At 41.1% G+C, this 453,399-nt stretch overlaps 22 protein-coding genes, 3 long non-coding RNA genes, 3 other non-coding genes and 1 pseudogene across 34 annotated transcripts; 14 read left to right on the forward strand and 15 right to left on the reverse strand.

Annotated features, from left to right (window-relative positions):
* Positions 1-15,304: 15,304 nt before the first annotated feature.
* Positions 15,305-19,448, forward strand: LOC146547871 (uncharacterized). The gene is made up of 3 exons (XM_085265008.1): positions 15,305-16,379; positions 16,836-17,021; positions 19,375-19,448. The coding sequence occupies exons 1-3, from the start codon at positions 15,389-15,391 to the stop codon at positions 19,446-19,448; spliced, it is 1,251 nt and encodes a 416-aa protein (XP_085121134.1). The 5' UTR covers positions 15,305-15,388.
* Positions 19,449-20,557: 1,109 nt separating this feature from the next.
* Positions 20,558-23,919, reverse strand: LOC146547872 (uncharacterized). The gene is made up of 3 exons (XR_014890790.1): positions 23,848-23,919; positions 23,414-23,544; positions 20,558-22,099 (listed from the first exon to the last, which is right to left on the reverse strand). It is a non-coding gene; the product is annotated as an uncharacterized LOC146547872 (long non-coding RNA).
* A 5,934-nt stretch (positions 23,920-29,853) lies between these two features.
* On the reverse strand, positions 29,854-33,404 carry LOC146547873 (nucleoside hydrolase-like). Its single transcript, XM_085264444.1, has 8 exons — positions 33,355-33,404; positions 32,509-32,686; positions 32,241-32,420; positions 31,331-31,442; positions 31,078-31,214; positions 30,850-30,927; positions 30,540-30,632; positions 29,854-30,448 (listed from the first exon to the last, which is right to left on the reverse strand). Exons 2-8 carry the CDS (start codon positions 32,683-32,685, stop codon positions 30,269-30,271), a joined length of 957 nt encoding a protein of 318 aa, XP_085120570.1. The 5' UTR covers position 32,686; positions 33,355-33,404; the 3' UTR covers positions 29,854-30,268.
* Positions 33,405-54,025: 20,621 nt separating this feature from the next.
* Positions 54,026-64,330, forward strand: LOC146547874 (inosine-uridine preferring nucleoside hydrolase-like). 2 transcript variants are annotated; one of them, XM_085265540.1, is made up of 6 exons: positions 54,026-54,080; positions 62,698-62,875; positions 62,960-63,139; positions 63,798-63,909; positions 64,026-64,162; positions 64,313-64,330. In XM_085265540.1, exons 2-6 carry the CDS (start codon positions 62,699-62,701, stop codon positions 64,328-64,330), a joined length of 624 nt encoding a protein of 207 aa, XP_085121666.1. In that variant the 5' UTR covers positions 54,026-54,080; position 62,698. The 2 variants fall into 2 exon arrangements, with proteins under 2 accessions (XP_085121666.1, XP_085121665.1); XM_085265539.1 differs by lacking the exon at positions 64,313-64,330 and having other exon boundaries at positions 64,026-64,183.
* Positions 64,331-123,412: 59,082 nt separating this feature from the next.
* LOC146547875 (nesprin-1-like) lies at positions 123,413-125,646 on the reverse strand. The gene is made up of 5 exons (XM_085265106.1): positions 125,578-125,646; positions 124,786-124,904; positions 124,515-124,663; positions 123,658-123,822; positions 123,413-123,580 (listed from the first exon to the last, which is right to left on the reverse strand). Exons 3-5 carry the CDS (start codon positions 124,569-124,571, stop codon positions 123,413-123,415), a joined length of 390 nt encoding a protein of 129 aa, XP_085121232.1. The 5' UTR covers positions 124,572-124,663; positions 124,786-124,904; positions 125,578-125,646.
* A 15,195-nt stretch (positions 125,647-140,841) lies between these two features.
* On the forward strand, positions 140,842-140,960 carry LOC146547876 (5S ribosomal RNA). The gene has a single exon (XR_014890975.1). It is a non-coding gene; the product is annotated as a 5S ribosomal RNA (ribosomal RNA).
* A 310-nt stretch (positions 140,961-141,270) lies between these two features.
* Positions 141,271-149,855, reverse strand: LOC146547877 (ETS translocation variant 5-like). Its single transcript, XM_085265354.1, has 13 exons — positions 149,725-149,855; positions 147,672-147,737; positions 147,496-147,580; positions 147,144-147,191; positions 147,011-147,061; positions 145,134-145,242; positions 144,767-145,027; positions 144,365-144,642; positions 144,133-144,195; positions 143,989-144,057; positions 143,467-143,618; positions 143,250-143,351; positions 141,271-142,771 (listed from the first exon to the last, which is right to left on the reverse strand). Exons 2-13 carry the CDS (start codon positions 147,717-147,719, stop codon positions 142,538-142,540), a joined length of 1,500 nt encoding a protein of 499 aa, XP_085121480.1. The 5' UTR covers positions 147,720-147,737; positions 149,725-149,855; the 3' UTR covers positions 141,271-142,537.
* An 8,304-nt stretch (positions 149,856-158,159) lies between these two features.
* LOC146547878 (gamma-crystallin M2-like) lies at positions 158,160-159,328 on the reverse strand. The gene is made up of 3 exons (XM_085266367.1): positions 159,311-159,328; positions 158,624-158,866; positions 158,160-158,432 (listed from the first exon to the last, which is right to left on the reverse strand). Exons 1-3 carry the CDS (start codon positions 159,326-159,328, stop codon positions 158,160-158,162), a joined length of 534 nt encoding a protein of 177 aa, XP_085122493.1.
* Positions 159,329-160,672: 1,344 nt separating this feature from the next.
* LOC146547879 (gamma-crystallin S-1-like) lies at positions 160,673-161,492 on the reverse strand. The gene is made up of 3 exons (XM_085266362.1): positions 161,448-161,492; positions 161,048-161,290; positions 160,673-160,945 (listed from the first exon to the last, which is right to left on the reverse strand). The coding sequence occupies exons 1-3, from the start codon at positions 161,490-161,492 to the stop codon at positions 160,673-160,675; spliced, it is 561 nt and encodes a 186-aa protein (XP_085122488.1).
* A 1,406-nt stretch (positions 161,493-162,898) lies between these two features.
* Positions 162,899-164,066, reverse strand: LOC146547880 (gamma-crystallin M2-like). Its single transcript, XM_085266363.1, has 3 exons — positions 164,058-164,066; positions 163,732-163,974; positions 162,899-163,174 (listed from the first exon to the last, which is right to left on the reverse strand). The coding sequence occupies exons 1-3, from the start codon at positions 164,064-164,066 to the stop codon at positions 162,899-162,901; spliced, it is 528 nt and encodes a 175-aa protein (XP_085122489.1).
* A 1,610-nt stretch (positions 164,067-165,676) lies between these two features.
* Positions 165,677-166,952, reverse strand: LOC146547881 (gamma-crystallin M3-like). Its single transcript, XM_085266364.1, has 3 exons — positions 166,938-166,952; positions 166,556-166,804; positions 165,677-165,952 (listed from the first exon to the last, which is right to left on the reverse strand). Exons 1-3 carry the CDS (start codon positions 166,950-166,952, stop codon positions 165,677-165,679), a joined length of 540 nt encoding a protein of 179 aa, XP_085122490.1.
* A 456-nt stretch (positions 166,953-167,408) lies between these two features.
* Positions 167,409-168,273, forward strand: LOC146547882 (gamma-crystallin M3-like). The gene is made up of 3 exons (XM_085266365.1): positions 167,409-167,417; positions 167,594-167,842; positions 167,995-168,273. The coding sequence occupies exons 1-3, from the start codon at positions 167,409-167,411 to the stop codon at positions 168,271-168,273; spliced, it is 537 nt and encodes a 178-aa protein (XP_085122491.1).
* Positions 168,274-170,936: 2,663 nt separating this feature from the next.
* On the forward strand, positions 170,937-172,554 carry LOC146547883 (gamma-crystallin M2-like). Its single transcript, XM_085266361.1, has 3 exons — positions 170,937-170,956; positions 171,163-171,405; positions 172,083-172,554. Exons 1-3 carry the CDS (start codon positions 170,945-170,947, stop codon positions 172,353-172,355), a joined length of 528 nt encoding a protein of 175 aa, XP_085122487.1. The 5' UTR covers positions 170,937-170,944; the 3' UTR covers positions 172,356-172,554.
* Positions 172,555-174,108: 1,554 nt separating this feature from the next.
* LOC146547884 (gamma-crystallin M2-like) lies at positions 174,109-174,997 on the forward strand. The gene is made up of 3 exons (XM_085266359.1): positions 174,109-174,159; positions 174,344-174,586; positions 174,663-174,997. Exons 1-3 carry the CDS (start codon positions 174,151-174,153, stop codon positions 174,930-174,932), a joined length of 522 nt encoding a protein of 173 aa, XP_085122485.1. The 5' UTR covers positions 174,109-174,150; the 3' UTR covers positions 174,933-174,997.
* A 251-nt stretch (positions 174,998-175,248) lies between these two features.
* On the reverse strand, positions 175,249-176,478 carry LOC146547885 (gamma-crystallin M2-like). The gene is made up of 3 exons (XM_085266360.1): positions 176,449-176,478; positions 176,084-176,326; positions 175,249-175,578 (listed from the first exon to the last, which is right to left on the reverse strand). Exons 1-3 carry the CDS (start codon positions 176,455-176,457, stop codon positions 175,303-175,305), a joined length of 528 nt encoding a protein of 175 aa, XP_085122486.1. The 5' UTR covers positions 176,458-176,478; the 3' UTR covers positions 175,249-175,302.
* Positions 176,479-178,539: 2,061 nt separating this feature from the next.
* Positions 178,540-185,383, reverse strand: LOC146547886 (protein boule-like). Of its 2 annotated transcripts, XM_085266356.1 has the most exons (11): positions 185,173-185,382; positions 183,185-183,313; positions 183,002-183,093; positions 182,792-182,846; positions 182,613-182,688; positions 182,265-182,425; positions 181,811-181,882; positions 181,668-181,703; positions 181,469-181,585; positions 181,131-181,223; positions 178,543-179,830 (listed from the first exon to the last, which is right to left on the reverse strand). In XM_085266356.1, the coding sequence occupies exons 1-11, from the start codon at positions 185,197-185,199 to the stop codon at positions 179,684-179,686; spliced, it is 1,005 nt and encodes a 334-aa protein (XP_085122482.1). In that variant the 5' UTR covers positions 185,200-185,382; the 3' UTR covers positions 178,543-179,683. The 2 variants fall into 2 exon arrangements, with proteins under 2 accessions (XP_085122483.1, XP_085122482.1); XM_085266357.1 differs by lacking the exon at positions 181,469-181,585 and having other exon boundaries at positions 178,540-179,830; positions 185,173-185,383.
* Positions 185,384-207,522: 22,139 nt separating this feature from the next.
* On the reverse strand, positions 207,523-233,782 carry LOC146547887 (DNA-binding protein SATB2-like). Of its 3 annotated transcripts, XM_085265391.1 has the most exons (13): positions 233,631-233,782; positions 232,164-232,223; positions 225,573-225,818; positions 223,120-223,305; positions 218,757-218,883; positions 217,783-217,906; positions 216,724-216,826; positions 214,083-214,133; positions 213,323-213,843; positions 213,017-213,229; positions 212,693-212,845; positions 210,795-210,986; positions 207,523-209,342 (listed from the first exon to the last, which is right to left on the reverse strand). In XM_085265391.1, the coding sequence occupies exons 3-13, from the start codon at positions 225,805-225,807 to the stop codon at positions 208,704-208,706; spliced, it is 2,544 nt and encodes an 847-aa protein (XP_085121517.1). In that variant the 5' UTR covers positions 225,808-225,818; positions 232,164-232,223; positions 233,631-233,782; the 3' UTR covers positions 207,523-208,703. The 3 variants fall into 3 exon arrangements, with proteins under 3 accessions (XP_085121517.1, XP_085121518.1, XP_085121519.1); XM_085265392.1 differs by lacking the exon at positions 232,164-232,223; XM_085265393.1 differs by lacking the exon at positions 233,631-233,782 and having other exon boundaries at positions 232,164-232,375.
* Positions 233,783-238,007: 4,225 nt separating this feature from the next.
* LOC146547888 (gamma-crystallin S-like) lies at positions 238,008-238,900 on the forward strand. Its single transcript, XM_085266368.1, has 3 exons — positions 238,008-238,016; positions 238,091-238,333; positions 238,628-238,900. Exons 1-3 carry the CDS (start codon positions 238,008-238,010, stop codon positions 238,898-238,900), a joined length of 525 nt encoding a protein of 174 aa, XP_085122494.1.
* A 655-nt stretch (positions 238,901-239,555) lies between these two features.
* LOC146547889 (voltage-gated delayed rectifier potassium channel KCNH8-like) lies at positions 239,556-300,606 on the reverse strand. Its single transcript, XM_085264263.1, has 15 exons — positions 300,197-300,606; positions 278,610-278,843; positions 278,369-278,500; positions 276,821-276,966; positions 275,873-276,131; positions 273,931-274,088; positions 271,453-271,660; positions 269,579-269,956; positions 265,694-265,893; positions 264,658-264,907; positions 254,315-254,529; positions 249,661-249,935; positions 242,521-242,630; positions 242,214-242,260; positions 239,556-240,449 (listed from the first exon to the last, which is right to left on the reverse strand). The coding sequence occupies exons 1-15, from the start codon at positions 300,270-300,272 to the stop codon at positions 239,700-239,702; spliced, it is 3,438 nt and encodes a 1,145-aa protein (XP_085120389.1). The 5' UTR covers positions 300,273-300,606; the 3' UTR covers positions 239,556-239,699.
* On the reverse strand, positions 259,050-262,847 carry LOC146547890 (uncharacterized). The gene is made up of 7 exons (XR_014890665.1): positions 262,757-262,847; positions 261,133-261,264; positions 260,916-261,015; positions 260,738-260,797; positions 260,557-260,647; positions 260,233-260,390; positions 259,050-259,571 (listed from the first exon to the last, which is right to left on the reverse strand). It is a non-coding gene; the product is annotated as an uncharacterized LOC146547890 (long non-coding RNA).
* Positions 300,607-307,097: 6,491 nt separating the features above from the next.
* Positions 307,098-387,388, forward strand: LOC146547891 (protein FAM184A-like). 2 transcript variants are annotated; one of them, XM_085263722.1, is made up of 24 exons: positions 307,098-307,442; positions 321,863-321,940; positions 323,375-323,509; positions 323,784-323,882; positions 327,284-327,490; positions 327,897-328,070; positions 330,159-330,320; positions 330,785-330,920; positions 332,403-332,584; positions 332,659-332,844; positions 346,635-346,757; positions 346,861-347,022; positions 351,923-352,044; positions 352,341-352,491; positions 363,590-363,704; positions 364,765-364,862; positions 367,634-367,787; positions 368,349-368,476; positions 368,602-368,786; positions 370,728-370,874; positions 371,038-371,155; positions 371,917-372,021; positions 377,015-377,382; positions 379,932-387,388. In XM_085263722.1, the coding sequence occupies exons 1-24, from the start codon at positions 307,278-307,280 to the stop codon at positions 380,044-380,046; spliced, it is 3,615 nt and encodes a 1,204-aa protein (XP_085119848.1). In that variant the 5' UTR covers positions 307,098-307,277; the 3' UTR covers positions 380,047-387,388. The 2 variants fall into 2 exon arrangements, with proteins under 2 accessions (XP_085119848.1, XP_085119849.1); XM_085263723.1 differs by lacking the exon at positions 377,015-377,382 and having other exon boundaries at positions 330,159-330,329.
* A 1,075-nt stretch (positions 387,389-388,463) lies between these two features.
* pln2 (phospholamban 2) lies at positions 388,464-395,440 on the reverse strand. The gene is made up of 2 exons (XM_085263724.1): positions 394,959-395,440; positions 388,464-390,396 (listed from the first exon to the last, which is right to left on the reverse strand). Exon 2 carries the CDS (start codon positions 390,248-390,250, stop codon positions 390,089-390,091), a length of 162 nt encoding a protein of 53 aa, XP_085119850.1. The 5' UTR covers positions 390,251-390,396; positions 394,959-395,440; the 3' UTR covers positions 388,464-390,088.
* An 844-nt stretch (positions 395,441-396,284) lies between these two features.
* Positions 396,285-416,841, forward strand: LOC146547893 (uncharacterized). The gene is made up of 6 exons (XR_014890834.1): positions 396,285-396,311; positions 413,604-413,775; positions 414,877-415,051; positions 415,191-415,242; positions 415,395-415,469; positions 416,352-416,841. It is a non-coding gene; the product is annotated as an uncharacterized LOC146547893 (long non-coding RNA).
* Positions 416,842-417,158: 317 nt separating this feature from the next.
* LOC146547894 (5S ribosomal RNA) lies at positions 417,159-417,277 on the forward strand (annotated as a pseudogene).
* A 707-nt stretch (positions 417,278-417,984) lies between these two features.
* Positions 417,985-424,190, forward strand: LOC146547895 (T-cell surface antigen CD2-like). Its single transcript, XM_085265731.1, has 7 exons — positions 417,985-418,128; positions 420,228-420,512; positions 420,739-420,818; positions 421,397-421,562; positions 421,677-421,733; positions 421,886-421,963; positions 422,607-424,190. The coding sequence occupies exons 1-7, from the start codon at positions 418,047-418,049 to the stop codon at positions 422,792-422,794; spliced, it is 936 nt and encodes a 311-aa protein (XP_085121857.1). The 5' UTR covers positions 417,985-418,046; the 3' UTR covers positions 422,795-424,190.
* A 579-nt stretch (positions 424,191-424,769) lies between these two features.
* Positions 424,770-424,888, reverse strand: LOC146547896 (5S ribosomal RNA). Its single transcript, XR_014890976.1, has one exon. It is a non-coding gene; the product is annotated as a 5S ribosomal RNA (ribosomal RNA).
* Positions 424,889-425,319: 431 nt separating this feature from the next.
* Positions 425,320-425,438, forward strand: LOC146547897 (5S ribosomal RNA). Its single transcript, XR_014890961.1, has one exon. It is a non-coding gene; the product is annotated as a 5S ribosomal RNA (ribosomal RNA).
* Positions 425,439-429,506: 4,068 nt separating this feature from the next.
* On the forward strand, positions 429,507-436,817 carry LOC146547898 (T-cell surface antigen CD2-like). Its single transcript, XM_085265735.1, has 8 exons — positions 429,507-429,914; positions 430,471-430,614; positions 433,434-433,724; positions 433,947-434,026; positions 434,319-434,499; positions 434,607-434,636; positions 434,753-434,836; positions 435,710-436,817. Exons 2-8 carry the CDS (start codon positions 430,533-430,535, stop codon positions 435,769-435,771), a joined length of 810 nt encoding a protein of 269 aa, XP_085121861.1. The 5' UTR covers positions 429,507-429,914; positions 430,471-430,532; the 3' UTR covers positions 435,772-436,817.
* A 2,091-nt stretch (positions 436,818-438,908) lies between these two features.
* Positions 438,909-448,121, forward strand: LOC146547899 (T-cell surface antigen CD2-like). 2 transcript variants are annotated; one of them, XM_085265733.1, is made up of 8 exons: positions 438,916-438,987; positions 441,934-442,224; positions 442,448-442,527; positions 442,871-443,036; positions 444,320-444,373; positions 444,477-444,545; positions 447,362-447,456; positions 447,637-448,121. In XM_085265733.1, exons 1-8 carry the CDS (start codon positions 438,927-438,929, stop codon positions 447,694-447,696), a joined length of 876 nt encoding a protein of 291 aa, XP_085121859.1. In that variant the 5' UTR covers positions 438,916-438,926; the 3' UTR covers positions 447,697-448,121. The 2 variants fall into 2 exon arrangements, with proteins under 2 accessions (XP_085121860.1, XP_085121859.1); XM_085265734.1 differs by having other exon boundaries at positions 438,909-438,987; positions 447,362-448,121.
* Positions 448,122-453,399: the final 5,278 nt, after the last annotated feature.

Genomic DNA, 453,399 nt, shown 5'->3' on the forward strand with positions numbered 1-453,399 from the left:
ATTTTCCAGCACATTACCATAAAAAGGATGCATATTTCACTTCGCATCACCTGAGTAAGACCACGTGAAAGGCCAAATGAATAAGTCTTCTCATCAGATATTGATGCTTCTTTCTTATGTGACACAAAAAACAGGAGGAGACAGATCTTTGCTTGTGTTGTTTTTTAAGTTCATTCATTCAAAACTAACTGTAAGACGCTTAACTACATTGCAGTCTGTGTTATTGTTGTAGACCTAATTATCACCTTTAAAGTGTTTGTGCTAATAACATCATGTAGAGTAAGACAGGCATAGAGAACAGCACTGACTGGGAGAGGCTTTGAACACATGACATACTCAGATCAATTCAACACTTTAGACTTTAAAAATGCACAAGCGTCTTTCAAAAACCCATTTATTTAATCTATCATCATTGATATTATTATGTACAGTTAGAATGTACTGTTCATCTCCCTTAAATAAACAGGCAGCCTTAAAGTGTGAAATAGTCACTTGTCTACTGTCTCAGTGGCTGATAGTGCCCCACAGGCCTCAATGTCAGCTCGAAGCCATTATGTTTCAATTGTTTAATGATAAACAGATTTTGAATGAAAGCGAGGAAACTTCGCTAGCACAAAAAAGTGCCTATTCTTTCTTCCCATATGGTTCAGTCATATTACCGTCATTTCCCCCTAAGCTGTTCCCAAAGACACCAGGTTAATACTTGAAAAGGCTGCAGCGATACACAAAAATATCATCAATATTCTGTTTACTTGGTGACAACGTCGCTTTTAGCCTTCAATCAGAAAGCCTGACGTTGGCTAGTTAAGCATCGGGCTAACGTTTAACGCTTTCACTTGAGGGAAGTAACTCGTATTACTGCTACTGCTGTGTAATCTTGGTTCAATTCACAGCATATTCTACAAGTTACCCTGCAATAACTAACTGTTAGAATAGCGCCACCGTATTGTATCGCACTGAGTGCACTTCAATCCTTTATCCCGCGAGTTTGCTAGCTAGCAAAATAATAATACCAATTTTAAACAAATAACATGTGTAACGTACACACTCGAGAAAATTATTTACTAGTACTTACGCAAACTCCCCCGTTGTGAAAACGTACAAATCCTTCTTGTATTTTTCGTTTTCCAGCAAACACTCATTAAAACGGCCTCCAGGCACATTAGCGCACTCACCCCCGACTGATCAGGGAGGGGGTGGGGGGTCACACACTGAAACAGACTAACGTGCAGAGGTACAGCCCAGGCAGACAAATGTTGCTTTTAGACTTTGCGACTCGTTTTATTTCTCTATCTGATAAGAAAACTATTCAATCAGATAGTTCTTTGTGGTGAATGAAATACGGTTACAGTTTCAAGAAGTTTTAAGCACCAAATCCGAAATCCAAGCACTGCAATATTAAAATCCAATTCAATTTCTTGTTTGCTCCGAAATCTACGACATGACTATATACAGAAAAGCTTGACATGGTATGCAAAAAAAACCCCGAAGACAATACAAATACAAATACATGAACAAAAAATGTTTTAACTGTCAGTTATGTCATTTTAAAATTTTCCAAAACTAACATTTTCTTTGATTGACTGATATTAAATTGATTAGGGTCAAGTTTACTGTGAACAATATTACACAAGCAAGCACGTGTGCGCATGCGCACATATTAGAATCCCTTCGATCGCTTCTCATATGTGCGCATGCACACATATTAGAATCGCTTCGATCGCTTCTCATATGTGCGCATGCGCACATATTAGAATCGCTTCGATCGCTTGTGACGTGATAACTTTGCTTTGATCCTTTCTGACGTCATAACTTTGCTTTGATCCAAAACCTATAAATAGAAGCGCTCACCTGTTACTTTATGCTTAACGGACGTTGACCTGCAGCAACTAAAACCCTTTTGAGAAGCTTTGAGAGCAATTTACGAGAGAAACCAAAACAAGTTCAGTTTTGTTTCTCACCAATTCACAGCGCAAACAGACACATTACACCATGTCAGCCAACCCAGCCTTCGGCTCAGATGAGCTTGGAATATCTAAAGGGACCATTTTGGGAGATCACCACATGGTGGAGGCTTTCCTTGGAGAAGGAAGCTTTGGTGTTGTAACCAGATGTCGCGATACAAAAAACAACAAAACTGTTGCTGTTAAAGTCAACAAGAGCGACCCTGAAATTCTGCTCCAGGCAAAACTGGAAATTTTCATCCTGGAGCAGCTACGACGCTTGGATCCAGACAGGTGCAACATCGTCGAATGGAACGGCTATTTCCTCGATGGAGAGCGCATTTGCCTGAATTTTGAACTCCTCGACCAAAGCCTGTCAGACTACATAGGGGACCGGAATAACCGAGGTCTCCCAATGAGAGAAATCAGGCCAATTTTGAATCAGCTCGCAAATGCTCTATTCCACCTGGGTTCTGTGGGAATAGTGCATGCTGACCTCAAACCTGTCAACATCATGGTTGTGAACCGCAGTGAATCTCAAGTCAGAGTCAAACTTATAGACTTTGGCATCGCATGTAACACCTCTGCAGTGATTCCTGGTGACTGTGTGGGGACAATTGGTTATTGTGCACCTGAGATTATGCTTGGCACTCCATATGATGAAGCAATTGACATGTGGTCTCTAGGGCTGGTAGCTGTGGAGCTTGCTACAGGGGTGCCTCTCTATCCTGGGGAAGACGATTATGACGTTTTGAAATTCATAATTGAAACCCAGGGTCAGCTACCAGATCATCTCCTAGAGTCTGGCTTGTACACTGACAGCTATTTCATCGAGGATAACCACAAGGAACAGCGCTGGACATTTAAGACCCCAGAACAATTTCAATACGAGACAGATTATCGATCCAAGGAAACTCGATCGATAAAACTTAAGTGTCTCGATGACCTCGAACAACTGCTGAAAGTTAGGCGAGGACCGGAAAATGGCCAAACATTATTTGTAAGGCTAATCAAAGAAATGTTGGCCTTGGATGCAAATCAGCGCATAACACCCTCGGAGGTTCTGAAGCATCCCTTTTTCAACCCTGGCCTCTCAAGGAGAACCCCCTGCACTGACATGAATAGTACAGGGGGAGAACTCCTTGTGCTCTCTCAGCAGCCTTCAAGCTGGAAAAGTCATGGATTGCAAAAATTCAGCTGCAGTTTCCAAAACTCAGTTGAATTTCCTCAAAAAGGAGACATCAACACCTCAGCCAACCCATCTGCCTCTGAAGATGATCTTCAAATAACGGAAGGGACCATTTTAGGAGATCACCACGTGGTAGAGGCTTTCCTTGGAGAAGGAGGCTTTGGTTTGGTAACCAGATGTCGCGATACAAAAAACAACAAAACCGTTGCTATTAAAGTCAACAAGAGCGACCCTGAAATTCTGCTCCAGGCAAAACTGGAAATTTTCATCCTGGAGCAGCTACGACGCTTGGATCCAGACAGGTGCAACATTGTGGAATGGAACGACTATTTCCTCGATGGACAGCGCATTTGCTTGAATTTCGAATTGCTTGACCAAAGCCTGTGGGACTACATTGGGGACCGGAATAACCGAGGTCTCCCAATGAGAGAACTCAGGCCAATTTTGCATCAGCTTGCAAATGCTCTGTTCCACCTGGGTTCTGTGGGAATAGTGCATGCTGACCTCAAACCTGGAAACATCATGGTGCTGAACCACAGTGAGTCTCCCGTCAAAGTCAAACTCATAGACTTTGGCCTCGCATGTCCTGCTTCTGCAGTGATTCCTGGTGACCGTGTGGGGACAATTGGTTATTGTGCACCTGAGCTTATGCTTGGCATTCCATACCACGAAGCAATCGACATGTGGTCTCTGGGGCTGGTAGCTGTGGAGCTTGCTACAGGGGTGCCTCTCTATCCTGGGGAAGACGATTATGATGTTTTAAAATTCATAATTGAAACCCAGGGTCAGCTACCAGATCATCTCCTAGAGTCTGGCTTGTACACTGACTGCTACTTCATCGAGGATAACTACAACAAACAGCGCTGGACATTTAAGACCCAAGAACAATTTCAATACGAGACACATTATCGATCAAAGGAAACTCGATATATAAAACTTAAGTGTCTCGATGACCTCGAAAAACTGCTGAAAGTTAGGCGAGGACCGGAAAATGGCCAAACATTATTTGTAAGGCTAATCAAAGAAATGTTGGCCTTGGATGCAAATCTGCGCATAACACCCTCGGAGGTTCTGAAGCATCCCTTTTTCCACCCTGGCCTCTCAAGGAGAACCCCCTGCACTGACATGAATAGTACAGGGGGACAAAACCTTGTGTTCTCTCAGCAGCAATCATCGTTTGGGTGGCCAGAATTCTAGGGGAGCTAGAAATTCTTGTGGAAAAAAAGCCCAAAACAATAACATCAACAAAAACAACCAATGAATGTGGTCTTAAACTTGGGCACAATTTGGCTTGAAATCCATCAACTAATCTCTCAATATTCAAAGCGGAGCAGCAGACAACTTACCATCACATCAGTCCTTCAATCAGACCTACAACAAACGTCTTCAGTCTTTCACCCCAACCGGTCGCAGCAGATGGCCGCCCCGACCTGAGCCTGGTTCTGCCGGAGGTTTCTTCCTGTAAAAAGGGAGTTTTTCCTTCCCACTGTCGCCAAAGTGCTTGCTCATAGGGGGTCATATGATTGTTGGGTTCTCTGTATGTATTATTGTAGGGTCTACCTTACAATAATACATACAGCCTTGAAGTGACTGGTGATGTGATTTGCTGCTGAATGAATTCGGAACTAATTGGAAATCTGGATATTAATTAAATAAACCTGCTTTGAGCATCAATTAATTGTTGTTTGAAATTCTTTATAAATATATAAATATAGTGCCACTCTTCTACTGTTTAAATTGCAACTGTTTAAAACTGACTAATTTATTCATACACTTGAGCATAAACACATGCACAGTAAATGGCCTGTACTTGTACAGCGCTTTACTTAGTCCCCAAGGACCCCAAAGAGCTTTACACTACATTCAGTCATTCACACATTCACACACTGGTGATGGCAGCTACATTGTAGCCACAGCTGCCCTGGGGCGCACTGACAGAGGCGAGGCTGCCGGACACTGGCGCCACCGGGCCCTCTGACCACCACCAGTAGGCAACGGGTGAAGTGTCTTGCCCCGGGACACAACGACCGAGACTGTCGGAGGCGGGGCTCAATCTGGCAACCTTCCAATTACAGGATGAACTGCGAACTCTTGAGCCACGATTGACCTATATACACATATACTTTACAGTACTAGTCAGTGCTTACATACTAGTTCTTTTCCCTACTTTTTCATGCTTACTGGTACAAATGCCTGTTACTAGAGTTAAATGCTATCAATGTATTCTCACAGTTATGGAACTGTACAAATGCATACAAAATAACGCTCACGTAAACATAACTGTGCACTAGTTTGCCCTTATTGCTGCAGTTTGTTTCAAGTTGTTCTCTCTCTCTCTCTCTCTCTCTCACTCACACACACACACACACACACACACACACACACACACACACACACACACACACACTCACTATGTAACGTTTCAGCAAGAAAATACCGCCCCTCCCCCCCACAGTGACACCACCACCACTAGTCTGCACAGCTGACATAAGGCAGCATGGATCCATCCTTTCATGCTATTTATGCCAAATTCTGACCCGACCATCTGCATGTCAGAGCAGAAATCAAGACTCATCAGACCAGGCAACATTTATCCAATCTTCTCATGTCAAATTTTGAGAACTGTAGCTTCAATTTCCTGTTCTTAGCTGACCAAAACGCTCTTCTGCATTCTTTGGTTGCAACAAATGGTTGTATGAGCTACGGTTGCCTTCCTATCAGACATTTTTCTCTGACCGTTGACATCAATAAGGCAGTTTTTCCAAGAGAACTGCCTTTCACTGGATATTTTCTCTTTTTTGTCACCGAAAAGGGTGTCTGTGTTACTTCTTGTCTTATATATATTGTCTCTGTTTTCCTCTGTCCTTTGTCAGAGTGCCTGTTCACCTACCCCCTGTGTCTCCATATTCCCAGTGTTCAAGGTTTCCAAGTGTTTTCCCAGTTTAGGTTGTCATGGTTGGTTCTGTTTGCTACTCAGCCAGAATAAACAGCTCGCTCTTTTTAAAAGTAGGCTCCAGAATGGATGATGGCATGTTCGCATGTCTTTATGCAACACTGAGTGTGCTGAACTAAAGGTAGGCCTAGTTTCATTTTCATGGTCATTATTATCAAGACAATGATTACGCCTTATTCTGATTATTTCTCCCTTTTGGAGGTGTAACGTTTACATGAGGGGTGTAGGAACATTTCCCCCTAAATATTTTTAGATAAACTTTTGCTAAAGTCACAGTTTTTGTCGTATTGATGATGCAGCTAGAATAAGTGCTTTTAAATAAAAGAATAACCATTCAAAGTGCTCAGTGGTGAAACTGTAACTCTTTCAGAGTTTGACAGCTGGACAAGTGATGCCGTATTTAAAGAAACATGAGATGAGTGCAGCATATTATCTGAACAGAGATCATTCAATGAGCAAGAATAAACACTGAAAGAGAAACACTTCACTGTTGATTATCATATGAAGTCTAATGAAAGCTGTTAATCTGTTAATATCCTGTTAATCTGCAAATACAGAACATGCGACTTTAAAGCATCCAGCAAAGTGATAACTGTCCTCTGCCCACTAAGTAGTGACTCTACAAAAGATTATTTTCAATATCATCTTTATATTATATTTAGTTATTCTCCAGCGCAACAATGTAAGGAGCTCTGTGATTGGTTAGGAAAGGACAGACTGGCCACCTGGATTTTTCTTCACTGCACATTGATCCATAGCTTTGCTCTGTAAAGGCTAACAAAGTGCTTTTGCTTTACAAAGACATTCAGCGTCGGTATTCACTCTTTTAAAATGCCACTGAACACTGGAGTGAAATGGAGCCCTGATCCTCAGAGTTTTATTGTTGCTAACATTTCTTATAGATAGCACAGATAGTGCCCCACTGCAGTAATCACTCATGTCTAGATATTCCTGTTAAAACGGAGTTTTTCCTCCCCACTGTTGCATAGCAAACCTAGCAAACACAAACTATTGTATAAAACGATCTAATTTAAACGAACAATCATATTGAAGCTTCAGACAGCCGTCATATGACAGTGAAACACTGCCATCTGCTGGACTCGAATAACAAAGACGCTGCTTTGACGGGTGAGGGAGTTTCAACAAGTCTGCAACGACTCAAGCATCAAACTACAGAACTATTATAGCGGACATGGTGCTCTAATGACTGCTTCATTAACGCAGGTCAGAAAGGATCAAACATATCAATAAATTGTGAAATACAAAAAATTACTGTTTCACTGCACACACAAACCTTCTCTTATTAGCACAACACTGCCCAGGCCTCAGAGTGTATTCCATATAGACTATTAAACCTTAGCATGTTATTTTAATGTCTTACAGGTAAAACAGCCAAAAAGTAAAGTTAACTGTAATTTAAAATATTCAGCTGCAAAAATGCTTTTAGCAAATAATTTTTTATGACTGCTGCTAAAATTCAATACTAGATTTTTGCTGGTCTGATTAAAAGGTTAAATGTAGAAGTTTTGGGATAATATATTAATACTTCCAAAACAATAAAGTTGTTGTAGAGAATCTATGTTCATTATTGTTGCTCATCATGGAAAGACAAAGACATTACACCCTCCTACTCTCTGCACACAGTGGTCTGAGGGATCTTCCAGGATCGGGGATTTTATTTATTTTGTTCTTTTTCGGTCTTACTGGTTAGTAGGTGGTGATTTTCTACCTGTTGATCTCACATTTGGAACATGATTTGCTCTGGAGCAGATTAGGTTCAAAGCATGAGTTGACCTGGCATTATGTCTTGGATTACAAAAAAATCCCACATTAAATCTTGAAGTTAACCGGATAAGACAGCGTTGTGTTTCACAGTAAAGGCCTCAGAGAGTTGTTGCTAACCAAATTCCATCTTGTATGGCCACTCAGCATCTTATGATGTTTTGTAACCTGCCACTACAAAGAAGCAGTGAAACAGTTTCTGTTTTAGCGCACATACACTGTGTGCTGAACAGTATAAGGGCAATAAAGTGATGGTACAGAAATCTGCATCTGGTCAGAAGGAAAAGCACGCACACTTGGAAGACTTGGCCAGATTTTTATAAAATTATTGGCTGACAGTGGACAGATCAAAGGATGTGGATGGTCACACCCTCGTGCAGTAAAGACGGCGTTCGGTTCATTGAATACACAAAACCAAACACACAAAAGACACAATAAGACAGCTGATCAGTTTGCTTCACTGACTCATCTTTTTTTTTTTTTTTTTGCCTGTCCCGTTTGGATCTTTAGCCATCAGAATTGTTGTCTGAAGGCCAAGAAAGATGCCAAGCGGCTTTACTTTACCAATTGGATCATCACGGTCTTGCGTTTGGGCCATTTGATTGACCTTTATTATAATTATATATTTATTTGATTTGATTTTTGGTTGTTACAGATGGGACAGACATGACTGGGGGATAGGACAGGGAGAAAGAATGAAAGAAAGAGAGGGGGAGAAAAAAAATAGAGGGGAGAAGAGACGGTGAGAAAGGGGGGAAGAAAAAAAGAAAAACAAACAAAACACCTGGATCACCTGTATGGAGATAAGAAAAAACAGAAGAGAAAACAAACAAGAAAGAGCAACATAATAAATATAGCACCATCACAATAAAACAGCTAACAGTAGATAACAGTAGATACCAAATATTAGATGTTATGTTACAGCACGCAAGATCGACAGCGCACAATGTGCTTTCAGGCAGCAGCCAAGAAAGGTGTAGTTTGTGTCTGTGAACACCTATGTGCACACCTGTGTACACACCTGTGTGGATCAGCACGCTTGTATTCAAAAGGTTTCTCCATGTAACGATCTGCTAGGGAGTGTGGGGAGCCATAGCCCCGTCCCCCAGGGCATGAAGCAGGTATGGAGGAGATCCAGGCCCCAGACATCCAGAGGCCCCAGAGTACGAGGACCCGAGGAGGACCACCAGGGGGCCAACGTGCCACCCTCCTGGGAAGAGCTGAGGAGAGCCCCAAACGAGAGGTCACCCAGCAGCCACGGAGCAGAGGCCAGAGGGGGTTGCAGTGATGTGCCCGCGGGCTCTGCCAGCAGCCAGCTGTGCCAGAGAAGACCGGGTATCAGGCCGAGAGGCCTGAGGGCACCCGACCCCCCGTAAGGGGCCTAGCTGGGCCACAGGTGCCAGGCCCCGCCAATCGGCCACCAGGAGTGAGTCGGTACATACATGAGCGCCCCGCCCCAGACACCAAAACGAATAACAATAATGGATTGCATTTATATAGAGTTTTTCTAGGCACCCAAAGCGCTTTACAATTCCACTATTCATTCACTCTCACATTCATAAGACTGGTGGAGGCAAGCTACAGTTGTAGCCACAGCTGCCCTGGGGCAGACTGACAGAAGCGAGGCTTCCCAAATCCCTGAGCCACAGTCGCCCCCAGAACCACCAACACACCAACACCAGCCACCGGCAGGGAGCGTGCCGAGGGGGGAGAGGTCTCCACACCTCGGAGAGCCCGAGATGTCCCCAGAGAGGTGGAGTCTTACACCCAAGCTCCCCCGCTGACCCCAGTAGGCACCCCCACACTCTGGAACCCACCGGGGCAAGAGGGCCCAGGCCCATCCGGACCGGGACCCACAGCAGCAGCACCACCCGGCCCCACAGAGTCCGGGACAGCCCACCCGACCCCACTGCAGAGAAAAATGCACCCACCCCGTCATCCAATCTTCTCCCAGACTACACAAGACAATAGACACCCAGGTTGAGTCATTCTCCACCTCTCCAATATCTTTCCCCCACCTGCAGAGTCTGCTCCTGTAGAGAGGAGACCTCCTGCAAAGATGTAACAGCCTCCCCACCAGTTAGAGAGCCCTCCATTCAGGCCGATGCACCAGAGGTCCCCCGCTCCGGGGCTGAGCCCCCATGCACCACCCCGGCGACACAACAACCAGGACCCAAGGCCCCAAGGCCCAGCCAGAGCCCCAGCCTGGGGGCGGAGCACCCCCAGACCCCCAAGCCTCCACGCCCATCCCGGACCCACCCAGGGGCAGCCAGGCTACCAGGCCAGTAACCAACGTCCACCAGCACAGACCCTCCCCCATCTCCGCTGTAAGCAGCCACAAGGAAAACACCATCTAAGAGCCACCAGAGCCCCTTACCAGGTCATGGCCACAGGGAAAACGTCCCTAGGGAATCCCTAGATGCCCTAAGGCCGTCCCGACCCCCATATCAACCACAATAGCGAAGGCAGAACTAAACCATGACCCCCCACCCCCACTAGGTGATGAAGCCAATCAAAGTAGTCCAGAGGGATTGATCAAATGTGATGGCAGAGGCTGTATCAAGACTAATGTGATCTATTAGATGGTTTTTATATTGGTTAGAATTAAGATTATTTTTATTTTTCCAGTTAATGAGGACCATTTTCTTGGCAATGCATAGGGCCGTAAAAACAACGTGGGCTGTGTTTATTTCTGTAGTGACCTCATCCAAGTTGCCCAGCAAGCATACTAAAGGGGAGGCTGGAATGTTACATTTCAGACACTTTGATAAGTCGTCACATATCTTGCGCCAAAACTTCTGAACTGGTGGACAGAACCAAAGAGCGTGGATATAATTGTCCGGTGTATTTGCTGTGCAGTGTGAGCAGTTGTTGGAAGACGTATAGCCGATCTTGAACATCCTATGACCAGTATAGTGCACTCTGTGTAATATTTTGTATTGTATTAATGGCAAACTGGGATTTCTGATCCATTGAAAGGTTTTTAAGCATATCTGAGACCAAAGGATTTGGTCTAAGCTGATTGATAAATCTGCTTCCCATTTTGCAATCGGAAGGGATATTGATTCATCTACTTTAGAAAGTGTGCTGTATATTTTAGACAATAATTTTGGGGGGGGGGGGTTAGATTAAAAAATTGTACCACACTTGGTGGTGTTTGTAATTCAGCTTCACTGGAATTAAATTTCTTTTTTTTACTATGGATTTAATTTGTTGATATTCCAAAAGTATTTTCTTGTTGATCCCATATTGTGTAACTAGTCTGTCAAATAAAATAAAGTCTGTTCCTTCCAATATATGTTCCAAGTTTTTAATTCCTTTATAACTCCAAACTGGAAAGTTTATCATGTTATTGTTTTGTAATATGTCCGGATAGTTCCAGATAGGTGTACGTTTGCATGGGATTAATGAAGACGCCGTCAATTTTAGAAACTCCCACCATGCTGTCAGAGAAGAGCTGATATTGATGCTTTTAAAGCATTCATGTCGTTTGATGTTTGAGCTGATAAATGGTAGGTCTGAAATCTCTAGGTTATTACATAGTGCCTGTTCTACATCTATCCAGGTTTCATCTAAGAAGATGTGTTTAAACCATCTAGAGATGAACTGAAGCCTGTTGGCTAAAAAGTAGTGATTAAAGTTAGGCAGATCTAATCCTCCTTTATCCTTGGTCCTTTGTAGTGTTTTTAAGCTGATACGTGGGGATTTATCTTTCCAAAGGAATTTAGAAATATACGAGTCTAGAGATCTGAACCAATCTTGTGATGGCTTATTTAGGATCATTGAAAATAAATAGTTTATTTTTGGCAAGACCATCATTTTTATAGCGGCGACCCTTCCCATGAGTGATATGGGTAGAGAAATCCATCTAGCCAGGTCGCCTTCTACTGTCTTTAAAAGTGGGATGTGGTTTAATTTAGTTAATTCTGCAAGCTCGGGAGAGATATTACTAACTCATCTACACAAGTCGTGTTGTAGAAGGTACAGTATTTATTGTTGTATTTATTATGTACCAGCTCAGGTAGTATAAAGAAAAATGACGTGTAACCAGATGGTTTTTTTAGTAACTTTTTTTATTGCTCAAACACAAGAAACATGCTTTGAAAAACAAAATTGCTGGGCAGCACACAGCCCTGGAATGCTGCTAAAAACAAAGAAAGAAATTAAAAAGTGGCTAACGCGTGTTCAGGTTGTTTACTAAGCTCCAAAAGAAATGACAGAGTCAAAGGTAAAAAGACAAAAAAGTGACAGTCTTCCTCCTGCTGTGACTGACAGAGAAACTGTCACGGTCCTGGGTCTCCTGACCCAGCGTTTTTAGTTCTTTGTGATTTTTGTATTATTGTACTTGTGTGTGATTTATTCTATGGCTTCTAGTTTTGATCCCTTGCCCTTCATGTCTCTCTGTGTCCCCTCTGTTCTGTGTAATTGTGTGTCTTTGCATGTTTGAGTTTCTTGTTTTCTGTCACTCTGCATTGTGCATTATGTTCTCATGGTTGGTTTTTTGTTACTCTCTCTAGTCTAGTCTCTTGTGTTCCCAGCTGAGTATTTCCCTGTGTATTTTGGTTCTTAGACCTCTGCCTTATGGTTTATGTCTCTGTATTTCTTAGTTGCTGTCTCCACTGTGTCAAGTTCGCGTCTCTGTGTGATACTTCCTGTTTTACTTTGATGGTCCGTGTCTCATGTGAATGCGTCCTGCTTTGCTTGTCTCGTCAGTCCTGATTTCTCCCAGCTGTGCCCTCCTTCTGTGTCTCATTCCCCTCGTTACTTCTGTTATGGTTCAAAAATATTGGAGATGGACACCAGAGGAAAAACCCACAATAACAACACTGGTCCGGTCGGGTTGAGTCAAACGATGATTTAATGATCACACACGTGGGAGATGGACACTGTATGCAGACAGTCTCAGATCTCATCTCAAAAAACACATCACCATAGTTTTATGAAATCAGGGTATTAGAACGCCCCCTCATGCGTAGTGACAGGTGTAATACAATCAATGTTGACAATTTTATTTAACACAAAGAATAACATTGTCTCCTTCCCGAGGGCAGACGCTAACTGCCCCCCTTCTCCTGGAGCCGTCTGTACCCTGCTGAGACACAACATGGCAACTACAAGGACTCTTTCATTTATTAAGACCATCAGTGTGTATTGCTCTAAATCAAGTATATAATATTAAATGAATATTGCTGAATCAGCTACTTCTACTTAAAACATATTAAAACATGACTAAGCACAAAATCACCAAGAATGACATCTTATAAGTGCTGTGTAAGCGCGTGCGGCCTTCCAAGCTCAAAGCCTTTGCCCTCCATAGATCAGCCAGACTCGCGCTGGCTGTAGCTTTTAACCTTTAATTACCTTGAGCACAACTCTAGAATGAGCAACAAACTGCAATGTGTATGGAATGATCATGATTACATCTGCAATGGAAAATCATGTTATTATTCTGGTACCTGTAAGAAAAGATCAAATTAAAGTTATCACCATCACTGTAATGCAAAGCATAATATAAGATCAAAAACTTCAATTTATGCTTAATGCAAAGCTGGTTATATACTTCTAATGAACTAATAATGGCATATTAAAATATTAAATGATAATGAGAAAAACATCCCCTCCTTATTCTACAATTCCCTCTGTTGACCTCTGGAGAATCCAGAGGTCACAAACAGTTGTGTCCCTCCTTGGACTACACATTCAGCTCCACATGCATCATTGGCATCATGGACATTGGAGTAATGACTCCAGGGTCCACTGCCCTCACAGACATACTTTTGAACATTCGTCTGGCACAAGGGATGAGACAACAACAAATAACCATAATACCCACCACAATAGACAAAGAAAACATGACCGAAGCGATGACCCCCTTCCACCGTCCGAACACTGAGGTCAGCCAGCCTTCTAACGGATTACCAACACCGGAGTGATCATGCATAGTTTCAGAAAGGCTCTTTAGGCCCTCCAGAGCCTTGGTTACCGACCCATCTGGAGCAGTATTGTTTGGAATAAAGGTGCAACACTGGTCAGCAAACATAGCACACACATGATCTAGGTCCAATGGTCAGGCGAGCACTGGACGACACAGGGTGGCAAAGAACCCAAATTCCTAACTTATCTTATGCTCCAAATTGTAAAACCTATCGCATAACTTGTGCCTGTGAGGATACAGTGATCTTGGAACATAAAGAAATTTCAAAAACACATGGTGAGGAGTGTGTAGATCATCCTCACGCAGTTGCTGGACTGTCGAATCTGCCTGACAGTCTATGGTCAAAAGGGCCCACGGATGTTGGCCTAGCTAAGTGTCCTCCTGTCTTGTTCCAGCTCAAGTCACACACACCAATCAATAGACCACAGTATAAACATAAACCTGAAGCAGAGGCAGGAATTACAGAAACAATAGAAGGCCTGCTAAGGGCCGGGGTGTTAGAGCCCTCTCACTCACTGTGGAACACACCAATTCTACCAGTGGAGAAACATGGAACAGGAAAATACCGTATGGCACATGATTTGAGAGCCATTAATGAAATATTACTCTCTACTACTGCACCGGTACCAAATCCGTACACAGCTTTATCAGCTATCACATGTGACCAAAAGTGGTTCACGTGCATTGACCTGGCAAATGCATTCTTTTGTCTTCCTCTGCATGAGTCACTCAGAGACATTTTTTCATTCACATACAGAGGCCAACAACTCAGATACACACGTTTGCCGCAAGGCTTTGCACTTTCTCCAGGCATTTTCAATCAGGTGCTTAAAGAAGCCCTGTCGTCATGTAATTTGCCTAATGATTGTACATTAATACAATATGTTGATGATCTTCTCATTGCAGCCCCGTCAGCAGCGGATTGTACAGCGGCATCGTTCGTTGTGTTGAATAGGTTGGCGGAATGTGGCTTTAAAGTAAGTAAAGACAAGCTGCAGTTAGTTCGCCCTGAAGTGACCTTTTTGGGCCGGGTAATCGCACACAAATCAGTGGGTTTGATGAACACACACAGAGACCAAATTTTGATACACCCAAAACCGCGAACTGTGAGAGAAATGCTTTCTTTTCTTGGTTTAACAGGTTACAGCAGGCAGTTCATTCCGGATTATGCAGGAAAAACTGCCCCTTTAAGGGGCCTAATGAAGCAAGTTGGTGTTCGAAACTTTAAGGCTGAGTTGCCTTGGACGCCTGAAGCTGAAGCCGCATTTATTAGGGTAAAACAGGATTTGTCAAGGGCCTCAGATTTAGCCACACCCAATTATGACGAGCCATTCTATTTGGATGTTTCTGAAACAAACTCAATTGTAAATGGAGTGTTGTTTCAGAAAAAAGGGGGGGGTAGAGAAGTGCTCATGTATGTTAGTGTAAAACTACATCCAACAGAAGCAAAGCATCCTACATGTACACAACATGCAGCAGGGGTTGCTAGAATTATCCAAAAAACAGCACATGTAGTGAGAGAACACCCACTAAAAATACTCACTACACATAGCATAGTGGCATACGTAAATTCACAAGCATTTTGTATGTCACCACGGGCACAACAGAGACTGAGCAAAGTCTTAGAGGCCCCAAATTTGACATTCACACATGAAGGAATTAACATGGCAGATTTAATGGGTGTAGGGGAACCACATGACTGCGCCAAAAGAGCACAGATCGAGGAAAAGATTAGAGAGGACCTGAAGGCCGAACCCATACCGGGAGCTGAGGACTGGTTCACCGATGGATGTTGCCACCGAGACGAAGGAGGACTGAAAGCAGGGTATGCGGTGGTCTGCAGAGTAGAAGGAGATTATCAGGTCAGAGAGTCAGGAAGGATTGAGGGAAAGCAGTCGGCCCAGAGAGCTGAAGTGATAGCCTTAGCTCGAGCTTTGAGACTAGCCAAGAACAGGAGAGTGAACATCTACACCGATTCGGCATATGCGTTTGGAGCAGCGCATGTGGAGCTGCCTCAGTGGAAAAGAGCAGGATTCAGAACAGCAACCAATGCACCTATCTCCCACATACATGAAATGGAGGAACTGGAAAAGGCCTTGGCTGACCCAGAGGAGGTGAGCATTATAAAATGCAAAGCTCACTCCCAAGGAACCAGTATGGTGGAAAAAGGAAACCAGAGAGCAGACGAAGCCGCAAAGGAGGCCGCAGGCTACAAAGGACAGAGACAAATGATACAGGTAACATCAGAAGAAGAGATACCTGTTGACCTGATTGAGGAAGTTAAACGGGCCCAGGAGGAGGCATCCCCAGAGGAAAAGGGGGTGTGGAAAAACAAAGGAGCCTGGCAGGATGGACATTTGTGGAGGGGGCCAGACGGGCGCCCCGTGCTGACAGCCAAAATGGCAGAACAGAAGGTGGATGAAGCCCACGGACTTGCCCACGTGGGGAGAGCCCAGATGGAAAGAAATTTGTGTCATTGGTGGCATCCTGAGCTGCGAGGAATGATAAGGGAGAAGGCCAGGATGTGCTTAATCTGTGGGGCACACAATCCTAAGCCAGCAGTAAAACCGGAAGTGGGTAAGTTTCGGCCCCCTGAGAGGCCGGGAGAGGAGATTGTTATTGATTTCACTGATATGATTGATTCCGGGCCGGGCGGTGTAAGATATTTGTTAGTGTGTGTTGACGCTTTGACCGGCTGGCCAGAGGCCTGGGCTACAAAAAAGGAGGATGCTAAGACTGTCATTAAGTGTTTAATCAATCATTACATTCCCCGTCATGGGTTCCCGAAAAGAATTAGATCAGATAATGGAACCCATTTTAAAAATCAAGATTTGGAAAAAGTAGAAAAAATGTTGGGCGTCCAGCATAAATTTGGAACGGTCTATCATCCTCAGTCTCAGGGGAAAGTAGAAAGAATGAATCTAAATTTGAAAAACAAATTGGCAAAAATCTGCGCGCAAACAGGGCTAAATTGGGTCGCAGCCCTGCCGGTTGCGTTGATGACCATAAGATGTTCTGTTAATCAATCCACAGGTTTTACACCATACGAGCTGCAAACCGGGAGACAGTTTCCGGCACCTTGGACGGTGGGCTCGGGTGAACGGGACAAAAAGGGGAACCGGTCCCACGCAGACTACTGGAACGAGCTAAAGGCGCTAGTGTCCAGTTTCACGAAACAGGCGGCTTGTAAGGGGCCCACAGGAGAAGGAGAGGTCCCGGGTTCAAATCCCGGACGAGCCCCCAAAATGTTATGGTTCAAAAATATTGGAGATGGACACCAGAGGAAAAACCCACAATAACAACACTGGTCCGGTCGGGTTGAGTCAAACGATGATTTAATGATCACACACGTGGGAGATGGACACTGTATGCAGACAGTCTCAGATCTCATCTCAAAAAACACATCACCATAGTTTTATGAAATCAGGGTATTAGAACGCCCCCTCATGCGTAGTGACAGGTGTAATACAATCAATGTTGACAATTTTATTTAACACAAAGAATAACATTGTCTCCTTCCCGAGGGCAGACGCTAACTGCCCCCCTTCTCCTGGAGCCGTCTGTACCCTGCTGAGACACAACATGGCAACTACAAGGACTCTTTCATTTATTAAGACCATCAGTGTGTATTGCTCTAAATCAAGTATATAATATTAAATGAATATTGCTGAATCAGCTACTTCTACTTAAAACATATTAAAACATGACTAAGCACAAAATCACCAAGAATGACATCTTATAAGTGCTGTGTAAGCGCGTGCGGCCTTCCAAGCTCAAAGCCTTTGCCCTCCATAGATCAGCCAGACTCGCGCTGGCTGTAGCTTTTAACCTTTAATTACCTTGAGCACAACTCTAGAATGAGCAACAAACTGCAATGTGTATGGAATGATCATGATTACATCTGCAATGGAAAATCATGTTATTATTCTGGTACCTGTAAGAAAAGATCAAATTAAAGTTATCACCATCACTGTAATGCAAAGCATAATATAAGATCAAAAACTTCAATTTATGCTTAATGCAAAGCTGGTTATATACTTCTAATGAACTAATAATGGCATATTAAAATATTAAATGATAATGAGAAAAACATCCCCTCCTTATTCTACACTTCCCAGTGTATTTAAACCCTGTGTTTCTCTGAGTCAGTGTCGCGTCGTCCCTCATGCTGTGTGGATCTCCCTGTGTGTCTCTCTGTGAGTTTTCCAAGTTCCCAGTTTAGATTAGTTTGTATGTTTTTTCCCTGCCAGCAAATAAAGCTGAGTTTTGAGTTCACTTCCCTGAGTCTGTGAGTCCTGCACTTTGGGTCCAACTCCTGCCTGCCGCACAGCGATTCATGACAGAACGACGCGACCACAAAAAGGATCCAGCGGACTCAATGAGGAGGCGCCGCTTGGCTTTTGATGGGACCCGGTTGGTTCTTGGGGGTCCTCCGTGTAGCCGGTCGTCTTCGTTTGCCACTAACCCGTCTACTCACTTTTCTGTTTCCTCTCCACTGTTGACGCCTGCGACCCGGACCCGAGGAAAGCACCCGAGGCGGCACCGCGAGGAATACTATGAGCCTGCGAGCAACCAGCTCACGCCAGCACAGGCATTTTATAAAATGCTGGGGATTATCATTGTTCCCCCCAGTGCACCCAACATTTCCACACCGCAGCAGGAGCAACTGCAGCCGAGTTTTCCCACATCACCTTCAGCCAGCCCTTCTCCCTCTTCAACAGGGAAGCGGCAGACACCCCGCCAGCATTCACAGCCCCAGCGAGGGCCTGGATTTCTTCCTGTACAGTCGGCTAGGGTGAGTGGTGGAGCTACTCTTTTGGCTCCTGCAGAAATAAAAACTGTTAATTCCGGGCCGGCTTGTTGTGTAAGCGGCACCGGAAATGAAAGAACTGCTTATTTTAAGGACAATTATTCTGGCCCATTGAGCCATTCAAACTGTGTCACTCCTGTTCCTTTCGAGCCTATCCATGAAACTAGGAAGATTGGTGTCTCTGTGCTCAATAACTCCAAGGATCCAAAGACTGTTTTAGACTCAGATGGTTGTGAGCTACAAACTGAAATGAAGGGTCCTGAGGGTTCGGTTAAAAATGAACTGTGTGTTCCCCAGCCCTCAGCTCAGTTAGCCGCCCGGCCTAAAGCCCAGTCGCCGCCTCCACCACCACCATCACTACACCCAGCCATTCAGGCTGCTACTCAGTCAGACATTCAACCCATAGCCCTGCCGTTAATACACTCTGTAGCTGAGCCACTAGCTGCCCGACCCGCAGCCACTTCAGCCACTCCTCCACCCGTTACACCTCCACTACAACCGTCACTGCAGTCTCTAGTGCAGTCTCCAGTGTCCCCAGTGCAGCATCCCTTAGCACAGTCATCCACTCAATCACCAGCTCCACTTTCCCCTCAACTATCACTACCACCTCTAGCTCAGTCTCCTGTGCACTCACCTCTGGTTCATTCTCCTGTGAAGTCATCAACTCCACTGCCTACTCCACTCTCACCACCTCCGTTACAACAGACATCAGTTCAGTCCCCTGTGCCAGTGCAGACGCCCTCAGTTCAGTCTCCCGTGCAGTTATCTACTTCACCACCATCAGTAGCTCAGCTCCCACTCTCATCCGCATCTCCAGTAGCTCAGCTCGCACCTGAACCATTGGCCCAGTCCCCGATAGCAATACGGTCTTCTGTTCGGCTTAACATTCAGCCAGGGGTCCCAAACCTCTCTGGCTCTACATCAGCTCCTGCTGGAAGCTCGGATGAGCTCATCCAGGACTCCGCGGCTCCCACGCCGCCATCTACCTCGTCCGCTGGGGGTTCCAGTGAGCCCGGCCAGCACCTCCTCGTCTCCGCTGGAGGGTCCGAGGGGCCCGTTCAGCCTCCTGTCTCCGCTGGAGGGTCCGAGGGGCCCGTTCAGCCTCCTGTCTCCGCTGGAGGGTCCGAGGGGCCCGTTCAGCCTCACGCCGCATCAGCTGGAGGGCCCGAGGAGCCTGTCCAGCCGCCACCTGCGACCGCCTCGTCGTCGCCTGGTCCGGCTGCATCTGCCTGTGCTTCTGCTACGCCTGGGCCAGCCTCTGCCTCTGCTTCTGCTACGCCTGGTCCGGTCTCAGCCTCTGCTTCTGGTCCAGCTTCGGCTTCAGCCTGTGCTCCGCCTGGTCCAGCCTCAGCCTCTGCAGCTCCGCCTGGTCCAGCCTCAGCCTCTGCAGCTCCGCCTGGTCCAGCCTCAGCCTCTGCAGCTCCGCCTGGTCCGGCCTCCGAGTCTTCGTCCTCGTCTGGTCCGGCCTCCGAGTCTTCGTCCTCGTCTGGTCCGGCCTCCGAGTCTTCGTCCTCGTCTGGTCCGGCCTCCGAGTCTTCGTCCTCGTCTGGTCCGGCCTCAGCCTGTGCTTCGCCTGGTCCTGCCTCGTCTGGTCCTGCCTCGTCTGGTCCTGTGCCCACCAGGCCATGGCCAGCACGCCTGAGACTGGAGGGCCGCCGCTGCCTTCCGCGCGGTCGGCCCCCTGAACTGCTCCGTTGTCTCCTTCGCCGCCGCCGTTGCCTTGCGCGCGGCCGGCCTCCTGAACTGTTTCCACGTCGCCGCCGTTGCCTTGCGCACGGCCGGCCTCCTGCACTGTTTCCGCGTCGCCGCCGTTGCCTTGCGCATGGTCGGCCCCCTGAACTGCTCTGTGTTTGGGTTGTTTTCTTGGGCTTGCTGTGCTCTTCTTTTGTTTTCTGTTCCGAGCCCTCCGTCCTGGGCCCCCGCCGCCCGCCCTGGGTTGTTTTCTGTTTGGTTTTGTTTTTCTGTGTTTGGGCTGTCTGGAGCCAGCCCTTGAGAGGGGGGGTGGTACTGTCACGGTCCTGGGTCTCCTGACCCAGCGTTTTTAGTTCTTTGTGATTTTTGTATTATTGTACTTGTGTGTGATTTATTCTATGGCTTCTAGTTTTGATCCCTTGCCCTTCATGTCTCTCTGTGTCCCCTCTGTTCTGTGTAATTGTGTGTCTTTGCATGTTTGAGTTTCTTGTTTTCTGTCACTCTGCATTGTGCATTATGTTCTCATGGTTGGTTTTTTGTTACTCTCTCTAGTCTAGTCTCTTGTGTTCCCAGCTGAGTATTTCCCTGTGTATTTTGGTTCTTAGACCTCTGCCTTATGGTTTATGTCTCTGTATTTCTTAGTTGCTGTCTCCACTGTGTCAAGTTCGCGTCTCTGTGTGATACTTCCTGTTTTACTTTGATGGTCCGTGTCTCATGTGAATGCGTCCTGCTTTGCTTGTCCCCTCGTTACTTCCCAGTGTATTTAAACCCTGTGTTTCTCTGAGTCAGTGTCGCGTCGTCCCTCATGCTGTGTGGATCTCCCTGTGTGTCTCTCTGTGAGTTTTCCAAGTTCCCAGTTTAGATTAGTTTGTATGTTTTTTCCCTGCCAGCAAATAAAGCTGAGTTTTGAGTTCACCTCCCTGAGTCTGAGTCCTGCACTTTGGGTCCAACTCCTGCCTGCCGCACAGCGATTCATGACAGAAACAGCTCATGTGTGTTTAGTGAAATGTGTGTGATCATGAGACTAGTCATTGACATCGTCCAGACTGTAAAAGTATCACAGAAACACAGTCACCTTTGGCACTGCGTCACAAGCCAGCCATGGCTGATGACAGAATCACTGAACAAGTGGCAGCATGTTACTGTTACGACATGTTAATGCTTTGGACCACAAACTCAAAGCAACACGAGCTTCAGGAATCGTTCGATGTTCTGTGATTACTTTGCAGTTTTAGAGAGATTCAAATTCATTGTGTGTTTAGCTACAGGTTAACAGTCTTCACAGCTAAGTTTTGCTTCCACCAAAGAGAAAAGAAAAAATAATATTAGGGGCTTTCCTGAACATACTTAACACTAGTTGTTAGCCGTCTAAGACCAGAATGTCTCTTGCAAAGTGTACAGGTAAATTATTTTCACAAGCAACTGCAACATATCTGTTAGTGAGGAGATTACCAGTATACTGGCATCTGGGTTTTCTGGCTCCCACATTCCTTAGTTCACACTTAACAACTTTGAACTTCTTGTGACTTTTTGTCATTTGAAGTGTTTCATCAAATATTCCCTCAACACAAATGTTTTTGATCTCACTTGGATTATCAAGGATGAACGTGTCGGTATCTTTACAGCTGTTGTCAACATTGTAGATCTGTTTCCTTCTTATAACCGTATCACAATCCATTGCAGTCATCTTGGCATTTATGTGCTGTCTTCTAAACTGGCCATAGCGGGTTTCTTCAAGCGTTGAACTCTCAGTGGCAATGAGCAGCAAACAGATAAACAGGATCCTCATTATTACCTGGTGAAGAAAAAACAGAAACAATATTCTGATTGAGAATTTTATCCAGAAAAAGCACAAATTATTGCAACAAATATGTAATAAATTTGAGTCTACATGCTAACTTGTGGTTCCTAAAGTAGAATGGGAAGTGATAGGTTTGTAGCATAAACCACAGTTTACTACACAGCAAAAATCAAGACACAAATAGGCAAAGTTCTTTGTGTTACTCATGCATGAGAGAGACCTGCCTGGAGCCAAGTGTCTCTCTGAAGAGGAGTGAACGCACCCCCCTCTTCATGCTACACAGAGTTGTTACAGACCTCCTAGGATGAGACATTCTTTCAATCTACAAATGAATATATACTTCTAAGCATATATAAATATATATTTCTAAGCATAAATGACAATCCAACAATACAAATCTAACAGGAAGCAGAGGCTTCAACTATCACCCAGCCCTCTCCTGTTGAGCCTGCTCCTATTCTGGCTTCAAGCCCAGCAAGAAGCGTCGGATCAGCTGCTGAATGATTGCTTAGTTACTTTGCTTTTGTCTTTGGGTGCTCAGGGACTTCTCATACACTCCTTCCCCTTCATTCATATTCTACTGTTACATACACTATGTTGCCAAAAGATTCTGTTCCTCTGCTTTCACACACACATATAAACTTGAATTACATCCTATTTTTAATCCATATGATGTCGACCTCCCTGTAAATGCTTTCCACAGCGTTTAGGAGTGTATGGGGAATTTATGAGGTCAGCCACTGATCTCACACATTAACTTGCAGTCTCTGCTCTATTTATGAGCAGTTCTTTCAGGTTGAGATCAGGACTCTGTGCAGGCCAAACTCGCTCATCCATGTCTTTATGGATCTTGTTTTGTGCACTGGTGTGCAGTGACGTTGGAACAGGAAGGGGCCATCCCCAAACTGTTCCCACAGACTATGGAGCATGAACGTATCATAAGTGTTTTGGTGTGTAGAAGCATTAAGAGTATCTTTTACTGGAACTAAGGGGCCGAGTCTTAAATTGCTGTTGAATCTAAATGTCTTATAGTGAGACACATTAGAATTTTGATTTTGTCTTTTCACAAACTGATCGCCAGCCAGAAATCTTTACATCACACAATGAAACAATTTGCAAGAACTTAAACGTCGACTCGGACATGAAATTATCATAAATGTAAACGCTGGAAGCTTTCCTCACATCTCCTCGTGTATTGTGGCTTGGTCTGTAATAACAAATCTGCACTGCACATCTGAAAACGAATAAAACTCAACTCAAGAACCTCACGACCTTTGCTGCACTAAAAGGCATCCAGCATGAGATTACCTTATTTTTGCTTCACTGATGAGTGAATGAGTGGTTGTTGGTTGGTTGGTTGGTTGGTTGGTTGGTTGGTTAACCTGCAGCGGTTCAGGCACAAGTGGGTCGTGTGGAGCAGCAGGTGAAAGGCTCTGAAGCTGGCGAAAGATTACAATAAATCAAATACATGACTGAATAGGCAACATCTGATAGTCAGTGTGAATGAAAATGAAAGATTATCTAACATAAAGACTGGTCTCAAACTGTACATGCATGTAGCTTATGCAGGATTTGTGTGCTCACAGAACCCAGATAATGTCAGCATGTTTTTAAGCCCGTGTCTGGATTGTAAAAGTAGGTAAAGTGTGGCAGGAGCGAGGGTTGTTATACTTCCTTGGAGGTGTAGAACATGAGCCTGTTGAGAATTAAATATTTTTATTGCACAAACAAAACATTCTTACCAAATGAGGAGCGAAGACTCGAGATGAGCAGAGTGTAGCTGAGACACGCTGTTACGTTCAAGTCAGTCAAACTGGAACAAAGAACACTTGGTTCTTGTCACTTTCATTTTTATACATTTCAGCAGCACCGCCTTATGTAATCATTTAAATTATCACCTACATCACCAGTGCACCAGTTCTAAGAAAATGTACCACTTCTCTGTTTGTGTTTCAGAAACTTAATGCAACATGACCACAGCATCACGCAAATGTAGTTTGTCACTCATAGCTGGCTTTTCTACTGTTTTATGAAAAAAAAAGTTTTCTTGCATATTTGCAGGCCAAACAATCAGGTTGAACGATCAGGCTTGACGCCTCCATTTCTACCTGTTCGTGTTTCCAAAGTAGAATCACTGTGGCGATCGCTTTAAAGGCTGCATGGCTTTCATTGTTACATTGTGTTCATACCTAAATACTAAGAGAAAGTTCATATGTGTGTCCTCATTAGGACCGGGATTTGTGTTGGTGTGTGGGACTGTTTCCTAAGGTTTATACTGTTACTGGTTATAATGTGACAATGTGTTTCAGCTATTTTACAGAGTAACACAAAAGTAGAATAAAATAGAATAATCCTTTAATTGTCCCACAAGGGGAAATTTGGTTGTAACAGCAGCCAAAAAGACAAATATACAAACAAACAGTACACAGGACACAGAACAGAAACATACACAATTTTTCTTACATATTTACATTAAGGACAATGGTTACTATAAACAGAGAGTACTGTACAGTTATTAAATTAAATAAAAATAATTACAGGTAAGAGGCAAACCAGGTTGTAGTGCGAATTGGTTAATTAACTAACTTATTGCAGTTACAGCATTGATGTAAACATCTATGTTTGTTGGGAGCAGTTCTGATTGTACAGTCTGACAGCTGCAGGGAGGAAGGACCTGCGGAAACGCTCCTTCATGCATCTAGGATGCAGCAGTCTCTCACTGAAGGAGCTCTGCAGTTCAGCAACATCTACATGCATGGGGTGGGAGACTCTGTCCATCAGAGATGTTATTTTGGCCAGAGTCCTTCTGTCTCCCACCACCTGCACTGGGTCCAGGGTGCATCCCAGAACAGAGCTGGCCTTCCTGATGAGTTTATCCAACCTCTTCCTCTCAGCTGCCGATAAACTGCTGCTCCAACATACCACACTGTAAAAAATGACAGATGTAATGAGTAAATAATGCATTGCAATACTTTTAAGAACACTGTTCTGTGTAATGCATTACTTTTTTGACTAGGTTCATGTTTCCCCAGTATTGAACTCTATAAGAACGGGCGATGCCTCCAACATGCACAAACATTTGACCCACAGCATGCAATTCATCTGCATGAATGTAATGCCTTTAATATGCTGCTTAGAGATGGTTGTAGATCTCAACGTGGAGCCAATTACAACCCAATAAGAATCAATAAGAGAATCATATTGATAAGTGATATTGAGAATGCCATCCCTACCTGCTTGTGTGTCACCCTACTTGCTCATAGGGGTTCATATAATTGTTGGGTCTTCTGTTGTCCTTGTATTACTGTAGGGTTTTATCGTACAATATAAAGCACATTTGTGATTTGGTTCTATAAAAATAAAGTTTAATTAAAAATAATATTTTTTCCGCTGTGCCTTGGCTCAGCCGGTTTCTCTTTTTGGTAATAACCTCTCCATCTCTGGAGAAAAACCCTTTCACGTGGTACTAAGTAGGCAGGGGTTTAAGGGTATCCCACAGAAAGCCTGTAAAGATTTGGATAGATGCACCTCTGCTTAGATTATATAGATTAGGTGTTGTTGTACCCCAGTTGCTTGGCACACACACAAAAAGAGGTGAAAAAGGTGAATCTCCAACATGAGCAGAAGAATTTTGCAGGGATCCAATAGCACATACAGTGGTCCCTCACTGTTTCGCTGATTTTTTCTTTTTTGTTGCATTTTTTATTTATTTTTTTAAGTGCATTGTATTCTGCGTCCTGACTGGCTGTAGACAATTAGACCATTGTCAATCAATCTCGTGTTGTGTCTCCTGTACAGTACAGAATGCGTTCAGCTGGTCAAATTTACATAAAGCTTCGATCGCTAGCAGTGTGACTCTGACGTGCTGTACTGTATGTTTGTAAGTTTTCTCCCCAACAAACACAACAATGTCGACAAAACATCGTCACCGGCGGGTGCCTTTGGTTTCCTTCTATAACACTGGACTTATTTTTCTACAAGACTTTGAGAGTGTTCAAACAAGAGAGAAAAGTGTGAAAATGTTCATGCCTGCCTGGGAAAAGTGTATAAAGTGTGTAGTGAGGGGTTTTACAGCCTTAAAACATCTATAATAATTGTAAAAAATAAAGTTGGCTACTTCATGGATTTCATCTATCAGTGACTCCTGCGATAAACGAGGGACCACTGTATATGGTCATTAATCACACCAGCACTCAAACCACTTTCTGAAACAGCAAGACTCTAATAATTTTCTTATCAGAGACATTACTCACTCTTAAATAAGCAAGCCTGGACTGTGGCACTTTGGTACTTGAAAAACAACTACACTTCATTTAGATAGAAAAAAACTGGGTTATATTATAAAGATAAGAACACAAAACATGGGGTGCAGACTGCATTACATATATCATTGTTTCATTCAACTTTTAAGTTCATTTTTGAAGAACGTATATAAATATATTAGGGCATCTTTCATTAGCATGATACGCCACTCTATCGAGAGTATTCTGTCTGCCTGTCTGGTAACCCTGTATGGCAATTGTAATGCTCTGGTCTGCAAAGCTTTAAGGAGGGGGGTCAGAGAAGCACAACAATCACCATGTCTGAACTGCCAGCAATCCAAGACGTCTACAGACAGCGCTTTAGAAGGAAGGCCCAGAGGATCCTCTCTGATCCTGGCCAGACATCCTTCACGCTCCAGCTGTCACACAGAAGGTACAGGAGCATTCGGACCTGCACCGGCAGATTCTGGGAAAGTTTCACAAGCCATCAGGCTGCTGAACTGCTGAAATATTGGACACTGAACTCATTCCTACGTAAAGACAGACTTCATTTGATCACCACAGAATTTGTTTGTGTTCACCTCATTTGCCAAAACCTTAATGTAACTTTTTCACCTCTGCAGTGGAGTTTAGTCTGAGGACACTCAACAAAAAGCTACTGCTATTGCTACAATATGCTATTGTAATAGGGTTCTATTTCTTACTCTTATGAGAAGCAAGAGTGAACTTGAGGATCAGGCTGTACGTGTCTGTCAATGGTTGGCATCTCAACGACAGTTCCTACAAACTGTTGTTCAACACAAACCGCTGCAGGGCTGAAGCATGTTTGTGAAAATGTTAACTCATTATTATTACAGGCTGTTCCAAACTGCATTCTTGACACTTGATTCAGCAGGTGTGAAAGGTAATCCTGCAGTATATTTTGCCACTCACAGTTGACAATACACCTGTGTTTGCTAACATCTTGCTTGACATGTTTGCATGAGGAGATTTTGGTGGAAAGTAACCAAACATAAAGACTAGTTCATACGATTTTGAGGAAGACTTAAGAAAAGCTTTCTTTTTGCTTACACGTATATGATTTAATTCAAAAATGAAATAACTCTGTGTTATTGTAAAGTGTGGGACCACATTTAGTAATTTAAAAGGTGGCTGAGTGCTGTTTAAGTGAACTGTCTGATCACTGGAGTTCAATCATTAAACCTTTTAATAACTAAAAACAGAAAGATTTATGTAGCTTTAACTCACACATTTCATGCCACAGAGTAAAATCCATGCATAAAAATGAACTATTCTTTTTTTTTTTTTTGCCTGTCCCATTTGGTTCTTTAGCCGTCAGAATTGTTGCCTGAAGACCAACAAGGATACCAATGGATTTACTTTGCCAAATGGATCATCACGGCCTTGCTGTATTGGTCCCTTTGATCGACTTTGTTGTTATTATTTATTTTATTTTATTTTCAGTTGTTACAGACGGGACAGACATGACTGAGGGATAGGAAAGGGAGAAATAAAGATGAAGCAAAAGAAAAACAGAAGGGAAGAGGGGCAGTGAGAAGAGGAAAAAAAATCTCCTGGATCACCTGTTGAGAGAGAAAGAAGAGAAAACAAGCAAAAAAAACAGAGCAACATACTAAACACAACACCATCACGTTAATCTAGCTAAGTGTAAACAGCAGTAAATACTAAATATTGAATGTTGTTGTGTAGCAAGCAGGACCGACAGCGCACAATGTGCTTGGAAGTAGCAGCCAATAGAGGTGTAGTTTATGTCTATGAACAGTGAACACCCGTGTGCACACCTGTGTGGATCAGCCTTTTGTATTCAAAAGGTTTCCCCATATAATGGTCTGCAAGCGGATGTAGAGAGCCATAGCCCTGTCCCCCAGGGCATGAAGCAGGCATGGAGGAGATCCAGGCTCCAGACATCCAGAGTGCGAGAGCCCAAGGAGGACCACCGGAGGGGCATCCGTGCCACCCTCCTGGGAAGAGCTGAGGAGAGCCCCAGATGAGGGCTCACCCAATAGCCACGGAGCAGAAGCCAGAGGGGGCTGCACTGGCGTGCCCGCCAGCTCTGCCGGCAGCCAGCTGTGCCAGAGTGAACCGAGCTGCAGGCCCAGAGGCCGGAGGCCCGAGGGCCCCCTTTGTCCCGGAAGAGGCCTGTCCGAGCAACAGGGGCCAGGCCCCGCCAAGTAGTTACCGGGAGTGAGCTGGTACATACCTGAGCGCCCAGCCCCGGACACCAAGAACCACCAACGCACCGACCCCTGAGGGCATCAGTCACCGGCAGGGAGTGTGGTGAGGGGAGATAGGCCTCCACACTTTGGAGGGCCTGGGAGTTCCCAGAGAGGTGGAGTGTAAGACCCGACCTGACATATAGACACAGACAAACAGGCACACAGACACAAACATGCATTCCCACTCTCATGCACACATATACAAATACTCAGCACTCACCCAACGTAGGGATAGACATACATGGACACTGTACACACAATCACATTCCCCAAACAAACTCTATACCCCGGGTCCAGGTACCCTCGCCCCTAGAGGGGGAAATGGTACCTAGGTCCAGGAGATGTTACCCTTTCCCCCGGGGTGGAGGCAAGCAGACCTCCACAGGTTCCGCAGCAGCAGAGAGGCCCCGCATCCCAGATCCCAATCGAATGGCCAACACCTCCTCCCAGTCCCCCCGCCCCGATGGCCAGCAGAGAACAGGGGTGTGTGAATGAACTTCTCAAATAATTATAGCTTTGAGCAAGTGAGATCTGGTTCCTTGATAGTCACTCACTCAAATAGATAAGAAGATCATCTGATAAGAAAATAAGTGACAGAAATCCAGTCCGTTGTGTACTTATATGAGTGCTTCAAAGTTAGGTTCAGGGTCTGAAGTGGAAATGTGGAGGCCAGCAGACAGGTGATCATCATATCTGGATTTGTTAAACTTCAACAATTACAATGTTTGTTCCAATTCTGTGATTGAATTCTGTACATGGAGTTGGCTCTGATTCTGCAGTCATACTCCGATGATGTTAACCATTTTAGTTACAACATCAAAAACACGGGTAATTTTTAACGCTGACTCACATAGTACCTCCTGATGTATAAGACAATGCAAAAGTACCAATTTCATTTCCTGGTTCATTTCAGTCACTTTATCTTGCATTTGCTTCAAAAGTCTGACATTTTGTCCTGTCAGATTTGCACAGACATCAAGCTGATAGGCTGTGGCCTGTTAACGTGTTAAGTTTAATGGGCTAGGGGTTAGGGTTCATTGATGAGGAGTTAAGGTTGGTGGGTTATGATCTTGGGCAATTTGGCCTTGCAAAACCCCTTACGTCACATGAGCTCCTAGTCCTTTTTTCATTTACTGTAAATTTATTTTGCTGTGTTTATTTGTATGTATGCAGACAAATAAAATCTGTACTTATTGCAGTTTTGTCTCTTATTATATTTTGTGTTTACATTGTAAATGTACATAAAGATATAAGTAATGTGGTGGTAGTACCATCTCATATGGAGAGCAATATGTCTCAAAAACGTGACAAATGTGTACAATATAATCCACAAGTATAAACTAAGGTTTACAAATGTGTGTGCAGTCATTTGTGTGTAACTTTTGAGGACTCACTAGCATGCGCTTCAGTCCACACACAAATACAAAGTAATTTGACCACACATAAAACTATTTTGCAAATGCATATACCTAAACCTGAATAAATACTGATCATTTATGCAGATACATTTGGGTCACAGCATTAACTTTATTTACTACTACACAGTTGAGAACTGGTCAACTTCTTCAACACCAATCTGGACAAACTGTTTCTTAATGAATGTTGTACATGGTTTGTGAGACTGCAACACAAAAGTTTTTATTTGTTGTTATGAATCATAACACTCAGGTCTCAGAGTGTACAGCATCACTCTTTTTGACTGCATTAATCAACATTTCCTTGAACTTCTCCAAGTCGACGTTCTTCATGATGAAGACTTTGTGTTCTTTTTTCAGCTTCTCGTCGCGGTCCAGCACCATCATGCCTCGAGTGTAGATCCCCTGCAACTCCACCGTCACTGCAACCTGAAAGAGTAACAAAATAATTCATTAAACAATGATTTCAGCGAAGATGTTTTACATTGTAACCTGACAAAAAAAAGTTGCAGTCACTCGCCTCTTCACTCTTAGGTATGACTGCATCATTGATGGCTGCAGCCATGGCGTAGGCGTCACAGGGATTAAATTCTTGATGTTTCTGTTCACACTTCTGTTCACACAGTATGTCAGAGGTAATTAGACATCTTATAATATTCTGTAAGTTGTCACCAGTGGGGCACCAAGATTTAAGCAAAAGGGCTGCGAGCATATTTACACAATACTGAAGATGGATTAAATTCATTGCTAACTGGAGCTTATTTTCTTGTACAAAGTGAGGACTTAAGACTTAAATGCTTGATGCTTTGTGTCAATTAATACACTCTTACCTGTCTTGAGATGCGTAAAATCTTTTCCACAAAGTCTGATTTTTCAGTATGTACAGATAACCAGGTGTCACAGAAAGACTAAGGGAAAAAAAGACTGTAAGATATTTTCAAATACCACTTTATACACAAACTCAGTGTTAGCAGAGATCCTTTCAAACTTTAAAACTGTTCAGACATTATTCATTGGAACAGAACTGAAGCCCTCGTTCAGCTTGTTTCCCTCCTCACCCATGGCAGGCAGTTCCAGCAGGTGAACTCCCAGGTAGCGATGTAGGTTGGGCATGTGTAGCGGTCCAACACGATGTAAGCAGCCTCTGGGTCACACACAAAGTTAAACTCTCCACATATTGTGATGTTACCCCTGGCTGCACACAGAAACAAGCACAGTCACACACTCATTCTCATATATATCAGATATTTATAAGACTAAAATCACGAATGGATAATGAGAGACAGAGGAAATACTCTGTGAGGAGACCACCTTCAATGGTTCCCCCCATGATGTAGAGCGCCTTAAGCTTTTTAGGCAAGGAAGGGTCCAACTGCACTGCTGCAGCCAGGTTCATGAGGGGGGCAGTGGATATGAGGATCACCTGGAGGCAGGAGACAGAGTTGAATTGATGATTTTATTGCCTCCTAACCAACCTTTGAGCTGAAAACAAACCCTCAGTTGTAAAATAATAATTTTCCTTGAAAAATTCTTAATATATATGCATCAAGTTTTTAAAAGAATTATTATTGATAAATGTGTTTAGAATGAATTGAGAATTAAACTGGTTTGGTTGGCCCAGTGGTGCAGTTTGTCTATTAAGCACTTGAAACTTCATGACAACTGACAGATAATTTTTATGACTTCCCAATTTAAACTGCATTGAAGCTTCAAGTTATGCTTTTTTATGTGTGTTTGGCAACTTTGTGATACTTCGCAACGAGTTGGCTTCTTTCACATCAAGTGCATTGTACCCTTTGCAATCCATAACCAACAGATGATATCATTGTGTCTACATCCATTTTTACTGGTCACCATGAAAAAGCAATTAAATCATTAGCTCTGGGTAAAACAAGTTTTTATTAGTCAAGTGATGCAATTTCATCTGTGGGAGTTCAACAATTTTCAGCTAAATGTCAACATATTTTTTAGGAAGACTTCAAGGCATGTCTGCTGAAATAATCTGTGACTGGGCCTTTAAATAAAACGTTTGATCAGAACCACAAACCATTTATAAAAAGTGGGTAAATGTATTCATGTATTTTGAGATCACCTACTTCTCCACACAGCATTTTTACCCAACCCCTGTGTAAGCTACAACGTTCTTAGTGTACACATATCACAGGAAAATGAGGCTCTCAATTTTCATTCATGTAAGAAGCTTAATGGTGCAGACACTCACCTCTTTATCATTTGCGTTCACAAGGTCAACAATGGCCTGTTTGGCTTTTTTCTGCTGCACCAGATCCAGGCTTGGTGCGTGTGGATCTGGAACGTCCCCAAACCCGTCTGATCCAAAGAAATTATCTGCATGGTTTTCATGGTCCACCAAAGGCTTTGAGCAGCCACGGTACACTGGAATCTGTATGAGTATTATATGCTGGATGTAAGAACATATCTACGAACATATTCGTGTAGAAGGGCTCTCTTACAGCGTGACACAAACTTACGTCCAGCCTGTCGCAGACTTTCAGGACACGAAGGACATTTCTGAGGACATTCTCCACAGACGTGTTGCCATAGCAGCAGGTGATCCCCAAAACTTCCACATCAGGTGTGGAGAGGGCCATCATGATGGCAATAGCATCATCCACCCCAGCATCCACATCAATGATGAGCTTCTTCATCCTGTGTTTAACCACAGGATTCAAACCTGAAGAGTGATTATTTCTAATAATAATCCATTTTTGACCACATGTCTAACTGTAGCCTATCTCAGCTGTCAGATGGAGGGAAAGAGGCAAAAACACAGATAACTACAAATATTTTAAATAAACACAATACAGTGTTTTTCTCTTCACACTCTCAAAACCTTTCTCTCATAGCATAACTACATGTTTTGTAGCTTTCCTAAATATGAAGGTTAGATTGAAAGACTGCTTCAACTGTTTTATGGTAGAGGCAGGAGAATGTTTTAGATACAGCATTAAAATGTGTAGTGTTCAGTACAAATATCATAATTAGATCAGCTTTTAAAATATCTGGGATCTTCATTTTACAATATATATGAAAATAGTCGCTTGCACAAAGATTTTGAAAAATGTTCATGAACAGGTAATTGACCTGCATCTGATTGTGGCAAGGTTAAAGAATTTTAAACAACAGTTTCCATTGTCAAAAAACAAAAAACAAATCAAAACACCACAAAATTATGCTTTTAGGTGCAATAAAAAGAAAGAAAGAAAAAAATAAGTGATTTCTGGGGGTTTTAAGAATTACATTTTAAAGATATGTTAACCTTCACAAATACTGTGAGATTCTGAAATTATTACTGAAATAAAATGTAAAATACTCACCTGGTAAATGGATTCTGGCAGATGTTTAGAGCTTGGTGATTGGAGCTGTGATAGCTGAATGCTATCAACTGAAGAGCAGCCAGCTTTATATAAGGAAGTGTTACATAAGTACATGGCTAACTCCACCTTCAGATATGCTGTAGGTGTTACAAATTTAGCTTGAGATTTAGATTGTCCAAATTTCCACTTGCTTGAATAAAGTGAAAAAAATATTTTTGTCATGTAAATGAACAGCATTTAAAAAAAATCACGCACAGAGAGGTGGGTTGGGAAAGTAGATTCTTAAGGTGTAACACTTGTATCCTTTGGTATCGACTAATGGGTGTTATCTTTGTATTAATGTTTAAGAAGACGGTTACAAAAGTGCTACCTGCTAAATTATGTAAAAAGTGGCACACTAAGATAGACATTTTCACTTTTTATTGTCATGCAGCAACAATTTAGATAATTAGAATTAGAATCAAATATTTAGAACATATACTAGAAGGAACAGAATTTATTTCATTTGACGGACTAGTTACACAATATGGGATCAACAAGAAAAGATTTTTAGAATATCAACAAATTAAATCCATAGTAAAAAAGAAATTTAAACCGGGTCAAGTTGAACTACAAACACCACCAAGTGTGGTTCAATTTCTTACTCTTAAAACCCCCAAATTACTTTCCAAAATATACAGAATGCTTTCTAAAACAGATGAATCAATATCACTTCCTATTGCAAAATGGGAAGCGGATTTATCAGTTAACTTAGACCTAAACTTCTGGTCTCAGACTTGCTTAAAAACCTTTCATCTAATCAGAAATCCCAGTCTTCAATTAATTCAATACAAAATATTACATAGAGTGCACTATACAGGTCATCGGATGTTCAAGATGGGCTTTACGTCTACCAACAACTGCTCACACTGCCAAACCAATTCACCGGCAATTATATCCACGCTCTTTGGTTCTGTCCACCAGTTCAGAAGTTTTGGCGCGAGATATGTGACGACTTATCAAAGTGTCTGAAATGTAACATTCCAACTTCCCCCTTAGTGTGTTTGTTGGGCAGCTTAGATAATGTCACTTCAGAAAAGAATATAGCCCATATGGTTTTCACTGCCCTATGCATAGCCAAGAAAACAGTCCTCATGAACTGGAAAAATAAAAATAATCTTAATTCTAACCAATATAGAAATTATCTATTAGATTAGATTAGATTAGATTAGATTAGATTAGATTAGATTAGATTAGATTAGATCTGCCTCAATTTTATCCTAACCACATCAGATCAATTGCTCTGGGCTCCTTTGATCAGCTCCATCACCTAGTGGCGGTGGGGGGGGGGGGGGGGGGGGGGGGGGGGGTCATAGTTCACTGTTGTGATTGGTGTGGGGGTAGGGACAGGCTTAGGGCGTCGGGGGGTTCCCCGGAGGCATCTTCCTTGGGGGGCTCAACCCGGGGTAGCGGTCATGTCCGGTTGGGGGCTCTTTTGGCTCTCGGGTGACTGTTTCCTCGTGGCTGCGTGCAGCGGGGCTAGGGGAGGGTCTGTGCTGACGGACGTGGGTTACTGACCTGGTAGCCTGGCTGCCCCTGGGTGGGTCCGGGATGGGCGTGAGGTTCTGGGGGCGCTCTGTCTCTGGGCTGGGGCCCGGGCCGGGCCTCGGGGGCTTGGGTCCTGGTTGGTGTGTTGCCGGGGTTGTGGGCGGGTGGGTGCATGGGGGCCCAGCCCTGGCACAGGGTGCCGCCGGTGCGTCGAGCCACCTGGGGGGGCTCTTCAACTGGTGGGGGAGATGGTCACATCTTGCAGGAGCTTTCCACTCCTCAGGAACTCTCTGCAGGAGGGGGAGATACAGGAGAGGTGGAGGAAGATCTCAGCCTGGGCGTCTATTGTCTTATGTAGTCTGGAAGATGAGTGGATGATGGGGTGGGTGCAGTTTTCTCTGTGGTGGGGTTGGGTGGACTGTCCCGGGCTCTGTGGGGCCGGGCGGCGCTGCTGCACTGGGCCCCTGTCTGGATGGGCCTGGGCCCCCTTTCCCTGGCGGGTCGCGGAGTATGGGGGTGCCTACTGGGGTCAGCGGGGGAGCTGGCCCCAAGGAGGGGTCACTTGCCCCTCCCTTCCTTCCCTCCCCATCTCCAGCTGCCTCCCTCTTCCCGCTCCACCACAACCACCCACACATGCAGGACCTTGGAGTAGGGGTATGTCACCAGGGTGCAGAGGAGGCTACCCCCCCCCCCCCCCTGTCCCCTTCTGGCTGCCTCTGCCTCAATTTTATCCCACAACCTAGACATTCATATTACTCACACTCTCATTACACATACATATAGGATCTTGGGGGTGGGCACGCTACACGGATTCCAAAAGACCATCAGGGTGTACACCCCACCCCTGGCGTCGTTGCCCACCTCTCAATTTTAAATACACGTAGACATTGAGGGCTAGCAGGAGGGACCATGCGCTTACCTGCTGCTCTCTGGCAGGTAGCTCCATGCCCTCCTGGGTTTTAAATGCACCTTAGAACACAAATGCATCAACACTACAATGAGCGGGTGGAGGGAGGTTTGGAGTCTTCTCTCACCCCCCGTTCTCTGCGGCCTGCTGGAGCGGGGGGGCTAGGAGGAGGAGTTGGCCGTCCGACTGCGGTCTGGAGTGTGGGGCCTCCCTGCTGCTGCGGAGTCGGGGCGGTCTGCTTCTCCCCACCGCAGGGAAAAGGGTAACACCACCTGGGTCTGGGTGCAGTCCCCCCCTCCAGGGGCAAGGGTACCTAGACCCGGTTCGTAGAGTACGCTTGGGGAGTGTGATCGTGTGTACAGCGTCTCTTTATGTTTGTCTCCACGTTGGTTGAGTGTGGAGTAAGTGCATATGAGAGCATGAGGGTGGGAATGGATGTTTGTGTCTATATGTCAGGTTTGGTATCAGACGCCACCTCTCTGGGGAAATCTCAGGCCCTCCAAGGTTTGGAGGCCTCTCTCCACCCACCACCACTTCCCCTGCCAGTGGCGGACTCCCTCAGGTGTCGGTGCGTTGGTGGTTCTTTGTGTCTGGGGATGGGCGTCCAGTTCACTCCTTGGCGGCCGCTTATCGGGCTCGCTCGGGCCACTTCGGAGGTGGGGTGCCCCCGGCCTCTCGGCCTGGGGCTCGGTCACTCAGGCACAGCTGGCTGACGGCGGAGCTCACGGGCGCGTCACTGCAACTCCCCCTGGCTTCTGCTCCGCGGCTGCTGAGTGAGCCCTCATCTGGGACTCTCCTCAGCTCTTTCTGGGACAGTGGCGCGGCTGCCCCTCTGTTGGTCTTCCTTGGTCTCTTGTATTCTGGGGGCCTCTGGATGTAGGAGTTTTGATCTCCTCCATACCTGCTTCATGCCCTGGAGGACGGGGCTGTGGCCCCCCCACACCCTCTAGCAGATCATTACATGAAGGAACCTTTTAAAAAAACAAGCGCGTCCATGCTCACAGGTGTACACACGGGTGATCACACCCACAAACTACACCCTTTTTGGCTCCTACCTCAAAGCACACTGTGTTCTGTTGATCTTATGTGCTGCACAATAATGTTTAATATTTAGTATTTACTGTCATATTCCCTCATATCATTGTGACGTTGTTTATTCTATTACTCTTGTTCTCTTCTGCTTGTTTTCTTTTTTCTTTCTCAACAGGTGATCCAGGTGATTGATAGATGCATTTTTTCTTCTTCTTTTTTTCCCCCTGCCCATTCTGTTGGTTTTTGTTTTTTGCCCTTCTCCCCCGTCCCTCTTCTCAGCTGTTTCTCTTTCCCTCTTTCTTTCTCCCCTTCTTTCCCCCAGTCAAGTCTGTCCCGTATTCAGCAAGTGAAAATAAAATAAACAATAAAAGGTGAATCAAATGGATCATTACGGCAAGGCTGGGATGGTCAATTTGGTAAAGTAAATCCGTTGGGCATCTTTCTTTGCCTTTAGACAACAATTATGATGGCAAAAGAGCCAAACGGGACAGGCAAAAAAAAAAAAAAAAGACATTTTCACTTTTTATTGTCATACAGCAACAATTTAGATAATTTCGTCCACTCTCGTAGGTAAAATATGATGCTCTTTTATCTCTGCAGTTATTAAGCATGGGGGGTCTTGGTCTTTTTCTACTTACAGTCTGTGCTAAACTGCATTCTTGACACTTTATTTCAGCAGGTATGAAAAGTAATCCTGCAGCATTTATTGCCACCCACACTTTTTAGTATAGCCATGTTTACTAAATATCTAAATATCTTCAGTGGAATTCAATCATGCAGCCTTTTTAATATCTAAAAAGAGCTTTACACACACATGATGGCACCGAGTTACATAATTCCCTTAGGGATTAATAAAGTATCCTGATTCTCAAATATATGCATACTAATGAATTTCTTCATAATATTTTTTTTATTCTTACCTTGGTAGAATCTAAGTTTTGAGCAAGCAAGGTCTGGGTTCCTTTACAGCCACTTGCTTACACAGATGAAAAGATGATCTGAAGAGACACTAAAAGAAACCGAAACTTCAATGTACCAACTGATGAGTTCTTCTTTCCAATGTTTATACTTATCCATTGTCCTTAGAAGCTGCATCACATTCTTGTTGGTTTGCATACATTGGTACACTCGATCCTTTTCAGTTGACCAAATAGATCCAGACATATTGCCATAGCACTGGCTCTGCATACTGCCCTCTTCCACCTGGACAAGTACGTAAATAAGTAAGTAAAATTTATTTATATAGCACATTTCACAGATAAAAATCACAAAGTGCTTTACAATAGATCAGACATACAAGTTAAAATTAATTAAAAGCCCGTTTGTATAAAAATGTCTTCAGCTGCTTTTCAAAGGAGTCAGTAGAGTCTAGATAGCGTAAAGACAACGGCAGAGAGTTCCACAGCCTAGGTGCCAGTGTCTGAAAAGCCAGATCCCCACGTGTTTTAAACCTAGTACGTGGGACCATTAGTAGCCTCTGACTTGAAGACCTAAGTGCTCGGGATGAAGCATGAGGTTTCAACAGGTCAGAGATATACTGGGGAGCTTCACCGTGCAGAGCTCTAAAAGTCACAACTAAAATTTTAAAATGAACCCTAAAATTTACAGGCAACCAATGAAGAGAAGCCAAAACTGGAGTAATGTGTGACCTCTTGTTTGTACCAGTTAAAAGTCTTGCCGCTGCATTCTGTACAGACTGAAGGCGATCCAGAGCTGATTTGTTGAGACACGTAAAAAGACCTTTACAATAATCCAAACAAGAAGAGATAAAAGCATGAATAATTATCTCAAGTTCTGCCTTTGACACCAGTAGTCTGAGTTTAGAAATGTTTCTTAGATGATGTTTAGAGTGTTTCTCAAGAGACATTTAACTGTCAAATATAACACCTAAGTTTCTGAGACTCGACTGAAATGAACAGTCTAAAAAATTGATATGCTGCCTAATTTCTGAGAGCATGTGATCAGGTGCAATAATCACCTTTTCAGTTGGCCAAATAGACCCAGAGATATTGCCATAACACTGGCTCTGCATACTGCCCTTTGTTATTGTGGTGGACAATAACACCACATGTGTGCGGATGCTGTTGATTGTTTATTGATTACAGGTCCACTTTCAACATTATAATTCCATCCAAGCTCATCATGAAGTTTTGGCATCTGCACAACATCATCTCCTTTTGAAGCTGGATCTTGACTTCCTCACAGACAGACCACAGTGGTACAGATCGGCAATGACATGTCATCTACACTGATGATGGATGTGTACTCAGCCCCATGCTGTACACCTTGTTCACCCATGACTCTGAGGCCACACACAGCACCAACACTATAGTTAAATTTGCAGATGATACCACCGTCAAGTCTGCTTCCAAAGCAGAGGTGAGAGCCCTGATATCATGGTGTTGAGACAAAAACCTACTGTTCAGTGTCAGCAAGACCAAGAAGCTGTCACGGCTGCCGGGGCGAGCCGTGTGGTGTAGGAGGAAAAGGACCCAAAATGCAGGCAGTTGACTGGTGATGATAGTGACATTTATTTACAGAAGTGGCAGTGACAAAAACAGGCAAAGAAGGGTGGGGAGCTAACCGAGACCTAAACTGGAGGAAACTAAAGAACAGACCTGAACATGGGACCGAGAACAGAGGATGCAGAGGGATGGAGAACACACTAATTTACGCGGAGTTACACAGAGAAACGCAGGCGATCCGACGATGAGCAGAGGCAAACACACACTATAAATACATACAAATAAATGAGGAGATGACATGCAGGGGTGGACACAGCTGAAACTAATGGACATAACGAGAAGCAGACCTAGAAAGTAAAACAGGAAACACACAGACTGTTTACAACACAAACTCAGGGACACAAACAAAACACAGAGGGAAGACACAGGTAGGGATGATAAACATGACAACCAAACCCAAAGAACTAATACAAAATCAGAATAAACACCAAACCCAAGATGAAGCCAAAAGGAAACACAAAAAGCTGGGTCAACAACCCAGGACCATGACAGAAGCTCATTGTGGACTACAGGAAACTGCAGGGCGGAGGGCACACCCTGATTTACATCAAGGAGACAGAGGAGAAGGGAGTCAGATACTTCAGGTTCCTGGGGATTAACATCAGTAATGATTCGAGTTGGTCACATCGAGTGGATATGATCACAAAAGCAGTGAAACAGTGGCTCTTTCAGCGGCGGTTTAGGGCGTTTGACGTAGACTCCAGAATACTTACCAATATCTATCAATGCACCATCGAGACTATTCTGTCTGGCTGTGTCTGGTATGGAGGTTGTAATGTTCTGGTCCCCAAAGCTTTAAGGAGGGGGGTCAGAGAAGCACAACAATCACCAGGTCTGAACTGCCAGCCTTCCAAGACGTCTACAGACAGCACTGTAGGAGGAAGGCCCAGAGGATCCTCTCTGATCCTGGCCAGACATCCTTCATGCTCCAGCTGTCACACAGAAGGTACAGGAGCATCTGGACCTGCACCAGCAGATTCTGGGAAAGTCTTACAAGCCATCAGGCTGCTGAACTGCTAAAATGTTGGACATTGGACAACACTGAGGGGGCTAACGTCACTAACTTTCACATTGGTACTTCTTAAAAGTACCACCACAACACATTACATTACAAATTACTTTTTTTGTTCTCGTTTGGTTCTTGCCGAAGGCGGTCCACGTTTCTTCTCTCCTCCTCTCCCTTATCTTCCCTGCTTAGCCTCTTATGTCCTTGTCTAGTCTCGTGTTTTTTGTATTACTTTTCCCTGGAACACTCTCTCACAGTGTGTTCTCTAAAACCTAAAAGAGAATTATGGGTTTGATCAACTGGTCCCTGAATGCAATTGACACCCTTTTCTCAACGAGAAGTCTGGGCTCGGGTGAGCCTGAGTGTCCTGGAGGTACTTTCCCTGCCGGCTACACGATGGACGGGTGGCAGAAATGGAGAATCGTGTGCCTGGCGGGACTGTCGATCGAAGACACTGAAGATATCTACCTATTCGGAACCATGATAACAGGGTTCTTGCTGATCAGGGCTGGGTTGGCCCTGGCTTATCGATGAATTAAGAAAGCGGAACCGGCTGTTCAAACCCCCACAAGGCTGCCTGCTGGGATTGAAACGATGGGACGAGGCATGACTTCTCAGAATGGGCTCACTGAGTGCAGCATGGATAAGATCTTGGAGAAGCTTACGGCTGCCGTGAACACTCAGAATAAGACCTCTGAGCGCAAACTGGATCACATCCTGGAGCGACTCACTGCGGTCATGAGTTCTCAGAATCTGCTCTTTGAGCACAAGAATGACAACATCACGGAGCGCAAGTTTGATAACATCATGGAGAAGCTCGCGGCTCTTCAACGGGAGACGGAGAGACCAGTGTCGGAGTGTTAAGAACAGCTTTGAAATTCTCATGAGTTGTTCACACTAAAGAAAACCACCATCATAATGCTATCCCTTCGGCGCCAGCTGTGGGCTCAAGGCTGGAGCCGAACAAAAACTCCCTGATAACGACTGTGTTTAGACTGTTCTTCCCACTCCATGCAGGCTACCTGGGTTGGCTGGAAGACTGTTTACTTAGCCTGGGCGAAGGACACTATCTCAGCTGAACTCTGGAAACGCACACACATACACTGATAAGCACTCACTGTGTTGTGTGTGTAAGGTTGGGGGGGCGGGTCCATTCCACTGCAGGGCAACCTGCATGTGGCGAATAAAGCTGTTGACTGTTAAAAAATATTGTGGTTTCATTCAATTTTTAGGTTCATTCACAGACATAATGACATCTTTCATTAGCATGATATACCACCTTCCCCCAGGAACAGAGTTATGCTAAAACAGGTCTACATGTCTTAATCAAAAGGACTCATTCCTACTTAAAGTCAGACTTTATGTTCATTTGATCACCACAGAAGTTGTGTGGTTACATCATTAGCAAAAGCCTCAATTTAATTCTTTCACCTCTGCAGTGGAGTTTAGTCTGAGGACACTCAACAAAAAGGTGCTATTGTAATAGGGGCCATTTCTTACTCCTCAAGTTCTTGATCCTCAAGTTCACTCAAGAGTGAACTTGAGGATCAAGTTGGACATGTCTGTCAATGGTTGGCATCTCAACGACAGTTCCTACAAACTGTTGTTCAACACAAACCGCTGCAGGGCTGATGTGTGATTGTGAAAATGTGTGTTAACTCATTATTATTACAGGCTGTGCCAAACTGCATTCTTGACACTTGATTCAGCAGGTGTGACAAAACCATTGTTTTGTCACACCTGCTGAATCAAGTGTCAGGAATGCAGTTTGGTTGATTCAGCAGGTGTGAAAGGTAATCCTGCAGTATCCTTATCCATCATTAACGCCCACTCACATCCTGGGCCATGATAAGGTGGGGCCAGGTTTCACAATGAGCTCACCTGAAACTCTGGCTGATTGGGACCCACACCCAGTTTCACACCTTGGCTCAGGCGATTAGAGGATCATCAGGGGGTCCTTCTGTCCCTCTGTGGGAGGACACTCCCACTAGGTTTAAATCTGGGACTCCCCACCATTTGACCTTAGAACTGAAGAAGCTTCTCGGATGAGAGGTGAAACGTCTTCAAGTAACTTAAAGAAATCCAGATGCTTTTCTTTGCAAAATTGGTAACATTACAGAAAACCACTGAAATGTACACTACAATGGGAAAGTACAAGAGGGAAAAAAGACACCTCTACTCATGCTGGGCTCCTATGGTATGAGAACAGGAAACAAAAAAACTCCTCTGCACAGAAAGCACATAAATGTCCACAGCACAACATTATGGAGCACGTGACAACCAACAGGGTTGGGTAGGGGATGAGGAGTAATCCTAAGCAAACATAGCAGCCATCCTGCCACTGCGCCGTCTCTCCAGCGCAGGCCCAGACCCGCCGTGTTCTCCAGGAGGGAACAAGCATCGAAGGCGTTTGGAAAGGGGGGGTGGGGGACGAGTGAGTGCTTATCAGTGTAAGTGTGTGCGTTTCCAGAGTTCAGCTGAGACAGTGTCCTTCGCCCTGCCAGGCTAAGTAAACAGTCTTTCAGCCAACCCAGGTAGCCTGCATGGAGTGGGAAGAACAGTCTAAACACAGTCGTTATCAGGGAGTTTTTGTTCGGCTCCAGCCTTGAGCCCGCAGCTGGCGCCGAAGGGATAGCTGATAAGGTTTCCGAAAGAGACTCAGGCGCAGGCCAGGGTTTTCCTTTAAGCGAAGGACAGTGCGTTTATTTACAGTGAACACATACACCAAGTGGCTATATACAACGTGCAGGGGAAACGGGTCCAGGTCGCCAGGGTCCGTGGGAAACAGGGTTGGGAGAAGGGTGTTCCACACTTTCTGTACAAAAACGTTCCCCCTCAATCACTCCTCTCCGCATCGGGTTCCAAAAACGATCTACACACAAAACGTCGGGTTAGCAGGATAATTATAAGAAATTCTCAAGGTACAGGTTAGCAGAAACACAAGTCTAACTGACACTGATAGCTCAACGATCCAGCGAAGACTAGTGCAGACTCGCCATCTAAGTAGTGCAGTAATCAGCTGGGATCAGCGGCCGGTGTGGTGATGAGCAGGTGTGTGGGCCAGCAGCGGGAGCCCGCAGTGAGCATCGCCGTGGTGAGAGAGAGAGAGAGAGAGTGAGAGAGAGAGGGCGAGAGAGCAAACAAACCACAAACATATTGCCCCATAGAGGATTGACCAGCGGGGCACAGGGACCATGACAGTACCCCCCCCTCAACGGGAGCCCCCCGGCGACCCACCAGGCTTACCAGGATGAGACAGATGGAAGGCCCGCAGCATACGCTTGTCCAGGACAGCGGCCCGCGGAACCCAGGACCGCTCCTCAATGCCATAGCCCTCCCAGTCCACAAGGTACTGGAAGCCACGCCCGCGGCGGTGAGAGTCCATAATCCGCGTGATGGAATAGGCGGGCAAGCCGTCCACAAGCCGGGCGGGTGGAGGGGGCCTGGAAGGAGGGCACAGAGGGCTATTCCGGACAGGTTTGATTTGGGAGACGTGGAACACATTGTGAATCCTCATGTTGCGCGGCAGCCGGAGTTTCACAGAGACGGGGTTGATCAGCGCCGAAACCTCAAACGGACCAATGAAGTTTGGGTTGTGCTTCTTGGACTCAGTCCTGAGAGGAACAAAGCGTGTGGACAGCCATACCTTTTGTCCCACGCTGTATGCTGGAGCTGGTGTGCGGCGGCGATCTGCGGTCTGTTTGGTTCGGTCCTTTGTGCACAGCAACGCCGTCCGTGCGGCCCGCCAAGCTCGTCGGCACCTACGTAGATGGGCCTGGACAGATGGTACAGAATGCTCACCCTCGACAGAGGGGAAGAGAGGTGGCTGGAAACCCAGTGAGACCTCGAAGGGAGACAGACCAGTGGCGGAGGAAGTCAGACTGTTATGGGCGTACTCAATCCAGGGTAGTTCGTCACTCCAGATGGACTGGTTGGAGGACGCTATGCACCGCAACATTGCCTCGAGCTCTTGGTTAGCTCGCTCACACTGACCGTTGCTTTGGGGATGGTAACCGGAGGTCAGACTGACCTTTGCTCCTAATGAGGAGCAGAATTCCTTCCAGACGCCAGACGTGAACTGGGGGCCTCTGTCAGACACAATGTCTTCCGGGATCCCATGCAAACGAAACACATGACGGGTAAGCAGTCGTGCGGTCTCCATGGCCGTGGGAAGCTTGGGTAGAGCTATGAAGTGGGCAGCTTTAGAAAAACGGTCTACGATGGTAAGTATGACAGTGTTGCCTGCTGATGGCGGCAGTCCGGTCACAAAGTCCAAAGCTATATGGGACCACGGCCTGGACGGAGTCGGCAGGGGATTGAGCTGTCCAGCGGGCGGCTGATGAGACGGTTTATTCCGGGCACAGGTCGCGCAGGCGGAGACGTACTCCCGAGCGTCCTAAGCAGAGAGGGCCACCAGAAGTAGCGCTGGAGGAAGTTGATAGTGCGGTGGACCCCTGGGTGGCACGTAAAGCGGGCAGTGTGGGCCCATTGAAGTACTTGAGAACGTACTGATTGAGGGACGTAGAGCCGTTGGGCTGGCCCACCTCCCGGATCCGGTTCCGACACCTGAGCCTCCCGAATGGCTGCTTCGATCCCCCAGGAGATGGCGCCCACGACACAGGTGGCGGGGAGAACGGGAGCGGGCTCAGTGGGGTCCTCCGAGACTGAGAACTGACGGGACAGGGCGTCGGGTTTGACATTCCGGGAACCGGGTCTGTAAGAGATGGAGAAGTGGAAACAGGTGAAAAACAGGGCCCACCTGGCCTGTCGGGCGTTGAGCCTCTTAGCTGATTGCAGGTATGCCAGGTTCTTGTGGTCTGTCCAGACGAGGAAAGGCTGAGCCGTGCCCTCCAACCAGTGCCGCCACTCCTCCAGGGCTAGTTTTATCGCCAGCAGTTCCCGATCCCCGACATCATAGTTTCTCTCTGCAGGGGACAGACGGCGGGAGAAGAAGGCACAAGGGTGGAGCTTACCGTCCTTCCGTTGCGACAGAACCGCTCCAACCCCTGAGTCGGACGCGTCGACCTCGACCACAAATGGCTGCGTGAGGTCGGGTTGGATCAGGATGGGGGCTGAGGCGAATCGTTTCTTCAGTTCTTGGAAAGCTACCTGAGCTTCTTTGTTCAACTGAAAAGGAAGCTTGGGAGAGGTTAGCTGGGTCAGCGGCAAGGCAACTCGGCTGAAGTCCCGAATGAACCGCTGGTAAAAGTTGGCAAACCCAAGGAAACGTTGCAGTTGGTGCCTATTAGGAGGTTCCGGCCACTCAACAACGGCTTTTACCTTCACAGGGTCCGGCGGAGGTTTCCTTGGTCGATTATGTACCCCAGGAATGCGACGGTGGAGACGTGGAACTCACACTTTTCTCCTTTGACGAACAATCGGTTTTCGAGGAGTCGTTGCAGGACCTGTCTGACATGGGTCTCGTGCTCGGATTGGTTTCTGGAAAAGATCAGGATGTCATCTAGATAGACAAAAACAAAACGGTTAATGAAGTCTCTGAGCACGTCATTCACCAGGGCTTGGAACACCGCAGGGGCGTTAGTGAGACCAAAGGGCATGACAAGGTACTCGAAGTGGCCGAGGTGGGTGTTGAAGGCGGTCTTCCACTCATCGCCCTCACGGATGCGAACCAGATGGTATGTGTTTCGCAAATCCAGTTTGGTAAAAACAGTAGCCCCCTGGAGGAGCTCGAAGGCCGAACTGAGGAGCGGCAGAGGGTATTTATTTTTTACTGTGATGTTGTTTAATCCGCGATAGTCAATGCATGGCTGGAGGGTTTTATCCTTCTTTTCGACAAAGAAGAAGCCTGCCGCGACTGGAGAGGTGGAGGCCCGAATGAGGCCGGCAGCCAGGGATTCCGTGATGTACTTGTCCATAGCGTCTCGTTCTGGAAGTGAGATGCTATATAGCCGACTGGTGGGTAAAGGAGCTCCCGGGAGCAGTTCGATAGCACAGTCATAGCGCCTATGCGGAGGAAGTGACTGGGCGCGGGCCTTTTGAAACACCTCAGCTAGGTCGTGATAAACAGAGGGCACATTAGTTAAATCAGCTGATTTCAATTTCCCAGGAGAGGGCGTTTCAGTGCTTGGAGGCGAGGCAGCTTTAAGGCAGGTCATGTGGCAGTCCTCCCCCCACCCAGTGACACGCCCCTTTAGCCAATCTATGTGAGGGTTGTGCTGTTGTAGCCAAGGATGGCCGAGAACTAGTGGAGTGCGAGTTGCTTTAAACACCAAAAAACAGATTTCTTCAGAATGATTGCCAGAGAGGGTGAGCTCGACAGGCTCTGTCACCAGAGTGATGTCTGGAAGGCGTTGACCTGACAACGCCGTAACACGTAATGCATGAGGCAGGGGCTCCAATAGTAACCCAAGTTGCCGGGCTAACTGACAGTCAATAAAGTTTTGTTCCGCCCCAGAGTCGATTAACACCGATAGGGAGCGGCTCTTAGAGTGAATGGAAAGCGTGGCCGGTAGTGTTAAACGGGGAGGAGCTTCTTCCTGGCTCAGCTCGCCCACCAGTACTCCTACCATCACTGGCGGGCGCGCCCTTTTGCCCGCGAAGGGCAGGTAGCTACAACATGTCCCCTGTGACCACAATAGAGGCACTCACCGGCCGTAATCCTGCGCTGACGCTCCGCCGCGGTGAGATGGGAGCCGCCCAGCTGCATGGGTTCCTCTCCGTCCCCACTCTCGTGAGTCCGGGAGGGGCCGGCATCCGCTATGGCGCCGGTGCCAGAGACTCCCGCAGCCTCATGGAAGTTGTAGTTCCGCTGCGACCGGCGAGCCCGTAGCCGCTCATCCACCTTAATGCACAGGGACATTAGCTCATTAAAGGAGGCAGGGAGATCACGCATGATTAGCTCGTCCCTTAATTCTTCTCTGATATTGTTCAGCAACGTGCTCCGTAGCGCCTCCTGATTCCACCCTGCCTCTTCTGCCAGAATCCAGAAGTCGATAGCGTATTCAGACATGCTTCTCCTACCTTGTTTGAAGTTGAGGAGACGGAGAGCAGCGGCCTCTGCCCCGGTGCCTGGGTTAAACACACTCTTAAATTTGGAGAGAAAGTCAGCGTAGGTGATGACAGGATCAGAGTTTAACACAACCTGGGCCCACTTTAGTGCACGGCCCCTCAGAAGTTGAACTAAATAAGTGATCTTCGCCCCATCGTTGCTATGAAAACGCTGCAGCTCGCGAAACGTCAGAGACACCTGAGCCAAAAATCCGGCACATTTGTCAGACTCACCCGAGAATGGTTCCGGTGTGGGTAAAGGTCCGTCAGTCAGCGTACCGACCCGCGGTGAGCTACCTGACGCTACGGCGGGCGGTGCCGCCTGGGGAGCCGGGCTGGGTGGCTGGGGATTCCCTGGTTGCGCATTTCCCTCCAGTGGTATTAACTGCGCCACCGCCAGGGTCAATGCGGCGACATCCTGCCGTAGCTGCCCGAGCATTTGTTCATGGCGGGCCAGCGCGGCTTCCTGGGCGGCCAGAGCCCGGCCCACGGGGTCCTGTCCTGCTGAGTCCATAATGGCTGGATCGTTCTGATAAGGTTTCCGAAAGAGACTCAGGCGCAGGCCAGGGTTTTCCTTTAAGCGAAGGACAGTGCGTTTATTTACAGTGAACACATACACCAAGTGGCTATATACAACGTGCAGGGGAAATGGGTCCGGGTCGCCAGGGTCCGTGGGAAACAGGGTTGGGAGAAGGGTGTTCCACACTTTCTGTACAAAAACGTTCCCCCTCAATCACTCCTCTCCGCATCGGGTTCCAAAAACGATCTACACACAAAACGTCGGGTTAGCAGGATAATTATAAGAAATTCTCAAGGTACAGGTTAGCAGAAACACAAGTCTAACTGACACTGATAGCTCAACGATCCAGCGAAGACTAGTGCAGACTCGCCATCTAAGTAGTGCAGTAATCAGCTGGGATCAGCGGCCGGTGTGGTGATGAGCAGGTGTGTGGGCCAGCAGCGGGAGCCCGCAGTGAGCATCGCCGTGGCGAGAGAGAGAGAGAGTGAGAGAGAGAGGGCGAGAGAGCAAACAAACCACAAACATATTGCCCCATAGAGGATTGACCAGCGGGGCACAGGGACCATGACAATAGCATTATGATGGTGGTTTTCTTTAGTGCGAACAACTCATGAGAATTTCAAAGCTGTTCTAACAGTCCGACACTGGTCTCTCAATCTCCCATATAAGAGCCGCGAGCTTCTCCATGATGTTATCAAACTTGCGCTCCGTGATGTTGTCATTCTTGTGCTCAAAGAGCAGATTCTGAGAACTCATGACCGCAGTGAGTTGCTCCAGGATGTGATCCAGTTTGCGCTCAGAGGTCTTATTCTGAGTGTTCACGGCAGCCGTAAGCTTCTCCAAGATCTTATCCATGCTGCACTCAGTGAGCCCATTCTGAGAAGTCACGCCTCGTCCCATCGTTTCAATCCCAGCAGGCAGCCTTGTGGGGGTTTGAACAGCCAGTCCCGCTTTCTTAATTCTTCGATAAGCCAGGGCCAAGCCAGCTCCGATCAGCAAGAACCCTGTTATCATGGTTCCGAATAGGTAGATATCTTCAGTGTCTTCGATCGACAGTCCCGCCAGGCACACGATTCTCCATTTCTGCCACCCGTCCATCGTGTAGCCGGCAGGGAAAGTACCTCCAGGACACTCAGGCTCACCCGAGCCCAGACTTCTCGTTGAGAAAAGGGTGTCAATTGCATTCAGGGACCAGTTGATCAAATCCATAATTCTCTTTTAGGTTTTAGAGAACACACTGTGAGAGAGTGTTCCAGGGAAAAGTAATACAAAAAACATGAGACTAGACAAGGACATAAGAGGCTAAGCAGGGAAGATAAGGGAGAGGAGGAGAGGAGAAATGTGCGACCGCCTTCGGCAAGAGCTAAACGAGAAAAAAAAAAGTAATTTGTAATGTAATGTGTTGTGGTGGTACTTTTAAGAAGTACCAATGTGAAAGTTAGTGACGTTAGCCCCCTCAGTGTTGTCCAATGTCCAACATTTTAGCAGTTCAGCAGCCTGATGGCTTGTAAAAGTTTCCCTGAATCTGCTGGTGCAGGTCCAGATGCTCCTGTACCTTCTGTGTGACAGCTGGAGCATGAAGGATGTCTGGCCAGGATCAGAGAGGATCCTCTGGGCCTTCCTCCTACAGTGCTGTCTGTAGACGTCTTGGAAGGCTGGCAGTTCAGACCTGGTGATTGTTGTGCTTCTCTGACCCCCCTCCTTGGAGCTTTGGGGACCAGAACATTACAACCTCCATACCAGACACAGCCAGACAGAATAGTCTTGATGGTGCATCGATAGATATTGGTAAGTATTCTGGAGTCTACGTCAAACACCCTGAACCGCCGCTGAAAGAGCCACTGTTTCACTGCTTTTGTGATCATATCCACTCGATGTGACCAACTCGAATCATTACTGATGTTAATCCCCAGGAACCTGAAGTATCTGACTCCCTTCTCCTCTGTCTCCTTGATGTAAATCAGGGTGTGCCCTCCGCCCTGCAGTTTCCTGTAGTCCACAATGAGCTTCTGTCATGGTCCTGGGTTGTTGACCCAGCTTTTTGTGTTTCCTTTTGGCTTCATCTTGGGTTTGGTGTTTATTCTGTGCTCTGTTTGTGTCCCCGAGTTTGTCTTGTAAAACAGTCTGTGTGTTTCCTGTTTTACTTTCTAGGTCTGCTTCTCGTTATGTCCATTAGTTTCAGCTGTGTCCACCCCTGCATGTCATCTCCTTATTACCTGGTGTGTATTTATAGTGTGTTTGCCTCTGGTCGTCGTCGGCTCGCCTGCGTTTCTCTGTGTAACGCCGTGTAAATCATTGTGTTCTACGGCGCTCGCTGCATCCTCTGTTCTCGGTCCCATGTTCAGGTCTGTTCTTTAGTTTCCTCCAGTTTAGGTCTCGGTTAGCTCCCCACCCTTCTTTGCCTGTTTTTGTCACTGCCACTTCTGTAAATAAATGTCACTATCATCACCAGTCAACTGCCTGCATTTTGGGTCCTTTTCCTTAGTGATGGGCAGATGAAGCTTCATGAAGCACTGAAGCTTTTCATCCAAATGGTTCACTCCAGTGCAAAGCATCTTGAAGCTTCATTTGCTCTAGTAGGACATCTACTGGATGTAAAAATATTAGTTGGCATGAATTGGAAGAGCGTGACCTTTTGCACACAGCCTGTAAATGTCAACAACAAAAGGAGTGTGTAAAACATGTATATTGTAGTGATGGCAGTATACTGTGTATATTTACACTGGCAGTATGGAAAATGATTATTTGGAAATGTTTAAAATGGAAATGATCATTTACTGTGTGGTGGGGTTAGGGTGTGGACAGTAGTTGTGCTTTTGTAACGTTGAGGTTACTCTCATAAACCTCCAAACTGTCTCCAAACTCTCACTAACCGCAACTCTCCATCAAACACCTACATTTTGAATGAAGTCTGAGGGGTTTATATCTCTGTCATAGCTCGCGGCAAAGTTCGAACCACTTCATGAACCAGTGACGTGGTACAGCCGGGCAGCGAGGCTTCAGACGTCATCATTTTCAGCTCCTCCCATAAATGAAGCAAGCCTCGATACGCGCATCGCGGAAACGCCCCCTCAATTACTCGACACAAGCTTCGAAGCCTCGATACAGAACGTCACATCACTACTTTTCCTCCTACACCACACGGCTCGCCCCGGCAGCCGTGACAGCTTCTTGGTCTTGCTGACACTGAACAGTAGGTTTTTGTCTCAACACCATCATATCAGGGCTCTCACCTCTGCTTTGGAAGCAGACTTGACGGTGGTATCATCTGCAAATTTAACTATAGTGTTGGAGCTTTGTGTGGCCTCAGAGTCATGGGTGAACAAGGTGTACAGCATGGGGCTGAATACACATCCTTCGTCAGTGTAGATGACATGGCACTGCCGATCTGTACCACTGTGGTCTGTCTGTGAGGAAGTCAAGATCAAGCTGCATAAGGAGATGATGCTGTGCAGATGCCAAAACTTTATGATGAGCTTGGATGGAATTATAATGTTGAAAGTGGACCTGTAATCAATAAACAGCATCCGCACACATGTGGTGTTATTGTCCAGGTGGAAGAGGGCAGTATGCAGAGCCAGTGCTATGGCAATATCTCTGGATCTATTTGGCCAACTGAAAAGGATCGAGTGTACCAATGTATGCAAACAAACAAGAATGTGATGCAGCTTCTAAGGACAATGGATAAGTATAAACATTGGAAAGAAGAACTCATCAGTTGGTACGTTGAAGTTTCGGTTTCTTTTAGTGTCTCTTCAGATCATCTTTTCATCTGTGTAAGCAAGTGGCTGTACAGGCAGTGCAGAATTATTAGGCAAGTTGTATTTTTGAGGAATAATTTTATTATTGAACAACAACCATGTTCTCAATGAACCCAAAAAACTCATTAATATCAAAGCTGAATGTTTTTGGAAGTAGTTTTTAGTTTGCTTTTAGTTTGAGCTATTTTAGGGGGATATCTGTGTGTGCAGGTGACTATTACTGTGCATAATTATTAGGCAACTTAACAAAAAACAAATATATACCCATTTCAATTATTTATTTTTACCAGTGAAACAATATAACATCTCCACATTCACAAATATACATTTCTGACATTCAAAAACAAAACAAAAACAAATCAGCGACCAATATAGCCACCTTTCTTTGCAAGGACACTCAAAAGCCTGCCATCCATGGATTCTGTCAGTGTTTTGATCTGTTCACCATCAACATTGCGTGCAGCAGCAATCACAGCCTCCCAGACACTGTTCAGAGAGGTGTACTGTTTTGCCTCCTTGTAAATCTCACATTTGATGATGGACCACAGGTTCTCAATGGGGTTCAGATTAGGTGAACAAGGTGGCCATGTCATTAGTTTTTCTTCTTTTATACCCTTTCTTGCCAGCCACGCTGTGGAGTACTTGGACGCGTGTGATGGAGCATTGTCCTGCATGAAAATCATGTTTTTCTTAAAGGATGCAGACTTCTTCCTGTACCACTGTTTGAAGAAGGTGTCTTCCAGAAACTGGCAGTAGGACTGGGAGTTGAGCTTGACTCCATCCTCAACCCGAAAAGGCCCCACAAGCTCATCTTTGATGATACCAGCCCAAACCAGTACTCCACCTCCACCTTGCTGGCGTCTGAGTCGGACTGGAGCTCTCTGCCCTTTACCAATCCAGCCACGGGCCCATCCATCTGGCCCATCAAGACTCACTCTCATTTCATCAGTCCATAAAACCTTAGAAAAACCAGTCTTGAGATATTTCTTGGCCCAGTCTTGACGTTTCAGCTTGTGTGTCTTGTTCAGTGGTGGTCGTCTTTCAGCCTTTCTTACCTTGGCCATGTCTCTGAGTATTGCACACCTTGTGCTTTTGGGCACTCCAGTGATCTTGCAGCTCTGAAATATGGCCAAACTGGTGGCAAGTGGCATCTTGGCAGCTGCACGCTTGACTTTTCTCAGTTCATGGGCAGTTATTTTGCGCCTTGGTTTTTCCACACGCTTCTTGCGACCCTGTTGACTATTTTGAATGAAACGCTTGATTGTTCGATGATCACGCTTCAGAAGCTTTGCAATTTTGAGACTGCTGCATCCCTCTGCAAGATATCTCACTATTTTTGACTTTTCTGAGCCTGTCAAGTCCTTCTTTTGACCCATTTTGCCAAAGGAAAGGACGTTGCCTCATAATTATGCACACCTGATATAGGGTGTTGATGTCATTAGACCACACCCCTTCTCATTACAGAGATGCACATCACCTAATATGCTTAATTGGTAGTAGGCTTTCGAGCCTATACAGCTTGGAGTAAGACAACATGCATGAAGAGGATGATGTGGACAAAATACTCATTTGCCTAATAATTCTGCACTCCCTGTAAAGGAACCCAGACCTTGCTTGCTCAAAACTCAGATTCTACCAAGGTAAGAATAAAAAAAAAATATTATGAAGAAATTCATTTGTATGCATATATTTGAGAATCAGGATACTTTATTAATCCCTAAGGGAATTATGTAACTCGGTGCCATCATGTGTGTGTAAAGCTCTTTTTAGATATTAAAAAGGCTGCATGATTGAATTCCACTGAAGATATTTAGATTTTTAGTAAACATGGCTATACTAAAAAGTGTGGGTGGCAATATATGCTGCAGGATTACTTTTCATACCTGCTGAAATAAAGTGTCAAGAATGCAGTTTAGCAAAAAGACCAAGACCCCCAATGCTTAATAACTGCAGAGATAAAAGAGCATCATATTTTACCTACGAGAGTGGACGAAATTATCTAAATTGTTGCTGTATGACAATAAAAAGTGAAAATGTCTATCTTAGTGTGCCACTTTTTATATAATTTAGCAGGTAGCACTTTTGTAACCATCTTCTTAAACATTAATACAAAGATAACACCCATTAGTCGATACCAAAGGATACAAGTGTTACACCTTAAGAATCTACTTACCAAACCCACCTCTCTGTGCGTGATTTTTTTAAATGCTGTTCATTTACATGACAAAAATATTTTTTCACTTTATTCAAGCAAGCGGAAATTTGGACAATCTCGATTAAAGCTAAATTTGTAACACCTAAAGAATATCTGAAGGTGGAGTTAGCCATGTACTTATGTAACACTTCCCTATATAAAGCTGGCTGCTCTTCAGTTGATAGCATTCAGCTATCACAGCTCCAATCACTAAGCTCTAAACATCTGCCAGAATCCATTTACCAGGTGAGTATTTTACATTTTATTTCAGTAATAATTTCAGAATCTCACAGTATTTGTGAAGGTTAACATATCTTTAAAATGTAATGATGTTGTAGGTGACGTCAGACGCCGGAGATTTTGGCGGAGAAAAAGCAAATGGTAGCATAGAGTTTAACAAAGGTTTTCCAAGCTTCAGTATTACCAAATATACTAATCAATTGTCATATAACTAACAACATCTGTTTTATCATCTCTAACACCCTGGAGGACAACGGGGAGAGTTTAGACGCTCTCCAAGATTACATCGACCGCTGTTTTCAAGATTTAGTAATGCATAAGGCCCAGAGTGCATCTTCCCCGGCCAAAATCGAGACGCCGTCATCGAAGAGAAGTCGCCAGGCAGACTCCCCCGGTACAACATCGCCTGCCGGCAAAGACATTGCAGAAATCCTGGAGTCAATCGACAAGCGATTGTCCAGTTTCGATGCGAGGCTGTCCCTGGTGGAGATTTTACACCGGGAATTTAAATCTCTGAGAGAATCCCTGGAATTCAGCCAGCGGCAGGTGGAAACGCTTGCCGCTGAAAATGCCACGCTACGGGAGTCGGTTAAATCTCTCACCGATAACGTGACCCAGCTAAACATTGAAAATAAAAAAATAAAAGAGTCCGTTATCGATCTACAAGCCCGTAGCATGAGAGATAATCTTGTGTTTTCTGGTATTCCAGAAACTGCCGGAGAGGACGCAGAGGCAACGGTGAAAAACTTCATTAAAATCCACCTGAAGCTGCCGGAGGACACCGTAAAGAACATCGACTTCGATAGAGTACATCGCTTGGGGAGCGCGCGGTCGCGGACCGGGAGACCACGGCCTATTGTGGCCAAATTCAGTCAATTCAAACAGAAGGAACAGGTGAAGAGTCGCGGCAGAGAGCTGAAAGGAACGGACTTCAGCGTGAACGACCAGTTCCCCAAAGAGATCCTGGAACGACGCAAGGTCCTGTTCCCAGTTCGACGTAGCTTTATCCAGAAAGGCTCCCGTGCTGTCATCGCTGTGGACCGGCTCTACGTGGACGGACAGCTGTACCGCGACCCCGGCACCACACCGTGGTTATACTGACTGCACTCCAGATAAGAACCCGCTACACTCTTTTCTTATTCATTCACACTTTCTCCTTTAAAATGTGTTTAACCTAGTAATATCAGTAGGATGTCATAGCAGATATAACACCGTCACCCTCCGTCATTGCTTTAATTGGAATGTTTCCGTTTCGTCTCTTTTTTTTTTGTTGTCGCTCACAGTTCATGTGGTTTCTTTCTTTCTCTTGTCTTTCACTGCTGTGGTCACCTACTTCCCCACTCACCTACAAACAACACCCTCTATTTCTCCATATTTTCACAAGACGATCACGCAAACACATCAGCTCAACGGCAGCACATTCACAACAGCCTCACAGCACGCACAGACTTGCAGGACACATAAGCAAGCCACGCTTGTTCATATTAGTGAATATTCACACACATAGTCAGACTTATGGAGTCTCTCACCACACTTCTTTTTCTCTTTCTATTTACAAACAAGGGATGTTTCCATATTCTCTCCACCTGTCTAAACGAAACACCCAGCATACATCATTAAACATACACGCATAATTAAGGGCATGCTGAGGTTTGTCACATGGAATGTAAATGGAGCTGGCACCAGAGGAAAGAGGTTAAAAATATTTAACCAGCTTAAAAAACTACAGGCAGATGTTGTTTTATTACAAGAAACTCACAAACCTGTCACAGGTTTAAATGAACTTAAAACACCTGAGTTTCCTAACGTGTTTGCAGCCTGTTATAATTCTAGACAACGGGGAGTAGCAATCTTAATACATAAAAATGTTAATTTTACAGTACTCGATACAGTTATAGATCCAGAGGGTAGATTTCTAATTATTAAACTATCAATATTGAACAAAAAACTATGTATTGTTAGTATATATGGTCCAAATGTTGATGAACCCTCATTCTTCCACGGTTTTTTTAGTGCACTCTCTGAACACCTTGATTGTACACTCATTCTTGGCGGTGACCTCAACCTTGGACTAAATGAAGAAATGGATAGGCTCAACACAACAGGAACTCAGCGTAATTGGCAGTCCACAAATATAATCAAACAGTATATGAACGACTTTGGTCTTTGCGATGCATGGCGCTCTCTTCACCCCACCAGTAAGGAATATACTTTTTTCTCGCATGTTCATCACTCTTACTCTCGTCTGGATTATTTTTTGGTCAGCAGCTCACTGCTGTGTGACATTTCAGACACTGAGATTCATCCTATAGCTGTCAGCGATCATGCTCCTGTATCTTTAACACTAATGCACAAGAATAATACTACGCCAAGTAAAAACTGGAGATTTAATATATCACTACTTAAAGATGAAGACTTTATTAAATACTTTAAAAAGGAATGGACTTCATATTTAGACTTTAATGACACTCCCGGAATATCTGCTTCTGTTCTATGGGAAGCAGGAAAAGCTGTGATGAGAGGTAAAATAATTTCTTTCTCATCACACAAAAAGAAAGAAGAAAACAAAAATATTCAGGAATTAGAAAAAAACATCAAATCACTAGAAGAAGCCTACGCGTGCGACCAAGATCAGGAAACATTGAACAAAATACGCAAAACAAAACTAGAATTAAATGAAATTATTAATAAAAAAACACAATTCCTTATACAAAGACTTCGCTTGCAGAATTTTGAACACAGTAACAAATCAGGTCGATTTCTAGCTAACCAGCTAAAAATAAATAAAGAAAAAACAACTATATGTGCTGCTAAAGATTTATCGGGGAACACAATATATGATCCTGGAAGAATAAACAACATTTTTAGGGATTTCTATGAAACTTTATACTCACCACAAATAAACCCATCTAAAAATGAAATTGATCTGTTTCTTGACAACGTAACTCTTCCAAAATTACTAGACAGTCAAGCAATGGAACTGGATTCGCCACTGACGCCAAGTGAACTCCAGGAAGCCCTGATAAGTATGCCCAATAATAAGGCTCCAGGTCCAGACGGCTTCCCTGCAGAATTCTACAAAGAATTCTGGACAATTTTGGCACCAGTATTCCACAGCATGTTGCAGGAAATCGAGGAAAAGGGCAGACTACCACCAAATATGAATTCTGCCAACATTAGTCTCCTGCTAAAACCAGGCAAAGACCCTTTATTTCCCTCAAGCTATCGTCCAATTTCTCTTTTAAATGTAGACCTTAAAATAATCTGCAAAGCTCTCTCAAAGAGATTAGAGAAAATGACCCCCCTCTTAATTCATCCTGACCAAACTGGTTTCATAAAAGGTCGGCACTCCTCAACAAACACTCGTAGATTACTTAATTTAATAGACTACTCATACGATAAAAACATCGAAGCCATAATATTATCTCTAGATGCAGAAAAAGCATTTGACAGAGTTAATTGGAAATTTTTATTCGCAACTTTACACAAATTTGGTTTTGGAAACTCTTTCATAAACTGGATAAGAATATTATACAATTCCCCAACGGCTCGTATCAGAACAAATGACCAGACATCCTCCAGCTTCTGTCTCCTGAGGGGCACCAGACAGGGATGCCCACTCTCCCCCTCACTTTTTGCAATTTTTATCGAACCTCTAGCAGCAGCATTTAGACAGGCTACAACAATTAAGGGCATAAAATGTAAGAACATAGAACATAAAATCAGTCTCTATGCGGATGATGTGTTGCTTTTTCTGCAAAACACACAAACCAACCTCTCTGAGGTAATTACTTTAATAAACTGGTTTTCAAGAGTTTCAGATTATTCAATTAACTGGCCAAAATCTACAGTTCTCCCCATTAACTGCTCCTTCCATAATTCTTCCTCTGCCCCACTGCAATCCGGAAATATTAAATATTTAGGTATTAATGTCTCTCCTAAGCTTTCAGACTTAACTAAACTAAACCACATCCCACTTCTAAAGAAAGTAGAAGGCGATCTGACTAGATGGAAATCTTTACCCATATCACTCATGGGAAGGGTCGCCACTATAAAAATGATGATCTTGCCAAAAATAAATTACTTATTTTTGATGATCCCTAACAAACCATCACAAGATTGGTTCAGATCTCTGGATTCATATATTTCCAAATTCCTTTGGAAAGATAAACCCCCGCGTATTAGCTTAAAAACGCTACAAAGAACCAAGGATAGAGGAGGATTAGATCTGCCTAATTTTCACCAATACTTCTTAGCCAACAGGCTTCAGTTCATCTCAGAATGGTTAAAACATACCTTCTTAGTTGAGCCCTGGCTAGATGTTGAACAGGCACTATGCAAGGATCTAGAGATTTCAGACCTACCATTTATTAGCTCAAACATCAAAAGACATGAATGCTTTAAAAGTATCAACATCAGCTTTTCTCTAACAGCATGGTGGGAGTTTCTAAAAATAACGGAGTCTTCATTAATCCCATGCAAACGTACACCTATCTGGAATAACCCTGACATATTACAAAACAATAATATGATTAATTTCCCAGAATGGAGTTGTAAAGGAATTAAATACTTAGAACATATATTAGAGGGAACAGAATTTATTCCATTTGACAGACTAGTTGAACAATATGGGATCAACAAGACAAGGTTTTTAGAATATCAACAAATTAAATCCATAGTAAAAAAGAAATTTAACCTCAGTCAAGTTGAATTACAAACACCACTAAGTGCGGCACATTTTCTTACTCTTAAATCCCCCAAATTATTATCTAAAATATACAGAACACTTTCTAAATTAGATGAATCAATATCCCTTCCTACTGCAAAGTGGGAAGCAGATTTATCAGTCAACCTAGACCAAAACTTCTGGTCTCAGATTTGCTTAAAAACTTTTAAATTAATTAAAAATCCCAGTCTGCAATTAATACAATACAAAATACTTCATAGAGTGCACTATACAGGTCATCGGATGTTCAAGATGGGCTTTACATCTTCCAACAACTGCTCACACTGTCAAGGCAATACACCAGACAATTACATCCACGCTCTTTGGTTCTGTCCACCAGTGCAAAAGTTTTGGCGCGAGATATGTGAAGACTTATCAAAGTGTCTGAAATGTAACATTCCAACCTCCCCCTTAGTGTGTTTGTTGGGCAGCTTAGATAATATCACTTCAGAAAAGAATATAGCCCATATGATCTTCACCGCCCTATGCATAGCCAAGAAAACAGTCCTCATGAACTGGAAAAATAAAAATAATCTTAATTCTAACCAATATAGAAATTATCTATTAGATTACATTAGTCTTGACACAGCCTCTGCCACCACATTAGATCAATTGCTCTGGGCCCCTTTTATCAGCCCCATCACCTAGTGGGGGTGGGGGGTCATAGTTTGGTCCCGCCTTCACTGTTGTGATTGGTGAGGGGGCAGGGACAGGCTTAGGGCGTCGGGGGGTTCCCCGGAGGCATCTTCCTTGGGGGGCTCAACCCGGGGTAGCGGTCACGTCCGGTTGAGGGCTCTGTTGGCTCTCAGGTGACTGTTTCCTCGCGGCTGCGTGCAGCGGGGCTAGGGGAGGGTCTGTGCTGACGGACGTGGGTTACTGACCTGGCAACCTGGCTGCCCCTGGGTGGGTCCGGGATGGGCGTGAGGTTCTGGGGGCGCTCCGTCTCTGGGCTGGGGCCCGGGCCGGGCCTCGGGGGCTTGGGTCCTGGTTGGTGTGTTGCCGGGGTTGTGGGCGGGTGGGTGCATGGGGGCCCGGCCCTGGAGCAGGGTGCCGCCGGTGCGTCGAGCCGCCTGGGGGGCTCTTCAACTGGTGGGGGGGATGGTCACATCTTGCAGGAGCTTTCTTCTCTTCAGGAACTCTCTGCAGGAGGGGGAGATACAGGAGAGGTGGAGGAAGATCTCAGCCTGGGCGTTTACCGTCTTATGTAGTCTGGAAGATGTGTGGTTGGTGGGGTGGGTGCAGTTTTCTCTGTGGTGGGGTTGGGTGGACTGTCCAGGGCTCTGTGGAGCCGGGGGGCGCTACTGCACTGGGCCCCGGTCTGATGGGCCTGGGCCCCCCTTCCCTGGCGGGTCGCGGAGGGTGGGAGTGCCTACTGGGGTCAGCGGGGGAGCTGGCCCCAGGGAGGGGTTACCTGCCCCTCCCTTCCTTCCCTCCCCATCTCCAGCTGCCTCCCTCTTCCCGCTCCTCCACAACCACCCACACATGCAGGGCCTTGGAGTAGGGGTATGTCACCAGGGTGCAGAGGAGGCTACCCCCCCCCCCCCCCCCCTGTCCCCTTCTGGCTGCCTCTGCCTCAATTTTATCCCACAACTTAGACATTCACATTATTCACACTCTCATTACACATACATATAGGATCTTGGGGGTGGGCACAATCACGGAGTCCAAATCACCATCAGGGTGTATACCTCACCCCTGACGTCGTTGCCCACCTCTCAATTTTAAATACACTTAGTCATTGAGGGTTAGCAGGAGGGACTATGCGCTTACCTGCTGCTCCTTGGCAGGTAGCTCCATGCCCTCCTGGGTTTTAATTGCACCTTAGAACACATATGCATCAACACTACAATGAGCGGGTGGAGGGAGGTTTGGAGTCTTCTCCCACCCCCATTCTCTGCGGCCTGCTGGAGCGGGAGGGCTAGTAGGAGGAGTTGGCCGTCCGACTGCGGTCTGGGGTGTGGGGCCTCCCTGCTGCTGCGGAGTCGGGGTGGTCTGCCTCTCCCCACCGCAGGGAAAAGGGTAACACCACCTGGGTCTGGGTGCAATTCCCCCCTCCAGGGGCAAGGGTACCTAGACCCGGTTTGTAGAGTACGCTTGGGGAGTGTGATTGTGTGTACAGCGTCTCTTTATGTCTGTCTCCACGTTGGGTGAGTGTGGAGTGAGTGCATATGAGAGCATGAGGGTGGGAATGGATGTTTGTATCTGTGTGTGCCTGTATGTCTGTGTCTATATGTCAGGTTGGGTATCAGACGCCACCTCTCTGGGGACACCTCAGGCCCTCCAAGGTTTGGAGGCCTATCTCCACCCACCACCACTTCCCCTGCCGGTGGCGGACTGCCTCAGGTGTCGGTGTGTTGGTGGTTCTTTGTGTCTGGGGGTGGGCGTCCGGGTACACACCGGCTCACTCCTTGGCGGCCGCTTGTCGGGGCCTGGGGCCTGGGGCTCGCTCGGGCCCCTTTGGAGGTGGGGTGCCCCCGGCCTCTCGGCCTAGGGCTCGGTCACTCAGGCGCAGCTGGGGGCCGGCGGAGCTCACGGGCGCGTCACTGCAACTCCCCCTGACTTCTGCTCCGCGGCTGCTGGGCGAGCCCTCATCTGGGACTCTCCTCAGCTCTTACTGGGACAGTGGCGCGGCTGCCCCTCTGTTGGTCTTCCATGGTCTCTTGTGTTCTGGGGGCCTCTGGATGTCTGGAGTTTTGATCTCCTCCATACCCGCTTCACACCCTGGAGGACGGGGCTGTGGCCCCCCCACACTCCCTAGCAGATCATTACATGGAGAAACCTTTGGAATGCAAGCATGCTGATCCACACAGGTATGCACACATGGGTATTCACAGACACGGACTAAAGCTTTCTTGGCTGCTGCCTCAAAGCACACTGTGCGCTGTCTATCTTGCGTGCTGCACAATATCGTTTATTATTTAGTAAATATTGATATCTATGACTAGCTAGTTTATTGTGATGGTGCTTTGTTTTCTCTATTATTATGTTGCTCTTTGTTGTTTGCTGTCTCCTCTGTTTGTTTTTTTTGTTTGTTTGTTTGTTTGTTTTTTTCTCCATACAGGTGACCCAGGAGTTCTTTTTTTTTTTTTTCTCTCTCTTCCCCCCCCCTTCTCACAGTCTCTTCTCCTCTTTGGTTTTCTTTCTTTCTCTCCCCCTCTCTCTCTCATTCATTCCCCCTGTCCTATTTATTTAAAAAAAAAAAAAAAAAAAATGACAAAGGATGAACTGAAGCTCTGCCATCACGTAATGTCGCATACTGCTGTTTCTGATGTCATTTAAGAAAAAATAAAAATAAAAAAAAATAAAATAAAATGTAATTCTTAAAACCCCCAGAAATCACTTATTTTTTTCTTTCTTTCTTTTTATTGCACCTAAAAGCATAATTTTGTGGTGTTTTGATTTGTTTTTTGACAATGGAAACTGTTGTTTAAAATTCTTTAACCTTGCCACAATCAGATGCAGGTCAATTGCCTGTTCATGAACATTTTTCTAAATCTTTGTGCAAGCGACTATTTTCATATATATTGTAAAATGAAGATCCCAGATATTTTAAAAGCTGATCTAATTATGATATTTGTACTGAACACTACACATTTTAATGCTGTATCTAAAACATTCTCCTGCCTCTACCATAAAACAGTTGAAGCAGTCTTTCAATCTAACCTTCATATTTAGGAAAGCTACAAAACATGTAGTTATGCTATGAGAGAAAGGTTTTGAGAGTGTGAAGAGAAAAACACTGTATTGTGTTTATTTAAAATATTTGTAGTTATCTGTGTTTTTGCCTCTTTCCCTCCATCTGACAGCTGAGATAGGCTACAGTTAGATATGTGGTCAAAAATGGATTATTATTAGAAATAATCACTCTTCAGGTTTGAATCCTGTGGTTAAACACAGGATGAAGAAGCTCATCATTGATGTGGATGCTGGGGTGGATGATGCTATTGCCATCATGATGGCCCTCTCCACACCTGATGTGGAAGTTTTGGGGATCACCTGCTGCTATGGCAACACGTCTGTGGAGAATGTCCTCAGAAATGTCCTTCGTGTCCTGAAAGTCTGCGACAGGCTGGACGTAAGTTTGTGTCACGCTGTAAGAGAGCCCTTCTACACGAATTCGTAGATATGTTCTTACATCCAGCATATAATACTCATACAGATTCCAGTGTACCGTGGCTGCTCAAAGCCTTTGGTGGACCATGAAAACCATGCAGATAATTTCTTTGGATCAGACGGGTTTGGGGACGTTCCAGATCCACACGCACCAAGCCTGGATCTGGTGCAGCAGAAAAAAGCCAAACAGGCCATTATTGACCTTGTGAACGCAAATGATAAAGAGGTGAGTGTCTGCACCATTAAGCTTCTTACATGAATGAAAATTACTTTTTGTAAATGGTTTGTGGTTCTGATCAAATGTTTTATTTAAAGGCCCAGTCACCGATTATTTCAGCAGACATGCCTTGAAGTCTTCCTAAAAAATATGTTGACATTTAGCTGAAAATTGTTGAACTCCCACAGATGAAATTGCATCACTTGACTAATAAAAACTTGTTTTACCCAGAGCTAATGATTTAATTGCTTTTTCATGGTGACCAGTAAAAATGGATGTAGACACAATGATATCATCTGTTGGTTATGGATTGCAAAGGGTACAATGCACTTGATGTGAAAGAAGCCAACTCGTTGCGAAGTATCACAAAGTTGCCAAACACACATAAAAAAGCATAACTTGAAGCTTTAATGCAGTTTAAATTGGGAAGTCGTAAAAATTATCTGTCAATTTTCATCAAGTTTCAAGTGCTTAATAGACAAACTGCACCACTGGGCCAACCAAACCAGTTTAATTCTCAATTCATTCTAAACACATTTATAAATGATAATTCTTTAAAAAACTTTTCAAGGAAAATTATTATTTTACAACTGAGGGTTTGTTTTCAGCTCAAAGGTTGGTTAGGAGGCAATAAAATCATCAATTCAACTCTGTCTCCTGCCTCCAGGTGATCCTCATATCCACTGCCCCCCTCATGAACCTGGCTGCAGCAGTGCAGTTGGACCCTTCCTTGCCTAAAAAGCTTAAGGCGCTCTACATCATGGGGGGAACCATTGAAGGTGGTCTCCTCACAGAGTATTTCCTCTGTCTCTCATTATCCATTCGTGATTTTAGTCTTATAAATATCTGATATATATGAGAATGAGTGTGTGACTGTGCTTGTTTCTGTGTGCAGCCAGGGGTAACATCACAATATGTGGAGAGTTTAACTTTGTGTGTGACCCAGAGGCTGCTTACATCGTGTTGGACCGCTACACATGCCCAACCTACATCGCTACCTGGGAGTTCACCTGCTGGAACTGCCTGCCATGGGTGAGGAGGGAAACAAGCTGAACGAGGGCTTCAGTTCTGTTCCAATGAATAATGTCTGAACAGTTTTAAAGTTTGAAAGGATCTCTGCTAACACTGAGTTTGTGTATAAAGTGGTATTTGAAAATATCTTACAGTCTTTTTTTCCCTTAGTCTTTCTGTGACACCTAGTTATCTGTACATACTGAAAAATCAGACGGTTGGCGAATTCAGCTTATTTAGCAGAGGCAACGGCCCATTTGTCTCATCTTTTTCCTTCACAGTCCGAAGATGTACTTGGGCTACTCCACTCTTACCCTTCTCTCTTTGGGGATGTGCCCTCGCGTACTAATGTCTGTGAACATGATATCAATGTTGGTGATGCAACCCCAATCAAACAGCATGCGTACCGCTGTCCCATGGGAAAGTGCGAGGTGATGAAGAAGGAAGTCAGTTATTTAGTGGAGAACGGTTTGGCACAACCAAGCCACAGCCCTTGGAGCTCCCCGTGTTTACGTGTCTGATGGCACCCCACGTTTCTGCACCGACTACCGGAAGGTAAATGCAGTGACTGTCTCTGATTCTTTTCCACTTCCTCGTAATGAGGATTGCATTGACAATATAGGTCCTGCCAAATACATTTCCAAACTGGACCTTCTTAATGGGTATTGGCAGGTGCCTCTGACCTCCAGAGCCTCCGACATTTCTGCATTTGTCACACCCGACCATTTCATGCAGTACACCGTGATGGCGTTTGGCATGAAAAATGCTCCAGCCACATTTCAGCGTTTAATGCAGCTGGTGTTGGGGGATGTGCCTCAGTGTAATGTGTGCTTGGATGATGTAGTGATATACACGGACACGTGGGAAGAGCATGTGGCCATCCTACAATCAATGTTTCAGCGATTGGCCGAAGCCTCGTTAACTCTAAATCTCGCTAAGTGTGAGTTTGCCAAAGCGACAGTCACGTACCTGGGAAAGCAGGTGGGTTTTGGGCAGGTTCGCCCGGTGGAGGTAAAAGTCGAGGCTGTCCTCAGCTACCCGGCCCCAACCACTAGGCGGGAGCTAAAGCGGTTCTTGGGCATGACTGGATACAATCGCTGTTTTTGCAAGAACTTTGCAGTAGTTGTGGCCCCTTTGATGAAGCTATGTAGCCCCCAAATCCCTTTTGAGTGGTCAGGGGAATGCCAGCATGCATTTGAGTCTGCAAAATCTCTCCTTTGCAGCACCCCGGTTGAATGTTACATCTGTGAGGCTGTGGGAGTGTGTGGGCGTGGTGTTGTCCTCTCTCTCTCCTCCTCCTTCTTTATTGCCCCTCCCCTGTTTCTCTCTGCCCCTGCCTTCTCCTTTAGGACACACCTGCTGCTCATCTGCCCTCGCTTACCACCAATTACCCTCCAGAGGTGATATAAGCTGGAGGAGAGCAGTGTGGGTGTGGGAGAGGCTTTTGCTGGATTTCCTTTGTGTCGGTCGGTCGAGCAGCGTTGCTGTCTTTTTCTGTTGAATCCTTGTTGTTATCTTAGTTGAAGCAGCCACCATCTCTTTCTGTTGTTACTGCTTTTATGATTATTAGGTTAATTAATTATAATAAAGATTTATTTTGTGTTAAACCCCTCTGCCTGGCGTCCTTTTCATTTCAACCCGGATCCAACTGTTACTGTCCCCCACCCTCTTCGCCTAGCCTTCATGTGGGGGCGTAACGCAGTAATATCCAGAGAAGTAGAATTAAACAAATGAGATAATTTTATTTACCTGCAAATAGTGCGGTTGTTTTAAACCTCTACAGCAGAGGTTCGAGTAGTGTTTTAGAAGACAAGCCAGGTGTGCAGCAAACGCAGTTGTCTGCTGGAGGACAGGCTGCACATGTGAATTTGTCACAGTTTTTTCCTCCTCCTTTTCGTTGCGTTTTTCTCCCAAGTTGGTTTTAGAGTAGGGTCAACTTTTAAAACTGTGTTGTTGTTTTTTAATGCGGGGTTTGTTTTTATTTCTACTGGGCTGGTGCAATATTAGTCCTGCAGGTTTTAGATCTCACCTTGGGTCAACACACCTGAATCACATGATTAGTTCGTTACCAGGCCTCTGGAGAACTGCAGGAGCTAATTTAGCCATTTAAAACAGCTGTGTTGGTTCAAGGACACATCTAAAACCTGCAGGGACACCGGCCCTCGAGGCCTGGAGTTGCCCACCCCTGCCTTAGGGGAATTAGGTCTTTTAGAGGTGCACCGTGTGGATTTGCAGTGAATAAGTTTTATTAAGAGTGATTTTAGTGCCATCAATTATTTCCTGAACTAAAACAATTAGTGCATGCGATAAGTGTTCTGTTGGGCTCGAATTTATTTGGAGTGGATTTGTTTTGTTTTTTTAAAGTAACGAGCATCTGGGACCACTGGGGCAGAGCAAGCTCTCAGGTGATAGTTGCATTGCTGGCAGGTTGCACCAATAAAACTATATTGTGGTCGTTAGTGACCTTTTCTAGTTTGGTGTTTTAGGTAGTGATGGCCAAATGAAGCTTTCTGAAGCACTGAAGCTTGTATTGAAAAACGGTTCATTACTCGAAGCTTTTCAACACAATCCTCTCTGGTGACATCTGGTGGCCAAAAATATGAAGAGCAGCTTGAATCCACAAAATAAAACCAACTGCTTCATTATGATTGCCCACTCGACAGAGTGGAGTTCTGTCTGATATTGGGCCACCGCTGTGTTGCTTTAAATATGTATTTTTGGGGGTGAAAAAAATGTTGTTTATTTCTTTAATACATAATTTTGACCAGTAAACTTTCCTTATTTAAACATGCACCATGGCGTGGTCTTTCTTTGCTTGTGACTTCTTGATGTTGGTAAATACAATGATTGAAAAATACCACGCTACATATAATATACATAAAATAATGTACAACACATTATGGAGTATGTTTCTGCTCTGAGGTCCCGCCTCCTTGTACTTATGCAATTAATCGCCGGACGGGTGTATTTATAAATAATATTATATTAGGGACATTTTCCTATACATATTTTTGACCTGGGGGTAGAATTGATTGTGAACTGGAAAAGGAAAATGCTTATGAACTTGTAAATTAAAAACGTGATGCATTTAAGGTAACCCTTTTTCATTTTTATTTAAGAAGAGAATTTGTTTCACTGTGCGGTGACCAAACCTGTTCCTTTCGTGGAGATAATTTCTCCTGCCTTAAGGAAAATCCCTTCACATGGCACAGAGGACGCTGGAGTGCAGAGACACTGGTAGAGATGCAGTTATACAGTCTACCTGGGCCCCACCAACTACCAGCTAAAGAGAATAAATAAATTAAATTGCTGCACATTTTGCAGACTAACATTTTAAGATTAATTAAAAAAATAAGATATATTTTTATAACATTAAATGTAAAGAGTCAAAGTTTTTCTAAAGTTATTTAATGATATTTATATTATGAAAAGCAGATTTATGACATTTTAAGTTTTTCCCGTTTTCAGATAAAATAAACATGCACAAAACAAAAGCAAACAGCCAGAACACAAAGCAGTGGCGTGTCCAGCGGGGTGGCCTGGGGGGCACAGGCCACCCCAGGTGCCACCCTGAAGCTAAAACAATAAAATTTAATGAAATATCAAATGTACGATTATGGTTTCACAGTGAAGCTCAGATGTCCGAGGGTAAGTGAATGCAGCAGCGACTTCTGCACTATGAGCATCATGTTAGCAAAGGTAGGAGAGCCAAGTACGAAAGACGGCACCACAGAAAACATTTTTTCAGCGAAAGATTAACAAGTTAACATAGCTGGACTAGCCATCGGACATTTGCACAGTGGGCTGATGACTTATTTATTTATTTTTTGTAACGGCATGAACAATGAGAGGTGGTGGATTGGCCAGATGCTGGCCGATGTGTAAAAATAACTCAGTTGTTTGGTGGTGGCTATGGCGGGGCTTCCACAGAGGCAACAGGTGGATGAGGGAAGGGGAGGCAGGAGGAGCAGAGACCCGAGGCGGCCGCCGGTTCGAGTATCAGGTGAACTGAACTTGAGGTAAGAAGTTATGACCTGCAGTCTATCTGGGTCAGATATAAACCAAGTTTAGGTGGAGTTTATTTTCGTTGTGCTGACTTTTTACAGTCAGTTACAATAACTCGTACTGTGTACTAGCTAGCATGACGGAGTTTCTATACAGCTGTTCGGTTGCTATGATGTTACTGATAGTGAACTTTATTTTATTCATAAGGTTAGTTAGTAGAGTTGCCAACGGCTCCTTAAAAAGTGGAATGGTCCCTTATTCAGAGAAAATATTACGGGTTTCGTATTGAGCTGAGAAGAGACACAGTTTGTCCCGTACTTTAGCTAGAATGGGAAAAGACAAAAAGCTGGAGTTATTCTGTCTTTACGCTGCACAGCTGCCTCTTCTCTTATCTCCCCCCCCCCCCCTCTTCTGTTGCTACTGTTTATTTATTGCCCACTTTGCGCCAGAAAGAGGAAACCAGCGGATGTCGCACTAAACAACAGCAGCACGTTTAAGCTTGATCAGCTGTTGTTAGAATTTATTTAATATTAATTTCTAGTATCACCTGATGTTTGCTGGAGCCACAGCTGTAAAAGCTGCTGGTCATGATATCGGTTTGGATATGTGGTGAGAGGGAAACATGAAGATGAAACCAGCAGATGTCCTTACTGAATCATCAGAGCTGAACAGTGATGGAGAAACAGGTTTACCTTTTAGGTGACATGAATGAGTTGAAGGGAAGTTATGAACTGTTTCTGAGAGACAAATAACACCAGCATCCTTTTTCTAAGTAGCTGACAGCTGGTAACTGTGCAGGGGCGGATCTAGCAAAGTGTTGCCAGGGGGCCAGGTAGGGCATTAACAGGGAGAGGGGGGCACAAAGAAATACTTTTCTTTTTTATTCTCATTTCAAATATTTAGCTTTTATTAAATAATTATCTGAATCTTGCGAACAAAGTTTTTATCTGACGTAAAATGTATAGAAATCATACATATACCAAAAAGACAGTGTACATCACTGTCACAACAGCGTTTGTTTTCATTCAAAGGCTTTATGGCTTTAATACCTGGTGGGCTGGTCTGTAGTGAAAATGCCCAATTTTTTGTCCCAGTCCAGTAGTGATGGGATTTCCGGCTCTTTTTAGAGATCCGGCTCTTTCGGTTCGGCTCACTAAAAAGAGCCGGCTCTTTCGGCTCCGAACCGGCTCTTCAGGTTGTTTTGTTGCTTTAATTAATTTATTATTAACAATAATATAAAATTATGCACAAAAGGAATTACTAACGTAAAAACAAGTGGTTTTATTTATATATGTTTATATATAAATATATGCGGTGGCCCCTAGAGACAAAACACGTACAAACTCCAAAACACATTTCTAGCATGAACTGAACTTCCAAAGCAGAGCTACTAGATCACTTAAATTACACAATTGAAAGCATGTGTGTATTGTTTGTGTATTTATACACAGGCACTCATATATATATTCAAATAATTTAAAAAAAAGTTCATTTACCTGTTACTACCACACACCAAATCCGGTCGTTGGTACTTGCTGGCTTGTGTAGCCACAAGATAACAAAGGCTCAACACTGCGCCCAGCATCCTGGAGCACTTCTGTTGTCTTTTGTACGTGTTTTGAGTTTTTATGTGCTTCTGAGTTTTTACGTGCTTCGGAGTTTGTACGTGTTTTTACGTGTTTTGGAGTTTTTACGTGTTTTGGAGTTTGTACGTGTTTTTACGTGTTTTGGAGTTTGTACATGCTTCAGAGTTCGTACGTGATTTGAAGTTTGTATGTGCTTTGTCTCTAGGGGCCACCGTAAATATACTTTTATTTATTCACTCCACATAAAATGTAATAAATAAATCATATAATACAAAAATCAACTATTCACATTTCAAGTTTTAACTATTTAAATTTTCAGCTTTTTCCTTTCACAAATTTAAAGTGAAAAGAACACAAAACACTGCAAACCACAACACAATTAAATATAAATTATAATATGAAAACAAAAAGAACATGCATATTCTCTGTCATATGGACCTGCATGAATAAACTTTCTCAATCCTTTATCATCTGCAACCGAAAATAGTTGTGGATGATTACTATACCTTTCTAATGTTGTTGTCCCTGCCTCTCTTTCTCTCTCTCTGGCTCTGTTCCTGTGCTACTGAGTGTAACTACCGCCCCTCCCCCCTCTGCCCAGCGTAAAGCACAAGGCTCGCGTGCAGAGTGAAGCGGGAAAAAAGTGCGAGAGAGAGGCTGAGAGAAAGAAAGAAAAAAAAAAAAAACCCCACGTGACGGCTCGCGATAAGGAGCCGGCTCGCGTCGTTCACGTCAAAGAGCCGGCTCTAAGAGCCATTTCGTTCGCGAACGACCCATCACTAGTTTATAAGACTGTGGCAGCTCAGAGAGTTAAGATGCAGCTAGGTCATGGAGAGCTTTAAAGGCAAATAAAAGAATTTTAAAATGAATGCCAAAAGAAATGGGCAGCCAGTGAAGTGAAGCTAAAATAGGGGAGATGTGCTCAAACCTTCGAGTGCCAGTTAAAACACAAGCTGCCGCATTTTGCACCCTCCGTAAACGAGCAGTGGCGTGTCTAGAAATCTTTTGTTGGGGGGGCCAGGTAGGGGCACAGATTTGGAGAAGGGTGGCAGATGTAATTGTCAGATAATGTTAAAAACAATTCTACCAACCGTTAACCATAATTCAATAACCCTGTAAACCTAATAAGCGAATGCGCTTTTAACTCTTATTAGAATGAGATTTTAACCACTACGGTGCAAAGTTTTTAGATACTTCGTTGATAAAGTACAAGAGATACAATCAGTCAGTGTTTATTCAGCAGTCAAGGACATCAATATTTGCATAGTATTTTTACTGACATGTAGTGCACATATGTTTTGGGCAAAAACATTTTTTAATATTAAAATACGAACATTTTAACATACAATTGGTAAATTAGCCAATGCCAATGCAAAACCAATGCCTATTAAAAAAAGAAGATAATCTTCTCACAAACTGGTGTTTGATTTTGAAACAGGAAAAAAGTGGGGAAACAACTGAAAAGACTAACATTTGAATAACACCTGAAAGCAAGTAAATACTTTATATGCTGCCTTATGGTAAACTTTGGTAATATTGATAAAGAACAACACTGGCTGATGATGAAATACAGTCAGCTGGCATGGTGACACTGCCAGTATTAACCTGCAGGGCTGGACTGTAGTGATGGGTCGTTCGCGAACGAAATGGCTCTTAGAGCCGGCTCTTTGACGTGAACGACGCGAGCCGGCTCCTTATCGCGAGCCGTCACGTGGGGTTTTTTTTTTTTTTTCTTTCTTTCTCTCAGCCTCTCTCTCGCACTTTTTTCCCGCTTCACTCTGCACGCGAGCCTTGTGCTTTACGCTGGGCAGAGGGGGGAGGGGCGGTAGTTACACTCAGTAGCACAGGAACAGAGCCAGAGAGAGAGAGAAAGAGAGGCAGGGACAACAACATTAGAAAGGTATAGTAATCATCCACAACTATTTTCGGTTGCAGATGATAAAGGATTGAGAAAGTTTATTCATGCAGGTCCATATGACAGAGAATATGCATGTTCTTTTTGTTTTCATATTATAATTTATATTTAATTGTGTTGTGGTTTGCAGTGTTTTGTGTTCTTTTCACTTTAAATTTGTGAAAGGAAAAAGCTGAAAATTTAAATAGTTAAAACTTGAAATGTGAATAGTTGATTTTTGTATTATATGATTTATTTATTACATTTTATGTGGAGTGAATAAATAAAAGTATATTTACGGTGGCCCCTAGAGACAAAGCACATACAAACTTCAAATCACGTACGAACTCTGAAGCATGTACAAACTCCAAAACACGTAAAAACACGTACAAACTCCAAAACACGTAAAAACTCCAAAACACGTAAAAACACGTACAAACTCCGAAGCACGTAAAAACTCAGAAGCACATAAAAACTCAAAACACGTACAAAAGACAACAGAAGTGCTCCAGGATGCTGGGCGCAGTGTTGAGCCTTTGTTATCTTGTGGCTACACAAGCCAGCAAGTACCAACGACCGGATTTGGTGTGTGGTAGTAACAGGTAAATGAACTTTTTTTTAAATTATTTGAATATATATATGAGTGCCTGTGTATAAATACACAAACAATACACACATGCTTTCAATTGTGTAATTTAAGTGATCTAGTAGCTCTGCTTTGGAAGTTCAGTTCATGCTAGAAATGTGTTTTGGAGTTTGTACGTGTTTTGTCTCTAGGGGCCACCGCATATATTTATATATAAACATATATAAATAAAACCACTTGTTTTTACGTTAGTAATTCCTTTTGTGCATAATTTTATATTATTGTTAATAATAAATTAATTAAAGCAACAAAACAACCTGAAGAGCCGGTTCGGAGCCGAAAGAGCCGGATCTTTTTAGTGAGCCAAACCGAAAGAGCCGGATCTCTAAAAAGAGCCGGAAATCCCATCACTATTATAAACCCACCCGCTGTCTCAGGTCAGCTGATCAGCTGTTCCTGAATGTTCCCAGGACTGAGCGCAAACTTAGAGGACATCGTGCTTTTGCTGTAGCATCTCTGAAACTGTGACACGATCTGCCTTTAGAGATTAGACAGGCTTCTTCTCTGCCTGTTCTTAAATCACTCCTGAAAACTCATCTCTTCACCCTGACCTTTGACACCTTGTAAGATGTTGGTTTTTAGTTTGAGTTTTTTAGTTTATTTTTGCTGTTTTATCTTGTTTTTAAATATAGGGCTGTTTAAATTTTTTATGTATTATGTGTTTTATTTTTTTACTGTTATGTTTTATTCTATTGTTCTTAACTCATTTACTGTACAGCACTTTGGTTTTGTCCTGGGTATTTTAAAGTGCTTTCTCAATAAAGATGGATTGGATTGGACTGGAAGATAAACACTTTAGTTTGCAGTACTGTGGTGAGTTCACAGTAAAGCACTGTGTTGGACTGGCGCACAGTGATTGTGGCGTTCATGGTCAGTGTTAGGTTACCTTAGAGCTGGGCGATATAACATTTTTTCATATCACGATATGTTTTTTTCATTTCAGGCGATAACGATATCTATCACGATATAAGATTTAAATGTGACGTTGCTCACAAGTAAAATGTGAAATAATCAGCAGCTTGTTTTTATTTAAATATTTATTTCCCATAATAAGTTCAACAGGGTAGATGTACTCAAGGAACATGAGACTTTTTCAGATAAATAAAGGCAAATATTGCAAACTACACAAAAGGCAGCCGTTAAAGCGTTTAAGTTTCAAAATAGAACAAACGAAACAGACGACTAAATTGTCAATTCCACTTAGAAACAAAATATTAATTCTAAAAATAAATCTTAGTTTGTTTTACAGAAGAACAGACAAAACTCACTAACTTTTGTCAATATCAAATAAACTGAGAACTAAAAGGAAATTCTCAATCTGTCCTTGTTGTATAGCTTAGCTTTTCAAACAGTTTTAACAGTTACTTTAGTCTGACAAAAGCCGAATGACGAATTAGCGCTTCCAGTCAGAGACTGAGGCTACGTCCACACGTACACGGGTATTTTTGAAAACGGAGATTTTCCGTTTTCGTTTTAAAAAATAATCCCGTCCACACATAAAGGAAGAAATGAAGGAAAACGCTGCTATGAACATGCCAAAGCAGCAGGTGGCGCTAGATTCCTAACCGTGCAGAAATGTTGGCCAATCAGAAGTCTAGAAGCCTCGGTGGGAAAAAGTAAACAAAGCTGGGGCATAGAAGCAGAACCGAGTCGTATGCGTGGAGGGACAGTAACTGTGTGTATATGTAAGCATTTAAACACTGCAGAGAGTAGAATTAACAGTAACAGTATTGTAGAAATTCATTTCACTGAAACAATAACGTGGCGCACAGTGTGACGTCAAAAAATGCGCACACCTTTGACGCTGCATTTTCTCCGTTTTTCTAGTCCACACGTAAATGCAAAAACGGAGTTTTCAAAAATCTTCGTTTTCAGTGACCAAAAACGCCGTTTACGTGTGGACGAAAGGTGCAAACGCATAGAAAAATCTGCGTTTTCAAAAATACCCGGGTACGTGTGAACGTAGCGCATGCACCAGTTTATTGTATTTCCAGACTTGCTTTCGGCACAATTTACAGTGCACGCTACTCTGTTTTTTGTCAGACTTGAAATAGCCGAAATACCTTCACACTACGGAACTTCTATGGCTCTTCTGTTCGACAATCTCTCCGGCATTGGAACCATCATCTGTTTTTTCTTCGGTCACGCTCGGTTGATTTTTCTAGTCGGCACACTCATTTCCTCCATTACCCGGGGGGTACGGTGGCTGGCTGCTTCCTAAACAAATACACATGTGCGGCTTGGCACTTGTGCTGTACGTAACAAGTCACGTGACGTGACGCTGCGGCTGTGATTGGTTCGGCTCTGCACTACTTAATTTGGATTGGCTGTTCTCTTTTTTTTTTAAGAGGACAAGAGCGGCGAGGTCTATCGCGATAGTTTAATTTTTCTATCGAGAAAAAGTTATATCGCGATACATATCGTTATCGTTCTATCGCCCAGCTCTAGGTTACCTCAAGTACAGTGGATTCATTTGCATTTAAGTTGATGATGCTTAGATTAAGTCATCAAATTTCACCTTTATATCAGCTTTATAAGACAATTCTCAGGATACTGTTAGTGTAGGAAATGGAAAGACAACCAAGATATCTGTGAAACGTCTGCTTACATCTTGAACTCAGCTCCGGCGTATGTGGTAAGTTGTTAATGAGTGACTTTAATTTATTCTTTCTTCAGATGTGGCTATACACTCTACTGAGAATAAGCATACTGTCACGATATGAGTGGATCTTCAAAATAGACATCAAAATAGTTCATGGAGAAAATAAGTAGAAAAAGTAAAGATCTTATTAGGAATAATACTGTTTGGATAATTATAACCATCATAAGCAACCGAATCATCTCAACATGTATATGCTCAAAAATTAATTTATTACTACAAACACGTATTTAATTATCAACACAAGGAAAGTCAACAGTTTCTAGAACTTCAACAGGGGCAGGACTTGGAGGTACTGGGATTTCAGGAGGCAGCAGAATGGTACACTGGTCAGTGTCATTATTATTGACCGGTGATGGTGGATGGCCTTGGGGGGAGCTGAGAGGTACCTCAGACCTCTTATCTTCAGGACACGGAAAGCAAACATACTTCTTTTCAGCAGCTGGAGACTTAGAGACATCCCAAGTCATCAGCCTCATGCGTTTAGGCTGAGGCAAAGGTTCCTCTTCATCCTCCATAGAAAAAACGCTTGAATATCTGCGCTTTCTGCCCAGACCTAACTCTGCAATGGGTGGAGGTGTCAGAGGCAGAGGAGACATTAAAAAGGCCAAATCATCATCCAGGGATGAACAATCATATTTAAAATCTGGATGCATGATCTTGTCTGTGTCCTTTGACTGAAAGCTGGCATCAGCAGGTGGAGGAACTGAAGAAACTGGAACATCAGAACTCATCAGCCTCATGCGTTTAGGCATCAAATGTTCCTCTTCATCCTCCACAGAAAAAACAGCAGAATATCTTCGCTTTCTGCAGAGACGTAACTCTGCAGTGGGTGGAGGTCTCGGAGGCAGAGGAACATCAGTAGGACACATGAAAAACGTCACTTCATCATCCAGGGATGAACGATCATTTTTCAAATCTGGATGAATGATCTTGTTTGTGTCCTTTGAATGAAAGCTGTCATCAGCAGGTGGAGGAACTGAAGAAACTGGAACATCAGAACTCATCAGCCTCATGCGTTTAGACATCAAATGTTCCTCTTCATCATTAACAGAAAAAACAGCAGAATATCTTCGCTTTCTGCAGAGACGTAACTCTGCAGTGGGTGGAGGTCTCGGAGGCAGAGGAACATCAGTAGGACACATGAAAAACGTCACTTCATCATCCAGGGATGAACGATCATTTTTCAAATCTGGATGAATGATCTTGTTTGTGTCCTTTGAATGAAAGCTGTCATCAGCAGGTGGAGGAACTGAAGAAACTGGAACATCAGAACTCATCAGCCTCATGCGTTTAGGCATCAAATGTTCCTCTTCATCCTCCACAGAAAAAACAGTAGAATATCTGCGCTTTCTGCAGAGACGTAACTCTGCAGTGGGTGGAGGTCTCGGAGGCAGAGGAACATCAGTAGGACACATGAAAAACGTCACTTCATCATCCAGGGATGAACGATCATTTTTCAAATCTGGGTGAATGATCTTGTTTGTGTCCTTCGACTGAAAGCTGGCATCAGCAGGTGGTGGACTTGGGAGCTCACATGCAGGTGCGCTGATAGGTCTGAACATGAAAGCGGGAACTTCATTGTCCAGAGCACAACGGTCTGCATCGGATGAGTGTGGGAGCTTCTCCTTTGCCTGTGGAGGAAGCAGACTTTGAGCCAAAGGGATCTTGTGTTGCAGAGGAACATTCAAGTCATCTGACGTTTTGCTCTGTTACATATTATTATTGTTGTTGTTGGATTTTTCTTTAAAAATTCACGCGATTGAATGTTTAGAAACAGACACAGTGAAGGGTAACTTACCACAGCTCGAGCCATTTTAGGCGTCTGTCAAGGCAAAGACGCAGGATTTGGTTTCTCTGTGTAAGATTACAGGACAGTTGTCAGTTTCATTTTCAAGTCAGTTGGATAAATTCATATCAAACTTCTCAAACTGTATCATTAAAGCATTGTTTAGGTGGACAAATATGAAAGATATGAAGATAAAAACAGTAACAGCTGGCAATCAAGGGAAAACAACCTTACGAAAAAGGTCTTAATCATTATTGTTTAAAAGTAAATCTTTCAGTCCTTACTTCAGTGATTGTTTGAAGTCTCTGTGCTTGTTGTCAGTCGCAGATTTGTGTAAAATAGTTGCAGTTTGTGAATAAAGTTTGCAGGAGCTCCAAAGTTTGTCTGTTCAGTACCAAAGTAATGAGGAGACTGAGTGCAGGTTTGGAATCCTCAGTGACAGAAGAATGCAGCAATGTTTGAATTTGAATTTGTTATTGTTTTATTAACAACAACTACCAGGATCATACCATAGCAACACAGTGATGCCCAGTCAAATGTCAGGTACAAGGGATAGTCCACATACACATCCAACAGCACAGTAAAGCAATGGGCACCAATGCCACCAGTCAGGCCTTAAAAATACCTGAGTTATTTAACAGCACACTGACAGTGTCTCATCCAAAAAAAGAAAATGTATAAATACAGTTAATATCATTTTCATTTAAATTTTATTTAATTCTCTTCATATAGTGCCAAACAGATGTCTCAAGTCGTCACTGTTACAACATAGATAAACATGAACATGAAATCCATTATTTAATTCTCTTCCATTCACTCCAGTTCAATTCAATAGCTATATAGATGGATAGACAGATACTGTATTATATACTATATTGATTCCAAATGGAGAATTAATGTGTTATATCACCAGGATAATGAATTCAAGTAGTACAATCTCCAATAAACAGACAACACACTTCAAGTTCAAAGTGCAATATGTGCAGGATCCAGGCTTTATATTGTAAGATGCAAAATGTTTATATATACATAATATTGTTGAAAAAATAAAGAAAGTTAAAAATCAAAATAAGTTTATTGTCACGGTGGCTGATGTGATTGCAATATGAACCCGAAAGCAGACAAGGGAGAGATGGAACTGAATCTTAACAAAAAGCAAATCATTTATTAGGTTGAAAAAACATGAACACAAAACAAGGCCCAGCAAACAGGGGCGACAACTAAAACTAAAACCTACACTGGGAATAACTCAGTATGACTATGACAACTATGACAGGAAAAACATGAACATGAATCCGAGGAGGTGCATGCGAGAAACTCTGATGAAAAAACATGAACATGAACATGAACATGGACCTAAACAGAATCAGGAGATAACCTGAAACCCGGAATAACGTGAATGGAGGAAAACAGACGCACCAGCACTGACCAGAGGAAGACAGCGGACTTAAATACACAGAAAATAAAACACAAGTGGAAACACAGCTGACACAAATGAACCTGACACCACAGGGGAAGCAAAATGAAACACACTGAGCATGGAAACACAACCCTTTCATAATAAAAGACGAAACAAGGAGAGACGTGGACGTGTGATGGGCTGAGTTGAAAAAGCAGGAGGAGTCACAGGAATTATTACAAAAACATGGTTTTCATTTATTTAACCCAAAAAAGCTGTGATGGATGGCCTTCGCCTCACGGTAATGCACCAAAGCTTTTCATCCGCGACCCTCCAGCCCAGAGGACATAGTTGGACTGGCCATCGGGCATACCGGGCATTTGCCTGGTGGGCCGATGGTGATTTTTCGTTTTTATGGGCCGATGTTTTGTTTTGTTTTTCATTTTTTCCCCGTAACAGTATAAACACTGAAAGGTGGTGGATTGGCCAGATGCTGGGAGATGCAGCAGAGAGCTTTCTCCCAGCTCTCTGCTGACGAGACTAGCGCCACATATGGAGTTGTTTATTTTATCTGTTTATTATTTTCTTATCCTGTTCTCACTGTCTTTCCTATAAAAAGTGCCAAGCCTCTGTTCACGATGTGAGTTGTTCTCAGCAGCTCACCCGTGTTCACGTTAAAGCATAAAAAGAAACCTTGTCTCATTGTGTCTTTATTTCTCCTGGGTTTTTTACAGAGTTTTCCCCCAACATTTCTTGGTCCTTCGGAGCCGGAGCGCCTCCATCGTGTCCCATCTCCGTGACCAGTCCACGTTGTTCGCCTGTCGACAGCCCACACACCAGGTGTGTGGAAAAAGACCAAGAGCGTTAAATTCGAGTCTTGGCCAACGTCTTAGCAAGCGACCCACGGTGGTGGGGCCCGATCGAGGTGGACCAGACCCGGCGACACTGACCAGGTAGATACAGACACACTGACACAATCTTGCGTAAAAACGTATTTTAAATTCAGGGAATTTAAAATAGCGGAAGTAGCTCGTCGACTGGTAGCTTGGAGCTCGTCGACTGGAAGCTCCCCACTTCTGTGGGTTAGGTTTGGAGCTCTGGGTAGCTCCCCCAGCTGGGTCTAGACAGGGTCTAGGGAATAAGTAGCTCGTCTACAGAAAGACTGGCAGCTCCCCTTATGATAAGGGTTCCGATCGCGCGAATAGGTGTGAATGTGAATGTGTGTGTGTATTGTTTTAATTAACGGAGCAAGCTGACTTTCCACGGTCCAATAAGAGACTGAGCTGCTCCTACTGTGTTTTCTTTCACTGCTGTTCTCTGAAGTGCTGGTGGTTTGGGAGAACGGTCGAGTTTCGTCTTGTAAAGTTCACACCGCTTTTGGAAATAGTCTGAAAGTCGAAGGGCGTGTGAGCAACCACTCTCATTCCTCATACCAGCGAAGGTGGATAGCAGCTGTATTGCCAGTGTACTATAAATAATATAAATACATGCATGACTAAATAAATAAATAAATAAATAAATACATAAGTAGGATACGCTAAATAATAAATAATAGAAAAATGGGAAATGAAACCTCAAAACCTGTTGCCAACAGTGGACAGTATACACAAAAACTCATTAATGATGAACAGTGGATAGAAAATAAATATCCAGATGCAGGAAAAATCAGTGCAAGGAGATGGCGTAATCCTAAAAAGACGTCATGTCCTGGGTGGGAGGGTACGTGCAGCCCCGCAGCTTTAACGCAGCTCAAAGACAGCCTATTAAAAGAAATAAGTGCAACCACAAATCTTAGAAAGAAAGGAAAACGCACAAATGAATTAACTTTCCTAGATGCATGGAAAAAAGAGCAACAGAGACGTGCTGAGAATAAAGAAAAGAGACAGAATAAAAAACAAAAACAAAAGCAAAGCTGTGAGGTGCCTGAAGCAGCGACTGCAGGCCCTCCCCCCTATGTTACTGCCTCTGCATCTACTCCCAAGCACACAGAGAAAGATAAAGCTGTGAATAACCCGTATGGTTCAGTACAGGCAGATTTAGCAAAAATGTCATTAACACATGCACTCAAAGCAGATATAGGGGAAGATCATGTAGACAGGGACATATGGCCTGACCCCCCAAGCCCCCCAGGAGTATTTCCATTAATAAGTTCACCTAACCCCAGATATGGTCAGCCCACTGGACCTATGGGGCATAGAGACGCCCAGCCCACAATTCTTGTGTTTAGACCATGGTCACATGAGGATCGAAAAAATGTTCTTAAGGATGTCCCGCCCCTGTCTGATGGTTTTGACACATGGAAGAGAGCAGTTGAAGCAATTAGGACTCAGTGGTATTTAAACGGTCATGAAATGTACCAGGTACTTCAGGATCTTTTAGGTTTAAAGTTTGGCTCAGTGAAAGGCTCTTTCACTGGGGGGGGCAATTAATAACCCCTTAGACTCTTTAGTAATCGGTAACGGGCCACAACCCCTGCGTGCAGGCGACCCTGATTTAGAAGGCCAACTACATAACTTCTATGAACGTGTGAAGCTACAGCTGGCCCCCAAGCCAAACTACAATAAAATAGGAGAGGTGAAACAGAAAGAAAATGAAACCGCATCAGACTTTCTAGACCTCCTGCGCCCAGTTTTTAGGCAGCATTCAGGTTTAGACTATGCCGATGGCGATGCAACGCCATTCCAGCAACAGTTAAAAAATGCGTTTCTAAACGGCCTACTCCCACCAATCAGAGCACATGTAGAGAAACATTGGGTCACAATGAACACTGGCAGCCTGCCAGACGCTCTGTTGCACGCTGAACATGCCACAAAAGTGCACAAGCAGAAAAATAAGGCTGACGTGTTCACCATAGATTCAGAGACAGGTTTCCTTGCATTTGCAGGAGGCTATCGGAGGCAGAAAGGGAAGCAAGGTAATCGACAGCAAGGCCGCAGACACCCAAACAGAGACAGCAGATATGACAGAGACAATGCCTGTTATAACTGTGGAAGACAAGGTCACTTTGCACAAGATTGCAGGAGTAAGCCACAGACACAAAATAGTAGGAGAAATAATGACAGGCAAAACAGTGGCGAATCTATGGAGAACAGCGACATGTGACTAGAAAACACACAAGACATGAACATTGATGAGGGAGGAGAAGTTTTTAACATAGAACAATTGCTATTAGGGTCAGAATACAAACCAACGCTGCTAATCCATGTGAACGGGCAACCAATCCAAATGTTATGCGACACAGTAGCATGTAAAACGGTTTTGAGGCAGGCACCTAAGAACTTACAGTACTCAAAAGACACATTAGTTGTGAAGTCAGCCACAGGCCACACCACTGTACAACAACTAACTGCCCCTTTAGAACTAATGCATACAGAAAGTGGCCGCAGATGCTTCATTAAATGCATATACGACCCGTCATGCCCAGTAAACCTACTAGGAAGAGACGCTCTGACAAAACTCAAGATAGGCGTGATACCGGAAGAGAATGGCATGATTGCTGAATGCATGTTAAATGACAACACACCAGAGCCAGATAGCATTAACACGGCACACAGCAGCAACGTGTGTCTCTCTCAAGGCCACGGTGTCCCACATTATTACTGGACTCTCGACTTGCCAGAGCTCACAAAACTATACAATGTGGCCCGCAAATATACACCCGCCACATCCTCTTTTCAGAAACCCACCGAGTATCACAACACGTTGAGATTTAAACAAACTCCAGGCCCAGACCCACTTTACGATCAGCAAGTGTGGAAGCTAGGACAACAGAGTTTGACCTTACAACACCTGTATGTCACAAAGTCGGGAAATGCAGTGTGCTCCGTAATCCAATCAGCAGCCGTGAAGGCTTTGAACCGCATGCCTAAGCCGCACGTGTCTGTAGCGCATGACATTCACTCAGACTGGAAGGATTTAGGAAAAGTGTTAGCCAGGGTTGAAGCAGACACTTATGAAAAAACGGAAGACACTCATGAAGGCTGGCTTCAAGGCCGCCGGACGGGTTGTTTCCGATACACACTGGGTTGGTTGGTCGCAGTCAGGCCCGCTGTACACCTAGCCGATGTCGCTGAAACACACGCACAACTAACTGAATGACACCAGGCAGCACTAGCTCAGCTGCCTAAAACTCTCTGGTCTACAGGCCCTGCTGATGTAGGACTTATAAAAAATGCAGATGAAGTAAGAGTAAAACCTCTCTCAAAACACAGACCACTGATATCTCAATACCCACTCACTACTGAGGCTAGACATGGCATCCGCCCAGTGATAGCAGACATGGAGAAGGCAGGAATTCTAATAAAAACAAAGACAGCGACCTGCAACACTCCTATCTTTCCTGTTAAAAAAGCTACCGCGGGTACATACCGTCTAGTACATGACCTGAGAGCTATAAACGAAGTGACTGAACAGATCCCGTCTGTGGTTGCAAATCCACACACTATTTTAAATCAGGTCACACCTAAAGAACAGTGGTTCTCAGTAATTGACCTTTCAAACGCTTTCTTCTCAGTTCCACTACATTCAGACTCACAGCCATTGTTTGGCTTCACCTTTGAGGGTCAGAGGTACACATACACTCGTTTACCCCAAGGTTTTCAGAATAGCCCAACTCTCTATGCAGAAGCGCTGAAGAAGTCAATGTCTAACTGTAAACTCCCACAGTTAGGTCAATATTTGCTGTATGTAGATGACATTTTAATAACCGGTCACACACAGCAGGCGTGTAAAGATGACACACTTGCTGTGTTACAGCACTTGGCTGAACAGGGCCACAAAGTCTCACAACACAAGCTGCAGCTGTGGAGTGATAACGTTACCTATCTCGGACACACACTCACAGGCCAGGGCAAAACACTGCTGGGAACCAGAAAACTGACAGTGCAAAACACACCCAAACCTACAACAAAACAGCAGATGATGAGCTTTTTAGGCTTGTGTAATTTCTGTAGAACTTGGATCCCAGAGTATGCACTGACAGTTCAGCCACTGCAAGACATGATTTATGGCAAAAATCTCGCCTTGCGGGACAAAATAACGTGGACGGTAGAGGCAGACACAGCATTCACTAACTTAAAGGTGGCTTTACAAACAAACGTAGTCCTGGCCCTGCCTGATTATGACAAGCCTTTCACGCTGCATGTTGATGGGGGGGCCGGCTACATGAAGGCAGTTCTGACACAGGCTTTTGGTGACGAACAGCGCCCTCTAGCATTTTACTCATGTAAGTTAGACGCTGTAGTTTCGGGCCTGCCGACTTGCGTGCAAAGCTGTGCGGCAGCCACAGAAGCAGTAAAGAAGTCAGCAGACATTGTTTTAGGGCACAAACTAGTTGTCAAGGTCCCACATGCTGTCACATCTATACTGCTGCAGGCCAATCTCTCCTACCTCACTCACGCCAGACAGCTTTCATATGTAGGCATTTTACTATCACAGTCTCACATCACATTGGAAAAATGTGGCACACTGAATCCAGGGACACTAGTGAGCGCACCAGGTGATGGAGATCTGCACAACTGCCACGCAGAATTAGACAAAAACACAAAGCCCCGCCCAGATATTTATACTGAACCACAAGCTGGCTTTGCTGATGTCTTTGTGGATGGATCAGCCTCTAAAGACAACACAGGCCGCAATTGTGTAGGTTACGCAGTGACCACAGACAATAGGATACTAGAAGCGAAACCACTTTCTTCTTCATATTCTGCACAGAGCGCTGAGCTGATAGCTGTGATTCGCGCATGTGAAATACACAAAGATAAACAAATTAACATTTATACAGACAGCCAGTATGTTTTCTCTGCTGTGCATCATTTCGCAAAACTATGGCAAAACAGGGGAATGATTACATCAACCGGAAAGCCGGTTCAGCATGCCAGCCTGCTACAACGCCTACTGACTGTATTAAATTTACCACAACAACTCGCATTGTGTAAATGTGTAGCTCACAAAACTGATGGCTCTTTCATTACTACAGGCAACAATTTTGCTGACCGAGCAGCAAAACAGGCGGCACAAAAGACAGACTTCACATTGATGGCAGTAGACACACATCAGATTCCGCTGGATGTGTTGCAAACTGAACAAAAAGCGGCAAGCACAGCAGAGCAGGCAAACTGGCTAAAACACGGTGCAGTTCTGACAAACGATTTAATGATGTGTTATGGCAAACCAGTGTTGCCAAAATCTCTCCACAAGATGGCGGCATTAGTGACTCATGGCTGTACGCATTTGTCATCGGGGGGAATGACCTGTATTGTCAACTCTCATTTCTACACTGTAAATTTTGAAACTTCAGCAAAACAATTTGTCAGAACGTGCATGACGTGTCAAAAATATAATGCTCAGGGAAATCTGCGACCAAAAAGAGGCCGTTTTCCCACTCCGCCTCACCCTTTTCACACAATTCATATGGATTTTATTGAGCTAAGCGAATGTCAAGGGTCGAAATATGCCCTAGTGGTTATAGACGTGTTCTCAAAGTGGCCAGAAATTTACCCAGTGAAAAAGGCAGATGCAATTTCAGTAGCAAAGTGCCTGTGCAATCACTTCATACCCACATATGGCATCCCAGCTTTGATACGATCAGACAACGGCACTCATTTTGTAAATGGTGTCATCACTAAGGTCTCTGAAGCACTCGGTTTCAGCATAAAACACCATTGTGCGTATCACCCTCAGAGCGCAGGCCTTGTAGAGAGAACTAACGGCACTATAAAACAAAGGCTCAGGAACTGCATGGCAGAAACAGGAAGGCCTGAATGTTTGGGTTTAGTGAAAATGTGGATGCGCTTAACACAAGGCTCCCATAAACTCCATTTGAAATCATTCATGGTAGGCCGTTCCCACTGCCCATCACCAGTCAACCAATAGACAAATCAATCAGAGAAAACACATTAGCAGAATGGATGTCTAAGCTGTTAGAAAACAAAGAGATCATTGTACATAATCGACAACCTGATGATGTTTCTCCAGTGTCTTGCAGATTACAGCCCGGTGACTGGGTTCTGATCTATGGAACGCCAGGACTGCCATAATGAATTAATTAAATACACCATTAACACTAGCATCCCCAGGCTTCTACCTTTCTACCTATAAAACCCGAGAGCAGTCAAATGGTGGAAGTGGAAGCTAAATTGGCTAGTCATTCATATGTATATTAGGTCGTTACCTAGGAATTCTGGAGGGAGGGGAGTGGGGGTGAGTGATTGAGGGGGTGGGGGAGTGGAGTGTTTCAGTTTGCCATCTTAGGGAGAAATCAACACATGTCCTTTGTATGTCCTTTGTTGCTGACATTTATTGATGAAAACAGTACAAAAAACCAACCATTTGTACACATATTTACAAATAATGATAAAAAGTGAGTGAGTACATTTCAACATTTTCAGCAATCACTCACAATCCTGGCACTGCCACGGTATCTGTCGTCTGCATTTACCACATGTGTACCTGTAGCAGTGAACACATTGCACAGTGGCCTGATTTTTTTTGCATCTGTGTACTTGGATTTTAGGTCGCAAGCCACCCAAAACTTGCTCCATGCACCACTCAGCAGGCCATTTGTAAATATGTGTACAAATGGTTGGTTTTTTGTACTGTTTTTATCAATAAATGTCAGCAACAAAGGACATACACCCATGTGTGTTGATTTCTCCCTAAGATGGCAAACTGAAACACTCCAAGTTGGTGACTTTTGGAGATTTGTTTCCCTGGATGATTGAGAATGCATCAAGATGAAACACAAAAGGAAGCTCACCGCTTTTAGCAGCTCCCCCACCCCCTCAATCACTCAGTGAGTGATTGAGGGGGTGGGGGAGTGGAGTGTTTCAGTGTTTCAGTTTGCCATCTTAGGGAGAAATCAACACATGTCCTTTGTATGTCCTTTGTTGCTGTCAGCCTCACCCATCAAACTCAGGGGGCGGGGTTAACGCTGATCGAGTCAAAACCATTGCTTTGGCCTGGTGGCCATTGTTTCTAGCACACAACAACCGGCATGTGGAAGCTAACAGAACTGAGCTTTGAAAAACCCTGTTTGTGTGTTACCAAATACCGTTTTAATATTTTTTTAGCCGAGAATGTAGTGGTTTAATCTTCATGTGTCTGGTCGGTTTGTCAAGATACAGCCTCTTTGCAAAAGTGTTTCGATGATTTCGGAGATGTCTGCCCAGTCTCACGGCAAAGCGTGGGATAGACCCGCTCGCCTCGCAAGCAATCCCACCGACAAAGCGCAGGCCCCGGTACACAGCTGTAGTAACCCCCGCTGACTTCTTTTACTGAGGTTATATTTATCGATGTTTTATTTCCTGATGTTCTTATGTGTCCTACGTGTTTCAGTCGCCAATTCTGAATTATAACTAACATTTAAAACATGTTTAAGGAGGAGAGAGAGCAAATAAATCTGTTTAACATCTGATCTTTGGGTTTTTGTTCAGTAATCAGCGTGACCTGTGTATAAACACATAAAAGAGATAACGTTGGTGTTTCCGTCATGTAGTAACTGCTGGCTTTAACTGTACAAAGGTTGTTCGACACTATGAAACACATACAGACTTCATGATGTTCGGCTAATATTTTTATTGTGAATATTAATCATGCTGACCTCGCTCTGTACACCACGCAGCGAGGTCAGCACATCCACGATATCCTCAGCTCCATGAGTTAACACAAAGTTTCCCAGCTGACTATCTAACTGCCAACTATTCCAGAGACGTGAAAATATACAGCATAAAGAAAAGTGTAAGAGACTCAGCAGCAGATTAGAATAACAGTTATACATTTAATAAATCACCAAATGAATCCAAGAAACGAGCAAACCTGTTCCGACAATTTGAGTTTGTATTCCCTCAGCTGCAGACTCGCTGCTGTTTAAATGTTTGAAAAGGAAGATTAGATATAAAAAACGTCAAACATAGACTCAGTCTGCCTTCACATTTGATATGAGGCCAGCACGTATAGTGGCCTCAGCAGGCTATTACTGAAATACACGTGCTATATCATAAACTATGATATAAACAGGGAGGTCCTATTAACATGTTTAGTTTTAAAGGACACCTTCCTGCCTTTAGTCTAATTCATGAGCAGTATTAGTTTTCTTCTAACATCTAGAAGTCTGCACGATGTGTTTCATAGTTTGTAACAAGCCTTTGACAGGTAAACATAACATGACCGAAAAAGCAAAAAAAAAGCAAAAAAAAAAAAGAGAGTGTTGACATAAGAAGAGAAAATTCTCTCAATTATGGAGACAGGCAAATGGTTCATTTATGTTTGATGTGTGTTTATTCCTCCCTAAATATCGTCGGTGAAGTTTGCCATGCACGTCAGATTTTCCTGCGCATTTTTATACCTCTGCCAACAGAGAGAGAGAAAAAATCACATTCTAACAGACAGCTGGTGCTTAGAATACAGTTGAATAACTATTAAAAAACAGATGATATTTAGATGATAGTTCAGTCTAACACATGTGCCAGTGAACCATTAAACGTCTGTGAAACTATGCAGTTATGAAACGTAACTTTAACCTCAGCCAAACCGATTTGCTCAGTTGTAAATAAAACAGCGAAGTAAACGTGACCCGACAGACAGAACCTGAGTAAATGAAGTCCAGCGTTTAACCACTGAGAGCTAAAACTCAGCTGAGGTTTGAAAGCTGTGTGCCGGTGATTGGACATCAGCCGCTGATAAAGCTGGCTCGCCTATAAAGTGCTCTGTAAGGAAACAAGCTCCAGCAGCTCTGCGCTCGGGGAAAATACTATATTTACTTATCTTGTGCAGAAAAATGCGCTGACATTGCGTTATATCGAGCACCGGCTGCCCAGTTAAACTGTGACTATCACCAGGTAACTAGGCGTGTTTCTTGAATTAGCAGCAGGTGTTAAACAGCTGACAGATGAGGAGGAGGATGCATGCAGGTAAACTGAGGGTCTGTTGAGCTGATCGCTGGTTTCGTGAGAAAAATGTCAGCTCGTTCTTTATGTTACAGAAGCACAGAGACACAAGACCAGGCGGAAAGAGACGATCGTTCGGTGAAAATGAGAATCTGCGAATGCAACATGTGGAACACGGAGAGTGGAATATGTAAACAAACCGGTTAACGTAACCCCCTCGGTGCACTCTGCATGCTAACTGTTAGCAGAGCTAGTGAAATCTCTGAAAACATCTGAGCACTTTTGCAAACATGTTCTATGTTGACAACCTGACCAGACATACGTCGCGACATTCGCGGCTAAAACACTGTTAAAAGTGTAGCTGGTGACAGAAAAACGGGGTATTTTAAAACTACACCACCACCATTGCTGCTTGTGATTTGATCTGCATTCTGGGATAACTGGCTGCCCCAAGTCTACACAAGCAATCGATTTTCTAGGATCGACCTGTTTTGACTTACTTTGCACGGCAACCAATCAAATGTTAGAGAAGCTGCATGGGCAGCGTTAACCCCGCCCCCTGAGTTTGATGGGTGAGGCTGACAGATAAAATTATTTCATGACGAGAGCCAGGCGTCAGGACTGCCAAAATGAAATAAATAAATATATCATTAAATAATTAATTAAATGTGTCAATAATTAATTAAAATGTGAAATACATAAATAATTAATTAAATGTGTCAATAATTAATTAATTACATGTGTCATAACTATTTATTTAATTAATTAATTCCAATTTTAATTAATTATTGCCACATTTAATTAATTATTTAATGGTGTATTTAATTAATTCATTATGGCAGTCCTGGCGTTCCATACTGATCAAGGTGCTCCAAAGGAAAAACTGGAGCGCACCTAGGTGGGAGGGACCACATCAGGTTCTCCTCACCACGCCCACCGCTTGCAAAATTGCGGAACGACCATCCTGGATCCATCAGAGTCACTGCAGGTTAGTAAGTGAAGCCATCTAAACTCAGCCGACACAGGCTCGCCCAATTGTTGTGATCTCGCCCGGTGGAGGGAACAGCCTTTCTGGCCGGGGGGTCTACTCACGACAGGAGGGTGTGTCCTGTTGTCATGAGGTGGTGGCTCCTAATAACTGCAGCGGCCCTGACCCTGGCCGGGCTCCTCATCTTTGCTTCCGTGAGGGACAACAAGTCACGCTATATGAAGAAAAGGCAGACACTGTATGACAAAGGAAAGTACACCAAGTTTCCCCATGGCTACGCTACTAACTTCTGGTGGCAGTTTATGAACACTACAGCTCACTTGAATAATAAAACTGACTGCTATGCATGTACCCATATGCCCCTATCCTCACAGACGTCTGGCCTGTGGCCGTACAGCATACCTGAAGATCGCAGTTGGTGCCTGTTGGGCCTGGCAACACATCCAGGCTACGGTACTCTTTGGTCCAAGGCCAACTACAGCATCCCAGCAAAAGCAACCTGGAGGTCATCATCACCCACAAATGTGAACTGTTCCGGACAGACCTACCTACTGACCTGGCCCCAAGTCTCAGACCCACTGCCTGATGTAATTCTACTGAACAAACTGAACGCATCACAACTGCCAGTATGTGTGATGAACAATGGATCGCGGGCAGTGGGGGAGCTGCCTACTCACCTATGTAAATACATATACACTTTCTGCCCACCGAGGAATGAGAGGAAGTGTATGGCCTGTTCAACCAACACAACCTGTGACAGTAACGCGACGCTGATGAGCCTCAACTGTCGCTCCGACTACAGCTACCGAATGCCACTACAAACAAAGACTCAGTACCAGACAGGATGTGCACGGACGGCACCCAGCAGCAGAGGAACCAGAGTTTTGGCTGACTGGTACTTCCTATGTGGCAATAAGGCTTATCTGTCACTCCCTGGAGGTTGGGGGGGTCTGTGCGCCCTGGTGCAATTATCAGATCACGTCTTCTTCATGCAAAGTGTTGCACATCACCCAAGCAGCCGACAGAGACGTGAAGTGGACATCGCCTCACCCAATTCTTTCGGCATTACAGTGGACACTGGAGTGCCGGGAGAGTTTCGCATCTGGGGAGGAGGAGTGAAATTCTTACAGAGCTTGATCCCCGGCATTGGAGTTGCCGAGGTGCGGGATCACGTGGAAATCAACCGATATGATCTGCTACGACACATCAACTTAACTAAGACCCTGGGAACGGCCTTAGCAGGAGAACAGAAGGCCATGAGAACGATGGTGGTGCAGAACAGACTGACACTAGACCTGCTAACAGCATCACAAGGAGGAGTTTGCAAGCTGATCGGGGAGACATGTTGCACTTTTATCCCTGATGGATACGAAGCTGGAGGTGACATTTATGAAGCTTTGCAGAATTTGACCGTTCTGCAACAATATCTCACTGACCACACACCTGGAGCAGCTACAGCACAAGGCTGGCTGGACTGGCTGTTCGGCGGTTCATGGCTGGCTGCTGTAGCAAGACCGTTTGTCCTTCTAGGTCTCATCATGATAGCACTGCTAATATTAGTGTTGTGTGTGTTGCCATGTCTCAGAGTAATGATTTCAAAGATGATAACAACTACAATGACTGCTTATGTTGCCGTGCCTGAAGAAGAACAGCATCCCGTTGAAATTCTGTTAGAGGAACTTGTAATAGCTGCTAATAAATGACGTGGTGATTAAAAATGACTTGTCAAGTGGTCATGCACTGATTAACACATTAGTAGTTTATACAGGTACAACATAAGGTTTTCTTATTCTTTTATTTTTTTTATTTTTTGTAGTTTTAGTTTTATTATTTTCCTTCATTATCACTTTTGTATTTTCTTTTACTGTGTCTTCCTTAGTTCTTTTTTTCTTTTATTGTTTTATTCTTTAGGCCACATGATTTAAATTTCTGCTTTGTTGACATTTTGACCATTAAAAAATTGCTAAAGATACTTAATAAATAACCTTGACAGACAATTGTTGTATACATTTAAAATAAGTTAAAACAGGGGGGAATGTTAGTGGAAAATGATTCTATGTTTCTTTACCTTCTTTTAAATGTACAAAGATGCCTTTTATCTGCCCTTTGTCTATGGTTAGATTAGTTTAGAATTATCCTCTTAGACTTTCCCAGCGAAGACATATTGTTTTGGGACATATTGTTTTAGATTGTTTTATCTCTCACAGCTTTCTCCCAGCTCTCTGCTGACGAGACTAGCGCCACATATGGAGTTGTTTATTTTATCTGTTTATTATTTTCTTATCCTGTTCTCACTGTCTTTCCTATAAAAAGTGCCAAGCCTCTGTTCACGATGTGAGTTGTTCTCAGCAGCTCACCCGTGTTCACGTTAAAGCATAAAAAGAAACCTTGTCTCATTGTGTCTTTATTTCTCCTGGGTTTTTTACAGAGTTTTCCCCCAACACTACTTCAATCATTAAACTGATCCATGATCAGCTGATCGGCTTTTCTCTCTTGTTTGTTTATTGCCCACTTTGTGCCAGAAAGAGGAAACCGCCAGATGTCACGCTAAACAACAGCAGCACGTTTAAGCTTGATCAGCTGTTGTTAGAATTTAGGGAGAGGGGGGCACAAGGAAATACTTTTCTTTCTTATTCTCATTTAAAATGTCTCGCTTTTAATAAATAATTATCTGAATCTTACAACAAACATTTTCATCTGATGTCAAATGTATAGAAATCCATTATTGTACATAGTAATTTTTTTAGGGTCCCATCATAATTTCTTCAGAAGTAAGTACCGTATATGATGCCAGTATTTTCCCACATTTTCTAGATTCTGTACCAGTACTGTGTGTAAAATGCCATCAAAAAGTCAATTAAGTTTTATTCTTTCTCACCTGTCTTCCTGTCTCCTTTCACTTTTTAAAGGTTGCCATGTTGGAAAAAATATTTTGCCCTGCCATGCTGTTTATTGATGTGGTAAATGAATGGTTTATGAAAATATATCTAAATCTGTCATCAGTAATCAGTAATGATCATGTCTCACCTCTAGTCTTCTCTGTCTTAATTTCAGGTTTTCACCATGTGTTGTAGATAGTTCAGGAGGTTAACTCGACCAAGCAGTCTACTTTCGGGTACTGTTTAGAATACCAGAATAGGGAGGATGGTGTAGGTTTAAGTTTATTAGACTGACGCATATATACCAACAAGACAGTGTACATCACTGTGACAACAGCGTTTGTTTTCTTTCAAAGGCTTTATGGTTTTTCCTATAATACCTGGTGGGCTGGTCTCTAGTCAAAATGCCCGGGCCGATTTTTTTGTCCCAGTCCAGCCCTGCCAGAGGAACGAGACGCTCTTTTAAAATTGACATTCTCCTCCCTGGCAGCGTCCCCAGCAAACCATGTGGAAGTCAACCTGGTTCCCCTCTCTTCCTAATCTGTCTTGGGCGTGTGAGGGCTCAGAGAAGCACTTCCAGTTCATTAAATGCCTCTCACTTCATACCCATCATTCAAAGTTGTTAAGAATACATCACACTAAGTGTGCATTTATGTCTCATAGTGATGCATTGTACATACTAGGAGTACACTGCTGCTGCTTAGTGTAGCCTATGTCTCCTGTTCACCGGACAGTTATGTCGCGCATTATAAATTCCTCCACAGCGCAGAAGTTCTCAGATGCTTTTAATTTAACACTATCCCCACAAAACGGTGTTGATTTCTCAACGGATCTATTTAATCATCATTGTCTTTCGATCTTAGATGAAATCTGTCCGGTTAAAATGAGACCTGTGCCTGTTTCCAAGTCCCTACCTTGGCTAAATGACAACATCCGCTCTATAAAACGTAATTGTCGTAAAGCTGAGCGGTTATGGAGGAAAACTCATTTAAATGTTCATCTCCTTTATTTAAAGGATCTTTTAGCCTCTTTTAACAATGCTATTAGAGATGCAAGGGCTGCTTACTTTTCTCAGTTGGTTGCAAAGAGCAGAGGTAATCCTAAGGTCTTATTTGATACTGATATCATTACTCCTGCTCCACCTGCTGCCATTATTTCTTCTGCTGAAGACTGTGAAAAATTTCTTGCTTTCTTTTTAGAAAAAATTAGCAATATAAGGAAAAAATTGTCCCCATCAGCATCTGCACTGTCAGTTCCCACGCCAGTTCGGCCTGTTGTTTTAGAAAGATTTTTACCTGTTTCACTATCCGAGCTGGGAAAAATAGTTAGTGCAACAAAAGTATCCTCTTGTTCACTCGACATTTTACCCGCATCGTTATTCAAAAATGTCTTTTACTCTATTGGTCCCTGTATGCTCACTATAATTAACACCTCTTTGGGATCTGGCAAAGTCCCTGCTTATTTTAAAACTGCTGTTATATACCCCCTGTTAAAAAAGCCTATGCTGGACCCATCTCTCACTAGCAACTACAGACCGATCTCAAAAATACCGTTAATTGCTAAGATTTTAGAGAAGATTGTGGCTAAGCAGCTTACAGCAGTTTTAGACAAATATAATATCTTTGACAAATTTCAGTCTGGCTTTCGTAAAGCTCATTCTACTGAAACAGCCCTTCTTAGAGTTTCCAATGACATTCTGATGCAAAACGATGCAGGTAAGTGTTCTGTTCTCTTAATGTTGGATCTCACGTCGGCCTTTGACACCGTTGACCATTATATTTTGCTTGATAGGCTGAAATACTGGGCCGGTGTATCTGGGTCTGCCTTAGAGTGGTTCTCCTCGTATCTTTGTGAACGATACTCTTCTGTGGCAGTTTCTAAGTACAGGTCATCTTCTATGTCCCTGTCCTTTGGTGTGCCACAAGGCTCTGTGCTGGGGCCATTATTGTTTTTAATTTATTTACTTCCTCTCCAGCATATTTTGAGCCCTTTTGAGGATATTTGTTACCACTGCTACGCAGACGACATCCAACTATATATATCTTTTAAACCTGAAGATGCTTCTAAGCTGCGGATTTTAAATGTGTGTTTGGAAACCATCAAAGGTTGGATGGCCGACAATTTCCTCCAACTAAATGAAAATAAAACTGAAGTCCTTTTATGTGCTCCAGACAGACATGTACCCAGCATAATGAATGCTCTTGGTCCCCTTTCAACATTTGTGAAACCATCTATCAGGAACCTAGGGATAACCTTCGATCCTGCTCTTACATTGGATATTCACGTCAAATCTCTGGTTCGGTCTTGCTTCTATCATTTAAGAAATATTTCTAAATTGAGCCCCATAATATCTCATACTGAACTGGAGATTGTTATTCATGCTTTTATTTCATCACAACTGGACTATTGCAATTCACTGTTCACATGTCTAAACAAAAGTTCCCTGGAGCGTCTGCAGACTGTCCAAAATGCTGCAGCAAGGCTTCTGACGAAAACATCGAAATACTCACATATAACACCGTTGCTTATACAGTTACACTGGCTCCCTGTCGAATTCAGAGTCCACTTTAAGATTCTAGTTCTGACATTTAAGGCTCTTCAAGAACAAGCACCATCATACATCATTGAACTTTTACAGCCCTATGCCCCTAGTAGGTCTCTGAGGTCTTGTGGTCAGGGATTACTTGTTATTCAGTATACGAGACTAGGGGTGATCGAGCTTTTGCTACTGTGGCCGCCAGACTGTGGAATTCTCTTCCTCAGAACTTAAGATCTGCTGATTCACTGATTACTTTTAAAAAACAGCTAAAAACACATCTTTTTAAAATTGCATTTTGTTAACTTTTGACTGTACTTTGTCTTTTTAATCTGTTCCTATACCTTGTAAAGCACTTTGTGATCTTTTATCTATAAATGTGCTATATAAATAAAATTTTACTTACTTACTTACTTACACTCGGCTGGATTACTGTAATGCACTTTATATCGCGATCAGTGCTTCATACGTGACTCGTTTACAGTGGCGTGTCCAGCGGGGTGGCCTGTGCCCCCCCAGGCCTAATTTGCCAATTGTATGTTAAAATGTTCGTATTTTAATATTAAAAAATGTTTTTGCCCAAAACATATGTGCACTACATGTCAGTAAAAATACTATGCAAATATTGATGTCCTTGACTGCTGAATAAACACTGACTGATTGTATCTCTTGTACTTTATCAACGCAGTATCTAAAAACTTTGCACCGTAGTGGTTAAAATCTCATTCTAATAAGAGTTAAAAGCGCATTCGCTTATTAGGTTTACAGGGTTATTGAATTATGGTTAACGGTTGGTAGAATTGTTTTTAACATTATCTGACAATTACATCTGCCACCCTTCTCCAAATCTGTGCCCCTACCTGGCCCCCCCAACAAAAGATTTCTAGACACGCCACTGCTCGTTTACGGAGGGTGCAAAATGCGGCAGCTTGTGTTTTAACTGGCACTCGAAGGTTTGAGCACATCTCCCATAATTTAGCTTCACTTCACTGGCTGCCCATTTCTTTTGGCATTCATTTAAAAATTCTTTTATTTGCCTTTAAAGCTCTCCATGACCTAGCTGCATCTTAACTCTCTGAGCTGCCACAGTCTTATAAACCCACCCGCTGTCGCTGATCAGCTGTTCCTGAATGTTCCCAGGACTGAGCGTAAACTTAGAGGACATCGTACTTTTGCTGTAGCATCTCTGAAACTGTGACACGATCTGCCTTTAGAGATTAGACAGGCTTCTTCTCTGCCTGTTCTTAAATCACTCCTGAAAACTCATCTCTTCACCCTGACCTTTGACACCTTGTAAGATGTTGGTTTTTAGTTTGAGTTTTTTAGTTTATTTTTGCTGTTTTATCTTGTTTTTAAATATAGGGCTGTTTAAAATTTTTTATGTATTATGTGTTTTATTTTTTTAGTGTTATGTTTTATTCTATTGTTCTTAACTCATTTACTGTACAGCACTTTGGTTTTGTCCTGGGTTTTTTAAAGTGCTTTCTCAATAAAGATGGATTGGATTGGAGTGGAAGATAAACACTTTAGTTTGCAGTACTGTGGTGAGTTCACAGTAAAGCACTGTGTTGGACTGGCGCACAGTGATTGTGGCGTTCATGGTCAGTGTTAGGTTACCTCAAGTACAGTGGATTCATTTGCATTTAAGCTGATGATGCTTCGATTAAGTCATCAAATTTCACCTTTATATCAGCTGTATAAGACAATTCTCAGGATACTGTTAGTGTAGGAAATGGAAAGACAACCAAGATATCTGTGAAACGTCTGCTTACATCTTGAATTCAGCTCCGGCGTATGTGGTAAGTTGTTAATGAGTGACTTTAATTTATTCTTTCTTCAGATGTGGCTATACACTCTACTGAGAATAAGCATACTGTCACGATATGAGTGGATCTTCAAAATAGACATCAAAATAGTTCATGGAGAAAATAAGTAGAAAAAGTAAAGATCTTCTTAGGAACAATACTGTTTGGATAATTATAACCATCATAAGCAACTGAATCATTTCAACATGTATTTGCTCAAAAATTTATTACAAAGACGTATTTAATTATCAACACAAGGAAAGTCAACAGTTTCTAGAACTCCAACAGGGGCAGGACTTGGAGGTACTGGGATTTCAGGAGGCAGCAGAATGGTACACTGGTCAGTGTCATTATTATTGACCGGTGATGGTGGATGGCCTTGGGGGGAGCTGAGAGGTAACTCAGACCTCTTATCTTCAGGACACGGAAAGCAAACATACTTCTTTTCAGCAGCTGGAGACTTAGAGACATCCCAAGTCATCAGCCTCATGCGTTTAGGCTGAGGCAAAGGTTCCTCTTCATCCTCCACAGAAAAAACAGCAGAATATCTACGCTTTCTGCCCAGACCTAACTCTGCAATGGGTGGAGGTGTCAGAGGCAGAGGAGACATTAAAAAGGCCAAATCATCATCCAGGGATGAACAATCATATTTAAAATCTGGATGCATGATCTTGTCTGTGTCCTTTGACTGAAAGCTGGCATCAGCAGGTGGAGGAACTGAAGAAACTGGAACATCAGAACTCATCAGCCTCATGCGTTTAGGCATCAAATGTTCCTCTTCATCCTCCACAGAAAAAACAGCAGAATATCTGCGCTTTCTGCAGAGACGTAACTCTGCAGTGGGTGGAGGTCTCGGAGGCAGAGGAACATCAGTAGGACACATGAAAAACGCCACTTCATCATCCAGGGATGAACGATCATTTTTCAAATCTGGGTGAATGATCTTGCTTGTGTCCTTTGAATGAAAGCTGGCATCAGCAGGTGGTGGACTTGGGAGCTCACATGCAGGTGCACTGATAGGTCTGAACATGAAAGCGGGAACTTCATTGTCCAGAGCACAACGGTCTGCATCGGATGAGTGTGGGAGCTTCTCCTTTGCCTGTGGAGGAGGCAGACTTTGAGCCAAAGGGATCTTGTGTTGCAGAGGAACATTCAAGTCATCTGACGTTTTGCTCTGTTACATATTATTGTTGTTGTTGTTGGATTTTTCTTTAAAAATTCACACGATTTAATGTTTAGAAACAGACACAGTGAAGGGTAACTTACCACAGCTCGAGCCATTTTAGGCGTCTGTCAAGGCAAAGACGCAGGATTTGGTTTCTCTGTGTAAGATTACAGGACAGTTGTCAGTTTCATTTTCAAGTCAGTTGGATAAATTCATATCAAACTTCTCAAACTGTATCATTAAAGCATTGTTTAGGTGGACAAATATGAAAGATATGAAGATAAAAACAGTAACAGCTGGCAATCAAGGGAAAACAACCTTACGAAAAAGGTCTTAATCATTATTGTTTAAAAGTAAATCTTTCAGTCCTTACTTCAGTGATTGTTTGAAGTCTCTGTGCTTGTTGTCAGTCGCAGATTTGTGTAAAATAGTTGCAGTTTGTGAATAAAGTTTGCAGGAGCTCCAAGGTTTGTCTGTTCAGTACAGTACAGTGGATTCATTTGCATTTAAGCTGATGATGCTTCGATTAAGTCATCAAATTTCACCTTTATATCAGCTGTATAAGACAATTCTCAGGATACTGTTAGTGTAGGAAATGGAAAGACAACCAAGATATCTGTGAAACGTCTGCTTACATCTTGAACTCAGCTCCGGCGTATGTGGTAAGTTGTTAATGAGTGACTTTAATTTATTCTTTCTTCAGATGTGGCTATACACTCTACTGAGAATAAGCATACTGTCACGATATGAGTGGATCTTCAAAATAGACATCAAAATAGTTCATGGAGAAAATAAGTAGAAAAAGTAAAGATCTTCTTAGGAACAATACTGTTTGGATAATTATAACCATCATAAGCAACCGAATCATTTCAACATGTATTTGCTCAAAAATTTATTACAAACACGTATTTAATTATCAACACAAGGAAAGTCAACAGTTTCTAGAACTCCAACAGGGGCAGGACTTGGAGGTACTGGGATTTCAGGAGGCAGCAGAATGGTACACTGGTCAGTGTCATTATTATTGACCGGTGATGGTGGATGGCCTTGGGGGGAGCTGAGAGGTAACTCAGACCTCTTATCTTCAGGACACGGAAAGCAAACATACTTCTTTTCAGCAGCTGGAGACTTAGAGACATCCCAAGTCATCAGCCTCATGCGTTTAGGCTGAGGCAAAGGTTCCTCTTCATCCTCCACAGAAATAACAGCAGAATATCTACGCTTTCTGCCCAGACCTAACTCTGCAATGGGTGGAGGTGTCAGAGGCAGAGGAGACATTAAAAAGGCCAAATCATCATCCAGGGATGAACAATCATATTTAAAATCTGGATGCATGATCTTGTCTGTGTCCTTTGACTGAAAGCTGGCATCAGCAGGTGGAGGAACTGAAGAAACTGGAACATCAGAACTCATCAGCCTCATGCGTTTAGGCATCAAATGTTCCTCTTCATCCTCCACAGAAAAAACAGTAGAATATCTGCGCTTTCTGCAGAGACGTAACTCTGCAGTGGGTGGAGGTCTCGGAGGCAGAGGAACATCAGTAGGACACATGAAAAACGTCACTTCATCATCCAGGGATGAACGATCATTTTTCAAATCTGGGTGAATGATCTTGTTTGTGTCCTTTGAATGAAAGCTGTCATCAGCAGGTGGTGGACTTGAAGAAACTGGAACATCAGAACTCATCAGCCTCATGCGTTTAGGCATCAAATGTTCCTCTTCATCCTCCACAGAAAAAACAGCAGAATATCTTCGCTTTCTGCAGAGACGTAACTCTGCAGTGGGTGGAGGTCTCGGAGGCAGAGGAACATCAGCAGGACACATGAAAAACGTCACTTCATCATCCAGGGATGAACGATCACTTTTCAAATCTGGGTGAATGATCTTGTTTGTGTCCTTCGACTGAAAGCTGGCATCAGCAGGTGGTGGACTTGGGAGCTCACATGCAGGTGCACTGATAGGTCTGAACATGAAAGCGGGAACTTCATTGTCCAGAGCACAACGGTCTGCATCGGATGAGTGTGGGAGCTTCTCCTTTGCCTGTGGAGGAAGCAGACTTTGAGCCAAAGGGATCTTGTGTTGCAGAGGAACATTCAAGTCATCTGACGTTTTGCTCTGTTACATATTATTATTGTTGTTGTTGGATTTTTCTTTAAAAATTCACGCGATTTAATGTTTAGAAACAGACACAGTGAAGGGTAACTTACCACAGCTCGAGCCATTTTAGGCGTCTCTCAAGGCAAAGACGCAGGATTTGGTTTCTCTGTGTAAGATTACAGGACAGTTGTCAGTTTCATTTTCAAGTCAGTTGGATAAATTCATATCAAACTTCTCAAACTGTATCATTAAAGCATTGTTTAGGTGGACAAATATGAAAGATATGAAGATAAAAACAGTAACAGCTGGCAATCAAGGGAAAACAACCTTACGAAAAAGGTCTTAATCATTATTGCTTAAAAGTAAATCTTTCAGTCCTTACTTCAGTGATTGTTTGAAGTCTCTGTGCTTGTTGTCAGTCGCAGATTTGTGTAAAATAGTTGCAGTTTGTGAATAAAGTTTGCAGGAGCTCCAAAGTTTGTCTGTTCAGTACCAAAGTAATGAGGAGACTGAGTGCAGGTTTGGAATCCTCAGTGACAGAAGAATGCAGCAATGTTTGAATTTGAATTTGTTATTGTTTTATTAACAACAACTACCAGGATCATACCATAGCAACACAGTGATGCCCAGTCAAATGTCAGGTACAAGGGATAGCCCACATACACATCCAACAGCACAGTAAAGCAATGGGCACCAATGCCACCAGTCAGGCCTTAAAAATATCTGAGTTATATAACAGCACACTGACAGTGTCTCATACAAAAATATAAAATGTATAAATACAGTTAATATCATTTTCATTTAAATTTTATTTAATTCTCTTCATATAGTGCCAAACAGATGTCTCAAGTCGTCACTGTTACAACATAGATAAACATAAACATGAAATCCATTATTTAATTCTCTTCCATTCACTCCAGTTCAATTCAATAGCTATATAGATGGATAGACAGATACTGTATTATATACTATATTGATTCCAAATGGAGAATTAATGTGTTATATCACCAGGATAATGAATTCAAGTAGTACAATCTCCAATAAACAGACAACACACTTCAAGTTCAAAGTGCAATATGTGCAGGATCCAGGCTTTATATTGTAAGATGCAAAATGTTTATATATACATAATATTGTTGAAAAAATAAAGAAAGTTAAAAATCAAAATAAGTTTATTGTCACGGTGGCTGATGTGATTGCAATATGAACCCGAAAGCAGACAAGGGAGAGATGGAACTGAATCTTAACAAAAAGCAAATCATTTATTAGGTTGAAAAAACATGAACACAAAACAAGGCCCAGCAAACAGGGGCGACAACTAAAACTAAAACCTACACTGGGAATAACTCGGTATGACTATGACAACTATGACAGGAAAAACATGAACATGAATCCGAGGAGGTGCATGCGAGAAACTCTGATGAAAAAACATGAACATGAACATGAACATGGACCTAAACAGAATCAGGAGATAACCTGAAACCCGGAATAACGTGAATGGAGGAAAACAGACGCACCAGCACTGACCAGAGGAAGACAGCGGACTTAAATACACAGAAAATAAAAGGGCAAGTGGAAACACAGCTGACACAAATGAACCTGACACCACAGGGGAAGCAAAATGAAACACACTGAGCATGGAAACACAACCCTTTCATAATAAAAGATGAAACAAGGAGAGACATAGACGTGTGATGGGCTGAGTTGAAAAAGCAGGAGGAGTCACAGGAATTATTACAAAAACATGGTTTTCATTTATTTAACCCAAAAAAGCTGTGATGGATGGCCTTCGCCTCACGGTAATGCACCAAAGCTTTTCATCCGCGACCATCCAGCCCAGAGGACATAGTTGGACTGGCCATCGGGCATACCGGGCATTTGCCTGGTGGGCCGATGGTGATTTTTCGTTTTTATGGGCCGATGTTTTTTTTTTTTTTTCATTTTTTCCCCGTAACAGTATAAACACTGAAAGGTGGTGGATTGGCCAGATGCTGGGAGATGTGTAAAAATAACTCAATTGTTTGGTGGTGGCTATTGCGGAGCTTCCACAGATTCAGTAACATTAGCAAGTGGTGGAGGCCAGCAGATGCAACACGCTGGCAGGTGGATGACGGAAAGGCAGGAGGAGCAGAGGCCGGAGGCGGTGAACTGAACTTCAGGTAAGAAGTTATGACCTGCAGTCTATCTGGGTCAGATATAAACCAAGTTTAGGTGGAGTTTATTTTCGTTGTGCTGACTTTTTACAGTCAGTTACAATAACTCGTACTGCGTGAGCTAGCATGAAGGAGTTTCTATACAGCTGTTCGGTTGCTATGATGTTACTGATAGTGAACTTTATTTTATTCATAAGGTTAGTTAGTAGAGTTGCCAACGGCTCCTTAAAAAATGGAATGGTCCCTCATTCAGAGAAAATATTATGTGTTTCGTATTGAGCTGAGAAGAGATGCAGTTTGTCCCGTACTTTAGCTAGAATGGGAAAAGACACAAAGCTGGAGTTATTCTGTCTTTACGCTGCACAGCTGCCTCTTCTCTTATCCCCCCCCCCCCCCCCCCCCTCCCTCCCTCTTCTGTTGCTACTTTGATCATGAAACTGATCAATGATCAGCTGATCGGCTTTTCTCTCTTGTTTATTTATCTCCCACTTTGCGCCAGAAACAGGAATCAGAATACTTTATTGATTCTGATTCCTGTTTCTGGCGCAAAGTGGGAGATAAATAAACAAGAGAGAAAAGCCGATCAGCTGATCATTGGAAACCAGTGGATGTCGCGCTAAACAACAGCAGCACGTTTAAGCTTGATCAGCTGTTGTTAGAATTTATTTAATATTAATTTCTAGTATCAGCTGATGTTTGCTGGAGCCACAGCTGTAAAGCTGCTGGTCATGATATCGGTTTGTATATGTGGTGAGAGGGAAACATGAAGATGAAACCAGGAGATGTCCTTACTGAATCATCAGAGCTGAACAGTGATGGAGAAACAGGTTTACCTTTTAGGTGACATGAATGAGTTGAAGGGAAGTTATGAACTGTTTCTGAGAGACAAATAACACCAGGATCCTTTTTTAGGTAGCTGACAGCTGGTAACTGTGCAGGGGCGGGTCTAGCAAAGTGTTGCCAGGGGCCAGGTAGGGCATTAACAGGGAGAGGGGGTCACAAAGAAATACTTTTCTTTCTTATTCTCATTTCAAATATTTAGCTTTTATTAAATAATTATCTGAATCTTGCGAACAAAGTTTTTATCTGACGTAAAATGTATAGAGATCATACATATACCAAAAAGACAGTGTACATCGCTGTCACAACAGCGTTTGTTTTCATTCAAAGGCTTTATGGCTTTAATACCTGGTGGGTCGGTCTGTAGTGAAAATGCCCAATTTTTTGTCCCAGTCCAGCCCTGCAGGTTAATACTGGCAGTGTCACCATGCCAGCTGACTGTATTTCATCATCAGCCAGTGTTGTTCTTTATACATCAATATTACCAAAGTTTACCATAAGGCAGCATAGAAAGTATTTACTTGCTTTCAGGTGTTATTCAAATGTTAGTCTTTTCATTTGTTTCCCCACTTTTTTCCTGTTTCAAAATCAAACACCAGTTTGTGAGAAGATTATCTTCTTTTTTTAATAGGCATTGGTTTTGCATTGGCATTGGCTAATTTGCCAATTGTATGTTAAAATGTTCGTATTTTAATATTAAAAAATGTTTTTGCCCAAAACATATGTGCACTACATGTCAGTAAAAATACTATGCAAATATTGATGTCCTTGACTGCTGAATAAACACTGACTGATTGTATCTCTTGTACTTTATCAACGCAGTATCTAAAAACTTTGCACCGTAGTGGTTAAAATCTCATTCTAATAAGAGTTAAAAGCGCATTTGGTTATTAGGTTTACAGGGTTATTGAATTATGGTTAACGGTTGGTAGAATTGTTTTTAACATTATCTGACAATTACATCTGCCACCCTTCTCCAAATCTGTGCCCCTACCTGGCCCCCCCAACAAAAGATTTCTAGACACGCCACTGCTCGTTTACGGAGGGTGCAAAATGCGGCAGCTTGTGTTTTAACTGGCACTCGAAGGTTTGAGCACATCTCCCCTATTTTAGCTTCACTTCACTGGCTGCCCATTTCTTTTGGCATTCATTTAAAAATTCTTTTATTTGCCTTTAAAGCTCTCCATGACCTAGCTGCATCTTAACTCTCTGAGCTGCCACAGTCTTATAAATCCACCCGCTGTCTCAGGTCAGCTGATCAGCTGTTCCTGAATGTTCCCAGGACTGAGCGCAAACTTAGAGGACATCGTGCTTTTGCTGTAGCATCTCTGAAACTGTGACACGATCTGCCTTTAGAGATTAGACAGGCTTCTTCTCTGCCTGTTCTTAAATCACTCCTGAAAACTCATCTCTTCACCCTGACCTTTGACACCTTGTAAGATGTTGGTTTTTAGTTTGAGTTTTTTAGTTTATTTTTGCTGTTTTATCTTGTTTTTAAATATAGGGCTGTTTAAATTTTTTATGTATTATGTGTTTTATTTTCTTACTGTTAAGTTTTATTCTATTGTTGGGTATTTTAAAGTGCTTTCTCAATAAAGATGGATTGGATTGGACTGGAAGATAAACACTTTAGTTTGCAGTACTGTGGTGAGTTCACAGTAAAGCACTGTGTTGGACTGGCGCACAGTGATTGTGGCGTTCATGGTCAGTGTTAGGTTACCTCAAGTACAGTGGATTCATTTGCATTTAAGCTGATGATGCTTCGATTAAGTCATCAAATTTCACCTTTATATCAGCTGTATAAGACAATTCTCAGGATACTGTTAGTGTAGGAAATGGAAAGACAACCAAGATATCTGTGAAACGTCTGCTTACATCTTGAATTCAGCTCCGGCGTATGTGGTAAGTTGTTAATGAGTGACTTTAATTTATTCTTTCTTCAGATGTGGCTATACACTCTACTGAGAATAAGCATACTGTCATGATATGAGTGGATCTTCAAAATAGACATCAAAATAGTTCATGGAGAAAATAAGTAGAAAAAGTAAAGATCTTCTTAGGAACAATACTGTTTGGATAATTATAACCATCATAAGCAACTGAATCATTTCAACATGTATTTGCTCAAAAATTTATTACAAACACGTATTTAATTATCAACACAAGGAAAGTCAACAGTTTCTAGAACTCCAACAGGGGCAGGACTTGGAGGTACTGGGATTTCAGGAGGCAGCAGAATGGTACACTGGTCAGTGTCATTATTATTGACCGGTGATGGTGGATGGCCTTGGGGGGAGCTGAGAGGTAACTCAGACCTCTTATCTTCAGGACACGGAAAGCAAACATACTTCTTTTCAGCAGCTGGAGACTTAGAGACATCCCAAGTCATCAGCCTCATGCGTTTAGGCTGAGGCAAAGGTTCCTCTTCATCCTCCACAGAAATAACAGCAGAATATCTACGCTTTCTGCCCAGACCTAACTCTGCAATGGGTGGAGGTGTCAGAGGCAGAGGAGACATTAAAAAGGCCAAATCATCATCCAGGGATGAACAATCATATTTAAAATCTGGATGCATGATCTTGTCTGTGTCCTTTGACTGAAAGCTGTCATCAGCAGGTGGAGGAACTGAAGAAACTGGAACATCAGAACTCATCAGCCTCATGCGTTTAGGCATCAAATGTTCCTCTTCATCCTCCACAGAAAAAACAGCAGAATATCTGCGCTTTCTGCAGAGACGTAACTCTGCAGTGGGTGGAGGTCTCGGAGGCAGAGGAACATCAGTAGGACACATGAAAAACGCCACTTCATCATCCAGGGATGAACGATCATTTTTCAAATCTGGGTGAATGATCTTGTTTGTGTCCTTTGAATGAAAGCTGTCATCAGCAGGTGGAGGACTTGAAGAAACTGGAACATCAGAACTCATCAGCCTCATGCGTTTAGGCATCAAATGTTCCTCTTCATCCTCCACAGAAAAAACAGCAGAATATCTTCGCTTTCTGCAGAGACGTAACTCTGCAGTGGGTGGAGGTCTCGGAGGCAGAGGAACATCAGTAGGACACATGAAAAACGTCACTTCATCATCCAGGGATGAACGATCATTTTTCAAATCTGGGTGAATGATCTTGTTTGTGTCCTTCGACTGAAAGCTGGCATCAGCAGGTGGTGGACTTGGGAGCTCACATGCAGGTGCACTGATAGGTCTGAACATGAAAGCGGGAACTTCATTGTCCAGAGCACAACGGTCTGCATCGGATGAGTGTGGGAGCTTCTCCTTTGCCTGTGGAGGAAGCAGACTTTGAGCCAAAGGGATCTTGTGTTGCAGAGGAACATTCAAGTCTTCTGATGTTTTGCTCTGTTACATATTATTATTGTTGTTGTTGGATTTTTCTTTAAAAATTCACGCGATTTAATGTTTAGAAACAGACACAGTGAAGGGTAACTTACCACAGCTCGAGCCATTTTAGGCGTCTCTCAAGGCAAAGACGCAGGATTTGGTTTCTCTGTGTAAGATTACAGGACAGTTGTCAGTTTCATTTTCAAGTCAGTTGGATAAATTCATATCAAACTTCTCAAACTGTATCATTAAAGCATTGTTTAGGTGGACAAATATGAAAGATATGAAGATAAAAACAGTAACAGCTGGCAATCAAGGGAAAACAACCTTACGAAAAAGGTCTTAATCATTATTGCTTAAAAGTAAATCTTTCAGTCCTTACTTCAGTGATTGTTTGAAGTCTCTGTGCTTGTTGTCAGTCGCAGATTTGTGTAAAATAGTTGCAGTTTGTGAATAAAGTTTGCAGGAGCTCCAAAGTTTGTCTGTTCAGTACCAAAGTAATGAGGAGACTGAGTGCAGGTTTGGAATCCTCAGTGACAGAAGAATGCAGCAATGTTTGAATTTGAATTTGTTATTGTTTTATTAACAACAACTACCAGGATCATACCATAGCAACACAGTGATGCCCAGTCAAATGTCAGGTACAAGGGATAGCCCACATACACATCCAACAGCACAGTAAAGCAATGGGCACCAATGCCACCAGTCAGGCCTTAAAAATATCTGAGTTATATAACAGCACACTGACAGTGTCTCATACAAAAATATAAAATGTATAAATACAGTTAATATCATTTTCATTTAAATTTTATTTAATTCTCTTCATATAGTGCCAAACATGTCTCAAGTCGTCACTGTTACAACATAGATAAACATAAACATGAAATCCATTATTTAATTCTCTTCCATTCACTCCAGTTCAATTCAATAGCTATATAGATGGATAGACAGATACTGTATTATATACTATATTGATTCCAAATGGAGAATTAATGTGTTATATCACCAGGATAATGAATTCAAGTAGTACAATCTCCAATAAACAGACAACACACTTCAAGTTCAAAGTGCAATATGTGCAGGATCCAGGCTTTATATTGTAAGATGCAAAATGTTTATATATACATAATATTGTTGAAAAAATAAAGAAAGTTAAAAATCAAAATAAGTTTATTGTCACGGTGGCTGATGTGATTGCAATATGAACCCGAAAGCAGACAAGGGAGAGATGGAACTGAATCTTAACAAAAAGCAAATCATTTATTAGGTTGAAAAAACATGAACACAAAACAAGGCCCAGCAAACAGGGGCGACAACTAAAACTAAAACCTACACTGGGAATAACTCAGTATGACTATGACAACTATGACAGGAAAAACATGAACATGAATCCGAGGAGGTGCATGCGAGAAACTCTGATGAAAAAACATGAACATGAACATGAACATGGACCTAAACAGAATCAGGAGATAACCTGAAACCCGGAATAACGTGAATGGAGGAAAACAGACGCACCAGCACTGACCAGAGGAAGACAGCGGACTTAAATACACAGAAAATAAAAGGGGAAGTGGAAACACAGCTGACACAAATGAACCTGACACCACAGGGGAAGCAAAATGAAACACACTGAGCATGGAAACACAACCCTTTCATAATAAAAGATGAAACAAGGAGAGACATAGACGTGTGATGGGCTGAGTTGAAAAAGCAGGAGGAGTCACAGGAATTATTACAAAAACATGGTTTTCATTTATTTAACCCAAAAAAGCTGTGATGGATGGCCTTCGCCTCACGGTAATGCACCAAAGCTTTTCATCCGCGACCATCCAGCCCAGAGGACATAGTTGGACTGGCCATCGGGCATACCGGGCATTTGCCTGGTGGGCCGATGGTGATTTTTCGTTTTTATGGGCCGATGTTTTTTTTTTTTTTTCATTTTTTCCCCGTAACAGTATAAACACTGAAAGGTGGTGGATTGGCCAGATGCTGGGAGATGTGTAAAAATAACTCAATTGTTTGGTGGTGGCTATTGCGGAGCTTCCACAGATTCAGTAACATTAGCAAGTGGTGGAGGCCAGCAGATGCAACACGCTGGCAGGTGGATGACGGAAAGGCACGAGGAGCAGAGGCCGGAGGCGGTGAACTGAACTTCAGGTAAGAAGTTATGACCTGCAGTCTATCTGGGTCAGATATAAACCAAGTTTAGGTGGAGTTTATTTTCGTTGTGCTGACTTTTTACAGTCAGTTACAATAACTCGTACTGCGTGAGCTAGCATGAAGGAGTTTCTATACAGCTGTTCGGTTGCTATGATGTTACTGATAGTGAACTTTATTTTATTCATAAGGTTAGTTAGTAGAGTTGCCAACGGCTCCTTAAAAAATGGAATGGTCCCTCATTCAGAGAAAATATTACGTGTTTCGTATTGAGCTGAGAAGAGACGCAGTTTGTCCCGTACTTTAGCTAGAATGGGAAAAGACACAAAGCTGGAGTTATTCTGTCTTTACGCTGCACAGCTGCCTCTTCTCTTATCCCCCCCCCCCCTCCCTCCCTCTTCTGTTGCTACTTTGATCATGAAACTGATCAATGATCAGCTGATCGGCTTTTCTCTCTTGTTTATTTATCTCCCACTTTGCGCCAGAAACAGGAATCAGAATACTTTATTGATTCTGATTCCTGTTTCTGGCGCAAAGTGGGAGATAAATAAACAAGAGAGAAAAGCCGATCAGCTGATCATTGGAAACCAGCGGATGTCGCGCTAAACAACAGCAGCACGTTTAAGCTTGATCAGCTGTTGTTAGAATTTATTTAATATTAATTTCTAGTATCAGCTGATGTTTGCTGGAGCCACAGCTGTAAAGCTGCTGGTCATGATATCGGTTTGTATATGTGGTGAGAGGGAAACATGAAGATGAAACCAGGAGATGTCCTTACTGAATCATCAGAGCTGAACAGTGATGGAGAAACAGGTTTACCTTTTAGGTGACATGAATGAGTTGAAGGGAAGTTATGAACTGTTTCTGAGAGACAAATAACACCAGGATCCTTTTTTAGGTAGCTGACAGCTGGTAACTGTGCAGGGGCGGATCTAGCAAAGTGTTGCCAGGGGCCAGGTAGGGCATTAACAGGGAGAGGGGGTCACAAAGAAATACTTTTCTTTCTTATTCTCATTTCAAATATTTAGCTTTTATTAAATAATTATCTGAATCTTGCGAACAAAGTTTTTATCTGACGTAAAATGTATAGAGATCATACATATACCAAAAAGACAGTGTACATCGCTGTCACAACAGCGTTTGTTTTCATTCAAAGGCTTTATGGCTTTAATACCTGGTGGGCTGGTCTGTAGTGAAAATGCCCAATTTTTTGTCCCAGTCCAGCCCTGCAGGTTAATACTGGCAGTGTCACCATGCCAGCTGACTGTATTTCATCATCAGCCAGTGTTGTTCTTTATACATCAATATTACCAAAGTTTACCATAAGGCAGCATAGAAAGTATTTACTTGCTTTCAGGTGTTATTCAAATGTTAGTCTTTTCATTTGTTTCCCCACTTTTTTCCTGTTTCAAAATCAAACACCAGTTTGTGAGAAGATTATCTTCTTTTTTTAATAGGCATTGGTTTTGCATTGGCATTGGCTAATTTGCCAATTGTATGTTAAAATGTTCGTATTTTAATATTAAAAAATGTTTTTGCCCAAAACATATGTGCACTACATGTCAGTAAAAATACTATGCAAATATTGATGTCCTTGACTGCTGAATAAACACTGACTGATTGTATCTCTTGTACTTTATCAACGCAGTATCTAAAAACTTTGCACCGTAGTGGTTAAAATCTCATTCTAATAAGAGTTAAAAGCGCATTTGGTTATTAGGTTTACAGGGTTATTGAATTATGGTTAACGGTTGGTAGAATTGTTTTTAACATTATCTGACAATTACATCTGCCACCCTTCTCCAAATCTGTGCCCCTACCTGGCCCCCCCAACAAAAGATTTCTAGACACGCCACTGCTCGTTTACGGAGGGTGCAAAATGCGGCAGCTTGTGTTTTAACTGGCACTCGAAGGTTTGAGCACATCTCCCCTATTTTAGCTTCACTTCACTGGCTGCCCATTTCTTTTGGCATTCATTTAAAAATTCTTTTATTTGCCTTTAAAGCTCTCCATGACCTAGCTGCATCTTAACTCTCTGAGCTGCCACAGTCTTATAAACCCACCCGCTGTCTCAGGTCAGCTGATCAGCTGTTCCTGAATGTTCCCAGGACTGAGCGCAAACTTAGAGGACATCGTGCTTTTGCTGTAGCATCTCTGAAACTGTGACACGATCTGCCTTTAGAGATTAGACAGGCTTCTTCTCTGCCTGTTCTTAAATCACTCCTGAAAACTCATCTCTTCACCCTGACCTTTGACACCTTGTAAGATGTTGGTTTTTAGTTTGAGTTTTTTAGTTTATTTTTGCTGTTTTATCTTGTTTTTAAATATAGGGCTGTTTAAATTTTTTATGTATTATGTGTTTTATTTTCTTACTGTTAAGTTTTATTCTATTGTTGGGTATTTTAAAGTGCTTTCTCAATAAAGATGGATTGGATTGGACTGGAAGATAAACACTTTAGTTTGCAGTACTGTGGTGAGTTCACAGTAAAGCACTGTGTTGGACTGGCGCACAGTGATTGTGGCGTTCATGGTCAGTGTTAGGTTACCTCAAGTACAGTGGATTCATTTGCATTTAAGCTGATGATGCTTCGATTAAGTCATCAAATTTCACCTTTATATCAGCTGTATAAGACAATTCTCAGGATACTGTTAGTGTAGGAAATGGAAAGACAACCAAGATATCTGTGAAACGTCTGCTTACATCTTGAATTCAGCTCCGGCGTATGTGGTAAGTTGTTAATGAGTGACTTTAATTTATTCTTTCTTCAGATGTGGCTATACACTCTACTGAGAATAAGCATACTGTCATGATATGAGTGGATCTTCAAAATAGACATCAAAATAGTTCATGGAGAAAATAAGTAGAAAAAGTAAAGATCTTCTTAGGAACAATACTGTTTGGATAATTATAACCATCATAAGCAACCGAATCATCTCAACATGTATTTGCTCAAAAATTTATTACAAACACGTATTTAATTATCAACACAAGGAAAGTCAACAGTTTCTAGAACTCCAACAGGGGCAGGACTTGGAGGTACTGGGATTTCAGGAGGCAGCAGAATGGTACACTGGTCAGTGTCATTATTATTGACCGGTGATGGTGGATGGCCTTGGGGGGAGCTGAGAGGTAACTCAGACCTCTTATCTTCAGGACACGGAAAGCAAACATACTTCTTTTCAGCAGCTGGAGACTTAGAGACATCCCAAGTCATCAGCCTCATGCGTTTAGGCTGAGGCAAAGGTTCCTCTTCATCCTCCACAGAAATAACAGCAGAATATCTACGCTTTCTGCCCAGACCTAACTCTGCAATGGGTGGAGGTGTCAGAGGCAGAGGAGACATTAAAAAGGCCAAATCATCATCCAGGGATGAACAATCATATTTAAAATCTGGATGCATGATCTTGTCTGTGTCCTTTGACTGAAAGCTGTCATCAGCAGGTGGAGGAACTGAAGAAACTGGAACATCAGAACTCATCAGCCTCATGCGTTTAGGCATCAAATGTTCCTCTTCATCCTCCACAGAAAAAACAGCAGAATATCTGCGCTTTCTGCAGAGACGTAACTCTGCAGTGGGTGGAGGTCTCGGAGGCAGAGGAACATCAGTAGGACACATGAAAAACGCCACTTCATCATCCAGGGATGAACGATCATTTTTCAAATCTGGGTGAATGATCTTGTTTGTGTCCTTTGAATGAAAGCTGTCATCAGCAGGTGGAGGACTTGAAGAAACTGGAACATCAGAACTCATCAGCCTCATGCGTTTAGGCATCAAATGTTCCTCTTCATCCTCCACAGAAAAAACAGCAGAATATCTTCGCTTTCTGCAGAGACGTAACTCTGCAGTGGGTGGAGGTCTCGGAGGCAGAGGAACATCAGTAGGACACATGAAAAACGTCACTTCATCATCCAGGGATGAACGATCATTTTTCAAATCTGGGTGAATGATCTTGTTTGTGTCCTTCGACTGAAAGCTGGCATCAGCAGGTGGTGGACTTGGGAGCTCACATGCAGGTGCACTGATAGGTCTGAACATGAAAGCGGGAACTTCATTGTCCAGAGCACAACGGTCTGCATCGGATGAGTGTGGGAGCTTCTCCTTTGCCTGTGGAGGAAGCAGACTTTGAGCCAAAGGGATCTTGTGTTGCAGAGGAACATTCAAGTCATCTGACGTTTTGCTCTGTTACATATTATTATTGTTGTTGTTGGATTTTTCTTTAAAAATTCACGCGATTTAATGTTTAGAAACAGACACAGTGAAGGGTAACTTACCACAGCTCGAGCCATTTTAGGCGTCTGTCAAGGCAAAGACGCAGGATTTGGTTTCTCTGTGTAAGATTACAGGACAGTTGTCAGTTTCATTTTCAAGTCAGTTGGATAAATTCATATCAAACTTCTCAAACTGTATCATTAAAGCATTGTTTAGGTGGACAAATATGAAAGATATGAAGATAAAAACAGTAACAGCTGGCAATCAAGGGAAAACAACCTTACGAAAAAGGTCTTAATCATTATTGTTTAAAAGTAAATCTTTCAGTCCTTACTTCAGTGATTGTTTGAAGTCTCTGTGCTTGTTGTCAGTCGCAGATTTGTGTAAAATAGTTGCAGTTTGTGAATAAAGTTTGCAGGAGCTCCAAAGTTTGTCTGTTCAGTACCAAAGTAATGAGGAGACTGAGTGCAGGTTTGGAATCCTCAGTGACAGAAGAATGCAGCAATGTTTGAATTTGAATTTGTTATTGTTTTATTAACAACAACTACCAGGATCATGCCATAGCAACACAGTGATGCCCAGTCAAATGTCAGGTACAAGGGATAGCCCACATACACATCCAACAGCACAGTAAAGCAATGGGCACCAATGCCACCAGTCAGGCCTTAACAGTGGCGTGTCTAGAAAATTTTTGTTAGGGGGCCAGGTAGGGGCACAGATTTGGAGAAGGGTGGCAGATGTAATTGGCAGATAATGTTTAAAAAAGATTCTACCAACCGTTAACCATAATTCAATAACCCTATAAACCTAATAAGCGAATGCGCTCTTATTAGAATGAGATTTTAACCACTACGGTGCAAAGTTTTTAGATACTGCGTTGATAAAGTACAAGAGATACAATCAGTCAGTGTTTATTCAGCAGTCAAGGACATCAATATTTGCATAGTATTTTTACTGACATGTAGTGCACATATGTTTTGGGCAAAAACATTTTTGAATATTAAAATACGAACATTTGTAACAAACAATTGACAAATTAGCCAATGCCAATGCAAAACCAATGCCTATTAAAAAAAGAAGATAATCTTCTCACAAACTGAAGTTTGATTTTGAAACAGGAAAAAGTGGGGAAACAACTGAAAAGACTAACATTTGAATAACACCTGAAAGCAAGTAAATACTTTCTATGCTGCCTTATGGTAAACTTTGGTAATATTGATGTATAAAGAACAACACTGGCTGATGATGAAATACAGTCAGCTGGCATGGTGACACTGCCAGTATTAACCTGCAGGGCTGGACTGGGACAGAAAATTGGGCATTTTGACTACAGACCAGCCCACCAGGTATTAAAGCCATAAAGCCTTTGAATGAAAACAAATGCTGTTGTGACAGTCCCATATGGAAAAGAAATAGTAAAAACGTATATGATTTACTCATGAAAGTGGCCACTTTCTCATTACTTTCATATATTGTTTTAGTAAGTATCCAAAACATACAAGATTCATTATATAATCTTTCAAGGGATCTTATATCTGTTTTTACTCTTGTATGCTTTTCATACAAGTTTCACACAAGACATTTACAAACTTTATAAAATTTATATATATCTTTTCCATATGTACACTGTCTTGTTGGTATATGTATGGTTTCTATACATTTATGTCAGATAAAAACTTTGGTTGTAAGATTTAGATAATTATTTAATAAAAGCTAAATATTTGAAATGAGAATAAGAAAGAAAAGTATTTCTTTGTGCCCCCCTCTCCCTGTTAATGCCCTACCTGCCCCCCTGGCAAAACTTTCCTAGACCCGTCCCTGCACAGTTACCAGCTGTCAGCTACATAAAAAAAGGATGCTGGTGTTATTTGTCTCTCAGAAACAGTTCATAACTTCCCTTCAACTCATTCCTGTCACCTAAAAGGTAAACCTGTTTCTCCATCACAGCTCTGATGATTCAGTAAGGACATCTCCTGGTTTCATCTTCATGTTTCCCTCTCACCACATAACCAAACCGACATCATGACCAGCAGCTTTACAGCTGTGGCTCCAGCAAACATCAGCTGATACTAGAAATTAATATTCAATAAATTCTAACAACAGCTGATCAAGCTTAAACGTGCTGCTGTTGTTTAGCGCGACATCCGCTGGTTTCCTGTTTCTGGCGCAAAGTGGGCAATAAATAAACAAGAGAGACGATCAGCTGATCATTGATCAGTTTCATGATTAAAGTAGCAACAGAAGAGGGAGGGTGGGGGGGATAAGAGAAGAGGCAGCTGTGCAGCGTAAAGACAGAATAACTCCAGCTTTGTGTCTTTTCCCATTCTAGCTAAAGTTCGGGACAAACTGCGTCTCTTCTCAGCTCAATACAAAACACGTAATATTTTCTCTGAATGAGGGACCATTCCATTTTTTAAGGAGCCGTTGGCAACTCTACTAACTAACCTTATGAATAAAATAAAGTTCACTATCAGTAACATCATAGCAACCGAACAGCTGTATAGAAACTCCGTCAAGCTGGCTAGAACGCAGTACGAGTTATTGCAACTGACAGTAAAAAGTCAGCATAACGAAAATAAACTCCACCTAAACTTGGTTTATATCTGACCCAGATAGACTGCAGGTCATAACTTCTTACCTGAAGTTCAGTTCACCTGACACTTGGACTGGCGGCTGCCTCGGGGCTCTCCTCCTGCCTCCCCTTCCCTCATCCACCTGCTGGCCTCTGTGGAAGCTCCGCAATAGCCACCACCAAACAATTGAGTTATTTTTACACATCTCCCAGCATCTGGCCAATCCACCACCTTTCAGTGTTTATACTGTTACGGGGAAAAAATGAAAAAAAAACCATTGGCCCATAAAAACGAAAAATCACCATCGGCCCACCGGGCAAATGCCCAGTATGCCCGATGGCCAGTCCAACTATGTCCTCTGGGCTGGAGGGTGGCGGATTAAAAGCTTTGGTGCATTACCGTGAGGCGAAAGCCATCCATCACAGCTTTTTTGGGTTAGATAAATGAAAACTATATTTTTGTAATAATTCCTGTGACTCCTCCTGCTTTTTCAACTCAGCCCATCACACGTCTATGTCTCTCCTTGTTTCATCTTTTATTATGAAAGGGTTGTGTTTCCATGTTCAGTGTGTTTCATTTTGCTTCCCCTGTGGTGTCAGGTTCATTTGTGTCAGCTGTGTTTCCACTTGCCCTTTTATTTTCTGTGTATTTAAGTCCGCTGTCTTCCTCTGGTCAGTGCTGGTGTGTCTGTTTTCCTCCGTTCACGTTATTCCGGGTTTCAGGTTATCTCCTGATTCTGTTTAGGTCCATGTTCATGTTCATGTTCATGTTTTTTCATCAGAGTTTCTTGCATGCACCTCCTCGGATTCATGTTCATGTTTTTCCTGTCATAGTTGTCATAGTCATACCGAGTTATTCCCAGTGTAGGTTTTAGTTTTAGTTGTCGCCCCTGTTTGCTGGGCCTTGTTTTGTGTTCAGTTCACCTGACACTCGGACTGGCGGCTGCCTCGGGTCTCTTCTCCTGCCTCCCCTTCCCTCATCCACCTGCTGGCCTCTGTGGAAGCCCCGCCATAGCCACCACCAAACAACTGAGTTATTTTTACACATCGACCTGCATCTGGCCAATCCACCACCTCTCATTGTTCATGCCCTTACAAAAAAAAATAAGTCACCAGGCATATGCCCAGTATGCCCGATGGCCAGTCCAGGTATGTTAACCTGCAACCAAATCTGCAGCTCCATACAGCAATGTTACGACTTAGATTATATCTTATAACTCATAACTCTTATGTTAGCTCCCCTCAGTAGCATACTGCCTGAAATATTCGACGGCTGCAATAATAAGTGTTATTTTTTCCTTGGTATTCTAATTTCACCGAAGTTTACTAAACTCAACAAACTTAATATTACTTACCGAGACATTTATTCTGTCCTCATTTTCTTTCACCGAAAAATTGTTTCCTGCGGTGCCGTCTTTCGTGCTTGGCTCTCCTACCTTTGCTAACGTGATGCACATAGCGCAGAAGCCGATGCTGCATTCACTTACACTCGGATATCTGAACTTCACCGTGAAAACATAATCGGACATTTGATATTTGATTGAATTTTATTGTTTTGCCTTTGGGGTGGCACCTGGGGTGGCCAGTCTGGTTGGGGGGGTGGCCTGGGGGGGCACAGGCCACCCCGCTGGACACGCCACTGGGCCTTAAAAATACCTGACTTATATAACAGCACACTGACAGTGTCTCATCCAAAAATAGAAAATGTATAAATACAGTTAATATCATTTTTATTTAAATTTTATTTAATTCTCTTCATATAGTGCCAAACAGATGTCTCAAGTCGTCACTGTTACAACATAGATAAACATGAACATGAAATCCATTATTTAATTCTCTTCCATTCACTCCAGTTCAATTCAATAGCTATATAGATGGATAGACAGATACTGTATTATATACTATATTGATTCCAAATGGAGAATTAATGTGTTATATCACCAGGATAATGAATTCAAGTAGTACAATCTCCAATAAACAGACAACACAGTTCAAGTTCAAAGTGCAATATGTGCAGGATCCAGGCTTTATATTGTAAGATGCAAAACGTTTATATATACATAATATTGTTGAAAAAATAAAGAAAGTTAAAAATCAAAATAAGTTTATTGTCACGGTGGCTGATGTGATTGCAATATGAACCCGAAAGCAGACAAGGGAGAGATGGAACTGAATCTTAACAAAAAGCAAACCATTTATTAGGTTGAAAAAACATGAACACAAAACAAGGCCCAGCAAACAGGGGCGACAACTAAAACTAAAACCTACACTGGGAATAACTCGGTATGACTATGACAACTATGACAGGAAAAACATGAACATGAATCCGAGGAGGTGCATGCGAGAAACTCTGATGAAAAAACATGAACATGAACATGAACATGGACCTAAACAGAATCAGGAGATAACCTGAAACCCGGAATAACGTGAACGGAGGAAAACAGACACACCAGCACTGACCAGAGGAAGACAGCGGACTTAAATACACAGAAAATAAAAGGGCAAGTGGAAACACAGCTGACACAAATGAACCTGACACCACAGGGGAAGCAAAATGAAACACACTGAACATGGAAACACAACCCTTTCATAATAAAAGACGAAACAAGGAGAGACATAGACGTGTGATGGGCTGAGTTGAAAAAGCAGGAGGAGTCACAGGAATTATTACAAAAACATAGTTTTCATTTATCTAACCCAAAAAAGCTGTGATGGATGGCCTTCGCCTCACGGTAATGCACCAAAGCTTTTAATCCGCCACCCTCCAGCCCAGAGGACATAGTTGGACTGGCCATCGGGCATACTGGGCATTTGCCCGGTGGGCCGATGGTGATTTTTCGTTTTTATGGGCCAATGGTTTTTTTTTTCATTTTTTCCCCGTAACAGTATAAACACTGAAAGGTGGTGGATTGGCCAGATGCTGGGAGATGTGTAAAAATAACTCAATTGTTTGGTGGTGGCTATTGCGGAGCTTCCACAGATTCAGTAACATTAGCAAGTGGTGGAGGCCAGCAGATGCAACACGCTGGCAGGTGGATGACGGAAAGGCACGAGGAGCAGAGGCCGGAGGCGGTGAACTGAACTTCAGGTAAGAAGTTATGACCTGGGCCCTGTTTCAGGAAGCCGGTTTGGAAAACTCAGAGTGAAAAACGACACTCACGGTTGAGTAACCCCGAACTGTCCAACTCGGAATATTCCGTTTCAGAAAGGCTGATAACAATTAGTTCAGTCAACGCGGAGTTGCTTTAACCCCAAGTGAAGCGCGCGGACGAGGATACATAAAGCCCTGATAAGCGGAGCACAGATTAAGCGAGTCACCATGGAGACGGAGGGAAAGAAGGCGCGGTCAATGTATTTCACAGCGCTTGAGGCCGAAATTCTGATGGCAGCATATGCCGATAACATGCAAATTCCGCGGAAAAAAGTAACACAGCCACAGCTGCAAAAGCATGCATGGCAAAACATAGCCGACAGAGTCAATGCGTGAGTGTTAATTTAAACATTGATCGAGGGATTTCCACCCATTTAACACGTTATTTTATCATATGTTATTTTATTTGTTATTTTATACATTTTATTTTGTGATGTGATGTGAGCGCAGGTGCAACCCAACAGGCCCCAAACGTGCCTGGCAGCAAGTAAAAATGAAATATAAAAATATAGTCCAAACAGGTAAGGTGTAATTGTATTATGAGCCATAGTGCTTGGTCTGTTTGTCCGATGTAAATCAATTGCAGTTAGAGGCTACATTAATTTTCTTTCTGTAAGCACTTATTGAAATTATCTGAGCACATTACAAGTACATATTTGCTTACTCTGTATGCTCAAATGTGACCCGTTATAGCCAACAGAAAAAAAGCGGAGGCCCGAAAAACAGGTGGGGGTCCTCCACCACCACCACTCACAGAGGCTGAGCAGTTGGCGCTCAGCCACAACACAGGGAGCGCCCTGTGGCCGAAGGCATCTCTGCGGGGACATCCTCTGAGGCAATAACCCCGCAAGACACAAGTGCCTACATAGGGGGTAAATTCAAAATAATACATGATGTGCATACATCCTTTCTTCACAGTCACCTTTGCAGTGCGACACATTCATTTGATAAACTCTTTACCATAATGAATTATTTTGTAGTGAAGTTATTTTCCGACTGATTTTGCCTTCCCTCAGCCTTGGTTGTCTTTGAGAGCATAATGACAATGAAGTGTAAGGTGATTGGTATGTTTGTTAATTGCCATTTGGTCCCTTGTAAGTTATAAGTGACCTGTATAAACCTCATATTCTATCAGTTGATGGTGATGGTGTACTGCATCTGGTGCAGCCTCCTGTTGAGCCAGACCAACATGCAGTTGTGAGTAATACTCCACAGATTATATGAGTTTACAGTAGAACAGCAATGTTGTCTATTTCTTTACTACAGGAAAATAATGAAGAAACATTGACAGCTGTTACAGAGGAGGAAGCAACAGAGACACTTTATGAGGTTTACATCTTTTAATACTTTGTGTACAGGAAATACAGGCGACCAATAAAGCCAGTTGAACAAAAAATCTGTTTATTCTTCTTTCAACATGTTGAGGTGATGGGTCAAAAGAAATGATTGTGACATATGGTGTCTCTGACTGCGCTTCCATCTTGTATGTCCGTGGGAGGGTCAGGATGTTCATGGTTTGGATCACTGCTGATGTTTGGTTCAGAAGGACAGTGTTCTCCTCTAATTGTGGCAATGTTGTGAAGAATCACACATGCCACAATAATGTCACATGCCCTTTCTGGGGTGACCCTGAGTCTTTGCAGGCACTGGAACCGGGCCTTAAGCATCCCGATAGTCATTTCAACTCTGGCTCTTGTCCTGCAATTAGCCAGATTATATCGCTGCTGTGGGCCCGGTTCAGGGTCAGGGTAAGGGGTAAGCAAATAGGGTAAACATGGATACCCCCTATCACCAAGCAAGTAGCCAGTGAACTCTCCTAAGACAGAAGGGTACACTTCAGTTCAAATGTCCCTGAAGCAATTGGTCTTTATATATTTTAAAGTATTCTCAACTCACCATGTCCAAATTTTGTGCTCAGTGTACATTCACGGAATATTTGTGAGTCATGGACAGAGCCTGGCCACTTGGCTTCCACATTTGTGATAATGTTGGCAGCATCACATATGATCTTCACAGTGCAGAGAACACAAATTAGCATCCATTACTATAATGAAATAATTTGTTAGTTTGACATGCTACAGGGAACTATGTACCTGTACATTAATGCTGTGGAAAGACTTCCTGTTCACATAGTCTCCTTCATTTACTGAAGGAGCAATGATTGGAATGTGAGTGCCATCTGTACAGCCAATCACGCCTGGGAACCCTGAAAATAAATGTGCAATTTAAGTAGTAGTCCAAGTATCACCACATCATACATTAAGTTTTGTTCATCCTGATACCTGCAATTTTGTGGCATCCCTCTTTGATAAATCTTGTGGGTCTGTGACCGGGGAACACCACAGACGAGTACAGGAGACGTTTCAGTGCAACTGTAACATTCCTGACTGCCCGACAGACGGTAGCCTTGGAAACGTGCTCAGCGTCACCAATATTATACAGAAAGCTCCCGTTTGCAAGAAACCGAAGTGCAATACAAATAATATGCAATGAACTGAGAGCATGTCCGCGATGTGTCACATGCGTAATATATGGCCTGAGGATGTTATCCAAATAAATTATAGATTGTGCTGAGAAACGGTAATGTTCGCACAGAAAATCATCAGGAAATGATAAAATGTCCAAACGCGCTCTGATCACTCTCTCCCGGCGGAGAGCTCTGCGGAGAATTTGGGCTTCACGATCTACTGGCTCTTCAAGGAAGGGGCACGCCATGTCCGACACTTCCTACTGTCAGGTTTCCGACAAAGGGGCGGAGACAGTCAGGGTTAGTTGTAGTAAACCTGCTAGGGGGCAGGTTAGCTTCACGGAGTGTGTCGTCATAGTGACTCACTCAGGCTGCAGCTGAACTCGCTTTGTGAAACCGAAAACCCAGAGTTTTCGTTAACTCAGGGTATACTTACTCAGTTTTTCCACTAAACCGGCTTCCTGAAACAGGGCCCTGCAGTCTATCTGGGTCAGATATAAACCAAGTTTAGGTGGAGTTTATTTTCGTTGTGCTGACTTTTTACAGTCAGTTACAATAACTCGTACTGCGTGAGCTAGCATGAAGGAGTTTCTATACAGCTGTTCGGTTGCTATGATGTTACTGATAGTGAACTTTATTTTATTCATAAGGTTAGTTAGTAGAGTTGCCAATGGCTCCTTAAAAAATGGAATGGTCCCTCATTCAGAGAAAATATTATGCGTTTTGTATTGAGCTGAGAAGAGACACAGTTTGTCCCGTACTTTAGCTAGAATGGGAAAAGACAAAAAGCTGGAGTTATTCTGTCATTACGCTGCACAGCTGCCTCTTCTCTTATCCCCCCCCCTCCCTCCCTCTTCTGTTGCTACTTTGATCATGAAACTGATCAATGATCAGCTGATCGGCTTTTCTCTCTTGTTTATTTATCTCCCACTTTGCGCCAGAAACAGGAATCAGAATACTTTATTGATTCTGATTCCTGTTTCTGGCGCAAAGTGGGAGATAAATAAACAAGAGAGAAAAGCCGATCAGCTGATCATTGGAAACCAGCGGATGTCACGCTAAACAACAGCAGCACGTTTAAGCTTGATCAGCTGTTGTTAGAATTTATTTAATATTAATTTCTAGTATCAGCTGATGTTTGCTGGAGCCACAGCTGTAAAGCTGCTGGTCATGATATCGGTTTGTATATGTGGTGAGAGGGAAACATGAAGATGAAACCAGGAGATGTCCTTACTGAATCATCAGAGCTGAACAGTGATGGAGAAACAGGTTTACCTTTTAGGTGACATGAATGAGTTGAAGGGAAGTTATGAACTGTTTCTGAGAGACAAATAACACCAGCATACTTTTTCTAAGTAGCTGACAGCTGGTAACTGTGCAGGGGCGGGTCTAGCAAAGTGTTGCCAGGGGGCCAGGTAGGGCATTAAGAGGGAGAGGGGGTCACAAAGAAATACTTTTCTTTCTTATTCTCATTTCAAATATTTAGCTTTTATTAAATAATTATCTGAATCTTGCGAACAAAGTTTTTATCTGACGTAAAATGTATAGAGATCATACATATACCAAAAAGACAGTGTACATCGCTGTCACAACAGCGTTTGTTTTCATTCAAAGGCTTTATGGCTTTAATACCTGGTGGGCTGGTCTGTAGTGAAAATGCCCAATTTTTTGTCCCAGTCCAGCCCTGCAGGTTAATACTGGCAATGTCACCATGCCAGCTGACTGTATTTCATCATCAGCCAGTGTTGTTCTTTATACATCAATATTACCAAAGTTTACCATAAGGCAGCATAGAAAGTATTTACTTGCTTTCAGGTATTATTCAAATGTTAGTCTTTTCATTTGTTTCCACACTTTTTTCCTGTTTCAAAATCAAACACCAGTTTGTGAGAAGATTATCTTCTTTTTTTAATAGGCATTGGTTTTGCATTGGCATTGGCCAATTTGCCAATTGTATGTTAAAATGTTCGTATTTTAATATTAAAAAATGTTTTTGCCCAAAACATATGTGCACTACATGTCAGTAAAAATACTATGCAAATATTGATGTCCTTGACTGCTGAATAAACACTGACTGATTGTATCTCTTGTACTTTATCAACGCAGTATCTAAAAACTTTGCACCGTAGTGGTTAAAATCTCATTCTAATAAGAGTTAAAAGCGCATTCGCTTATTAGGTTTATAGGGTTATTGAATTATGGTTAACGGTTGGTACACTCAGAAAAATAAAGGTGCCAACTGGAACCAAAAGTGGTTCTTTAGACTGATGCCATAGAAGAACCTTTTTTGGTGCCACAAAGAACCTTTCAAACAATGGTTCTTTGAAGAACCATTTCTTTCAGTGGTTCATTGAAGAACCTTTAAAGGTGCCCCAAAGAACCATCAAGAAATGGTTCTTTGGGGCACCTTTAATGGTTTTTCAAAGAACCTTTTTAAAAATGGTTCTTTAAAGAACCATTTTTAAAAAGGTCCTTCAAATGGTTCAAAGAACCATTTTAAAGAACCTTTTTTGAGTGGTTCTTTAAAAAACCATTTTAAATCTTTCAAAATAAAATGCATCATAAATTGAATTTGAGTAGGGTAAAATAAATACGAGCACAGCATAGACATATATTAATGGTTTATTGTCATTTTGTAGTATACCAAAAGACAAAAAGGCATTTTAGCCCTCAGCACAACATCAATACTAATACATGTCACATATTAGTGTTTTAAACAGTAATAATTAAATATATTTGCTATACTATAAATAAATATATATAAATACTATAGCTACAGATAACACAACAAATAATACATGTATTGTTTAATTAATAAAACATCAGAAAGTGATAAAACACATTAGAAATAGCAATAGCTTCATAACAGACCAATAAATCAACACATTTTCATCAGCAGATGTTTGCATGTTCAGTAAAAATATTTCAACAAGTTTATGATTAAAATGATCAATGAACTTTAGCATTACACCATGTAATGTACGTTTCATGTTGTACTCATGGTCCTTTGTTAGTCCAGTTTAGGACAATGTCTCTGACGTATGGTTCATATCAAACATATGTCATATCAAAACAAGCCCACACCTGCAGTTGTTTCAGTTTTTCACTGGCGTTTCCTGTCAGCTGGTCAACCTCACTCAGGCAGACATCCATATCAGCCAACCAAACGACAAGCTCCTCCCTTTGTGCTTCAAATCCCTCCCACTCTGAGACAAGGAGCTGAAAGAGAGAGAAAAGAGTCAATTATAAAGAAGAGAGAAAAGTGAAACCCTCCTCAGAAGGTCTGACTCGCATACCTGCAGTTGACCTGTGATGGACTCCAGTTTGGCGTTCACGTCATCCCTCGCCGATGCCAGCAGCCAAGTCTGCAGGGTGCCCTGGAAGAGCTGAGTTAATGTTCGACTCCTCCTGGTCAGGCTCTCCAGCTGGATGAGCCGAGGTCTCCCCTCTCGCCGCTGCCTCTGAACACAGAAACACAAATTGCATCTGAAGCAGGAGGTGCAGATTTTTTGCTATTCTTTTCTAAATCCAGGCTAGATCACGTGGAGGTATTTGGAAAACTTTTTTGGCCAGTGGACGACTGTTGTCTTGCAGAAAGTCAAATCAAACATATGCGATACACAATCAATTCACAAGAACACATTATAAAAAATAAGTCCAGTTCTTTCAAATGAATTCTGCATCAAAACAGGGTGACAGAAGTAAAACGAGTGCACAAAGCCTCACTTTGTACAAGCCTGCTATTACAGTTCTCCTCTATGCAGACGACTTTCCTGTTTTCAAGGCACAACTTGGATCTGCTGTACGAATCTTATGGATACACACTAAATGAAACAATAGTGTGCATGACTCCAGATTCTGATCCCTCATCCTAATATGGTCCCAACATAGCAACAGCAATAAAGCAGATGCTGAGGCTAAAAAAATACAAAGTCCATAAACCAATGGCTGACATGGGTTTTATCATAAGGGTGATAAATATACAGATTTCAGTCTGTCTTAGAGATTTGATGTTCATTTACCTGCAGATGCACTATACGTGCCTGCTCTATGGTTTTTCACAACATTTTGCACATCACTATTTAATACAGGAAGTACGTGAACTAAAACAAGTCATCTTTCTTTGTGAGAGGACCATATTAATGAAACAAACCTCAATGACATGATAGGGAGCCCTAAAGATGCTCCTGCTGCTTCTCTTCCTCCTCATCCTAAGCTTCCTTCTCCTTGTCCTCGCCTTCCATCCAATTGTAATTCAACCTAATTGTGTTTCTCCCCCTCCTCTTCCTCATTTTGTTGGAGCTGTGAACACAATTAATGTGAATCTGGATTAATTTGTGCAAACAAGAAAAATCTACAGCTTTTTGGTCAGAGGTGCTCTTGTGATTTAAGCCGGGTAGAGTAGATTTATGTGTTGATGCTACCTGCTTCAGCTCTGGCTGCTGAGTGATATTTACACCCTGGCTGGATTACAAACTTTAACCATGTGCTGAACTTTGGCCCGGCGTTGATACCTCTTGTTAGTATAACGACCTCTTCTTAGCTTGTATGTATGATGGTGGATAAATGAAATATACAAAAAAATTAACTATATTACAAAAGAACATCTATCTTGGAAACATCAAATGACCGGAGCATAACTTGTCAACTAGTCCGAAACTAAGTTATGCAGGAACAGTCAAAGACACACCTTCTCATGTCACATTTCTATTCATTTCTATATAATTCGATTAGACAATAAAGAGTTATCTAATCTAATTATTCATTCAAAACACTTATGCATAGCTGCATTTTATACAGCTCATACAGAATTCAAAGTACAGGTTCATGTGAGTATTTAATGTACGGCTCAGATCTACAGAATTTCAGAGTTTCTAGAGCAGACACAGAGCTCACGTCACAACAGGCTTCAGGCGCCATTTTAGTGACTTTAACAATATATTAAATTTTAATTTCGGTCTAGCTGACATTAGGTTATGTACGCAGCACGCAATTGAACCACATATTTTAGACGCCAAAGGTTCAAATTAGCTGGGAGCAGCTTCACTTAATTATAACAGTGGTTTTGTTAGGAAAACAGTTGGATACTAAATTGCGCTGACCTCAATGGCTAACGTATCTAGCTAATCGCTACTGTTAGCACAACATTAACAGCAAGCTACAATGACGAGTAACAAAAACAAAACAGTAATAAGGTTTTAATGGAAATGTTTTACCTTTTCTAACAGTCCCAGAATCCACAGCTTCAAAGTCCAGCAGGTACTGAAGACTGTTATCCGTTTCGCTGTCACTGTCCGTGAGTTTTTTTTCCCGAAGGTCAAGGCCCGCCGCTCGCACACTCTGTCTGCGCATGCGCATCCCAACGACTGACCCCCTCCGTCCGCTCCCGGGAGGTTACAGTATGACCTGTTCTGACGTCACTCTCTCTCTCCCTGTCATTTATTTGGCTCGAAACACATATCAACAAATTGCTCAGTGATGAACAACTACTCAGATCATTTACCTAAGCAGTGCGCTTTGTCAAAACGAAGTGTGTGTTCATTACACTGACATTCTGTTCTGCAATTGTTATTTACTTGTATTTTATAATTTGACTTTACATACTGCTGGGTGGTTTGTAAAGTTTACAATAACTAGTATTATCATTATGCTGTATTTTCAAAAATATATAATAATCTCAAAAGTAATGCCTTGGAGTAGAAAATAGTAATGCTTTATTAAAATTTAAAACTAAAGTACAGTACTTGAATGTGTGTATTGTGTCTACTGTTTGCAAATATTTCTAACTTTTATTTGAATATTCAGTTTCCTACCATCTTCTCTTAAAGGGTAATTGCCAGGTATCCCGCCCTCCCCCTTTGCACAAACATGCACACAAAGAAAACACACAGTATAATTCACAGCCTCATTATAGTGAATAAATATTTATGCTATTTACACCATCAAACTTAGATTGCTAAGGATGAAGAACCTTTTGTTCTTTAAAGAACCATTTGTAATAGCTGAAGAACCATCCACAAAATAAAAAGGTTCTTTGACGTATGATGATTCTTTAAAGAACCATGAAGACATCTGAAGAACCATTTAAGAACCATAATTTTTCTGAGTGTAGAATTGTTTTTAACATTATCTGACAATTACATCTGCCACCCTTCTCCAAATCTGTGCCCCTACCTGGCCCCCCCAACAAAAGATTTCTAGACACGCCACTGCTCGTTTACGGAGGGTGCAAAATGCGGCAGCTTGTGTTTTAACTGGCACTCGAAGGTTTGAGCACATCTCCCCTATTTTAGCTTCACTTCACTGGCTGCCCATTTCTTTTGGCATTCATTTAAAAATTCTTTTATTTGCCTTTAAAGCTCTCCATGACCTAGCTGCATCTTAACTCTCTGAGCTGCCACAGTCTTATAAACCCACCCGCTGTCTCAGGTCAGCTGATCAGCTGTTCCTGAATGTTCCCAGGACTGAGCGCAAACTTAGAGGACATCGTGCTTTTGCTGTAGCATCTCTGAAACTGTGACACGATCTGCCTTTAGAGATTAGACAGGCTTCTTCTCTGCCTGTTCTTAAATCACTCCTGAAAACTCATCTCTTCACCCTGACCTTTGATACCTTGTAAGATGTTGGTTTTTAGTTTGAGTTTTTTAGTTTATTTTTGCTGTTTTATCTTGTTTTTAAATATAGGGCTGTTTACATTTTTTATGTATTATGTGTTTTATTTTCTTACTGTTAAGTTTTATTCTATTGTTGGGTATTTTAAAGTGCTTTCTCAATAAAGATGGATTGGATTGGACTGGAAGATAAACACTTTAGTTTGCAGTACTGTGGTGAGTTCACAGTAAAGCACTGTGTTGGACTGGCGCACAGTGATTGTGGCGTTCATGGTCAGTGTTAGGTTACCTCAAGTACAGTGGATTCATTTGCATTTAAGCTGATGATGCTTCGATTAAGTCATCAAATTTCACCTTTATATCAGCTCTATAAGCCAATTCTCAGGATACTGTTAGTGTAGGAAATGGAAAGACAACCAAGATATCTGTGAAACGTCTGCTTACATCTTGAATTCAGCTCCGGCGTATGTGGTAAGTTGTTAATGAGTGACTTTAATTTATTCTTTCTTCAGATGTGGCTATACACTCTACTGAGAATAAGCATACTGTCACGATATGAGTGGATCTTCAAAATAGACATCAAAATAGTTCATGGAGAAAATAAGTAGAAAAAGTAAAGATCTTCTTAGGAACAATACTGTTTGGATAATTATAACCATCATAAGCAACTGAATCATTTCAACATGTATTTGCTCAAAAATTTATTACAAACACGTATTTAATTATCAACACAAGGAAAGTCAACAGTTTCTAGAACTCCAACAGGGGCAGGACTTGGAGGTACTGGGATTTCAGGAGGCAGCAGAATGGTACACTGGTCAGTGTCATTATTATTGACCGGTGATGGTGGATGGCCTTGGGGGGAGCTGAGAGGTAACTCAGACCTCTTATCTTCAGGACGCGGAAAGCAAACATACTTCTTTTCAGCAGCTGGAGACTTAGAGACATCCCAAGTCATCAGCCTCATGCGTTTAGGCTGAGGCAAAGGTTCCTCTTCATCCTCCACAGAAAAAACAGCAGAATATCTACGCTTTCTGCCCAGACCTAACTCTGCAATGGGTGGAGGTGTCAGAGGCAGAGGAGACATTAAAAAGGCCAAATCATCATCCAGGGATGAACAATCATATTTAAAATCTGGATGCATGATCTTGTTTGTGTCCTTTGACTGAAAGCTGGCATCAGCAGGTGGAGGAACTGAAGAAACTGGAACATCAGAACTCATCAGCCTCATGCGTTTAGGCATCAAATGTTCCTCTTCATCCTCCACAGAAAAAAACAGCAGAATATCTGCGCTTTCTGCAGAGACGTAACTCTGCAGTGGGTGGAGGTCTCGGAGGAAGAGGAACATCAGTAGGACACATGAAAAACGCCACTTCATCATCCAGGGATGAACGATCATTTTTCAAATCTGGGTGAATGATCTTGTTTGTGTCCTTTGAATGAAAGCTGGCATCAGCAGGTGGTGGACTTGGGAGCTCACATGCAGGTGCACTGATAGGTCTGAACATGAAAGCGGGAACTTCATTGTCCAGACCACAACGGTCTCCACTGGATGAGTGTGGGAGCTTCTCCTTTGCCTGTGGAGGAGGCAGACTTTGAGCCAAAGGGATCTTGTGTTGCAGAGGAACATTCAAGTCATCTGACGTTTTGCTCTGTTACATATTATTGTTGTTGTTGTTGGATTTTTCTTTAAAAATTCACACGATTTAATGTTTAGAAACAGACACAGTGAAGGGTAACTTACCACAGCTCGAGCCATTTTAGGCGTCTGTCAAGGCAAAGACGCAGGATTTGGTTTCTCTGTGTAAGATTACAGGACAGTTGTCAGTTTCATTTTCAAGTCAGTTGGATAAATTCATATCAAACTTCTCAAACTGTATCATTAAAGCATTGTTTAGGTGGACAAATATGAAAGATATGAAGATAAAAACAGTAACAGCTGGCAATCAAGGGAAAACAACCTTACGAAAAAGGTCTTAATCATTATTGTTTAAAAGTAAATCTTTCAGTCCTTACTTCAGTGATTGTTTGAAGTCTCTGTGCTTGTTGTCAGTCGCAGATTTGTGTAAAATAGTTGCAGTTTGTGAATAAAGTTTGCAGGAGCTCCAAGGTTTGTCTGTTCAGTACAGTACAGTGGATTCATTTGCAATTAAGCTGATGATGCTTCGATTAAGTCATCAAATTTCACCTTTATATCAGCTGTATAAGACAATTCTCAGGATACTGTTAGTGTAGGAAATGGAAAGACAACCAAGATATCTGTGAAACGTCTGCTTACATCTTGAATTCAGCTCCGGCGTATGTGGTAAGTTGTTAATGAGTGACTTTAATTTATTCTTTCTTCAGATGTGGCTATACACTCTACTGAGAATAAGCATACTGTCACGATATGAGTGGATCTTCAAAATAGACATCAAAATAGTTCATGGAGAAAATAAGTAGAAAAAGTAAAGATCTTCTTAGGAACAATACTGTTTGGATAATTATAACCATCATAAGCAACTGAATCATTTCAACATGTATTTGCTCAAAAATTTATTACAAACACGTATTTAATTATCAACACAAGGAAAGTCAACAGTTTCTAGAACTCCAACAGGGGCAGGACTTGGAGGTACTGGGATTTCAGGAGGCAGCAGAATGGTACACTGGTCAGTGTCATTATTATTGACCGGTGATGGTGGATGGCCTTGGGGGGAGCTGAGAGGTAACTCAGACCTCTTATCTTCAGGACACGGAAAGCAAACATACTTCTTTTCAGCAGCTGGAGACTTAGAGACATCCCAAGTCATCAGCCTCATGCGTTTAGGCTGAGGCAAAGGTTCCTCTTCATCCTCCACAGAAAAAACAGCAGAATATCTGCGCTTTCTGCCCAGACCTAACTCTGCAATGGGTGGAGGTGTCAGAGGCAGAGGAGACATTAAAAAGGCCAAATCATCATCCAGGGATGAACAATCATATTTAAAATCTGGATGCATGATCTTGTCTGTGTCCTTTGACTGAAAGCTGGCATCAGCAGGTGGAGGAACTGAAGAAACTGGAACATCAGAACTCATCAGCCTCATGCGTTTAGGCATCAAATGTTCCTCTTCATCCTCCACAGAAAAAACAGCAGAATATCTGCGCTTTCTGCAGAGACGTAACTCTGCAGTGGGTGGAGGTCTCGGAGGCAGAGGAACATCAGTAGGACACATGAAAAACGCCACTTCATCATCCAGGGATGAACGATCATTTTTCAAATCTGGATGAATGATCTTGTTTGTGTCCTTTGAATGAAAGCTGTCATCAGCAGGTGGAGGAACTGAAGAAACTGGAACATCAGAACTCATCAGCCTCATGCGTTTAGGCATCAAATGTTCCTCTTCATCCTCCACAGAAAAAACAGCAGAATATCTGCGCTTTCTGCAGAGACGTAACTCTGCAGTGGGTGGAGGTCTCGGAGGCAGAGGAACATCAGTAGGACACATGAAAAACGCCACTTCATCATCCAGGGATGAACGATCATTTTTCAAATCTGGGTGAATGATCTTGTTTGTGTCCTTTGAATGAAAGCTGGCATCAGCAGGTGGTGGACTTGGGAGCTCACATGCAGGTGCACTGATAGGTCTGAACATGAAAGCGGGAACTTCATTGTCCAGAGCACAACGGTCTGCATCGGATGAGTGTGGGAGCTTCTCCTTTGCCTGTGGAGGAGGCAGACTTTGAGCCAAAGGGATCTTGTGTTGCAGAGGAACATTCAAGTCATCTGACGTTTTGCTCTGTTACATATTATTGTTGTTGTTGTTGGATTTTTCTTTAAAAATTCACACGATTTAATGTTTAGAAACAGACACAGTGAAGGGTAACTTACCACAGCTCGAGCCATTTTAGGCGTCTGTCAAGGCAAAGACGCAGGATTTGGTTTCTCTGTGTAAGATTACAGGACAGTTGTCAGTTTCATTTTCAAGTCAGTTGGATAAATTCATATCAAACTTCTCAAACTGTATCATTAAAGCATTGTTTAGGTGGACAAATATGAAAGATATGAAGATAAAAACAGTAACAGCTGGCAATCAAGGGAAAACAACCTTACGAAAAAGGTCTTAATCATTATTGTTTAAAAGTAAATCTTTCAGTCCTTACTTCAGTGATTGTTTGAAGTCTCTGTGCTTGTTGTCAGTCGCAGATTTGTGTAAAATAGTTGCAGTTTGTGAATAAAGTTTGCAGGAGCTCCAAGGTTTGTCTGTTCAGTACCAAAGTAATGAGGAGACTGAGTGCAGGTTTGGAATCCTCAGTGACAGAAGAATGCAGCAATGTTTGAATTTGAATTTGTTATTGTTTATACCATAGCAACACAGTGATGCCCAGTCAAATGTCAGGTACAAGGGATAGCCCACATACACATCCAACAGCACAGTAAAGCAATGGGCACCAATGCCACCAGTCAGGCCTTAACAGTGGCGTGTCTAGAAAATTTTTGTTAGGGGGCCAGGTAGGGGCACAGATTTGGAGAAGGGTGGCAGATGTAATTGGCAGATAATGTTTAAAAAAAATTTCTACCAACCGTTAACCATAATTCAATAACCCTATAAACCTAATAAGCGAATGCGCTTTTAACTCTTATTAGAATGAGATTTTAACCACTACGGTGCAAAGTTTTTAGATACTGCGTTGATAAAGTACAAGAGATACAATCAGTCAGTGTTTATTCAGCAGTCAAGGACATCAATATTTGCATAGTATTTTTACTGACATGTAGTGCACATATGTTTTGGGCAAAAACATTTTTGAATATTAAAATACGAACATTTGTAACAAACAATTGACAAATTAGCTAATGCCAATGCAAAACCAATGCCTATTAAAAAAAGAAGATAATCTTCTCACAAACTGAAGTTTGATTTTGAAACAGGAAAAAGTGGGGAAACAACTGAAAAGACTAACATTTGAATAACACCTGAAAGCAAGTAAATACTTTCTATGCTGCCTTATGGTAAACTTTGGTAATATTGATGTATAAAGAACAACACTGGCTGATGATGAAATACAGTCAGCTGGCATGGTGACACTGCCAGTATTAACCTGCAGGGCTGGACTGGGACAGAAAATTGGGCATTTTGACTACAGACCAGCCCACCAGGTATTAAAGCCATAAAGCCTTTGAATGAAAACAAATGCTGTTGTGACAGTCCCATATGGAAAAGAAATAGTAAAAACGTATATGATTTACTCATGAAAGTGGCCACTTTCTCATTACTTTCATATATTGTTTTAGTAAGTATCCAAAACATACAAGATTCATTATATAATCTTTCAAGGGATCTTATATCTGTTTTTACTCTTGTATGCTTTTCATACAAGTTTCACACAAGACATTTACAAACTTTATAAAATTTATATATATCTTTTCCATATGTACACTGTCTTGTTGGTATATGTATGGTTTCTATACATTTATGTCAGATAAAAACTTTGGTTGTAAGATTCAGATAATTATTTAATAAAAGCTAAATATTTGAAATGAGAATAAGAAAGAAAAGTATTTCTTTGTGCCCCCCTCTCCCTGTTAATACCCTACCTGCCCCCCTGGCAAAACTTTCCTAGACCCGTCCCTGCACAGTTACCAGCTGTCAGCTACATAAAAAAGGATGCTGGTGTTATTTGTCTCTCAGAAACAGTTCTTAACTTCCCTTCAACTCATTCCTGTCACCTAAAAGGTAAACCTGTTTCTCCATCACTGTTCAGCTCTGATGATTCAGTAAGGACATCTCCTGGTTTCATCTTCATGTTTCCCTCTCACCACATAACCAAACCGACATCATGACCAGCAGCTTTACAGCTGTGGCTCCAGCAAACATCAGCTGATACTAGAAATTAATATTCAATAAATTCTAACAACAGCTGATCAAGCTTAAACGTGCTGCTGTTGTTTAGCGCGACATCCGCTGGTTTCCTGTTTCTGGCGCAAAGTGGGCAATAAATAAACAAGAGAGACGATCAGCTGATCATTGATCAGTTTCATGATTAAAGTAGCAACAGAAGAGGGAGGGAGGGGGGGATAAGAGAAGAGGCAGCTGTGCAGCGTAAAGACAGAATAACTCCAGCTTTGTGTCTTTTCCCATTCTAGCTAAAGTACGGGACAAACTGCGTCTCTTCTCAGCTCAATACGAAACACGTAATATTTTCTCGGAATGAGGGACCATTCCATTTTTTAAGGAGCCGTTGGCAACTCTACTAACTAACCTTATGAATAAAATAAAGTTCACTATCAGTAACATCATAGCAACCGAACAGCTGTATAGAAACTCCGTCAAGCTGGCTAGAACGCAGTACGAGTTATTGCAACTGACGGTAAAAAGTCAGCATAACGAAAATAAACTCCACCTAAACTTGGTTTATATCTGACCCAGATAGACTGCAGGTCATAACTTCTTACCTGAAGTTCAGTTCACCTGACACTCGGACTGGTGGCTGCCTCGGGTCTCTTCTCCTGCCTCCCCTTCCCTCATCCACCTGCTGGCCTCTGTGGAAGCCCCGCCATAGCCACCACCAAACAACTGAGTTATTTTTACACATCGACCTGCATCTGGCCAATCCACCACCTCTCATTGTTCATGCCCTTACAAAAAAAAATAAGTCACCAGGCATATGCCCGGTATGCCCGATGGCCAGTCCAGGTAAGATAAGATAAGATAAGATAAGATAGAACTTTATTAATCCCTCGGGTGGGTTCCTCTGGGAAATTCGATATGGGTATGTTAACCTGCAACCAAATCTGCAGCTCCATACAGCAATGTTACGACTTAGATTATATCTTATAACTCATAACTCTTATGTTAGCTCCCCTCAGTAGCATACTGCCTGAAATATTCGACGGCTGCAATAATAAGTGTTATTTTTTCCTTGGTATTCTAATTTCACCGAAGTTTACTAAACTCAACAAACTTAATATTACTTACCGAGACATTTATTCTGTCCTCATTTTCTTTCACCGAAAAATTGTTTCCTGCGGTGCCGTCTTTCGTGCTTGGCTCTCCTACCTTTGCTAACGTGATGCACATAGCGCAGAAGCCGATGCTGCATTCACTTACACTCGGATATCTGAACTTCACCGTGAAAACATAATCGGACATTTGATATTTGATTGAATTTTATTGTTTTGCCTTTGGGGTGGCCAGTCTGGTTGGGGGGGTGGCCTGTGCCCCCCCAGGCCACCCCGCTGGACACGCCACTGGGCCTTAAAAATACCTGAGTTATATAACAGCACACTGACAGTGTCTCATCCAAAAAAAGAAAATGTATAAATACAGTTAATATCATTTTCATTTAAATTTTATTTAATTCTCTTCATATAGTGCCAAACAGATGTCTCAAGTCGTCACTGTTACAACATAGATAAACATGAACATGAAATCCATTATTTAATTCTCTTCCATTCACTCCAGTTCAATTCAATAGCTATATAGATGGATAGACAGATACTGTATTATATACTATATTGATTCCAAATGGAGAATTAATGTGTTATATCACCAGGATAATGAATTCAAGTAGTACAATCTCCAATAAACAGACAACACAGTTAAAGTTCAAAGTGCAATATGTGCAGGATCCAGGCTTTATATTGTAAGATGCAAAACGTTTATATATACATAATATTGTTGAAAAAATAAAGAAAGTTAAAAATCAAAATAAGTTTATTGTCACGGTGGCTGATGTGATTGCAATATGAACCCGGAAGCAGACAAGGGAGAGATGGAACTGAATCTTAACAAAAAGCAAATCATTTATTAGGTTGAAAAAACATGAACACAATACAAGGCCCAGCAAACAGGGCATTTGCCCGGTGGGCCGTGCTATGATGTTAATGATGTTGAACTTGTTTTATCTTATTTTATTTATAAGGTTAGTTATTAGAGTTTCCAACCATCCCGTAAAAAACGGAATGGTCTCGTATTCAGAGAAAATATTGTGCGTTTCGTGTTGAGGTGAAAAGGAACAGTTTGTCCCGGACTTCAGCTACAATGAAAAAGACACAAAGCTGGAGTTATTCTGTGTCTTTGCTGCACTGCTGCCTCTTCTTCTCTCATTCTCTCCCTCCCCTGTTTCTACTTCAATCATTAAACTGATCCATGATCAGCTGATCGGCTTTTCTCTCTGGTTTGTTTATCTCCCACTTTGTGCCAGAAACAGGAAACCAGCAGATGTCGCGCTAAACAACAGCAGCACGTTTAAGCTTGATCAGCTGTTGTTAGAATTTATTGAATATTAATTTCTAGTATCAGCTGATGTTTGCTGGAGCCACAGCTGTAAAGCTGCTGGTCATGATATCGGTTTGGTTATGTGGTGAGAGGGAAACATGAAGATGAAACCAGGAGATGTCCTTACTGAATCATCAGAGCTGAACAGGTGATGGAGAAACAGGTTTACCTTTTAGGTGACATGAATGAGTTGAAGGGAAGTTATGAACTGTTTCACTTTTTAAAGGTTGCCCTGTTGGAAAAAATATTTTGCCCTGCCATGCTGTTTATTGATGTGGTAAATGAATGGTTTATGAAAATATATGTAAATCTGTCATCAGTAATCAGTAATGATCATGTCTCACCTCTAGTCTTCTCTGTCTTAATTTCAGGTTTTCACCATGTGTTGTAGATAGTTCAGGAGGTTAACTCGACCAAGCAGTCTACTTTCGGGTACTGTTTAGAATACCAGAATAGGGAGGATGGTGTAGGTTTAAGTTTGTTAGACTGACGCATATATACCAACAAGACAGTGTACATCACTGTGACAACAGCGTTTGTTTTCTTTCAAAGGCTTTATGGTTTTTCCTATAATACCTGGTGGGCTGGTCTCTAGTCAAAATGCCCGGGCCGATTTTTTGTCCCAGTCCAGCCCTGCCAGAGGAACGAGACGCTCTTTTAAAATTGACATTCTCCTCCCTGGCAGCGTCCCCAGCAAACCATGTGGAAGTCAACCTGACCGCGTAGCTACTCATGCAGCAAGGTGGTTCCCCTCTCTTCCTAATCTGTCTTGGGTGTGTGAGGGCTCAGAGAAGCACTTCCAGTTCATTAAATGCCTCTCACTTCATACCCCATCATTCAAAGTTGTTAATATGTCTCATAGTGATGCATTGTACATACTAGGAGTACACTGCTGCTGCTTAGTGTAGTCTAGACCGCGGTCAGCTCCTCGACTAGATGGACGAGGTCCCGATGATACTGAGATTTTTAATTTTGATCATTTAGAGACAAAAAACCTCCACGAGGCTTGCATATTTCTGGTTCATGCTCCAAGTCACGCACATATAAAATTAAAATAAATAAGATGTAATGTTAATGGAACACCTTGAAAACCCATCAAATGTCAATGAGAAAGAAATCATGCTGGAACAAGAAGACGTCACAGCGTTAGACAGAAATGAAAATGATCATCCTACATCCCAAAAATCAAAGTAAAAAAATTACTATTAAATTTTACTTGATAACTAAATCAAAACTAATGCACGAGGACAAAAACGATGGTTGACTGCACTGACACTTTGATTAGCAAATAAAAAAACAAAAACAATCATTTTCACTTAGTTATTGGATGTGTATATGATCTGTTTTAATAAGTTATTTATTTTCATATTGTGAAATAGCCTAAAAAACAGACTAAGCATTCTAACTTTGTGCTATTCAGTCAGTCCCATACATGAACATGGACACACACTTGATCTTGTTTTATCTCATGGTTCTTCTGTTTGTTTCTGTTTTTAATGTAGAGATTTGTGATGCTGTGTTTTCTGACCACAGTCCTGTGATGCTTCAAGTTCCTCTTGCCCGTACCTCAGTTAAACCGCGCTGCTGCTCGCCGCTGTCGTATTTTTGACCCACTGCTGAGCAGTTTTTAACAGTTTTTAAGCAGAACTGTAAAATCCCGGAGCTTTTGTGCAGCCAGACTGAGGAAGTGAGCTCATGGTTTTATTCCACCTACCGGATTGCTTTGTACACTGTGGCTCCGTTAAGAACCAGGCAGCCTAAAACTAAATCTGACCCCTGGCTGAAGGCTGTCAGACGCGAGTGCTGTCGAGCTGAGCGTGAATGGAAACAAGCTACAAGTGTCATTCCAGATGCTAAAGGACTGTTGGCATCAATATCAAAAACCTGTAAAAGATGCCAAAAGACAACACTTATCTGACATTGTTTCGTCAAACTGTCGCAACCTGCATGTTTTATTTAAAACCATTAACTCTGTTCTTAGTGCACCACATACTGACTGCAGCCTGTAAACATTTTTTTAAACACTTTTTTATTGAGAAGGTCTCCTCCACCAGGGTTCAAATCTCTTGGCAGCCCTACTGAGACCCCCAATGTGTATTTAGATACCTTGACACAGTACGTTAAACCAGCTGTGACAAACCTGGAGGTCAAAGTGAACTCTGACCTGAAGCTTGTCAGCCAGATTAAGGCAGTGGTAAAATCAAGCTTCTTTCAGCTCAGGCAGCTGATAAAATAAAGACATTTATTTCACAGCAGCACTTTGAGACAGTTATCCACGCCTTTGTTAGCACTCGGCTGGATTACTGTAATCAGTGTTGGGGAGTAACGGAATACATGTACCGCCGTTACGTATTTAAAATACAAAATATGAGTAACTGTATTCCGTTACAGTTACCGTTTAAAAAGGTGGTATTCAGAATACAGTTACTTTGTTGAAATAAATGGATTACACTGCGGTATTTTCCTGTTTCATATTGTCGCGGGTCAGGACTGTTTGGGTTTTGTTTGACAGCTACGTTCTGTTGTTCCAGGCGGCAGCGTTATGGTTGCCATGGTTACAGGGTGACGCTCTCTCTCTGTGTGTTTCCTGGGTGAGAGAGGCCTTTTTGTTGTTGTTGTTGTGCTAAGCTAACAGGCAGAATGCTACAAGCATAGCTCTAAAGAATGTAGCATCATGGGCAGTGTAGTCCGTGCTGCAGGGAGAATGGACTGCCATACACGTTATGTGTCTGTGAGCGAGGGAGGGAGAAAAAGGAAAAGTACGAGCTGTCATCGAGCAGAAACGGGAGCTGGAAGCATGTAAATATAATAATAACCACTGCAGCCAAAAAGAGTGCCTGACGAGCCCAGCTGTAAGTAAGCTATTTAGACTCGACTGTACACTGTGTTTGTGTTTTCCTCCGAAACAATAAGTTCAGTTGGAGCAGTCTTTCAACGCCTCTCTCTGTCTCTGCTAGCAAAGTTGACCCAGACAACAAAGTAAAGCTATTTTTCGGCTACGAGCCCGACACGATCCCGACGTATTAGTCAGAGGTCCCTTTACTACGGTTCGGAGCCGCGGACCTTCAGTAATAGTAATAAATCACACAGCAATAGTACATTCACGTTGTTGTAAAAATGCATGATAATATATTAAGTAATCCAAAGTATTCAGAATACGTTACTGTCATTGAGTAACGTAACGGAATACGTTACAGAATACATTTTGGGGCATGTATTCTGTATTCTGTAATGGAATACATTTTAAAAGTAACCTCCCCAACACTGACTGTAATGCACTTTATATAGGGATCAGTGCTTCATACGTTACTCGTTTACAGTGGCGTGTCCAGCGGGGTGGCCTGTGCCCCCCCAGGCCTAATTTGCCAATTGTATGTTAAAATGTTCGTATTTTAATATTAAAAGATGTTTTTGCCCAAAACATATGTGCACTACATGTCAGTAAAAATACTATGCAAATATTGATGTCCTTGAATGCTGAATAAACACTGACTGATTGTATCTCTTGTACTTTATCAACACAGTATCTAAAAACTTTGCACCGTAGTGGTTAAAATCTCATTCTAATAAGAGTTAAAAGCGCATTCGGTTATTAGGTTTATAGGGTTATTGAATTATGGTTAACGGTTGGTAGAACTGTTTTTAACATTATCTGACAATTACATCTGCCACCCTTCTCCAAATCTTTGCCCCTACCTGGCCCCCCCAACAAAAATTTTCTAGACACGCCACTGACACAAAGAAGGAAAACCCACCCGATTGACCAAAATCAACTCAAAATACTCCCACACAACAGAACCTCCTCTATTCCTCACTGGCTCCAAATCTTTCAGTAGAAATATCAGTGGTTCACTATTTGTCACCATCAAAATACTCCACAAATCTCGCGAATGATTCACTTCCTTATAAACCAGGGAATCAGACACCGAAGCAGTTAGGTTCTAAATGAAGCTTCGGACGTCACTGATCCGAATTTGACGTATTTGACTGATATTGACCCTCATGTCCCGTTTATTCTGGGCTTGTACCTGTAAGAGCTTTGGGCCTGAAAGTTTGCACGAGTAGTATAGAGGCCCTTAGCGGTTACTCGGTGGCTTTTACTCGCTACATAAAAACTATTTCACCTTCCAGATACTGCATTATATGACATCGTCAGTTGGTGAACTTTCCTCTCATGGATATTTTGTATAATTAATTTGCATATCTCATATAGAGATGACTTGCACTGATTTCATTTCAGATAAATATTCCAATTTAAAACTGATCAGATGTGCAGGTTCTGACATAAACGGTAGTAACCAGACCGAAAGCAGCGCACATTTCGGTGCTTTATTTCGGTGCTTTTTTTTCCTAAGCTGTGATACACTTTTGATTCTAGCCAATCATTTTACGTTTCCGAGGATAGTAGGCGGGCCCAGGTACGTACGTTCTTTTAGAGCAGAGCTACAGATTAAAAATGTCCAAGGTGAAGCGGTCAAAAGTCTGGCTGTACTTCACAGCAAAATATGCAAACTCAGCAGCCTGCAACAAGTGCTTTAAGCTGATACTGTGATACTGTCAAAGGAGGTAACACCTCAAATCCGATGAAACACCTGGCGACGCATTAAAAGCCGAGAAATGCGCCGTATTTGATAGCTTGCTGCGAGACCTCACACAGAGCACATCTACTGCGGGTGGGTTGCCTGTTATGCGACATCCCCCAAAAACACAAAGAGGAGAGTCCTGGCCCCTAGCCCTGCCAGTGTAGCAGAAATGATGACGGATGATGGTGGCAGCAGCAGCCGTTCTTCTCTGCGTGAGTAGCTTAATGTTGTTCGTGTGTAATTTACGTTGAGTAGGCTAACCAGGCTAACCACGTTATTACATTAATGCATGTAAGGTGAACTAGCAAACATCATCATAGCTACATGCGGCTGTCTTCTTGTTTGATGGCAGATACTAACTTCACCCTGGCCAAAAAGGCTAAAATGACCAAAGAAAAAGCGGAAAACAGTTAAACATGAGAGGTTTAGGACAAAGTTTGTGTTTTTTTCATTGTTTAAGCACTTCTTCCAGCCAAGAGTGATACCATATATGCCCCATAGCTGCAGAAAAGGCTAACATTGTTATCTTTTTACAAAAAACCAGCTGAACATGAGAGGTTTTTGGACCAATTTTGTGTTCTCCATTCTTTAAGCACCGGTTTGAGCACCGTTTGAGCACCGGCACCGTCTCAAAAGTACCGATTTGGCACCGGTATCGGATAAAACCTAAACGATACCCATCCCTAGTTATTAGTTTTACACAAAATATAAAAGCAGCACTTACAGAAGTTTTGTAAATTACTAAAGTATTTACTAAAGCTGTCTCCCCTGAGTGAGCATCAGGGCCCTCTGCAGTTTTTTTGTAGAAATGCAATCTTAGAATTAAACTGATTTATCTGGAACACAAGATGGAAAACTGATATTCTCATTAAAGACAGAAAATAGATGCAAATGCGCAGAAATGTAACTGTTCATGCCTGTAAGAACAAAGATGAACAGCAGCTCTTGTCGTTTGGAGACTTTAACTTATATATAGAAGATCAAAATGTAAGGGTATGTGTGTCGTCACCGCATGTATAAAAAGGCTTTTTCCGAATCGCTTTCTCGCTTACGGCCATACCACCCTGAACACGCCCGATCTCGTCTGATCTCGGAAGCTAAGCAGGGTCGGGCCTGGTCAGTACTTGGATGGGAGACCGCCTGGGAATACCAGGTGCTGTAAGCTTTTGCACTCCCACACACAAACTGCAGAGGGCGCCGCTGCTCACTCAGTGGAGATAGCATCAAGGAATACTATGATAACAAGGACATCACTTAATATTTCGGTATTTTGTTTTGAAATAATACAAATGACAGTTTAAATATAGAAACTAATCTGAGGCCCTCTTTTAGCTCATTTTCTAATAGGATGGTTAGTGTGTCTTGCAAAGCTTTTGCACTTCTAAACAAACTGCAGAGGGCGCTGCTGCTTTCTCAGGGGAGACTTTCTCTTTTCTTCACGTGGTAGTAGTTTTGAAATAATGAACTGAGGCGAGAGAAAAGAGTAAAATAGTTTATTTTATCAGTAAAGATCAACAGAAGGCACGAATAACAGAATCCAAGGGCAGAAGAGAGACCAGTGTCAGTATGTTATACAACCATGTGATCAGATAGCAAAATATACCTTTACATCCACCATCTAGCTCCAGGAGTTCATGGGTAAATCCTTGGAAGGCTGAAGAAATACTTCAACAGGACAAATCGCAGCCTTTTGCAAAAATATATCCATATATAATTATACACTTTTTTTCTACATGTCGAAGCAAATAAACTCTACAAAATGCAGAAAACTATCCGAGGACATGAACTGCTGATGCATTCATAAGAAAGTCCATGCTTATTATTCGCATCAGAGTATCACTGAATCAAAAATAGAAGCAGTACCTTTGTCAAAAACAGCAATAGGAAAAACTTACGAGTCCATAGAAAGCTAAAAAATATCAGCTTTGAAAACAAGAAGAGGAACACAAAACATTTCAAACAGATGTTTATAGGATAATTCATAGGTCTGAAAATACAAGTCAGTCCCTTTCAAGCAGTTTAAAACAGAAACAGTAAAGGACTGCCATGGCTTTGAGATACTTTGGTTGTAATACAAATCCCAGAGTTCACAAGCAAGAGGACTACAGAGATGGCCATGCTACAAAAAAATACAACTGGCATCAAGAGCACTGTCACTAACAAAAAGAATTTTAAAGATAAAAATGGAGCATTTTGAAGGGGAAAAAAAAAAAAAAAAAAAGCTTGGGAAAAAAATATTGAGCATCACAATTTTACAAGAAGCTGGAATATTTCAGGACCGATGCAGTTTTTACAAAAAATAAAACTGTCATTGTAATTTAACCAGCCTCATTTTGCTACAACTGCCTATCCCACCCAACAAACCTGACTCAATACCATTTTACCCATCACAAGTCTCCCAAGTAAAGTAAAGCCTTCTCCTTCTAGATACATGTTGTAATCTTATTGACTGCTCAAATGTAAACTAATCTTAAAATTCCAGGTATTTTTAGAATATTATAATACGTGAAACCAAATCAGAACTACGATGAGTTTTTTTCCCCATTTTCTGAGTTTAACCATCAGTTATTTTTTTTGTTAGCTTTCTGGCTTAATAATAATTTGTTTTTTGTGAAATTAACTTCTTCAAATGCTGCGTCTTTGTGACAGATAACGTAGGTACATACTAAAAATTCTCAAACACTGCTCCGTAAATATAGGTTACATCGTGTTAAAAATAATTCAGCTGCCAGGCTGTGGAGTCTAGTACGGGTAGCCGTCAGGGAGGCCCAGTCTTTGGATGCACTGCTCCACTCCTTCAGCCAGATAAGGCCCGTCATCTTCATAGCTGGGGAGGTGGGAGCCTTCGTCCTCGCTGGGAGGTAGGACAGCATCCGGGTCAGGCTTGAGACTTGGCCTCTGATTGTCTGGGAAAGCCATGGAGAAAAGTGCCTCGGGGTTGCACACGAACTTGTAGACGTACCGCTCACCAGCCACCTGCAAAGAGTTTGAGTTGAGAAATTTAAAATAAATAAATAAATAAATAATAATAATCAAACAAAAGTAATCTCTCAAAAATTTGGAAATTGATGACAAAATGTTGAGGACAGAAAACTGCAGTTTCTCTAACGGCCACTTGAGGCTGGTTTAAACAGCGAGTCAGTCTCCATGGACTTCAGTGTTTAAATGACCAAAACAGCAGAAAAAAACCAACACTGATGATGTTTAATAGCCTGGTACAACAACACACACAAAAAAATAATAAATAAATGCCTTTAATAAAAATTTTATATATATATATATATATATATATATATATATATATATATATATATATATATATATATATATATATATATATATATATATATATATATATAGCCCAATAGCTAGTTGTTTTTTTTTTTTTAATAGTTTGTGATTACAACAACATAGGAGTAAAGGAAGACTCAAGTGGAACATGACCTGCCTTTACCTTCTGCATAATGCCCTTTTCATAATAGTACCGCAGCGAGCGACTCAGCTTATCGTAGTTCATGGCAGGTCGATTCTTCTGGATCCCCCAGAGCCGAGCCACCTAAAAACATGATGGGGGAGGGAAAAATTAATATATGGCTTTAAAATGTTGTTTTTCCCCAGTCTTAAGAATATTAAGCTTCTCAAAGTTCCACATTAGGTATGCAGTAGCTGACCTCTTCGGGGTCAATCAGCTTGAACTCCATGTTTCGCCCCGTCCAGATGATCAGGTGTGCATTGGCTGGGTTGTCCAGGAGTGTGAGCAGGAACTGCCACAGCTGCAGGGAGCCACGGCGCTGGTACGGCAGACCCTCCTGTTTCACTTTACCTGGTGAAGACACGCAGAAGTCACCTTTCCTGCTTTTGTGCTGTTTTGTTGGTTGGTTGTTTTGTTTTTTTTGTTTGTTTTTTTTGTTTTGTTTTTAAAACCAATTTCTTGATCGTTTGCTCATTTAAAAAAATAAATAAAAATAAATTATGCTTTTTTTTTTTTTTCTTTTTTTTTTTAAAATCACATCTCATTGGACAGAACATAGTTACAACATTAGAAACAGAATACTCAACCTGGTGTATGCAAATGCCAATAACGAACACAATACCGCCAACTCACAGCACACTGCCTTAAATGATATTGTCCTTCCCTCCTTTGTCTTATACACTAAGTGTTAACAAGGATGTTTTGGAAGTCCGTGTCTTACCTTCCAGCCTTTCCGGCACAACACAGGTGTCATCATAGTACAGACACTGCTCTCTGTCTGGACCAAATCCTGTGGAGCAAAGAATAGAGTAAAAAGGCTGTGGCAGCATGAAAAGGCATTTTTAAACCCAGGACACAAACTCACCTGCACTGTTATTTTGGTACAAAGCAGACTTCTCAAAGGATGACGGCTGGCATGTTTGAACCTCTGAAAGGCACAAAAGTCACAATTCTTCATAAACTGCAAGCAAATGTAAAGTGTCTGAGCCTAGGCCTGTAGTTATTTGAATGTTTCACCTATGGCAAGACTGCCTGTTACCCTAACAGACGTGAATACATTTTATTCAGATGCCGTCGCCACACTAAGGGTAACATACCCGAGTCATAGCCAAAGTCCCTTGGCTCTTGTTTAATTGTGACATGGTTGAAGGCAGTCTGAGGACGTGCCAGACCTGACGTAGGAGGCCCTGGCTCTGGATATCTCGGGTCCACCAGTTCTTGTTTAAAACCCCGGGGAGCGTGGGGAACCAGAGGCTCTGAAAGGTGGCGCTGATACATTGGCCTCCCGTCACGGATGGCGGGGTGGTATGGCGTGTTTGCGGTCTTCTTTGGAGGAAGGAAAGACAGGCAGGGATCCGACAACTGCCGCTGGAACCTGAAGTGTGGAAAGAAGTGGATGTTTAAAGGTTTGAAGCTCATTCGCTTCCAGCTTAAACCGCGCGCGCGTGCGTGCGTGCGTGCGTGTGTATATATATATATAGATTTATTTTAAAGCTTACCTTTGTTCTGCATTGAACGACACACTGGAAGAGCCGATGGGAGGATGTGGCATAGCAAACTGCTGGCTTTGATTGGCCTGTGGAAGGTTGCGGAGGTGGGAGGGGCTAAGGGCAGGAGTGTGGTTTGGGGAGCAGTTGTTGGTCAGCTGAGGGGTAGATGGCTGTAACTGCCTCTGTAAAGGTGGAGGTCCAGTAGGGTGGATGGAGCCACGTTGTTGTACTGCAGGTGTGGAGGATGGAGTCGGAGCGGGCTCACAGGCACTAAGGAGACCAGATAAAAACACATCATCCAAAAGTTCTGTCTGCCAGGTGTGTGGTGGTGGTATTGCAGTATATCACACACAGGTTTAAAAACATGAATGGTTACCTGTAGCTGTAAAGGCACATGTCAGCCTGAGGCGTTCTGCAGGGAGAGAAGTCTTTGGACGGACTGGGTTCACGCTTCACTTTGCTGGCGGCCAGTCCATGAAACATCACTGCAAAAAACACACAGGTAAATAATACATACATGTTTGCAGAGCATGGAATGAACACCCTTACATTAGATGGCCAAGTGGACTGCTTCAAAGATTAGTCTTTTAAAAAAAAAAAAAACAACTTTCCTTTCTGATAAAGCTCATAGTTCAGGCAGAATCAGGTGATAAGCTTAGGCTACGCAGGGCTTCCCATGATGCAGTGTTCTACTCAACACAGTGTCTCTGTACAACACTTTGCATTTCCACAGTGTCTCGTCTGTCCTGTTGCCCTCCCCTCAACCCCAATGCCTCAGTGCAGATGGCCACCCCTCCCCAAGTTTGATTCTGCTGGAGGTTTCTTCCTGTTAAAAGAGAGTTTCTACTTCCCACTGTCACCAAGTGCTTGCTCACAGGGGTCATCTAATTGTTGATTTTCCCCCACCTGTGTTACTTCAGTTCTTTAACTTCCAATATCCTAAAATTTATTTATTCCCCCCCCGGTATTACAAGTATATGAACATCAGTCAGTCTTTATCTCAAAACTGTGTTTTTTGCTGTCTCAAATGAGTAAAATTGAATGTTCTGTCCCTATTCAATGCCAAGGCATTTTAATTGACTTCATCATCATCAGTTCATCTTTTGCACAGTTACACAAGTCTCACACTCCTAATTTGCCTCCAACTGCCTAGTGTTGGATCCCTGGTGAGCGTAATGGTTAGACAGTTAGGATTACGCAACATTACCTCTGGGAACACTGGTTGGGAAAATAATGTGTTTGTTGAAGCAGCACTTCCATAACCAAAACACACTCGAGACCTATTAAATGGCAGCTTTGGTGGAAACATTTGCCTGCTGGTGTGGCAGAACGGCTTCAGATCCAAATTAGAGTTTACCGCCAGCGCTTCAGACCCTGAATATTTCCCTCCTAACTCTTATCTGCTCATGTTGATAATTTAGTAGCAATGACACCTCACATTAAATAGACAAGCTCTGCACATCTTTAAGTTGCACTCTTCCAGTTTGCAATGCAGGCTTTAGCATAAAGTTTTTCCTTTATCGTCCCTTTCAGCGTTTGCTCCCCACTCCTGCGTCTGTGAAAGAAAGGAAACCTACCCCTATCTGATCTGAGCTTTCCAGGAATCTGTAGAGATTCTCATCAGTATGCTGCGCCGATGACGCCAGGCCGCTAATGTTTCCATCCACGACACGGTCTCCGTCAGCTTTATTGTCCGCACGGGGAGTCGATGTGTTGAAGCAGCTATGATTACGGCAACAATAAGTATATGCAATACGTGTTTGGCAGGAGCACTAAACGCACCATTTCCTCATCGCCCGCGTTATCTGTAACACTTTTAAGTACAGTACTTTTTTTTTTTATTTATTTTTTTTTATCTCGCCTCATTTCCTCTGGTACATGACGACTATCATTTAACTGGCAAAGCTCCAAGGTGAATGGAAACACCAACGAATGAGAGCACTGTAAACAACTGGTTTTACACCAATGACCTTTGAGATCACGAGTCACAATCTGGTAAGTTCAGTGGAGTTTATCCATTTGAGCAGGAAGCTGCACAGATCCTAAATGAGAGCCAACAGCTGACAGTGCAATGTGATCACACGTGCCAACCCTCTTATGTCCAACTCCACGTTAAAGACCAACTTCCAACGCTCAGTTCCAGACCCATCATAAAGCTCTCACAAAAATACTCTCGTGCATAAATAGTGCGCACCACTGCTAAAACCTGAAATCGTGATCTCTCCAAACATCCAAGAAGAAGCAGGTACTCACAGTTATTGGACTGGAAATCCGGGACAAACTGCTCGTCATCGGTAGCTTGAGCTGAGAGGGAGGAAAAGACATGCCGTTTAAGGACCCCTCTCATCAACTATCACACATCATTTGTATAATGTGGGATGCTCACCTTCAGCGATCCATATTTCTTGGAGCCGACTCAGGTCTTGGAATAGATCTGGAAGATGGTTTCACATTCATTTGTTAGAATGTGTGTGGGCGCAATTATTTGACATTTCACATGTAATTAATGACAACAAATGGCCTATATAAAACTGTCAGAGAAGCATGACCTATTAAAGAAATACCAAAGACCACGAGGGGCACTTGAAAGAACAGGGGAGGGGAAAAAAAATAATCCTATTAGCAAATTTATGAATATAATTTCTCCCCACATTGTTTGTATCCAGCAGACAGATGTTATCCTGGCACTCACAAGAAGTTAGACTGACTATGAAACTGCAGTTGAGTTTTATATGTACCTTCTGTGTCCTGAGCCAGCTCGGTGTCCATGAACTTCCTCTTCCTATCGCTGAGACACTTTGCTGCTTCCTGTGTGTGACATTTCTGCAGAAATGGGCAAAGGAATGAAACTCAGCACACATGCAGCAAGACAATAAAAAGATAAGAATATAAAACCATAACGTTTCAAACTCACACTCTCAGGGACCACAAAGGGAACCTGCTGATCATAAAAGGCCTCCATGTTGCAGGAGTCTTCACCCTGGGATGAGCAGTGAGGAAGTGATATACTTTGAACATACTGGAGTCATTAAGCAGAAATCCAAGTCTATCGTAGTCTATTTTTCCCCCTACAGGACTAGCCCCTCCATCCATACTACCATCATCCCTTTCACATGACTTGGCATGTTTGTTTACAGTGGCTATAAAAGCCCCGTTGTCACAGAAAGAATTATGCAATCTGCAGTACGCAAATCTGACATGAATAAACTGACGTGAAGCTGCGGGAGGAATCGCTCTTCAAAGGCTGATTTGAGGCAATGAAAAGAAAGCAGCTGAATAGTCAAATAAAACATGACGTCTTTTCCTTTGGCTGTGCTGTGCCAACTTTAATGACGTACAGAGAAGCATATGTACAAAGAATGACAATGCTATGTTTGAAAAGACAGGAATTAAAATGGTTTGATGCTTTGCTTGCCAAGAGATAGGATTAAAGAAGAAACATTTAAAAAACAAACAAACAAACTACTTGTTCAGCTAATAATGCCAATACCTAATCACATTGCTTCAACTGAGTGCATTTAGGCACAGTCAAGGTGACCAGCTGAAGTTCAAAGTGAGCATTAGAATGGGGAAGAAATGGAAGTTAGGTGGCTTTGAATGTGGCATGGTTGTTGGTGCGAGTATATCAGAAACTGCTGAACTGTTGGGTTTCCCCGCACAATCGCCTCTAGAGTTTACTAAGGCTGTTTATGCTAGAGATCAGAGGTGAATGACCAGACTGCTTCAATCTAATAAGGCGGAAACAAATAAATCAAATAACCACTTGGTACAACCAGAAGAGCATCTCTGAATGCACAACACCTCAAACCGTGAAGCAGACAGGCAACAGCAGCAGAAGACCACACCGAGTGACACTCCTGTCACCAGGAAACAGGCTAAAATTTGCACAGGCTAACCAATAATTAGACAAGGGGGGGAGAAAGCTGCCTGATTTCTTCTGTGACATTCAGATGACCAGATAACTGGTTGTAGTGCTGCAGTTTGTGCCAGCTGGGCATTGTTAAATGCCACACTTTACCTGAGCTTTATTGCTGGCCATACCCATCCCATTATGACCGTAGTGTACCCATCCAGCAGAACAACACAACGTCATAAAGCTCAGATCACCTCAAACTGGTTTCTTGGTGTACCTAAAGTAGCCGATAAACGTATATATGCGATAAAGATATGGGACATTATTTTAAACAATGTTTTGCACCTCTTAACTACACCAGATTTCAAAGCTTTGTAAATTTCTACATTTTTAATGTTTCTTCAAACAAAAAAAGGGGGTTATTGACCTGGCTCAAACTGCTCAAGAGTCCAACTAAAGCTCGTGAAATATGGGACAAAAGTAAACAGTGAAAAACTATTTCAAGAGATGAAAAGGTCAGCCCCCGACGTTGCGTAACGTTTTGTCTAGTCTTCGGTTAAAGTAACCTCCACAAACGATTTAGTGTGTGAGTGTGTCACTCGGCTTTGCTTCAGTGACTACAAACACCACCGAGGAGAAATCACGCCAACTAACTCCGCTAACGTTAGCAACAAATCCTCGCTTAAAGTGAAAGATTTGTGAATGGAGTTTCGCGTGACGCTCGTTGAGTCCTTGTTTTTCTCAATGAAGTGAAACACGATACTGGCTGAGGCTGAGGAGGAGGAGGAGGGGGGGAGACACCCGCTCACCATTGAGAAATTTCGCCACAGACAAACAGTGAAGGATTCCCGGCGCCAACAAGCTGAAAAAAAGGCTGCTGCAGACGGAAATGCCGCACTGCAGGCAGGCAGACGGTCGCGGGGAATAAACGCAGCGCTGAGTTAGATTTTTAAGAAAATGGCGTTAGCCTCTGAACGCCTATGTGCTCCCCTCGGAGCCTGTAGCAAAGAAAAAAAAACCCGCGACCATGCATCTGGTGTTTATGTAATTAAAGGCAAGCAGGCGCCAGCTTTTACTAAAGCGGTAAGATAAAAACAAAAAGAAGAAGACTCACTCGGTAAGTGAAGTTTCTTGGCAGTGTGAAAACAGAACTCGTCGCAGATTTCCTCCCCTACATCCCATGCAGCACCTCGATTAATCACTCGGCTGTGGATTTTTCTCAATGAAGGACTCTGATAGCTGCGGCTAAAACGAACGATCTCCTGCCCTGCCATTGGCTGGAACTCAGAGTCAGTCAGAAGGCGAGCCAATCGTCATCGAGGCTGCTCTGTGGCCCGGCCCCCGCTGTTTTTTATGAATGGCTGCGTTTCATTCATGAAACCAGGACTGTCTTAAAGTGCCAGCGCTGCAATTAAGGTCTTATAAAGTAAACAGGTAAATAAATAACCAAATTCAAGGTCATCTGTAACTTCTACACGGCAACAATAATGATGAAAATAGCACTAAAAGCATGCCTTTGCTGGTTTATTATATAGCCTACTGATTTCAACTAAATCAGGGGTGTTAAACATAATGCCTGGCAGCTTTAGAAAATTTGAAGCAGGGCATATATGCACACGTATACACACACACACACACACACACACACACACACACACACACACACACACACACACACACACATATATCCCTCGGGTGGGTTCCTCTGGGAAATTCGATTTCCAAAAAAGCACAGCACCGACAGAAGTTACAGAGTTACAGAATATATATATATATATATATATATATATATATATATATATATATATATATATATATATATACACACACACACATATAAATACAGAGACAAATATAAATAAAATATACAAAGGGGATAAATTGAATAAATAGGAATAAAAAATAAAAATACAAGTGAATTGCACATTTCAAGTATTGAGTCTATTGCACTGTTGACTATTTACAAAAAGTATTGCACAAGGTATTGTACAGTGAGGTGAAGAGGCACTACAGCTTAGTTGTTCCCCCCTCCTTTGTCCTCCTGTCTCCCCTCCCTCTCCCCTCCAGAGTGGAGTTAAACAGTCTGATGGCGTGTGGGACAAAGGAGTTTTTAAGTCTGTTAGTTCTTGTCTTGGGGAGAAGCAACCTGTCACTGAACAGACTCTTCTGGTGGTTAATGGCCGTGTGCAGAGGATGCCTGGCATTGTCCATAATGTCCATCAGTTTCTTTAATGTCCTTTTCTCTGCCACTGTCACCAGAGTGTCCAGCTTCATGCCAACCACAGAGCTAGCCCTCCTGATCAGTTTCTCCAGCCTGGATGAGTCCTTCTTTGCTGTGCTGCTCCCCCAGCACACCACAGCATAGAAAAGTACTCCAGCAACCACTGACTGGTAAAACATCCTCAGGAGCTTCCTGCAGATGTTAAAAGACCTCAGCCTCCTGAGGAAGTACAGTCGGCTTTGGGCTTTTTTATACAGGTGCTCTGTGTTGCATGACCAGTCCAGTTTATTGTCCACCCACAGCCTGGGGTACTTGTACTTGTTGACCACCTCCTCCCCCTCTATCTGAACCGGCAGTGGACCTTCTCTAGACCTCCCGAAGTCCACAACCAGTTCCTTAGTCTTTGAGGTGTTGAGTTGCAGGTGGTTTGTGTGACTCCATGCGACAAAGTTCCTCACCAGACTTCTGTACTCCTCTTCCTGATCATCCCAGATACACCCCATGATGGCTGTGTCATCTGCAAACTTCTGAATATGGCATAATTCAGAGATAAAGAGATCTTTATCTTTAGACCATGCATGCTGCACCAAAGTAATAATGTAATACACAATCTACTATATTTAATTCTACACTATTTTTTCACAATTTAAGCCCAAAGAGTTACGCTGACAAATTTTCTTTCACTGACTACAACGTCATTTCATTATCAAGTAGAAAAACTGCTGAAATTGCATTTAAAATGAGTCTGACACCCGAACTAGGTTATATTCATGAGATCATCTTTCCTGCCACAGATCATAATAAACACTATAGCAAGAAGAGAGAGAAATACTTGCCATGTAATAATAATTGATTTCCTTAATTTTATTGTTCTCTTATGATGTTACAATTGGAACTACAACGACAACCACCACTGAGTAGATCATATATTTAGTGTTACTGTTATTAAACCTTACAGTCAATTACAAGGGTTTTTTGGGGGGGAAGTTGCATATGTAATAATTTAACAAAAAAAGTCAAAGAAATAATAAAAAATGTGTCTCTTAGCTTCAGCCTGGAATAAGATGAACCAATGTTATACTCACTATAAAGGTGAGCACAGGCACAGGGGAGCATCATCAGGTTATCAGACTAACAGTCGTTTTACAATAAGACCCTAAAAGGCTTTATAGCTTTGTTGGTTCACAGCAAGTACAGTAGGTCCTATCTCCCAGCCTCATTATCATCCCATTCTGTGTGGAGACGGCACAAACTCCATGTGGTTATGTGGGTTTCCTCCCAGTACTCCGGATTCTCCCAAAAATCCGCATTTTAGGTTAACTAGTGATTGTAAATCGTCCATAGGTGTGAATGCAAGATAGATAAAGCACTTGAACATGTATGAAAAGGTTAAATCTGGCTTTGAGGGCCATTAACCCTAGAAAAGCTTCAAATCTTTGTTACTTAGAGCATTTCTTACTCAGGACTGTGGAATACCGAAAACTGTACCCAACCCTAATGCAGTTCTTTCACATGTTCCTCCTCAGCTACCTGTATTGCCCCAGTTACAGTTTATTTCTTTTTTGAAGGCACATCCATCAGTTTTTGGAAGCTACCGCAGAATATGTGTTTTTGTGGGGATAAGACTTCAAAAAGACTCCCGTGACCTGGACTGCATGTAACACTGAGGATATTTAAGTAGTCCTGTAAAAACTGGGAAACTGTCAAATGTTCGACGGGTTTAATCCAGCATCGCACATGACTGTTTGAAGAGTATTCATCTCAGTGGGTGGCAGAGCCCTTGCTGCACTTTTAATTCTACTCTGATCTCATTCCACTTCATTACCTGCTGCTGCAGAGTGATCACCCAAAGAAATTCCACATGATTACAGGGTAAATCCCCTCATACAGTACCTCCACAATAACAGGTGGCTCTTTACAATGCTTGGAAAGCTACAACATTGCAAACCCTGCAGTTATCAACATGTTGCTCTAAACAAATACAGTGTTCCTGTCTACCTAGGAGAAAAATCAGTGCATATTACTAAGGTGTTTGTGCATTTTTCTGCTTAAAGTTCTGCAGACTGCATCACCCACTGAATATAGATTTAGTAATTCTTTTATTCCCCTGTGCTCTTTTTGTCCCAAATCTATTATGTATTTATTAAAAAGGAACTTGACAGAGCTGATGACATAAAACCGACTTTACAATTAATGGATCCAAACAACAGGAAGGAAAGAGCAGCTGTTCAGCATTAAAGGGTTAATGTTGATCTGCTAGCAGTGAAAATGCGTGTAAATGTTTATTTTATGGCTTCGTACTGACTGACCTCTTCAGGTGGATTTTTTTTTTTTTTTTTTTTTGCAGGGCTGCGCCGACTGTTTGCATTCGACTTAGAAAGTGCTCGATCAGCGTGGGGAGATGCCAGAACGGATCTGTGCGTGTGATAAAAGTTCCAGTTCAAACATCAGCTGAGCTCAGCAGCTCTGTTACTGATTTGCAGTGTCTCCTGTTTGCTCGGCCACCGCACGTCTACGACTGTGCACAATATCACATCACAGATTTTTTTTAAAATTTATTCTTCCGTTCTGGCAGATCAACAAGCGTGATATAGTTGAACATATCCTGGAACAGGAAATTACACACTGCAGTCTTAAAGCTTCTTATCAAATGTTCCAGTTGTGTGTTGATGTCTTTTTTCCCTTTTTATCTGTATATTTATTAGGGAAACAGAAGTTGTCACATATGATAAATTATCACCCCATTTTGACCTACAGCAACGGGTAAGTACTGTAAGTAAAATTACACCCGTATAATAATTATTGTTTTGACTAGCTCTAAATATGGGATCAGTTACTTCTCAGGGATTATGCTGATTTACAATATTTAGTCAATTTTACATAAACAGATCACAAGGCAAAATATCAGGATTAAAAAAGACAGAGATGTATGGATATTCTTTTTTTTTTTTTTTTTTTTTTTTTTTACTAAATCGCACAGTTTTAAAGCTTTTTTACTACACTTATTTCCTGTCATGTGAAATGCAGTTGTTAAACCACTGGGTGGCTCTCATGCCTACATCCTTTAGTCCTCATAGAGTGATAAATTACCTCAGCTCTCATAGAACCAGAGATCTTAGATCACATTGTTTTTCCCTGCATAGTTTTGTGCTCCTCCTAAACTTTCTAACGTTTGCACACAAACCCCTAAAAGCCAGCTGCTCTGCACTGACCACTTATTAGCAGCTCTCAGCTCAGATTCACCTTTGACACCATTGACTTTGCACTTTAATAATAAATTAATTCACAGATTACAAATTCAAAGACAAACCCGCTTCTCAAAAGGTCAGAACACTGTAAAGTGTAAATAAAATAAAAATGTAATGATAAGTCACGTAACCCCATCTTTTAATTACAGTTGAAAAGAAAATAACACACTGAAATTGAGACATTGTATAATTTTAAGAGCAATATTAGCTCGTTTTGAGTTTGATGTGATCTGAATGGAGCAAATGTTGATCTAAAATCTGTACATGCTGGTTAAGGTGTCTTTCCAGATGTGCAAGCTGCCAGTTCCACAGGCACTCATGTACCTCCATACCACCAGAGACACAAACTTCTGACCTGAGCACTGATAACAAGGCAAATGGTTCCTTTAGTCTTTAGTCCAGAGTACACAGATTTCATTTTTTCCAAAAAGAATTTCAAGTGCTGATTCATCTGACCACAGAACAGTTTTCCACTTTCTTTTAGTCAATTTTAAACAAGCTTTGGTTCAGAGAAGACGGCAGTGTTTCTGGATCATGTTTGTGGCTTCTTTTTTGCATGATACAACCTCAACCTGCGTTTGTGGATGCCACAGTGAACTGTGTTCAAAGACAGTGATAAGGAAGTGTTCCTGAGGCCATACCCAATCATGTTCCTGAGCTGTTGTCAATTAGCCTAATTAGTTGGTATTATAATTAGTTGTTAATTATAATACAATTACAAAACACAAGAAACAATTTAGCTTTGTTTCTTGTGTTTGTTTATTTTTTTATTTAAAAAAATGTTTTAATCGTCATCATGTACATATGCTGATGTTAATGAATGGATTTAGACACAAGCTCATTTCTCCAGAAAGTCAAAGGTCAGAAAGTCCATAAAAGGCTGAAAACACATTGTGAAAAAGAATGAAAAATACAGATTGGAGAGGGACAAACTGTCCAAACCCTAAACCTACCTGGCAACCCTAAAGGTATCGTTTAATTATTATTAAAAGATAATAATTAAACTATAAAGGATAAGTAAATCATTCACTATTATTAGTAGGGGTGGGTTTTTATAATCGATTCATTGATTAAAATCGATTATGGCTTGGATAACGTAAAATCGATTAATTAAAATCCTGAATCGATTTTTTTAATATAAATTTATTTTGCCCGAAATGCCAGAATCTCTGGTGACATCTCACAAAATTTCAAGAACCACCAAACAGCTAAGACAGTAAATGAGAGCAGGAACACGGATTCTGCACAAAGACTTAAACACACAGCACGACCCGCGGATCAGAATCATTTAGATGTCGCCTTTCTCACCCGACGGCACGGACATGGTCGGGGCTGAAAGCCGACAGCTCACTGATTCTGATCTGTCGGCGGGTCCGCGCTTTGTGTTCACGCCCTTTATGCGCTGATTCTAAAGCTGTTAGTTTGATCTCTTTCCAAACAATATTGACCGAACCAGCAGCAAAAGAAGATTCACATAAACATTGTCATGAATTCACTCTGACTTTAGGTATTTTAGTACCATGGGAGCATTTACTGGATATTGTTTTATAGTGACATTATACAGGAAAACTCTGTCATTCAACAAGGTTGAAATACCACAGAGATCACTCCCTCAGCTACATTAGTTTCTTAATCTTTTAGACGCCTGTTGAAGGCCAAATGGTTTGTTTCAGATTTCACTAATGAAAGAACTCTTCGTTTTGTGCCTTGAAAATATGTCGCTGAGATAATCACAATTGTAGCTGAACTGATAAACTACACAAAGGATGCTTCTTCACCCAAGGGCAGGAAGACGCTGCCTTATCTTGGTCTGTACTGGTTTAAACTGATAAATCTGCTGTCTCATGAATTTTACCCTCTATATAAACTGTTGTACTTGTGAATAAAGTTGAGTCACTTTGGGAAGACAATCTAAAGCAGTCTCTGTTTTCTTGTTCTCCCAAGCTGCTCCCGAGCTCGTACTAACACGCTGAATGGCATGCTTGAATATTGCTTGAGAATATATTTGACTGTGTTACAGACTAAGGGACATTCTCTGCTGATCGGTGAAGGTACATTCTCTGCTGATAGACGTCCACGCCTCGGAGGAAGCCGATCCACGGAGTAGGCCTAGGAAACCGTTTCCTTCACACACCGTTACTGTTTTGCTTCCACCCATGCACAGCTCTCTCTCTGTCTCTCTGTCTCTCTCTCTCGCCCTCTCTCTCTCTCTGTCTCTCTCTCTCTCTCGCCCTCTCTCTCTCTCTGTCTCTCTCTCTCTCGCCCTCTCTCTCTCTCTGTCTCTCTCTCTCTCTGTCTCTCTCTCGCCCTCTCTCTCTCTCTGTCTCTCTCTCTCTCTGTCTCTCTCTCGCCCTCTCTCTCTCTCTGTGTACTTCAAGAACAGTTTCCCTTTCTTCATTATTCACTTGCTTGTTACGCACAAGTCTACCGTTGTTTACAGCGCTGTCGGCCCCTGTTTTTTTCCCTTTTACATTCTTCCGAAAAGAAAACCTCATTTCTGCTGTTCAATACTGAACAAATTTAAACTTTTTAAAATTATTCAAAATGCAAAACGCTTAACCGTGTCTCTAATAAAACCGCTGTAACTTCAGAGGTAATGTTCATATGTTGATTAATGGTTTTCTTTCGTTTTTGATGTACTGCAGAATATTTTTATAAAATCCCAGGCCAGGAAAATCACCTTCATGTTTTTCTGTGTTTTATCTTCAGCTACTTTGACACAAAGGCATCTGCTGTGATGCTTACACCTTTGATAAAGTCTTGCGTGTGTCAGCTTCCTTTTTATTGATACAAAAATATGTAAATGTACTGATCTGAATTATAATATTTCTGACTGTCAAAATTTCCCAGATTTAAATCGAATCGAATCGAATTAAATCGAATCGTGGATCGAATCGATTCGGGACCTTGTGAATCGGAATTGAATCGATTCTAGAAATCAGTGACGATACCCAGCCCTAATTATTAGTGTCTTGGTGGCTGTTTCTTGTCCTGTCTGTGTCTTTAAGTCTCTGCAGGTCCCTGATTGGATAAGCTGACGGCTGCCGATTGGTCCCCTGATCATGTGGTTGCTTTCAAAATCCCTCACCAGCAGTTGTCCCGGGGCAGCCACTGACAGCAGCAGCAGACCTGACCCTGGCTTCCAAAACCTGTGACATTTGTTTGAGATTCTCGTGACTTACCGAGCTTTGTATATAGTGTGTACATTAGTTTTCACTTGTAAATAGCACATTGTAAATAGCACTGAAACAGAAGGGGTGAGCTGCCTTATTATTTTTCCTTGTACTGTTTTTTGATAGCACCTCCTCACCTGACTTAGCTTGTTTTGTTTGTTATTTTGGCCTTTGTTCACCCCGGAGCTTCATTTTCAGTGTAGACAAATAAACCACCGTTCACTAAGAAATTGGTTTTTCTGTGTATGGTTTTGGGGCCCGGGGCGGGGTCACTTCCTTTTTTAACTCTTATGTTACGTTCCTGTACCCCTAGACGGGCGTAACAGAGCCATTAATGCAAACCATTACCAGTGTTGGATTAAAGCACTGTATCAAATGTAAAGGCACTACTTTGAGCCCAGGTCAGGCAGATGTTGATGAAGTTAAATAAATCGTAAAATCAGCATCCTGGATCATATCCGCAGTACTGTGTATCAGCGAACCATAGCTGTCTGACATGGTGACAGTTTTTTGCTGTTGTTGTCTGGGCACCTGCTGGGCAGTGGATATTGTTGCTCTGCTGTATTATTTCTGCCACTTCTGGCACAAATAAACAATAGCTGGCTGCTGGCATACCACTAGCCCCTGTTGGTGAACCCTCCTGAATTACCAGCAGGCTTTTTTCAGCAGTTTTATTTCTAGGCTTTACCACGAGCCGCCAGCTGTTGGCACGCTAATTAAAAAAACTCCCGCCGGGCACCGCAAAGTGGAACTTATCCTGTTTTATTTTGTTTTGTTTTTTTGGGTTGGTTTAAAACAACAAGAAATAAAATCACAGCAGTTCATTGTTTGTCTATGCCTGTGGGTTTATTTGCTCATTTGAATAAGCGACGGGAGGAAAGCAAGAAAAGGCAAGTGAGCTTTTGATCTAGAAGTCCACGACGCGTCTAATGGAGCCTACAGATGGATTAAGAGCTCCCCACTCCGAGTGTCGTCTGTATTCGCCCTTTTCCAGCAGGTACTGGCGCCCCCTGTAGCTCGGATGCTCATAGAAGACCCAGGTGCCGTCCTGGATGTGGGCCGAGTGGATGTCGCGGTAGCGCCAGCGGTCCTGCAGGTTGGGCATGTCTTCGCTAAACTCTATCATCTGGCCACTGAAGTCTGGACGTTCGTAAATGCGGATCCTGTGCCTGGTGGATGGCTTAAAGATTTAAAAATAAGAACATGTTAATAATTGATAGGAATTCCTTTAACTTTAAGCAGCTAAGACCACATTTGTTCATCCTGTAAGGAGGAGAACATTTCTCACAGCGTTGCATTGCTCTCAAAAAAAATTACAGTGAAGAAAGTATACATAGTATTCTAGTTCTGTGGTTGCTTCCTGAGACTTACATATCTAATGAAGCGACAGGAGCGAATGGTGTCATTGAAGCCATTCCAGCTCTGATAGTTGGGGTACTCCCCTTTAGAGAGGACGTACTGGTAGCCCATATACTGGGGTCTCTCATAGATGACCCAGGCTCCACTCTCCACCCGAACAGAGTTACAGCGGCTGAAGTGGGAACTCAGCTCGGGACAGTCACTGCTGCATTCGAAGTAACGACCCTGGAAGTTCTTGTCCTCGTAAAAAAAGATCTGCAAGCAAGAGTGTGAATTAAAAGCTGTGCAAGTAAAGCAAACCCTAAAACTCTCCATATCTCTATGGACAACACCGCTGATATAACTCTTTTGACAGAGAATTTGAATTATACGTTAGAGATAGTTATAGATAAGTTTGTTGTACTAAGGCAGGGCAAATGTTGGACTTTCACTTTTTTGTGCTGCTCCCTAGTGGCTAAAAATGAAATAATTCAGCTTTAAGGTTTTTGTCAGGGTTACCATCTATTTATTTGTGCAGGAACATTCATGCACTTCAGGTTATATCAGGTTATATCTGACAAAAGCCCCGCCCGCTCGTCACACTAACAAACTAACATTTGACAGGACATCAGCTCAACGCCATTTAGCAAGAAGCAATTCACCCACAGCTTAGCGTGAGGTCATTACGGCATTATCATGTCGCACAGTTGTGGCGCTTACCTTCCCTGTGCGCTCCATAATCGCCTCGTGTTCCTCCTCACCCAATCAGATTAAAGCCACTCATACACACTGCATTGCCGGCAGTCCACTTTTAAATAAAGGCTGATGAACTGCATTGCCAGGGGAATCATTGTCATTCAAATGAGCTCTCCATTAACATCGGCACATTAGCTGATTCTGCAATTGTTTTAGCACATGGCCTTTATATGTGTTGATGCTGAATGCTGTTTAACTCTAGAAAAATAGAAATATTGTTGCTGAAAAATCACTTCTTCATTCATGTCACCTCCCATATCCTCCAAAGAACCAGCCTAATCATTTATGTCCTCTGTAATGGACATTGATTTTTGGTACTAAATACAGGACATCCTGGGCTTTCCATTGATATTCATGTGTTTGGGTGGTTTCTTTTAGCTCCAAAGTTCAGTGGGAAGATTCTTTTTTCCTCGGTTCTCAGGAGGATATAAGATAAGATAAGAAGATAAGAAGAACTTTATTTATCCCGAGGGAAATTCTTTTGTCATACATATGCTCAATGCAGCCAGAGAGACAGAGGAGCAGAGGAATAAGATATACAATATGTACAATAGAATACAAGTATACAGTAATATACAGTAGGATATAGCTGCTATTATCTTAATATTTATGGAAACATTGTTTCAGCATGTATTATTGTGTTTTGTATTTCATGTTACATTACATTACATCACATATACTCTTTTTCTATTTTTCTGTTTTTGTTTTGTTTGCCCAGTCAACTGTAACTTATCCTCTTGTTTATTATTATAGCTGTTCTTATTGTCACATGCACAGCCTTCCCACCTGAACACTATTCACTACTAGAGTTAGATATAAAATATTTATAAATATAAACCATTGACCATTACATCATCTTATAAATATTAAATAATACAATTTTGTGTGTATTCTCCTGTTTTTCTTAATAAATATACTCATTTATATAATTAATAAAAAGCTTAGATATAAAAAAAAAACCTAATATATTTCTTTTGTGTAATGCAAGTGCATGCATAACGTGCACGTGAGTTTATATACTGGTGCAAATTTTAACCTAAAGTTCTTGTAGTTATTTTACTATGATTTAAAATGACTTTCACTATTTCACTATTTGTCCAGTTTAAATCAATATTTATTATTTATATATTAAGTTTTAAAGTCTAAAAAAAGCTTTAATTTGATTTTTTTTAAATGTTGTGATTAAATGTAACACAATATGGATAATGAGTGAAAAGGATCATGGGTAATAAATGACAACCAATGTTTAATTTTCTATCATGACTTTATTTTAAGCATGTTTAGTTATTTTCCTTGTTTTTATTTTTTTCAAAGATTTGTCAGTGGCTACTGCTCTTTAACCCGGCGGATGGATCCAACGCTGGGCTGCATGCCCCCCCACTCAGCGTACCTCCTGTATTTGCCCCTCTCAAGCAGGTACTGGCACCCCCTGTAGTTTGGGTGCTCAAAGAAGATCCAGGCTCCTTCGAACACCTTGCAAGAGTGGACATTGTTGCTTTTCCAGTTCTCGGGGAAGGCAGGCAAGTTGTCTGCCATCTCCATCGACTGACCTTCAAAGTTTGGCTTTTCCCAAACTTTCAGCTTCCATGAATTCCCCACCTGGAAGGAACAAATGAAAGAATGGGAATGTCTGCATTGTTGGTTTCTGTATTATATTGTGAATTGATTATACACCATTCACACACATATATAGTCACCTACATTTCGAATAATTCGACAGGACCTGATGGAATCGTTGATACCTAGCCAATACTGGTAGTCTGGATACTCTCCTGGGCTTAGCACGTACTGGTAGCCCATGTAGTTTGGTCTTTCATAGACTACCCAGAATCCTCCCTCCACTCTGATGGAGTTGCAGCGGGGGAAGTAGGTGTGCAGGTCACTGCAATCATTGTCACACTCGTGGGACTGACCCTGGAAGTTTTTGTCCTCGTAAAAGATGATCTGAGAAAACAAGTTTTGATGAAACGTTGCACTCACTGAACTCTAGGAAGTGGCTATTATGGTAAAACAAACACATTTTGTACTCATTCATCTCAAAATACGGTATAAGCATGAATCATATTGCCACAAACATGTGCCTGTCTTAAACATACAGTACCTTCTCCATTGTCGATATCAACAGGTTTGGTGTGATATAAAACATTAAAGCAGCCACCTCCTATATTCACTTTATACAGAACAAGGACAATAAAACTAAGCACATGGCTTGCTTTCTGTGAACTGGATTATTCAATCACTGATTCAAATATTTATCCAGGCTTATCACATTGTTCTGAAGCAGTGAATCCTGTTTCCCTAAACAATGCAAATGCACAGTGCAAAGCATCCCAAAGCCACTGGATGCAGCAGAGCGTGCTGACAAAAACAAGGGCACTGCAGGACAGTTGGTTTGATATGAAACGTTTTGAGCTGAGTCAGTGACACAGCAGGAAGGCACCAGAGACTCTGCTGGAGATATTTATACACATTTTATAACTAATCCATATTATAACAAGTAAGCAGTAATTTGATCGATCATTTACCCCTAGCGTTCCTTTCCATGGTAAATAAGCTGATTCCATGCACTGTTCATGATGCAGGGAAAAACTCCCATTTGAAACAATGCATGAGGACACAAGTGATGGTCTTCAGCACGACACTGTGGTGAAGGTTAGGTAATGTTTAGGAAACAAGCAGGATTGCATTTAAAAGGAACCAACACAAACAAAAGGTGATCTCCTGTTCCCACCCTGTTATTAATCAGAACCTTAACTCCACACTTAGTCATTTCCACACAAACAAATGTCATTTTGATAAACTTCCTTTCCTTTATTGAATCATCAAGGCAGATTTTTCTTTTAAATGTAACAAGCAGATTGCCACAGCTTATATGAACATTCATGCTCCCCAGAGGGTGAACTCCCACACGATGATCTTCACCTTTAAATCTGCCACCACAAGATCGCTGTTGTTACTGAAGAACGATCCAGATTCTTAAAATAACAATAACAATGTTTTAAGTATTGCCCTTCTAGTAATGATACAATTCATCATTTAAAGGTATCCAACATTAAATCATCAGTACTGAATTACCTTCAGCAGTGAAACTACTGGTTTCTTTGTACTTTGTCATAGTTGCTCGGTTCTCCTGCTTCTTTCCCACCTGAGAGAGATATGATTTCCTGCTTAAACTAAGATCAGGATGCTCAGCCCGTTAATACAAGTGCAGAGTTTTCTTTTATAATATATGTATTTATATACATACACGTACATGACATATATATATGGCATGGCATGGAGTTGTAGTGTTGTATTTACACCAGAGGTCTAACAAAGGAGGAGTCTATTGCAGATTCCTGAACTTTGTGAAACTGCCACACAAAAAGTCTTCACATCTTTAAAATAACGTGATTTAATAGTTCTACTTGGTTTTTATTAATGTATTCATTCTTCCAAATCGAGCTTGAGGCACATTTGATGAAATCCACAAGGACAAAGTCAGTTTGCTTGAGTCATTTATAAGTCATTTATTGATTGTCATGTGCATCACTTTTTCATTATGACTGTTAATCAAAACTCTGTGATCCTGCGGAAAGAGCCGACGCCAGGTGAAGATGCCCCCCAGTCGCCGTGCTGCCGGTACTCGCCCCGCTCCAGGAGGTACTGGTGCCCACGGTAGTTGGGGAGGTCGTAGAATACCCAGGCACCATCTGTCACCACACAGGAGTAGGCCTCGCGCATCTTGTAGGTATCATAAACCGATGGGCAGTCATCAGAGCACTCCACCATCTGCCCACCAAAGTCCGGCCTCTCGTACAGCCTCAGCTTCCACGCACTACCGTAGACCTGCAAACACAAGCAAAGCACAGTGTACTCGGTGCAGATTTACACTGCCAACTTTGGAGCAGTGTTTTCATTTTATGGCTAGTGTTATGAAAAATCCTGGAAATTCCTCCCAAAGATAAAAAATACATGTGCAGGGTTTCACTCTAGGCTATCAGCTCACATGGGCTTACATTTTTATTATGTAATCTCTTCAAAAGCTGGTCTTTGGCTGCTATTGCACTGTCAATTAGACTGGTTTAAAGCACAGACTGATTAAATCAAAACAATGAGCTTAAAGAGGCTAAAATGTTCCATCAAACAGAAAGAAATTACATTTCTTACATACATTAATCTTTTTTTTTTCTTTAAGAAAAAGCTAAAAGTTGCTGCCAGTTGTGCTTCCTATTGTCTACTTGTTTAGTCTGCTGGCTTAACAGTGAGCACCCAGCCTGGACTGGTGCCCTTGTACAATGCTGTCCTGCAGGGACTGCACAAACACATTTCCAGAAGCAGTCTATGTGAAACCTCTGTTGGATTTTGTGGTTGAAGGAACTTGGGAAAAAAAGGGGGGAACTTACATTTTTGACAGTACGGCAGGATTTGACATTGTCGTTGAAGGCCATCCACTGCTGGTTGTCGGCGTACTCCCCTGGGCTGAGGACGTACTGGAAACCCTTGTAGTTGGGTTTCTCATAGATGACCCACACGCCGCTCTCCACTCGGATGGAGCTGCAGCGGTTGAAGTATGTGTGCAGGTCAGCGCAGTCGCTGCTGCAGTTGTAGCAGCGACCCTGGAATTTCTTCTCCTCAAAAAATGTGATCTGTGGAAAACGTACACTTTTAATAAACCCAAGAGGAGGAAGAGTCTTTAAACGCACACTGATCGCAACAGGTCTTAGCTTACCTTCCCCATTTGGATGCACTGTAGACCTCATTCTTTGCTGCAGCCCCATCAAAGTATTTAACGATAAACAAAATGTGCAGAGTGTGGCAAGTCTTTGATACCCAAATGAGGTAGATTTACATATCAGCAAAATAGCTTGGAGCTGTTTGATTTGCCTTTGTTCTGGCCTGATGATGGCTCTGTATCAAACACATGCTGGAACAGTGAAGGCAGAGGATCAGTGTTAGACTGTGAGGGACAGAAATCATTTAACACTGTTTAATAGTAACTCCCTTTAAAACAAAAAACAAAAAAGTGAAGGTATTATTGAAAATTGAGGTATTACTGCAAAAAACCTATGTGAACATGTAACTAAAATGGCATTTTTAGGCTTTTATTTTCTATTTCTGATCCTACATGAAACAAAAACCCCGCCTCATGTAGTATTTACTGGTTTAAATATATGCAGATAGACTCAAAATGTCTTTTGGACTACTGTTGCAAATATAAAATGCATACATTAAGACCTGTTCTGTGCAATTTAGAGTGTTTACATTATGTGAAACTGTAGAATATTACATCTTTCTGTCTAGTTTCATTAAACAGGATAGACCTTTTATTTAGTGATGATTTGGTTAAGTCCATTAGGAACCTTCAGACTATATATGTAACAGCTTTAAAGTAATTAAACATCAATACGTGCAAGAAATTGATCAACTATACTATACTATAATGCACAATCTACTCAATAAATATTTAAGATGGACACAGGGGGGGACTCTGCACTCCACAAGTGGCCTTAGCCAATTTGGCCATGTCACCTCCAAAATACACAATATGAGCACTTGTGCCTCATATTGTTTCTACTTTCTATTTACTCCAAGTGCTTCAGTTTTAAGGCACACACTTAATGGATCACACGGGCATAAAAGAGGGTGACAACCTTTTCAAACAACTGATGTCCTTCATCTTTCTTTTCCTAAACCGTCTAAAAATAAAGAGGTGAATCCTTAAAAGTCCACCGAATGAGTCCTTTTGATTTTATCTCCTTGGATTGTTTTTTATTTTTCTTCTTCTTGGGTTCTCAGTCTTGGTATAAGCTTGGGGGGAAGTTTTGTTCGTTCTTGTTTGGCATTCAGCATGGTTTGCTCATTACAAACCCACTACACTTTCACATCTTTTGATTGTTTCAACACGGTTCTCTGTTCATATCGTCTTTTAATTTATACACAGCACTTTGTGACTTTAATGTCTGTGAATAGTGCTATATAAATAAACTTCACTTACTTATGCTTTACAGTTTCCCTTCTTCCTAAAGTCTTTGAGTTTTAGATACAAATAGAAGTCTTATGAGCTTCTAGTTCTGAAATTTACTGATAAAATAAAACCGAACTCTCTCAGTATTCAGAATTCCTTATTATTTCTGTTTGGGATGTATTTCCTAATAGTAAATCCTCTCTCAAATACAGAACTTTGAAGCATCTGTAAATGCAGTTAATCTTCGAAACTTTCTAACATATTACTTACAACTGAATTTTGACTTATCAGTATTTACATTAGAAAAACCAGGGGTGTGTCTGGATGGGATTTCAGCTTGCTTTATTATTATTCACAGTACATTTGGAGTGTGTCATTTTGAGTTAACAGGAGTCCATAATGCGCCTGATGGAGCTGAACTTTGTGATGTTGCTCCCCATCTCTCTGAGGTTCCTGTACTCTCCTGGCCTGAGGTACAGCATCCTGCCTCTGAAGCCGGGCTGCTCGAACATCAGCCAGTGACCGTCCATCACGTTGCAGGACTGACAGTCAGACATGTGAAAACGATCCATTATGTTGTCGCAGTCGTCGCTCAGCTCGTACATCTGGCCTCCGAAGTTCTCCCTCTCGTAGATCCTCATTCGGAAGGGGCCTCGGTGCTGTGGATGAAGAAGCAGAATGACTGTGGCCTGTAAGTCTATAAAACTTATCTTTAGCTGAGAATGTAAATCTAAAACTACATCTTGGACAACATAAAGTAGCAATATTATCAAAAAAATTAAATATAAAATTAGCATAAATAGAATTTTTAAAACTATATTTTAATGTTTCCCTCCATTCATCTTCTTCCACGTTTATGAAAACTTTTGCTGCTTCATTTTATATCGCCATATCCATGGGATCTGGAGGTTTTGTTCTCTTTCATTTAGGACAGGTGATTACACCAGAGGATGGTTAAAGAAGGCTGGGAGATATGGATGACTTCTAGTGAGCGAATCCTAAATTTAAAATATTATACATGCAGAAAGATAGGACTGAACAGCTAGGCTCAATTTTTATTTCAATATATTTCACAATTAATTACAATTTTTCTCCTGCATGCAGGAGGGCAGCCTTTGTGCTCAGACAAATGTTGACCAGATGGCTGTTTCTTTTTAGCTTTTATTGTCACTGGCCTTCTACATCTACATATTTAAAAGGTCTCTGTCTTGTCCATTCTGTTGTGGCTGGGCCCCGAATGCAGCTCAATGTCATCCACCTACCGTGGGGATTATGCGACTGGATCTTATGCAGTCGCTCATGCTCATTCCCATCAGGCGCTGGTTGTCTGGGTATTCTCCTCTCCTCACCAGCATCTGATGGCCCATGAAGTTGGACTTCTCATAGACCATGAAGAGGCCACTCTCCACCCTGCAGGAGTTACACCTGCTAAGGTAGGACGTCAGCTCTGAGCAGTCACTGCTGGTTTCATAGGAGCGACCCTGGAAGTTCCGGTCTTCATAGAAAATGATCTGCAAAAGAGAAAAACAAGTGAAGTATATATAAATAAGCAACCTGTAAACAGCTATTTTGCATATTTGTTATTATGAACTTGTGAAGTTTAACTTTAAAACTTCCTACTGTTATTGGCTAAGTTTCACTTACCCTCCCCATGGTCATGGTTATCTCAGATACATCTCATCAACATCGACCCTTTTCCCTTTTTATACATTGCACAGCTTGTGCTGAAACCTTTGAGTCATCACTCTATATTGTGGCACAGCAGCACTATAGCGTGGCAGACTGCATGTCCGATTCTGCAAATAGGTATTGTGATAGAAATTTGGGATTTATGCTCCCTTCCAGCAACTTCTACTATTGCATTCATCTCTCTTCTGTAAAAATCTATGTAGTATGAACATCAGATCTGTAGATGAGACTGAATGTTGTGGTAACAATAACAGTATTAAACAAACTCTATTGAGGTATACTGTGAAATGTGAATGCTGTGCCACGTGAACCTCATGATGAGTCAGGATTGTTTCACACAAAGGTGAGGAAGGTGGTCTCGGGCTCATACTGTATATAAAAGTGGCACGGGTTGGCATCAGTTGGAAAAAAAACCAAACCGTCACCATGGGCAGGGTAATACTTCTCATTTGCTTGTATAGTGCTAAAGAAAAATCTGACAATACTGAACAATTAAGACTTGTGGAAACATCGCAAGAGGGTTAGAAATGCAAAGCAAGTCCATCCAAATATTAAATCACTACTCTGTGGCGCTGTCAGCTTACCACCTCTTTCCTGTTTATTTTTTGCAGATCATTTTTTATGAGGAGAGGAACTTCCAGGGTCGCTCCTATGAGTGCAGCAGTGACTGCTCCGACATCCACATGCACCTGAACCGCTGCAACTCCTGCAGAGTGGACAGTGGGTGCTTTGTGGTGTACGACCACCCCAACTTCATGGGTAATCAGGTCTTCTTGAGGAGAGGAGAGTACTCTGATTTCCAGCGCATGGGAGGCATGACGATGATGGATACCATTCGCTCCTGTCGCATGATCCCCATGGTAAGACATTTTGGTGGTTGTAGATGGTCTGTACCATTTCATGTGGGGATTGCACAGACACTCCAAAGTCCAAAGAGGTAGCTGCTAGGTCAGCTGGACCTGGGACAGACTGCATTTCTCATGATTCGTGTCTTTTTCCCCCGCTCCATTAGCACAGGGGACAGTTCAGGATGAGGATCTATGAAAGAGAGAACTTTGGAGGCCAGATGCACGAGCTGATGGATGACTGCGAGTCCCTCCAGGAACAATTTTATATGTCTGACTGCCAGTCCTGCAACGTGCTGGACGGCCACTGGCTGATGTTCGAACAGCCCAATTTCAGAGGGCGCATGATATACGTGAGGCCAGGAGAGTACAGGAACCTCAGAGACATGGGAGTGAGCAACATAATGAAAATCAGCTCCATCAGACGCATCATGGAAATGTGCTGATTGTCTGTCCGTTCACAAGAAACTCTGGGAGAAAAATAAAAAAAATGAAATATTTTTGAAGTATCTCTTTCGCTTCATGTGTGGAGTCAAAGATGCAAACGTCATGCTTTATATCCTTTAAGATAAACTTCTAAGTTTATCATAACCTTACAGCCTTAATCAGGAATATTTCCCATGGCATTTGTGCACATTCAACAAAATACTAAATGCCATCACAACTTTCACACCAGCTGTGTTAGAGCAGGGGTGTCGAACTCCAGGCCTCGAGGGCCGGTGTCCTGCAGGTTTTAGATCTCACCCTGGGTCAACACACCTAAATCAAATGATTAGTTCATTACCAGGTCTCTGGAGAACTTCAGGACATGTTGAGGAGGTAATTTAGTCATTTAAATCAGCTGTGATGGATCACATCTAAAACCTGCAGGACACCGGCCCTCGAGACCTGGAGTTCAACACCCCTGAGTTAGAGGTTGGATCCCTCGATTCAGCATCATCACTTAAACAGTTTCTACTTAAATACTTATGTAGCAAAGCGCCGCTGTTGCTCTGTTGTTATCTCAGTTATAGATAATTGACATGGACACAAAGATAACATACAAAAATGACCATGATGGTCTAATGTAAACGCCATTTGTAATACAGCACATCACAGCATCACCGAGCTACTTTAATGCTCCGTATTGGCTATAATCAACATATCAATCAAAATATTATTACAGCTATGAGAAAAATAAACATTCCACAGGACTCTATACAATCATTTTAAAAATGAAGTACACCCCATGATTCAGCGGCAATAACTTGAAGTAATTAATGTATGACTTTATCAGTCTCTGGCATCATTGTGGAGGAATTGTGGCCCACTCTTCTTTTTAGTGTTGCTTTAGTTCCTTTGTTTATGCATTTGGTTACGCATCGTTCTCTCAGTGTCACACCACAACATTTTCATCAGGTTAAGGTCTGAACTTTGGGTCTTGCAACACCTGCATTCTTTTCTTTTTCAGTCATTCCTTTGTACATTTAGGGGTGTGCTTCAGATCGCTGGTCCTCGTGTACTAATATGTTAAATCCTGTGCAAAAAAGAGTTTCCATGTAAAATTACTGTCAGATTTAGGACACATATGCACTGGTGACTATGAGTTTACCTGGAGATGAAGTGAAGAGAGTGGTGACTATGATGTAGGAGGGAAGGGAGAGAAACCTAAAATATTAGTGTCCAATGGTCCAATGGTTCAGAGGTCCAATGAGTAATACAGAAATGGGAAATCTTTCCAAAGTGTTTCCATAGGAGTGATGATCATTTATGAATAAATAGAAAACATTGGGTTTGGGTTGAAATAGCAGGGATGGTGATGATTGTTTCCCTGAGACAGTCAACGTGGCTCAAGTGAAAACATACAACAATGAAAAAATGAAAAACCTTTGGATTCAAAGTTAACATGAATAAAGACAAAATAATTTACAAGAAAACTAAGAAGAAAGGAGGAGGAGGGAGAGCACGTGAGCATGTGAGCTGTCAGTTGCAGAGACAAAAAAAAAAAAATCAGATTTGCCAACATCAGTCAGATAAAGCTAAGAAATACAAGGGTAAGAGATGCATCCAGTAATGATAGACGCTATTTTTAATAAAGATAAAATTAGATAAAGAATACCAGATATTTAAATTAAAAAGGTTCAGTCCTGATAAATCACTGATGATTTACACTCACACCTGTGCATATGCACTGTTAATACATGAAGGCTAATGAACTTTGACAGTTTTAGCTGTCAGACACATGAGCTCACCTTTGACTGAAATGCTTTCAATTCAGTGACTGCAAGTTGGCCAGTTCCTGTAGCTGCAAAACACCCAAATCTTGACTGTTGGTTTGAGATGTTTGTGCTGATATACTATGTTTGGTTTTTGTCACATGTGTGCATTATGGCTTAAACATTTCCACTTTGGGAGATGCTTAAGCCATACTTGTTCAGCGTTTGTCTAATTGAACTTTACATTTGACATGCTAACCGAAGCCTGTAGAGTCTGAGATGTAGCTGCTTGGCTTTTTGCAGTTTCTCTGAGCATTGCACGGTCTGACCTGGGGGTGAATTTGGGTCCACTCCTGGGAAACGGTGGCATTGTGTTAACACACACCTGAATGCTCCAGACCAGCGACCTATCAAAATCTCTGCTTTTGCATAAGTGCTCACACTTTCAGTGAACAGTCACCCTGGATTGAATAGGCAGTTAAAAGAGTGGATGGATTCTATTGTTTCAGTCTTGCCATAAAACTAAATGCAAAGTCTGTCCTGTTTATGGTGTGGAAAAAAAAGAAATTAAAAAATGCAGCGTCAAGTGAGTTGAGAACTGCACCATTTCGTCTTTCAAATATTATATATTTATCCGAAAATCAAAGCTTTTTTTCATCTTTAAACACTATTATTCAATGCTCTACAAATATAAATGTGTCCTATAATGAAAAAGATGTTTGCTTTGCCGCCATTAAATCTGCACAAGTTAAATCTCAGTAATTGCAGTGTTCACAGTTTGATGTGTAGTACAGTAGAGACTTCCATACTGATGAGCTGACTCAGTCATTCCGTACAATTGAGGCAGATTCTTTGGATGTCACATGATGCATAAAAGGCAGCGCGCCAGTGAGAAAAACAACAGAAATCAAATCGTGCGACCATGAGTGGAAAGGTAATGCAGGGTACAGATCCCTGCAGCAGCTGGTGTAGGACATTGAACTCTATATATACTGTGTCAAACTCAATAGTATTTTTATTCTGTAACTTCTGCCGTGCAGCACTGTCTGATATGACTTACTCTTACGATAATCTCAGACACTCTGAACACTTTCTCTGGAAATAGTCTCACACAAACACAATTTGTGTCTTTTTCTCTAGATCATCTTCTTCGAGGAGAGTAACTTCCAAGGCCGCTCTTTTGAGTGCGTCAGCGACTGCTCTGAGATTGCCTCTCACTTGAGCCAATGCAACTCCTGCAGGGTGGAGAGCGGGACATTCATAGTCTATAACCAGCCCGACTTCATGGGCCAGCAGTACCTCCTGACCAGGGGAGAATATCCCGAATGCACGAATACCTTTGGCTTCAACGACTGCATTCAGTCCTGCCGCATTGTCCCTGCGGTAAATATAATATAATCATTTGTAAAGACGAGGACAGTCAGCAATGTAAAGGATCAGTTTGTTGAATTCATGTGTAACCCATTAGATGAGAAGCTCAACTTCGTTGTCTGAAGCAGAGGATATGTGTTCTATATATGTCCAGCATATAGCTTCTATCACGCATTTTTATCTCTTTTTTTATCTCTCTTTCCAGAAACATAATTTATGTTTCTATAAAGCAATTTGCCACAAATGTGAATGTAGCCTACCACAGTCCTTAAAACCATAGAAAAAGTGCATAAAGTAACCAAACAGTCTAAACTTGAGCTAAAAAACTGATCGTTTTTGTTACACTTATTAGTCATGAATGAACATTTTGTATCAAAGCTGTTTTATGTATAGATCTTATATATCTAGCCTATAAGATCTGCTACCTGTTAGCATGCTACCTAGCAAGAGCTTAAGGACTTACATTTTTCAAAAGACAACTTTCCAGAACTACTATTAAGATTCCCACGTGACACAGCAGCACACACATTCTTCAACAAAAGTTATCATATAGCTTATTCCCATTTCCTTTCCAGGCCTAAAGCAATTTTTCGGTACCTCTGCATTAGCATTAGCTGGGTACATTTGTTTTCAACTGCAAAACTATGATTTCATTCCTTTAAAATATATACTTTTTATAACTTTTACAGCACAAGGGACTTTTTAATATGAGGATCTATGAAAGACCAAACTTTGAAGGCCAGATGCACGAACTGACAGATGACTGCAACTCCATCCAGGATAACTATCACATGTCGAGCATGCAGTCCTGCAAGGTGATGGAGGGCTACTGGTTGATGTTTGAACAACCAAATTATGAGGGCCGGATGTTTTTTCTGAAGCCAGGAGAGTACAGGGACTTCAAAGGAGTCGGCAGTAATGACATGAAATTCAATTCCCTCAGACGCATCACAGAATCTTAACTGTCCCATGACTTTTATTTGGCTAAAAGGTTTTGCAGATGGTTTGTTGTATTAATATTAACAAATTGTCAAAGGCAAAAAGAGAAAGCTTTGTTTTATCCTGAAACTGTGATTTGTGCATTGTTTGAATGTAGTTTCAGCTGTAATGTATAATTTACTTTTATTGTGTGGTGCACATAATAAATAGACTGGACACAGATCTGGGTAAGTTGTTTTTCAACTCAGTCCTCAATCAAAATAAATAGCTGATTTACCCAATCATATATGTATATTCACAGTTCACATATTGATGGTTCTAAATCTTTAAACCCACTTAAATAAATACATTATAATTTTCTATATTTTTTTTATTTAACACAACTTTGCTAAAAACAAGGGCAAACCAGTTTTATATTTTGAATAATCAGTAACTAACACATTTTGGCAATCTTTTTTGATATTTCCGGTAGAACAATTGCTCTCATTTGCATAATATACAACTTTACATACAATACTTACATTCCCTACTTTATTAACCATCTATCATCTATTTTTCAGTTTTCACTATACTGGATAACTGTATTAGGATTACATGAATGGTTCTTCTTAATGTCCTTAAGTTTTTGTTTGATAGAAGGGAAAGTATTTTATAAGGGTTGAATTCTGATAGACCCATTGTTCACTGACTAAGTTACACCAGTAATATTAGTATAGTAAAACAAACTGCCTGAACAAGCTAACCCCTGTATGAAAAAGATCAAGTGTTGCACTTCTGGCAAATGTGGGTTTTTACTGCAATAAAACTTTACAGAAATATGTTTTATAGACTTTACAACTTTGCAAGGTTCTGAGATATGAATAATTACAATGTCACAATAAGCCTCTTGCAGTTAAAATGCATGCTGTACACCATATATATATTTATAGATGACTATAATCATGATTAAGACTATAATCATGCTTTAAATTAGGCAATACTACTTTGACACGATGCTCCTAATCCACAGTATCGACACTGATTCATATGTAAATAAATTAGTAATGATTTAATTGTCATATGACAAGCAAAGAAATCAAATAATCCTAACAATACAGATTGAAATGTATTGATGCATTAATAATAGCACGTTATACTTGCTGTATCTCCATTGAATTAAATAATCACAGAGTGTATTAAACATCGTATCAGAAAAAGCTGATAAGAACCAAACTAAAGCACAACAGACAAGAGGTTATTTAAAACAACTTGTTTGCTGACATAAAAAAAGCGGTTGAATTGTTGGACCTATAAAAGGCTGCTGCCACTTTGCACAAGGGTGCAGCAGTGGCAGCTGAAAGCAGTACCATGTGAAAGATGTTCACTGCAGCTTTTATCACTTTTACAAATGCATCATCTTTGCTATTAGCAGTAACATTAATACATTTAATTATACGCAATGTGTAAAATGTGTACCCTAACACACGTGAATGTAATTTGGTGATATGTCTATATACCATCTTTCACCATTCCAGTGTAAATACTGTATATGTTTAGGGATTTGTTGACAATAGTTGTTGGTATTTTTAGTTTAGTTGTGGATTTTATGTGTAGGCCATTAAACAAATGCAAGGGGCAGCTTCGGCTCAGAAAAAAAAACAGCTGATTTGCACTGCAGACCTCACCAAACAAAGCACAAGAAAAAAATATGTTCTGTGTGAAAAAGCTGACCAGCCCAGTCATTGTTCTCAATCACAATGACACAGGTCATCCATGGGTTATAAAGGCAGCCTGGAGCCCACGGCTGCTGCTACAGTGTGACAAAAGTTAGCCGACACAATGGGTAAGGTAAGGATACCTTTTTAAAAAAAAAAAATCCTGTTCCTTTTGTGCTTCTGCATACCTGCATGGACTATTCATCGAAAACCAGTGATGCAGAACCACTTCACGTGTGGTATTTTTAGCAAAATGTCTTTAATTTAATCAAGCATGCATCCAATTTACCGAAAATCCCTGAATAAACTTCTTTCAGATCATTTTCTACGAGGACAGGAACTTCGATGGTCGCTCTTATGAGTGCAGCAGCGAGTGCGCTGACCTACATTCCCACTTTAGTCGCTGCAACTCCATCAGAGTGGACAGTGGTAACTGGATGGTCTATGAGAGACCCAACTACATGGGCTACCAGTACTTCCTGAGGAAGGGCGAATATCCAGACTACCAGCGCTGGATGGGATTCAACGACTGCGTGAGATCCTGCCGTATGATCCCTATGGTAAGTCTCAGTTGGGCATTTTTGTATTAAAGGTTTCACTGATCTACACTGATGATTGTAATCATCATTTCTGCAGCACCAAGGCACTCACAGACTGATGATCTACGAGCGCCCAGAACTTGGAGGACAGATGATGGAGCTGACAGATGACTGCCCCTCCCTGTATGAACGCTTCCATTTCAATGACATCTACTCCTGCAACGTAATGGATGGCTACTGGATCTTCTACGAGCATCCTCACTACAGGGGACGGCAGTACCTGATACATCCTGGTGAATACAGGAGGTTTCATGAGTGGGGAGGCATGAGTCCCAGGGTTGGATCCATCAGACGCATCATTATGTGAGAATGCCGATGTGAGATATTTCATGTGAAATATTTTAAAAAGTACTACCAATAAACCAAACAAAAGACCAGAGTGGTGTCAGCTGCTTTTTGTTTGTTTTTTTCCTGGTTGCTTAAACTTTTTAGAGTCGTCTGGAATATTTAAGGACTGATTGCTTCTCGTTACCTCTGAAGAAAGCGGCATGAAATGGTCTAAGTCAACACAAACATTTCTTGTCTAACAAACTATTGTTTTACAAGAAGTTTAAATGTTACAGCAAAAAAATGTTTAAACATCAAGGCTGTCTTCTTTTGGATAAAGACATAAACACAAGCAGTTTAAGCCCAGCATATTTATTGAGAAGAGACAAAGGAACAAGGTTCAGAAGGTTTTAATTAAAGTCGGTGATTCGCCTGAGCGAGCCGATCCTTGGACTCGCACCGCCCCAGTCACTGTATCTGCGGTATTCGCCAGGTCTCAGGTAGTAGGTCCTCCCCCTGTAGTTGGGCTGGTCGTACAGCAGCCAGTGGCCGTCTACCACATTGCACGAGTTAATGTCAGACATACGGAAGCGGTCCTGGACGTTGGGGCAATCGTCGCTCACCTCCTGCATTTGGCCGGCCATATCTGGACGCTCATACAACTTGATTTTGTAGGAGCCCCGGTGCTGCAGAACAATGTTTATTAGTCAGACACTATGGAAGAGTAAAACAGTCCATCTAAGACAATCTAATGGAAAAACATCCTTAACCAAAAAGTTCTTCTTCAGTTTATGTTTCTTTTGTGGAGCAGGGACGACCAGATGGTCCCAGCATCTGAGCCAACTGGATGTGGGGAACCAAATATGATGAAGGTTTTGGTCAAACATTAGCTGTCAAGGATTTATATTCTGAAATGTTCCCCAAAACTAAATTTATATCAATTTTATTCCAAGTTGTCTAATAATAATGACAGTTCCTTTACAAAGTTTGTGTTAGAGTTTCTACCTGTTGATCCAAGTCAGCCTTTATTTTACTTTAGCTTCTTCATTTTGTTACTTTGAGTTTTATTAATAATTTATTGAGCACATACATGTCTTCTTTCTTTGACCTTGCTTTGTACTCCAATAATTCAACATGCCCACTTCTAAATAATATTAACTCATTGCATCTTTAATACAATCTTATGCTTACCATGGGAATCATGCGACAGGAGCGAATGCAGTCATTGATTCCGATCATGCGCTGGTTGTCGGAGTACTCCCCCCTGCGCAGGAAGTACTGGTGGCCAAGATAGTGAGGTCTGTCATAAACCATGAAACAGCCGCTCTCCACCCGGATGGAGTTGCAGCGGTTGAAATAGGGGTGCAGGTCAGCACAGTCGCTCATGCACTCATGGTGCCGACCCTGGAAATTTCTGTCCTCGTAGAATATGATCTGCAAATGTATTTCACAGCATTCGCAAATTTTTAGCTCCTTTTTCATTCAAGCTCCTAGCTCAAGGTTAATGTTTTGCTTTGGTTTTTAATTCTGTATTTTCAGTAACATAATAAACTTACCTTTCCCATTGTTATTTTAGTGGGGGCCCGACTGATGCTCAATAGATGCCCTCTGTGCTGCTGTCCTTTTATATAAAGTAGCTGTGTGATGGCACAGCATAAAGTATTGTCATCCAAATAGGTTTTATAAAACAAATCTGGTTATGTATAGCGACGCACAGTGTGATGATGAGTTATTGTTGTCCACTTTTCACACGTTCATCACTATTGATCAAAACACCATAGTTTGCTAGTGCCCCACGGGTCAGTGATCACATTATGTGCAAAACAACTGCGTCCTTCTCATTCAAATAGATTCCTAACTGTACAAATGCCAGGGTCGGAGCAAGTATTTTTCCTGAATTTTGTCATTCAGGGATCCTGGACGGCTTTGAGGGGCTGAAGGCTACAGTTTTTTGTTTGTACCTCAGGCTGTTTTGGATAATCAATAATTTCTACAACGAAAAATGATTAAATCTTGTCATAAACTTGTTTAAGGGATAATTAAATCTACCTTTACCGTTTTTTTAATTGATTTTTTTTTTTATCTAGCCATAATCACAGAACTGCTGTGGCCCTGAGTGTAATGTAACAAATGTTAGAGCTAAATAGCAAATATAGATACACTAAAGCCTATACTGAAATTGTGAACATCAGTATTTGTGTTTGTATTGACATCAGCATTGCTACAGTGCCCAAGTATAGTGTTTAGCTTGGACATTATGTCATCTTTGCATATATTTCAATCATTTATGGAAACAGGCTACACTGTTGTTGAATTAATTATTCAATTTTTAGGTTTGCTGATGTTTACTGTGGGTTTTTGAATGGAGGCTTCGCAAAGTAAGCGCTGCCGTGTACACCCCCATTTAGGGCCTATGATAACGCATGCCTGTACGTGATGATAACAGAAACACTAAATCCAAATCCTAGCATTTTTATGGTATGGGTCCCACTCTGTTTCCATGAAATAGTTCGTGTTGGGGCAGCTTTAGAAAGAAAACTTCAGTAAAGCAGAAATTTACATTACTGCCTGTATTTTCTATTGACATTTGACATTTTTTTCATGTAAACCTGTTATTCATCCAGTATTATTTGTCAGTTGATATTATTAATAAAGATTACAGCATTGTATATACACATGATACACAGTATTGACAACAGTTTGTTTACATTGTTTATTTATCTATATAATGGAGGGAAATCCAAGCCAAAGCTTCAGTATGCCAATTTCACTATTGTCCATGTAAGGCCTAAAAGTGACATTATAAAGTATGAAGCAGTTAAAAAAATAATAATTATTGATTAAGAGCCTGGGAGACTGTGTAGTGTAGTTTGCTCCCTTACACTAAGCTTGAACAGGAGACCTTAAATATGATGCTGTTTGCCACTTCTGGGTCACAGAATCTATTTTAATGTGTTGTAATATGTGTATTACACATATGTGAAAGCTTACTTTCAGTTTTACAGCAGGTAAAGCAGATCTTGAAAACTGGAAAAACTCTGAAAATGACATAAAAACAGTATAATGCTACTTATGCATAGACACACAACTTTTTTTTTTTTTTTTTAAAACTTCAACCTAAGGTCACGAGACTCCATCTCTTGTTATTCTAATAAGCTGGCATTTTGTTGGCTTTGCCACTCTGCCAAGGCCTTTATCCCATTCATACACATAAAATCCCTGATTCATCAGTGCCAGACTTATTCAGCTGCAATTATCCCATACGGTGGCCACACATATAATGTCTAGAGTTTACAAATCCTTCCGAGCATTTAAAAAACTATATTCATCCCATCTGTGCTAAACTGATGTATGCAGATTTCATATTCATAATGCAAATCCTGTGTTACACACTCAATTTGAAAGATTTGCTCTAAAAGGCACAAATCCTTTGCACTGTGATCATTGCTTTAGAAATGGAAAATTAATATTAAGTCATCTACAACTTCAAAACATTTTAATTTGATATTGTACATTTCAAATCACAGACCCAATAAAGGATTTTTAAGACCAGATAATCTGAAACTTTGTCTGATATTTTTTCTTCTTGCTTCTTAAAATATAAAAAACATGTCCCACATTTGTTATGTGTAGTTGTTTATTTACACTTTAAGTACACTTTGCCTGACTGCTTGGAGCAACTGGTTGTTTTGTTTGTGGCAAACAGGGAAGTTACAGAGTGCCCTCTTGTGGACAAACTGTGCAATGTCAGCAATGATAACACAGTTGAAGGGTGTTTCCCCCCCCAACTCTTCTTTACTTTTATCATTTTCACTTATTGGCTGTTCTAAATCCTGACACAGATACATATATGCAAATAGCGATTACAAGCCAATAACATTAATCTACCGATAAATCAGTCTGGCTTTACTTGATTTTTTGACCCATTTACTTTAAATCTGCACATTTAAAACATGCTGTTATTTTAAACTGTTAAATATTCCCATTTTCCATCCTTTCAGGCACCACTTCAGAATCGCTGCCTACAAATGGAAACAACATGGCGACTACACCACAGGAAACATTTATTACCACTGAAGAACTTAAAATTATGTGAGAACAAAACAAGCTTTGGTGGTCATGTGACATTACAGAGCTATTTTTTTTTTTATTATTTCTCAGTTTTACAGTTTGCTTTAAGCTTGAAAACCTCAAGCAAAATACAGAACAAAAGCAAAGAAAATGAACAAAGACGATCAGCAACGTCATAAAACCACACAGACAATTTTAAATGTATAAAAACTAATTTGTCTATTTTAAATGACTAAGCACAAATAGCTGGAATTGAACAAATTACTATAAAATTGACTGTTAGATTTGATATAATTCATATTTAAGTTGAAGTCCAAATTTCAGTCCATGAAGGTCATGACTGGACTGTAATGACTGTAATCTTGAGGGTACAACTTATTACTGCACATGAACATCTTCAGCTTTTATTTTGATCAAGTCAAGATATGCTATGAATACTTATGTGTTTTCACACTAAAGTAAATACTTGTTACTGGGATACTTCACCACTGCTACTATTTGTGCCTAAATGTAAAAAAACAAAAAAACAACAACAAACAATACAGCGTAAGAAAAGAACCCCACTGTAACAGTAAATCTCAGTCATCTGACTGCACAACTAGATGAAAGCTTACCTTTATTGTGTTGTAAGGCTGAGGTTTATCAGCTACCCATAGGGCAAAAAGGAAGTGACTAAAATTAGATGTGTAACTCGTTTCTCTTGTAAAGCCCTCGGTGGATTTAGCCTACATTTGACATTTGGGGAGTGTGAAACATGGAGGCGTCTGGAGGCTCTATTGATTCTGGCAGATGGTGGTATTCCTTGTGGTGGATGTGGCGGCGGTGTCTTGGCTTGTGATGGACCCACGAGGGTGAAAACTTTAGATTCTGCAGAGGGAGGAAAAAAAATAAAAATAACACACTATGACTCAGTGAACACTATTACACTAACCATGACAGAGTCAGAGGAGAAGCAGTGGTACAGTCTGACACTGGGTGTGCAAGAAAATAATTTCCTCATTTAGACTCCATCTATCTAACTTGTACTCTTACTTAAGATAAGATAAGATAAGATAAGATAGAACTTTATTAATCCCTCGGGTGGGTTCCTCTGGGAAATTCGATTTCCAAAAAAGCACAGCAGCGACAGAAGTTACAGAGTTATACACACACACATATATATAAATACAGAGACAATATAAATAAAATATACGAAGGGGATAAATAGAATAAATAGGAATAAAAATAAAAATACAAGTGAATTGCACATTTCAAGTATTGAGTCTATTGCACTGTTGACTATTTACAAAAGTATTGCACAAAAGGTATTGCACAGTGAGGTGAAGAGGCACTACAGCTTAGTTGTTCCCTCCTTTGTCCTCCTGTTTCCCCTCCCTCTCCCCTCCAGAGAGGAGTTAAACAGTTTGATGGCGTGTGGGACAAAGGAGTTTTTAAGTCTGTTAGTTCTTGTCTTTGGGAGAAGCAACCTGTCACTGAACAGACTCTTCTGGTTGTTAATGGCCGTGTGCAGAGGATGCCTGGCATTGTCCATAATGTCCATCAGTTTCTTTAATGTCCTTTTCTCTGCCACTGTCACCAGAGTGTCCAGCTTCATGCCGACCACAGAGCTAGCCCCCCTGATCAGTTTCTCCAGCCTGGATGAGTCCTTCTTTGCTGTGCTGCTCCCCCAGCACACCACAGCATAGAAAAGTACTCCAGCAACCACCGACTGGTAAAACATCCTCAGGAGCTTCCTGCAGATGTTAACTTTGGCATCTTTATAACTTGGGACCATCCAAGAAACACCATACAGAGAAAGCAATCTGGTGATATATAAGAGTGCTAGCTATAAAGACACTCTTACTTATCACCTGCACCTGAGCCCTCCCCTACTCAGACACAGAGACCTATTATTATTTTCTTTACTTACTGTCATATATAATTTGCTGTAATGATGGATGTTCACATTAAACATGGCCAAAGTTTAAAATAATCATGTTAGTATACAAGTTAAACCCTCTGAACCAGATGCTAAGGCTTCAGACTGGTCTAAATACTGGTTGTGCAGGGGTTTTTTTTTTGCCTCTTGGCTCTTTATGATGTCAACGAGAGCACAGACGCTCTACCCACCTGCTGCGAGGACCTTTTATTTATGAGCTGGCTTACAGGAGGGATATCCATTTCTTACCTTTCCAAGGTCATGCTGCAGAACAGCAGGTGCCATTTCTTCTGCTCTCTGAGGATACACTGGGTAAACATGCTGCACTGTTGGCTCAAGAAACTGCAAGCGTAGAAGAAAAGGACAGAGTAAGTGCCTCCTGAACAGCATGTTTCCTCAATAGTCATGACAGAATTATAATATGGTACGTTACTTCATTTTGCACACAAGCTACAAATATAGCAGAAAGATCGAAGGCATTTTACAGTCATGTATCATGTCTTATCTAACAAAATAAAACATACTCAAGGGAATAGATACAGTTAAATAAATGTGCAACATTTTGGTCTTCCTTGATGAATCTGCACCTCCACTGTGGAGTCCTCCATGAACAACACAGGTGGCTGAACAGAAACTCCATCAGCAGGCAGGTAAACATATTGTGACTGCTGGGGGTACAAGACTGCATAGGATGGCATCTGCCACTGGAGAACAGACATCAAGAACAGGTCAAAACTGGCCAAACGCTCCTGAACTGAAGCTAAAGTCAAGCTGCATTTTGCCTACCTGGGGTGTATTCCACTGATACTGGTTTGGCATGCACTGCAGTGAGAGTAGGCAGAAAGAAAGTTTGCTGTTAAATAACTTGCTGTGCTTGTTAAATGGCACCAATGGGAGAAATGATTGGATCCCTGAAAGGCTGAGCTGACCTGGTAGTGGTGACTGGATAGTTGCTCATACACAGGCTGATAAGGATGGGGGCCCATTGGCGAAGATGGCGGCTGGAAGAAAGTCATCAATCATGCAAATATTTAAAGTTAGAAAAGAGCTTCTGATTCATCTGCGTTACTGCAACTATAACTGGAGATGCAAGTTTGGTCTTTGTGGGTATAAATTTGTCTCTTTTAGAAAAGACACCACAAACGCATGAGCTCTTATTAGACCAGCTCCCTTGGATAAACTGGTTAAAACCAAATTGGCATTTATAACAGCTGATTAGGGTGGTGGTGGTGTATGTTATTATGTTGTTAGTTTTGCATTGCTTAGTTTGTCCACTAGAGGGAGCTACACCACAAACTACTACCAGCTGAGGCAAACTGAGCATAAAATCAAGCCTTCTGCATAGTACTGAAAGTGTTAAATGGGTGTTATATGAGCACTTACAAGCCACTGGTAGGAAGGAGTATTTATGTTGGAGCAGTGGAAGTAGGCAACTCCATTATGGTAAGTGTAGGGAGAGCCTGTGGATGTGGTCAGGTAGAAGGTCCCATAGGATGTTTGCTGAGACATGGCAGGTTCAAGGCTGGCTGTAGAGGTGCTCTTTGCTGAGAAAAGAATGAAACCACAGAACCATGATCTGGTGTCTTTAGCCATCACAAGAAATGTGCCTGTAAAAGCTGGACCGACCGTAAGCCTGAAATTTAGTACTCCAGTTATCACAATTATTTTAGAACTGCTGATAACAATTAATCTACATGTTCAAACACCTGCACTACTGGACCGTCAACCTACTTTGACTTGAAGGTTGATGCTTTCGAAAAGCCGGACCAACACTGAGTTTCTTGTCTTTGAAAGTGACTCCATTAGTCTGTAACAGCACATAAACAAACGTACAGACAACAAATTCTAGTCAGATTACTTGCATGATTATATGCATGAAATATTCCAAAGCAAGACACTAAACTACTTACATTGTTGATGATTTTCAGAGCATCTTCTTGGGTTTCAAATGTAACAAACCCATATCTGTTAAAAAACAAAAGGCAGAGCGTGTTTTACTGTGACAGTAAATGTGTAAATAACGCTTAGAACTCTTAAAGTCAAAGCTGAGAAAATCAGCTGTGCATACTTTATCATTCAGTCGCACTCTGTGTATGAGAGGAAAAAGACAATGAACTCACCCCCTCGACACTCCTGAATGATCTAAGACAATCTTCACCTCTTTCACTGTGCCGTGTTGAGAAAAAATGTGCCGCAGGTCACGCTCATTGACCTTGAAACACATTAGTTTGGTTCATCATTGCAAAAGAGCTTTTAAATCATGGTCTGAATCATTTGCTCTACATTATTTCAGCAGCCCTCACCCTGTAGTCAAGTCCCCCAACAAAAATCCTGTTAGGGATCACGTTGCCAAAGGTGGTGCTGTGGTCTGTCAGGCTGTCAGCATAATCATCTGGAAGTAGCACATCACTTAGGGAGGAACTGCCCCCGCTCTGGGAAAAAAACAAACACCAAATATAATTTTGTGTGAAAAGTTTCATGTCCAGCTTTCAAGCCAAGAGCAATTATTTTATTTCTCCTACCAAAATTTCTGTATTTATGTGTACATTATTGTGCAAATGTAAAGTGGAAAATACATATCTCTGTTCACTCAGGCCCAAAGACAGCGTGTACTGGTCTTACTCTGGGCCAGTAAGAAGCTTTACACGTAATGAGTTTGGCCTGATTTTTTAATTTCTTTCCCAGAAAGTAGTCAAGATTATGAGTATTAAAACTTAAGTGCTACACTTACTGGACAGTTTATTAGGTACACCTTGCCAGTACTGGGTTGGGCCCCTTTTTGCATTCATGGCACAGATTCGACAAAGTGCTGGAAACACTCCTCAGAGGTTATGGTCCATATTGACATGACAGCATCACACACATCCATGATGTGATTCTCTCATTCCACAACATCCCAAAGATGCTCTTTTAGATTGAGATATGGTGAGTGTGGAGATCATTATAGTATTGAGTCAGGCAGGCTGTGGTGTTTAAACAATGGTCACCTGGTACTAAGGGACCTGAAGTGTCAAGAGAAAGGCATTGGGACAGTCCTCAGCCCAGGCAAAGGTTTTCCAGTTTTCTTGAGCCCCTGCACACTGCAACCTCAGCTTCCTGTTCTCAGCAGACAAGAGTGTCACCGTGTGTGGTCTTCTGCTTCTGAACCTCATCTGCTTTAAGGCTCAAAGTGGTGCTCCTTCAGAGCTGATCTTCTGTATACTTTGCTTATAACGAGTGTTTATTTGAGTTACTGTTGCCTTCTCTCGGCTCAAAGCAGTCTGCTCATTCTCCTATGTCCCCTCACCTCAAAAAGGCATTTTCACTCAGAGATTCCCCCTCACAGAATATTTTATCTTTTCCAGACCATTTTCTCTAAATCCTAAACATGGTTTTGTGGGAAAATCCCAGAAGATTAGCAGTTTCTGACACACTGAGACCAAGAGGTACAGCAACAGGATTACTTGTTCAGTGACTTTGAGTCACTTACTTGCTCTGTGATTGGCTGATTACATATGTGTCTTAAGGAATAGGTAACTAGCTTTACTTAAAGTGGCCAGAGATTATGAATCCCACTTCTATTTACACAACCTGACTCGTAAAATGAATGTAGCCATGTTCACAAGGAAATTCTGCTCTAAAACTTAACACTTAATCAAAACTAACAAAATAAATAATTAAACAGCAGGTTCTTAAACCAAAGTAGATGTACCTTCAACCTTTATACACAAGAAACAGCCTCTGGGCTGGGTAACAATTCAATTCCTTTAAAGATTCACTTCAAATGTCCAAAGAATATGGAGAAAAATTGTCAGGAAGCTACAACACAGTGAAAAATGATTAGCAATTAACTTAATCAGTATATTTCCCTATAGTTTAAAGGATTGTGTGCAAATTGAGAAAAAAAAGTTACTCAAACAACACGAACTTTTTAAAATTATCTTCAACGAGCATTAATATTTCTCAGGTAAAAATGGTTTAAATCGTGTAAACAGCATGCCCCATTAAAGTGTAGTTAACGTCTTAGCTACTTTGAACTAACCTATTTAGCTAGCATGTTGCCAAGTTATATATATTGCACAAGTTAATTCCAAGTTAATTAGCATTTTTCTTAATGTATTTTTCACGTAAACTAAGATTATAACCAACAATTTATTGGAAATAAAGTAGCTCAAAAGTATCGAAAACTAACTGTGATAAAGTTTATATCACATAACATAACCCAGCATTACTTACTTACCTTAGCTCCGTTAGCTGTTAGCTAAAATAATTGCTCGCAAAGCGGCAAGGGCAAACTTGGCAGTGCACTCACCTTTTGGCTCTCCGCTTCCATAGCCATATTATTCTGAAGCTAAAAGATAAATGCACGTTACTGCTCTGATTAACGGTGGCCTATTCACGATTTGGCTAATGGTTGTTACACAGCTTCATTGCTCCCCTCCGACCGTTAGGTTAGGTTAGCCTTCACCACTCACACGAACTATGACCTCATCAGTTGGTTTGTGTATCTCGGAAAGCAACGGGTGAATACGTAACATTTTTATTACTTACTCTAAAAGTTTTTTTTTTATTGTCTCCCATTAAACTATGTATGAAGGCGTGTTTTCACCACAGATTATTATTTTTTATTTAATTATTTATTTATTTTTATCTTAAGTCAACATTGTGGGATATTATCTAAAAAAAAAAAACCACTTAATAACTCAAAATTTCAAGGTATCAAATTTTCATGTATTTTGAAACAGTCAACACAAAAAGGTTAAGAAAAAAAAAAAAGCATTAACAGAATTCAGTGGGCTACATACTGAACTTAGAAACCCACATCCTGTTGTGCTACTATCAGTCAAATCTAGTACCAATATCGACACTGGTATCGATATTTAATGATAATGATACGCCCACCTCTAATGTACGCTCTTATTTTAACTACAATAATAAGTCATATAATTTAATTTAAAAAAAGAGACGTTAAAACAAGTTTTAATTTTTCTTTTATGTCTTAATAATTCCAGACAATATAATTTTCATAATAATAAAAGAAATCCTTTCCCGGCTTCTTTCTCACCTTTTATAGAGAAAGAATAGCCACAATGTCCTGTTTGGTTTTAGGTGGGGAAATGTGCTCATTTTAAACCTAAAATGTGCTTAACTGCTGAATCCTTTCCTGATTAAAAAATAAATAAAATAAAATAATGGGCATGGAACAATTTTGCTGTCCTACTTCAGTCCACGTTTGTTGTATTAAAAAGTACAGTACTAAAACGTGGCCACATAGAGGCGCCATTTCTCTGTTGCTAAAAAAGGCATAGGTAGTCACAGAGACCCAGGGCACATCGGAATCAAGCATGTTCTTCTCTTTTCTTTCTATTTGAACTATGAAAGTGAAAATTTTGTTAAATGTGAAATATTGCCAAAGAAATCTGTCTACAAAGTTCACAAATATCTCATCACTGACTGAATCCCTTTGTGCTGATTAAACACACACAGCTTATATTTCCACTTAAAAATCTTTTTTTGTTTTTGTTTTAATGTGTTTTAATATTATGTTCCTCGCCATTAAGAGCTGCAGGAAAAACTAGAATAGAGTGACTTTTCCACATTTCCACATTTCTTTCCTCTCTTGATGCTTCAGGAGCCACTTCAGATGTTGAGCAAAATCCTCACGGAGCCATAATTTGTCTATGATTGGCTGCAAAGTGTTCTGAAACGCCATCATTTGCATCCCGTGCCCCCCCCCCCCCCCCCCCACCACCACCACCACCTTTTTATGCTCCTCCCTGGGACCACAACAAAGTGACACTGACTGCACAAAGTCTTCAAGAGCTGGAGGGTGGTGGTGGTGGTGGTGGTGTGGGGGAGGGGGGGGGGGGGCAACCAATTCACACCTAGTAATACTAATAGTGAATGAAAAACACACAAGCAGGAACAGGATTTGCCTTGAACACATCCATATTATTATGAATAAATGTGCAAACACAGTTTATAATCCACTCAGTGTGCAATTCTTCTCAGTCTGTGTTGCACATTTCCCACCATTACACCCTTCTGTCTCTGGATTGCTTGCCCTCATCTGAGTAATGTGGGCCACACCATTACTTGTCATTCATTTCCAGCTTTCCTTAATTGCTGGGGTGAATTTGCCAACGAAGTCTGACTGTGCAAAATGAGAAGGGCATGTTTGATAATTACAGCAATTTACGAGCTAAAAGTCCTTTTATACTCCACAAAGATCATTTAAGACACAAGTGCTGTCAGGGCAACTCGCCTGGCTGTTTGAGTTTTCTCTGGAAACAAAGGAGAGTGAAGGTTTTATTCTTTGACTGTTTTAGTTTGTCGCTTTGTATTGACTACCTTCATTTCCTCTTAATATAAATTTTCCATGTTATACATTATTTTCCCCCCACCCTGTCATTGCTAGGGAATGTTGTGCGTCAGAAGCCTTTCTATCACTGCGTTTCAAGATTCAAGACTTTTTATTGTCATCAGACCGACAAATTAGGACAATTCTCCAACACAGGGTTCCAAAAAAGGACTTGAATAACATAAATAAATATATATACATATATACACATACATACCCACATATATATCTGCTCATACATACACCCATATCTATCTATCTATCTATCTATCTATCTATCTATCTATCTATCTATCTATCTATCTATCTATCTATCTATCTATCTATCTATCTATCTATCTATCTATATCTATTTATCTATATATATATAGATATATAGATATATATATACATACTCAGTTAGATTGGGACGTTATATTGCACTGCTGGACTGAACATGAGTTATTTGCATGCCATGTGTATGTTTATGTAATGTATATACGTTTTGCGATCATTTCAACCTTTAATTGACTTAAATCAAACAAAAATGACCTCAGATGAGTCTGAATCAGACACAAACTGCTGACTTGACGTTCAAATGCAATATTCGTTGTGTCATCTGTCTTACATTGGAGTGAGTAATTTGGCCCAAAATGAGCCTCGCGCTGGAGGGGTGCAGGCTTTGCCAAATGCAGAGGAAGAGGGCTGGTTTTAATCTGGAATATAAGGTTTGGAGGTAGCTTATTTGTCATCAAACATATTGATATGAAAATGACAAAAAGCAGCATTTTCTGTTTGTTTATTTCAGACTAAAAATACTGAGGTAAGTGTTCCAAAATAAAATCAGTTGTGCCTCACAGAGATTCAAATCTATCCACTCTTGGTTTTGTGACAAACAAGAGGTAGAGAGTAAATAACAGGCATGGAAGAAATAAAAATGGAGGTCAAATATCAGGTCAGACTTGCATTCCCATTGAAAAAAGGGCCCGTTTTTACCTCAGTCGGTCACTCAGTCAGACAGTCGTGGAGACAGAGGTTGATGAAAAATGAGCCGTAACAGAAGGGTTCAACTCTGACTCTGTAATTACTCTACAAATCTCTGATTTCCCCTCCTTCATCTCCAGACTATTTATAGCTGCTGCATTCCTCTCAGAGAATAAAATGATCTCTTTGAGACAGTACAATGCCAGAAATAACAGGTTTGGACAAACATTTGCTGAGGCGTGGTGGGCCTGGCTGACCATCGCTGAGTTCCACTGTGGTTTTAGTCTACTGTTTTTTTCCCCCCTCGTCCATTTATTCATCTGTTCTTCTAAATGTGCTCGGGGTGGGGAGGTGGTGAGTAAGATGCGATGGCTCGACAAAAGCAGCTTGTACGGAGCGGGATGAAATCACTTTCTGACACACGAGGGGATTGGGCGAAAGAAAACACACAAACGCGCACCTTCATGTCTGCAAACACTCAGGTGCCTACAAGGCCCAGACCTCCCTCTTTGTGCATCACTGTGTTTATGTTACAATCATATGGATTTGCTGGCAAATATGATCCACTGAGACATGTGCGAATATGTGTGTGTGTGTCCTTGCGTGCCAGTGTGTTTAGGTTATCGGAGGAGCTTTGCTATCGACTGTGTTTTTTGTCAAATTTCGTTTGCCAGAACGAAACAAAGATCATATGATGCCTGCTTAGCATCCAGGCTTCATATCCAATTTATTTAGACCAGTGTTTAGAAAAGGCTGTGTGGGTAAATGAATGGGTAACGCTCCTTTTAACTTTGGACCACTGGCCCAGATGACCCCCTAATTTGGGGTAAGTTTATACCACTGAGTAGAAGAGATCTTTTTTTGGGGGGGTGGGGGTGGGGGGGTTCATTGTTTATAGTATATTGTGTGGAGTTTTGGTCTTTAGTATGTCTAAATTCCCCAAATGGATCCGATGAGAAAAGATAAGTTAAACTAATGTCACAGCTAATATCTACTTTTGTGGACCCAGTTCTATTTGATTCAAACCCTTGATCTAACGCTTGTTTAAGGTTATCCTACTCTTTTTCAAGTTTCAAAATTCCTGCCAATAAAACCTCAGACTATGCAAAGGACCCTAAACATAGGCTATAGTGGAGGAAATATGAAGCTACTTTTAAAGCCATCCAACTACACATGGCATCTATAGCCTGTTGTTTCATTTGAGTGCACTGAACCTATTTGAACCTCATGGCAGGTTCTTTCTCTCAGCAAATTGTTTCCTAGCTATGGCTTTGTGTTTAACTTGCACACGGCAACATCTGTATGTAGTAAAAAAACAAACAAACAAACAAAGTTTTCACAGGACTGGTGTAAAAAACTAAATATGTTTCTGTTTCATTTAAGGGGGTAAGTAATACCCAGCTGCTGCTAATCAAATATACTTAATTAAGTAATCATCAAAGCTGTGACCACGTCTGAAAAAGCAAACATTTTGGGACTATTCAGGTGTGTGTTAACACAATGTCATAACTGTCATAGTCTTCTCAGGAGTGGGCTACCACCAAATTCACCCTAAGGTCAGAGTGTGCCATGCTGAAAAAGAAATGCATGAGTTACATCTCAGATGCTACAGGCCTCAGTTAGCATGTTAAATGTTAAAGTTTATGACAGCACAATTGGATACACTTCAAGGAGAAAGCCTCTTCTCTTCAAAAAGTTCATAGCAGCTTGGATTAGGTTTGCAAAGTTGCATCTGAAGTCAACCACAATATTTCTGGAATAATGTCCTCTGGAGAGATGGGATCAAAGTGAAGATGTCTGGTCACAATAGTGCACAAACACCTCATAGAAAATGTCAAGCACAGGGATGGAGGGGTGATGATTTGGGCTTGTTTTACAGCTATAGGACCCGGGCCACTCCGCAGTCATTGAGCTGTCCATGAACGCCTCTGTATACCAAAGTCTTCAAGAGCTAAATGTGAGGCCAGCTCTCCACAGCTAAAGGTTAACCAAAATGGGAAAAAAATGCCTGCAAACTTCAGTAAGCTGAAGCAATTTTGTAAGGAAGAGTGGGCCATTACATGTACTTCAACTTATTGCTGCTAAAGATGGTTCTGCAGTCTGCTGAATTTTGGGGCATGGCAAGTGAAACCACTTTCTTTTGCATGATTGTAAATAGACTTTAAATGAAATCCAAAACTTCCATGTAACAGTAAAATGCCTTTATTCTCATGGCGTGGTCACATGGTTACTGAAGCCAGAAGTTTGCCATTAGTTGAGCATCACTGGATAAGAGTCATTGTTTCTATGGAACCCATTTAACTCCCTGACATATACTGAAATATGACAATGCCGTCTATATAGCTGTGCCCCAATTCCTAGGCCGCATCCTTCGGAGGACCCAGTCTTCACAGTCTACGTGGGGTCGGTCCTTCGAAGACCGAGAAGACCGAGAAGCCCGGAAGCGCGAGGCTGTGAAATGGGACGGGCTAGCCTTCAAATTTGCATCCCCAGCTGTCTCGGTGGAGTTTAATAAACTCAACCGTCTGCTCCTTTCTCCCCTAAAATATAACACGACATTGGAGTAAATTCTCGACCATCAGTTTTCTGTTTGATGTTTATTCAGCTGTGTGAAAACTTTAACTTAAATCTCAGTCAAACTGATATACTCAGAAACAAAAAAAAACACTGAAAAAAGCCAAATAACAACATTTTTAAGTTATCCAAGTAATTATATATCATGTTTAACCTGGGTAGTGAAGGACTGTGGGGGGTCTGAAAACAATGTGCTAGAGGTTCGGTGTTCTCGCCGGCTCTAGTGAGCCTTGACCTCCCGTTTAGCTGTTGAGCTGGTGGGTAACAGACGTCTCCAAAAACGTCGGAGCACTTTTGCAATTATGTGATGTCTTGATAAACCAAGCAGATGAAAATAACTTAATAGTTTATTTTGTGACCCAGAAAGAGTAATATTAAAACTAAGTAGCTGCCGCCATTGTTGGAAACTGAAATTGGCTGGGCTGCGCTATGAATTCTGGGATAGTTACACCCCATGCTTGAAATCCAGAGAAACAAAGGACACATTTGTCAGCCGCATTTGTAGCAGGCTTCGAATTGGGACAGCCTTTGTCGCCTGGCTGTGACGTAATTGGCCTTCAAATGCGGCCTCCGAAGGATGCGGCCTAGGAATTGGGACACAGCTTTTGTTAATCTTTTTACCAGTACATTAAAAAACAGCTTTTCTTCTGAATGCCAGCTTTATGTCACTCTATCTCACGCAAAGTTTCCTTACACATTGGTTAATGTCTCTAATAGAACTTCAGGTAAAAATCCAGGACTGTGGGCCAGATTTGTATGTGAGTACAGAGAACGGGGATGTTATAATAAACCCTTTTAACTGCTGATATTTTGACTTGTCACAGCAGTATAAGCAGAGGTGTTTCTAATAACCTCAACAATAAGTACAGTGGGACCCCGACTTAAGTAATTAATGCGTTCCCGAGGGTCTTTTGTAAGTCGAAAATTTTCGTAAGTCGAAGCACCCATCGCCCTTTTGAGTGAGGCGATGCTGGCTGGAGACGAAGTTCTTGGTGGAGGAGGAGGTGGTGGAGGCTGAAGAAAGCATACGCATGCATGCATACAGCGAAGCGCAAGTACGAAAGCCAAGGGTTTGTCACATGATTCGGAAGGCATTTTTGGGCATTCTGGGCTTTTTCGTTAAATGGGGTATTTGTAAGTTCCACTGTAATGGTAATAACTACAAAAGCACTTTTCATTCTGCTATATTAATTAATTAAAAGGGCCTGATGCAATGCAAGAAAAGCAAGAAGATGGAATTAATCATTTCACTGATTCTATTTTACCATTTCTTAACAAGAAAAAAACAACAACAAAAAATAATTGCACAAAAACATCTTTGCCCACAGTGGATGTTGAAGTATTTGCTGCATGATAACCATTATAGGTGATCCATATATAATACGGCCACAAAAAAATACACGTGTCAATCACATTGTATCATAACACAAAGTCGTTGTCCCTTTTCTGGCTTTCTCCAGTGGTTGTTTGCTCTTTTGTGAAAATGTTTTACCACAATGGTGTTGCATTCCACAGCGACACCCGATGATTTCTCTAAATGTAGACATATTATTTAGGGTTTTATATGCTGAGGCCCTGGCTATAGTTAGTGGGTGTGCACACACTGACCTATAATAAAGTAAACACAGTCAACTGGGCTCCGGCCAGTGCACTAAAAGTGAAGCCAAGTCTTCTCGCTATTTCCCTCTGGAAGTATCAGGTAAAAGGAAAATAATGGTACGATTCAGTTGATGTTTCACGACATAAAGTCAATGGAGCTGGAGGACATTTCATAGTATCTGTCAGCTGCCTCTACTCCAGCGCTCATCAAATTAATTGATGACTGGTAATGTTTTTTATGGTTGTGCTTCCTGAGCGTTCCTTCCTGAGGGAACAAGATATTCTGCCACAGTAATGCTACCTTTTTTTATTTAAAAGGCGACTTTGTCATCACCCACACACACAGTCATTGCCACTCTTGGTGGAGGAGAAAAGATCCACTATAACTTAATACTAAATCACTGTTTTGTTGACCTCTTTTGATTGAAAGCTGTTGTGGGTGCAGAGAAAAGCCACATCCCAAACAACATCAGTAATGTGCTTGCCGCTGCTTTTACGGTTTGCTAGCTACCTTGTTGGCCAAACAAATGGGAGCAAAATTGCAGTTATTAGATCACAATTTCTATAAAAAGGCATATATTAGACTTGATATGGTTCATATTTAATCTTCCTCTTCTTGTTCCAAGCCACATAGGCCCTGAATTACAGCCCTTGTGCTTTTTAAAGCAGACCTATTATGATTTTGACCACTTTTCTGTTCAAATTGTGGATGCTTGTATCAAGTAATGAGGCATACTGTATGTACTGTAGCCCTATAAGCTAAAAGCTCAGGCTTCAGTCTGCTCTAAGCACTCAGTTTCTTTCTACAAATGGTTCTCAGTCATCTCAGTGAGAGCTGTTATCTCTAATGTGGTCATCTTAGAAACACAGCTAGAAGCTCAGAAGCCCCACCCACCTGCAGCCTTTCGTTAAGACTATTGACAGCCAAATCGTTACAGAAGACACCCTTTGTTTGAATAGTGTTTTAAACTCAAACTGCAGTAAAAATAAATATGCAGTCATGGCAAAAACAAAGTACACCCTCTGTCAACTCTAAGATTTAAAAAATCAGGAGATAAAAACTATGTAGACCTTACCGGGGCTTTAAATTAGGCAAATACAACCTCAGATGAGCAACGACACATGGTATATTGCACTGTGCCATTTATTCATTTGACAAAAACTAAGTCAAAATGAAGAAGAAAGTTCTCACAGGACTACATATAGGTTTGTAAAAAGTACACCTCAAGATGCAGTAGCTTGTAGAAACACCTTTAGCAGCAATAAGTTGAAATAATTGTTTCCAGTATGACTTTATCAGTCTCTCAGATCATTTTTGGCCCACTCTTCTTTACAGCACTGTTCAGTTCATTGAGGGTTTCCAGGATTTGCTCATGGATAGCTCTCTTAAGGTTCTAACACAGCCCTTCAGTCAGGGTAAGGTCTGGACTTTAATTGGTCCACTACAACCTTGATTTTTTTCCCTTTTTTTCAGCCATTCTGTCGAGTTGCTGCTGTGTTTGGGATCATTGTCCTGTTGCACGATCCAGTTTAGCTTTTACAGTCAGACAGATGACCTCATATTAGACTCTTGAACAGTTAGGTTTACAAAGAAGTTCTCCACTTTGGTGTGGTCTGTCCACAGGACATTGTTCCAGAGTTTTTGCAGTCTTTGCCATGTTCTTTTTGGAGAGATGAGGCTTTCTCCTGGAAACCCCTCCAAACAAGCTATTTTTGTTCAATCATTTTCTAATTGTACTTTCATTAACTTTGATATTTAACATGCTAACTGATGCCTGTAAAGTCTGAACTGTAGCTGTTGGGCAAATTTGTACTTGGGGGCAATTGCTGGGATATTCACTCTTGGAAAGATTGGAAGCTGTCTTGAATGTTTTCCCACAGTGAATAACTTTTTCTCACTGTAGGATGATTGTGTGGAAACAGCCTTATAACCCTTCCCTTGATGGGCAGCAACAATTACTGATGTCTTTTCTGCTTGGATCCCTCTCAAATCAAGCACGTTTGGATAGCAGAGCGGCGTTGCTTCCTCTCAATTCCTATAAAGGTGTACTTAGATTTCCCCACTGTGTTTCTGCATTTTGTCAAATTTTATGGTTAGTGTGAATTTGTATTTGCCTAATTCCAAGATCCACCCAGGTTTAGATGACTTTTTAATTACGTCCTAGTACATAAAGCCTTAAACTGAAAGATAGTGTACCTTCTTTTTACAATGACTGTAAATCAAGATGCTGCTTCTTCCTTTCCTATGCCCTCCATGACTCGAATCATGCCTAACGGTCATTTGGGATCAAACCAGAGAATTGTCAGTTGTAGCTGTTCTTAATTACTACTTTCTGCTCCATGTGACATCTTAAATAAATCATCGTTCATGGGGGAGGAGTGACAAAGACAGAGGGGACGACAAGCCGAGTCATTCTGCGATCATTTCAGATGCGGGCTCATAAAATATTTGGTAGGAAGATAACACTAATTTTGCATTAGATTTATGGCCCAGTGCACCTGCAGAGTTTCACCCCCCCCCCCCCCCCCCCAACAAACACGCTTACACACAAACACACGTGCATATTTGCTGCCCTGCCCCTCCTGACACCCTGTTGTTTGTGTGTGTAGTAAATGTAGGTCATAAATGTGTGTGCGTTTGTGTTTACTGTACTGTATGTGGTCATGATGGACACACAGTGTGCTATGGGGGTCTCTCGACAAAACTACAAATATAAATACACACATACACATGCACTCAATCCAGCGGTAGGTCACTTTAATATTTCATTTGGCTGATGGACGGCGTCTGCTACTCGGTGAGCCAAACATCATTACAACTCACTAAGTGACTTAACTCTAATTAGAGCTGAAAATCACATTAAAGCTGCCCTGTGATACAGGAAGTAGTTCACCTTTTCCCATTGCTTGTTTGGAACTGGAATGCATGAGTACCTTAAATCCATATCGTTAAACACATCTTAAAGTCAGAATTTTTAAAGCACAGAGAACAAAAGTCAAACGACATGTTCAAATTTCAGCATATTTTAATCCCCATTGTTTGCATTCAAACCTCACACTTGCTGCTTAATGCTAATTTACAGAAACAGTGATGCTTAGCACCTTTTTGTCCTGATATTTGTAGCCAATGCAACGATAAAATAAAAAACTGCATCGCTTTTTTGTCCGGCCGTTTTGTGATGTGCCAGAATGTCTGTGTTTACGTATATAATTTATGAATGACGAGGGAGTAAACAGCCCTGACTTTGGTAACATGCTTTTGCACTTTGAATGCTTGTGCGTAAGGCTGTGCAGCTCATGTGTGAATGAATTAACAGCCTGTTTATGATTATTCTTTCATTCCACTTTTCTTTAAAGTTTGCTTCGCTTTTATTTTTCATTTGTTGGTGAGCTGGTGGTGTCAAGTTTAAACATAATGTGTTTCAGTGTGTTGTAGAATGTTTAGTATTGTATATGTGATAATGGCTTATTGGATGACTGGAGGAAAGGGTGTCTTTGTAGCCTCTGAGTTGGTTGAATTCCCACCTGAGGCCAGGCCATGAATCCCACTAAATCAGGAGAAGATCCAGGAGGAATATTCTGGAACTTCTGGCTGTGGTAGAGAAAAGGGATTGGTTATAGAGTTACACCTGGTAACGGGAAGTGACAAACAGAAACCCTTTATCACTCTTTTTTTGGAAAACTTGATAAGAGTATAAAAAGAAACAAAACAAAGAACTGTGTATTTTCTTCTTTAAAAAAATTGGAACCAAAGTCACAGAAAATCTTGATCTGAGGTTTTTAGTTTCTATAGAAATCTGTCCTTTTTACTTCAAGCTTGTAAGTTTTCCTTTTCCATGACTCTGTACATGAAACTGTTTTGGATTCCTACTTTGAGTCCATGTCAACTTACTTTTAAAACCTCAACAACCACCTCCTTCCCTCTCCATCCACTTCCCTGCACAGTTCTATGCTTCACCTAGGGTGGGAGTCGGAGATGCCCTTGTTTTCTCCTCCCTCCATTCCTCCATCCCTCACTGTGTTTGTGCTGAACAGATGCCAGTGCTGGGTAAAGTCCTTTCCAGAGGGACTGCGAGCAGCATATTGGTTTATAATTAATGAAATTAGGGCTGCTGTCTGCTGAGGAGGCTACGGTCCCAGTGTAGGATAGACTGCTGCCTGCCAGGAAGACAGATGACTGGAGAGATCCAGGAGGACAGACAGAAAGAGACGGATATCGCTTGATCACTGTCAGTACACTGGACGACCCTGGCAGTTTCCTGAACTAATATTTTAAAAATTGATCCATTTGTGACAAAGGTGCTAGCCTAATGCTAGCTACTTCACTGCTACAGTACACAGGCCTCCTTAACACTTACCAGCCACATGTGAGCACTAAGCCTCATATACACTGTCTTTTTACCACAGATGTAAATATGTGCATGAAAACAAATTACATATGCAAAAAAGTCCAACTGTAATTGTAATGCCAACTCTCAGAGTTTAGGGTACGCCTACACTTACCCTAAACCTACACATGCCTACACATAGGCCCTTTGTGCTGAAAGCCAAAGCTGCATGGACCCTCACAACCAAGTATGACATTGTAAAATCACAAATTAGTAACATGTTGACATTCTGGGGAGTCAAATACTGCTGTTCACAGAGATTTGTGCACAGTGTCTCATGGCACCAGTCTTTGACGCAACTTTGGAACACCAGGAGATCACAGTCCCCGACGACAGGTGGTGGTTTGTGGGTTGTTTTCTTTTGGCAGGATTTGGGAGAGCACTTTGTTCCACTTAGTTTTTGCTTTCATATTTGTGTGGCTCTACCAACTGGTTGGGTTAATGCTCCAAAACTTGCTTGTTAAGGTTTATATGGTTAAAACTAATGAATAATGTAGGCAAATATTGCAGTTTGGGTTAAAATACGCACCTTTACAACATTAAAACGGCATGTTAAAAAATGTTTAAGCAATATGTTTGAATTTCAAGCCAAGGTCAAGTTTGATGAGTTTGGTGTAGTATTGCCTACATCAAAGCAAAAAAATTGTGTATTGTGCAAGGAATGAAAACAGGCTGGAAATTTCCATGGCTTTCCATGAAACTAGAGTGATTCATTCTGTAATCTAACTGTGGACAGTTTCCTTGGCTGAAAAAATTCAGTTAATTGATGAAAAAAGTTTCCCCAAATCCAGTCGTGTACTTCTTTGTTACCTGTAAAGCCACATTCCCTTTTTTTGGCTTTTAATACTAAAGAAGCAAGAACAAACTAGTACCAAAAGCAACCCGGGGGTGCCCCAAGGTCTGCCAAATGAAATTATAATGCTATACAAACACAGATGCCTATAAAATATTAATCCTTGAATTAATAATTTGTTGTTTCATGTTAAATATTTAACATTGTTTTGAGCAGATTACATGACCTTCATCAGATGAAGTCCTAGACTAGAATTTGCTATAAAAAATAATAGTTTGAAAATAAAAGATGTGAAAAAAGACTCATAAAAGTGTGGATAGTGGAATTTTCTCACCAGACATTTTGACTAGTCACAGTAGGAAAATCACAGGTGTTCATAAGATATTAACAATAGTTTTGTTCTATTCAAGTGCCCCAGTGAGTCGATGCAATGACAGTCAGAGAGCATGGTTTCAAGAGCCTAAATGTAACTATGAGATCACTCATTTTAACATTTACTTTGGCAAAATGTCCACTATGAAAAGGGGACTGACATTGACATTCATTTTCTGGAGACTTGCCTTAACCTTAAAGCTCAAGTTTAACTTTCAATATTCACCCTAAAATATATTAACTCACAGTATGCAGACTTTCTGCCTTTTGTCCCCAAAACGGAGCCACAATGTGACTGTATGGACTCACTAATGTCCCCAAGACCTCACACACACACACACACACACACACACACACACACACACACACACACACACACACACGTGCGCGCGCACTTGTAGTCCTATTCATGCCCACTAATCTTATTTTAGTCACTTTCAAGCTCTCCTCCTCCAGTTAATTCACTTAGAGCTGCTCAATCTAGCAGCAGCCATTAAAGCTCTCCCGCTGTGTCCCGATGCAGCCAAACCTTCAGTCCACACGAACACAAAACGATATTGCGGCCACATCAAATGCACCGAGCTGACCTCCAGCATGTTTTTTGTTTCTGCGGGGTCACGTTTTCCATGAAACAAGTCATGGATATTCTTGGTGAATGAATCTTAACCTTTTAACAGACCGTCTGAAACATAATAAGGGCTGCTGTGTGATACTGCAAATTTTGGTATTGACCTGATAGCAAGTAAACATCAGGACTGTATTTATTTGCATTGTTGTATTTTGTCATGTTTCTCAGGTCTTTGTCTGAATTTCTACGAACATTATTGCTAAGGATTGTCTTATTGCATTGGAGTCACACTGGGTTAAATATGTACACTTGGGTTTTAAGGGGTATTTATTATTTTCTTCTTTTTTTGGGGTTGTATGGAAGCCCCAAACGCAATTTCATTGTTCTTGACAATGACAATAAATAAATAAATACTAAATACTAATACTAATACTATACCGATACCAGTACCGATACCTTTAACATATAAAGATCAAGATGAAAGATCATCACCACGAGTTTGCAAATTCTGAGCATGTTTTTATGAACACTAAAACGCTTTGTCACTAACTGAGAAAAAAAATAACCATGGCTTTTTTTTGACGTTCGGAAGATTAAGACTTCCTCAGTTTCTCGGCTTGATAACACAAGTGCTTGCAGTTTACTGCAGGCATCATGTTGATAATGCATCTTGTTTGTCTCAAAGCTTCATTGTTATGACATTTGTGCTCCATCACATTATAAACAGGCAGCGTGGCTGGCTGGCTGGCTAAGTACAACCACTAATTGTTGTAATTGTTAGCAGTTGCTTGAGCCGCCTGGTCTGTGTGTATTTCTGTATATGAATACAGTATATCTGTGTGTTTACAGTGCGCATTATTGGTTTCTTTGAGTGCAACATACACCTACGCACGTGTGTGTCCGTGTGTTTATGTATTGATCTGTGTGGATGCATTACTCTAAACACTTCCTTTCTCTTTCACTTTAGGCTTTAAACACTCATGATTAGTTGGGAAGATTAGAAGAAATACCAGAGAGGAAGGAAGGGAGAAATAATGAGGGAAAGCTGAGGAGAGATAAGAGCAAGTAAAATGAACAAAACAAAATCTCACTTTGGTTATTGTGTTCTGTTTGACAATAGCAGAAATGTAACTGTTTCAAAATCTTACCTTTTTTAAGGTAAGTTCATACATATTTCAAAAGGACAGGACAAGTATGGATTGCTTGGAAGGGTTGGAGGAGAAAGCCTCTCGTATCCAATAAAAACATGGCAACATGGATTAGTTTTGCAAAGTCTGAACAGACTGCAAGAGCTCTGAAACAATGCCCTTTGGACAGATGATACCAAAGTTGAGATGTTGCAGTTGACTGTGAACTCCTCTGTATACCAGTGGCTAAGTCAAAGTTCAGAGCTGAGCTGTGCTGTGTATAAATGAATGCCCACAAACCTCAAAATGAACTGAATCAATGTTGTAAAGAAGAGGACCAAAATTCCTTCACACTGATACAAGAGACTGATAAAGTCATACAGAAGACCAGGACTTCAAGTTATAACTACCAAACATGATTCCAAAAGCGACTGAATGGTGCGGTGTAGTTTGTTTTTCATGAGACTGCATAGAGTCACTTCACTGTATGTTAATATATATGCTAGCTAACTTGCGTGGCTAGCAACTGCACTGTGGTATAACATAGGATGCTAATTTTGGTTAGCGAAAAACAGACTTAACATTCATCTCTGATAACTGCGCCACTGCCTTGATAGAATGGAGTCAGTGGAATATCGTCAAATCAGTAAATCCGACTAGAGCTAGCTTTTGGAAAATATATACTATTGATTATCTTATATGTGCTAAACACAGCTAGAACTGAGTTAGCTAAATTTTGCAGCAAGACTGGAAATAGGAGGACACTTTTGTAACATGGCTGGTTTCACCTGTGTGTTATAGTAACAGTCATATAGTTAAACTTGCACTGCACTGAAAGTAATATATAAATGTTACTAGCTAGGAAAAGAGGCTGCCATTACAACTTTTGTGGAAAAGTGACCAGTGTAGTCATTTGTACTTGAAGCAGTCATATCCCGTCAGAGTAACGGGAAAGCATGCACATCTGAAATTCCTTCATTCATTCACACAGTTTGTCATTGGAAGTGTCAGAACTTAACTGAGCCTTTGGACTGTCCGGGGTTTTGGGGACCATGTTCTGGGAATAGAAAATTTCAGCGGTAGACCAACGCCACCAAAACCAAAAACTATTTGTATGAACAATTTGTGTTTTTGTAATTTTGGTTAAGTGACCTTTCTTAATTAAACATTTCTTGTCTTGACAACAGTGAAAACAAATATGCTCACCCTGTCAACAAACAGATCTCAACCATCACTAAACACAGACTACCAAAACACGGCTTCGGCAGCAAACTTGAAAATAAGTCCAAAGAACATTTTCCTCCATCCTGTGTGAGGGAGATGGGCAGTAAAGCGTGGTGAGCTTTGGGCCCGTAGCGGCACTGTGGAGGAACAGCCGGTGCTAATCCAACCCAGTAACGGTTCAGCAGGCGGCAGTAGGAATCGTTGGAAAGAGGGAAGGAGCGTGAAATCCCAGACACCTGGTGGCTCTTTCTGCACAAGAGTCTGCAGCTGGTGTCGAGAGCCCACAGCCACCCGGCCAGCTGTGCTTCCTCGACGGCTCCTCTGGCTCGCACTGAGGTTAGACCAACACATTATCTATCTGCTGAAAGGGTTAATAACTTCAGCTGTGCTCCAGTCACTGCCACATTCCTTTTTTAATGCAAAAAAGTCGAAAGTGTATGTTTCAGGATCAGTTATTAAATATTCTTTTGGCAAACTGATGTCCTTTAGTCACTGAGAAATAACAGAAATCTGTTGTTCAGGGGGTTTTTTGGGTGACATCACCTAAGCTGGAAGTTGTGGATGTGATGTAAAATCCAGTGTGATGAAGCGAGATCACTGCGCAATGACATAATTATTTACAGAGCATAAATTAAGCCAATGTTGCCTTACATAACTTCAGAATGCCTTAATAGATGATTGAGTCTCACTTTCACCGTGTGCTCAAAGCTCAGAGAGGCATTAATGATGGTGTATACGCCGATCACGAGCCACGGCACTTGTTTCATATAGTCTAGGTCCCTTTGACCTCTGTTGCTGTCCCATGGTGTCTTTCACCAGGATGTTGGCAGTGGATCATTCGGGTCCTGTGGGTTGTGAGGATTAGGTCATTTCTGGCACATTACATGTTTGCTTGGGAGGAGATTTAGGAAGTTTGGGGGCAGAGTCAACACTTTGGGTTCTTTGTCATGTTGCTTGAGACATTCCTGAATAGGTTTAGTGGCGTGGCTGGGTAGGAGGGGGTGAGTGTGCTTGGTCTGCAACAGTATTTAGGTGCTCTGTATAAATCACAGTCACATCTACAGCAGAGTTTCCCAGTTGGCTGGTACAGTAGCCTAAAGACCTCTTCAGTTACTGGGTGAATAATAAGCACCAAATGAAAAATAAGAACAAGCAAATAAATTGTGCCACAAATTAGAGCCTGTAAATTCTGTTATTTTTTTTTAATGATATTAATTGGTCTGTTTCCTAATTAGAGTACATAAGTGAATGTTCTGTTTACCGTGCCTACAGAAGCATTAGTAATCTATCAATGGAGTAAATTAAAAAGGTAAATAACTTTATTGTGCTCGCTCAGTTTGTACTGCACGTTGTATAGATGTATTTAATTTTAGATGTGTCTTTCCCCCATTAAAACACTGGGCTAAAAGTACTGTAACGTTCCCAAGAACCAGACGTTTTGATCTCATTTTGTCCGTTTATTCGGTAACACAGGCAAACGGGCTGTTAACTCTGGGGAGAGTGCTCTCGTACAACACCTCACTTCAGCCCCGTACAGTCACACACAACAACCAAGACCCGCCTCCCATTCCTGCACACATAACTCCCTTTTTCCTGCAGCACAACCAAACATGTATCTTAAAGAAATAACAACAGTGTGCAGAGATAGCCAACCTGTCACTGTAAAATAACCTTTAACTATCGTTACTGTACATTATTTTAAAGGGAGAATTAGGGGTGCCTTTAATTAGGTTAATAGGCCCACCGTGCATCTCTTTTTATCTGTCACATTTCAAACCACATCACACAAGTTAATATGTCAGATGGAACAATGCCAAAAAACCTCTTCACCTAAATTAATGTGCATGGAGCGAAATCTAAGTGGCTAAATGAATCATCAACATTTAAAGATGGGATTTTTCACGGTAATCATGACACACTGTATTCCCCTACAAGCAGCAGGGGGCCCAGGACACTCCCCTGTGGGACTCCGTGTGCTAAAAGGTAGATATAGTTTGAACCCTAACTCATTGGGTTAAATACAGAGTAAAACATTATAGTGTTTATGATCGCAAACCATCACTGAAAGCTTTTGAAGTAGCATATTTTGTTGAATTAGTCATTCATCACTGAAAACACCTGACTACAGACAGTAAAGATGAGCTGGAAGGTTTTATTGGAGCTCAACAAAATCTTGATCAGGAGTAGGTTAACGTTAATGGTAATCCACATCCACTAATGAATTATCCAAATATAAGATGTCCATTCCTAAAGTTCTCCCAAAAGTAGAGAGAAAACTTCCTAATTTAGCTTTAAATATATTTCCTTTAAAAAAAAATAAAAAATACATGTATTAACAAACAAAAGAGCTTTTATTACTTGAAATGGCACGTTAAATGATCAGATTCCAGACATTTAGAAGTTAAAACCCTATTAGTCTTAAATTGTCTTTCATTTTCCTCTTGAAGTGATTTGCTTTGAATGTCTTTTGTGGGCGTTAAAAATGTTACTGGCTCAATGTAACGCTATTTAGAGGCGCACATCAAAACCCGCCGGTCGGCCACTAATGCAGCAGAGCTGCCATAATTAAATGTTTGTTTTTGAAGGAGATGTGATGTGGTTGTTTTCTGACTCGTTTCATCTCTGCGTGTTTTGAGGGGTGTTTTCACCATCTGTGTGTGTGTGTGTGTGTGTGTGTGTGTGTGTGTGTGTGTGTGTGTGTGTGTGTGTGTGTGACGGGCCAAAAGTTGTGATGTTTAGTTACCACGAGTAGCTGATGACAATGTGCAATAACTTGGATGCGTCTTAGCATATATAATACCCTACAGACATATTGTGTTAATGACACATTTCTGAGGAGGAATTTTCTACGATTTGAATAAGAGCAAAATTCTGTTTTGACAAATGGAAAAGTTACGTAACCGTGTGTGTGTGTGAACTGGTGAGGATTTAGATGTCATCATACCTGCTTAAAGCTTTGTTTCAAGACTTGGACTTGGTTTTAAACTTCATCTTAGAACCAGTTTTAGGTTCAGGTAAAGGTTAAATAGTTGTAATTGGTGCGAGCATTAGTGCTATTGAGGAGGTGTCATAGGAGCATGGTAATTACAATTTACACAGTTTCTGTTCAGGTGCTTGTGGGCGCGTAAATTGTATAATTGTCCATAAATGTCACCTAATGAGACAGACAGGATGTACTTCGATCACAAGTATGATACATTAGTAATATTGTGTTTAAAAAAACTCAATCAATAATTCCTAATCTGACTGAAAGTGCTTTCAGTGACATTATTTCAAGTTCCGGTTTTATTCACAGCAAATAAACCCCACATCTGTTGTCTGGATGTTCAAGCTGCTCATACTTGTAGTAAAGAAATTTCCTCCTATTGTAGGAGGTAGTAGGATATTAGGATATGGATCTCAGCATTATTGAAGCATAGTGGGATCATGTTGACAGACAACAGAACAAAAGGCAGAAACATCCACAGAAGAGCTTTGAATGTCCTTCAAGAAACCTGGAGAACTATTCCTGAAGACTGCTTAGCAATATTTTGCTAAGCAAAATATAAAGAAATGAGGGCTGGCTCAAGACTAACGTATCGTACTTTTTCATGGGTTATGTGCAAATTAGTGCTACCATAACCCATACCATAAGTGCTATGGGTTATGTGCAAATAAGTATTGGTTGTGCTAAACAACCAATACTTATTGCAAGCTACAAATCACATGAGCGTTTTAGTTGACTAAATGTGTCATGGTTCTCAAGATCTGGAGAGGTCGTGGTGTGTGTGTTTTTTGTCTTCGCCTCTCCCACCAGGGCGGAACTGGACCTTGATTCCCCGCCTCTGAACCCTCCCTGAACACACACCTGCGGCTCATTCACACTGATCCTGGCAGACTACTTAAGATGGCAAGAGAGGCTGCTTCCTCGCTGGATCGTCACATTATTTAGTGTCAGTGTAGCCTAGCCTTTGGAAGTATTCCTTGTGATCACCTAGAGTTTCCTCCTAATGTTGTTTTTCTGTGTACAGGCCTTCTAGATTCCCTTAAGACTAAAATTGATTCATCCATGTGTCTAGATAAATAAGCTGCCTAACCACAGTTATATCCCTTAAGCCTTGATTAAAGCTACAGTACATTGCCGTCCCTGCCGTCTGGATTTCTGTGGATGTGTGTGAGTGAGCGTGAGCATTTTGGAGTGGACATTCAGAGTGAGCTGTGGATTAAGTTCAAGAGGAGCGTATGTACCCCGCCTTGGACCTTCCCCTCGGACCCCCCTCCACCCCCTGGAGCCCCGTGTTATCTGTCTCACTGTATATATGTAGATATTCTCACTTGGTGCCACACTGTAAATAAACCCTCACCTTCTCTCTAAACTTCAGAGTCCTGCGAGTGAGTCCTCTGCCTAATAATCTGTGACCAAATGAAGCCATCAGGGTGCCCAAAGGAGCAGGGCACAGTAGATGAAAAAATAAAAGCCCTCAGTATGCAACTAGTGTGCTGCAATGTGGACTCTAAATTAAAAATGTGAAAATTTGCACGTATAACTTTCTCGAATGTTTCACTACAGGCTGTTTGTTGCTTACATGCAAGGCAGTGCGCACAAAGGCCACAGAAGCCTCCAAAACATCACACACAGACACACACAGCGCCACGTGTTGGCTTCACTGATTACCGTGTGTTGCGTTCAGTGGTGTGTAAAGTGCTGCCGCTGCGAGTATTAGCCTGTTTATCAGAGTGTGTATTAACGTGCTCCAGCGCAGGGGCTGAGGGGACAGAGTGTGTGTGTTTGAGTGCGTGAGCGTGCTAGCAGGGGATCACAGGTGTGTTTGCGAGCTCCGCAGAGAGCCTCCTTCCCCCTATAACCCCCACGCCCCCACCTCGAGCATCCTGGGTAATATCAGCCCACGGAGCACCTGCGTCCCTGTCCCAGAGCGCACGCACGCACACACACACGCACACACCTCTAATGGCCCCGTATCAGCCTGCCATACGGCTCTAATAGCCAGCTGTGTGAGCAGAAAACCGTTGGACCGTGCTGACACTCACTGATGCAGTTGTAATATTAGATCTGAGTTAACTGTGATCTCCAATTAGTTTTCATCACACTTGAAACAACCAATGAACACAGAAAACTACATGAAACACACAAAGGATATTTCACGCTTTAGCTTTGAATCCATTTAAAAAACAAAAACACTTTAGTAGCACACAGGGCTCACGGCTTTACTTTTCCAATAACTTTTTCTTGACTTTCCACCACTAGGTTGGCTGTTTTCTGAGGGATTTCCTCTCCAGTTTGAGTGAAAACATTTTCAGTGGGAAAGAAACAAGTAGGTTAGAGTCGTGGTCGAGTGTGTAGGTCAGGGTTTTCACATGCAACTTAATATAAATGTCTTCCCGACAACAGCCTGCTACCACAGCCATTTCACACAAACACGTTTGACCTTAGAGGGGCAGACAGAGATATGAGTTTGCTCAGATGATTCAAATTGTTATCAGGTGCTCTGGCATGTAAGGAAAACACGGAGCTGCACAGAGTTAGCAAAACTCTTAATGACTCCCAGAACAAAACAACTCTGAACCCTCACAGCAGATATCACAGTGTCTCTGACAGATACAGTTCTTTGATAACATTTTTAAATGGATTATATTCATTGGAAAGACTCAAGGACATCATTACACTCAGATTCACTTATGTTATCAGATCAGTACATTTTTCCATTAGTATACTGCAGAATGCTATAACACCAGTATTTAAAAAAGGAAAACAGCTCCGGGAAATATTAAAAACTATAGGATGAGGCTTTCACTCGCACATACATTTTAAGTTAACAAGAACTTTATTTCTGCAAACAATAACTACATTGACTTCTCTGGTCAGTAAACCCAAGCAGCTAAACTGCAGGACGGTTCACCTGCATGGTGTCATTTAACACGTGCTTGTGTCAGCTAATGTTTCTCCCTTTAATATTTGTTTCTGCAGTCCTCGAGTTAAATCTGCACGACCTAAATTTAAAAAAAAAGAAAAAAAGAAGCCCCCCCCTCAATCCCTTTAATTGCTTTTGTACAATTTATATTTTGCAGTTTACAGCTGCTGTTTTTTACAGTCACGTCTGTGGTCAGCGAGGCCTTTGCATTCGACAGCTGCTCTTTTTATAATGTCGGAGGTTGGAGTTGCAATTGACTACTTAGAATCAGAGATGGAATGACAGCTATTTTGATACGAGCTTTTACATGACTTTACATGCACCCTTCAGTCATTATCGAGATCAACTGATGGATTTCTCTGGAGAGCAGACATGACGACAACAAACAGGAAGACTCTTGGAAACAGCCGCCTTCGTAAGTTGATGGGTGTGTTTGATAAACACAGACACACACACACACACACACACACACACACACACACACACACACACACACACACACACACACACACACACACACACACACACACCATGGTTTGTGCAGGCTGCTACTGTAAATGTCATCGCAGTGCTACTGAATTTTTACAATTCAAAAGATGCAAGATTTCCCACACAGAAAATGCATTAAACTTATCAGATTTTCCTGCCATGCCTACAACAGAATCAGCAGTTCAAGATCACAACTGAAACTAACAGGAACTCTGTCCTGCAGATAAACTATAAAACGATTCATTTGTTTTCACAAAATCTCAACCTTTGTTGCACAAAATGACACAAAACAGTGTAAAGTGACAGTGGTTGCATCCCAGTTTAATGGCAGATTCACTTTTGCAGGTGGATCACCAACATTTACATCATAACGTACATAAATGTCCCAAAAAAAAAAAAAAGAAAGAAAAAAAGAAAAACAGTTATTTTCCTTTTCAGCCAAAGAAAAAGTTGAATGTTGAGTGTGTAACAGTCCAAAGGTCCTCTTGGCATGTTTTAGTCCCATTTACAAAGACATCTGTAGTCATTGCAAAGAAAAGAAAATGTAATTACAACAATAATACTTAGATTTAAGTAAATACAAAGCTGGTAATAAATAGTAAAAGGAGCAAAGTGTGAACTGGCTTTTTTTGAGTTTCACATACAGACAAGTCAATGCAGGGATCTCCAAAATAATTTTAAGGACAACACAAAAAAATTATATCTAGAAGGAAAAAAAAAAAAAAAAAATCAGAAAATAAGAGGTTATAGTATTTTTTCCCTGCATGCTTGTATTTCTAAAAGGCGAATGCAGTTCAGTGCCGTTTATCCTTGGTCCCAATGTAAGTGCATGAAACCTGAACCTGAAGGCATGTAAGAGTTTGCTCCTCTGACCTGCTGTAAGCCTCTATCCCTGCAGTTATGTATTTATGGGGTTGGATTTAAGAGGGGCAACATGCACTCAATCACTTTATACAAACCATATATGCACCTTTTATCAAAACAGTACAGCAAATACAAAATTTATTGCATTTTATCGACAGCAGACAAAGAAGATGCACATTCTTTGCTAAAACTGTTGGAAATGTACTTGGAGAGCTAGTAAGAGGGCTGTGTTTTAAATGCAGTCTAAGATGTAGAAGGCTTGAGCGTTTTTCTTTTTTATCCTGTCAAAAAGTGGAAAACGACTCAAAGAATTAAATAAATCTGATTTTCAAAGACGTGTTGTCCTATGGAGCCTTTTCCCCAACATCAAAACAAAAACCATGGCATAACTGAAATGCATTTTCTCTCAGTGGCACTGAGCGTTGTCCCAAACACTGTTTTATAAACCAAAAACACTGGCTCTGAAGGTAGGTGGACTCACTTTTCAGTCAAACCATCCATAAATACTTTTCCCAAGTTTTTCAGATATTAGAGAGCTCTGATCATCAGCTCTATTAAAGGTGATGACAAAATTGTGTTTATTCACAGGCTGTCTGTGTGTGGTCGCTGCTGTTATCTCTGTTGCTCTCCAGACTGGGGGCTGTCCGCGCTGCTGTAAGGGGACAGAGAGGAAGCTACTGGCCCTGAAGCTTTTGCATCATCCCCTTCCTCCTTCTCAACCTCCATTTCCACCTCACCTTCTCCTCCCACATCTCCTCCTTCTGTTCTGAACACCTCCACTGATCCTCTCCCGTCCTCGCTTGACTCCTCAGACGGGGAGAGAGCCTCTTCCCCTCCTCTGCCCTCGATTGTGCAGACGCCTCCCTCACTGGGACTGGAGCTCTCCCTGTCATCCTCCCCAGCGGTAGGCTCTCTGGCCTGGCTGTGGTGCTTAACGTTGTAGCGCTGGTTCTGGAAGAACTTGATGATTGTGTGTTTGGGCAGGTCTAGCTGGGCTGACAGGGTGTGGATCGCTTCCTGGTCCGGGTAAAGTCCCACATCGCCAATGAAGCTCTGAAGGATTCCCAGGGCCTCCAGAGAAATCCTTGTCCGTGACCGGGCCTTCTTTGTTCCTCCACCTCCGAGGCCAGGGCTCACCCCGCGCTGAGGCCCATCATCTGAGCTTTGCAGCGCTGGCGGGGGGATGGGCTGGGGTTCATCATGAATTGGGGATGGAGCCATTAGCGGTGGCAGGGGCTGCCTGTGGAGGGTCTGTTTAGAAAATAAAAAAGGTTGAGTCACAGCATTAAGAAGATTTGTGTCGCCTAATCTGCAATAGGCGAGAATAAAATAGAAAAAAAAAAAAAACAAGACAATGGATCCGTCTCACCTTATTTAACAGAAATGTTTGCCTTTTCTTGATTTTCCATATCAGTTCATTTAAAACTATGCCAAAAATATACATTTAAAAAGCCGATTCAAGGGCAGCTCACCTCGGTCTGAGGCAGCTTAACACAAAGTTGACACTGTATGAAGTTAATAAGTGGCCCTTGAGTCATGATTTCTTTAATTTACTGTTAAATGTTATCACTTAAACTTTTTAAAACTTCCTCGGTGTCCTGATTTTTGTTGTTTTTTGTTTTGCTTTGTGTCACTGAAGATGTTAGATGTGAAAGACAGGAGAAACATATTTCAGCACTTAAAACACTTTCATCATTCCCTTTAGACATGTTTCTTATATGTAAAGCTACAAATATACTGCCTTTTGATGATTTGTGTAGGGGGCATATTTGCTTTGCCATCCATGCTGAAAAAGGTTGCACATATTTGTCCATAAATAACTAAATCTCTTAAACTCTCAAGCTTTGAAACATCAAAATCTATTACACACTACGGTTTGCTCTGTCGCAGTCTATTTGAAGATTACTCATTCTGTGTTCTCACACTCCTCATCGCCACGGGAGTAAGCGAACTGTTCGGCTCATATTTCAGCTCGTGCCCCTCTGCAGACTCAAAGAAAATGTACTACAAGCGGAAGTGCGATCAACCGGCTTCCATCACCCGCCAACATGCACGCTAAACTCCCAAATTCATCACACAAACAAGCACGCTACTAGAGCTTATTAACAGGGTGGGGAGGCCTGCACACCCAAACACAGGAATCCAACACCATAAATCTGTGGTCCATCAAAATTAAAGGACCTAAATAAAGATAATGGCAATTCCTTTTTCTCTGCTTCAATAATTACAGGCTATGTTCTGAATAATATTGAGGTTAGGGCTAGACTGGAGAGCATTTTGGTTTTTGGGAGAGGGTGGGATGGAGGAGTGTTTAGCAGGAAATGTGTGGGCTGGTCATTTACCACTTCTATTTTCAATGACTTATGGGACACAAACATGACAAAGAGGAGGGCTGCTAAGAGGAGCAGGTGGTGGGATCAGACAGACGGAGGAGACAGAGGAAACTTTTTGACACAGCACAGCAAACGCTCATGCTGCTTTTCCCATTTTCTCACTCGTAAAAACACTTTGATTTGTGTCTTTTCTTACACATGGCTGCGCTGTGGTTGCGAGTGGCTGACTATTTTTAAATATCAGATTTTCACGCGTTTCTTTTGCTCCTCGGATTTTTAACCACATTTACCACTTCAGTGAAACACAAAACAAACTTTCCGATTCATCCTAGCGGTGCCAAACTCCGACCACTGACTGCATGTTTGTTACCTGCGGCTCTGAGATGTGCAGGACGGTGTGCAGCCTGTCGCTGTGCTGCTGTCTCGACTCTTCTTCATACACCTGATCTCGGTCGACTTGTGACAACGCCAGGAACCTCCTGATGGTACACAGGTTCTCCCACAATGTGCGGTTCTCAGGGCTTGGGCTCTCTTTCCATCTTAGCAGCTCACATAGCCAACCCTGAAGGAAGAAGAGAGGTTAGCTGTGTCTTTACTATCAAACAAATTAATGCAGCGCCCACTTGTTTGCAGGTGTAACTCAAAAGGAAAGCATTAAAACTACTCTAGCCTCGTGTACTGAGCATTTTCCAGACTGAGATCTGGAGGGTTTACCAAGGAATACTGGTGGTGGTGGACACCTGATTAAAGGGTGTTTACAGCAATTACAATGAAAGAAAAATAATTACTAACATGCTTCAGCAATTTGCAAAATCAATGGTGAAATAAATAAAGAATCTTTTAAATGTAACCACCTACACAAAAATGCTAAAAAGTAAGTGAACTACTTGAATTACAATGCAAATAAAACCCCAAACAAACTTTATATAGAGGAGCTTAGTTAAAGCTAGTTTACAACTTTCCAAAACTGAAGGCAGGTAGGTTTAATGATTTCCCTGTGAAGAAAATGCTCTGTTATGGCATGTAGGTGACTAATATGACATTTTAGGGCTACACACCAGGTGACTGTAACATTCGTTCTCATTTAGGAAGCAAAATGATTTCAGTCGCAAAGTGTCTGTACTTATATCCACCATACCTGAACCAAAGCTTAACGTATACATATCTATAAACCACTGTAGACACATATACACTGAATATATACTGCCAAGTCCTTATGTATATACAGTAAGCATCTATCCATCCCTTCTTTATCCCATAATTTATCGCAGCATGTTTGCGCTTTTTCATCATTGTACATATAAATATAAACGTACTATACAAGCTGCTTTTTCCCTATTGTTTGTTCTGTCACATACACTGAGACCCTGCATGTGCACATACTTGGTGAATAAAGCCGAGTCACTTTTTCTTCAATTTTACACATTTATTTATATTAATTTATACATGTGCGAACACGAGTGAATCAAAGTTTGTCCCAAAGAGTCGAAGGAAAAACCAGAAGGAAAGTCTGATATGAGTGGGGCCTGCAAATGAGTGCGCGCATGTGTGTGTGTGAAGATTGCATTATCTCTGCTAGGCTGACCCAGGATCTGCCACCAGCTGTTGTTTATACACAGCCTTCAGCCTGGAAATTAATGGTAATAATGTGATCATCCCTCCATCATCTTGTCTGTCTTCTCCTCCATCTTGCATCCTTCTGTTCGTCCTGTGTTCTCATCCTTTAGCATTTCAGATTTAGTTTTTAAGCATCTCTCAGCGAGTCTCACACACCCAAACACACCAACTCGGTATTCATAATAAATGTAGTCTGTTGTCAGAAGATATTTAAACTGGTTTTAAAACCATAGCGTCCTCCCTCTCCCTCCCTCCTTCCCCGTCTCCCCCTTCAGAAGCAGACTATGCTTTGATCTCGCCCTCGATCGCCCGCATTGTTTATCTGAGGATGGAGTCATGATGGTATGCCACAAGTGGGTAATCAGATACCGCACACGCCCTCGCACAAACACACAGTCACACACGTCTACACTACACCCTCATCAGCTCCTTCAAACATTATCAACTCAGAAATTTTTACTCATGTTGAGACATTTTTATCTCAGGTTTGCACGTGTAACCCTCTATGTACATGCAAGTTTAGGCAGCCCACGTACAGCCCACACCCGTTCAGGCTAAGTTCACAGCAGCGGGCTGTGATTACAGGTTCAGATTTGAGTATAATTCGGTTGTGAAAATCAAAGACTCAAAACAACAAAAACAAGGACTGACCTGACTTTTATTAGCAGCCACCTTAGCGAACAGAGCCTGGGAGACCTTCGCCCTCTTCATCTCCTGCTGGATCTCCTCATAGATCCCTGATGTGATGTTTACCAGCGAGTCCAGCTTTATCTGCAGCTCCGGGCCGGGCATGCTGCATTTTGTCTACACAAGACCAAGAAACACAATCTGATGTCAATGAAAAATAAAGATATGTTGTAGTGAGTGACATAAGCTAGACTATAAGAGTGTAAGATTTTTCAAGTTTTAGTTGAAAAGAAATCTGCTAGCGCTTTATTTCATGTGCAGAGCTCGTATTTAAATGTGTGCATGTACCTGTGCGTGTCTGTGTGTGTTGGCACTGGAGATGTGGTTGGTGGAGTGGTTGTGGTTAGTGTTGGTACTCCTCTCCCTCTCCTCCAGGTAGATCCGGTCTCGCTCGCTCTCAGGCAGGTTAAGGAAGTTTTGCATGGCTTTCAGGTTGACCAGCAGAGACTGAGAGGCAGAGCGAGGATCCTCCTCCTTACGGAGGATTTCTGACAGCAAGCCCTGCAGACGCACACATTTAAATAGTCATTCTTAGATTCTATGGAATGAAGTCTTTTATTATCGTCTCCACATTTGCCTTAATTCCACGTTTACCTGTGTGCGGTTAAAGGCCACACGGGCAAACACGGCCTGGGAAACGCTGGCCCTCTTCAGCTCATTCCTGACCTGCTGGTAAATGTCGGAGGAGACTTCGGCCCCGGAGTTGAGGCTGGGCTCAGAAACAGCCCCGGAGATCTTGCAGCTCCGTGAGATAGGAGGATGGTTGAGGAACTGCTGGTTGACTCCCTGTGGGTGCTGGTGGGCAAGCAGGCGGCTAACAGCCAGCTGCTGGTTGATGAGGTGGGCCATCGCGAGCTGTTGACGTACAAGTTGAGGGGGGAGTTGGGGAGGCAGGAGCCCGCTGTGGCCCAGGAGAGGTGGAGCCTGTGGACGAAGTGGAGGACTGGGGAGATTCTGTCCACTAGGGTGAGGCAGGCCGTGAGGCTGGGTTGAGGTCTGAGTGTCCCCGAGGCCACTCTTAAGGGAATGAACTCCGGACCCACCCAAATGGGTGGGAGAGGGCAAGAGAGAGGGAGGACGATGGCTGAGGATGCTCAGGTCCAAATCCCGCTCCACTACGTCAACACACATATACAATATTGTGTTAATATATCTGGATTGAACATCCTGGTGTGGGGTTAAAGGTTAATATTTCTTAGACTGCTGGTATTCAGTTTGAAGTTTCAGACAAATCTCACACAGAAAACATGCAAAAACTCTGAGACGCTTCTTATTAGCGAGCATCATATGCAAAGTAAGTGTCAGAAGTATTTAATTTTCATTCCACTAAAAACACATTAGACGATGGGCGTACCTTTTATATCCGACTTCTCCTGTGACGACCACATCTTTTCAATGTATTCACCTACAAAGAAAATGAAAGCGAGAGGACCAAGACTGTTAGCAGTTTCTTCTGCATACATGATTACCCACGTAGTTCAATGATGCTTTACTTATAAAAATGATCTACACTGCATCCAGTCCATTAACGGTTACTTCATGTTTCTCATCCCACTCTGACATCAGACAGTGTGAGCAAAAGTTAAATGGCTCAGGTTTTATCCAAGCCTCAGTAGTGACAGTAGAGGAGCTTGTGAGAGATCCTACAGGGATCCTTCCAGGAGTTCTTACAGCAGCGGTTCTCAAATTAGGTCATGGCACCCCCAGAGGTCCAGGACCCGGAGTCAAGAATACCACAAAACTTTGCTCCAAGTCACAAAACTGCACTGTATCATTTCAAAGTATGAAAATCTCAACTATAATTCTAGTCTTCGGGGGACGATCTGATCACAACCTCGGCTGAAGTATGGTCTTATTTTCACTTACTGTCTCCATATTCACCAGATAAGATTATCAAATAAGTGAAGAATGTTTCCTCTGAACTCTTTTCTTTCTCTTCCCCTGGATTTTAACAGCCTCTCCACGTAAGTCTGCTTCTTGTTAGGCTTCCACTCCGGTTTGGCTGTGTGTCGCATTTTTGGTTATTAAGGGAATAAAAAGTTGCAGCAAGGTTTGGCAGGCCATCAGATTTTTACCTTGTGTGTGTGTGTAATAAGTATTATTCCTGTGTTTTGTTGGTGTGTGTTGGTGTGTGTGTGAGTTGGGGGGGGGGGGGGGGGGGGGGGGCGGGGGAGGGGAGGTTACTGCTGTTTTCCATTAGGAGTTAAGAGCATTTAGTTTTGTCATGTGTATTAAGGGTGACATTAATGTGAACCATGTGTGACAGTTCCTTCCTACTGAGAGCTGTCACTGACAGACGTCTCATGCAGCAGATTAGACACACAGAGGCTGGCACACGTGCTCAGACACATACAGGGGGTGGACAGAAGAATGGAAAAGCTTCATTAGAAAGGATCACAAAACGAAGGCATTAAGGCAGGTGAGTCATATTAACTTGAGATGTAACTAGCAATAAGTGTCAGTTCCTTCTTTTTTTAAAAAAGTGTCTGACAGTTTTTACCTTTATGAGTTTTCAAAGCAGCAGAAAGCAAATAAAGTATAAACAGCCGAACAGCTGGTGGCTGAGGTTCAGGAGAGTTGTTCAAAAAACTGTAAAAGTTTTTAACAAGGCAGGAGGGGGACACTTAACCGGGAGGTTACCAAAAGCCACACACCTAGACTCAAAATATAATCACTACATTGCAGCAACACCTGGCAGTGAGGACCAGAACTGTACATACACACAAGGATCCGGCACTCAAAAAACCCATGTGTGGCCACATTTCTGCTCACTGCTGCGTAAAAAATATCATTTTAGTCACCAGCTTTCCTTTAAAAAAAAACCAAACAAAAAGATTGCAAGATGACCTCATTATCGTGTTCGTCATTTTTACTTGTTGTGGCAGGAAAAGCATGTGTGGAATCAACCCGGGAAAACAAACATCAGCTATTCTGATTTAACCTCTGGGGGAAACACCTTCATACTCACACCTAAAACCTGCTCTAATGTTAATGGTCAACAAAACTCTCCTGTTATTTGGGTTTCTATTAAATTCTATCGTATTTTATTAAATATATAGACTGTTACAATAACCAAAGCTCATATTAAAGATGGCTACATTTTCAAATAACGCAACCAATAAATGCAGAGATAGTTCCTATAAGGTACAGGTGTAGTTTCCACTTTTGAAACTATCCTTATTTATATTTTTATTAAAGATAATTAAGGATACTTTCAACTCTGAGAGTCGAGGAACGAAAACAGAATTAACCGTTAAAGTTTAAATGACATGAAACTATGTCTGTTTCAGTCCGTTAACAACATCATTAGTTACATTTCTTTGAGACAAAAGTGTTCACTGTGGAAAATTACCACCCAGAGATTTTCACATCGTACAAAGTGGTTCCCTGACAAACTGTTATAATATTGATCCTATAGCCAAAGACACACGTAATGAGCTTCTTTACCACGGAGCAGGAAAAACACTAAGGTGACCTTTTTAAAAATCACACCAGCCTTTATCTTGTCTTAAACGTTGCTCCACTTTAAAACAACAGCGTTAGTAAAACCAGGGGAATCATTTGGTAAATCATAAAGCCAATTTACAACCGTAATGTCATTATTCATTTTTAAAAAGAATAATTAGGGACAAATTCATTCCTGCTTCAAACTGTAGCATTTCAGCCAGGGCCTTAGAAAGCATTCAGTTGTCATAATCTAAGTGAGGGCACACAAGCTGCAGCTAATTAACTACATTGTGGTCCCATTAGACTTTGCATGCTGTTGTCTCTGACAGCCAACAAATATATGCAACACTGTTCCATAATCAGAAAAATACTGACGAGTCTCCCACTGAGCACCTTCACTTTAGCACTTTAGGGCAGGAATATCTGTGCCCAGCTTGAGGCTAGTTTGCAGATATAGCTTGCTTAACAATGAAAGAAAGAAAAAAAGGAAACTGACTGCCTTAATTACACTCAGTTACCTGATAATGTGAGTAAGGCTTCAGAGTTACCTTTGATGCGTTTGTATCTCTTGTACCAGCGCCCAAACTCCTGGCACTTGGAGGTGGAGACGTTGGCATAGTAGGAACTGTTGACGATTGCTGAGATCATACTCTGACACAGAGACAATTTGACAAAATACATTAGTCATTCATGGGGTTAGCCAAAATTTTTGAACCATTAAGCAACAGCTTTGTCTTTCAGACTGATTAAAAATCTCAAGTCTCCGCAAATGACCAACAACTGGCCACTTATACCGAGCAAGAGATGCAAAAACGCCAGCAAAAGCTCAACATGGGAAACGCTGAGGATTAAAAGTCACATGAGTCAAGCTGCAAATGCACACCACCCACACACTTCCCCTAATCACTAATTACATCATGACTAAGTCTTATGTATAAATCACAAGTCGAAATGACACACTCTCGACTCTAATGACTGCAGGGTGTGTGTGAGCAGGATAATTGAGGTGTGCGTGTTTGCATCCTTTCCCATGGGATGGTACCAATATTTGTGTGTGTGTGTGTGTGTGTGTGTGTGCGCGTGTGTGTGTGTGTGTGTGTGTGTCTCAGATTACACATTGCACTAAGCGTGTGGTGAACTGATGATGAAACCATGTGCTTAGAGACAAATACATCTTGGCTATCAATAAGCGTGTGACAAAAAGGGCAAAAAAAAAAAAAAAAAGGCAAAAGGAGGAATTTAAACTTTGTTCTTGTGTTCAGTTCATCACAACACATCATAAAGAAAATCTGAATATCAAGCAACCTGCAGGAACATCTAAATATGTCCTGCATGTGCTGATTATAGCTCACATTTGTGGCTTATGGGTGCTAAAACCTGAAGTATAAAGCATTTATTATCTGGGACTTAGCAAACTAATTCTTTTGAATGTTCTGTTTACACCATCTAATGTGAGTAATATGCAGTGACTGAATGGATTACCTAAAAATCATAAAAACATTCAGCTTATTCAGAGAAAGAGCGACTCGAGTCTGATTTGGACCCATGACGCAGTGAAACTGCTGCTGAGCTTGAACTCTGCCTGGACAGAGTTATGAAGCAGTTACCTGGGAGAGAGGACACTCCTTTGCCAGAGCGCTCTGGTTGGTCTCTCTAAGCAGCTCTTTGAGGGCGTTTCTCACGGTGGCGTGGGTCCACTGGTCTGATGGCAGCTCCTCCAGCCGGGCAAAGCTACATGGAAATGACAAAACTTTTCTGTTCACTCTTTCAAGAGCAGTGCTGATTACAGAAAGAAACAAACAGGAATCTGATGTAATCCAAGCATTTAGAAGACAAGACTAGTTTTGACCCTTGTTTTCTGCAGTCACTGGTTGTAAGAGGCTTTCCTCTTGTATTTTGCCCATTCCAAAGTAATCTCTTGTATAAATTATACCTGCTGCACATATATGATGAATAACGTAATGCATTAAAATGTATATAGTGCATTCTAATGCTTAGAATATGATTCTATTCAAGTGTATTTATTCTGTAACTCTTAAAAGTCGCCACTATAATGAGTGGATAAGTAAAACTGTACTTTTGGGCTCCCAGTGAAACCGGAGCTGCTGGCCTGTGTGCACAGTGTATACATATGGTCATCTCCATATGTCCACCAAGCACACGCAGCAGATACACACACTGCAGTTCTGTTACTGCAAAGTGCCCCAAAACTCTGCAAAATGAAATTAGATGAACAAAATCAAGTCAGCTGGTGTGCCTGGTACTTATTTTGGATAGCTCAGTAGGTAGAGTGGTGGCCCCATGATCGGAAGGTCGGGGGTTCGATTCCCCTGAACAGCTACCCTGAGGTACCCCTGAGCAAGGTACCGTCCCTACACACTGCTCCCCGGGCGCCCAATCGCTGCCCACTGCTTCACTGAGTGAATGGGTTAAATGCAGAGAGCGATTTTCCCCACGGGGACCAATAAAGTACACTTTCTTCTTCTTTCTTCTTTTGAGGGGATGCTTCACCATGGATGCAAAAAAAAAAAAAAAAAAAAAGCTGGATTCCTATTTACAATCTGCAATACACAATGCTGACCTGTGCAGTAGGATCCGCAGTGTGACCATGTGGTAAACATCCAGCAGCATGTCCGCTACCGTGGCCTCCGGAGCATCTGTTAGGTAGTGGATGGGCATCGGCTTCCACCGGCCCACTTTAATGATCCCTGATGACACACACACAGACCAATCACTGTTTAAAAGTTACCATGTTAAACTGTTTTGTTCCCGTCAATATATTAAAAACAGCTCAATCTGTTTGTGCTTTTTGACCTGTTGGTTAAACTCGTGGTGAATCTTTGAGCATCATGATGATTTGAACATTCCCCTGGCCTTCATACGGCCGTGACTGGAAGTGCAAATCTAAACAGACCTAATCACATTAGGATCTTCTAAATCAAACACAGACCCTGTCTAGTCTTAGCCTGCCAGCCTCAGTTGTGTGTGTGTGTGTGTGTGTGTTGCATGAGGATGCTGGTGATAGGGGCAAAGAACAAAGTGTGTTCTCTTTGGCCTCCACAGTTGATTAATGAGAGGAGAAATGTAAAATCAGCTCAACATTAGGTCTGGAGCTGAGAATGGGCGCGCTGTTTTGATGTTCATGCTCCAAATAAACACTGTGAGGTCATTGCTCTCTTGTCTAACAGAATATCTTCTGATAACTGGCAGTTTTTACGTTTCCTAGATCTGCCACGTCTTTAAAACTATTGATACCTTCACATGTGGTCAACTACTCACTGAGATGCTACTTTAACCTTTTAAAACTCTCACTTGAAGTGAATAAAGCTTAAATTACTGCTGACAGGCAGATGTTTGGGCTTTATCCTTGTACCAATCTGCAGTCTTCCCTAGTTCCCAAACAATACCTCATATCAGTGTATCTGTCTACATGTCAGGCGCAGAGTAAGATTTTGCACTACATATTTTGGAAGAGGGCTCGACTTCCTCCACACAGACCCAAAAACAAATCTTTTTTTTGTTGTTAGAGCAAAAGGATGTTTATCAGAGATTTAGCTTAAATATTAAACACAATTTCCTGTCATCTTTTCATATGACTCTGCAAGCTCTAAAAGATGAGTACTGGATTCTTGATGGACGTCACGTCATACACTATTGAACATACCTGCATGCACACCAGTGCATTTCTCCCTGCATTTTTTCCGCACAGACACACATCACAGTACTGTATCCAACAAAATCACAACTTTATAGGTGGGATAAGATTACGAATACAGACATTTTTTGACAATGCAACAACAAGATAACACAAAAATGGTAACTAACTGAAGATGACTAACAGACTGATGACCAAAAAGCAGCACACATGTAATACAACAAAAGGCCGTTTTAGTCATTTTCATCTAATTATCAAGCAAGGAAAAGTTTTATGGAGAAAAAAAATAGACACCTAAAGGAGCTACGTGTTCCACAAGGAGCAATTTGGGAGATTCAGAGGTACCGTAAAATTTTATTTTAAGCATTTTAAAAATAAGTGGGTACCGACATAATCTATGTTAAGTAAATAAAGTTTGGGTTGTTTAAAGGGATCCACTAGTGGTTTAAACACCTTAAAAATAGTCATTTTTCAGTTTGTAATATCAGTGAATGTTTCCAAAAACTTGACCTTAAGTTAAATTTAGTTGGACTATTTCTCAGCAGTGCACCTAAGCCCACGTTACAACCCGAGCCTTAACCATATATTCCAAATAAGAAATAGCTGCTTTTTAATTAGCCATAATGTGCAAGTTAATTAAAGAAAAAAAAAGCCCTGTGCCATTCAGTGAAGAGTTTAAAAATACTCATCCAGTCAAAGTTATGCAAGATGCAATTCAATCGCAGAAGAGACTCTGTATAATTTTGGTCGTGACCACACTCGGGGGAAAAATGCATGACTCCAGCCAAAAATTATTTATTTGAAAAGAAAAGGCTTATTTCTCAGAACAAAACCTAGCTATTTGGGACAGGCGAGGGGGGTCGTAGGGCGTCGGCCACATGGTTAGAGTACCCTGTGTTTATGGGACACACCAGGAATTTCAAACTGCCCAGCTCTGTGAGAGTGAGTGCGTCTCTCTCTGTGTGTGAATGCAGTTGAACTGGATGCTGCTTGCTCTCCTGTTTTGATCTCTGAATTCTGGTGCTCGTCTGGGGTTTTCAGACATAGATTTATTGTTCAGTTTAACCGCCACGCAGCCAGGTGGGTGTAGTGAATCACTGAAAATACTTTCTTGGTAAATACCGCTCCTGTGACTGTCCCTGAGTTTTGCGACATCAGTACTCACTGTACCGATGTGGAAAACCCCCACTCAGTAATATTTCATTCAGCTGCTGCTGGATTAATTACTCAAATAACTAACAGGGCGGTAATAATGAGTAAGGCATGAGCCTTCCCATCAGCGTGTAATAACAGAGAAGTTTACAAACGCATGTTTCTCACATCTGAAGAGGCTTCAAGTTATTCAACATCCGATCATGTTTTTTTAATTTGTATTTAAAAGATCTGGCATGACTACAGTTTGGCTTTGTTTTCACTGCTCTGCTGTCCGGGTGGCATTTAAGGGGAAGTTAAAGCCCTGAAGATGCTCACAGTAGATCCCCTCGTGTCTTGGATGTTCTTAGAGGAGCAGTAAGTCTTTCAGATTTAGAGGCGTCAGTTTTATGTGGATAAACTTTACTGATTTTAAATTGTAAGTCAGGGCTGCAGTTTGCCTGCTATTCGTTGTCATGTCATCTGTGAGATTTCTTAAATATATATAGTGGCAAATTGCAAAAAACTGTCACCTAAAGGTGTTTTATATCGTAAGGTAATGACCCTACAATAATAGAAAACAATAATAGCAAACCCCAACAACCTATGAGCAAGTACTTGGAGACAGTGAGAAGGAAGAAGCCTCCAGCAGAACCAGGCTGAGGGAGCAGCAGCCATGTGCAGTGATTGGTTGTGGGTGAGAGGAGACAGACAGAACAAAATAACTATGGATTAAATTTAGCTCCCTAAACTGACAGGTTTAGGGAAAGCAGGTTAAAGCAAGTTTAGGGAGAAATGTCTAAAGACATTTAGAAAGGCATTTTATAAACCCAGGTATGACCTTAACCCTCTCAGGCTCAAATTAAACTTTTTGTTGCTAATGCACAACCAAGTCCTGCAGTGGTACTTCTGAGTAAAAAAAACTCATAAAGTATGTATGTGGGGTAATCAGGTTGTTAGTTTTTAACTGTTGCAAATCTGCAACGCCTGCCTTGAGAGGGTTAAATTTGAACACCTGTCTGCACCTCTGGATCACTTCTAGTGCAACTGCAACTTTTAGATTATTCCCGGGAAATGTCCCAGTCAGCTTGACTTTGAGGCTACGTCCACACGTACACGGGTATTTTTGAAAACGGAGATTTTCCGTTTTCGTTTTAAAAAATAATCCCGTCCACACGTAAACGCAGAAATGAAGGAAAACGCTGCTAGGAACATGCCAAAGCAACAGGTGGCGATATATTCCTGACCGTGTAGAAATGTTGGCCAATCAGAAGTCTAGAAGCCTCGGTGGGAAATCGTAAACAAAGATGGGGCATAGAAGTAGAACCGAGTCGTATGTGTGGAGGGACAGTAACTGTGTGTATATGTAAGCATTTAAACACTGCAGAGAGTAAAATTAACAGTAACAGTATTGTAGAAATTCATTTCACCGAAACAATAACGTGGCGCACAGTGTGACGTCAAAAAAGGCGCACACCTTTGATGCTGCATTTTCTCCGTTTTTCTCGTCCACACGTAAATGCAAAAACTGAGTTTTCGAAAATATCCACCTTTTGCAGGCGTTTTTAGAAATCTCCGTTTTCAGTGACCGTAAACGCCGTTTACGTGTGGACAAAAGGTGCAAACGTATAGAAAAATCTGCGTTTTCAAAAATACCTGGGTACGTGTGGACGTTGCCTGAGATTGTGAATCAAGTTTTCTACTCCAACATCTTGAGGGATCCGAGGGTGAACATTTGGTACAAACCACCTGAACTGTGACACACGAGACTGTTTGCAGTACCCACCATATAATTTTTGGCTACACCAACATTATCTGTGCACACCACCTGTCCTGCTTTACAGATTTGGCTCTCAGTGACTTCATCCTTAATCCAACAAATGAAAATCTAGTTGACGACTCACTGTTTCGAGGAGCCCCCGTACTCCTTGCAGACCAAGAAGCGGTCAGTATGGGACTTCCAGAGAAGACTAAAAATACTAGCAGTGTCAGGAGATGTGCCCAAATAGACAGGGCAATGAGCCAAATTTAAAAATCAGTTATGTTTCATTTTCAAGGACAGAGTTAAGTTTAAATGTCCTTCATAGTGAGTAACATCTGAATCATCTGAAAACCACATGAATTTACCTTTTCAGACCTACCCACACTCACTGCTTACCTCGTGCCTGCACAGCTGAGTTATGCGAGTATCCAAGAGCAACCAGTGCCGTCTCTACCAGCTGTGTGAACAGGACATCTTTACGAACCAACACAAACTCGGCGTGGCGGTCACTACGCCCCTCACAGTTGCCTGCCATTCCCATGTCTGCATGCTCCACCACACAGTAGACCGGGATCATCAAACCTGGCGCAACAAGACAGAGAGGGAGAAAGTTATAGCGCTAATGTGTAGCTCACCCACTTCCCAGGTCCTCGCATTTAACGGGAAATCGCAGGTCAGGCCTCACTAGCGTTTCACAGTGTTTCCCTCTACCCCACCTGTTAATGTGTTTTTATCTGAGGAGGGGAGAAGATTTCCATGATATGCATGACAAACAGAATATTACAAGATTCAGCACTTTACAGGTGAAAGGTAGAAAATAAATCTTTTCAGGATTTCCCATCCCGGGCCTTTCTGTTGCTGTGGGTCTAGCAGTTAAGGTGTGGGAGAGTTTACCCTTTCAGCAATTGCTCAAATGCTTGAGCACTCCCCTCTCCCACCCTCCCTCTTATCAATTAGGAGATATTCTTACTTTGTTAAATGGTGACAGAGAAAATGTCTTTTTTGCTGTAACACGATGTATCATTATAGTCAAGAAAACAACCGTTACTCGTCTTATAAAAGGTCTACAATTATTTGTATAATACGTAGATAACAAAAATAATACATTTTCAAACATGTTAAGTCCTCCCTGTTGGGCTAAGGATATGTGGACATATTTAAGATTTAATGCTACATTACTGACTGGAAATTCATCCCAGGGAGTAAAACAAACTTAATGTTATAAATTACTTTCTCCAGGGATTCCTCCAGAAGTTGAAGCTCACAGCCACAGTTCAACAAATTTGTCTGCTCAGTATTTAGTGCGTCAGCGCTGCTGCACTATAGCAGCTCGGTGGTCTCATTGTGTTACACTGGGCAGCTGCCAGTGTCAGTATAAGTCAGTGCAAGATTGTACAACTGTATTTGTGTTTGAACCACATATTAAAAGCCACAAGGGTTAAGACTTGTTTCCAGAACCGCTATTAAACTGCTGCATGTAGCGCTCAGGAGCGATGCCACGACTCTAGCGGTGAAAACGATTCCTATGCATCAGTCTGAACTTGTTATCGGATAAGTGCTTAGAGATCCTCAAAGCACAGAACCACTCACACCCATCCAGTCCACTCGTCTGTCCCACAGGAGCTGCTAATTAACAAGTCATCAATCCTTCTCCCCCAGTGTGCGGAGCAGTGACAGATCAGCCGGAGCCAAACCGCAGCAGCATCAGGCACGCTATCAGCCAATAACCAGACCGCTGAGTGGAAGGGTGGAGGGAGGTAACACAGCAGTGTGTGTGTGTTTGGGTGTGCGTGTATGTTCCGCTACAGTGTTTGTGTGATGATGCATGATGATGTTTTCAACTGCATGAGAGAATAATGGGCATCTATGACTGAGTGTTTTCTGTACCTTCTGCTCTGTAACACTATCCATGAGCCGACGTTGCACAAACTCTATAAAGCTCTTTACAATGTGTTTCTTTTCCTGCCAGCGGGAGAAACTTGGGTTCAGTCTCTTTCTCAAAGCCATGCCCGCGATTGTGATGTGATTAGCAGACAACCTGCTTTGCCACCAGAGCCATGGCTGTGTCTTTTAGCCATTATACCCAATCATTACAGCATACGAATGAACTAGAAAGTAGTATGCAGTGATAATTTTACTACATATATCCTCTTTGAGTAAGGCTGGGACAGCCTCAGAACAAAGCAGTTTTTACACAGTATCAAGCCTGCTGGATGTTCATATGCTCAGTACACTGATGTGGAGCGGAAAACACGCCGTAGACAAGATATCGTAAAGATTTAGACTGACATACATTTTTAAACAACCTCCTGTCAAAGGCTTTCATGCCGAGCTCACCTTCAAAAATGGACTCATTCATTTGTCACCTGTCCAGTTGCATGAAGTAAAAAATAAATAAAAATAATTAAACATGTATGATCACTAACCAAGCAGCAATACCAAATATTCTGATTTGAGGTTAATAAAATTGATGTAAATACATTTATAATAATGAAATGAATAAAACTGGAAGTGAGCACTTAAGAGATTCTTTATCTTCCCTTTACACTGCTGAATTTAATTTAAGGATAAAAGTCATTTTAAATGAGGCAGTTGTGGCAGGACTGCTGGGTGTCTTTGTCTGACCGTTTAGACCAAGTTGGCTCAAGTGTAGCATTTTACTGTGTGTTTATGGCATAGAGAGAATTTGGGGAGACTGATAGAACTTCCTTAGAGAATGCAATACAGAGTTGGAGCCACTAAATGTTTATTAACTCCTTTCACTGTCTGTTGACAGCTTTAAACACTAAAATGACTTTTATTATAACAAACATGTACACCTTTATCGAGCCATCCTGTTAACAACGCACCTCCAAGTGGTCTCAGCGGTGTGCAGTTCTGTCGGGTTCGTGGGTTTGTTGGGCTGCCATTGACCTCCATACGGCTCAGCTTGCACTGAAGACCACCGCTGGAAGTGGGACTTTCCCCTTTCTCCCCCATCTCCTCTGGGCTGGCGCTGTCCTGACGGCTGGGGCTCTCCGCTTCCCCCCCTGCGTTTCCACGCTGCTCCATCCTCTTGCAAACTCCAGGAGGAACACACAGCATAGCCTGTGAAGCTGGAAACACACAAGAGCTTTGCTTTAGCACAATTGAATCTACAGCGATTAATAACTACAACATGAATTAGTCAGTAACAGCTCTACAGCAGTGAGGCCGAAATTAACAACCTAGAGATAAGAGACACATGGGTGGATTATGAAATACAACAAGTCTTTGTATGAACTCACCAGTCTGGAGTTAGGTTAAAAAAAAAAAATACAACAGAAGCTACTTTTGGCTGAACCCTTATTCACCAGCAGTCCCCACAGCAGGTAGTGCCACATGTTTGACTTTACTACACATCCTTCCTGACACAATCCCACAGGTATTTGTGCATCCTCCCAGGATCTAACCAGGGAGCTTTCATTTAGTAGGTGAATGCATAAACTACACCATGAGGAGGAAGAACCTCATCAAAAAACTGCAAATCACAGATCCTTGAAACAACGAGTCAGTAACAGTGATGTTACAGTAATTGTCCTCGACAGCTTCTCCTGAGAATTAGCCAAACTTTGCAGCCTTCAAAGAAAGTGGGCCAGCTTTCATTTTATTACACATTCAGGTGGTCCAGAGATCTACCATATGCAGAAATAGCTTGCACTGTCATCTTTTCCAGTGTTTTCTTCACGATGGAAAGAAAAACCCACAGCACTAAAATAAAAGAATCGTAAAAAACAAAAATAACACACGATATAGTTGATCTACAGCGTGCAGATCAACTATATCATCTTTCTTATTTTACCATTGTTGACAGTGTAGAGCCATTACAGACCGTTTCATCAACCACTCTGGCTTTGTTCCTTCCCTGCCCAGTCAATCCAGCTAACACATTTTTTTCTCTTATTTACACAGAAGTGAGGCAGGGACGACCACAACAGACTAAACACAGACCCGTTTATTATCCGCTGTTTAGGCTCACAGGAGTACACAACAGGTTATAATGAAAGACGTGAAGGTGCTTAAAGCACATATGAATACAGTGATAGTGCACACTGTATACTGTGGATGCAAATAAGCAGAACTGTACTTTATAAAAATAGTATGCTACGCAGTAGTAATTTTCAAATGCCTACATTTACTCTCTTAACTTCAAATCGCTCGAGCCTCTTCTAAGCAACAACAAGAGCTTAAACTGCACACTGCTGCAGAACACATCACTATATGCTAATGAGGTCATCTTTTGCAATACTATGCGAATGTGCTTGACTTTTATTCCCGTCTTTTCAGTCTGCGTCTAAAAAACATCAAAATATTAAATAAATATTAAAATAAAAAAGTCTGTTTTGCTTTCATTAATATGCTAAAATATGCAGCCGCTTTCTCCAATATACAGTCCGATTAGCTTATTTACCTGGAGTTCCTGTGGTGCGACTATGACGTTCCTGTCACTCTGCTACCGGAGAGGATAAAATTATAGCAAATAATATTCAAGATGAGATGCCCACTTTTGCTTCGAGCTAGACCCAGTATCAAATGTTATGCGCACGATTAAATAACACGGACAGCATGTGAGACAACATGACAGGGAAGGACACGATAGAGGAAACCAGGAGAGGACGGAGTACATCACAGCACACAGCATGAAATCACAAGACGTGACACTGTGCGACCTAAGGGGAGGTTACAATACTATATAGTGTTTTATAACTCTGAGTGACAAGATGAGGTGAAGTTAACACAACAAAGGAAGTAACTGCTGTCGCACTTTACACATTTTTGTACAGATTTAAAAGAATTTGCATGTTTACCTTTGAGGGTGAACTGTTACGTTTGAACCAGGTGACCCGTTTCTACTACTTTTGATAAGCAAGTTAGATGAGTTTAACAACCGCAAGACATCAATGGGCTATCAATATACTCATGTACAACTTAGACTAAACGACAATTAACACACTTCCTGGCAATCACTTCAATAGACGGCACTGCAACTGGTCACATGAGATCATATCATAAGAAAGAAAGAAAGCGAAGAAGGCCCAAAGCAACACGATGATGTGACTGAAAGCACTTAAACTGCAAATCCGTCCTCATGGGTTCCTAATCTTGCACAAAGCATTCAAACAATTATTGCTGAGGCTCATTAAAAAAAAAAAAAAGTGTGTACACTCTAGATTTATGGCACATGGTAACAAACAACTGATTGTTAACAAAGAAGAATGAGAAACATCCTGTTTACACATATTTCTGTATACTATAAAAAGGTTTATCTGCACTGTTGTGCTGTCAGAAACAACAGTCCTCTTATATTTACATTTGCTGAAGCTTCATGAGTAATAAGCTGAGAACCTGAATCCAACTTACGCCGTTAAATAGACTCGGCGCTGCTCAATTGTGCTCACAGCTTTGTATTTTTCCTCACGCTGTGTGGTTTTCAGTGGTATGGCCGTAAAGTCGGCAGTGACACGCGAGTCTGCGCCAAATGTGACACATTATTATAATAAAACTCACATGCAAAATTAATAGCTGCCATTAAAAGAGTTTGGCCAACACAAACGAGGAAAAAATAAATAAAAGAATCACAACGTATGGAGCACAATGAGGCCCCTCCACACTGGACCAGGAAACAGAAGAGAAAGTCCTGAATGTTTCAACGGTCCTGTAAACGGATTCCTCGTCTTTGCATTTGCTGAACTTCACTTGGGCAGGCGTCCTAGATCTATTAACATCAGCATCTCATTTCTATTGTCTGATGCCTTCTAAGGCTTCAAGTAGTACAACTATGTCTCTCTGTTCACATCATGTGAAATGACACATGCAAGTGTTCCTCGAGTGTTTCGACATCAAAAACGGCCAAACTTTCAGCTCTCACACGGGACAGTTTAAGCTTGGTTTTCTCCTGCCTTTTGATTTGATTCGATGTAAATAAAAAAGAAATACTCTGATTTTGTTTAATATACATCCTCTCACAGCATGTTAACACTCAGCTGTCTGGTTCAGCTCCATCAAAAGTTTATACGTGCTCGCATGTCTGCAAGCAGAAGCTGCAAACACTGAGCGCAATCAGTTATTCTGGTTCATGCTTGGAGTCTGCCTGTGTAGCTGGTATATTGTAATGTAGTTATTGTAGCGTAGTATCTGCACATTTGAGCTGAAGGTCACGCTGTCACACACACTCACAGACAGTATAACACTGCCGTCAATGTGACAACACTGGAATACATTTTACATACAGTTATTCACACACTCACTAAAACACACAACACTACAGGATCTAGTAGGAGCTTGCACAAATGACCCCAGTGCAAGACCAAGCAGAAGCACCCTCCTCACACCTGGTCCTGGAAAGGCTCAGCTATGCTTGAGACACTCAGTGTTGAACTCAGGTTCTCATCGTGAACCCTGTGGAGAAAACCCAGACCGTGCTCTTTGCACCCGTGCTCTTTAGTGAGAATAGTCAAATGTCAGTCTAATAAACACAAAATAAAACCCTCACGCCTTAACTTCTCCGAACCAATTCTTCACAATCTTTATTTTTCCAGTACATCCAGTGTTACTCTACATTAGACCTTTTTTTAATGAATTCTGATTGTATTCCATGTAAACTTAAAACAACAAAGTGCTCTCTCTCCCTCTCAATTTGAGTTTGGTCTGCTAATAAGCACATTTTTTTAATATTTGGGGTAATGGATTATAATCAGCCCCTTTCCCTCGTTCACATTTTCTCCACTAACCAGAGCAGCATTTAAGTCATTAATGAGGAGACATAAAATGTGGGAAGAAAAAAGTAAATGGCTTTGAGGTTTGAAAAAAAATGTAATGTGGACATGGAGGCATCACGGCGAAGCACACAGGATGTGAAAGGAATCAGTTTAGATTTAAACACAATTTTTAAGACTTTTTTGAATAATGTTTTGGTTTGCTATGCTTTTAAAACACTGCTATCTGATCAGCGCTGGCAGGAAGTAAAGAAATATTCTTTATATGCTGAAAACTATGCTCTCACTGTTTATTAACTTACCAAAAAAAGCATTTTTCAAACTAGTAACTTGATACGACGCCACCATTTGACCCTACGTCATCCTGCTCTGCTACATGTGCTGCCACACAGCGCTCACAGTACTGTGAATTGTGTGAACACATTCTGCTGTATATGAGAAACCAGAAGCTCATAGTGATAAACATCGGCCATTCTAGTCATCAAACACAGTTACTGCAATGAATTCAATTATAAAGTGTCAGAAAATAGAATAAAAAGATACCTAACATTTATTTTCCCTGCAGATTTATTTTCTCTTGATGAACCCTTTACTTCAGCTCGCATTGTGACCCATAGACCATAGTTTATGCATTCGGGTTATGACTGGACTAATTTTTTCCTTCTATATTTTACACGTGTCAGAGTGTAAAATCGAGCAGTTCATCCAAAGAAAGCAAACCCCTTAACCTACCATGTATCCATATTGGATATAAGACCCTTGGAAAAATTGGCTCCATTGAACGTGAGGCAAAAAAGGAGGGGGACAGTTCCTAAATTCTTCATCGAATGCATATGTAAAAACAACTCTGGCCTCATGCTGTAATACCTGTTTGATTTTAAATGCAATGTGCCGGGATACAGATGTGTGTGGGTGCACGCCATGTGGCGAGGCCCAGCAATTTATTCAGTAAAGAATTGCTGTCAGTTGTTTAAAGATTCCTGGCGCAGGCCCAAAAAGACTCTTATTTTGAAGGTAAACTTTGATTATGGCCTATAAGTTTATAAGAAAAGCTCCATTTTAAATTTTACACCACATCAGTGTGGCTGAGAGGCCTTTATTGACTTAATCGATCACTTCTCTACATAAAGAATACGGCATATTCCAGCCCCACTGTGACTACACATTCTTGAGCTCGCTGTATGATTATGCTGAACCACGTGAATATATTTTAAAGACAGGCACCAACTAGAGTCTCACATATTTCAGAGCTGTAACTGAAACAGCATTTTACTACTCTGATGTTTTAAATTCATATCAAAAACAGAGGGGGTAAGATGTAGTTAGCTTTTGTACACTGCTTTTTGGAGTAAAGTGTCTTTTACTCACTCATACACACATTAAAACTACTTCAAGCAACACAGTCGGTGGGAGTACAGCTCAGAGACCACACACTCTCAGCACGCACTCTTTACTAGCGCACATGGAGGCCAAATGTACAGTCACACTCAGTAGCCTTCGACCGACAAATCATGTAGAAACACACGGAAAACCTCCAGCAGACTCTAATTTAGGGAGTGTGCGTAAAAGCAGAGCTTAAAGGGCCTTTAACTGCTTTTTAATGAATTAAACTGTGAATTCTAAGAGTAGGGGTACTGGATTGAAACCTGATGGCCCAGGAGATTAAAACCAAGCTGAGTTGTATTTAGCTGAAATGATTGGGGTCTGGTGACACCTAAATGTTTGTGGCGAGGGTCTTAACGACCTCAAGATGCTTTCGGGATCTATATTCTAAATATGTAGACAGACAAGAGTTAAAATCTGCATTTCCAATAATCTCATCATGTAAACACACCGCTTCAATCAGAAGATGAACTCTTGACCAGAGTAGTGTAATAATGCTATAGATTCAACGTAATTCATTGCAAGCACATTTAATACCTATAGCATGTGAGCCGTACAGGACGACAACTTGTGATTGTCCCACCAAGATAAACTAAACTATGAGGATTATGCAACTATGGTTAATAGTTATTAGCAGCAAAACCACGTTAAAAAGAAAGTTTACATCTCACCAGGAGCCTCTAACATGGCTCAAACATATAGTTTCCAATCGCTGCTTGCTCACTTAGAGAATAAGGAACAGATCATACTAAGGGATGTTGTTCTTGGAGAAAAAAAAAGAGATGAGAAGCTTTTTTAGAAAACCACACAGTGAGTCTGTTCTGTAGAGGGGAAATGCTGGTCTGGAAGCTCTCAGTATTTGTATGTATCCCACTTAAATAAAAACCTCCTTTAAGTGGAAAATCATTTTCCCGTTAACACAAACTCCCTATTTAAAAACAACAACAACAAAAACAACAACAAAAAACTTTTACTTTGCCTTTCTTCCTGTACAGTGACATTTTCACACTGAGGGCATTTTAGCCAATTATTTTTTAAAGTCCACTATCTAACACTTATACTAGCGAATACATATTATTATTAAATACTTTATAACACATTTCGTTCCCCACACGCCTTATTATTGCCATACTTAATATGACATATTTGCCTCTAAAAGCCTCCTGTCAGCTACTGTAGCTTGTTTCAGCAGAACCCCTCCTCTCTTCTCTCAAAATCTCCTAAATAACAGCTATTTATGAATAATTATTAATAAATTTGCAGTATTTTAAATACTGGCTAACTCATCATTAATTCGGCATACATATCCACATTATTACTTACTCTACTGTCGTCTGAAGTTACAACTTACACCCAGAGGAACAGCAGCAGCTATTAGCAGCTCTGAAAAGAAGAAGAAAAAAGCAGGTTTTTCTCTGGCCCTGTTGTGGCAGGAGGGCAAACACAGCTGCAGCTAATAAAATTAGGCTAATAATGGCTCCGTTTGATTCAGGTGTGCTAAATGAACCACTACTGACAATATACGCCAGTGAACACCGACAGAAACGGCGCTATTGTTAACGCTCAGCGGCACAGTGAATCAAACGGTGCTGGAGTTATTAATTTTATTAGCTGCAGCTGTGTTTAACCAAAGGCGCCTACGTGAAAGAGGTCAGCTAAACAAAAGGATATTAAAATAATTGACGGCTTGCCAAAGTGAAGAGAGGAATATTCGGTTTTTAGAGAAAAAGCATGTTCATTTAAGTTTTTGTTTTTAAATTCAAGAGAGGGCATCTTTTGCCTGTTGGCAAAGGCCTCCGGCTAATACACGTGTTAATTAAGTGGGGCTTTAATTAAGCTAACCCTTTGCATTGACAGTGAGGGAGTGTTTGTGGTGTGGTTTATTAGTTTTTACCATTTTAAAATAATATGGAGGTCATAAAAGAAATATTTTATACCAAGAATAGGCCACTTTGTTTAAATGAATCAATGTTCATTTCTTTCCAGCTTTTCTTAGAAATCACTGACAGTCACCCATCATCTGTATTTAATAGTGGTGGGAAAATGCAAAGCTGCTTCAAACTTCAAAGCACAGAAAACTGAAGGAAGAATTATTAGAAGTTAGTGGTCCCAAAACTATTCAAAAAGGAAGGATGTGTCCAGCTTACAGAGGGATTGATAGAGGGTTTGGAGGTGAACTTCCTTCACACAAGTGTTTAGCAGTTATTATGGCACCATAAAAATAAACGAGTGTTATAAATAAACTGTTTAAAAAATAGTAAAACGCATCATAGACATGAATTTAATATGCAAAGCAAATGTGCCAAAGAGAAGGGGTGGTATTGATACATGATAAGAGAAACAACAATTTTCCAATGTGAGCCTAAAATACAGGATCAAAAACTAAAGCTGTTAAATAACTACATTAGGCTTAAAACTGTACTTTAAGTCTTCAGAATATTCCCCAAGTTAAAACCAATTAATATCTCCTTGTAACATGATTGTGAGGGATGTTAGTGTTTACTTTATTGTAATAACAATTGACAGTTTAAAGATAAACTACCATGACTTCTGTCAGCCTGGCACCTGCTTACTTACATATAAATATGTGAGTTTGGTGCTATATTGTCCTCAAGCATGAGTCAAAACTGCCATAAAACTTCAGTCTGTAAGCTCTTTGGGTTTAATATGTCATTAATAATTTGTAACAACTGCTTAACTTTTGGTAACATCTAAAAGCATCATTTCAACTTCTACCCATTTAAGCTTGCCAAAGTTTTATGTCTGCTTACTCGAATATGAATAACTCACTTTTCAAGAAGTCACTGTGTGCGCTTGGGAATAAACTCCATCCATTGGTGAAAACAAGTGAATCCAGCCTGAGAGAATAGGAATTTTCCACCGCTTTCCCTTCCTGGCGACAAATGGCACGACAGTGGACCGAGCAAGGAGATCTAAAGACAAGGAGTGATGAGGACAGACTGCTGCTGGCGGGCTGAGTAAAGAGCAGTAAAATGACACATGCAAAGAGAGTGAGAGAGAGGGGAGAGTGCAGGAGGCAGGGAGGGAAAGAAAGGGGAGGGAGGAAGGTCTGGGAGGGAAACTCAGAGACAGAATGACATTAAATCAGAAAGAAAATACAGTAGTCACATTTATTACTGCCCCCAGATCACAGTTTTAGCCTCAATTAATGTAAAGCAAATACAAGTGCAAAGAAATGGACAAAGCTGTGCAGGTAAAATAAGCCACTTCTTTGTTCTCGAAAGCTGCAAACTAAAATGAATAATGTGATCATGTTAGTCATTAATTCATAATCCAGATGTGGCGATAGCAGAGAACAGGAGGACGGGGAGGAAAAAGTGGAAACAGGATGATGGCAGAAAAAGGTGATTAATGTCAGAAGTTCATCTTGGAAGCAATGTCAGAAATCGTGCGGCTCATAAATAGAAGTAGATGCGATGGAGATAGAGATCTATAAATGAAAGACACAGAGATGATTCCTTCATATATGATAGGCTTAAAAGTCCTGTCTTTGTCTTTATGTCTCTTTAACCCACAATTCTGTTCTTCTATACTACACAGAGTTTTCCATGCTTTGGTGTTAGATAGACGAGCAAAATGCTTCAGCGAAGCTTTAAAGAAATGGTCACATGATGCACTAAACTGATGGAAAGCTAGGCCTTTTTATGAAGCGGACAATTCAAAATTCAGCGGAGAATACTGGTGTCCAGCCGTCTTCCTGTGTTTTTCTCACAGTGTAAAAACAAGTCGTTTTCTTGAGTTTGTGGTCCCTGATTATAAAAACCCGGGACAGCTTCACGGGGAGCTTGCTGTACTCTGTGTGTAACATGTTAATGCTATTGGATTATAGCTTATTGTGTTTCCATTGTCTTTACAAGATGATAAATGGGGAATATTATCTCCCTTGCTTTTAAGGAAAGCAATAAAACCCTGGACTTTCCCCATTATTTATTTCACATATATACACCGTCCATCCACCGGTTATATGTTTGTTTGTGTGTGCGTCCAAATAGCAGGCCTGGGTTTTCCCAACAGTGTGGTCAGCATGTCTTGATTTATTCTAGATGGAAGAATAGTCACCTATCATTACCACTCAGCCCGTCTGCCTTCCTGTCGCACCTCCTCTGTGGTTTTGCTCTCTCTCTCTCCCTGTGTGCTGTGTGTGTGTATATGTGTGTGTGTGTGTGTATATGTATGTGTATATGTGTGTGCATGTGCCCGCACTGACAACACTTGTCTGTCCTACATCATCTTAAGTATCTTTGACAGCTCACCACAGGTCACTCACCATGAGCATAAGGTGTGTGTGTGTGTGTGTGTGTGCGTGTGTGTGTGTGTAGGTATGTGCAGCAGTTAAAGGGTGCTTTCAGAAGGCTCCAGCGGGAACAAGCCGGCTCTCATAACCTGTAATGGCAAATATTGATGTTACACGTGCTTTAACGTGCTTAAAAGACCACGCGGTGTGTTCTTGATTGACTTATATGGCATAAAGTGAGATGTCTGCAATCTGTTTTAAAGCAGAACAAAGTTTCAGTGCGGCCGACTGAACGCCTCAAAGTTACTGCAGAACAAACCATTACATCACAAATAAGAATCAAGTCTCTTTTTTTCTCTTTTTTTTTTTTGCTTTGCGCATTTTAAGAAGACACTTGTCAGATCAGTCACATACAAATTATAATCGTCAATAATAATCAATAGTCACTCTTTGGCTTCTCTATTAAATGGATTAATCTTGAAAGAGATGCAAAACTTTTCATATGTAACTCACAGAGGCTACGTTTTACTCACAGGCCCACAAGATAAAGATATTTCTATAACTTAATATCTAATATGATAAAAAGAAAATGAAACAAAGCCAATTGGAAATGTTTAATATTAACATTCAAAATCAGTTATTAAAATAAAGACATGTACTGTCCGTCTGTTTGGTGACACTTGTCACTGGCGCAGGAGCACTGCTCTAAAAAAAATGAGAGACTGTACATAAACTGGACCTGTCATAAGCTTGTGCTTTTCTGTGCAAATGCTGCCTCACTGTGGTGCCAAGGGGGAAATTATATGTTTGCTACTGAGGGTGTGTACACTAGTCCAGAGCTTAAGCTTTAGGTAATTATCAGGTAATAAAACTAAATACAAAACTAAAAGAAGATGTTTGTTTTTTTTACCTAATTGAAATAAAAATACAATAAGAAAATGTGTGTTAAACAAAATTAAACAGATGGAATATACTGTATATAATAAAAATAATGACTCAATCAATCAATACATACATGTACAGGAAATGTCTACCAAAGCCACCTGTAGTTCCTTTGTCTGTCTTCCGTGGTTCACTGTGGCTTTGACAGAAATATAGATAAATTAAATTGTGTCACCTGTACAGAGCACAAGAATAAAGAACTCATTTCAAATGTTTTTAAATGGCCTATGTAACTATTACTGAGCTATCATGAATTTAAACAAATAAATTTACATTGCTTGTTTTGATTCCCAAAAACCACAAACACAAGTAAGAAGAGGAGCAAGGAGAAGACCCATCATGGAAAGGCAGGTTTCTGCATGCACCACAGGCAGATAAAAGAAATGGATGGCATCCAGAAATCCTACCAGTGGCTGGACAAAGCTGGACTGAAAGACAGCACAGAGGCACTAATCATGGCAGCACAAGAACAAGCTCTGAGCACAAGATCCATAGAGGCTGGGGTCTATCACACCAGGCAAGACCCCAGGTGCAGGCTGTGTAAAGTTGCCTCTGAGCCAATCCAGCACATAACAGCAGGGTGCTAACAGGAAGGGCATACACGGAACGCCATAACCAAGTGGCTGACATAGTATACAGAAACATCTATGCCGAATATGGCCTGGAAGTCCCGAGGTTCTGGTGATGGCTTTCCAATGGACATAGTAGTGGTGGACAAGCAGAAGAAGACGGCCGTAGTGAGAGACGTAACGATACTGAATGACAGCAACATCAGGAAGAAGGAACACGAGCTGAAGAAGTACCAAGGGCTCAGAGAAGAGCTCAAGAAGATGTGGAGAATGAAGGTAACAGTGGTCCCAGTGGTAAACAGAGAGCTCAGTGCAGTGATTCCCGAGCTAGGCGATTGGCTCCAGCAGATCCCTGGAACAACATCCAAGAGCGCCGTCCTAGGATAAGCAAAGTTACTGTGCAAGAACCTTAAGCTCCCAGGTCTCTGGTAGAGGACCTGACCTTGGAGGATAAAGACCCCCCGCAGGGCAAGGGTGTAATTTGATATAAATATAGATTTCATAATCTCTATATAAAATATGACAAAATCACAAATCAGGGGAAAAAAACAACAACTGTGCTTTAGTTGGTTTAATTTCTTTAACAACCTTTGTTGAGTGATATCACCAAAAACCAGCTGTTAAGCCAGCCTTGTTCATGCCTATGTAAAGCCTGTGTAAATGCTTCTGCTTTGATGTGAGCACAGCGTGTATGTGTTAAGTCTGAAAAGTGAGTACTGACTGCAGAGATGAGGAACTGCTGCCATCTCTGCACTGAGATGAAAAGAAAACAGATTATCCACAGAAATATGCAACTAAGTGAGCAGACTAACCAGTGGATTTCCAGTGTGAAAAGTTTACAGCCCGAACCGTGAGCTGAAGTTGGGAGATTTTATGCTACACAGCGAGAAGTGCATCATCTTACTTCTAATATGAAATTCAGAACTGAAGTATTGAAGCTCTGGATGACAGTGCAGCATTTTGGACTGAAGAGGAAGAAGTATCACACTGACTGGATGGCAATACACCTCAGCAGTTCAGCTAATGGGAGTTCTACTTTAGCTTAGAGTTGCTATGATTAAGTGCAGTTTAATATTTATGCAATCATCCATCAGTGTGTTATTTGTAACTCTGTGTGCGTGTGTGTAGTTTGCACTGTGTGCAGTATGTTTACAGTTTTCTGTAAAGAGTTGGTCAGTGCCTGAGGTCTTTATGTGGTCTAATCCCACAGCCTCTTTCTGGAAAACACGAGTAGCAGTGGAACCACTGACTCAAATTTTGGATCTCATTCTCATGACCAAGCAATTGTGTGAGTTTCAGAGCGCTCTGAAGCTATAAAAGAGGGCAATATGAGCACATACACGTTACATTATTGTAGATATTTCAAGGGAGGCTAAACAGTGAAGCACAGTCGGTCCCAAGATGGGCAGGGTGAGTAGAACAACATTTAGATCTGGCATGTAAAATCATTAATACCAGGTTATCACTCACATACAATCCCCCAGATCATCTTCTACGAGGACAAGAACTTCCAGGGTCGCAGGTATGAATGCGACAGCGACTGCACCGACTTCCACTCCTATCTGAGTTGCTGCAACTCGGCCCGTGTGGAGAGCGGGACCTGGGTCATCTACGAGAGACCAAACTACTTGGGTTACCAGTACGTCCTGAAGAGAGGGGAATACCCCAACTACCACAGCTGGAACGGCCTCAATGACAGAGTCAGCTCTTGCAAGATGATTCACTTTGTAAGCCATCTCAACACATCAGGTGCCTCGTACCAAGAGGTCAAAGACACTGTGGTTAGTGGGAAAGTGGCTGTGTAAGATCCTACACATCTCAGGGGACATTGGGGAATTTTATAGCATTTTAAAAACGCCACTTCATTTTCACATAAATGAATCTTGAAATCTGGATCGGTGGAATAAATCCATGATAAGAAACAACGTATTTTGTAGTGACATCAATCAAACCTAGCTTCATTGTTTTCCCAACCCCCTCCCCTCTACCTACCATCTTCTTCTGTATCCCGCTTCACTCAGGCCCCTGGAGACCCCTACAAGATCCAGCTGTATGGCAAAGCCGATTTCTCCGGTCAGGTGTTTGAAGCGAGCGAGGACTGCGCCTCTGTGCTGGAGACGTTTCACTGGAGAGAGGTGCACTCCTGCAGGGTCCTGGGAGGCTGGTGGGTCTTCTACGAGCACCCCAACTACAAGGGCCGCCAGTACCTACTGGAGAAAGGCGAGTACCGCAGGCCTGTGGACTGGGGCGCTGTCTGCCCCACTGTGCAGTCGTTCAGACGGCTGACTGAGTAAAAGAATTCCAATTATTATTATTTTTTTAAACCTTTTCTTTGGCTTTCGATTAGCTAATAATTTGCATCAATGCAGCTGCTAAATAGCTAAAATAAAAACTGAATGATGAGGCATTGCGAAGTTGTTTCATCCCTGTGTGTTAGTGTGGTGCTTTAAAGTGTGGAGATAAAAAAGTCTACCCTGTGTGACCACAGCTAAATTATTTAAAGCTGTATTAAAGAAGTTATTAAAAGGGACTCGGGGGTCTAGTTGAGGGGGTTGTGGGTGCTGTAACACCATTTAACGGATTTTATGTTCACAGATTTTCCCAAATTAAAAACATAAGGCACCACTTCGGTGTTTATGCAAAATTCAAGCTATTTTAAATCAGGGCTAAACTTGGCAAAGTATGCTCATGTCCTTTAGAAAGCTCCAATCATTGCTTTTGCATGAGTTGTGTAAGAGCTGCATTCATTTTCAGTCAGTCTAACATTACTGCTGTGTGTTGCACACCTTTCAAATCATTTTACAGACTGGTATCCTAACAGAAACCAGTGCTAGCACAGTAAAAGGAGAAAACATGCTTTTAGTATACACTTAGAAGTCTTTCCTTTATATGATTGACTGTAAATAAATCAAATGAAACTGTAAAACAAACGTTTATTCTCAGATCTTCTTGAAGGTGCTCATGATAACAGTTTCCAACAGTTTAAAATCAACATATTTACATTGTAACCCGCATGCCAAACTTTGTCATGCAGTAGGATGTGTGGCATGCTGCTCCTGTCTCTTAGTCGAGTGTCCCAGTCTTCCTGTGTGCTCACATCGAGGACTGTCCCTCATCTACGAGGCTAAGCTGGGTGGTGTGCTCCCCCCACTCCACCCTCTGCAGGTCCAGGAGGGGCTCTCGGGAACGTGACGCCGTGCTGGAGGTTTGGAGAGAAATCTGAGGCTGGATGTCAGACTGGGAAAGGGAATGAGGATAAGACTGGGACATGAAGTGGGTCTCTGACTGGAGGTGGGACTCAGAATGGGATTGGAGTGGGAAGTGGAGCCGAAGCCGTGATTGCGGCTCTGATAAATCCACCAGAAGGGGAGTGATGGATAATGGGTGGCTTGATGAAGAAAGAGAAGGGATGGAGGTGGAAGAGGAGGGATGTGGCACGATTGTGTGCTCGTGGGGAGAGCTGTTGAGCGAAGGGGGAGCCGAGCGGTGAGAGACCGGGGGAGTGGTACTGGTTTGGTGAGAGAATGGAGGACTATGGGGGGAAGGAGAAGAAGAAAGTGGATCGAACTCTCCTTGAAACACCTTGGTCATGCTCAGCTGTGGAGAGGGCGGTTCATGCATCATGGACGACGGAGGATTTTGATCATCAGGACAGTGCACAGGTGCATGCTGGGTATTGAGGTGTAGGGCCAGAGAGCAGCTGAGTGGGGACACGCTGGGCGAGGGAGTCACGGCACTGGGAGTCAGCAGTGCGGACGGGTTGTGAAAGAGAGGCCTGAGAAGTCGCGTCATTTCCTGCAGCTCCTGACTCACAATGGATACTTGATGGGAGAGGACAGACATCTAGAGGACGAGATGAAAGGATGTGAAAGCAAAAATAATATTACTGGTAATCCCATATAAATACAGCATTTCTCAGTAACACATAATTACAAGAAGCTTTTATCCCAGACACTCGTGTCGAGATAACCCTGCAGGGATTTGTGTCTCCTCCTTGAAGGGAACCGAGGATCTCATGCTCACTGGCCAAACGTGTAAGCTCCTCTAAAATGGCTTATAACTGTTTCTTAATATATTCATTGGTCAGTGTCACAAATAATTATGAAGAATGATGTCATTCATTCATTGATTTGTTCTTTCATTTGGTCTAATTAACTCCCTGCCCTAATGAGTCTTATTAAAACCAGTAGCAAGTGATTAATTTTTACTGTCATCATGCAACACAAGTTACACCAAATTATATACAGATGAAGTCTCTTTATGTCTCTAACAAATCATAAATAATAAAGCAAATAACAAATAAAAAGAGCTGATGAATTCCATCATCTCACCGCCCGAGAAAAGAAACTCTTCTCCAAATCCAAATCCACACTGTCAAAGTCTATTTATTTAAAATTGTGAAAGTACACAAATAATTAGGCAAACAGGAAAAAACCTTATGCCTCAAGCTTAAAAACAAGTACTGAAATATCCATATTCATACGTGTTTCACATTTTGAAATCCCTGAAGCGCACAAAGGTGCTTAAAGTAAGTAAAGTTGTAGAGCTAGCTTACTTTTTTTTAAACAAACCAATCTCAACCTGGGGCTATGGTAGGTATTTGGTGGGGTGGGGGTGGGGGAATGATTTGGCCCAGATTTTTGCTGGATGTACTCCCTCTAGGAGTACACTAGCTTGTGCCCCAGGGACCATTCACATGTCAGGGGACTGTGGTTTGATCACATAATGTAGTGTATTTAAAAATAACAAGGAAAAACGACACACATGCAGTGCATGAAATGTACCTTTCTAGCATTTGGAGTCATCGACTGGATTGATCCCTTTAATTATCACAGAACTGCTTCTTTGTTAAAGCCACAAAGAAACTGAATAAAGTTTTGATGGACAATTTTTTTGCCCTGAAGTAATAAACAAAATCTCTTGACAAACAGCTACATCTTAGGCCCCTGAAGGTTCTTATCTACATCACGTTATGACATCATCACGTTGTTTGTCGACCACCTACCAACGACCTGTTCTTAACCTTTAAGCACCTAATATCTAATGAAAGAATTACATAACTTTCATGTAATGGCAGTCAAATCTGTTGAAGCTGAATTATACAAGATATATTATAATGTCACCATGTTACCTAGCAACTGCCTAGCAACAGGCTTAAATCATCAATTTTTAGGATTTGGTGCACCTAGAACACTTTATCGAAGAATTGCATTATTTTCATGGGGATGTACTACTACTACTACAACTACTACTACTACTACTTCTACTACTACTAATACTACTACTGCTACTACTACTAATAATAATAATATTAATTACTAACTTCATGCAGTTCTTAGCATTAATAGATTCATATCTTAAAGTGTTGGCAAAGTCTGAACCTGAACCAACTGAGCCACTTTACATGCATTTTGTTGAGACTGTCCTTAGAAACAACAAGTTAGACAGAAAGTTAAACTCTTACAGCTGCACAACCGTGTTCTACATGGTTGTGTAATAAATCATTAGCTGCCACAAGTGCCCAGTAAAATAATGTGGATGTAACCACAGATTAAGAGCCTGCTGAAAAAAATGTTTTGTTTTTCATGACACTATAACAAGCCTTACCTCATATTTAAGCTTTGTAATGGTTTGCATGGTTTCATCGCGGGCCCCTGTGGACACACAGATATACACACTTACACACAATGCATTAATTCTGAGTGAATCAGGACTTTGGAAGCTGGTATGAAGGATGATGTAAAAATGTGGCCTTCAGAAGTTTGATACCCACTGAGCTGGACACAATAACAAAAACATCCACCATATAAACGAATGTTGTTCAGTAGCAACATAATATTCACAAAGGCTCTATCCATCAAAAAACTTCAGTATTACTGTGCATTAGTTTTTACCGGCTCTTCCTGCTCTTTACCTGAGGTGGCTGAATCCGGGCCGGGCAGAAAGCTCTGGGTTGCACTGGGAGAAAAATCAAATCTCGGAATTGAACCGCTCTGGTTTTCTGTCTCGATCCCATCCACAAACCTGAGGGAAGACGGGGAGGCGGTGAGAGTGCATTTCACGCAAGACAACAAGATAACACAATAAAATTGGATTTACCATTTACAGATAATTGCCAGTTAGTATAATAAGAGACTCCAGAAAAAAAGGGGGCAGTTTGGGGAACTATTTTATCTGAATGTGAGAATTCAGCTATCAAAACCTGCTGGTTAATGACACAGAGACACCACATGGTGGCAGCAGACTCTGCCAACAAACTGCAATACTGGGTAAAAATGACACATTAAAAGCTGCAGTTATACATCCAGGCAGGTATACTGGAAATGACTTTTACTTGTTTAAGACAACATACGAGATCCCTCCTTCCTCACGTAAATTTACATTATACATAATGTAAATTTACATGAGCAAGTTCCAACAAAATAAATCATTCGTTGAGTCCAGAAAATCTTTTATTATATCACACAGAACTCCTTTAGAGTTTCCAGGAGTGTGATTAAGGCACTCCCCAAAACCTTTCAGTTATTTTATATTCTTAACAGCAAACACTTTCTTTTCAGAGTAGAGTAGTCGACAAGATTCATTAGCCTGGGAGGCACGAACCTGCTCAATAAAAAGTTGTTATTATTTTCCTATTAGGATCTAAAATATGCATGAAAGTGGTGCATGAGAAAAGATCGAGCTGTGCCCTGTCCTCTGAGGTGCGTGCATTTGCTCAGTGAATTTCAAAGTGAGTGGAACCGGGATGACAAACCAAAAATCCGTAGGCAGCATGCAAAAATAAGTATAAATGTAATAAGCGCCATCGATTTAAAGTCTATAGTTTTGTAGTTGAGTTCTTTTATGGGAAACTTACAACCAATCAAAAATGATCAAAGCATCCTCGCTCCACACTGCTGTCTGTTCTGAGAGTGCTTCAGCTCTGAGAGGAAAGTATCTCAGATCTATTATCTGCTAGACTCCTGCAGATCCCAGACCTCCATCTGCTTTCTACAAAGCCCGCAAAGTTCACAGAGATGTCAAAGGCTCACTACGCCTCTTCAAGAACTCATCGTTATAAAGAGGGTTTATGGAAACGCTACCCAGCTGTCAACAGTCAGTGGGTCAAAGGTCGTGCTCAGTGTGAGCAGATGACGGAGAGAGGCTGCGCACCTGTGTACTAATTACTATCCACACTCCTGCTCACTCACAATCATACACAGAGTGTGTGACTGTAAGCGCTCCCTCATTCACTCATCTGCTATTTACTCCTGCTAGGAATTTGAGTTTTTGGACGCTAATGAGTCACCACCGACAGATGTAGTATTGCATAACGCTAATGTGCGTGCCTATTATCTCACGAGGTAGGAGGAAAGTAGCGTTACATTGTGGGATCTTTAGCAAAATGAGGTGTAAGGTGAAACTTACTTTTTTTTTTAGGACTTTATGTAGAAATTGGACACAAACTACCAAAAACAGAAGCGTGGATTGAATCAAAATAAGGTTTTTTATGTGGATATAATGTAAGCAGTCCGAGAGCGCAAACCACCATGGTGGCTCATTCTCCGGGGAGCATTTACTTTTAAGGGGATAGTGTGTAAATAAACATTATGTATGAGTAGCTAATGGATACTGACTTGTAAATAAGGGCGTTAATAACGTGAGATTATTATATAACGTTATACTACAGTATATTTTTGTAACGTCAAGACTAGATTACTGTAACTCACTCTATTCTGGTCTCCATGCTACCCTTCTACATAGATTACAGACAGTTCAGAATGCTGCGGCACGTATTCTAACTAAAACCAAGAAGTTTGACCATATTACTCCGGTTCTTGCTGAGCTGCATTGGCTGCCTATCAAATACCGTATTCAATTTAAAATTTTGCTGCTTACTTTTAAAATTATCAATAATACTGCACCAACCTATCTTAAGGAACTTTTAAACCCTTATGTCCCTGCCAGGGCTTTAAGGTCATCCTCGCAGTTATTGTTAGTTCAGCCCAGATCTCGGTTGAAATCTAGAAGCGATCGATCGTTTGCCTTTGCTGCACCTGAGTTATGGAACAGCCTCCCGATTGGCATTCGGGAGTCTGATTCTATTTTTTCTTTTAAAGCACGCCTTAAAACTTATCTTTTTGAACTTGCCTTTTCTACCCGTTAAATGCTGACTGTTAACTGCGACCTATTGCATTAACTTTTTACTATTCCTTCATTCTTGGTGTTCTCTATCATGCGGCACTGGGTCTGCTATAATCTATGTGCTGCAGTCCATTTTGTTAGTGGCTTTCTACTGTGAACATTGTCTGCTGTTCTTATTATATTTGATATTATGCTCTTAACTGTATTATTTTATTGTTTTTCTGTAAAGCACTTTGGTATGCCTAGGCTTTTAATGTGCTCTATAAATAAAGGTTGTTGTTGTTGTTGTATTTCTAAGTAAGTAAGCGGCTCATTTTTTCTCTTGACAATACTTTAAAGATACGACACACTTTGAGGCCAACTTGAAAAAACGTAAAGGTTCGGTCAAATATGACTTGATGCAAACTATTAAGTGATATTTAGAATGCTCATTCACCACAACACGTTCTCATCCCAACAAAATTGTCAGTATGTTACGTGTTTGGAGCTGGTTGAATCTATACATGTAAATGTGTTTTGGGGAATGAGAATGCTCTTTTCACCAGTGTCATTTCCTAAATGTTGCCAATATAAACAAAGGCAGCAGAATTTTAAGTTTTAAAGATAAAAGACATATTACGTTTGACCTTATTTGACCTTGAAGAAGAGGTCAGAGTTTAAAAAATAACATGATATTTTAAACTATATACAGTACTTTGTATATGTTGACACACACCACACTTGCAAGAATCATAGTTTCTAAATTCTAAGTAATTCAATGATTTATTGGTCAATTTTTGACCAATAAATCATTGAGTTGACCTTGAAGACCTTGGTAGATGTGAACCAATTTTAATGGACTGTTAACACGACCCCGCTCTACACCCCTACAAAGTTTCATCAGAATTCATTCAAAAGCTTTCCAGCTATCACGGTTACAAACAGAAAGACATTCAAATGCTACCAAAAACATAACCTCCTCCTCGACAAGTTTGCGACAGTTGCTTAGACATGATCTTACTTCCTGTTCAACAGCTTCGTCCTTTCTATAAAAACCTCAAATCCATCTGCCAGCTTTTTGTGAGACATAGTCGAAAGATTAACAGCGCCCATTCTGGTGAAGATTAAAAAAAAAAAAAAAACATCCTTTGAAGTAATTTGGTGAAGTTACATTGGACATGACACATCTCAGCTTTGGGACTTCCCATAGCATTACCAGACACTTCAGTCCCCAAATCCAATTACCATGTTCTTCCTCTAAGCATGTGGTGTTATTTATTCATCTAATTTTGGTGAGTTTCCCAGTTTTGAAGATATTGGCTGTAGAGATGTCTGCCTTCTCTTGAATATAATTAAACTAAACAGCGCTTAGATGGAATTGAAAGGATGAAAAAGGATGACTGGGAAAAAAAAATCAGCAGCAGCATCTCATTTCAGAAATCATGACCCACTTATTCAAAATAAAATATGCGAACTTTGTTGGGAGCAGTTTCACATAAGAACTATTCTCTTTGCTACGTCCACCAGTCATATTGCTCTGCAGTGCAGACCCGTGAAGAGAGCTGCGTGCTTGTAATAGGATGTATTAAAGGCAAGAATTGAAACCCGCCTCAGTTGGACTGTAATGTTAGGTAGAGTATATACGCCAAAACATAGAGAATTCCTCCAAAAAACAAGAGCACGCATAGAGAGATTGTGTGATTTCATTCTTGGATAAGTCTCTACTTTATGAAAGCCATTTCTGAAACCACTCTGAGACTCTGCCTTTATATAAAACACAGAGGGACAACTAGACTTTTTCCTCTTCGATATTAAAAAAAAAAAATCTTCTGAAAGAAAGCATTTTGAGAATCTGCATACATTTAAAATTTGTAACATCACTTTAGCTACACACAAACGACTTTTAAAGCAGTAATATACAACACCACCGTAGCGTCACTGACAAAAGAGAGGGGGGAAATTTTTCAACCCCTTATTTTAAGAAACCCATATGAAATGAAGACAGAAACATTTTGAAAGGAAATGCTTAGATGCAGAAAATGAACAAATGCAAGTATGTAGTGTAGCTCTAATGACAGCTGGGGTACCCCACCATCCTTTCTGTGGTCGGGATCCAACCACAAAATTTCATCAACATCACAAAGGATTTTATTCCCTCACCAGGCAGCATGGGAAATATGCCCTGGTGTGTCTAATCCAGCCTTGAATATCCTCTATGGAAGCATCCCTATCGGCCTCTTTCATGGAATTTAAGAGGTTTTCTATTGAGGGATTTCTGTCAGAAATCTTCCACTGCTATGATGAGAAAAATTCCACTACTCTGCAGTGAGGTGCAAAGGATGTGAGGGTCAGGGCAAAAAAGATTTGTCAATGTGAGGTGGTCATAGAACCAAGCAAAACCCGAGCAGACTGACGGAAACCAACATCTTAACACATGATAATGTACTTTTCACTGCTTTTGTCGTCTTCTATTTTCTTGACAGAAAGTGTGGACAGTCCATGGAACAGTGAAGGCACTTAAAGTGTAGATGCACTGTTTGTCCACCTTCCTCATTTTCTTTACTTCTTTCACTTTCAGTTTATTTATTTATACAGTTCCAAATCACAGCAACAGTCACCTCAAGTCGCTTAATATTGCAAGGTAGACCCTACAATAATACAACAGAGAAACCCCAACAATCATATGACCCCCTGTGAGCAAGCATTTTGGCAACAGTTGGAAGGAAAAACTCCCTTTTAACAGGAAGAAACCTCCAGCAGAACCAGGCTCAGGGAGAGGTGCACATCTTCTACTGGCAGACCTTCCTTCCTCATTCTCACTGGCCCATCATTCACCATCATCTGTAAACAAATGCCCCAATTTATAGGGATCTAATTCATGTGGCTTTTTTTTCACATGATTAAAGGTGAATTCTTTGACCTGTATACCATGTGTGCTTTCTGAAGGAACACAGGAGGATATGTTGCAGTGAATGATTTATCAAATTTTAAGTGGATAAAGCAGGATAATTAAGCCTTGCCAATGCCCCAAACTTATCCGTATTGAAAATTGATGCCTACCATCAATAAACTTTCAACCAAATTGTTAGTATGGAATGTATTAATATATATGAGGCTGTATGCATACTTTTGGCCCTGTTTGCATTGGAGAAAACCCCAAATAAATCCAAGCTCATGCACCGAATTCTTGTTTTTAAAGTCATTAAAGATGTATGCTGTGCAATCATTCCACCCAGGAAAAAAGAAAGGTTCAAAGAATTCATTAAAAGCCTTAATTTATCATGCTGTTCATGCAAACTTCTGACCACAACTGCATGTGTGCAAAAAGGGTTTAACACACAGAAACTAGTGAATATGTTTTGAAGTTTATAGAATGATGAACATCATTTGAGATGTGAGGTACGCCTAATAGCTTTTTAGCTTCTTGTACTGTGTTGGCCGTTTGGAAAAACTTACAAAAAATGTTGAAATTGTTCTTAAAACCACTGAATGCTTGTTGTGTTTGTACATCACTCCCTTGTATGTTCCCTGAAAATGGTTGAAAGTGTATTTACCATGTTTAACAAGTTTCAGTCGATCAAAAGTTGCTAAATTACAACTTCACTTCCTGTTCGGCAGCTTTACCGGTGGTTTGTCTTTAATGGACAAACACTGTTGAAAAAAATATCTATAAGATAACCTTTGAAAGGCTTGATTTTAAGATTGGTAAGCAAGGCCGACAGGGTGCCTGACTGCTGCTCAAGCCAAAGTGCATTGAACCCCTATGGTGCTTTCTCCGAGTGGTAGACCTCATTTATGCTAGGCCTGGCTGGGCTCGAGAATGAGCAAAGGCCCAACCAAATGGAGCTCGTTCTCGAGCCCCTACCCAGGGCCTGGCTCCAGGATGAAGCTCCAGTGATTATGTCTTGGTCAGGGTGAACTATTCCCTTGATCTTGTCAGCATCTAAGGGGTTTTCTGAATCTCTCTTAATCTGGACCCTCACATAGGACCAATTTGTCCCGAATAAAGGGCCAAACTTCTCAGGCTGAATGGTTGCTATCCCAACATGGGCAAGCAAACCCCTCCACCATGGTAAGATAGCAATTCATGGAACAACGTCCTACTGGGAGACCGGGTGCACACTTCTGATATGCCAGAGCATGTCTGTGATCTGCCTGTCAGCCAGCATGGCATTACCTTTGTATCCACCCTGAAGAGCTGTAGGTGGTAGGAGAAAAAGGGTCTGGGTTTCTCAGCTTAGCCTGCTGACTAATCCAGACATGGATACGAAGTAGAAAATGGATTTAAGACTATTTTTACCAACTTTGGTGAACATTAGAAAAAAAATGTGTTTTTAAACAATTTTAACAGTTTCATTTAAAAAAAAATCCAACAAGACAGTAATTCATATGTTTGTGTGCTTTGAACTCAACTTTATTGAAGAAATCTAACTGTGCCATTTTTTTTTTTTTGAATGAAACGTGATTAAAAAGCCATGTGCCAAGAATCACCCTCCATCTGCGACCCAGTGCTGGCATTTGGGTATAAGGCATTAGATGAAGAAAAGGTAGAGACAGTGTGGGTGTCTGAGCTGCTTTACTGGTTGTGCCCAGTTTACTAAAACCAATCATTAAAGGTAGGTGACTTTTTTTCTTTTTTAAAAAAATACAACTGTAATCCTGCTTTTACATGTTTTTTTGTAAAACTGACACAGTGGCACAATTTATGCTCGTCTGCGCCCTCACACAGCTGAGCCAAAATAAATTGATTCCCCAAGCCCAGAGTCTGCTGCCACCTCTCTAGGGACTCCATGCAAATTAGCCTGTGGATGGTTTGTGTTTATGAATAATGTCACAAGTGACAAGCAATTCAGGCCAAATTCCCACTGAGGATTATTTACCAGTGAATGAACTCCTCCAGGCGAATCTAATGCTAAGTACCGAGTCAATAAATCCGTGAATGGCTCCCTACCGAGGGCTGAGGTCCGGCTGCAGGCAGCTGAAGCTCACAACAGGGATCTGCAGGCTGGAGGGCCGGACGGGATCACTTGCTGGCCGGAAGGGCCTCGGCGGCAGAAGCGGGGAGCGAAGAGGGGAGCGGAGGGGGGAACGCAGGCCGCGGCCCAGCCTGCCAAGGGATGACATCTTGGGCAGAGGGGAGCGTTCGCCCTCGGACCCTGAGCCCTCCTCATCTTCCTTAATGGAAGGAAGCTTTTTCATGATTCCTCCATTACTCTCACAGTCTCCCTGATGGGGCAGAAGTTAAGATAGGAGGTTAGAAAACATCATCAATTTTCAGCAAGACTGAAATAAATACTGAAATATTATTCTTTTTTTCCTGCAGACTACCTTTTTTAGTCTTTAAAGTGAAAACACAAAAAAATCTGAAAAGCTTTTTGAGAGAAATCAGGAATGGTGTCATGTCACTCGCTGATCAGTAGGGGGAGCTGCTGAGTTACTCAAAGCACTGATCAGAGTGAAGACTCGCCATTCACAACAGCTGCATCGGCTCTCATCTCCATTCATTTTATGAGCAGACCTGCAAAGCAGCATTCTCATTCAAAGCAAACGCTCCAGTCGCTGACAGTCAGTCTGTGTGAGGTGAACCAACTGAACTAAACAGAGAGTTTAATTCCTGCACTCAGCGTGTTGTAGGCAGTAGATCCATTGTATTAAAAGGTTGTTGGTTGTATATCCTGCGCCTTTTCTCTTTTTGCATTTATGCATTCTCACATGCTCCAGTTCAAAAGCTGATTAAAAAAAGCTGGCATGCAACCCCATTTTCTCTTTCCCCTCTATTCTCCCTTGTCCTCAATTTTTGTTTCCCCCTGTCACCACCACCAACACCACCCTTCCCCTCCTCTCTCCTCTGCTTGTTGTCTTCTTCATCCAGTCTTGGGCTCACGTGCCTGCTTGGTATTTTTAGATCACAGAGGTTTAATTTTAGCAGAGGTTTGCCTGGAGGGAACTAAGCGGAGAAGGGACTGTTTGGAGTTTCAGTGTGTGTGGGTCTGTGTGTAGTATGTGAGCAGCACGTGCAGTCTTGATATGCAGCGTGCCACAAAAGGGCCACCGGGAAGTTATTAGTGTTGGGTTTGCAGGTGTGGAAAACGGTGTATGTATGAACACTGGGCTGGAGTGTGACCAGTAACATGTTGTGTGTGTGTGTGTGAGTTTCTACATCTTTTAGCAAGTGCAAATATGTTGTGTTATGTTAGTCCGCTATCTGCATTGTGTTTGCACTTAGAGGGCATAAATGTGCTGACACAATCACATCACTGTGAAGTCTGGTTTGAGCCTCCAGGAAATGAATGAAAGTAATTGTCTTCAGTAGGTGATGGAAATATGACTGTGCGTGTGGATTTCTTTGTGTGTTGGCACGTGAATGCAAATATCAGCAAGGTTCTTCCTCCTTCTTCCCCTGCAGCTTCCCCTTCATCCTGATGTTTTCCTCGTCTCGTCTCCATCTGGATATCGCTCTATTTTTATCCATCTGGGGATGACCCTGCCCCTCCCACACACATCTGACAGCACTATTTTTAGTCCCACACTGCGCCCACTTAAGGATGCACCGCTGCTTTCGCTGCACGTGCATATACATAAACTCCATATGTGGGTTTGTGACTGTAAGATGCTGACAAGTTTGGTGCAGTGAGCTTGAGATTCATTCTTATCCTTTCATGCTGGATCTGCATCCATCTTGATTCGAAACTGCCTGTTAATGCAAATACCTAATCAGCCAATCACATGACAGCAAGTCAGCGCATTTAGAATGGGGAAGAAAGGTGATTTAAGTGACTTGGAGCATGAATCTGCCCAAACAAGCATCTCTAGGTTTTCCAGAGAACGATCTTAAAAAAAGAGAGAAACTATCCAGTGAGTGGTTTTACTTCTTTCATTTGAGACCAGGAAACTGACACTACATTTCACAAAGGATCACCACAACTCGAAAACAGAAGATAGGAAAAACATTTTCCAGTCTGGCGAGTCTGGATTTCTGGGTACGCAACAAAAAAGCATGGCTCCATCATATCTTTTAATAGATCCCCCTGTTGGTGGTGTAATGGTGTGGAGGATATCTTTTTGACACATTTTGAGCCTCTTAAGTACCAGCTGAGCAACATTTAAACATCATGTGTGAATGTGTGTGTGAACGGGTGGATGACTGGATGTGTAAAGCGCTTTGGGGTCCTTAGGGACTAGTAAAGCGCTATACAAATACAGGCCATTTACCATTTACCACAACCTGTCTGAGTATTGTTGCTGACCATGTCCACGTGTACCATCTTCTGATGGCAGCACAAAGTTGGACAACTCACAAAGCTCAAATCATCTCAAACTGGTGTCTTTTCAATGCACCAATTTAATTATTCTTGTTGACAGAATTAAGCCCATATTTTTCCAAAACTGTTCTTGGCTTTGAAAACTTGTTTTGATACAACTTTCGAGTAAAATTCAGCTGGAACAGAGTTGAGTTTTAACTGTGTTTGCTTAACCTGTTTGAAAACATGACCACATTTATCTTGTAAGGCTTAAAGATTTAATTTTATCTTCTAAATTATTAAATTCCAGAATTTGAAACTAGGTTATTTTCAGGCAGAATGAATTTAGCAATAAATGTTAAGTGAAATGTTTATGGCAAAATCTAATATTTAGTAAGAAATTGCTGCAATCATTTCATACCAGGTGAAATCTAACTTTATTATACTACACTTAAAAATGGGACAAGGTTAGGATTTCTAACAGCAGTGATGTTTTTATACAAGAACAACAACAAAAAACCATTATTTCGGTTTTATTTACATATTTTTCTGTCTTTTTTTGTTATACTATATGAATGTCAAACTCATTTTACATTGTGGACCACACAGGGCCCAGTTTACATGACTTTGGCCTTAAATTGTAAAACTGTAACATTACAGCCCACTGGTGAACCCACTGTAAAAATCATCAATTTTTACAGTAGATAGTGAAAAACCTGCAACCTTCTATCATCTAATTGTTTATCTATTACTTATTTACTGTGGTACAGATTGAATGGTTATGGGTGAGGTCTTTATCAATGGGAAACGCTGTAAAAAAAAAAGTATTAAAATACAGTTAAAAGTCTAAAATTCATGCCATTCTTTATGTTTTTCCAGGGGACCAGATTGGAGACTTTGGAGGGCTAATTATGGCCCCTGGGCCTTATGTTTGACTGTCTTTGCCCCCTTGATGGTTTCTCTTGCCTCTGTGCTCATTAGCAAGCTTACTCACAGTAAAAATGTGACTTATTTCTAGTGTAAGCTGGTTTTTCATGTGCATGCTACAGCCGAGATCCATCTGTAAAGCCCTGGCATGTGAATCCTCGTGTTTAGATCGTGTCTTTATCCGCTGGCTGTGTCTCAAGCAGAAGTCGCGGGTTCCTCCTCAGTCCCGGTCCAGATGGCTAATCCCTTTCAAGTGCAAAGCCATCGCCGTGGCATGGCGTAAAAAAAAAAAAAAAATGGGTGGAGGAGATCATTGCACAACTGAGACTAATCTAAGACACAGACAAACTATTTTCGTGGCTGTTACATTTAAAATGTATTATTAGCATGAGTCAGGTTTTACACTTGATCAAGGCAATGAAAACTAATTGAAATAACTAGAATTTGGTTCGTGATTAGGGGTACTTTAATCTTTTTTTTTTTAGCCAATTAGAGGAGGTGTGTATTGATATCAGTGGAAATGAGTTTTCGCCCTTTGTGAAGCAAAATAAGCTTGGTTAAGGAACACATGTCACAGGTGAATTGGTGACGCTTTTACTAATGCAGGTAATGACATAGCCGTAGTTCTGCACATAAGTTATGTGGAGTGACTATAAAATGAGTTTGCCATGACTTTGGATGTTTTTGTTAAGTAATTGTTCAGTTTTTAGTGATGTTTTATTTTGGCATTTGCGTTTCCTTCTGCGCCTCTTGTTGATTTACTTCCTGCCTTTGCCTTTTCCCCTCAACTTTTATGATTTTTTCCGCCACCTTCATTTCTTTTGCCTTTTGTTCTGTGTTTAATTTTCCTGCTTTCTCCCTGTACCCTGTCCTTCCATCTTCTTGGTCACCTCTGCTCGTTCTCAGTGTTCCTCTCACTTTTTTCCTTATTCACATTTTTTGCCGTTTATTATTTCAGGGCTTCGTGTTTCTGGCTTGTTGCTTTTTCTTCTGCCTATTTCACATTGCATTGGGGTCCACATTTAAAAGAAAAAATAATAATAATAAATCTTAAAGCTAGGGTAAGAAGGACCCATAACATTCATAATGGCTCTCCAGTGGAAGGGTGTTTTTTTGGGGTGGCATCTGCTCTGTCCCTTAAATCAACCCAGAGCATAATGGAGGGATTATACATCCCATCTGGCTGTAAACATGTTGATAGGATATGTGGCTGTGGAGAACAATCCAAGTGCTTTACCTCCTTCTACCAACCACCAGTCACTGCTGGCACCTTGAGTTTATTTGTTCTTCCTCTTATTGCATTGAACATCACTGATAAAATATCACCACTGGATTTATGTGTGTTGCTTCAAAAATAATGTTTAGCCTGAAACTAAAATTAATGTGGTAAAATTGCTACAACAAAGGTAATGTAGTGATGTTTGGCAGTTGTTGTACCTCAGTGTTGTGCCCTTCTCGTAGATTGTACGTCAGATCGTTCCGGATTTCCGTGATGAATTTCTGAGCGTAATCGGGATAGAGGCAGAGCACCTCACGCAGCCCTTTGAGGCTGATGTACTGCAGATCACAGTAGGTTAATGCTTTCACACAGGCGTTGGTCTTTATAACTTCCTCCTGTGTCAGACAGTCAGAGCCAATCAAGTCACCGCGACCTGGAAAGCAGAGACACAATAGATAGTAAACAGTGTGTGTGAGGTGTTAAGAAGTAGCCCGGCACTTGATAGAGGACTCCTTATCACATCTGGCATCTGTTTTTTTTTGTTTTTGTTTTTTTCATAAGATGATCAAAAAACCGAGCTATGGTTTAGACTTCTCTTGGCAAAAAATGGTGACTTAAAAATACTTTAAACTACAGCAGTGGCAATGTAAAAGGTTTGTAATAACAATGAATAACAAAATGAAACAAAAGAATGAAAGCCACCAAATGAAAATGGAGAGGATCCTTCTGGGAGTGAGAAAGAAAGAAAGAAAGAAAGAAAGAAAGAAAGAAAGAAAGAAAGAAAGAAAGAAAGAAAGAAAATCAAGTCAGTGCTGAGGGGATTAAATAACAATAAAAAGTAATGCAAAATAAGTAACTGCTTCTAGTCAAGCCTTAACTGCGGGGGAGAGACACTTGACCAACACAACTTCCACTAGCATCACATTACTTCTTTTGACATTTAACATCAGTTAACTAAACTACCACAGCAGCCTGGTGAGTACAGCTCCTGGCTGTGATGTGACTGAGTTGAATGCACTTGGCTTGGGACTCATGCATCTAACTTGCTAGCATAGCTAGCTTGCTATGGTAGCTGGGAAGCTAGTAGTTAAATTTTAACACTTCACAAAAGTCAGTTTGCTCTTGGGCCTCGTTACCAGAGCATTAAATGCAAAGTAAACGTGGGTGTTACTAATGTCTACTTTAGTGGTTCAGCTCTTTTTGGATGTGAGCTTTTTGTGACTAGTTTCACCTGTGTTTACCCACTGTTTCATGTCATACTGTGGAAATTTTATTTTAGCAAAAGAAAAGCTCGACTTCAGATATGTTTTATTGTTACTAAGAAAAAAAATCTGTACTCAGATGAGTGAAATTCTAGTATTATTTTATGTCTGTGTTCGCACCAATCAGTGGGCATCAGTTAAAACAGTGGATAAAACTTGCTAACCAAACTAACTAGTCACATCTGGCTGTACTGACAAGTATGGCAGTATGGCCATATCAAGACTTCAGTACAACCCGTTGGGTAATATCACAGTAAGTATGTTCACATCTGTTTATCTATGTTATGGTTCCCAGGAGAGGGCCTAAATCCCTAGGCTGAAAACTACTGAACTAAACTACCAAATAAAACTAAATAATTAAAACTAGCTTAATAAACTAGCTTGCACACTGAAGAGTCAATATCAACATTCTGATGTTATCATACATAACATCAAATGCAAATATACATTTTGCCCTACAACCACCATTTTCCTTTGATTCTCTAAATGTATTTAGCTGATTTATTGTGGACCATTCCCCAAAATACTAATATGCAAGAATTTGCCATGCTACAAGCAGCACATGCTGGCAGAGCTGGCAAAGTGCTCCCACTGGAAATAAACTCTGAGGTGAGAGCATGTGCCACGTATTTCAAGATAAGAACCCAAATGCAGACACAGAGAGATAGCCTGATAGCTTATCAGGAGGATGAGAGACAGCTGGTGAGACAAGGTACAGTTTAAACTAATTAATGAAAATTTGTCAAGTGAAGCAAAACTAGGGACAAATTACAAGGGACAAAAGACTACCAAAATAAAACAGGAAGTAACTGGGAAAGCTAGCCTAAATAAATAACGAATCCAATATATGACTTTAGAAAACTGATAGAAACTCGAGTTCTAAAACACCAAGAAACTCATAATATCAGAATAATCGTGGAAATGCACAGAAATCAAGATATGCCTCAGAAAACTATGAACAAAGAAACAACCATAAAATCACAGAAGCCTTTACAATATTTATAGACACTGTGCGCTGTCGATATTACGTGCTGCACAATAATGTTTAATATTTAGTATTTGCTGTTATATTCCCATATATCATCGTGATGTTGTTTATTGTATTGCTCTTGTTTTCTTCTGCTTGTTTTCTTTTTTCTTTCTCAACAGGTGATCCAGATGATTGATATATGTATGTTTTTTGTCTGCTCATTTAGTTGGTTTTTGTTTTTTTGCCCTTTATCCCAGTCCCTCTTCTCCGCTGTTTTTCCCCCCTCTTCCTTTCTCCCTTTTCTTTTCCTCATTCAAGTCTGTCCCGTATCTAGCAAGTGAAAATAAATAAAATAAACAATAAAAGGTGAATCAAATAGATCATTACGGCAAGGCTGGGATGGTCAGTTTGGTAAAGTAAATTGGGCATCTTTCTTCGCCTTTAGACAATAATTCTGATGGCAAAAGAACCAAACGGGACAGGCAAAAAAAAGAAAAGAAAAAACAATATTTATAGAAATAAGGAAAACCTTAGAACACCTACAACAAGACTCACAGACCATGACAAGGTGACATGTATTGTTAGACTGTGAAGTACAAATAAACAGCTATGAATTGGAATAGAAGGTCAGCATTTCCTTCTTCTGCTTCCCCTCTTTACCACACTGTCGTCTCCTGAGCTGTAAATCCAAAGTGGCAATGCCACACCAATTTGTGCGCATGTGTGTGTGAGAGAAAGAGCAGACAGGAATACTGTGATAAGAAAAAAAAGCACTGTTTGCTCACCTCTATATGTATAAGAAAGCAAGAAATGCATGCTTTTAGGCCTGCATGTGTGCACCCAATAACACATGCAGGTCAGACATACTAACGAGTTTGCTGTCTCTCCTCTGTAGGCAGCAGTCACTTTATTATTTACACCAGTTAGCTCATTAAAATGAAAAACATTGTTGCTAATTTGCTACCTCCACTTCATGTGGACCTGAACTGATTCCAGTGCTGTTTGCGAGTGTGCTTATGATTCTGTATTCTGTTTTATCCACGTCGGAATGGAAAGCGTGTCGATGTACGTGTTGTAGGACAAGACCCTGGAGAGGCTCTTATTGTGGCAGTATGACATTGACCCAGGTTGGTGATTTCAGCTGTTTAACAAGCTGCTTGCGGTGCAATTTAAAGGTGAAACTGCAGGAATATTCTCAGTGGTGGTTTGATGTTGTTAGCCATTACCCGCTCTCAAGTGAAGCTGCTGTCTCTGTGCTTCTTTTTTGCATTGAAATTGGCTCAAACATCCTGAACCCACAGATTATCTCCCATATCCCAGAGCTTTTTAGCCTCTTTTTTTCTTTCAGACAAACAGCCCTCACTTCAATAAAATACTTGCGGTATAGGACGAGTCTCGCTCCGCAACAGCTGGATGTCTGACACTGTTTACGTATAGTGCAAAGTGTCTGACAGCATGTCAACATGTCTACAACTTGTTCCACCACAGCTAAGTGGAGAAATGAATAATTCATTAATTCACACATTAATGTTGTTTATAGGTTTGCTTTAGGGGTTATGGGTGCTCCCAAACGGTCTCATCAATCCCTGGGTCACACTCCATCTTCCATCTGATGGGGTGTTTATTGTTGCCCACAGGGACGGTTTAATATGGCTGCAGTTTTATAAGCTCTGGGCCGCTCTTCTTAATTATGTTCGTCTCCATAAAAGCCGGCTATTAAATCTTGAAAACCTAATAACGACCTTAGTGTTAAACAGCCTTTTTCCATCTTTGCACACAGCACTGAGACCAGACAAAACATATTTGCTTGCAAGCAGATGAGATTAAAAAGGAAGATTCCTTATCTTTTTTTTGTCTTCCTGTCGTTGATTTCCCGTGTGTTTTAAAAGCAACCTTATATGCCACCATCACAACTCTAGAAATAATTTTTCCAGCATTTTGAAATATTATTACTTCATAGGGGCAACCCTACATTTGTGCTTGTGCACAAATGTCATACCGGAGCTGGCAAAGTGCCGCCACTGTTTAACTAACAGCTGACGTAAGCTTCTGCAACTAAACTGTTAGTTTCACCTGGATCACCTTTGGGTCATCTTTCTGTGCAAACATTTCACTCAATTTCCAATTCTCACTGCAGCACAAAGAGAGACCGTGCAACGGTAATGGCCACGAATGAAGAGCGGAAAGAGGTTTCGATGACTCGACTCGAGAGCAAACCTCCCATGACGGCTATCTGGCACTCAACGAAGGCAATAATGACAGCACTCTTTTCCTCTGAAGCTCACTGAACTCTATTAATCATACAAAGAAATGACTGTACACTGTAAAAAAAAATCTGTCAAATTTACGGTAAAATACCGGCAGCTGTGGTTGCCAGGAATATACCGTGTAAAAAATGTGGAATCTGTAAAAGACAATACGGTATACTGGTTTTGTAACCCTAATTTTTAAGGTAGACAACGTATTATTTTACCAAAATCATGATAGAAAAAACCAAATATATTTGTCAATTATACAGCAATTTAATGTAAAAAATGCAACTTTCCATAGCTTTTTACAGATATTTGCAGTAAAAAAAAGTAATAATATAATAATATTTACAGTAATTTGTTGTTAATTTAACAGTAATAGGATAGACCCTATTATTGTAAATAACTGTAAAAAATAACAGAAATATGTTAAACCTTATTAAAACCTTTGACAGTAAAAAACACCGTGAAATTGTATAACAAATTACAGCATTTTATTTTGACCAGATACATTTTACGGTAAATTCCTGGCAACCACAGCTGCCGGTATTTTACCGCTAAAAATACAGTACAATATGAGGAACATAAATGGTTTACCGTACATTTTACATTTGCAACCGCTAAATATAGAAAAATCTAAAGATGCTCATATACAACCAAGGTAGAGAATATTACTGATAAACAATGAGAAAATTTGACATACCATTTGAAAACAGACTAAACATATTATTTTCTCTATTCCTACAAAACAGCATAGATCTTGAGAATACAGCATGTGTCCATATATATGGCTGGTAATCCATGGAGGAATGAATAAACATGAAACAAAATATTACCTGCCCCTGACCTATCAACAGTAATGAGTCACTGGGTCCTGCCTTGGTGAAGGAAAGGACTCGGTGGAGTTTCTAATGCGCATGGTGTTGAAGATACAAGCTCTGCAGGAGTACTTCAATGTCCATCAGGAGTTCACTTTGGACTGGCAGGATCCCCTCTGCAGCAAAAAAAATGGACAAAGTTTGATCAGTGCTTGAGCAAAATGCACAGAAATGAACAAAACGTGTTGCCAAAACCAGATCTAATGATAAATGATTTCTTAAGTGTAAAATATACAGTTCTTAAAGGATAGCTATTGTCAAAATGCAACCTGGGCTGTTTTTTTCAGTTTTTTTTTTTTTACTGTAAACGAGACAAACATATATCTAAAAGCATAATTACGACAAACAAGCCGTTTTTGAGATTGACCGTGATTTTGTTTTGTGGTCAATAGCCAGTGAATGGGAATACTAGGGGGCCGGGGCATAAATTTGAGCACATCAAAATCGATACAGTAAAAAAAACAAAACAAAAAAAAACAGCCCAGGTTGCGTTTTGGCAATAGTTATACTTTAAATCTACTTATGTAAAAGTTATACATAGACAACGCAGCCCTAATCACAATCATAATTTGTTGGAAAACGTATTTAAGTTTCGTATTGATTTATCATAGAACTTGAAGTTAATGGCTGAATGCATGGTGATGAGACCTATCATTCAATCTACATTTTATAGCGTATGAAACTGCTCACCTGGACATGAACCTGAGCTCGGCTGATTAAGATTAGTGTCTCCTGTCCATCTTTCTTTAGCAAAACTTGAATAATACCACTGCTTACCTCTTATTGAATCTTTGGGTGCAGACTTAATTGAAGAGCCTCGTATAAACAGGCAGGGTGTGATGTTTAGGGAAACCAAAGAATACAGCCGCCATCATTTCTGCCAGAAAACTCATTGGGTGCAACGAAGCTTTCATTGTGGACTGGCTAGATACCTTCTGCATTCAGAAGGAAAACAAGAAGGGCATACACCATAAACAATAATAACTGACAAAAATAATGAGACAAGAAATTAAAGTAACAAAATAAGTGCAAATCAAGTTTCCCTGTGTTACAGTGTAGCTGAATGTTTTTCAACAATTTGATTTACGGTAAAACACATACCAAATATTTCCAGCCAAGGTTTGTTTCAATCTTCAGCATTTTTTTCCTGCCATTGTCTTGAAACTGTTTCATCTGTCTCTCTCATTTGATGCTGTTTACAAAAACAAAACAGCAATATTGTAAAGGGAAAAAGGAAAATTAATTTAATGGAAAAAAAAAAGATTATGACCTGAAATCTCACCATTTCCTGAGAGTCACAGGTCCTTTGAGTATCCTTATGGTTTCTGCTCAAATTCAGTGTCTGAAAAGGGCAGGAACAAAACAAACCTTTTTAATCATAATAAAGACAAAATAAGATTTAGAGACAGACGACAAAGAAATGTGTAAAATATCTTCTTGAATCTGTTTACTTTACTAACCTTGAAAGAGACTCTTGGGTCTTAGCTGTGCCACCACCCTTAAACCTTAAAACAGATGGAGATGATATGCTGGCCTGGCTTGAAATTTCCATATTTGGTGCTGTAAAACAATATCACAAACAATAGATTAATTGTACTTTTTGGACCTTGGCCAAAGCATAATAGAAAAAACAGAAAGTCCTTCATGGCTATTGTGCAATGAAATCATAATACTTACTGGTTTGTTTCTCAGATGTCTCCACTCCTAATGATTGTAGTGCCTCCAGTACAATTTCAAGGATTGAGGCAGACAGGTCCGGCAGCACCTTAGTAATGGAACTCCTCATGCTGCCCCCCATTTCCAAGATGTCTGATAAAAGAATGTGAATAAAGGTCAATTTACACCAAGTGGTACCTTTGGTCTTAAAATATGAAGCTGATCTTGCTTGATACTACACTTTTATACAGTGTTTCGTAAGTACCAAACTAACAGCACCATTATTGTGACAGCACACTGTGTTTCAGTGGAACCATTTGGTACCCATACTTCATGTAAGATGTTAATGGATAGAAATCAATTAAGTCAATGGGTTTTGACCAAAAAAATCATTTTATTTAAAACAGCTTACTATCACTTATGTCACACAGAACATCAGCAGGAGGCTCAGTAGAGGGCTCTTCTGATTTCTGCCACAGATCAGACTCTAGCAGACATCTCAAAGTCTCTCTTAAAGGCACATAATAGGCAAACCTATCTTTTCTGTTTTCATCTCTCCCTAAAAATATTTTCTTTGGTTCCGCATAGTTGAAGGCTTTTTTAAAGATCTGAGCTCTGGAGTGCACTGTCCTCAATGGCCCGGTATGACATGCAGAAAAAAGATCATAGCTTTTGACAGACTCACAGACTTTGTTGATGTCCTCCTCTGATAATGATGTGTCATCTTTTAACAGTGATGCAAGTTTACCCAAACTGTATGTCTGTCCCAACTCATGCATGTTCTGCATTTCCTCTACAATGTTCTGTATGGTTGAAGCAGGCAGTAGAAACTGACCCTGCAATTTTAAGTAGAATAGTGAAACGTTTCTCAGAAAAAGATCACAGAATTCAGGGGGCATTTCCATGTTATCTTCATGTGTAATAGACTGTGCAGCAGGCTCGGAAATCAAGGGTACAAAGTCATCTGATGTGGTTGGAACAGATGATGATTGACATGCAGACTCTCTATATAAATCACCAATGCTGCTGTCTGAAAACTCTGTGTTTACGTGACATGTGAGCAGTAAAAGATGATTTAACTCTAAAGGTATTTGTGCATCCTCTTACTGGACAAGTGACCACGTGTCCTTCCACAATATGGCTCTTCAGATGAGCTATTAACTCTTTAGAGTTCTGACACTGACGTTCACACATCGCCATTGCACATGTAAACGAAGAAACCACCACCACACCAGTGACATGGGTGGGGGCAGTGTCTTCGGTAAAAATGAGCCTTAAACGCGCCATACCTGGTGAATGTCTGCTTGCAGCCTGCTTCAATACACCGAAAGAAACAACGTGGCTCATTCCGATGCAGTTTACAATGAAGCACGTAGCCCCTTGATGACTGAACTACCTTACCACAGAAATTACACGTTAACATAACTCCATGTACTTTGGTAATTCCTCCCTAGCGAATTAAGCACGCCATATACAGAAACTAATCCAGAGCAATGCTTCCCTCGCAACAGTAATGCTAACTCAACTCACAAATGCTAACTAAATTCACAACCTCACTCATAAAAAACGAACTGCTAAAATTATCTATAAACGCTGGGCTGGTGGATTTTTATAACAGAGATAACTTGAAGTTGCATGTACTCACCTCACCTCGAACTAATTGTAAGCTGCCAGGATGTCTACAAATTCCGAAGATGCTGTGGTCCAAGCAGCAATAAATGGCGCTAATATACGAGTTCAAGACTGTGTCCGTTAGCGAAGCCAACTTGAGTCTCCTGCATGAAAAAAAGAGCGGTTGGCACACAGCTCAGCAGCGCGCCGCGCTATTGGTCATTTTCAGGTGACGTCATCCCGCAATGTAACGTCGCTCTTTGTTTCTTTAGGAGGTTCGAATTTGATCAGAAGTCACGTCTGCAGACCGCTGCAGCCACGTCTTGCCTTGCTTCCCCCTTTTTTGGTGAAATGGTTCGCTCATACTGCACAATGTTGCTACCAGATTTTTTTTCTCTGCAATTCGAACGTAAAACGTCTGTACACAGTTTACCAGCAGTTTAGCTACCAATCAACAGCGATCACACAAATTCAAAATTTAAGGCCGACCCACTTAAGGTGGTCTGATAATATGGCGTGAAACACAACAACATAAAGTTGTTTTAAAATAATAATTAAAAAAGATTATTGAAATCAATTTTATTCACAACCATAAACTTTATTTTTAACATCTTCTTTTGCTGTTGATTTTTTTATCAGAAGGTTAACAATGATATACTGCAGGCCTAACTTTTAATCTGTATATCAGTATCTGAATTTTAAAATAAAAAAATACTATCAGTTTTATTGTCTTTCACTGCTGATATTTGCTTTTTTTTTTAATGGTATGTACTGGTTGTATTATTACGGTGGACCCTATTTTTTAACATCTTGTTTCTGTAAAAATGAATGTTTTTGTTTGCTTAAAAATCTACAGCTTTATACTGTGAATTCCAATGTGCACAACCCCAAAAGATGTAGTTTTACTCAAATAATACCGTAAAATCTAAGTTTTTCAGACATTTTCAACATTACAATATGTAATTGTAAAATGTATGCATATTTATTTGTTTTCACAGAAAATATTTATAATTTCAACATTTTATTACAGTAAAAAACAAAGTTTTATCCAGTCTCACAATTAACGGTTATTCAATCTATTTAATACAGTAAAAGGAAGTTTTTGATTTTACGCTCCATTACCGTTGGAATTTGACGGTGTTTTGCTGTATATTTTACTGACTTTTTTTACAGTGTAGGCCTCTTTAGCTCCATCCTCGTGCACTCTCAGATAAATGCTGGTTTTTAAGCCTGTTTCCTGCCAAAATCAAGGAGAGCTTCTATGGTCTAGAGCACAGGTGTCGAGGGCTGGTGTCCTGCAGGTTTTAGATGTGTCCTTGATCCAACACGGTTTATCTAAATGGCTAAATGGCCTCTTATGCCTATATTTAACTCTTTCATTCTTGGACTCTTGGACATTAAAGACTTTGCATATGACTGGGTAGCATTAGCTGTTTATTGCCAATCGCCTGTGCCATTTATGTTCTTTTTTGCAGACATTTCAAGGAAATACATCACTTTTTGATCAGATTAGTATTTTGATAAGAGTTTGATTATTGGGTGGCCCCATTGGATTGCCTGGTTCTTAAGGGTCTTGCAGACTTTTTGACTTTGGGAATGGGTGCACTACATAAAGAACTGTCAGTACTCCTTTAGTCTCTCACAAACAGGGGGTCTGAACAGCAGGTGGGCAGACTGGGCTGTATGCTTGAGGTGACCATATTAAAAATCACCCTTCTCTATGACTTAAGACAGAGCCAAGGGTATAAACGTAAGCTTTTGGGTCACAGGGATAACTTGTGTGGACACCGACCTCATGGTTTAAAATTTTGGTCATGTTTAATATGAGCGTCTCTCATAGTAACAGTGTATATATGACAGAAAATAAGGAAACGTAATTTATGATTGAACTGTTTGGGTTTGTAGTCAAAATGAGCTGATTTTGTTTTTCTTTACCTAAAATGGCCAGCACAGTGTTGTCCTTCAGGACTTCCATGGAGCCGGAGCATACAAAGTAGATAGCCTGGAGCGCGTCACCCTGGCGGATGAGGAACTCCCCCGGAGCGCAAAAGGAGGTCTTGATGATCAGGGAGAGGGAGCGCAGACACCCCCTGCTGGCCGATTCAAAGAGCGACAGCTGCAGCAGCTCTTTATTCAAGTGCATCGCGATGTCGGCTCTGAGCTCATCCGGGAAGTCCTTCAGCAGCTGAAGACGGAACGAGAACATGGCTCAATCTCTGCCTCAACTTCTGCTGCTGTTAGAGGCTTCTCAACTTTCTCTACCATCCTCTGAATGTAATGTGTGGGAAGGTGAAGGTAACAGCCAAAATAAAACCTTTTCACCTTCCCACATAGTCACAAGCAGCTGATACATGCATGTTCAGCAAGAGGTTTAAAGGCTTAAAATGTTTTTGCATATTTACTCACTCGCACGATCTAAAGGGAAAGGCCTAATGTGGAAAAGGGGAAAACTTTGCAAGGAGGAAAGTTGCTGGTAGTCATGTCAAAAGTAAGAGCGTCTGTCCTCCATGATGTTATTTCTTAAAAAAAAAAAGACAGGATTATCTAGATTTAAAACCAACTGGTGGCAAAACACACCAGGAGTGAGTTTAGAGTCTGTGAGGCCATTAATCCGTTAAATTAAGATGGCTGCTCCAGCGTGAGAGAAACCAAACAAAAACCAAATCCTCTCAATGACTGGGAGCCGTGTTTTTTTTATATATATATTTATTTATTTTCTAGTCTGCCTGGAGGACAAGTCACCTCATCTGCACTTTCACTCCACTTTATCCCATTGTGGCTAATCCATGCTACAGAGGCCACATGTCCGTTTGAGAACGTTAAAGGATCAGTCTCACATTTGTTTCCATCTAGAATTCACTGAATTGGATGCACAAACACTCCTATGAGTTTTACTTTTGCCTCAGGGCAGCAGTACCTGAGATCTATCTTAGATTCCTGCACTATCAAGACCAAATGTCATCCTTCCTACCTCACTGACATCAATACCGTTGTTGACAGACCAGGTTGTCTGGAAACACTCCATCATGCGTTGCTCCAGCACCTTGGGTAACCTGTGCACACGAATAAAGTCCTTCAGGTCCTTGGTGCGGGTGTGGTAGAGGGAGCGACGTGAGTACATCCTCTGGATGATGGCGGTCACGTTACCAAAAACCACAGCATGCATTAATGCTGCAGAGGAGACAGAAAAACAGGTAAGAACACCTGAAAAGCTGCTCAGTGTGATGTTTTTTGCTGTACTTGAGGTACTTGTGTGAGTTCGCTTAACGTCCAGCATGAAATGTGCAGTGTGAGGTTTAAGTAACTTGGGATTACTGGGCAAAAGTGGTATATATATATATATATATATATATATATATATATATATATATATATATATATATATATATATATTAGGGGTGCAACTGTTCGTATTCGTATCGATATTGAACCGTTCGATACAGTGCTTTCGGTTCGGTACGCATATGTATCGAACAATACAACATTTGTAATTTATTTTATCAACTTTCCTTCTGACGATGCTGTCTGTGTTGAGCGCTCAGTGAATCTGTGTTCGACTACTCCGCCTAGGCTGCACTGTCGAGCGCAGATCCACTGAGCGCTCAACACAGACAGCATCGTCAGAAGGAAGAGCGCAGGGCAAGCTAGCGAGACAGAAGTTAAGCTCTCCTTGCAACATGGACCTCCCCCACCCTCATTCAGATCTGGCGTTTGGAATTATTTTGGTTTTCATGTGACGTATGACCCTGAAGGTAAGCGAGTCATGGACTAAAGTAAAACAGTATGTTGGATGTGCCATGCAATGCTCAATTACATCGGTGTGAACTAGTGTGTTAGCGCAGTTAGCTCGTTAACGTGTTAGCTGTCTAGCCCCATGCACGGGGCGATCGGCGGTAGCTCGTTAACGGAGATTTGCCGTGTTGTGGTGTTAAGGTCATTTCAACGAGATTAACCTGAAAGCACTAGTGGGAACACAACGAATATGACTGCACATTTACGCCGACATCATCCTAGTGCAAAGACAAAAACAACAAGCATGCTACTAACTTTAGCCGAGTCATTTAGACAGCTGTTAGCACGTGATTCTCCTTATGCTGCTGAGAATATAGCCCAGAAGAAGCGGATAGTATAGCTTTTATTTTGGAAAGAGACATTTCTCTGTAATAAACTCTCTTTTCCAAAGATGAGTGATTCCTCAATCAGATACAGGGCTCGCAATATCGCTAGCCCGACGTCCCGGAGCTAGCGATCTTTCCAGTCGGGCTACTAAAATCTCTCTGCCCTGCCCGTCGGGCTATTGTAGGAAAAATATATGTCAATGCTTTTGCATTCTTTCAGAAATGTAGCTGGGTAATTATGTCATTGGCATCGGTGAGCCACTGTCAATATGTGACATATTGAAATCGCGTTTGAATTTGCGCTTGTTTTTTTGCTTTCACTTTGCAATGACAGCACTGATCTGTGAGTGATGATAATTTGTGCACCAATTCCTCTGACATTGTCTTATTAATCGTTAGCTTACTATGCAAACATGACAAGTGAAATCTCCCGCAGCAAGCTTAAACATGTGAGAGGTTGATCGCGCAGAGAATCGCTGAGCTTATGTGAGTCCGTGTGTAAAAGTAGCAGTATATATATTTTAGTTCTGCTGAGCCAAATAAGACAGGTCGGGGTGAAGAAGTGACAGCCAAAGAAAAGCTTACCACAAAACGGAGAAGTTATGACAAATGAGACTATAAGGCAAAAAGAAAGTGCAGCTTTATGGTTTCATGGACAAAAGAATTTCTGTGGCTGCAATATGACGAGCTAAATAACCAGGGGTGCACATAAGTGGTGCGCATTCGCTGTCAAAATAAAAAACGCGCACAAGGGTTAGGGTTAAATTTAAAAACTGTACTTCTGAGTTAAAATATATATTTATAATTTTAATAAATGACAAATTAAAAAGGCATGAACATTTTTTTGTATCGAAAAAATATCGAACTGTGACACCAAAGTATCGAACCGAACCGAACCGTGAATTTTGTGTATCGTTGCACCCCTAATATATATATATATATCATATGATATACCTTTATTAGTCCCACAAGGGGAAATTTTTATATATATATATATATATATTAGAGCTGGGCGATAGAACGATAACGATATGTATCGCGATATAACTTTTACTCGATAGAGAAATTAAGCTATCGCGATAGACCTCGCCGCTCTTGTCCTCTTTAAAAAAAAAAAAAAAAAAAGGTCAGCCAATCCAAATTAAGTAGCGCAGAGCCGAACCAATCACAGCCGCAGCGTCACATCGCGTGACTTGTTACGTACAGCACAAGTGCCAAGCCGCACGTGTGTTTGTTTGGGAAGCAGCCAGCGCATAATGGAGGAAATGTGTGCCGACTAGAAAAATCAACCGAGCGTGACCGAAGAGAAAACAGATGATGGTTCCAACGCCGGAGAGATTGTCGAACGGAAGAGCCATAGAAGTTCCGTAGTGTGAAGGTATTTCGGCTATTTCAAGTCTGACAAAAAACAGAGTAGCGTGCACTGTAAATTGTGCCGAAAGCAAGTCTGGAAATACAATAAACTGGTGCATGCGTCACACTGTGCGCCACGTTATTGTTTCGGTGAAATGAATTTCTACAATACTGTTACTGTTAATTCTACTCTCTGCAGTGTTTAAATGCTTACATATACACACAGTTACTGTCCCTCCACACATACGACTCGGTTCTGCTTCTATGCCCCAGCTTTGTTTACTTTTTCCCACCGAGGCTTCTAGACTTCTGATTGGCCAACATTTCTGCACGGTTAGGAATCTAGCTCCACCTGCTGCTTTGGCATGTTCATAGCAGCGTTTTCCTTCATTTCTGCCTTTATGTGTGGACGGGATTATTTTTTAAAACGAAAACGGAAAATCTCAGTTTTCAAAAACTGAGATTTTCCACACGTGTACGTGTACGTGTGGACGTAGCCTCAGTCTCTGAATGGAAGCGCTAATTCGTCATTCGGCTTTTGTCAGACTAAAGTAACTGTTAAAACTGTTTGAAAAGCTCAGCTATACAACAAGGAGAGATTGAGAATTTCCTTTTAGTTCTCAGTTTATTTGATATTGACAAAAGTTAGTCAGTTTTGTCTGTTCTTCTGTAAAACAAACTAAGATTTATTTTTAGAATTAATATTTTGTTTCTAAGTGGATTTGACAATTTAGTCGTCTGTTTCGTTTGTTCTATTTTGAAACTTAAACGCTTTAGCGGCTGCCTTTTGTGTAGTTTGCAATATTTGCCTTTATTTATCTGAAAAAGTCTCATGTTCCTTAAGTACATCTACCCTGTTGAACTTATTATGGGAAATAAATATTTAAATAAAAACAAGCTGCTGATTATTTCACATTTTACTTGTGAGCAACGGCACATTTAAATCTTACAAATATAGTTATTTGGCTTATATCGTGTTAGATATCGTTATCGACTGAAATGAAAAAAACATATCGTGATATGAAAAAATCTCATATCGCCCAGCTCTAATATATATATATATATATATATAAAAATTTCCCCTTGTGGGACTAATAAAGGTATATCATATGATATATATATATATTTGTTTTAACAGATTTTTTTTCCATATTTTGAAAACCAAGCATTAAATTTTACCACTTACACAGTTACTCATTTGCATAAAAAAGCAAAAAACAAACAAACAATGAGGTTTTGTATTTTAACGGAAAATTTTTTCCTACATAATATTTTTGGTTGTTGAAAAAACCCAACAGACAGACAGACAGACAGACAGATATTTTTTATGGCTCAGGCTGTAAAGGGTTAAGAACATCTGATTTTGATGTTGAGGTTTTGCCCACCTCCGATCAGCATGGTGCAGATGGAGAAGATCTTCTCAGAGTCCGTGTTGGCCGAAACGTTGCCAAAGCCCACACTGGTCAGACTGCTCAGGGCAAAGTAGAGTGATGTCACGTAGGAGCTCCTGACAGACGGTCCGCCGCTCACTGTCATCCCTGAGCCATTCGGTGCCCTCACTCTGGTCTTGCTGCCATTCCACTGGCCTGAATCCAACACGCTCGCCCCGTTCAGTGGCTCCAAACTAGAGCCGTTCCACTGGCTGTAATTGCTTAGTCCTGCTGTCACAGTGTCTTGAGGCGATTCAGAGACTCCCAGCAGGGAGGTCAGCGGTGCCATAAAGTATGGCGTTCCCAAGCGTTTGGCCAGTTCATGGAGCCAGCCTGGTGGGGGAAGTGGGACAGTCCAGAAGAGTTTGTCAGTTTAATGAGAGTGCAACCGTGTTTGTTTGATGACCTTTACTAGAAGGCTTCATTAGCGGCGGTAACAAGCCTGGAAGGGTAGAGTCATTCCTTCAGCTTTGGTGTATGTGCATTTGGGAGTACACGTCTGACACAGCATGCAAGCATTTTAATGTCAGATTGTATTTATGCACAGTGCAAATAATAAGTCTCATTATCTGTCAGCTTGTGGCTGTTTTAACATTTTGACAGGAAGTCAAAGTCTCTTAGAAATTACTTACATCACAAGGGACTTCTCATATTTGCTTCACACTACTACTTAATCAACCACAGTAACGGGCATCACTTATATAAGCAGAGGTCATTCCTTGAACCCTAAATGGCTTTAAAATGATTAGGCATCCTAGTGGCGCACAATACCGATATAACATACTCTTATAATGCTTAAAAAAGTTCAGCTATTATCTAGTCATATATTCATTTCACAAAACAGAAAACAGATGCAAAAATGGACAAAAACCTATGACTAGATCTGGAACAGGCTGTTCTTTAGTAGCCAAAGATACAATTTAAAATGTGTTCTTTGCTAAGTTGTCTGTTATGTGTAGACACAACATCATCCCTATCCATCAGAAGATGGATGAGTACAGGGACTGTACAAAGCAGCCAAATAAGACTTTGAAAGACCTTCAGAAACCCTGGAGAACTATTGCTCAAGACCAATTTAAACAAAACACATAACGTCCGTCTCCATGGACGCAAAATACAGAGACTTTTGTGCATTATTGTCTGCTCCCTTGTCTTCTTTCCTGCTGAGTCTCTATCAGAATATTGTAATTTCAAGAGTAAAACACAGCTTTTTGTCTGTAAACCCAGAGCTGACTTGTGTAGTGTTACATAAATAAACTGGTAAGAGAGCTTTTAAACCTCGTGTGCACAACTCTCATTAAGCCTGACTAGTGGAGAACAAGCCTGCTCATTGGAAGCAATTTGTGCAAGTTCAATTACCAACCCTATGATAAACGGCTGACCCACTTCTCCACCTTAGCCCACCCCACGTGTACATTTACATCCACGTGCATCTACAAATCAGAGAAAACCATATATCTTTAACCGCTGCTCACCATCGTCCTCCCTCTCTACTCTTTTGTCTCATTGCGCTTTGTTGCGTTAAATCGCTCAAACAGGATAAGCACCAGCACCACATGCACCTCGCAGTATTGTTGTTGTTTGGCACCGGTGAGCGCAGTAGGAGGGGAAACAGATCACCATAATTAGAAGTGTTTTCGCAGTGAAAGGACACACATACAAGCTGCACGTAGAAGAGTATCTTCATGCTTTGCTTCGGAGCATTTAAAATGACACGCACAATCTTTGATTGGGTCTGTCTCCCTGTCTCTTTGCTCTTTTGCTCCCCCATCTAATGAATCCCCGTAAATCTTTAAATGAAACCACAATACAGACACACAGACACGAACCTATATCCCAAGAGGTGAGGCTATTACTTTCGATCTCGCTGCGCCCAATGAAGTACCACACGCAGGCCATCCAGTGGGCCAGCAGTGCAAAGGTGGACATGAGCAGCGTGAGGACCACAGCGCTGTACTGGGAGTAACGATCCAGCTTCTGCAGGAGGCGTAAAAGGCGTAGCAGGCGCACCGTCTTCAGCATGTGAACGCCGAAGTTCTGGGAGTCAGAGACAGAAGGGAAGGCGAAAACTTGTAACGGGAAATATGACAAGTGGAGCTCATTAGGATGGGATTAGTTACTCTCAGATAGGTAGGGTAGAACATTTACTGTGACTTGAATTAGAAATAGTCAGGTTTAATCTTTTTCACATCTGGAGCTGGGGAAGGTTTGTAATTAGAAGTACTGGTGGACACTGACAGTCTTAATCAGTCACCTTGATAGTGAGCTATGTTACTGAGGGACCTGGTGCACAAACCTATTTACAGCACAGACAAACAGCAAAAACATGTCTCAGTATCCTTACAACACAGACGGAATTAAAATAGCCCAAGAAAATAAATTCAGAGCTGGTTCAAATTCAGTTGTAGCAGGCAGAGGAAGTCACTGATGTTATCATACTTTAGTGAAAACAGTCCTGATGCTCCCTCTTACCTCCTCAAACATGCTCACGATATTGATTTTTCTCATTCCTTGCTCATTTCTGTGTCCAATTAGTAGCCTGTTCACTGGTTTCCACACATGCAAGATGGATTACACCACACAGAGACAAGAATTAATTCCAGAAACCTGGATGTGATTAAGAATCGGCAAAGAAGAAACAGGTGTGTGATTGCTCTGCTTTGCTCCTGTTTTAATCACAGGGGGGGGGGGGAGTTACAAAAATATGATGATGATAATCTAAAAAATAAATGATTAGAAAACAAACCAAAAAACCCCAACTCAGTGTCATGCTAATCACACACTGTACAGATCTGTCTTTAGTTGCATGGTTGTGTTGCACAAAAAAAATCTGAAAAAAGTTAATTTTTTAAACAGGCACCTGTTATTATGATTTCCAGCTCCTCAGTTTTATTCTGGGACTTCACTAAAGTGGTGTTTGAATACCACATTTTTCTAATTTTGGTTCTGTACGTTACCACAATGAATTTTAAATGAAACAACTCAGATGCAGCTGAGGTGCAGACTTTCAGCTTTAATTTAGGAGGTTGAAAAAAAGGATTGCATAAAAGTCTAACACAATCCCATCATTTCAGGGGCTCAAAAGTAACCAGACAAATGAAATAACTGAAAATAGAGTCTTCATTTCTATGCGATGACAGCCTGAGGTCTTGAACTCATGGAAATCACCAGATGCTGGCTTTCCTCCTTTTTAATGCTATGCTAGGTCTTCACTGCAGCGGCTGTCAGTTGCTGTTTGTTTGTGAGGCTTTCTGTCTGAAGTCTAGTCTTCAACAAGTGACATGCATGCTCAATAGGGTTCAGATCAGGTGACTGACTTGACTGAGTAAGAATATTCCACTTCGTTGCTTTAATAAATCTCTGGGGGGTTTTTGGAGGACATACACTCTTCGATCTTTTGGGTCATCGCCCATCTGTATTATAAAATTTTAACTGCATTTTAGCTGAAAAAATACAGTATATACACTCCACTTGTCACATCAGTACTTTAATTTTCTGTTTATAACATCAAGTGGTTAAGGATGCAACCAGGAAGCCTTAAAGAAGTGCCAGAAGTCTGGTCCTCCTTATCTAGAGTCCCACAGCCTTTTGGACTTGCAACCCCCTGAAAGTACAGACATATCTCTTTATTAGAAACAGCACAATGGGGACATGAGCTGTAAATGCTCTATAAAAAAGTAGTAAAACAAAATAAATATTAGACCAAAGTAAAAAGTGTAGTGTAGCCTCATGTGCCAGTCGCAATGTTTTCTGCATGAACAGCTATCAGGATCTGCACTGAACATCATCTGGCTAATCTACTTGTCTCAAACGGTAATTTGTCCTCAGCGTACTCATTTATCAACTTAATTACCAGTTACCTTATAATGAGTTCTGGTTGATACTAACCCTCTCAGCTTTCCTCCTTTTTGAAGCCACTCTTGCAACAAATTTGCACAGGAAGAGCAACGTTTCAACAAAATATGGAACAAAAAGTTGTCAGTCACTTTTCAGTTCAGGTTTCTGTGAGTTTAAGTGCAGGCATTGTCGTCTCGGTGACCACTGAGCATGTTCAGTTTAATTGCCTTATTAAATGAGCAGTGAAAGAGTTGAGCAGCAGGAGAGTGCTACTGATAAAAGAATGAGGTCTATGACCGCCAGCGGGGCCCTTAGAGCCACTACCTTCATGTCACGTGCACAAAAATGGATAAAAATCATAACTAAAGGATCACAAAAGCATAAGCAACAGTCAAGCAAGCAGGATTTATGCACCATGCCTCTATTCCAACCCTTGTGTAACCAACTAAAAGTCATTGCTGCAGACTCACCACACTGATATTGAAGGCATAGAGCAGGTCAAAGGGCAAGGCGGCAATCAGATCCACAGACAGCCAGGACGTGACGTAGTGAATATATATAGAACGGGCGTCGTAGACCACCTGACCCGACGTGCTCACGTAAGTTGTTCGGAAGTTCAACACGATATCTAGAACGAAGCACACGAAAGGCATCATTAAATCTGGAGATGACCCAGTTGGATGACCAAGACCAACCCAACTTCTATTGAAATAGAACTGGCTAGCAAAAAAAAGGAACTCCACCTTCACCACAGACAAAACAAGAAAGAAAAAGAATGACATCACAAATGTAGGCTGAAATGCTTTAGCAGTGTGCCAAAACCTTAAAGTCTAATTGACTCTCCTTCTTGTGATTAATCAGTCACTTTCTTACCTAAAGCAACACTGTGTCAGTTTGGTAACTTTTACTTGCATTTTTTATGAGCAGTAGATGAGAAACTTGATACTGCAGCCATGCCTGTAGCATAAATATGAGGCTAAAGCCAGCAGCCAGTTACTCCGCAGAACCACAGGGACTGAGCTAGCACAACCAGTACCTGTAAATCAAACATGTATTGTGTTTGCTAAACCAGGGTTGTCAAACATAAGTCTCAGGGGCCAGAATCAACCCGCTTTTTTAAAGTCATTTGACGGCTATGGAAGGAAGCGCATGAAACTTAAATTATTTTAAAAATTATTTTTTGAAGGGTGGCATAAATTTTACTTTTATCTGTGTTTTCATAACTTAAAGGACCTTCTCCACGTTCATTCAAAATTCACCAGTAAATAAGTATAAGATAAACCATTAGATGACAGAAAGTTCCTGTTTTTTCACTGTTTAATTTTGAAATTTACAAAAAAAAAAAAAGAAAAAGAGGAGTTTCTGCCAATTTTCCATTTGATAATTACAGGACAGTGTGTGCAATGAGCTAACAGAACTTTTTCTGTAAGTTTATAGATTTATTTCTTAAGCCCATCATGCAGAAAAACTGAGATGTGTTGTTAAAATTTTCGGCAAAACTTACATTTTAACTACTGATTTTATCTACTGTTTTTTTAAATCGATTTTAAATCATGCTTTTTATTTGTTTTTGTTTTTTAATGTCTCTGTAAAGCACTTTGAATCACCTTGTTGTTGAATTGTTCTATATAAATAAACTTGCCTTGCCACAGTGGGCTGTACTTGGCCTACGATGTAAACTGAGTTTGACATTGCCGCTCTAAACAAAGCCAAATGGAAAAAAAAAAGAAAAAAGAAAACCCTGTCTTGCTTGTTTGTTTTTTCACTTTAACTTTTAAACAGGGCAAAACTTGCTGTTTCTTCCTGTTTAAAGTGTTTATGCTAACCAGCTGCTGGCAGCAGTTGTGCACTAGTTTCCTCAGTTTCAATGTTGCTCTCCCCAAAAAAAAGTCTGTATAAAAGAGATAAATGACACAGCTGCCTACACGAGTGACTAATGTGAGCTCCTGGTGGCTTTTAAAGCAGTCTGATCTTACAAGTTCCACTTCCAGACTGAACCAGATTACCTAAACACAAACTGTATTCATGTTTTGGTACAAATGGAACAAAACACAGGCCTGGGTGACCTGGTTAGTGCAGCTGCAATGGGAGATGTAGAGTCACATGGACACTAACAGCCGCTTTTGACTGAAGGGACTTTTCGAGAGGTCAGGAGAGTGGGTATCATTTGTCTCACAGACTGTTTAACGCAAACTTTTATGGGATTTGGGCCTTTGTAAATACTTTTGTGTGACTTCTATATGGATCCTTGATCATTTCAGGCTCATATTATATTCACCATTCATAGATGTTTCCACCAGAAAAAAAAGGTGCTCATTTTTAAGTATGGTTCATAAAATTGGATAGAAAATGATAGGAGTTAAAAGAGAAATGACTGGCAGAGAGAGGGGAAGCATCTTAAAACGGGCTTACCAATGATAAAAAGTATCTCCACCAAGATATCGCTGACACTCGGTGGGTTTCGCGCTGCCGAGCCGCCGTCCTCTCGTATTTCCACAGCTGTGAAGCAAACGTTATAGGGAACTGTGATGGCCACGTAGAAAGTGGCCAACAAGATCAGCCAATCCCAGCCGGCCTTGAATGCACCGTAGTGAAGGAGGATGAAACGGGATTTTTGGACATCGGCCACCTTATACTCGGGGACAGGGTTCGCATTGGCTCCGAGAACGCTCTTGATGTGTAGCATGGAAAAACACACATGAGAATTAATGGGCATAAATTAACAGTATTAGCATTATATATCTGCCAAGTTAACAATGGGGAGTGGCTTTTCATCTCCATTAAATATTTCATCTTTAGCACTAGATGTGAAGGTATAATTTATGGTTCCACTGGATTGGCGTGATTGAGACTTATATCGCCATCAAATCTAAATAAAATTGGCCAAGCTGAAGACAAATGGCTATTCCGACTGCTCCTCGCATGTTGGAGGCAGTTTGGCAGTCTTTATGTCATTAAAGGTTGCTTAAATTTACAAGCCTTCATCTTTTTGAATTGATATGCAGATCACAATCACAAGCAAAGCTCTTGAAACCATGACAACCCTCTTAATCAGTAAAGCCAGTAAACCCCTGACACCTTATATGGCGCTTCAGTTGCACTCTCCTGGAGGCTGCAGCTTTCCCTACAGACAAAACATGCTGATGACACTGCGACTTTTGGCCTTACTAAAGGCTTAGTCAGGGTTTGAAAGTCTGTGACGGGGTATTTATATTTAAAATGGCGCATCCTCTGTGCATATTTTATTGATACTTAGCAAAGGAGAATTGTGACTGTAGAGTAAAAGTCAGAGGTCACTGAACTTTAAAAAAAAGGCATTGGCTGTGAATAATTTAAACCACCAAACACAGCACATCTCACATTGTTGATCTTCAGCTTGCTCTTGGTTTTGTCCTGTTTCTGCAGGTGTCCCGACAGCTGATAGAGGACAGCCCGACTGCGCCGGCGCTCCATGTTACAGCCTGAGGGGCAGCTGATCTGGCGAATCTCCAGACCAGTTTCCTCATCTGAGAGCAAGGGCACACAATAGGAGAACAAAGCACTAATGTGGCAGAAACTCTCACCGTGCTAACCTGCACATGCCTATAACTGAATCTAAAAGGAGGCAAATGAGAGATAGCTTGAGGACGACTGTTGTCTGGTTTAATTGAGCAACATTATGAACATTGTAGTAGTTTGGCTCCACCGAGATCTGTAATCTAAAGCTAATATGTTTCACTTTAGGTCATGGCTGTTCACCATAGCTATGGAGAGCCATAATCTAAATGTCTGAGGTCGTGTAAAACACTACACTAATACGTGAGGTGATGACAGCATTAGATTAGTGGAGCGATGCTGTACATTTACTCCCTGCTGCTGTGGAGCTGGTTGTTATGTCTTTACATCCCTCAACCACACATACAGAAAAGTTTTCAGCACATGGCAAATCCCCTCCAGTTGAAACAAAACAGAAAAACTGGCGATGAATTCACTGTAAAGTAGGTCTGTCTGATATTCCCATGTTGGTGTTCGTCAGCGTTGCAACTGACGCTGTTGTGATGTCATAGCTTTGGAATATGGAGGAAAAGGAAAAACCAAATGCCTTTGTTTATATAAAACTCAGCATTTCAGGTGTTTTCTTTAAGAATTCATACAATATAATAAATATTTTATCAAGTCAGGTTTTCTGTTAGCCAAGCTTAGGTTTCTCACGTTGGGTTCCTCGTGACAGTAAGCTAACGTCTTGGCTAACGCTAACTAAATGCATCTGAATGCTAAGACAGTGTAAACAAGTCAGCTGCGATGCTGATTTTGGACCAACGTTGTCACCGACATAGGAATATTAGACCATGTGAAAATGTAAGTGTCCACTTTGGATATTTTCAGATAAACAGTCAAAGTGGCACAGAGGAATCTCGATATGTGCTTTAAGTATTTGATGTTAACAGTAAGTTTGCCCAAAATTTACTGCTTGGGAAAGCAGGAGAATCGACTTGTTTGTGTTCTGTGATAAGCTGCACTGATTCATTCATAAAGCTCCATCAGACCTTTAGATAGACAGCTGCAGCAGCTCTGCGTTTGCTCGAACCACTAGCATTATTTACAGCTCATCATGTGCAACGCGTTCACATGTCACTGTATGCTCACATCATGTTCTTTAAATGCAAAGTGTATTTGTTCAGTGAATATGTGCTGGCGCATTCATGCACAGCACTGTGCTTATGTGTTTTCTAAGTCCATGCACAATAGTCCAAAGGATGTTGTTTTTATTTGACCCCTTCTCTCTAAAGGAATCATATGAACTGATCGGCTCTTTGCCATCTTTCTCGACAGAACTGACAGCAGGTACGTGAAGTAGGTAGTTTGACTGATTCTCGTTAATGCCTTGCTCATTTCACGTGAATTGGACAGGGAGTGGATGGTGCTCACCAATGTCAGATTCATTGTCACGGTCCTGGTCCTTGTTTTCTGTGATGTCCTTATGTGAGACCAGGAACAGAACCACCTCGCCCTTCTCGTTCTTGATGGGAACAATGTCCAACAGACACCAGAACTTAGAGCCTTTTCAAGGAAAAGAGATCAGAACACAGACACATATTGGTTTGGAAAAAAGAAATACTGCACTAAACACTATTTAACTTGTCAGTCTGCTCCAGCAGCCGAGTCTTACCGCTCTTCTTGTACAGAATGATTTCAGTCTTGAACTCCCGGCGTTCATCCAGAGCTTTTTGCATCTGTGTGGTGAGAGGGTTGCTGGTCTCACTCCCGTACAGAAAGTGACACATGCAGCTCTTCTGCATCAGCTCGCCGCGGGCAAAGCCGGTCAGTTCGCAGAAGCCATCGGAGCAGTAGACAATGGGATAGAGAGACTGGACCTGAGCATTCCCCAGGACGAAGTTGCTGTCTGAGCGGAAGGAAGATGGGAAAGTGATGGAGCAAAGTCACAAGGGAGGAAAAAGGAGAAACATAATCAAGGTAAGAGTGTAAGAAAACTGGAGAGCAGTTAGAGGACAAAAGAACAAAACCAGAAAGCTCAAGTCGTTCTCTCTTGTTGTTAAATGCTGATAAAATACTTAATTACCACCAAACAACAGCTTAAACCAGCTGAGGCTGGGAGCTGTGCCTTTAAGGATTTGTTTTGCTGTGCATCCTGTCACATTTATGCACCACGTTGTGGGGTCAGCACCTACGGGTTCACCAAGATTATTCAAAAGGTATCGCATTAAAATTTCATCCACGGCTGTCTTTTCTTTTTTTCTTTCAGTACTCACTCTCGCTGCGTGTTTGGCTCTAAAAGGCTTCTTCTCACTTTGAAGAGCTGTCCTCAAGGAGAATTTAACATGCCTGCTGCTTTTCAATGAACTTCAAAAAAAATAATCATCTCCTTTACTTTGTTCGTCTTCTGCACCTCCCGTGCATTATCATTTTTTTCTTATTATCTTCAGCTGTTTTTTTGTTTTGTTTTTAATCACATATTTTATGATTTGGGGCCACATCAATTTATCCTTACTTAACCTTTAAATAGTTTCAGACTGAAATTAGCAACAGTATTTTCTTCTTTGTGTCGGCTTTGGCCAGTAGTTAACATTGTTAAGATTTTTATATTACTCTGTTAATTTGAAATCATCTCTTTGCAGGTTTCTATATTCATTATAATTTTTTTTGAATCGTCATGTGGCTACAACATTCTACTCTGAGAAAATTTACATTGCACAGTCTTATTATGTGCCTGCCCTCCACCATTTATATGCTATCGTTGGGAGGTTTCAGTGATTTATTTATTTAATTTCTTTTCCCAAAAGTAGACATTTTGAGATTTTAAAGTAAGCTTTAGCTGTTATAATATCATAAAAACTAGTTACATAACACCTAACCATTTAGCTATTATATAAATACTGACATATCCAATTTTTAAAGCTATATAATATATTAATAGTTAGCCATAGCTCAGTTACTAAACTAAAATTAATTCTGTGTGATACATTTTTCTATAATTTCTTTTAATATATACTCATATGAATTACTATGAGGAATTTAGACTGACTTGGATAAAGTCTACAGCTAGATAACATAAAACCACAGACTGTATATAAGTGATGGATGCAGTGGTGTCTCAGGAGACTGAAAAGATTCGGCATGAGCCCCCGCATCCTCAGGACCTTCTATCACTGTGCCATTGAGAGCATCCTCACTGGATGCATCACCACCTGGTATGGCAACAGCACCGCCTACAACTGCAAAGCTCTCCAGCGAGTAGTGCGGTGCTCTGAACGGATAATTGGAGGTGAGCTTCCCTCCCTCCAAGACATCTACAGGAAGCGCTGCCTGAGGAAAGCGGGGAGGATCATCAAGGACTCCAGTCACCCCAGCCATAAACTGTTCAGACTGCTTCCATCAGGAAGGAGGTTCTGCAGCATCCGGTCCCGTACCAGCAGACTGAGAGACAGCTTCTTCCATCAGGCCATCAGACTGCTGAACACGTCATAGACACCTCAGCTTCACTACTGGAACTTCAACATTATGCACTCCACACTGTATATAAATGCCACTTGTTTTGCACATATTCAACTCTGTATATTTTATATATTTTATTATTATTATTTTATTTTATTTTTTTACTATTTAATTTGTAAAAATGTGTACACACACACACACACACACACACACACGTAGGAAAATATTTAGTATACACATCCAGAAATGCATACACTATTATATATTGTACATATATTTATTAGTTTCAGGTTGGCCATTCTTGTATTTTGCTCGTTTGTGTTGTTGTGTTTGCACATCTCTGTTGCTTGTGGGGCTCGCACACAAGAATTTCACTCGCATGTGCTGTGCCAGTGTGCCTGCACATGTGATGTGACAATAAAAAGTGATTTGATTTGATTTAAAATCCTATTTAATGGCCAGCAGGAAGTGACTCCAAAAAGATCCCAGAGATGCTGAGCACTTGTTGGCCCTTTTGCCTTCACTCTGTGGTCCATCTCATCCCAAACCATCTTGATTGGGTTTAGGTCAGGTGACTGTGGAGGCCAGCACTCACTCCCCTCATTGGTCAAATAGCCCTTACACACTTGACGTGTGTTTGGGGTCATTGTCCTGTTAAAAAATAAACAATGGCCCAACTAAACGCAAACTTGTTGGGATGGCATGTCGTTGCAGGATGCTGTGGTAGCCATGCTGGTTCAGTGTGCCTTCAGTTTTTAATAAATCACCAGCAAAGCACCCCCACACCTCCTCCTCCATGCTTCACGGTGGGAACCATGCATGTAGAGACCATCAGTTCACCTTTTCTGCATCGCATAAGACATGCCAGGTGGAAACAAAGATCTCAAATTTGGACTCATTAGGCCAAAGCAAAGATTTCCACTGGTCTAATCTCCATTCCTTGTGTTTCTTGTGACCAAACAAATCTCTTCTGCTTGTTAGTAGTTTTTTCTGACCACAAAGGCCTGATTTGTGTGAATCAGGCCTTTGTGGTCAAATGTGGTCTCCTCTGAACAGTGGATGTAGAGATGTGTCTGCTACTGGAACACTGTGTGGCATTTACAGTGGCTTGCAAAAGTATTCGGCCCCCTTGAACTTTTCCACATTTTGTCACATTACAGCCATAAACATGAATCAATTTTATTGGAATTCCACGTGAAAGACCAACACAAAGTGGTGCACACGTGAGAAGTGGAACGAAAATCATACATGATTCCAAAATTTTTTTATAAATAAATAACTGCAAAGTGGGGTGTGCGTAATTATTCAGCCCCCTGAGTCAATACTTTGTAGAACCACCTTTTGCTGCAATTACAGCTGCCAGTCTTTTAAGGTCTGTCTCTACCAGCTTTGCACATCTACAGACTGAAATTCTTGCCCATTCTTCTTAGCAAAACAGCTCCAGCTCAGTCAGATTAGATGGGCAGCGTTTGTGAACAGCAGTTTTCAGATCTTGCCACAGAGTCTCGATTGGATTTAGATCTGGACTTTGACTGGGCCATTCTAACACATGGATATGTTTGCTTTTAATCCGTTCCATTGTTGCCCTGGCTTTATGTTTAGTGTCGTTGTCCTGCTGGAAGGTGAACCTCCGCCCCAGTCTCAAGTCTTTTGCAGACTCCAAGAGGTTTTCTTCCAAGATTGCCCTGTATTTGGCTCCATCCATCTTCCCATCAACTCTGACCAGCTTCCCTGTCCCTGCTGAAGAGAAGCACCCCCAGAGCATGATGCTGCCACCACCATATTTGACAGTGGGGATGGTGTGTTCAGACTGATGTGCAGTGTTAGTTTTCTGCCACACATAGCGTTTTGCATTTTGGCCAAAAAGTTCCAATTTGGTCTCATCTGACCAGAGCACCTTCTTCCACATGTTTGCTGTGTCCCCCACATGGCTTGTGGCAAACTGCAAACGGGACTTCTTATGGTTTTCTGTTAACAATGGCTTTCTTCTTGCCACTCTTCCATAAAGACCAACTTTGTGCAGTGCACCACTAATAGTTGTCCTATGGACAGATTCCCCCACCTGAGCTGTAGATCTCTGCAGCTCGTCCAGAGTCACCATGGGCCTCTTGGCTGCATTTCTGATCAGCGCTCTCCTTGTTCGGCCTGTGAGTTTAGGTGGACGGCCTTGTCTTGGTAGGTTTACAGTTGTGCCACACTCCTTCAATTTCTGAATGATGGCTTGATCAGTGCTCCGTGGGATGTTCAAGGCTTGGGAAATCTTTTTGTAGCCTAAGCCTGCTTTAAATTTCTCAATAACTTTATCCCTGACCTGTCTGGTGTGTTCTTTGGACTTCATGGTGTTGTTGCTCCCAATATTCTCTCAGACAACCTCTGAGGCCATCACAGAGCAGCTGTATTTGTACTGACATTAGATTACACACAGGTGCACTCTATTTAGTCATTAGCACTCATCAGGCATGTCTATGGGCAACTGACTGCACTCAGACCAAAGGGGGCTGAATAATTACACACACCCCACTTTGCAGTTATTTATTTGTAAAAAATGTTTGGAATCATGTATGATTTTTGTTCCACTTCTCACGTGTACACCACTTTGTGTTGGTCTTTCACCTGGAATTCCAATAAAATTGATTCATATTTGTGGCTGTAATGTGACAAAATGTGGAAAAGTTCAAGGGGGCCGAATACTTTTGCAAGCCACTGTATCTGGGCTCTAATCTGAGGTCCTGTTAACTTGTGATTTCTGAGGCTGGTGACTCGGATGAATTTATCCTCAGCAGCAGAGGTGACTCTTGGTCTTCCTTTCCTGGGCCGGTCCTCATGTGAGCCAGTTTCATTGTAGCACTTGTAGCACCTGGTTTTTGCGACTGCACTTGAGGACACATTGAAAGTTTTAGCAATTTTCCAGACTGACTGAGCTTCAGCTCTTAAAGTAATGATGAACTGTTGTTTCTCTTTACTTAGCTGATTGGTTCTTAAGAAAGGCACACCTGTAAAGCGAAAACCATTTCAGGTGACTACATCATGAAGCTCATTGAGAGAAGGTCAAGGGTTTGCAGCGCTGTCAACAAAGCAAAGGGCTTTGTTGACAGCGCTACTTTGAGGAATCTAAAATATAAAACATATTTAGAGTTATTTATCAATTTTTATTTGCTACATAATTCTATATATCTTGCTTCATATATTTGATGTCTTCAGTGAGTATCTACAATGTGTGTCCAAACTTTTGACTGCTAGTGTGTGTGTATGTAAGCATACGTAACTTGACGAGCAGGCTATGATATAAGCCAGAGCTATGACAAATCTTTTGACAGCTTAAGTTATGCAGCCAGCCTTGAATAATTCATTATCAGACATTGGGTTAGGTATTATAACTGACTCACACTCTTAAGGCATTCATTCCATTGAGATCATTAAAGTCCATGCATGCATGAATCTGGGGGACTGGAGCAACCACTTTGAAGAATGTGAGCAATACAGGATGAGAGAGCCTATGATTGAATGAGATGAGCAGGAATAGATGGATCAATAGATGCATATAAAGGGAGATTGCTTAAATAACTGGGGACAATGACATTTTATAATTTGCACATTAATAAAGCATGCCCAATGTAAATGCTCTTGCCAGACCTTGAAGCACTACTCAGACATAAATACAAACTGCCTCTCAGTGCTAGAGGCTCATGGAAAGTCACATACTTCTCCGAGGCAGTACACTGAAGTTGTAAATCAGAATAATTAACTGACAAAAAATATTTTTGTGCATATTATGTCATCATTAAATATATGGCTCAATAAAATCTCATTTATTGTGACACAGACATGTGAAAAATAAAGTTTTCATAACATAATAAAAGAATAGCAGCCAAATGCTACTAATCAACTGCGTTTGATTGGCTGATAACCAGCCAGTGTGAGCATCTCTTAAAAAAAACTAAAGTTTTGGCAGTTTGCTGGTCTGGAGCATTCAGGTGTGTTAACACAATGTCTCAGTCTCCTCAGGCGTGGATACCCAGTCAATTCCACCAAAGGTCAGGCTATGCAATGCTCAGAGAAACTACAAAAACAAAACAAAGAGCTACAGCTACAGTTAGCATGTTAAATGTTAAAGTTCATGACAGTACAATTAGAAAAAAATGGTGCCAGGAGAAAGTTTCTTCTCTTCAAAAAGTTCATGCCATTATGGCTTAAGCTTATAAAACTGCATCTGAACAAGCCAAAAGACCTCTGGAACAATGTCCTCTGGAGAGATGAGATCAAAGTGAAGATGCCTGGTCATAACAGAGAAAACTAAACATATCAGCACAAACACTTGATCGAAACTGTTGAGCACGGTGGTGGCGTAGTGATGAGTTGACCTTGTTGGAGCCACAGGACCTTTACACCTTGCAGTCACTGAGTCAACCATGAACTCCTCTGCATACGAAAGTATTCTAGAGTCAAATGTGAGGCTAAATGTGGGGACAGTTAAAGTCTGACCCAAACTAGAACGTGCAACAGGACAATGATCCCTAAACACAGCAACAATGGCCGAAAAAGAAAAGAATCAAGGTGTTTCCTGTGATCCAGTCAAAGTCGAGACCTCAACTCAAATCCTGAGGCAGTTGTCAGCACACACCGCACACCCATTCTTCATAAAAGAATGAAGATAAAAACACTGTAAATAAACATTGAACGGCATTGCAAGATGGTTGCAAAGAGGAGTGGCAATAACAACAAAATAAAGAAAGCAATAACAATTGCTGACAAGGTGGTTCTAAAAGCCACTAAATCGTGGGGTGTTCTTAGCTTTTCGGATGCAATGAGTCCTGTGAAAACTTTTTTTTTCACTTTGCTGTACGAGAAAGCCACAATTTCTGCGAGTTAGATGAGAAGATGAATGCTGCTTTACTTTTTTGCACCCTAAGTCGTGCAGCTACACAGCAAAACGCTGACTAAAGGGAGGATAATAAGGTGATAACGTCAAGTTGTATTATTTATTGGTCTCCTGGAATACACCATGCACAGCAAAGGAACTATACTCTTATAAAAATGGAGCTTCCTGTTCAGAAAAAGTGTTACAAATTATTTCCAAATTTAATTTAATTTAAATGAGGATGTTCTGGGTTAGCTGGGAGCTGAGTCCAAACCGGCTACAGCACTGAATTTGTCATGAATCGCTGTGTGGCAGGCAAGCAGGAGTGGTGGACCCAAAATGCAGAACTCAGACACGGAAGTGAAACTTAAGGCGCAGCTTTATTGCTGGGAAAAACCTCGTACAAACTAAACTCACCAAAAGAAAACCAAAAGTCAGAACAGAGGAACCAAGGACTGAAACACTGGAAAGAAACACTAAACTGGAGCAGGAGACCAAACACTAGGAACATAGAAGCAGAACACACAGCTAGTTGAGGGTACGACGCGACACCGAGTAGGGGAAGACACAGACACTAAATACAAGAGGTGAACGGAGCAAAGAGGAAACAGCTGGGAGACACGGCTGACGTTGATTACACTGACGAGACAGGGAGAGCACAAAGCTGAACGCACTGACAAAGGACACAGACCTACAAAATAAGACAGGAAGCACACGCCAGACAGAGACAGACTCGTAAACAGGCATAATGACGTCATGGACAAACAGAGGGACATACGGGCAGAGAAGACCAAGCACAGGCAACCTAAACCAAACATAATCATCATCGTCATCAACATCATCATCAGATAACTAAAGAATCAAAATATAATTGTAATCAAAACAGTATCACCAGAGAATAACCAATCCATAATGCAAAAATAAACCAAAACATAAGAAACTCAAAATGCTGGGTCGACCCGACCCAGGACCGTGACAGTACCCCCCCCCTCAAGGGCGGGCTCCAGACCGCCCAACAGAAGCACAAAAAACAGCCAAAAACAGAAAACAACCCAACCAGGGTGGGCGGCGGGGGACCAGGAAGGAGGGACAGAGCCCAGAAAGACCCAGAAGGTCAAGTTCAGGGGGCCGACCCGGAGGCCGACAGCGCAGGAGGCCAAAACAGTTCAGTTCCGGGGGCCGACCGTGTGGACGGCAACTGCGACGACGGGCAAACAGTTCCGGGGGCCGGCCACGCGGAAGGCAGTGGCGGCGTTCAGGAGGGTGTTCAGGAGGGCGTCCACGGTGGCGGAGATGCCCAACAAGCGGCCTGGCAGATGACCGACGATGTGGAGGCGGTAGTAGGGGACCTGAAGGCTGCGTGGCCCCTGCAGCCCCAGGCGAAGCGGAGGCTGGACCAGACGGGGATGCAGAGGCTGGACCAGGCGAGGCTGAAGACACGGAAGCCGGACCAGGCGAGGATGAAGACACGGAGGCCGGACCAGGCGAGGATGAAGACACGGAGGCCGGACCAGGCGAGGATGAAGACACGGAGGCCGGACCAGGCGAGGATGAAGCAGTGGCTGGACCAGGTGAAGCGGATGAAGCCGAAGCATGCGCTGGACCAGGCGACGCTGAGGATGCTGAATCCGGACCAGGCGACGGCGTGGAGGATGCAGCAGAGGCCGGGCCAGGCAACGGCGTGGAGGATGCAGACGGAGGCGCTGCAGCAGGTGGCGGCATGGATGAAACTGCTGCTGCAAGCGTGGATGAGGCTGCTGGTGGAGCAGCTGGTGGCTGGACGGGCTCCTCGGGCCCCCCAGCTGACGAGGCAGAAGGCTGGACAGGCTCCTCGGGCCCCCCAGCAAAAACAGTCTCAGAACCAGTGGGCACTGGAGCCCCTGGCACACACAGAACAGAACCAGCAGGTGCGGAGACCTCTGGCAGGAACGCAACAGAACCAGCAGGCACACGGGCCTCTGGCAGGAACGCAACAGAACCAGCAGGCGCGGGGACCTCTGGCAGGCACAGATCGGAACCAGCAGGCGCGGGGACCTCTGGCAGGCACAGATCGGAACCAGAAGGCACACGGGCCCCTGGCAGGGACAGGACAGAACCAGCAGGCACACAGGCCTCTGGCAGGCACAGATCGGAACCAGAAGGCACACAGGCCTCTGGCAGGGACAGAACAGAACCAGGCACACGGGCTTCTGGCAGGGACAGAACAGAACCAGGCACACGGGCCTCTGGCAAACACATGGCAGACTGCAGCTGCACAGAGCATTGAGTCTGCTCAGGCAGCAACGGCCGGGTGCGGTCCTCAGCTGGCTTCTTAACCGCCAGGGGTCCAGAGTCTGCTGGGGGCTGAAACCCAGCCTCTGGGGAGGCCCTGGAGTGAATCTCAGTCTCAGAACTGGCCAGCTTTTGAGGACTGATAACAATATTGTTTGGTTTGTCTCTCTGATTAGGATTCAAGGTTGTGGAACAGTTCTGTAAGGGTTGGATAGACATAGCTTGCTGTACCGGAGGTGTAGGTGAAGCTGATGGCTGTATAGGTGGCTGAGCTGAGGGCAACTGAAGAAAAGGTCGGGAAAATGATGGTTGTGAAGTTGGAAACCGAGCTGACGATAAGGCTGATGATTCCTCTACCAACTGAGCTATTGACTGGGCTAAGGATTGAAATAAGGTTTGTAGTAAGTCAGGCTGTGGATGTGACTGTGCTATGGGAAGCGAGGCTGAATGTGGTGGAGGTGGCGACTGAGCTTCGGGCCGGGCGGCTAACAGAGCTTCGGGCCGGGCGGCTAACAGAGCTTCGGGCCGGGCGGCTAACTGAGCTTCGGGCCGGGCGGCTAACTGAGCTTCGGGCCGGGCGGCTAACTGAGCTGACATAGCCCCAGAATAAACAGTTCCAGATGAAACAGTCTTAACTCCTGGGTCCGAAGGAGCATCAGAAGCACAGTCTTTTGAACCAAAGTGGAAACGATCGCTCTCAAAATGAATACTGTCATTTTCTGGAACAGGAGGAACAGAAGATCTAGAGTTCATGAAGCTGACGTTAGCGGCCTTGGGGGAAACGGTACGTTTATCCCTCGACACAGAAGGCGAATGTAGGGGGACTTTGTCACTCACCCTAGGCGGTTGGTCGAGAAGAGTCCCAGGCTCCTGCCGGAGCCGTGAGTGCTGGCGGCACGTTCGCCGCTTCCAAGTAGAAGAGGAAGCAGCACTGGCAGAATGTGACAAGGAATGACTCGGCTGTGGCTGCTCCTGCTGTGAAGTGGAAACGCTGGGTGAGTCGGGTGGCACTATAATGATCCCTAACATCTTGTAGAAAGCTTGAGCTGGTGTAAGCTGGTTGCTCGCGGTCTCATAGTAATCCTCCCGGGACCGGCGGGAGCGTTTTCTGTGAGACCGGGGCATCCGGGGGGAAGAAGCAGGTGAGTGGACCGAAGGGTAAGCAGCTAGTGAGGAACGGCAGCACGGAGGCCCTCCAAGCGCTAGCCGGGTCCCGTCAAAGGCTGAGCTGCGCTTCCTCAGTGAGTCTGCTGGATCCATACTGGTCGCGTCGTTCTGTCATGAATCGCTGTGTGGCAGGCAAGCAGGAGTGGTGGACCCAAAATGCAGAACTCAGACACGGAAGTGAAACTTAAGGCGCAGCTTTATTGCTGGGAAAAACCTCGTACAAACTAAACTCACCAAAAGAAAACCAAAAGTCAGAACAGAGGAACCAAGGACTGAAACACTGGAAAGAAACACTAAACTGGAGCAGGAGACCAAACACTAGGAACATAGAAGCAGAACACACAGCTAGTTGAGGGTACGACGCGACACCGAGTAGGGGAAGACACAGACACTAAATACAAGAGGTGAACGGAGCAAAGAGGAAACAGCTGGGAGACACGGCTGACGTTGATTACACTGACGAGACAGGGAGAGCACAAAGCTGAACGCACTGACAAAGGACACAGACCTACAAAATAAGACAGGAAGCACACGCCAGACAGAGACAGACTCGTAAACAGGCATAATGACGTCATGGACAAACAGAGGGACATACGGGCAGAGAAGACCAAGCACAGGCAACCTAAACCAAACATAATCATCATCGTCATCAACATCATCATCAGATAACTAAAGAATCAAAATATAATTGTAATCAAAACAGTATCACCAGAGAATAACCAATCCATAATGCAAAAATAAACCAAAACATAAGAAACTCAAAATGCTGGGTCGACCCGACCCAGGACCGTGACAGAATTAGAGAAAGGGAAGAAAATGGATGGACTTCCAGCAACTGTTAAAAGACTTTATGATATATAAAAGTTTAATTTGCTTGCTGCTGGTAGTGGGGAAACACATTTCTTCCTAGCAACCTGTAATTGTCACGTGGTTGCCGACCTGTCTCGAGGCCTGAGTCACCTGGGATTCAATAGTATCAAACTTCTGATCTAACTGATGGCAAAACAGTGATGTTTATTTCCCCAAATGCTGGCAATTCTTTTAAAGAGCTTGTTTCTTTTATTTTTTATGATTGCTGGGAGGAAAAACTGTAAATATAAGCTTTGGTTATTGGCTGAAAGAAAAAGTTGCTGAGTGAAGTCGCGCATTCATTTCTTTCACTCCAAATTTAGTTCGCCGCCACCTACAAACAAACATTGTAAGTAAATCAGTTCAAACATTATTTTCACTCACCCATCCATCATGGCCATTATGTTTCCACAATATGTAGGAGGAAATGTATGTTTCTGTATAAAGGCCATATGGTGCTGCTGACTGCAGAAGGGCATATCAATCAGTGAAGTGTAATTTTGTGGCTGTGCTTAGCTAAAGGCAGCTGCGAAGCCGGCGAAAGCATGTTTTTGCTGACTATGAGCTCAGAAAAGCCCAGCATGACAGACTCATGTTCCCAGCAGCTGTTTTTTTCTGCGTTTGTTTTTTTCTCTCCTAATGTACAGCTTTATGAACAACGGACCACAGTGAAGCTTGAGATGTAACAAGTGTGAAGCCGCGTTACTCATACAAAGCCGGGTAGACGGGCACTGACAGCAGCCACGCTGGTGCTGTCTCCTTCTTGTCAGTTTTTACCAGGTGTGCTGCCGTAGAAACCAGCTGTAATAACACCTGATCATTCAAGCTGGTCTGTCAGGCAGCAGGAGAGGGAGGAGCTCAATAATTTCACATGTAAGAATCCGGCGATTCTGAAGAGTGTGACAGAATATAATGGGATTTGATGAATCACTTCACCCAGAAAAATAGCCTTGTACATTTGAAATGATTAAAGGGAAGAATGAAGGAAAGAATATATTAATATTTAATAGCAGTGAGCCTATTTTGAAAAAGAACAAAGGTAGGGTTTCAAATGAGGCTACATTAGGAGATTTTACTGGGACTCTTAAACTTTCAGGGTGATGTGATAGAAAAATCCCACAATGGGTATTTTTGGAAAATGAAATAACAAAAATGGTTACCACATTTGTAATTACTGACAATGATGTTTTAAAACAAAGCAATCCAAATATCTGTTTGGATACAGCGCTGGTATTGACACCAGTGCTGGTATTGGTATCAGATCGATACTAACCCGATAGGATCAATATTTCTTTCTGTCCTCTAAGCTTAGTAAGTAAGCTCAGTCCTGTATTTACGTGGTATTGGACCAAAACTAAAATTTGCAGTATCGCTTAGCACTAAATAAAGGCACCCTGACAATTTTTATTCAAGCCTAGCAGTTCTTCTGTAGTGTTCTTCCAAGTTTAGCTCCTGTAAACTGTCAGTAGGAATGTGTAGGACTGTGTAGCATGTATGCATGAATGCATCTGAGTCCAAAGCAGCAACACCCAAGAGCTAAAAGATGGCACACTAGGGACAACAGGAGTTGGAGACCCAGGCATAACCACATGCATTTATTGCAACTGTGCCCCTTTGACATGGTTGCTTTGAAGATGGGTTAGGGTCCACAGCCACTCCCAGCCAGTTGTCATTGTCAAAGTGCCTTTGGCGCATCAAGGTGGAAATAAAACGACAACAAGATTCAGTCTGCTGTCCGTTTGAGATTGAGTGGAGTTAAGTTGGCAATTGCATGCAATCTGTTTGTGATAATGCAGCAGTTAACTGTGAAAAGTCAGCAACAATCTGCTGCTGTCTATGATTCACATTAACTAACTTCCATTCCCAGTCCAGCCAGAACCTCATAGATTTAAAACAGAAATTAAGAAAGTCATCCACAAATAGTGAGGTAGCTGCTGCAAAATGACCAAATCACTTTGCAACCCTGCGTTTATATAGGAATAACCAGAATGCAACAAGTTGGCAACTAGCTGAGTTGAGTCATCTATTGCAAAGAGATGCATCACAGACAAACTGTGCTTGAGTAATGCTTTAATGAATGTGTTGTTTATTCTAGGTTTTATATAAAAGATGGATATAGCCACCATTATGTGGTGTTGGCAGTCTCTCTGCATTTATCAACTGGATGGAAAGTATTTGTGAGACTGCAATCAGTTGGATTGCAGAGTCAAACTTGTGATTGAAAGTCTTCACCCAGAAGTTTAGGGTGTTGCACACTGAATCTCTGGGTATCCAACTAGTTGTGCAACTACTTACATTTGACCTCCAACGGCTAAAAAGTAGCAAAACTAAATTCAGCCCAGTCAGCTGATCATATGGGCAGCCACTAATCTTTCCTTGTTACAGCAGTTTGCTGTCTTATTTTACTCTAGTGTGACTGAGCTTCAAAATAAGTTAGTTTCCATAGTCTTCCATGCTAAAAGCATAAAGATACACCTTGCTAACATAGCAAGCTTGCTAGCATTAGCTGATAACTCTACCTTCTCTTCCAAATTTGCTCACTAATGGCTCTAAACACAAACTAAACAAACAAACAAAAAAATGTAACCAAAAAGCTAAATTTGATAAGTGACATGATGGTGGCTTTATCCATCTTTTATACACAACCTAGAGTAAGTAACATGTTGAAATGTGCAATTCACTTGTATTTTTATTTTTTATTCCTATTTATTCTATTTATCCCCTTTGTATATTTTATTTATATTTGTCTCTGTATTTATATATGTGTGTGTGTGTGTGTATATATATATATATATATATATATATATATATATATATATATATATATATATATATATATAACAATTCTGTAACTGTAACTTCGGTCGTTGCTGTGCTTTTTGGAAGTCGAATTTCCCAGAGGAACCCACCCGAGGGATTAATAAAGTTCTATCTTATCTTATCTTATCTTATGTTCATAAAAGCATTCCTCCAAAGCACTACTACTCGGTCAAAAACTCCACAGGGAACCCGTGGAGCATTTTAACAAAGAAAACAATGTATTAATTCAAGCGTTATTTCTTTGAGAACCCTGACAGCACATTATCTTCAGCCTTGGTTCTTGATTTTTTTGTAAGCATTTTTCTGTCTCTCGTTGTTATGGATGCAGTCATTTTCTAGAAGATGACATCCACATTCTTAATCCCACATCCAAAGCTGTGATTAGCTTGGTTGTTACCGAGCCAAGGAACCAGCATTCAGACTTCTCCTTAATGGGAACAAAAGAGCTTAATCCAAGCCATGGAAATACACCCTCACCAAATGTACAGAATGCTTGCGGACAATTTTACCCCACGCTGTACTCATCATTTTTTTGAAATACTGGGAATAGATATATTTTTGCGCTGTTAATACAAAGCAAAAGAGTAGTTGCACAAAACCAAAATATCACTGAGCCTCTTTGCACTTTTAATCTCATGAAAACATAAAAGAATGGAGTAGAAAGAGTTTCCTGCAAATGCTGAATCACATCTTTGCACCTAAACATGCGATGCTTTCTGCTTCTGCACTGTGTGCAAGGTTACAGAGCTCATTACACACACATGCGGCGGTCGGCCTCATAGTTACATGGACACTTTCCCTCAGAGACGTGATCTGCTTACAGAGGAAACGGTTTCCTGTGCCCCTCCATTTTCCTTTTGGCCTTATGCCGTGATAGTATTCTGTTTTTGTTTTATTTTCTGCTCATTCCCCAGGCGCTAGGCAGGCCTGTCACATCCCCACCACAATCCAGGTGTAATAACGTGTGAACTGCACAACAAAACCGCTCAGACTCAGCCCCTGAGCGGCTTAGGGAACCCCGATAAACCCTGCTACTGATAACACTGACAGCGACAGCCTGCCACAGCACATTCACGCACAATGTAAGCCTAACACACGCACACAGGCCGCAAACATTACATGTTTGTTTGCAGCACCCGTTTGGAGGCGTCTACTGAACCATAATTATTATAGTTCTAATATTATATAAGAATATAAAACAATCTCTCCTTTTTACCCTTTTAAATGTTTTCTCATATAATTTAAGTATCGTGTGTGACTTTGCCTCATATAGTAACACCTTTTTTTTTGTGCAACTGACATTTAGCCAATCACAACCCAGCACACAGCACAACATGTTTGCTGAAGTCACTTTTGAAATACTGATAATTTTGAAGCATCAAGTGCAGAAACTGTAGACACACTGTTGACCAAAATTATTAATATGCGTTTAATCTGGCTTCCATTTATAGCTGAATTTGTCTGTGCGAGAGCCAATGAAATGAAAAGGGAACAAGCAAATAAAGACACGAGCACTGACAGCTGGACGATAGCAGTCGTTAAAGCCGCTCTCTGACGCGTTTCCTCGACTGTAACTGAAAACACGTTTTCATCTTCATCTTCTTTTCACCTTCAAAACTATTTAGCCCACAGCTTTACGTATGACGAAGCTCCAGTAACGCAGAGCAAGCAGATGTGTGAGCTAACTCAAAGCTACTGCATGGCCAACATTAATGCAAAGCAAACACTTAATTCTTACATATGTTGATAGTTGGACAAAATGTGCTCAATGTTCTCTGCTCTGGTGAAGGGACTTCCATATTTGCTCAGTTAAAATGTTTTCCTGCTGTCATTGGGCAGTACTTGTGTGTGGGTTTTATAATGTTAGTCATTAAAGTGTCATTTTGAGTCTGAACTATTTTACTGTCTGGGTTTTGGTCTTTTATCAACAGCGTGACCTGCAGTGTACCCCTAAAATATCACCTGTTATTAACATCTGATCTGTATCTGACACATCGTCTGGATGCTGACAGCCGACGCATACATTTACATATATTCCCGCAGCTTTTGTTGGCCTCTCTGTGGACCTTTCAGCTGATGTTATTTATTCAGAACGTGGTCACGCTGCGAGCCTCAGGTGTCACAATAATGATGTATTGATGATAACTGTGATATTTAAAAAATGAGGCATCCATAAATTAAAAATGCACGTGTCATGGATAACTGTGTTAATTGTCTCGGTCTGCCAAGCACTTTTACATTTTGATTTTGTAAATTTTTGATAAATCTTCTATAAATTCTGAAATCAGACCAGCTTTAAATACTGCAGTTACACCAAGCTAAGAACCAAAAGCAAAGTGCTCCTGACTGTTGTTGGCCTCATTTACATCCACAATTGCTGTGACTTGTTTGAACCTTTCCCTACAAGTTATTTAAACAGAAATCTAAAGCTGTTACAAGACATGCACTCATCTGTCACTACCTGTTGAACTAATCAGCCAGTTACATGGCAGCAACCCAATCCCAGTTTAGGTGTGTATACATGGTCAAAACAACCTGCTGACATTTAAAGTGATCATCAGAGTAGGGATGGGAAAATATCCCGTGAGCCATAGCTCTCTGGATGAAAATGTTTTGTTGCTTTGAGAGGTCAGCAGGTATTTAAGAGACTATTTAGAGCTAATACGAAGGCAACAGTAAGTCAAACGTTCTTCTGTGTACCTAGAGTATAATGAGGTATGCAGAAGAGCATTTCTAAATGCACAAAATGTTGAAGCTGGACAGCAGCAGAAGACCACACTGGGTGCCACTTCTGTCAGCTAAGAAACTAAGGCTACAATTCACACAGGTTCACCAAAACAAGCCAATAAAAGATTTGAACAACAGATCTTATCTGATGAGGCTTGAGTTCTGCTGCTACATTTGAACAATAGGGTCAGAATTCAGCCTAAGCAACATAAAAGCAACAAGCAATCCCACCTTGTACCAGTGGTTCAGGCTGGTGGTGTAACGGTACATAGGATATTTTCTGGGACCCCTTAGTACCACTTGTGCATTGTTGGTAATGCCACAGCGTATGTTCTTCTAGCACCTTGTTGAATTAGTTCTTCAAAGAGTTAAGAAAGATCTGAAGGCAAAAGAAGGTCCAACAACCTTGTCCGGGTATGTTAAAGTGTCCATTATTTCAAACTAGCAGACCTTCGTCAGAGCATCACACATACTGAACTCACTCCCAGCCAAAAGTTAAGACTGAATGAGGAGTCTATACTACATTTTCTAAAGTCAGAAACCATGAAATTAAAAAATACTGTTGAACAAAAGCCTAATTGTTAAAAATCTGTCGCCACAAAGCTGACAGCTACCTTCAACATTTTCCGAGATTTGCTATCAAACTGTTATTAAACGGCTGACTTTGTACGTTTAAATATGCATGATGTGGACTGAGGTATCTCTGGGTTAAAAGAGAGTTGATTTTGCATTTTAAGCTTTCTCCTAAAATGAACGAAAGGAAATCAAGAAATTCCCTGGAGTCTCCCTGCTTCGTCTTGCTCCATTAATGTTGTATGAAAAAAAGACAAGACGATCCAACCTAAAAATACTCTTCTGCTCGGCTGGTAACGGGCATTTGAGGAGTCACTGTGAGTCACAAAGAACAGGTCCCCTGTTCTGTCACCGAGCATAGGTAATGACAAATAAAACCAGTGAAGTGTGTGAAGATCACTGACATCTGAAGCAGCTTCACAAAGACGGACAAGTTCGCTCAAAGTTACCGAAGTCTCTAAATTCCTACCCTTTGACAGTTTCTTGACAGCACCCCCATTGACAGCATTGTACAGTTATACTGTTGTATGGTTGGAGAAGCCCCTCTTTAAAATTCCACCTCTGTGGTTTTACCAATGGCCTGTTAAAGGTTAGGAGCAGAGGGGAATTCATGAATGAGAAAGTCAACATTACCATCATCCCAGACATCATTCACATGCGGCTGTTCAAGCATGAAGAGCTTCTGCTTATCAAAAGTCAACATTCATCCAATCTATTCACGCGTTTATCCCCAGTAGCTGATTCCGTTTATGATTAATGCTTACACGTGTTTAATCAGGCCTCACTGAAGCCACTTATTGAAATTCTGTCACTGTGATCTGCTCTTATTATCAGCTTTTTGTAGCAAGGAGCATCATTTTAGGTTGGTTCGAGTCAGTGTTAAATATATGCAACTCAAAGAACGGATAGATAAATGTGATAAGTCAAAAGTGGAATTATCACACACAGTATTTTTTTACATCAGTTATTTCCTGTTTAACTTCTGCACCAACACACATATTTATTTTACTTTTGTTGTAAATGTTTTTTCCGCTTGTGTTTGAATGTACGCCACACTCGTCTTATTTCACGCAGATTCTAATATTAAACAAACTCTGGAGTTTCCTCCTTTTTTGTTACTTTATGCATTATTTGTGCAGGATTAAAGTACGCAGAATCTCTCGAGAGCATGGGAGTTGAATAAATCTGTATAAATAAATCATCAGTTGGTTCATGATAGTCAGTGTTCACTATTTGTAATGCTCCTTTCTGTGGTATCAAAACTGATTTGTGTGTGTGTTGTTCCTCCAAACCTCCAGACAGTAGCTTATGTATATAAGGAAGGGAATACTAAAGGAAAAAAATTTGAATTTCCAATAACCTTTCCTGCAATAGTACAGCAGATATGTTTATATGTTTTCCAGCAGTTTCCAGCCAATAACAGCGCCTCAAAATGTACTTGCATAAGTTGTTCCTAGGATTCTTTTTTTCCAGTAAACATGTCCAATATCATTGCAAGTATGCAATTTTGATCATCACTGCTAATGTTTTGCATGCAAGATCAGATGGAATCAGTTTGGAAGTGAGAGTGAATTTTTTCAAGACTGATATTGAAAAAGAAGCAAAAACTTTAAGCTGAGGAGAGAAAGGCATGGCACACTGTCCACCCCTGCTATAATTTGAGTAAATATATGAAATCAAAGGATTATTTATTCAAATAATCATTAAGGAAAATGTCCTTGGTATAAAATGAATATGTACCTATTGACTACATTTTGTTTGGCCTTTTGGATCCCTCCTCCTGATGAAACACCAGGAGACACTGCATGCTTTCATGTGATGGTTACATGTGGAGGCAGCCTGTGGTTTATGTCCTAGAGTCTCAGATTGTCCACCAAACACCAGAAATGAACGGCGAACAGCAGACTAGCTCTTTAGGTCTGTGGTGATACATGCTGGAGGGCTAATGGAAGCTTTCCTGGTGCTCTGTGGACTCTGTCCCCCTGTGGCATCTTTTTGATGGGTACTAAAGCTGCTGCCTCGGACCTTCTGATTCCTGGATGATCCAAACTTTAATTCTGCAGAAAGCACAGATGCATACCCTTTCTTGTTAGCTGGGTTAAATAATTTTGAAATCCAGGGCCAGTTCCTAATGAAGGGTAAGCTTTATATTTCTTTTGATAAGAAAAGCAGGTGGACAACTCCTCAAGTCTTAATGAAGTGGGTGAAATCCCTGCTTACTCAAACAGTGTGTCTAATGGATTTCCTCCTGCCAGCCTGCGCACTGGGACCGCCGGGCGACTGGAAGAAGTGATCAGAAACAATCTGCTCTGCTCTCACTTTAGAGTTGAACTGATTGCTGTTGACACAAAATGAAAAAAAATATCTAATTGAATCAGTGCTATCTCATGAGACTTCAACTGCACGGGCCTCGCAGAAAACACTGCATACTGAATATTATTAGACTTTTGAGTTTTCCGTAGCACTTTGCAGCAGGAAACAAAAATCGACACAAATGACATTTATTTTGTGTATTTATTCAACTTAGAGCTCAGAAAACAGATCTTGCGGTTACAGTGCATCGGCTCTCAGTCCAGGCTTTTAATTTACACCTTCAGGTCTGTGTTATGTAACTCTCTTAAGCAACTGTATGTGCGGATTGACAGCAATATTTGTGAGCCTAATGCACAGTGCAGCAATTTTGCAGTGAATGTGAGAACAGGTGAATAATAATAAAAGGCTGGGTTTTAATTGGTTTGACAGTCCCAGTAAAACACTCTGACTGAATGTGCTTATTTTCTTTTAAAACAGTGTTACTCTGAAGATGTTTAGTTTAAAGGAAAATCGCATGTCAGAGCATTGTGAATGAGTTCAGGTGGCACCATTACTTTATGAATAGATCTATGGTGACTTTTATAGCTGATCTAACAATTTGAAATGTTTTTCTCGCAGAGCAAGATGTCAAGGCTCATTTCGAGAGGCAAAAACTCGAGATGGCCAAAATCTCCAGTATGAACAAACAAAAAAAGCATTAGCTGGGCAATACACTGGCTGCCTGTCCAGGTCCTTTCACCCTATAACTACTGGATAGGCTCCAACCCTTGTGAATCTGAATAAGATAAAGAGAGGAAAATGGACTGTTGGTTGGACTCAATATGTCCATCAAGATTGAAAATTCCCTCCACAGGTCCCAGATCCAGAAGGATATGATTTCACATTTCAAGTTTATTTGTGACATAACATGTCGAAACTGTTCCAAAAAGTCCCAGCTCTAGATCAGGATTGACTCCAAACTTTAATCACTTGTGAGTTGGGCTAAGCCTCATCTCTGCTAAAAAGTTTTCATGCCAATCCATGTGCAACTTTTTAAGTGATCCTGTTTACAAACAAACAAGCCGGGCCAGTCACATAACCTCCTTGGCAAATGTAAGAAGGATTTTAAATCAAGTCCTGATTTCCAAGACCTTCATAATTAGGTTATACACTCATAAATTTTAAAAACAACAACAACAATAACAACACAGCAAGCTAGCTGAGAAAAGATAAAAACATTGCACTGAGAGTGGAAGGACCAGGACGTTAAACGGGGTTTGACAGCATGTTTTTTGCCCCTCTGGGCTCCATCCGTCCATTTTCTTAACCGCTTATCCAAGTTGGGATCATGAAGATTATCCCAGCTATCATAGGGCCCAAGGCAGGGCACACCCTGGACAGGTCGCCAGTCCATCAGGGAGCTAACACAGAGAGACAGACAACCACACACTCTTACATCAACAGCCAATTTAGAATCCCCAAGCATGGTCTGTGGACTGTGGGAGGAAGCCGGAACAATCCAAACTGCACACAGAAAGGCCGGCTGACTGCGCAGCACCACTGTGCTGCCTGGAGTCCATTAGCAAGTTAATTCAACCGTGCTTGAATGAGATGACTGATAAAGGGTGTGGCATGGTAAACTGAAGCATTTTGAGCAGACTGACATGTATCAGATACAACCTTTCAAGTACTTACAACACATTATCTATATCTATTAGACATAGAAACTCTGGTGTGTTATATGAGGAATCAGTGCTGTAAAGCTCAACTTATCATGGATACAGTGATGTAATAATAAATTGGCACCGGGAAAGCTATGATCCAATACGACTAATTTGGGTTTTAATGCATTGTAAACTTACAATAAGAGCCATGTACTCAGTGCATTAAACTCCTTTGGCCAAGTCTGAATTATCAAGTAGCCTATGCAAAATTATCTCTATATGCTGGCGTCTCAGGTAGGCGCTTGATGAATTTTTCACATGTTAAACAATAGTCTGGGCTTTGTTTCATTCATCATTACTCATTCATTAAAGAATCGGCAAGCTTCAAGTGTCCTAGATCTCCATCAAGCACTTTGCATGTCCCCGGAGGAGCACTCTGTACAGTTTGGATATTTTAATCTTTTATTTTAAAAAATGTTTTCATAGATCCGAGTAAGTAAATAAGTCAGTGATATATAAAGTGCTGTAAATGTCCATTGCGCACAATAAAATTTAGAGGCTTCGGGGAAGACATGTACTCACGGGTGCCATCAAAACGAGTGGCGATAGTATCCAAAAAGGTGTTCTGTGGCGCGATCAGACCCCGCATCACGGGCATCCGGGAGCGGGTCGAGCCTCGTCTTTCCCGGCGCTCTGAGCCATGGCTCTCGCTGGCGGTTGACACGAAGCCCGGCAGAAACCTCGAGGATGCCCCCGGCGCTCCTCCTAACCCCTGGAGGAGGGCGCCGAGCCGAGAAACCCGGGACTCCACGGTCCAAAGCTGACCACCGACCACCGAGCAGGTGATCCGGGCTTATAGGAGGAGAGAGGAGCCGCTGGAGGCTACAGGGGTGAGGACGGAGGGATGAAGGGGGGATGGAAGGACCACGGCGCGGATGGTCACATTTACGCACGGATGTACTGCATAGCCATCCCTCTTTCCTCCTCCCCTTCCCGCTCGCTCTTTCTCTCTGCCTCTCTAACACAAACACTTTATTCCTTTCCAGACACCCTCCTCTCAGGCTAAATGACCATTTCCACTCACAGTTTTCTTTTTTTCACCCAATTTTGGCCCCTCTACCATCGCACCCCTCCCTTTACCTCCTGTCTTTGAAATTCTATCAATCTGTCTTCACCTTCCCTGCTTTGATGTTCTGATGGAGTGTCTATTTAAAGCTGGTAAATTAAAGTGTCATATTGTCCTTACTGTTTACACTGCGTGATTAACTATTACCAGCATTGTCTGCCACGTTTCACACTTGAAGCTGCAACATTTGTCACTCAAAGAACAAATGAATAATTTAGTCAGGATGGACACGAAAACTGTTAAAAACTCCCATCAGTATGATTATATATATTAGAATCCACAATCCACTCAAATATACAAAAGCCATGTGCTTATGTGTGCAGTTAGATCAGTGGGAACACATTATACTTCTCCGTATTTTCTGTCATTTGCATACTTTTACAATAATAGATGCTAAGGTTAAACATGGCATGAGGTCTATTATGTTTGGTTTGCTAGTTGTTTGTTTATTTGGTTGGTTGTTGACATGGAAGGGAGGAGATATACCTAATATGGTCATTTCATGCAGCAGCTTTAGCTGTGAGCACAAAGTCCCACCCATCTACTGTTCACATCTTTTGTTTGCAAGGGGCAGCCAATCAGAAAACAGCTGGCTTAAGTGAGTGAAAAGGAAGTCAAAATAGTTTGTTTTCAGACAGAGGATGAACTGAACTGTGAATGATACAAGCTTAATCTGGTACAGTCCAGAATATGGAGCTGAAAGTGAGCGTGATAATAATACTGTTTTTTATGCATTTTTCTAATATAAACATATCAAATAATATGCAGTGTGAAACAGATGTGGTTTGCCAAATGAGATGATGACATTATGTGGCATTTGCATTTTCTCTCTGTGCAGGCTTCCTGTCACTGGGCTAGTTTTCTCCATCAGTCAAAAGATTAGACTGCCACTTACACCCTGGTTCTGTGAGTCTTAATGGATCCCCGTCTATATGTCAGCGCTGTGAGTGGCAGCACATCCAGAGTGCAGCCCTCTTTTCGTTCGACATTAGCTGGGATGGTGCAGATAGTGCCAGGATGTGGATGGAGGCCCACCCTCTGCATTTGCTGATGTGACAGGTTTTCCTTATGTTGAAGTGCTTGGGATTGGAAATGTGGTTGAAAACCAAAACCAATACTAAACACTGCCAACACAAGTTAGCTTTAATGGCCTTTAAAAAAAATGACATGTCTGAAAGTTGTTAGAGTTTAAAGCTTTAAAAGAGGCTCTACCCAACCATCTCTTAAATGTCCCACTGCAACACTGCAAAACTAGAGAAAAGGGATGATGTCACTGAAGTTCTGCATCTTTTATTTATTGCTGCCACACAGTTAGGACACACTTTTGGTCAGTCAGTAGAAAGTGGTTTGGCCCGAAGAACAGATTAAAGATGTTAAACACTGTCCAAGAGTGGGACTTCTAAGCTCAGAAATCCCATCTTCTGCACTTGGGCTTTTCTTAGTGGCCTAAGGTGTGAAACAGTTGTGATGTAGCACAGACGATGGTGTTTCTTACACCACATCTATTCGGTACATACAAATGGTTTAATTTTAAACATTCTATAAGCCTGCCCTGTAGGACCATGATGGTACTCGTGTTCCTCTTTAACTAATGTTTTCTTATGATATAACTGAAATTAAATTAAATGTAAGACACTTTACATACGCATCTTTGCTATTCTGGTTTTAAGCAACATGCACCATCCCACAGACTGAAGACAGCATGGTCCTGACCCCAAGCTGAAAACCTGCAGCATTTTTTTTAAAATATTTGTTTTGCATATTAAAATTCTACTTTCAAGGCCTTCGTTCTGCACATCCTGCCCTTTGGGTGCAGTCTCATCAGACTGCAGCTGGCTTGCAGCTAGAGTCTCCCTGGCTTCTCTTTTAAGGAGATCTTACAGAGAAAGACTCAAATATCCTGAAATGTCAGAGACAAGCAAAGCTCCAACGTTTTCACACTTATTGCACTTTGTCTGCATCGGGACCCCCAAAGGTCTTAACGCTCCTGGAACTGCAAAGTAAGTATGCCTCTACTCTAATACCCTTTAGAGAAATTCACTGCAAATGCTTTGCACAGCACACATGAAAACATACAAACATACCTATGTATATAAGTATTCTAGACCTCAGTATTTCTTAGCAAGAGATTTCAATTCAGTTGGGTTGACGTTGAATCCCAAGCACATGTTACACAGCGCAGCGGCTTTTAACGAGGTAGATTCAATACAGGAAGCCCTGGCGAGTGTGGTCTGCAGATAAAACAAGGCTAAATTAAATCATCCACACCTGCGGCTGTCTGGAATTGCTGCAAAGACTAAAATAGGCTTAGAAGTTACTGTTAGACAAGATAACGGCATCTCGAGAGAAGAGGGGAGCGCCTCTCTGAACTGCTGCAGCAGAGACCTGTCAATCAAAGAGGAGGGGGTGCAGAGAAGAGGGCTGAGGGGAGGGAGGGGATGCAGTGGTGGGGAAAATTGACTGGGAGCTGGTTCGAACCAAAATGGACTCCTTCACTCTGGTTATGATATTGGGAGTATAAACCACAAGCACACTGTAACATTACAGCCATTCACAAACACTGAAAACCTGACCATCAGTGGTGTAAGTAAGGCAAGGGTGCCATCTACAGGAAAATCTGAACTATTCTCTAGGTCAAAAGTCAGCTCTTCACTTGCAATGGTGTGTTTCTTATCACAATCAAAGGGATTTTAATTAAAAGAAAAGAAGAAGAAAAAAAGGATATTGTACCACACAGAGATCAGTTGTCTGGATGACTTAAGGGTGATGATCAGGACTAAATTCGTAGCAATGATTTGCTTGTTTCCAGATTCGGAGGAAGCTCCCGTGAAGTCTGAAAATATGAAAGCGTGTAGCGTATCAAATCAGAAGCAGCAACAAAATCCGTACAACAGAACAGCTGTTCAGTGGTTTACCAGCTGGTTAACAGCTTGTGAGCGAGTCTGATTCTGTGCAGAACAGGTGGGTTAAGAATGTTCTCAAGTGTAACGGCCCACAAGAAACTCGCTGTGAGCTCTCTGAGGTCCCAGCTTGTAAGAGAAATCTGAATGTACAGTGCGAGTCTGCACTGCGGTATGTTATCTGTTTGGCAGCAGTGCTTGGTTTAGTGAGATCTGCTCCAGTCTAAACAGCACCTCTCGTGTAATAAATTATACATGGCTATGTTACTGCTGGATTTTGTTTTGGTGGTTTTGTCAAACTGTGCATTCACAAAACACAGCAAAGACCACGTCCAGTGCAAAGATCGCACCTGTTTTCCAGCTTTGCATCATCGAGGCAGTGTGAGCGTGAGCGAGTGAGCCTCCTGCCCTGGTCTTGATTCGCTTATGACCGACTTATTTTGTCTTGTACTCAATCGCAGCCAAAGTTTAGTTAGATATCCACGAGATGATGAGGTCTGATACGCCATCTAATAATGATACTATCCCCAACATCCCTTAAGTAATATCACTGATTTGAAATTCACAGCTATGGCTTAAGTCAGATACAACTTCATAAAGTCAGCCTTGGTGAAGTGGACAGTTTTGAGTTTTGGCCAATATTATGAAAACTCACCCTCCAGACGCCCTCGAGTCAAGATAATAAACCGAGCGGTGGGTTTTTTCCAACCCACCGCTGAGATCTGAACAGTATCCAGGATAATGAGGATGTGTTAGGTGGAAAGACTGAATGGTGATGCTTCTATGACAGGGGTGGGCAATTCCAGGCCTCGAGGGCCGGTGTCCTGCAGGTTTTAGATCTCACCTTGGGTCAACACACCTGAATCACATGATTAGTTCGTTACCAGGCCTCTGGAGAACTTCAGGACATGTTGAGGAGCTAATTTAGCCATTTAAATCAGCTGTGTTGGTTCGAGGACACATCTAAAACCTGCAGGGACACCGGCCCTCGAGGCCTGGAGTTGCCCACCCCTGCTCTATGAGATATTAACCTTTTGATCAATACAAGTGAACGAAGACAAAATGAAGGTTCACTGGTAAACATCCCAGCATCCGATAGATGGATGGATATGGATAGATAGAGTGTGCAAATCAGAAGTAGAGTGTGGTTTGTGCTTCCTCTCCCTGCACAGTGGGAAGTCATTATACATTTTAGCTGTAGTGGGTTGGAAAGAATTTCTATATCAGAGCAAGTTTACAGCAGAAGTGAAGGAGCCTCCTACTGAAAAGACTGCAGCTATTTGACTAGTAGGTCATGCAGGGGATTTGATGTGTTGTCTATTACGCTGTAGCATCCTTCCATGAGTAAGTAAGCCTAAAGGCTCTGGGGCAGTCACCAGAGCAGAGCCAGACTTCCTAATCAGCATGCAGAGCATCCTAGTGTCACTGGATATGATGCTGCTACTTCAACACATGGCTGCAAAGAAAAATGCACCAGCAACAACACGCTTGATAAAAAATGTGCAACAATTTGCTCACACGTACTCGTTCCTCCATAAAGATGACATCTGATGACCTCCCCTCGTCCCTTAATGATGAGTTTTGACACAACAGTATTTATCAATACAGACATGGTTTTTCCAAGGGTAGCTGCACAATCAGAGACAACTCTGTCTTCTGATGCACACTCAGACATTTTATTCTATGAGCAGGCCTGAAACAGGCGTACTGGGGTTAGTCCTAGTAGGCACAGTGCTGTATATGATTTTAAGATCTTTTTTTCTATAGATTTTTGCAATAATATATTATCATGATTGTCTGATGCTGCGACAGCCCTACTAGTACTTATAGCTTGAACAATAAAAGTTGCCATGCCGATATCAGCGCTTGTCTAGGATTGGTCAAAAATCAAACTAAAGCAAATGAAGATGCAAGTGAAATGTAAGAAAATGACTGCAAGGCTACAAGGAAATGCATCACTGAATGCATTTCCTTGTAGGCTTGTGGTTTCAGATTTAATCCGTCTATTTGATCTAATTCGCTTTTTATTTGTTTTCTTTACTTGAAAGCTAGCATTTATTAGGAGGTGTCTGCTTTGACATAATCAGTCCTTTCACATCTAAAGCTCCCATCATTTGGTGTAATCATTTTATTTATAATACACATCCACTTTCTCTGTGTGGACTGCATCTAATATTCAAACAGAGAATAAGAATGACCCAAGAAACTATGAAAAGCATGTTTGATCAAAGCTCTTCACATATGCTTTCCTGAAAGCCAGCTCCAGATCATCAGTGCTGCACTTACACTACATGAATTGTTCTGGAATAAGATTTCATGTCTGTGGAAAAAGTTCCCAGTAATCAACATGAAAACTGAAATACCCAAACAAACCATGAAACGAGATCAGTTGCCACATATAGTTCAATCTGACCTCAACCAGTAAAACCGCAGCACACCAGAAAACTCCTCAACAGCAACGATGGTAACAGAATTATACTCTCCAGGAGAAATAAGTTGTTAAAACCTTGATTTTTTAAATGATATGAGTTCATACATGCAGTTTATATGCCCTGGTGCACAGTGTTAAAGTTAATTTAGATGCTGCTTCAAATAAGTGCCCCAAGAAGTTACCATTTCAGCTGACAGTGCTGAAACTTGCTTTTGGAAAGAGTCGGCATGATAATTATAAATGTAAAAAGTAAAATATAATGAATAATAAACGTTTTAACATTTTGGATTGACACTGATGGCATTTACACCTCTTGCCTGACCACCCCTTCTTTCCTGTGTACCTGATTAATTGATGATTGATTAAAGGCACAGGGAAGAAGTGTGAAAGTAATTCTTGACAATAAACACGACCATTGACACAACCACCATCCTGCTTCTTTTTTCACCCGCCTTTATCCAATTAAGCTGCGCTGGAGCCTTTCCCAGCTGTCATAGGACAGGAGACACTGGGTGTAATTTTTCACGATGTCTGAACATTGGCCGAACTGATCCTTTAATAATAATATCAACAATAACAGCAACAGCGTCGCAGTTCACACGAGCCGCCGACAGATGTCAGTGCAGGATTAGTGACAGCCTGCGCTTCTCGAGAGTGACGTAATCCAGTGAAGCCTAAATGAAATCCAAAGGCATCTCCCTCCCCCCTTGGGCTTAAAGTTGTAAAAGCAAGAGAGTAAATTTTTTATGCTTCAGCCTATATATACCTAACAGGAAAAACAGCTGTTTCAGAACAACAGTAATAAAATTTATAAAATACTAAAAATAGACGTTAAAACCCGGAATGAGGAGGAAGAACTGTATTACAGCTTGGACTGATGGAAAGATAGAAGAGAAAAGTCACACAAGCCACTCACAGCTGCATTAAAGGGTAAACCAATCGGACCTGAGCGCGTGCTACTGGGGTGAGCATCTGGCGCGCGTCTCCGTCACTCTCCTCATCTCGAGCGCTCGCGCCCGCGGTGCTGGAGGATGCGTTGCCGCGGAACGGTCTCGCGCTCCGCCGCTCCAGCTCTCCGTCCTCCGTCACAGAAACCGACAGAATAACCGCACAAGCCGCAACCACGGGACGATGTGAGGCGCAGCGGAGGCCACTTCCATTTTATCTGACTTCGCGGCGTCGCGTGTGGGTTTGTTCCCGGTGAAAATGGCGACGGGGGCAGGCTGGCAGCCTCCGTACAACACCTCGACTAGCAGCACCAAATATCCCCCCTGCACAACCTCCAGCATGCTCTACGACGGGAGCCTAACGCTGGAATACACTCAAGACCTGCATTTGAAGATGAGCAAGAAGATAGCACAGCTGACCAAGGTGCGTGGACGTGAGTGAGTGAAGCTCCGTGGAGTGGTTCAGTCATTTAGAGCATGTAAATGAAGTATAACTGTGTAATAACTGTGCTGGTGCTGCATGCCATTTGTAAACATTGCGCTCATTTTTCCTGTATTTTTCATTGACTTTGGTGTGTTGGCATTTTGAAGCAGGTGCTCTGCACGTCTGCAGGGTTCAGAGGTCACCATTAAATACCCAGGCTGGGTAGTTGATAATCAGTGGCTGTGATTGCTGTGCAGTACTTACACACTTCCCCGTGCATGCCGGTAGTATACCTTACTCTGTGGCCAGGCTGTTTTTCCTATGGGTGTTGATAGCTAAGAGCTTTCCAAATGCCCAGAGGAATGTGTTAATGTGCATCCAGCCTCTCCCCACCACAGTTTAACTGTTTTCTGCCACCACTGGGCTGCCTCTGGTACCCAAGGACTGAGAGAAGTTATGTAATCTCGGAAGGATGCAGAGGTTTTTGCTTTCTTTGTAGTCCACCTGACACCAGGGTAGGATTCAGGGATACTATGCCCTGCAGTTGTAGGAGATTTAAAGTTGCAGCTACATTTTTAGAGCATTTAGGTTTTTGTCAGAGTGGAGCTGAGGATGTAATGTAAACAAAGCTGTTTATGCAGATCCAGGAGAGACAAAAACAGGAGTAGATGACAGAAGATTTTACATAATACTCGCGGGGAATTAGACACTCTGTAGGGTTGGATAAGCTGTGCAGATATCCACAGTATATCGGGCAGATTGGAAATGTGGACATCCAGGATTAAAATTCAGTGTTTCAGTGGTTGATTAAAATGTATTTGGCGAGAGAGCAGCGGCAGCATTAAGGTCCACATTTTGTCAGCAATCCAACTGCGTGTTTGAACCCGGGGACTTTTTCTCTGTTTATTCTTCACCATGTTTCCCCCTCATGTTTGGTGTTTGTTTATGCGGTTTCAGGTTGTTTCCTGCTCCTCACCCCACTTTAAAAAAAACAAACAGCCACAAGCCACAATCATTGATCCAAATGAAAATGAAAATGAAAGATTCACCTCGCCGGCTGAATTACGAAGAAGATTTAGGACCTGCAATCAATCCCAAACTGGCTGAGGGATGTTTTACTTCACAACTCTAACTTGCAGATTGGATCTTTAAATACTTTGCCTAGTTTTTTGGAAAACAGCAGCTTGGCAAAATCTGTCATCTGCATGCCTCTCAGGCTTTTAAAGTATTTTGTGTAATCGATGTAAAATGTTTGCAGCCAAGCCAGCAGTGGTTTAACTTTTTCAGCAACTTCCAAATGAGCCTATTTTTGAAAAAAAAAAAAAGATTGTGTTGATGGAGTTCCTTAGATCTAATAGCTACACAAATTGGGAAGCAATGCTGCATAATTAGATTGGAGTATGTGTAAAGCGGCATGTTGTGTGAGCAGGATCTGAAGCCGGAACAGTTTGTTGTATTAATAGATTTAACCAGCATAGCTGGTTAAACACTTTCAAGAAGATATGGTGAAAGAGATACTCGGCATTTTCTCCAGCGCAGCATCTGCCATGTAGAAAAACAAGCAAACATAAAAATAATAGTGAGCCGCAGCTTCAGTGCCAGTCAGATTTGTCCTAAGGAGATCTCAGAAATCCCTCTGTGTTTAACTTGGATTTTAACACAGATTTAGAGCTTGTTTTGTTGCATCGTCCGTCCTCCCTTAAAGCAAATAGCACCTTCCTCTGCTGTGAATCCATGTGTCTTTCGTTTTTAAAAATTGAAAGCGTCATGGCAGATTTATGCGTCTCTATTTTGTTTGTGTGAGTGCGTAAGTGTGTGTTTATCTGCAGGCTACCGGTATCTGTGGCACATGTGTTACTCTTCTTTGGAAACATTTTAATTTCAGATGAGTGAGTCAGACATTCCCAGCGTTTCTATTCATGTGTTGTTCGTCCACGTAGTAAATCCGAGCTCTCAGCAGTGCTGTTGTGTGTATTTCGGTCATTCTGCCTCTGCCCACAGGACTGCCCACGTCTTTGCAATTGTGCTTCTTTGTTAAATTCACAGGTGCTGCATTGCCTTACCTTTTCATGAGGGTCATGCAGCAGCAGCGTTAGACGAGGAAAGTGGGCCATTTTCAGGCTGCAGCATATTTCTCAAAAAGATCGAACACCCGGTACCATCAGCAAAGAGATCAATGAAATGAAATTAAAATGATACCAAATTACCAAAAATTCATCATCAATCATCCACTGCATAATCCAGGATGAGGTTGTGTTACAGTAGATATGCTGCTGTGCTCTGATTCAGTGCAGTGCTCTGACATGCTTGATTTTTGCCCTAACATTACATCATCTTCACTGAAGAGACGATACAGTGACACGCAGAGCACTAAACTTACTTTCAAGAGCTTACAGCAACAGCTTTGAATAGCTGTATTAAACCAGTCTAATCCTATTGTGAACCTCAAGGTGGAACTGTTTTTATCAGCGAGAATGAGAAATGTCACTTTTACCTGACATTTAAGATGTTAAATCCAGCCTCATAATCAGAGTTGTTGATGCAGTGAACACAAAATTTGCTTTGACCCTAAAAGTCTAAAGGTGATTTAAAAAATCATCACCAAATTAGTGGAAAGTATTGATCATCTTGATGTGAGCAGCATCGCTAACAGCTCACGTTTCAGTGCAAAATCATTTCAGCTGTGTCCTCAGTGCTTAAACATCTGGCCGTGCATATAACCTATTATAAAAGGATTTTTCTGGGAGTACAGCGTTGATTAAATTGAAGGCTGCACTACAATGTCATATGTTACATTAGTTTTATTCTTTAACACTCCAATCTGTTTTAAACATAAGAATTTATTGTAAAGACTCTGTTTGAAACACCTGCTCTACATTCATTTGCTTTCTACTGCTTATCTGGAACCTGGTGGAGAAGGAGATGCCAACATCTCTCTCTCACCAGCTGCCGCCTCCAGCTCTTCTGGGGGAATACTCCCAAGTCATCCAAGAAACATAATCTCCAGCAAGTCCTGGGTCTGCCCGAGGGTTTCCTCCTGATATTTCCAAAACACCTCTCCTGTCCCCGCTTGTCTATTTCTTCCCTATCCATCCGAAACTAATGCTTCATCCCAAAATACAGACACATTTTCAGTTACACTGTAGCCTAGAGAGACTGACAAAACCCACAAATGAGGGATATCGTGATGGTTGGGCCTTAAGAGTCATAAAATGTGGTCAACAGACACACCTGATCTCTTCTGTTTGTATTAATATATGAATTACATATATGCCTTTTGAAGTGTGAAAAAACCTTTACATATTAGGAACCAAAGGTACACAGAGGCAACAGAATTGAAAGTTTGTCCAGTGGAAAAAACATTAAACCTAACTTTACGTTCTGGCAGTCCAATTTACAACAGCTATTGGATTTCAGCTGTTGCAAAGGTAATTTATGCTTCAAAATAAATTATTTGTTGTGTTTAAAATGCCATAGAGCAGCGGTCTCCAAGCTTTTTTGCGCCACGGACCGGTTTATGCCCGACAATATTTTCACGGACCGGCCTTTAACGTGTCGCGGATAAATACAACAGAATAAAACTAGCAGAAGAGAAGATTTATTCATAACAAACTTGAAAAGACCCAGGAAAACCGAGTTAACGATAAAAACGATAACAAAATAACGCTGAAAACCGATAAAACCTCTGAAAACCATACATTTCACACTTGAACCTCAACTCTCGCGGCCCGGTACCAAACGACTCACGGACCAGTACCGGTCCGAGGCCCGGGGGTTGGGGACCGCTGCCATAGAGGAATCGGTAAATGACCGAAGGCTGGCTGATAAGACTGCTGGTTGATGTTTATGCCTGGCAGACACTAATGATTCATAACTCTGAAGCTTAGACATTAGTTTGATTGAGTGACCACTTATTAGAAATCCATAATTGCCCGTCTGGGTTTGGCTAATATGCTTTGCAATAACTCTTGCAAACGTAAGTCCGTATTGAAAGATTTATCTAGCCTGAGTTTACAAAAACTAGCTGACAGCAGTGAAAGTGTCAGAATTGAGGACTAATTAGCTAATTAGAGTTTGAATTGATCTGCACATTTGGCTGAAACTCTCAAAACTCTTATCGTCCACCAGGACACTAGCAAACCATCCAGGGTTAGGATTAGGTTTGGGTTTTGTTTTAGCCACATGCTAAATAGGTACGTGTTCAGAAACGTCACGTAATTGCTTTTTAGTCTCATTAAGTCCTCCCAGAACACTCCACCCGACTGTATCCTCAGTTGACGTCAATGATGTCCCACTTGCACTATACATCACATTATTAGAGCGCTGCTTTGCCATAATCCCTCTGAGGCAGTCCAAAAGTCTTTTTCCATGGCCTCACCGAACTCCTCCCACAGCTGACTGGGACCACAGTAGCGGTGATTAGGATGCTCTACAGGTCTGTCATGGAGAAGCGAGAGCTGAATATGAAGCACAGTAGGGCTGGGCGATATGGCCTAAAATCCATATCGCGGTATAATTGGAAGCATGTGCGGTAACGATATATATCGCGATATATTCTTTTCTTTTGTATAACGTATTTCCCACACTATAAGGCACACTTAAAATCCTTTAATTTTCTCAAAAATCAAGAGTGTGCCTTATGTATGAATTCTGGTTATGACCTCGAATCGATTTTGGCGTGCAGAAATCTGTTAAAAAATGTTTTAGTACAACTTTGGTAAGCCGCACTGCTTGATGGATTGTCAGAGCAACTACTGCCGTGGTGAGGAGCTTCGCGGAGTAATCTGGGTCCAAAACTCCGTCACTTCAGGTCCCAAAGTCAAACAAAGACTGAGAGTTAAAAACGGTCTAAATTCTTTCGTCTTTAATAAAATCATCAGCATTGCTGCTTTACCAGGTGTAACAATTAAGTTTAACATCCATGCATCCATGAAAACAGAATTTATTAAATTTAATTTAACAGTTAGAAGTCGCTAGTTTCAACCTAAACATTTCATAGCATGTTCTGACTGAGAGATTTTTGAAACTAATTAAAACGTACAGCTCTGCTACCACTTCCAACATAAATTAAGACAGAAAACTAAACAGCAGTGGCGTTTGAGGGGTTACTGAAGTTGGACTAGCTGGTATATAATGTTGTGCTACGTGATTGCTAGCGACACAGCTATGTTAGCATAACATTAGCACAGTGAAGCTGGAGGATGAAAGCTAAATTTTTTCCCACTCGATAAAAGTTAACGTGAGGGATTCTGGTGGTCAGGGACAAATGCAATTGCATAGCAGGATGCTATACACGGGGCAAACTTCAGTCAGGAGAACAACTAAGATTATTCATCCACAATACAAGATTAGTTGTTAATATACTGCAACAACATGGGAATCGAACAGCTGCGAGAGAATTCAACATTAATGAATCAATGTTACGGAAGTGGAGGAAGCGCAGTTTTTGGCTTTCCCCATATTTCAAAAGTGCTTCATCTCTTTGCTATATAATTATTATGCTATATAATAATATAATGGTTTTAGCCGCTGCGATGCTTTCAACCAAAACAGGCGCAGCTTGATGACATCATCAACATTCACTATCACGATAGAGCGGTATAGTCAAAATCTCTATCGTTTCTATCGTATATCGTTTATATCGCCCACCCCTAAAGCATAGCTGTCCATTTTTCAGTTGGTCTTCGATTGATCTACGACCCCACCCTCCAAAGCTATTCATGTGTTGTTATTCCATGTATTAAATCCCATTTCAGGCACTATCTAAAGCTCTGGTCATAATCTAATCTAAGAATTAGATTATGGATACAAGCGGCTGGAATGAGCTTTCTCAGCTCCACTCTCTCTGAGGATGGCTGGCTTCTCCCTTAGTGAGAGGATGAAGAGTACAGTCATTTGAGGGAGACTGCTCTTCCACATTCAGAGGAGCTAGTTTGGGTGGTTTGGGCATCCGCCTCCTGGGTGAGGTATTCCAAGTAAGAGGAGGCACCGTGGTCGACCCAGGACACACTGGAGAGATTACAGTCCTTGGCTGGCCCAGGAAGCCTTGATGTTCCCCCAGATAAGCTGGAGGAGGAGGCTAAAGAGGGAGGGATCTCTGCTTAGCCTGCTGCCCCCTGCAACCCCGCCCTGGATAAGAAAGAGAAAATGGATGGATGGATGGAGTGCATTCAAAATGTAAAAGATACCTGGATCAGTCCACAGACAGCAGGATCAGTCGAGGCTTACTTTTAGGTTGTAACATGCTGTTATGGCTGTCACAGAAACATTTTTCTGTCAAAGACACAGTGTGCTTTTGTTCTTGCTTTCTGTTTCTGAGGTTGTGATGTAGCCTAGTGATGCTCAGGGAGGAAAAGTGTGCGTGAGCTGAGTGTCCTTGGAGCGCCTGAGCTTCGAAATGAAAACTGAAGGAACAGATGCGAAGTGTCTTTAAACCAGGAAAAAGTAAATGCGCAGTGCTCGTCGGCTAATTGGTAACAGAGCCTGTGTTGCCACTTCATGGCGCGTCTGGTGAAGGAAAACATTGGACTAAAAGCTCAAATGTCGAGGTATCCCATTAAGACTACAGCGCATCTGAGAGCCAGGCTTTCATTAATCCTTTAATTAGTGCATATGATGGTAATCCTCTGAAAATGACAAGAGCAGAGCAACAGAGTTTTGTCAGAGCCAAATGCTGCAGTTGTTCCTCTCCAGGCTTTAGTGACCTTTCTACCGCGGTTTGATCAATAGTGATCGACTTCAGCCTCAGAGAGATCCCTCCTGGGTGCCCCCACTGTCATTTTTAGCATCATCCCTTATCCATCCTGCACACAGAAGCTCTACATTTGAGGCCTCGGTGATAGAGGACTCCGACTGTAAATCCTGTGCATTACTGTTCGGAGGAGAATTTGCTGTTAAACAGTCTGTAATGATAGATGTGGTTCAGTTTGATTGATTTAACGCGTGCTGCGTGGATTTCAGCTGATCGACTTTAATGATACTCTTCTATGATGCTTTAATAGGTGTAAATTTTATACCACTCCGAGAGGAGTAAAAGGACGCAGCAGGAAACTTTTTTAATCTATTCACACCTAACTCAAAATTATTTTAAGATAATACTCTGAAATTTTGGCTTGCAGAGGGCAAAAAGTGGTGTTAACAAGCTTCTGTAGTTCCCTTTTCCTGTCCAGCTAGTCGATCAGCTTGAGCCTGGATGATTGAAAGTGAGACTTTGGTCAACAACGTCTAGAACAGGGCTGCCCAATCCCAGTCCTCGAGAGCTACTATCCTGCAGCTTTTAGATGCATCCCTACTCCAACACAGCTGAATCAAATGTACCTCTTCAGCATGCCATCATGTTTGGCAAAGGCCTGATAACAAGCCATTCATTTGATTCGGGTGTGTGGGAACAAGGATGCATCTAAAAGCTGCAGGACGGTAGCTCTCGAGGACCGGGATTGGGCACCCCTGGTCTAGAAGAAGTAAAGATCATAGAAGGCTTCTGTAGGTGAACCCCCTTGAAGATTAATTAATGGTTTGCTTCCAAGGCTCTACTTTTGGAAGCACTACCAAGGTGTTGCTCTCCATCACACTCCCAGGTTTCCTCGGGTTCACAGACAACCTGCGGTGGAGGCTGCAGAGCCATTAACAGGGGTTAGGTGTTGCCTTTGAAAGATGAGCTTTTTCACTGTGTTATGAATAATTATGTTAAAATATCAAGGCTAAACTAGAACTAGCATGGTAGGTCATGTTCTTCTCTGCATCTCATGTGCTTTTTGCAGTTTAGTCCACCTGTTGGGTTAATGGGAGATAAATACACTGTGTATCTATCTAGCTGTTCTTGAAGCACACTGTAGTTTTTTATTCCTAATGCCAGTAGAGTGAGATGAGCAACAGTAAAAGTGGTACAAAAAGGTGTTTCATGATGTTTTTGTGTTTTTTTTCCAGCACTGAATAACTGTGTGTAGCTGCAGGCTGTTGTATTGCCTTTAGGCTTGTTTTGATTGGAGCTTCGGGACAGAAAATGTTCCTGTGAGACCTCCAGCAGAGAAGAAAAGAAGAAACTATTGGCTGTCGTTCTCTTCCTTTTGTTGTCAAACTTGTCATATTCAGCAGTGGACGTGTGCATGCTCTGCTTCACTTTCATGCATTTCTCTTTGGGAACCTGTTAGGTAAAAATAACACGGAACAAGTGCCGGTGCATGAACTCCACAACCCCCTCCTAATGGCTACATTAAACATATACAGATAAATAGATAGTTGTTATGTATTCAGCTGTGTGTGTTGCTTAAAATCACACAGTCGTGCTACATTTATCATGGCTGGAAGTTCCTCATTTTCTGCTGCTGCAAACATTAATCAGCTTGTTATGGCGTGTCAGGTTGCATCTGTGTGGTAGACAGATGCCAGTGAAGTCTGTTTATTCTGTAGTGCTCTGAGAGTGACACATATCACACCGTGTTTGCTTTTTTCACCCTAAAATCTGAGCCAAGCAAGTTTTACAGTCTGCTTCTATGCAACCACGCACAACATGTTTATCACCTTTGTAAATCTGAACTGCTGCAGATTTGTTTAATGTGGAAAAATTCAGAACAGCTACAGTAAAAATCTTAGGTCTTTTTAAAGAGTAAGAGCAGGCAGTCAAATAGTTTCACGTCATATCAACTATTAGAGCCTTACTGATATATCGGCAGCATTAATATATCAGTATCAACACATATATTGTAAAAAAGCAAATAATAGAAGGAAGAACCACCATGTAATCATGTTATGTGTTGATGTTGATGATGTAGTTTGTCCACCAGAGGACACTTAGATTACACTTAAAATTACACGAGTAATCCACGACTTGTTGTAACACAACAGTTACATTTTTTTTAACCCGCATTGTCGTATTATATTTAGAGATGGACCGATCCGATATTACGTATCGGTATCGGTCCGATACTGACCTAAATTACTGGATCGGATATCGGAGAAAAATAAAAAATGTAATCCGATCCATTAAATATCACGAAAGCACCTCACAAAACTTGCAACATTCCGTAACTCACCTCAGAACTTTAGCACGTCGAATGTTTGTAAAGCATTCCTGCGTTAAGCTTAACAAGCCACTGCCTCTTCTTGCTGCTACTTCAATCATGAAACTGCTTAACGATCAGCTGATCGGCTTTTCTGTCGCGAGTCCGTCTCTCTGGTTTGCTTTTGGCCCACTTTGCACCAGAAAGAGGAAACCAGCGGCTGAACAACAGCAGCACGTTTAAGCTTGATCAGCTGTTGTTAGAATTTATTTATTATTACTTTCTACTCGAGGATCTTTTTCTACGTAGCTGACGCTGGTAACTGTGCAGGGGCGGATCTAGCAAAGTTTAGCCAGGGGGGCCGATAGGGCATTAACAGGGAAAAGGGGGCACAAAGACATACTTTTCTTTCTTATTCTCATTTAAAATGTCTAATAAATAAAAGCTTTTAATAAATAATTATCTGACACCCAAAGTTTTAATTTGATGCAAAATGAATAGAAGTCCATTACTGCATATAGTAACTATTAAGTCTAATATATATACCCTAGTAAGCTATAGTACTTTTTCCTTTGGGAAGGTACCATCTGTGCAGTCTGCAGTTCTGTTGAAGAAAGATGTTGAATCTATTTAATATTTCTTGAGAAATAATTGATTTCTGTGCATTTTTTTTCACACTGCATCAAATTAAGGTTGATTACGTCGATTAAGCATCATGAGGTGGAGCGTGAGGGGTGGTTCCCTATTTTTTATTTTTTTATTTTTGTTGTTGCTGGGAGTTGGAACCCTATTAGTTAGGTTGCTTAGTATTTACGCTAAGTACTCTTTAAAATACCAGAATAGGGAGGATGGTGTAGGTTTAAGTTTATTAGATTGATCAGTATTGCTGAACTATGAAATTTTTTTTTTTGCATACAGGTATAACAGAATAGCTTTAGTGTAGTTGTTGTTTTAAACTTGAGTATGAACTTATACAAAATGCAGCAAGATATTAAAAAACAGTTTTGTTGATTAAAAAACACTATATCGGATTCATATCGGTATCGGCAGATATCCAAATTTATGATATCGGTATCGGACATAAAAAAGTGGTATCGTGCCATCTCGAATTATATTAGCAAGGATTTGTCAGATTTTTTAAATTGCCAAATATTGGCTTTGGTCTTGAAAATCCTGTATTGGTCCCGCTCCATGATCGATATCAGATTTAGATACTACTATAGAATAAAGGGCAAAAGTTTAGGTTGGACAGTTTTACATATTTTTTAATCCACTCTCACATTTAGAAACGATTGTGTAAATTGAAGCTTTCTTTTAATTCTGGCTGGATGTCTCAAAGATGTTGCACTGAATAAATACATCCTATAATCGCAGAAAATGCTACAAAGCTCATCACAGACTGTCTTCTTATTGGTAATGTTCGCTGGCTAACCTCAAAACCAAAATAATTTTTTATCAGTGTTTCCCAGTGTACTGTGTGATCAATAAATTAATGGCCGATATGTGCAGCTGCCTCTTCAGTAAGATTCTTGTCTTGTAGATGAGCTCTAACTCCACTTTCATGGACAGCAGGTAAGTGCAGTAGTCGTTGCTCTGTTCTGCAGCCTCACTGAGCTCAACATAGCAGCTTGTTAACAACCTCTCCACCTCAAATCAAATCAAATCACTTTTATTGTCACATCACATGTGCAGGTACACTGGTACAGTACATGCGAGTGAAATTCTTGTGTGCGAGCTTCACAAGCAACAGAGTTGTGCAAAAAAATAAATAAAGTAAAAGTAAACACAGAAAACAGCTGTTGCTTGGGGGAGCTCGTGACGAGGCTGCCATACTCGGCGCCATCTTATCCGTAACCATCCATCCAGCCACCTGTCACAGGCTCTTTTTACACCTAATTTATACTAAGGTGTAGTCTACACAAGTAGCAGCCACCGTTGCCAGCATTTATACCTGCACATCATCATGTGCAGTTACATTTTTAGGTAGCTTTAAGTCAGATTACGGCATATGTTATGGTAGAGGGTTTCAGAAAGGTATGCGGTCTAAGTTTAAGTATTTAAGTATAAATCCCCTGTTAGAGTAGCCATCCAGTTCACAGAGTGTCTTAAGAGCTGAGCAAGAACTGTCATCACCACAGTAGTTCAAGAAGAGTCTACAACAGAAGAAGAGCCTCTCTAGAGGGGCAGCTGAATGATATCGAGGGCTGCCACAACAGCGACCTGATACATCTGCTGATAGGAAAATAGAAGATGGGCTGGGGCTAGTTGGTTAGAAGTATCCATCCATCCATCATCCATCCATCCATCCATCCATCCATCCAGCCATCCATCCATCCATCCATCATCCATCCATCCATCCATCCATCCATCCATCCATCCATCATCCATCCATCCATCCATCCATCCATCCATCCATCCATCCATCCATCCATCCATCCATCATCCATCCATCTTCTTCTGCTTATCCTAATTCCATTTGTCAGCTGAGCAGTATCTTCCAAGCCTCCTTGAGTGGCCAATTATACTTTTCCCACAGTTAATACACCTGGGCAGCGCTCCCAAATAAAGTCTATGAGTAGGAAACACTGTCATCTATTTCATGGTGACACCAAACATTGAAAAGCTGCAAATCATTAAATCTGAAAAGCCGTAATCAGAGAGTGTTTGACAGCTTTGCTAAATGATTTATGTAGCTGAAAAGCTTTGTTGACTTTTCTTTTTCATCAGTAAATTCATCACTCATTAACAGTCCAAGTCAATAACACTATCTAATTACCAAGTAAGGTTTTATCAGTGGTTAATCACAGCAGAATTTCCTTTCCAGCTGGGTTACTTTGACACAATTGCTCCGTGAGAAATTATTTATGGAACTCAAGTCTCACTTTTATACCATAGATACAAATAGAGATGTTAGGTATCTTCATCCCTGCGAGATGGCGAGACAAAGAAGAAAGTGTAAGAGAGAAGGGAGAGAAGAGAGGAGGAGAGATAAAGAACAAAAAAGGGAGATGAAAGGATGGGAGCAAAGAGAGAGGAGGGAAAGAAGGAGATGAAAGCAGCAGGCACAGCAGCGTCATTAAAATAATCATGTATAATTGAAGGAACAGTTCCACGGCAGACTTACTGCTGGGAATCAAGGCTCACTCTCAAAGAGAGTGGAGGGTTGAAATCCACCTTCCTCTCACTGATTTTGCTCCCAGCTTAAAAACATAAAATAACCAATGACAAAATTTCAGTTTAGCACCAATAAAAACATTCAGGCGGGATTGTTGTAAAGTGGAAAAACACAAATGAGCAGATGGTATGTCACTCTTTTAGAATACAGTTGTAAAGGATACCAGGCAGTGGTTAAAGGGAAGAGAAATCAATTCTTTTAATTTCATTTTATTTCAGATTAATTCAGATTCAAGGCTTTTTGTTTTATTTTGCAATTCCTCGGCTGCAAGTGTGGGTCCACCCCTTCGCACTATGGCGAGTCAACCATTTTGTAGTGCAGCTCAAAGTCTCAGCTGCAAATTGCATTTATATGGGCTCAAATTGTGGTCATAAATATTTTGTACCTGTAAATCAGTTTTGTGTGTGTAAAAAAGATTTGTGTGTGGACTTAGCCAAAAAATACGTGTGAAACTCTGCACTCAACTTTCAAGCTTCAAGTACGAATTTTGATCCTACTTTTCTTCCTTTCATCTGATTGGCCAATGTCATGTCAATCACAAATTTAACTATCCAATCAGAGAACAGATGGGTTTGGCTATTGGAGGGGTGCTTTATGGAGCTTCAGGTCCTTGAAGGGAATAAATGTCCTTTTACATGCCAGCCCAGCGTTTTCCTTCATCACCAGGAAGGAAAACAGTCTGTGGTGTCTCAGTTTGGTGATTTTTGTGTCACAGGTTTATGTGCTTAATACAGGGACCTCCAGAGCCTTTTCAACAGCGCTGCGGACCTCGAGGGGGGGGGGGCAGTGTTGTGGAAATGACAATCTTCACCAGTACAATCAGACCACTACATTTGGCAACAAGTGTGCTTGTAGCTTAAAACACTCACCGGTACTGAAAATACAATGAGGTACAATTATCCTATTTTACCTCAGACACGCAGCTAGATGTTGCTCCAGGTCAGTTGGCTCACTGAAATGATTTCTCTGCCTCCCACGTGGTCCCATGTCAACTTATTTTTTCTTCACGGTGCATTTTTGAGGATGCAACACATTCAGTGTACATACTTTAGACGGCAAGTTTGAAAAATCAAAATAATGCTGCTTTTAAAGGCACTAGGAGATCAAGTGTAATATAGAATATTAAACAGCTGTTATATTGAGTTGCTGTGATACAGTATGTATCACAGCAGTGGTTTTAGTATTTCTTGCTGAGTACAGGGAAGTTTAATAAAGTTGCAAATACCCTGCAGTGATGATTACTCAATTGTTGATCCCAGTGGTCTTTAAAACGTCAGCAGTGTTGCCCATAAAGGATAAATATCCCCCACCACTATACCTTTATGCCCACTTCTTGCTGTAGATTTGTATGTAACCTTTTCCTCTCACCTGTAAATGGAGCAAAAGGTGGACCCGTTCGTCTCGATGCCAGCGGGGCTGTAATTCAGCTGACCGTGACTGAATATTAGCTGCTCTCCCTGCAGGCTTCAATTTGCTGAAGCTTAAGCTTTTTTCTTTTTTTTGCATATCATTTACCTCCAGCACTTGTAAAACCTACTTATATTCCTGGTAGAGAGAGAGCAAGCATGACTGACGAGATGTTATTCACTTAGGCTTGTGCAATGTGCAGCAACCAGTAGAGGGCTTTCCTGTGACCACAGGAACGTCTGTGCTTACTGTGAAATGTTCACTTATCTCCTTTGCACCAAATTTATTATCGAACACCCGACCCCTCGCCCCCCCACCTCCCTTTGTGGGACTTTTGTTGTGTTTTGTGTGTAGCGTAGTCCTGGCTCAGTGTGTGACTGTCTTTAATCAGAACACGAAACATAATTCTCTCCTTTCCTGATGCTGTTGGTATTGATTTTGTTGCACTCTCGATGCAGAGCTGAGCTTAGTCTTCACTTCTATTGATCTGATATTGAAACAGTTAATAAGAACTTTCTTTCCTGTCTTCTGGCTCAAGAGTTGGGAGTTCGCCTTGTAATTGGAAGGTTGCCGGTTCGAGCCCCGGCTTGGACAGTCTCTGTCGTTGTGTCCTTGGGCAAGACACTTCACCCGTTGCCTACTGGTGGTGGTCAGAGGGCCCGGTGGCGCCAGTGTCCGGTAGCCTCGCCTCTGTCAGTGCGCCCCAGGGTGGCTGTGGCTACAATGTAGCTGCCATCACCAGTGTGTGAATGGGTGGATGACTGGTTGTGTAAAGCGCTATACAAATACAGGCCATTTACCATTTTCTTTCTGTGATCTAATTCTGCTCATTTCTCCAGGTAATTTATGCTCTCAACACCAAGAACGATGAGCACGAAGAAGAAATCGAGTCCCTGAAAGAAGCTCACGAGGACGAGGTACAGACACCGAACACCGAAAATAATTTCCCCCAGGGATCAATAAAGTATTCTGATTCTGATTCTGAACACCCTGTTATTATGTGGTGGAAAATACTCTGTGATTGATAAACAGCCGTGTGGTTTGTCACTTTTGTGGTGTCAAACTGCTGTGGGAATGAAAGTGTGTTTAAATGGTGTTATTTCATTTACATTATAAAAGTGTGGTGAAGCAGAATTCTCCTTAGTGAGGTTTCCCCATCTTCTGTTTGGTATTTTAGTCACTGGAGAGGAGAGGAGCAAATTCAGTGGCAAACTGCAGTTTTGTTATCAAGGCTAACCATGGTTTTGCTGTCTGCCGCCCTCCTGCAGCGAGCAGGTCAGCACTGCAGAAAGGGTTTAATTTGACTGAGGGGTGATTAGGAAAGTTAAACTAAAGATGAACTTAAATCTTAAGAGCATCTGTTACCCACAGCTGTTTCCAGATGCAAAGTTCTGACTTCTCAGCTGATTAATTCGCTTAACAGCTAAATCACCATGGCAGGTACAGATGTTTCCAGTGGTTTGTGGTATAGCTTCCTAAGGGCTGATGATGCTCACTGTTAAACACTTGACTCCAAAAATCTCCCAGAGGTATTAATCTGGGTCAAATCTGTGAAGAAGTCATATTTTACACTCCCTGTTCCCTGATGTCTATAGAAACATCCACATTTATTGGGTTTCTTCGTAATGTGTTCAGCCGTAATGTGCCACAGGTATTGTGAAATTACGTGATTAATCACATCACCAGTACTTTTTTTCCCAACCTCACATACAAGAACATAACAGAAGCACAGCACAGCAGAGTTCCCCCAGATTGTCCACTTAATTCAAAGGGTTCAGCTGATTCAGTGTAAGCGGTGTGGATGTTTACTACCAGCTGCCTTATGTTCTAAATGTTACGATTTTCTGAACTGGTTTCAAAGACACAGAACAAGTCTGGCACCAAATCAAAACCCATTATATTCAGTGGTGGGCAGAGTTTATTTGAGGACGTGAACTTGGCCTTTACAAAAGTGGTTTAAACCTACTTAATTTCACTGGTATTTCTTTTAGAGGGAAGCTCTTGTGCACTGTAGTCTGCAAGATTGTTAATTAAATGAGTGTTTCTTTCAAGTGTTAAATTTTTAAAGTGAGAGTTTTCTCCCCCTGTTTTCTTGGAGTCCACGGTGTTGTGCTGGCACCTTTTTCTTATTTATTTTCACATATTTCTCCTCAGGTCTTATTTCCTGCTACTCTGGTTGTAAATTTATGATATTTTTCCACTTTGGAAAAGAACAAAAAAGTTTTAATCTTGCTCATAATCATCTTAATCGTAATTGCCTAAACCTGAGCTGAACTTTGTTTTAAATTCTGTTTTAAATTTAAGTTCTGTTCTGTTTTAAAGCACTGGCTGCTTTCTTTCCTCTTGCTCAGGTCCAACACATTGTGACAGAAACCAGAGACAAGATCATGCAGTACAAGACTAAAATGGCGGACGAGGTGGATCTGAGGCGGCGTCTTGCCAGTCTGGAGGAATCTGTAGAGCTCCACGAACACATGAAGAGACAGGTCATTCAGCGCTGCCGGGCACCACATGGCTTCATTTAGTTTGGTTGTATCGAGCCAGGCTTTGCTTAGTTTGTGTATTGCTTCACATATTCCTACGTTGTCATCTTTAAGCAATAGTATGTTTTAATGTTGTAGCCTTTTAATGTGGATTATTTAGGTGTAAAAAACTGGATAGTATCAACTTAACATATAATACAGGAGTGGGTGTGTTATATTGCAGTTGTATGTTTCCATATTTGTCTTTATGTAACACTGTTGTGCTTGTTGTCTTCAGGCTCTAGCAGAGTTCGAGATGTACAGACAGAGGATGGAGGACTCGCAGCTGTGCACAGAGGCCCAGCACACGCAGAGGGTGGTTTCTATGAGCAGAGAGGTAAGGTTGGGCTCATAACAAAAGTAATACCTGATTGTTAACTTTCATGCATGAACCCAATTATGAAAGGTGTTGGGATGCTGTGTAAAATGTAAATGTAATCACACATACACATGCAGAACATGCAAAACTTAGTGAGAAGATGCTGACTGTATGTGATTCTTGTTGTCATTTTTTTTGCTTCATGATACTCCAAATGTTTCACATGCAAGGTCTTACCTGAAAAAGATTGGAGCATATGTTGCTCTAAATCTGTATATAACTTTCAGCATTGCTGGTGCCCTTCCAGATGTGCAAACTGCCAGTCCCCGAGGCACTTATCCACTTACACCTTAAGACATAAGAGAGTTTTGGCCTGAGTGCAAATAGTTCATTTCTCCTTGAGGATAAAGAATCCACTTTTTCAGATGTGAATTCTTCTGACCACAGAACAGTTTTTCAACTCGCCTCAGTCCACTTTAGACCGTTTGCTCAGAGGATCAGCGCCCAGGGGACGATAGCGCTCCAGGATCATGTTAACATATGGCTTCTTCTTTGCATATAGAGCTTTAACCGGGTGGCACAGTGAACAGTGGGAGTGTTCCTGAGTCCATGCAGTGATTTCCATGACAGAATCACGTCTGCTTTTAATGCATGCTGCCCGAGGGCCTGATGATCGCGGGCATCCAGTATTGATTTTTGGACATTGGAGATTTCTCCAGATCCTTGGAATCTTGTGATGATGTCATGTACTGGATATAAAAATCCTTTTGCAGTTTCTCTTCTGTTTTCTATTTTGAACAAAAGATGAGTTTATTATATTTGCAAATCTTTTCCTTGTGTGTTTAATTACATATCACACAGCATCCCAATGTTTTTGTATTCGGGCTGTAATTGTAAAAATGTAAAGTGTGTTATGCTCTAAATGCACAACAGGAATGGTTTATTTGTGCTGAATGCAGATTAATCAATCAAACAAGACTGATACAAGCATTAGTGAGTAATACTACTTCACACCACAGACTTTATACCTTAATAGGTTATAACTGGCACATATGATAAAATTGATCAAATATGTTATATTATTGTTTAATTTATAAACTGAAAGACAACTTAAATTGACATCAATTAGATGTTGATGCAGGTAAAGGACGCTCGCTGTCATCAGGCTGTAACGACGGCATCAAAATAATTTAAAAATCTATAATAATGAAGCCCACCGAATTAATTCTGAAGGTGTGTGCTTCAGTCACGTCTTGATTGAAAATAGATTTTTTTTTATATCATTGTCCAAATACTTATGGCCCTAATTTAATATGCACTGTGTAATGCTACAGCCACATTTGGGAAAACAGCCGGTGGAGACTGTGGTGTGACCTGAAAAAGATGTATTGGAAAAATAATTATAACTTTTAAAACTGGGAGCCCGTTTGTGACCACTTGCAGTTAGCTGCCATCTTTAAAGCAACTTCAGTGCATCAAGACAGTCATAAAAGTCTGCAGTCAGTTTGCAATTAAATGGAGTCAAGTTGGCAATTATGTGTAATCTGTTTGTGATTGACTGAGACAAATCTGTTGGCATCTGTTTTAAATATTTTGCTGTCCAAACACACAGAAGTTCACATTAACTCCTTACATCCACAGTTCAGCCAGAATCTCACAGATCTGAAGCAGAAATTTCTCCACATATAGTAGCTGAGGGACATGGCACCCAGCTGAGTTTAGTCCCCGACTGCAGAGGGACGAGTTGCAGACAGGTTGCAGTCATCAGCATAGAAAGACATGCTGGCTGTCCTTATTTTTAAATTAGACAGCAATTATTTGCAAACCTTCCTCATCTGAGAGTGATTGCAGTCAGTCTGAGTCAGACCGTGATTGTTTGGAGACAGGTTGCCTCCCACCAGGTAATCTGTGCAGACAGCGTGGAACACCCACAACCTCTGTGTCATTTAGCGCTACCAGTTTCACTATTTTAATTTAACATGTGGTACTAGCAGTCAGAAATGATGAGTTGGAGGGGATAGGTATGAACTCCTCTCTTAGATCAGAAAAATCAGATGCATGTCACGCATACTAGGAGACTGGATCTGCCTGTCGGTGTCTCTCTAGTGGTACAGTGTAGAAATAACAATTGAACAAAGGAAATACTGACAGTGTACATTACATACATAAGGCTATCTTTTACTGACAAAATATTATGTCTTACATACAGACAGATACACACACACACAGTTATGCTTGTAGAGTAGCAGCAACATGTTTTTAGTAATGCAGCATATGACACTAAAACAAGGGTGACACACCAGTCACATGGGCAGGAGCATCTGCCAGTGACACACGAGTGGTAAGCTGTTTACGAGCTGCACACAGCAGGGGGGATGTCATAATCGTTACTGGCATATGCTGATAATGAATACAAATTTAACTTTTAGTGCCACAAACGCGCTCTTCACTGCTGCACTCTTCTTTTGTACGCACCTCGCTCCCAAAATTAAAATTACACTCAGAATGAAGTGCTACTTGGCACGTTTGATTAGGAGAAGGCGGTAGATTGCTTATTTATACAGTAAGTGTTCACTTCATTATAAGGAAGTATGATTTCTACTTGTTATAGTCTGCTGTTACTTCAGTATTGCACAGATTATGGTATGCTACAATAAGATAGATAGAAGATAGAATAATCCTTTAATTGTCCCACAAGGGGAAATTTGTTGTAACAGCAGCCAGAAAGACACATATACAACAAACAGTACACAGAACAGAAACATACACAATTCTTCTTACATATTTACATTAAGGACAGTGGTTACTATAAACAGAGTGCTGTACAGTTATTCAATTAAAAAAATAGATATTAATCTAATATTGTTACATGTATCATGTCATCTGTCATGTCATACGATCATGTGACACAGTTTCATATGCACTGATGAATGTGGGCACAAAGGAACATCTCAGCCCTACTTAGATGTAAAGAGCTGGTGGGTAAATAAACTCAGCTCTTTATCTCTTACATTTGGATTGTTGTGTGTTATCTTTGGACTTTAAATGCTTTCACAGTGTCTGCTTCCAGCTTGAACAAAAAGATCTTTACCAGCACTAACAGTTCGCATTACATGACATATGACATCACATCACACGCTACATGTTTCTACATTTTCTTTTGAACTGTTTCAGATCTTGCGCTGCAAAGAACACTTTGCTCTGCTTAGAGGTGTACATAGAGAAGATTCAAGCTTTTATTTTGGTAATAACAAACAAGTGCTGAAAGGCTTAAGATGCTAGAACTGAATGTTTTGTGCCTCCCTCATTGTTACGGGAGGATTTTGAGGCGATGCTGCGATCAGTTAGCGTGACACCATTAGCGACTGGGCTAGCAGTAACACAAAAACAGAATAGAACATATTCCGTGGTTTCAATAGGTGGAGGAGATGCGTCGGGATTTTGAGGAGAAGCTGCGCTCGTTCAGCCAGGCTCAGGCACAGTTTGAGGCTGAGAAGCGGCGAGCGCTGGAGGAGCTGAGGACCACCCACCGCCAGGAGGTGGAGGAGCTCCTCAACAACCAGCGGAACCAAAGCGCCTCCTCCACAGAAGACCAGGAGAAGCTGGCTGAGCTTCATAGACAAGAGGTGGGCGGAGCTCGATTGAGCGAGGGAGATAGATGAGGTTTGGATCGGAGTGATGCATGTTGGGATTTTTGTAGAAAGTTGATAAAGCAAGTTTCTTTCGAGGGTAACTGCTGTTTTTTAAGGCTTATCAATGAAATGAAAGGATGTAGTGTGTTGTAGTGCAGTTAGCTTATGAGCACAATATAAACCCGGAGTGATAATAATTTGGCTATAGAGATTTGTTGCATGTCATTTTCTTATTTTTCTCCCATTTTTCTTTTCTCTCAACAATAAAAAGACTTAAAACTAACTTAAGACTAAACATAATGTGGTTTAGGGGCTTGATCTATTCAAGACTTGTTGTTTTTAAAAAAGGATTTTGGAATGTGTCTTGACAAGCTCTCTGTTTATCCATCTCTTGGCGTAGGTGGAGGCATTGATGGAGAGGGTGGAGGAGCTAACAAAGGATAAGGTCCGCCTGGTGGAGGAGTATGAGGCCAAGCTGGCCAAGGCTCAGGAGTATTATGAGAGAGAGCTGGAGGCCATGAGGAGAACACACCAGCTCACCACTGAGAACCTGCTGGCCTGGAAGAGGACGGAGGTAAAAGCTTATTCCTCTCCTTTTTATGACAGAGAAGAAGAAAAGCAGAAACCACATTTTAAGTACTAAACTCAGGCATTTAATTTGTTTTCATTTGTTAGGAGTACTGTACCGCTTTATTAAACAGAGTCCGAAACATGGTGTTCTGTATCAGGCCTGTAGCTGTTTATGTTCCTGAGAGAGACACAGTGCTCTCTTTATTAACAGGTGTTGTGTGTCTTAAGACAATTATTCCGTTGCAGTACAGCTACAGGCAATAAAATGTGTTGAAACGAACAGGCTTGTATAAAATTCTTGAAAAAAGTCAAGAAATTGGTCTAGAATAAAGCCGTCAAATAGTGCCGAGGGCTTTATTTCTCTCAATTTTAGTAGGTAGAAGCCCTTTATTGAAACAGTTTTATATTAGATGTGAGACCTTTTCTAATTCCCTCTGTTTGTTAAGTATAATATGTTGCATTAGTACAGTTTCCGCTGCAGGAACAGCTTCATTTTTGGGTCTGTTAATACAAAATCAGCACCTCCTGAATGCATTTCTCGTCATTGCTTAATATGATTTTAATTGTAAATACCATATGTAAGAACAGGCAGATGGTGTTAAAGTTAATAAATCAAACATAAGAGCAGCTGTTGAAAACAGCAGGGTGATATTGTTGTCTTGTAGATGTACTTTTGTGATTAGCTCACTCGCACACTTACACGACCGACGCCATGATGGTGTTTTTGTTTTGATTTTTTTTCTTGCTCATTATTTGGTACATATTCGCTGCTATTTTTCTCAAGCTACCTAGAGCAGTCTCTCCCAACTTTTGGAGCCAGCGCGTACATATTATTATATTTCACATTAGAAAAATCACACGGCACACCACCAAACTAAAATGCAGTTTTCCCCGCGCACCGGGTATAGCAATCGGCTCGGTTTGTCCTCAGTGTACCTTTTTTGCTTTCTTGTGACCACTACTCACGCTAGGGCCTTCATCTGGGTTGAAATGTTCCCCGGGACCCAGGTCAGATTGACTACTTTTTCTTGTCAAATATTTATCTATTTCTAATACACGCTGCGTTGTCTCACTCACAGCATGGCTATATAATTTCTTCTTCATCTTCTGTTTTACTGGACGTTGGCAACCCATTTAATTGGGGCAAAACGTTGTACTGCACTCTAGTGGAAGAGAATGTAATTGTTCTGCCTGTTTCCCATGCCGGTACCGGTCCGTGGCCCAGTGGTTGGGGACCGCTCGCTTAGAGTACTAATCAGGTGAAACCAGATAATTTTCCACAGCACACCTGATCATTTCTCACTATGACACCTCGGCACAGTTGTTGGGAAACACTGACCTAGAGAAAATGACCTCTGAATAACTTTTGTTAATTTAGGGAAGCACAGTATGCCTTTGTGAACACACACAAACTCACCATTAAAGGATTACCTAACATTAAGAATCTAAAAGCAGCATTAGTTGGTTGGTTTACTCACTTCAAACACAATGCTGATAGTTTACATACATTTTTCATGGGAATGTGTTATTGTTAGCAAACAGTTCCCCGTTTTTGCCTTCAGTAGATCTACGTTCATTAGAAGTCATGTTTCTGTTTGATTACCAAACACGTTTAAGCTTACATGACTCCAGTGTGTTGATGTGAGTATGTCTTTGCGAGCTTACTTGCCAACTTTGTGTTTGCTGTTGGGCAGGTGGGTTGGGTTTATTCATGGTTTATTGCTCCCTGCTGCTGCTTGAAACGAGGTTAATTAAAGCCCTGAAAGCCAAAACTGTATTTGAAAAGAAGCCTGAGGTAATTACTCACACCTTTTACGTTACATACAGGCGTTTGATCTACTGTTTATATTAAAATATGGATTAATTAGTCCAGCTTTTATTGCGTCTTTGTCAGTGGTGGTGGACTTGCGTGTTATTGATACATGAGTAGCAGTTTTTGAGACACCGCCTTAAAGAAAGCCTCATTTATCTCAATGCACCTCTCAAGGTTGCTTGTGTCGTCTCCTTTTAACTCACACAGGCAGGTGTTGCTGGCTATAAGCGTTGTGTTCTTGTGTCAGAGTGACTAATTTAATTCTGTGTCCTCGTGAAGGTCGAGCTTCGTAAGGAGTTCCAGGCGCAGGAAGTGGCATTGCAGCGTTCACTGTCCAAGCTGAGGAGTGAGCTTCAGAAAGCTCAGGAGGAGGCCAGAGAGAACCGCGACAAGACCAACAGACTGCAGACGTCACTGGCCAACGCAGAGGGAACCATCAAGGTGTGTGGGGTACGAGTGGCTGAACACCATGTTTTATTGTCAAATCAAATGAATAAGACAAAACAATGAAAACCCTCTGGTCCAGATTCCCTTGATGTTTTTGTAATGACAGAAAAATAATGTAGCAGTATGTACTAATGCCGCTACTGCTGGTTTTATCATTCATCTGTTTGCAGGATTTCCCAAAATAGTACAAATAATATGAAGAGTTTTTCTTTGCTTCAGTTTTAAGTACAAAGTGGGATAAATTGAATGGAAAATGTTTTCTGGAAACAGAAAGCCTCGGGGTGGAGAGTGTTTTTAAGAATCTTAAGGTGGTGGGAAATGTAGTGTGCACTGATGGTCCTGCAGGCAGATCTGTTTGGAAGTAGCTGGAGAGTCTGAGCTGAGGTTTTAAAATGCCAAACGTTGTATTGTTGTAACATAGCTGAGCGTGCGTGTGTGTGTTTCTGTGCGTGCTGCAGAACCTTCACAAGCAGCTGGAAGAGGCAATCCAGGACGGAGAGATCTGGGTGATGCAGCTAAAGGACACCGAGTATGAACTAGAGAGCAGCAGGGAACGAGTTCAGCAGCAGGCTACTGAAATCCTGCACAAAGCCAGTAAGATTTGACTGCTGGCGTTCACCACTGTGCAGTGCAGTGCTGTGTGCAGATGTTTCACACATCCATTAAAGAGGAAGTCTGCTATTTGTCATCCTTATTCTCACGATTGTGTTTCATGTTCCCCAATTTGCAAAAGAAATCCTCACACACTGCTGCAAACGAAAGCGATGTTTCACAACGTGTTTTATAATTGATCGTCGCTTGCAAATTTCAGCTAAATTTGCGAGTCCAGCAGAGCTCCTCATGCTTAATTAACCGATGTTGTAAATCTCGGCTTGTATGTTTAAAATTTGATGAGGTATTTCCATTTATTCTAATTGGTCCATTCGTGGCTACGTGTGGCTTTTAGCCTTTTCGTAGACCTCTGTAACCCGTGCAATAAAGTTTGCTAATGACATGATTTAAATTCAGCAGTCAAAACGTGTCTGCGTAGAAACAAATGCATTATAATTTGTTGTAATTTTATCAAAACCGTTGGAGTAAAACAACATTCAAAATCCTCAGACACACTGAAAAACTCTGCTGTTAACTGGACTCAAATTCATGTAAAGATTTTTCTTTTAGTTTGAACAACATTCATAGCCGTTCAGCTGTAGATTTACGAGTTTACATGGTGCACCTGAATGCACCACGAATAGAATATGTTGACTGATTTACAAAGCGGTTTAGACACCCAATTGATTAAAGTGTAGTTGGCAATATGACTGCAGGGAGTTTGTGTGCAGCTTTAGCAGTCACGGTCAACGCCTGTTTGTGAGGATATCACGCAGAGAGTGCGACAGCGGGGTGCCGGGCTCCAAAAATAGAACAAACCATTTCGTGGAGGGCAAAGTTTTATTTTGTCCAGCTGCCACAAACGAATGGTTGAAACACAGTTTTTTGCACCTTGAGGAAATGTATGTGCATGGATAATTTTTTTTCCCTCCAGCATCGGTGCAGCGGAGCATTTTTGTATTATGAAGGGAAAAACAGCTCATGTCTCGTAAGGTCCAGGTTGGTTAGTGATACAGGGCTCAAGCCAAGGGGTGTCTGCGTGTCATGGTGCCTGTGCTCACGCCTTATACTGTGTGATCTCTACAGAAGCGTCTATAGAAACTTTAAAGCTCTCCTATGATTACTAGATTGAAATTGAGCTTTTATGTCATAAATAGTCTGAATAAACTCATCCCACATCTTTTCCTTTGACTGCTTTTCTTTTTAGAACATCTGCTTTCCCTCTGGCTGCTCAGCTAACCACACTGTTGCACCACACTGTTTTTCTTGTTTGTTATTTAAAGTTTTTCCCACCAAGTTTTACAAGCAGCTGATATTTTAAATTAGCAGACTGCCGACTTCCTGTTTAATAACTCTGCTGCAGAGGCCACTTCTTCGTTCAAACAGCAATAACAATAACAAACATCTGGTTTAAACGTTAGCTCAGATTCCTGATTGTAGAGCCTCTTTAACACACACACATGATTTCAATTTGACTGCTTTCAGGTCAGATCGGCTCCTTGCAGGCAACCCAGATGGCCCACGAGGCGACCATCAGGAACTTGGACCAGGAGCAGAGCCGCCTCAAGGAGAAGATCAGCAGGCTGGAGGAGGAGAGGGAGGTTCTGCTCAGCCAGAGCCAGACCGCCAACGACCAGCACAAACAACAAGTGCTCAAACTGGAACAGGTACTTTTTTTTATCCTTTCTTTGTCTGTCACAAAAAGCCTTTTTACTTCCTCTAATCTGCCTCTTGTCCTCAGTCTCTGCGCGAGGAACACCAGGGCTATGAGAAGGAGCTCTCCAGGTTGAGAGCGCACTATGAGGAGGAGACACTTCGCTTCAAGGAGGCGCAGGTCAGAGCATTGGAGGAGCTCGAGGAGAAACACCAGGTGATGAGAGAGGAAGCCCAGCAAGAGAAAGAGGAGGAGAAGAAACTCCTCATCACGGTGAGTCCAGTGTGAAGGTTCGGTGTTGATGTTGAATCTGACGAATGGAAACTTTTTGGTCCAAAAAACTGTCCTAAAATCCTTCACAAGGTTTTCTTCATTATTTTCAAGGATATCAAACACTAAATATGATACAAAAAAGTAAAATATGAGGAGCAAAGTCATCATTTCAACACAGACAGTGTGACAGACAGATGGTATTGTTGCACATGTAAGATGCACACGAGCACAGTCGCAGAAACGTAGCCATGACACAGTAGGTCTGTTTGTACTTCATGATCTTAATGGGTTTTTATTAATTGCATTTGTTTGTGGTGTCCTCATTTGGTCATAACATGTTTGGTCAAAGTCTTCACATATTTTTAAAAGCTGAAAACAACATTTCCAACATCCTGATTTTCTCTGCCTCTGGATATAAGAAATTAGGTTCAAGGAACATTTCACCATCAAATTCTGAGTTCACTGCTACTAATAAATTTAAACACTTTGGTAATAATAATGTTGAGAAGAGCCTCTGCAAATGTTAAATGAAAGACATTAATTCTCTGTAGCTCTGAGCTGAACATTACCCGCACCATCATTTTGAAAAGTTGTAAGAGTTGAGGAGGGTATGTGGATGTTTGAGGCGGGAGTACCTCAGCGGTCCTCGGGGCATAGGAAAAATACAGAGTAACACAGAACCTTAAACCATCTGTCACAGAAGTGGACGACTTTTCTCATCCACAACCCGCTGAGTCAGACATCGCTGTGGTGGAGGACCGTGATTGGTCCTGAGCTGTGTCATCAGTTAGCTAAGCCTATAAACTGTAACCCATTGGTTAGCATTGTCCCGTTGAGACGCCTCGAGCCGTTTCGTCTTGGTGTTTTGAAACCGTTAGTGGAGGTCGGATCCATCACACCCCGATGGTGGGCATACCCAGCTTTACGGTCCTTTCCTCTCCAATGAAGACGGTTAATTACAAAATAAAAATCTTAAATTGAACTCTGCCACACTTTAAACTAGTGACTGAGACTATAAAGTCACCAGGAAGGGTTTGGTTTTTTTTTTCTGCAGCCTTCTTGTTACTATCAGAAGTCTTCACCTGGACGGGATGCAAGAAGGAACAGAGGTTCAAGGCACTTCACATTAGCTTTACAATTCAGAAGTTATGTCCATCATTTATAGAGTGAATGCTCCAGCTCCAGTAACGGCGGAAGCCATGGCTCACTCATTCTTGTCTCCCTCTCGCTATTGAGGGAGTATCCTGCCATCTGCAGTCTGATAAGTCAGAGCTACACGAGGGTCTGGAGAGTGTCATGCGGCGGTGCGTCTATTCCCCTTCAATCACTTTCAACCAAATTGAAAAGCCTTAAGTAGAGGGTTTTTTTTAAAGAAAATTAACACTCGTATGAATGAAGATTATGTTTCATAGACTCCAAGTAAAGGGCACAGGCTGGAGGCGCTGGGTTGGCCATTTCTGATTAGATGGTATTAAAATCTAATGCCATCTAATCATTTCTCTGTCTTTGTGTATTTTTAATCAGTTTTGATCAGACTGACTCTGTTACGTCTTTACTCTGCTGGCTGCATTTCTTTGTGTTGGCACATGACTGAGAATTTACATTTACATACTGCTGTCTTTGGCCAAACCCACTGTCAGTGTCACTGCAAGGAAATCACAAACTCAGCAAGTGTTGGTCACTTGGATTATTTTAAGATATTCAAACTAAAGGAAGATTGTTTGTTTTGACTTTTTGCTGTGTAACCATCTTGATCATCATTCTTTATAAAACGATAAAGCATGAAAGAAGCCATAAAGATGTTTTCGGGGGGCGGATAAAAACAGTAATTGGAACACAAACAGCCGAAGGTTTCTCTCAGGGTTTATGTCTCTCACTTTTTTCACGGAAGCATTTGCAATTAATTTCCCTCAGAGCAAATGGCTTTAGTCATTAAAAAAATATGTATCTCTAAAAGAAACGCGCAGCCCCCCTCAACATTTAATTAGGTCAACATTAAGACTAAAGACATGAAGCGCTGCATCTCTCTGTGCCTGTGTTTTCTCCTCTGCGTCTTTCAGTCTGTCGCCCGCTCTCTTTCTTTCTTCTTCAGCTTTTCTTTTTTTCACTCCTGATTTGCTCTCCTCTCTTTGACTTCAAAGGGGAGGGGTTACGTGAGGAGAATACGAACGGCCTTATTGCCAAAGAAGCAACGACAACTGATGAGATTACCCAGGTTAAATTAATTTAACCTGATCCATTTAATATAACAGCAACAACAAGACTGCTGGGCAGACTCATCTCTTTCTTACTAGTCTCACTTATTCTGGATAGCTAAATAAGCAAAAACAGGCCTTTATACAATACAATACAATACAGTTTTATTTATATAGCACATTTAAAAACCCAAAGGCACACCAAAGTGCTTCACAGTAATATGGAGAATCAACATAAGTCAATAACAGGGTACAGATCGGGCACTAGCACAGACAGGATAGAGGCACTAACAGACCAGGAGAGTTAGATAAATACAAAATCCACTAAGAAGACAAAAACAGCAGTAAAATTAGTAATAAAATAATAAATTTAATAAAAGATTTAAAGATTTAAAAGTTTAAAATTTAAAAGGGTATTAACTGGTCAGGAAAGCCAAGTCCAATAGATATGCTTTCAATCTTGATTTAAAGGATTGGATAGAGTCCACGGCTCGAATAGAAGCAGAGAGGCTGCTCCAAAGGTTGGGTGCAGCTGAAGGCACGATCGCCTCTGGTCTTCAGTCCAAACTTAGGTTGGGCCAGGAGTAATTGACCTGATGATCTTAATGCACGACAAGTGTGTACAGATTGAGGAGGTCAGTGAGGTAGCTGGGCCCAATGTTATTCAGGATTTTAAAAGTGAGTAGCAAGATTTTAAACTCAATGCGATATTTGATTGGTAACCAGTGCAGATCAACAAGAGCCGGAGTAATAGGGTCAAATTTTCTAGCTCCAGTAAGAAGGTGAGCCGCAGCATTCTGAAGGAGCTGCAGTCTTCGAAGAGAGAAGGCCTGGAGACCACAGTAGAGAGAATTACAATAATCTAACCTGGAGGTCACAAAAGCGTGGATACGTTTTTCCAGGTCCCCGTGTGGTATATAATGCTTAGCTTTAGAAATCTGGCGCACTTGGAAAAAAAAACAGATTTAACTACAGATGACACTTGCTTATCGAGCTTAAAGGAGCTATCCAAATAGACACCCAGGTTACGCATAGAATCAGAGAGAGAGTTAGCTAGGGGCCCCAGCAGGGCAACAAGCTGGTCTCTCAAGGAATATGGCTGTCGAACACCAGAACTTCAGTTTTTTTCTCATTTAAAACGAGAGAATTATCTGACAGCCAATCTTTAACCTCGCTCAGGCAATCGAACAGGGAGTTCAGTGGTGCTGCCAAATCATCAGTCAGTTGACAATAGATTTGAATGTCATCAGCGTAAAAGTGATAAGAAATATTGTATTTTTCAAATATGGAGCCCAAGGGTAGCATATACAAAGAGAATAATAAAGGGCCCAATACAGACCCCTGGGGAACACCACAACAGAGAGGGGCAACAGAGGAAGAGTATCCTCCCATCACAACAGAGAAGGATCTATCAGTGAGGTAAGAATTAAACCAGTTAAGGGCAGAACCCTTGATGCCTACAACATGCTCTAGCCTCCTCAAGAGAATATTATGATCAACCATGTCAAAGGCTGAAGACAGATCCAATAAAACTAAAACGGCAGCAAAGAGTCAGCAAATACAAGAAGATCATTATAGACTCTTAGCAGGGCCGTTTCAGTGCTATGGTGTGGCTTAAAGCCAGACTGGTATTTGTCAGTAATATTATTTGGGGCGACCGTGGCTCAGGGGGTTGGGAAGCGTATCTGTAACCGGAAGGTCGCCGGTTTGATCCCTGGGCTCTCTGTCCTGGTCGTTGTGTCCTTGGGCAAGACACTTTACCCTACCGCCTACTGGTGTTGCCCAGAGGGGCCGATGGCAGCCTCGCTTCTGTCAGTCTGCCCCAGGGCAGCTGTGGCTACAACCGTAGCTTGCCTCCACCAGTGAGTGAATGAATAGTGGCATTGTAAAGCACTTTGGGTGCCTTGAAAAGCGCTATATAAATCCAATCCCTTATTATTTGCAACTAAGTAAGCCTGTATTTGGAGAAAGATGGCTTTTTCTAAAATTTTTGAAAAAAACTGAAGTTTTGAGATTGGCCTATAATTGGCAGGGTCTTTCTGATCAAAATTGCTTTTTTTAAGAACGGGGTGCACTACCGCATGTTTTAAAGCAGTCGGGACACAGCCCACTACCAATGATAAATTCATTAAAAATAAGATGCAAGGCCCAATTTCCTCAAAACTTTCTTGATAATTCGGGATGGAAGGATATCGTGCACAGAATTTGAGTTTCTCAATTGTTCAATTATTCCCTTAAGAGTGGGGAGTGATAACACCTCAAAGTGAGAAAAGGTGGACATGCATCCTAAAACTCTTGTGCTGAACAGGATTCAGCACAAGAGAGTGAGAGTGTGAAGCCTTCAGTAATAAAACTTTTCCACTAAAATGATTAAGAAATTGCTCACAGAGAGCCTGAGAGGCTGAGCTCGAAGAGTCTGGACAGGGATTTATCACCGAATTAAAAATTTTGAATAACATTCGGGGGTTGTGGCTCTCAATAATGTCTGATAGGAAAGCTGCTTTAGCTGCTTTTACTGAGTTCTGGTAGAGAAAGCGGCTCCTACAAAGAATGTCATAGGATATCTGAAGCCTGTCTTTTTTCCACCTCCTTTCAGATTGACGGCAGACACGACATAAAGCTCGTATAGTGTCATTTAGCCATGGTTGATGAGAAGTTCTGGGACGTTTCATCTTTATAGGGGCCACAGTATCTAAGATGGAACAACAGGTGGATAGCATAGCTTTGGCAAAATCATCAACCAAGGGAGGTGTGTAACAGTTAGTATCAGTGAAGTCTGGATCAAAAAAGGCAAAGTTTAAAAAGGCTGTAATGAAGTTAGCCACAGTCTCAGAGTTAATGATACGTACAGGGCGATGACAGCCTTTAGAATTTAAATCAATTGCACATAGCTCAACATCAAACATGACCAAAAAATGGTCAGAAATACCAGCATTATCAACGTCCATAGTACAAATATCCAAAGCATATGAGAGGACCAAATCCAAGGTATGGCCTTTAAGATGAGTTGGTTCCCTGACCCACTGTGTAAGGTTAAAACAGTCAATTAGGGCATGAAAATCCTTGGCTAGGGGGTCATCAGCACAACAAATATGTATGTTAAAATCTCCAGTAATAAGGGCTTGGTCATAACTTAATAAAAATGACCCCAAGAAGTCAGCAAATTCACCAATAAAAGACCTATTATATTTAGGTGGTTGATAAATCACAGCACATAGAATCGTTGGGGGTCCGGCAAGCTCCAATAGTTGAACCTCAAAACTAGAATAGGTAGGAGAGGGCAGTTGCCGAACTTTTTTAAAAACAGAGGCCACGCCTCCACCTCTTCCCGAGGGTCTCGGTGAACTGAAGAACACACAGTCCGGAGGTAGTAGCTCTGAAAAGGAAGAGGACTCACCAGGACGAATCCAAGTTTCAGTCAATAACAGAGCATCAAGCTGAGAGGTGAGGAAGAGGTCATTTAAGATGAAGGTTTTATTCACCAGTGATCTTGCGTTTAATAAAGCCATCCGAGAGATCGGCATCTTATTTCTTCTGGAAGAACGTCTTAGCTGGCTTAAATGCCTGTGCCGTACACCATCGCTGGGGGACCCAATCCAAACACGAACAGGCAGAGAGACTACCGGAGAAACCGGACAGGCTGTTTACCGACCGGACAGATCCAGCGATGGCTGAGCAGCCTGAAGGACAATGGACAATGGATCCCGAGCGGATGGAAGTCGTATAATCCCCGCGGTGGTGAGGGAATTAGCTGCAGCTGATGTTTTAAGGTAAGCCTTAAAGCGAACCCGAAACCCACTCCGTTTGCCCCGCTTCCTGTAACGCTTCTTAGGTGGGGGGCAGAGAGAGGAACCGTATGAACCAGTGGAGAGATGATACGTGGAAAGGAAGCAGCTCCCAAATTCCAGCCTTGATCCAACCCAGCACAGGGGGGAAAATGAAGATTTAACAGAGTATCCCGGTCATAGGTGATTAATGCATAACCATCTGGGGGGCATAGTGCCAGAAAGATAGCAAATAATAAACAAATATCAAGGAAAAGAGCTGAACAACAGAGACGACGATGGCCTGCCGTACACGCTGGCGCCATCTTACTCTCTGTAGGTATGAACTTATTTTCAACTACAGGGAATAGCTGTCTAATCAATGGGCACAGACACTCGTATTCCCCATGTTCAGTAATAATAATAATATATACTTTATTGATCCCTGTGGGGAAATTCCTCTCTGCATTTAACCCGTTCACTCAGTGGGCAGCCATTGGGCGCCCGGGGAGCAGTGTGTAGGGATGGTGCCTTGCTCAGAGGTACCTCGGGGGAGCCAGTCAGTGGATTCGAGCTCTCGACCTTCCGATCATGGGGCCACTACTCTACCTACTGAGCTATCCCTGCCCCATCAAGGTAACTCTTAGAATTTCCACCTTTTAGTTATAGCCAAATTAACATCTTTTCAATTCTTTGTGTTTAGCAATAGGTGGGCTTGTGTTTTTCTCTTTGTTTTTTTCTTTTTTTGTGAGCTCACATCTAAAATTGCTGATCTCCTGTTCTGTGCTAAAGGACAACTGTGGGCAAAGTCCTGTCCAAACCTTGTCTGGGGTTAATCTTACATTTCTAGTATGTTAGCTTGTTGATGCTGAACCTCGGAGAGTGCTGGCAGCGCCGTGGACCAGGTTGCTGCGGCACAGTGTGAAAGTTGTGAAAATCCACCCACACCTTTAGTCACAGGCCTGCTCGTCACATGAGCACAAAATCTAGGATTTCTTGTCAGTTTTTATTCATTGATTTTGATCTCCTGATGATGTACTCGTTCAGCTTCTTTCCAACTAATCATTTGATAAAACGAGTTCAGGATCAGGAAAATGCAGAAGGTCAGTGTTTTTAAAATCACAATAATCTAATTACTTCATAGTGATTTTACTTATTTAAATTTCCTTTAGGGCTAAAAGAAATAATATAGAAAAGTCAAATCAATTAAGAAACCAATTTCAAAGGATATTATCCTATAGATTAAGGATAATAGGATTAAGACCCATAACATTTTAAAGGTTCAACTTTTTAAATGATTTATTTCTGTCTGTGTAAAATTATATAAGCCTATAAGAATTAAGAATTTTGCCTATATTAAAAAATATTATTATAAATTGGTTCTGACACACTATTTCAGATTTCTGCCATCTGGTTATTCTTACACACACACGTATAATATCAGTATCTTCTTTAATATCTGTAACAAATTTCTTTGTTTTAAGCCTCACGTGAGTCATAAGGCGATAAAAGTCACATTAATGATCTGCTTTGACAAAATCTTTTGATCACGCTATTACACTAACTAGCAGATGCCTACGCTGCAGTAATGTTTAGTCTATTGTTATGTGGTTGCTAGGCAACATGACAACGTCTCATAAAATATCACAGATAATCAAAGTTTTGCAGATATGAAGTAGACGTTATTGTGATAACGCTGTAAGGTGTTCGAGGTGGAAAAATGTTCAAAGCAAGTCATTTTTGCCCGTTGCCCCTAGCAAGGTGGTTGCTAGGCAACATGATGATATCAAAATGTGTGACAGAGATATATAGATGTACCCCTGTACGAAGCTTAGATGATTGTGTAGGAGGAGTCTGTGGACAGACAGACAGAGAGAGGTGTGGCTCAACTGTGGTGGCTCGATCAGACTGAAAATCTGATTTTTCACTTGTTTTGTGTCTTTTAAAATATTGTTAAAAAATTCGAATTGAGAAATAATGAATGAATATTGATTATTTTTTATATGTAAGAAAAACACATGAGTATCAAATTGACTAAAGTTCCTGATTATCCTGAATGTCCAGTAACCTCTAACCTTTCCATCAAACTGTGTCAGGAAGGATAAACTTATATTGAGCAGTATAGTATGACCAAGACATGCCTTACAGCTGCAGCTGGTCCATGGGTGCTGCACGCTGCCTGCCCACTACTCCCAATGCTTAAGATGGGTTAAATGCAAATCACTCTATGGGGCTCGGTAAAGGCTGCACTGCTCTCTTATCTTATTATCCTATAGGCCAGTATGACTGTTTTGCTCTGAAAAGGCAAAAAGTGAGCAGAATAGTAGGTCCTATTGTTCTCTCTTGTTTATATCTGTTGCAGCACATTACACCCCCTTTATTCACGCTCACATGGCTCCAGCTGCATTTAGAGCTGAAGTTCAGCAAAGGACAGCGTACATACTGGAGTTTGCTTCCATCCAATTAAAATGAATTAGCTAAGAGGCATGAAGGCAGTGTAATATATGACTGGCACAGAGTAACACAAAACACTTTGTCTCAAAAGTCATTCCTTTAATATTAAAGCCTGCCGTCCAAAATGAAGACGTATCTTGTTGGTCTGAAACGATTAGACGCTGCATTTTAAATCACTTTGTGCTCGGTGTTTTCTCTCTTCCGTCTCGTCCCATATTTCTCCTCTTTCATAATGTTGCTCTCTCTCTTTTTTCCTTTCTTTTCGCCCCTCGTGAGCTCACACTTCGGATGCTGTTTGAAGCTGACTGCTAATTGGTTGATTTTCATTGACATTAAATCCTGCCTCTAAGCCGAGTGAGAGTCGTGCATGAGCGTGTGGGCGTGTGTTTATAGATTCCCTGAAAGACAGAGCGACGGAGAGAATGGATGGAGGGGTTGATGAAAAAGGGAAATATTATGTAAGTCGAAGCTGCGTTTAGATTAATGCCTGCTTTTGTTTGGGCTGAAATGAAAAAGGGGATGCAGGACGAGAGACGGTGAGACAAAGATGCAGACAGAAAAGAAAGAGACAGAAGTGGTCATTTGGAAGAAGAAGAAGAACAGTTTATTCTAAAACGTCTTCATCTTTGTACTTGTTAGTTTTACGACTGTCAGCAGATATTAACGAGTTCTTCAACCGAAGCAATAAAGCGACTAACTCTACAAATTGCTTGTGCTGTATTAATTCATAATTCACCACGGTCTACTTAAGGCCAGATGAGACAGCAGTAGAATAAAGACTTTTCATTGGTGTTTCTAATGTCCCTGCACTGCTGCACATGTAGATTCATTCCTCTGATGGGTTTGTTTGCAGGTGAACGCAGCTTCTCTCAGTTTAAAGAGGACAGTCAAAAATGAAAGTGTCCATAATGAAGTGATAGGCTTTTGGCATTGATGCAGCTTTCTACTCAGTGTCAGCAGCGTGTTGTCTTTTAAATATGGCAGCAGCTGAAGCTTACGAAAGCGGCCAACTGTCACTTTCGGCATTGTTTACTGTGCTGATTGTTTTCTAGATCGGGGATGTCAAAGTCATTCATCGAGGTCCACATAGAGCCTGTTTTGAGCTTAAGTGGGTCAGACAGGTGGAAATCCCCTCTCTGTCACTTTGAAGATGTTTAACTACACATTTAATCCCTGAGATATCTCATTATAAGAAGGAGAAGTGCAGTTTCAACAGCTTGTCTCAGTTTTTCTAATAAAGAAATGCTGCTGTAGTTAGAGAATTCTGTCTATCAGTAAAGACAGATCTTGTAAGAAATAGGGCTGGGCCATATCATACCGTTCACGGTAATACCGGTATAATGTTGGGCAACGACAAGAAAATGAAATATCGCGATAGAATATGGGTAAAACGTACATGCGCAGTGCCTTTGTTTACATACATACATGGCGGCAACGCAGAATGAGAAGGGCGAAAGCGGATCGTTAAATGAAACGGATGAACCAGAATTGGTTTGTGAAAATGCTGCAACTTCAGTGGTGTTGAACTGGTTTGGCTTTCGTCCGTCAGATACACAACAAAGCACTATTTTTGGTGGCGCATGCTAGCGGGCCGTCGTTATTACCGTGTTGTTTGGAAAATACGGCACACTTAAAATCAATCCTTTGATTTTTATGAAAATCAACAGTGCCCCTTATAATCCTGTCTGCCTTATGTTTAAATTCTGGTTGTGTTTACTGACCTCGAAACGATTTTATGTACACGGCGCTCGAAAATCTGTCAAATGTTTCAGTACGACTTTGCTGAGCTACGAAGCCGCACCGCTTGATGGATTGTTGGAGCATTACGGCTACCTTAGTCAGGAGCCTCGCGTAGTGATACGTACTGTGCTTCAACATAATATTACCGTATTGTGTGTTTGTTTAACCTCTTTTAAAGTTTTGTGGTTATGCTGAGGATATGCCGGCCAATTTCCACTGGAAATGCCTTTTGGTCAAACTGTCAGCAAGGAATTTGCACTGTTAAATTTTTATATAACTTTAATGCACATAAAAAAACAGCTGCTTGTTTAAGTGAAAATACATTGATTTTTTTTTGCACTAATAAACTTGTGGAGTTGTAAAGTTTTTGTCTAGTGTCAATTATATCGTCAGTTATATCGTTATCGCAAATTTTCAAATCTATATCGTGATAAATATCGCCCTGCTCTAGTAAGAAATGTATAGAATTATAAATGATTTGTGGCAGCACATCACCTCCACAGTTTTGGAATTATAAAGCAGAAAGTTTTTATTTATTCATTTATTTATTTATTTGACTCTACATTGTAAAAAAATAAAAAATAAAAAAACACATTTTTATAGCCGATATTTAAAAAAACAGGAACTTTTTTCTATTACGTCATTACTTTAGTGTCGTATGATGGCTCTAGCGGTGGTCTTTATCAGCAGGAAAAGCTGTAAAATTTATGAAAATGTAATTAAAAGTCCAGTATTTTTGCCCTCCTTTACAAAGGGAACATTTCCAAAGATGGAAATAGGCCGGACTGGAGTCTTTTCAGGGCCACCGTATTTTGACACCATAGTTCTAGATGAATTGTTTGGTTTTTAAACAATCGTAAAAATGTCCTTAATCAAATTTCGTGTTCTCTTTTCTATTTGTGAAACTTGAATATGTTTAACTGAGGCAAGGATCGCTGTAGTCAAAGACGATTTCATTTCCACTTGCAGTCATTTCAACACAAACACTATACGCGTGCGTACGGGTGAGGAAGACCCCTCACAGACCAGAGCAGTAACACGAGATTTGACATGGATTGAGTGAAGCACTCTGTGGAAGGTGGTGCTGGATTGCAAAGCAGCTTGTGGATGTGCAGCAACTCTAGGCGGGCTAAAGAAGCTTAAATATTGCAATCCTATATGAGATCATCAGTAGGACGAGCCATCAGCTGGCGTGGGCCGGCATAACTGTTGCCCATTCAGTTTGTTTAAAACCCCTGTACATTATCAAAACAAAGAGTATGAAGAGATTACAAGTTCCAGCAACAGTGCAGTGGCCACAGTGAGGTCCATCCACCAGTTTTCCATCTTAACCATGTAAGAAATCCAGGGAGTTGGAGACGATCCCGCTCTCAACAACATGTGAATCAATATCATATAACTAGGTGACATAAGCGGTTCGCAGCCGAGTGTAACGCAGCGGGAATGAGGATCAGCACCTCCAAATCTGAGGCCATGGTTCTCAGCCGGAAAAGGGTGGAGTGCCCACTCCGGGTCGGGGATGAGTTCCTGCCCCAAGTGGAGGAGTTCAAGTATCTCGGGGTCTTGTTCGCGAGTGATGGGAGAAGGGAGCTGGAGATCGACAGACGGATTGGGGCTGCGGCTGCAGTAATGCGGACGCTGCACCGGTCAGTCGTGGTGAAGAGGGAGCTGAGTGTAAAAGCGAAGCTCTCAATTTACCGGTCGATCTACGTCCCTACCCTCACCTATGGCCACGAGCTGTGGGTAGTGACCGAAAGAACGAGATCGCGGATACAAGCGGCGGAAATGAGCTTCCTCCGAAGGGTGGCTGGCCTCTCCCTTAGAGATAGGGTGAGAAGTTCGGCCATCCGGGAGGGGCTTAGAGTAGAGCAGCTGCTGCTCCACATCGAAAGGAGCCAGCTGAGGTGGTTCGGGCATCTGGCAAGGATGCCCCCTGGGCGCCTCCTGGGCGAGGTGTTCCAGGCATGTCCCACCGGGAGGAGGCCCCGGGGCAGACCCAGGACACGCTGGAGAGATTATATCTCTCGGCTGGCCTGGGAACGCCTTGGTATTCCCCCGGACAAGCTGGAGGAGGTGGCTGGGGAGAGGGAGGTCTGGACCTCTTTGCTTAGGCTGCTACCCCCGCGACCCGACCTCGGATAAGCGGATGAAGATGGATGGATGGATGGATAGGTGACATAAGCTAAGCAGCCCTCACTATTCATTTAAAAGTGAAGGGTTTCTTGTCCTTGACCTGCCGATTGATAGAATTATTGCCCCATCCAGGTAAAAAATACTCTTAACCAGCTCTACTTTTATACACTTTCATCCTGCCGTGGTGTCAGCGATGTATGACTCTGCAGGTGATGTTTGACACATCGCTGAGGTGGATCTCTGGCAGAGAGTTGAATGATTGAAATGCTGCGTCTCGCGCTATAAATCATTTCTAAGTTCTCAAAGCTTTCAGTTTGTTCACATGTCTTTGTTTCACTTCTTCTGAGACGTGATCTAAATATTTATTGGCTGAAGACTTGCACTTGCGTGGTGGTGTGACTGGCATGTTGTAATGCTGCAGGTTTTATTTGTTTGCTTGGCTTTTTTTCCCTTCCAAGAGTTTGTGCTTCTCACCTAATTCAAATCTGTGAGTCGGGGCTACAAGAGTACAAGCTCTGATTTAATTTTAATCTTGTGGCTCTAAAGCTGCATGGGAAAGGTGGCTCTCCTGTGAGTGGGTTAAAGAAAGAGGATGTGGATTACTGGGTGGCTCCCATGTGGGAAAGATTAAAAGGGGGGTTGCTTTGTATTTTTCTCACGTCATTGAAGAGATTCTGATGGATACAACTTGCCTCAACCCAACGGGGATGTCAAGATGATAAATAATAGCTGCAAATTAGACACTAATGACTGAACCCTTATTGATCACTGGTAAGGCAATTGCACAGCTGAATAAGTAGATGTACGTGCCCTCTTTTTGTATTCGCCTGTAACGAACATCAGATGATCAGAAGATCCAGAAAATATTCTAAATTCACCTTTACAGTAAAATAATAGTATCTGCAAAGAACGAACAACCAGAAACCTGTTGCTCAGCACTGTTAGTACAAACAGAGCTCAGTATTGTTTAGGTGTATCATAAAGCATAGACAGTAAGGATCTCAGCAATTTACTGAAAAGAGAGACTTAAGAAGTAGATCAAAAGGAGATTTTCATAAGAGAAATCCAGAGTGGCCCAGAAAGGATTTGACGCTCTGGTTTGAAGGATTATAGAAACTGGATGTTTTGAAGAGATGGCCTTTTAAGTGTAAATGACAGTTCACGTGTCTTTTCCTCATTCAGTAGCCCTGCGTCACGCTCAAACGCTGCCATGACTCCACATTGTGGCGGAAATTGGATTTTCAATAGAGTTGCTTTTAAATCTCCTCATTTTTTTTAGAGACTTTAAAAGCAAAAAGCATTTTCATATTGAAAATATGCATTGAGAATTTGTCTCACAAAGACATTTTAGACATGGAAGAATGTAGAATAAATCTCTAGTTTCATGGTCCAGCACTAATCAACTTGCCCAATTTCTTGTCCTATTATCCTTCCCGCTCTTCTCATCCGTCTTTTCATCCAATCTCGTTCCTTTCTTCCTCTCTCTCTTTCTTCCCGTCTCCAGAAAATGAGCCAGGAGTTTGAGATTAAACGGCTGTCATTAGAGGAGCAGAGAGATCGCCTCCAGCAGCAACTCGACAACTTGAAAGAGGAGCTTTCGGCCAAACTCAACATGGCCAATCAGGAAGTATGAGTCAGCTCTTACTGGAGCGCTAACGCATGACCAGCATGACCTGATCGTCTCCATGCATACCGACACGTCTCAATCAACTGAGTGGTTGTCTCCTCAGGTGTCCCACCTTCAGGAGCTGGTGAGAGAGGGGGAACAGAACCTGAATTCAGCTCAGATGCAGATTACCTGTCTGAAGGAAACTCAGGAGAAACTCAAGATAGAGCTAGACGCGACTCGAGCCCGCGTCCGAGAGACGAGCAACCTGCTGACTGACCTACAGGTGAGGAGAAAACAAAGACAGTACTGAGGTTTGGAGAACCTGAAATGAGGGTCCTCCTGCATTAACGCCCCAATAAAATAAAGTCTTACTGAGGATAATCACTTCAATATCAATATCACATTTATTTCTATAGCACATTTATAAGCAACAAAGTCAGTGTAAATCTGCTAAAACTGCAGTGATGTGTTCATACGTTCTAACACCTGTTAGAAGACGCGCAGCAGCACTTTAGATTAACTGATGGAGACATGAGTGCTGAAGACCCAGAGAGAATTGCAGTAGTCCAGTGTGATGAAGGCATGAATACGTTTTTCTGCGTCTTTAGGAGGAAGATAAGGCTGAGCTTTGGCAATTTCAGGTAACTGATAAAAAAGTGTTTTTCACAACTGTGGACACTTGCTTCTCTAATTTAAAAGAGCTTTCTAAAAACACTCTGAGATTTCTTACAGTGTGGGAATGATGACGAGCAAGAGGACCAAAGGTATCAGTTAACTTATCCAAAAGGGGCGTGTCTTCCAAAAACAATAACTTCAGCCTTATATTTTAGGGTGAGAAAATTTTGTGTTAACTGGTCTCTAACATCATGTAGACAGTTAAGCAGAGACTGCAGTGGGACAGAAACATGTGGCAAAGGACCGCGTATCAGACTCTAACCCTGGCCGGCCGCTCTCAGCCGTGGGGCATATGGTCGCCTGCTCATTCCAGTGAGCTAAACCGTCGCTCCCCAAGGATAAACTTAGAGCTGTTAGTTTCTGGCTCTTGTTTTTTTGTCTAATGCACCTTGTTACACACACTCAGTCACTTAAACTTAATGGATTAAATCCCAGCTTTTATTTTACCAACTTTCTGGGACTCAGATTTTACTGAATTGAAGTAACCTTTGCAAAAGTCTTGACAGGTTGGGTCAACCAGTCAAGAGTTTTCAGACCCGACACTGAGACTGGCAGATGGTAATTTGCCTCCTGACATAGTAAGTCAGTGTGACAGCCTGTCTCATAGTCTGACAATAACAGCTCAGTCAGTCAAATAAATGTGGTGATTAAAAAAAAAGCCTTCACTGATGACCGAATAGAGAGAGACAGAGGGGGGGGGGGACACAGGCAAGGATCGGAGGATAGAAGGATGGGAGAGGGGAAGAACATTTTGAAAGCAGGAGAGCAGGAAATGAGAGTTAACTGAGAAACAAGCGCGGTGCTGAAGGCCAGCTGTGAGATAATGATGATGAGGCCATTATGAGCAGAGTGGGCCTATGTTTGAAAAGAGCCCTGCTGGTGTGAGACGCAGGAAGAGCGTTTGTGATAGAGAGCGTGGCTTACTGGCAGGGGGAGGAGGAGGAGGGAGCGACTCGATCCTTTCATTAAAATTATAGCTATTAATACTGTTATTAATAATAGGGATGATATTTGTATTTAAAGGAACTTATTCATGATAATAAGTCATCAAATGAGAATTTGGGAAGGCTGAATCATCATAGGACTGTACAATAAAAAGGTTTAAAGTAGAACAAAAATGCAGAAAGGGACAGAAAAAGTGTGGAAATGTCTTAGCTTCAGTAACAGGAATTAAAACAACTGTTAATAAAGGCAGAAAGAAGAGTTAATAAGAAGCACAGTGCAGAGAGGCTATAAGAAGAGCGATAATTAAATGAAACTGCAGAATGGTGCTCTTTGAATTCCCACCAGGCTTCTTATTTAAAGGGCTATTTAAAGAGCAGGACTGGGGCAGTAAAAAAGCCAAGCTTGACACAGGATTGTATCCTGTGTTCACACTGAGCTCATTAGCATAGACACAAGCTCAACACCAGCAGAGGCCGGCCTCACAGTAAATTTAGACCAGCTATTGTTTAGCACAGAATGAACCTTTAAGTAGATTACTAGGTTAGGAAAAGTAGAACGAGAGATGGTTTCATTTATACTCATGTTTTATTTCTACCTTAAATACAGAAAGTTCACAAAATTAAAAAAAAATGTTATAAACTATGATGTCATTGTAGAGATTACATCATGTGTTCCTCAGACAAGCAGCCTGTTGTTAAGTCATGAGTACTTGAGCATGTTTCGTGCTTTCGATGTGTTGTTAGAAGTTCCACAAAAACAAAATAATTTCATGTTTTTTTTCCAGTATTTGACACAGCGATTGCAAACATGCTGGTTTTATTTTGGATGCTTACACTATTACACTTTGCACAAAGAATCTGAACGTTTGTTTTCAGCAAGTCTCACACATGCCTCCTGATCAGTCTTAGCCCATTTTTCTTTAGTGAATCTCTCAAACTCCTCCAGATTAGGTGGTCAGTGGCAGTTAAGTCAGGGGTTTGTGCAGGACAGTCAGTAACATTCACTTTGGTCTTTGTCGTGTTGAAGACAAAGCGACGGCACAGACCCAGCTTTGCTCCCGACTTTCAGAATCTTCACACATCCTTCGTTTTTCATTGTTCCTTCCACCTTGATGAGATTCCCAGTTCTAGTTTAATCTCATCTGACCAAAGGACATGCTTCCAGTATGAATAGTCTCCTGGTCATCTTTAGCATACTTCAGTCTGGCTTGAAGGCTATTTTTCTTTCCAGAGTCTTTTTTTATTTGATTTTATGAGGTTTAAGCATCACAGAGTTCAAGTAGAACAGTAGTTTGTGCTATGGCTCACTTAAAAAGGTCCGCTTTTAATATTAAGCTTTGTCATTTTGATTTTTTCTGAAAAAATTCTTCTATTGTGTGCAGAAATGTTTATAAATGCTCTGTTAAAAAAAGAAATTCATAAGGGGGCTAATAGTTTTAACCTCAGCTTTACATTTTCTTGTTATATAGACTCATTTAAATTTATTTTTATTCTTAACAACATATAAATATAGATGTACATTTGTAGTGCAAGATTTATCTTGCGACACTTTGAAGGGCCCCACATGCTGGAGTGAACTGCACCACCCTCACTAACCTCTGATGCAAATCCAGTCATTTTGTCTATAAGCAGCTAAAATATGACGGAAACTGAACAAGGCGATGGTTACTCACAGTTAGCTTTAATGTAGGTGGGTAAGCCTTTACTATAGTCTCTCATTTATCAGAAATGAATGATTCAGAATTATAATTATTCAAGTGAAAGTATAATGAAACAAATACAGACTGTTTAGGATAAAGTAACAAGTGAAACATGAGTCATGTCTGTGGTTTTTTTTTTTTTGTTCTTTTCTTAATTTGCCGTTGAGCCCATCGGTCGCTTTTTGAGAGAAATCCAGCCCACTGTGGCTTACTGAAGCATATATCTTTATTACTATAAATATCTAGTCCCCAGATAACCTGTGAACTGTTCCTAAAAAAGGCTTTTAAATAATGAACAGTAGCTAGTAAGAGTCACAAACACTCAAATCCAACTGGTCATATGTTTCTTCCTGCATTGCTCCTCCAAAAATCATCTCCACTTGTGAGAAATCTAAAAGCACAGATTTTTAAAAAAATCTTATTTAGATTCCCAGAAATGTAAATTGTCCTCACAGTGGATTTAACCACTCATGTGCTTCCCCTTGCAGCTAAACAAGAGAGCTTTTAGCTCTTCTAATGAGCTCATCAGGACTTACAGCCTGCAGCCTCTTCAGCAGCTGGAAACAGCTGACCCGGTGAAGTTTGTTTCTGCCTTGAAACCAGCACATTATAAATGCCCTGTAGCCATGGCATTATATATGCATGTGGAAGTGGGCATTACAGTATGAGTCATCCAGCTTCAGCTATTGAAATATGGCATCTGGTCAGAGATGCAGACTTGGAGAAAAAAGAAAATGCACTTTTTTTACTTTATGCAGCTTTAAACTTACACTATTAGGGCATCAGCACTTTAAAAACACCAAGGTTATTTTAGATATTACCTGCCTGCATTATTATAGATTTTACTCTGAAAGTCTTTTTTTTACATATTTATTGATTGGGGCCTAAAATTATGTCAAACGAACCAATACTGTTACTAGAATCTGCCACAAGACAGTCAGTCTGATGTCACACTATGATTGAATGGGGTCAGGTTGACAATTATAATTACAAATTCACATTCAATTATTACATTTGTGCTCATCAGTCTTCCTGTCCTATAGGAATATAACCAGAATACAGTCCCTTCAAGTTGTGCTTATTGACAAAGGCTCATTCAGCTCATTTGTGCTCTGAATTAGGAGGCAGCTTTGCCAAGCTACCGGTCAGTGTGTCCAGTTGATCAGTTTATCATCAAGTTTTCTCGGCTACCATTATCTCAGGATGGATGCATGAGGAGATGAGCACTCTTGTTCGCAGTAATCTCAGAGTTCTTTAATTTATTTAAAAAATATATATTTGTTGTTTTCCTGTATTGATACAATATTGCAATTTTTTTGTTTTGTTTTTGTTTATTTGCCGACCTGCAAAGAACTCAAACACAAGCTGTGAAACTGAGTCGTCTTGCACACTGGGGTTAGGGACTGGGACTGGGATGCAGTTATTAGTGGAAGAGGTCACATATTCCAAGACTGAAGGTGGCACTTCAAAACAAAATCATTAAACGAGGCCCTGAGATAAAATTACCATAAATTGAAAATCTAAATATCAGATCTGTTTATGTTGAGAATGAGTTAAATTTTATAATCTTGAGATGCTTACATATATAATTTATTTGGTAAACGCTTTTTTGGGGGGGTGTTCATTTGATTTCCCCAAAATGAAGTCTGAGCTCAGCCTGCTATGGGTTTAATATGTATTATCTGTGGCGGTGATACAATAAAACATGATGTCTCCTCAAATGTGCAACTCATAAACAGTGCAGATGTTTCTTACCAACTCAATTGCTGATTTCAGACTAAGATAGCAAAAGAAAATATCAGGAATACTGATAGTGTGTGATTTCTGTTGGAGTTCAAATTTGTGCACCGCTTTGTATTTGCAGGAAGAGATTGAAACCCAGAAGCAGCAGCATGAGGCCAGAGTGATGTCCATCAGAACAGAGGAGAAGCAGAAGATGGACAAGATGGCAGATGACTTGGATCGGAAATGGAGAGATGCACTGCGGTAAAAGAGAGAAAAACAGGAAGCCCATCTCCCCTGATGTCTTTTCTCATTCGTCTCTGTCATCTCACAGCCCTCTTCACAATCACACTTATTATCCCAACAAGTCGGCGTCTCCCCAAAACACTCATGTATATTGATGAGAACGAATAGGAAATGAACACAGTCGGAAGCAAGTTTATAAACGCATGCAATATTTACAGATGTCTTTTAGCAGGACAAAACCGAGCAGCGTGAACACACACGCACACTGAATGTACAATGTAATTAATTTAGTCAAACTTTGTGTCTTTCTGTAGGGAAGAAGTGCGTTTGCTAAAGGAGGAGTTGACCGAGGAGTATGAAGCAGACAAACAGGCGGCCATGACTCAGCTCTCCCAGCAAAAAGAGCTGGAGATGATGGCAGCGAGGGAGGGCTGGCAGAGGAAGGTCGAAGACCTGCTGGAGCAGGTAACGCACACATGCGGACACTGACACGTGAGGGTCCGGCCTGTTTTGGTTTTGTAAGGTTACCACCAGTGTTGGTCAAGTTACTTGAAAAAAGTAATCAGTAACTAAAAACTGATTACTTCCGCAAAAAAGTAATCCCGTTACTTTGCTGGTTACTTATTTTCAAAAGTAATTAGTTACTTAGTTACTTAGTTACTTAGTTACTTTTTAAAAACATGATGAGGTGATAAAGCGATAGATCTTTCAGCCTAATTTTACTTTTTCTGCATAATCCATCATACAAAATGTAATCAAATGGAAAAGTCTCTTTTTTTTTTAAACTTGTTTTGTTAGTTTTAATCTTTTAACTTTATGCATCAAGCAAAAATGTAATTATATGCAACATTCTCTGACTGGAAGAAATTAGTTTAACATTTAAACCTATTTTCTGCACATTCCAGCTCATAAAATAAAATATTTTTTTGTGTTTACACTCAGTCTTTCAAATAGATGCAAGTAAAACACAGCAGAAAATAAATAACATCAAAGACTCAGCGGTCCTGTTGCTCTATTTTCACCTGTAAAGCAGGAGTAGGGTAGGCGTAGGTTTACCCTGGTGCAGGTGTGCCACGGTCAGTTGAAGAATCCGCGAGTTTCTCTGTGAGTTTCCCATTACGTGGTAGCGCACTCGGTGCTTGTTTAGGGGTTTTTTTCGCTGTAAAAATAAGTTTTCTTCCCACGCACAGCGGACGCTAATGTTTTTGTCACTTTTTATGGAATCAAACTCACAGTAAGGTCAGTACTTCCACGCTTTAAACGCTGCAAGCTCATACTCTCTCCCGCACTCGATATATGAACATTGTTGATCTGCACACAGCTGTTGTCACGAACGTTGCACTTGCTTACGTCACTGTCATGAGACATTCTCGCAAAAAATCACGGTTTTAGTAACACAGTACCTCAGCGTTCCTACGGGAAAGTAACGGTAATCTAATTACTGTTTTTGCAATAGTAATCCCTTACTTTACTCGTTACTTGAAAAAAGTAATCAGATTACAGTAACGCGTTACAAGTAACGCGTTACTGCCCATCTCTGGTTACCACATACAAGGTTTAAGGGCTTTAACTCCAGAAAGCCTGAACCATAAAATAATTACGAGACATTTGTCTGTTTATCATATCTATTTTATTATTAGAGTGCCCTCCAGGTCGTTGTGAACATTTTAATAAACACTGTTAAAACACAGTTAAAATGTTGATTAATTGACTGTATTTATTTTATTTCACAGACATTGATTTAACTGTAAGGCTAAGTGTAAATGTATTGCATTAAACTATGACATATATGGAACTTTGATATTCTGGATCTTTGTTTTCTCTAACCGGACCTCCTTACTTTTTAATTGAATACCCCTGCTGTTCAACATTTCAGTGATGTCAGCTGTAGACATGTAGACATTTCTCCCCAGACATTGATCAGTTTCATTTTTCTGTCTATCAAACCATACCCACCGACTGTGTCAGGAGGAAGTATTCATCCGCTGATGATGAGACGCTCACATAATTGACAGCAGGGCAAGATTTTAACATTGTAGAGACCCCCCGTCAGCTGAGCTTTCATGTTAGCTAGTCGCGCACTTCTTTTAATTGGCAGGCAGCAGAAAGAGATCTGACGTTGCTGGATCTTTTTTTTCCTTCTTGTGGTGAGAAGGACATGATTTTTACAGATATTTTTAAAACTGCTTTTTTTTTATTTTATGTATTTTTAGTGTTTTGAGAACCACAGGGTAAGTACCATTTAGTTTCATCATATACAAGCAAAAGTAGACCTTTATATGGCTGATGGCTCAAAAACTGGGAACGTCACACCAAAACAATCCAGATGGATAAATAGCTCTATAGTAAATATGACTTGCTGTTGACATAGCAACTCTTAAACTCTTATTCTTTTCTTAGAGCTGCCTTACAAACCGACCCCAGTAACTCGTTTACTATGTCAGCTGATGATAACAAAAACACAATGGCAGCCTGAACCAAGAGAAAAGAAAAGGTCATGTCAGTCTGAGAGACGGCGAGAGGCTGATTTGACCAACTTCTTCTTCCATGTAAACGATTGGCTCTCGTCTTATAGTAGTTACTAACCAACGTTGTTAGTATGTTTGACTTTGCCTTTATAGTCAGACCCACAAACAGTAGCTTTCTGAGTTTTCTGTAAACAACCAAAAGCTACAACATGAGGTCGGGAGCACATGCTGGTGATGCTGCAGTCATCACTGTTTGCAGTATGTTATAAAGCATTGATATCACATGCAGGTGAACTCTGTTAGTATCCGGGAATGCAGTTGTTCATTTTTTATGCATTTTTTGTTCTTTGACAAGCAGTTGAAATTATTTATCATTTACTTCAGGTTTCTTGGTCTATTCCAGAGTAAAACTTGATGTAATTCAATGATTTATTTGATAATTGCTTGCGGCTCTTTAGTCCTTAGAGTGCGGCTCCGCGTGGTTTGGGAAAATAAATTAGAAGTATTTAGCTGAAGTGTATTTTATTTATGTTCTTTTTTAAACCTGTACTTCTAAATTGGAAGATTATTGTGATATTGAAATAAAAAAATAAAATTATATTCTATTATTTTTTTCATCGCTCAAAATAAGCTTCAAACTCGCGGAAGCCGGTGTACCCGCCGAAACGCCGTGCATTTATTGAGACTTTCAGCCCCAGGTAGGCCAGTTATGGATCTTCGGATCCACATTATGTCAGCAGCTCCACCATGAACTATGTTAAAACAAACACCACTCACGCCTCACAGACGACAGCTTACAGTCCTGCGTAAAGATGAAAGTGACTTCTTACAGCCCCGATCTGCAGACGCTGTGCGCAGAGGTTCAGGAGCAGAAGTCCCATTGTAAACTTATCACGGCAGACCCGACGATGTTTCCATGAACAGGCTTTTCAGCATCTCTTTATTGACCACTTTTCACACACGGTTGCTGTACGCACACAGCCGGCTGTAGCTTTTCAGTTCACAGCCCGACAACACAACAGCAGAGAGAGCACAGACTTTAAGGTGGCGAGGCGTGATCGCGGGTGCTGCTCAGGTGCGTCCGCCTCCCCTGCAGCGGCGCTGCAGACCACGCCCCGCCACACACATTAACCAAGTAAAATACATATTTAGGCAGAATTTTGCAAATATCTATTTTTCATCTTTTAGCAGCATAGAGCTTTTTTTCCAATTATTTTTTAAAAGTCAGCTCAAGGCTCCAAAAGCACAAAGGAGATATAAGGGTGGCTCACAACAGTTTTTGTTTGCTGGATCATTTTAGTTCAGCTGGGTGTCTTTCCTTTTGTTATATTTCTTTAAGAGTTCAAAATGTGTTAATTACATAAATAAAAATGTAATTTTCTCTGCAGCACTTCATGGATTTCATAAGCAACACACCTTAGTTGTTCACACAAAGCATAAAGATAAAAAACAATATATACAGTGTTATCTTCATTTTAGATGTCACAAAGTATTTGCGGCTCTCAGTGTTTTCTTTTGCGTGGAAACCGGGTCCAAATGGCTCTTTGGTGTTAAAGGTTGCAGACCCCTGACTTAAGGACAGCCTGAAGCAAAAAAAGAAAATCCAAATCAAGTCTCACAGGCATTCCTGTCTTTCAATAACTGTGTGAATGTGATTAACAGCAACGCTGTAAATAGCTTCTTCACCTGCTTCACAACTCGTATAACTCCCACAGCAACAGTAAATTGGTATGAAAACAACAAAAGCTGTAACAGTGTTAATTTTGTCCCGTCATAGTGAGGTAGAAGAAAAGGAACAGCCTCTTTTTTTTAAACCAGGTTGTCTCTAAGCCATAGTGATGCTTGAATACATACAGGGAGTGCAGAATTATTAGGCAAGTTGTATTTTTGAGGAATAATTTTATTATTGAACAACAACCATGTTCTCAATGAACCCAAAAAACTCATTAATATTAAAGCTGAATGTTTTTGGAAGTCGTTTTTTATTTGTTTGTAGTTTTAGCTATTTTAGGGGGATATCTGTGTGTGCAGGTGACTATTACTGTGCATAATTATTAGGCAACTTAACAAAAAACAAATATATACCCATTTCAATTACTTATTTTTACCAGTGAAACCAATATAACATCTCCACATTCACAAATATACATTTCTGACATTCAAAAACAAAACAAACAAATCAGCGACCAATATAGCCACCTTTCTTTGCAAGGACACTCAAAAGCCTGCCATCCATGGATTCTGTCAGTGTTTTGATCTGTTCACCATCAACATTGCGTGCAGCAGCAACCACAGCCTCCCAGACACTGTTCAGAGAGGTGTACTGTTTTCCCTCCTTGTAAATCTCACATTTGATGATGGACCACAGGTTCTCAATGGGGTTCAGATCAGGTGAACAAGGAGGCCATGTCATTAGTTTTTCTTCTTTTATACCCTTTCTTGCCAGCCACGCTGTGGAGTACTTGGACGCGTGTGATGGAGCATTGTCCTGCATGAAAATCATGTTTTTCTTGAAGGATGCAGACTTCTTCCTGTACCACTGCTTGAAGAAGGTGTCTTCCAGAAACTGGCAGTAGGACTGGGAGTTGAGCTTGACTCCATCCTCAACCCGAAAAGGCCCCACAAGCTCATCTTTGATGATACCAGCCCAAACCAGTACTCCACCTCCACCTTGCTGGCGTCTGAGTCGGACTGGAGCTCTCTGCCCTTTACCAATCCAGCCACGGGCCCATCCATCTGGCCCATCAAGACTCACTCTCATTTCATCAGTCCATAAAACCTTAGAAAAACCAGTCTTGAGATATTTCTTGGCCCAGTCTTGACGTTTCAGCTTGTGTGTCTTGTTCAGTGGTGGTCGTCTTTCAGCCTTTCTTACCTTGGCCATGTCTCTGAGTATTGCACACCTTGTGCTTTTGGGCACTCCAGTGATGTTGCAGCTCTGAAATATGGCCAAACTGGTGGCAAGTGGCATCTTGGGAGCTGCACGCTTGACTTTTCTCAGTTCATGGGCAGTTATTTTGCGCCTTGGTTTTTCCACACGCTTCTTGTGACCCTGTTGACTATTTTGAATGAAACGCTTGATTGTTCGATGATCACGCTTCAGAAGCTTTGCAATTTTGAGACTGCTGCATCCCTCTGCAAGATATCTCACTATTTTTGACTTTTCTGAGCCTGTCAAGTCCTTCTTTTGACCCATTTTGCCAAAGGAAAGGACGTTGCCTAATAATTATGCACACCTGATATAGGGTGTTGATGTCATTAGACCACACCCCTTCTCATTACAGAGATGCACATCACCTAATATGCTTAATTGGTAGTAGGCTTTCGAGCCTATACAGCTTGGAGTAAGACAACATGCATGAAGAGGATGATGTGGACAAAATACTCATTTGCCTAATAATTCTGCACTCCCTGTATGCATGCTATGTATTTGCAGCCTTTAAATAGGTTCTTTAAAGAAAGCCTTTGAAATTAATGCTCCTTCAGATGTTCCAGTAGCTACAGTTCGGGAGATTTTATCTTATGAGGACTGAAGTTAGCTGCTAGGGTCAGAATGAAAGCACTGTAGGAACAGAGCGAGCCGTTTGACGCTGGTTTGGGAGCTCAGACGCTCGTCTGCTTAGACTCATGTAGCCGTTCCTGCAGAGCATACTGCCTCTGGGTAATTCAGAGCTGAGTCACAACTGAAACCTCAAAGAGGCTCGTCCTGAGTTTGCCAAGACGCTGGTGGCTCCAGATAAACATTTTCTGACAAGCTGGAGTCACCAGTGCCAGCTTGGCAACTTTTCAGACGCCCCCAACCAAAACCGTGACAAAAGCAGCTCACGGCAAAACGAGACAAAGTTAAAGAGTGATCTGACTTTAACTCCAACACAAGATACAAGAGATTCTGTTTCACACAAAGTTTTGTTCTTCTTCATAAAATATTTTCGTTTACCAAAGAAAACTTGTCCTTTGGTTTTGAGACATCTGTTTGTGGTCGGCGGCTCTGCGATGGACCTTTGACCTTTGATATAGCTACTGTGTTGGAGTTTCTTAATTACTCCAGAAATCGTTTGTTCTGCAGACTAAAATGTAAATATTTATTTGCTTAATTGAAAAAAATGTGCAAGCTAAGGTGGCAGTTTTCAAAAGAATCACCAAATATCCAAATAAATGATTGCTACCTATTTGTTTCAGCTATAGATATGGTATCATTTTAAGATGAAAGGAAGCAGTCCTCATTGATGTGGCTGTAATAATTAAGATGGAATTTCATAGTGGGCTCTTTAGGGAGCATCATTTCTTATCTGCAGCATCTGCAGATTATAGATGCCAGATTAGGAATGTGGGTCACAGTATAAAAAGAAGCATTTTAAAGTTATAGTGCCGAGTGGCTAAAAATAAACTTCAAACAATATCACAGATCAGATATCTAAGGAGCTTACACTGTATGTGTACTATATGTGAGCCTCTGCATGTGTGTCTTTTTTTTGCCCTCACAGGGCTGTGTGTGTGTGTGTGTGTGTGTGTGGGGGGGGGGGGGGTTGGTTTAGGAGCAACAGAAAAGATGGCTAATGTGTGTATATGTAATACTGTAATCCACGGATATTATTAAGTGTATATACACTTACCGGAATCTCTTTAAATGTGCTTTGCTAGTACCTCTTTTGATTTCAGATCTGCATTCATTCCTCGCGGCATAATTTCAACAAAGTGCTGGATAAATTCTTCAGAGATTTTTGTCCATATTCACACGACAGCATCACAGAGTTCCTCATCACAAAGGTGCTCTATTAGATTGGGATCTGGTGATTGTGGAGCCCATTTGGGTTCAGTGAACTGAATGTCCAAAAAAACAGTTTGAGATGATTTGAGCTTTGGGTAAATACGCACGTAGGCTGTGGCAATTAAATGATGCCTACCTGGTACTGACGAGTCCACAGTCTGTAAAGAAAATATTCTCTACTCCATTGCACCACGAGCGTCATAAATCATTGATACAAGGCAGGATGGATCCCTGCTTTCATGTTGTACACACTGGTTTCACACCCTACCATCTAAATGTTGCAGCAGGAGTCAAGATTTATCAAAGCAGGCAGTGTTTTCTAATCTTCTGTTGTCCAATTCTGGAGAATTATAACCTCAGTTTCCTGTTATTAGCTGGCAGGAGCGGCATCCAGTGTGGTCTTCTGCTTTAACATTTGCATGTAGAGATGCTCTTCTGCAGACTCACTTGTTACAAGTGATTATTTACTATAAGTGGTTGCCTCCCTGTCAGTTTAAAGCAGTTTGGCCATTCTCCTCGGACCTCTGGTAGATGGTATTGGCCACCAACCAGAGGTAGAGGATTTCACCCAGAGAACTTCTGGAATTGAATTGCTCTGAGTTTGATATGGCCGGGGGCACCAGTACAGCATTAAAGTGAAGTGCAGATAAGCATAATTTTCAAAATCCAAGACCATGCTTTCAAAGGCTACATGAACATCACCTGAAAAAAACATTCCCAAGTAGTTTAATTCATGCTTAAAAGATCCTTTTCAACCCAAAATATTTAAATTTAATTTGAAAGCCCAGTTAGGAATGTTTTAGCTTATCCCCGTAATACTTTCAATCATAGTCTTGCACAAAGATTAACTAGAAAAAACAGCAGACATGCAAGCTGGGCCACTATGAAGACAAAAGCACGAAAGTATTATTACAGTGATCTGCACGGTATTGACCTACTTACAGCTCTGCAGAAACACCAGCCCTACCGGGGGCTCAGAGACTCATCAGTCACAATGCAAAGAGAAACTCGCAGTCCCCTCAGATATAACACATCACGTTGCATTTTAAGGACAAATCTCAAACTGTTCACACATAAGCCATGATTACAACTAGCATCTGTCAGAGTGATAACGGAAATATGATGGATGTATATTGGTCGATTACCCATTAATAACGCTAAGAATAATAAATTCTCCACTTTATTTATCAGAGAAGGGGATATTATATTAGATTGTTACTTTCCTGGTGTGGTTTTAAGGCTGTCAGTGCTTCTCTGTGTCTCTGCACCTCTTCTGTATCATCCTTACAAATTCAAGTTATTGTGCATTCAGACAACACCAATCCCATAATTGCATCAACATTCCACCCTCATGGTGTGTACAATTTCTCTTTCAGTCAAAAAGTAATTCCAGTAGCAACTACTGCTCTTCGGCATTTCTTTTGATCAGTGTTAATACTTCATACGCCGACCCTCCAGCCTGCCAGATGCTCAGTTTGCTCAGAACAGCAGAGCAGTGAGCATGGTGGGACTCTGTTCTTGGTTGCTGTGTGATGGATTTAATGGTGGGACAACTGCCATATTGCTGAATTTATTATTTTAATAAATTTCAATACAGATCAAAATTTAAGTAGATGCAGGGCCTTTCCTGGCTAGGAGAGGGTCTTGAGGGGCAGCTACAACTGTCAGCACAATTAGTCTAAAAGTAAGGGTTTGTTTTTCCAGGAAAACCCCTGTGATTGATAGGGTAGTTTTGTTTATTAACTGGAAATGAAGATGCATACCAAATCCAATCAAAATGTTTCCCATTTTTTCAGAAAATCAATTGTGATTTAAAGGTACAGCCATTAATTTTAAGCATTTACTTTTCTTCTGCTACATCAGAGTAAACAGACTAATAAAACATGGTTAATGCATTTGTTCTTTCCATACCAGTCTGCCACAATCACTTATTGTCTGCAGATTAGACAAGCAACTGGCCCATCTCCAGACAGCTGACAACTGTTATGGCTAAACAACAACAGCTAGTTACAAGCTAACGCAGGGGTGGGCAACTCCAGGCCTCGAGGGCCGGTGTCCCTGCAGGTTTTAGATGTGTCCTTGAACCAACACAGCTGATTTAAATGGCTAAATTAGCTCCTCAACATGTCTTGAAGTTCTCCAGAGGCCTGGTAACGAACTAATCATGTGATTCAGGTGTGTTGACCCAAGGTGAGATCTAAAACCTGCAGGACACCGGCCCTCGGGGCCTGGAATTTCCCGCCCCTGGGCTAACGTTACATATGTAATGTTTGGCTCAAGTGTCCTAAAAATCACACTTTCCCTCTGATAAAGAGTTTGATTACATTCTCACATCGTATCAGCGTTCAGTCATGACGTTCCCGAGTCCTTAAAAGTTGCAACCATTACAAAGACAGTTTCAACAGTTGCTAACAGAGGCTAACAGCTAACAGTGGCAAAAAGGACCTCAGTATTGCTGTCATTATTCACAACTGAGCTTTTTTGACTCCATATTGGACTCCTTTCACAAAGTTTTATAGCCTCTTCCAGAGTAAATAAAGATAGATGCTTCTCACCCGGCTTTGACAGCTGAGGTAAACAGTGGACTGACAGCCTTCCACAGGAGCAAAGACATGCCGGCCGGCTGCATCTCTTATAGCATTCAGTCTCAATTGAATGTTTTTGATCTCTCTTGGCATGTTTCATTGCCAGTGTCAGTGTTATTTCTATTCTAAAGTTAAAAACAACAAAGTATCCAAAGTCTTTACAAGTTAGTTAATGAACAAGCAAGATATAAAAAGAAGCAAATATGATATATTGTGACAACATAAAAAGCTACAGTGGCTATCCTACAGCAGCCACAGTAACTAGGATTATGCGCTTGAATTGTGAGGGTACAAAAACAGACCCCAGTTGCCTGCAAAATCTGCAATCTACTGACATTTGGCGCTGAATAATTTTACTCACTAACTTTAAAGAATTGCCAAGACTCAACAGGATGAAAAAATTGAATGATTTCCCTTTTGACTGTTTTGTGCAGACACACTAGCAGATGTAGTTAAAAATCACCCCTGATGTCCTGAATTTTTGATTAACCTGTTTCAGTGAAGCCATTTATGCCTTTGCTGCCTTAGCCTCTCATGTTTGATGGACGTGGCAGCTACATGTGCTGTTAAAGTAGAAAAAGACATTCCTGAAAGCCCTTAAGTGAGCGCAGGTCCCGTGCGGTATTGTGCGCCTGGGCGGATGTGCCGTCGTTATCTATAATGACTTCTTTTTCATTAAGATATTTTCATTACCAGGTCCGAGCCCGAGGCTCCAGTTTGTGCGAGCCAAAACTTGTGCGCTTGGGATTGTGTTTAATTAAGTCACAGAGGGCTGGGTGCATGTTTTTGCAAACAAGGTCGCTTAAGGTATTTCCACATTGCTAATCTCACACATCCCATTATTTTGCTGTAAATGTAAATATGATTAGTTGGAGTAGACAGAGAGGATAAACTGTGCAGGCCATCTTTTTTTATCCGATGTAGAACCTCAGAAACTTCATCCCAGCCCTGCTCCTCATCCTCTCATTTTTAAATCCATCTTACCTTACACTTGCTAATGTGGTACTTCTTCAGCACTAAACCCTGCGGGGGATTTAACTGCAGCGGCTCAGAGAAAGAGTGGCATGTGAAGGGCCGGAGGCGTCTGGCTGAGAGAGTTCTGCCACTCACCGGCAGTTAGGCCTCTGATAGCTGCAGTATCTCCTCGAAACAAAACACTTTGGCGTGCTCTGATGGGGCTTACGCTTGTTGGCTTTTGTTATTGGGCCGTGCGCGCTGTCACTCGTCGTCGTGACGGGCTGTCAGCTCATTGACACGAGTGGAGAAATCTTCATCCGCAGCCCTGAAGTGGTTTTATTACATCTGTGTGTCAATATCACCACCAGGGAGTGGTTGTTAGAAAAAGGGGGAAAAACCTAGGCTCTCTCCCTGGTTAAGAGCGATGCATTGGAAAAAATATAGTGGAGCAAAAGAGAGAGTTTTTTAATTAAATGTGTGTGCTCTGTTAAGTGAGTTGCTTCTTTCCTGGAGGTATGTCTTCCTTGTAAATTAAATGTGATGTCGCCGCACAGTTGGAGATAGAGAACCACCTGGAGAGAGACACAGTGTTGTCCCTGCAGTTCAGCCTGTAATTACTGCTTCTATCGGATGTGGGCACGCTGACCTGTTAACATTTGCTTTTAATCTAATTTGTTCTGTCTTGTTACTTTTTTCTTTTTTTTTTTGGAATAAGCCTTTGCTCATTATAAACACCTAAACACCATATTTTTACTACTTCCCCCTTTACGTCCCTTTTTCCTCAGATCTCTCTGCTGAAACAGTCCCTGGAGCTGCAGCTGTCTCAGTCTCAGTCAGCTCTCCAACAGCTGCAGTCTCAGTTCAACCAGGAGAGAGAGCTCCTGAGCCAACAGCTCAAAGGTATGCACGCGCTTCCTCCACGTGGCGACTGCGGCTACAAGCTGCCGCTGGAGTTTCAACATTTCATCCTAAAATAACTTTCTTAAAGTAGCGATTTTGCATTTGTATGTGATTTTAACTTAAAAACTTAAAAACTTTAAAACAAGAGATTTTTTATTTTTTGATTATGGGAATTTGAAAGAGAAGGAAGGTTGGAGCTGTAACAGCCAGTTTGAGCTGTTAGATGACGAGTTGCAGTCTGACAAGTTTTATCAGGGGAAACCTGCGTGCCTCTAAATCAGCCATTCCCAAAGTCAAGAGTGCTGCAGCCCACTTAAAAACCTGAAGATCCATTGGGGCCACCCAATCTTAAATCTTCACTCTAATCAGAATCCATGAGAATGTGATGTATTCCTCGAAAAATGTCTTAAAAATAAATAAACCACACAGGAGGATGTTGGCTATAAATTGCTAATGCTACCTAGTCATATGCAAAGTGGTAAGGCTAACTGGGACATAAACTTTAATACGGGGAAGTAAATTTAGGTCAAAATAAAGTAATACCACCTCCTATTTCCTGTTTTAATTCCATATTTATATAACTACATTGATATAAATATGTAACTGTGCATACTACTAATTTCAAGTTGAATTTCTGTTATTATTGCAGCCAAGCAGCCATGAAGGGGGCCACTGCTCCCTTAAAAACTTTTGGGAATCACTGCTTCAAAACATCCATGAGGGAAATAACTGAATTCACAGCCCAGGATGTTCACTAGCATGAGATCGTCAGCATGTCGAGACAAATCATGCTGCATTGCACTGTACCACTGCTGAAACCGATTTTTTATTTTGTTGTGAAGAATAAATAAAAATCTGAAATGTAACCTAAATATTTAATACAAATAGTCCGAGCATCGAGTGTGTAAATATTTTGTTGTCACCTTCTGTTCAGCAGCGCATCTCCTGCCGCTGTGCGACTGGCTCAGATTGTCATATTGCCTTATCGTGTCAAACAGAATGGAAACACGTCTGCTGTTGATGCATCTCAGTGTACACGTTGATATCTCTGTGTTTGCAGAGATGCAGAGAGAACATCAGAGGAGAGAGCATCGATTACAGGAGGCTCACTGCTGTGCCCTCAGCACCATGGAGGAAGCCAGGCAGCACCAGATAAGAGTACGACACACACACACACACACACATATTTGCAAGCATGTAGGTTTGCATCGGTTGTCTTGGGATTTGTCACATAGTTGCACGACACTACCTGCCTTTTGTTCTCTCTGAAAAGAAAAGTAGAGCAAGTTCTAACTAACTTCTCGGGGGCTTTTACTAAATACATTACAGTAGCCTTTCTTGTTCCACTGTGGACTTCACTGCAGTCTTCTTTGAACTCATCTGTTTGTACACACAGTAAAAGTGCCACGAGGACAGTTTCAACAGCCTCACTAGTGCAGCAACAACAGCTGCTAAATGCTACCATCGTTCACTAACAAGTGCTGTGACTGAAGCAATAATGTGCTGCAGTAATTCTAGTAGCAAAAATGCCTAACTAAATTAATAAAATCTGTGATTTTAAATATGATTTAAGCAGCAAACCTTTGACTACTGAATGCAGCATTTGAGAGATTTACTGTTGCTTTGTACTGTAGTATTAACGTGACTCTAGAACACTGTATGTTGGTGGATCCTGTATGGCTAGGCTGGAGTTTGGTGTTGCAGAGATTTCAGGGTGACGATTTTTTATAAAATTTGGTTTGATCTGTCACCTCAGCCGAGTCTGGCATCAATAAATGTTCAGTTTAACTCAGTCTTATTTATATAGACCAGCACAAGTCACTTCAAGGCACTTTATATTGTAAGATAAAGAAAATAATACAGAGAAAACCTCAACAATCAAACAACTCCCTTTGAAGAAGCACTCCCTTTGAAGAAGAGGCAAAAGTGGGAAGGAAAAACTCCCTTTTAACAGGAAGAAACCCCCAGCAGAACCAAGCTCAGGCAGGGGCAGCCATCTGCTGCGACTGGTGTGGGTGAATGGATTTGATAGTTAACTCAAAAACAGGATGATGATGTACCGTACTATTAGCTAGTATTTTTTACCTATGTGATTAAAAATGACTACAAGGCAACATTTGAGCAGAAAATATATTTTATATATTTTCTTCAAGTCATCCAAAGCACATGTGACAACTGCAGCAATAAAACTATGAAAAGGTTAGCACTGCATGTGAACCATGATTGGTATTCTGTCCAAAGCTAGCTCTGCTTATAGGTTGATTTAGCTGCTTGAACAGCAGAGTAAGCAGTGACCTTGTGTTGAAGTAATGTTGACTGAGATTTCTTGAAGAAATGTTTTTGACTAAATCCATCAATACAAGAGCGTGAAACAACACGTAAAACAAGACCACTCAGAGAGCGCAACTATCAAAGGGCAGGTTTATTAACACTGATGTTTTATTACAACATGATGATGTCAACCCGTTATGTCATCATGGTGACATCATAGCAACATCATAGGGACAGCAGTCAAGCTCATGTTTAGCCAGCATATGTAATCATGTCCCCCAAGGCCTAATATGTTGCTGTTATCGGTATCACCATCACAGAAAATCTGAAAATGCTGTTTTGAAAACTGTGGACAAACAGACAGAGTACACACTCCCTCCATTAGGGAGGAGAACAAACTAAAAACTTGCTGCTAAACTTAAATTAAAGAATTAAAGTGTCCTTTAGCTGTCTATCGGCAGGAGAGTAGAGAATTGTGCTTCAGTAGCTGATATATCCACAATGTCGCTTCCCGTGAACTTTGTAATACACAAGTAAACGCCTATTACCATTATAAAAAAAATGAAAGAAAAAGACTGACAAAAATAAGAGTTGACCTAGATGATTTAAAAGAGTTTACTTTTAAATCATCAAATTAGTTCATGTGCTCCTCTGGCTGTATCCTGTGTCTTTTTATAGTTCTGTAAAAATGTGACTTTCAGTACAGAAATCTGCAGCTGCTGTTCCTCTCTTTTCACCTGTGTTCTTATCTACTTTTTTTTTATGTATGTAGCAGTCTGTGATCAGCAAAAGTCCTTAAAATAGTGCTTTATAAGAGGTACACAACTTGATTTGTCGTCCTGGGAGCTTCTAGTGTCTGACGTTATTTCTTCCAGAGAGGAAATTATAGTGTGGAAGGTGCTGCAATTTGAATTTCCAATATAGTCCACAGCACAGCAATGATTACGTGTAGCAGAGTATCCATTGTGAAGTTCAGCGAGTGCTGGTCAACAAAACTACTTGAGACCAAGTAAAAAAGTTTTTGAGCTTTTCTAATATTGTTTAATGATCCTTTTATGTCTGCCACAGAGTCAAGAAGTGCAGAAGATTCATAGCACAATCAAACCCCTGAGGAAATTCCCGGCTTTCTGAGCCATTTTATTTGGATCATTTACTTTAATTTCACCAATTTTCTTGTTAAGTAATATTAAAATGAGCCAAACGATATAAATTATGGTTGAGGTAGTTTTTTTTTTCGTTATGTGGCACTGAGAGGATGTGTCAAAAAGCTCAGTGATTTTATACTTACACTCTTTAGTCATTTTCAGCCTGTTGATGGATCTCGCTGTCAGTTCTGCTTCCTGAAGCTGAGTAGCTTCCTTTTTTTATGCAGTACATAGTGGGACAGTCTCCAAAAGTCTTTGTGTGTTCTTAATATTGTCACTTTTCCTGTGCCAGTCTGTTACTCAAAACCAGCTTGGAGCTGTGGTTCGATTACACTGTTCATTTTCTCTCTTTGTCTAAAAAAAGGAAATATTGAGTCAGACATCCAAACTACACTTTTCTCAAAACCATATTTTTCATGTAACATATTGTGTCTTGTCATCTTCGTCCTTTCTCTTCTCCTTCCTTTCCGTCCCTCTATCCTCTTTAATTTCCCTCGCCGTGCCGTCTGCCAGGCCCTCGAGGAACGTCTAAAGCAGGAGCAGCGGGAGGAGGTTCACGCTTTGAAGGAGGCCCACAGGAGGACTTTAGAAATCCTCAGACAGCAGTCGGACCAGGAGCTGCAGACACTGCGATTTGAATTGGAGGACGAGGGGAAAGCAAAGCTGGGTAAATGATGATAGATATAGTAAACGTGGCTTTGACACGTCTAGGTTTGTAGTTATCGATCGGGGTTGTTTCCACACTGCCAGGCTCGCTCTGTGGCGTGGTTTTAAATTGCAGCAATGATTTTTTCCCCACCCTTTGGTGATTGTGTTTCTACCTACTGAGACGTTCTGGTTCTGTTTCGGCCTGCTGTGATGATGTTTTTGTCCATAGTGATTACAACAAAATCACCTTCATTATCTGCCTATTGCTGTTTAGAAGAATAGGAGAAGAAAGAAACATTTGGTGGTTAAATCGTAAGACGCTTTAGGAAACCAGGATGAAATTAACTAATGGTGAAATCAGCTTTCTGAGATCTGTGAACATGTGCTAGGTGATAAAATTGATCTCAGTAGTTGCCTCCAATATTAAACCAACTAAAAGAATAAGTCGTGAAAGTACGATGTAGGAAAGGAGTCACAAAACATGAGAATATCTTTCATTTCTTCGCACTGTTGTCATTTTTCTACATAAACTACATAAGAAATGATCCCTCACATTACCTGTGGCGTCTCTTTCCTGCAGCCTCTCTTCGTGCAGAACTGAACCACCTCCACGCGACAGCCATCGAGCATCTGAAGCAAATCCACCTCAAAGAACACGCTGCCACCAAACGAGAGCTAGAGAAAGCCATGGAGCACAGCCAAAAGCAGGTGACACTGACAGTGGTTTAGTTCTGTTTTTGTTCTTGTCTCTCAGTGTTTCGCCCTAAGTGATCTCAAGGTTTAAAAGCCTTCTAGCAAATAACTGCCTATTCTGTCTTATGTGCATCCTCTAGGAACAAGATCTCTTAATTCGTATCTCAGACCTGCAAGCGGAGCTGTGTTCCCGTAGCAACCGTATCACCGATCTGGACCATGAGATTCACTCTCTGAACGAGACCATCGACACGCTAACCAGAGAGCTGGAGCTGAAGGGCAAAGAGGTGCTGCGGGTCCGCAGCGAAGCTAACCATCAGATAAGGTTCAGTAGCTCAGCAGACATTATCCTCCCATTACCCTTAAATACTCTTGCTTATATAAGAGTATTTAAGTAAATAATATTTGTGAAATTTTTGCATCAACCATCCAATTTTAAATATGCATTCACAGCATAAAACTAGAATTTCACAGCTGCCTTTTAAGTAAAGATGACATCACATTTGTGAAATCATGTTAAACTTGCGTCTGTATTTTTAGTCTTTTTCTGAGGATTTACTGAAAAAAGTCACGTTTATTCATAAGTGCAGTTTTTTCAAGCCACTTTACATTAGACGTGTTTTTCACAGTCTAAAAATATATTTTTATTTCATTTTCACATATGTAAATTTTTTTCCAGTGTAGCTCTGTCTGACCATTTCAGTTAAAACACCAGTACTTTGTTTATTGAAGCCATAGCTATATAATACCCAGTAAAACAACAAAGTCTATAGATGTCCAGATCTATCAGTGTAAGCATTTATTTATATTAATACTGTATTCTGATCAGTTTCTGGTGAACTTTAAACATGTTTTGCTCTAAATCAAGCACAGCGTTATCAGCATCATGCTTTAGATAAAGTGGGTAAAGGACCTCTCAGCTCAGAGTTTCATGTTTTACACGCCTGCTTCCACAACTCCAGCCTATCTGTTCTAAGCCAGCAGAGTTTGTATTGACTTAAAATGAATCAGTGTTGCCTTCCAGCTTTACGACAGGCAGTATAAAAGATGGATGTAGCTACCATGAAGACATTCATGGTATTTAATTGCCATCTTGGTTTGGAGCAGGGCTTGGTCTGTCTGCATATTATACCCTCATTGTCAGTCACAGGTGGCTAGCCAATCAGCATAGCCCAGATAATCCTCCGTTTTGGAACATGGGATGATCAAGATTTACAAAACAGACTTAATTTTTTATTTAATAAGATCCAAAATTGGCTCATAAACTCAGCAGGAAAATGTTTATAGAGGTCAACACACAAACCATAGGTTTCTGTAGGATCCAGTCTTTTTGTAGCCACCACTGTCGCCATCTGGTGGCTAGAATGCAAGTTAAGGCACTCGTGCACTGGTTTCATTTTTCTTGCGTGGAAAAACGCCACAAAGTCTTTTGCCTACCGCATTTTGACTCCCGTGCTCTTTTTTATAACCTAAAGACCACTGTGACTATGTTTGCTTCTCCAGCTTTAATGAAGTATTCCAACAGGGTAAATATCAGCGTCTTTCAAGCTTAATTTGTTGTTCGTAACACAGACTTTCTGTCATATTTGTCTGCCCCAATGTGAGAAAACACTAATTATATTAGGATAGTTTTTTTTAAATTAAAATTCCTCAAGAATTGCTGAAATGCCCTTTTCTAGTGGTTTGAGTGCTACTGTCCAGTGTTAAGCTTGTAAAAACAGTTACTTTAATGAGTGAGTGATGCTAAAAAGAAAATGTGAAAGCAAAACCACAGCCATTAAAGACGGATGTTCGTCCGCTACTCGTGCAAGAGTTGGCAGCCTGTGCCAGTAACCCTGGCTCTGCTTCTTCACATTTCTTATAGGAAGTTTAATTCTAATGGTCCCCATATGTAAATGAAGCACACTCTTCATTACGTTCTTTAACTTAGATTGCAGACACATAAATTAACACTCTGACATTGACACAGTAAGCACTGAGGGACCGGATGCTCCCTGTACCAGCTGTGCTTTGTGTCCCAGCAGAGTTCACTTTGCAGCTGCACATCTTGCTGTCGGCCTCTATAATTTACTGAAATGCGATGTCAATGTCACAGGTCCCCCTTCCGGGAAATTAAATGTACTGGTATAGAGGCAGAGGAAAAGTCCCAAAGTGATTATTATTTAAGTGTAAACTTGTGATACTTGGTGGCACTTTAGGAAATATGCATCTAGCAGAAAAGTTCGCCTAATGATTTATTCATTTATGACTTCTGTCTTTGCTGCAGAGCTCATGAACAAGACCTTGCAAAGAGACACGAGCGAGAGATGGGGGAGCTCAATGCAATCCATCAGAGAGAAACACAAATCATGCTGGCTGACTTCAACAAGGCCCAGGAGGTCCTCAAAGACAAGATTTCTGCTCTACAAATACTGTAAGACATAAAACCGTGTGATGAAACCTCTTCTGTGGCTCTTTTGGGCTGCTACTGTTTCAAGATAGATCAAAGTTGTCTCTGTTTTGTCTTCCTTTTGTCTCTCTGGTGCCACACTTTGTTCCTGTTTATTTAACTCTTAATGTTTCCTGGGTGCGTCCAGGTTGGAGGGCACAGAGGAGAAGTTAAGAAACAGAGAAAGCCGACCAGAAGACCTGCATGTGATCGCAGAGCTCAGAGAGATGGTGACTGAAAGAGAAGCTCTGGTCAAAAAGCTGGTGGTGAGTAGACGCGGGGGTCCATGAGTCCAGATCTTGGCATGGGATAGTCTCTGAGGAGTAAACTGAAAAATAGACATGCAGTTCGTGAGAAAGTCTAAATCAAGGATTAATCGCTGGAAGCGAGGTCAAACAGTCAACAGTTCTCAGGGTTAAAAATGTATTTCTTTGAAAGTTCCTTCATCTGACTGCATGTAAGGGTCTCGACCAGCAGATGTTGTTTACTTAGGAAAGAAAAGTTAGCGAGCAAGCTGCGTCTTTGGGATTTGATAAAGATCCTGCGATGCAGTTAAATGTTGATAAGCAGAACTCGGTTTGAGCGATGTCTCTACTTCTTCACTCTCACTCCTTGTGCGTGGCCCTTCGAGGCACTGTGGAGGACCTGTGTCTTTGCAGCATGCTGCTGATAACTTCATGAAGTCTTAATGTGGAACCGCCCTTTGTGGTTCTGCTGTGTGTCAGTCGGGATCTCAGTAGACTTTTTTCAAGATGCTGATCCACAATTCACTTTGTTATTCTTTAAATTATGAATCCATGTGTGTAAACAGGATCGTGTATGTGCGCTTGCTTATCCTTCGAATGCAGGACAGTGAGTCAAGAAATTATTGATTTGGTGTAGTTTTAGTTGAAAATACTGAGGGAATGCAAACTTTATGAAACTGTGACTATTAAAAATGTGTGTTGGCAAACAGACAGAAGAATAGTGGAGTGTGTTTTGATTGGGGTGGAGTTTGACTGCAACATGTTGTCATTTTTTTATATAGGATGACAAGAAGTTCTACCAGCTGGAGTTGGTCAACCGAGAGACGGGATTCAACAAGGTCTTTAACTCCAGTGCCAATGTCGGTGTCATCAACCCTCTTATTAAGGTGAGTGGGCTCATTCCACACTGCTTTTTTTTACTGTGAATGGTGTGGATGCTTCAGTCTTACAGCATACCAAACTTCTGTACAGCTGAAGTCATCTGCTTCACCTATTTACCCGGTAAGTATTAAGTCGTTTTCACACATGAACTCTGGTGGTCCCTTCTGACATGTAGCGCACAGCAGGACATACGATGCCTGCTCGCTTGCTTTTAACTCTCTAGATAATTGCCTGCATTTAGTTAATTGCCACAAACAAGGACCACACGGGTTAAAAAGAAAACACTGTTTAATGCCGTTCCCACTGCTGATATTGAAAAGTTCAGGCCTGCCGTGCATGTGTGAAAACGGCTTAAATGTATGACTGAGTGTTTTACTGTAAGGATCTATCTTTAACACTGTATGAACTCCAGAGAATGTAAAGACCCACATCCACGTACCAAACACATATTTCTTATCATTTATTACATACTCAAACACCCAACATATGATATATAGTGCAAATGTACTGAGATCATCCTTGAAGATAAATGGAAGTAATCCCCTTGAGTCATAAATTCAAACCAGTGAAACCTGTAAAGGTGAGCTGCACTCTGCAATGAATCAACTCATCCAACAGGCTGAGGATTGGAGAAACACCAGGGCAGTCACTGCATGCGTCTTGGCATAGTTACCCAGCTTTGTTTACAGCCGCCAGATGAAGTTATTGATCATTATCCCGCCTAATGAGGGTAGCAAACATAATTTATCCATATAAACTATGTTTCTTTATTATGTAGAAATAGATTTGCAGCAATAGAAAAGCACAAGGACACTAAAACCTTCTGTGTTGCTATTGTACCTGATTATCTTCACGCATTGTTCTGCTACCAGCTGTAAGAAAAGAAGAATGTTTGCGGCCCGTGTGCTTGTGTAATCTTCTTGTCTTCCTCTTTATGCTCCCATTTTTTCGTCTGTTGTCTGAGCGCCATTGAGCGTTCTTCCTGAAACCTGGTGCCCATTGCACACGACTCATGATAACTGTTATCTTTGTACAAAGCTGCTCATCATCCTTCATGTGTGAACACAGCTGTCACAGCTTCAGTTTGAGTCATTCAAGAACAATAACACTTGATTTCAGTATCATAACATCAGCTCATCGTCTCCTCATTTCCATCCTCCTCCTCCTCCTAATCGTGCCTATGTTGCTCGCTGTGGGTTGTTTATATTGAATAACATATGCATCTTCAGTCCTTCGCTCACACGTCTAAGCTTCCAATGTGTAGGACTGGAAAATCTCTCAGTTTGCCAACTAGTGGGGATATCAAGAAAGTGAGGAAGATAGCAGCTCTCTCTCTCCAGCAAGTCCCCTCAGGGAACACTGAGAGATTATTCAAGGCTACTCTGTGCCTATATTTTAATTTATGCTCTTTTTTTCATGCATTCTTTGCTGACTTGCGCTAAACATATTTGGTTGATCCCCTACAAAAATATTGCAATGCCAGTGTGTAGAAAATATATTAATGAGGTTTTGCTGCTGCTTGTTATAATATGTAATCTAGTGCATTGTGCATTTGGCCATATGATAAACCCTTGTGACAGCCGTCCAGTGACAGTCGAGGAAATGTACTTTTCGCCGTACACCGACCAGGCATAACATTATGGCCGCTGACAGCTGAAGTAAATAACACTGATTATCTCTTCATCATGGCACCTGTTAGTGGGAAATATCAGGGAGCAAGTGAATATTTGTCCCCCGAGCTGATGAAGGAGAAAAATGGTCAAGCGTGAGGATTTGAGCGAGTTTAACGAGGGACAAACTGTGATAGCTAGACAAACAGGTTAGAGCATCTCCAAAATTGCAGCTTTTGTGGGGTGTTCCCAGCCTGCAGTGGTCTGTATCTATCAAAAATGGTCCGAGGAAGGAACAGTGGTGAACTAGCAACAGGGTCATGGGTGGCCAAGGCTCACTGATGATTGGGTACAGAAGGCTGTCTGACCTGTGTGGTCCAAAAGATGATCTACTGCACCTCAAACTACAGTGGGGCAAAAAAGTATTTAGTCAGCCACCGATTGTGCAAGTTCCCCCACTTAAAATGATGACAGAGGTCAGTAATTTGCACCAGAGGTACACTTCAACTGTGAGACACAGAATGTGAAAAAAAAATCCATGAATTCACATGGTAGGATTTGTAAAGAATTTATTCGTAAATCAGGGTGGAAAATAAGTATTTGGTCACCTCAAACAAGGAAAATCTCTGGCTCTCACAGACCTGTAACGTCTTCTGTAAGAAGCTTTTCTGTCCCCCACTCGTTACCTGTATGAATGGCACCTGTTTGAACTCATCATCTGTATAAAAGACACCTGTCCACAGCCTCAAACAGTCAGACTCCAAACTCCGCCATGGCCAAGACCAAAGAGCTTTCGAAGGACACCAGGAAAAGTATTGTAGACCTGCACCAGACTGGGAAGAGTGAATCTACAATAGGCAAGCAGCTTGGTGTGAAAAAATCAACTGTGGGAGCAATCATCAGAAAATGGAAGACATACAAGACCACTGATAATCTCCCTCGATCTGGGGCTCCACGCAAGATCTCATCCCGTGGGGTCAAAATGATCATGAGAACGGTGAGCAAAGATCCCAGAACCACACGGGGGGACCTGGTGAATGACCTGCAGAGAGCTGGGACCAAAGTAACAAAGGTCACCATCAGTAACACACTACAACGGCAGGGAATCAAATCCCGCAGTGCCAGACGTGTCCCGCTGCTGAAGCCAGTGCATGTCCAGGCCCGTCTGAAGTTTGCCAGAGAGCACATGGATGATACAGCAGAGGATTGGGAGAATGTCATGTGGTCAGATGAAACCAAAGTAGAACTTTTTGGTATAAACTCAACTCGTCGTGTTTGGAGGAAGAAGAATACTGAGTTGCATCCCAAGAACACCATACCTACTGTGAAGCATGGGGGTGGAAACATCATGCTATGGGGCTGTTTTTCTGCCAAGGGGACAGGACGACTGATCCGTGTTAAGGACAGAATGAATGGGGCCATGTATCGTGAGATTTTGAGCCAAAACCTCCTTCCATCAGTGAGAACTTTGAAGATGAAACGAGGCTGGGTCTTCCAACATGACAATGATCCAAAACACACCGCCCGGGCAACAAAGGAGTGGCTCCGTAAGAAGCATTTGAAAGTCCTGGAGTGGCCTAGCCAGTCTCCAGACCTCAACCCCATAGAAAATCTGTGGCGGGAGTTGAAAGTCCGTGTTGCTCGGCGACAGCCCCAAAACATCACTGCTCTCGAGAAGATCTGCATGGAGGAATGGGCCAAAATACCAGCTACTGTGTGTGCAAACCTGGTAAAGACCTATAGTAAACGTTTGACCTCTGTTATTGCCAACAAAGGTTATGTTACAAAGTATTGAGTTGTATTTTTGTTATTGACCAAATTACTGACCTCTGTCATCATTTTAGGTGGGGGAACTTGCACAATCGGTGGCTGACTAAATACTTTTTTGCCCCACTGTAGTTGATGCTGATTCTGACAGAAAGGCGTCAGAGCATCACAGTTTGTTGACCAGACACGGTGATCATGGTGATGATGATGCTTTGGGCAATCACACTGTCTTCTGGGAAACATTGTGATAAACGTTGTGTCCTGCCATCCATGTGGATGTTAATTTGACACGCACCACCTACCTAACCACTGTTGCACACCGTGTACATCCTTTCATGGAAACAGTATTCCTTGAAGGCTGTGGCACAGAATAATCTGCCCTGCCACAAAGAAGAAATGGTTTGAGGAGCACAACAAGAAGTTTGAGGTGTTGACTTGGCCTCCAAATTCTGGACCAATGCTGGACAAACTAGTCCAATCCGTGGATGCCCCTCCGCACCACTTACTGGATTTAATTCAAGGGTAGACCAATGCAATATTAGGCTGGTGGTCATAATGTTATGCCTGATCAGTGTATGTTGAAACATTTTAAGGCATAATCTCTGAAGAGACGATAACTAAAAATCTAAAAAAGATTGACGGTTGTGTTAGCAAAAGCTGCCACAAACTGTATTGTATTCCCCTACCATGTGGAAGGCGGTCCTTCCAGGTAAGATAATACAAGGTGTGATCAAAAAGTTCTATAAGCTTTACAAACAAAAAAATAAAAGCCACACATCCCAGATGAAATATTCCTGCTCTCCCACTGTGCACCTCTGGTCTACTTCTAACTTGGACTTTTAGATCACTGGGTGCCGTGTTCTGACCACTTTGTGGTCTCTGCAATTTTTTTGCACACAAAAATCTCAACTTCTGTGTCAAACTCACCAACCTTTTTGGATGAACATCATCACTGGTGATGAGTTGGGTCTCCAGCTATAAGAAGATGTGGTACATCAGGTCACAACCAACACCAGGAGCGTGCTTTTCTCTTTTTTTCCCAGTGTTGACACATCTGAGGGAGAAAAACATGGTGTACCTTAATATACCCACTCAAAGTGCACTGAAAACAGTTTTATTGGCCATACCAATGCAAACTTTGTATGACACTAGTTAGTTTGGACTCCCTCTGTCGTAAAATGAAACTGATATAGTGGAAGAGATCCAACATTAATACCTGAATCGAATAGGACGTAATCTTAAAATACCAGGAATGGTACTGGAGTTAGTCCAGACCTGCACGAGGAGATTCCTTGAAGAGGATCACAGTTCATTTTAAATCAGGTAAGATTTCCGCTTTTTATGAGTGGAATCACAGAACTTTTGATCACACTTAGTAGACTGGAATTTGAAAGATGCGTATAAGCACTTTACTCCTGCTCTTCACTGGATTTGCTTAGGCAGGGATGCAAGTTTAGGTTAAAGGTCATTATCTGAGATGATGCTAATAGCTTTAACCACTTTGGTTACCATGGAAACTACACAGCATGACAGGCACGTTGTTAAAACCAGTTAGTAGTTTGATCTGAGTTAGCTAAAGATAGCCGGCATTCATGTCTCGCCTCTCTATGTGTGTCTGTAGTCAAAAACAGGCAGCCAATCAGATCACCGCTTCACCAGCTTTCCTAGCCATTCAGCTCTCCGATTCGTCAGCCCTCCCACCATGACTCATGAAGGACAGGAAGAGGAGGGACGGGAGGTGGAGGAGGTAGGATCAGGAGGCCCTTTTGCGCCTCCTAACTCCCCCCTCCAGAGATCCCTCCCCCGACTTAGGAAACCCCTTCCCCTATTCAGCCCTTATCCTCCTGCTCCTCTTCCTCAGCATCCTCCTCCTCCTCCTCCTTCTTCTCCTCATCCTCCACATCATCCCATGCCAAGCCTTGCTCTTCCTCATGCTCCTCATCCTCAGGAATCTGTGGTGCAGCATCAGGGCCTGCAGAGCTTCGGGAGGTGAGAACTAAAGTGCATTTCTGCTACTGCTGCCCACCGTTCACCTTCACTTCACATATTCAAGCAGTGAATTATGTGATGTCTGCTGCTGCTTCCACTATCCCAATCTTTCACCTCACTTCTTAGTTTCCCTCCTTTCTGTCCTCACCCCCTCACCCTCAACCGAGGTGAGGTTTATATTTGATCAGCACTTATGGACCAGCTGTTACTCCTATTTTTTCCTTTTGTTCTGACAATGTCCAGAGATGAAATATGAGAGACAACTTCTTTTTCTTTCTGTTCTCTACTTTTTATCATTTTAATTTAGGCCCGAGCTAATACGAGTGCAGCATTGATCTTTTCATTTCACGGAACACTGCAGCCTCGCTCCATTACATCGGGGTCAACACCCAAAAATAATGAACATGTAATCTCTTTTTGATACATTACGCACATTAACATCACATTTTTCATTTTCTCAATGTGGCGCAATCAAAGACAGAATCATCTTTGAAATGCACTGTAAATCCTCGTGAAAAATATTTTACAAAAAGATGAGAACCAACCCGGAGACAGTGCACTTACAAATCAGTCTCAGTGGGACTTTAAACTGGGAGTGAAGCAAAGAGGCAAACAAATGATTGCTTTGAAAGCTTTGCAGCAACTTGCAAATGTAAAACTTGAAAGAGAAAGAAATAAGAAATAGTTTTGGGCTTTGTTCTCTCCACAGAAGGCAGTGGACAAACAAATGAAGGAGTTCTGTTTGCTGCGGCCGTTGATTAGAAATCATTGGGAGGTCTGAGGCTCGAGGGTATAAACTGCAGCTGAACCGCAGACTTTGTTTGAAAGTTCTCCAACTTTTTCCCATCTCGTAATCGAGCTGCAGTTTAGTTTAAAGCTGAAGTCTGTCATGTTTTTGTGTTGTTTTTTTACTTTACTGCTTCTTTTGTGCTCATATTGTGCAATCTTGCTATATCTAAACAGTTACCAATCATTGCCACCACCCGTTATGCCATGGATCCTTAAAAGGAGCAGCCAACTATAACAAAAACTGTTTTTGTTCATTTAAAGTGTCCCAAGCTTTATGCAACATGTCCAAACTTCCACTGACCTGTGCACTGATTGCAGGCTCAGGAATAGCATGGAAACTGAAGCACCTGAGTAATATACATATGTGTCCGTACATTTACATCTACAGTGATTTACATTTGGCAGTAACCACTCTGCTCTGGGACTCCATTCTTCTGCTAACACATTCAAGGAAAGCATGGTGACTGTATCAGAGGGGTGGAGGTGGGTTGCAAAGTATCTTCCACAAAATCTGCAGAATAAGCAATGAAAAAACTTACAGGCAAGACAATAAATAAACCGATATTAACTATTTGTCAGTATGTCAGTATTTGCATTTGTAATGGCTTATAAATGTTCAAAAATAAAGAGACAGGAGAAAAAGTCTTTACCATAGTAAGAGTGTTGACATTAAAAAGTTTCTCCACTAGAGGGCAATCTGCAGGTAATCAGAGCACACTTGGGAGAGAATAAACAAGTAAATAAATAACCACTCAAACATTAAGGAAATCTGTTCGCATATTGTATGCCTGAAAGAAAATATCGGCTGATATGTCGGAATATCAGATTTTTAAAATCGCGAGTATTGATATTGATCTTAAAAATCCAATATTGCAGTTATGTTAGTTAAATGGTAAATGGCCTGTATTTATATAGCGCCTTACTAGTCCCTAAGGACCCCAAAGCGCTTTACATATCCAGTCATCCACCCATTCACACACACATTCACACACTGGTGATGGCAAGCTACATTGTAGCCACAGCCACCCTGGGGCGCACTGACAGAGGCAAGGCTGCCGGACACTGGCGCCACCGGGCCCTCTGACCACCACCAGTAGGCAACGGGTGAAGTGTCTTGCCCAAGGACACAACGACCGAGACTGTCCAAGCCAGGGCTCGAACCGGCAACCTTCCGATTACAAGACGAACTCCCAACTCTTGAGCCACGATTGCCCCAGTTTCCAGAGGGAAGGGGGTCAGCATTGCTACCTGATAGCAAAAAGGTCCTATTGCTTCTCTTTTAGACTTATTTTGTGAATGAGCATCCCACCTCATCATGGTACACTGGTGGCATGTCCAATTCAGGATGTAGAAAAAGGATTTGGTGATTTGAAGTTTGCGTTATTTATAATTTTAGGTTTGGTGTTTTAGTCCCAAGCTCTCCTTTGTGCATGTGTCCTTAAATGTGGGCAGTCTAAGTCTATGTCCATGCTGGATTTTGGACATTACACCACCACTTCTTCACTTGTATGACATCGAGTAGGAGCACTCACTGGATCTCCCCCATTATGCTCTGACAGTGGCTGCTGCCAACGATCACAACAAACAAGGCAATCACTATTATTTTCTGTTCTGTGAAGCTCCCGAGCTTGTCAGCTAAAAATCTGTGACCATCTGATTGCATACATCTGTAAGCCTGTGAATTCCTGACAGAGCATTTCTCTGTCCTCGAGCTTCTGCCTCCTCATTATTCTAACAGATGTTTTTCTTCCCTCCCTCAGCCTTCCTGAAGCCAACTCTGCGACACCATCGGACCCTGCGCGGATGAATCCAGGAAAAAGCAAAGAATACGTCACAAAAGAAGAGGAGCTGTACGCCCAATACTTCACTTTCTGACTCGCTAAATCCCAACTGTGTCAAAAAAAGGAAGTAATGGGACAGAGAGCTAAAGTTGGACAGCGATCAAACTGCAGGTTTTCACAGTCATTTGGGCGACATGAATATGAGACGTCCTCTCCTCATTGCAGCACTCCCATCTGTCGTGTGCATTGCTGAGTGAATTTAACCTTAGGGCTTCCATACGTGGTGAGCACGATGAGCAGTGTGGCTTATCAGTGCTTCATCATGAAAGTGTGCATGGCAGAAAGAGGTGACATGAAACATTAGTATACAACGATTTGTCTTTTACATTTATGCCATCTGCTATTCTGCAAAAGTGGCCATTTGTATGAGCTCTCATGCTACCCAATGTGAAGAAAATTACAAGTTAGAAAGAATTAATGTCCTCTGAATTTAAATTTAATAATTTATATTACACTGAAGTTTAAATGCGTGGCATGCTCTGCAGAGATTTCCCAAAGGGAGTAGCATGTTTATTGATGGCGAAGCTGGTGCTTTTAATGATTCCATCTCATTCTTTTAAGATTTACCGGTTGCCAAGCGATGTGAAAATGTATCCTGTTGTATTTAAAATCTACAAATCAATATGAAGACTCTGATTAATAATGAGAGTAACTCTACACGGTGCTTTTTTGAACACCGTTCTTAGGGCTGCAGTTAATTACATTTTAATCTTGATCACAATTTTGGCTCCTAACAGCTAAAATGTATCACCTGCAAATCAAGTGCTCACTGAATCACTGCCTGCATGTGCCAATCACAGCTTCCTGGATTGTTCCTGGATGTAACCTGGACGAGTAACAACAAAACATGAACTACACAGACCAGATGTCAATATAAAATTCAAATGTCCGGCATGCTTTAAGCGGATCATCGTTATCATTATTTGGAAACACTTCAGATTTTTGGTTTTAATTGCTACAAAGCGACACAGCTAACTAACACTAGTGTACAGAATGCAGTAGTTTGTCATGACCCTACAGATGAATCATTAAATCATTAACTCCTTAATGCAAATCCAGAGCACATTTTAATGACCACTAAATCACTGTGACTTTTACTTTCAACAATATATTAAAACTAGAGATGGACCGATCCGATATTACGTATCGGTCCAATACTGACCTAAATTACTGGATTGGATATCGGAGGGAAATAAAAAATGTAATCCGATACGAAGTATCACAAAATCACCTCACAAAACGTGCTACTTGGCGTAACCCAGCTTGTCGCATGGGAGTAGTAGGTGTCACGTGACAGAGCGGCTGTTGTCTGCGAGACCTGTCGGCGGTCTGTTGGCGCATTTGGAGCCTCGGTACATGCTTCCTAACTGCAGCATTTGATCTCAGAGAAAACTATTCCAGAAAAGTAAGTGTGTAAGTTCATCCCTGAATGTTTGCAGAGTATTTCCACGTTAAGCTTAACAACTGATATAGTGAGCCACAGCTGGACTGGCCATTGGAGTTCCATATTGAGGTGAAAAGGCAGCGATTTGTCCGGTACTTCAGCTAGAATTAAAAAAATAGACACAAAGCTGGAGTTATTCTGTCTTTGCTCCACAGTTGCATCTACTTCTCTCATTCGCTCCCCTTCCCTCTCCTGTTATTACTTCAAACATGAAACTGATCATGATCAGCTGATCGGCTTTTCTGTCGCAAGTCCCGTTTTTCTTATTTGTTTATCGCCCACTTTGTGCCAGAAAGAGGAGACCAGCGGGTAAACAACAGCAGCACGTTTAAGCGTGATAAGCTGTTGTTAGAATTTATTTAATATTAATTTCTAGTATCAGCTGATGTTTGCTGGAGCCACAGCTGTAAAGCTGCTGGTCATGATATTGGTTTGGTTATGTGGTGAGAGGGAAACATGAAGATGAAACCAGGAGATGTCCTTACTGAATCATCAGAGCTGAACAGGTGATGGAGAAACAGGTTTACCTTTTAGGTGACAGGAATGAGTTGAAGTTATGAACTGTTTCTGAGAGACAAATAACACCAGGATCCTTTTCTATGTAGCTGACAGCTGGTAACTGTGCAGGGGCGGGTCTAGCAAAGTTTTGTCAGGGGCCAGGTTGGACATTAACAGGGAAAAGGGGGGCACAAGGAAATACTTTTCTTTGTTATGTCATATATTCCTTTTTTAAAATTTTTACAATTCAGTAAGTTATTTTTTTTTAAAACGTTTAAGCAGGATTTTAAACATAAATCACTTAGTTATGTTTAAAAACTTTGAATAAATAATTATCTGAATCTTACAACCAAAGTGGTCATCTGATTAAATGTATAGAAATACATTATTGTATATAGTAACTATTAAGTCTAATATACATCCTAGTAAGCTATAGTACTTTTTCCTTTGGGAAGGTACCATCTGTGCAGTCTGCAATTCTGTTGAAGAAAGATGTTGAATCTATTTAATTATTGTAGAAAAATAATTGATTTCTGTGCATTTGCTTTACACGTGCATTAAAGTTGATTATGTCGATTAAGCATCATGAGGTGGAGGGCGAGGGGTGGTTCCCTAATATTTTTGCTGGGAGTTGGCAACCCTATTAGTTAGGTTGCTTAATATTTCCACTAAGTACTCTTTAAAATACCAGAATAGGGAGGATGGTGTAGGTTTAAATTTATTAGATTGATCAGTGTTGCTGAACTATAAAATGTTTTGGGTGGAGTATATTTTTTGCATACAGGTATAACTGAATAACTTCAGTCTCTTGTTTTTTTAAAACTTGAGTATGAACTTCTACAAAATGCAGCAAGATATTTATAAAAAAAAAAGTTTTATTGATTACAAAATACACTATATCGGATTCATGTCGGTATCGGCAGATATCCAAATTTATGATATCGGAATCGTTATCGGACATTAAAAAGTGGTATCGTGCCATCTCTAATTAAACACACCTTTCACCTTTTGGTCACATCAAAATAAAACAGATGTGACGGTCAACACAAAAGTTTTCAGACATTTTTCATGGTGCATGTTGGAGGTTTATTTTTTCATTTCCAAAAACATAATTTGTTTATCACAATTCAGTGGGCTACATAGTGGAAACAAAAGTATCCATTCTATCACGCTAGTATCAATAGCGGGGTTGGTATCAATACTATCGATGTTTGATGATCCACCCTACCAAAATCAAATCTTTAAAATTAAAAAAGCATTTTAATGTTGGATTCAGTGGGCATTGACTTGATTTTGGAGCCAGCCCCAAGTGGCCATTTGGGGGACTGCTATTTTTACAATTTGGGGAGCTGCTTTGTTATTATTCAGCAGTCTAACTCAATGGGGTTTTTTTCCAACAAATATGATGAAATAACTTAACTGTAATAATCCTTAAATGTTCTGAACCCTTACCGATTTCAAACATTCAGAAAGTTTAGATAAACACTTGGTCTATATAAAATTATCATTTGAGCTCATGTAAATGTTCACGGTGTTGCAGGTACAATTGGTGCGTTAAACAAAGTTTGTCTTCACAGCTCATTAATGTGTCTTACAATTTGTTGTCTGACTAGAAGTGCTTTCAGAGTTCGGACAGGACAAAGTGATAATGCCTTGATACTTGCCTTTAGTCTTTAATACTGTAGGTCCATCTGTTGTATAAATATGCATTTGTCATTCAGACGTGATCTTGAGGGGATTGGCCTTGCTGTTCATTCAAGTTGTGTTTTTGGCATCTGCAGTATGATAAACTGGAGTGCGCCACAATAACGACACCAGCAAAAAGAAAAAGACTAACTTTAGCTTGCTGTCCCAACACTTTGACCGTGTACATACAATAAATGTTTGAAAGTCCTTTTCAGATCTCTGAGCTATCTGAGGGGTGCTTGATTTACCACTTCAGACGCCTCAACAGTCTCAGGAGGGGAAACATCAAGGTAAAGTGAATCAAGCACCCCTTATCTTTTTATTATTCAAGTATTTATATTGTAATAAGCTACTGTTTTTCTACGGTCTGTTTGTGACAATGGTAGCCCTGAGACGTTCAGAGGAAGAGTTCTGTCAGCGACACGCAGACATTGGTTGACTCCTAGAAACTTTTTTAATGCCAAGGAGTGTTTAGTTCATTACCAGCTAGGAGTTTGTGTCAGTGGCACAACTCTTGTTGCTGCACGTCTCTGCCTGCAGAGCAGACCGTAGAGCATGTGAAAACAGGAACACTATCATAATGCTGCTGTTGCTCACTTGAAATCTTTTCTTTGGTGTACTGTCTTGTTTTTTTGTTTCGTTTTTTGTTTTTTTTTACTTGACTTGAAAGTTTACATAGTTCCTTGTGATGAAGTCCATTCAGTAATCTGTACAGTTTCCAAACTGCATGGTCGTCATCAGCCTGAAAGAGGCTCTATTTGTTACTTCTTAAAAAGCGGATGGAGACAGTAATCTGAAGAGCTTACTTCCTCTCACAGTGACACCGCCGGGTTCCACCTAACCACAGAGACACGTTTCAGCTCAGTGTGATCGATGATCGATGCTCGTCTTCCATAACAGGCTCGACTGAGGCTGCAGGTTTCAGGAAGTGTTTGGTCTTTCACCGTTTGAATTCATTCTTTAGGTGATGTAGGACGGGGGCAGATGAAAGGAAAAATCAACACCGAGTGTCATAATAGAACAATCTGTTGTGTGTGTAAAACTTATATATATTAATTCCATTTTAAAGTCTTTGCATATATTTGAAAGAAAGATTTAAGCAAAGGTTTATATTAACTTTGCTTTTGACTGGAAACTCCCAGTTTAAGATTATCTGTACCTCTGGGACTCACTTATTGACTTGTTTTGTCTTGCATCTCATGTGTTTGTTGGGTTTTTTTTCTGAGCCTGGCACAATAATTTCCAAGATTGTCATTCCCATCTCCTGGCTGGGGTTTCTGAGCTGGGCACACATTTAGTTTCAGTTAATTATGAACGCAGTCTGGACTGACTGTACAAGAAGAGAACAGGCATGACCCATGATAAATCATTGCGTTCATATTAAGATTTTTTTTTTTAAATAATTATAATATTAGTGTCACCAGCGATCAGTCCTATCAGGGACGCAGAGGCCTTGTATTTACTTAAAACATCACTCCTATCTAAATTTACCCCAACTGCAGATTGTGGAAGCAGTCTATAATACCCTCAGTTTTTTAGTATGTGTGTGTAAGGTGTAAAAACTTTCATTTGTCAACGAAGCTTCTATAATGTGTGACATGTTGTGGAAAACTCATATTGTGAGAGTAGATGTTTGCAATCTGTCCATGAGGAGAAAGGTCCTCGATTATTAGTTCTCGCTGTCTCTCGAAGACCAGAATTGGCTCCAGAAGGTCTCATGTTTCTGCTCTCAGTGAAGCAACTACCAAGCATAAACAAGAAAAGCAATAATCAGTAATCAGCTCTTTTTTTGCGTGATATATATGTGTGTATCCATTTTCCTTTGCTCGTAATCATCATTCTGTTTTTGAATGTCCTTTAAGATCACACTACCCTTGATATCTGCAGATGCTCAGAGTTCAGGTGTAGTTAGTGGATCATTCATAAGAAACACTCAGTGTTCTTTCATTCTGCTCACTTAGGTGTATTTACCAAGCGTGACTGAAAGCAAGCTCGCAATTACAGCCTGGTCTATATCAATCTTCTCGTTTGATTGAAGCTAATATGACAGACAGGCTGTCTCATTAAAGTGAAGAGTTAAACACTTCCTGAAACCAGATTGAGACATGGTTGTCTGTATTTGTGGCATATGGGAAGGATGGCAAAAATGAGCCATTACATAAAGGAATGTGACAGAAAGTACTGCAGAGCATTCTGTGGCTGACCCTGATTCATTTTCATCAGGTTGAGAAAATAGATTTCTATAAACAGAGAACTGATCAAATGAGAAGTTTGGCGGTGGCGGCATAGTGTCCAACTGTCCCATATGACAAGAATGCAGCGTCATGACACCGAGGCTTTAGTTACGCCGAATGTCATCATTAATTACACTAAAAGGTCCCACTGTAAATACTGACCCATGACAAACCCCAGCAACGGACCAATACGTGAACGTAAACTGGCCATATCCTTCCTGGGATCCTGGCCACGGTACACCGAACCACAGCTGGTTCGTTCCTCCATGCACACTGTGAAGATTTATTCAGATAACTCTGCTTTGAAATCTCCATCCAACAATGCAGAAGCCTTCTGTTTCTTCTTAGAGCTAAGTTCTAATACATTTTCCTCACAATCACATCTGATTTTACTGCCTCTCCTTTCATTTTGCTTGAGCTCACAGCTCTTTCACTCTTTCAGTGCACACTTTAGTTGCATTGTTAACCCCAGCTGCAACCAAGAGGCACACCTTGGGGGACTGTCCTGATAGTTAGAAGATTGTTCCGGCACTTAGAGGCGTTTCACTCTCCAATCAGTTTTAAATTATTATACTATGGTTTAAAATCATAGAGAGACTTGAAAAATGCTCAAGAGAGGTAGCCGGTGGCTTGAAGCAGCTGTTGAGGAAGTAGTCAAAGATTTAATTCTTAGAAAATGATTTTCCTCATCAAGAGGAATTTTTCTGTTTGTTGCACAATTTATTTTTTTTTAAATTGTTTTCTGAGCACTTTACGGACTTTTTGTCCATGTTTGTTTGAAAGTTGAGACGTGGAGATCGTTCAGCAGTTTCACCAGGTCCATTAAGTGGTATTTCTGGAGTTCTCAGATGTTCATATAGACGAATCCAGAACTAAATGGACATTATGGTGAGACTGATTAATTTTAATGAATGAACATATGGTACGGTCCTTTAAGTTTGACGTTATTTAGTGGTTTGACATAACCTAAAGGGATTATTTATTTATTTATTGCTGTTTTGTTTTTAGATTCAACATTATGTCCGTGTATTTGGTTTTGTCATTAAATGTACTATTTGTTTTGTACATTTTTTGTATATGCTTATATATTACTTTACTGAGTTGATACTTTAATTTGTTCTTACATGTCCTGCCTCTTCCATTACACATTTTCTTGGCTAATATAAGATATTGTCTTTAAAATTTTAGCTTTTCAAAATGAATTGGGATTCCTTGGTAATATCAAGCAGCCATTGGAGACCCATAGAAACTGCAGAATCTGCAGAGAAATTGAAGTAAGTCTGGCATCGGTCCAGTTACAGGTAAATACAACAAATGTGTTGCACTTTGTAACAACTGAATTAAAAAGTAAATTAATGTCTCCCCTGTAATCTGTCACCTAATGATGTCTGTCTTGTCATTCTTTTGGAAGTAAAAAATATATACCAGTAATAACAATAACAATATTTATTTATATTTATATTAATTTCTGTTGTATGTTACAAAACAGTAAAATTATGATTGTGAGATAAAAAGCTGTTGTTGTGCAATTCTTATAAGATTTGTGTTGAATCTACATCTAAATATTAATGGTACTTTTTTGTACTCTGCACATATCTGAACTTGCAGTATTTGAGGATTTTGAAATACACAATTGGATATTACAGATATTTGTCTTTTCTGTTTCTATAAAAAAGAAAAAGTAATTTAGATCTTTTTACTTTTGTAAGCCACCAAATGAGGAACTTACTTTGGCTAGCTGCTAGCATGCACTGTATGCTAGGTTAGAAAAAGTTGGGGACAACTGCTCTTTACTTTTTTACTTATATAAACATGTCTTTTTATATTTGTTTAAGACTGCAAAGCATTTTTCAGTTGTTATTTAACCTACATATGTAGATTTTTAAATGTCAACACTTTTTTCAGAGTCTTGTTTTTTTTTCAGTGGCCATGACAAAAGCTAGCAGATTTTGTTGCTAACACTATGCTCAAAACAATTGTTCGGCATATGGTGTTCAGATTTATTGTTTTTTTGATTGACACTACAAGTAACTATGATCCAGTTAAGACAACAAATGGTGAAACAACTAAGAGAAAACTGGTCGAAGGAGATTTTCAGAAGGCTTTTTCACCCAGGTATTTTTCAACATTACTGAAATTATTACGGAAATTATCCATCTATAAACATTAATATGCATATTCTCAATATGTTTTGGGGCTTAAAAATCAAACATTTCTTCAGACTTGCAGACTGTTTTTCACAATAATAATAATAATAATGAATAATGTAATGAGTGTTTTTAAGCATTACTGATAAATCAATGCATTTTTTCAATTTCTGAGTATTTGCTAAATAGAACATCTATAATAAATGAGTAAATGAAACAACATTTAAATTTTTTTTAAATAGAATTCAATTCACATCTGGGTAAATAGTCCCTTGGCTGTGGGTGGCAGTGGAGATTTCTCTATGTTCTGGTGATCGCAGGTCAAGAGAAAACAAGCTCTTGGATGTAGGCAGGCGTTCAAAGAGCTGTAAAACCAAAACAGTATGCACATGGACTCTACGGACAGATAAACACAAAGGATTTCACTTAAGTCAGACGCTACTTTTAATTGTTTTGACATGCAGTTTATTTGGTGTTCCACAGTTTAAAAATCAGGTGGAAGTTTTTCTAACGTACATACAAGACAACAAAAAACAACTAATTCATACTCACCTATGTGCATCTCATTTTTTTTAAACATTTTTAGTCATAGTACGTTTCAAAAGCAATGACATGATTTTATAATTAGGTATTTTATTCCAGCGCTGAAAACAAACAGAGTCTAGCTGCAGTAAAGAAAGTGGCACTACGTGTAATCACACCATGCAAAGTGAGCTTTCTTTCACAACTGATAGTGTATAGACTGCATGTACCTGTAAAGCAAACCTTTCACTGTCACTTTCAGGCTGTGCTTCACACACGCTCGTTAAAGGTCTGCAGTACTTAGAAACGTTCCTAAGTATCATATCAAGTATGTTTATATATGTTAATTAAGAGTAAGAAACGCACTGAATAAAATGGCAGACATGCTGCACCTTTGGGAGTGAGCTGACTGGCTCAGCATTATTAGTTCAGACAGTGATAACAGAGCTTCATTTTATAAATAATGCCATGTATATTTAAGATATGTGTCAAATTTCTCAGCAGAATTGATGAAAAACAGGGTAAAAATAATTTTACATTTAAAATGATCCACCATGTCTTTTGTGATTTAACCACTGGGCGGCGCCAGAGGTTGAAATTTCAATAGAATTCCAAATTTTTTAATTTTTTCATCTTCTTCTCTTCTGAAGACGTCCTCAGTGAAGAAATCTGAGTGTCAGTGATAGTGAAACCAGTAGGTTTACATTGTTAGGCGAAAGCAGGTTTAGCAGCGTATGTAAGTGAATTGTAGCCTCCATGATTGGGTCTATGCCCATCTGTTGTAACTGTGGACCAATAAAGAGGGGCAACAACTCAACTACTCAACGGACATCACACATGGCAGCTTTTCTAGGGCAGCAACATTACATTTTGAGGCTCATCTCAGACTTTCTCCCTGCTACCTTTTGCTAAACTTGTGTTGCTGAAAGCTTCTTTTTTTTTTAAACAATAAGCAGTTTCAGGAAACCTCAGCGAAACCTCAGTGTTTTCCTGGTTTCTGTCAGCGGCACACCAAGAAAGACGTGAAAACGCTCATGGAAAAAAAACATTTCCAGCCTGTTTATCTTTCTGCTGGGGGGTTTGGGTTGGGCGGGGGTTTACAGGAAGTAAAGGGGGGCAGGCTTGTGGGAAATAGAAGTCAAACATTGGTGATGTATTGATATTTCAGCATCGCTGCACTTACTCGTGCTTATGCGTGCATGGCGGGAGTCGCTGTCTTCTGCAAGCGAGCACAGTGTGAATCTGAATGAGCAGCAGGAAGAGGTGAAGGTTACAAACTGCTGGAGTCGGGTCACTTTTGATCGTTCCCTTGAGACACAAACAGCGCAGCTGATTCCCGATCAGCTCCCACATCACCCTTGAGCTTTGCTGTGAGTTGAGAGTTTGGCCAATGCCTCTGTGATCCTTCCCTGCGCCTTGCTGGTAAACGGGGTTAAGCTGATACATGCCAATTATATTATTGCTTCATATCTTTTTTTAAAAATAGATCTGCATGTATCAGTGAAACCCTCATCTTTGCCCAAACTCTCTCTCTGCACGTGTCTCTCAGCTGCTCAGCAGGACGATGATGTAGATGAGAAGCAGGCAGATGAGGATGAGGGTGAAGTTGACGAACAGCTCCTGCAGGTTCCTCTTGGTCTGCGGGTTCACCTCGATCTGAGACGCTCGGCGAATGGCCGATTTGGTCATGTGCTGAACGCGCTCCATGGAGGCCGGTTACAGTTTGATCCGCTCGATTGGGAGGCGAGGGAGTTCAGGTCAGGCTGCTGGGGCCTGTTGTTGTAGAGATGGGGGGGAGGTGTTGATCTGAAGATGAGCTCGGGTCAGATGGCAGTCACTTTATCTTCTCCTTTCTAGTGGTGAAATAAAAAAAGACTGTTAAACACACATGAAAAATGGGATTTCAGAATCACCCCAGGCCCTCGTCCCCTCATGTGACCTTTCCATATCAGCACTACAGAGTGTGATGATAAGACGGGTGCTCAAGAGGCGCCAGCTGAGGCCTGATGATGTGTTAAGCTGGAGTGTAGTCTGAGTGGCGGCAAGACAACTGTCATGACCACAGTCCTGGGACATGTTTGCAAAGAGGGAGGAGGAAACAAAAGAAGTTTTTCATGACTTTATAATATGTTTTGTCCTCCCTCTGTCATTACATCCCTATCAGCTGGGGGTCGTAGATTGTAAGCAGAGTGCGTAAGCAGGAAATAAAAGCACATCACACAGTGCAGCTGCAGGCTCTCGACACTGGCTTAAATCCCCCTTTGTCATCTGATCTGTGACTTTCCCCAGATCAGAGGCACCGTGACAAGGTCACCGTGCTCTCGCATTAGAGGCTCCTGCACACAGCGAAAAAAAAGAAAAGAAAAATCTTCCCACTTGTGCATCGGCTGTGCCAAGTTCTTTTTAACAAGATTAAAATCCACGCAGGCGCACCCCTGCTGGGTACATTGTACATTACATCCCACATTACAAAAAGAGGCTCAGCAATCTACACACAGCTTAGGAACCTGAGGGGTGGCGCTAAAGGAAACGTGCCCCATACTGCATATATTATGACTTATGCTTATGATACTTGAATTGCACTTTCAAACTCTAATGTGCCATTTTTATTTAAAAAAAAATCTTGTTTCCTTGTGTCTGTAAAAATAAAAATAAAAAGGCAGCCATGGCTATTTTTAATCATTTCACTTTTGTTCCTTCCACCCCCGTAATCTTCCTCTGAGTCACTCATTATCACTTCACATGTTGACACTTGAGCACACAGTTTCTCAAACCCCACGGGTTAACTCTCCAGCTCGCTTGCTTCAGACCTCACTGAAGTGGAGCGTAGAGTGGCTCTGGAAGAAGGAGGTTTGAGGGGTCTGATTTCTGGAGTGATCGACCGGTACACGGTCGTGTCTTAGCTTTAGATGACCTGTGTGTGGAGGCGTACTGACAGAGTTCATTAATTCAGCGTATTAACCTGATTAAAGAGTACATATGGTGTTTAATCAACACAAGCAATCACTGTTACTCATAAATCCTTCAAAGTCTCTGTATGTCCTCGAACAAATGCACCAAGAATGATCAGAAAGTAATCATGCTGAACTTTTCCTGTCATCTGTTTATGAGTTTTCTTCTTTTCTTCCACCTCACAGAAGCAGCCAGCGAAACTCCTCTTCCTATCAGTGTGAAGAGGTTTAACTACACATTGAACCCCTGACATATATAAACGAGGAGTGGTTTCAACAGTACGTCTCTTTATCTACGTGATAAAATAATGCTGCTGTAGTAAATGAAAGAAATCTGTCTGTGCTGAGTCTGTGCTTAGACAAATCTGGTCCTCAGGCCTTATCTTTGACACCCATGATTTAGAGCGTTTGCGTTCAGTCTGGACTTTTAAACTCATTAGATTCTAAATATTTTGCTCCACATAGAAGTAGCCTTTGGCTTTATCAGCTGTGGAGCTTCAGGGTGGCCTGAAAGGGTCAGGCTGAAAGTCCTGTTTGGTTTGGGTAAACAGGTGGCGCTCTTTCAGCTCATTATTTGTGGTTAAGGGCTATTGTTTTGAGGTATTTTCTGTAAGCACAACACCTCAAAATGTTTTGTATTCATGCTGGTAAAACGTTGTATGGGTGTAGAGCGGGGTCATGTCGTCCACTGAGGTCTTCAAGGTCAACTCAAAGATTTATTGGTTGAAAATCAACAAAAAGCCTTAAAACTTACTGAAAACGTACTGATTCTTACAAGTCAACATATAAAAAGTACAGTATAAAGATTTAAAATGTCTTGTCACATTTGACCTCTGACCTCTTCTTCAAGGTCAGCAGATTGATCTGAAGGTCAAAGTGCTAATAATGCTAAATAGAACTGTGACAATGACAGAAAGCTTTCAGACTGACACAACTATGCTTTTTGAGTACAGTTGATACAGGTTATAAAATAACTCTTTAAATACACGTGCAATCCTCCTGAATACGTATTATGTTTGGCGTTTCTTTTTTAAACCAAATAAACTTTTTTTTCACTTCGTATTTATCACTAAAAATGTCAATTTTTACTAAACAGTAAAATGAAATCTACACATCTCTGTGTATTTCCTCAGCTCCATCTAGTGGTCTGCAGACAAACTGCTTGGACTGAAGCAATCAAGAAAAATCTTTGCTTGTGCGTCTTCTGCACAGACAGTTTGTATTCTGGGCTTCCCTCTGACAGCAGCTCAAACTACACCTAAAGAAATTAATATTCATCCGTCCCGGTGTTTCCCTGCCCGGCTCTGTTCCTCTCAATCATCCTGTGCCCGAGGTCATGAGCCTTCCACTCATCTGTCTCTCCTCCGTGCCTCCTTTTCTCACTTTTTATATGAGAAATTGACATTTTTGTGCAGCTTGTAGTTTGATCTTTGAGGTGAAATTACATTCACTCTGTATGTCAGTCTGCACACCGCATGTCTGATAACAAGCGAGCCAACGCTGCTCAGCTTCATCCTCGGCTGGTCAGCCAGGCTGTGCTTTTCTGTCTTGTGTCTAGAGTGCAAATAACCCTCATTTGCACTGCATGAAATTAATGAAAATGAAATGTTGACAGTAGATATAAAGCTTTCCTCTTTTTTGGTCCACATAGGCACACCTACACCCTGATGCAGTGCATTCATCTATTTTCTTATTTTCAGCAAACTCTTTCCTACTTTGCTTCTTAGCCTGTAGCCTGTGGAGAAGGCCCCAAAAAGTAAGCAGTAGATCATTTGGGTGATATTATTTTTCCTCCTGCAGTTTCAGTAAAGCAGGTTAGGAAATGAACCCAAGAAGAATCTATGTTTTCATTCTGCTGCTACTTTTAAAATGTATCTAATAGGCCTCATGCAAAAAACACAGTCCATTTAATCATTTGATTGTATTTACCGTGCAAAGCTCGAGGAGAAGCCTCTTTTTATTTTTAGATTATCACCGTTAAAGTGCAGATTGCTCCTCTGGGCTGCTGAAAGGACCGCATTGTCCTATAAACACAATCAGCTGTTGTTAGCCGTTCTTGCCAAGCATTAGATTTCTCCAGTGTGACCAACACAGAAGTGGAAAATAATGGTGCTGATGTTACTGGTAATAAAGTTTTTAGAGATGGAAATAGTTTATAAATAAACTGAAATTTTTCTCCTGTGAGTTTTGTCGCTGTGTGCCAGATCGCGCAGGTACACGCACGCCACTTTTTGCCCACTTTAGAGTCTAAAGTGACGCTAAAAATAAGTCATTAGCGATGCTTTTTGTCTTTGCAATCAATGTCAGCACTTGCAAGAGAGGTAGCTGGTTGGCATTTCCTCTTAGAAAATGATTGACAGCTGTGAAGTATGTAGGTTAGACAGATGCATAGGCTTACTGATGTTGACCTGCTACTCTAATTGGGTCATGGCTAGCTGCGCCCACTCTTTGATAGCAGCTGTTGGGAGCCAATACCTCACATAAATCACTTTAAATTTGGGGGCATATATATATATTACTCTAAAACATTAAATAGATATAGTGTCTGAATATAGGCGTAATTATACGTCTATTAAAACAACAACATAATGTCAAAAAATTTAAGGACTTTATCATAAATATACATATGTAACAATATATACATGTGTAAAATTGCATTGTATAGCATGATATAAACATAGTTCGTTTCACAGTCTTAAATATAATTTATTTCTTTTTTACCAACTGTTTTTTGTATTTGTCACATGTCAGAAAGAAAATCTTACCACCCTCTTCTTTCTAGTGTTGCCTTTTTATGCGTAACTCGCTCCATGTCTCCTTGAGAGGTCATTGTGAAGTAAAGATACATCTAAAAGTAGCTTAAAAATCTTCCTCTTATTATTTTTTAATGGAAAGGCATCTAGAAATAGAATAAGATTATCAAATGGAGCAAAAACAAAGAAAAAAGAAATACAGTGAATTCTCCTGGACCACACTGGGAAATATTGTATATCGTACTGTAGCATTAAGTATTATTAAGATAGAGTTGATTTGACTCCTGAGTGCTTTTAAATGAAATCATGTGTTTGAGATAGGAATTTAAGAGGCTGGGATGAGTGTTTATCCCTCTGGGAGTTTTAGCCCAGTCCCTGTTCCCCTGCTTCTTTCTACAAAGCTTTATTTACTGTAAGTGAGCAGTGACTTTATAAGAAGCAGTGATTCACATCGTGCTCCTTAATATCTTAACATCAAACATCTCCTGTAACCGTTTAACTTCTGCAAGTACAAATGTCCTTTATGTCCCCAACCAGTTAAGTACCTGACTCAAATAACTAATCTCAGCTACCAATAATAATACGTTTTAATGACTCTTCTTATCACAAGATCCACCCTACTGGGCTTTTATCCTGTCTGTATCATCATTTATCATCATCGACTCTCTGTCAGCCTTCCTAAGGAGCAGCTCAGAGGATGCTGGCTCTTACCTGTCAGATGAGAAGAGAGCTGGTTGGAGTTTGAGAGAGAAATGTCAGATATGCCGTCCTCTCCAAGGCTGTAAACACAGTGAGAGATGGAGAGGGAGGGAGGGAGGGGAGAAATAAAGGAGAGAGAGAGAAAGAGGCAGGACATCCCAGCAAAGATTTCAAGAGAGTGGGGATACCAAATTTGCATTAGGGCTTCTGAATTATACATGCAGCCACCGGCACGTACTGCTGCATTTCAGGGTTCAAGTTTGGGTGAGAGTTCTGAAAGCTGAGATTGTGAGGTCATTCCCTCGTTTAAAACAACTCAGTCATATACACAGACGTTACAGTATTTTTTGTTTCTGGCTCCGTAATAGATCCAGTATTACTGTTCATTTAAGAGTTTTCAGGGAAAGCATGGTAATGCTCTTAAGCTCTCTGGGCTGAATGGCTAACGTATTAGCCACACTCCTAGAGCAGATTTCTTTTCTGGGAAAATTTTTTGGGAAATGTGGAAGCCTGCTTTAGAAAGACACCAGTACTGATGCACTGTGCCCATCTGAGAAGAAAGAGATGCTTTATGTGTTACTGCCATGCCACTTTATCCTTTGTTTAATGCATTAATGACGTGGCTGCTGGGAGGGGCCAAACACGTCCCTGCGATCACTTGAAATCTGGCTTCCGATCAAATACCACACCTAGACCATCCCTATTGTCTTCATTATCCTGGCAGCCTGATATACACTTGGCACATGTGTTGTACTTTTGAACAGCTGATGACACCTCTAAATTTATAGTATACATTTGGCCATGACCACATCATTGAAGAGCCCGGGTATTGATCCTCCAGGACCTTGAAATTGTTGAAGCAGCCACGGGAAAGTTATTTCTCTTCTATTGCTTAACTCGCTAACTCTGTCTTTTGCAGCTGGTGGAGAACAAAAAACAGATTTGTTTGCCTGGATGTGAATTTAACGTGTCACAGTAATACTTGTGAAAGCTAGTCTGCTTATCAGATCCATTCATTTTGAAGCTATTTTAAATTCGTTAGCTGTGAAGTTGGGACTACCTGACATTATATGAATTTCATTAAAAAAAACTATTTTTATCATTTTGTGTGTGTGTTTGCGAAGTGTGTGAAGTCCTGGACAGCACCCTCCACTTTGGAGAAATCAGTCGAGACAAGGTTTCAAAAAGAAGTCTGTAAAAAGTAAAAATAACCCCCCTGCTGTGGCCCAGAAAGCATTGCATCTGCCTTATATGGGGAATCAGCATGTAAACAGGCTGTCAGTCACGTACTGGGAAGTCTGCTTTGTTGATGTTGCTGGTCTCTACTCCACACGGATACACACTTCAAACAGTCCAAGAACACGGGTAAGCAGATAGTTCTATCTTTTATGACAGCTGTATTTTTCCCAAACATGAAGTGGAACCTTGATCCTCCCTCTGGGAGACAGCGCCACTGTTTCAGGAACATTTGTAAATAGAAAATTAACATAATAATAAAATAATATTAGCCGAGAGTCAAAAGCACAGTCAGAACTGTTCGGATGAAGAAGAATTTGCTGTGCACAAAATCATAAGAAAAGGAAGTTTAGCAAGAAAACAGACTGAAATTAAATCTAAGGAGTAGTGGACGTGCTGTACTTGGGACATTATTTCCTGATACATTCTGAAATCCAAAATTAGCCATTTATCCTGGGACTAAATGTGTCCAGATGTTGTTGAATGTGCAGATTAAAAACAACAGATTGTTCTTAAGCCTGCTTGTCGTGAGTCATGCGGGGAAAGTAACCTTTGAAAGTCTTTCGTTAGAACCATTTAACCTGCAGGACTGTCTGGAGGCACCTGTGACATCCTTTGCTACCTTGGATGAAAACTTTTGGTGACCCCGATTTCGTAACAGTGGAGAAAACTTGTCAAACAGTCAAAAATTATGACTGTCATCTCCAAAAGGCAGCCTGGGAAATATCAGGTGGAGAAACCGGCTGCGCTGACCGCAACGGTGACGGGAAATTTTCAGAAGAGCTGATTGTTTTTCAAAGCCAGTAGCCAGATGATAATGCACTGTCCAGCAGCTGTGGATAGATAAACAGGGCTGGTTGTCAAAACTATAATGGCACAAAGTAATATGGAAATCAATACATTCAATTTTCTTGGGTTATATTCGATCACCTGAATTTTAAAGGTGTCCAAAAACTTGACAGACTATCACGTTTGGATAGACTATAGCAGTAACGCTCATGAAATCAAGGACAGATGAATTAACCCCTGCCAGCAACACTAAAATTGAAGCCTAAAAGGTATTTTTTCCAATAACTATGTAGTTAGAGGAATGAGCGATACAGTGCAGATTGTCTTTTTAGAGTTGTTGAAGTTGCCATAAAGGTAGATTTCAAACTACTAACTAAAAATCTATCAGTAATTGCTCTAAAAAGTCAGTATTGATCTAGTCGACTGACCGACTTTGGCACATGTAGGACAAAAAAGAATTTGGTATCAAGCTGATGTATTCATGTGAAATATATTTGACATACGCTTGATATAGACAGATTTTTGGCAGCAGAATATTACTGCTGATAATCTGCAGGCAGTGGTGAGGTGCCAGTAGCCGACTGAGGGTTAGAGCTCATCGTGTCTTTGTGTTTGTTTGATGCCAGGACTGAAGGGATAAATCTAAGTCTGGAATGCACAAATCAGTTGCAGCTCCAAGGTGCTCTTGAGCGAGGCTGTCGCACATCTGAGAAAGCTCTTCAGCTGTTGACAGATCCAGCTCCTGCTGCACTGGACAGCCTCCAGGTGTGGAAGTGTGGGAGTGGGAACACTCCTAAAACCGAGCCCACTGCTGTCACTGGAAGTCTAAAAATAACACTCTTGGAAAAAATAATCACTTCTCTCCTGTTATGTAAAGTCCTTTGAAAGTGATGATAAATATTTGCGTTTATCTGGTAGATTAAGTGTCTCTGCACTTAATTTTCATTGTCATCATGTTCTGTCTTGCCTTCATGAGCACACAGAGCCTTTATGTCCAGCTGAAAAGTAATTATAAAATCTCTTACGCTAGGAAAATAGTTTCCTCCTTTTTTTTTTTTTAAATCCCTAGAGTGGTGCAGCTCTGCAGCCTTACATGGTGAAATACCAGACTGCTCTAACCCAAGACTAGCAAGACAGAAAGATTCAGAGGGAAAGAAACAACTTGACTCGAGATATTAAAACAGAAAACCCAGCAGGGCAGAGAAAACAGACAGAGCTGCTGCTGCTACCAGTCAGAATCAGAGATTTGCTCTTCAGAGACGCAAAAAGAAAATACTGCACTTAAAACTTTTTTTGTGGTTAAACCTGTAATGAACACACCTGGGCCTTTCTCTAGCAGTCTAAGGTTTTACACTCACTCAAAATTCTCGCTGCACACATACAAAGAAAATATATTTGAGTAGAAGCTTCTGTGTTCCCCAGAGGATGAGCTTCTTGTATTATAGATTTTTTTTCATAAACTGTAAAATGAATTTTAATGCTCTGAAGGACACCCACAGGTCCTGAGTGTTGGATCTGAATGACAGCAGCTCAAAGACAACAACAACATATGCAAGTTTTGACACTTGGCAGCCATCTTGAAATGTAACCTGGCAATTAATTATGAGATATTTTGAAGCATTTTCCAAATTAACAACAGCATGTGTAGAATCCGTCAAGGGTCTAACACATAGAGACAGACAGACATTCACACTCACGTTTGCACCTTCCAGAGACTTCAGTGGAGGCGCTTGTGGTTAAACCTGTAATGAACACACTTGTCCTTGAGCAGATCTCATCACCACTGCAGTTATTTCTGTTACATTCTGCTAGCCACCAAAATCAAATAAAGGGCGACAGGTATGCCCATACCTTGCACTTAGGCAAAATACAGCCCACTGGTTGGAGCTATGGACTATTTTAATCCAGGCGAAGATCCCCTAAAAAAGGAAAAAACAAAACAAAACCCAACAATATCCAGAAGACAACAGAAAGTCAGTACCAGGCCTCAGTCACACAGGTAAGAGACTAATCCGAGACCCCCTGCTCAATATTTCCTGATTGTTTGATAAGAGAAATTGGTGATAAAGAGGTATTTAGTGGTGCCCTAAGAATCTCTTTGCAATTGCTTTAGTTGCTTGCAAATTGCTGCAGATTTGTCTGCAAACACTTGTCAACTATTCACAGTGGTAAAACTTTGAAAGTTGCAACTCAAACCAGAAACAGAGATTGTCTCTCTTCGGAGTACAAGTTGCGCTTTTTGATTAAAGTGTTGGTTTCTGTTGTAAAGCACAACATTTGCTTTCAAGGCTAACAGTCTCAATTTCTGGTTTGTCTCACACTTTTCATTGTTTCACTATCACTTGGCGTCTTCCCTGCAAACTTCGGGTACCCACAGCAATCTGCCGCTGATCAAAGTAATGAAAAAAGAGGTTTTAGGTCCAGCAGCTTCTTTGAAAATTTGCTACATTGACAATTAATGATTTCATATGATAATAGTCAGCAACCCCAAAACCCCCACTGTCCAATGCATAAGTTTTACCTGCTGACCAGAGATTTCCAGGCAGTCTGAGACCAGTCCTCGGGTCAGTAAACCTAAACGGTAGTAACCAGACTGAAAAGCAACGCACATTTCGGTGCTTTTTTCCCCCTGAGATGTCACACACTTTGAATTCTAGCCAATCATTTTACGTTTCTGAGGATAGTAGACGGGCCCAGGTACGTACGTTCTTTTAGAGCACAGCTACAGATTAAAAATACCCAAGGCGAAGTGGTCAAAAGTCTGGCTGTACTTCACAGCAAAATATGCAAACTCAGCAGCAAGTGCTTTAAGGTGATACTGTGCAAAGGAGGTAACTCCTCGAATCTGATGAAACACCTGGTGACGTATAGCATTTTTTTAAAAGCCGAGAAATGTACCGTATCTGATAGCTTGCTGCGAGACCTCACACCGTGCACATCTACTGCGGGTGGGTTGCCTGTTATCGGACCCGGAGTTAGCAACATCCCCCAAGAACCCGAAGAGGAGAGTCCTGGCCCCTAGCCCTGCCAGTGTAGCAGAAATGATGATGGATGATGATGGCAGCAGCAGCCGGTCTTCTCTGTGTGAGTCGCTTAATGTTGTTCGTGTGTAATTTACGTTGAGTAGGCTAACCATGTTATTAAATTAAAGCCAAAAAGGCTAAAATGACCAAAGAAAAAGTGGAAAACAGTTAAACATGAGAGGTTTTTGAACAAAGTTTGTGTTTTTTCCATTGTTTAAGCACTGCTTCCAGCCAAGAGTGATACCATATATGTCCTATAGCTGCAGAAAAGGCTAACATTGTTACCTTTTTACAAAAAAACAGCTAAACATGAGAGGTTTTTGGACAAGGTTTGTGTTCTCCATTCTTTAAGCACCGGTTCGAGCACCATTTAACCACCAGTACTGTTTCAAAAGTACCGGTTTGGCACCGGAATCGGATAAAACCTAAAGAATACCCATCCCTAAGTAAACCTGGGCATGAATAACTGCAGTGAACATGAACAGCAGCAATGTTTGTAGGGTTATTGACGTTGGGCTAGCTGGCATACAATGGTCTGCTACCTGGTGTCCTGCTACAGAGCTATAGTTAGGACAATATAAACACATTAGCAGAGCAAAGATGGAGGACGAATGGGAAGTCAATGGGAAGGTTCTGAGGGGCAGAGACGAGTGGCAGGAAAAAGATGCTAAAAACAGACCAAACTTCAGTCAACTTCATCTGCGATGATCCATCTGTCACACCAGGTGAGTCACTAGTACATGAAAAATTCATATACATATTGAGCTATAGGACCCAGAAGCACGGCTGATATGTCATCACTTAACAAGCGGATGGTCCATGTCATCCAAGAGTGACCACTTCTTGATGTGCACAACAAAGCTCCAGTTACTCACTCATCTCACAGCTACTTCACACATAATAACCACACATTGTTGAAAACAAGTATGTAAGTGGAATTCCTGAAAGACTGCACACACAGTGGTTTGTGGATGTTAGCCGAACTGGGAGGATGATGAAATGACTGTGCTGTGAAGTTTGTACTGGAACTAGGAGAAGAATTCTATAACATGCTGTGGATAAGTCTATAATATATACTTATATACTTCATAGAATAAGTATTGCCTAAGCATTCACTAACAAAAGGCAGCTGCCTTTCATCATAGAGCTAATATACATGCTAACTGATTACATATTAGCAGATTTTCCTAGCATTCATTAGGCTTTCAAAACGTTCTTTGTTATTCTGTCAATAAAGTTGTCCTAATTATGCATTTTGATGTATGGATGCATGCATAGATGGGCAAATAGAGGATAACAGAGGGTGAGAGCATTTTAGGGGTGAAGAGGGATGGTTTACCCCATCAGCTGTGTTTACACTGGAAGACTTAATGCAGCTGTTGGCGGCTTCACACACATTCTCTCGCTCTTTCTTTCTTCCTGCTCTCTGTTCTCCAGATATAGCCAGCTATGCGGAGAAGCCCACAACTAGCTTTTCGTCAGAGGCCCTGTCTAAGAGCAGGCTTTATCTGATATGGGCTTCTGAGGAACAATGCTAACAACTGACACACAGCAACAGCTCTCTTCTCTGACTCACTCTAACGACATTAACATGTTTCTGAAGCCAAGATTAGATTTCGAAAAATCACATTTAGAAACTCAGGTGGGTTAAAGAGATCCTTGGGTGGTGTTGGGAAAGTTTTCTTGAGCATTTGCAGACAATATATACTCGAATCCTTCGTCACCAGTGGGGCTAAATATGTGAAATGCCTTGCTTTCAATAGCGGATGAAGTACACCTCAAAGATCTTGAAAGGACTGCCAAGCTCAGGTTTTAGCCAAGTTAAAATTAATCATCAATCCTTTACTGAGCAGGGTTGCAAAGCATGTCCTGGCATTTCTCACACAGCGATTCCTTCATCAGTATTCACGCTAACGCACTCAGCCTAATGTGATTACAAGACTGCTCCAAATGCACAGACCACACACACCTTGGTCTCATCTAATTTTAATGACTTGTTTGGATCTTTAATGTCTGCAATTAAGACATGCAGTGATTTTGATATTTAAATGGCAGTGGGAGATGCATGTTTGGGTGAGTGTGACTGTGTGTAGGTGCTGATGTCACATGTTATATATATGAGCTGTCAGCTGAACAGCAAAAAAACTGCGTCATTTAAATACACTTGATCCAGTAGTTTCTTTACATTTTAGTGGTTGTAGAAGGTGCAAGGCAACACAGTTGCTGAATGTGTGACATGATCGGTCCTGACATGAAGGAAGGGAAAGCCTGTTTGAGCCTGTAGGGAAACATGTCAGCCTGAATGATCAACAAATGACACATACAGGAAAGTTCCTGTGATGCATTGATTGTGAAATTCTGAGCTAATGCTGTTGTTAGGAATTGCAATTTGTTCACTGTCAATGCTAATATATTTTCTGAGTATTTAGTATGTTTTTGTTGATCCCTATTCCTCTCTTTGTTATTATTATTATTATTATTATTATTATTATTATTCCATCTTAATAATTAATATCTGTTGGAAAAAACTCATGTTCAGACCGAATATCTGTGGAAGTTCTGTGTGGAATTTGATACTGATGTTACAGCAGTACACCCTATATCAGTTCTAAAGTTTTACATATCAGGACATAATAAAACATTATCTGGTCCTTTCCTTGAAATGAGATAAATACAACCTGAGATGAACAACAACACCCCTACTGGTTCCATAGGAACTAGGAGGGTGAGCGTTAGTGAATTTCCCATAATGCATTGTGCCACATCTGGCAAATGTCAAACATAGCATATGAGCACAAACACCTCATACCAACCAAATATTCCAGAGTCAAACTGAGATCATCTGCCCAACAAACAAAGCTTTGTCAAAACTGAGTCATGCAAGAGGACAGTGATACCAAGCACAGCAGCAAATCTACAATGAAAGAAAAGAAAAGAATGAAGGTAAAGTCCAGACCTCAACCCAGTTGAAATGCTGTGTGTGATGTTAAGAGAGCTCAATGAAATGAGGCAACAATGTAAAGAAGAGTCTGCTGAAAGTTAAAGACCTGGTAAGAACTAACTAATGTTTTGTCTCTTGATATGTAAAACCTTAGAAGTTGGGTTATTTTTTCCCCCATTAGGCAAGGCAAGTTCATTTATATAGCACAATTCAACAACAAGGTGATTCAAAGTGTTTTACAGAGACATTAAAGAACAAAAACAAATAAAAAGCATGATTTAAAATTGATTAAAAAACAGTAGATAAAATCAGAACAGTAGATAAAATCAGTAGTTAAAATGTAAGTTTTGAAATTTAAGCTTAAAAGTGTGGATTTGGTGCTTTATTCAAATGCAGCTGAGAACAGGTGAGTCTTCAACCTGGATTTAAATAAACTGAGTGTTTCAGCTGATCTGAGGCTTTCTGGGAGTTTGTTCCAGATATAAGGAGCATAAAAGCTGAATGCAGCTTCTCCGGGTCTGGTTCTGACTCTGGGAACTGATAAAAAGCCGGATCCAGATGACCTGAGGGATCTGGAAGGTTCATACTGGGTCAGGAGGTCATTGATGTATTTTGGTCCTAAACCATTCAGAGCTTTATAGGCCAGCATCAGAACTTTAAAGTCTATCCTCTGACGGACAGGCAGCCAGTGTAAGGACCTCAGAGCTGGACTGATGTGGTCCACTTTTTTGGTCTTAGTGAGGACTCGAGCAGCAGAGTTCTGAATGAGCTGTAGTTGTCTGACTGATTTTTTAGGTAGACCTGTAAAGATGCCGTTACAGTAATCAAGCCTACTAAAGATGAATGATGAATGGACTAGTTTTTCCAGGTCCTGTTGAGACATCAGATCTTTTATCCTTGATATATTCTTGAGGTGATAGTAAGCTGACTTTGTTATTGTCTTAATGTGTTTTTCTAAGTTTAGGTCTGCATCCATCACTACACCCAAATTTCCCGCATGGTTGGTGGTTTTTAGGTGTATAGATTGAAGTTCTCTGGTGACCATTAATGATGTTTTGTATTTTTTAACCATATATTTATATATTTAAACTCTAAGTTTCACTCTGAGTTCTTGGCTGGCAAAGTTTAATCTCTTAGCTTTCTTAAAGAGTAATTTTACTCATGGCCTTATAGGCTTATGCCAGCGGGTGTATTAGTGTAGCACATGTCCCACAGTTAAACATGTGTTCAACCCTACCCTGAACCATGAGTGCACAAGGCGTCAAAGACCCCACAGGGTAAATCCTGCAGACGCCATGTTTTTGTAGCCAAAAGCACTGATGTGAGATTGATGTTAGATTTCAGTGATTTTTGATTTGGTTCTTTTGACCTTTTCCAGAGTGTGACTCAGAACATTTGGCTGGAGACACCATAGTGTACATCCTGCAGACATCCATGAATGTCTGCAGGCTTAATCTCATAACTCTCTCAGCCTGCTGAGGCATCCTCAAGCAAAACACTGAATCCTTCACATCCCAGGGATACTGCACCACTTAGATAAAGAGTTTCCTCCTCAGGGATCAAAAGTCCCACTGAAGAGCTACTAAACTCAGATACCAGTGGTGTCAGTGTTAAATTACTGTGAATCAAAAGCTCCCGATCTACTTAAATCAGTCGTTTAAAACTAGAGTAGCCATCATCCATCCCTATGACCCAATATAAAAAATACACTCAGTCTGAAGTATCTATCTGTCACATTGCCTTATATAATCAACAAAGCCACCTCATCTAGCCAACTAAAATAAATCAGACACACTCAACCTGCTAAGAATGACACACCACAAATCCATCAGTGACAATAGCTGGCATCCTGCAGCCATACAAATCCGGCCCACCTAAAGTGACTCAAATGACTTCTAACCGTTGATGGACCAAAAAGGCCAAAAGTAACCACAGCAGGCTACTGTTGTAGCACTAATCTGGCGCACTCATGGTCGGGCATCATACTTTTCAATAAACCTCATAAAATAAATGCTGCCAGGTCTCCCGATATAAATACCCCACAAATCCGCAGCACCTGATCGGCGCTGTCCCCTCTGTCACGTATCCAAAATAATCACTCAAATCCAGTGAGTCCAAAGGACGGCATTCCCCGGAGATACCCGCGGACAATCGCTTAAATTCAGAATGTCCTGGGACACTCGTTCCTCTAAAAATAACGCAAATCCAGTACACTGGAGTTTTGTGCGCACTTGTCAGGCATCTGAAAATGGAAACCCAGATTGGCCTACTGTATCCACTCTGATATCAGGACTGCAGTTTGGATTTTATACAAAGCGCTCGTCTGTGTCTGAAACACAGAAGTGAATTCATCTTCATATTTTAAGATTAAAAGCAGCTGGGACACTTTAGTGACTGTTCCTTTCTTACTCCACACATTCGCCCCTGCTCTGTTTATCCCTCCACAAACACACGGCTGTTTTAAGATTTGTCTCATAATCTCCTCTCAGCAATGCCAATAAAACCTAAAATTATCCCACTTTTTGCTTCTCTTCGAGCGCCTCGCGAGGGAAGTTGAGAGCTAAATGGTGGAGGAGCTGCTTAGATTACAAGGGAAAAATAGGAAAGATGATGACTAAACAATCATGTACCACCAGAATACAGACCTTCTTCATGGCTTCACTTTTCTTGTGTGCTCATACATTAAACAGTGTTTATCTTTGTTGCAGACAAATGGGATTCGGGGCCAAAAACAAGGCTTGTAGTTTATATTTCCAGAAAACACAGAGAGGAAGCGACAGCTACTTTTCAGAATGGGACCCTCATTTCGGCAGGAGTGCACTGAGTCACAGAAACTAGTGAAAGCGCTGATGTCACCACTGATGTTGTTGTTGTTACTGTTGCTAATGTTACTTGGCACTAAAATCTCCTCTATCAGTCTGCCTCCTCGTCCTCCTCTCTTCTCTTCCTTTTTTAGGGAACAATCAAAGATTTTGCAGACATGGTATAAGTTTCTTAAGCACTGGTTTTAGGTAAGACCTGCAAACATCCTTGATATTACAATGACGTGATTCAGTTTAATTTAGTTTTATTTATATAGCAATAAATAAGAAAAAAAAAGTCAAATCGAGGTGCTTTATATTGTAAGATATATACCGTAGAATAATACAGAAAAAACTCCAACAGTTAGATGAGCAAGCACTTGGCGACAGTGGAGGGTGAAACTCAATTTTAACAGGAAGAAACCTCCAGCAGAACCAGGCTTCAAGAGGGGCGGCCATCTGCCTCAATGCATTGGTGGTTAGGGGAAGGAGACAGGACAATAGACACGCTGTCGCAGACAGAGAGAGATTATTAATAATTAATGATTCAATGCAGAGCGATTTAATAAACACACAGAGAGTGAAGAGGAAACACTCAGTATGTCAGATGTCTTCTGTGTTTTTAGGTGCTTAGCTATTGCTATTCTTTTTAGGTGAAAGAATAGCAATAAGCTAGCAATAAGCTATCCCCACACCCACCTGTGTGAGTCTGAAACCCAACAAGCAGCAAGCTGAGGGAAAAAGATGCATCTTGACATGTAGTTAATTGACCCAATAGTTCAACAAAAGAAGTCTCTGATCCAGTTTTGAAAAAAAATCTATTATTACCAGTGATTACAGGTAGTACGTGCCATACTTCCCACAAGCATAACTAAATGTCCTTATCACTGGGCGTCATTAGCGCTCTGTGGGTGTTGTTTCCACTGGTACAATATCGTGTCTTCACATGGAGTCTATAAAAAGACTCTACAAAGGCCTCTTCAAAAGTATAGCAGACCTGACTGAACAGCTCTCTAACAGGGGTTCTCTGAAAAGACTTCCCTGTAATTTAGATGCCACAGCGTCTGTCTTTTACTTTCATGCTAATGAAGTGATGCATGATACGTACGAGCCCGCTGAAGCAGAGGCTTAGCTGTGTGGCAGGAAATGTGGGCTGACTCTTCAAACCTCCCCGGCGACTCCCTGCACTCTAAAGCCTCACACTGCACATGTGATGTGCATGACGGATTTATATTTCACTTAATATCACAGGGATCTCTGCTGTTTAGGTCACACGCTCAGAGTATGTGCTTGTCGAAGGTCATGCACCTCTGGGACTCTGGGATCCACTTAAAAAAGGGGCCCAGGTGCTGCAGTTTAAATGTTCTCTTTAGTTTTAGGACAGTCTGTTCATCCCCCCCCCCCCCCCCCCCCCCCCCCCCCCATGATCCAAAAGTGATGACCACTCTGGTTTGACGCAGAACAGATGAAATAAATGATTGGCTGCGGTTATTTAAAGTATTTTCATATGATGATGAACTCATCCGAAATGCTCTGATTGGCTGTTGCAATCAATGTAGTGGATTGCGATTGGATGCTGGGGTGTCTAAAGGGGTTTGTGTCCATCTGATGTACAGACGTGTTGGACCGGAGCAGCGGAAAAATAACTGATCTATTTATAAAGGCCCATTTAACGGCAGAGGGTCATCTGTGCCCCTCAGAGGAAACGAGTCAGTCTGTCTCCATCACAAGATCACATCAGGACTCGTGGAAAGAAGAGAAAAGCTGTGTTTCAAGTTGACAACAAATCAATTTTAACCACATATTAAACTGGGAATAATATAACCAGAAGCTGTTTTTACCTAAACCTCTGTTCTTCTTTTATATAAGCAAAACATTTCTACCGTTAAAAGCCTTGCAGAATAATAGATTTAAGAGTCATTAAATCGTTTAAAGTCTCTGGGTTTTAAAAATGCAGAATTTTCCTGTCCGATTTTGCACAGTGCAGGCATTACGGGGTCAAAAGCGTACAAGGAAACCTCTGTGGTTCCAAAGACTGAAACAACCACACACTGACACAAAGTGACAACATGAAACAAAAGCTTGTAAATGTTATTAATATGATTTAAGCCTACTGGTTTCTCATTGTGAGAAGTGGACGCGGTTTTACACCAATTTATTCAGCTACTCACATAAATCCTGTTTGTGTAAATGTATAATTTATCCAGTATTAAAATCATAATACCTTATAGGTTCTTCATGTTTTCAGCAGCTGTTTGTACTGCATGCATGTGTAATGTAATGGCGTCACCCTGTGGACAACTGCGGCACTGTTAGAGCATCACTCTTTAGAGCTTTGTGTATTCTTATTAAAAGCTTTGTTGTCTTTACAGTTATGAGGAAAGATATTAAGTTCTTATGTTGCAAAGCATCAGCAGTAACCGAGCATTTGTCAAACTGTGAGTGTTTTTATGTCATCTTCAAAGCTACATTAATATTAACAGTCACACAGTGGAACAGCTGTGGAAACTGAAAACAGTGCAGGATGCTCAGCTGGCACCTTTTCTACTAGATCAGTAAACAAACCCGGGAAGATTTTTACAACTGCACATATTTTTTCTCAAGCTAGAAAAAGTTTGACAACCGCTGACCTAATTTAAGGTCTTTTCTTTTTGTTTTGTTTTGTTTTCATGGTATTTTTGATAAGCGATACGTGATATTGCTGTTGCTTCTTGTGGTTTTGGCTGACACAATGAGCTGTGCAAATGTTCACAAACGGTGACCCATCATGTTGAATTCACGTTATGTGAAAACATTTTAATCTGATAAATAGTTATGGAGATAAAAGTACTTCTAAAACTCTAAATGCTACTTAAAAAATACTTCAAACAGCAGGATTCAGTATTGGAAAAAAAACCATCAAAAGCAAAAACTGATGACATTTAACCTTGGACCCATTTCCTGTGATGCATGTTCAGTAATAGCTTTTCAAGATGTTATCAACTGACCAAATGTGATGTGCATATGCAGTTTACTACATAGGACGGACTGCTTTTTCTCCTGAGGTCTCGATACAAACTCAAAGGTTGTGTAACTGAGTGAACTTAGACACTGGAGACCAACTTCTTCTTCATTTTGCCTTCCATGCCAACTGATATACTTGAAATTTGGGGATAATTGTATTGCACAAGGCACTGGAAATAATGGTTTTAGGATTGCAACAGTCATTTTGTCAAATCCTGCTTAACGTTTCCGCAAAAAGCAGAGTTTTGTTCCCACACCAGCTGCATGTAAACACAGTTAAACGAAGTAACAAGTTTAAGTACAAAAAACAAAACCAAAAACAAACTGTCAGTGCTCTGTGATGTGAAACCCACACACTGAAACCAGTATATACAGGTACCTGTTAACCACAAGTGAGAAGTGACATTTTTTACCAAGTAATACTTTTCTACTCAAACGACTACAGGAAGGATTCTCACAGTATGCACACAGAGATGTTTATTTGTCTTAAATACACATAAAATACATCTGATCATAACTGGAAAAAGTCCTGACATTCCTAACATGCTCAAAAAAAGGAAATGACAAGATAATCATGTTTCACTGATATGGCTCAGAACAGGTAGTTATCAAAGAGCTGCAAGAACTGGTATAATGTAGTCGCTTCCTTTGTTATGTGTTTTGAGAATTGTAGCCTGCACACTGTAAACTACATTACAGTAGTTAAGTATAAAAGAAATAATAGCATGTATGACCTTTTCTAAGTTAGAATGAGACCGAAATTAACACAGTTGACATACCTGTCAAAGCTGAATAAAAGAGGACTGAAGAATTTTAAAGCACCTGTGGTGGTCTGTGGCTTGACAAACCTGAGAGCTAACAGGTGTCTAACCTAGATTTCCCCTTGGTTTGCAGACATTTTTGGGTACAAACCCCAGATTAAAGGAAACATCAACGGTGCTGGGCAGAGAATGTGTAACTACAATTATTTTAGTTTTAGAAAATGTATTAGGTCTTATTATCATAGTAGGCCAGACAAAACCTAATATGAGAGCCATCACTAGTGATGTAGGGTTGTGCATTGTCCGTGTAGCAAAGAACATCCAAGCTATATCAGCACAGAATTTGTCCAAAGTGCAGCATGTAGATCATAAATAAAAGTGGACCCAAAATAGACCCCTGTGGAACTCCACAAGAAGTAGCAGCACAGGAACATGAGGCATGAGGCACCACATCACTGATGCCAGCACTGCTTCTCAGACATGTGAAGAAAATATTTTGGTCCACAGTATCAAAGGCTGAACTGAAGTCAAGAAAAATGAAAACAGAGAAGAACCCAGAGTCAGCAGCAAGCAGCAAACCTTTTGAGACCTTGACCTGAGAGTTTTCAGACCTACAATGAGAGCAAAGATCTGCTTTCTATTCATCAAATGAGTCTGCTAAGTCAGCGGTACCCAACCTTTTTTGGACCATGGACTGGTTTATGTCCAACAATATTTTCACGGACAAGCCTTTAAGGTGTTGCGGATAAATACAACAAATAAAAACAGTACCGGTACCAGTAAAAGGAAGATTTATTCATAACACATGGGAAAAGACCCATGTGTCCCATAACAATAAAATCTGATAAAACCATAAATTTCACACTCGAGCCTCAACTCTCGCGGCCCGGTACCAAACTACTCATGGACCGGTACCGGTGCAGATCGCTGCGTCAAGTGACAACAATCTTTTTTGAGATTTCTGGATAAAAATCAAATCTTGAACATAAACTCAGGGGATCGAGAGAGGGTTTCTTCAAAAAGGTAGACTGATATTTCAAATAGGAAAATCCCAGATCACAGAAAGTAGTTTATAATAATTAAAATATCAGAACCAGCTGTCCAGAACACACCTTTTAAAAACCAAGCAGTGCTACAGTTTGACAGGCAGGTGGAAGAATTAGAAAGCGTCATAGCATCTTCCAAGGTTTCTCTGAACTGATTTAAGATTTGGCTTTGTTGACTCAGCCTCAAACTTGGGATGGAATTCTGGAATTTTGTGATTAAATTAATCACTTTCACACTTTACTATGGAAGGACCAACGACTGATTTTTATTGATGGATAGCCTTGGTTAGCGATGAACTGTGACAGACTGATGTTCCTCGCTTCCCTAGTTATGGCAGAAGCAATTAATTTGCCCTTTTGCACTTCCTCTTGGCCTTTCTGCATTTCCTCTTCAAAATTCTTAATTCCTCATTGACATTCCTCCAGAATGGGGATATCAAAACCAAAATGCTTGTTAAATGATTGTTAAACGTGCTTACAAGCTCGTCTGTGGTGAAGTTGTGTTCGCTGTTGCTGAGATAAATGCAACATAACATAAATGTAACTCGAATTTAGTGAACAGGAGCAAATCATTGCAGATGATTTTGGGGTTTTGAGAAATAACTGGAATCTGGAAAGAGTGACATCATCCACACACACATCAGGAGATCACCAACTCAAATGTGTTCCCATCTTCATGGCCGAACATGCTTCCCCTGTTGCGTCTGATTAAAAGACTCTAAAGGTTCGATGAAATCAGAGCCAGATTCAGATGATGAAAGGAAACACAGATTGGCATTGAAATCTCTGAATAAGCACTGTCATAGTTTGTCATGATAAACCTGATCTGAAAATCCCCGCAGCAAACCAGAAGTCATCTGTATATTTACGTTTTTAAAAAAAAAACAACAACAACAATGCATTCAAATGAGTTTGTCACACAGTGGAAAATTGTGTTTTTATGTTTTGTTGTTTTGGACCATACTGTGTATTGGTACATAGTGTTGATTTTATTTGCATGATTTTATTGTGATATTTATATTGCATGGTTTTATCCTGATATTTATATTGAGTATTTTAGTGTTGTTGCATAATATTCTTTTAATCCACTGTGGACTGGCTGTGCATGGGACAAATTAGCTGATAGGGATCACATGCTGAGGCATGGGTGTGTCCAGAGGTGGCCTATCAGCTGTGTAAAGACCTTTTAAAAGCAGGCTAGCTGAGCACTGGAGGAGGAATGCTAGACGGCCAATGTGACATGGCGACCCAGTCCTGACAGCAAGGAACAGTAGGAGACAACGCGTGTGATTGGCAGCAGGGTCTCCACTGTCGTTTACTGGTTGCAGCTGGGTTGGTAGAGGGTTGCCATGGCTATAAGCCAGGGCCACTTCTGGGACCATTGTTCTGGCCTCCAGTTGTTATTTTACCTGGCACCAAAGCAAGGGGAGCTGTGGTGGCATCGCATGACAGATTCGGGTGCAGAACGCAAGCTGAGCTGGGATGTGATGGGCCCAGTGGAAGGGCAAGAGGATGGGAGGCTCCTCCTCGTCTGCCAAAGACAAGGCTGGAGTGGACTCTGCTCTAAAGAAGGAATTCCTGGCCTGCTGGTGGACCCATAATGAACATGTGGCATAATTATATCAGGGGGGTTTAGTGAATGTAGAAAATGGTAGTTTTATGGGTTTTATTTAGTAGATTTTAAGCGTGTTTTTATTTGTGCTTTCTGGCTGGGAAATAAACTGTTTCCGATCAGACCTGCTTCATCTCTGTGCCCTTGGTATCTGACTCGCTTGCTCCCCCTTGGATTTTAAAGAATCGTTCTTTTTAGCATGACATTCTGGCGGGACCGCTTTAGTGTCTGCGTGTTACAAGTATACAACAAAACACGTAAAAATACAGGATGGCAACATCCTTGCAGCTAGGAAAACAATCTGTGGATGCTTCGTGATTGCACTGAACTTCTTTGCATTTGCCAAGTAGTTGCAGTGAAAAAGTGGCCGCTCAGAGGTTGAGTGTGCAGTACAATCTCTGTATGAACACTTTTGATTGCAAGGCAATTGTAAGTCACAATTCACAATTGTGACTTGGTTCCAACCTAATACCAAGTAAGCACCACTTGCCACCTCCAACATCTTACTGCACATGCTAAAGGATCTGAGCTTCTCCAAGAAACAGTCCTGTCGCCCACTTCTTGTACACAACATCACTGTTGGTCCTTGAATCAAGTTTGTCATTTGTGAGTAAAAGTTAACAATAAGTACCTGTAGCTGGCCACTGTTTCCAGATCCTCACCCGTGGTATTAATGGGCTTTGTTTTTTTCCTCCAGTAGTTAACCACCAGCTGTTTGCCTCGTTGACATTCAGAAGTAGGTGACTGCAACCACCACAGTGTCATCAGAGAACTTCTGCAGGTGGCGTGTGCTAGTGTTATGCCGGAAATTTGAGGTTTACAGACTAAACGAGAATGAGACCAGTACCATCCTCTGTGATGCCCCAGTAAAGCTAACTAACCACACCAGACAGGGAAGCCCACATTTGTACAAACTGAGGCCTCTCTCACTGACAGTTAGTAACCCAGGAGACAGTAGATGTGGTGACACCAATCCTGAGCAGTAAAAGTGGTTAGATGGTACATAAGGCAGTAGAAACACCCCCAAAACAAGTTCCTCACAATGGCACCAGCAACATGCAGGTGAGAGTGAGCACAGGTAAATAACAGCATCATCCACCCCCATAAGATGCTGGTAAGCAAACTGATGGGACACCAAAATGACCTTAAATTTAAAAACAAAATTCCATAACTTTATTTAACATATTAAAACACTTTTTTAGTTTATAACATCATAATGGGATATTCAATTTCATCTCTAGTTTCATTTCATTTACTTTCCTTACAGAGTGATAATTAAAAAACTAAATTTATCACCCAAATTAGGACAGGACAGGACCTCTTGAACATCTCTAACTGGAGATCACAGATTATATTTAAATATATTTGCTGAGGCAAGAAAACTTAAAAAGCACAGTCTTTGTTCTAAGTGTCACATTTGCTTTGTTCTTTATCTATGAAAGCAGACGAGGCCTCTTGTATCACGCACATGTGATGATGCCATGCTCTGACAGGAAACAGCCTCTAAAATGGAAAGCGGCTGTTAGCTGACTGTGATGAGAATGGTGAAGAAGAAGATGGCTTCTGCTGCCACCATCGCTGTGGTTCTGCTCTGCTGCTTCATCACTGCCTCCACAGGTACGCTACACTTCATCTCTGTATGCTGTCAGGTGTAGTTTTTGCAGACTGAATAATGTTTTAACACATCACAGACACTTGATCTGTTGCTATGTAGCATGCAGTGTTTTATTACTGCACTGCATGAGTAATTCTACTTATTTTTAAAATATCAGTCTTTACATAAAGACATTCGATTCCATAAAAAATACATTTACATGTTGAGTAACATAATCCATGTAGTTTATAGTCAACCACACACAGTGTTCCTCTGCTTCACCTCCATGTGTGGAATCTATAAGTCATGAACTGCATCACTTCACTTCTTCTTAGTTTTACTTTGAATGTTTTGATTATGCAGCTGTAAAACTTTGGCATTTTTCAGGAAACACATTTTCATGCAGGAGTTACAGGGAAGTGGTAATGGTCGTTGGCAGGCATTCAGAGGCCTCAATGGTTCGCACTGTTGAGTACCACTTGTGGTTAAGATCATTAAGGGGCGGGTTAAGAAGAACAAACTGAAGTCATGTTTAGCTTACGTTTAAATGAGCATGGTGGTCAGAAGAGAAACAACAATAAGATGCTGCTGAAACAGCAAGGTTTGACTTTGTATGTCTTCATTATTTTATTACATAAGATGGAAAATAATCCCGAGTGTAAAACAAAATAAACCGAGTTGTTAATTTAGCCACACTTGACTGCTGTTGGCAATCATTCTCTTTTTCTCGTGTTTTAAAGTTAAGCTCGATAATAAGTTGAGATGTTTACAAAACACTCAGAGCCTCGACCCACTGATTAAAAATATGAAATATGTTTAAGAATCATAATTCTGCTATTATAAATGTGTTTACTGATTTTTATTAGTTCTTAATGTTGTGTTCATTAATTGTCACCACACACAAAATGAAAAAGAACAAAAACATTCATATATTTTGGCTGAACTTTGCACTGGAAAACCCAAAACGAAAAACAAAACGAATAAAACAAAATACACCCACAAACAAGCATTGGATAATTAAACAATCAAACCCTGGGACAATTGTATGTTCTTTATAGGACTGTTTTGTTGTTGAACTCTGAGCCTTCAAATAATCCACAAATTGTGGGGGTTTTTTCCCACAGAATGAAAACATTTGTATGATCAAATGATTTATGGATGGTAAACAGTTGGCAGAAAAAGACAAGACGCTGACAAGAGTAGGCAAAGACGTGGTAAACGCCCATTTCTCTTGCAATATTTCTAACACCATCGGCTCTGAGATCAGTCTGCCTGTTCAACAAATCTGCTATAAGCCCGGTAAGTATTACTTAATTACTATCAGCTGTACAAATGTTCAAATTTGCCTTTTTCAAATCTTCATGAACTGAAGTAGTCATTGTATTGAGCTCATATCATATTAAGATTCTTTTCTTCTTCTCTTGTTTTATTCCTGAAGTTTTTCCCTGAAACAATGACAGAAATCTGGCTTTTACTGGGTTGTGGAGCAGGTATGTTGTGTCTTCTGTGTAATCCTTACATTTTAACATGTGTGGCATTGCTGAAATGCAGAGCAATTAAGCTTGAAGCAATGAACACAGGATTCAAATACATAAACTCTTTACTTTACATGTCTAATACAATTTATTTTCATCCTCATCAGTTACTCTTCTGATCATCCTAATTGTCATCATTTGTTGTGTCAGCACCAGACCAAAAGAGCATGTGCTGCCAAACGGTGAGAATTTATTTGTTTATTTTTAGTTATTTTAAAACCACTGCATATAATATGTTAGTTACTTAAGAAGCTTAATTTCAGTCTAATCTTCTGAAAGGTTACTTGTGGAGCTCCCCAAGGTGCAGTGCTAGGACCACTATATTTATATTTAGACTTAAGGTAGCAGGTTAAAACATTTCAGACTGCAGATGATTTAAATATATTTTGAAAATATTGTTAAATTATGGACGAGGCATCTAAACCTGATCTTTCAAAAAACCCATGCTGCAAATGGAAGCAATGCTCTTACTTATTCAAAATGATAACACTTAAATGGAAGGTTTATTTTTTTTTAAATTTTACTGACATAATGATTGAGCGGCCTAAAACTGCAGGGTCACATAGCTACAGAAATCACCTCTGTCGTGTCACTTAGGATGGGTGGGGGTGTCGGGGTCTGATCCAAATTCCACATGAACCATGTAACTCCAGCACACCACAACATTGTCTTAGTTGTGTATGTTTACTGCAAAGGAGATCAAATTATTTTTATTTATCCTTTTTAAAAAAAAATCCTTTTGTGTTTAGTTGACACAACCCCATCAAAGCCATTTTCTCAGTAATACCAACACTTTAAGAGATGATGATATATTTGTTGCTGATTTTGTACCACTGGACATAATATAAAATAAATCTAATATAAGATTCGTATAACCAAAGTTCAGACGATGTGCAGACGCTTGCAGTGATTAAAAACTGCACGGGGAAGTCATAAGTCACATTTATAGTAGTAGAACGTGTGGGCCGCCTCCCAAAACCTCTTCAGTGATTCCCTTTAAAAATGTCAAACCTAAAATGACACAACTGTATATTTCTGGATTTATAATTCATTTATTATTACAGAGGGTTCTGCTGCTGACACACAGTCTGGCAATGCGTCCAATCAAAGGCTCTGGACCTTCATGAAGATATATATGAATCTCCAGTAAGTGTTCCTCAACCTCACCCCCACCTACCTCAGGCTCCTTCTCCATCAGAGAGGTGATGCTCTGGGTATTTAAAGCCAGTGTTACCAGCCGGAGATCGGACCAGAGCCTCCACCCCAAACTGCTGCCGAACACCTGCAATAGCTCCTGTTGGTGGTCGGTCCACCAGAGATTAATTTTAATAATAATTTCTAATTTAACAGTCATTTTATTTTTTTAATACAAATTTTTGAATATGATGGCACATAAAGGTCTTTAAATGTATGAAATGTGTATGTATGTCTGTAAATTATTAAGTGACCTGTACAGTGATTGATTTACATCTTAAGATGTATGTTTTATCTTTGTTTTAATTAAGTTAAATTAAGTTAAATCATTATTACTTTTTCTGACATTAAACATAAGTAAACAAGTAATAAAACACAGATTTAGATTTTTTTTTAATGCAAAAAAAATTGGATAATTACAAGTGTGCCTAATTTAGCAGTTTCTGTCTATTGTAAAATGTAAACTGTGACGTGTATATAAATAAAATGAATGGGTACACACAAAATCCAAATAAGATTTTGAAATCCATAATAATCTGTTTTAAGCAGGAATAAATAACAAGTTAATGTTTCAACTCATTGTTGGGTGTCTTCCTCTCGTGTACTCACATGTATTAGAATTGTTACATAGGACATTTTTGTCAGCCTCAAAAAGGCAGTTTCGGACGTCCTTTCTCGCTTACGGCCATACCACCCTGAACAAGCCCGATCTCGTCTGATCTCGGAAGCTAAGCATGGTCGGGCCTTGTCAGGACTTGGATGGGAGACTGCCTGGGAATACCAGGTGCTGTAAGCTTTTGCACTTACACACAAACTGCAGAGGGCAAAGCTACTCACTCCCTACCTCAATAACAATCATTAGTACTCAGTTGGTATCCTTCATGATAACATTTTCTGCATCAACGTCCAAACAGGAGTACTTAAAAGTTTCAGTGACAACATGATGCAGAGTTTGAGCTCTGACTCACATTCAGCTTATCTCAATAACCCATTAATCTTGCTTCATGGGACACCCCGAATCTCCTGAAATTAAGAATACACACTTTATTGGCCACATTACACTCACAGAGGTGTTTATTTTCAATTATTTAAAATAAAATACACTTTTAATTTTACAAAATAATGATGGAATATTCATTTTCTTTGCTTGACAGTGAAAGGAAAAACACCAACAAAAAGGACGCTGTAGCAGTAACAAGAAAAATCAGTTTGTATTATCAGATTTTAAGAAGAAGTCATTTCAGAAAAACATACATTTATATTTTATGTCTAAATTACAAATTATCACCCAAATTACGACAGTTTGTAGTTGAGTTTTCGGTTACCTCTTGAACATCTCTAACTGGAGATTATATTTAAATATATTTGCTGAAGCAAGAAAACTAAAAAAGCAAAGTCTTTGTTCTAAGTGTCACACTTACTTTGTTCTTTATCTGTGAAAGTAGACGAGGCCTCTTGGATCACTTCCCTTCAAAACCATACATGCGCACGCACGTAAACATGATGATACCATGCTCTGACAGGAAACAGCCTCTAAAATGGAAAGCGGCTGTTAGCTGAATGTGATGACAACAGTGAAGAAGAAGATGGCTTCTGCTGCCACCATCGCTGTGGTTCTGCTCTGCTGCTTCATCACTGCCTCCACAGGTACGCTACACTTCATCTCTGTATGCTGTCAGGTGTAGTTTTTGGTGAACTGTATAAGCAATTAGCTTTAAAATCCAAAGTTTATGGCTTTAATTTCAAATGTTAAGTGTCAAAATTCAAATGTTTTTGAAAGATAAAATCATTTATAAGTGTTTAGCTGCACACTGAATAATTTTTTAACACATCACAGACATTTGATCTGTTGCTATGTAGCATGCAGTCCTTTTTTTCTGTAAGAAGCTCCCACTAAAAAGCTCCTACGTAAAAATGCCTTCATTTAGTTGTAGTTGATGAACTAAAGCATAAATATAATTATTTTATTTAAAAACTTAGATTCAATTTCATCTCGTTAATTGTTTATTATTCTGCGCTGTCATTTACCATCATCAACAGTTTGTTTCGTACTTATGAAATGCAAATTTGGCTTCATTCCTCAATTGAGGACTCAGAAACTGAACAGTGCTGACTAAAAAGAAAAACTAGTTTGTCTTCACTGGACTGGACTTAATTAAAGTTATCACTGTCTTTACATAAAGACTTTCGAATTAAAAAAAAATCATTTAAATGATGAGTAACAAAATCCACGTAGGTTGAAGTCAACCACACACAGAGTGGGGCGTAGCGCTGCAGCGCTTCACCCCCATCTGTGGAATCTATAAGTCATAAACTGCATCACTTCACTTCTTCTTAGTTTTACATTGAATGTTGTGATTATTTCAGCACTATTTACAGGAATAAGTGATCTTCACACGATGTCAGTGATGCCTTTTGACAGTTTTCTTTGCAGGTCATGCATCATGTTGACTGGTTGTGTTTGAATTTTACAATCTTTACAATTTTTACCAAAAAAAAAAAAAAAAGACATTCTCACATGACAGTTATAAAGATAAATGCCTTTTTGTCTTTTCTGCAACTGTAAAGTTGTGAGAGGCATTTTTTAGGAAAGGCATGCAAGAGTCACAGGGAAGTGGTAACGGTCACGGGCAGACGCTCAGAGCTCTCTGGGTTAGAGTCTTGAGAACCGCTTGTGGTTAAGATGGAGAGAAACAGAAAACTTATGGTTAAAATTTTAAAAGATAATGCCTTTTCTCTTCCTTTTTTGCTACATGAAAGGTGTGGGGCAATTACCCACGAGTCACTTTGTGACTGCCTCTGAACAAAGGCACTCAACCAGCTTTGACTAGCGTCTCAAAATTAGTGATAACAAGAAGCTTATTTTCTTGTTATCACTTTGGAAAATATTAATGTTGTGACTCTTGAGCAGACGACTGATATAACCTCTGATTTCCTGTGGGTTCCCCTAATAGAAAATGAAACTGTCAAGTTGTTCAGTGATTGCAAAATCCATTTTACTGAGTACGTCTAATTGTCTTCTCAGTGTCTCATAATCATGAAGAAATGCCATGTGCCTTTAAAAAATATTATCTGGTGCTCACAACTGACGACAAACTAAAGTTAGGTTTAGTTTATGTTTAAATGTGCACGGTGGTCTGAAGAGAAACAACAGGATATGAGATAACAATCATTGAGCCTCAGTGATCTGTCCTATCATAGACATTTGTCAGCTACACAGCGAGTGTATAAACTTGTTGTAGCGCACGTACAAATGTAGCAGATTAAAAGAACTCAACCTACACAGAGATCAATCTAAAAATGTGATCATCTTCTACAGTAGTCGACTTTTATTGGGAAGACCAAAAAAGACAAAAACCTTATTCTGAAATATCAGCTGATTGTCAGTGATTTATCAAATTAAAACAATGTATCGAACATCTCCTGATGGGTTTTAGTAATTTCTTACAAAAAAGCCACTCAGAGACATTTGGACATGCAGGAAATGTGTTTGATGCTGTGCACAAAGTCATTAGTTTTGGTATATTTATGTTTACAACCTGCTAATGTCCCCTCTAAGTTAGAAATATTTTACAATTTGCAAACAGAATGTAAATGTTAGTGCCTGATACTTTCTTTGTGCATTGTGATCTCTTTACAGCTACTTTGGAAATTTGTAATGTCCTTCAAATGTTATAAATTGACATACAATCATTCAGAGCCTTTCTAACATGGCTAATCTCTTTCTTCATCTTTCTGTTTCAAAGGCTCTCAGGATGATTGTGTGTACGCTGCAACAGGATCAAGCTTAACTGTGCCACTTAGATATGAGTTGAAGGAATCAGATAACCTGAAATGGTTCAAGGACACAAGCGTAATCTTTAATCGCAGACAGAAACAGGTGATCACAGGGAAAAATGATGATGTTGATTCAACTGGATCACTAAAGCTAAAACAACTCACCAAAGACAAGTCAGGACGATACAAACCAGAGGTTTACACAGAGGGAATAAATGCGGGGGATTTACCAAGTGTGCATTTGTGTGTATTAGGTAAGTAACAACACATTATACATATATTCATTTTGGTAATACAAATGTACTTTATAGCAAGTGTTCTGTCTGTTTCTATGTTAGTCACACATTTAACCCACAGAAAACTGCTGGTTTATTGATATACTAAAGTTACTGTCTAATTTTGTCATGCAGTCTTATTACTTTTTTAATGTATTATCAGCAGTTCATATAATGTTGATATAATCAAATTTTCTTTACTCAGACCGTGTGCAGAAGCCCAATGTGACGATGACGTGTACAGGCGATAAGACAAGAGTCAGTTTTACTTGCAGTGTTGGTCAGGTGAGGACAATATTTCATGTTTTATTGATATTTCCATGTAGTGAGTCCCTCAAATAACTTATAATTAAGCTGCTGAAGAATCTGTGGACAAAGGTCTCATTTCACCTCCACTGAAACCAAGCAGTTGAACTGTGTTGACTGTAAAATGCAGCTGAAACAGCAAGATTTATGTGCACATATTATTTTAATATATAAAATGGGATACAGCTAATCTGATTTCAGCTGCATTCGGCTTCTGTTGGCAATCATTCTCTTTGCCTCATGTTTTAAAGTTTGATTAATTAAGTTGAGTTTAGTTTTTTACAAAAGACACAAAGACAACGACCCACTGATTAAAATGCTGAAATGTATTTAAGAATTTGTCTGTCAAATTATTAATTCCACAGTTAATTGTACAGAGTCACCACACACACAAAAAGAAAAATACTCTTATATTCTGAGCCGTGCACTGGAAAAACAAGAAAAACAAAATGAAACAAAAAACTACACACACACACACACACACACACGCACACACACACACACACACACACACTCTAAGCCTTCAACTAATCTACTAATTGTGTTTTCTCCCACAGAATGAGAAGATTGAATGGTTTAAGGATGGTAAACAGTTGGCAGAAAAAGGGAAGACGGTGACGAGAGTAGCCAAAGACGTGGCAAACTCCCATTTCTCTTGCAATGTTTCTAACACCATCGGCTCTGAGATCAGTCTGCCTGTTCAACAAATCTGCTATAAGCCTGGTAAGTATTACTTGCTGTCAACTCTGCAAACGTTTAAATTTGCCTTTTTCCAAATGTTCGTGAGCTCATATCATAATAAGATTCTTTTCTTCTTCTCTTGTTTTATTCCTGAAGTTTTCTCTGAAACAATATTTGGAATTAGCATCTGGGTTTTAGTGGGTGGTGGAGCAGGTATGTTGTGTCTTCTGTGTAATCCTTACATTTTAACATGTGTGGCATTGCTGAAATGCAGAGCAATTAAGCTTGAAGCAATGAACACAGGATTCAAATACATAAACTCTTTACTTTACATGTCTAATACAATTTATTTTCATCCTCATCAGGTATTGTTCTGATTTTGATCCTAATTGTCATCGTTTGTTGTATCCGGATCAGACGAAAAAAGCATGTGCGACTAAACGGTGAGATTTTATTTTTATTTTTTTAGTTATTTTAAAACCACTGCATATAATCTGTTAGTTACTTAAGAAGCTTCATTTCAGTCTAAACTTCTGAAAGGTTACTTGTGGAGCTCCCCAAGGTGCAGTGCTAGGACCACTATATTTATATTTAGACTTAAGTTAATGTAATGGTAGCAGGTTAAAGACATTTCAAACTGCAGATGACTCAAATATATTTTGAAAATATTGTTAAATTATGGACGAGGCATCTAAACCTGATCTTTCAAAAAAGCCATGCTGCAAATGCAAGCAATGCTCTTTCTTATTTAAGATGATAACACTTAACTGGAGCCTTTTTTAAAATTTTACTGACATAATGATTGAGCGGCCTAAAACTGCAGGGTCACATGCAGTCTGATCCAAACTCCACATGAACCATGTAACTCCGGCACACCACAACGTTGTCTTAGTTGTGTACGTTTACTGCAAAGGAGATCAACTTATTTTTATTTATCCTTTTATTTATCCTTTTGTGTTTAGTTGACACAACCCCATCAAAGCCATTTTCTCAGTAATAGCAGGTTTTACCTTTTTTCTTACCAACACTTTAACAGAGGATGGTGTTTCTCCGGGTCTGATTTGTAATATATGCTTATTTTAACAGATGAGAGGGAGCTTTATTTGCAGTGGAGCAATCAAGAACAGGAACAGCCTGATTATTATGACCACCGCTACCTGCAGCAACTACCTGGCAATACCAGCAATATGGCTGAAAACAGCAACTCGCCGAGCAACATCCCGAAACCTGGCATCTGTACACACTGTGGCCTGAAGAGAGACGACTTGAAATAATGCAATCACCAGCATCCAGCCTCAGCTATAAGTCATTTATGTTTTTCAGCTTCGTGTTAAATGGATAAACTGGCTGCACACAACAAATTGGCAGATTAAAGGAAATGACCTCAAATACACAGTCTGAATAAATAATAATGAGCATGTGGTTGACATGAAGTGACTAAACCAGATGTACAAACCTTAATCTGAAATACCAGCTGATTAAGCAATAATTTAATCGAACTAAAACACCATCAAAACATCTCCAGACTTTGTTGTTTTGTAAGTAGATTTTTAAAAAAAGTTACCCAGAGAAAGTGGGACAGACAGGAAGTCGGACTGTTTACATCTTCTGTAGTAACTCAGGCCGTACAATGTGGGCGCCTTTGTAAAGAATGACTGTTTAATCTTTGTGTCAGTACATTAAGAGCTTTCTGCTCTCTTTGCTCCTTGTTTTGAGGGAAAATATGCTCTTCTCGGTGGGAAGGGTTCATGCTGTATATTTGCTGTGAGAGTGAAAGTTCAGGACTTGCGTATTTTCATGTGTTTTTTCTTCTTTCAGATTTAAAGATTCCCACAACTGTGCACTGGACAATATATTTGTTGCTGCTTCTGTACCACATGCTGGATGTATATAAAATCCATATAATCAAAGTTCAGATCATGTGCAGATGCTTGCAGTGATTAAAAAGTGCACAGGGAAGTCATAAGTCACATTTATAGTAGTAGAACGTGTGGGCCGACTCCCAAAACCCTTCCAGTGATTCCCTTCACTGTAAAACATCAAACTCCAGGTGTGATGTGAATTGTAAAATGTCACAACTGTGTTTGTAGTAGCCTATGTGCATGTGCATGTGTAATGTAATGATGCCACCTTGTGGACATCTGCATATACTGACAGCGTATCACTGTTTAAGTCTTGATGCATGGCTCAATGATCCAGGTAAGGAAATCCCAAAAAGTTGATTCTGTTCATCTGGACGTAGCGTTGTCGGTGGGAGAAACGTTTCGTCACTCATCCAAGTGACTTGTTACATTTGATCCAGTTTAAATAAAAAATGAGACAGAAAACAGATTAAGACTCAGAGTTTGCTGCACATAGAGAGAGGATGAGTGCTTCAGGATTAAAGGATGAAAGGATGTGGACAGAGTAGTTGGACAGTACACTACAGGACACACATCATGGAAAAGAGGGATTTGAATTGAACAGACAGCTCAGATTAGACTTCATGGATCTACAGGTTGATCTACGTATACATGAAGTATGAATTCCTCACTCACTGTCTTACTTATCTGAGGAGGGGAAGGGTCTGTCAGCTAATAACAGTCACACTTATTTGATTTCAGTTAGTGTTGCAACTCAAAGTGTTTAGGAAGCACGGGCACATAATGAGGCTAACTTTCTGTCCTACAATACACACTAGAATAACTGTAAATGTCTCTCAGATTTCCAGGTTAAAATAAATAATGTCTGTGTATTTGTTTTGAATATATCATGATTAAACACATAGATAGACAGTTGTACTAGCTGATATTTTGGGTTTTATACACCAAAATATAAGAATACATTATAAACTTATATCAAATCACTGTGCAGACTCTGTGCTCTCAGCCACTTTGACTCTGTCCTGTAATAAATTACTATCTTTTAATAATGATACATTTACTACTTTATCACAGCTAAGTGCTGAAACTACTAATTACTAAATAACTTTATTTTGTACTTTCACATCAAACTGATAACAATAATAATAATTTCGGATAACTTTATCATTTATGGTGGACTTCTTTCCATGGATACTGTTACCGATAAAATAACTGTTTCACTGGTTTCTCTTGCCTCACACTAAAACACTAACACAAATGTTAGAAATTTGATTATTTATTTTGTTGGGCTGATTATCATGCGGAATACAAATTTAATAGCATAGAGTAATGTTGAGAGACTGAGTGAACACCCGCGCCCTCTGCAGTTTGTGTGTGTAAGTGCAAAAGCTTACAGCACCTGGTATTCCCAGGCGGTCTCCCATCCAAGTACTGACCAGGCCCGACCCTGCTTAGCTTCCGAGATCAGACGAGATCGGGCGTGTTCAGGGTGGTATGGCCGTAAGCGAGAGCATAGCTACATAAAAGACCTTTTATAGCTGGCAAATGTCACACAATTTGATATATATTATTGTGCTAAGCTTCATAGTGTGTGAATGTGTGTGTGAATGGGTGGATGACTGGATGTGTAAAGCGCTTTGGGGTACTTAGGGACTAGTAAAGCGCTATACAAATACAGGCCATTTACCATATGTTACAGCGAAACATGCAAACCTTAACTGCAGCTTCAAATTTGAGCTGCAAAAACGCTTTTCCAGCAGTAATATCACGATAAGAAGACATGTTCAGTGTTAAAGTGACAGAGGACGATTTGGAAGTCAAACATTTTTGTCGCTTTTTCTAGACTTTCACTTATATATAGAACATAAAAATGTAAGTGCGTACGTGTGTGTGTCATCACAGCATGTTTAAAAAGGCTGTTTCTGTGCTCTTCTCTCGCTTACGGCCATACCACCCTGAACGCGCCCGATCTCGTCTGATCTCGGAAGCTAAGCAGGGTCGGGCCTGGTCAGTACTTGGATGGGAGACCGCCTGGGAATACCAGGTGCTGTAAGCTTTTGCACTTCGACACGGAAACTGCAGAGGGCGCTGATGCTCACTTCCTCAACACCACTTACATCACACCCATTCACATCACATGTTAACATGAGGTGGAACGAAATTATGTACTTTATCTATGAGAGCAGACGAGGCCTCTTCCCTTCAAAACCACACATGCCCACTCACATAAACATGATGATGCCATGCTCTGACAGGAAACAGCCTCTAAAATGGAAAGCGGCTGTTAGTTTAATGTGATGAGAACGGTGAAGAAGATGGCTTCTGCTGCCACCATCGCTGTTTCTGCTCTGCTGCTTCATCACTGCCTCCACAGGTACGCTACACTTCATCTCTGTATGCTGTCAGGTGTAGTTTTGTTGTATTTGAGGGAGTTTTAAATGAGCGATCAGGTTGACATTTCAAAGTTCATGTAGATGCAGTAAATGAGATAAAACATCAAACAATTGTGCTTCTTTTAAAAAACTGATCATTATATTTACAAATTACAAGTATCATTCACCCAAAAGTGACCCACCAAATAAACTGTAGTAATCCTGTACTACACAAAGAATGAAAGTGTTCATTATTGGACTAAATGAGTAACTCTAATTATTTGAAACATCACACTGCCTCATAGTTCATAGTTCTTGTGATTACAGTCACTTGTCTCCCTGTCAAGCAAAAACGTTTATATGCGATCTTCACGTGATGTATTGTTGTCTGTCATCGCTGATGCTTTTTTGACTGTTTTCTTGGTGAGACCATGCATTACTTGGGCTTCATGAAATTAAGCACATTCCCACATGACAGTTATAAAGATAAATACTTTAATTCTTTTCTGCACATGTAAAGTTATGAAAGGGATTTTCCAGAAAACAACATTTCATGCTAAATGAAAGGTTTAGAGCAAGTGGCTCTGAAAAAAGACACCCAACCAGTTTTGAGTAGTGTGTCAGAATGAACGTAGAGGCTTACTTTCTTATTATTACTGAGGAAAATAATCATAAGATGATTGATTTCCTGTTCCCTTGACAGAAAGTGAAACTCTGATAAAGCGACTTAGTGATTGCAAAATTCATTTTACTGAGAACTGTTTTTGCACATTTGGTATATTTGTTTTCTTTGCAATGTCATGATGATTGTCGTGATCTCAAAAAGTTCCAGTCAATCTAAAAGTAGTCAGCTTCTAAAGTAGTCGACATTATTGAGAAGAATGTGAAATATCAGCTGATTGTCAATGATTTATCAAATTAAAACACGATATAACATCTCTATGGAGATTTTGAAAATTCTCACAAAGATATTTGTACATGCAGAAAATGTGTTTACATGCTGTGTACTAACTCAAGCTATGCAATGTGGACACCTTTGCAAAGCAGCGTTGCTCATGCACACAGAAATTAAATGTTAGTGTCTGACACTTTTTATCTGCATCGTGATTTCTTGGCAGCTACTTTGGAAATTTGTAAGAAGTCTGTAGATGGAACAAAGTTTAGGTACAGCCCTGAATTTAGTATGAATAACACAATGTCCTTCAAATGTTATAAATTGACATACAATCGTTCAGAGCCTTTCTAACATGGCTAATCTCATCTTTCTGTTTCAAAGGCTCTCAGGATGATTGTGTGTACGCTGCAACAGGCTCAAACTTCACTGTGTCACTTAAATATAAGTTAAAGGCATCAGAGAGCCTGAGATGGTTCAAGGACACAAGGATAATCTTTCATCGCAGACAGAAACAGGTGACCACAGAGAAAAATGATGATGCTGATTCAACTGGATGAAGACGAGTCAGGACGATACAGACCAGAGATTCACAGCACAGAGGGAATAAATGTGGGGGGAAATTTACCGAGTGTGCATTTGTGTGTATCAGGTAAGTAACAACACATTATACATACATTTATTCTGGTAATACAAATGTACTTTATAGCAAATGTTCTGCCTGTTTCTATGTTAGTCACACATTTAACCCACAGAAAACTGCTGGTTTATTAATGTACTAAAGTTACTGTCTAGCTTTCCCATACAGCATTATTATTATTTTTAATGTATTATCAAGATTATTTCTTGACGGGCGACCGTGGATCAGGGAGGTTGGGAAGCTCATCTGTAACCGGAAGGTCGCCGGTTCGATTCCCGGGCTCTCTGTCCTGGCCGTTGTGTCCTTGGGCAAGACACTTTACCCTACCGCCTACTGGTGGTGGCCAGAGGGGCCGATGGTGCGATATGGCAGCCTGGCTTCTGTCAGTCAATAAGACAAATGTCAGTTTTACTTGCAGTGTAAAAAGTTAGCATAACTCACACTCCTAGTTGTTTAATGTTTGTGGGACCATGAGTTGACTTGTTTTGTTTGATTTCTTGACAGTATATCATTATTATTAATAACGATGCAGGTTGGACATCTGGTGTTGGATTATGCTAAAAATTATATCTGGGCTTCGCAATATTTTATGCTGCTTGTTTAAATTGTGTCACTTACGGTGTGTCGATATAAGCAAATTGGTTAAACGTTTTGAATAATTCAGAAGAACTATATTTTAAATAAAAGCACCACCAACAACCAATTTAAACAACATGAATTAAATGAAAGGTTTTAAAATGAGCAGGGTAGGGATTCTACAAAGCTCAAAGGTCCCATGTACTGAATCTCATCTGCCTCCACTATCTCTGCTCCTTGTAGGTTCACACCTGCCTCCCACACATTCATTTCTGATGTAGATAGACTCCACAAAGTAGTTCAGACAGATTTAAACCTGCTCTGCTGATGTAATGACTGTCTTAAGACAAGATTAAAAATAAAATACCATTATTAGTTACACAAATAGCAGTGGCATTAGCATAGATTAGCTGACATCAAATACACTTGGAGCTTTGAGATCAGTTGCTCCCGATGCATTCACCTCAGTGTGAATGTTAGATAGAAAGCACTTAGAAATAGAAAAAAGTGCTTTTTCTGTGCTGTTTAAAGCACTATATAAGAATGTGTCAGTTTACCATTGAGCTGTCTACAGTATATTGACTACAAAGGAGATCTAATTCTTTCTATTTATCCTTGTGTAGCTGACACAATCCTGTCTGAAAACATTAGGAGATGACCGGTGATTCTCCAGGTCTGATCTTTCATCTGTCCTTATTTTAACAGATTTGAGGGAGCTTTATTTGCAGTGGACTGATGAAGAACAGGAAAAGCCTCGTTGTTATGAGCATCGCTACCAGCAGCAGCCAGCTGTCAACACCAACAAAGAGGCTGAAAACAGCAGCGTCCCACAACCTGGCACCTGGGCACACTGTGATCTGAAGAGACATAACAGAAAATAACATTATCATCACCGTCTGGCCTTAGTGATGAAGTCATGTGATCTGTGCAGGATGCCTATAATATGTTATAATTAAAAAAAAATTAAACAGAGAGCCGTTTCTGCCGCATATATTAAAATAAACTGATATTTCATTCATTATTACCGTAATATTACCGTAAGGACCAGAATTTGTACTATGTACATGTGTATGGAATGGTGCCACCTTGTGGACATCTGCAAATACTGACAGAGTCACTGTTCATGTTTCTGAATATCAGCGATAACCAACTAATTAGGCCTACCATAAATAAAAACAGGGAAGAGGATGAAAAAAAAAAAATTTACAATTTAAACAAAATTGAAGGAATGAATCAGAATTTGCCCACGGCTGAGACAGTTGGTCAGACCTAGAATCTTTGTGTGGTGTGTCACAAGTGGCAGAAAAAAAGAGGAACGATGCTGATGAGAACTTGTACTTTAAAAAACAAACAAACAAACAAACACAGAAGAGAGCTTGGACAAAAAGCAACTAAAAAACTTTTTTATTTTTATTTTTTTAATTAATGAATTAAAACCTTCACATTTAGACAGAGACATTGTTACTCTGCTTCCTCTTATTTTATAAGCAGAATTGGCTTCATTCATTCACTCATTCAATCATATGACTTTTATTCACTTACTTCCACTTTTGTTCATTTTAACCAGCATGTTTTGTGTTTTTGTCTGAAGGCGGCATGTATGACATGACCTGCTGCCAGGTTAATAAACTGCTATCAGTGGAAAACGAGGAATCCGCAGTGGAATATGTAATCAATAGTTGCCAGAGTGACACTGCTTCTTTCATAAGAAATATCCAAACTTTTATACAGCTGTCTGAATGGCCAGATGTTTTTTTTTTTTATTTATACTTCAGTATGTTTATGAAGGCATTTTGAAAACATGCCACCACGATGATCCCAAACAGATCCTGGAAATGACAGTTCAGGGGGCGGATCGGGTCCGCAGTCGCTTCCGCTTTGATAATCACAGTTCCCAGGATCACACCGCCTCCACCCTGAGTCAGAAGAAATCTTTTTAATTCATGATTTTTTTCTTTTTTTTTAATGGATCACGTGGACTTTATTAATCATCATCTGCTGTCTGATAGCCTCACTGCAACTTAGGCTTCGTCCACATCCACACTGCTTTGGGTGGGTCTAAGCTTTGTGATCACAGAATCATTGTTTTCTAATACGCGCGTGTAAGAAATCGATGCAAATCTATCAACGTTATGTGTGCTGTGAACCCCGAAGACGAACGCGGTCAGTATCCATGATTGCTGTGATAGAGGAGCTGAAGAGAGAGTGGGTGAGCTGGGCTGACTTATAACTGCGGAAAGGGAGAGAGCGAGAGAGCAGCGCAGTAAATTCCTTCCTTTAAATAAAAGACATTTCAGCTCTAACCACAGTCTGGTCTATTGTTCAATTAGTTCAATTGTTTTTTTGTTTTTTTTTTACTTTCACTTTCTATTTACTGTGTTCGGTGACGTCATCCTCACTCTATAGCCAGAAATTGAGGCAATATTCCTGTTTGAATATAATATGTTGGTAACCAAAAGGGAAACTTAAGAACATGCTAGACAGTCTGGATTGCATCGGTTGGCTCAACAATTTCCCGAAAACACATCTGCTTTGTTTGCAGCTGTTTTTGTTTGTTTGATACATTTTGTTCATTTTTGCTCACTTTTGTATTTTTTCACGTCGTTAGAAGGCCTTTGGATATTCATCTACCCCTGATTTGGACTGAGTAACTGTTTGGACCTGAATGTGATGAGAAGAGTGAAGAAGATGTCTTCTTCTTCCATTATCACCGCTGTGTTTCTGCTCTGCTGCTTAGCCAACGGCTCCACAGGTACAAATACAATTTAATGAATCTCATTATTAATTCCTCAGGCTTTATTAAAGGAAAAGTTCATTTTAACTTTTCAAATCGTTCTTTAAGATGCCACTTGTGATTGGCCAGATGTTCTATGTGATTTAGTGATCGTGCAGTTTTATTTCTTTTTCAATTTCTTTTTTTTCTTTATGAGGCTGTCAGTGGAAATGTGCTTTACCATCAAAAAACCTAGAATTTAGCAATAATTACTGAACTAAAGTATCTCTGCTGTCACTGAAGCTTTGCAAAATCCTCTTGGAGGACTGCCTTTTCACATCTCTGATGCAGCGTGATGGCTTTGCCCTTGCTGTTCTTAGGCTCACCACATCCAGCCATGGTTTCTGATTGGCCCGGACAGTGACAGTCCTGGTCTCTGTGACATCACTGATGCACTTTGAAATGTAGGCAATGACAGTTTGTCTGTGAAGGTTCTCAGTCATCTGGGTAATCGCAGTCTAAGGAGCTGGGAAAGAAAAATTTCTTCAAGTTTCTTGAAGACGTTTCACCTCATATGAGAAGCTTCTTCAGTTCTAAGACCAATTGGTGGAGAGTCCCAGATTTAAGCCCTTTGGGGGAGACCCTCAAGAGGGTCATGGACCCCCTATTGATCCCCTACCTAATCACATGATCCAAGGTGTGAAAACAGGTGTAGGTTTTGGGTGAGCTCATTGTGAAACCTGGCCCCACCCTATCATGTGATTTCCTGAGGTTAGATGGCCCAGGATGTGAGTGGGCGTTAAGGTGCCTGGGAAGGGATCTCAAAACTGGATCATAGATGGCAGACAGTTGGTGTCGTAAACCCCCGCCTCTGTTCAAAGATGGTCGCTCACAGTGGACATAAATGGCTTCTTTCACTCCTTTCAAACCATCTGTCTTCTCTGTCCAAAATGTGAACATTGGCATGCTCAAAAGAGTGACCTTTGACCTTTAGATGCAGATGGACAGCAGAGTCTTGTCCCGTGGAGGTGGCTCTTCTATGTTGATCCAGCTTGTTGTCCAGGGAGAGCACGTTGGACAGTACGATGGGGGAAATAGCAGGTTTGTGTGAATTAGCTGCTAGCCTACTCCGGATGCCTCCACACTTACCCGTCTTCTTCCTCTTGCACTGCCGGACACGTTCCATCTGTGTGCGAGATCTAGTAGCAGGGCTCGCTGAATGTAGGTGCCTCCGAAGCAGTCCGCAGTCCCTCAGTGTAATTCATAGCTCTTCCGTGATTAATAAAGTCAGTTTGCTTTTCTTGATTTTGAGAAGGAGCTCATGACAGTGTGGGCCTTGTTTCACAAGAAAAAGAGCAAAACAAAGACACTGTTTTGTCGGGACAGAGAGCAGCCGCCCTGTGTGTCCATGTCGGGATAAGATGGTGAAAGATGAACCTTTAGGCCCTCCCTCGATTCAGAGATGGTCTTTCCCTTTTCACGTAAATGGCCTCCTTGACGCCGTGCTCAAACCAGCGTTCCTCCCTGTCCAGGATGTGAACATCCTCATGCTTGAAAGAGTGTCCACTGGCCTGTAGCTGTAAATAGACTGCAGAGTCCGGCCTAACGAGGTAGTTCTTCTGTGTTGTGCCATCCTCTTTGCCAGAGGTTGTTTGGTTTCTCCGATGTATAAATCCTGGCAATCCTCCTGGCACTCAACAGCGTACACTATGTTACTCTGTTTGTGTCGGGGGACCTGATCCTTGGGTGGACCAATTTTTGGCGCAGCGTGTTTTGGGATTTGAAACCCACAAAGATTCAGTGTTTAGAAAAAATGCGTCTCAACTGCTCCGACACTCCTGACACATACAGGATCACTACGAGTCTTCGCTTAGGCAGCGTTCGTCCTTCTCTCCTGGATTGCCTGGAGCTTTCTGGTTGGGGAAACCTACAGTCAGCTGAGACCAGTGTTGGGCAAGTTACTTTGAAAAAGTAATTATAGTTACTAGTTACTACTTCAAAAAAGTAACTGAGTTAGTAACTGAGTTACATGATTCTAAAAGTAATTAATTACTTGAAAAGTAACGATTGCGTTACTTTAAAAAAATGTTTAACCCTCTGGGGTCCAGCTTATAATTGTCCATTTTTAGCTACTTTTGATTTTTGATCAAAAACCAGACAAAAAACATAAAATCAGAGTAGAAAAAGTTATATTTTTTACTGTAACAACCACAAACATGTTTATTGAATCATATTTCATAACTTTAAATGCAAATAAAAATTGTCAATTTTAAAATCATATGCACAAGTTTTGCAAACAACAAAGTTATTTGCATCCATTTAACTTTTACCCTTTTTAAAATAACCATTTCAAATTATTTACATAACCATCAGCTGTTCTGTATTCAATAAGTGTTCCCACACCATATAGAAGAACTCCAAAAAAAGCCTGATACCTGCAGGTCTGACAGCAGCAGGTGTATCACTCCTGATAGCAGTCGCCTCATTGTTCTGACACACAACACAAAACTCTCTCTCGCTCACTCTCTCACTCACTCGATTGTTTTATAGCTGTTTGTGGTTGTGTAGTTTGTAATGCTGTTAGTCCCATCACTGGGACTGAAGAAGTCACTTGGATGAGTGACGAAACATTTCTCCCAAACAAAACGCTACGTCCAGTTGAACAGAATTAACTTTTTGGGATTACCTGGATGCACTTTTGTTTCTTCTTGACACCAGGTTTTCATTCACCTTTTAAACATTAAAAAAAAAACACCAAGAAGTAATAAAAATAATAATTTCCTTCAAATTTGATGAATTGACATGTAGTTGTTGAGAGCTTTTCTAGCATGACTATTCTTCATTTCTTTATCTTTCAGACTCTCAGGATGATTGTGTTTATGCTGCAACAGGATCAAACTTCACTGTGCCACTTAGATATGAGCTGAAGGAATCAGATAGCCTGAAATGGTTCAAGGACACAAGTCTAATCTTTTATGGCAGACAGAAACAGGTGACCACAGGGAAAAATGATGATGTTGATTCAACTGGATCACTAAAGCTGACACAACTCACCAAAGACAAGTCAGGACGATACAAACCAGAGGTTCACAACACAGAGGGACTAAATGTGGGGGGAGATTTACAGAGTGTGCATTTGTGTGTATTAGGTAAGTAAAACACATTATATGTGTATTTATTGTGTTTGTACTACTTCTATCACAACAAGCAAGTGTGCTAAGCTGTCTTAGTCATACTTTGTCATTAAGAGTGTTTGGTTTTATTATGACGCCACTTTTCAGTCTTATTAATCAACAGTGTTGGTTATTGTAGAAAAGCATTATCAGCAGTAGTTTATATAATGTTGATATAAAGAAATTTTCTGTACTCAGACCGTGTGCAGAAGCCCAAAGTAACAGTGATGTGTGCAGGCGATAAGACAAAAGTCTCTTTTACTTGCAATGTTATTAAGGTGAGTACAATATTTATTGTTTCAGGTGCAATTAAGTTAGAGTACTCTACCAATAACTGACTCATAATTAAGCTGTTGAAGAATCTGTAGTTTGCAGTGTGCATTTCCTCAGATGTTGTTTCAGTGAGGCTTGGGTCTCTATGTATGTATTATTTAATTATATAGGCTGGAAAATTACCCAAAATGTATGAAAAGATTATTATATTTCTAATTTTGGCGAAGTTTAACTTTTTATGTTAGACTTAAAATCTGAACCTTCCAATAAATCCACTAATTGTCTGTTTGTCTACAGAGTGAAAATAATTTTCAGATCAAATGGTTTATGGGTGATAAACCTGTGGCAGAAAAAGAGACTGGCAAGGAGCTGACAAGGCCAGCCGAAGACGTGCTAAATGCTCGTTTCTCTTGCAATGTTTCTAACCCCGTCAGCTCTGAGATCAGTCAGCCTGTTCAACAAGACTGCATTAAGCCCTGTAAGTAGTCAAGTCAGTGACACTGGGTTGTGCAAGTATGATGTGCTATCACGTGTCACCTGTCAGTCATCTCCAAATAAATACATTTCTGCTCCTGTTGTTTTAAGCTGATCACAGTGGCATCTGGATCGCTGTGGGTATGTTTCACATCTTATATGAAATGTGGAGGAATTAAACTTCACACAATCATTTGTCTATTTCTAGTCCCACTTTAACATGTCAAACACAATTTGCTGTTATTCTTCACCATCAGGCATTTGTATTTGTTTGGTGGTAATCCTTGTTGTCGTCATTTGCTGTGTCCAGTCCAGATGGAAAAAGCGGATTAAAAAAATCCGTAAGATTTCTTTTCAAAAATGTCGTCTCCTTTTTATTTTGTTGCTGGGTTGTTTTGGCTGGTGTTTGGTGGCAGGGCGTATACTTCACTGAAAGCTCAATAACGTTTCTTCCTTGAGTATTGAGACAATAAGTTCATTTTTCTTTAGGTTTAGCCATTGTAATGAATTTCACAGTGCGGTATTGACATTAAGACTGAACAAACCAGGCTGAACATGTAATGCTGGATTAGGCTACAGATGACACAAATTATTGTGTCAAAGAAGGAAATTAAGTTTTTAATGTTTTGAACAGTTTCTTACCTTTTACTACATGGTCAGAAATCATCACGTGTTGCTGAAATGACCTTTTTTGTGACTGGGTGGTCTGTGGTCTGGATTTGATTTCATTTTTATTTTTTTTTAATCTGAGTGACACCTCCAACATGTGTTGAGCTTTTACATTTTGTTGATTGCAAAGCAGATGAAGTTTGATTCTAGCTCATCTTTGTTTAGCTGGCAACACCACATCAAAGCCAGGGTCTTAGTATGAGCAGGTTTTGCGAGAAATGATGAGAGATGATTGTGATGTGAAGACACAGGATGTCTTTTGTCCTGTTTCCCTCCTCTCACCCTAACCGGTGGCGGCTGATGGCTCCTCCTCCCTGAGCTGGTGGTTTCTTCCTTAAAGGGAGTTTTTCCTTCTCACTGTCACTAAAGCTCTTACTCATAGGGGGTCATATGATTGTTGGGGTTTTCTGTTTCTTTGGATTACTGTAAGGTCTTGACAATATAAAGTGTCTCGCATCAACTATTGTTGTGATTTGGCGCAGTATTGACACAACTGAACTGAGCTGATTCTCCCTCTGACCTGTCGTCTATGCTTATTTTAACAGAGGAGGAGGAGCTTCGTTTGCAGATCACTCAGGAACAGCAGCAACATCAGCAGCAGCTGTAGTGAGCTGGCCTGCAACACTCAAATAACTGATCACCACCATCACGACCAGCAGCATCCCAGAACCTCTGAGTGAGACAACAGAAAAAATACAATCATTATCCAGCCTCAGTGCTGAGATGAAACGGTGTGTTTAGGACCCCTCGTTTGTTTACACTGACTGTATAAACTGGGTTAAATGTGCACACAATAATGGAGCAGGTTAATAAACCCATATAGACGATCAGTCTAAACAAGTGCTAATCAGTATTTGATCAACATTGATGGACTCATTTTTATTAAAGACTCATGTGTTACAGTGTTTTTAAAAGATGTGGAAAAACTAGATTATTCTTGGAATACTGTCGTCTACTTGTCTGTGTGGAAAAGCTTGTTCTTGTAAAAATGTGATGACACTTATATTTTGACTTTTTTAACATTTTTTCTACTTTTGTTTTTCCTGTAGGTTTTTTAAAATGTTACCTTTAAACAGTTGTAATTTAGCATAGCATAGCATGGCCATCTCTGTAGTCCTCTTGCTTGTGAACTCTGGGATTTGTATTACAACCAAAGTATCTCAAAGCCATGGCAGTCCTTTACTGTTTCTGTTTTAAACTGCTTGAAAGGGACTGACTTGTATTTTCAGACCTATGAATTCTGCCATAAACATCTGTTTGAAATGTTTTGTGTTCCTCTTCTGTTTGACAAAAAGTTCTGCTTCTATTTTTTTAATCAGTAATACTCTAATGTGAATAATAAGCATGGCCTTCCTTATGAATGCATCAACAGTTCATGTCCTCGGATAGTTTTGCCACGTGTGGAAAAAGTGTATAATTATATTTGGATATATTTTTGCAAAAGGCTGTGATTTTTCCTGCTGAAGTATTTCTTCAGCTTTCCAAGGATTTACCCATGAACTCCTGCAGCTAGATGGTACCAGAAGGTATATTTTGCTATCTGATCACATGGTTGTATAACATATTGACACTGGTCTCACTTCTGCCCTTGGATTCTGTTATTCGTGTTTTTTGTTTATCATTACTGATAAAATAAAGTATTTTACTCTTTTCTCTCGCCTCACAGTTCATTATTTCAAAACCACTACCAGGTGAAGAAAAGTGAAACAGTATTCTCTCCCGAGAAAGCAGCAGCGCCCTCTGCAGTTTGTGTGTTGAAGTGAAAAAGCTTACAGGACTGCAAGTACTGACGAGGACCAACCCTGCTCAGCTTCCAGGATCAGGCGTGTTCAGGGTGGTATGGCCATAAACGAGAGGACAGTGCAGAAACTGCCTTTTTATACGTGCTGTGATGACACACACATGCTTATATTCTTATGTTCTATATATAAGTGAAAGTCTCCAAAAGACAAAAATGTTTGACCTACAAATCGTCCTAACACACTGTGTGCTCTCTGTCAATTTAACACTGCTGAAATAAACGAACGTGTTCTTAAGGTGATGTTACTGCGGGAAAAGCAATTTTGCAGCTCAAATTTGAAGCTGCAGCTAATAAAGAAGGTTTGCATGTTTTTGTTGTAACATATGCAGTTTAGCACAATAATATATATATATAGGCTTTTTATGTAGTGGCTCTCTCGCTTAGGGCCATACCACCCTGAACACACCCGACCTTCAGGAGCAGGACTACACCTTGACACCTCCCCTTCCTGTTCTGTATATATATTAACCCCCTCCTTTAAGTAACCTTTCAAATTCAACCAGTACCTCCAAAACTGATACATCACCTTTATTTGTTATGGAATCAATCAGTAGTCCCTGTACCTTACTCAAATGAAGCAAACTAGCCAGCCTGGTAACCCGTCTGCATCATCCAGCTTAAGTGAAACTCACCCTTAAGCCTTTAGCTGTCAGCAATTATCTCCTGCCTAAAAATTCCCAGCATGCTTCACCGCCAGAGCCTCTGTTCAGACCCCGACCAAGTCACTACCTGATTCAGGTTCCCTCACTCTTTCATCAAGTTTTCTCATCATCTGCACTTTCTTCTGATCTCTTTTCCTGGCGTTCCTTTTTCATGTTTGTTGGCACATTCAATAATGCTGGCACTTCATTCAGTGCAATCCCTGACAACCTGATTGAGGTCACGAGCCGCTCGTCATCTTAAGCCTGCCTACCAGTTAGAGTCTTCGACCTTTGTAGCAGACAGTCATCAATGCTTCTTGGGGATGGGCCATCAGTCTCCTCTGAGGGCTTCTCCAAACTGCAGCCTCAGTTCCTGCTCAGGCATCTGCCATTACCAACTAGAAACGCTGTCAAACCTGAATGAGGATGAGGTGTCAGCTGGTGAATTCTAGTGTTAGCCACATTGAGCTGCTGTGGGCAACAAGTTTCTTTTTCTCATATATATATATATTTAAAAGGTTCAAATCATGCATTTTAACATGTCTATACAAACAGGATTTTTGATGTTTGTGTTCCCACACCACCATGCAAACAGGTATAGAAGAAACCAGTTTAATGCAACAAAAACAGGAATACTGCTGTAAAACCATACAGAGGAGTTTTCTCTAGCACAAACAACTTCTGTGTATTTCCCCCTTCTTATCAGGCGTTCAGTATCTGCAGGGAGTGTTAAACCACACATGAGAAGTGGCATGTTATTGACGACAAACTTGTTTTTTCCTTTTTAAAAACAAACAGCTGCAGGGTACAGTACACACACAGTCCCAGAGAGCCGTTTTTGTCTTAAATGCACATAAAACATTTGGTTGCACTCACACACATCTATATTTCACTCCAGTTAAATTCATTTACCAGTCTTATCATGTTTAACATCAATCTTTCATCTGGGTCCTCTTCCATCACTGCTGACAGCAGGACAAAAACAGTTCTTCGTGCTTGTGTTTTCATTTTGTTCGTTTGTTTCGTTTTTATGTTTTTAGCAGTTTTGAACTTCAACATCAGAGTGAAACCAAGATGCCACCTTATTAGGCAGAGAGGGTCTAACAAAACAGACTGTCACTTCCTTTTAAAACCATACATGCACATGCCTACACTTGAACACACACACACACACACACACACACACACACACACACACACACACACACACACACACACACACACACACAAAACATGTGACACTGTTGTGCTTTTACAGGAAATAACACCGACACTGGAAAGTGCTCTTTTGAGCTAAGAGTGATGGAAATAGTGAAGAACATGGTTTCTGCTGCCACCTTCGCTGTGTTTTTGCTCTGCTGCTACTTCATTGCTTCCTCAGGTATAGTACAATTTACGGTACAATTTTGTTGTTCTTTTTGGTTTATGTTTTAGCTTTAAATTCCAAACTTGCTGGTTATGATATTTTTAAGGCAAAATTAATTAACATGTCATCTTCCAACTTTATAATTCTTCAAGACTTAACAGAGGCGAGATCTGACTCCATATTTATATTTATATTTACATGTTTCAGTACTATGTCATATACAGTATTGGGCAAGTCACTTTGAAAAAGTAATTAATTATAGTTATTAGTTACTTCTTTTAAAAAAAAGTAACGGAGTTAGTAACTGAGCTACATGATTCTAAAAGTAATTAATTACTTGAAAAGTAACTATTGCATTACTTTTTTTTAAAGTTTAACCCTCTGGGGTCCAGGGTATAATTGGCCATTTTTGGCTTCTTTTGATGTTTCCTCTACATTTCACCTTTAAAAAACTGTTTATTTGCCTTGTTTGGTATCATTCTTTTCAGCACAGCCTCACATGTCTGAATCTACAGTTATGTTTTCATTTTGAAATATTGTATTAACACAGTTGATCTAAAATCAGACAAAAAGCAAACATGTTTATTGAATCATATTTCATAACTTTAAATGCTAATATAAATTGGCAATTTTAAAATCATGTGCACAAGTTTTGCAAACATTAAAGTTATTTACATCCATTTACCTTTTACCCTTTTTAAAATAACCATTTCAAATTATTTACATAACAATCAGGTGTTCTCCATTCAGTAAGATGCCACGGCGTTGTAACGATAGAAATAGTAATTAGTTTCATACCCTGGAGGACGGGGCTGTGGCTCCCCACACTCCCTAGCAGATCGTTACAGGGAGAAACCTTTGGAATGCAAGCATGCTGATCCACACAGGTGTGCACACAGGTGTACACACGGGTATTCACAGACGCGGACTACAGCTTTCTTGGCTGCTGCCTCAAAGCACATTGTGCGCTGTCTATCTTGCGTGCTGCACAATATCGTTTATTATTTAGTATCTACTGATATCTACTGCTAGCTAGTTTATTGTGATGGTGCTGTTTTTTTTATTATGTTGCTCTTTGTTGTTTGCTTTCTCTTCTGTTTTTTTTCTCCATACAGGTGACCCAGGTGTTTTGTTTTTTTTGTTTGTTTGTTTTTTTTTCTTTCTTCCCCCCCTTCTCACCGTCTCTTCTCCCCTTTGGTTTTCTTTCTCTCCCTCTCTTTCTTTCATTCTTTCTCCCTGTCCTATCCCCCAGTCATGTCTGTCCCGTTTGTAGCAACTGAAAATAAAATAAATTCACAATTATAATAAAGGTCAATCAAATGGACCAATATGGCAAGGCCATGATGATCCACTTGGTAAAATAAATCCGCTTGGCATCTTTCTTGGCCATAAGACAACAATTCTGATGGCTAAAGATCCAAACGGGACACACACACAAAAGAAAAAAAAAAAAAAAAAAGTAATTAGTTAGATTACTCGTTACTGAAAAAAGTAACGCCAATACTTGAACGCCGTTATTCCCATCGCTGGACATATATACATATTTATATATGTACATATATATACTGTATGCTCTTCATTCTTGTTACAGTTGACCACAACATATTACTCAAACGACTGGAGAACTGGGCAGGTCTTTCAGGAACTGTACTAAACTGGTTCAAAACATACTTAGAAAACAGGAAATACTTTGTATCAATAGGTAACTTCACATCTGAGCAGACAAGTATCACATGTGGAGTTCCCCAAGGTTCCATCTTGGGACCCCTTCTGTTTAACATTTACATGCTCCCACTGGCACAGATTATAAAGAACAACAAAATAAACTATCACAGCTATGCAGATGACACACAAATATATATCACAATGTCACCAGGAGACCGAGGCCCTGTACAGGCTCTTGGTAAATGCATTGAGGAAATTAATGACTGGTTGTGCCACAATTTTCTCGAGCTAAACAAAAACAAAACTGAGGTAATAGTCTTTGGCGCCAAAGAAAAACGATTACAGGTCACCAGAGAACTTCAATCTATACACCTAAAAACCACAAACCAGGCGAGAAATTTGGGTGTAGTGATGGATGCAGACCTAAACTTAGAAAAACACATTAAGACAATAACAAAGTCAGCTTACTATCACCTCAAGAATATTTCAAGGATAAAAGATCTGATGTCTCAACAGGACCTGGAAAAACTAGTCCATGCATTCATCTTTAGTAGGCTTGATTACTGTAACAGCATCTTTACAGGTCTACCTAAAAAAATCAGTCAGACAACTACAGCTCATTCAGAACTCTGCTGCTCGAGTCCTCACTAAGACCAAAAAAGTGGACCACATCAGTCCAGCTCTGAGGTCCTTACACTGGCTGCCTGTCCGTCAGAGGATAGACTTTAAAGTTCTGATGCTGGTCTATAAAACTCTGAATGGTTTAGGACCAAAATACATCAGTGACCTCCTGACCCAGTATGAACCTTCCAGATCCCTCAGGTCATCTGGATCCGGTCTTTTATCAGTTCCCAGAGTCAGAACCAGACACGGAGAAGCTGCATTCAGCTTTTATGCTCCTTATATCTGGAACAAACTCCCAGAAAGCCTCAGATCAGCTGAAACACTCAGTTTATTTAAATCCAGGTTGAAGACTCACCTGTTCTCAGCTGCATTTGAATAAAGAACCAAATCCACACTTTTAAGCTTAAATTTCAAAACTTACATTTAACTACTGATTTTATCTACTGTTCTGATTTTATATACTGTTTTGTTTGTTTTTTAATTAGTTTGTTTGTTTGCTTGTTTTAATAAATTTTAAATCATGCTTTTTATTTGTTTTTGTTTCTAATGTCTCTGTAAAGCACTTTGAATCACCTTGTTGTTGAATTGTGCTATACAAATAAACTTGCCTTGCCTTGCCTTGTTCTAATTTTTTCATCTGATTTTTTTTTTACCTTCTTTTCTGTTTCAAAGGCTCTCAGGATGATTGTGTTTATGCTGCAACAGGATCAAGCTTTACTGTGCCACTTAGATATGAGCTGAAGGAATCAGATAGCCTGACATGGATCAAGGAGGCAAGTCTAATCTTTTATCGCAGACAGAAACAGGTGATCATAGGGAAAAATGATGATGTTGATTCAACTGGATCACTAAAGCTGACACAACTCACCAAAGACAAGTCAGGACGATACAGACCAGTGGTTTACAGCACAGAGGGAATAAATGCGGGGGGAAACTTACAGAGTGTGCGTTTGTGTGTATTAGGTAAGGAAAATAACATCATATGTGTATTTATTGTGTTTGTACTACTTATATCACAACAAGCAAGTGTGCTAAGCTGTCTTAGTCATACTTTGTCATTAAGAGTGTTTGGTTTTATTATGACGTCACTTTTCAGTCTTATTAATCAACAGTGTTGGTTATTGTAGAAAAGCATTATCAGCAGTAGTTTATATAATGTTGATATAAAGAAATTTTCTGTACTCAGACCGTGTGCAGAAGCCCAAAGTAACAGTGATGTGTACAGGTGACAAGACAAAAGTCTCTTTTACTTGCAATGTTATTAAGGTGAGTACAATATTTATTGTTTCAGGTACAATTAAGTTAGAGTACTCTACCAATAACTGACTCATAACTAAGCTGTTGAAGAATCTGTAGACAAAGGCCTCATTTTTCCTCCACTGAAACCAAGCATGATTTGAAGCGTGCTGTCTACAAGCATTTACTCAGAGATGTTGTTTCAGTGAGGCTTGGGTCTCTCTTTATCTATTATTTAATTATATAGGCTGGGAAATTACCAAAAATGTATGAAAAGATTATTATATTTCTAATTTTAGCCAGGTTGAGTTTTTTATGTTAGACTTCAATTCTAAACCTTCATCTAATCAACAAATTGTGTTTTCTCCTACAGGATGAGAAGGTCGAATGGTTTATGGATGGTAAACAGTTGGCAGAAAAAGGGAAGATGGTGTCGAGAGTAGCCAAAGACGTGCTAAATGCCAATTTTTATTGTAATGCTTCTAACCGTGTCAGCTCACAGATCAGTCAGCCTGTTCAACAAGAATGCTATAAGCTTGGTAAGTATTATTTACCATCAGCTGTACAAATGTTCAAATGTGCCTTTTCCAAATATTCATGAACTGAAGTAGTCATTGTATTGAGCTCACATGCTAACATGATACTTTTCTTTTCCTTTTATTTTAAAGCTTTTCCTGAAACACTCTTTGGAATTATAAAAAATATCTGCTGATTGTCAATGATTTTTTCAGTTTAGAAGTTGTATCATATTGTACATTATATTTTTTTGGATAGAGAGATTCAAGTAAATTTTGTGTCCCAGTTTTTTCCTGTTTCTGTTATATCATTTTAACTCTTTTTTAAGTTTTTGCAGCATTTTCTATTTAATCAGAATCAGAATACTTTTTGGTTACAGTTGCTGCAAAACAATGAGAACACTAACAGACTAAACTAAATTAAATAATACAGTGTATTACAGAGTTTTAAAAAAATATAAGAAATAGCTCTAATATATACAAATAGCTCATTTATAAATATCCAGAATATTGCAGAGCTTAAATATATATGACTGACATTTTACTCTAAACTGTAAAACTTGTTTTTTTGTGCTATGTGCCAATGGGTAGAGCTATTGCACTGTGACTGTTATTAGATGGAGGAGATGTACAGGGCGATATCCACAGGCAGGAGTGATTTCCTGAGTTGTGAAGTGGTGCATTTGGGTAATCTAAGTCTGTTTTTGAACGTGCTCCTGTGACTGGCCAGTAAGTCAAGGAGTGCATCCAGCATTGTCCTTATCTTGCCGACACCACCTTAAGGGAGTCCAGCTCAATACCCACAGCATTACTGAGCTTATGGATCAGATTAGTTTTTTTTAACATGGTTTTAACACAATCACCAAAAACAAAACAAAAACCCCACAAAGATTTTGTCTTATCAAAATCAAAACTTTGAGAAATTGTTTGTATTGTACATATATTATTTTTGCACTTATATTCAAATGTTTAATTTAATTTAATTTAATTATAATAATTTATTAATGATTTATTAATAATTTATTAATTATTATTCTGTCAACTATAATTTATTCTAAAGAAAGACAAACAACATAAATTGCTTAACAAAGATGAGTTGAAAGAAAATCTGAAGGACAAGCTAACAAAAAGCTGAAGTTGTGGTAAACACGCCCATTGCTTGCAGTGTTTCTGCAATCAGCCAGTTTATCACAAATGCTTAAAGCCCTGTGAATATTATGTGGTGTCAACTGTCTGTTGATGGCTAAAATGGCCATTTTATTATACATATCTAATAAATACATTTTTCTACTTGTATTGTTTTGAAGCTTTCCCTGAGGTATGTGACATTTATGTCTGTATTCCAGTGCGCGCTGGAGCAGGTATGTTATGTTACAGTCTTGTTGAACTAAAACACATTTACTATTTTTCACATGCGTACAATTACAAATAAAGTACAATTTTATTCCTCTCTTTCACTGTCAGGTATTCTTCTGTTGGTGATCTTCATTTTCATTGTTTGCTGTATCCAGAAAAAAGCAAACATAATAAAGGGTAAGATTATTATTATTATCATGCTTAATTTTAGTATTATTATTATTACGAGCAAACTCCGGCCTGTGGCACTTTGCATGAAAACACAGACATGTGAAAATATTGTGTTATTGTAATCTCCATTATTACACTGCACATAGTGAGATGTTAAAAAAAGGCTGTTTATAAAAAACAAACAAATCACTAATAAAAACAGATGTATTGTTCATGCCACTGCACTACAAATTGTTTGTTAAAATTTATTTACAAACACAACACAATGCAGACTAAGATCAAACTCATAATCACAAAGCAGGTTGAACATGTGATGTTAGATTTTACTAGACAAATTACTGTGTCAAAGAAAAGAAATAGTTTGGCCTTTGCAATATTTTATGCTGGTTGTTTACACCATCCCCCTGCTGAATCACTACATTATCTCGGTGGAGGGGTTTGGGTTTCTCAGGGATCCCAGGGGCTACGTTGTCTTTTGCTTTTACCCCCATGGCAAAGTGGTCCTGGGTGAGGGACAGACAGAGTGGTTCAAAAGCCCCTATCAGCAGAAGATCAAGGGAACAGTTCACCTTGGCTGGGATAGGGTTACTGTGATGGCCAAACCCATGGCCACACTCTAAAGTCAGTAACTCTTGTGCATTTTCATTTCTTCCTTTGAACACAGTAACACACGTTTGTGTTGATTGGTTTGGATACATTTGTTCTGTTTGTAAGCGTACACATTTAGTTTACTTATGTATTCATACCAGTTCATTACTTAGTTTTATTTTTGACAAACCTTTGTTTCTTCTTACCTGCCATGATCCCGGGGAGTTGCCAGACAAAAAGTGGTGGGCAGGGTTTGAAACTATTAAATGCAAAGAGGGATAATTGGACCGCACCACCACTTCCTGCTGAAGGGGAGAATCTGTGTTTTCTTTCAATAAAAACAAAGTAGTTGTACTTAATTAAATATTTGAGTTTAGGGTTCAGTAGTTTTGATTTTCTTCTTTGGTGTTTAGTTTATTATGATTGTGTTTTGTTTAGTTACCTCTCATGTCTCATAGTGGTCTGATCAGCCATTATATATAACCTTGTGTGACATTTCATGTTTAGGTCAGTTATATTTGTTTGGGCAGTCAGTTGGTTTGTTAAGTTTGCAGGTCTTTGCCTGAGTTCAGTTTTGTTTCTTTGACCTTTTTCTATGAGATCAACATTTATGACTTTTGTAAATATAATTTTGGGAGGTTAAATAAATGAAAACCCTATTTTTCTAATAATTCCTGTCACTCCTGCTTTCTTCAACTCGGTACATGTGGACCCTCCTGTAGGCCCACCACCTGCAGGAGGTGTCATAGGGGAGTGTGTGCTGGGTGGCGGTGTGTGCAAACCACAGTTTGTCCATAACAAACACCATTTTTGAACATAAGGGTGTCCATAAGTGCACGTGGCACCAGGACACCTAGGCCCCAGGTCGGTGATCTATAAATCCATGAGTTATTTTATAATTGCATCATCAGCTCTGCTGCCGCATGTTCTGGACACTCAGGTGAAGAGAGGTGCTGAGCTTTCAACTGATCACCACCTGGTGATGAGTTGGATCAGGTGGTGGGGGAGGTTGCTGGACAGACCTGGGATGCCAAAACACATAGTGAGGGTGCACTGGGTGATGGCCTCTAGCTTGGGGCAGTTTGCAGTTCAGTGTGAAGCGACAGGAATAAGAATCAGCACCTCCAAATCTGAGGCCATGGTCCTCAGCCGGAAAAGGGTGGAGTGCCAACTCCGGGACAGGGACGACTTACTGCCCCAACTGGAGGACTTTAAGTATCTCAGGGTCTTGTTCACAAATGAGGAGAGAAGGGAGCAGAAGAGCAACAGATGGATTGGTGCTGCAGTGATGCAGACGCTGTACCGATCCATTGTGGTGAAGAGAGAGCTGAGCTCTCAACTTACCGGTTGATGTCCCTTTGTCCCTACTCTCACCTATGGTCACAAGCTTTGGTGAGGAGTTTAGCCATCCAGGAGGGGCTCACAGTAGAGTTGCTTCTTCTCCACATCAAAAGGAGCCAACAGAGTTGGTTTGGGAATCTGTCCCAATATGTCCCAATACTATCAAACTGGGACGAGGCCTTGGGGTAGACCCAGAACACGCTGGAGAGATCATATCTTTCCCCTGACCTGGGAATGCCTTGTTATTCCCTCGGATAAGCAGGAGGAGGTGGCCGTGGAGAGGGAGGTCTGGGCTGCTTTGCTTAGGCTGCTGCCCCCACGACCCGGCCCTGGATAAGCTGAAGAAGACAGATGAATGAATGGATAGTTTACACTATATTTTTTACTATGTAGAAATATATAAACACAACGACGGAAAAAAAAACTATCAATGACCATTTAATTTAACATCTATTAAACAAACGTTTAGTGTAAATCCTCAGTTCTCTCTATCTTTGTTCTTGGGGGGTTAAACAGTGACACTTATGTGAACTATTGAATGAATAAGTGTCTTTCTGGAGAGTTTTCATTGCTCCATTTAAACGGCACCCCCTCGCCCCAACCTTCAGAGGCTATAACCAGCTCTTCACAGTTGATGAGCCTTTTGTGTCTCGTATTTAACATTAGTGACACAAAGCAATCCAAACTCACAAACCCTGCAAACAGCACCACAGTGTCCATTCTCTGCACTGTGTTTCTCTAATTCAGATTCCATGTTTTTGCATGTGTCCTTGTTTAGCTGACCCAATATTATCAAATCTATGATGCTATTCATAGCAGGCTTTGCTTTTTACCTAAAGTAGTGAGAGATGGTTGTAATTCTGCAAGTCTGACATGTAATCTTGTGTTAACAGACAAAGTTGAGCTTCCATTGAAGAAGCATCATCATCATAAGCAGCTGGTTGGTAGCGTCCCGGAGCCTGACTTCTGTGCAGACTGTGGTCTGGAGGTAGACAACAGGATATAATGTAATCATTATTCAACATTCAGACTGTTTTGTTTTTCCGTCTTTCATTTTTTTTTCTTCCCGCCAAGTTCATCTTGGCTGTTAGAGCAACCGTTCAAGACTCATGCAGCATGGCTGATGTAATCTTTTTATGATTTTTTTTTCTTTCTGTCTGATTCAAAGATTCCCATGATGTTTTTGACCTGTATGGTGCAACAGGCAGTATCTTTATTGTTTCTCTGAAACCAAGCTGGGCAAAAAATTGACCTTAAAATGGAAACACAATGATGAGAAAGTCTTTTCACAAAGAAAAGTGAAGGACATGGCATATCCAAACCAACAAGCCTGAAGACAAACAACTTGGGAAACTTTGTTTCAATGAATATGGAAAATTAGAAAAAGAAAATATGACCATATGTTTATTTGTTGTGGGTAGCTAACAACAGAGTAGATTTATTGTGGTTATACAATAAACATCACATTTCTCTTTGAATTTCTCTTTGTGTCAGTCTCAACCATAGATTACAGTGTGCAGTCACCTAAACACTTTTCAGCCTTATCAGATTAGTGTTTTCACATATATGGCATCAATGTGAACATGAATGTATTTTATGTTTTTATGTTTTTGATTTTTAATCTACTCATTAAAAAAAGTGTTACACCTTTGTCATCAGTCTTTATTTAATGCATCATCAGCATTTCTTCATATAATATAATATTAATGTATAAACATTATATAGAGATAATACGATCTCAGATTATGTGCAGAACTCTGTAGTGATGAAGAATTGCACAATAAACGTGATGTGTCTATACCCTGCCACCCACTGGTCGTTTAATGTTACTGTAGATGTATGACGTGTGTCATTGTAATTATTGTTATTTAACCCTGTCATGCATGAATTATGATAACCTCAATTAGGATATTTTTTCTTAAATCCCTGTAGAACTGCAATCACATAAGTTAGCACAATAATTTTTTTTGCATATCAAACCGGAGGACTTGTACTTACATCTTATGCCATCAGTTTGTCCTAGGTCACGGTTTCCTTCCACACATATCTTTGCAAAAATTGCATAAAAAGCACTTACATCTTTTTATAGTTGCAGTTCAAGCAATATTTAAAAAAAGACCTGTCAGCAGATTTGGGCTGTAATTAAAAAACAACAACAGAGAACATTTTCTGCATAGATGTCCAAACAGGAGTACTTACACATTTCAGTGACAACATGATGCAGAGTTTGAGCTCTGACTCAGGTTCAGCTTATCTCAATAACCCATTAATCTTGCTTCATGGGACACCCCGAATCTCCGGATATTAACAATGCATACCTTATTTGCCACACGACACTCACAGAAGTGTTTCTCACTTATTTGAAATAAAATACACGTTTAATTTTACAAAATAATGACGGGATATTAATTTTCTTATGCAATTTAATTTAATTTACTTTCCTCTGACAGTGAAAGAAAAAACGAAAAGGACCCTGTAGCGGCAACAACAAAAATCAGTTTGTATTATCAGATTTTAAGAAGAAGTCATTTTGGAAAAACATACATTTATATTTTATGTCTAAATTATTAATAATCACCCAAATTAAGACAGTTCTTGCTTACCTCTTCAACATCTCCGACTATATAATCACAGATTATATTTATATATATTATTTGCTGAAGCAAGTCTTTGTTCTAAGTGTCACATTTGCTTTGTTCTTTATCTATGAGAGCAGACGAGGCCTCTTCTCTTCAAAACCATACCTGCACACTCACAGTGTATTTGTTTTCTTAGCAATGTCATGATGATTGTCGTGATCTGAAAAAGTTCCAGTCAATCTAAAAGTAGTCAGCTTCTAAAGTAGTCGACATTATTGAGAAGAATGTGAAATATCAGCTGATTGTCAATGATTTATCAAATTAAACAATTATAACATCTCTATGGAGATTTTGAAAATTCTCACAAAGATATTTGTACATGCAGAAAATGTGTTTACATGCTGTGTACTAACTCAAGCTATGCTATGTGGACACCTTTGCAAAGCAGCGTTGCTCATGCACACAGAAATTAAATGTTAGTGTCTGACACTTTTTATCTGCATCGTGATTTCTTGGCAGCTACTTTGGAGCTAATTTGTAAGAAGTCTGTAGATGGAACAAAGTTTAGGTACAGCCCTGAATTTAGTATAAATAACACAATGTCCTTCAAATGTTATAAATTGACATACACTCATTCAGAGCCTTTCTAACATGGCTAATCTCATCTTTCTGTTTCAAAGGCTCTCAGGATGATTGTGTGTACGCTGCAACAGGCTCAAACTTCACTGTGTCACTTAAATATAAGTTAAAGTAATCAGAGAGCCTGAGATGGTTCAAGGACACAAGGATAATCTTTCATCGCAGACAGAAAAAGGTGATCTTAGGGAAAAATGATGATGCTGATTCAACTGAGCAAAGACGAGTCAGGACGATACAGACCAGAGATTCACAGCACAGAGGGAATAAATGTGGGGGGAAATTTACCGAGTGTGCATTTGTGTGTATCAGGTAAGTAACAACACATTATACATACATTCATTCTGGTAATACAAATGTACTTTATAGCAAATGTTCTGTCTGTTTCTATGTTAGTCACACATTTAACCCACAGAAAACTGCTGGTTTATTAATGTACCAAAGTTACTGTCTAGTTTTGCCATACAGCATTATCATTATTTTTTTAATGTATTATCAAGATTATTTCTTATAATGTTGACATGATCACATTTTCTTTACTCAGACTGTGTGCAGACACCCACTGTGAGGATGACGTGTACAGTCAATAAGACAAATGTCAGTTTTACTTGTGTTTGTCAGCTGAGGACAATATTTCATGTTTTATTGATATTTCATATAGAGAGTTCTTCAAATAACTGACTCATAATTAAGCTGCTGAAAACTCTGTGGACAAAGGTCTTCACTTCTCCACTGAAACCAAGCATGAGTTGAACTGTGTTGACTGTACGATGCTGCTAAAACAGCAAGATTTGGGTTTGTATGTATTTATTATTTTATTATATAAATTGGAAAATAATCCAGAGTGTAAGAAAAGATTAACTGATGTTTTGCACTGGCTGCTTTGGGCAATTATTCTCTTTTCTTGTTAGGGTCACGATTAGTCGATCATGTTTTCAAAAGATTAATTCTGCAGTTATTAATGTTTTCACTCATTTTTGTTAATTCTTTAATGTTGAGTTTGTTGCCTAAAGTCTCCTCCAAATAAAAACTCATACATATTTATATTTTTTCAACAAAAAAAAAAGCCCTGAGAAATTGTTTGCTGAACCTTGCACTGGAAAAAAAAATTCTCACACACATGTGCACACATACATCCACAGATACATAAAATCTATGGATAACAGAACACTCAAACCCTTCTATTACAGGACTTTTATTTTTTACTGGATTTTTGATGTTATTCTTGAAGTCTAAACTTTCAACTAATCCAGAAATTATATTTTCTTGCACAGAATGAGAACAACTTTACGATCAAATGGTTTATGGATGATAAAAAGTTGGCAGAAAAAGAGATGATGCTGACGAGAGTAGCCAAAGATGTGCTAAATGCTCGCTTCTCTTGCAAATGTCTAACCCCGTCGAGGGTCACTATACTTGTTGTTATGCTTAAATTACTTATATTTGTAGTACGTGAAACACATTTAAAACTTTTTTTGAATAATTGCAGATAATTCAAATGCATTTTGTGATAAGATCTCTTAAGAAAATCTCTTAAGTTATGGACATAGCATCTAAATCTGCTCTTTAAAGAAAAAATGCAAATGCAAGCAGCACTTATTCATTTAAAATGATCTCATTTAACTTCACTTGAACCTTTTTTTAAATTTACTTTTTTTTTTTTAAAGTTCATTAAAAAGTTTGCTTTGATCTGTAAATAAGAGTGGAGTCAGAATAACGTATTTTCATTTAATATTTTAATTTGTTTAACTAATTAAACATTACATTAAGAGAAGGGGACTCTTCTGTCTGTCCTTATTTTAACAGATTTGAGGGAGCTTTATTTGCAGTGGACTGATCAAGAACAGGAAAAGCCTCGTTATTATGAGCATCGCTACCAGCAGCAGCCAGCTGTCAACACCAACAAAGAGGCTGAAAACAGCAGCGTCCCACAACCTGGCACCTGGGCACACTGTGATCTGAAGAGACACAACAGAAAATAACATTATCATCACCGTCTGGCCTTAGTGATGAAGTCATGTGATCTGTGCAGGATGCCTATAATATGTTATAATTAACCCTCCTGTTATGTTGGTTTCCAGGAACACCAATTATGCTCCTGGGTTAATTTTAACTTAGGCAAATTGACTCATCCAAAAGTGTCAGAAACACTGGCATTGATTATTTTACAATTTTCTTTTATAATTTTGATTTTATTTTTTCGTTTTCTGTAGTGATGCAGATGACATGTGACATCTCTTCTGTTCTGGGTCAGTCAACATAACAGGGTTAATTTAAAATCCAAAGGACTGAGAAGCACTTAGAACTGGGTAGTTTTGTATCATGGGCAGGGTTCTTCCTGGCTTGGCATGAACATATGAATAATAGGTAAAGTAAAATTACGGAAAAAGCGGTTCTGGTAGCTAAACGTCCAGACTGTCCTGTAATTATAAAAATATAATTTGTGTTAATTATAAGAAAGTGTATTTTTTTGCTTTTCTTTATTAAAAAAACAAACAGAAAAAACAGAAACTTTTCTGTCATTTCTTACTTCATTACTTCCATGTAGCATGAATGGAAAATTTGTGAAACGTATGAAAATTCAGTTAAAAGTCCAAAATTTATGCCCTCCTTCACAATTTCCAAAACTATCCAGTGCAGTGGGGCCAGATTGGAGTCTTTTGTCGGCCGAGGTGTGGAGGTGGTGAGTGACAGGAGAATGGCGGCTAAGCTGTCATCCCTGTTGGACAACGTCTCCCACCCCATGCAGCAGACTGTGACAGCACTGAGCAGCTCCTTCAGTGGGAGACTGCGGCACCCACGGTGTGGGACGGAGAGATTTCGCAGGTCTTTCCTCCCCACTGCTGTCAGACTCCACAACAAAGACTTTAACTGAACAAACACACACATCCACACATGTGCAATAACACTAAGTGCAATAATCCTTTCTGGCATCGTTGTATTTTTACTCAGTTGTATATAGCATTCGTATTCTATTTTTATCTTATTGTATATTTATTTTATTTTATTCTACTGTATATAGTATATTATTTTATTCTATTCTGTACAGCTGTGTACTGTATTTATTCTTATTGTATTCTAATTTTTGCGTCATAACTTTTGCACTGTCCACTTCCTGCTGTGACAAAACAAATTTCCCACGTGTGGGACTAATAAAGGTTATCTTATCTTATCTTATTATAGCCGCGGGCCTTACGTTTGACATCCCTGGTTTAGAGAATTTAATGAACATATCTATCAGATTTGACAACAAGGCTGCCAGACTCAGGCCAAGTTAGAGTCTTTAAACCCTTTATTCACAGTTTCTCAAACACTGGTAGGAGACACCCAAGTCACGTGACCACTACTAATTGAGGCTTTGGCGTATTTTGCGCCAGTTTGGACACTTGACTGCTGTTGCCTGGACTGAAACAAACCTGATGACACGTCAAACTCCCAAAACCTTTAAAGTCCTCAGCAGCAGCAACAAGCAGATTGTAGGCTGTGAAGTCAGTGAAACCCACAGTACCCACAGTACAGTGATGGACGATGCGCTTTTAATCCACAACTTTCAATATTGGCAGAAAAAAGAGGAACAAGGCTGGTGAGAACTTTGAAAAAAAAATCATACAAAAAGCGGCAAAAATCTCATTTTTGATTAAAACCTTTAGACAATCGAGACCTTGTTACTCTACTTCCCCTTATTCATCTTATTTTTTATAAGCAGAATTAGCTAC

The sequence above is a fragment of the Mchenga conophoros genome, linkage group LG23 (genome assembly GCF_057382185.1).
Source record: "Mchenga conophoros isolate Kocher_MC1m ecotype Shallow Benthic linkage group LG23, M_conophoros_male_GT1.1, whole genome shotgun sequence".
Taxonomy (NCBI): Eukaryota; Metazoa; Chordata; class Actinopteri; order Cichliformes; family Cichlidae; genus Mchenga; species Mchenga conophoros.

Bases quoted from the DNA above. Each gene is read 5' to 3' on its own strand.
- LOC146547874 (XM_085265539.1), top strand. From the start codon at position 62,699: ATGAAGAAGCTCATCATTGATGTGGATGCTGGGGTGGATGATGCTATT. The intron at 63,140-63,797 runs GTGAGTGTCTGC...TCCTGCCTCCAG, and splicing joins TGAACGCAAATGATAAAGAG to GTGATCCTCATATCCACTGC. The intron at 63,910-64,025 runs GTGGTCTCCTCA...TTCTGTGTGCAG, and splicing joins CATGGGGGGAACCATTGAAG to CCAGGGGTAACATCACAATA.
- LOC146547895 (XM_085265731.1), top strand. From the start codon at position 418,047: ATGACAACAGTGAAGAAGAAGATGGCTTCTGCTGCCACCATCGCTGTG. The intron at 418,129-420,227 runs GTACGCTACACT...TCTGTTTCAAAG, and splicing joins CTTCATCACTGCCTCCACAG to GCTCTCAGGATGATTGTGTG. The intron at 421,734-421,885 runs GTATGTTGTGTC...CATCCTCATCAG, and splicing joins TTTAGTGGGTGGTGGAGCAG to GTATTGTTCTGATTTTGATC.
- LOC146547877 (XM_085265354.1), bottom strand. From the start codon at position 147,719: ATGGAGGCCTTTTATGATCAGCAGGTTCCCTTTGTGGTCCCTGAGAGT. The intron at 144,196-144,364 runs GTATGTTACCCT...TGTGCCTTTCAG, and splicing joins GGACTTTGGCTATGACTCGG to AGGTTCAAACATGCCAGCCG. The intron at 143,352-143,466 runs GTCAGCTACTGC...TCATGTTTTTAG, and splicing joins AGCTGATTGACCCCGAAGAG to GTGGCTCGGCTCTGGGGGAT.
- pln2 (XM_085263724.1), bottom strand. From the start codon at position 390,250: ATGGAGCGCGTTCAGCACATGACCAAATCGGCCATTCGCCGAGCGTCT.
- LOC146547884 (XM_085266359.1), top strand. The intron at 174,587-174,662 runs GTAAGTCTCAGT...TCATTTCTGCAG, and splicing joins CCTGCCGTATGATCCCTATG to CACCAAGGCACTCACAGACT.
- LOC146547898 (XM_085265735.1), top strand. From the start codon at position 430,533: ATGAGAAGAGTGAAGAAGATGTCTTCTTCTTCCATTATCACCGCTGTG. The intron at 434,500-434,606 runs GTAAGTAGTCAA...TGTTGTTTTAAG, and splicing joins ACAAGACTGCATTAAGCCCT to CTGATCACAGTGGCATCTGG. The intron at 434,837-435,709 runs GTAAGATTTCTT...TTATTTTAACAG, and splicing joins AAAGCGGATTAAAAAAATCC to AGGAGGAGGAGCTTCGTTTG.
- LOC146547871 (XM_085265008.1), top strand. From the start codon at position 15,389: ATGTCACCACGGGCACAACAGAGACTGAGCAAAGTCTTAGAGGCCCCA. The intron at 16,380-16,835 runs GTAAGTTTCGGC...ATCAATCCACAG, and splicing joins AGCAGTAAAACCGGAAGTGG to GTTTTACACCATACGAGCTG. The intron at 17,022-19,374 runs GTTCAAATCCCG...TCTCCCGTGCAG, and splicing joins AGGAGAAGGAGAGGTCCCGG to TTATCTACTTCACCACCATC.
- LOC146547888 (XM_085266368.1), top strand. The intron at 238,334-238,627 runs GTAAGCCATCTC...CGCTTCACTCAG, and splicing joins CTTGCAAGATGATTCACTTT to GCCCCTGGAGACCCCTACAA.
- LOC146547883 (XM_085266361.1), top strand. The intron at 171,406-172,082 runs GTAAATATAATA...TAACTTTTACAG, and splicing joins CCTGCCGCATTGTCCCTGCG to CACAAGGGACTTTTTAATAT.
- LOC146547879 (XM_085266362.1), bottom strand. From the start codon at position 161,492: ATGTTTTATATCACACCAAACCTGTTGATATCGACAATGGAGAAG. The intron at 161,291-161,447 runs GTACTGTATGTT...TTGTTTTCTCAG, and splicing joins TGATATCGACAATGGAGAAG to ATCATCTTTTACGAGGACAA. The intron at 160,946-161,047 runs GTAGGTGACTAT...TGTTCCTTCCAG, and splicing joins CCTGTCGAATTATTCGAAAT to GTGGGGAATTCATGGAAGCT.
- LOC146547885 (XM_085266360.1), bottom strand. The intron at 175,579-176,083 runs GTAAGCATAAGA...ATTGTTCTGCAG, and splicing joins CCTGTCGCATGATTCCCATG to CACCGGGGCTCCTACAAAAT.
- LOC146547881 (XM_085266364.1), bottom strand. The intron at 165,953-166,555 runs GTAGGTGGATGA...CTTCATCCACAG, and splicing joins CCAGTCGCATAATCCCCACG to CACCGAGGCCCCTTCCGAAT.
- LOC146547891 (XM_085263722.1), top strand. From the start codon at position 307,278: ATGGCGACGGGGGCAGGCTGGCAGCCTCCGTACAACACCTCGACTAGC. The intron at 332,585-332,658 runs GTACTTTTTTTT...TCTTGTCCTCAG, and splicing joins AAGTGCTCAAACTGGAACAG to TCTCTGCGCGAGGAACACCA. The intron at 364,863-367,633 runs GTACGACACACA...GCCGTCTGCCAG, and splicing joins CCAGGCAGCACCAGATAAGA to GCCCTCGAGGAACGTCTAAA.
- LOC146547880 (XM_085266363.1), bottom strand. The intron at 163,175-163,731 runs GTAAGTTCCCCC...TTGTGTTTGCAG, and splicing joins CCTGCCGTACTGTCAAAAAT to GTCTACGGTAGTGCGTGGAA.
- LOC146547886 (XM_085266356.1), bottom strand. From the start codon at position 185,199: ATGGCTATGGAAGCGGAGAGCCAAAAG. The intron at 182,426-182,612 runs GTAGGTTGACGG...TTCTTTTCTCAG, and splicing joins GCATCAACCTTCAAGTCAAA to CAAAGAGCACCTCTACAGCC. The intron at 181,224-181,468 runs GTGCAGATTCAT...CTACGCTTGCAG, and splicing joins TGGAGGACTCCACAGTGGAG to TTTCTTGAGCCAACAGTGCA.
- LOC146547882 (XM_085266365.1), top strand. The intron at 167,843-167,994 runs GTAAGACATTTT...CCGCTCCATTAG, and splicing joins CCTGTCGCATGATCCCCATG to CACAGGGGACAGTTCAGGAT.
- LOC146547889 (XM_085264263.1), bottom strand. From the start codon at position 300,272: ATGCCCGTGATGCGGGGTCTGATCGCGCCACAGAACACCTTTTTGGAT. The intron at 269,957-271,452 runs GTTCGTGTCTGT...TTCCCCCACCAG, and splicing joins CCTCACCTCTTGGGATATAG to GCTGGCTCCATGAACTGGCC. The intron at 242,631-249,660 runs GTAGGGAGCCAT...GTCTTCCCTCAG, and splicing joins CAGCCGGACCTCAGCCCTCG to GTTTGTGGATGGGATCGAGA.
- LOC146547875 (XM_085265106.1), bottom strand. From the start codon at position 124,571: ATGAGGAGGAAGAGAAGCAGCAGGAGCATCTTTAGGGCTCCCTATCAT. The intron at 123,823-124,514 runs GTTTGTTTCATT...TTCTGTGTTCAG, and splicing joins CTCCCTATCATGTCATTGAG to AGGCAGCGGCGAGAGGGGAG. The intron at 123,581-123,657 runs GTATGCGAGTCA...TCTCTCTTTCAG, and splicing joins CCATCACAGGTCAACTGCAG to CTCCTTGTCTCAGAGTGGGA.
- LOC146547873 (XM_085264444.1), bottom strand. From the start codon at position 32,685: ATGAAGAAGCTCATCATTGATGTGGATGCTGGGGTGGATGATGCTATT. The intron at 31,443-32,240 runs GTGAGTGTCTGC...TCCTGCCTCCAG, and splicing joins TGAACGCAAATGATAAAGAG to GTGATCCTCATATCCACTGC. The intron at 31,215-31,330 runs GTGGTCTCCTCA...TTCTGTGTGCAG, and splicing joins CATGGGGGGAACCATTGAAG to CCAGGGGTAACATCACAATA.
- LOC146547878 (XM_085266367.1), bottom strand. The intron at 158,433-158,623 runs GTAAGTCTCAGG...TAAATCTTTAAG, and splicing joins CCTGTCGCTTCATTAGATAT to CCATCCACCAGGCACAGGAT.
- LOC146547887 (XM_085265392.1), bottom strand. From the start codon at position 225,807: ATGCTGTGTGTTCCTCCTGGAGTTTGCAAGAGGATGGAGCAGCGTGGA. The intron at 218,884-223,119 runs GTAAGCAGTGAG...GTGTGTCATCAG, and splicing joins CTCAGCTGTGCAGGCACGAG to GGATCATTAAAGTGGGCCGG. The intron at 210,987-212,692 runs GTCAGTCCTTGT...TTCTTCCTTCAG, and splicing joins TGGCTGCTAATAAAAGTCAG to GGTTGGCTATGTGAGCTGCT.
- LOC146547899 (XM_085265733.1), top strand. From the start codon at position 438,927: ATGGTTTCTGCTGCCACCTTCGCTGTGTTTTTGCTCTGCTGCTACTTC. The intron at 438,988-441,933 runs GTATAGTACAAT...TCTGTTTCAAAG, and splicing joins CTACTTCATTGCTTCCTCAG to GCTCTCAGGATGATTGTGTT. The intron at 444,546-447,361 runs GTAAGATTATTA...TTGTGTTAACAG, and splicing joins AAAAGCAAACATAATAAAGG to ACAAAGTTGAGCTTCCATTG.